At 43.7% G+C, this 576,716-nt stretch overlaps 1 protein-coding gene across 3 annotated transcripts; it reads left to right on the forward strand.

The window, feature by feature from the left end:
• Positions 1-132,641: 132,641 nt before the first annotated feature.
• Positions 132,642-458,877, forward strand: KCNQ2 (potassium voltage-gated channel subfamily Q member 2). Of its 3 annotated transcripts, XM_086932812.1 has the most exons (17): positions 132,642-133,480; positions 294,812-294,902; positions 298,400-298,526; positions 302,972-303,147; positions 306,722-306,847; positions 319,670-319,780; positions 330,683-330,778; positions 357,083-357,177; positions 366,664-366,687; positions 375,461-375,529; positions 381,293-381,322; positions 421,827-422,056; positions 426,671-426,776; positions 429,200-429,331; positions 434,302-434,388; positions 446,176-446,299; positions 447,839-458,877. In XM_086932812.1, the coding sequence occupies exons 1-17, from the start codon at positions 133,188-133,190 to the stop codon at positions 448,583-448,585; spliced, it is 2,664 nt and encodes an 887-aa protein (XP_086788938.1). In that variant the 5' UTR covers positions 132,642-133,187; the 3' UTR covers positions 448,586-458,877. The 3 variants fall into 3 exon arrangements, with proteins under 3 accessions (XP_086788938.1, XP_086788939.1, XP_086788940.1); XM_086932813.1 differs by lacking the exon at positions 434,302-434,388; XM_086932814.1 differs by lacking the exons at positions 366,664-366,687; positions 434,302-434,388.
• The last annotated feature ends 117,839 nt before the right edge of the window (positions 458,878-576,716 follow it).

Here is a 576,716-nt window from a genome sequence, read left to right on the forward strand (position 1 = left end):
TCGCGTAGCTACGCGTAGCTCATGTAGTGCGAAGTGCACTTCGCGTAGCTACGCGCAGCGCTACTTCAAGAACTACACCCAGAGTTATTAGTAGCCCTAACAAGGATCTTGGGCACTTTACTACTGTTAGCACACTACTCTGGAACCTAAGGTTGGGATTAGTCCAGTAGAAATTGGTTATAGGGAGTAGTATCTTGCTCTCAAAATCTAGCTTCCGTGTTAGATTTAGTCAATAGGGGTTAAGTGCAGTCATTAATGTGAGCTCAAGCAAATGGTTAATGGAATGAATAGACAGGCGAGAGTAGATTGAGTATTGTTCTGGTGTAGGGATATGGTTTAAAAGAAGGAGAGTTTGTAATCTATGAAATGAGATGTGATAAAAGAAAGTAAGGCAGATAGCAGGTGATATAAAGTATGCAGCATAAGCTCCTGCTTTAGCATATCCCCATGGCTACGTTGTGGTCAGCAAAACAAGTTTACTGCCTCTGAAGGCTTTAATCTAATCTGTTTATGTGGTACTGATTGCATATTAAGACATTAACCCGGTCTGTATGCGTGGCAATACTTTTTCCCTGATTACTTTATCTGCTTTGTCTTGTTTCCTACTGATTTTCCCTCTTTTTGCACATTTGCTTGCATTTAGTTGCACATTTATAACACGTTGGCTTGTGACAGATTAACGTCCATCACTTTTACTGCAGATCAGGCAGATCATCACTAGACCAGTCCCCTTCCAGCGAGAAGTTGGATAGATGCCTGTAATTGGTCCAGGGTCTTGTGCTGGTTATTCAGAAATGGTCTTCCTTAGACACTGTTCTGTGGTCAAAGAGGCCCTGTCCGTCCTGGAGGGGGCTAGGATGAGTTACAGGGGATATCATAGAAAAACAATTTTGTGGAATACCATTACTGAGAAACCATTTCACCTAAATTGTTCAATGGAAATTTTCAGAATGAATGGCTTTCACCATTTCATAGAAACTAATTCATAGAACGTCTTTTTGGTGGAAATTGGCTTTTGCATGCTTATTTATTTAAGGTGTAAATACAATGATGGCACCCATTCTTGAATGCTGAAAGCCATTTCTAAACTATACTCCACTTATCCCTGACCCGTAAAACCACTCACTACCTCCAAACACCCATTCCGGATTTCTAAAACCCTCTTTTTACACCTAATCCCCACCCATCTCTGCCAACTTAAACCCCTTATCACACCCAAGCACTGCCCATCCCTGAAGCCTAAATAAACCCTCAACGGCTTTAGACATACCCCATTCATGATACCTCCACCCATCAATGGACCTTAACACCTTCAAAACTCTGTACACCCATCCCTGAGACCCAAACTCCTCTCACCCCCAACTTCCACTCATCTTAGAACCCTAAAAAGTCATCCCCACCACTAAACTCCACCTATTTCTGATACCTAAAAAAAACTCACCATTCCTGAATCCCTAAAACCCCTCAGTAACATAATGTTCACCCAATCCTACCCTAAAAACTCTACTCCACCCCAACCTCTACCCTTCACTGAACCATAAAAATGTTAATCAGCTCTAAACTACACCCATCCATGAATCCTAAATCCCCTCAACACCCCTACACTCCACTTATCCCTGAGCCCTAAAGACACCTCATACCTCTAGACTCCACTCATCAATGAACAATAAAAACCCTTCACAACCCCTAAACTCCACCCATTCCTGACACCCAAAATCACCCCGTATAGGTGTTGAGTTCGTCCTCCTTTTTCATTTAAGATATTATTTGTATATATATTTGCTTGTTTCATCATATGATATAGCATGCAAAGAAACATGTTGAATCCTATTTCATTTATGGTATTGCTCTTTTTATTCTTAGATACAGATGTTCAGCATATTCGTAATGTCTTTCAACAAGTTGGTTAATTTATTGGCAGGCGACAAGTGTTTCACCCGCTAGTAACCCATTGGCCTGGGGCTTTCTCAAGTCTCCTATAGTATTTAAAACATCTGAGTTCTCAATCGATTGCAAATAGCTTCATTGAGCAATTGTATTTAGTAGAATAGTCGGACTGGAAGTGTTTTTATGCTTGGTTCATCGTGTTAAAGCACGTCCAGGGTATAATCCCTCACTGCTAATCTGTGCCGGTTTACGAACTCAATACCTATACAACTACATTTAATAGAGGCAAGGAAGGTCCAAAGCTCAAGTAACGTCCTATCACTTAGACAAAAGAAAAAGGCATTATTAACCCAGGGAGTGAGTACTTGGACCTTAACAATGTGACTACTGCACCTAAAAAAACCTCACCACCTTCAAACTCATCCAATCAAACACACTAAAAACCCCATTCTGTTCCTGAACTACGCGGATTCTTGACACCTACAAACACCTAACAACCCAAAACCCCTCACTAGTCCTAAACTCTACCAAGTTTAATGACATTTTTGATTTTTCCTTAAAATTATCCTTCACTAGCAGCCCGTCCCGACCTTGTCCGGGAGCAATCATGCCTCAGGACCCCCGCCCGCCCGACGTTGTCCGTGGGTCCCCCGGATCCTTCCTTCATATATTGCAGTATTATACCTCTATGTTTCCTTTGTACGCTTTTGTAACCTGCACACGTCACATTTTGCTCATGTAATGCACCGTTTGCTAGCTCTTGTATTTTGTTGGCTCACGATTCTCACTTTTGTAATGCACGGTTTGCTACCTCTTTTGCTTCATTTAATGCTTACCGGTCCTCCCCGCCGTATTTCACCTACGCTTAACGCTCCTCCCCGCCACTTTTTCCTCATGTAATGCACCGTTTGTTACCTCTTGTATGTTGTTGGCTCATGATTCTAACTTTTGTAATGCATTCACTTTTGCCGTTTGCTACCTCTTTTGCTTCATTTAATGCTCACCGCTCCTCCCCGCCTGTATTTCACCTACGCTCACCGCTCCTCCCCGCCTGTATTTCACCTACGCTCACCGCTCCTCCCCGCCTGTATTTCACCTACGCTCACCGCTCCTCCCCGCCTGTAGCTTTTGTATTTCACCTACCTCATCCGCCGCTCACCGCTCCTCCTCGCCTGTCCGCCGCTCCTCGCCGCTCCTCACCGCCTGTCCACCGCTCCTCACCGCCTGTCCGCCGCTCCTCCCCGCCTGTCCACCGCTCCTCCCCGCCTGTCTGCCGCTCCTCCCCGCCTGTCCGCCGCTCCTCCTCGCGCTGATGTCCGCCGCTCCTCCCTGGCTCCTGATGTCAGCACGCACGTCGCGGCTGACCGGTGCTACTTCCAAGGGACTACTTTTTTTTTAGGTAAATATTTTAAATAACGTATATTTTTTTATTTTATATAGCCTATGTCCATCAACAGACCCTGCCAATTACAACAATGTATCAGGTGTTTGGATTGGCGCTGTGGTTCCCGAGTTTACCCGCCTCAAAGGTTCAAAGTTCTTCCTTTATAATAGTAGTATAGATTGAAAATGTTTCCTTTAACTTTCAAGTTATTTATATTTACTTAAAATTGTCTTTCCTGAAAATTGGGTTTCTATGATGTGGTTTCTCCCAAAATGGTTTCCAAGTTTTTGTTTTCCCATTAATTCACATACATCACCTGGGATGTAGATCTCAATGTTTCATCAAAGGATGGAAACGAAATCTTGAAAAGGCAAGTTTCCAGTTTCGTCGTTAATGTTCACAAATTTAAATGGTTCCAGGCTTCAGGTTGGAGGTCCACAGACGTAAGTGACCTGGAGAGATCCCCTTCGGTGTTTTGCAGTTGAATCTGGCCCAGCGGTCGCCAGCCTTTTCCGTACTTATAGCTACTTATGTTCACTGAAAATCATTCAGAGCTACTAATATTATAAGTGTTGTAATAGTGGCCACATCATGGACGAACACAATAGTTGCAACCCTATGCAAGATTACCAGCAGTGATCACCTCAGTGCACCAGGCAGGGTTGCCAGCAGCAATGTAAAACTGTGTTGCCAATTCGGGATGTCTCTACAAGGATAATGCATGATAGCTATAGCTTCAATGCCAAGGGCACCAAAGTACAAATATAACCAATACTGCATGATTTATCACTCAAATATCAGATTTAGATATATTTTTATATCCTATTCTCTCCAATTAGTAGCTTATGCATTCTGAAATGCACAAATTTTCATAGCGAATTCACTCATTTTAGTTTTGAGATATGCCTAATCTTCCATGGCCTACCAGAAACCTCAGCTCCGCTCCGCACATCCGCACACCTCACCCTCACTCAGACATCATGTATCTGCCGCAGCCACTTACGTTCCTACCTCCCCGCCAAAGCCTGGAACACCCTTCTCCTTGCCCTCCTCACTGCACCATCGCTGACCCACTTCAGTCAGGGACTCAAGGCCTGGCTCTTTGAATGATACCGCCAGTAGAGGGCCCGGATACCCCCCGGGTGATTGGCTGCGCTATACAAATACGACTTGATTGTATTTCAACCAAACAAAATCTTCTTATTTAGTAGGCTGGGCTTTATAGAGGAGAGCTACTTCTAGGTTGGAGACCTACCACTAGCTCCTGAGCTACTAGTTGGAGAAGCCTGATCTAGCTTGTGTGTAATCTAGTTTACCTTGCATGATCTCACGTTGTGGCTTGGAGGGTATAATAGTAACATAGCCTGAAAGTATTGAGCACCACTGCCCTCCCTTGCCTAGGATGTGGTATTAAGTAGCTTATTCTCTGTGCGACTGATGGCTAGTGTAGATCTTTGAGAGTCAACGAGATCTGATATGATTTCTCGTAGTTGAGGCGGAATCAGGATGCTTGATGTTTCAGCCTCTGTATGTGATGTTGTGTCTCTTCTTTCAAAACTCTGCCTCCTCCCTTTGTCCCATTGCTCTAGGTTGCTTCCTATGTGTCTGCCCTCCTGGGTGGATTTCACACTGCGCTCCCTTGGTGGTTTAACAGACCCTCCGATGGAGCTGGCTCTGTATTGCTCCTTGTTGGGTTCCATATGGGCCTTCCTTAGTGATTTAACTCCTCCTCCAATGACCAGATCCTCTTTCACTACTTGGAAGATTCCATATAGCTATGTTTTGGTGGCTTAACAGTGCTTACAATGGGCGGGCGCTCTGTCGCTCTTGAACAGATGCCGTATAAACCTATTAGTGGGTTAACAGTGCCTCAAATTGGTGGTTGAGCTGTTGCTCCTCCATAGAATTCACAAAGCACTCCATTGGTGGTTTTACTGCACCGCCAATGAGCTAGCTCACTGCCACCCGGGTAGATTGCATAAAACACTTCATTAGTTGAGCCTAGAATGAGTGGGGTCTGTGTTGTTACTGAGTGTATTTTATATATTGCCCTGCTTCCCTAAGATTGCCTCCAGTGGACCGGACCCCGGTCCACCATGGGTGGATTTTATATGGTACCCTGCTGTCTTACGAGTGCCTCCAATGGTTTGGTCTCCCTGGCAAGCAGATTGTAATTAGAGTCAAAATGATATGGATTGCTGAAGCCTAAATTCAGTTTTATATAGCGAATATCAGGCATGATAGAGGACACATCATCCTTCTCCTTATATGAGACAGCTGGGGATGCCCTCTTCACAGAGAGCCAGGACATTGTATAGAAAGGGAGAGGGAGAGATGGCCAAAGTGGACATTGTAACTTGCAGCCCATGGCCTTCCCAACTTACGTAGGTCCACCACCTTCTGAACAAGGGCGAAGTGAAGATTCATGTTATCTTCTTTAGATTCTTTTTTTTAGTTTTCCTGAACAAATGAAGCCAGGAAAGTGGTCTCTTTTTCTCACTAGGAGACCCAAGAGGTCTATCACTGCAGGCCCCATTACAGTCTATCATTTTACAACCAATGTGCCAAACTGGACAGTGACCGGCCGCATGCAAACCAGGCTTGATTGTGCTCCAGTAGGAACCGCCCTGCCTGAACCATCAGGTCCTGCAAAGCACCAAAATGTGATGGAGAGGATGGTTGAGATGACCTCTGCCTCTGGCCATCCCTTGGGGTGCATGTTGGGGCTTGGAATGCTAGGAGGAACAGGATGCTGCAAGGGTAGTCTGGAAGAGGAGGATGTGGAGTTGTGTATCAATGAGTTGAGTAATATGTGCATGGCACAAACTGCAAGCTACTGCTCAGAGCCTACCAGTTCCCAGAGGTACTCAAAGTGATGTTTGCCAAATTAGAAACAAATCAAAATGCAGGTACACACAGTACAGAGTAAATACCAAATGACCATTCCGGACTGTAGTATCTCTCCTGATGCACTTCCACTGTCCGGGAATATCAACGCCTTCTCTTGCCCAGGAACAGGCTGGGGCTTTCAAAATGGAACTCACTGCCTCCATCACTCTGGATGGTTTACACATACAATACATATACTACAATGGCCACATACACAAACATGCACAGCAACCAGTTGGAAGCGATTAGGTGACAGGCTATAAATCTGACTGTGCAGTGGCAAGGTGCTCTCAGCTAGTGCCAAATAACTAATAATTGTGAATGAGTGATACAATCTTTAATTACAGAATAAAGAGGGTACAGCTTTAAATGAAACCAACTCCTCTTGTGCATCCTACAAACCTTATACCAAGGCTGGGATACTCAGACTATGTTTAAAAGTGCTGCACTATTATTGGCACACAGCACGTTCAGGCTCTTAATGACTGAATGATGTGCACACTTCTTTGTTACATGTTGTCTGCCCCAGATGTGGAGTACTATGCATAATGTTGTTTCGTTCTACAGCATACCTCCTCTGACTGCTTCCTATCTCAGAAGGCCTTCTCCTACTTTCAGTCTCATGCCTGTCTGCCCTAATCCTCCTTATTATAATTTTGCAATTGGCTGATACCTCATTCCATATATCACAATCTCTTCTCTTTAAAACCCCATCCCTGTCATCTAACATTACCTAATCTCCACCAGCCTATCACCCCAACCATTCACCTGAAACCACTTAGCCCACAGTAATTACCCCTAACTTTTATTAATATAATCTATTCACTAATTAACTGGAGTAAACACATGCAGTTTTTTTCTTGAGAGCACATAACGAATTCCAATTAACTGCCAACCATGGGTTCCCGAGTAGCGTGCTACTTGCTGTAAAGCACTTCAACGCCTTATCAGGGGTAGTAAGCGCTATATCAATACAATTACAATTGCAATTGGGGTCCTCGAGTGTTTGCTTTAAGGCGCACTTTATAACACCCCTGTTCATTATGGGAACACACACTGGCCATTATTACAAGTAGCGTAAAATTTAGTGCCGGGAAAATCAGTGATCAGAATACACAATTCCAGCTGTACCCCAACGCCAAATGATGCGGATTGCAAGTTTTCCCCCAGAATGGGATCTATGTGCTTGGACCCAGTAATATCTAGTCCTTTTCCAGACAGATTTCCCCTACCGCTGTCATTGTTTACTTGCTCTTAGCAGGCAGAAAGTGTCAGCACTTGGCACGGTGGGAAGTGAGAGGGTGCGGTGAGGCTACAGGGGTTGTGAGTGAGCTTGTGTCTATCAAGGGAATGCAGTGCTAGCTCCTCTCATACTGCTGCAGGGGGTATGGTGGTGGGTGGTGTGATGCTGCCCACAGCCCTGCCTCTGAGAAGTACAAACAGTCAGGGAGTCGTCGGATCCGGCACTATCGGGTTTGAGAGACAATATTTTCAGACCTGGATAGAATTTTCCCTGGAATTCTCACTTTGAATGAAATACCCCAACTCGTACTGAGATTCTTAGTGGTCTCAACACAACATAGACATTCTCACTATAAGGCTTCGGTTCACTGGTAGTGGTACACATTCGATGGACCTGGTGCACTTTAGATATGTACTTAGTGATCGTGGTGCACAACATAGACACATAGGGTCCGAATCACAAAGGTAAACTTAGACCTGAAGTCTATGCTTAGACCTGAAATCTAACTTTAGACCTGATGTCTAAGTTTAGACTTCAGGTCTAAACTTAAGACCCAATTCACAAAGGTAAACTTAGACCTGAAGTCTAACTTTAGACCTGAAGTTTAACTTTAGAGTTCAGGTTTAAACCTAGGGCCCAATTCGCAAAGATAAACTAAGACCTAAAGTCTAAACTTAAACCGGAAGTTCAACTTTAGACCTAAAGTCTGAACTTAGACTTCAGGTCTAAGTTTACCTTTGTGAATTGGGCCCTTAGACTTCAGGTCTAAAGTTAGACTTCAGGTCTAAGTTTACCTTTGTGATTTGGCCCCTAGACTTCAGGTCTAAAGTTAGACTTCAGGTCTAAAGTTAGACTTCAGGTCTAAAGTTAGACTTCAGGTCTACGTTTACCTTTGTGATTTGGCCCCTAGACTTCAGGTCTAAAGTTAGACTTCAGGTCTAAAGTTAGACTTCAGGTCTAAAGTTAGACTTCAGGTTTAAAGTTAGACTTCAGGTCTACGTTTACCTTTGTGATTTGGCCCTTAGACTTCAGGTCTAAAGTTAGACTTCAGGTCTAAAGTTAGACTTCAGGTCTACGTTTACCTTTGTGATTTGGCCCCTAGACTTCAGGTCTAAAGTTAGACTTCAGGTCTAAAGTTAGACTTCAGGTCTAAAGTTAGACTTCAGGTTTACGTTTACCTTTGTGATTTGGCCCCTAGACTTCAGGTCTAAAGTTAGACTTCAGGTCTAAGTTTACCTTTGTGAATTGGGCCCTTAGACTTCAGGTCTATAGTTTGACTTCAGGTCTAAGTTTACCTTTGTGAATTGGGCCCTTAGACTTCAGGTCTATAGTTAGACTTCAGGTCTAAGTTTACCTTTGTGAATTGGGCTCTTAGACGTCAGGTCTAAAGTTAGACTTCAGGTCTAAAGTTAGACTTCAGGTCTAAAGTTAGACTTCAGGTCTAAGTTTACCTTTGTGATTTGGCCCCTAGACTTCAGGTCTAAAGTTAGACTTCAGGTCTAAAGTTAGATTTCAGGTCTAAGTTTACCTTTGTGAATTGGTCCCTTAGACTTCAGGTCTAAAGTTAGACTTCAGGTCTAAAGTTAGACTTCAGGTCTAAAGTTAGACTTCAGGTCTAAGTTACCTTTGTGATTTGGCCCCTAGACTTCAGGTCTAAAGTTAGACTTCAGGTCTAAAGTTAGACTTCAGGTCTAAGTTTACCTTTGTGAATTTGGCACTTAGACTTCGGGTCTAAAGTTAGACTTTAGGTCTAAAGTTAGACTTCAGGTCTAAGTTACCTTTGTGATTTGGCCCCTAGACTTCAGGTCTAAAGTTAGACTTCAGGTCTAAAGTTAGACTTCAGGTCTAAGTTTACCTTTGTGAATTGGGCACTTAGACTTCAGGTCTAAAGTTAGACTTCAGGTCTAAGTTTACCTTTGTGAATCAGACCCATACATGGAAGTCTCAACCAACTAAAGAAATCCACAGGCAAAAACACAAGTCAGTACTGATGTACAGGTTCACACTCATGGTTCCTGCTGCCTACAAGGATACAAATCATTGCACCCCAGTGCACTATAGCATGGCAGTTACTAACCATCTGTAATGCACTATGAGATTACACTTTCAATAGCTGCATTGCTTTGTAGGGCTGAACACCCGGAAGTCCCAGTACTGTGTAAGAATACACACACATTGATTCTAAAACAACATAGCACTACCTACACACTGACCCTAGCGCACTACTAGGAATTTCATTCAGTGGATTCGGTGTTCAATAGAGTGAGATACCCACTGTCCTGGGCACACGTTTATTGCACACAGCGCACTAGGGGGATAGACACCCACTGGCCTTTGTGCATCACAAACATACACATTCAATAAGTGCAGTGAATAATAGTGCCAGCCATTCCCTCATCTCGGTGCATTATGATAACCATCCAATAGTTATTAAAAACATATAGCTCTGCACACCTACAAGCTGACCAAATGAATGAATGCAACTGAATGAATAAACAATGAATGAACGCAAGAAAATGAAAAAAAATCTATAAATACGTAAATTAAAATGATTGATTCAGAATGAAAAGATATATGAATGAATAGTGAATGCACTAAAAGGAATAAAACAACGAAAAAGGTGGTGTTCTAATGAAAGAAGAGAGTTTGAACAGCTGTGTGAACTAGGTCACCTCCGCGGGCAGTGACAGGCCAGATAGAGAGGATGAGGGTGTTTTATTTTTTATTTGTAACTACCTTCTGCCCAAAAAGTTTGGCGTCCTCCGCAGACGGGAAGAAGAAGGGGGTAAACGGGAGGAACCAGAGCTTTTGGTTCTGATCTGGAAATTACCCTAACTTTCGAGAACTGAGGGAATGTGAACACAACCCACTACTTCCCTTGCTTGTACTAATGCTTGATTACTTACAATTAATCTCATTACTACTTCCTCTTTCCATTCGTCACATTTTGAGGTGCCCACACTCTGGGAGGCATCCTGCTGCCTGTGCAGAATAAAAAACATAAACTCCTCCCCCTACCGGGGTGCCTAGAACATGGCGATCCTACCCAGAAATCTCCTGAGTCAATAAGGAAAGCAGCCCAGCAGACTGAGCTCGAAGCCGAGCCCTCGGCATGGAGGGTAGGGGTGCTGTAAGGGCAGGGCTGCAGAAATAGATGCTGAGTAATGGGATTACCATTAAGTAATCAATGCATTACCGCCACGTCACTTCCCCGCGCAAGTCCTTACGTGATGAGGACGTGCGAAAGCAGGCAGGACAGCCATTGACTACTCACCAATGTATCCAGTCAGAAAAAAGCAAGGATTCAAACTACCAAGGAGTTCAGAGGGAATGCGGAAAGGGTCGCCCTCCACTCACAATCTACAATGCATTACCTCCTTATAATGTGTATAAGAGTGTAGTGGGGAGTAGGATATTTAAACCCCCCCCTGGGAGTCACTGATATATGTGCACGCCATTGGACTGGGTCTTGTTTTGAATTGTAGAAAAAAGCAAGGCACAGACACAAAGGTGCAAGTAAAAAACCCAGAATATGAGCCAATCTCCAAGTGCCAGAGCAAGCCAACAAGTTCTAAAAGCCTAAACAGCTGGCAGCACAACCACCGTGCCCAGAGGTGCCCCTAAAATGATGGGACATGGGAAGTAAGGACTCACAAGAGGCAACGAGAGTGCCAAGGAAGCCAAAGGCAGAGGGGATGGAGCCAGAAGGGACCAAACAACATCATCATGAAACTCGCCCAGCAAAGGAGACACTCCTCAGCTCAAGCAAGAACTACAGTGTACAGAAACAATGACACCAAACCCCACCTTACCAGGCAGGAACTTTATTAGCAAATGAGAAGCCTTAGGTTTGAAACAGGAGGCAGAATCTCCCAAAACAACAAGGTAGAACAGCACTTGACCCAATCAAGAGGATGCCAGAAGCAGAGACATGGGTCACCAACAAGAAAGAAGATCAGTGGCCAACACACTGGAGGCAAAACCCCAGACTGGAGGAACATGCACATTAGGTTAAAAAAGAAAAAAACAAGAAGTCCCTAAGGAATTTACACCATCCCCGTGGCGTGGGCAGCTGAAGGATGAAGAAGAAAAAGGGCATTAAAAGGCATTTCAGTATCATTCCATGCACCCAGAAGTAAACAACAACAGGAGAAGGAAGAGCTGAAATAAACACGAACTAGCCAGGGCGCTCAGAGTCCTAAACTCCTACTCCCGTGGCAAGGCGATAATAAACAAGGAGAGCAATTATCCAACATACAAAGAATTTGTAGAAATTGTAGTAAAAACAAGGGGGTAGATTTACAAGAAAGTGACACATATGTAGAGATGTGTCACTTTCCCTGCGCCACCATGAGAAACCCCTGTGCCACCATGGATTTACAATATGGAGCACTTTGGCGCAAGGACTGACAAATGCGTCAGAAACTCTGAATCCTCTGTTGCCGCAAACGTCATGCATTGCTGGAGTTGTTTTGCAAGCATGACACAACTTCAGCAATGCATGGGAGGTCTATCCTCATTGTGCTGCCTCACTCCTTACGCCTGCTACAAGCATGCGTAAGGTTTTGACTCAGTGGCGTCCTAGAAGTGGTGCAGTAAAATCTTGTAAATTTCAATGCGTTACTTCTACGAGGCTTTTTTGCTTGGGAGCACCCTCCCCGCATACATTATGCCTGACGCAGGTATGAAGTGACACAGGGCTTTACAATGTGACGCATCTCCCTAGATGCGTCACGTTGTAAATGGGCTGCATTTATACGCAACTGCTGCGTCACAAAAAGTGACGCAAGGGCAGCGCAAAAATGACGCATGGGGCTTATAAATGGGCCCCCAAAACTATTTCAGTGAATCAGATATCCTAATAAAAACGTTTCCTTGAGAGACACTACCAAAAGAGATTGGTTAAACAAGCTCGGAAAAGAGCCTGAAATAATCATAAAAATACCTACTAAAAGCAGGGCCACACAATGATGAGTCTTAGCAGAAGATCTGTTTAAATATCTTTAGCACAGCTAGTAATGATGTAAAAAAGATTGTGCTAAAACATTGGGGTCTGGTACATATTCTGATGAGCAATGTGAAACCACGTTTTTCCTTCAAAAGAGGCACTAACATACTCACTAGTAAGATGATCTTTACTCAGACAGAGTCTTCCTACCTTGTGCTTTCAATAGGGTCTCTCCACAGTTTTAGGTCACTACAGATTTGGTAATTGCTTAGCAAGCAAATACACGTTTGATACTAAGGAATTTCTTCATGGAAATGTTAAAATTGTTTTGAAACATCTTACAAATTATAATTCCAAAGATATAATTTATGCTGTTGGGTGCCCTTGAACAAATGTATGCATTAGTTAAACTACACAGAAAATCAAGATTGGATTCTGCAACACAGAGGTTGCAACAAATTTGGGGTGCTGGTGGCCCCTCTTGTGGAACACTATCAATCACATAAAAATTTGGCTGATGACATCTCATGGCAAGTGATCAAGCAGATACAACCAGACCCCCAAGGAGGAGTCCTAAGTAATCTACTTGTTTATTTATTTATTTATTTATTTATTGCCATTTATAAAGCGCGACAAATACCCATAGGCGTCTCGGCGCTAGTCAGTTTGCATAGATTCAGATCGATGTTATTTGCTCAGACAAGTTACCTACATTTCATGGAGACTATTGGGAGAATAGTCCAATTCCAATGGAATTGAAATGTATAGACTTACTAGATAGGATCAACAATGGACTGAATAGTTCAGCGGAATGAACATAGGCAGCGTTCTTTTGAAAATGTTTTCGGTCAATAATAAACCAGTTCACTTCCTGTATACTAAATGATTAATATCTTGTATTCTTAAGTTTCCTCTATGAGATCAGTTTTCTTTGGAATGAGAAGTACCCGGTGGTTTCGGTAAGCTTGGTATTTTACTAATTTCATTTAATAGATACTTGATGACTAATTGTGGCTGTTTTCCCCAGGTACATAATATTAATATATAGGGTTGTAGATTAAAGTTTTCTCCCTCTATACATGCATTGAAGCATAATTTTTCTTTCCAGGGATCCTCCTGCCTTCTATGTTTCTCATTTCTATTGTAGTTCTCATAATTCGATGACTACTCACATTTTTCTGCCTCGCTTTTTTTCGATCCTTTTGAACCGTTATAGTTTTTGGGCATAAAAGATTACCAAAAAGCTTAGATTCTATTTTATCCAATTTTCTATGGTACATTGGTGGATTCTACACAATCATAACAGCATGCACGTAACGCGCCTGGTTTTGAGCTGGTATTTCGACCAGAAGCGCATGTGCGGTCCCTACTAGCAGACTGGACACCACTCAAGCTGCAGCAAGTAAGTCCTCCTCTTCCCACTGGATAGTAGTGCTCAACTAGTTATGGGGTTTAGTTGAGCTCTCTAAGGGCCCGATTCACAGAACTAATCTGAGACAAAATCCTAAACTTACTACTTTTGGTATTCACAGAATGCTTGTTGGAAATTGCCCTTTTTACAGGGTTATCCCCAAACATTTTGCTCCTTCCCCCTATTTTTTCCTGACCTGTTTGTGTTGATTTTAGGACTCTGGTCACTTTACCACTGCTAATCAGTGCTAGAGTGCATATGCTCTCTGTGTAAATTGTGTTATGGATTGGTAATTCCATGATTGGATTTTTGATTTACTTGTTAGTCCCTAGTAAAGTGCGCTGAGTGTGCCAGGGCCTGTGAATCAAATTCTACTAGTGGGCCTGCAGCTCTGATTGTGCCAACCACATGAGAAGCCCTAAAAAGGTAACTCAGACCTGCCATTGCAGAGCCTGCGCGCAGTATGTAACTGCCCTGGAGACTTGGCCAGTGCACACCCTTGCCAGTCCCTAATCTTCCCTTTTATTACATGCCAGGCACCCCTAAGGAAGGCCCAAGGTACCCCTGTGGGCAGGGTGAAGTATATGTGAAAGGCAGGACATGCCCTGGTGTGTGTGGCATGTCCTGATAGTGAATTACAGCCCATTTTGTTTTTCACTATTGCAAGGCTTCCTGTTCCCCATAGGACAGAATGGACGTTTGTTTATAACATCCTATAAACATAACTGGCCCTGGGAACTAGGTAGGAAAATAATGTTTAGTATGCCTGCCATCATTTAGTGTAGGTGATTTTTACATTCTCTGTTTGAAAGTACCACTTTTAGAAGGTAGGTATTCTCTTGCTCAGTCATCCCGTGTGCCTCTGCTGGAATGGAGATTGCCTGTCTGGGTTTTGGATGACAGAACGCTGTGGAGCAGGAGTGGCTCCAGGTAGTCTAGGTAGGGCCAGGAAAGGGCTGAATAGACCTGGGCTGCAATGGGGGAAGTGAGAGGAGATTTCCTTGCACCTCAAAGAGCCTGGTCTCCCTCTGACAATGCCGCCTCCACCTCCTGCAAGGAAATCACACCAGAGAAGACAGAACTGGTTCTGGCTGAGCACAGACACTCTCTGCCTATGTGATCAAAAGATTGTGGGATATGAATATTGGGGCCCAGACCGCTGAACTTTAGAACTCTTTTTAATCAAGAAGAATGCCAAAAAGAAGAGCTGGAGAAGCTGTGAGGAGTGACTACCACTTTGCTGTGTGCTTTGCTGTGTTGGCCTGCAGTGGCTGCTTCTGTCTTGGGCAGTGAAAATACTGGACTGAACTTTCTGCAATCTACTTTTGTGAGTTTCTCCAAGGGCTTGAGGTAGAGCTTGCCCCCTGTTTAAGAAGTCTCAGGAACAGCAAAGACTTCAAGCTTTTCTGCCCTCAGCACTGGGGACTATGTGTTTTGTGCTGTTACAGAAGAAAAGCAACTCGACAATGTCTACACCGCCGCTGCCGACTCCATGTCCTGAAGGCACCGCAGAGGGCACCGCCGCAATGCCGCACCGGGATCCTGGTCTCACTGATGACGCCTGCTGATGCCGACACCGATCTGCTGCTCGCACCGTGCCCTGTGGGCACTACAATCCGCTCCGCCTTGCTGCACGATGATGCCTTGGCACTGCAGAGGTATGCGCATGTGCGGGCGCCCGCGAATGCTCTGTTTTCCAGAAGAAGTCGCAATGGAGACCGAAGGAAGCCTGGGGACACCGCCGATAAGGTAAAGTGATTTAAATTTTTATCATAATGTTTTGTAAAGTTTTAATACTGCGGTTCGGACGCAGGTGGGAGGCCAACTCCGTTCGTCCGAGTGTGCCGAGATTTGCCTGTCTCTCCGCCTATATTGCAGAAGGCGTAACGAGCAAATCTCTGCACATTCCGTGGGCGGAACGGAGTTGTCCACCCCCTTAATATTTTTCTAAACTGGTGTGGTTTCCTTTTGTAGTGTTTACACTGTATTACTGTTGGTTATGTGCAAATGCTTTACACACTGCCTCTAAGATAAGCCTGACTGCTGGTGCCAAGCTACCAAGGGGGTGAGCAGGGGTTATTTTAGGAGTGTAACTCCCTTATCCTGACTAGAGTGGTGGTTTCTGCCTGGCTTTGGCACATGCCCTAGTCGGCTAAAAATACCATTTCTAACATTGGTTATCAGCGTTGAGCATAGGACTTGCGTTTGTACTTGATTTACAGTGGTTGGTGTGCACTACTACCATATCGCAGACCATTACGTACCAAATACTTTTGTTTTTGGCCTATTTTTGACCTTGCCAGCTTGAACTTGCTCCTTAATCATGCCTGAATCAAGAGTATCATCTGTTGCATCCATGGAAATTGCCTTTGAGGAGGATACGTTGGAATCCTACAACGTGAAGGATTTGAAAGCGATTTGCAAAAAACTAAAAATCCAAGTCAGAAGCCTCACTAGGAAGGAGGAGCTAAAAAAGGCACTTTTGGTATTCGCAGAAGGCATTTAGTAGTAGTAAACTAACTTTACTACTACTAAATGCCTTCTGTGAATACCAAAAATAGTAAGTTTAACCAAAAGTAGTAAGTGCATTCTGTGAATACCAAAAGTAGTAAGTTTAGGATTTTGTCTCAGATTACTTCTGTGAGTCAGAACCCTACGTTTTTTTCTCTGCATCCATCCAACAGATAGTAAATGTTTGTGACAATTATTTCTCTCCAAACAGGTAAGGGGGGTTTATGGTTTACCTCTGGATGTGCATGCTAACACTTAGCATCAGGTATCAACAGCACTTAATTTGGGTTTCTTTTATTATCCTTCCACATGTGAGGTCAGTTCACTTCACGGGGTTATGATCTTCCATGCTTTTGGAAAATGGGGCATACATTTTACTCCATTAATGAGCTTTTCAAACAGTGAATTACAGAGTAATATACTTCATGTGAACAGATCTCTATCGTGTTTTAGGTGTTCTAATATTTGGAGTCATCCCAAAGATATGAAGAGCCTCCCCATTGACTGTCTAAAGCCCCATAAACGTTATCGCCACTAGGAACATATCTATCCACTAACATGGAGAATCTATTTCTGCATACTGTTTGGATGATTGTATCATGGCAAAATCATCTTAATATCTTTTGACAATTTTTGGAGGGAGATACAGTCTGGCTGATTTATTAGGCCTGATGAAGACCCCATTGAAATTGGTTTGGGGGTTGAAACATTGAGGATTTGTCCTGTTGACTGCCAAATAATGTGGAGCGAGAAAACTGAAATTTCATTAATGGAGCTTTGCTTCACTTATATGATTTTGCCAAACAGTCAACAGTGTTTTACTTGCTGGTCCTATATAACAAAGTGCACTGGTATTCACCTCAGTCACTATTTACCTGCACTGAGCTGTTTTTTGGAGCATTGCCAAGAAAGAAAGAATAGGCAATATGCTTTCTCCGAGGGAATCATTGTAAATTCTTTGCTTATATTCTATACCCAGGTTCCCAGGAATACAGAGCTGCCCCTTAATTGCTCGCTATAAACATTGATAGCCAGGGAATTGCACCATAATCTTATGCCTCATTGGGACATGCTTTAAAGCATAGTTTTTGTACTGGAAGGGGCACTTTCCAGTACAAAACCTTTGCTTCAGAGGACACACACAACTTTGCACTATGGCACAAGGGTGTGCGCATAGGCATATGGCTGCCAAAAGTGGCGAGGAGAGAAAAACGCACCATATATTAGTAGATGTGGGCCATTTTTTCTCTCCCTTTGACGTAAGGCATTGCAGCAACTTTGGGGCAGTGTTGCCTTTCATCAAATAATAGTCAATCTTTGCCATGATGTCAGGCAGATAAACATGGTCCATCCTCCCTCCCGCCCTGTCGGAGTTGCATTATGAGAAGTATGCCTTACATTGGCCCTGCAGGACAAAAGCTGGCTGGGTATGAAGTATTTTGTGCACTTCCTTGTGTGCAGATGGCGAAAGCCTCAATGGTCTGATGACAGGCGTTTTCTCAGTGGTTGGGTTCACCAAATTGTTCTATGGGCAACTGGGTGTGACAAGGGGAAGTGTCTCGTTGCCAAAATGGTGTGGTACGGGAAACCACGGCACTGTTGAGGAAGGCCTTCAATTTCACACACCACATTACCATGCCAGAATGCTGCTACGGTTCTAATCTGGAGAAGTCATGGTTGTACAAATGGTGCATGTCTTGGCAGCGGAGTCAGCTGAGGCTGGGCGCTTGATGTGCATATGGGTGAGGTGCCCTCTGTGTCCTCTTTTCATCTTAGTCCGAATCCACCAGCAATACTCTGCATACAGAACACCAAGTGTGCCGGACACTGGGTTGTCCACTTCTGTAGGTTCTAGGAAGCCTTGTAGACGTGCAACGAAAAGAGCATGGGTCAGAGCGGTGCGCTTCAGAGAGACCATGTGAATAGTATCCAGAAGGAATCACCATGTTTCCACATTCCAGAACAGGATTTCACTGCAACCCTAAGTCCAATCTAAAATGTCCAACACACAAGAGCGCAATATCCTCCCATATTCCAAAATGGCCGTCATCCGTTTTCCCAGATTGGATCTAGTACACGGCTGATGCTTGCTGCATCGCCATACATATTTATTTTAGCTGGTTCATCACCCTCTCAGACCCTAAATTTGTTCCAATTTTGCTCCAGCATGCTTGTTCTGACCGACTTTTTTGGCCCTCCTTTGAGGGAGAATGATTGAAGGTGACTCCAGCCTATTACCCTCCTAGTGCAGGGATTAGAACTATAAACAGGGCCTATTCACAAGGCACAGTAGTGCATTTTCGTACCCTTTTCCTTAGATCAAGGCTTATAGACTTAAGTTAGGGGATAGATTCATTAGTATTAGTGATAATCTGTCCTTTTGCAAGAGTGTTAGTATACCTTCTATGGAGTTATGCTTATTTCGGGCCTTGTAGGCCTCAAACGGGAGAGACTCCATCTTGCTTTCTGCCCGGCAGCTTGAGATGCTTCTAGGTCAAGTGTAATGTTTTAGTTTCAAAGTGTTGTTCGCTTGGAGAGAACCGGCTCAGACTGGCCCTTATCGAAAGACTGTATTTTTCTCCACTCCGAAGACACAACATCAGGCCGGCCGGCTGGGAACGTGTCCTTGGTACGGGGAGGTACAAGAATTTGGTGGGCGGCAGGTTACTGGCCATAACTTTCCATGAAAGGACAAGCTTCCATATTAGCGAAAGTGTTAGGCGGTGAGTCAGTCAGTCTGTAGGCGGCAGCTAGCCGTTAGCATCAATGCCATTAATCATTTCCAGGCAGACAGTCGCCATCTTGAAGTCCGAGAAAGGTCATGAAGCTGATACTCTCTGAGAAAGATTGAAGAAGAAGGAGAAGTAGCGCAGAGCGATTAGAGACAGAGAGAGACAGCAGCTAATAAAGAGGAAGGTTCCAGTGACTTGGAGGGATGCAGAGGAGACAGAGCATAGCGGTGCAGACGTGTACTCGTGACTGCTGAGGTGTGATTCCGAGACGAGCCAAGGCACAGACGAGAAGGGAACCTAGATGACTGTTGAACCCCGACTTCGTGCTCACAAGGTGACGTCGACCTTTTTCCCTATAGTGTGCACATTCTAACCTTTTACTTTTCTTTGCAGGATATATGTTATAGTATAGTGTTGTGTTTATAATCATTGTAATAAAATACCCCAGTTCTTAGTGAACCGACATGTGCCTTGTATTCTTGTTCAATCAGGGTAACCTGGTCTTCTAGTCAGACATCGTTTTCATGAACGGATGTAAATCCCGGTCAGGTAAGAGGTGACTGAATAATGAGGGAGAGAGGGACCATTTGATGCCGAGAGCAGAAGGTACATGATCCAATTTGGAAAGCCGTGCTAATTCATATTATTGTAGTATCATCCCGAGTAGCAAATGAGAGATTTCTCCCAAAGGTATTCATAGGAGAGTGATCGTCGTTGGTAAGCGGCGTTAATGAGAACACCAGGTGTGAGACTGGTACTTAGATCCGCCGGATTGCGGATCGGGTTGTAAGTAAGCGAGCACTGGGACGGACACCAGTGTGTAGGTCCACCGGATTGTGGACCGGATATAAAGAGAGCACTGGGACTGCAGCCCAGCGTGTATGGCACGCCGGATTGCGTGTCGAGTGAGCACTGAGGGTGATCAGTGTGTAATGGTATATAATCAGAACTGCCCCAGGGTAGATTAGTCTGGGCCTAAGTGGCCGTGAGACTAGTTGGTATGAATAAGATATTGTAGAAAAACCTATGCATGTGTATTGCTATTTTCCCCATCCTTAGGTATGAGATGTACATACATATACATATACCCATTGTAAATACGTTCTAAGGAGGGAGGTGATTACGGGCCCGATGTAGGTCGGTCGGTAATGGCCGAAAATCGGTATTTTCGGCCGTTACCGACTGGTATACATGAATTGGCATGTAGGGGCACAAATTGACAGAATCGGTAAATTTACCGAATCGGTAAATTTACCGATTCTGTAAAATACCGAATCGGTATTTTTACAGATTCGGTAAATCTCCGATGTAGGTGGGACTCTTCTGAGTCCCAAAGGCCCTACAAATTCGGTATTTTACCACACAATCCTATTGTGTGGTAAAATACCGAATTCAGGTGTGCATGCACATGTGTGCATGCACACCTAGCCATGTGACAGACAGACATGCCCTTAGGGCATGTCTGTGTGCCACATGGCGCACATGCCTATTTGTGGGGTGCCAGAGGGTGTCAAAGTGACACCCCCTGCACCCTTGCAAAATTCAGTATTTACCGATTCTGTAAATACAGAATCGGTAAATCCCATTGATTCCTATGGGCTTCAAAGCCCATAGGAATCAATGGTAAATACCGATTCTGTATTTACAGAATCGGTAAATACCGATTGTTACAGATTCGGTATTTGCACATCTGGATATACCTACATATCCACCCTTTAGATTTATCGATTTTTAATTACCGAATCGGTAAAATTCGGTAATTAAAAATCGGTAAATCTAATTTACCTACATCTGGCCCTACGTTCCGACTGGGTTAGAGGGGCTCTTAGGAGCTAATCCCATCTGGTCCGAGTATCCGGTCGTTACATCTGGCGTCACGAACTGTTTACGAAGCCTGTGTGCGCTGTATTGTTTTGATCTTGCTGGTTTGCGCTCGGCTCGTACGTATTTTCTTTGTTGATAATTGTGTATATATTTTTTGTGTGTCGAAATGTTTTCGCGTAAATCGAAATCTACTTTCAAATTGCCTGTTGAAATTCCCGGCTGGGAGTCAACGCCTTACGATGCCTTGGCCCGTGAGTGGGCCGATTCTACTGGTTTGAGTGAGAATTGGATTTCTTGTTTGGAGCAGGCGGAGCCTGCTGATGTGGTTTCTTGCTTGCAAAAAGCTCCAGTAGTGAAGGGTGATGAGCTTCCTATTTTGGGACGCAGAGGCTGGATTGTGCTGACTGCATATCGAATGCTTCATGAGAAATTTGTTAAATTGCAGAAGCGGTTTGTGGATATGGAAGAAAAGTTTGTTGAAGTGCAGAATTCGCATACTCTTTTGCGATGTCAAAATAAATTGCTTGCCGACAAACTTGAGACTTATCAGACTATAGCCGAAAGGGCTGCAGTGCGAATTGCGAAATACAAATACAGAAACCGTTGTGGTCGTGTTTCTAAACGGAAGGTGCGTCTGGTCGTGGCGAAAGCCGGACTGGATTGGAACCCCGACGAATGGGATGGTAATATCTGGGATTCAAATGATTCTGGCTCCTCGGCTGAGGAGAGTGACGTGCGCGAGTCTTCTCGCTTTGGACGTGATTGTAAATCTGCTTCTTATGACAAAGACGATGGTTCTTGTGACCGTGGTCACTCTTCCCGTTCTGGTGTCGTACCTGCTTCTGATTGTTCCTCTAAATCTAAGGATCGGGCTTCTTCGGAGGCTCGTCAGGAGGTTTCTGCACACCCGCTTTTTCGCCGCAAATTGCAACAGGCTCCTGGTATGCCGAATGGTATCCATTTGGATAGTATTGAAGATTTTACTCAACAGGAGGTTAGTGACATTTTACAACGATTTCAACAACGGCCCGGTGAGGCTTTGCTACGTGGATGGTGCGCCTTTATGAATTAGGTGCTGCTGGTATCATGCTTGATGCAGGTGATTGTTTACGATTTTGCTCTTTGAGTTCCGATTCTACTGTACAAGACCATTTTCGAAATTATAATGGTGCTGGCCAAATTAGTCTACTCCAGCTCGCAAATGATGGCTGTAGCCATAAATATCCTACTGAATCTGACTGGCCTGTCAATGACAAGCCGTGGTATACTTTGCGCGATGCGTCGCAGCGTTTGAAAGAAGAAGTAATGAAAACTGCGATTTTTCTCAGTACTTCTGACAGGTTGTTGGATGGCTTATTAACATCTTCTGTGCGGAATCGCAGTATCCGTTCTTCCCCTGTTGCTTATAAGCAAGTTATGATGACTTTGTTGATTAATCAAACTGGTAATCCTTTGTCTATGGTGCTTGAGTCTGTCCGTCAGCTTGGTGAGTTGGGTGAATGGTTTAAACCTGAGAGACAATCTCGACCTGAGGGTCGTACTGCTGGCGATTATAGATTCTCTAGTCGTGATATGTTTCTTGCACTATTGGCTGATGGTGTGAAAAGGGAGGACATTGACGGTGAACCTAATAATCGCTTATGGGACATGTTCCGTAAGCGTGGTTTGGATCGAAAGGAGGGTGCCCGTCGTGTGCGCAAGAATGATTGTGACCGTGGTTGTTCTAATGACAGTGGTGATGACAGGCGTCGTGTGGATTCTGACCGCCGTGATGAACGGCGCTATGAACGTGATGAGTCCCCTCGTCGTGAAAAAGTGAGGGGGCGAGAGGGGGAAAAAGAAAGGGGGAGAGATGATCGTGTTTCCAACAGATATAGAGATGAAAGGGATCATTCCCCTGAGTTGAGGAGAAGGGAGGATCGTCACAGGCTTTCTGATCGTAATTCACAGTACTATGAAAATGACAAAAATCCGTTTCGTAATGGAGATGGATATGAACAGGATATTTTGATACCTAAGAAACCTGAGAGCATTTACCCCGATTTGTCTTGGTTGACAGAACGCAGTAAAAATGACTAGGAAATAGGTCAAGCTCCAGTACGCAGGTGGGCTCACAAAGACAATAGACCCTATGTAGATATTGACATTTTTTGGAAACATCGTAATATCCAAAGGGCCCGAGCATTGATAGATACAGGAGCGGAGGCCACTTTAATTCATGGTAAATCAAAGAAATTCAAAGGACAATTTTTCACAATTACTGGCTTAGGTGGAAAGGAAACCCCCGCAGTGCAAACTACACTTGAAATGAGAACAGGTAGAATTCCCCAAAGAGAATATTCTGTGTTAGTTGTACCACTCTTGGAGTATATAATTGGAATTGATATTTTAAAAGGAATGACTTTGCATTTGGATGATGGTTGTTATCAATTTGGAACTAAGCACTACATATCGTCCAGACCCGTACGGGTTGGCCGTTTACGAATGCCCCCCATAAAAATTCTCCAAGCTACAAAAGTGATTTCTCAGAAACAATATCGTATTCCAGGTGGTCATGAACAGATCAGTGCCACAATACAGGATTTGGTTGATGCAGGAGTTATAACTCCGGTTACTTCTGCTTGGAATAATCCCGTCTGGCCTGTGCGCAAGAGTGATAATTCTTTGGCGCATGACCGTTGATTATCGAGAACTGAACAAACACACACCCCGTTTGACTGTTGCAGTACCAGACATTGTTACTTTAATTGAGAGAATTCAAAAGCATCCAGGTACATGGTATGCGTCTATTGATATTGCTAATGCTTTCTTTTCAATTCCGATTGCCCCCGAGTGTCAGGAACAATTCAGTTTTACCTGGAATGGGCGTCAAATGACGTTTAGAAGTCTTCCTCAAGGTTATGTACATAGTCCTACGATCTGTCACCGGCTGGTGGCGGAGCATTTGTCCGAAGTAACTGTACACCCGCAGATTCAAGTGTGCCATTATATTGATGACATTTTAATTCAAGGTGAAACACAAGATCAAGTTCAGACCCAATTAGATCAAATCCTTGACTGCTTACGTGAAAAAGGTTGGGAAATTAATCCTGATAAGTTACAAGGTCCATCCCAAAATGTCAAATTTTTAGGTGTCAACTGGCATGAAGGTCACAGAGAGGTGATCCCGCAGGTTAAACGAAAAATTTTAGACTTTGCAGTTCCGAGGAATAGAAAAGAAGCTCAAAGTTTCATTGGTTTGTTTGCTTTTTGGCGTCAACACATTCCCCATTTGAGTCAGATATTGGCCCCTTTATATCGAGTTACTCGCAAAAAGCATGCGTTTGAATGGGGTGAACCACAACAGAATGCATTTAATTTGGCAAAAGAAGCGATTCAGTACGCCTTGGATCTGTGGCCTGTGGGCGAGGGTGATGTGGATTTGAATGTGTCTGTGGACGGTCTGTATGCAAATTGGAGTCTGTGGCAAAAGCAAGGCAGACAGAAAGTGCCATTAGGTTTTTGGACTAAAAAGTTACCTGAGGCTGGTGAGCGTTATACACCTTTTGAGAAACAGTTACTTGCATGTTATTGGGCTCTGGTGGATACCGAGCAATTGACTTTAGGTTATGATGTGATTTTGAGACCTGAAATTCCTATCATGCAGTGGGTTTTGAGTTCGTCGAAAACTCATCGAATTGGACATGCTCAAGAAGCAAGTGTGATTAAATGGAAATGGTGCATTCAGGACAGGGCACGTGTGGGTCCGAAGGGTGTGGCAGCATTACATGAGCAAGTGGCGCAGGCGCCATCGAATGAGACTGGGAGTGATTGCTCCATACCTGTAGTACAAGAATCTCCTGTCAAGTGGGGTAAGCCATTTGATGATTTGTCCGCGGAGGACAGAAAACATGTGTGGTTTACGGATGGTTCAGCGAGGTTCATTGGAGATAAACGGCATTGGAAGGCAGTGTCCTATAATCCTATCACGCAGAAATTACTGAGTACAACTGGTGAAGGAAAGAGTAGTCAATATGCTGAATTATACGCAGTTTACCAAGTTTTGAAACAGGAACTACCTGGCACATGTCATATTTTCACTGATTCCTGGTCCACAGCTAACGGACTGGCGGTATGGTTACCAACTTGGCATTCTCATAATTGGGAGTTGCATTCAAAAGAATTGTGGGGAAAAGAATTATGGCAAGAAATTTGGGAAATGCTCCCACAGAGTACTGTGACAATCTTTCATGTGGATGCTCATACCCCGATAGACTCCCTTGACAAATTCTTTCATAATATTGCAGATGAGAAATCTAAAATTGCTGAGGCAGTGGTGGACATGCAGGATTCTGATTTGGCGGGATTGGCGAAATGGGCCCATCAGAAAGCAGGACATTTTGGAGAGAGAGCCACTAGCAGGTGGGCCGCCGATCGAGGAATTTATATTCCTTTAAATTACATTAAAGATGCCATTCTGCATTGTCCCATCTGTCAACATTCTAGACAACGAAAAGTACCACAAATTGTTAAAGGTCATTTACATCGAGGAAAATTGCCCGCTCAAATTTGGCAGATTGATTATATTGGCCCGCTCCCTATGAGCAAAAATTGTCAATAAGTTTGTACAATTGTCGATACCTACAGTGGCCTTTTGGTGGCCTTTCCTTGCAAACAAGCTACCCAAATTAATACCATTAAAACATTGGAATTAATCATATTATATTATGGTGTTCCATTTCAAATTCAATCTGATAATGCATCCCACTTTCGTGGAAGATTGGTACAGGAATTTTGTGTGGAAAACAATATAGAATGGGTGTTTCATATTCCTTATTATCCACAGGCATCAGGTCTGATTGAAAGGATGAATGGTTTGCTCAAAGAACAATTGCGAAAGTTAACTGATGACCGCTATAAAAATTGGCGGGATTATTTAATTCAAGCATTGTTAATTCTGAATAATCGTCCTTTGTTACATGCTGAATCTCCTTTGATGCGTTTGTTTCCTCCAAATGTTGATGCAAAACCCAACACCATTGGCAATACTGTAATGTACTGGGAGATTACCCCCGGAGCTTTGGCTCCATGCAGAGCTACCCCAAGTTCCGCAGGCTTGGACCTGCATGCTATGAATGACACTGTACTTAAGGGTAAAGACTGAATAATTGTCGAAACTGGCATTGGGGTCTGTATACCAGTTGGAAGTTTTGGTCTGATCGCCCTTAGATCGGGCCTTGCCTTAAAAGGTGTTCAAGTACTCGGAGGAGTGATTGACAGTGATTATCAGGGAGAGATTAAGGTTCTCCTGCTGAACAGCAGTGAGGTTGATTTATCGATTCAAAAGACTGACCGAGTTGCTCAATTGCTAATCATGCCTGTTTTCAGTGGTGAGATTCAGAAAGGCACTGCCCCAACTTTCCTAACTGTACAAGGCCAAAAAGGATTTGGTTCCTCTGACAACCCTGGAGCTAGAATATGGGTGCAATCGCCTAACCATCCCCCTGAACAGGCTGAAATTATTGCAACCGGTCATGACAACACCATTTTGGTGATGAGACCAGGGAAAGATAGCTGGGAAGCTGTCCCGGCTGACAAATGTTATTTACGAGAATGATTAATGCCTGTATTTGATTTTCTTTCAGATCATTCTCTGGACTGCTGCTGCAGGATGTGCCGGCGTTGGACTCCTTTTGGTCTGCTACGTCGGGAGAGGAGAGAACCCACAGACTTTGGTTGATTGGAGAACCCGAGTACCGCGTTCCTTCGCTGCGTGGGATTCATCATCAAACTTTTGGACCACCCTGGCCAAACGGGTCACTAATTCTCCACATTTTTGCCTAACACCTATGCGTTCTGTAACTGATATTTTAGCAACCTGCTTGGTTGCCGTCCCTGCCTCAACGGAGACTCTGAAACACATCTTCAATATATCAAGTGCCCGACCCAATATTATTCTGGGCGATTTCGCGGCCCATGAATTTTGTCCCTTATGTACTATTCTCTCAGAGTCCATTCCCCCAATCCATTCTCAGATTACTACGTATAATATTACGCAGGGTGATTTATGCTTTTTCTTGACCTGTGATCCTAAGGCAATTACTGAATGTGTGAAGTTAAAATTGAGAGCCGCCACTTCCTTTTCGGCTCATGAACGCTTACTGTGCTTACGAAGACTCCAGAAATCATGTGTTTCTGTTAAAAATAACATGACCTGTAAAAGTATAATAGTTGCTCCTAGCCATTACCGTACAATGTTGTTACCTTCTGGTTGGCTTTTTTCCTGCGGTAATTCCTCCTGGCCCTATATTCCTGCTAATATTTCTGGAGGCCCGTGTGCCCTCACTAGACTGAGTTTATTAATGTTTTCCTCACATCCCAATACCTATTCCCGTGTAGTCCGTGATTCTATGATGTTACATGTGGACTGTGATTCTTCCTTACATCTCTATTCCAAATCTGAATATCTTAGTTTAGCTATCTCAATTATTGGTGTTCCAGCGTTGGCAGTTTACAACGCGAAATCAATTGGAAAAATGGCCTGTTGGATGGTAAAATCGATTAACTAGACCTCTACCATTTTATCTGACATGTTATTAGATGCCCAAGGTGAACGCAGAGCAATTCTGCAGAACCGCGCAGCTATTGACTACCTCCTGTTAAAGCATGGACATGATTGTTCTGACTTTGAGGGTCTTTGCTGCTTCAATCTGTCCGACCACTCTAAATCAATCCAAGCCCATATTGATAAACTTCACGACTTGACTGCAGAAGTTAGAAAACATATTGACCAGGGCTGGTTTGACTGGCTTTTCAACTGGTTACCTGACTTACATTTCTTACGACAGATATTAGGGGGTATTATGATTTCTATTTGTATTTTAGTAGCCATTTGCTGCCTTTTTCAGTGCATTCCTTCTCTACTCCAATATTGTAGATTTGGCAAGAGAAATAGATCAGTTAGTTTTGTTTCCTATTATTCTTCCACAGATGTTATTTCCATATAGAGAATGGTTAATAGACTGGAGTCAAGGGTGAAGTGTTCTGACCGACTTTTTTGGCCCTCCTTTGAGAGAGAATGATTGAAGGTGACTCCAGCCTATTACCCTCCTAGTGCAGGGATTAGAACTATAAACAGGGCCTATTCACAAGGCACAGTAGTGCATTTTCATACCCTTTTCCTTAGATCAGGGCTTATAGACTTAAGTTAGGGGATAGATTCATTAGTATTAGTGATAATCCGTCCTTTTGCAAGAGTGTTAGTATACCTTCTATGGAGTTATGCATATTTCGGGCCTTGTAGGCCTCAAACGGGAGAGACTCCATCTTGCTTTCTGCCCCGCAGCTTGAGATGCTTCTAGGTCAAGTGTAATGTTTTAGTTTCAAAGTGTTGTTCGCTTGGAGAGAACCGGCTCAGACTGGCCCTTATCGAAAGACTGTATTTTTCTCCACTCCGAAGACACAACATCAGGCCGGCCGGCTGGGAACGTGTCCTTGGTACGGGGAGGTAAAGAATTTGGTGGGCGGCAGGTTACTGGCCGTAACTTTCCATGAAAGGACAAGCTTCCATATTAGCGAAAGTGTTAGGCGGTGAGTCAGTCAGTCTGTAGGCGGCAGCTAGCCGTTAGCATCAATGCCATTAATCATTTCCAGGCAGACAGTCGCCATCTTGAAGTCCGAGAAAGGTCATGAAGCTGATACTCTCTGAGAAAGATTGAAGAAGAAGGAGAAGTAGCGCAGAGCGATCAGAGACAGAGAGAGACAGCAGCTAATAAAGAGGAAGGTTCCAGTGACTTGGAGGGAAGCAGAGGAGACAGAGCATAGCGGTGCAGACGTGTACTTGTGACTGCTGAGGTGTGATTCCGAGACGAGCCAAGGCACAGACGAGAAGGGAACCTAGATGACTGCTGAACCCAGACTTCACATTACTAAGGTGACGTCGACCTTTTTCCCTATAGTGTGCACATTCTAACCTTTTACTTTTCTTTGCAGGATATATGTTATAGTATAGTGCTGTGTTTATAATCATTCTAATAAAATACTCCAGTTCTTAGTGAACCGACATGTGCCTTGTATTCTTGTTCAATCAGGGTAACCTGGTCTTCTAGTCAGACATCGTTTTCATGAACGGATGTAAATCCCGGTCAGGTAAGAGGTGACTGAATAATGAGGGAGAGAGGGACCATTTGATGCCGAGAGCAGAAGGTACATGATCCAATTTGGAAAGCCGTGCTAATTCATATTATTGTAGTATCATCCCGAGTAGCAAATGAGAGATTTCTTCCAAATGTATTCATAGGAGAGTGATCGTCGTTGGTAAGCGGCTTTAATGAGAACACCAGGTGGGAGACTGGTGCTTAGATCCGCTGGATTGCGGATCGGGTTGTAAGTAAGCGAGCACTGGGAAGGACACCAGTGTGTAGGTCCACCGGATTGTGGACCGGATAAAAAGAGAGCACTGGGACTACAGCCCAGCGTGTATGGCACGCCGGATTGCGTGTCGAGTGAGCACTGAGGGTGATCAGTGTGTAATGGTACATAATCAGAACTGCCCCAGGGTAGATTAGTCTGGGCCTAAGTGGCCGTGAGACTAGTTGGTATGAATATGATATTGTAGAAAAACCTATGCATGTGTATTGCTATTTTCCCCATCCTTAGGTATGAGATCTACATACATATACATATACCCATTGTAAATACGTTCTAAGGAGGGAGGTGATTACGTTCCGCCTGGGTTAGAGGGGCTCTTAGGAGCTAATCCCATCTGGTCCGAGAATCCGGTCGTTATAATGCTCTAGTTCATTAGGTATCCAGTGCTGCGTTCATTCCTGGCCTCTTTTTGAGCCAAATGTCGTCATATGAACTTCGGATTCACCAGTTCGTCAGGAGGATTTTCCACCAGTTTGACGACTACCTCCAGTTCAACAGCCCTTCACTGCAGACATCTGCCTGCCTCATCTGCGTTAATTCTTTATGTAAGGGCAAATTGGCTATAGAAAGGCTATAGAAACTCTTCACTGGGCAAGCCAAACAAAGGCATTTGGATTCCTTCTTTCACCCAACAGTAAGTAGACTCCAACACCTATGTCTCCAAAGCCTAAGCCATGAATTGGATCCAAACACAGATATGTTCATGGACTTACAAACCCAGAATCAAAAGCGATTACAGGTAGTGGTAGAGAATCCAGCACTATAGGACGGCTTCACTACTAGAGCCAATGGAACACTTTCAGTTTGTCAAGGTACTACCTGTTTATTTCTGGTGATCCAGCCAAGTAAGGGAGATTTTTTTATGGCAGGGACAGGAGTTGTTTTGTTTCTCAAAGCGACCCAATAAAAAACTCTCACTTTGAGAATTTTAATTTCAAATACACAAATAATTTGCTGTGTGAGCACACTGAACATGTCACCTGCACACAGACTTTAGTGCTTTTAGTGGTAGCTCTCTTGAAGACACAGATGTCTCCACCTGGCTGCCAACCATCTCTAAAGATGACTGGCTATACTCAGTCACGGCAGCACAATACATCCCTTTGTTAACTTGGCTGAATAGTGGACAACCCGCCAAACCCGAAAAACGTCCATCTGTCTTTAATCTCATAGCATCACCTTACACCAGTGTAATTTTTAGAGTTCCATGGTGTGAACGACATTATTCATACATAAATTGGTCTACGCAAAGCATTACTTGTCCCCCCTCTTTTCCCAATATCATTGCTATACCATAGGGAGCTACTGGTTTCCCACTGAAGAACACATCAAGGCAACTAAGTGTTAGCTAACTGTAGGTTCCCAGGCATTGGTACCACCTCATTAGCAAGATCTGGCCCATGTCTTTGAGAAATCTGATGTCTTTTTTTACCTCCTCATGGGGAATTTGATTATTCCATACCAACTGTATCTGACAGTTATGCCCTATGGTCACATGTATTTGCTATCCAAAAAAGAGAAGAAACTTTTAATACAGCTTTGTAGTCTGCCGTAGCGGACTATACTGGCCATTAAATTAAAGACCTGCTCCATCCTTAAATGCCCGAGCCATAGGCAAGAGCCTTTAATAAGGGAGCCGGCATTTAATGGCCGGTGTAGCCCAGCAGGCTATAAGGCTATTAGAACATTCCACCACTAAAGGACAGAATGTCCTAACAAATAAAATAAAGGCCTCAGTGAGCCCGAGGGGATTTAAATCCCCTCTGGCTTCATGAGGCCTTTGTTAACATTGCAATGTTGGAGCTGCGTGCTTTTACCGGCCATTAGAAGCCTGGAGCTACTCCATTGTCTTCAATGGAGCTCCCTACATTCCAATGTTCTAAAACAGTATCTAAAGTAGAATTTAAGAAGTGGGCTAACTGTATGTTTCTCAACAGGTCCTTCTTTGCTCTTAATGGTAAAAAAACTACAGGAATTATGACCTTGTAATGATTATCATGGTTTAAATGAAATCACCTTTAAAGGATGCTACACACTACCACTTATTAAAGATGTTTTGTAGTCTGCAGGTGGGGTGAAGAATTTTGTAAAGTTAAATCTCAGAAGACCTTATCATCTTCTCCATTCGAAGTAGGGTGACGATTGGAAAACTGATTTTGGTTCGACGTAGCGCGTTATTAATATGGGATCATGCATCCGAGCACCGTACCACTCTTGCAGTATTTCATATATTTTTTGACCAAGTGTTTTCTATTATCCTAAAGCAGTATGTTAGTGTACTTAGATGAAAAACTGATTTATTTCGAAACATCTGGAACAATACAAGAGTTACTTAGCCTCCATACTGTTCTGATTATGGCAACATTATATTAAAAGCAAGCCCAAAAATTGCAAATTTGAATAGAATAACCCTGAATTCCTGGGTTCTCGATGGGGCACTACTGGGGACCCTTTTAGGATTGAAGCCAATTAAGACTGGCCTTTTCCTAGATATATCCAAGATACCCAATGATTTCTTGATCTGGGCAACTTTTGCTGACAGTTTATCAATGGATTTTGTCAAAGAACTTGTTACATGATCCAGCTTCTAAAAAGAATGTGACTTTACGAAATGACTTTCATTGAGAAAACAAAGCTGAATCAACTTTTTAGGATTTGAAGAAAACCTTTAGAAAGTTTCCTTTACTACTTCACCCTGCGACTTCTAAGCAGTTTAAAAACGCTGTTGGGGATGTATTGTTACAAGTACAATCTGATGTTGGTTTGGCACCTGCAGTCCTCACAAAAGAAAGTACCAAAGAGACTCCATACATTGAGGACATGGAGTACTTAGCAGTAGAAAATGCAAACATACACGACAAACAATTTCAGGGTGATATTCGTAACACACGGCACCAGCTCAAGCTAGGAAGAGCAGCATATAGATTCCTCACCCACAAAATCAAGTGTTTGGCAACAGTGAGGTTACAACTCACTCACTTTCATATTATTTCAGACCTGCCATCGTTCTTGCACTCTTATTGTTTTGTTCCCTTCTCGATTACATCAGTCTTTTTTTTGCTTGATCCTAGATGCCTATTGCTATGTGATCTTTCCATTCTCCAAGTATGACTTATGCTCACTGGTGCTGCAAAGTTCTATTCACCTTATGATTCTCTGGCAAGTTTCCTGGATAGCCTGGGACTAGTCCCAGTAAAACTCCATGCTGCACCAGATGTCACTCGAAGAGACGAATGGTTGGTGGCCTCATACGTACTGTCCCCTCTCCATCTATTGGCCGATAAGTTGTATCTACCTCCTCGGATCGGTGAAACTGCACTTTACTGTAGGTCTTTTTATTTCTGCCACCAACTAATTTGCTTGAGTTACTGTTCTCTCTTTGTCTCCAGTTGCCCCTGTGCTCAATTTATAAAAAAACAAAGTGCCAGGGCCCTCTCGGAAGGCAACTGCAGCCGCTACCATGCATTGCTACTGCCAACGCTGCCAATGGCAGTACAAACATAGCGCCTAACAATCGCACTCCTACAATTTTCACAACTCATACTATTTCAGGCCACACAAAGCTTTTATAATGGTGTGAGAGGCTGGTATTATTTATTTTCAATGCAATCTGGCTTAATAAACACAGTTGTGCTCATCTCAAAATTAAACAGACAGCGCCACTATGTGGTGGACTGTTACTAGAGCCAGTGCTGACAATTAAGAGCTGGTGCCGAGCACTGGAAACCACCTGCTCAAATTAATAACTGAGGGGCATATTACCAAGCATAAGCGATAATTATCGCTATGCTTGGTTAGCGGCAATAATTGTATCGCCGTGCTTCGCCTATTTTTATCGCTTAGGAGCCTTGCTATTATCAAGGTTTATCTCCTAAGCGATAAAAATCGGCCGCAATGCATGAATATCGCTGAAAAGTCAGCGATATTCATGCATTACCGAGCTAATGCTCTTAGCCATCTTATCCACCTACCATTGGATAACATGGCTAAGAACTGCTCAGGGCAGGCGTTAGCTTTTGGAGATATTCACGCTTAGCCCAGTCTTTCATTATCCTAATCTTGTGAAAACAGTTCATTTGGGTAGAAAACAATTCTTATTATTAAAGAGAACCCCTAACAATGATGTTTGGTTTTAAATTCAGAATTTGTGATTTTCCAGAATAAGAACGCAAACTATGTTGTCTACCAGTATCGATGACATGTTATTCACCTTGAATTCCTGTCTGAAGTAACATTTGTATACACTGATTTACACTCGCATGATTGATTGTCTCTTTGTAATGTGTGTGTGATGTAAAATGCCCTGACACCTTACACTGGTATGAGTGGCAATATAAAACTAAATGAATCTGAGAGACAGTGGTTAGGGAGACTTGAGGGGCCCTGTTAAAGGGTGCTAGTGAGGGAATCCGTGGCAGAGGTGGTCCCTGGGGGTGGAAGAGAGTCAACAGTGCATTGTCGCACAGGGACAAAAGCCGACCCTGTACATGCCAAATATTTGCAAGTTCGGTTCCTGCACGGGGCCCTCCTATAGGCAAACCAGACTGCCTGTTAATTTGTTGGGATGCCCATTTCTGCTGAAAGGGCCCGCCCCATTCATGACCCTTTCTCTATCCTTCCTAGGTCTTCTTAAAACATTGTAGTGCTTGATTTGGTTTAAACTGATCAACTTTAACTCGACACTGCCATCATGTGGTAGGTACGTTGAACTGCAGCATATTTACAATGCCAATACCACGTCTATGAAGATATTTTAGAAACAACTGAGCCCATGCATATATGTTTTCCAGTTTGACTTTGTAAGTGGAAAGTTCTAATTATTGGAGTAAAACCTTGTTGACTAAAATTTAGAACATCCATAAATGAACTTTCATGATGACAAATACACCCATCGATGCCGCAGGTAATTCACAATAGGCTTTTTAATGCCAGCAGGCCTAAGTAAATTTGCTAATGTGGACATGGAGAGGAGTGGCGTTTACAAGGTGCCTTCTACGTTTGTGAACACCCACAAACATGTATGTTCATGAGCCTTTATGCCTGCAAGGAATTTACAAAACTCTTTCTAGCAGGTGTAAATGTACTTACTAAGCACATGCCTCTGCCATTACTACAGAGAAATGTGCAGTTGTAAATCCACTCAAGCACAGAGGGGAGTGGCATTTAAAAGGTGTGTTTTGTCTTCTATGTTTGTAGATGCCCACAAATGTATGTTTGTGAGCAATCATGAGCACAAATGTTACCCTTTTTTCTACTGAGTAAATGGGGCTACCATCTGACCGGTTTTAAACCGCCACCTCCGGTATTTTGATGTCCTGGCAGGTACAAAAATAAGCAAAAATCACCTAAAGCTGTTATTTTTGGCCCTTATCTATACAAACCTCAAACAGAAAATATATATACAAAACACTTTTCAACGTGTTCTTTAGGTGCATTAATGATCCTTGACTAATAATTAAAGTAAACAAAGACAGTAAGGTGATGTCACAAATGAATACATACGATTTTGTTTAAATTCCTTTTTAGTATCATGTCGTGGCCATTGCAGACTCTAAAAACAACAAGAAATGGCCAGTATTGTTCTCTTGGAAAGGTGGCAACCCTATATGCAAGTGGTCGGAGATTTATTTCTGCCAAGCTCTGGATTAAGTCTTCATTCAGGAGGGGAAGGGAAGTGGGCTGGCACCTCAGTCTAATACCTAGAAATATGGATCAGCAAAGACACTATTGAGCTCTGGCGAGTAAACTACGGGAGATCTAACGAGTGGCTAGAGGAATGGATCCCGGGATGATCTTAGCTACCGATATTGATGGCTGGGGAGGTGGCTATAGCTAAAATGGTGACACTGACTAAATTGTTTTATCTTTTCATCAATATTGACAAGGGCCTTCCATGACTGGCTCAGATCTCTCCTGATGACACTTGTTTGGGGTTGGGCATAGCCTAGACTGTCGTGGAGGTACTGATGCTACCGTCTGACGAGGGTGGTGTTCGTTCTCCTGACTTCGAGTTCTATTATTATTGTGCACAGGTGCAATTTGGGCATTTGTGGATCCATCCTGAACCGCACGTCCGGCACATAGCAATAGAGTCAAACAGTGCTGCACCCTGCCCTTTGAACACTGCTGTATGTGCCACAGAAAGGTCCACAATGGGCAGTTTGGCTGTGCTGTAAGACCTGTCTACCTCTTCTTTATTCAACAGAGCTGCTGCTATCCATAGACATTTCTATAGCTCCTTCACTGGATGAGGGTGCCTGAGGGCAGCTGCCTCACATGCAGTGACCCCTAGCCAGGGGGCCAGACTTTCAAACAAACACCGCATGTAAGTCCTTAGACATCTTATGCTGCTCAGTATGTGAAGACAGGCGAACCCCACTTTCCCCTGAGAACGGATGTACGGCATTACAACGCGGGCATTTGCACCGCATGCTGTTACAATGCTGTTTTTACAACGCAAGTCGTTACAACGACTTGCGCTGTAAGGGCTGGATAGTGGAATCGTTTAATTTTCTATTTTAAACTCCAGCCCACGTTACAGTAGGGAAGGTGTTGGAATAGAAAATTAACTATTCCTTATCCAATAGCGCCCTCCAGCGCAAGTCGTCGTAACGACTTCCGTTGTAAAGGCAGTGTTGTAATAGCAGCGCGGGGTAATGCCCGCGTTGTTAAGGATGTTTCCCCCTGAGAACCTGTTGGACTCCAGGCCTTAGATCTGCTCTGAGATCCCCTTCCCTTAAGCGACTGATTATGAAGCTATACGCAACCTCAGCCCCAATAGCTGTACCCCAGGCACCTGGGGGCTGGAAGGGTGAGCTTGGCTCTTCGTCCCTGAGCAGCAGTGGCGCTACTGCTGCTCCCACACTAGTATGCTCTCCCCTAACTATTGGCTGCTTCTTACACTTCTTAAATTCCTACATAGGTTATATTACACGCCTCTTCAGCTACAACACATGTACTTTAGAGAGGACACTAGAGCCTACTTTACAAACCCCTTGCACTGCCAGAGCATCACTTTTAAAATGGAAAGTAGTGACATACTTGTGACACACGGGGCTTGTAAATAAACCCCTAAATGTGTGCAATGCGGGGAGGAGAGGGCTGGATTCTCACACCTGACTTAGTACAGATGAGTACTGGATTTGAGGTACTGTATTGAAAGACTATAGAACGGCTACTCCAATACCACCACTGCCCCTGGTGGTTGTCTCTGGATGTGCAAAAGGCATCCCCTTTGGTGTCTGTAAACTCCCTACAATGTTGCGTATCCTGCCGAAGAGGCGAGTCGCTATGCAGTGGGGTCGTTCTATTGCGCCCACCATCCACAGTTGGTTAGCCGATGTCAGCTCCTGCCAGGAGCGTCTAGAGGGCTACTGTTCCCTCATGCCGGTGCCCAGCAGACTCAGGATATATTGTCTACTTTCTAACTATATGTATTGGCCAGACCTGATGATTGACCGGCGGGGCGCAGCATTGAGACAACGCTGTAATGGTAAACTTTACCTTGAAGCACTGTACTGACAGAGGAGTCAAGTCAAGTCAAAATGTATGTTTATTATGACCATAGTCTTTAAACAAATTCAATGATCGTAACACAGAGTAGAATATTCACATCAAATACAATAAAACAGAGGAATGTGGGCACACCCTTCCCATTGTGCCCAGAAAAAATACTACTGTGCGCCTCCTTACCAGAGAACATCTGCTTGAAACTGCCCCGTCACTTAAACTTCCTAGGTTCAAACGTGTAAGATCAGGGGGCAGATCTTTTGCCTATCTTGGACCCTCCCTGTGGAACACGCTTCCTCCAAGCATTCGGAAGGAAGATAATCACCATAGATTCAGAAAGCTTGTAAAGACCTGGCTGTACGAACAATAATCCCTCATAACTTCCCTCCGTTTCTGTATTTTCGCTTCTAGCTGTGTCTAGGCGCCGGGAAACCCTTCTTGGGTAGCTGTTGCGCCCTATAAATTGACAAAATAATAATAATAATAATAATAATAATAATAATAATAATTCCTTACATGTGCCATTCAACATACCAATGCAGAAACAAGGAAGTGCACCAAAACCTCAAATTTCTTTAGTGAGCTTAACTACTTTTGCTCAAAAGACAAACAATTTTATGTTTTATCTCAGTATTTTATTTTACTATTTCCTTTTTTGTTTTTTATGGAGTTAATTTTGTATTTTTACACGGATAATAAAAACATGATCAAGACATAATCCAAAATATTTCCAAAAACATTTCGAATGGACAAAGAAATCACTTGTGCTATACACCAAAGATATCACAAAATTGTGCTTTACATCTGTGAAAAAAGACTAAACAAAACGTGATACATAAACATAAATCATCTACAATAAATCTATTTTCTACAAATATTTCTTTTCTTTTTGGAAATGGATTTTAGCCACAAATCCTGGATGTTTCCTGGAAGATTTATTGTAGATGATTTATGTTTATGTATCACGTTTTGTTTAGTCTTTTTTCACAGATGTAAAGCACAATTTTGTGATATCTTTGGTGTATAGCACAAGTGATTTGTTTGTCCATTCGAAATGTTTTTGGAAATATTTTGGATTATGACTTGATCATGTTTTTATTATCCGTGTAAAAATACAAAATTACCTCCATAACAAACAAAAAAGGAAACAGTAAAATAAAATACTGAGATAAAACATAAAATTGTTTGTCTTTTGAGCAAAAGTAGTTAAGCTCACTAAAGAATGTTGAGGTTTAGGTGCACTTCCTTGTTTCTGCACAGTTAAAACTGCCCAGCCCTATCCTCTCCCATATGGGCCTGACTCCTTGTTTGTTTTGATTTAACATACCAAGGCACAGCCTCTGACCTGTTGTAACTCCCAAGAGGAGATGTCTATGGAGAATGCATGTTTTATTTTTGCAATGAAAATGGCAATAAAAGATATTTAAAAAAGGATTGCAAGGGAACATGTCACCCCCAGATTTGGAATGGATGTAATGAAAGGGCTTTGTTATGCTTGTTAATTTAACTTATAATGCGCACAAATCACCCCCGGAGGGGTATCTGCACAACTGTGACCTCAGGCGAGGAAGGCAGCACTAGATTAGGAACAGCTCAGTCTGAAGAAGCATTCTAAATTTAGGTTGATCTGTGCAATTCCATAAGTGAATGGATAGTGTGTTCCAGTACCAGGGGGCCAAGTAGGAGAAAGATCTACCTCCCAATTGTGATTTCCTGATTCAGGGAATAGTAAGAAAGGATTTGTCAGTGGATCTTAAGAGTCTGCCAGGCTGGTGAGGTGCAAGCTTCTCGGCCATGTAACAAGGTCCCATGCTGTTCAGTGAGTTATGCGCTATACAGCACATCTTGAAAATTATTCTTTTTTGCACTGGGAGCCAGTGGAGCGAGCATAAAAGGGGAGTAGAGGCCGCCCTGGAAGGAAGATTTTGGATGAGGCGGGCTGCTGTATTTTGGACTGCTTGACGTTTGGTAAGTAGAGACTTGTCTGTGGCAGCTAGTAGGGCATTGCAATAGTCCAGGCAGCTAATCACCAACACTTGGGCCAAAGTTTTTCGCACCGACAGTGGAAGTAAAGGAAAGGCACTGGGCAGCAGACACATATTATGAAAGCAGGTGCCAATGGTAGCCCCTACCTGATCTTTCATGGTAAGCGTCTGATCTAGGTCAGACGCTTCCAGATCCAGATCAAGATCTTTTTACTGTAACTTTAGGGGTAGGTGCTACTCCTAATTCTGCCGGTCACCAGTCTGGGGACGACTGCAGTTGGGCTCTGCCGAATAGCATGATCTCCGTTTTGCTGGTTTTTAACTGGAGAAAGTTCTCGGTCATCCAGGCAGAGAAGTCTTTCATCCTATCAGCAAAACGTGCTTTCATATTATCGAGTTCTTTATCAAAAGAGATAAGAAGTTGAGTATCATCCGCATATAAAGAGGTGTGTATCCAAAAGCTCTGATGGGTTTGGCAAGGGGAGCTACAAAGCTATTAAATAGTGTGGGACTAAGACAAGAGCCCTAAGGCACTCGCTTGTCGAGCTTTCTTTACAGGGGAAACATTTTCCCATTGAGAAAAAATGTAAATTGATACTTGTATAGCGCACTACTCACCCGCAAGGGTCTCAAGGCGCTTGTACGAATACTGCTGTGGAACCCATCCTGGCTTTCCCTGTGAGGCCTCCACTCCTGGGCACCACCAAGGTGGAGGCCAGGCATCCTTAGCGTTGTGGGGGCCGTTGTGGAGATTAAGCAAGCTATTGCCCAGAGTTGCAGAGTGGGACCCCATGATTGGAATAGGCACCGAGGCGAGAATTATCAGGTCCATGGAATTTTGAGCCCAAGACCCGCCGAGGAGGGGAATTGAACCCTGGTCCCAGGCTAAACCTCTGCATCAGGGTCTGCCGCTCTATTCATTGAGCCACACTTCTCCAGAAAGAAGAGAATACAACTTTGATTTTGCACTTTCAACTCTCCTTCCCACTCAGTGGAATTGTATGCCAAGGGGAACAGGCAATTTTTTAAAACTTACAATGGTACATGTGGAAGCTGAACCTTGCATGGGTTTCTAGCCATTCTATGTTGCCTCCTTTGTGAAGAACAAAAAAGTGTAATAGTATGATTAAGCAAGTTCACAGAGCTCAAACATTATTTTACACCTTTGTTTGTGAATCGTCCCACAATTTCTTTTTTACAAAACAACGAAAATAATATACTAAGTCTGTAGGGATTACCATTTATCAGATAGTCGATTTGTGATACCTGGTTCACTTAATTTAAGTGACTGTGATGTTGTGGCGTTTTGTGCATAATTATCGATTTGCCGCATATGCCTCATAAACCTGCTGCATAATCTGCATATGTACTTTTTATTTTTATACAGTGTTTTTTTGATTTTCACTTTACACAGCTTCTGAGGTAATGGGAGGTGTACATAATGTTACATGACAACACAATGACATAATCTGCAGATGATAACAAAATAAAATAGTTTCTAGCTCAGACGGTTCAAAAGTTACCAAAAATGCAGCAACACGTGTTGTCATGCAATGGAAGGCCCTGCAAAGATTGACTGGTCACCTCTCTGTTGCTTATTGTTATATTTGGTGGTTAAACTGGTAATAATGAGGTGCAGCCAATGCCCAGACAGTGTAAAAATAACAAAATAATAAAGTAATACGCCCAAAATATGTGCCGCATTATGCCATATAATTTGCCTTTTCTTGATGCATAATTTACTCAACCCTGCTGCATATTTCGAACACCACATACAATACAACAAGACACCCATTGTAAACTATAGCAAGGCAGTGCAAGAACAAGGTCAGCTGTTTAAGCTTCACTAGGGAAACGCCTTGCACATAAAATACCAGGCTGTCAATTTGAAAAGCTATTGGTCTAACATTTATGACAGGCAACATCAAAAGCCACCTAAGGAAGACCTGCTTTCTATTTTTCCCATTTGTAAACATAAGGACAGCCAAGGAAATATAGTTTTCGGTATGCAAGTTTAAGAATCAGTAAATAAGAAAAACTGGGAAGTATGGCTATTAATATTATTATTATTATTATTATTATTAGTGCTTTTTTCTTGTTTTCATTACCATCTTTCCATTTTTAGCTTCTCTCCATTTGCTTCCTTTCTCTCTTTACCACGACTAACTTTTGCCTTTATTATTCTTTCTTGTTTGTCTTTATTCCTCTTCCCACCTTTTCTCCCTTTTGCTTTCTTTTTTCTCTCCTCTTCCTCACTAAACTGCATTTTTTTTACCACTCTTCTTTTATCTACTAATGTACTTTATTTTCCTCTTCCACGTTTCTTTTTCATCAGCTCACTCCTTTCATTGTCTTTCTTCTCACATTTCCTCCCCTTCCCTCTCTTATTTCTCCTATCTCTTTGTCCTCATTCCATTTCTCTCCCTAATTTTCACCCGCTTGTTCCCTTAATTTTGTTTTCTGGCCTCATCCCTTCACTCTCTTACATTTTTCGCTCTCATTTTCTTTCCACCAGTTTTCATATCATTCTTTTATTTCTACTCTTAACAGTCTCCACTTTCTTTCATTTTTATTTTCTTCTTTTATAGTTTCTTCCTTTCATCCTCACTCATTCTCACTAAAGGCAGGTGCTATTATAATTAGGGCTCCCGGTTTTATGGTATTTATTTTTTTGCCATTTCCGTCTGTATTTATCCATATTTATTTTTCGGGCATTTTTTTGGTATTTATCCACATTTATTTTTGCCACAAGCAAAAGATGACGCTACAGCTAGTATTTTTCCACATTTATTTAAATTGACAATGCAACGCAAGGAGCTTGTAAATAAGCCCCAATCTGTGATCTCTGTCGAAGGCCTGGAGGCAGGCAGGACACAGGTCATGTTGGGTCATTAGATTCCTGCTTGGGGAGAAAGGAAGATTGCTGTTGGGTAGAACTTAACCCGCACTCTTTGTTCCTGTTTAAAAGATTTAAGCCTATTGGCTTGAATTCCCATGATACAAACGTGCAGAGCTGTGTTCAGTGAATAACCACAGCGTCCGTTGAGATTCATGCAGACCCAGCGCGCGTTCATTAGCCCTGGATCTGTGTGTCACTGGACGGCCGTGCTGCGCCTGGGACTACTCACTGGACTGGGCCAAGCCTAGAGGGATCCTATCACTGATACGCCTTGACAAACCCCCGAATTATGGTAGCCTGCGGTGGCTCGTGGCTGAATTCATGAGCCTGCAGCCACTGCCTTGCAGAGAGACGCTGCTTTAGTAATTAATGGAGCCGTCCTCGCCACACTCCAAGTTGGGACTCTGCTTCCGGCCACGGCCCAAGTAAGTACCAGCTTCTGTAAGATTCCCTCACTCCCCTTCCCTCACTCTCCTTCTCTCCCTCCCCTCACTACCCTTCCCTCATTCTCTCACTCCCCTTCCCTCACTCACTCCCCTACCCTCACTCCCCTTCCCTCACTCCCCTTCCCTCACTCCCCTTCTCTCCCTCCCCTCACTACCCGTTCCTCATTCTCTCACTCCCCTTCCCTCACTCCCTCCCCTTCCCTCACTCCCCTTCTCTCCCTCCCCTCACTCCCCTTCCCTCACTCCCCTTCTCTCCCACCCCTCCCCTCACTCCCCTTCCCTCATTCTCTCACTCCCCTTCCCTCACTCACTCCCCTTCCCTCACTCCCCTTCTCTCCCTCCCCTTCCCTCACTTCCCTTCCCTCATTCTCTCACTCCCCTTCCCTCACTCCCTTCGTCACTCCCCTTCTCTCACTCCCTGCCTCACCTTGCCTCACTCCTTCCCTCACTCCCCTTCCCTCACTCCCCTCACTCCCCTCACTCCCTCTACCTCCCTCTGTCATCTCACCCTGCCTGTGTGCTGCTTCCCGGGCACGCACACACAGCCGCCCGAGCACTTCACAGGTCTTTAAAAGACCATTTGCATGTTAATGGGGCTTTTGTATTTTACCTCCTTTTAGGCCCCCACAGAGCAGCAGAGTCTCCCAGAGTCGCGCTCCGCTCTGGTTGCAGACAGTCTTTAAAAAAAAATGTTAAGCTCCATCCTGACATTGTTAGAATCCATTAAAAACCTTTGACAGGGCAAAATGTTCTGTTTGACACTCGATCTTATTTGTAAGGTGTTAGTGTGATTATTGGAGGCGTTGTTTAGAGCTCAATGAGGTTGTGTTATCTTTGCTGCATTGTGACCTGAATGCATGAATGTCACCTGGGTAAAATAACTAAAATGTTTAATATCGGTTCCAAGCTCTGCAATACTCATCCCTTTGCCACCGCTCTGATCCTGCATTGATGAAAAGCAGGAAACTTCTCAAAACTAAAAAGAAAAAGCAACAAAAAAAAGTTTTTGTTACGGCCTGTTCAGCTGCAGCGCCTTTAAGCTTCCGCACACGTGCGATTTATAAATAAAATGAACATCACATCATACTATTTTTAAAACAGAAAGGCAGACACAAGGTTCTTTTATGCACAGGATGATGGTGAATTATTTTAGCTGACAGTGTATAGTTGACTAAACGTTGCAATTCATAAACTGTTTTCACAGTTAGGCAGTTCTTTTGGGCTCGTTATGAAACTGCGATGTCGATGTTAATCAATGGCTATGGGGACAGGTTAGAGGTCTCTGCAAAGCAATGTGGAAAATGTATTTGAAAACTTCTGTTCGAGGTTACAAGGGAAGTGCCCTTCAATTTCTGGTGCTTTGCTGCAGTTTTAAAATCTTCTTTTTCTAGTTGCTTAAATGGATGTAAATTCTGATACTTATATCCTGTCTCCCTATTATGCGTTGCTTTATTTTGCTTGTGAAAGTATTACTCATGGTAGTTGAAATGTCACTCTTATTTACACAGCAATCTGAAACCTTGGCAGCTATGAAGTCCGTCCTAATCTGACTCTGGCAGGGGCTCTAAAAGGGGTGAAATAACAAAGCGGCCTCATTAACAAATAAATGGTCTTTCAAAGACCTGTGAAGTACTTGGGTGCGGCTGGCAGCTCTGTGTGCACACGGGAAGCTGGGGAAGCTGTCACCTCTTAACCCTCTACGGAAGGTGAGACACCAGACGGCAGCAAAGCAAAATACACTAGTATTTTCCCGTTTTTTATATATAAATACAGATAAAGGAAAACTTGTTTTCCGTCTGTATTTATATGTAAAAATTCGTAAAAACGGAAAACCGGGAGCCCTAATTATAATCTACATCAAATCTCAGAATAATGAATGGTTGAGAGCACCTAACTTTCAAATTTGACAGATCTCGGATCACTCCTAATTCTATTTAAGAAAAAACGGACACATTCCCACCCTCTCTGCCTTTCCTCACCTCCCCCACGTTATTTTTGTTTGTCTTTTCCTCTCCTTTAATCCTTACAGATCCTCTCCTTTTCACCCTTATGTTTGACCTGCCTACCTCTCATTTCCTCTTACACCTCTGCATTTCCCTGCAATTTAAATTCTATTAATTAATTTAATAGAATGTACTAATGCTGCCAACCCTAGCCTTTAGATCTACGTATGGAAAGTTATTTCACATAATTAAAATAATTGAGCCTATCCCATAACATACCTCTTAAAACTACACCTATATCTCAACAGGTTTACATTAAATACAAAAGGATTATATTAATCCATCCTTTAAGGTACCTCACCTCCCACCCTGCCATGACATCTTTATACCTCACTAAACATTTCACACCTGCAATATAATATTACATCACCTATATCATTCACCAACATTATATTGTTTCCTATGTACAATCCATATATCAAAACACATTTTTATTAACCCTGGACAATGAACTCCGCTCCGCTAGCGGAGTTTGCGGAGATTTGTTATTACACATTCCAATAAAAACACGGAATTCAGGCAAAAGCGGAGTCAGCTACTAAACTGCACCCACAAAAGCTTTGATAAAGCAACTTTACATGCTAAAAAGCATATAACAAATTCGCGAAAGTGAACTTTGAAAATGAAAAGTATCAGCAATGAGAGAGGTGGTGATTTTGCCCCCCCCCCCCAACCTAGGGGGAGGACCAAGCAGATGCATTGAACGCAAAGAGCATATCATGCTGCAAAGCATTATGGGACGAGATTAGCAGTGGGCAGTGAATATTATAGTATCCAATATCAAAACATTCCTCAAGGGGCAGCAGCTCTCGGGCTGAGCTAAGAGCTAATACTATAAATTCTACAAAGAGCTGCAGTTCAACAAGTCGTTGCTAGGTGTCCCTCAAGTAAAATGCTTTTGCATTTGACACCTAGTAACGACTGGTGGAACTGCAGTTTGATGTAATAAATGCAATGCTTTTGCTTTTGACTAGTGAGGGACACCCAGTAACAATTAGTTGGACTGCAGCTCTTTGTAGAATTATTTTGATATTGGATACTATAATATTCACTACCCAATGCCAATCTCTTCCCATAATGCTTTGCAGGGCCTTTGGTTGGGATTGTATTTTTGCCCATAACTGTGCTTGGGGTGGTCCTAAGAGCATGGGACCACCACTGAATTGGTCAGCAAGATGTGCTTTGTTTTCAAGACGGCTGTAATGCCAGAAACCGGTCCCCGGGAGCTTGTTTCCTTCCCAGTGTAAGAATTGGTTTCTGTAGTTTGGTTTGTCCTGTTCCCATCATGCACTGGGACAGGAACAGACTAATTTGCATACAGCCAGGTTCTGAAACTGGGATGGTGCAGTGAGCTAAAAAACGGTGTTGGATCTAGCCCTGATCTTTTGACTGGGTGAGAGCTTTCTGTTTAATTCAGAGACTCTGTCCCTCACCACCCCTTTTTGTAAATATTTTTGTCCACCCTAAGCGTGGAAGGGTATTCTCAGATGTGAGACCCTTGCTCATTGCACCATCAGGATTCAAGCAAACCGGGCCGAAGACGGCTGTAATGCCAGAAACCGGTCCCCGGGAGCTTGTTTCCTTCCCAGTGTAAGAATTGGCTTCTGTAGTTTGGTTTGTCCTGTTCCCATCATGCACTGGGACAGGAACAGACTAATTTGCATACAGCCAGGTTCTGAAACTGGGATGGTGCAGTGAGCTAAAAAACGGTGTTGGATCTAGCCCTGATCTTTTGACTGGGTGAGAGCTTTCTGTTTAATTCAGAGACTCTGTCCCTCACCACCCCTTTTTGTAAATATTTTTGTCCACCCTAAGCGTGGAAGGGTATTCTCAGATGTGAGAGAGACCCTTGCTCATTGCACCATCAGGATTCAAGCAAACCGGGCCGAAGACGGCTGTAATGCCAGAAACCGGTCCCCGGGAGCTTGTTTCCTTCCCAGTGTAAGAATTGGCTTCTGTAGTTTGGTTTGTCCTGTTCCCATCATGCACTGGGACAGGAACAGACTAATTTGCATACAGCCAGGTTCTGAAACTGGGATGGTGCAGTGAGCTAAAAAACGGTGTTGGATCTAGCCCTGATCTTTTGACTGGGTGAGAGCTTTCTGTTTAATTCAGAGACTCTGTCCCTCACCACCCCATTTTGTAAATATTGTTTTCAAGGCATCTGCTTGGTTATCTCCCTAGGTTAGGGAGGATCCCAAAATCATCACCTATCGCACTGCTTGCTAAATTTACATTTTAACTTTTGTGAAATGACTACAAGCATTTTAGCATGTAAAGACAGAGATACTTGTTATTTTACCAAAAGTATATGAGGTCTCTGTTTTATTAATTGGTAGTCAGACGGAGCAAAGTTGCAGAGTTTTTGTTCAAGTCCGTGGAATTCCGCGTAGTAGTACTCTGCCAACTACGCCACAACATCCCTTTTATCACCATCAGAATCCACTGCATCCGTATTAAACACTAAAGCTCTCCAGAGAATAGCTCTGTGAGGCACGCACTGGGTCATGAGCTGGGACGGTGATGCACAAAATATGAAACTTTCTAAGGCCCTGATGGGTTACTTCGGAAGGTCTGCTGGGACTTGGTGGAATCAATCATACCATACCAGTACCTTTGAAAGACTGGCAGTTCTAGAATAGGGTTCTGGGGTGCAGAGTGGGGTTAGGACACTGCTAATTAATGGGCTGTTCAGTCCACTTCAAGGGTAGAGAATATGTGTTGCAGCAACTCAAACACCTCAGTGACGTTACTTGAAATAATGTTAGACTGGGTCAGAGACAGTAACCTATCAGGATGATGACTAAAATAATTTGTCGGGGCTGGGCACGTCCACTCACATGTTCTCCCTTGATTATCGAAGGTTGCTGGAAACTTGTAGAGTCACCCACAAAGGCAATATTTGTGAAAAGAGGCTGTGGTCTGTTCAGACTCACGCAGATGTCAGGTTTTGATCTTGGTAAAAAAATGACAAAAGGCTTTGTCACTTTTCTAACTTGGCGTGGATGGCACTGAGCTAATCCTATGCTTAGAAAAACAGACACTTGAGGTGATCAGTATTAGAGTTTTGTTGTATTGTAGAGTTTTCCATATAAAGGAGCCGCTCTCAACCTAAAACTTGAGGAACTACCCAGGATTCTTTGCTTTCTTTATTGCATTATTTATGCGTCACACTAAGCCTGAAAGGAAATTACTTTGACTTATACTGAGTGCTCCTTTGTGTCTAGAGAAAACTATGCCTCTATGATGAGATATTACAAGAGCTAAACACATGTGTCAGCAGCTGCTTTTATTCTTCCAGGCTGGCTTGGACAGTATTTTACCAGTCCAAAGCTGTAATACTCCAACCGGAATGGTAAAATACTTTTGTTATTTTCCAGCTCGGTGTCGCTGGATTTGAGCTCACTTTACACAAGCATTAGACACATTGATTGTTTACAGGCTTTGAGGTACTATCTGAAGAAAAGAGTGGGCAACACTGAGAAATAGAATGAGATGTTGACAGAAATGGTGGAATTTTGTTAATTGAACAATGGGACATATTAGCAAGAACTTTGGTAAAATTATTGCTGTTTTAGCGGCAGAAAACTGCTGTTAAAACGGCAATAATGGGCTTGCTTATATGCTTTATAGAATTCAAATAGAAGCCCAGGATAGATGTGCAGAACATCTAACCTGGGCCGTATATTAGCAAACCCATTATCACCGTTTTTGCTGCAGTTTCCTGCGGCTAAAACGTCAATAATTTTTATGAGGTTCTTGCTAATATACCCCAACGTTTTTATGTATAACAACTTACTGTACCAACAGATCAGAGGAGTGGCAATGTGGGCCAGCTTCTCTCCCAGCTATGCATGCCTTCACATGGGCTGGTGGGAGGAACTGGTCCTCTAGACCCAACATGGGCAATTCATGGCAACTAATATTAAGCTATGGTTGCGATTCATAGATAACCTGTTTGTGATATGGGAGGGCAACACTAACGAAGCCAATGAAGTTGTGAATGCTATTATGGTTAATTACCTAAATGTACATTTTCACAGCCACCATAAGTGCGACTCAAGTGAGCTTCCTAGACACACAGGTTGACATAGCGGATAATAGAATCAAAACTAAATTATACCATAAAGAGACTGTTGGAAACTCTACATTAGATGCGAGTAGTTCTCATGCAAAACATTTAGTTATCAGCATCCCCTATGGGGAGATGCTACATCTGAGAAGCATCCATAGCAAAGATAGTGATTTAAGAGAAGCCCAAAATTCTAATAAGTTGAGATTTATGGAGCAAGGTTATACCAGGAAAATCATTAATAGTACCATTTTAAAATCCATGCGCTATGAAAGACATGTGCTACTAGAAAGCAAATATACCAGCCCTGAAAATATTACACAACAACCAGAGGAAAAGGGCCTGGTGGAGAACAATGCATTTAGAATAATTATCCAATACAGTAAACAACAGAAACAGCTACAATTGATTATTGTCCGTAACTGGCCCATGGTTTTAAATGATTCTGTGATTGGGCCAAGCCTACCTTCCAGACCCTCCATTACCTACAGTAGGGGTATATCCATGCGTGACGAAGCAGCAAAATAAGCAATGTTCAGACAAATTGATTGAGAGCATTACCACCAATGATATTAATCTGACTGATCTAGAGTTTAGCATGTAAGAAGGTAAAATCTTTTCCTTGGGACTATCATACTGTGCCCCAATAAAGCTAGACTATGTCCAAACAAGGATTGACTGTTTAAAATTCATCACAAAACTCAAATTGTATAAGTTCTTTAACAATAGATGAGTGCCCATGCCGGATGATTCTCGGGTGTGGAATGACTTGGGCAATCTAGCAATCTCAGATTTGGATCTCTTAAGAGACATGGACAATTTGTCTAGTTGACGTGAGTTTGGGCACTGATGACATGCTAATTCCAGAGCAAGTGTTTTGAGAGACCGTTTACACAGTTTAAACCGGTCTATCTTTTCACAAATGGTCCCACGTGACTCTATTGATATGTTTGCTGAGCTAATAGTTCATGATCTTAAAATGTTGCAAAGTAATGAGCACATAGGTAAGAGTGAGGGTCTCACATATCCGTTTCAAACAAAATACAACTGCCTAGTCAGCAAAATATGCCAAAGAAATGACATATTGATGCGACAAGCAGACACATGCAGTAATATTGTGTCATGGACACTCCCTATGTATATGGAAGAAGCTATAGGGCAGTTGGGGGATGGCCAGTGTTATTGAAAATTAGATAGAAGTGAGGCCCTAATCATCAAAGTTGCATAACACACTGAACTAGCTCAGTGGAGAGGAGCAGGACTCATCACACAGGCTGAATTTTTATTTTTGAAGGTAGAATCACCATTTTATCAATCCTCTATTTTATACCGAAGGTCCATAAGAATGAGACCAAACCACAGGAATGGCCCAATATTTCAGCAATCAGTAGCCTTTTCGAAGGTACATGGATTATTTTTCTCCAGGAATCTGTCAGAAATGTGTCATCATATGTGTAAGAAAACCGACGAGATTTTTAAAAAAAAGTGTATGATGTCAATTGGGAAGATGGGTATATTATAATGACTATGAATGTGTCATCCTTGTATACAAATATTTCTTATAGAGATGGAAAAGAAGCAGTGGAGTACCATCTCAGCTCTGGACCATTGACATTATACAAACATACAGGGTTTTTACTCAAGGTGATTCGCTGGTGTCTGCACAATAATATCTTTGTGTTTGGGCAAGATATTTACCGACAGCTAAGAGGAACGGTCATGGGCACCTGCTTTGCCCCATTTTTTATCCCAATTTGCATATTGGGTGGTGGGAGGAGCAGGTACTGGCCCATGATTATGCCCAATAAATGGCAGATAATGTAATCCTATGGTCACGCTATTTTGATGACTTGTTCATCATATGGTGCTGCACTGAGGCTTCAGGACAGCAATTTGTGTAGAAGATTATTATCAATGATCTTAATTTGCATTTTAATTCTCACATCAGTTCACAGAAGTCCAATTTCTAGATCTTACAGTGTATATCGATCAAGCTGCACACCAAGACATATCGTAAGACACTGCGGGCAACACAGTTTTGCATGCCTGCAGTTTTCTTCCTAACAAATTAAAATAAAAACATCCCATATGCAGAGAATCTCCGCATACTTAAGAATTGTAGCAGCAGTGCACTAATGACATCACTGATGACATCACTGATGACATCATCCATTGAGTGTGTTTCGTAAACGTTTCTGAGACTTAAATATAGATACTAAGCTAATGCATACGTTAAATTACTATTCTTTATGTACTACTAATGAGTGGTATTTTTCTAACAGATGTTATCTGAGTGGCTGTGTAACTATCTGTATCAGTGTGTGAGTCGGTGCCTGAGTAGCTGTATGAGTGTGTGAGTGGCTGTATGGATCTGTCAGTAGGTATATGAGTGGCTGTATAGGTTTATCAGTGGGTATGTGAGTGGCTGTATGGGCCTGTGAATGGGATTGTGAGTGGTTTTCTGAGTGTGTGAGTGGCTGTGTGAGTGGTTATATAGGTGTGTGAGTGGTTGTATTGGTGTATGAGTTGTTGTAGGTGTGGGAGAGAGGTTGTATGTGTGTGTGTGAGTAGGAGTCTGAGTAGCTTTGTGGGTTTGTGAGTTCATGAGTGGTTGGTGGTATGGGTTTGTGAGTAGTTTTATGGGTGTGTGAGTGGTTGTGTAAGGCTGTGTCAGTGGGTTTGTGAGTGGTTGTTTGGGTCTGTGAGTGGCTTTGTGGGCGTGTGAGTGGTTGGATGGATCTGAGAGTGGGTGTATGAGTGTTTGTGTGGGTGTGTTAGTGTGTGAGTATCTCTGTGGATGATGTCATCAGTGATATAATTTGAGATGTCATTAATTATGTCACAAAAAATGTCATGAGTGATGTAATATGTGAGGTCATAAGCAGTGCACTGCAGGGGTGGAATTTATAGTTGGCTCAGATAACTATAACTGCTGAATTTCTATGGTTTTGTGTGTATGAAATCTGAGTGTAAGTAAAATGACCCTCTAACCTTTGTTTTTTTCTGTGAATTTCTAAGGGTATTTTAATTCTACTTTCTAACTATAACGTCCCTGTAACCTTTGTTTTTTCTGTGAATTTCTATGGTGTTTTAAAGTTATTTCATACCTATAACTTCCCTGTAACCATTCTTTTTGTGATTTTTTAATTGTATTTTCTAACTTTAACCTCTAATCTTTGAGAGTGGGTATGTGAGTGGCTGTATGGGTCTGAGAGTGGGTGTGTGAGTGCCTGTATAGATCTGTGAGTAGGTGTGTGAGTGTATGTATGGGAGGATGAGTGGGTGTGTGAGCATTTTTGAGGGTGTGTGAGTAGATTTGTGAGTTGGTGAGTGGGTGTGTGAGTGGCTGTATGGATCTGTGAGTGGGTTTTTGAGTAGCTGTGTGGGTGGGTTTTTAAGTGGCTGTGTAGGTGTGTATGTGGGTTTGTGAGTGGCAGAATGGATCTGTGAGTCCACAGTTTTGCACAAAATATCTACCCAACTAGAGAACTATTTTCTGGTTAATAAGCAAGTGCCAACTTGTTGGGTAAATGTCTAGTACATATTCTACTTTACATCTGTGTAGGGGACTAGGAGGAAATGTCTCTAGTGACTTTCTGTGAGTTTAATATCGGTAATGTGATGGCTTCAAGTGTCTTCTTCCAGAAATCTGTGATAACATGAATTTTCCTATAGAGAAGAGGATGAGACTACAAAGAGGTGAATCTCCACCAAACAAGGGTACTTACTCTTAATTATATAATGTAAGTGCTTCTTTATTTGGCGGAGATGACCTCATATTCTTCCGCATCAAGATGGTGTCACCAAAATTGGTGGGAAACACGCAGGAGAGCCTTTTGGCAAGCTGCCCATCATACTGGCAAACGACGGGAAGACCTCTGCATACTACTAAGGTAGACAGGGCAGGGCGAAACTGGTGAAGCTTTCAGTTGAATATACACATTTGAATACTTGTAGTAATTTAAAAAGAGAACCATGGACTCCGCTCTCACCGGAGAGGCCAAGAAAGAACCCATTCGCCACAGTCACTACAGATTATGCTCCAAAAAATCACCAAAGCATTGATGGGTAAAAGGGGCATGTGGCCCCCTCTTCCCAGAACTGATTTCCCAGTGTGCAGTGCTGGGGCCATGGAGGGAGCCTTATTTCACCTGAGGTCCCTGCAATCTCTCCACCTCCAGCAGGAGCCAGCATTGCTCCGGCACACTGAGACCAGTCAAAAATGCTGCTCCTTGTGTGCTGTAGCAGTCTTTTCATCTGTTTTCCTGCCTGCTTGACAGCGGGCAGGAAAACAGATGAAAAGTCTGCTCCCAGCGAGCTGGAGCAGTTTTCCTACTACTGCTTAGTGGGAGTGGACTTACTGTTTGCTCTTGCCTGGCAGGAGCTGTCACTGCTCCCACCAAGCAAGAGCAAATATCTACATCCTGAGGGTGGGCACTTTAGAACATAGGGAGCTGGTCCTGGGGGGTGGCGTTCCCCAAGACCATTACTGGCACCAGGATGGGGGCCATGCAGCCCCCCTCCTTTGTTATTGTAGGGTGTGCCCTGGGGCTGAAAACTTCAGAGGAGCTCCCCTCCCCCTTTATCTTTAATTGGCCCGGTTGCTGGGAGGTGGTGGTCCCCGGGCCGTAAAAGGCCTACAGAGTGGGGGGCCACATGGTCCCATTCTCATATTTAAACATTGGCCTGGCTCAGTGAAGATGGCGGTCCCTGGGGCCCATATTTGTCACGGGGTGGGAGCTGCATGCGCCCCCCCCCCTCCCCATAATATATATCTAAATACAAAGAAGAGCTGAAGACCGTGCTTGTTTTTATAACATTTTTGTTCACTGGGATTCATGAATCTGCTGTGATTTTCACTTTGAAAATGTTTAAAAAATGCTTTTTGGGCCAAGTGGAGTCCCTGGGGAACCCAGCACCAGGCCTTGGGGATCAGGGTCCTACCATGCCACCTTTGCTTTATTTTTTACTTTTATTTTGGTACTTGACTGAGTCTGAGTCCCAAAACGGCTGCCAACTCTTCCTGGTGAAGTATTGGCAGTGAATCAGATCTCTACATGAGATTTGTTGGATTCGTTGAGGGTACGCGTCCCTAGATATACACATTTGTTATTCCTTTTATTATTTCAAAAACTGCTGAACGGATTTATGCCAAATCACAAAACGCACACTTTCTAGACCAAGATCTATCTTTATGCCAAATTTGGTGTATTCCATTCAGTGGTACAGGCTGTAGTCATGTCTAAAATCTCTATGGGAATTAACATTGGAAATGCAGTATATTTGACCCCTTCCTTTTTCTCGACCCCCACACTTGATGAATCACCCCAAAACTTTCCATTCACAACTAGACAAAGGGGAGCAATTTTTGGGGAAAATATTGTGACCATATCGAGAAACGGGGCTAAAGTTATAAGCAAGTCAAAAAACACTTCTATGCAAATATAATATATATGTGTGCATATCTATCTATCTATATACATATATATCTTTATAAGGTAGGACTACAGCAAAATCTGCTTAAGAGAATTACACCAAATTTGGCAGAACACAGATCGTGCTTTTTGTGATTTGTTGTAAATCCTTTCTGTAGTTTTGGAGGTTAAAAAATGTATGGCTATCTGGACTGTTGGGTTCACTAGAGGCTCGTGAGACTCTTGCAGGAGTGTCAGTTTAAAAATAGAGCATTCTGACTTACCCAGTGAGCTTTTTTCCCTTGGTCCAATTTGCTCCTGTTGGTATCAGACTCCCATGTGAGCGAACACTCCAATTGGCTTCCAGCAGCAGGACATTTTTTTTCTGGCAGTCATTACAGGACTAGGAGACTTAGTACCCTGTCCTGAAGTGTTAGATAAAAAAAATATGAGGGCAGGGTAGGGATACCCTTCTCCCCTAGGCCCCATGGGGGGTTCCCTCTACCACCAGGCAAAAAACAAAAGAAAAATTGACAAGTTTTGCTTGGCCTTATTCAATAAGGGGAGAAGTGCTATGTGGCCCCTCTCACCTCCCCAATATAGGCCCCAGGGATTCCACCCCTGGGGCAGAAATTTGCATAAAAGAGGTGGGGGGCAAGCAACCCCCTCTTCAAACCTCCAGAGGGACCATCCACCGAGGACAATTTCTGTAATTATAGGGTGGGGAGGGCTGCACAGCCCCCCCTTGAGCCTTCTAAGGCCCTGGGAATCCCACCCATGGGTCGATTACTTTGATTAAGGGAAGGGTGCTGTGCGACCCCCCTGAGCCTTCTATGTCTGGTGGAGCCCACCCCTGAGGCAGGCTCACATCATGTGTCCTGGGAAGTCTCACCCAGTACACAGCGGTTTCCCTGACTCACCGGTATGGGCAAGGAAACCTGTTTTTGCTCCCTCTTGGGCAGAAACGTTTTTTAATCTCTTACCATGGTGATTCTGGTCCCAACTGGCTGGAGCTTTGAAAATGCTACCACCAGCTTGGAACAAACTTTTGATCTGTTTCCCTGCCCGCAGTGTTGTGGACAAGGAAACAGATCAAAATATTGCGTCCGCCAGGAGGGAGCTGCATAAGGTGCTGCTCCATGTGGGCGGGAGAAATGCCAGTTCCCGCTGAATGCAGGGAGCTGGCTGGGTACCGCAGGGGGAGCCACAATGAGTGATTGGTGGGTGACCTGGGTGGGCACCAAGACACCACCCTCTGAGTAATGTGTTGCCTTGGGGATAGGGGCCTAATAAGCCTCGGGAGGGGGCAATGCAACTCCCTTCCTTAAACAAAAAAAATAGCCTTGGGGATGAGGTCATAAGGACCTAATAAAGCTCAGGGAGGAAAACCACATGGGCCCCTCCCCATAAATAAAAAAAAGACCCTGGCGGATGGGTTCCACAGGACCTAAAGAGACTTGGGGAGGTAGGCCACACAGCTCCCTCCCCTTTATTGTAAGTTTTGGTCCTGGAGTGGGCTCCCTGGTGCTTATATTAGCTTGGGGAGAGGGCATGATGCCACCTCCCTTTAAAAAAAGGCCCTGGGGAATGGGGCCAAAATGCCTAACAAGGCTTGGGGAGGGGGCACTTGGCCCACCTCCACTTGAAAATACATAGGGCCTGGAGGATGGGGTTACCAGAGCCTTTTAAAGGCTTGGGGAGGAAGATTGTGTGGCCCCCATCCCCTTAAAAATAACAGAGTCCAGGGTGATGGGATCCTCAATGCTTTTTAAAGTATGTAGAAATTGTCATGCTGAGATGATTCAGTCTAAAAACTCAAGGCTGCTTAAAATACTTATTATGTTACTCTTCCATATAAAGATTTAAAACATGTTCAATACCTGTACACATAAATGATGCCTTAAAAGCATATCTGTTTGTAAACACTTACACTCGGTACCTGGACCAGGCTGCACAAAATTACGTAGAAAAGTAATATGGTAGCTACCTGCCACACCTGCACTATGTTAATTATGAAACAAAATAGCACACGCATTGGCTAATGTCACCAGTGATGTCATCAGTGATGCCATGAATGATGTCAGAACATGTCATGAGTGATGTAATATGTGAGGTCATAAATGGTGCATGGTGGGGGAGCAAGTTATAGTTCGCTCTTCAAACTATAACAAGTGAATTTCTATGTTTTGTTTTTGTTCAAAATGTTAATGTTATCACTGACATATTCACCTAACTATAACACTACTTAAACCTTTGGTTTTTTTCAGTGAATTTCTAGTTTTTTATAATGCAAAAACATTTCTTTTTAGCACAGCTAACTATGGGCCTGATTCACAGAATGAACTTAAGACTCAATCCTAAACTTACTACTATTTTGGTATTCACAGAATGCACTTACTACTTTTGGCATTCACCGAAGTTAGGATTTTGTCTTAAGTCTGTCTTAAGTCTGACTTAAGTTTGTCTTAAGACCAACTTAAGATAAAATCCTAACTTCTGTGAATACCAAAAGTAGTAAGTGCATTCTGTGAATACCAAAATATTAGTGAGTTTAGAATTGAGTCTTAAATTCATCTGTGAATCGGGCCCTATAATTTTACTTGCACCTTAGTTTTTTTTCAGTAAAAAATAAATTATATATATATATATTACCGTTTCACTTCCTCCGACGTGCCGGGACACTATAGACAGCGGTGCATCACAGGGTCCTGAATTACAAACTTTATCGCTGTGCATTAAACAATGCGCTGATGCACTCCCTCCAAGCGAAATCAATCACCACTCCGAGTTCGTTGCAAACAGGATATTTCTTTTTCTGCTAGCAAAGTGAGCCAGGAAAAACACCCAACGCATTTCGGCGATATAATCGCCTCACTCCCAGCATGCAGCAGCCGGGGGAGTGGAGCGCAAGATGTCCTACAACCTCAGAAGCGGAGGAGGAGCAAGTAATCACCTGACTGGGAGTGGCCACAGTAACAGCTATATTCCATCAGACCCCCAGGACATTGTTTTAACCTTTGAAATGGGCACTGATGAAGCTAATTAAGTGAATCGCATCTTGGGATGGGCTCCCTAGGGCCTATAATGGCTCGGGGAGGGGCTCCGCACCTCACCGCCCCTTAATTAATGAAACTGCCTTGGGCCAGCATTTTCTTCCCAATCCCATGGGAGTCTTGTGGGATTGTGGTACAAACTGCCAATTTGCTTTGGATTTTGGCCCCAGGTGTGGTCCACTGGGTCCCCCACATGGAACCTAGGGAGGCAGGATATCACTAGCACGCTCCCATATATATATTTTTTAATGTACTACTTCAGGATGGGGGTCTAACAGGCACATGCATCAAGCTAAAAAGTGCTCGCAAAAATAGCGAGCGCTGTTTTGCATTTTCCAATGCATCAACCAAAAATTCCAAAATCGCAAAATACTGAGTCACTAAAATAGGGAAACGAGATATTGCGATTCCTTAATAGCGATAAACCAAAAATGCGATAGCAAATAAGGAATCGCTAGTTTCTGTTCAGTTTATAACTTTATTCGGATATACATCATTCCATAAAAGTACACTAACAATATTAGTAAACAAAGTGGGATCACACTGCTTCACCTCCCAGCAGGTTTCCCCCCTAGGCATCATGGTAAATGCAGGCTGCCAAAGTATTCTTGGGTCACAGTACCTCTCCAGGTGTGCAGGTACCTCTCCACGAGCTCGTCAGCTCAAATGGCCCGAGGGAGCCTTTTAAACAGGAAACAAATGTGGGATCACACTGCTTCACCTCCCAGCAGGTTCGCCCCTAGGCATCATGGTAAATGCAGTTCGCCAAGTGTGTGTTCTTGCAAAGTCTCTCGAGTGTTTCACCAGGTAGCATCAGGGCAAACTGAGTGCTGGAGTGTGAGGCAGTGTGCGCCCACCCCCTCCTATACAATAACAATATTAGTAACAAGGGAAAAGTAACAATATAAAGAAATAAATAACAATTTATAAAACACAGTGTGATACAATCAAGGCTAAAACAGTAAATCCATGAGCAGCAGTTACATTGTCCCATCCATTTCATTAAGGGAGGGAAAATGACAGTAAAAACCATTAGCAGCAATTATGAAAGGTGTCCTTCGGTGATTGTGGAACTCAGGGTGCTAGCATTGAGTTACGTGCCCCGGTGACAACCCTCAAAAAAGTGCTGGTGCAAAAAACAAGCTCTTCGTTGCTCAAAGCCAACATGCTCGAGAAGGCAGAATCCAAGCTATCTGGCCTACTCCTTTTAAAAAATGGCTGGAGGAACCCCTTACTATCCTTTATGTAATATTTGCAAAGAAACAAAAAATGGATAATAGATTGGCCACTTACCCCGTCGCATGGGCACGGTAGTAATGCGAGTTGCGGGTTATAGCCAAAAGGAAAACATAGTGCAAATGTAATTGTCCCTGCTCTGCGACGGAATAAAAGGCTTCTGTCCCAGTTGCTCATGGTAACAATAAATAATCTGCTAGGGGGAGACAGCACCGCTCACAGGACATGTAGTTAAAAACTAGTGATTTCTTCGATTCCAGAACCAGTCCATCTTGGATATATACTGAGTAGAGGGCACTTCTTAGTTCTTTCTTGTCCAAGGTTTCCGTCTCGCTAGGGTTTGTAAAGATGCTGCCTCTATTAACACTGCATAGACTCTGGTAGACTCCAGAGAGCCGGGGGATACCCATCCCTTTGTCACACTTCATGCAGTCATTATTAATATCTTTACAGTAGCTGCCTTGTTCTTTCAAACCAATAGCCAAAAGAGGGCTGGGCGGGCACGAATAAAATCAGTTATATAGTTTAAATTCAGTTCCCTGTGGCAAATATATTGCGGGGTAGAGATTGGGATTCCCAACAATCTTCTGCAAAATCTATTCTCTTCCCGTTGGATGCAGGAGCTATTTGCGGTGCCCCAGATCTCTTCTCCGTAAGTAGCCACAGGGACACATTGGGATCTAAAAAAAATTAGGATCGCTAGGATTGCACCTGAGTTTTTTGGGCGGGAAAGACGTAAGATTGAGTTGATGGTCTTTGAGAACTTGCTCCTGGAGTGAGTAAGATGCTCAGTCCAGGAGCCGTTCGCAGCAAAGACCACCCCAAGATAGGGAAATTTACAGGTGTTTGTCAGTTTTTGGTTGCCTATGGTGATAAAACTGAGCTGGCGTTTCCTGGGACAACAGGACATTAAGAATGATTTATTAAAATTGACTCTTAGGTCCAGACTGTCCATATATTCAACAACGGACTGTGTCAGGACACGCAGGCAGTTTGGGGTGCGGCATATAAAAACTGTGTCGTCTGCGTATAGCAGCACAGGGAGAGGTTTCCCGTTAATCATTGGGACATCCTGGGACATAGATTTTAGAGTTTTGTTCAGGCCGTTAATATAAATAATAAAGAGGAGGGGGCAAAGACATAACCCTGTCTGACCCCCCTTCCAACCTTAACTGGTCCTGATACCTCCCCACCTCTACCAATCCTCACTTGTGCCTGAAGATCTTTGTGGATATGTGCCAAAAAATGGACCAAGGGCTCATCCAGGCCATAGGCTAAAAGGATTGCCCACAGCTTCGACCTATTGACAAGGTTGAAAGCTGGGGACAAATCCATAAAGGCCAAGTGGAGACTTTCGAGCTATATTATATTTCCCAAATACAAGGCTTAGATTAAGACATTGCTCAATAGTGCCAACCTTGCATCGGAAGCCTAACTGACAGGACTCCAGGATGCTACATTCCTCCGTCCATTCCAGTATCTTATTATACAAGACTCTGCCCAGTATTTTGAGGGTATTATTGATCAATGATATAGGCCTGTAGTTACTAGGCTACGATCGATCCCCCTTCTTAAATATCGGGACAATAATGCTTTTTGCCCAGGTATCAGGTGGCAGGGTGTGTGTAAGGTTATTAAAAACATTTAGAAGAAGCGGTGCCCAGAATTCCGGCTTCCATTTAATAAAATCTATTGGTAGCCCATCAGGACCGGGAGCCTTATTCCTGACACTTTGATGGATGGCTTCTTCTACTTCGGGGAGTGTTATATGTATACCAACAGATGGGCCGTATTCAAACTGATCAATGTCCGATGAGGTGGGGACATAGATATTAGAAAAATGTGATTCCCAGGATTTACAGGATATAGTGCAACTAATAGGTGTTAATGACTGGCCCGCGGTTCGAAAGTCCCTTACAGCGGACCAAAATAATTTACCGTTTTTGTCGGTTGCAGATTGAGATAGGATTTCCCATTGGTCCCTAAGGAGTACTCCCTTCCGCTTATTAACATCCCTGTTATATTCCTTCCTTGCTGATTTCACATCCGATGCACACCTGGGTACGGCCTGCAGTACCTTAAGCAAGTTCCCCGTAGCCAGTGAGCATTCGTTGTCAAACCATCTAGGACCCTGTCTATCCAAGGATACAGGCTTCGGCAGATGAGTTTTAATGGCCAAGCAAAGTTTAGAAAAATTCAGAATTATATCCAGGTGCAGGGATTGAGATGACAGGCAGGAGTTGATAAGGGGCAAGTTCTCATTAGTTATTAGTTTAAACAAATCCTCACAGTTAATGCCCCTCCATGCGAGTCTTAAACTGTCTGTCGATAACGTTAAGTCTCTTGGCCCACTATCAGACAGAAAGATTGGTCGTTCTGCCAAGCTCAGTGCTATTTTAATGGGGTTATGGTCCCCCTGAGCATTGGCAATTACCTCTGCTATGGCTAAGTAATCCACAAGTAGGATGGAAATGAAAACAAAATCTGTGGCCCCTGCCTCTGAATGTCAGATGATGGTTGGTAGCCGTGTTTGGTATGCCCATCTGGTCCATAACATTAACTAAATTATGGGACCTTAAGAACACTGACAACTCCGCACCCCTACGCAATGGGGGTGATAAATTGGGTCGCTCTACTCCCAGTTGGTTGTCCCTAAGTTTTGCATTAAAATCACCTCCCAGAACAATCCCCATGTGGTTACCTGGGTCTTGCTGGTAGTCTAGATTTGAGGTAAAATCAAAAAGCTCAATACAATTCTTATTAGGGGTAGAAAGAAAATCGTTATTATAAAAAATTACCAAATAAAAAGAAACTTTTCTCTTGAACAATACAGCTTGGATATCGCAACTGTTTTTTGAAAGTACTTTAAGTCTCCCACCAGCTGCTACATTAAGTCCAATAAAAAGGCCCCCCAAGGGACTGCCCAGATTACGATGGGATGCCGCTAAGTTAAAGCAATGAAACCCCTCAATGTGCAGGTCGTGAGTTGCCCAAGTCTCCTGGAACATTACTATGTTGTGTTCTCTAACTAGACGTAGCCATTCTTGGTCTTTAAGTTTGGACTGTAACCCCGTGGCATTCCAGCTAGGAATGTTCAAGTTTGCTCCAACATTGCCTCTAATTGGGGGTGATGCCTCATTATGAATGTTAATGGTTGCTATAGTGGCTTGGGAGTCTGCTTGGTTATGTTGGGGTGGCGACTGGGGAACCGTCAGAGGTAATTGTTAGTCCTGTGCATCTAAACTAGATAAAGCAGAGAACCTATTGGTTGGAAAAGGTAAGGTGTGAGCCTCTCTTGGGTGTTCAAAAGATAAAAATAGCCCAAAGGAGCGCACTAATGTTGGTATTAGCTGAAAGGGGTTGCTCAAAAGTACTCAATAATCGACTGGCCATCTGCGGTCTGCGAAAGTTGAGGACAACACAGTCGCCAGCTATGTTTTTCCCATAGTGGCCAACCCATCCTACTCTTCTGGCCATGAGAATATCGCTCATGTTCGAGTAAAAGAACCTCTTATTTTTTACAGAGCCAATCTACGGACTTATTACGGAGGTCTGCCCAGGATTCCCTTTGATTCCCAACTAATTCGGGGACCCCAGCCAGCACTACCACGTAAGGACAGGAGGTGGGGGGTAAGCTTAGCACGTCAGTGTTTGGTCTAACAGAGACGCTTCTGGGGCCACTAAGACGACCCCTGCTGGCGCCTATGTCATTAGCGGGGAGGCTCATGGTTTTGGGGACTGGACTTCTTCCTGATGCCTGTGCAGTCTTCCCCAGAGCAACCTCCTGACTTGTCCTATAGTCCCTATAGTCCCTGTGGAAGTTTTGGCCATCAGGTGTGTTTCTAATACTTTTGGTCTGTGAGAGAAGTGACAGGGATGCTATCTGTGTTGAAGGCAGAGCAAAAATGTGACAAAGAACCAGATGTGTTACTCGTATGCGGTAAAGGCATACCATCCTTATCTATATTTTGTACGGTTTTATCATTGCGGGTTGTGAAGTTAGATAATTGAGAGGATAAAGATTTCATTTTCCCCACAGTAGGTTACATTTTGTGTCAATTACATTCTTAATGTCCTTTAAAGCAACTTCAATCGACTTCAGGGCAAGAGAGGGAGCAACATCATCCGCGATTCTTATGATGCTGTCGTCGCTGACATAGTTAGTGGTGACATCAGTCTGTGTGCCCACTGTGGCAGTATGAGTGGCCACCAAGTCTAATGCTTTGCTGAATGATGGACAGCCTTTGGAGTTTTTTGGACCCTACAACCCTCTTCCTTTTTACAGGTTGCAATTTTGCTTTATCGTTCTTTTTGGGGCCGGCTGTCCGTGCTATGGTGTTGATGCCTGATGCTTCTGGGACTGCTGAGTCTGGAGCTTCAAGGCATAGCGGGGATAAAGATGGAGAAGCGGGGCGAGCTTCGGTTGGAATTGATTTATAAGGAGTTACATGTGCTGCACTGTCGATGTTCTGACCTCCTAGCGATAAGCGTGAATGCAATGTGGCAGGGTCCAAGGACATACGACGTTCTGTTAGTTCAATTTCGTGCATACGTAGGGACTCAGCCCTAACGATGAAAGCATCTAAAGTCCCGGCTGCCCCTTATGTTTGTTTGCCATATCAATATCAGGAGGTAATCCAATTGTTACTTATAAGTGGTGAATAAACACTGATGTACAGTTAGATAATGCTCACTTTACCTTGTGCCGCCGGCTTTAGTCTTTGGTTTGAATTTCAGGGTGGTAGCCCAGCCCGGCCTCTATCGCCCCCTGACGGGCCCATCCTTTGCCTGGGCTTCACCCGGCGCGTACCCGCGCGCATTCCGTGCAGCGGAAGTGGCGTTGTGTTATGTAGCGTCCTCTGGGCGAAAACAGACACAGGTGTGGGCGGAAACCAAGCGTCCTGGGACTCGCAGTCCCTTTGCTGGCAGTGTTCTTTCCTCAACGAGTGTGGCAGCGGCTCCCGCGAAGCGGGAGTGGCAAGGCGTTATGTAGCGTCCTGTGGGCGAAAACAGACACAGGTGTGGGTGGAAATCGAGCCCCCTGGGACTCGCAGTCCCTTTGCTGGCAGCATCCTTTCTTCAATGAGTGTTGCAGCAGTTCCTGCGAAGCGGAAGCTTCAAGGCGTTATGTAGCATCCTCTGGGCGAAAACAGACACAGGTGTGGGTGGAAACCAAGCCCCCTGGGACTCGCAGTCCCTTTGCTGGCAGCGTCCTTTCCTTAACGAGTGTCGCTGAAATAAATCGCAATACTATGCATGAAAAATCGCAAATAGGGATTTCCTTGAAAATCGCTATTTAGCAAGTGCAGATTAAGGGGAATCACAATCAGGTAGTAAAAAAAAATCTGCTGCAAATCCTCAGAAGGCTATTTAAACTGACCCATGAGGCCATAGAGGCCTTTCACAATGGCAGCACTCTACGTGTTTCCGAAGATGATGAGGATCCATGCAGCAGGCCAGGCCAGAAGGAGAATACCGGAGAGGATCTTCCGACTGCGCATCACTTTGTTAGGACAAACAGCAGAGCACATATATGAAAAGTACAGGCTGAATGCTGCAATGATTCATTACTTAATAGCTGAATTGGAACCACTAAAGCAGCGCCAGACACTTAGGACCCATGCCATCCCAACTCATGTCCAGGTGCTATGTTGCCTGCACCTACTTGCGTCAGGCAGTTTCCAGGGGGTAGTGGCAGAAGCTGGAGGGGTATCACAAAGCTCCCTTTCAAGGTTCTTCAAATCCTTCCTGGCCGCCATGATGGCTATGATCCACAACCACTTCACCTTCCCCACAACCCAACAGGAATTGACCCAAACTAGACTCGACTTCTATCAAGTAGCACAGTTTTCACACGTAATTGGATGCATAGATTGCACCCACATAGCCATATGTCCCCCCAGCAGACAATGAGTATATCTTCCGGAAACGAAAATCGTATCACTCCATCAATCTTCAAGCAGTGTGCAATACAAAAAACATCATAACCGACATTGTAGCGCAAAACCCTGGGAGCACCCATGAATCATACATCTTTCGACATAGTGGCATTCACACACATCTGCTCAGGGGAGAATTTGGTGAAGGGCACCTGCTAGGTAAAATTAAATACATATTCTCATTACTGAAGTATGACATGCCAATGCATACCTGACACTAACACTAATACCCTGTAGGTAACAGTGCATACGCCGTTAGGAACTATATCATGACTCCATACTTGAACCCAGCCACCCCACAAGAACAGAGGTACAACGCAGCCCACATCAGGACACGTAATGTGATCGAACGGACATTTGGATTGCCCAAAAGTCGCTTCAGCATCCTGCATAAAACTGGAGGAGCAATGCTGTACCAGTCGGAAACATGCTGTAGGATAGTGGCTGCATGTGCAATGTTGCACAATATAGCAACAAGGAGAGGTACCTGTTGGACTTGGCCCTTTTCCTTGAAATGTTTCGCTTTTCGCTCCCCTAATTCAGGATGTCCCCCCATCGTAATAAACTTGTATAGGCCCTGTGAGGTTGAGATGCCCTGTGTAATATTAAAATCAATGCTAAGGTGTAGGTGCTCTCTTCCCCAACATGGCTGCCACTGACCCCTGCTACCAAGGCGTGGTCTTGTTAGATGAACTCTAGTAGCCAGGAGCTGGCTGGAACCCTTAAACATTGTTGCAATACCAGCTTGCCTGCCTGCCCATAGCTTGAGTGAGAAAGCTCCTGGAACCTTCCAGATTAGGGGAGTAGTCACCAACTGCCCACTGCCAACTGCCAACTGCCACTATAAAAGAACAGGGAGGGAAACTTTCTAGTCAGTTGGGGCATCACATACCTGGGGGACCCTACGCAGGAGACTTAGGCGGGAGGGCCTAGTCAGGAACATATATGACTGGGGGTGACAGGGTTTAGGCGCTGCCCACCAAGCTGTGTGAGGAACACCGAACTAGCCCACTGATCTGGCCCGGCGGGAGGGGAACCCAGAAACCATCTGAAGTGACCTGCTGAGGAAAGCCTTCAACTCACCACCCCCCCTCCTCTAGAAACCAAGATTCTAATACCACAGAAGGGCGCCAGAACCAACAAGCACCAGGAAGAAGCCCCCCTGCGCAATCCAAGACTACTGGGGATCAACCAGGTATTGGGCTGTGTCACCTCTGCGCCCTTTTGCCGTAACCTGGGGCCCCTGCACTGTCCTGCCTTATCCCTTCTGCTGTCCTACTCTGCCTGAGCTGTTAGCCAGCCTGAACCTGAAGTGAAATGGGCTACCTGTGAAGCGCTCTTCCCCCCCCCTGGCGCTAGAACGCTGACCTGCCTGAACTAGGACTGCTTATCCTGCTCAAGCGCTGGGCCCCTGAGGAGCGCTAGATTCCTGCCTCCTGTTGCTGGCCGAGGCGCTGTGGTGATTGTCCCCAAAGCGCCGCGAGGACTGAGCGCCTCCGCTGCTAGGCGCTTCCCTGCTGGTCCCCTGACGCGCGTTATCACCGAGGGAGCCGCACAGAGCTTGCTTAATCTCCACAACGGCCCCAGCAGCACTTGGATGCCTGGCTTCACCTTGGGGGTGCCCAGAAGTGGACATCTCACAGGAAAGCCAGGAAGGGTTCCACAGCGGTATGAATACAACGCTACGAGACCTCTGGGTAGAAGGTGCTATATAAATACAAACACAAACACAACTCACCGCCCCAGTTCAGGAGCTCTGTGAGCCTCGCCTTCGTTGTCGCTGCCCGGCGCGATCCCAGGGACGCTGGTGCCGCCTTTCTCAACCCCCTCGGCGGCCCCCGGAGCCAGGAGAGGGCCACCGTGAATTCCTGAGAGGCCACAGTCAGCCTCGGTAGGCCCCAAGCCTGAAACTCTCCTCACATGACGGGGGCATTGGAAGTGACTCCGCCCCTGCCATGCTCGGATTGGCCACCAGCGTCGTGCCCCCGCAAGCCGCGCTGCCATAGGCGGCTGTGGGAGCACCTCCGCCCTCATTGGATCCCAGGCCCTGCCTCCAGCGCGCCTTCAGGCCAATTGGTTCCCGGGCCTCTGACGTGCTCGTGGGCCCGAGAACAGGACGGTTACCTGCGGAGGGCTCCGAGGAGCAAAGGAGCCCCTCTGCCTATCTACACCCTCGGGGCCGGCCCTAGCATCGACACGGGGCCCTGTGCAGTCCTGCGGTGCCCCGTAGCTGGCCCCATCAGTGAGACACTCCAGAGGGCTTCAAGGAGGGCAGGAGCCCCCCCTCTAGCAACCGAACCGCCGAAAGGGCCCGAGGAGGGCCGAAGGAAAGAGGTAAAAACCACCCCCCCAGGGATGCCCCGAGATCGCCCCTCCCCATGGGAGACTGTGTTGGGCCCCGTTGGCCCTCATTGTTGTGGAAGGGTCACTGCAGGAATGCCAGGCCCCTAAACTTACCCTAGCATTGCAGAGGCCCTAGTAACTTTTAAGCCAGAGGAAAACACCTCTGCTAGGAGTATGGTAATGGCTAATGTAGCCGGTATATACAAAATGTTTATCTTTGCCTAAGGCCTTGGTTAATGTGGCCTAGTGAACTGTTTGCCCTACCTAGAGGAAGTGGTTACCTCTGCTGAACGACCCTTTATAATCCTCATAAAATGTTTTACTCCTACTTAATGGTCGGTTTACTTTTGTCTAATGCAAAGTTTCCTGGATGCCTTTAGTCACTAAGTGAAATGGTTGCTTACATAAGGAAATGGTTATGAATGCTTAGTGCAATGTGATTTAAATGTATTTATAAAGAATTCCTTGCAGGTGCTGACTAGGAGCAAGACTGTTGCCAGGCCTACGGTCATTTAATATTTAATATTTATTTATTTAAGTATTTATGGCCGAGTGATGAAACACCTGTGCTTTTAAGGGACGATAATAAGTTATTACTACTGTGATTTTTGATTGCCGTGATCTTGATCTTATATAAAACTTACTTATTTGAATCAACAATACTGGTGTGGTCTCATTCTTTTCATGCATTTATTGTCTCAGTGGATGCGTGTGCTGTGTAGTCACTTTTCACCTAAGCTTTCGGGTGCCTACCCGCTCGAGCCAGGCTACCCCCGTGGAACTGGTGACCCCAGTTCCTACATTTGGTGGCAGCGGTGGGATCAGGACCTGTGACTATACAGCACCATCCAGTGGGACAGAGTGCGCTGCAATTAGACTAGACACCTATTGTGCGTGCAACCTACGCAATTGTCCCCCACTGTCTAACCTGAGTGTGTAGAGACCTGTTTTGACCTAATCCTGCTACCTACGTCCTAGAATCTTTCCCTTGATTTATCTGGGTCCCCACCTGGCAAAATGGAGTTCTAGCTAGCCGACCTGGAAGAGTACACAGTGGTGCAGCTAAGGGAATTTTGTCAGGGGATGGGGGTGCCGGTTGGGCGGAGAGACACAAAGGAGGAACTCCGTACCGCCTTGAGGGCATGGGTAAGGGTCCACCCAGAGGGGAGAGGGGATGGGGGACAGGAAGGGCAGGGCGCACCAGGGGGGACGGGTGCTCCTGAAGAGCCAGACCTACTTAATGATGAGGTATCTGAAAATGTGTTGCCAGGAAAACATTCCAGGGCAAGTAGTAGTGGGTCTAGAGGGAGTATGTTGTCGCAGGAGTATGAGGACAGGAGGGAGGAGAGGCAATTGAGGTGGGAGCTTGCCAAGTTAGAGCACGAGAGGGAGAGAGAGGGAAGATGAAGAGTTTGTATTGGAAGAAAGGAAGTTGGCGCATGAGCTTCAGCTCAAGGAGTTGGAGCTGAGAGGCTTGCAATTGAGTGCGCCAGCAACTCCTAATGGTGGCAGCGTACCCGAGGTTCGGGGTTCGGACCAGTCGCAGGGTTTAGATCCTGGACTGGGGTTTCAGGTTCAGGAGTTGCCTGACCTGGAGGGTGGGGTACCTATAATTAAGGTCCCTACCGGTTTGACTTCCAGGGGTACTTCCGCCGGCGGAAGGGTGCGGAACTCTGGGAGGGGTGCAGAGTGAGGAAGGACTTTTCTCTGTCACCGGCTCAACCACAGGGCACAGATCCCGGGTTGGGTGGCCAGGTTGAGAGTTTTCCGGACCTGGCAGGTGGGACATCTGTAACCATAGTCCCCCCGGATTTGACTTCCAGGGGTACTTCTCCCGGTGGGAGGGTGTGGAACTCTGGGAGGGGGTGCACTGCCGAGGGAGGAAGGACTCTCCTGTGGCACCTGTCCAGCCACAGGGTGTAGATCCTGGACTGGGGTTTCAGGTTCAGTAGTTGCCTGACCTGGAGGTTGGGGTACCTGTAATTAAGGTCCTTACCGGTTTGACTCTCAGGGCAGGGTACTACTCCAGTTAGGAGGGTGCGGAACTCTGAGAGGGGGTGCAGGGGAAGGGAGGACTCGCCCCTGTCACCAGTTCAACCTAAGGGTTTAGACTCTAGGTTGGGGAGAGAGTGGTGTTCTGAGGGTGTCCCGCTTAGGAGGAATGAGCGGAACCCCAGAAGGAGAGGAAGGGGGAGGAGAGCTTCGCCCCTGGTGGCTGGTCAACCTGAGGGTTCGGACTCCAGGTGGGAGGACCAGTGGCCGTTTGGAGCTGCAAGGAGGAGAAGGAGAGTGGTCAAAGGGTACTACGGGCCAGGGGCTACTGCCCCCCACTCTGTGAGAGAGCTAGGGCCAGAGACTTTTGGATTGTCTAGAGGCCAGTCCTGGCCACATCCCACTAGGGAACACCAGTGGGGTGGTTTGATTGACGAAGAGGTGTCCGACACTGAAGACAACTAGCCCCATGGCACACCCACGACGGGTAAATTTGGAAAGTTCAGCGGAGGGGCAAAGGAAACGTACAGACATTACCCAGCATTATTTCTGAGGTATGTAATGATGAGACACAACACTTCATTCCATGAAAGGAAAGGTATTTACTAGCACTTGAACCGGTAGTGGTTTTTAGATAAACATAGCTGGTGGCTATTAGCACAATAACTGCATGCACTAAAGGACAAATGAGACACACAATGGACTTGATAGTCACAATGAATGTCTTGGACATGGTTATGTCACCAAGGAAAAATCCAGAAGTCTAATTCTGTTTAGCGCTTCCTCCCTCGCACAGCCAAACGTCTTTTGCCTGCATCTGCATCTTTACTCATGGATGCAGCGGAAGGTGTTGATCTACGGGTGCTGCACCTCCTGCCAGTGCTGACTTGCGCAGACATGCTGCTAAGGCTGGATTCCTCACTACCCTCTTCCCCTGTAATATTGCTGTGCTCACCAGTACCGGCCTGCATCTGTTCAACAGCAGTGGTTATTTGGCCAAGTGCTTTGGCCACATCCCCACAACAATGGCCCTTATCTATTTGCATTGCCACTGACCTACCCACTCACCACCCCCTTTTGTACTGCTTGTGGCCACCATAAGTGTGGCAGGGTATACTCAGACGTGAGTCCCTTGCTCACTTTGCCACTGGATTCAAGCAAGCCGGGCTGAAGACGGCTGGAATGCCAGAAACCGGTCCTCGGAAGCTTGTTTCCGGTCCAGAGAAGACATGGCTTGGCAGTTCGGGCTGGACTGTCCCCATCAGGCACAGGGTCAGACTGATTTGCATAAAGCCGTGTCTGAACTGGGGTAGCAGAGTGGGCTAAAGAACTGTGATGGATTAAACCCAGATCTTTTGACTGGGTGAGAGTGTTTGATTGATTCAGATGCTCCGTCCGTCACCACTCCCTTTTGTACTCCTTTTGGCCGCCATAAGTGTGGCAGGGTATACTCAGACGTGAGTCCCTTGCTCACTGGAGAAGGTGTCCTCAGGCAGAGCGGATACATAGCGCTGCTGCTGCAGAATAGTCGCGCGTTTTCGCGAGCGCTTCTGCTTAATTTTAAATTTCCCTGTTTTGTATTTACTTTTCAACGCTCAGTTAATTATACCTGGTTTTTAAAACAGTGCCGCAGCGGCCCCATACTTGCACTATAATTCCAACCATACCCACCGCTACTTTGCGGGCTCGATCTAGGGTAGGTGTAGGAGCGCCATATTGAGTAAGTTTGTGGAAGCAAGACGCCGCCATCTTGGTGCGGGTCTCGGCGCTTGGACCGACAGGCAGAGCCGGCCTATTTAAGGCGGAACTGGAAGCGGGGGCAGCCTGGAGAAGGTGTCCTCAGGCAGAGCGGATACATAGCGCTGCTGCTGCAGAATAGTCGCGCGTTTTCGCGAGCGCTTCTGCTTAATTTTAAATTTCCCTGTTTTGTATTTACTTTTCAACGCTCAGTTAATTATACCTGGTTTTTAAAACAGTGCCGCAGCGGCCCCATACTTGCACTATAATTCCAACCATACCCACCGCTACTTTAAGGGCTCGATCTAGGGTAGGTGTAGGAGCGCCATATTGTGTAAGTTCGTGGAAGCAAGACGCCGCCATCTTGGTGCGGGTCTCGGCGCTTGGACCGACAGGCAGAGCCGGCCTACTTAAAGCTCCACTTACCTCAACGCGCAGAGGTGACGCACATGGTATGCGCCTTCCCTGCGCCTGAGTCGTGCCAGAGTCCTGCCCGTCTGCGCTCGTCAGCGTCTCGGTGGCGGACGGGGCAGGACGGCTGGCTTGTCTTCTTCGGTTGCACTTCTGTGCTGCTCCATAAGTATGATTACCTATACTTCGGCAGATCTACTTGCTTTACGCCTCCCTCGAGGCCGCTGTCACCATATTTTCCCTGGCGGCCGGGCTCTAAGGAAAGGCTGTTCGATTTGCGGTTGGCGTCTCCCAGTTTTTAATGGAACCGCGCAGGGCAATATATCTGCTAATTTTCAGTGTCTTCTTCTCAATACCAGGTCTCTGAACTGCCACTCTCTTAATATCTGGAATTTGCTGCAGAATTCCAATATATCATGTTTATTTCTTACTGAGACCTGGTTAGGTGATTGCTCCGCACCTGACCTGGCCAACGCCATCCCTCCAGAATATAACATCTTCAGGAGGGATAGAGTATTGGGCAGAGGAGGAGGAGTAGCACTTATTGTAAATAATAACATTCCCTGCTCAACCTTTCCGGTAGAGAATATTCAAGGATGTGAAGCCCTCGGTTTCACCCTACATCTTTCTCCCCTCTAGGCCTGTACCGGGATTCTTTTGTATAGAACACCGGGACCTACGGGGCCTTTCTTTGATGAACTACAAGTAGCTCTTTCAGTTCCCTGTCTCAGATCAGATCACTGTATCCTTCTTGGGGATCTTAATGTTCATATGGACAATAAACTTGACCCTGATGCTATGAAACTTATTGATATCACGGCCCCGTTAGGGTTGTCTCCGTTCCTGCAAGGACCGACACACAATAAAGGCCATACCTTGGATCAGGTTTTTTCAACAAAATCTATTAATAAAACCTCCATACAGCCAGTACTATGGTCTGATCATTTCCTAATTTCCTTTTCGTTGCCTGCTACTGCCCTCACTCGGGTGAGAGAAACAATAGAGGCCACGCAGACTTCGCGCCCTTTTCATCTGCTCTCGGTGGATATGCTATCTGAGGCTCTCACTACCTTTCCATGTCCTCTTTTGGGCAATTTAGAAGAGAATCTTGTTCTCTTCCATAAATGGCCTATAGCCAGATTTGAGACCTTAATCCCCGAAAAGAAGCCTAAACTAGGTGAGCGAAGAGCGTCGGCCCCGTGGTTCACTCCCCAGTTGAGGACGCAACGGCAGGACTGTAAAAGGGCCGAGAGAGTCTGGAGGCGGGCCTATGATCCGACTGAAAAATTGAAATTCCGAGCGGTAACTAAAGCCTACCATCAGTCGATCTGGGAAGAAAAAAAGGCCTATTTTGAGCGCCGAATTGATGAGGCTGAAAATGTTTGTAAAGAAATTTTTAAAGTGGTTCAGGATTTTACTTCTCCTGCCATTTGTACTCCTACTCATACTCATTCTGAATCATGGATAAAACAACTAGCCACCTTCTTTGTTAGTAAAATCACAACTATTCAAGCTTCTCTTTCTTACTCCTGCCCACAGCTGGTTTCGAGTCCCTCATCCTCATCATCTCTTGTGGAGGGTCAAGGCCCTTTTCTTTCTGAATTTCCCCATTTGTGTCTCAATACATCTTTGGATCTTCTGCAAGGTTTGAAATCTGGCTCTCCACTTGATCCGTGCCCGGCTAAACATCTGGGGAAAGTGGCACCTGCCTTAAATGCCTTGTTGAACACTCTGTTGAACTCCTCCCTGTCTACAGGTGTGGTACCGCAGGCATGGAAGCGCGCCATGATCCTACTACTGCTCAAGAAACCTACCTTAGACCCCCTCATTCATGCCAACTACAGGCCTATCTCCCTTCTCCCTGCTCTGGCGAAAGTGACCGAGAGATACGTGCATAGGACGATTTCCAGTTTCATCGAAGGAAACGACCTGTTGCACGCATCGCAATCCGGTTTCCGTGCAAATTTTAGCACGGAGACGGCCCTACTCGAGGTCACTGATGCCATCAGGGAAGTGCTCGACTCTGGGGGAAAGGCCATGTTAGTTATGCTTGATTTGTCGGCGGCTTTCAACACCATTCCTCACGATGGCCTCCTTGTAAGACTCTGGGAATGCGGCCTTCGTGGAACGGTGTGGAACTGGTTCAAATCTTTTCTGGCCAACCGCCGGCAAACGATCTGGGCGCCCCCTTTCTCCGCTGATATGGCTCCGCTAGAGGTGGGGGTCCCTCAGGGCTCCATTCTTAGCCCCATGCTTTTTAACATCTTTATGGCCCCTCTGGCGGTAGTCGCGGAGTCTTTTGGCGCCCAGATCGTATCCTACGCCGATGACACCCAGCTCCTATTCACATGTGATAGGCGTGGGTCGTTCGATGGCATACAGATTAGGGATTGTCTTGGTGCGGTCTTTGAGTGGTTTAGGTGTCATGGCTTAAAGTGCAATTCCGATAAGTCGGAACTGCTCTTTTTTGGATGCGCTCCCGAACCAAATTGGAAATCTTGGTGGCCACAAGATATGTTTCCCCCTGACAATGTGTCTTTCAAGGCCAAGAACTTGGGAGTGATTGTGGACAGTGAACTGTCCTTTGGGCCTCATATTTCGTGCCTCTCAGGAAAATATTTCGGCATTCTGCGGATGCTGAGGAAATTTCTTCCTTTAGTGTCATTCCATCATAGGAAAATAATTGTTCAGGCCGTGATTGGATCTCGACTGGACTACGCAAACCGCAAACGTTCTTTTCATGGGTCTACCGAAATATCTTTTGACCCGTTTGCAAGTAGTGCAGAACTCGGCAGCCCGAGTCATCTATGGACTCCTGAGAAGAGCAGGTGCCACTGTTTTACTGAACACCTTACACTGGTTACCTATCGCAAAGAGAATTCTTTTCAAAAGCCTGACATTGGCTTTCAAAGCTCTACATGGCACAGGCCCCAAGTACATTGGGAAACGTCTTTCCCGGTATGTACCCAGCAGGACCTTGAGATCATCCTGCTTGTCCAAGATGACAGTCCCTGCCATTAGGCGTGCAAGAATGGGAGGCCAGTCATTTCGTTACCTAGCCCCGAAGGCTTGGAACGAACTCCCACTTTTCCTGAGACAGGCTCCCAGTCTTCTTGCTTTTAGGAAAGACCTTAAAACGTGGCTTTTTACTAAATAGTTCTTTTTTCCTTTTTCTGTTTGCATTTTAGCTGTTGTGTTGTTGTTTTACCTGCTGATATTCTTCGCCAAAGCGCCGGGATGCTCCTTGGAGTAGCCGAGCGCTATAGAAGAAATAAATTAACATAACATAACATAACACTTTGCCACTGGATTCAGACGGCTGGAATGCCAGAAACCGGTCCTCGGAAGCTTGTTTCCGGTCCAGGGAAGACATGGCTTGGCAGTTCGGGCTGGACTGTTCCCATCAGGCACAGGGTCAGACTGATTTGCATAAAGCCATGTCTGAACTGGGGTGGCAGAGTGGGCTAAAGAACGGTGATGGATTAAACCCAGATCTTTTGACTGGGTGAGAGTGTTTGATTGATTCAGATGCTCCGTCCATCACCACCCCCTTAAGTACTGCTTTTGGCCGCCATAAGTGTGGCAGGGTATACTCAGATGTGAGTCCCTTGCTCACTTTGCCACTGGATTCAAGCAAGCCGGGCTGAAGACGGCTGGAATACCAGAAACCGGTCCTCGGAAGCTTGTTTCCGGTCCAGGGAAGACATGGCTTGGCAGTTCGGGCTGGACTGTTCCCATCAGGCACAGGGTCAGACTGATTTGCATAAAGCCATGTCTGAACTGGGGTGGCAGAGTGGGCTAAAGAACGGTGATGGATTAAACCCAGATCTTTTGACTGGGTGAGAGTGTTTGATTGATTCAGATGCTCCGTCCATCACCACCCCCTTTTGTACTGCTTTTGGCCGCCATAAGTGTGGCAGGGTATACTCAGACGTGAGTCCCTTGCTCACTTTGCCACTGGATTCAAGCAAGCCAGGCTGAAGACGGCTGGAATGCCAGAAACCGGTCCTCGGAAGCTTGTTTCCGGTCCAGGGAAGACATGGCTTGGCAGTTCAGGCTGGACTGTTCCCATCAGGCACAGGGTCAGACTGATTTGCATAAAGCCGTGTCTGAACTGGGGTGGCAGAGTGGGCTAAAGAACGGTGATGTATTAAACCCAGATCTTTTGACTGGGTGAGAGTGTTTGATTGATTCAGATGCTCCGTCCATCACCACCCCCTTTTGTACTGACCTTTCGTGACAGCAGTGCAGTGCTGTTGCATGAATTGTTGTTAGACCTGGAATAGCCAGCCAAGCACATCATGAACAAGCCATGCCTCTTCCTCTGTGTGTTGTGTCCCTCCTGCATCACATGACCCAGCTCCTGCAGTGGGTTGTTTGTCTGTCCGTTTCCTTCCACAACTGCTGTGGACAGTTCCCTCACACACTCGGCCATGACTGAAATGTTCTTATTCATTTTTGTCATTTGCAGATTAATGGCTCCCATATGTCTCACTTGCAGGCGCTGCACCCTCTTAACTTGGGAATCCACGCCACCCCACACATTGGGAGTTTCTACCTCCTGTGCCCCGATGCAGGCCCTTGACCTGCGTCTTCGACTCATCCAGACATGTGCCTGAGGTGTAGTTGTGGGGCTCACACTAGGCTGGCTTGTCTCAGGAGCTGTTTTATGATCCTGATTTGTCTCCATTGGCTGCAGACTGTGGCCCTGCGTCTTGGCGGTGCCTGGGGTATGGTTGGTGGTGTCACAGGTGTTGACACGGCAGTCTCCACAGTAGCCTGTGTGCTGATCACATTCACTGTCATCCGTGTCTACTTCTGAAGCATCTGTGATGTGAAACAGTGTAAAATTATTTTGTGTTGGTGCTAATGTTGTGCCACATTAAATTACTTTACATTTAAGCTCTCACTGTCTCTAATCACTGACTGTAATGCATTTTTGTGACATTTAGGCTTACAATGTTGTATTTTGACTACCAATTTGGTTCTGCAGCCAACAAGTCCCATAATGCATTTGGGTCCCTATGTAAAATGTGGACTGGACTTTATTACTGTGATTTTGGTGGTTAATTACAGATTGGGCACAATTAGTATGTACATTGGTATGTATATTTTAATGCATCTTACCTTGTGTACTATTGGCTGCCCGGATGTATCCAGCTGCGTTACTCCCACCACAGCTTCTGGCTGGATAGTGCCCTCAATCAGGTCCTCCAGAGCTGTGTTGTCTAGAACTGTTAAAGTTCCTCCTCTGGTCCCCTTAGCCTCCTTCAGCCTTTGTGCTATCCGCTCCTTGGCACGGCTACGCAGGTCGTACCATCTTTTCCTTAAGTCTTCTATGCTGCGGTGTGTCACCCTCACAGCATTAACTTTGTTCTTGATCCTGTTCCATATTCTTCGTTTTTCTGCTTCAGGTACTTTTAGTGAGAGCTTCCCAAAGAGCTTATCATGGCTCTTTGCCACCTCCTCAATGAGGTACTCGAGTTCCCTCTCACTGAACTTTAACTTTCTCTTCCTGGCCTCTGCACCCTCTTCTGTTGTTTGTGACATTTTTGCTGTCTTCAGCTGTCAGCAAACTGTGGTTTGCTGACAGCTTCTGGCTCTCACTTCCTCAGAAAGCAGGTTAAGGGATGCAATACTATCGGATTTGATGCATATATATATATATATACATCAAACCCAATAGTATTGCATCCCTTAACCTCCAGAACGGCGAGAAAGAATGCTCGAACTCCTCTTGTATGTGCAATAAGATTTTTATTCTCTCCTCATCGTAGTCATGACGCATTTCGGCCGGTAAAATGATCTTGATCACATGCCTTGAGATATATATATATATATATATATATATATATATATATTTAGACTTTTTGAATGATAATCCCTAACGTTTTAAATTTACATATGCGATCAGTGAAATTAATTTGACCTTTCTTGACAACCAGCTTTATGCAGCAAATGACAGGATTTGCCTGAAAGTCTTTAGAAAACCTGAGTGGAAACAATTTACTCTTTGTGAACAGCGCACATCCAAAAGCTTTAAAGTGGAGGAGCATACCTTATGGGCAATACCTGAGGGTCAAAAGAAATTGCTCAGAAGAGAAAGATTTTGATGAACAAGCATTGGAAATGACACTGAGATTCACGAGATGTGGATATCCAATTTCAGTACTGAAGGATGTGTTTAGAAGAACAAAGGAAAAGAATAGAAATGTTCTTTTATTACGGAAAAAGAAAAATAAAGTAGACCAGAATGAAGAATGCATAATCAGATATATCATGGATTTCATTAATTCCAAAAAGGAAGTAAAAACATTGATATAAGATAATTGCAGGATTCTGGAACAAGATAAAGACCTAAAGGATGTGGTAGAGAATCATCCAAGCATAACTTACCTGATAATGCATTTGTTAGGGGATCATTCAGTCTGCAGTTAAATGTCAACTCAAGATCAATCAGGCAAATGGACACTACCGAACATTAAAGCCTGTAAATTGGGCCACAATAGAACAGAAGTGAAACTGTCGATGAAAGAGTGAATATCAAAGAACATATATATTGTGAAAGCACCCATGTAGTCTATGCATTGGAATGTGAATGTGGAATGACATATATAGGAAGTACCATGAACAAATTGAAGCTTCGGGTGCAACTACATATACAAGCCATTTCAAAGAAAGACTTCACTTATGTCATCGCAAAGCACATTTGGGAACTTCACAATGGGAACATGAGTACATTTGTATATTATGGAGTCCAACAGATATCTTCAAAACTGAGAGGTGGTGACAGAGAGTTAAGATTACGAAGGGTGGAATCAAGATGGATTCTCTTCATTGGCACTGAAAATCCATGTAGTTTAAACATTGATGCTGAGTTATATTTACATCTGGAATAATATATAGGTCCTTATAGGACATTACATCTGTAATGCAAGGCATTTATGCTTATCCTTTTCCAATATGACAATGTAGAGGGAGTCCTCTGTTTGCAGCTTCCCAAGAATATGTTCTTCTCTCTTGATTCATAATTGATAGAAATAATGTGTACACTTTGGAATAACAATGAGTTTGATTGTTAGCGAGGGAATAGGAATCTTTACGTAGAAGATATATTTCAGAAAAAGTCTTGTAAAATTGCATGAAGATACCTTATTTGTCTCCCCAGATATAGTTAAATTACACAATATATGGCAAAATCATCAGCATTTTAGTATGACTTTAGTGAACTGGTCTAGATAGCTCACAACACTTTAAATTTAGTTTTGATTTCAACATTGTGCAATGAAAATTTAGCAATATTATGTACTGTACAAGGCTCTTTTTTTATAGACATTTGATCATCAAAATGGGCACATTGCACTTTGGAAACCTATTGCTATGATATAGTGTGTCGTTACAAAGAAACAATGGTCCTAGACTAACGTTGCATGAATTTAAAGGCAAAGCATTGAATGGTTGAAATTATATAATTTCAATAAGGCACATATAGTGTTTAAGGCAATAGAAAAATAGGACAATGAGTAATCCTCAAGGCCACTAGAGTAATGATTGATAACACCGTTTTTAATCAATCATAATTTCCCAAAAGACACACAGTAATTCGGAAAACAATGTTATATCCACATGGTTATCATCAGAAAAGGGATGTGTGAAAGGTCAGTGCACATGTGAGAGAAATTCGAAAAAGGGAAAAGGAAAAGCAGTTTGTTTGAGATAAGAGATTTCAAATGACTTCCAGCATATGAGATCCAATACAAATAGAAAAGGGTCTCTCTTCAAAACTCAAGCCTACCCCTATACACACAGTAAGACATAGTACATATGTCTGTGTTTCCAGTGTGGGGGGATGTCAGGTGGAGGGTGTAGGCCTACTCGGGGGCGTCACCGTTTAGACCCTATTGCATAAGGGTTAATGTGGTCCTCAGCGGCGGGTCTTCCTCAGGACGGGGACAAGGGGCATCAAGAAATGTGTCAGGTGAGTACACATTAGTCGATCAGTCCTAAATTCAATTTAATAAATAATCCTGTAAATGTATCAGGCTGTGGGAACATTTCCCAGTGCCGCTGTAACTGACGAGACGGCGTGGGCCGTTGTATGGTAGGAGTCATTAATTGCATCAATCTTAGTGATTTGAACATCCGAAACTTCTAAACAGCGCGCCGCACCCATCGGCCTCGCTGAAGTGAAAGCCTCAGCGAGGCAGACGGATGCGGCGTGCTGTTTAGAGCGAGCTACAGCATCTAAGGGCCATAAAAAATGGTGATAAGACGTACCCAGTGGCACAGCATTCTGATCAGCACCACAGTAGAAATATACAAGGACTGACATACTTTGTAATTGCAGCTGTCCCACTGAATTCGAGAGGTGGTAATTGGGAAAGAAAATTGAGATAGCTTGAATCATGTTTTATTATTCAACTTAATACAAAATTTCCAGATGGTTTCAATATGGAAGAAGATTTCCATACCCATCTATATTGTGTTGTATGCCATGAATTTGATATCCTGGTAATCTCTATGTTTTTAACTTTTAGAGCAGTTTTGTATGTATAGGATTATTTTTAATTCTGGCACATGCTCTTTTTGCAGAGGATAGACAGTAAACAGTAAACAATAACGTTGGTTCTTCTTTGAGGGCCCACTGGGGCTGGACTGTTTAGATTACATGAATGGAATTGATAAGTGGATTCTCCCTTTTTTTGTGCGTTTGAAGAATGTAAATATGCGATTTTAATGCACAGTTTATAGGTGATGAATTGAAATGCATCATGCGATTGGTTATAACGAGATTAAGTTATTAACCAACTGTCAGTTTATTATCCTTTTGTAATGCCCACTTGGGCGGGATGCAGGTGCTTAGCACCATATTGGAGGACCATACCATATCGGGGCAGGATTGAGCATGGACTCTGATAAAATTGAGTTAACCGAATCTGGTATAAACATTTATGAATTATGACATTTAACCTCTGTAATATACAATAAATATGTAAATATGCGCTATTTTAGGTATACTGTACATATTTTAAACGCACAGAATTATAGATTTCATACATCGGTTTTTACCCTTATTTAAGAGATCCATGAAAAACTACAAGTCTGTCTTCTGTATCATTTGTATAGTAGTTCACATGTGACACAAGATGGAGGTGATTTAAACATTGTTGAAAACTTTATTCTTTTGTTGGTGAGCAAGCCTGCTGTGCAGGCGAAACATGTACAACAGTATCCAACAAATATAGTGTTTTTTTCACAGAAGACACGGCGGCGTCATCCTTGTGTTGCAAGGGATTTTGCAATATTTTAGACCGTACTTGGGAGGTCCCTGTAGACGACGCGCCCTTTGTTTTGGAGCAGCAGCAGGCAATACCTCAGTTTCTTGGAAGCCATATAATTATTTATTTTACCATAAGGTAAGATGTGCAGGCCAGCATTAGGGTGGGCGCACAGGACCTGGCCTGCGGCCAAGCTCTACTCCCATCCCCCTAAAGCACACAACCCCCTTTTTATTATTTTTTGGGGTTTTGTGGATACACAGATCCACTGTGACACCATTGGGGATTCTCTGTGGATATATACTGAAAAAAACTCTGAAATTCACTGGTTATAGTTCAAGTAACTATAACTCTTGCCCCCACCATGCACAGCCTTGTGATCCATGATTTCATTTCAGATGCTGTTGTCATGTTGATGCAATATGTCAGGATAGAAGTAATACGTGGTAAATGTTTGAGTTATAGTTACTTTAGGGAATGCATTATAGTTCTTTGAGATAAGTAGTGGTTGTGGTTTTGTTTGTTTAAATTATGTTTTAACTGACATTTTCTCCTAACTATAACATCTCTTTAACCTTTATTTTTCAGTGAATTCCAATGTTTTTTCAACATAAAGTAAGATGTTTGTTACCATGAGCGGTATGGGGTTGGGGAGCTGCATCCCGCCCGCCACAGCCTTTGTCCTGCGGCCCTGCCCTACACCTATCCCCCCTCAGGTGCACCACCCCCACGGATCAACGGCAACACCCCTGGGGATTCGCTGGGTATCAAAGTGTCCAGGTAATCCCCAAAGATGTCGCTCTGGGTGTCACAGTGGATCTGTAGATCCACGGAAACCCCCAAGAAACATTCTTTAAAAATATGACCCCCAGTTACATAAAAACACAGCAAGATTCATTAGAGTTACGCAGAGGGGCAGAAGTAGACATGTTGTGTTGCTCATGCTTTGATTTAGAACTGGGAACGCATTCTGCTCTGAAAAATCAGCATGACTGGTACCACACTCTGTGCCAGGGGGTGCAGCTACTCAAGTTGATTTTGCTGCCACTTAAGTAGATTTTCTACCCAATCGACAGACTTCTGACCAAGAATGGTCGCAACCACCCTCGACCGCCTACGTTACAAAAATCTTATGGGGTCTCCTCCTATCTACCGGAATTCGTGCTAAGGGATACCAATTTACTATTCTGGAGCCACGTGTGAGCAGAAATTATGCCACGCTGAGATTTGTGGAATTTGGCCTGAACAAGAGTAACGCGCAATTGCCAAAATTCCATAAATCTGCCTACGGAACTGAATATTTCACCCACCCCTACCCAAAACATATTTTCCCCATTCATTTTTCCTATACCACAAAAACTGCTGAACGGAATTATATCAGTTTGCCAAAAAGCTAGATTGTGCGCAATGTTGTGAGACCTCACTGTTTGGTCGGCCCTCTGGAGCCGACCAAACCAGTCATGCGCACTCTACCTCTCCATAGGCGCCCTGCTGGGTGCCGTCCCCACCAATCACAACGCTGCAAAGGCTTAGGGGAGGGAGGCTGCCTGATTCCTGTTCAGCAGGAGAGCAGGAAAACTGGACCTAGCAGGAGCCACGACATTGCGGGACCCTGGAAGGTAAGTTTCTTCTTCATATTATTTTAACACCACTCTGCGCAAACCCCTAAGTGAACTAAACCTGCGAGTCATGCCGGCAGCGACTGCCCTTGAGAAACATGTTTCTATGCTGCCACGATGCACCTGGTGTATGACTGCATGCTTTTGCTTAGATGTTGCCAGATTCGTACCTCTCCTGTGTAGGAGAAACCTGTACTACTTCTTCTATGAGGGAGGCGAGCTTGCACTGCTGTACCTGTTCTATTAAAAATGAGTGTTTTCTCTGCTGCTGTCCCATCTATAACCTATTTGAGAGGGGAGATGCTTGCTCTGTTGGTGCTCCAGTTGTACCTATTCTGCGAGGAAAAGAATCTTGTACTGTTGCTACGTGTGATTTACTTGTTTTTTGTGTGACAGAATCATGTGCCACTCCTTGTGCCGCTGCTACCAGTGTATTACCTATTCTTTGTGTTAACCCGTTTAGGGTGGTGCAAAATCCGCCGTGCTGCGGGCGTTCTATTGCGCTGGCGGGGCCGCGTCGGCCAATGGACGTGCGCTGCACTACCAAGGTAGTGCTCGTGGCGGCCGTTGGCCGACGGCAGCCATTAAAGGGTTAAGGATGACTGCACTCCTGGTGCCCATGTAGTACATATGTTTTGTGATAGAGAAATTTGGTATAAAACTTTAAAATACAAAAAATATATATATTAGAATTGCCATTACTGTATGATGTGAGTGAATGGTAAACTCTCACAAAATATGTGAGCAGGGTTTACATTTGGTTTTATGTGACAAACAAGCAGTTTTTTTAAAGGGCCTGAAAGGTTTGTAACATTTCATAACATAGCTGCCAGATGGTATCACTTTGCAAGCTTGAAGTTTTGAACCTATAATGACGGTGTTAAAGGAAAAGGTACAAGCTCCAGAGTGAGATATTCTGTTACATCTAAAGCAGGGACTGACTGGTGATGGCATTCAGTCACTTGGTAGCCTTTGTGAACAGCAAAATGGGTGTGAAGGGCAGAGACGGCCATTAGTGTGCTGATGTAAGCATTCTGTTATTAATGGGCTAATGTTTGCGGTTCTCTGAAAAAAGGTATGCTTTGAAGACATTTTTGCATACATCAATAAGAGCCTATAGCAGCTGAAATTGTGTAGAGACAGGAGAAAATTAACACTAATGGGCTGCCTTCCTTCTGTCTGGGTGAACATTAGTTGTGCATTTATATCTGGCTCCTGTAACACCGTTGGTGCAATATGTAATGTAGGGACTGCCCTGCAAGGGATGCCAGTGGTTGTAATGATCCTAGATACAGGAGTGAAGCTATCAATCGAATAGCAGGTGCAGTGGCCCTGGGGCTCAGGGGTGTGATGGGCTTACTTTACCCCAGTTAATGGCTTTGTTTTCACTCCCAAACCAGAGGATGGGGGTCTAATTTTTTCGTTGCACTAGGGCCAATTTCAACCTTGCAGTGCCACTTGTCAGGCTCCTCCTTCCAGAATCTTCGGGATTGTGCTGATGCTAAAAGGGGTCCACCTCTCAATGGCCCCAAAGTCTGAAATGTATATATATACAATCAATCAATCAGGGTATTTATATAGCGCACTACTCACCCTGAGGGTCTCAAGGCGCTGGGGGAGGGGGGTCCGCTACTGCTCGAACAGCCAGGTCTTGAGTTGCTTCCTGAAGGCGAGGTGGTCCTGGGTCAGGCGGAGGTGGGTCGGGAGGGAGTTCCAAGTCTTGGCGGCGAGGTAGGAGAAGGACCGTTCCCCTGTGGTGGCTATTCGGATGCAGGGGACGGCAGCGAGGGCGTGGCCGGTCGATCGAAGCTGGCGTTTGGGAGCGTAGAAGTTGAGGCGGCTGTTGAGGTATCCTGGACCTTGGTTGTGTAGGGCTTTGTGTGCATGGGTGAGGAGACGGAAGGTGATTCTCTTGTTGATCGGGAGCCAGTGCAGGTCTCTCAGGTGTCCGGAGATGTGGCTGCGACGGGGGATGTCCAGGATGAGTCGTGCTGAGGCGTTCTGGATCCGCTGGAGTCTCTTCTGGAGTTTGGCGGTGGTTCCGGCGTAGAGGGAGTTGCCGTAGTCCAGACGGCTGGTGACGAGGGCCTGGGTGACCGTCTTCCTGGTCTCGGTGGGGATCCACCGGAAGATCTTACGTAGCATGCGCAGGATGTTGAAGCACGATGAGGAGACGGCGTTGACTTGTCTGGTCATGGAGAGGGAGGAGTCCAGGATGAAGCCCAGGTTGCGTGCATGGTCTGTTGGTTTGGGTGCGCTGCCCAGGGCGGGGGGCCACCAGGAGTCGTCCCAGGCGGAGGGTGAAGATCCCATGATGAGGACTTCCGTCTTGTCCGAGTTCAGTTTCAGGCGGCTGTTCTTCATCCATTCGGCTACCTCTTTCATCCCTTCGTGAAGGTTGGCTCTGGCGGTGGTGGGGTCGTTGGTGAGGGAGAGGATCAGCTGGGTGTCGTCGGCGTAGGAGACTGTTGGGATAGTCAAGCGAGGGAAGGAAAGGATGGGAACAGCAGGGAGGGAGATCTGTGTAAGACAAAAACAACAAAGGAACACACTATAAGTATCTGTTGTATCAATCTTTCCTATTCCCCGGGCCTCCCACAGAATGGCGCTCTAACTACTATACTTCCTACCTGTAAAGGAAAATACTTTTTTCTTTTGATGCAAGGAGAGAGTAGGGTGATACAGGGTTCTTACAAACTATAATGGGGAACAAAGGGACACACATGAGATACAGGTTCTATCCTTAATAACATTTATACATTCACAAGTGCTCTTCTACATACCCATGATTTCTCTGCGATATCTGGAGTTTGTCTAGTCCCCACTGCTATGGCACCCTATTTCCACCTCTCTCCTGGGATAGAATATATATATAAAAGAACAACCAATATTAAAGCATAGATTTGCAACAGACAATGTTAATGAACCTTAACAGTGCCCGAAAGGACAATGTTTCAATTTTTTCATAATCTTCCAAGCAGATGCAACAGTTTCTGAATCAGAAAACAAGATGGCCAAGTTAAATAGCACTCCAAGGCAAAACAGTGAATACATCCAATGCCCAGAATTCCCTGTGAAAGTATAAACCAACAATGAGGTTCCCCTCAAGAGACCAAGGAAAAAGGTCTCAACCAACGGGGAACTCATTTACTCTACAAAGGTCTCCCCCGCATCGAGATGGCAGCCCGCCAGTCTCCTCCAACAGGAGAGAAGGAACTCGTTCGGCCGAGAGAGTTCCCAGAAACGGAACAGCCCTTCCCTGCAAAAGACCACGTAAGGCATCTTGCCAACAAGGAGGATGACTGTTATACACAAGGCTTTGGGAATACAACCAATATCCCCCTTGAAACCAGAATACTTTAGCGAAACACAACACCGCACTCTTACCGCTACCTTCGAGGACGAAGAGTACAGACGGGGTTCTTTGTAGGAATTATTGGCACTGCGGCGATGTCCGGATTGCCTTTTCCTTCCTTCTCTGCGTGTCTCCCGGCGCACGTACAACATGCGCTCTAGAGCATGCTGGGAATTGTAGTCTAAAAACATACTTCCTGGTATTGCGCGATCATAATCAGCACCTTACCGGACTGCCTAAACCCTGACAACACTGCTTAGATAGCCAACATCTTGCATCTAAATTTGACGGCCATCTTTAAATGGTAAACAATGATGCACTTTAATACCATGACATTCTAAGATGAGTGCACTATTTATAAGCAGTGGCCATGTGGCATGTGGTATATTGCAAATAAAATGCGTGGAAAGTGAGCATCTTGGTGACTCTCTTAGGAAGCTGCTAGGCAATCCAAAGATCAAACTAAAAAAGGAAGGAAAGAAAGAAATTAAATGGTGCTTTTCAAAGGAGGAAATCAAACATCAATCAACTCGCCTACCAGCCTGGTAACTAAAGCACATTCAGTTTCTGGCAGATGAGCATATGTGATCAGGTGAAATGCCATAGTTTAAAGGGCAATAAGCCCTGGTACATGTAAATGATCATGCCACACATGGAGCTCGGTATTACACATCTTTATTCTTCAGTGTCATGGTTAACTGAAAATATCACTTCCTTTTCCGTCACTGTCCTACGGAGTCTACCAGGGACCAGAGGAGTCTAGCTTTCTCTAACATACACAGCACTACATCTCCTCCCTTGTTAAATAAAAAGTACACAAAAATAGACATATATATCATAACTCCTCAACGAGTCTTTGAAGTGCTCAAATCAATCTTCCAGATCTCATTGCATTAAGTTTAGGAGACATAGAAGAGGCATCCCCTGCCAGCAAAGGTGACACAGGAACACGTGCAGTCTTCGGGTTCTTCTACCTCCCAGATCGAAGGGCCTTTCTCTGAACGCAGAGAGTTAATGAACCTTGAGGCAGGGGTTTGAAATAAGAATCTCTTGTGATGGACTTTACAGGACGACGAGCAGTCATCATGTGTCCTTTGCTAGTCACAACCCTCAGTGGGTCAGCATCAAAGGAACATCAGACTTGCGTTTCCATTTCTGCCTGACAATGACTAGGTCTCCTCTTTTCAACTCAGTACTTTGAGCACAGTGACATCTATCTGCATTGGTCCTCATTTTGCATTTTTGAGACAAATCAGTAGTACAAAGTATATTAAAGTCAATCTATCTTTCAGTGGTCGATTGTGGAAATTTGTTTCCCATGGCTCTCCCAAACATTAAGGTGGCAGGGCTTTTACCTGTGGTAGAATGGGGAGTTGACCTCTGGGCACAAAAAGTAGAGTGAAGAACTGATTTGAGTTCAAGTCTTTTGAGTGTATCACACTGAACGGTCTTCTTGAGGGTGCTCATAAATCAGTCAACTGCACCATTCGCCTGAGGCCAGAGAGGTGTGCTTTTCTGATGCTTGACATTTAGATGAGCGAAAAAAATCTTTCAATTCTCAACTATTGAAAGGTGGGCCATCATCAGATTTCAAAACCAAAGGAACACCCCAGGTTGCAAAAATACTTTCTAGTCTCTCAATGAGTGTCATGAGTGGTTGGTGACAGTTCTTCCACAAGGTGAAAATGGGAATACTCATTAACAACTACTGGTCGATGATGACCATTGTCAAGGGGTCCAAAGAAATCAATTGCAATCTTCTCCCATGCATGTTTTGGAAGATCAGACATGTTTAGCGGATGCAGGGTTATTTTGGATGATGAGCAGTTGCACAAATGACAGGCCTTATATTCCTTTTCAACTCTTTCATCACGTTGAGGGAACCACACTCGGCCCAGTAGAGCTCATGGAATAGCAACAACTCCACGATACTCACATGCGCCAGTTCAATGACTTGTTGTCTTAGGCTCTCAGGTATCACAATTGTCAATCCTCGTAATAGAATGCCTTCTGGGGTAACCGAAAGTTCTGCCCACACATTTTTTAATTTCTGGTACTCAAGGTAATCATGAGAGGTGAGTATGTTTTCTACAAGATTGATGTGTAATAATGTCTTTGAGTATCAGCAAATCATTGCCAGTGCTCATGGCAGCGATGATTTGTTCCACTGATATGGCGGAAGGGGTACTGGATCTACAATTAAGTTAACATAAGCATCAGCCACTTTAGAAGAGGTGCCATAACATGGTGTAGGTACATGTGAGAATTATGTCAGCAGGGTTTTGATCTTTTCTTGGACGATGCACAATCTTATAATCATATTCCTGCAATCGGAACCCCCATCTCTCAATGCAAGGAGAAATCTTGGCTTTAGGATTGCCACACATTATGAGTAATGCTTGATGGCCGGTGACAACCGTAAAGTGCTTTCCATACAGGAGCACATGAATGTTCACAAGCTCTCACCACAGCAAGGCTTTCTTTTTCAGGTTGTGAATAAGCATATTCTGTTGGAGTCAAACTCCCGCTAGCATAAGCCACAAGGTGTATTGGTGCATTAGGATGTCCGTTGTGATGGGCAATTATTGCACCTAACCCCACTGGGCTAGCATCACCAACAATCTTCGTTTGTAGTTTTGGATCAAAGTATTTCATTTCAGTGGCTTTCTCAATCGCATGTGTGATTTTCTTGCAGCTTTGTTCACATTCACTTGACCATCAAAATGTAACAATTTGCTTCATTAAGTCTTTCAATGTGGGACTTGCAGTGGCAAAGTCACTTATGTACTTTGAACTGTAACTGGCCATACCATTGAAGGATTGCAGCATAGTTAAATCTTGTGGTGGAGAAGTAGATGACAAAGCCTGCACCTTATTTGGATATGGAGTAATTTCCCCATCAGAAGAAATATGACCAAGAACTTGATCTTTGTTTTGTGAAAATCATACTTTGCTGCGTTTAAAGTGAGACCTACATCCGCAGGTGTATGACACACTTGTGTTAAAGCTTTATCATTTTCCTTTTCTGTCGCCCAAAAAAACTGTATGTCATCACTGTTATTGAAAGCATTTGTGACTGGCTGTATTATGCTACGAATTACATCCTGAAAGTGTTTTGCAACTGATGGCACTCTGAAACTTAGTCTATTATGTATCTAAATAAACCAACATGAGTTGAAAAGGTAGTAATGTACCTGCACGTTTCTTCAAGTTCGAGTTGGTGATACCCTTTGTTTAAATCAAGGTGGGAAAAGACCTTGGCTCCATTCAGCTGTGTAAGCAATTTGACAATGTGTTGAGCAACAGGATGGATGTCCGCATGTATGTGAAGTTGCACTTTCATTATCTTCCTAGTCCATGAATCAAGGATGGAAACTGAATCACTATCTCATGATAGGCATTGACATTGTAGTTTACAGAAATCACCCCATGTCAGCAGCAGTGCTGAAACTGAGTAAACATGTACTTGATGAAGTGCCTGGAAAGTCATGAATTAGTGCTTGGACTTTCATCTTTTGATGCTGCACAGTTGATGATATAACTGAACCTAGACTTTGCAGTGACGTTGAAGCAGCCCACGTTTAGACTTTAGTTTTCAACAGGGTTAAATGGGGTACTGGAGAAAGTTCATTGTACTTTTCCACTGGCATAATGTTTATCGACATGCCACTGTCAATGTAAAAGGTATGGAGCACCCATTCACCTTTAGTGTGATTTTGGGACAGTGTCCAAATGAATGGTGCTCTTTTACTTGTCGATCTCACTTCAACCGTCATTCTTCCTTGCAACAAGCTAATCCTACATGCCCACATTGGCCAGTGATCGACATTGACATCACACACCCATGTTTTTCACTGTCTCTTGACAATGACAGTAACAAACTTTTAGATGAAGAATTTGATGACAATCGACATCGTTCAGTTTCTACTTGCCTTAGCTGATGTTGCCGCTTGGCCTTATGGGTGTGGTTGGAACAACTCTGGAACTTTCTGGCACCCATTTTGTTTTCTCAACGTGATGTACTTGATCTTTCCTTCACTTTGCAAATCATTATAAAATGGTTCTCCTTACTACAGCCTTTGCATATCTGTCCAACTGCTGGGCATTTACCTTCATGTGGAAAGGAAAATCCACATCGAAAATACAACTTCTTTTTCTTTGGAGACATTACTTTGTGGCCTTCTACCTTGTGTTTCAGCTTACTTTTCACACTTCGCACTGATTCATTTTGTGCCGTTCTGGCCTCCATGTTAGCGGCTTACATGTCAGCTCTTTCTTCCGCTCTGGCAGCCATGAGTACTCGCTCCAAGCTGAGCATTCAGCATTTGTCGTCTGAAGCAGACAACCATATATTACTCTGAGATGCATGGCCTCTTCATCGTTGAGCTCAGTGAACAGTGAACTTGCAATGCTTGATGAACTAATCAGGTCTGTCTATAAACTTGTCAATTTTTTCACCAGCTTTGTTCCTTTCTTGACTGAAAATGTACCTTTCATAGTCGAAATATTGCATTGGATTGAAGTTAGAGTTTAAAGCCTCTCGGTACGTCACTTCATCACCATGTGGTATTTTCTTTATCACTTCTTTCACTCCTTTACCCGCCAAAATCTTTAGATATTTATTTATCTTTTTTTCACTTGCTTCTACCAGTGCATCAATAAAATCATCAAATGATTCAATCCAGGCAGTCCATCTGTCACCAATATTCTGCTTTTTGGCGGTATCAAAGAGCGGCAGTGGTTTTAGGAATATGGCGGCATGATAGCCTGTGGAACTTTCTGCTGTCCAGGAGCATTTATTGCCCACTCAGACTGGCACCTTTGTTAAGCATGAGCCGTGCTCTAACATTTGGGTCTTCACGCTTGTTCTCAGGTTGTAAGGCACTGTCCTCTTCTTTGGCAGTGAGTAGTGGCTTTGTTTCTTGAACGGGTCTTTACCAATCTTACCTCTTTGCATTGTACCTGGTTTGTACAGCCTGTAGCATTTCTTTGCATCAGAAATGTTTCTGCTTTTATCACTTCTTTGTAATCGGCTATCACTGCTTTTAGCACTTCTCTGTACCTGATCGTCACTGTCTTAAGCATTGTGGTACTGTATAAATGACAGCTCTGAGTTAGGCCCTGGCACAGTCTCTCTTGTCTCAATTTTACCAGCCGACGACAAAAAACTTTCTATAAAGCTTTCACTTTCTTCACAGGCCTTGAACTGGCTGTAGTGGCGCGTTGATTCTACATATGCAAACTCTTGATTTTTTACTTCAACTGAAGCACAACCGGCAAGCAGAAGCAGTTTGATGGACCACAGCAAGCGCTCCGGAAGAGTGCTCTCTATTCGTCAGTATGGGGGTTTTTAGAATCCCCTATCTTGTCGCCATATGCAGCTTTCTCCCCAGCGTTTGTGCATGTAAATGATCAAGTCACACATAGAGCTCTGTATTACATGTCTTTATTCTTCAGAGTGTAACCATTAACTGAATGCATTACATCATGAATATTCTTAACCACACCCAATCACTTACACTACTCTTCTACAGAGTCCGTCAGGGACCAGAGGGGTCCCGCAATCTCTAACATACACAACACTACATATGGTATTTGATGTTTTCCAATTATCCAATCAGGTAAAAGCATGGCTTAAGTAGAAGCGCTTTTTTGACAACATGTGCTTGATACATACAAATTAGGACTACATATACTGCAATAATACTTTAGAACAGGCTTCTCAGAGCAGCTCATGAGCTACCAGTAGCTCTCCGGCTACCTGTAGGTAGCTCTCCCATGTACAGCCCTCTCTACTAAATTAGAAGGTTTGGCCTGATTGAATTAATATGTGTATACCAAAATGAAAAGGGCATTCAAGACACAAATGTGTGTATTTTTAGAACTCATTGTCTGATGTTTGGAGAACAATTGGTGAATTTCCAATTACATATCCAGTTGAATTTTCAGTTCAACCATTCCAACTATTGAGTTAGGTAAAAATAAACATATGTTAGTCCAACGCCAAGATACTCTTTACTGTGAACTGTCATTTTACCACTAGACTTATGTTATGTTTAAAGCTGATATTTGAGTGATAAATTATGCAGAATTGGGGAGACATATTATGACCTTGATTCCAGGGACACTGCAGCATTAGCTGTTATGAATTGCCCAAATCTAGGCATTCCAAATTGATTATGCTTTTTTTTTTTACTCTAGTGCTGGTAACCCTGCTGGATGCACTGAGGCAATGACTGCTGACAATTTTGCATGGAATGCCACTAATGTAATTATGTTTGTTGTGGTTACAATTACAACACTATTAATATTGGTAGCTCGGTATGATTTTCATTGATCATAAGTAGCTCTTATTACAGAAAAGGATGTAGCCCCTGCTTTAGAGTGTGTATGTGGAAGGCTTAGGATCTAGGAAACAAATATTTGGATTGTGATAACAGCTAATGGCATATGCGTATGCGAGATAGCCATATTATTTTATAAATGGGGTGACATTAGTTGTACTAACAAAAATCTTCCTTTCTGATGTTAAGGAAGCTACATACAGTAAGCAACATTGCAGGGTCATCTGGCCAAGCACAAAGCTTATGTGGAAGGATTGCATGCCTTTCGGATATGTCTCTGAGGCATTGTTCACGCAGCAATATAGATGCAAGAAGCTGCACGCATAATTCTCACCACCTCTCCGTGGAGAATCAGTGAGGAAAAAGACATAAAGAGACCAATGAATTAGGCAGAAACGAGAACTGGCTGCTTTGGGAGAATGCTGGAGATCTGAAAACCGACTGCAAAGCTTCTTGGAGGTACAGAGGGATAATTACTTGGAATAAGTATAGAAATAAATATTCACCCAAAGCTATAATTGGGACACTGACAGTAATATATGTATAACCATAGGTACAGTTTAAACTAATGAATGTATACTGTATAAATAAATGATGTAAAATAGTTTGGGTTTTTCTAATATATATTTTTTTATTTTGCAGAGTTTTATATAGCACGAACTTGACGGGTATCAGAGCCCTTTACCTAGCACCAGTTGCATTGAATGAGGACACATTCATTTTTGTTAGGCACAGGGAGATTAAGTGATTTGCCCAGAATCACAGGATGTTAGCGTCATTGCCAAGACTCGAACCCAGTTCCCCAGATTCGAGGTCGACCGCCCTAGCCATTAGGCCAACTCCTCTCCCCCTCTCCTCTCCTCTATTTATTTTATTTTATATGATGACTACTGAAATATTGATAGTAGTTCTTATCATTAGTCAATATAAACAGTTTCTGTGCTGATTGTACATAACAACTATCATTATACACACCAACTGTTGTTAGTGTCTACTGGTTTCAGAGATCAGCGTATGGGTCTTCGTATTCACAAATAACCCCTGTAGATAAGAGCATTTCTGATAGGTTTGTCTGAATCACAACACTGAGGGTCATATTTATCATGTAGGTGCGTTGGTTTTGCACCATGCAACGGATTGCAAGCATGACTCAATTACAAAATGCCACCTTGAGTTGCCCTGAGTGGCTTGATAAATCCAGAGTAACGCAACACAGTGCAAATTGCAGCGTTGTGATACTTTGCTACAGGAAGGCGGTCCATCGGTAGTGTGTGGGTGTTCCCACGTAACACCCATGGAGTTTGACACATTCCCACATTTACCATAAGGTGAGGCATAATGAGGAGAAATATGTTTATTTCTCCTCATTTCTTCCTCAAAATATCATGTAGGTGCGTTGGTTTTGCACCATGCAATGGATTGCAAGCATGACGCAATTACAAAATGCGATTTATCAAGCCACACAAGGCCACCTTGAGTGGCCCTGAGTGGCTTGATAAATCCAGAGTAACGCAACACAGTGCAAATTGCAGCGTTGTGATACTTTGCTACAGGAAGGCGGTCCATCGGTAGTGCGTGGGTGTTCCCACGAAACACCCATGGAGTTTGACACATTCCCACATTTACCATAAGGTGAGGCATAATGAGGAGAAATATGTTTATTTCTCCTCATTTCTTCCTCAAAATGCAGGTCACATAGAAGGAGGAAAATATCTCAGGAGTTTGTTTCTGTGCATGAAGAGACCCCTTCCTGCACAAAAGCAATGCTGCTTACAATGCAGACATCCTTGCACCATGGTGCAGCACCTGCATTGACACTAGACAACATATTTTGCATATGCTCTAGGAAAAGGCGGGAATGTCTGGTATTATGTTAAATACGGCGCATTCCTGTTCTTTTCGATGCTGTGCAGTTCAAGGTGACTTGCTGCGCGAGTTGTTGATAAATAGGACCCTACATTTAGATGGACCTGACTCATTAAGGGGAGGATCGAGAGACACCTGCCTGCTTTCCTGCTATGAAAGGGGGGTGTAAAAGCAATTTCCCCACTGAGACTAAAGAAATCTATCCAGGTGGGCCTCACATTTTTAGGGGTGTTCATGACAAGATTTTATCATTGGCTTGTCCCGACAACCAACTCATGTCTACAGTGTTGAGCATAAACTATCCCACAAAGCAGCCATTATTAATACAGTAATTAACATTGCAAACATGTACACAACTACATTAGGTGAAAAACTGCATACAAAATCACCCATAAAGGCCTAGCAATGAGTATTACATTTGCAGAGCTTCAACTGTATTGAGAATAGGATTTCACTAGATGCAAAACAAGCACTTTTTTCAGTAGAAACACATTTCTTTTGCTGAAGGAAAAGCTTGTAGAGAAGAAGTTAAGCAAGAGGTTGAAGTAAGGCTTCTTAAAATCGTTTCTGGTGATCACAAATGATTTGGCAACAGCTCAGCTATCAAGCCAGTCTTGAAAAAATGTGAAAACTCCCATATACATCATCTCATGCTATGGAATGGTATGAGATGGTTGTAAGAAACTGGGTTATTCTTTTGGGCGGGAGACTAGCCACCACCTGGAACAATAACAAGCTTGTTAGGGTGAGGCCTCAAATCACTACATGAACTTGAGATCAACCACGGGTAGCTATGGCACAGAGCAGACAGGCTTAACTTAGGGCAATATTTAAAGTATTTGGACAGTAATAAAATTGAAATGCAACACAAGAAAATCCCAAAACAAATTAACAAAATGACACCAAAATGACAAAACTCCAATACAGAGAACAGCGGATATGATTTTTTTAAAATGCGAGTAAAAAATAGCTCCAAGAACCACAATGTACCAATGATAGTCAATCCCCGTGGTAGAACAGGACCTAGGCACAATTTTGCACTGATCCTGATAGAGCACAGGCCGGATACACCAACTCGGTTTGTCCTGGTCAAAGATTTTACCTTCTAACTTTAGTCCTTTGAGGTCCAGTTCACAGCAGGAGAACTCTTCTAAAGACCCCCCAGAACCTCAATGGAGGCAAATAGAAACAAACAGAGTGCCAGGTAGAGGCCAAACAGCAAGGACAAGTCCCAGTCCATTTGCAACTCTCAGCTGGGCAGTTGCAGGAATAGGCATGTAGTAGCTTTTTTGTGCCCATGTAGCTTTAACAGAAAGCCACCATTATGAACCTTTGGAGTTCACTTCTTCACCCTAGGTACATGAGGGAGAGCAGGTCAAGCCCTTCAGGGTTCTTCATAGGTCTCAGACAGAAGATTCAATCCTCTTCTGATCTTCCACCTGCACACAATTATTCTGTAGTGCGTCTTGTAGATGCCTCATTTATGTCTGGCATGAGCTAATGGGTCGGAATGATTACTTACTAATAGGGTTAATGTTCTTGTGACAACCTACCCACTTTTTGCGATGTTGGAGATGGTGGATGTCTTTGTCCTTCGATTAATTTGGGTTGTGAGAGCTGGTTGTGTATGTGTGGGGAATGTACTATGATAAACATAGTGCCCTGTCACATCTAACAATAAAATACAGTTTGAAGCAGGTTCTTCAACAGCCAGGCAGTGAATACACAAGAATTGTATTGCACCCTGTTCTCGGTCTTAGAAGTGCTCCCCAAGTGTTATATCTTGAAACTCAGCAGACTTGTCAAACAGGATTCTACACTTTAGTGGTGTCTGACACTGTAATGTTAAGAAGGATACTCACAGCTCCAACCTGCATGTATCGTCATGTTCCAGGGGAGTTATTTCTGACCATTGAGGTCAGCCTATTTTTTGCGCCTGGGAAGCATTTCATCTATTTGAATGGTAATTCCTGGGTGGCAGAAGTTGGGGAGCAAATGCAAGAGCCCTCTAGAGGCTTTAGGCAGTGAAAAGGTAACTTTATAATAGTGCCTTTACTTAATATTTTAAAAAAATCTCACAACACTTTTGAGTTGAATTTTTAATAACTATTAGAAATTGGTGTTTAAATATTTTTCTAGCTGTTTCCTAACTGAAATTAGCATTATTAAATGTAATAATGTAAACTTGTGATTTTTTATAGAACATCAAGCCTTGCTGCAGTAAAATAGCTTTTGGCTCTTTTTCACTGCATAGACATGTTTAGCATAAAATAACTACATGTCCAACTTTTAAAGACCAGGCTCCTCGACTTATGGACAATAAAGCCTGTATAAAGATAACCTAAAATATTTAAAAGGAAGTGTTTGACATGTCGAAAGGGAATATTTTGACAGGTGGATTTGAAGTTTAAAACTGCAACAGCCAGGTAGAAATGGTGATTGCATTCATGTCTGCACAGCCATGACAAACGGGTGCTAGGTCCATTAGTGATATTTAACATGCAAACCCTCAGTATACTTTTCACCATATACTAGGGACTGAGTTAAATATGGCAGTTAGGGATATGCCAATTTCACTATGTTGAAAGGGGGAGCACAGGCACTTTACCTCTTCTTTAGTAGGGGTAAAGTGCACAGAGTTCTACAACCAGTAAAAACATAGGAGAAAAATCAGAGGTGACACTGCGGAAAGGGCAAATATTCTACAATGGTCATTCAACAACAAACATGTTATTACTGAATGTGTTTTGTAAAGGTTAGAAAAACACTGTCTGCAGGTATTTTTTGTGGCACCAAAATAATAAACACTGAAAAGCGTTAGCTTTCCCAAAAGGCAAAACATGCACTTTTTTTCAGTGGAAGTAGGCACATTCTGCCCAATCAAAAACTTGTAGAAAGAAAGATTATCATGTGGGCGCCGCCTAAGACTCTAGCAATACTGCTTCTTGAAGCTCTATTTTCTAGTGATCACAAAAGATCTGGCAAGAGCTGTGCTGCCAAGTTGGACCTAAAAATAAATTGAAAACTCCTAAGTAGATCGCGCTTGACACATTAGAGATGGTCCTGGTACACGAAACATGTTATCTACAGGGAACATTTTGTTGTGGTACTAAAATGTATAAACACTGCTAACTAGTGATTTATTGTTTCTGTGAAAACACTGTAAAACATCCCAAAAAATTGTAACAAAAAATATAAATCTTACAAATTAGACCACTGTAGTAGCGCCAGAACTATGGGGTGCAGGAGCTGTTGCATCACCGTCCTGCCCCCACACCCTCCTCACCTCCTCTCTATCCCCATAACCGTGAAGGATTTCAGGTGGAAAATCTGCATATGGAGGCCCGATGTATTACTTAACTTCGAGTAGGTTTTACTGTATGCTCAAAGACAGGCTGTAAATGGTAAGTTTTTTTCTGAATAATAACTGCTAATTTTTCTCACATGTTAATCAGTTTTGTTTTTCTGACTGTTAAATGAGGACTTTTTAAACTTGGGTACAGTGACAATGACATTTGGTTACTGGAGTATGTATGAAAGGAAGAGGCAATAGTACAACATTTTCTACATATATGTTAATACAAATATTTATTTCCTTTAAAAACTAAACAGTGCAGGTATTTTCAAGACTCGGAGAACCATACTAAACAGCGACTCATAATCCCGCATTGTGATGGAAACCCATTTCAGCAGGGGCAAACAAATCAAGACAAATTAAAGTTTTTGTAATGCATTAAAAGTTGAATCAATGTGATTTTTTAAATTTCCTTTGTTAACTGTGTCCTATTTAAATTTTTAAATGAACCCCATTACAAACCCAAAGAAGACTGCATTTTACCTTGTGAAAAGAATTTGCAGTGTATTTATTGTACCCATTTTCATTTGACTTCCATCATGCTTATTGCCTTTTTTTAAAGTACCACATAATAATTGCAGAGTCCACATATCTGCATATATTGATGTTTGTACCCATTATGAGTTTGATAGTAAATCCGCAGGTAAGGTACATTTGTAATCACATCTGTGGCAAGGTCAAATTGAGCATGCTAAATCGGGCTGGAGGGTGGTGGAAGTCGACAGACGACGGGATAAGTAATATTGAATGAATAAATAAATAAAACAACTTAAATTGTGCTCGCCGCATCGCCAACTCGTTGGTGCGGCGAGCACACAGTAAGTGGTTTTATTTATTTAATATTACTTATCCCATCGTATGTCGACTTCCACCACCCCCACCATGCCCCGCCCTTCCCCGTGCCACTGGCCTTACCTGTGCGAGCCACTACTGCCCCGCCCTTACCTGTGCGAGCCGCAACTGCCCCGCCCTTCCCATCTGAACGTACGTGTGGCAAATATGGAAGTAAAACCTGCAAAATACATGTGACTGTAGCGTTACCAATTTTCATGCCTAATTTATACCACCAAAACTGCTAATTTGGAAGGTTAAGCCTTGGTTTACCTCTTAGTTCAATATTGTGCTAAATGAGCAGCATTGCATCTTTTTTTACCTTGTGATTGTGAATTTTTTATATTGCCTTGGTGTATCATATGTTGTTATTTTTTATCTATATTATTAGTGCTTTCCTCTATTTAAGGTATTGCACAGAAAGGGCATTTAATCCTTTGTTGTAAGCACGGTGTCAAGTTTTAATCAAACTCCATACATTAAGTAACCCATTCCATACTAAAAATATAATAAATGTTAGGTACATAATATAAAGCATAACCTTAAATACAAATAGTACAACATATGTAGCTAAGAGGGAAGGACTCTGTAAATTAGTAAATGACAGGCTAGGTTCAGCACACTTTAGCAGAAGAGGGGGCTGCCCCATCCTATATACTCACTCCAATATTCGCAAGTTCCAACTCTTGTTAGTGTGCTCTGAGGGCAATAAAACGATTGTGCTGCTCAGTGACTGTACTGCTCGGCGATTATGATGGTCAAATTCTGCAAGTGTTCTGCCCTGTGATTGCTCTGTCTGTTGTCGGCAGTATTAGCCATAGGGTTGCAAAAAGAACTAAGATGGTTGCCAGATTGCTTCATGTTGACAAGATATTTTGGTTCCATTACTACATTTCTGTTTAACAAATAAATCCATATTGTGAGTTGTATTCACAATTTGATTTACATTGTACCAGTTATGCTAACACACCTGACAAAAATCTTTGTAAAAGGAAAGGATTGGACACATGAGTTTCGATTCATAAACAGCATTTTGTAGTACATCAAGTTGTATTATAGTAATGCATACTTAGGAGCTACAAAATGCAATTTAGAAAACTACAAGTGTAAATCTCCACCTCTATATTTATACATATTTTTTAAAAGTCCAAATATTTTTATTTTATTTTACATGATTTCCTATGTTATTCTGTTTTACGTCTTTTCCTCCATTATTTTCTATGGGAGGGTTTTGGAGCGTCAGTAGTTGGCCATTTGTTGTGCTAAATTCCAACTGCTCTTTTTTGGCTGTAGAAACTTATACTCAGATTTGGCCCCACCCAGTGGTAAAGGTGACGGAGACATGTTAGGTGCAAATTACTCACAAGCGTAAATTACATATGTGAATAGCTCTCTCTGACAGTGACCTGCTGACACAGAGCAACATGTGTGCATAGGGTAGAATGGGACACCTACATCTGATAGTTGGAACCTGTCTCTAGCACATCTTTTATTCTTAGCTTTGGTCCTATATTCTGAGAAGCTCAAATCCATGGCAGGCTGATGAGGGGTGCTGTCCAGATACAGAGTGGCACTATTCTGTTTTGGGGAGGGTACTTTTAAGGGCAGTATTTGTTTATCACAAAGGGTGTCTTGTATTTTTCTTTAACAGTGTTTCAGCATGGGATAATGTCTGCAATTAATTTCATGCACTGAGCACAAAATGTTCTCAGTAGAAATATAATTTTCTTCGAACTATCGAGGAGTAATGCATTAGGGGCACTGTGAAGCATTGAATTAATTCTTGAAAGCTCCATTCATATTGGTTTTAGTCCAGGTTTTGAGAGATTTGATTGATTGCAACCTGTATACTGAGGACTTAAAACTAGTACAGATCTAGCAACAGGTGTATGCAATTAGGAAGGAAGGAAGAAAAGAAGAAGTGAGGACAGAACAAAGAAAGGGAGAGAGAGAAAGGAAAGAAAAGGGGAGGGAGGGAAGAAAGTAAAGGGAGGAAGGGGGAAGGGAGGGGAAGGGGTCCAATTTAACAATTTGAAGTACTCATTCTATCAACCACGTTTCCTTATTCTTTGGGTAGTCTGGCTACTTTAACATATTCATTAGTTCCTTTATCATATTCCCACAGTTATTTGTCAGTTCCACATGACAGCACATTTTTTGGTGGCAACTATATGCCTGAAATGAGACGTTTTACTCGGAAGATCTCATGAACATTGATGATATCCAGGATTTACTCCTATATCAGAAGCTGGGTACCTAAGTACTTAGTTCCTGAAGGGATTTTGAAACTCAGTCACCTCACTGAGAGACAGGAACGCTCAGATTTACGAAGTATTACTCTGATGTACACACCACACAAAGTGGTGCAAATTGATCCTAACAGCAGGAACAATACTTTTTTTGTGCTAATCTATTTTGCTCTGAATGTTGACTCTTAAGCAGCAATACAATTAATTGCTACCTAGTCGAAGAAAAGAGGCGAAGGAAGAGCTTTCTTTGCCAAATAAATGGAAGACGTTTAAAGATAGGCGTGAAAGAAAATATAGAACTACCTCGGGCATTTGTTTGCCTCATATTATCTTAAAGTTCACTGGTGATTTGGCTCATAATGGTTGTGGTATTCCTTGAGAGGATGGTGCATGAGGAATATGTTCCAGATATAGAGACTCCAGTTGTAATACTTAAAACACTAAACAAGCAAAGTGAAATACGTGCAGTTATTAGGGAAGAGTCTCGAGGAGGAATAGTAGCCACCCCCTCTAAGATTGTCTCTAATGGGAGGATTGAGAGCATCAAATTCAAGGACTAGCAAAGACTGCACAAGTTCCTTACAATTTTTGTCTTGATTTAGATGACATCCAAGCCTTTGCCTCCATGCCCTTCTACCAATGAATGTGACAGAGACAGTCTAAATAAAAAATGTACTCTTGGAATTACAGACACATGATCCAATGTGCAGCACTGAACTTCATTTCACAGCAAACAATCACAAGAAAATGTTCTGCTATAACTGGTATGCTGACTGGTTTCTACATATATTGAATTCAACAAGAATAAATCAACACCAACAATAGGAAGACCGCCTGGCTCCAGTAATACGAAGTAAGTCCAGGTTTGAAGCAAATTTCCTTTATTTTCCGCCACTAAGATACAAAAATTAACCTAACAATTTTTTATGATCGAACTTCAACAAACCTTTGTTGCGTGTTTATTCATAGGCACACAGTGATCGTTTTTTTTTTTTTGATGAATATAAGGAGAACGGTTTTACAATATCGGATGTAACTATATCAGTAAAATCTGTATGGAGATCTGAAATTGTCAAAGTTGAAGGTAGGTAATTTATTTCCAGTATGCTGTTTTTCAGAATATGTTACATTTCTGAATAATGCTCTTGAGCAAGCAATATGTGCTGGTTTTTGCTAATGTAAATGAATTACTAATGCTTCTACAATCAAAAGAGAATTAGTCTCACTTCTCAAATTGGAAATGCAGCAACAGCATTGAGTAATATGAAATGCAAGTGTTAATTGCTAATGGTACTTTCAAAAGTGTGTCTACTGAATCTGGGAGAATGTATACTAATTGGAATTACCAAACAAATGAATGCTATAAAAGATTTGCTAATGGGGCAGCAGTAGAGTTTGCGAATAATGTAGATCTTAGGTATAAAAGACTGCATATGGACCATTATAGAATAGGCAAACCTTGTCAAGTGAGTAAATGATTTTTCATTAGATGCTGTGAAGCAACACATAGAACATTGCAGAAAAGTCTGAATGTTTATGTTTGTTTTAAAGATCTAAAGCAACAACAAAGAATAAAATGTGACTTAGTTACATTAACTTTAATTGCTATAACACAAATCTGCCGAAGAAGCTCTTTAAAAAATCATAGAATTAGATGCAGAAAATATTCAGAGAACAGGTATCATAATAGACATTGATTTGAAAATTATAATTAAGAAATTATATTCCTTTTCAGAAATGACTTCAATTTCTTTCAGTGTTATATGAACAAAAGCAATATTTGCATTGCAGACTTCTGTGCAGGAATTGAAGTTGTACAGAATTCCATGGAATCTAGGTTAATGATGTTGAAATGTTTCCTTTATTTAAACTGAGAAATCATCAAAACGTGAGGAGCAGGAGACACATAATTTGTGTCAGTATACCGCACAAATGCGCTATCTAAAAATGATAAGACACGCGTGTGAAATGCGGGAACTAAGTCGGAGTTGCACCATTTATTTAGAGAATAATTTAAACAATAAATAGAAAAAGCACATTATTAATCAAAAATAGCATCGTGAAATGGGGTAGATAACAAGTGTCAGAGACATCTTAGATGATGAATTAAACCATGACATTTTGTAAGTTTAAAATCACGGCAATGCAAGGAAAGGGAGAGGAAGAGAGAGAGAAAATTTCAAAGTATAATGTGCATTACAACCATGATAGAAAATGCTTAAAATACAACGGTTAACCGGGAACACCAATGGCATGGAAAACAGTGCAGAAGGTGGTCAATAAATGGACTGAAGTGCAGATCATTTATACTCTTTTAATGGAGAACTATTGACCACAGACTCAAAACATTAGCAGGTGCTTTGACCGCAGAACATGACGCACTTTGATCACTTCTTGGAAATATTAAGAAGGCAGAAGTGACAGTAAGGTAAAAAAGTTTATCAAAAGCTCAACGGATGTTTGACTGTAGATCATTATGAAATTGAACATTTATCAAAAAAGATTTGCGTCTCTTCTCGAAAACTTTTAAGAAAGCAGAAGATTACAATATGTTACAGGTCACTTGTAATTTCCAAAGCTGTGGGAAGTCCCAGTTGGCCCCCACTACTACTCTTAATCAATTGTGTTCTTCTGAACGACAGACGCATCCTGTTATTGCTACATCTTGATGTTCAGAAAGATGTACACGAAGAGGTCATAGGAGAGATACATCTGAGCATACAGGAGGGCATGGGGCCTACTGCCTCTGTAGATGCTCAAGGCAGTGTGGATAATTTTAACACAACCCTGTTTATGGGCTGGCAGGGACAATTGAGACTCTTATGCTTCAGATGTGGATAGAATGGGCCTGAGGCACTGTATGGTAAAAATAGACCCTGCTTCAATAGAAGTTTGAATTCATAAACCCATTCCAATACCAAATAATGTTTTACAGTTTGAAGAGTTTCTTTTGAGAAAAAGATGCCTTGTGATAAACACAACTAGTGAACTCATTCTTGAAATCCATATTCAGAACATTGTTTATTTAAAGAAAAATATGTATTTTCAAATGCAAAAGACTGTTCAAGCCATTTGGAAACATCATTCTTGTAAACAAATATTTCTTATGATGAATATAATGCAATAACTGCTCATTATGCTTGGAATCTATGGGTCACCAAAAACAGAGATTACTGAGATTTTAGAAATAACAATTACAAAATGGTTCTTTTATTGTAAAGTTCACAGAAAATTGTTCTTCACTCAACAACGGTTATATACAGCGACTGTAAGTGATCTCATTGTTTCCAAAGCAAGATTTAGTATTAGAATCAGCAAGAGATTGTTAAAAACTCATTTTGTAAGTACTGCAAGTAGAAAAGCACAATAATTACAAACAACATATTCAGCTTCATGTACTGAAGGTTTAGAATTTATGGCCGAGATGTACAAAGATTATTGTTGGGGTTGTGTTACTTTTTGTTTGCAGACCCGGTGCAAAATCTAGCTTGGTAATTACAAACCAATGCTTCTCTTATCTTTTTATTTATTTATTTATTTATTTTAGTCCTCATATCACCGTAAGCATCTGCAATTTTAACAATAGAAACCCCTTTCAACCTGGGCGCCCTGGGTCTATGTTCTTGCATTTGCTTTAGGCCGACCTGGCCAGCTTCTTTTCTGCGAGGCTTGGTGTAATCATTGGACCATTGAGGCCTTAGACCAGCCTCATTTCCGTACCCCAAAACATTAATGGTGACCAGATGTTTTCCTCACTATGGTCCAATCTCGCCATGCCCAATGCTGCACCCAGCCAGTTCTCATAAAACGGGGATCTGGGGTCTTTCCACAATTTACAGATCTCCCTACGGGCTATTAAAATAAGACAGAGAAGTAAACCCATTTGCATAGTAGGGAGTCGACCTATAAGGTCATTATCCATACCAATTATAACTAGGACGAGGTTAAGGTTCAACTTAAATTTAAAGATTCCCTCCAGTGCACACTCCGCATTCTGCCAAAAGACTCTTAGATGGACACATTCAAAAAACATGTGTAGATCATCCGCCTCCACCAAACCACATCTTGGACACTTGGGAGATGGGCTTGGAGCAAATGTTGCTACTTTTTTAGGCGTGTAATACAACCTATTAATAACGTAAACATTATTATCTTTTAAAGAAGCTGGCTTGACAAACTTATATAGGTTTTGGAGAGACAGAGCATAAAGATTAACAGATATATTTCCCAAGACAGATGAATTCCATGCTAAATGGGAGGGAGTAAGCTCTACGTCCTCCGCGTCGAGTAGACTCCTGTACCAAAGCCCAACCTCCTTTTTTCTAGGATTTACATTTTGGAATATATATTCAACCTCCCAGTTTCCGCCTATATGTTCCTTCTCTGCTGAAAACCAGGAGCATAGTTGCAAATATTTAAATCGGGAAAAAGGGTCTCCTATTTTGGCCCTTAAAACCCCCCAAGGGTGGACACCGTCCGAAGATATTAAATCGGACCAGATCGAGATTCCCGCCTTCTTGATAGGGGTGGCTAAGTTATCTTTTAGACAAGCAGGAACACCCGGGGAGTCCCAGATTGGGGCAAAGTCGGAGTAGTATCTTATCCCCATCTCGCTTTGACATTATGCCAGACATTGAGTGCCGATCGTATTACTTTTAGGCGGCCCTTCTTGAAAAACCTAGGCACCCCAAACTTATAGAGGAATCCAGTGCCCCTCCCTCAAAGTATTTACAACAAGGGGTGGTGAGGGACAGAGTCTCTGAATTAAGCAGAAAGCTCTCACCCAGTCAAGAGATCAGGGCTAGATCCAACACCGTTTTTTAGCTCACTGCACCATCCCAGTTTCAGAACCTGGCTGTATGCAAATTAGTCTGTTCCTGTCCCAGTGCATGATGGGAACAGGGCAAACCAAACTACAAAAGCCAATTCTTACACTGGGAAGGAAACAAGCTCCCGGGGACCGGTTTCGGGCATTACAGCCGTCTTCGGCCCGGTTTGCTTGAATCCTGATGGTGCAATGAGCAAGGGTCTCACATCTGAGAATACCCTTCCACGCTTAGGGTGGACAAAAATTTTTACAACAAGGGGTGGTGAGGGACAGAGTCTCTGAATTAAGCAGAAAGCTCTCACCCAGTCAAGAGATCAGGGCTAGATCCAACACCGTTTTTTAGCTCACTGCACCATCCCAGTTTCAGAACCTGGCTGTATGCAAATTAGTCTGTTCCTGTCCCAGTGCATGATGGGAACAGGGCAAACCAAACTACAAAAGCCAATTCTTACACTGGGAAGGAAACAAGCTCCCGGGGACCGGTTTCTGGCATTACAGCCGTCTTCGGCCCGGTTTGCTTGAATCCTGATGGTGCAATGAGCAAGGGTCAAAGTTGGCCATGACACTCAGGATCCTCCCCCAGTTGGTTTCAGCGGGACTAGAGAGTAAACAGCGAATGTTTTTAAACTGGAAGGCAAGGGAGTCCCAAAACACATCTAGAAGAGCAAGACCACCCTTTAGTAGTCTCCATTTTAGCTTCTTCCAGGATAGCCTAGAGTTTTTGTTGGCCCAGATGAAACTTCCTATTTTGCTTTGGATTTTACCCAAAAGTTTACCGGGGAAGCCTAGGGGGATAGTACCAAATAGGTACGTCAATTTAGGTAGGATAACCATTTTGACAAGGTTTACCCGGCCATAAATAGTGAGGGGTAAATTCTGCCATCTCGAAAAAAGGTGGTCGATTTCCTTAGACCCTTTTCTCAAATTGATCAGGGGAATATCCGCTAGATCTTGTGCTATGGTGATCCCCAAATACCTAAACTCCCCACAGCATCTCCCGGCCCAGCGGTCGATGTCCCAGCACATTACCTCAGTCTTGGAGGGGTTGACTAAGTACCTAGAGTACAGACCAAATTCCTTCAGGGTATTTTCTACCCTGGGAAGCACCTCTGCAGGATTATTAGTATAAACCAGCAGGTCATCTGCATATAGGGTCAGCTTACAACTATAATCTGAGACCTCAAAAGTCTCAGAGCTTGAGCGAGAGGTTCAATATAGATGTTGAACAGCAAGGGTAAAATAGGACACCCTTGTCGTGTTCCCCTTTGTATACTGAAACTTGATGTCAATGAGCCATTTAGGAGGATGACAGCAAAGGCCCCCTCGTAACACCTGATAAGGGTTTCTATAAATGATGGACCAAAACCCAAAGCTTTTAAGGTCTTCCAGAGGTAGGCCCAATTGACACCATCGAACGCCTTGGCGGCGTCGTAAGCAGCCACCGACCATGCCACTGCCAGATCGATACAACCAATTAGTTGTAAAGTTTGTTCTTGAATAAATCTTCCCGGAATTAAGCCCTTTTGATCCTCTCTTATCAAATGTAATGCAATGTAGTGGAATGTGCTGCCTTGTGTTACTTTACGTCAAGGGGGCATTCCATGGGAGGTGCATGGCCATTCCTGTGCATCCACCCATGCATTTTGATGCAAATCCATATCTTCAATGAGTTGTAAACATGGATTCACACCAAACTCCTGCACCGTTCCCGAGGCTGGCATAACGAGGAGACATATTTTTATTTCTCCATGTCTTTTCATCTTTTTTTAACTTTGTTTCATTGATTTTCACATAGGAAACAACAAAACACATAGTGCAAAAGTACCAAGTACAAGAAAGACAATTCCTGACATCAGCATTGCTTATTTTTCAATAATGAGCAGCATCTCAGATAAGCATAAGCGGAAAATCCTTCCGGTCGCGGATTTTGCGGATTTTCGGTAAATTCGCAATACTCTCGCGAATTTACCGAAAATCCGCAAATTCGCACGCAGCGGATTTTTTTTCTTGGTGATACAATATTGCGGCGTGCGGCGTTCACTTACCGTCATTCAGCGTTTGCCGAGTTGTTTTTCTCAATATTTTGCGAGTGCTGCGCCATTTTGGATCTTGCTGCGGGATCCCGCGGGAGTTTGGCGACGCATCGCGAGAGTTTGCAATTGCGAACATGTAGGTGCGGCGGGCAGCAACAATCTCGCACTCGCGAAATTACAAAATTTGCAATTCTGCACAAGAAATCCACTAGCAAGCAGCATAGACCTTCTGAAAATGATGATTTTTATCAGAATAACTCCTTAGGTTGACATTTGCCTGCACTTTTTGGGATTTGAGGCCTTTTGACTTTCTTTGGATCACTTTTGGATTAGAAATCAACTTTCACAAGTAAGTTTGTTTGGGGCATTACAGTTGCTGTTCTGCAGAAAAACGAGTTTTGCAAAACTGAAAGCACTCAGCAGGTGCAAAAGTTCACTCATCATTAGTAACCATTCCCTGTAGTACTTCCTGAGGGGCCCCTCCAGAGTTCAGTTGCCTATGTTTGTTTGGGGCATTACAGTTGCTGTTCTGCAGAAAAACGAGTTTTGCAAAACTGAAAGCACTCAGCAGGTGCAAAAGTTCAACTTCAAACTCATCATTAGTAACCATTCCCTGTAGTGCTTCCTGACTGGGGCCCCTCCAGAGTTCAGTTGCTAGTTGCAACAAATCTATGACCCTGCTCTGACCCTCACAGCAGGCTCATAGAATAGCTACAAGTAGGCCACAAAGGTCCTGGGAAAAAAAATTGCACTGCAACAGAAAGCAAATTACAGATAAGGAAGCAGGTGCCAGACTGGAATTTTAAAACAGTGACACATTAATAAATCAACCCCAAATTAATTCATGTCAGCTGAAGCAGGGCAGGTGTGCTTGCTTCCCCCCCCCCATAATCTACAGTGATGAACCAGAGGGTGGCATTGATGTACCAGAGGGTGGCATGGGTGAAACAGAGGGTGGCAGTGGTGAAACAGAGTGTGCTGGGAACCTGTGATGATGAACCAGACGTAGAAACAACATAGTCGCGACCGTTGCGAGCCGACAAGTAAGTTCGCAGTTGCGAACTGGTACAAAACCCTCGCGAACTGGCAAAAACCCTTGCGAACACAAAAAAACAATGCGAGTTCGCAAATACGCAAATTCGAGAATGCCAGATTCGCAAATTCGCCCATGCTTAATCTCAGATGACAGGCTTGGGTACTGGGGTAGTACATTATAGGGAACATAATCTAGCATAATCCAAGTTACCAAACTAGTTTCATCTATAGAGGTCCAGCAAATTCACACTTGGCTGCCACTTCACATGTATATGTGTTGCATTCTGAAGCACATGTTCAAAGAGGAAATCACATTTCAGCAGAGTTTGTGGACAGGAAGGCACCCCTTTCTGCAGAAAATCTATGTTGACCAGAATGCAGACACTGTGCACTATGGTATCTGCATTGGTACATGAATGGAGTAAATGCACCAGCGCAGGGAGAGTGCAGAACTGCAATACTTATTTGTAGTTACAGCACCATTCTTCTCTCGTTGAGGAGAAAGGTATAAAGAGACCCAAGAATTTAGGAAGTGCTTCCATTGAGACTGATTGCAAGAGGGGGCGCAGTGGAGCACCACTTTCCGATTGCAGGCCCAAAGGCTTTCTGAAGTATGGGGGAACGTCAAATAGCTTTGCCTAAGATAGATAGAGAGATCACAAACAGGGCCCGACAGGCAGTAGCGGGCACCGGACATTTCCCTGGGGGGCCACCAGGGTGGGAGTCAGTTTTGGGCCCCTAGGGAGCCGCTTTTGTTACCGGGGGCCGGCAATATTGGCCCCCTGTAACAAAATCGGCCAAAACTGGGGAGAGGGGGGGGGGTGGTCGGCCGAGCAATTTGCCATGCCAGGGCCGATTTCTGTTCCCAGTCCTGCACTAATCACAAAGTTTCATCAATAAAATTACCATGAGGTTAATAAGGTATATTTAATTGTAAGGTAGGGGTTGCACCAATCTATTAGATGATGAAGTAGGGATTTGTGATTTGTATTACTTCGAGTTTTCCTAATGTTCATTTTGTTTTATATAATGACTATTGATGTTACCTCAATAATTACCATTATTCGGATACATATGATTTATGTGCTGACAGTACATAATACCAACAGCTGTTTGTGTTTACTATTTCCAGGGGCTGGGTGAGGGACCACATAAATATATATATTACAAAAATAACAGTACTGAGGTATTCAAAGTCTTTTTATTGGATCACTTTTATCTCTTTATCAAATTAACTGGGTTGGAACGTGGTGCTACAGTGCATTGAAATTGCAAAGGAGGGAGGACGCTGTTGAAGAGAGACGCGGAAACTGTATCATGGGGAATTTATCTGCAAGGACTGAAAATTAATCCTGGTGCATGCTGTGACGCAACGTTCAAACCCAGTAAAGTTGATACGCCCTGAAGAGGCCCAGTGTGTGTGAAATACGTTTTGGCTGTAGGCTGTATTTGCTGTATAAAGAGACACGACAAGTGAAGCAATAAATAAAGAATAGAAGAAAACCTATGAAAGAATGTGCATTGTGGGATTTTGAATATCTCAGCACTGTTATTTCTGTATTGGTAATTGCTGCACTGGTGGGGATCAGCAGTGTACTGAGATTTTAGCGCTGGGCGTTATTCCTATTAACCAGACATTGTTAAAGAATATATGTATCTCTATAAAGATATCTATCACTCACTTTCTCTCATTCTCACTCGTTCAATTGTAAGTGTGTTTGGCCTTGAAATCAGTGTACCAGCTGTGTTTCTCCTGTTTTAGGATTAATGGAAAATATGACAATCAAGGACTTTCACCAATGGTAAAAAAAGATCAATCTGGCTCTCCTATATGGTGGCTATGTTGAATTACACGCTGGCATGATGCCCAAAAAACAAGCATTGGGCTGAGAGGGCGAATCCTCTTTTTTTTTCCATGTTTGCATTTCTCCAATAGGAATAATTTATGCTGGACAGAAATACAATCTCGATTATATAAAAAAAACAAAAACTAATGGGTCGATTTCTTGCGAACAGCCCTGGATGTACTAGAGATGGACGAAGCCTGGAATCGAAAGTTGGATAGAACCACATTTAATAGAGCTTGTAACGCCACGGCCAAGAAATTGTCTTTTATGGAAGACAAAAGAAGACTGACTAAACCACGCCACGCCAGGGCGGTAATAAACTTGTATACTACACTAAAACCGCAACCCTACTTAGTGGCGCATTTTCGGCTATCTTTAAAAAAGAGGTTCACGGCATACAGATTGGGCGACCATAATACGAAAGATATACAGCTAGATTCATCATAGTGCCATTTTGCGAGTCCTTAATAGCGATTATTAAGGAATCGCTATTAAGGACTTGCAAAACGGGATTCATGTAGGAATCGCTAAATAAATTGCGATTCCTACACATTCCTTATTTGAGATTAGCAAATTGCTAATCGCAAATAAGGAGTAACTCGATTAGCAATTTGCTAATCGCAAATTAGGATGCGATTTCAAGGGTGCCAGGGGTGTCCAAAGGACACCCTGTAGCACCCCTGAAATGTAATCTACATTGGTGTTGCGCACACACATGTCCAAAGGACATGTGTGTGTGTAACATGCAACTTAGAAAAATGCATTTAAATGCATTTTTCTACATTTTCGCTATTTACCACGAGGTTTGACCTCGCGGTAAATAGCGGCCCAAAATTGCGATTTCGCAATTTTTAAATGGTTCATGAATTGCATTTAAGGAATCTCAAATAGAGATTCCTTAAATGCAATTCCTCGCAAATATGCGATTTCGCAATTACCGATTTTTGCATTTGGGATGATGAATCCCAAATACAAAAATTGCGCTCGCAAAGGGCCAGATTCGCAGAATCTGGCCCTTTGCGAGCCGATTTTTCTTTTATGAATCAACCTGTTAGTCCCTACCTGAAAAGAAAACAACAAGCTGAAAATTGCTCTCTGTGCGGATAACGTAAAGAATCAATATGCCATTTGATGTGTGTTTGCGACTCTTTAAAATTAGAAAGAAGGAAGCTGCTAATGGCACCTTTTGAGGACTTACAATTTCGTGCCTGCAGACAGGCGGTAATAAGTTGGATGGGGAGCTCTTCCAATATTTTAATTTGCCGTGGTGTAAAATTCATGACCCAAGTGGACAACCTCTTATTAAAAGCAGATAAAGAAGAAATGCTAGGGGTGGAACAGTTTAGGGATTTTTTAGAATTGGTAAATATTTAAAAGTTTTACTGTTTTAAATTGCGATTGTTATAAATTTTATTCTATGCTTTATGGTTGTAATAAACCAAATAAAGTTGCCTTTTGATTGATTGATTGATAGGAGTTATCCACAGGACTTTTAAAGAACTGTTAAGCATTCATGCTGCTGACTTCATTATTACAAGGAAACAACGAGGGTTTTGGCTTAAGCACAGTAAGTACTGTGCAACCAATTTAACACATAACAGAGGAATTGAGGTCAAAATCACTCACTTCCAAAGACCACTTTGTCAGTCAACAATTTCTTTGATCAAATCTGTTTATTTTTTTATTTTGTTTTCTTTCTTCATAAAAAAATGATTGTGATAAGACATATACAAAATGGAAAATTGGGAATAGCTTTTAAATTAAACTAGATTTTTGTAATTGACATTAGGGGGAGGAATGTCAATCTCACTAATGGGAGTTTCGAGAAAGGGGGGTACGTAATACAGACAAATGGAAAGGGAGACAAATCAAAATGTCAGACAAACATTAGTGAACATGTATTGACGACAGACAACAACGGATAGTGATAGGGAGGGAATGATTGAAGGGGGACATTTTTTGTTTTAGGCCCTGCGTAGGTTTTATTTGTGGTGGCAGGTACAACCTAATCCACTAAATGGAGAGATACAAAACAATTTACATTGTATTCATGGAAAAACAGAGACCATCGACAACATTTTTACACATTTTACAACACAATTTTGTAATCGATTAGTCTACACACTCGAAGATAACAAGGTCGACGCGTTTCGAATCCCTTTCAATTAAAAGGATTCTCTTCAGGACCACACACAAAAATCTGCAAGACATAAATTAAATAACATACTGTCAGTTGTGAAAAAATGAACCACTCTCAACTTACATTCAGCTCAGCACACAATCAGGTCCTACCTGTGTTCTGTTATGGAGCCTTCTCTTTTTGAGTGCTGAAAAAGGGAGAGGACAGGTCTAAGTAGTGTGATAAAATCAGACGTGGTCGTGTTTGTCGGGATGTCATGTCCTATGGGTTATACTCACTTGAATGATGGTGATCGAAGGTATTACAGAATCCTCATGTGCTCAAATATCCAAGGACCAGCATGTCCGTTTTTTTTTAATATTGTATTTCCGTATCGTTTCTGGAAAAGAATTGATTTATATAAGGTTTACGGATTGATTATGTGTTTATAAGCACAAGTCCAGTTACCATGCGCGAGGTAATGTATATGGCGAAGCGCTGGCTCCTTTAAATCGGCACTTTTAATGTTACATTTAAGTTTACCCCAGGTTCGTGTTCAATATGAAAAGTCTGATGGAGAAGTATGAACCAAGCGTTTGTGGGCATCGTTTTAGGAAAGCTGTTTGGAATGTGCTAAGGCATTCGTGGGCTTTTTAAGGAGGTGTTTGCCGCATTTTGGAGCACATGGATGTCTGGTTCAAAAGGGAATTTAAATAATTTTAAAGAGAATACAGCAAGCTTTTTACCTTAGTTGGAAACCGTTATCCTCCACCATGGATCTCTTCCGTGAATGTGAGCGACGTCAACTGGTTCCGGGTTGGCCACAATAAATTGAATCTGAGTTCCGGGTTTGAAAGCTAGGTGGTGTTAGGAATTGTAGTTTTTTTTGCAATTCCGGATGTGTTACGAATCAGAGGCAAAATAATGTTGAAAATTGTGGTACTGAATAAAAAGGTTAAGTAGAGCCTGATTGAAAGATATTGAGTACGATTGGTAAACGTCAATGGAATGATGAGTGCTAGATCGCAAGCAAGTTGGCGTTTGATTTGAGGGTTGTTCTGTTAATTAGTAAATCCTGCAAATTTGTGTGAATACATCCGCTTACTAGAAAGTGAAGAATGGGACTCATGAATATAAATGATATAATTCTGACATCTCGTTCAAACCACGAATGGTGGTATTGAATTTGAGAATAAGCATTGCTTCTCGCTGTCTCAGTTTGGCCTCTACATCTCCGCTTCTCGGGTCATGCTCGATCTTAGAAATTATTGTCCATCTTAGGTCATTTTCTACGTGGGAATGGTCAATCCAATTTTGAACAAGAGGAGCTGTCAGGACTTTTTCCTTTATCCTGGATTTGTGTTGCAACATCCTTTGCCTAGCTTCCTGGTTTGTCTTCCCTATATAAAGCTTATTGCATGGGCAGAGTATTCTATAGACGATGTTTCTTGTCTTACAATTTGTGAATTGATCATGTTTCCATGATATGCCTTCATGTTGAAACAGATTTCCCTCAATGGTAGAGATGCAGCATAAACATGTACCGCATTTTCGATGTCCAGTTATGGGGGGAAGATTGACATAATCCCGTAATGTAGGGGCTTTAGTCTTTGGTAGAGCCGCTCGAACAATTTGATTTGCTAGACTTTTATCTTTTTTGAAAAGCGAAGAGTGGTACTTCAGAAAATTGGACAACAAGATCTTTCAATAGATGCCAATTTTGGTGGATGTTTTTTTTGAAGAATTTGGACGATGGACATTAAGTTGAAACGCAAACTGTGCGTTGTAATTGTTTCTTCTCTTTCTTTTTAAGAAGTTCTTCACGTGGGGTCCACCACGCTCGTTTGATGGCCTGCTTGAGTAATCTTGCTGGGTAGCCTCGCTCAAGTAGTCTTTCTTTTAGAGAGTTTGCGTGGTTCATGTATTCATCCTTGAAGGTACAGTTCCTCCGCATGCGGAGGAACTGTCCTACCGGTAGGTTCTGTTTCAAGCTCCTTGGGTGGTTGCTTGAATAATCCAGTGCTTTATTCCGGTCAGATTTCTTCTTAAAAAGAGTCATTACCAGCTGGCCGTTGGAGCAATATACTTTAACATCCAAAAAAGAAAGGCGAGTCTTAGATGTTTGAAGACTAAACTGAATATCTTTCATTCTATTGTTGAACCATTCATGAAATGTCGTAAGCTGTTCAGAAGTTCCTGACCATGTAAAAAAGACGTCATTAATAAACTGGACCCATCCGCCGAGCCATTGATGGAACGGGTTGTTGGTCCTTGGATATTTGAACACATGAGGATTCTGTAATACCTTCGATCACCATCATTCAAGTGAGTACAACTCATAGGACATGACATCCCGACAAACACAACCACGTCTGATTTTATGACACTACTTAGACCTGTCCTCTCCCTTTTTCAGCACTCAAAAAGAGAAGGCTTCATAACAGAACACAGGTAGGACCTGATTGTGTGCTGAGCTGAATGTAAGTTGAGAGTGGTTCATTTTTTCACGACTGACAGTATGTTATTTAATTTATGTTTTGCAGATTTTTGTGTGTGGTCCTGAAGAGAATCCTTTTAATTGAAAGGGATTCGAAACGCGTCGACCTTGTTATCTTCGAGTGTGTAGACTAATCAATCACAAAATTCATGAATACAATGTAATTTTTTTTGTATCTCTCCATTTAGTGGATTAGGTTGTACCTGCCACCACAAATAGAACCTACGCAGGGCCTAAAACAAAAAATGTCCCCCTTCAATCATTCCCTCCCTATCACTATCCGTTGTTGTCTTTCGTCAATACATGTTCACTAATGTTTGTCTGACATTTTGATTTGTCTCTCTTTCCATTTGTCTGTATTACGTACCCCCCTTTCTCGAAACTCCCATTAGTAAGATTGACATTCCTCCCCCTAATGTCAATTACAAAAATCTAGTTTAATTTAAAAGCTATTCCCAATTTTCCATTTTGTATATGTCTTATCACAATCATTTTTTTATGAAGAAAGAAAACAAAATAAAAAATAAACAGATTTGATCAAAGAAATTGTTGACTGAAAAAGTGGTCTTTGGAAGTGAGTGATTTTGACCTCAATTCCTCTGTTATGTGTTAAATTCATTATTACAAAGCATTGACAAATTCATCAGCCAAAACGCGTTTGCTTAATAAAGGTATCCTTGGCCTTGTGAGTGCCCCATGCAGTTGCTTCATTTGTTTGATCCATGTGCCCACTCTCATGTTTATGGGGGTAGCACCTGCCTTGGAGTTCGGCAGACTTTGGTTGACCTGAGCTTCCATCTTTATTGAAAATCCTGCCAGAACCGCTGTATTTCTGTTGGAGGAAAGCGGCTAATTCGTCTACCAAGACGTCTAAAAGTCATCCGTTATTTATTTGCATGGAAGTGTGGCTATTAAATATCTCTGACAGGGTTGTCTGTCTCATAACACTCTGAATATAGATGAAACTAACATTTTTTTACAGTTTTATATAGCGCAAGATTGGCCCGGTATCGGGTATCAGAGCGCTTTACATAGCACCAGTTGCATTACATGAGGACACATTCATATTTGTTAGGCGCAGGAAGATTAAGTGATTTTATCAGATTTATAGGATGTTCAGTTTTATTGCCGAGACTCAAACCTGGCTCCCCAAATTCGAGGTCTACTGCCCTAGCCGTTAGGCCAACTCGGCATATTAAATAGAAAAAGAGACACACCTGTGCGTTCTCTTTTTCTCTGAAACAGGGGCAACATTCATTATATCCCGGGTGCTGAGGCGATCCAACTGGGTGCGCTTCCCCAAACTAGGAGGTTCACAATGGTACCGTTCACCACTTCTTTGGCCTCTTGGTGCTTTTGTTTCTTCTGAAAAGACTGATGTTTAAAATTGTGGAATTAACTGACAAAAGCTCTCCAGTGGAGCATTGTGCATTCTGTCCATCAATTGTTCTTTTTGCATTGTGTATTCAACCTTCGCCTCCCACACATTACATGTGGAAGATGAGGTTTGCAGACAGTAGGGTTTACCTATAAAACTGTGTAGCAGAGTGGGGTAGACCTTGTGCCCCAACAACATTACCAATTAAAAAGTGAGAGTTTTTCTGTGGGCTATACCAGTGAGGCCTTCTTGAAGCCTTCCATCTTGCTGGTGTCAACTTTGATAGTCAGGTATTTTTGCCAATGGATTGTGTCCCCGTGGAAATGACACAAGGGGTTGCGGGCTGTCTTTGTCATTGTGAAGAGTTTGTGACTCTTCAGTTTCTTGTCTGGGATGTACTGTTCCTAAGTTAGGTTAGACTAGATTCGATGCTGCCCTGCTTTACTCACTCCAGCTGAGAATCCTGCTAGAATCCAGCTGAAGTGAATACTTTCCCTTGCTGTGACTCATGCCTTTTAGCTCTGAGTGACAGCGAGGAAAGCCAATGGCTGCCACTCTAAGAGCTGCAACCTTTTCCATTCCCAGGGGTCCTGCCCTGGGACGTCCAGCTTCCAGGAAGGAGGGAGAAGTACGGGGCTCGCTGAGCACCCAGTAAGCTGTAGCTAAACAGCAATGCACCCATGAGCATATGCACCGGTGCAATGCTTCCAGCTGTAGCAAAGGCCTCCATTCTGTCTTCTGTTAAATTGTTAAAAATTTTTGCCAGTTTTAGACTTAGTGACGATGGCAATGTTTTCTAAAAAATACAAAGTTGCTAGGTGACAAGCTTTGGCACTTCAAACAGTCACTTTCTTGTATCTGCTATTTCCTACCCTAATGGCGCAGTGCAAGATAGCCCATGTGCCCCGAACGCCCCGTATGGCTTTGTCTGTCCCGTTGTGTTTTTTGCCCGATAGAAACATCTCTTGGGTTCCTTTGCCCCAAGCTTCCTACTTTCTGCCTCCCAGTTCCATGAGAGCCTCTATTCTTTAGTCTGGCTGATCCAGACTAGTTGGGATGGATGAATGGACACAGACAAAACTGACAAACAGACAGATAAACATATATGCACCCAGCCAGGGAGAAATAAGCAGAATAAGGCTTAGCTTTGCTGTCTACATCCAATGAGAGATAGCTCTGCCGTCCAAAGCAAGTGGACAATAGCTATGAGGTCTGCCGTAAGCAGGTGATAGTTTTGCTGATTGTGAAAGGTGGAGGATAGCTCTGCTGTCTGTGATAACTAAGCATTTGACCTATTGCACCGAAGCGGGGTCAGATGGCAATTTATTTCCAGTCCCAATGCTGTGTGCTACTGCACCTCTACCCAGGAAGACTGCAGGGACAATAGCGCCTTCCTGCTCCTTTTCAGTAATTGATACATTGTCTACAAAACCAAAAGCTAGGAGAGAGCTAGGAGACGTAGTTCAGAGGAGTGAGGGCCAGGGCGAATCCGTTGATTATTTCCATAAACATGTTGAGTTTTTGGGAGGTCAGGGAAATCAGGCATTGAAAGACAGACTCTCACTGTGTGTTAAGAGCCCAGCCTGAAGAAACTCAAAATAGAGATGGGTGGATTGCTTGAAATAATCTCAGACTCTGGTAAATACTTCTTGCGCATTCAAGTCCATTTGACCTGCCAGTACAGGTCCAGAGGGGAACCTCAGCAATCCCAGTCCAATTCCAGCTTCATGAGCCTCATCAGTGAGTTGAAGCTTTGAGCTCTGGACCCGCGTCTGCGCATACCCGTCGCACTTAGGGAGTCTCACTTAGATAATGAAGTGGCGGGTGCTTGAATTAATCGTGACCATTGGTAAGTAAAAGACCAGTCCTGGTGCTCACAGATCCACAGCTGCATAAGCCACGCTGCCGGGGCCCTTACTCTAACCCTGTGGTCCCAGTGTGGCTGTTCTGGCAAATTAGTAATCATCTCTACAAAGAGCATAGACATCATTTAGGTGTGACCAGGGGTAGAAGATGCTGCTGCTGACTGGTCCTTAGGTACAGCTTTCCCTTTACAAGCCAATGAAACAACTGGAACAAGAAGTAAACAGGGAATCTAAGATCAATAATGGCTATCTGAGGTAGCCTACAGAATTGGGGATGTAATCTGTGGTCGAATGGTTTGAAACAGCGTAATTTAGACGCCCACCTTGCACGTCACAAAAGTGCAAACTAGACACGTGTGCTTGACATTATATTCACTGTGTGCTTTAACTTCATTACCGTGTGTCAAGTATTTAAACGCATTACAAACATGCGTTTACTGTGGAGACTAGAGGTTTATAAACGTGTGCACTAATATTAAGTTTAAACAATGAAAACATGTATTTCTTATTCACATTATATACTTCTACATAAGCTATATTGTATGTATGTTGAAAGTTATAGTTGCATATGTAAACATGTATTCTTTTTTATTACATTTTGCATTCATTCATAAAGTTACACGTGCATGTATAACCATGTAATTGAAGTGCACGTTAAATGCTTAACTAAAGTTAACCTGACTAAATGCCTCAGTGCACATGCATTTGGCTTTGCCAGCATGTTTACTTCTTTCCTTGCAGGTTTATTATATTTTTTGTTGTTAGCTAGAGAAAGGCTCATTGTCTGTATTAGATGGCAGATAGGGAGACCTGAAGGGAAACTTGGCAGTGGACGTGGAGAAACAATCGAAAGAGGCCTTCTGTTCATCGTGTACCAGGATGGCAAGATGTTCAAGGTTGAGAACCGAAGCTGCAGTTCGATACAGTGTGAACTTGAACTGATGTTGCAGACGCACTCAAGTATTGACCGGATTGGTCCCTGGTTGTGTGAAAGAGAGAAGAATGTTTTGAATCTCTTGTTACTTTTAAATTGGTGTTCTCATAGTTGAAGGTAGAGCAGATTCCTTTTAGACTTGGAGCAGTACAGACCTCTCTATTTGCCCTATTCTAGCAAGTTTGAAGCTTTATGCTCAAGACATTGTTCCTGTTCCCTAGCCTTCTATTGAAGTCTGATCATGCCGACACCTTCCTTACCTTTCATGCTCCCGATTTAGGAGCCTTTGAAAGATGCTCTACATTTGAGCCAGACTTGGAGGGAGAAACTCCTTTTTCCATGTTTCTTCATGGAACACCTGTTTGCTTTAATCTTTGTTTAGACAATTGTGATTATTACAATTCTATATGTTATTCTGTTGCGCCAACTGAGATACTTTAGCTTGACCATTGTATTGTTGCATTTATTTAATGTATTCTTGGTTTGCTTACATACAGACCAAATTAAAAACTCTAACTATATTCCTGGATTCCTGGTCCTTGCTGTGGAGTCAGATTGGCTTCACAAGTTAGAAGTGTATTGTTGATGTTTACTCCTTTTCAATGCTTAATGTCAGCTAATAAAAGTCCATATGACCATTGGGGAAAGATCTGTGAATACTTTACCAAGAGATGGCATTTCAGGGCCCAGTGCTCCATCATTGGTCATGATGTCACGTCATCTGTCAGTTTGATGAATCAATGTTTATGTAAATGAGAGCTGTGGATCTATTGCAGAATGTTGGGGATGGGGTACAAGGTGCAGATCATTGCCAAATTTACTCTATGCTCTCTGAAAGAAAATTGATGCTAACAGCACTAAAGAGCTAGTCTGGGATTCTAGGGTCTCTCAAATACATACACACACAAACACACACACACATACTTGCAAACACAAACATGCAAACCCACACACATGCACACATAAACAAGGACACATACATACATGTGCGCGCGCACGCATGTGCGCACACACATATACATACATGCTTTGCATTATGCAGACTCTGAGTCTGTGGTGCATATGTCCAGGGAGGTGAAGCGCTTGAAAGGATTAAACCATAACTGAAGCCACTAGAAAAACATGATTGTGCAGTTCCTGCATTTTCTGAATAATTATGGATTTACTACATTTGCCACTTTTTCTTCCGTTGCTGTAGAATTTCCAGTTTCCAATCCAAACTATTTTGTTTCTAGCTCCGAGAGCATAAAAGCTACCCAAAGAAATACACTCTCAAGTTATTCAGTGCTGTTGCAGACACTTTCCAAGTGTTACCTGGTGACATTGTAGGTCGCAGCCTACCAGCCAGCACTTCTGTCTGGTTTGCTAAAGACATCTTGGGGGCATTCAGAAAGCTGACCTTGGAATGCATTCCACCCGTTGCTTATCATGTGCTTTGTGTTGTGTAACTCAAGTTTTCTGGCTTTTTATTTGCTGCCTTTATTTGAGTTTTTCCCTCCCGTTGCAAAAACCTTGTTAACTGTATTCTTCCACAAACTTGCTTTCTGTAAACAGACCTTTATATCTTGTTCTTATCTTTTCACATTTGCTGGGCATTCAAAGACAGAGAACAACTGTAAAGCTATGTCTTCCAAGGGAGCTTGGTGTTTGCTTTTCTTTCTCTGACCTCAAAGTGAGGGCATTTATAGGAAAGAAGAATACAGATTACTTTTCCCATGCAGACTGCTTGTGCCCCTCCAAATGCTTCAGTTTACAAGACTGTAACATAGCCCTTAAATAACACATCCTGTTACATGCGGATGATAGATTTTTATTTGATGTAGATAGGTAAATGGGTTACTGCTTTTAACACAGAGATCTTTTTGTTACTTGCAGTTAATAAATTGTCTAACATAGCACAGTGAGCTATGAAGGACATGTGACTCTTACACCTTGTAACCCTCACTTTTTTATGCAACAAACATCTTGTACATTGGTTTACATACTTACATGATTTACTGTAAATGTAAAGCGCTCTGACACCCTGCACTGGGATGAGTACCACTATAAAAGAATGAAAATAGTGATATTTACATTATTTTTGTGAAAATTCTGGGACAGACTAACACATCCGACATTCTTACAGTGCATGCATTTCTCTTATAAACAGGGACTGGACAAAGTCAAAGGCATGCCTCTCTTAATTACCTGTGAAGTGATGACAAGCTGTGAGTCACATATTTGACCTCCTGGCATTATCCCCTTTAACCTATGCTGATGTGTTCTTGGGAAACAACAAATCCTCATCAGTGCTATTTCATAACACTTTAGCAGGCTTCTTTTTCTCTTGTACATACCTTTTGCACACACACTTTTCTGTCACTCTATTTGTGCAGCAGGTGCAGTTGCACAGGGACAATCTGGCATCAAGGACATATTGAAAACAAATTAACTGCTTATGTTTGGATTTTCTTTACAGGATACCATTTCCTACATTGCACAAGGGACCGTGATACACTGCCTAACGCACAATACAAGCCTATATAATTTGTATCCGGAACCATTTTTAACCACCAGATATCCTCTAAGATTACTGCCAAAAAAAGAAAAAAAAAACAATAAATAAATATATATATTCTGTTCACTTCTCCCATCAATGGCTGCCGCTCTCGTCACGGAGGGTACACCAGCTTATGAGGACCGACTCGTATAATCTATATTCCAAAATAGACGCTGGGCACTCCGGGCTTAAATTCAAATGAATTTATTCAAATTCATACGTGCAACCCTCTGCTGACAAATGCGTTTCGGCACCTTGGCCTTCGCGGAACATTATATATATATATATATATATATATATATATATACACATATATATATATTTATTTATTTTTGCTGGTGGGAGAAGCACATGGCCTGGGGGGGGGACCAATGAAAATGGCTAGACCACATAATGATCTGGACAAGATATATTGACGATTTGTTTGTCATCTGGCGGGGCGACAGATCCTCTGCTGAGGAGTATGTTGCGACGCTAAACGACAACAATCTCAATTTGAGATTCATAAGCACTATCAGTGACAAATCCGTACACTATCTCGACCTAGAGGTCTTTATAGCAGGGAGCTCTCTACAAACAAAACTCTACATGCGGGAAGCCATCATCCCAAATGTGTGATAAGAAACATCCCTTTTGGGGAATTGCTCCGCTTGAAGAGGAACTTCTCAGATCCAAGTGACTTTTCACAGGCACAAGATGCAGCTGTAACAAGATTTCAAGATAGAGGTTACTCGAGGGCATTACTAACAGATGCCTCAAGGAGAGTAGAGCTCACAGATAGGAAAGACCTCCTGAAAAACAAAAGTAAAACTATTGAATCTGAGACAGTGACGAGGATGATTACCACCTACAGTATGAGAGCCAGTGAGTTGGTCCAAATACTTAACAAAAATTGGCATATCCTAAAAACGGATGTAATTTTGAAAAACAAGTTACCCCCTAAACCATCTGTGACCTATAGGCGGTGCCAGTCCGTCAGCGACCACCTGACAAGGAGCCATTTTGAGGACCCCCAAAAACAATCAAGAACGAAATCCATTCAAGAGTTTTTTCCTTGCATGCACTGCAAGGCATGCAAATACATCAAAAAGCGGACAAAGTATGAGGGGAGGCCTAATGAATCACGACCCACCAGAGTAATCACAACATTTCTGAACTGTAATTCAGAATTTGTGATTTACTGCCTGGTTTGCCCGTGCTCGAAGAGATACATCGGGAGCACCATCAACCCGGCCAAAAAGCGTATCTTAGAGCACATGCGTGCCATAACCAACAGAGATAAAAGCTATCCTGTGGCACGCCACTTCGAAACCCACCATAATAGCAATAGGGATCTATTGACTTTCTTCTTCATAGACCAGTTAGAGAGGAAAGAACGAGGTGGAGATAAGATAAGAGCATTGAGGGCATTAGAATCAAAATATATCATTGATCTCCAGAGCATGCAACCAAGGGGGTTAAACAACGACGAGGAACTTTGGGTACACTTGGAGTAAATCATTTGATTGGATATTCTGAATAACACTTAAATGTAAAATGTCCAATCCAAATGAGATTCGCTTGACAACACCCGAACAGAATATAGAAAGGCAACAAATAAAACATCTTCTCAACATATCTCACTCTCCAAACCATTTCTTAAAAATATGTATTAGCTACACTGACACATAGGCCCATACAGGGCGAGACAAGAGGAGGATGGAATATGTTATAATTGCAAATGCCCATTTAGGGTAAGAAGAAAAGTAAAGAATGCATATAAATACACATAGAAAATAGAAGATGGGGAAATATATCGAAATGATGTCGTTCGGAAAAATATTCCCTCTTAAGCATGGGCGGAAAATCCGTTTCGCTCGCGGATTTTGCGGATTTTCGGTAAATTCGCAATCCGCGAGATTCGCGAATCTCCCGCAAAATCCGCGAGCAGCGGATTTTGCTCGCACTGTTCGCGTGAGTTCGCGGCTTCCCAGTACAACTTCGCGCCCCGCGAATAAGCGCTAAATTGCAGAAATACGATTTTAGCAAAACTGAAACTACTTACCAGGTTCAAAAGTTCAGGCTCGTCATTAGTAGCCATTTCCTGTAGTGCTTCCTGAGGGGCCCCTCCAGAGTTCAGTTGCCAGTTGCAACTATTATGTGACCCTGCTCTGACCCTCAGAATAGTTACACATATGCCACAAAGGTCCTGAATTACAGCTAAGGGAGACAAGCAGGAGCCAGGCTGGAAGTTCAAATCCATTAATCAGCCCCTAATTCATTATTGTCAGTTGGGGCAGGGCAGGTGTTGTAACTAATTTTGCAACAATGAAAGCACTTAGCAAGTGCAAAAGATCACTAATCAGGAAGCACTAAGGAAGCAGGTGCCAGCTAAAAAAATATTCTGTGACACATTAATCAGCCCCAAATTAATTCAGGTCACTTGAGGCAGAGAAGGTGTGCTTGCGTTGCCACAATAATGTACACTGACTAGACAACCAGAGGGTGCTGTGATGAAACAGAGGGTGGCATGGGTGGGCCAGAGGGTGGCATGAGTAGTCAGAGAGTGGCAGTGGTGACAGAGAGTGGCAGTGATGAAGAAGAGTGTCCCAAACAGGCTGGACACGTAGAAACAACAAGTTCGCGAAACTTGCGACCCGACAGGTAAGTTCGCGTTTTGCGACATTGTACAAAACCCTCGCGAACTGGCAGAAACCCGCGCGAACACACAAAAAAAAATCCGCAAATTCGCGAGAATTCGCGGATTTTGCGGATTGCGAGTTCGCAAATCCGCAAAATTCGCGAACGCGAGATTCGCAAAATTCGCCCATGCTTATCCCTCTAGAATGTGATCACTATTGTAAAAATCCCATGTGCCTTGGTATGAAATGTAATTACATGATCCTTGAAATGCAATTTAAGCATGATTTGGATGTTATGAAATGTACATGGGTAACGTTTCTGACATCGAAAGAAATTAACGATTTATTTCCATAAAAATGAACTGTGTATCATATGCAACACATTGAAATGAGAATGGGATTGAATATGGTTGGTACCATATTGTTTTTAATTGCACGAGCACTTTATTGACACCAATCTCCGTGTACATATTTTTTTATGTTTTTTGCATTGTTACAAATAACGTAGTACACTGCAAGATGGCCGTCATAATGAACTGGGCGCATTAGTCCTCTCTCTATGACTGGGGAGGGGTGGAGATAAATTGGTGCCTACTACGATACACTGGTTGACACTGAGGAAGCCTTAACGGTGAAACGTGTTTGTCAAGGGGGCAGGGGGGTCTGCCAATAAATCACCTTTTAAAATCAAGCTCAGAGTGCCGTCTACTTTCGTTGGAAGGAACGAGTGTGTGTTACCAATATATACATATATATCCAATTACCGCTCCGGTGTGTAGATCCACCATAAGGAGAAACACAGACTCTGGAATAACTTTCTCCCACTGCTGGAAACAGTGACTTTTTATTTAGCCAAGAGCGCAAATGCAACGAACAGGATGACACGTTTCGGTCAACTGCGTGGCCTTGCTCACATATATATATAGGTTGATAAAGGCAGCTTGACTGCTGAAATGCGTCCCTGTTCCTGTGTATGCTGTAACTGACGAAACAAATCAGAGAATTCCCACTACAACCTGTGCTGGCTCCTCAATTTCAATATAGTTGGGGAATATATTCACATATATATATATATATATATATATATATATATATATATATATATATATATATATATATATATATATATATACTTTAAAAAAACAAAGATTAAAGGGAAGTCATAATTAGGACATAGAATTTTTAAAAATCCTTAGAAATTCACTGAAAAAAACAAAGGTTACAGGGATGTTATTGTTAGGCTCAGGTTTCACCCGTAAAAAAACATAGAAATTCAGCAGTTATAGTTACCTGAGCTAACTATAACTAACGACCCCGCAGTGCACTGCGGGGGTGTAAGTTAAAGTTTAACATATTACATCCCTCATGACATGGTCAGTGACATCACTGATGACATCACAGATTCTGTTTCCTAAATATAACGTCCTTGTAACCTTTGGCTTTTTAAGTGAGTTTTTAAGGTATTATAAATTCTATTTCCTAACTATAACGTCCAACTTTTGTTTTTTTAAGTGGAGTACTATGGTTTTTTTAACTACTAAGGGGTCCATTAGGATGGCGGGCTGAAAAAGTCCGCCCGCCACCCTAACGGAGATCGGGACCACCCGCCTAAAGGGCGGGGGTCCCGACATTGGCATTAGGATGCGCTCGCCACAGTGGCGGGCGCATTGCTCAAATTAACATTGTGGCAGGCGGTGCTCACTGCACCGCCCACCACAATGTTAAAAACAAATGCACGCATTTGCATAATCGAAGCGGCAGGCACCGCGCGGTGCCTGCCGCTGCGATTATGCAAATGCAGGGGGGTACCACAGGTACCCCCCGTGTGCCACCCACCTTTGGCCGTCACTCTGGGGGCCCACAGGGGCCCCCCAGAGTGCACACTGCATGCCTTTCAGTGGCAGCATTGCCGCCACGGACAGGCATTGACAAATGCCTATTCTAATATGGCTAGCGGTATCTGATAGACACCGCCACCATGTTATCCCTTTTCCGCCCCGGCCGCAAGGCGACCGGGGCGGAAAACAGGCGGGCGGTGTTTCCCACCACTGCGGTCGCCTCCGCCATCGTGATATGGCGGGGGGTAATGCAGGGAAGGATGTCGGGCGGATTGCCTCCGCCAGGGTGGCGGTGGCCACCGCTACCCTGGCGGAGGCAATCCGCCAGACATCCTAATGGGCCCCTAAGTGTGTTTGCAGAGTGGCGGAGAAAGTTTGCAGGCCCTCGGACCAGCTCTCTGCAATCCTGCTGTGTGGGACTTACTGGAGGTAACAGGAGGGGTTCTTGGCCCCCAAGGACTCTCAGCATCCAAGGGGACTTCATCCCCAAACCAGGAGTGTGCCAGGAGGTGTGTTTGCAGACTGGTGGAGAAAGGGGCGGGCCTCCAGCCAGCTCTCAGCAATCCCGCTGTGTGGGACTTACTGGACGTAACATGAAGGGCTCTTAGCCCACAAGGACCCTCCGCATTCAAGGGGACTTCATCCCCAACCAGTAGTGCACCATGAGGCGTGTTTGCAGATTGGTGGACAAAGGGGGCGGGCCTCCAAAGACATCTCAGCAATCGCGCTATGTGTGCCTTACTGGAGGCAATAGTAGGGGTTGTTGGCCCCGATGGACCCTAAGCAGCCAAGTGGACTTCATCCCCCAATCAGTTATGTGCCAGGAGACCCCTTTTCAGAGTGGTTGGTAAAGGAGGTGGGACCTCCGACAACTTCCCTGGGGCTGGCCTTTTTAAAATGTTTATTTTATTAGGGAAAGGGGACCATGTGGCCCCCCTTCCTGGGCTGATTTCTCCCTGGTCTGATTTCTGCATCAGCTACCCCATCCCCCAGGGCCTCGTCTATTAGTGATTGGGGTGGGGGGGCTACACGGCCCTCCTCCTGGGTTGATTTTGACCCCATGGGACTCCATTCCCCAGGTCCCAGCCTATTTCAAATGGTGGAGGGGAGCTGTGTGGCCTCCCTCCATGGGCCCATTTTGGCCCCTGTGACTCCTTCCCCCAGGGCCCAGCCATGTCTGCTATGTGCCCCAGGGCACCCAGTCTCTCTGGGACCACGGGGAAACCTGAACACCCCCTGGCCCCTGCCAGCACCACGCCTCCTGCGGGAGCCAGCATTGCTTTCAGATATAGGGAGCTGCATGAGTATGAAAGCAATTAAGCTCCACTTCCAGCAAACAATAACATTTCTGAGCTCTTGCTTGCTGGAAGCTGAGAATTTGCTGTGACTTGGCGGGAGTGATAAAGGTCCTGCAAAGCCACAGCAAACAGCTATGTCCTGTGGTGGGCACCCTAGGACTTTGCAGGAGCCGGCCCTGGTGGTTGGCGGTCCCCAGAGCCATCTATGGCTCCAGGAGGGGGCCGTACAGCCCACCTTCTTTCTTGTTTGTAGGGCCTGCCCCGGCGAGTGGCGGTTCCCGAAGCAAAGAATGGACTGGGAGTTGGGGCTGTGCATCCCTCTCTCATTTTTAAAAGGTTTGCCCCCCATTACAAATTATTTATGGCCCCTGAGAGGTGGCGCTCTAGCAGTCAGGAGGACTGGCTAGGGCTCTACTTAAACCAAGCATGATGACGCGCAGCGTGTGCGCGCAGCGTGATCGCCGCAGCCACGCCGGAGTCACTCCAGAGTCCAGCCCGTCTGCGCCCGTCCGCGCTGAGGACGGGCTGGACGGCTGGACTACTGGTCAGGATAAGGTAGGTTCCAATCCTTTTAAATATTCCCTACAGGATGTACTACGGCTTAAACCCACACCAGCCCCGTGCTTCCATCGGTTCATCCCTGAAGATTTCCCAATATCCCTGGATTGTGCCTGCTTTCAGGTAGACGCAGAGGATTCCAACCTATCCTTCCCTCCCACTCCTTTGGAGTCTTGCCCTCTGCCGGCACTCAATGGGCCGAGCGAACATTGTTTTCTTCTTAATGCTCGCTCACTCATTAAGAACAATATTGTCTTTAAGGAGCTTGTTCTAGATAGGAAACCTTCTTGGGTTTTTATTACCGAGACCTGGGCTAAAGACTCTTCAGGCCCTGATCTTGTAGAAGCGGTAACTGAGGGCTACTGCTTAACACGACAGGACAGAATAGGCCGTGTTGGTGGTGGCCTGGCTATTCTGTACCAAGACAGGTTTCATTGCCACACTATACCTCTTTCCGACCCTAAGGATGTGTTCCAAGTATTATATTTTTCCCTGTCTGACTCTTCTAACCCCTCGTTCAATGGGATTCTGCTCTATCGTCCCCCCGGCCCTAGAGCAGATTTTGGGCTGAAATTGATGCAGGTCCTGGAACCCTATTTCGGCCGACAAAATCTTACTATTCTAGGTGACTTCAATTTTCACCTAGAGCTGCTGGAGGCCCATGACACCATTTCCTTACTGGAAGTTATGTCAGCCTGTGGACTCACCCAATTGGTGAACGGTCCCACCCACCGAGCGGGGCACACGCTCGATGAATTTTTTCTAACGATCAGAGGCTGACAGTCACCAACCCCTTCCATCTCTCATGGTCGGACCATCTGGCCGTGTCCTTTAATATGACCCATCTGATCCAGGACTCTATCAGAAAGGTCCCGAGTACTATGGAAGTACGAAGGAACTTTAAAAACATCAGGGAAGATTCTTTCCACCCGTGGATACCTAGCCTGTCCACTACTCAGGAGATGGACGCTTCTTCAGCGGTCCTACAATATGAAAAGACCATCTCGGAGGCCCTGGATGAACTGGCTCCAGCTAGGTCTTGCTATTCTGCCAGGAAAAGACCTTCAGCTCCCTGGTTCTCAGAACAACTAAGGCTCCGTAGACAGGAAGTAAGGAGACAGGAACGCCTATGGCACTCTAGCTGGGCCCCTAAGGATAGAGAAGCTCATAAGGTCTTGCTTAAAAATTACAAAGTGGAAGTGATTAAGACTAAGCAAGAATATTTCACGGCCCTCACATCCTCACTCTCGTCTCCTAGAGAGCTCTTCAGGATTGTTGACTCTCTTACCTCTCTCCAGACCCCAGACCCTGTGGTTGCCTCTCAGGAACTCTGCAACAAGATAGCTTCCTTCTTTCAGTCGAAAATTGCGGACATTTATATTGCTCTGGAGGCTCAAAGATCCTCTACCGCTGTGCCTTCGGTGCCCGCTGTCTTGGAGCCTAATGGTGCAGAACCATCTCGACTTCTGGGTCTGGAATCCTTTCCTCCTCTCTCTTGCCAGGATCTTGAGATCCTGCTCAACAAAACCAAATCTGGCTCTCCGCTAGATGTTTGTCCGCTAAAGATCCTTAAGCAGTGCAGAGAATCCCTCCTTCCCCTATTGGTGGACATCATGAACAGGGCGATGAAGGAGGGCATTTTTCCCCAGCAGTGGAAAAATGCTGTGGTAAAACCTCTGCTCAAGAAGCCCTCTCTTGACCCTGGGGTATTAAAAAACTTTCGCCCCATTTCACTGCTCCCGGCTCCCACGAAGATGTTAGAAGCCCATCTTAACAAACATCTTGCTGCATTCGTGGAGAGCTCGGGCTGTTTGGATCTTTCCCAGCATGGATTCAGGAGGGAACATAGCACCGAGTCTGCCCTCACCATAGTGCTCGACAATATCCGCACTCGGGTTGATGAGGGACAGACCTCCCTCCTGATCCTCTTAGATCTCACGGCTGCCTTCGATACCCTATCCCCCTCAGTGCTAACATCTCGACTGAGGGAGATTGGGGTCCGGGGGGCTGCCCTGGGACTCCTTTCCTCTTTTCTCGATCATAGAGAGCAAAGGGTGATGCTGGGTCCGTTCCTATCTCCATCCCTGTCTGTGCAATGTGGGGTCCCGCAAGGGTCAGCGCTTAGTCCTACCCTTTTCAACATTTATGTGACCCCCCTTGCCAGACTTATTAGATCTTTCGGGATGGAGGTAGTCTCCTATGCGGATGACACCCAGATCCTCGTCTCTCTCTCCCAGTCAGTTACGTCGACTGCCGCCAATTTTAGATCTTGTATGGAGGCAGTCGGCCAATGGATGATTCACAATTCATTGAAAGTGAATGGGGAGAAGACTGAGGTGATGGTGTTTGGAGTAAAGGAAGAGATCTGGTCTGCTGAGTGGTGGCCGAACTCGCTGGGTGCCTGCCCCGATCCTACCTCCTCAGCAAAAAATCTGGGGGTTATGATCGATCCCACCCTTAGTATGTGCCAACAGGTCAACAGGACTATATCGACCTGTTGGGGGATCATCCATATACTAAGAAAAATCAGGCACTATCTGTCCCTTCAGGCAAGAAAACAACTGGCCGTTGCACTTCTGGGCTCTCGTCTGGACTATTGCAATGCGCTGTATGCTGGTCTGAATAAGAGTCAGCTACAGCGCTTGCAGGTGGTCCAGAACGCGGCAGCGAGATTTGTTCTCGACTTACCTAAACGTGCCTCTGCCACCGATGCCCGGAAGCAGCTCCACTGGCTCCCCGTCGTGGACCGTATCCTCTTTAAGTCCATGTGCATGGTGTATAAATCCTTAGCTAAAACCAGCCCTACAGGCATTGGATCTATCCTGTCTCACTACAACCCCGGCAGGAATCTTCGTTCCTCACACAAACTTCTTCTTTCTGTGCCTCGTGTCAGGAATACAAGATGGGGGGGCAAAGCCTTTTCCAATCTGGCCCCAAAATGGTGGAATGCTCTCCCACTTGAAGTAAGGTCCTGCCCCACTCTCCAAGCTTTTAGATCTGCTTTAAAGACCCATCTCTTTATACGCGCATACCTGTAGTGGTGCTCTGCTAACTTTCTGATCTGTTTTTGATAGGCGCCTTGACACCTTCGGGTTTAGTTTGCGCGATACAAATTGCATAATAAGTGGTCTTCGGGGCGGGTCCGTGAGGCTCCCCCATTTAACAATGATTAAGCCCCAGTGAGGTGGTGGTCCCCAGGGCAATAATAAGCCACATCAAGGGGGGGCATGTGCCCCCTCTTTTATTTTCAAAATGCCCTTGGGACCTGGGCCACTCGGGGGCTGATTACTAAAGAACCACGGGAACCCAAACTTCTTTTTGGGGGGTGGGCGGGAGCCAGGGATCCAGCCAACTCCTGCCCCAACTTTTTTTTTTAAACATGTTATTTTGCTTTGGCAAGGTCCCTCTGGGAATCCCCCCTAGTGGCCTAGGGGTCAGGGTATTCCTACCCTGCCCCCTTTTCTTATATTTTTTATGTTTTTCCTGGAACTCTGCCAAGTCCAAAGATGTCTGCCAAAACGTCCTTGTTTGAAGTAACCCTGGGCGTAGTATGCGTAGTGGGGCTACGTGAAGCTACGCAAAGTGGGCGAGAAACTACGGCCACCTACGCACTTCGCGTAGCCCTACTACGCGCCGCCTGCCCCCCTCCCCTACATACCTAATTTGTGTTACATAGTCTTAGAAATGTAAATAAAAAGCACTTACCTTGTCCGCCAGCGCGATTAGAAGAGGGAGCCCCGGGACGCGGCGGACAAGGTAAGTGCATTTTATTTACTTTTCTAAGACTATGTAACACAAATTAGGTATGTAGGGGAGGGCGGGAGGGAGTGGGGTGGCGGGCAACTTCGCTATGCCCACGGAGTGGGCGTAGTGTTGCCTGCTACGCCTACTTTGCAAAGGTCGAAATAGGCAACACTATGCCCACCCCGTGGGCGTAGCGAAGTCCTTCGCCCAGGGTTAGTTTGAAGCTTTAGGAGCCAATCAGATCTCAACACAAGATCAGGAGGGTTCACGTCGCATCCCTATATATAGAAATGTGGATTTCAATTAATATCTCTAAAACTACTGAACAGTTTTACACCAAATCACAAAAAGGCACTTCCCTGGACCAATATTTACCTTTCTGCCAAATTTGGTATAATTTAGTTCAGCAGTTCGGGTTGTAGCCATGTCTAAAGTTCTTATGGAATTTAACATCGTAAGCGCATTTTTTTTTACCCCCCCCCCCCCCCCCCCCCCCCATTTTTCTCTGCTCCTGCTTGACGGAATACCCCGAAACTTTCATGCACAACAAAATTCACCGGCACACTTTTTTGGAAAATTTGTCAAATGGCGCCAAAGATATAGGCAAGTCAAAAAATGCTTTCCCTAGGGAAACATGGCCCTAACCATAAACACCCTCCATGATTTCACGATTTCATGATTTGTAATAAAATGGCGAAATCTGCACTTTTCTCAAAAGGCCGTGCTTTTTACAAAGGGGCTTGTGGAATTGAAAGAATGCGGACAAACTAAAACGGCACCAGCTGCAAAAGGCCTCAGAAATTCTCCCCTGAATTAAGAAACCTTATGTTCGGATAAGTCATGCTGAGTGCTTTCCCACAGGCCTGGGTCTGCACCTGTGAGGCAGCCCTCCAGCGGCCAGGGGTCTGCCACCTATATATACCCCGATATTCTGGGGAGTCTTGAATAAAGAAGGCGGGTCTGTATGAGGGGAACTGCTGAAAGCACAGGCAGATACTTACTGAACTTTCTTTAATTTGGAATGCTGAACAGTTGCAGTGTAGTTCACGGTGATGCATGATAAATACAGGGTGTTAATGGGTGCTATGGGGCTTATTAGAGGGAGGTCTCTAAGACAAATACGGTTTTCAGGATGTCATGGGTGGGTGTATAGGGGGCTAACACGTGGCATTCGCATTCATCATCCTAAGTCCTTGTATAGGGTCAATGGAGATCTGTCTTTATTGTAGGGTCATGGGTGAATGCTGTTGGTTACATGAGGTCATGTGTGCAGGGGGTTACTGCACTGCCATGAATCAAGGCATGCGGGTTCATCCAGGGTCACGTGATGCCTCGTATAGTGCTAATGAACCAATAAAGGAGTGGTGATGTAGGCCCCTGGGTGAAATATGAGTTAGTGTCTGGTGACGTCTACACAGATGCGGGGGAAAGCCGTGACATGTGTAAATGTATGTGTAATTAATGTAAAGTATATTATGTTAATGAAAGCTCGTGGGTGAATGTGACGGGGGTCACTCAGGGGCAGGGTACTGCTGGTATACTCTAAAGAGGGGAGGGGGCTGGCCAGCCCTTGGGACCCTCCGAGTGCGCGTGAATGGGGTGGGCTCATTCACTATCAAGGGTCTCGGGCAGCGGGAGGGGGAGTCTCCAGCAGCGGGCGGGGGGAACCTCGCTCGGCAAGGAGGGGGCGGGGAGCAGACAGAGGAAGCCTGGCGGAGAGCAGGAGGCGGAGAGAGCTGAGGAGCGGCGGCGGCTGCTGAGCACTGCGGAACACTGCAGCATCCCCCTCCCTCCGGGGCCCCCACTCGGACCCTCTCCCTCCAGCCATGACTGCCCCGCGAGGGTCGCGCTTCCCCTGTGTGGAGCCCCACTGCACCCAGCACAGGCGAGCGTCCTGACCCCGTCCTTCGACCGGCATCCCCCAGCTACCTGCAGTAGCGCTGCATCCCTGTTGAAGCATCCCTTCTCCCACATACGCCATCCCAACGCACCGACACCCCTTTCCTCTCCCAGCCAGCTCCTTCACCCCTTGTATTGTCCTCACCATCCCACGTCACGTTCACCCCTTTATCTCTCTCCGTCTCATGCCGCTGCACCTGCACGCCGAGCTTCCATTGGGGATCCCACCCCGCCATCTGTGCCCCGCGCGCACCTGCCCTCACCCCGCCTCGTGCCTCCATTGTTACTAGAAGACGGGAGATGAACCCTGCTTTCGTCGTTCACACCCACCCCATCTTCCAACTAGTCCTCATGATCCTATCCCCAATCCTTTCCACCCTGTCCCAAGCACCATGAACAGCAGCCCCTAAACCCCCCAGATTCAATTCTTCCCACCAGCAGTCCTTCCCAGCTGCCCCCCGCCCCACAAACACACCCCGCCAACACCTATCCCCAGTCCCTGCTGGGAACTATCTTTCCCAGGTACTGCACCCTCCAAATCGTATGCGCCTCAGCCCCAGTCCACCCTAATACTTAACCCTTGCAGTAGCCATCCTCCCCATCCACTGACCCCCCCCCGCCCCCACGCCCCCAGCTTCTTTCTCTGGCCCTATCCAGCTATGTCCGTCTCCTTTCCAGCACATTTACTTTTAATCCATTATCCATTCCCCCTGTAATTGACCACCCTTGTGGTGTAGCGCCAAGAACTGTGCACTCAAACAATAACCACTATAATAACTACCTCTCTGTTATTCTTCAAGCTCCTTCGGTGAGCCCCCCGCTCCTATGCATCCCCCTAGGTCCTTCTCGTTATCCAGACACCATTTCCCCAAACCCTTCCTCTCCAACTCACCCTCCCTGTCCATTAGCTGCCACCTCTCCCTCTAAACTCTTCTCCTTTACCCAGCCCCCCCCGCCTTTCACCCATCCTCCCCACTAGGATGGTCCAGAAGTCACGTAATGGTGGGGTCTACCCAGGCCCTGCCGGCCCCGGGGAAAAGAAGGTGGGCTTTGTAGGACTGGACCCTGCGGCCCAAGACTCCACGCGGGATGGAGCCCTGCTCATCGCTGGCTCTGAGGACCTCAAGCGAGGGGGCATCCTGAGCAAACCCCGGGGAGTGGCAGGGACTGGAAGACCCCCCAAGCGGAATGCACTCTACCGCAAGCTCCAGAACTTCTTGTACAACGTTCTAGAGAGACCCCGGGGCTGGGCTTTCATCTACCACGCCTACGTGTGAGTATTCAACCATCCCGCGCTTCCATCTACCTTCACGTTTCGTGATTCTATACCTTTGAGGTGATGGTGGCCGGCATAACACTTTTGGTTTGATAAATGTATGTATTGTGCCATGGTTGTCTGGTGGTTGGACCACCTTTTTGTGCTCTTGGGCTCTGTTGTCCGGGTGGGCGTCGCGTGTGCTTTATAGACTTCCATGAGAGGTGGTTACAAAGGTAGTGAGATCGACTGGTGCTGGACTAAAGGGATCCGCCCAGGGCCTTTTCTTACTCATTCATGTGATTGGGTCAATGGGCCTGGCTGGGGCAGCCATTGAACGTGGTGTTCCGTAGATGAAGAGACTTCTGCGGTCAGGAGACCTGTGGGACCGGACTCTTGACTAGCCCAGGAGGATAGCTGCTGGGTGCTTGGAGAGCTCAACGACTATGCTTCTGGGTGATGTTTCTGGGGCCTGCAGTTCCTCAAACTTTTGAGTGTAAGGTGGTTGGACCACTATTTTGTGCTCTTGGGCCTCTGTTGTCTGGGTGGGCATTGTGTGTTCTGTATATAGACTTCCGTGAGGTGTGGTTTTGAAGGTAGTGAGGCCAGTTGGTGCTGGACTAAAGGGATCCGCCCTGGGTCTTATCTCACTCATTCATGATATTTAGTGAATGGACCTGGTTGGGGCAGCCAGGAAACATGGCCTTCCACATATTAAAGACTTGTGCGGTCAGGAGACCTGTGGGACCGGACTCTAGACTGGGCCCGGAGGAGCTTTGCTGGGTGCCTAGAGATCTCAGCGGCTGTGCTTTTGGGTGATCTTTCAGGGGCCTGAAGTTCACCAACCACTTAGTGAGAATCGTTTCTTGACTGCCTTGTCCATGGCCAAAGACATATATTGAGAAAGCCCATCTTCCCACCAGCGACCTTGCTGCCACACCTCTATTTCCTAGTCTTGTGAGGCCTCACTGGGTAGAGCTAAGTCATTGACTGTTCTCACTGAAGTACAGAACCCGGCAGAGCAAGTACCTTGACCGACTTCCTTGAAACTATCTTCCATCCTCAAATTTAAACGAATATTACTGTCCGATAAAATATGTGAAAGTCACCAAGGGGGGTAATAACTTCATTGACACCATCTATCTTTGCTTTTACCTTTTGTATGCAAAAAGCTTACGACGGATTTGTTTACATCATGCTGATTATTTTGATGCCATACATCCTCTCTCTGACATCACAGACTTGTTAGTCTTTAAACAGGCCAGACTTATGCATTTCCTCTCCATGATTTCACAAACAGCTTACAAATCTGCTAGAGGTCATACATTTCCGGTCTTTGCCTTCACAAACGTCTTTTAAACCTGCAAACAGTCTGAGTCATACAATCCCTGTCTTTGACCTCACAGACATGTTGTAATCCTGCAAACAGTCCGAGTCATAAATCCTGTCTATGGCATCACAATCATTTTGTACATCCGCAAAGAGTCTAAGCCACACAATCCTTTCAGTGACGTCACAAACATCTTGCACACCTGCAAACAGTCCGAGCCACACATTCCTTTCAGTGACATCACAAACATCTTGCACACCTGCAAACAGTCCGAGCCACACATTCCTTTCAGTGACATCACAAACATCTTGCACACCTGCAAACAGTCCGAGCCACACATTCCTTTCAGTGACATCACAAACATCTTGCACACCTGCAAACAGTCCGAGCCACACATTCCTTCCAGTGACATCACACACATCTTGCACACCTGCAAACAGTCCGAGCCACACATTCCTTTCAGTGACATCACAAACATCTTGCACACCTGCAAACAGTCCGAGCCACACATTCCTTTCAGTGACATCACAAACATCTTGCACACCTGCAAACAGTCAGAGTCACACAATCATTTCTATGACATCACAAACATCCTGTAAACCTGCGAACATCCGAGTCACACAATCATTTCTCTGACATCACAAAATTCTTGCACACCTGCAAACAGTCCGAGTCACACAATCATTTCATGGCATCACAAACATCCTGTAAACCTGCGAACATCCGAGTCATACAATCCAGAACATCTTGAACACATGTCCGAGTTGCAGAAGCCGGTCAATGACATCACAAACATCTTGTACACTTGCAAACATCTGAGTCCCACAAATAATGTCATTAAGTAAATACACTCCAACACAGTGTCAAGCAGAAGCATAGTACACTTATATTAAAAATCTCGCCACATAGCAACAGACAGTCGCATTTTCTAAAAATTGTAAATAGAAAAGGGCAGGTTTAAAATTCAAATGTGCAAATAAAGAGTGTATTTTCTTGTCTCAAATTGGCCAATTTAGGGCAAATTAATACACTGTGTAAAGTGTCTAGTGCAGAAGACTCATCACAAGAACATACAGGAAGATATTGTTGCCTGTGCCATACTACCATTAGCTGCGGAAACATATTCAGTCTAATGTATGTTAAAAGTCGTCTGTGTCACACAAACCTGTCTATGACATCACAAACTCCTTTTAAACTCGTGAAGAGTCTGAGTCATATTGTGTCTATGACATCAAAAACATCTTGTAAACCTCCGAACAGTCCAAGTCATACAATCCCTTTCTGTAACATCACATAACCCTGTAAACATGTAAACCTATTGATTCCTATACCTCCCCCGCCTCTAACATTATGGTATCCCAAAAAGCTTGTAACCAACTTTTTTCACATTATCCTCGTCCATGAAAGATATCACAAGCAGCGAGTAGGAACCAATTAAGACACTCCAAACCACCTTAATATGTGAAAATAAGCAATTCATACTACCTGAATGCGTGGAAAGCAAAGAGGGTTAGATGTATGCATTTCATGCATGGGAAATAAAATGCAGCCTTTAACTCTGTAGGCATGGTTCTCTCACAAAGACATAACAAGAAGCTTGTAAGAATGTGCACACGCCGACTGATACATTCCATGACCTTAAACACCCCTAATTGATACATTCCATGACTACAACACCACAAATAGCCTGTAAGTATGGAAAAAGACCTAACTCACACATTCCATGACTGTAACATCGCAAACAGCTGGCAAGTATGTGAACACGTCTAACTCATTCATTACTTTACTAAACATCAAAGACAGCCTGTACATATGTAAACACGTCGAACTCATACATTCCATGTCTATAACATCACAAGCAGCCTGCATCTAAACACGTCTAACTCATACATTCCATGACCTTAAACACCCCTAATTGATACATTCCATGACGACAACACCGCAAATAGCCTGGAACAATACCTAACTCACACATTCCATGACTGTAACATAGCAAACATCTGGCAAGCATGTGAACACGTCTAACTCATACATTACTTTATTATAACATCACAGACAGCCTCAACATATGCAAACACGTCTAATTCAGACATTCCATGTCTATAACATTGCAAGCAGCCTGTATCTAAACACGTCTAACTCATACATTCCATGTCTATAACATTGCAAGCAGCCGGTAAGTATATAAAAACGTCTATCCCACATTCCTTGACTATAACATCACAGACAGCCTGTAATTATGTAAACATGTCTGACTCATACATTCTATGTCCATTACATCACAGACAGCATGCAAATATGTACACAGATATAACTCGTATATCCCACAACAATAGCACCACAAACAGATAGTAAGTATGTAAACATGCCTAACTTAAACATTCCATGACTACATAACATCACAGACAGCTTGTAACTATGTACACAGTTCTAATTCATACATTCCATGACTACAGCATAGCAAACAGCCTGTAAGTATGTAAAGTTGTCTAACTCATATATTTCATGCCATAACATCACAAACAGCATCTAAGTATGTAAACATGTCTAACTCATACATTCCATGTTTATAGCATCGCAAGCAGCCTTTGTGTAACACATGTCTAACTCATTAATTTAATGTCTATAACATCACAGGCAGCCAATAAGTATGTACACGTGTCTAAATCATGCATTCCATTTCTACAGCATCACAAATAGCCTGTAAGTATGTAAACCAGTCTAATTCATACATTCCATGTCTATAATATAACAGGCAGACTGTAAGTACGCAAACAGGTTTAACTTATACATTGCATGTCTATAGCATAACAAACAGCCTGTAAGATAACAAGTCTAACTCGTTCATTTTGCGCCTATAACATCACAAACAGCCTGTATCTACACATGTCTAACTCATACCTTCCATTTCTATACCATCGTAAACACCCTGTAAGTATTTAAACAGTTCTCTTATACATCCTTGACTATGACATTACAAATAGCCTGTAAGTGTGTTAATAGGTCTAACTCATACATTCTATGTCTATAACATCACAAAAAGCGTGTATGTATGCAAACAGGTCGAACTCATACATTCCATGTCTACAACATCACAAGCACCCTGTAAGTATGCAGACAAGTCTAACTTATACATTGCATGTCTATAACATCACAAACAGCTTGTCAGTAAGTAAACAAGACTAATTCTAACATTCTATGTCTATAACTTCGCAAGCAGCCTGTACGTTTGTAAACATGGCTAACTCATACATACCATGGCTATAAAATCGCAAACAGCCTGTAAGTATGTAAACATGCCTAACTCATACATTTCTTGATGATAACATCACAGACAGGCTGTAAGTATGCAAACATGTCTAACTCATACATTCCATGACTATAACATCTCAAACAGCCTGCAAATATGTACATAGATATAACTCGTATATTCCATGAAATAGCATCACAAACAGCCTGTAAGTATGTAAACATGCCTAACTCATACATTCCATGAATATAACATCACAGACAGCTTGTAAGAATCTGCACAAGCCGACTCATACATTCCATAACCATAACATCACAAACAGCCTGTAACTATGTACACAGGTCTAACTCATACATTCCATGACCATAACATTACAAACAGCCTGGAAGTATGTAAACTTGTCTAACTCATACATTCCATATCTATAGCATCGCAAGGAGCCTGTAAGTATGCACACATGTCTAATTCATTAATTTAATGTCTATAACATCACAGACATCCTATATGTATGTGCACGTCTAAATCATGCATTCCATGTCTACAACATAACAAACAGCCTGTAAGTATGTAAACAGGTCTAACTCATACATTCCATGTCTATAACATCACAAGCAGACTGTCAGTACGCAAACAAGACTAACTCACACATTGCTTGTCCATAGCATCACAAACAGCCTGTATGTAAGTAAACTTGTCTAACTCATTCATTTTATGTGAGTAGAACGTCACAAACAGCCTGTAAGTGTCTACACATGTCTAACTCATACATTCCATTTCTATATCATCGCACACACCCTGTAAGTATTTAAACAGTTTTAACTCATACATTCATTGGCTATGACATTACAAATAGCTTGTAAGTATGTAAACACGCCCAGCTCACATATTCAGTCCACTGCATCACAAGCAGCCTGTATGTATCTAAACATGTCTAACTCATACATTCCATGTCTATTACATCGTGAGCAGCCTGTACGTATGTAAACAGGTCTAATTCATACGCCCCTATGTCTATAACATCACAAACAGTGTGTAAGTATGTCAACAGGAATAACTCATACATTGCATGTCTACAACATCACAATTAGCCTGTAAGTATCTAAACATGTCTAACTCATACATTCCATGTCTATTACATCGTGAGCAGCCTGAACGTATGTAAACAGGTCTAATTCATACGCCCCTATGTCTATAACATTACAAACAGTGTGTAAATATGTCAACAGGTATAACTCATACATTGCATGTCTACAACATCACAATTAGCCTGTAAGTATGTGAACTGGTCTAACTCATACATTCCATGGCTATAAAATCACAAACTGCCTGTAAGTATGTAAACACATCTAACTCATACTTTTCTTGACGATACCATCACAGACAATCTGTAAGTATGCAAACATGTGTAACTCATACATTCCATGACTATAACATATCAATCAGCCTGAAAATATGTATACATATATAACTTGCATATTCCATGACAATAGCATCACAAACAGCCTGCAAGTATGTAAACATGCCTAACTCATACATTTCATGACTATATCACAGACAGTTTATAAGAATCTGCGCGGGTCGACTCATACATTCCATAACCATAACAACACAAACTATGTACACAGGTCTAACTCATACATTCCATGCCTTTAGCATCACAAACAGGCTGTAACTATGTAAACAAGCCCAGCTCACATATTCAGTCCATAGCATCTCAAACAGCCTGTAAGTAAGTAAACATGTCTAACTCATACATTCCACGTCTATAACATTGTGAGCAACCTCTATGTATGTACACATGCCTAGCTCATTCATTTCAAATCTATAACATCACAAACAGCCTGTAAGTATGGACCCATGTCTAACTCATACATTACATGTCTCTAACATCACAAATAACCTGTAAGTATGCACCCATGTCTAACTCATACATTACATGTCTCTAACATCACAAATAGCCTGTAAGTATGCACCCATGTCTAACTCATACATTACATGTCTCTAACATCACAAATAGCCTGTAAGTATGCAAAAAGGTCTAACTTATACATTCAATGTCTATAACATCGCAAGCACCCTGTAACTATGCAAACATATCTAATTCATACATTGCCTGTAAGTAAGTAAACACGACTAATAAATACATTCTATGTCTATAACATCACAAACAGCCTGTAAGTATGCAAAAATGTCTAACTCATAGATTGCATGTCTATAACTTCACAAACAGCCTGAAGTATGTAAACAAGCCAAGCTCACGTATTCAGTCCAGGGCATTACAAACAGGTGTGTACTTGAAAACAGGCGCGACTCACACATCCTGTTTCTATGGCATCACAAACAATGTATAAATCAAACATCAGTGACGTCACAAACTATAGGTGAGGATGTAAGTAGCATCTCAAATGGTCTGCTGCGGCGTTGCTATCAATAGTTCAGTGATTGCAGAGGCTCCGGGGCCCAGGAAGCTGCGGGGCACACCGCACCCCAATTATAGCGGGTAATCAATAGCATCCCTGCTTGCATCGCTCTCCGCAATGAGACAAACTATATCCATTTGCGCAAGTCGCTAAAAACCTGGCTGTTTGACAAATAAAACACGCTCTGTCCAACTCGCCTTGACCTGCCTCATGCGCCGGGAAACCCTTGTTGGGTAGCTGTTGCGCTTTAGAAATTTAAAAACTAAACTACACTAAAACTAAACTTGCATCTAAGCCTTGGGAACTCCTGCTACGGGTCTGTGTGCATGCAAACAGGCCAAACCGACATATTCCGTTAGTGACATTTCACATGGTTCCTGCGCCTGCAAACAAGCCCGGCTCGCGCACTCTGTCTAGGCCCTGGTTATGACGCCAAGAAAACATCTTGTATGCCTGGAACCACGTCCGACTTATACATAATCGGTCTATGACGTCATGGGCAGGGTTTAATTCTGTACACAGGTTGCATCATCTATGAGGTAGAGTCTGCTTGTCTCGTACACCTCCTTTCAGTGACTTCACAATTTCATAAACAGAGCAGACTCATACCTTTGCCTGACTATAGTATCACAGGCAGTTTGTAATTATGCAAAACGGATTTATACCGTAGTTTCTATGACGTCTCTGCATGTTACAATCTGTAGAAACAGTGTTTTTTTTTCGTTTTAATACATTCGAATCTATGACTTCACAGGGAGGTTGTCATCCTGTGAATAGGTCAGTCTCGTGCCTTCCCTGTGTGACCTCAATGGCAGATTGTAACCTGGATGCCAGACTGGTGTATACAGGGCTTGAAGTGGGATGAAATACTGGGGGGGTCTCTCAAGGGGGCGTGGCCAATGTAATTAAGGGCGTGCCTTAATACACGTATGCTAAAAGTTTGTGCTTAGCATAGTGTGCCGCCCCACTGGTATTTTGTTGTTCTGTCTTTAAATCCAGATATACGATACAAGTAACATCATTTAACAACAAATCGGTACTATTGGCTTTGTCAATGGTTGTTAGTTGCATAAGATAAATAAGCAGAAAGTGTGGCTTGTATATAATATTGAAAAAGCTTCCACATAAAGACCTGGTGACACCACGGCAATGTTGCTGACTCTCTTTAAAGGATTTCTCTTCCCCAACAACGCACGAAAAAAGAAGGACCGCCTGTGCCAGGGCACCAAACAGAGCCCAATAGAGACCCGTTTCGAGGCCTCCGTAAAAAAACTGCCGGTGCTCAGACCCGGTGAGACCCGGCCCACTTAAAGCCCTGGGTGTATATCTTCGTTTCATTGTCGTCACAGGCGGTTTGTACTCCTGTCTGGAGGATGATTTATACATTCAACTTCATGACTTCACAGAGTGCTTGTCATTCAGTACACAGATACACAAACATATCTTCTCAGTGATATCAATGGTGGACTGTAAGAAGGTGAACGGATCTGACTTTAGGCTCCCCCTTGTTGCCACCCATGTAACCCGGCACCTTAGCCTTACTGCCACCCTACAGGCCCGCTCTGACCACCACACGCATGCACCATGCCAACCTAGGCCTGCCCCTCCCCCACCAAGACGAGCATCCACTGAGGCTCACCATCTCCTTCGATCGCGCCAGCATGCCCTGTTTACTCCCCTGCCCACGTGCTAACTAACCAGCAGGGGCACGAGGCGCTGCAGGCAGCGCATGCGCAGCGAGGCAGCCCCGCCCATCCTCTCAAGACCTCTTAGCGGGCCACAACACCGAGGGATCGCGCGGCCCGCAGGCGCTTACAGGCCGCAGCCAGATGTGAATTATAAATAACAGCAAAATAACATCCAAGCAGCCTATCATAGCCTCGAAAAGGCATCTCGATAATAGATTGGAAGATGTAAACTGTGGGTATTTTCACGAAGCATCTGCGTGATGTCACAGATTGTTAGAGAAATAACCAAGCTGCATACATTCCCCGTCAATGACCAATTGACAGCCTGTGAAGATGCCCGCATTCATAAATTATTCATCCGTGACGCAGGCTGACAGCTTTGTTATCAGCATGGCTGGACTGGGGAACCAAAATCGGTCCTGGAAAAATGCTAAAACCATCCCCACTTCCTTCGTCTCCTCGAGGAACCTATATCTTTCTAACCGGTCCTAGGATACTTGTTTCCAGTCCAGGGAGGACTGGCAGTTCGGGCTAGACTGTTCCCATGGGGCACAGGGTCAAGACCGATTTGCATATGGCGGGGTTTAAACTGGAATGGCATGGTGAGCATTGCAAAAGAAACGATGGATTTAGGCCCAGATCTCTGTACTGGGGTGAATGTATGACATTGTTCTGCATTCTGTCCATCAACTGTTGTTTTTGCACCTATCTCTTTCAATCCATCCATCCGTTCCATTCGTCTCTCCTCTGTACTCCCTGTCAGGTCGCTTTCTGCCCTCCCCGCTCTCTCTTTTGAAGCCTTCTGTTCTTCCTAAAATTGCTGAAATGCACCTGGCGGCGCTGGACAGTAACAGAGACACGAAGAGCGGTCTTGGGCTTTCAAACCGTCCTCCATGGGTTCCAATCCACCTGGGAAATGTCTGGTGGAATAAAAGGTCTGTCGGTCACTGCTTATCAGTCTCAGACAGGTTTGACGTATGCACTTCCTGCCTTTGATGGAAGTAGGCCCTGCATGCACATTCACGCATTGCTTTCTTAGTGATGTCACAGTCTGACCTCCTAAATACAGGATGCAGTCATAAATTCATTTTCTATTGCATTACAAACACCATATACGTTTGTAAACAAGTCTGACATACGCATTTGCCTTCTACAGGCCCCTCCAATGGTTTGCAAGTGCATAAACATGCCCTTCACTTCCCTGCTGACAGCGCCTGCAGTGTCCCTCATCCATGGTCACGGGGCACAGAATTAAGCACTGCCATGGCTGCAATTTTCAAAGCAGCTCATGACCAAATATTGTGAAAAAAGAATGCACAAAAACTGCAGTGATTATTACAGAAATCCTCCATAATGTACCAGACAAATTGTAGGGACCAGCTATCCAGACATTCCGCATAATCTCCGTGCCTCATAATACAATAAATCTAGGGACATATTTACAAACCATGTGCGCATGGCGCATGTCACTTTTAGTGACGGTCCGGTGGCATACAGTGCTTAGCCATATCTACAAGACCACGGAAAGCCACCCTGCAAGGCTTTTTATGGCCTCGTAGATAGGGAGGAAGACAACGAAGCACAAGTCGCTGCGTTGCCTCACACTTTGTCAGGGAGGCATGCCAAGGGTGTTGTAGTAGGTGTTCTCAAGAAACACCCATAGGTTTTGACACTTTCTAAGATCTACAAATGGCATAAATCTGGAAATATGTTAAAACTCTGCACCTCCCCAGAGGTGGCGTAACGAGGAGAAATAACATTATTTTTTCTTGTTTTTGCTCTTTCCACATGCGCTGCATTCTGCAGCACACATGAAAGAAGAAAACACCTCTAATTATTGTTTTTGTGCAGGAAGGTGTCCCTTTCTGCGCAAAAATAATCATGCAAACAACACAAACACCCTTCCACCATGGTGCAAGGGTCCCTGCATTAGTGCACAGCAGCTAATTGTGCACCAACGCTGGCTGAAAGGACAGGAACGTGCCGTATTTTGCAAATACAGCACCATATTTTCGAAATACGGTAAATTCCTCCCCTTTCGAATTGGCGTAGGGTAGCATTTGCAAAATGACTTGCGGCACTGCTCTATGCCAATTCTTTATAAATATGCCTCCAAACATGAAGTTGAAAGAATCAAAATAATCTTCTAGATCTGCATAACCAAAAAGGATAGGCTACATCAGCAGATTAAACAGCCAAACAAAACACCCAAAGAAGCAGTAACATACATAGATATATATCCTCTGCCTACAGGTAACAAGCCTCAACCTTCCATTCTGCTCTTTATAGATCCTCAGACTGCACCCTGTCTCAAAAGCCTATTCCCACCACACTCCTAAAACCCTGCACGAAAAACAACCTTGACTTAATAGCTAGTGATTATCCTCTCTCATTCCTTCGTAATGAATGATCCTCTCCTTGCAGTCCATCCTCTGCGTGCCTAAATGTGTCTGAGTGTCGCCTCTTCTGCTGCTTCCCTGTCTGCCTTACGCTGCACTATATCTCAGAATAAACCTAAAATCCCAATCTCGCCTTCTGTGGAGCCATTCCTTGGGGTCTAACAATAGCTCACCTTTTCTAGCCTATCTGCGCTCCTGTGTTTGACTCACCGCTCATCCAGTGGCGGCTGATAGGGACAGAGCTTCCGGGCAGGGTGAGGGGGGTGAAAAATCCAAATATTTTTAAAAACCATCTCTTCCGCTGTCTCTCCCTTTCTCTTACTGCCTCTGAGTCCGGAAGAAGCAGTAAGCACATAGGCTCCTCTAAGTCATTCACGACGCTGCTGTCACCATGACAGCAGGGTTGTGATCGGTCTGAGCACCATGGTTCAGCGCTTAGATGGGGACTATTATTTGGGCATGTCCTCCACCCAGGCCGTGCATTACAACCAGGTGGAGAACATGCAAAGTGCGTATGACTGTTTAGCCAGCCCAAGACGGCCGACCAAACGGTCATGTGCACTTATTGTGCACAAACCACTCCTCCTCCCTGTGCCACCAGCTCTGCCCCACCATAACCTAGTCCCTTAGCAAAATAAAATGATATTAATGATGTTATTATCATTTAATTTTTCCTTTTTCTACTGCTCTCGTTGGGAGACGCTCCTCCGCCTTAGTGGAGGAGCCACCGCAGCACTCATCACAGATCACAAACTGCTCTTCTAAATAACCTCTCTGTGCTATCTAACATCGTTTACTGTCCTCTAGCCGGTCCCCTCATCCCGTCGTCAACTTACGTGAACTTTCATTAATGAGGGAGATGATGTGGCCCAATGGATAGAGCTGCTGACCTTGGAACTCCTGCCTCGGCTCTTGACTCCAAATTGTGTGAAACTCAGCAAATCGCGCCGTCTTCCTGTGCCCCAAAACATGAATGTGTTATATGGGTGTAATCCCTACTTGATGGTCACAAGCTTGCAGATCGGCTCCCATTCACCCAAGTATGTACAGCGCTCTGTTGCTTCCTAGCTAGGTTTGCACTATTTCAAAAGCAATACATACAATCTACCACAGGGAATGGGAGGAAATGCCACTAATAATTTCTCAAGAGCGCAAGCCAAACCCAATAACTACAACATATGTGCATGTATTTTTATTATGATTTTTTTTGGGAAACGAGGCCGGCAGGACCGCTAAAGCGGCCTATAGACCACACCTAAAAAGTACATTGCTTTGGAACACTGTGCTGCGATGGGCATGTGGAATTCCCATACATTGCCAAGATTGCCTACACTGCCTTCAGGTTCTGTGACATGGGGCCAGGCTCACAAAAGAATTACAGTTTTCTTTGTTTCTGTGTAACTTAATTCACAATCATGAGGCTTATTTACAAGCCCCTTGCGACACTTTTGCACCGCTGTTGTGTCACTTTTTGTGACACAGCGGCGGCGTAATCAATGCTCCGGGTTGCACCCTCTTTACGATGTGACTCACCTAGGCAGATAAGTCACCTTGTAAACCCCTGCGCAACATTATTCCTGAATCAGGTATAATGTATGCAGGGTGTGCATTTCCCCGTTAGAAAGGGTCGTAGAAGTGAAACAGTGAAATCTGCAAGATTTCCCGGCGCCGCTTCTAGGATGCCACAGCATCAAAACCTTATGCCTGCTTGAAGCAGGCGTAAGGAGTGACGCAGTGCAATAAGCATCGGCCTCCCCCATGCATTGCTGCAGTTGCAGCAGGCTTACAACACAACTCCAGCAATGCGTGGGTTTTGTGCCAACAGATACGTCAAAATTTCTGATGCATCTGTCAATCCTTGCGCCAAGGCGCGCCGTATTGTAAATATGGTGCATCCATGGGGTGCAAGGGTTTCTCTCGCAGGCGTCAGTTTCTTGTAAATAAGCCCCCATATATTTAGCTTTTTGGAAACTGTTTGGAAGATATGGAGTCTAAACAGAAATCTGTGATTGAAAAAGTTTCTATTTTGGGGTAATGATAGAGGTTTACTTTAAATGAATATTTCAAGGAGCTGTAAAGGAAACACTTCCCAAGGCAATGAACAAAATGCAGCCGCCTACCTGGAATAGTGAAAGGCCTGTGGTCTTGGGCAGATCTTGTCATATGTCAGGCCCTTGCCTGGCATGTTAAACTCTAAGGGTTTTTGGGAGTAAAAGCATGACATGCAATCAACTTTGACCCAGTTAGACCACCCTTTCCTTTCAGAGATCACCCTGACACATCGCTGACTGTTACCCAACCCCTCTGGGCATTTAGATTCTCAAGATATGTGAGCGAGAATGCAGACTCTGACAGGCCGCAAGTTTTAGCCTGGCGTGTAACTGAGCCCACCCCAGCTCTACTGGCCTCTCACTAGCTCAGGCCTGACATGTGACTTCTTCCACGGCCCTACTGACATTCCAGTGGGAAGCCAGACTTGTGTCTAACACTTGCTTTGCTCTTCTGCCTAAAAGGTCACAAGCTTCAAGACGATGCTGAGGGAAAGGTATTTATTTAATTTTCCCTCTGCCTCGTCCCTCGAAATCCCCCCTAACCCGGCCCCACCGCCCCACCGCTGTTACCTGCACGGACCGCGGCTGCAAGCTTGACACATGACATCTGCTGTCAGAGCCCCACCTGCCTTTCAGAGCCGTACGCTTGTCATCTGACTGACTGCCTAAGATGATCGGCCTTTCAGAGGCATCAGCCTAGAAGGCCACATATTCATCTGCTGCCCTGTAGAGACACAAGTCTGAAATCTGCTCCATTCTGTTGCAGCTGAACCAGCCTTTTAGTAATTATAGGCCTCGCACACGTCTCAGATGGACCAGCCTGATATGTGTGACCGACTCTTGACAGCCTTTAGAGGCGCACGCCTTATATGTGACCTACACGTGGCCCTTTAGAAGCACACGCATGGAGTCTTTGACTAGGCCTCATCCCAAATGGACTTTCAGGTGTATCAGCCTGAAACGTGACGCAATCATGCCTGTCTTTACTCACATTCCCAGGAATAAGCCAGTCACCTGAGCCGCATCTTTATTTGCTTTGAAGCTCGCACGTGAAGCGTCTGATGTAAGACAGGCTCCAGCCTGGTGTGACTGAATACCACAGTCCCGCCTCTCTCAGTAATACGTTCTTTATTGCATAATTAATAAAAATCTTTGCTATGAAAAAATGACATTCAAAGCACATGGACAAAGCGCTTAAAATGTCTTATTTCATTGCAATAAAATTAGTTTAAACAATTAAAATTGACGGTGGAATTTTTACTAATATATCTATATACCATAAAAAAGTAGGAACATATAAAATCTCATGTGCTATACAAGGATAAAAATGCAATTTAGGGGCCTGTGGTTTTTGACTGGCACTTTTTTGACTAAGACTGTCTTTCATCTTACTGTGCCCTGAAGTTCATGGCAAACCTTTCAGATTCCCACACTTTAAGTGTCTGACTTACTCTGTATCCAGCCCTACTGGCCTTCAGAGGAATCAGTCTGAGATATAACTCGCTCTTTTTCCGAGACACTAGCTTTACATGTGACTGACTCTTCTCCAGCCCTACGCACCTTTCAGTACTGGACTGATATGTGGCTGACTTCTTCCCAGCCCCCTCAGCCTTCCAGCGACACTGGCTTAACACGCACTTAAAGTCACGGCCCTTCCTGTCGTTCACCACTATATTCCTTACGAGTCTGCCTTTGTCACTAACCCTTTTGGGCTTTCAGGGAAACCAACCTGACGTGTAAATAGCTCTGGCCCTGTAGGCTTTTTAGATGCTTCAGCCTGATATGTGACTGACTCTTTCCAGCCCCGCAGACATTTGAGAGACACCAGGCTGATATTTGACTCACTCTACAGCCCTGTCGACCTTTCAGAGGCACCACCTTGCGATGTGATTGGCTGCCCTTTTCCTTTCAGAGGTTTACCAACCCGCCATGTTTGGGGCTGTCTCTTGTACCCTATCAACCTCCCAGCATGTTACTGACTCCGCTCCAGCGTTCCCGGCCTTCCAGTCTGCACCTCGTGACGTACTATCCTCTCTGGGCGGTCACGACTGTGGAGCGCCCTGTGGGCGACGTCGCTCACGTGGCTGATAAACACACATCTGATGATCAGTGCCCTGTCCTCCATCACCGCGCAGCTTCCCGTCTCCATAGCAATGCACAGCAGCCTCATGGACCAGCCTGGGCTCCCCGTCACTTGTAAACTCTGCCTGTCTGTCTCCTGCTTCAGGAACAGGGAAGAGGCCCAGGTGGCGACGACCAGGACCGCGGGTGCCTCTGCCTGGCCCCTGGTTCTCTCCTTTCCCGACACAATAGAAGCAGCACTCGGAAGTCTGTGCGGGTTGAGAAACCCTCGCTGCTTGGTTAACAATGTTCCTCAAAGCAAAAAGGGGCGGATGGGAGGGAGGCTGAGGGGCGGGGGAGGGAGGGCGTCTGCAGGACAGCCTGGTAAACAGAGAGAACAAAAGAGCGGCTGTTACTGAAGGGGTTTTACTCAGTGTATCTTATATTTCGCTGTTCAACACTCCGTATTTTTCACATTCTTCAATCTGTCTCGATGCAAATTAATTTTGATGCCGAACGTCACAATGGCCCATATGTACAAACACATTTTCCCATTGACACAGAATGGGTGAAACCCTTTGATACATCTGGCCCAATATGTTTACATTTCTCATTATCTACCCATATTAGTTTTATTTTAATGTCTGGTATCCCAATATTTTTCTGAAAATGGCCAACGTTTGTTGTTAGTGACAATAACCGATGAGAACCTTGGTGTGTTGATGACAGGTGTTTCACCTTGTAAATACGTGATTCTCATCCGTAATCTCTAAACACACACCTCTATGTCTCTCTTACATATACTCTCTCTCGTTCTCACACACTCACATCCACTCTCTCTCAGGACATCGAAGAAATGGAAGAAGCCTTTTCAGGGTGGCTACTCCAGGCAGCGGATGCACATGCCCCCAATGACGCTCATAGGTTGTTTACACCTCTTTTGAAAACCCTTAAACTCGAAGTCCGTCAATTGGAGCGAAAGTGGCGAATAGCCTATTTAGAACAAGATAGGGCTAACTATTGCAAGGCTCGTAAGGACTACCAAAAGCTTATTTTAAAACACAAAACCGACTATTTTTCGGAAAAAATTCTCTAGGCTCATAATAAATCTAGAGAATTGTTCAATATTGTGGAAGATCTCAGCACCAGTGACAGAACCTCTCTTCCGACAGTCCCCACTCAGGAACTTTGCAATTCACGAAACTCCTTTTTCTTCGATAAAATCTGTACCATTAAACAAAATATTCCACCCACACAGCCTCCCCTTCTTTTTGCTGACACCTTTTCTAACTCTGCTACCCTGGACTCCTATCCCCCTATCGAAAGTGCCAACCTATCCAAACTCCTCACTAAGGTTAAATCCGGTTCCCCTGACGACATCTGCCCCCCTCACATTCTGAAAGAAGTGGGTACCAGCATCCCCGGGGGCTTACTTTCCATGCTGAACGGATCACTTACTCAGGGTAAAGTCCCAAATAACTTTAAAAAAGCCCTCCTTATTCCCCTTATAAAAAAGGCAGGAGCCAACCCGCTAGACCCGCTCAATTACAGGCCCATATCTCTGTTGCCATACTGTGCCAAACTTCTGGAGTCTCATGTTTGTGACAGTATCTCCACATTTCTGGAAAAATCAGAGTATCTTGCACCTAATCAGGCTGGTTTCCGCCCTTGCCATTCTACTGAGGCGGTCATTCTCTCGCTGCAGAATACTCTGAGGCGGAACGCGGATGAAGGGATCCATCAGGCTCTGGTGCTACTGGACCTCTCTGCTGCGTTCGACACGGTCGACTATACCATCTTGGTCGACCGCGTCGAGCAGGCAGGCCTCAGGGGCCCTGCGCTGAGCTGGATCCGCTCATTCATCACTGACCGAACTCAATCGGTCAGACTGGGCTCCTTCACGGCTCCTACCATATCTACCATCTGTGGAGTACCTCAAGGCTCCTCGTTATCTCCCCTGCTTTTTAATTTGTACCTACGCCCTCTTTTATACTCCCTCAGGAATGCTAAGGTAACCATTTTCAATTACGCCGATGATTTGCAGCTCATCTTTCCTTTGAACACCAAGGACTCTGTGGTAGAATTTCAAAACACCATGTCCCACATTCTGAGCTGGATGAGCTGCAATCATTTGAAACTTAATCCAGGCAAGACCGAACTGGTCTTGCCTGGACAGAGCACACTCAGTTGGAATCCCAGTTTCTGGCCCTCCTGCATGGGCGCCCCCCCATCCAAGTCTTCCTCGGTTAAGAGCCTTGGCATCTTTATCAGTGAGGATCTCTCCCTGAAAAAACAGGTTGGAGTAGTTGTGTCTTCCAGCTTTTTTCAGTTGAAGAAAATAAAAAAAATTGCCTGCTTCTCCTCCTTAGCAGCCCTCACTCAGATCGTCATCTCCCTGGTTTTGTCCAGATTGGACTTTTCCAACAGTTTATACCTTGGGCTCCAAACTGGAGAGCTCAAACGCCTCCAGCTGGTTCAAAACCAGGCAGCCAGACTTCTTCTGAATATCCCCAGGAGGCAATCAGTCAGACCTGCCCTGAAACAGCTTCACTGGCTACCGGTTGAGCAACGCGTGGCCTTCAAAGCCGGGTGCATCCTTTTCAAGTCTTTACATGACACTGGCCCTCTATTCATTAGAGACTTATTTAAAAGATACTGCCCCTCCCGCAACCTCCGGTCTACCCATAAATCCCTCCTGACTGTTCCTCCGTATAAGAAGAAGCGTCTCGGAGGCAGCTGCTTTGACCACCTTGCAGCTGCATTCTGGAACTCTCTTCCCCTTCATCTAAAACTTAGTGATAACATCCTCAGCTTTAGACACTCCCTGAAGACCTGGCTCTTCTCTCAGGCGCATCACTGAGCTGCTTCATCTCCACCAATTGACGGTCGCGCCTTGTTCCTCCCTACAGCGCCATGAAGCCCCCGGGCGTACGAGCGCTTAATAAATGCCAAATAACATAACATAACATAACATCTCTCATAGAAACACACTCTTACACACGACCACTGTCTCAAACACACATTCATACACACACATTCTTTTTATGTATATGTATTTACAGAGTTTGTGTGTGTGTGCATAAATTCACTAAAAACTCCAAGGTATATTATGATCACGTAAACTCAAACCCGTAAAATCCCTTACATTTGCCAGCTTTATTACGCTGACCATCCCCCATGTTGTCCAGCATGCTCGATACACCCAGTTGACAGTGGTACACAAAAGAAATCTGCGCAGCAAAAGCCAAACACGGAGGGTGACATGAGCTATGGTGTGTATTTTGTGCACTGTATACAAAAAGATGAATTTCATTGTCTTTTCGAGTTTGCATTCCCTGAACCATGACATACTGCATTTCCTTGGGTTTTTCAGGACATACTTTATTCATTATACGTTTCCTTTTAACATCTGCACCACTGCTTCCAATGTGCCACGGACACACAGTCCCAACTGCTGCAGTTGGCCGTCCCAGCATCCACATCCACAAAGCATAACACCACAACCTGCAGCTCAGTTTTCCACTGATCTTTGCCTTCAGCCAACCTGCCATGGGCAGCGTTACAGTGCCTTATTGTTAATAGAGACAAGCTCTTTGTTTTCGTGGTGGGTCTAAAAAGAACCTTTTTTTAATAGGGGAGTGTGGTGTGGGGCTACACAAACATGTGGACAAGGAGAACCTTAGACCCAGAGGCTTTTGCCTATGCACATTGCCAAATAAGCAAACCATACGGCACCAAAGCTACAAAACCCCAGTCTTGTCTAATTCTCTGACATGGTCCACCTGCAACAAGAAACAATAACATAATGGAATGGGAATTGAGACCTTGAAAGATGTGTGAATACTCTGATGTTGCTGACTTTGCAAACTAAATCGCAGAGCATGCAACATGAAGGGAGTACCACATTTTACATTTGCAGGATCGCTTTCAGGCAGCCTTGATATCCGGCTTTCCTGCTTACAGTACAAAGCAGATACAAATACAAAGTAGACATGAGTGTTTACAGATCTTTAGAACATGGACTGCAATCCTTCCTGAGGTGGCGGAAAGTAGGTCTGATGGGCTTCCAAGGGCTGAGACCCGAGGTCCACAAAACTGGTTTATATTTCCAATAATATGGCGCTCGCGAAATGTGAGCACCAAGTCAAAGTGGGATTAGGAGCTATTTATGGACTAGAAGGAAAAGTCATTCCATTCCAGCCATGTGTTCGTGTGACTCATGGCCTGTGCTGTGTGGATTTGGTGCTGAGACTGCAGGATGATTGAGCATGATTGTGTTATTTGCTTGGATTTTAATCTATAGTTAAGTAGTACCAATACCAGTCGGTGCTCATTCGTTCCGGCATTACCACTCAATTGGAAGATCTCTAGTCTCAAAGTGGGTATCATCCTGTAATAGAAGTACTCTTCCTGTCTGTCGTGAAAAAGCCAGCAATCAGCAAATGGCCATTATGCCCATAATTGTGGTAACCATCATAATGGAGGCGAATGGAAGTGTTGTTGTGACTGCTAAAATTGTCCATATGCAATAGAATTATTTTGTGTAAATGTGTTCCAATAGACCTGAGTATTTTTGTACCTCTGGTTGCATGTTAGAATAGCAAGCAAAAATATGTCCTACAAAATATTGTGCAAAAAACACAGTAGATGGACAGAATGCAGAACAATGTCTTACATTCACCCCAGTACAAAGATCTGTGCCTAAATCCATCGTTTTTTTGCACTCCACACCACCCTAGGTCAGACGCTGGCTATATGCAAATCAGCCTTGACCCTGTGCCTCATGGGAACAGTCCAGCCCGAATCTGTGTTTTTTGCAATTTTCACTCTGTGGGGCTAACCGAAGAGCGTGCTACTTGAGATGAGTGCCACACGCTTTGAACGCGGGATCAATAATGGACGACCTTGTTATTCAGTCTTTCCGCCCTAAGTACAAAGCGGAAATGCATGCAAAGTGCTCATGTGTGTGTCCAGATAACGAGAACAAGATCTGTGGAAGAAACAATATTTAAAAGGTAAGGAAGAGAGAGAAAGAGAGTTAGAGAATGAGAGAGGGAGTGAGAGGGGCAAAGATGGACAGACAAGCAGGAGAAGAAAAGCAGAACTTTGGAGGGAGCGAGGCGGAGTAGATAAATTCCTTAGTGCTGACCTCTAATGCGCTCTTTAGCTACATCCACATTGCTCTTCTTTTCCTATTCTGCCATAAGACTGATGACATTGGTATTTCTATTATGTTTAAAGCTCTGTTATCTTTTCTTATTTATGGCTACTTCTACACTGCACACTTGAGGACCATAAGAGTACATCAGGCACATCAGCTCCTGCGGCCCCCCTTCTCATTGGCATTTCTTTGCTAGATAACCTTTTCCAATATCATTTCAACTGAGTAAATTAGAAGAGTAAAATAAATGTAAATATAAAATGTAAATATTTAATTGTATTACCTTTAACTTTCTATAAATACATACAATTAGAATTAAATATTCAAAATAATTTTCCAAGTAAAATAAATACCAATGATTAGGATTGAAAAAAAAATTCAATCATGCAAAAAAAGACAAAATTAATTAACATAATTATAATTTAATGATTGTATTAAAAAATAAAATGCACTATGCCTTGGTGAAGTTAAGGATAGCGTGATAGGGCATAATTAAGGGTTATGTAAGGGTTTACTGCTATAAAAATTACACTATTCAATGTAATTAAAAGTAATTAAACATAATATAATAAAAGAAAATATTATATTAAATACAAATAAATATAACACAGTGATGAGGATAAGGTATGTGTCTAGTGTAACAGATGAGGGAAGAGTAACATATTGTACAAAACAAAGTGAATTAGAATTGGTAGATGGGGTTCTCTATCGCAAATATGGCAGATATCACATCTGCCCTATTACAAGTGCATTATATTCTATTGAACTTGTAATATGGCGGACAGGATATTTAGGGCCTTATTATCAAGAACGGCGATAACATTATCGCCGCTTTAGCAGCAGGAAACTGCTGCTAAAGCGGTGATAAGGGGCTTGATAATATGCCCTTGTGAATTCCCATAAAAGCCCAGGTTCTGGTGGGAAGGACATCAAACCTGGGCTTCTATGGGAATTCACAAGGGCATATTATCAAGCCCCTTATCGCCGCTTTAGAGGCAGTTTCCTGCTGCTAAAGTGGCGATAATGATATCTCCATTCTTGATAATATGGCCCATGGTATTTTTGTGATAGAGTAACTCATCCTCAATACCCTGCAATAGAGTCTTCCTTTGAAATAATTCCGAATAGATTTGGCATGGGCATTTGGGTTCGGGCCTGGGGTCCCTAATGTAATTTGAGGTTATGTTAAGAATTAGGGTAATATTCCATTGATTATTTCAGTGAAATTAAATGAAATTCAATTCGATAAAGCTATATTTTACTGAAGTTAATCAAATTTGTTTAAAACATTTTTAATGTTGAGAGAACGTTTCAGGGAAGAAGAATGGTTTTAAATTATATGTAATTGAAATAAATTAATGTAATGTAAATTATGATTTTCTCTTGATTAGGGAAGCAGTTATGATTATCAATAGGGTTACAGCATAGGGGGTCTGTCAGAGTAGGTTTGGGGAGCAACAAAGTAGACATGGGCTCCTTTTTACAACGGTGGAGTTGGGATCCTTAGCCGCTGGGGTCGTTGGATTCGTCCTACTATAGAACTGCAAACCGGGCCACATGCACTTTGATTGACTCTCAGGGTTACAAGGACGAGCAGTCCAAGGCGACGAAGTGAGGTCGTGCGGGGTGTAGGACTCAGAACTCAAGCAGTCACACAATAGGCAGATTAAGTGAATGTTCACTGTTTTTCTTTCAAGAACTTTATTTATTTATTTTTTTTTTTTTTTTAAAACCTTTATTTGCGAAATGCACATTACACAGCGTCTGCCTACAACCCCTCGGGGCCGGCCGCTATGACATATAACGAAAGGATAAAAAAGGGAAAAAAGGGGACAGTACGCCGTTAAAGCAGTCTCTAGGCGTACATTACCGTGTGGAACATAGAACTATATCAAAAGGATAAAAAAGGTTTAATTTTATGATTTTGTCGAAAAGAACAACAACACACAAACACATGGTATCATACTGGCAAGGGAAATAGGAGGGGGGGAAAGGGAAAAAGGAATAAGTGTATAAAGGAACGCATCTGGCAAGGGGGGGCCAGCATGAAGGAAGAAAAAACACAGATAATATTGAGAACAGGAAACGGAACGTCAATCATGGGGAGGAGGGGAGAGGAGCCTCGTAGTCAAGTGGAGGGGAGCAAATATCTCCGCGGTACGAATTCCACTGAGCCCAGACCCTGGACCACTTCTTGGGACGCCCCCGTGCCTCATACACCGTTTTTCTCAAAACATGCACCAGACCAAAAGTCTCGGCCACCTCACAGAGCCACATCTGGGATTGCGGCAAAACTCTAGGGGGCAGCCGATCACATTCGCCAGACATAACAGAGTTAAAGTCTCCACCCATGACCAGCAGACCGTCAGGGAGACCAAGAAGAGTCTTGCCAAGATCGGCGTAAGTGGTAGCCTGCAGTCCCGGGGGAATATACACAGCCACTAATACAATTGGCTTGCCCTCCCATCTCCCGGAGACAGCAGCATACCGCCCCCGATCATCCAGGATAACATCATCAATCTCAAGAGCAAGGGAGGATTTCACCATTATACCCACTCCCCGGAGGTGAAACCAGCGTGGGCGACCAGTCGATAGCCCCGACGGTCAAGAGCCTTACAGGCATTACCGATCAAGTGCGTCTCTTGAAGGAAGACAACATCAGGGGCATGGCGCCTCAGAAACTGTAACACAATGCCACGTTTAATTCTGTCACCCAAGCCGTTGACGTTCCAAGAAAGAACCTGCATCTCACCCCCCCCATCCCAGAGAAAGCGACCCGATCCAACCCCCCCCACAACCACAAATCCGGAGTATTTGCAATCAGTGACATACCATGAAAAAGGGAAAATAACAGAAAACATGAAACACAACCAAGTCCCCGAAAACCACCCCCCAACCAAGAACCCGTTACAACGCCCCCACCCTGCACCCCTGCTGACTAAAAAGCCACCCCAAACTGCAGTGTGCCTGTCGCCCCATCTGATCTACACAAAGAACCCCCCGAGGAGGAAGGGAGAAATCACTCGCACCCGCACCACCACGGGCATAATCATAAAGCATACAATAAAGTTACTCTGTAGAGTTCATAGTCTCAAGTCGGACCTCTGGGGGCCCACGTTAAACCTGGGCCGTTGCACCACCTTCCGCACCACCAGGGCCTCCGCTCTCCGTGTCCTCTTTCGGCAAAGAGTCCAACCAGTCACCAGCACGGTCCGGCTGATCGAAAAAATAAGCTCGTTCTCTGAACTCAATCCGCAAGCGAGCTGGAAACAGCATGGCGTACTTCAGTCCTAGATCTCTCAGACGACGCTTCACTCCGAGGAACCCAGATCGTTGTCGTTGCACTTGGGGAGTGAAATCAGGATAGATAGAGACAGAGTTATTATCGTACTTCAACGGGCCGTGTTTACGAGCGGCCTGTAGGATAGCGTCTCTGTCCCGATAGGGAAACAGTCTAGTGATGATAGGCCTCGGCGGGCCTCCTGGCTTCACCTGACCCCCTGGGAAGCGATAGGCGCGCTCTACGGCAAAGAACTTGCTGAGTCCTGCGGGAGCGAGTTTAGCGACAATAAGTTTCTCGACCAGTAGATCGATCGAGGCAGCATCATTGGTTTCCGGCACTCCGACCAAGCGTATGTTGTTCCGCCTGGCCCTATTATCGTAGTCTTCCATGCGTTTAAGCAAGAGGTCGTGTGAGGAACGCAGATTTCCTATCTCGGATTGCGCCTCCGCCATGTCCGTCACCAAACTCGATGCCTTTAAGTCCAATGCCTTCACCCTCTCGTTCGTCTTGGCCAGGTCGGCTCGAATAAGAGTAACATCCACCGCCACCGTATCTATCTTGGACACGATGGCTTCGTATTGCTGACTTATATCGGCCTTGAGTCCAGAAATGGCGGCCAAAAGGTCTTGAAGAGACACCTCAGAGGAAGACGACATGTCGGTCCTCGGGTCTTCCAAGCCAACACTGGTGACACCTGGGGAGCCTCTCGGCTGGGTGTAGCGCTCGATCATATTGGACTGGATCGACCCCCCCCGAGTAACAGTCTTCCTGCGTTTCTCCGCCTCAGGTTTTGTCGCCATTTTGCATTCAGCGTCGGCCGGAGACACCCAAGTTCAGCGGGACGGTGACCAGTCCCAAAACTCAAAAGAGTAGTTTTACGAGAGGATGCCACGGGTCTCCTTGCCAGCCCAAAAGAAGGAAAGCGTCCACCGCGAGAGTGGCAGGCCAAGACAAAGTAGGAGGTCCCAAGGAGTCAGAGACGAGAGGGCCGGAAACCGAAAGTGAAAGTGGCACACCACCGGTGGGCCAGATGCCAGGCAGCCGTTGTTGTTGCATTACAGCTCGGCCATAATAGGCAGTTGAGACCCCGGTTGCGTCTGGGGTTAGGCCGGAAAGTTGGAGACAATAGAAAAATGGTCCCCGAGGTCCGATTTCGACCAAAAAAGGATCGACAGCATCAGTGAGAGTAGCACTCCAAAAGCCTGTCGAAGTGACCAGGATATCTGCAGGATAGATAAAGAAGGGCGGCGCGGGTCTCGGGAGCTCTCTGCTCACGCGACCATCTTGGATGCCCGCGTAGCTCCTCCCCTCAAGAACTTTAATAACCACAGGTCAACACTATACATAACAAATCTGCAGCATTACAAGGAAAGTATCCTATGGATGCTACAACGGTTCCTACAAAGACTTACCAACGTTTTAGATTTAAGGATTGGTGTATGCTAATAAATCTTTCATGAGTTCTGTGATATATAGGAGGCAGTTCTCTTAATTGGATTGCATCAATCTCAACAAACTCCTACCAAAATATGTTTTTCAAGTTCTCAGTCAAGGTCTTGTTCAGGTGTTAGTGTTACCTGAGTTGACGCACACTCTCGATCTCTAAGCATGGGTATGCAATCATCAGCGGCACAGGACGAGCAAATGCTTTTGCAGTCGCAGCGGTTCACTCGCCCTACCTTCTTATTGCTGCATCAGGGCCATGGACGATGCAGCACATGGGCGAAGGCACTTTGATCAGGCAAGCCTGGCACTCAAGGCAGGTGGATTCCGTCCTCTGGTTCGTGATGCATGGTTGGGATCCTCGGGTAGAGCAAAGACAGAGTTCTCCTGTGTTCCTTTGTGGCAGTTGTTGCATCAGGCGCAATGGTGTGTTATCAGGTTCATGCTGTCTTATCTTGGCTATGCAGGGAGGTTGGGAGACTCTTCGTCCCACTAGAGTCAATTCCATGGACAGTTCCACAGCAGCTGGCTTCACCTGGGTGACTCCACTCTGCAGACCTCATGGCTGGGCTTCTGAGCCTTGGGAAGACAACTTCTGTAGGACAAGTTGCTCCTTCTCTCATTTCTCAGGGAATTTGGGCTCCCAGATGTTAGGTAGATCCACAGCTGTCGAGTACGATGTACAAACTTGAGGTTGTGCCCTCTCGCATCCAGGAGATTTGCAATCAGCAATACGAGCCTGAATCACAGCACCTCTCCGAGTACTCTGAGGGGTATCCCTGTCTGTGGTAAGTGACGAAGCTTGAAACTGGAATGAGGTGGATAAATTTGGGTCTGACTTCTATACATGATTTCCAAACAGGGGATGTGGATTCACTGTCGAAATCCCAGGGACTGTTTAGATGCAGTTACCCGTCACATTTTATTATCCTGACTGCAGCGCAAACACAGTCTTTGTTCAAGGTGATGGCTCTCCCCGCAGGTAGTGCTGAGGCTGGCTCCAAGTAGGAGCACCTATAAATTGAGCACAGTAAGCATGAAGATCTGCACCTGCTTATCATCAGTCTTCCTACATGGGCTTTCTGGACGAGCCACTCAAGTGGAAGGCAAAAGGACCAGGCCCTGCCCTGAAGCATGTGCTACTCAGCCTCAACCGTGAATGTTGTGGTAATTAGCCTCGGGTGCCCTGTGGTCCATCCTACTCTGGATATTTTACTCAGGTGATGTCCCCTCATCTCTGATAGGCAGATACCAGCCCTGGTTATATAACAGCCATCTGACTACTCTGTGATGACCCACATTCCTTAGCCATAGAGAACGGAAACTCGATCAAGACGTCGGTCCGACCTTTATACAAAAAAGTAGACAGAGATGTGGATCCACTGCTTGCACTTCCAGAATTGGTTTGGTGTGTTTTTTCCTTCATGTGTCCTTTCCAGGTCGCTCTCCAGACATAACCTTTCTGTAGAGAGATGCTTCCCACAGCAGGGTTGCCTCGCCCTTTTTCGCTTCTGTTAATGAAGGCTAATCAGCAGCTCCTTGCTCAGGAAATGACTCATTGAATTTTCAAAGGATTCTTGTTTCTTCTTCCCCCATTTCTGCCAGAATGGGTCCCACTGGCCTCAGCATTTACACACCGTCAAGCGACATGAAGTACTTCAACCATTCAACATGTATACACACACACTTGCCATACGTGCGGGGATGTCAGCGCAGGGTCTGGGCATGAGATGTATGTGAAACGTTACATGAGAAGGCTCGTAGGCTTCATGCTCTCACTTTGAACAGGTGAAAGGGCCTGCCAATGCTATGGATACTCAAATGGCTGCTACCACTGCCGCTCACATTCCATGTTCCAATCGACACAGATGCTAGTCTTGTGACTGCTGGTGGGTACTCTTTTTGCCGCCCCTCGTGACCACAGAGGCAGGCTTTGGGTCTAAAGGTCAATTTCGGAACTAGGTCTCGTGCACACAGAGCATTGTAACTAATTCTTAAAGAAAGGGTTAAGGTCAGGAATAAGTGAGGATAAAATTAGTCTAATGAGTAAAAGATGGCAAGGTAAAGGACACATTGTGTTAACATATACAAAGATAGTAAAAATCACTAGGAAATTGTTGGGAAAAAAGGGAAGATGTACGAAAAACTGTGTACCTGCACCTTTGGTGTTGAAGCTACTTCTTGGCTTTAGAATAGGAAGTGAAATCAAACAGCACTCTGCCCAGGGTCACCTGGTAACCAGTCTTGCCCTTAAGGCACAGAAGAATTGTTGGTTGCCTATTCTCCCCAGTGGAGGTCCCAGCAGCTGCAAAAGCATTCTACACCACTTTAGCTGGTGGATCAAGAGATCAAGATACATCAGAATCCCCAATAAAAACTTTTACAGTATCCTACCAAGATGAAACCAAGTCTGCAATTAAATCAAATGAGAAAGAAAACCAAGGAAAGAACAAACAGCCAGATTCATGAACGAAAAATCGGCTCGCAAAGGGCCAGATTCTCAGAATCTGGCCCTTTGCGAGCGCAATTTTTGCATTTGGGATTTATCATCCCAAATGCAAAAATCTCTATTGGCAAAATCGCATATTTGCGAGGAATTGCATTTAAGGAATCGCTATTAGAGATTCCTTAAATGCAATTCATTAACCAATTTTAAATAGCGAATCCGCAATATTTGGCCGCTATTTACCACGAAGTCTGACTTCGTGGTAAATAGCGAAAAAATAGAAAAAAGCACTTTAGTGCATTTTTCTGAGTTGCATGTTACACACACACATGTCCTTTGGACATGTGTGTGCGCAACACCTGTGTAAATTTGCATTTCGGGGGTGCTACAGGGTGTCCTTTGGACACCCCTGGCACCCTTGAAATCGCTGTCTTATTTGCGATTAGCAAATTGCTAATCGCAAATAAGGAATACTCCCCATTCATTCCTATGGGCCTTTAGGCCCATAGGAAAGAATGGGGAGTTAGTCCTTATTTGCGATTAGCAATTTCCTAATCGCAAATAAGGAATGTGTAGGAATCGCTATTTATTTAGCGATTCCGACAAGAATCCCGTTTTGCAGGTCCTTAATAGCGATTCCTTAATAATCGCTATTAGGGACTCGCAAAACGGCTCTTTCATGAATCTAGCTGAAAGGCTTTTTCAGGAATCCAAAAGCAGGCACTGATCAAAGTTCTAACCTGATGAATGAGGAAGCAGAATCACTCCCAATGCTTCATTTGTAAAAGCATAGGGGATTTAAGACTAGATTGCTGAATACAAAGGCTCTCTCGCCTCGACTCCTCCTCATGCCTATTGTAGCCACAGCTCCTTTGTCTCACTCCTGCAGCTTTTTCATCCCTGATTTTGTTTTCCTCCTTTCCCTCTTTCTTCCATTTTTTCTCGTTCTGGGTCAAAGTCCGATGCTGAAAATAAGTCTTAGTGCCCAAAAACGTGTGTCGGTGGGCCCTGTCTGCACCCACTAGCACAAATTAAGCACTGCACCACTCCACTCGAAAGCCATCCAGATTGGATGGATACTGGTCAATAAGTAGCCAGATCCAACTTTGGCTGATCTATGTAATGACCAGCTCAATCCTTTGCTCAGTTTGAAGCAATTTTGACTTACTGGCATTTAAACGGTTCTCCACACATCATTTAAATGCATTAGTAAACCCGCAGTGCTCCTCCATATTAATCTATTTGTTTAACATTTATTTTAGGAACATTTAATATGCCAAATTGCTTTTTAAGGTCTGGCCTAGAGGCGGGTGTACATTTATCACCAGCGTCACATTTTCAAAAAAAGACATAGTAAAAACACACAAGTTAAAATATAGATTTTTTAAGGTATTTCGGTCCTCCCTCTTCACCTATTTGTCTTTCTGAGTGTCATTCACACTTTCCTCCTGCTATCTCACTATACTGCATGGGGCAGTGGGTCAACCCACTTCAGTTATGAGCTCTCTTCACTTGGTGGCATTTAGCTCTTGCATATGTGCATAGCCATTTAAAAAGCAGTCCATTTCAAAGCGTGTGATGCTAGGCCAATCTCCTCTTTTATATCTGTTCTTGGTACTTGTTCTTGAAAATTATTTTTGAAAAGCGTAATTTTTTACTTTTTCTTTATGCAAACATATGCTTGCACACTTTAGATTCAAGCACTTTTTAATTTTTATTGGTTTTACTTTTTTAATATATGTTGGATAGGTTTGAAAAAAGAAAAAAAATTCAGGATTGCCAAGGCTAGAGCACTTGGCCATGCCAATTCTTCCTTAACCGCATCGCTGCGGCGGTTATTTTTCCGCTACGCGGCTTTTTTCTAAAAGCCGCGTTAGATGACGAGCTCAGCTCGTCATCCGCACACGACCACCGTGGCTGATGACGAGCTGAGCTCGTCATCAGCATTGAAGGGGTTAATGTTGACGTACTCAATGCACATTGAATACGAACTTTAGAGATACGCTTTTTAGAGACGTTTACCTTCCTCAGTAAAGCTGCTTTTCTTGTTGTACAGGTCTTTTCCCTGGTTTTCGTTTCCTTTACTCAAGGGATGACCATGTTACATTCCTCAGAAGGCCATGGTTGCTCTAGACATTACAAGGCCCAGTACTTTACAGAGCCTATAAGCCTTGCCTAGGCACACACATGTATCTCAGTAGGCTTCTCTGCCCTAGAACACCTCATCTCCTATGACGTTTTAGGCGCTTCTCTGCTTGCACGACTAAATATCACTTTGCTGGTAGAGCTCTCTTTATTTAAGCATTGTAGTTGATGAGATGATTCTCTTAACATTTTGTGTTATCCTGCGGCCCAAGCCATGATAATCATTTAACCTAAAGAGCCTTCATAGGTATCCATACCAATATAATAAAGAGAGAGCCCAAACCTTTGAGGCGGGTAATCTCAGGAACCACAGCACCAATCACAACACCCAATATAGCGTTGGAAAGGGCAGTTGAAGCAGAAGGACGTAGGCTATGCAGACGCCCACCATATACATTTAAAAGGTAAAAGAACTGTGCCAGCAAAGTAGCCCCTTGTGGGCGTGTCTGCGTTGTGCTGTGGGCGTGTGCTGGGGGTGTGACAAACGCTGGGGGCGTGTGGTACGTTCCGCCCCTCATGCCATGTCTCATATCTTGTGCTAATCCCACCCTGCTCCCTTTAAATACCCCTGCACCCCATAATCATAACCCACCCTTACTCCTTAAAATACCCCAACACCCTTAAACACTAACCCATCTTAACCCTATAAATATACCCTGTACCCCAAAACCCAAACCTATCCCTAAACCCTAAAAATACCCCTGTACCTCAAAACCCAAACCTAGCCCTGAACCATATAAATACCCCTGTACCTCAAAACCCAAACCTACCCCTGAACCCTAACAATACCCCTGTACCCCAAAACCCAAACCTAGCCATGAACCCTAAAACTACCACTGTACCCCAAAACCCAAACCTACCCCACCCCTGAGCCCTAAAATACCCCTGTACCCCAAAACCCAAACCTAGCCCTGAACCCTTAAAATACACCTGTACCCCAAAACCCAAACCTACCACTGAATCCTAAAAATACCCCTTTACCCCAAAACCCAAACCTACCCTTGAACCCTAAAATACCCCTGTACCCCAAAACCCAAACCTAGCCCTGAACCCTAAAAATAACCCTGTACCCCAAAACCCAAACCTACCCTTAAACCCTAAAATACCCCTGTACCCCAAAACCCAAACCTAGCCCTGAACCCTAAAAATACCCCTGTACCCCAAAACCCAAACCTTGCCCTGAACCCTTAAAATACCCCTGTACCCCAAAATCCAAACCTACCCCTGAACCCTAAAAATACCCCTATACCCCAAAACCTAGCCCTAAACCCTAAAACTACCCCTGTACCCCATAACCCAAAACTATATCTGAACCCTTAAAATACCCAAACACCCCAAAACATATACCTCAGTACCCCAAAACATATACCCCTATACCCATACTTACCTCATCCAAACATTTTAAAAAAACATGCTTTTACCATTCATGCATTTACAACGAATTTCGTTGTAAATGTATGCGTGGTAAAAGCATATAAAACGTAATGCCATGCGTTATAATGGCATTGCGGAGTCATGGTACTTTCGTATGAAAGTACGCGGAATGATGGTATGCGGAAAGAAAGTGGCGGAATAATGGGTGTTTACCCTCCCCCGGTAAGTACATTGGTGGCACGGCGGCCCACATCTCCAGCAACATACTCTTATTTTTTCACCACCCATTTGAAAAATGCACAGGTCTCTCTCATTGATGGCCAGCACCGACATACACTTTTAGACACACCTCCCGCCACAAGTTCTAGAATTGCGAACTTTAGAGCTGGGGAGCTACGTTCGAATCTCGGCATCAGCTCAACATCCTATGATTCCAGGCAAATCGCTTTGTCCCCCCGTGCCTACCACAAATGAATGTGTTCTTCTGTAATGTAAATTGTGCTCATGCCATGTTGTCGAGTTTCACTATATAATATTGCAAGGAAAAATAAAGTAGGGAAACTCGAGTTCACACACTACTGAACGCGCACTCTTAAGTGCATCAGCAGTGCACTGTGAATCAGAGCTTTTCACAGGCCTGTCACAGATAAGAAATGCTATCAAAACGAAAACCTACAAAACAATATACTACTGGCCAGTAGCATTTCATACCCGGACAACGTCGGGACGGGCTGCTAGTTAATAATAAAACAAGAATCATTTCAGCATGTCAGTTAGAGAATGGTAATCGATTATGCTGCGGTATGAAATTGACTCCAGCCAACTTCAGACTGAGGCCCAAACCTCTCAATTGTTAGTTTCTGAATGCTGATTGGTTGGTTGGCGAAGCTAACCATATTATTGATTTACTCCAATATTCCTTTGGTTGCCTTTGTCAGTGTACCAGGCTAACAGAAGATTGTGCCTCAGTTTCTTCCCTAATGTTCTATCAGAGTTTCGCTGGTCCACCACCCCCTTGGCCTCCAGCTTCAATGTTTCGAAATGTTTGATATCTGGGGTATCTGAGCTCATGGAGCATCAGATCTCCAGGTAGTAGATCTGCTTGGCAAATTTCAAACGTTTGACTAAATAGCCTAAAAAGATGTCAGTCATTCAATGTTTAATTACACCAAATCTTTACACTCTTCAATTGCTCATTTGTGTAACTTTTTAAATACATTTCTTCTACATAAAATTTAGAATGTTGATCCATTTTCTGAAACATAATTTAATAACACAAATTACAGTCATGACAAAGGAATATATTCTGCAGAATGTATTTTTGATCACTGGTTCCTTTGTAAGGATAAAATCCCTCACTTTTCATCTTAAGTACTCATCATCTAAAATTGTTGCAGAACAATATTTATAATTCCTTTAATTTACTCTAACTTCGGCCGGGGCAAGATGGCGGTCTGGCTTTAGACCGCGTTGCAGCACCACGCCTGAGCTCCGCTGCTGCCAGAGGAGTGTACCACCAGTTAATGTCGGCTTTTCCCGTGCGCTTTTTTTGAAAAGAAAATCTACCTGCACGTTAAAGACTGGGGCAAAATGAGAGCAGTTTAAAACAACTTAAGCATCCTAAAGATAGAAATGCTAAGAAATTCTGCAGAATCACCCCGTTTAGAGACACACTCTCTGTCTTCGTTATACACCCTGGGCAGAGTTTAAAATTCTTACCGCCTCGTCGAGCTGTTCCCGATGTTCACGCCATACACTCTACCCGTGGACACGGACTGACGGTGCAGAAGCGGCTCCTGAAGCAGTATTCCAAAAGTGTTCTCCCACCAGGACTCCTCATCTTTCCGAGCCCTCCACCATGCCGCCTAAAACAGCATCGGCAGCCTCGGCTGCCGCAGCGTGAGCCAGAATTGCCAAAGCCGCTAGAACCCTTCGCGAGGAAGCTGAACGGCAACAGCGGATTGAGCAGCGGAATGGAGGCGGGCCAGTAAACGTCCCTTCTCCCACAGGAAAGGCGAAGGGAAAGAAGCAGCAAACATTGGTAATGGATTGTTCTCCGAGGCAGGAGGTATTGGCCTCTAGAAGAAAATGAAATAAAGATAGCATACAACCATCGGCCACCCCATGCAATACAGTGATGGACTTACTTTTGAGAAAACAAGGAACTCAGAGTAAAGTACAAACACCGACTCTAAGCCTACAGACTCAAAACACGGAAACAGGAATGGTTAATTCAGGCAGTGGGACTGATTCTCCAGGTCAGCAAGTCATTAACCCCCAGGTCCTCGCAGGAGGAGTATTAAACGAAATATCGGATATCCAGCCCTCAATTTTGATTGAAACTGTGAGTACTACTATTGTTAGGGTGACTGGGGAGACTGAAGAGACGGCTGAGGCTAATGTGAATGTCGTGCAATGTTTAGGGGGGCAATGCATGTCCTTCTCTGGAGCTGGCGAAAATATAATGGGGGTGGAGCAATTGAACGAGGTTACTATCCCTGCTAATCTGCCCTCTCATGAGGGATCAAATCAAATTACATCTGATATCCCTGGAGCAACACCAGGTTTAGCGGCCTCAGGATCTGCAGTAAATGTCTCTCCGGCTCCGGCTCTTGCACTGCCAGAAACTGCTAGTAGTAGCCCTACTGTATCCGGCAAACATGCTCAAGATTTAAGATTCGTGACCTCAATGGACAATTTAATACCTGAGGGGGATAAGGAAATAAGTTCTACTCTTTTTCTGATACACAGGGGCAGATGCAGAGGTAGAATGGTCGGATGAAACTGACTTCGATGGGGAGTCTATGTCTGGCACCTCAGAGGGTAGCAGTGTTGAAGAGAGTATGAAACTGAACACTGTAAAATCTAAGCCAATCTCGTCATCCAGATTTAAGCATCATGCTGCAGGGGGCTCTGCTGAGGACCGCTCCATGTCTAGCCAGCCTTTGCCTACCATTCAAGGATCTGACAATACCAATAGCTCTGTGCTTCCCCCGACAGCAGTTGAGACTATTTTACAGGCTATCGCAGCTCACAGGGAAGAGACATCCCTCGACAGTAAAAGATCACACGTTGTTCTTCGCAAAATGCAAGGCGTCGTCAAAAAACCTTCAAAGACATGTCATTCATCTGGAGAAAGAGTCACGGAAATTGAGGCAAGGGTACTTTCTAATGAAAATGAGGCTGCAGTGAATTCAGAAAAGATCAGGCTACAAGAAGCAGAGTTAACTGATATTAAATGGAAGCTTGAAGATTTTGAAAATCGTCAGCGCAAGAATGACCTGCGCATACTAGGAATTCCCGAGAAAATGGAGGGGGAAAATGTGCGTGCTTTTGTGGTGCTTTTGTGGTGAGGCTGTTTAAAGAGTCATTGCCCGAATTGACAAACTGGAACTGGGACGCTGAAATTCAGCGTGCTCATCGTATGCCATTCAACCCACCACCTAAACCTGGAATCTATCCACGAGCAATATTGGTCTATTTTGGAAACTTCCTGTTAAGGCAGACCGTTGCTGAGAAAGCTAGACCGGATCATATTTACGTTTAATGACTTCTCATACTTTACGCAACCAGACTTTTGCCATGCAACGGCTGGCGATTGCGTTAATTAATCAAGCCTTTTCAGAATAAAGGATCCCAGGCCTTTTTGAATAATCCAGCACGGCTGAAAGTTGTCCGAGATGGCCAGACAAAATTCTTTCTTTCTGAGATCAAAGCAACATTTTTTGGGGATGAGCTATAATAAGGGGGAGTGATTAGCACATGGATTAATTTACTAATGCATATGAAAATGAAAATGAACAAAGTGTTGTCTTTCTTTTTTTTTGTCATATAGTACTTAGTGGAGCTATTCGTTACTAGTCTATTAGGAAGAAAGGTGAAGGGCGACTGAATTGGAGGAGATGTATTGAAAGTATGGAAAGTAATCAGAAGCTTATGGTTACATTATAATGAGAGTTTTAAAATGTTTATTGGTTAATAATTAATAGCTCTCTGGTGGCTCATTTTTTCTTTTACTAGTCTTTCTACACAATTTAAGGTGGTAGCTCGGGTGTTGTACTGCTTTTCATCATCCAGACTCTTATGGAGTCTCTTTGCCTTTGTTTGGTGGGGGTGTTGTGGGGTGGGTTGGGGGTTTGGGGGGGGGGGGGGTAGGGCAGAAAACATTTCAAATTTAAAAAAAGAACCAGTTCTATCATCAAAAGTCATATTGTCTTTTTGCCATTTTTGCCATTTTTTCGGTATCTCTGCAAGTAAAATTAAGTTAAAGTGAAGGAAGTCACGATATCTCAATAAACAGTATGTTAGGAAGCCTGCTGGGTCAAAATGTTTTATAAAGCAATGGGTAGGTTGAATATTCAAACCTGGAATGTCGGGGGTTTATTGACTGCAGATAAACGACATCGTCTCGGCGAATTAATCAACTTAAATCCTGTTGATATTTTATGCCTCCAGGAGACGCATGTGCCATGGGCTAAGAGATCATTATTGAAAGTAAAAGGATATAATCTTTTAGTAACATCTACTCAAACATCGAATATTAGGGGTGTAGCGATCTTAGCTAAAACGTCTCTTGGTGAGGTATTATGTCAGCTTTCAGATCCGTATGGTAGATGGGCGATTGTGAAGCTTGCTCTTGGTATTACCATCTGTCCTATCTATGGTTCTAATCAAGATGATCCCGCAGTCTTTGAACATTTAGAATCTGAGTTTGCTACATGGCAAGGCCCACTTATTATATGTGGTGATTTTAATATATCATTTAAGTTACAATCGAGTAAATATACTGGTCGTAAGCCGAAGGTTTACAAAGCTGTTAAGAGACTGGTGGACAGCTTTGGCTTAATCAATATATGGGATCATACGAAGCATCAAGATCCGGGGTATACTTACTTTTCATGTCCTCATCAGAAGCACGTTCGGATAGATTATATGCTTGTTTCCAGTGATCTAGCCTCACAAACCTCAATTAGCAAATGCCCAAAAATCATTTCAGACCATAATGCACTAATCCTTACAATTAACATCATTTAAACAGCATAGGCCATGGAGGTTTGATCGTAAACTCTTGGCAAATAAGGATTATATTACCTTTATTAAATAATATTCGAACAATAATCGATTTAGTGCTTCAAGGAATATGGTCTGGGATTGTTTTAAATCTGCTCTTAGGGGAGAAACAATTAGTTTTCAAAGTAGGGCTAGAAAACATTTAAACAATGAATATAATCTAAAGATACAAGCCCTGGCTAAAGCAGAAGAAGAGCACACTATACAAATTTTGCAGGGCCGAGATGGCAAACGTGCTATGTATCAGGTAGCAGTGCTGAAATCAGAACTCAATTAGAATCTTAGCCAGAAAGCAGCTGAAACATATAGAGCTCACAGGAAGGATGTTTATGAGAATGGGGAAAGGGTTGGCAAGCCGCTTGCATTGCACACTAGACAGAAGAATGTTTTTAACAATATTAAATCTGTACAGGATAGGGGGCAGACCTACACACAAACCCAGATATTATCTATACCTTCCAACAATACTATCAGAAATTATATACAGAGGACTTAACTACGAGTGAAAGAGAATCATGTTGATATCTTAACAATCTTCTTAATAACCCGGAGGCTGGGAGAATATTAGATGATCCCTCTCGGGCGGATCTTGAAAAAGAAATTCCTTTGGCTGAGGTGATGGCAGCTTTGTCATCACTTTCATCTGGTAAAGCTACTGGCCCTGACAAAATACCCCTCGACTTATACAAAATATTGAGTCATCAACTTGGTCCCATACTCCATGATCTATTTTTAGGGATACAATGGAACGGGGTTCCCCCCGAGTCATGGAACGAGACTAATATAATTGTCTTCCCTAAAAAAGGCAAATCCCCAGAGCAATTAACTTCTTATCGTCCCATCTCATTAATTAATTAGGACTCTAAATTGTATGCTAAAGTAATGGCAGTTCGACTCAGTGGGGTCATATAGCACCTGGTCTTCCCGTGGCAGCATGGGTTTGTCCCTGGCTAGGGTACCACCGACCACACACGTAGGGATATTACCCTATTTGATGCCATGTCTGTTACGGGGGGCTGGATGTCTATGATTCTACTAGATGCCAAAAAGGCCTTTGATCGTGTCTCTTGGAATTTCCTATGGGCGGTCCTGGCACGAAACAATTTTGCAAGTCAAAGGGAAATCCCTGGAGTGCACTAATGAACCTCACAAACCCGTGTAAGCATGCATTTACAAAACCACGGGGAAGGACGTGTAAAATTAAAATAAATTAAAATAAATTGTATTTTAATTGCTCAGATATATGGTTTTTTTAAAATAAAATTAGATTGTGAACGATTTTATTTCTTTGTGGAAATTATTATACATTCCCTAAAATACAGTGGACTACAGGTCCTTCCCCGTGGTTTTGTAAATGCATGCTTACACGGGTTTGTGAGGTTCATTAGTGCACTCCAGGGATTTCCCTTTGACTTGCTGTCCTCTTACCCTGTTCCCTGGTGAAAGTGGGGTACCCTCTCTTTTGAAACCACGAAACAATTTTGACCCCAAATTTATTAAATCCATTAAATCTATGCATTTATCCCCCAAGGCAAAACTGCAGATGATGGGCTCAGAATCTGGCTATGTTAACATCTCCAGGGGCACCAGGCAAGGGTGCCCCTGTTCACCCTTATTATTTTCACTTTATATAAACCCTTTAATCTTAAAGTCTTAGGAGAATCAGGCAATTAAACCGGTTGTCTGCGGTCAATACGAGACGAAAGTATTGGCATATGCCGATGATATTGCGATTATTACATCTGATCCGATTGAGGCGATGAATGAAATAGAGAATGTGACACTCGAATATGGTAATCATTCGGGATACTGCCTGAATAAGGGGAAGACAGTTATATTATGTACGGATAATATTATTCTTTCGGATCAAAGGAGAGCCAATAAGGCTACGTATTTGGGTGTTACTATCAGCTCTAATATTAAATCTATACCTAACCTTAACTTTGATCCACTCCTTGTCACTATTAAAAATTATTTGGATTGTGTAAACAGGCTTCACCTATCAATCATAGGTAGAGGCAATTTTTTGAAAATGAATGTGTTACCCAGGTTTTTATATTTATTCAGAGCGACCCCTCTTGCCATAGATGATAAGATACTAAAAACATTTAATTCTATTATGTACAAATTTGTATGGCAGCAAGGCAAGATCAGGAGATCCCATAAACTTCTCTCACTACCGCAGAACAGAGGCGGGCTTGCCATTCCTAATACCATTCTATATTATTGGGCTACATTTCTTCAACAAATGGCTCCATTGGTCAGTTTGTCAGACTAGCCTAATACCGTCAATATATGAGCTTGTACTTGGGCAGAAAGCTAATGGTCTCTTTCTGAGGCAGGGAAACAAAGGGAGGTCGCTGTACTGTTCCTATGAAAAGTGTGGAAGTGTTTAGCTGGCATGACCACAGATGTTAGAGTAACATCCTGGGGCATCCATTTTGTTGGATGTAATGGCCTCACACACCCCGAAGGATGTCATGCTTCATCATCGGCGGTTGCTCCTCGTCGGGGAGGCGGTGCAATCCCCGACGGGCTCACCTCAAAGAGGGGCTCTTTGGCGGAGATCTTTTTCCAACTGCCTTAAGGTGAGGTGGGGGTGTGTGGGCCGGGCTCGGTGTGGTGGTGTGTGGGGTATTAAAATGTAGCAAGGGGTACCGGAATTCAATTTATTCTGGGGGTCCCCTGGCTGCAATTAAAAAGTGGGGTTTAGCTCACTAGGTTAGGTCGGGTGACCCTAGATGAGGCTAAAGGTGATGTTGGTCGACATGTTTCACGCTGTGGGTCTAGTCACCCGCGATTCATCAGGACCTTAATAATGTGCAGGGGCAAACATGCTAGTGTCATGTATGTCTTTTGTTACCTCTGTGGGTACTCCTATGCCTAGACATAGAGGGAAAGAAAAAGGAAAACCATTAAATGCTAATATGCATGTCAGTAGTTCCAGTGGATGCCAGAGTGTTTATACAGTAAAGCATGCCATTGAAGTTGAAAAAGCATGCCTTGCAACAAAGTCTGTGTGCAAAGTGCGCAGTGAGGAGCACACACAACTGTTGAGCCTGTGAGGAGGTTGGTGGTAAAGTGTAGGCTAAAAGCAATAATTAAAACCAGTTTTTCCAAAAGGATTTAAAAATTTACAGCAGTTTCTGAGGATTGGGCTGCTCCTATAGTGTAAAAAACGAGCAGGTATGTTTTTTATGACACCATTTGTAAATACATGCATTACTAAATAAACCAAACCAAACACACACTGTGCCCCAAAAGGGTAAATAAATAAATGGGAAAACACACATGTCCCACTCACCTAAAGGTTGAGGACTACATGCCACATGAGGGGTCGGCGGGACTAGACAGCAGGGAAGAGCCCAAGGTTTATGCTGGAGATGTAAAGTAACATAGCGCCAGGAATTGGAAAGTGGTTAAGGCTTCAAGCTATCTCCAAACAGAGTGGGGCTTCTGAGGTCTTTCTGAGGCAAACAGACGCAATATACTATAAAAAAAATCACAAATTTGGAATTGTAATTAGCGCCTGGAGGGTTTGGTCTAAGGTCACTAAATATATGCATATTGGGAAAATCAATAGATACACACCTCTTTGGCACTCAAAGGCTACAATGGGCCTTGACTATGATGAAATATCTAGGAAATGGGAAATGCTGGGAATCAGGACAGTTATTGATTTTTTGTGTAAAGAATTTATAACTACTTTCTCAGATTTAAAGTTGAAATATCAATTGTCTAATAGAGATTATCTTAAATTTGTACAGGTGTTTGCTAAGTTGAAAGCAAAAGAATCAACTATCTGTTTGCTAAGAATAGAAATTATCGATGCAATGAATAGATCAACTATTAGAATTGGAATATTATATGATATCCTATTGACTAGAATTCAAGATGATTTGGAAAAAACTGAAATAAGCTGGGCTGCTAAATTAGGAAATCCCAATGTGGATATTGATAGAGGTTTAAAACTGACCCACTGCCTTCTCATAACAAGTAATCCTCAGGCACAGCTCTTTAAAACTATATTTAGTCTTTATTATACTCCTGCCAAATTATATGCATGGGGGAAAAGGGAGAATGATCTCTGTCCCAGATGTTTACAGGGACCAGCCACTCTAATTCATATGTTTAGTAACTGTAGTGAGCTTGTTGTAATCAAAAGTATGATATCTGATTTTTGGGAAGAGCTATTCGGGCATAAAATTCCTGAATCTGAGAAACTTTATGTACTGGGGTATGATAACTCTCTGAATCTTTCAATAAGTGAAGAAAGACTGGTATTTATTGGTACAGCTGTTTTAAGAATTATCTTGTCCGCACGATGGAAAGATGCTGATCCACCTAGCTTCCAGATGTGGCTGGCTCGTTTTATGGCTGTTTTTAATTATGAAACTGCCATATATGCTACTAGGGGTCCTAAAGCAAGGAAAATGGGAGAGACGATCTGACTCCCAGTTACTAATTGGAAAGCCGGTATCAGTCCTATTACTATTAGCAACCCTAGCTAAGTCACTAAATGGCAGAAACCTACAATGTTGTGTGTAATCTGCAATATATCTTTTAAACAATGTTAATCTTCTGTACTACTCTATAATAATCTTGCTTAGTCCCTCCTGTTTTCTATGAGTATCTCTGTACAACATTGTGTCATTTTGTTGTGAATTTTTGTAATTGTGTATTTTTTGTTTTGAATCTTGTTTGAACTGGTTAAAAGAAAAAAAAAACAAATCTTAAAAAAAAATGTACTCTTACTTCACCCTACAGTCATAAAAAAGTCAAAAATACCTTGAAAGTCCAGGCCTACACTCATCCACATACCCATGTTGTTGGCTTATAGACAAAGTAAACAGTACAGTGATTACACATGCTATAATTCAATTGCCTTAATTCCCCATCTCCATTGCAGAGGTCTCTTTCCAAACAGTAGACCATGGGTTCCTAAACCTTGCTTCGGAAATTAAATAATAGTATAAGTTTAATAAAGTATACAGAAAGAAGAAAAAAGTAAAATCTTAAAACATTCTGTAAATGTGAAGGAATTTGAAATTGGAAGCTAAATATTAAGTTGGTTTCCTGAGATTGATTTGTTGGAGCAGCGCAAGTGCTGCAAACAGAATATAGTACAGGCGATGGTCGGCCTCAATTGGAGCACCAACAAAAAGGGAGCATGTACTAGGAGCAAGAAAGACAAAGGGATATGACAGAATTTAGCAGATCACTTCATCTTATAGAATTCAAAATTAAATTTAGAAAAGCGCCAACTTTTCCATTAAAGTAAAAATATTGTTTTCTCTATATTTGTGAATTAAATACAATTTTGAGTTGTTTATTTGTTTAATGCATACCTGTTTCTGGATTTTTGAATATTCTTTTGAGGCTCAAATTATAGAAATTCCTTGTGCCACCATGACTGGCTTCTGCTAGTGACTCAGTGGGGTCCTCGGATTCCAGTTGCAATACAGTGGGGGTCCACGAAAGCCAAACATTTTAGAACCGCTACTAACAGCTCAGTCTTTTTCAATTCACAACCCAGCATGTGATTATCATTCACCTCACGAATGTGTATGTCCTTTTTCTATTGTTATCACGCTGAAAGCAGTAACACAACAGATGGAGGCCTAACACTTCAGCTTTTCCTCATCTTATACCAACTAGGGGTGGGCGGAATTTGCGTAGTCAAGCTACGCAAAGCTCTGTGAAACAGTAAATAATCTCTGCAAGCACGCAAAAGTTCCATGACCATGTGGAATTGTATATTCCGCCTATTTGTGATGCTTTTTTCCTGTTCATGAAGGCAGTTTGCGTGCTCGGGGAGAAATACCTCACGAACACGCATTTTGAAACCCGAACAAGCAAAAAACTCCACGAAGTTGCGGATCGAGGAATTTGGGCAATTCTGCATTCTCTGCGGAACGTGAAATTACCCAAATTCCACAAGCGGAACGTAATTTACCTACCAGGCTTAATACCAACACATATTGCCAAAAGAACTGCGAAAGCCATAAATCACATAGCTTATTGAACATAGCTGAAATATTGGTCGTTCCAGAGCTAATTTCACCTCCATGCGTGTCTTCAGCTACATTGTCATATGAAAGCGTAACCAGCGCCTGACTCTGAATGCATACCAGCCCTGGCAATTAAGTTGGCTCGTGGCAAACACTGCTGCTGTGTTTTTATTACAGGAGCCGATATTGCACCACTGCTGCAAAACCGGCCCCCGTAACAAAAAAACTGCACTAATCGGTTCAAAACCGGCCCCCAATCTTCGGGCCAACCGGGAAAATGCCTGGTGTCCGATACAGCCAGTCCGGCCTGGGAGTAACATAATGTGACGCAACATGAAATAAAATGGTGAACGAAATGATGGCAGAACCGCAGCTTGAATTCTGCTTTTAAGATGTTTCAGTCATGGGTCACTTGTTCTACTAGACTGTGTTGCTCCAGATTGCTTAAAAAATCGCAACGTCCACAGCCTGAATTGCTGCTAAAAGTGTTATTTATTAAACTGTACTCTTAGAAAGCTGATACAAGATATGTTTCAGCAAATCAGAGCATAATTAATGCAGAACTTCAAATTCAGAAACGAATATTCGGTCGACGTGCACCTTCATAAACACCTCTGTCCTGTCCTCTTCTGTGCTTTCATCAGAAGACTATCCTAAATCCGTGACATCCCTTGCCTCCACAAATTGTATACCGACCATTTTTTGTTTATGTTAGAGTTGCTGGTATCTCATCAGTCCTAATACTCCTTTGACCGCATCAAGGAAATTACAGTTTTTATTTTTATTTTTAATTATTTAATTTTCAAAGCACCGTTAAATACGTGTGACACTGTCACATAACGCAGTTCCATAGCCTATAACAAATGTTCTACTGCGAGAGTAGTTTATGAGGAAATCAGCCGTGAACATCCCCTCCGCATCACACTAATTACGTCCTGGTGCGATTTGTCGTATATTCGGCTTCTGGGATGTCAAGTGCAGCCAATGGGATTGCTGACTTCTGCTGTTGAAAAAGGTGGTGGTCTGTAGGTCACGAACTCTATTCTCATCAAGGCTGGCACAACCTTCTGGAGAACGGTAATTTATTATTTTTTTTTTTAACCTTTATTTGTAGTACTTGCAGTTACAGGTATGGGCCTACAACCATCCCGGCCGACCGCTAAACAGAATTGAAGTAGAGCAAGCATTATGCGTAGTTAAAGCAGTTCGGCCCCCGGGGCAAGAGATAACAGTGCGCAACCTGTAATCATACACAACAGCTGAAGATCAGGATTCGAGAGGTTAATTTTTCAAATAAGAAACTAAGAAAGTGTCGCACAATCGTACACAGTCCCGCATTAATGTGCAAAACAGGATATCAGCAAACAATAATGATACGAAGGAGTCATTGGGGGGGGCAAGATATACAAAGCAGGAGAAAGGAGGGCACAGCCCCATCGGGTAGCAAGCCTCACCCCCGCCCCTCAACAGAAAACATACCGCAAAGAGAATGAGCGACGACGACACTAAAAAAGGAAAGAAAGACTAAAGGGCCATAGAAACAAATAGTAAGCGAACACCCATCCAGCAGCCCCCACCCTGCACACCCGCAGAAGGCCATGGCCTACCCCCCCAGCAGCGTGCCTGTCGCCCTAATAGAGACCAGAAATATAGAGAGATAGAAGAGGAAAGCAGGACCCTCATCTTGTCGCCCGGCCCCGCCCTTCACCCCTACACCACAGAAATCCCAGAATGGAAGCAATACTGTACCGGAGAATAACAAACCCCGAGTATAGACACGATACAATATCGATCGAACATATCCACTGCACCGTCTAATAATAATATCGCCAATAGACATGACCCACATCATCCCTGACCCTGTCTGGCAGTGGCACCGCCAGAAGTCCTCTCGTTGATCAATTTAGAGCACAATCCTGAGGGTCCGAACAGTACAAGTGGGTCCGGCTGGGACGCGACCATGGAAGAGTACAATAATCCAAACCCATCCCAGTGTAGACAGTCAAGAACAGATAATAGCAACGCCGGTCCCGGAAGACTCCCAAAGCTCACAACCAACAACGCCATCCAGGAGATGAAAGTCACACAGTCCAGCCACCGCTGCGACACGACCATGCCAGTCCAAAAGGAAAAACAGTGCACCACCCCCAGCTGCCAGCCAGGCAAATGTCCCAAAGAGACATCCAGATAAGCAATCGAGTCGGCCCGCACGGGCACGGGAGCCCGATCCTGAGGCGGCTCCCAGTGCCGCCGCAGAGCCGAAACTTCCTCCTTTGGGTCAGCAGCAAGTTCACCGGCAGTCTCGTTGAATCGGGGCGCGGCCGCCAAGGACGGCGAAACCGCAATGGCGTCCATTCTTCCGCCCAAGTCTCGGGCATGGCAAAGCGTAGTCTCGTGCAAAACTGCTAGAGCGGCTATCACGTCTCGGGAAATGAACTCCTTTGTGAGCTGTGAGCATCCCGGCCCCATCCGTAGATCAGCCGTCCGATCTGGACTCGGGTCATAGAGGAGTGCACCAGCTGCCATCTTGATCCAGCCGGCCCGTCCCTCTTCACCACACTCAGGGACTAGGCCTCACCATGAGGGCGCCACGGAAGCGTCTCCAGGGCAAACAAACTGTGGGAGAGGCCCAGAAAGGAGAGCCAACAAAAGGCTAGGGTTCCAGCCGGGCCCCGGGAGCCGCCCGCCTATATCGGGGGCAGACCTTGGTTATGCACGGGCAACAAATTATGGGGAAGGGGGGGGCAAGAGTCAAGCGCCCCCCTTCGGTCCAATGTCTCCCCACTGCTCCTCAAGGGTCGCCAACAAGCGGACCGGGTCTTCGCCGCCAGAAGCGGTCTTTCACGTCAACGGCACCCACCTCATCGCCATCAACGGCCGATGACGCCACAGCTGCGGCCGGAGGCCCCGTCGAATCAACGCCCCGGTCTCATCACCGCTTAGGCCGCGGAGCAGACGGGGACAATTCACGGGATCGGCGGCACACCGGAGCTCCGGAAACACACGGTAGGTGTTCGTATTCCTTCTCCTATCAGAATATGCCTTCTCAGCTCAGGATAGACGCCAGGATAGACGTGTGGGGCGAAAGGGCTCACGGAGCCGAGCGACTATGCGGCCATTTCGAATGCCTGCTTGGCTCCTCCCCCGGAGAACGGTAAATTGAGTAGACACTAAGGGCCAGATGTAGGTAGCCCAATACCGGTCGGTAACGGCCACAATTACTGAATTTTGTCTGTTACTGACCGGTATTGGGCTTTTTAGATGTAGGTGGCATTTTTTTAGGATTCTGTATTTTACCGGATCGGTAATTTAAGGATTCGGTAAAATACCGAATTCTTAACATACCGATTCGGTAAATTACAGAATCCAGGATGTAGGGAGCACTCAAGTTGGTGCATTCCTCGGTTAAGCATTCATTATTTACCACCAACTACAAGTTGGTGGTAAATAATGAAAACGTTTGAAAAAGCATTTTTTTTGCTTTTCCAACAGTGCGAAATGGCAGACATACATGCCCTTAGGGCATGTATGTGTGCCACATGTGCACCCATACACAATTGAGGGGTGCAACTGGGTGTGAAAGTGACACCCTGCCACCCTTCAATGTTTTCCCCCTTTTACCGAATCGGTATTTACCGATTCGGTAATTGCCATTCATTCCTATGGGCCTCCAGGCCCATAGGAATTAATGGCAATTACCGAACCGGTAAATACAGATTCGGTAATTACTGAAACTTACCGATTCGGTAATTTTTAACAAAAAATTACCTACATCCCATTTACATATTCTTAAATACCGAATCGGTATGATTCGGTATTTAAGAATAGGTAAATTGAGATTACCTACATCTGGCCATAAATTGGGTAATAGGAACATATGTTAATTATAGCTCTTAAAAGCAGTAGACGCGTGGCATGAAACCCTATAAAAAACGTTATTGTTTGGGCCGTCGTAAGCCATATCTACATTAGGAAGAGAGTCATAAGAGATGGGTAGGTCTTGTAGAAGGTAAACAGCCCTCACATTGAAGCAGTCACCCTGCATGCAATTACAACGCGGTTGTTACAACGACCGTGTTATAACAGCGCTTACCATTACCTCGCAAGTGGAATCAATGACTTGCGGAAGGGGGGGAAGGGGTTGGATTTTAAATCCAACACCTTCCCTACTGTTCGCACAGACTGGAGTTGGAATAGTAAATTATACTATTACAACGTCCAGCACCCCGCTCCACAAGTCATTGTTCCGACTTGCGGGGTAATGGTATGCGTGAAAAGGAGGCATATTCCTTGTAGACTACTACGGACCATGAGCCAGTCTATTGTCGTCGAAACCATTGATTGTACCAGTTTATCATATTCTGCGCGTGTGACCAATAAGGCCAACTCCACAAACCCGAATTGTTTGGAAACAATAATGACATGGATTCTTTGTTAGACGAGATCCACAATGCTTGTGTAATGACAACAGCAAAGTTGATTAGGATTGAACCTAAAAGCATTAGCATAGTCATGGTCGGTTGGGTGGTCTTTGTACGGCTACCATCTACAGATACTTTGGCCATTTCACCCTGGGCTTGTCTATTTCCCCTTAATTTGCTGGTTTGTGTGTCTTTGTAGCAGTATCCATGCCGTTGTGTGCCACTCTATACCTCTCACAACGTCTATGCCATCAGTTCTTCCATACATCTTGCTCTGCTCCAAACCCCATTTTGTTTAATCACTGTCTTGTTGTCTCATAGAAAGCCCTTGTGTTTGCGAAAACAAATGTCTGCTTCACCCCATGTCTGGATCACTCCCTGTGAATGTTACCTTATGCTTATGTTTCCCTATGCCCCCTTCTTCCTGTTTCCATGCCTCATCATGTTCGTGTTGCCACACATCTTGCAATCTCTTTATGTGCCTCTTCCCTGAAATCTGCTCCTCCCACCTATGAGTCTCTGTTTGTTTTTTTCTCCATGTTCTAAGTTCCATATCTACCTATGCATCTCTCTCCAGGATAGAGCGTCTCTTAATTTTTTAGGTCTGGCCTGTGAGATCTACCTCTGCACATCTCTCCAGGATAGAGTGCCTCTACATTTTTTTGGTCTGGCCTTTGAGACAGCAATAGTCGTCTCACCAGACTGCTTTTTCCCAAAACATTTACACATAGCGTTGATACATAGAGGGGTGTTTGGTCAGGGGGCTCCATTCATTGGCGTGTTTGTTAAATCGTCATTCACATTCTGGCTCCGCCTACTAGAGCATATATCTTGTGTGCCAGCCCATTGTCCCCATTGGCTCGTTTTACTTTGAGTGACTGCTCAAAATCTGAGCACATTGTTGACATCCATATAAGAATACTTCCTTTCTATTCAGTTACAATGCTGGTACAAAGTGTGCTTTTTAACAATGTTATAAATTAACTTTAAATATCGCCTACTTGTTTTCCCTGCACTTCGGGTGCCCAATTAGATGGTGAATTTTTTTCTGTCTCCTTTGAAACCTGCTGATATGAAGTGTCTAAGTGAAATTATAACATTGTAGCAGTCTGTGATTTGACTGCTTGATTAAGCGATGAATCATTCTTATCTGCTTCACAAATAATACAAATTTGATATGTTGCACAACTGAAAGGCTCATTCTTTAAAAATATCTCTAGTAAAAAGGCCACATCAGTGAATGTTTTTTTAAAAGTTTATATTTCTCTGGAAATGATATATAACAACCTCTTGTAGCTGTCAGCATGTTTCCTTTTTTACTTTAAGTGTTGTGGCACACCCTTATTTTTTTGTTTTTTAAAAAGAACTATTGCACCCGGTCCCACGTATACCCGACCAGTTGGCTGTGCCAATGCTTGTTAATATATTTATTTTTATTAACTTTATAAACACAAAAATTCGATACAAAAGCACTGTACAGAGATGATGCATTAGATACAAACTCTCAGCCCAGTAATACCTATTCAGCCAGATTCATCAATGTCCCGATTTGCGAGTCCTTAATAGCGATTATTAAGGAATCACTATTAATGACTCGCAAAACGGGATTCATGTAGAAATCGCAATATTATTTGCGATTCCTACAGCTTCCTTATTTGCGATTAGCAAATTGCTAATCGCAAATAAGGAATGACTCCCCATGCATTCCTATGGGCCTAAAGGCCCATAGGAATGCATGGGGAGTCATTCCTTATTTGACTCCCCATGCATTCCTATGGGCCTAAAGGCCCATAGGAATGCATGGGGAGTCATTCCTTATTTGACTCCCCATGCATTCCTATGGGCCTAAAGGCCCATAGGAATGCATGGGGAGTCATTCCTTATTTGCGATTAGCAATTTGCTAATCGCAAATAAGGATGCGATTTCAAGGGTGCCAGGGGTGTCCAAAGGACACCCTGTAGCACCCCTGAAATGTAAATGTAGACTGATGTTGCGCACACACATGTCCAAAGGACATGTGTGTGTGAACATACAACTTAGAAAAATGCACTAAAGTGCATTTTTCAAAGTTTTCGCTATTTACCACAAAGTCAGACTTCACGGTAAATAGCGGCCAAAAATAGCGATTTCGCAATACAAAAATGGTTCATGAATTGCATTTAAGGAATCTCAAATAGAGATTCCTTAAATGCAATTCCTCGCAATTTAGCGATTTCGCATTTTGCGATTTTTGCATTTGGGTTGATGAATCCCAAATGCAAAAATTGCGCTCGCAAAGGGCCAGATTCTCAGATTCTGGCCCTTTGCGAGCCGATTTTTCTATGATGAATCTGGCTGTTAGTCTTTTCCAGTATAATTGCTCTTTGCGCTCCACTGTCGAAATCATGTTGCATCAGTATTCATTGCTCGTCCAGTCCTCAGGAGAAAGACTGAAATACCTGCCTGGATGTTTTCAGATCTGGCTGTCTGGATGATCAGTTTACAGTCCGTCTCTTCCAGTGCATTCAGGTACACCATGTACCTTATCCGGCCAGAGTGCGTAGCCGTGGGACCCATAAGCCAACTTACAGCTCCTCTCCCCTTGGCAACAGGGTCAGCCTAACAAAAGAATGACCGTCTGACTGCATCTCAGAGAGACCTAACAATCAAACCCCTTGGCTCTTACACCTCTGGTACCCAAGCATGTCACACGAGCCCCTGCAGACATCCATCCAATACTTATTGATCCAATGACACTGCTATTCCTGGTGCAGAAATCCCACACCATCCATACAGATGTAGGGCAGGTGTCCGAGAAGGATGGGCCTATTCTCTTATTTTTCACTGGACGCAATGTACACCTGGTGTAGGAATTTAAATTGCATGAAAGTAGGTTTATAGTTCTTTGGCATATTTTTGTCTGTCAGCAGGCAATATCGGGCAAGAGGCCTGGTTGCCTTCATTCTCTTCGGGTACCAAAGACGCAACAGTAGGGGTTCCCCAGGGCTCAGCCCTACTCCCTACACTGTTCAACATCTACCTCCCCCTGCTGGCACACTTGGCTAAAACGTTTAGTGCCAAAATAATTTCCTAAAACGAAGATATCGTGCTGGATTGAAATAAACCCTGCCTGGCTACCGTTTTCTACTGGAAGAGGTATGGTGCAGCGGCCAGGGCGGCTGACTCCAGAACCTGGGGGCTCACAGTTCGATCCCTGGGCTGGTGGCAGATCAGCCCAGCACCATGTGACTCCGGGCAATAGCTCGCTTAATCTTCCCGACAGCCCCTTTACACCTTCGGGTAATTGTTTGTGCTTTACAAATACTGGACATTTACATTTACTGTAGGTGCAATGCGAATAAGACCGAAGTTCTCTTCTTCGGCCTTAACTCACCTCCTGTTTGGCCAGCCTTCTGGCTGGAGGGCGCTCCTCTTTTAAGCCCTCAGTTTGAAGTGGTTAAAAATCTTGGGATCAGGTCTGGAAACCCACTCTCCTTTCAGTTCCAAGTCAAAAGCTGCGGTAGGGACTTGATTACTCCTTTCCGCAGATTGGGAAAAAAATTGTTCATGTCTTTTCTGTACCAACCAGGAAAACAGTTTTTCAAACACTTTGCACATCTAGGATGGACTACGCAAACGCAATAAACCGCAGCCGCACGTATGCTCCTCAATCTTCCGCTAAGAACTCAGGTTTCCTCCCATCTTCACTCTCTGCACAGGCCAGTGAGGAAATGGATCATATTCAAAGCACTTGTACTCACCTACAGAGCGCTACCCTTAGTAGGTCTCGGATATCTTGCCTCTAGAATTCTTTTTCTCTCCTGGCTGGGAAGCTTTGTTCCTCTGACAGGTCATTAGCTAAGGTGCCAGGGCAGGGGGCCGCTCTTTCTCATATCTGGGTCCGGCTGCCTGGAGCAAATTTCTCTTTCAACCTCCATCTTCTTGAATCTGAGCAGATCTTCAAAAAGAGGTTGAAAACATGGTTCATTTCTCAAAGCTGAGCACCTTACTTGTGGGTCTAGCTCCAGGAAACTCTTCGGAGTAGCTGAGTCTCTACAATAGTCCTGGGTGAGCGACTCTACTCTTCCTTTCAGGGTCTGAATGCTGACTAGTGCAAAAGTCAACCTTCCTCCTTTTTCTGTGAATCTGCTAATTCCCATGTCCAAATTATTGTACATCTGGGCTAATTTGATCCCACCATATGCACTTGGCCATGTGTCTCATCTCAGCCAGTCTACGGAGGAATTGCAGGGTGAAAATCCTATCAGCTCTGTTGTCTGCGTCCTGATGCCTGGAGGTATTCCCACACAGACCATTTTCTTCTGTTTTTAGGTCTTGCCTGGCGTTGCAGCACGCAAGCGTTTCTCGCTCTGCAAAGGATTCTTGGAATCAATACAGTTTTAGAAGTGTTTTTTTGGCTCTTCCCTAAATTTCCATTGGTGTGCATCATTTCACGTCACTGATTATCCTAAACAGAGTGTGATGATTGTACCAGAGGCTTTTTAGTCCCTCCTGGTTTCCACCCTGTCCTCTTTTGGCCACGCCCACCCGGACTGGATCTTTTACTGGCGGCGTGACACGGTGGGTTTTATAATTACTGTCAGCACTTTAACCATTGCTTGCGTGTAGGCTGTGCGTCTAGTTATATATGTGCTTGTTGTTTACGGCGCTGCTTTCATCGCCATCCGCTTTGGCTACACTTGTTTGTTTACAGCGCCAGTGCAGAACACGCTGCCTTCAATGAACCCCCGCAGCCACATTCTGCCTTCCCCACCTCTGTGTGCATACAGTTTGCTTCCCAGCATTGCTGTGTGATACCTCGCACCGCTCACCCAACATCTCCTATCCGGTGCACCAGTATTGACACAGGAAGCCTCCTATTTGTTTTTTTAAACAGTGCGCTTCCCAGCAGTGCTGTGAGGCGGCTCCTATCAGCATCATGTTTTCTGGGTGCTATTAAGGTGTGAATAATGTCAATGCTAAAGGGCGCAGGATAGGAGTGTGACAGGAGACGCGGACACGTTTTAATGGCGGTGGCATTGGTGGAGACGACGTGGGTGGTTATGGGGGATGGTGATGCTTAGAAGTCCAGCGGAATGAGATTCTGCGGCAGGCTGTCAGGGCCGCCATTTCACGGCTGTTCACTGGTGGTAGACCACTCAGGCAGATGCGTCCGTCCGTGCCGCATGCAACTGGTAAAACCAACCTCGGCCAAGTTTTGCAATAACCTATTTTTTCCCCTTAATTTTTCCTCCGAATTGTGAACTTTGAAAATACTTGCAATAAGGGCTTTGTACAATTATCAAAATCTGCCACAAATTGCAAAAATCCACAGAAAATCAGTTTGTAACAGAAACTGATTCGTCAAAAATAAGACATTTTATCACAAAGAAATACTTTACGAAAATGAAGCACAACTCAGCTTTTGACAAAATGATTTATGAAAAGAAAGCAGTGTTGTTAAAATATGAATTAATTATTGGAAAAAGAAGCATTTGGTGATTCATAAATAGAGACTAAACAAACAAGCATTTGCAATGCAATAGGTCTCGCATTTACACAACTTTAAGCTATTGGCATTGTAAATGACTATGCCTTTTATTTATGTTTTAAAAACGAAAACAAAAATAAAAGGCATTATCGTTTGCAATATCAATAACTCAAACTTCCGTAAATGCGAGACCTATTGCATTTCAAATGCTTGTTTTATATACCTTCAGCATACTTTAAACAGCTCCTCGTAATCCTCCCGTCTCCCCAGACTACTCCACCATCCATCACCATCACCTAAGCCCACTGTGTGCGTCCAGCTGTCCACTAATTCTTGGTTTTACATGTTTGGGCCAACCTGTCTCATTATCCATCTATTTCTCTCCATCACCATGTCTCCACATGTTCTTGTTTCCAATGTCTGGGCATGTCTGTTTTTCCTGGGCTAAAAAGACTATTTTTTTAAAGTGTGGTCAAAAATATTATCTAAGCCCTACTAAGCCATTTCAGCCTTGAATTAATTTATCTAGACAATGACTTGAGGCCTGGGATGTCGACAGAGTGAACTAAGGCATTACATCATTTCTGTCTGAAGTTTCCAGTTGGTGGTGCCAAATTAAAGGAAGGTGCTCTAATGGCAACATCCAATTTTGCTTTAAACTCTGACAATATTTATCCTCACAACTGAATCCTTTTCGACACCCCTGAGCACATATTACAAATAGGGCGCACTGTCCTTGTTTCCGCCACAGTGCATCTTTGAGACAATCCAATGCCCTCTATCTCATTTTGTGTAAACAGAACCATCCAGGATTTTGTAAGTTTTTCATCATAAACCAAAACTCTCATGGTTGGATTTGAGGATCCGCTCTGAACCTTTGTTATATCACCCACATCCCATGTCCCAAGTTACTCTGAAAACATCATTCCTTTTGTTGCTTGAATAGAACTTCTCCCATGTGGCACAGGGTCAGACTGATTTGCATATGACCATGTCTGAACTGGGTTGGCAGAGTGGGCTAAAGAACGGTGATGGATTAAACCCAGATCTGTTGACTGGGTGTGAGTGTTTGATTGATTCAGATGCTCCGTCCATCACCAACCCCTTTTGTACCGCTTTGCTCGCCATAAGTTGGCAGGGTATGCTCAGACGTGGGTCCCTTGCTCTCTTTGCCACTGGATTCAAGCAAGCCTGGCTGAAGACGGCTGTAATGCCAGAAACCGGTCCTAAGAAGCTTGTTTCCGGTCCAGGGAAGGCATGGCTTGTCAGTTCAGGCTGGACTGTTCCCATGAGGCACAGGGTCAGCCTGATTTGCATATGACCATGTCTGAACTGGGGTGGCAGAGTGGGCTAAAGAACGGTGATGGATTAAACCCAGATCTGTTGACTGGGTGTGAGTGTTTGATTGGTTCAGATGCTCCGTCCATCACCACCCCCTTTTGTACCGCTCAAGGTATATTGAGCGAAATGTGAATCACCATATGGTCAGACCAACCACAAGGTTTAAAAACACAATTTGTATTCAGATATTTTTGTGACCATACTAGGTCAAGTATATGCCCTTTAGGCAGTGCAGAGTCATTTATATAATGAATGAAATCCAAACAATTCATTAATTTAAAAAAACCTCTTTACCCTTTAAACATGTATTAGGCTTATCTGCCCAATAATTGAAATATCCAGTTACCAAGCATTTATTAGATTTTATCACTATTGAGCACACAAACCTATAAAAATCCATTGGAAAATATGCCATATAGTGCAGTGGGTGATAAAGTAACAGTATTGCTACCAAAGCACTGGCTACTTCTGATATGAGCAGGAGAAGATCCGAATACCCTAACGCTCATTTTAGATGGCTCTAGGGACTGTTTTTATAATGGTGGCTACTCCACCTCCCAGAGTATCCTTTTTCTTGTTCACACTAATTCAAAGTAACCATCGGGAACAGCCTCTAACAAAGAAGGTGCAGAAGTATCCATTAACCCCTTCCACACTCATGACGAGCTGGGCTCGTCATGGTGTAGCCTCCTCAAACACTGATGACGAGCCCAGCTCGTCATAAAACAATAAAGAATAGCAATTCCCAGCACAGGAGGGGGAAAACGCATAGCAGCCATGGAGTTAACCTTGTATCAGTTAATACGGGGCAATCAGGTTGATCAGAACATTATGTTTCAAGGATTTCTTTACTACGCTTTAGCGGCGACCTAGTATTCAAGTACATAATCTTCAATACATCTGAAAACTTATTGACAGGGGTCGAATGTAAAGACTTAACTATGACCAGGCTGGGAAAATCTCCATTCTCAAACCTTCTTTCTGTATCCCTTTTGAAGCAGAACAAAAGCAACTTGCTGCAGAATGACATCATGAACCTATGTCCAGCGTCCTGCTCATGAATACTCCAAATTCATTGTCATGTTCTGCATCTTCTTGTTTCCTCCTTTAGTATGTGCTTGTCCTGTGTATTCTGTGAACCAAATATATAACCCTGTACCTAATGTATGTAGGCAAATAAATATCACTGAGTTGGTCTGTCCAATCTCTAAAGATATCCAAATCACTTTGGAGTACTGCCTTCTGCTCCATAGTCACTCCTACCAAACTTTGAATTTCCACAAAAGATGATCATATTATTTTGGATTTCATCTTTCAAATATTATGAATGTGTTGTACCTTCTGGACTCAACTCAGTCTCTCTTCCCCCACCTCTCTGAATCTGTGCATTGATGTAATGTGAAAGAGATCTGTAATCTATCCCAGTACCCAAAAAGCCATAAATAATGTGTCAGTTGAGGGCTTATGGACATTTGTAATTTTCGATGAGACAAATGAAATCTTCAACAATATGATTCAGGAAGTCAACAACTTCGGTAGATTGCAATGTCCATAAAGTATGTCTTCCAGCTTTGAAGCATTAGAAGTATACTCAGACTTAATGACTTCCAGCAGGATGTATGTCAGTACAAAGCGATCTTTTATATCGCGGTACTTGACATCGCGGGCATTACAACGCAAGTCGTTACAACGACTTGCTTTGGAGGGCGCGGATTTTGGAATATTATAATTTTACAGTAGGGAAGGTGTTGGAATATAAAATTACAACATTCCTTGTCCAACAACGCCATCCTGCGCAAGTCGTAGTAACGATTTGCGTTGTAATGGCATCGTTGTAAAGGCACTGCGGTGTAAACACCGCGTTGTAAACGATGCTCCCCCTTCCAGCACGTTTTCCTTAGATATTTCCTTAACCCCATCCCTCAATTGTGAGAAACAAAATCAATATCTTCACAAAGACCAATGTTATGCTAACCTCTCTCACAATTCAACACTTGGCATGCATTTTTGCCCCCTAGACAGCAATGCAAGACACCGCTGTTCGAAATGTGATTTCTGGTTGGCTAGGGCATGCACCTAAGCCAGGCAGAAACCGCCACTCTAGTCAGGGTAATTGAGTTACACACTGAAGATCACCCCTGCTCACCCCTTTGGTAGCTTGGCATGAGCAGTCAGGCTTATTCTAGAGGCAATGTTTAAAGCGTTCGCGCAACACACTCACACAGCAGGGACACACTAGGCACACCACAAAAGAAACTCTACACAAGATTATATAAAAAATAGCCTTTGTATTATGCATAAAAACCCATCATATCACATATATATGATTTATAAATGTTGTTAATGCAATCTGAGAATAACACCCTCTAACAAACTCAATTTTAGGGTCTCACAATGAATGAAATGAGGACCTGAGATCAATTGGTTGTACTCTGTATTTATCCGAATTATATTCATTCAAAGGATTTTTCATACATTGCGTTCATAGACTGTCAAAGTCAATTTTTGGTGCAAATGCGTGACAATAGTGAACAGTTATCAAGTGGTGAAGAAGTACATACAGTGAAGGATAAATTTGATACAAAAAATATATACACATATATACAAGTGATTTTCTGGTGGCCAGGTACTGGTAGATATCTAGAGATTCTTGTTATTTCTTTAGTTATTCAGAATCCTAGAAGTACTGGGCCTTTGAAAAGCGTTGACGTTTCGACCCTTAGGCGCCTGGGTCTGTGGTCGCAGTGGGTCTTTATCAAGACGGAAATGTGGAGTGGAATGCACAACAGTCTGTAAATGAAGCGAGAGGGTGTGTGTCAGAGGGGCTGGTAGGGTAACGTGAATAGCCTAACATAACGGGAAGTAGGTGTACTCACCCTGTAATCCAGGCTGGAGAGAGTTGCCTGAATTGGTAGGGCGCAAAGGCCGCAAGTCTGTGGGAGAAACAGAATGAATCAGTCCCTTTCCGGTGTTGTGTGTCGTTGTCCACACTGCGAAAAGGGGAATGACTTGCCAGTGCTCAGTGATTGGCGTAAGTGGTGGCCCTGTGTGAACATGACTGGACGCCGTTGTCGGCATGTCTCTCCAGTGCTTGGTGAGTGGCGTTGGTGCGCTTAAGTGGTCCATCATGTTTGGTTGGTTCCTGTTTTAAAGAAGGCGACTGGAAGTCGTTGTCCGATTTATTTGGTCACAAGAAGGCGTGCATTAGCGCCCCGCTACTAATGGTGGTGGTGCGACTGGGGCTGTGAGGGGTTCCAGAAGGATCAAGCACGCTATGTTATTTAGGAACCAAATCTACGAGGACTATTCAACCCCCCACGGCTTGTGGTTGGAGTGCAGGTGGGGCTGCGATCAACGGAGGGAATGGGTTAATGAGGTATAAAACCCCTGTCTGCCGAATGTTAGGGTCGGGTGCCCATCAAGTCTTAATAATTCTCCCATCCCCTAGTTAAAACCCCCAAGGGTATTGCTATGCGGGTGGTCTGCACATACCCGTATCTCTATGATGAATAGATTTGATGGTGCGTAGTCCCATCCATGCCCCGTCACAGCAGGGCCAGAACACACGCGGGGCTTTCCGCGATTCCACGGGAGCCCTGCCCACAAACAGGCGTCCTTTGCCTGGCTTCAAGAGCGAAGTCTCCGTCTGCTGGGCTTTCCAGCCACAGGCGCCCAGGATCAAAGAGTGCCCCCTTCGCTCAGGGGATGGTGCACTCCACCTGCCTCTGCAACATGAGCCCATGCCAGGGGTTCCAGCACACCGGGGCAGTGTGAGGCCACACCAGGGGCTCAGATCACATAGGAGAAGGTGGCACTGACCACGCTGTAGGGCACACGGCGCTCCTCTTTAGATCAGCCCACTCTTTGGGCAACAGGGTAAAAGAGCGCTCACCACGCACTCGCACAGGGCAGAGCAGGGCCCAGGAAAGCCAGTTCACAGGGCCCTCCAGTAGGAGGGAAGTCCTTCGTGGCGGTTCCTCCTGGCGCCCAACAGTCCTCTCTTCGCAGCTCCTAGCAGGTACTAAAAATAACATGGGGTCACAGCTCCAATATTTATATCAGTTAGTGGCTTTGTTCTTCCCCTTGGCACAGGCCTAAGCCCAGACCACACCAGTTCTGGGGGCACTTAAACAACAATCTCCTTTGTCAGTGTAGGCTCTGGCCCCAGACACACCACTGGGGGGCGGAGCCAGCATTGTGGAAGGCAGGTACAATCCTATTCAGGGTCAGGTGCGACTCCTCCCACTACTCCAAATACAGATCGGCCTATTCAGCCTAGCGCTGACTCACCCTGCCCCTCTGGAGCCACTGCACCTCCCCAGCCACTGTCACTCCAGAGCCAGACATGCAATACACATCAGGCAGGCACAAAGACACATAACACACAGAAATGCCCACTTCTAAAAGTGGCATTTCTAAAATAGTGATAATAAATGTGCCAACACCATCATGGAGCATTTATTACCACTATTCCAAACATGCCAAACTTGAGCCTGCTACTCCTCTCATGTCAGGAATTACCATCACAGTGGCAATAAACTGTGCGCTCAGGCCCTGCAATGGCAGAGGCCTGAGACAGGCTCAAAAGGCTACTTTGGTGGGTGGTGCAAGCAGCGCTGCAAGCCCACCAGCAGCATTTAATTTACTGGCCCCGGGTATATGAGATACCACTTTACAAGGGACTGATAGGTAAATTAAATATGTCAAATAGGTGAAGACCCATCTTACCATGTTTATCATAGAGAGCATATGCACTTTAACATTGGACAGCAGTGATAAAGTGATAAAAAGTCTTAAAACCACCAACACCAGGTCAGGAAAAATACCAGGAGGAATGCAAAAAAGTTCAGGGATGACCCTGCAAAATAGGTCAAGTCTAACAATCCCTGTGACAGAAACTGGAGTCCAGACACTGGGAACCTTGGCAAGTCCTAGTCATTCTCATGAGAATGATCGAAGGACCTTGAAAGATACTGATAATGTACATTTCTTTAATGCTGAGCTAGTCATTTGTGAATTCTATCTAACAATGTGGCTGCGAGTAATGAACATGACACTATTGTTGGATGCAATATAAGTCAACAAAATCATTAAAAAGGTTAAAGAAGTTCACAATTCCCTATGACTAGATTGGGACTGTTGCAAATCCCATCTGTTCTACCTTACGTCTTGTCCTCGTCATTAAAAAAAGATTCAGCCTGGCACATCTTTCGACTATTGACTGACGCTATTTTGTAATGGAAGACTTGTACCCCCACAACTCTAGGCACTGCTGTATTTATACATCCAAGAAGGTAAAATGACTTATAACAAAATATAATCCAGAGTATTGACTTCCACAATATCGTTACAGTGAGCGTAAATCGAAGGGTATAGATTTAATGTTCTAATTCCATTTCTCTTTACCTTGGCTACACTGAGTTAGTCGATATCTTGTAGTGAATATTGTTGCAAGTCGGTGATTTAAAATCAAGATTTTGGTACCACACTTCTTTTCCTCCTTGGACCTTTGCTGTCCTGACTTCTTTCTCATGTTCCTTTTCGCTGGTAAGAACACCTCCCTGTTTTCGAGCTTCAAAAATCAGCAAAGATACAAATAAAATTTATCCTGGACAAACTTGATGTGGAAAGGATCCAAATGAAAGCATGCTTGAATCTCTTCTTATCTCTTGATACCCAAAGCTCCACAGACACCTTACTTCTGCATTCCTAAAATCCAGCTCATATTCCTTGTTTACTCTGAGTTTCATTGATTTGAGAGGTCCTCCCCCTGGGGTGGTCTGTGTGAGAAGCTAATTGCATGGATGAGGTCATCAAAATCTTGTCGTGCAGTGTGTAAGATGCTCACGCTGGTCAAATCAATGAAGGAGTGCAGTACGAGGCGGTTGGCACTAGGTTACGTACAATGGAACTGGATTGTCATGGCATTGGTTCATCCCATGATGCAGCTGGTATGGTATTTACATTGTTTTTGGTTTTCTGAGTTTCTTGTACAAGTAGATCACCAGCCTTGATATGTGGAGCTCCATTGTAAAACTTACATTTAGGCAGGGCCAAAGTCGTAAAAAAAGAAGTGGGGGGACGCTGTCACTGGAAGTGACGTCACGACAGGAAGTGACGTCACAAAAAGTGCCGAGCTCCTCGTCCCAAAGAGTGAAGTCCAGCTATTTGGCAGGGGGGATGGCGTCCCCCCGGTAAAATAAGTGGGGGGACGCCATCCACCGGCGTGGAACCCCGACTCGAGCCCTGCATTTAGGGGCATATTACAAGGGGATATCACCACCAGAACGTCACTCAAAGTGACGTTCTATTGGCGCTATCCCCTTCCCCTTATTCACAAACACCGCCTTCTAAATAAGGCTCCTTTCACGATTCACTTAGCGTGAAAGGTGCATACAATGGGTGTTGCAGTGGGCGTTGAGCCGAAACACCCATTGCTTTTTGATGCTGTTCCACATTTACAAGGATGGGGCAGTGCCAAAAAACTAAGGGCAGGTAAAACCTGGTCTTAGGATGGAGTTACGTGGAGAAATTATTATTTTCTCCTCATATTTCTCCAGCACACATAGAAAGAGCTATCACCTTTAAAGATTGTTTATGTGCAGGAAGCTGCACATACAAAATTTCCCCTGCCGTACAGACACCCTTGCAACACGGCGCAATGATGCCTGCACTGGCGCTCGGCAGTTTTTTTATTGCCAGTGCTAGGGAAAATGCAGGGGTGAGCTGTATTTTTGTAAATACAGAACATCACTGTGTTTAATAATTGCTGGAGTGCGGTGTTACCAATTTTGGAGTAAAACCTTGTTCCGACATTTTATTGTAAATATCTCCCCATGCCATACCTTACCTTACCGGCCTCATAATTAGCTGTCCATCGGCATCCCTAAAATGCCTTCAGAGAAGAAGTGCTTTTAGTTTTGCTTGGAATGGTCAGCCTGGATAGCTCAGACATCTGTGGGCTGTGTTTGTGCGGTCTGGAGACAGACGAGAAAAAAATACATATTGTTTGCATCAACAAATTTTGGATAAAAAATCAATATTAGGAAGAAAGAATCAGAGATAATCCTTCAGGTGTATGAAGATCTCTGTTATCTGTGTTCTTGGTCTAGAGCCTGGCATTTGTCTCAGTGTGTTTGTTCCAGAGAGGCAGGGATCCTTCTTGTCCTGCATTTGCACTCCTTTCTAGAGGAGGTTGGCACCTCTCTGTTCACTCTGTTTTACACTAGATGAGATGCTTCAAGGAGTCCTGATGTATTCTCTGCATACCCGGTTGTGTAACTTCGATGTTCCATTATAAATGCTGGACTGCAGGTCCAGAATAGAAAGAGAAAAAACAGGACTCAATGAGCTTCCTTCAGTCGATTCCCTTGCTTCTTCTTGCTTACACTTTTGTAGGCGCTATGCTAGTGACACTGAGGTGCAGACCATCCTCTTTGTTGTCTTTATCAAGAATATGGTGGAGGCTAAATAGACCTAATCTCTTCAGACATGCAGGGCCTTATTTATGAATGCCTTACACCGTTGCTTCAAGCAGGCGTAAGGAGTGACATAGGGCCTTTCACATGGGACTCGCCCCAGTAGCAGGCGGTGGTGGGAGTGCTGCTGGGCGGTGACGTGGTGCGGGGGAGGGGCAGGGTAGGGGGTAGTAAACTACAGAGTACGGCCAAATACAGGTAAGTAAACATATAAGTAAATAAAACAAATTTTGTTGCTCGCACCACATCGAATTTGGCGATGCAGTGGGCGCAACAAAATTCTTTTTATTTATTTATATGTTTATTTACCTGTATTTGGCCGTATTCCGTAGATTAGTACCTCCATTCTGCCCCTCCCCCGCCCCCTGTCAACACCCGACAGCACTCCCACCACCGACCGCTACTGACTCGCCCATGACACCCTTACCGAAGGTGTGTCAGTAAACCAACACACTCCACCAATGCGTCATTACTGCACCACCAGATACGTCAGGATTCCTGACGTATCTGGTCAATCCTTGCGACATGGAGCGCCGTAGTGCAAATACGGCAGATCTATGGTGTCGCAAGGATGACGCAATGAACAATTTTGCATTGCTGTTTTTCCCAGGTGACGCGTCAATTTTCATAAATGAGGCCCTCTGTGTGAAAATTAAATATATAATCTATCAAGGTAATACATAGTATATTATAAATCTTCTCAAACTTACTTAGTGCTTCCTTTTTTATGCTCATATCCTGATTGGTAAATACATCATGGCTGAAATATAAGATGCAAATACAGGCAATTAAAGCATTGCCTATACCCTTTTCCTGTGTGTAATTCATTACATCCCTTTGTTCATTGAACAAGACACCAAAACTAAACAAGCCACGGATTACGCTGGACTTGTAGCGGCACCTAAATTACTGACATCTCGTAAGCAGATGACAGCTAATGTTGGTTACATTTTTACTCTACATTTGATTCAGACCACTACCATAACCCATTTTGAGTTTGAATCTACAATTCTAACTTCTACTTCTGAATCAACAATTCATTCACTAAATGGTGGTTAAAACTGCATTACTTAACCAATATAATTGTAATATTTTATCTTTTGACCTTGATAAATCAATGGGTGCCTCCTGGGTTCTACCGCGTTGTCCTTGATTCTTTTCCACTCATCCTGCACACCCTGCAGGTTCCTTCCAATCACACCTGACATACTTTCAAAACTGTACACAGAGACATTTTTGTGTCTCAGATGACCTTTGTGTCACATGTGACTGAGGCATCACATCGGACGTTTGCACCAGATTGTTCTCTATCACAAACCTCATCTGTTTCACAAATTGCCTTGGTGTGTCTTATGACCTTTTTGTCCAAAATCCCATTTATGCCTCAGGTGAACTTTGTCACAGATAGCTTGTGTATCTCATGTGATCTTCCGGCCACCACAGATGGCTTGGGCTGCACAGATTGAATTTAGCTCTAGATAAGATGTTTGTGTTAGTAAGCAAATTGTGACACGTGATATCCTTATCTCACAGGATATTGTTTCCGCTGAGCTTTCAGCGGATCCTGAACACTCTCCTTTTTTTTGTCACGACTCATGCTCTGCTGAGCATAGACACAACCACATTGTTAAGGGGAGAGATGGAGGTGGACACATTTCCACAAATCTTTAATTGTCCCTCTATCTCCACCAACCTTTCCATACTTGCTTCTCTTCTTCCAGTGTACTGCTTTTGTGAAAAGGCACTTTATGATGAATCATCTCATGAGAATGCTGGTGAAGATGAATTGGGGATAGAGCATTACACCCACCAGACCATTGTGCTTGCCTTTGTTACAGGGTTCCTAAAATGCGGATGCAAAACACTAATAGCCCTATTCACAAACGTACAGGGATCTATTAGCCATATGTATCATCATGACCATTTGCGATTTCTAAATAGTGATTTTTAAGGAATCGCTATTTAGAAATCGCAAAATGGTATGTATGTAGGAATTTGCTTCTTTTTAGCGATTCCTTAACATTCCTAAATTGCGATTAGCAAATTGCTAATCGCAAATTTCCCATTCATTTCTATGGGCCAGGAGGCCCATAGGAATGAAGGGGAAATTTGCGATTAGCAATTTGCTAATCACAATTTAGGAATATTTTCAAGGGTGCAGGGGTGTCACAAGAACACCCTGCTGCAGCCCTGAAAATGACATGTGTGGCCAATGGCGCACATACATGCCCTAAGGGCATGTATGAGCGTCATATGGCACCTTGGGATTTCTAAATAAATAGCTTTTTTAAAAGAATTTGCAACTTACCACCAACTAGAAGTTGGTGGTAATTTGCGAATCCTTATGGGCATTTTTGAATTAATTTTCCTTTGATACATTGCATTTAAGGAATCGCACAATTTGTGATTCCTTAAGTGCAATAGCAAAATAAGGAATGGCAAATTTTGCGATTCCTTATTTTGCTGCCAAAATGTTTCATACATACCATTTCGGTCTTTGCGAATGCTAATTTGCTTGATACATATGGCCCTTATTCTCTAAATTGTCCAGTATTGGGAATAGGATCTAGCTGGGAATGCCAAATGACCTCCCCAAAAATATGGGTGGAAGTCTGAGTCTTCAATGCATATTCCTGGATATGTTTCTGAATTCCAGAAAGTAGTAAATCTACACTCACACGTGGATGTACACTTGAGAGTACAGATTTACTACAATCATCCTGTATCTGGCCCTAAATGATTTTCTTTCATGGGTCTGTGTTTCAGAGATAGTTATTGTTCAGCTTTTAAGCAACATTTACAGAAAAGATAAAAATACTTGAACTAAATCATGATTGTCAATAATGGCCGATGAAATAAAGAGACTTTTTAAAATTAAAAATGTGTTTTACAACATTTAAATATTAAAAGTGGATGCTTAATAGGATTTTGATCATTTTAACTAGCCTTCTGTGTATTTACAAAGATTTTCCAACGAATACATTGAATTTTCAAAGTTTTGTGTTGGCATTGGTGATTCCCAGGTGTCATTGGAGGAACTCGTGAAACAATGTGGTCTAAAATCAAAGTGCCATACAAAGGAGCCAGGAGACCCTGGTTACAATTCAAGCTTCATCTTTAGCAAATTGCGTAACCTTGACCAAAATACTTAACAGCACTTTTGCTGGTTGTGTGACGCTACACAATGGTCATTAATATCAACCTGCACAAATAATGCACCCACGTGTTGATTACTGTGACATCTCCATGTGTAATTTTCTATTCGTAACTACACGCCTGCTCACACTATACTTACTTTGTGATGCTGTGGTTCAACCGATGTAGTGGATACTATATTTTTGGAACGCGACATAATGCATGTGATAGCGGAAGAAGGACCTTTTGCTCTACCACAAAACATATTCATTCAGGAATGTGTAGTACATCATGCGTCACAAAGTTCTGTGGCTCAGATAATCAGATATATAGGCCATATGGAGAGCAACATTTCACTTACTGGCTACTGATTTCAATTTGTGCCAGTCTTTTCAGTTCTTTTGAGATACTTTGTTGCAGTTCCAATCAAATCTTGAAATCTGTTGTGGGACAACACATAGCAACTTAGTGTACAGCAAATGTTACTATTTAGGTCGAGCCTGGGCAGCGCATGCGCTGCTCTGCGAGGCATGCTGTATTCAGGTATGGACTTGAAGCTCCGCCCACTCTCTGCCGATATTTTTCGCTTGCTTGTGTCAGTGTCCACTGTAAACTGTGGCTTTTCAGTGGTGAATAGGCCTAGTTGTCCCTCCCTAGTACCGCCATGTCTCATTTTGTAACCTCCTATGAGGACACCCGCTGTTACGTGTGTTGTGGCTCAGTAGGCTTTAATTACTGCCTCCAAGCACTATTTTCTCAGATAGCTTTGCCCTGCCTGCTGTTGCAGGCAGGACACGCTCTCTCCTAACGCTTTGAATAAAATCTTTATAGCACGGGCGCCGAACACATTTGCAATGCAATAGGTCTTGCATTTGCTAAGCTATTGGTATTGTAAATGACAAAGCCTTTTATTTATCTGTTTTAAAAACAACACATAAATAAAAGGCATTGTCATTTACTATGCTAATAGCTCAAACTCGTGTAAATGCGAGACCTATTGAATTGCAAAGGCCTGTTGAAAATGCAAATGGGATATCATTGAACCACACTACTTAAACTTTACTCCGCAGTGTCTTGCATTTGCTCCACCTGCTCCCATTTCCAAATGCTAAGCTCTACACATTGGTTCTCCAAATTCTCCACAGTAATTGTTCACCTACTGTTGAAGTGTGTGCATGTCCTGCTGAGAAGCACACAATTCAATCGGCAGGCGCACTTGTCTTGCTGAAGTGCGCAAACGCTTCGGCTAGTTGTGCGCATGTCCCGCTGCTGGACGTATCCGGCTCTTTGGGATTTGGGAGATGGGAGACAGCCGGCCAGTCAGCAGAAACCTGACCCAGCCGGGTGCTCTGCGTCAGCAGCGCCTAATGCACGCGGCGGCCTTCTTCATCTGCTGAAAGCCTCAAATAAATGAAAAGCTTCTTAATTAAAGCTGGTTTTGTATTTCAGTTTCCATTTCCATTTTCTTGCTGGATGAAGAGAAAAAAGAAAAGAAAAATATATTAATTAAAACCACAATTTCATCTGCGTGTGGATGGTCCCTGCTGGTTTACGAGCTTGTGGCGCTGATTATTATTAACTGGCCCATCTCCTATGTCTGGCTCACTACAGATCTCTCATGACTGCATTCAGCCTCAGCGGTACCAAATGGGAGATAAGAACTAATCGCAACATGGTGTGGGGGGATAAAGAATTTGCAGGTGTTTGCTTGAAACGTGGGTGGGGGTGTGCACAATTAGTTACCATTTCTGAGTTAAAATCCTAGACAACTACATCTGCAATCTTCCTTGACAGAGGTTAAACGCTCACAAGTTGTAATGGTGTTGACTACATCATACATTTTGCAGTTTTTTTCTCATCTAGATCACACCTTAGACTCTTGCCTCTACCGACCCAATCTTTGGAGTCTCAGCTCCCCAACCAAGATTTAGGGTCCATGTCTCAACCAAATCCCTGCGGGCCAAACATTGGATACTCTGCTCACACTTTTGAAATCTTGCCCCTTCCCAGATCACACTTTGGTATTCTCACTCCTCTAACCCACACTTTCTTTTCAAGGTTTATTCTCCGCAATACATTTTAGGTTTATGATTCCTCAACTCACACTTTTTTTTCATGGCTCCTTCAGCACACATTTTTGGTTCATGACTTCTACAGGGAGACTTTGGATTTCTGATTCCTCCAACCAACTCCTTGGGTTTGTAACACTTGCAGCCAACCTGTTAGGTTCCTGGCTTCAGTATCTGGCACTTTGAGTTTAAGACTCTCTCTTTCCTCACTTTGGGTTGATGAGTTCTCCATCCTACACTTTGGATTCATGATTCCTCCAATCTCCACATTTTTTAGTTCAGCAGCCCATACTTAGGTTGATGATTCATCTATCAAGCACTTTGAATTCTTTACTACTCAAACACATATTTTGTCTTCATGACTCCTTGACCCTGCTATTGGGGACCACAACTCCTCCCATCCATATGTTTAATCCTGTCTCCCCAGCCTACATTTTAGATTCCTAACTTTTCAAACCTCCACTTTAGAGGCTTGTCTCTCCTCGCCCACACAGATTACTGCAGTCCAGAGTTTGCATTTCAGTCCCAAATGCTCACACACTGGATTCCTCATATTCCTGATATGATGATTTATTTAGTTGCAATCAGACTGCTGAATTTCTGTGTAGGTTTCTTGCTATGGATTTTCAATGGGTAACCAAGAAATTCTGGTTTGCCGTCATCATAGGTTCAGTTAAAAGTCTTAAAATATACATACTGAAAATGGGATGGTGAAATCATTTTGAAAGACTGTATATTGAAAAGCTGTTTTTTTCTGAAATGTTTGATATTTAAAATAAATGTTAACATTAGGGTGAGGTTCGGAGTTTAGGGCTGGCATTAGTCCTAGAGTCAGGGCACAGACCTAGGGTTAGTATTAGAGTTAACATTACCCTTAAATCAAGGCTAGGGGTAGGTATATGGAGAGTTGGTTCAAAGGTATTACATTTATTCTTGGCCTTTAGTTCAGAATTTTATAGTGAGGATTTGACTATGTTTCTCACCTGTCAATTGCATTTGTATTTGTTGAGATTTTTACCACTTTCTGATAACATTTTTAATTGTTAATAATGTATATTGTAATTATGTCTTACGTATTTACGTTTTTGTAGTTCGGTTTCTATATAATTATTTTCCTAAGTTATATGCTGAATGCATGCATCTGGGGTACTTTAATTATAGGGTCGGTTCTCCATCAGTGGAACATAGGCTAGGGTCTCTGCTAACCTGGTGAGCTGGTAAGCTGCACCCTAATCTATAATTGACCCCAATAGTTTGGAACACGAGGGCATTTAGCAGAAAATAATATTTCTTGTGAGTTTTCTTATTTATGTTTTTTCGTTGAGAGTATTATCCTTTTTTGGTCCTTTTGTTTCTGCGGTCCTAGAGGAAGGAGGGAAAACAAGATTGGATGTAGAACAGCACAGAGGTGTAATGGGTTCATATTTAACAATCTAAAAGTGAAAGAATTAGGAGCAGAACCTAACAATTATTTGTGGTTAATTGACATGACCTTATTATTAATTCTGTTCTTCGCTAATGGCAAGTCTTAGCTGCGTCAAACGTTCAGCACCCAGTGCGGAACGTTCGGATAACGAGCGCTGGCCCGTCGGCCAACGGTCGTGCGCAGCACTGGCAAGGTAGTGCTCGCGACGACCGTTGGCCGACGGCAGCGCTTAAGGGGTTATATGTTTTTCTGCTTCTGGGGCACTATCCCCTTTTTCTTAAGTTTTGCAATCGGTCTTATGGGCAACTTTTGACCATGATATAGTTTGAGACCCAATTTATCTTGTCTGCTAGATAAAAAAAACTTTGGATTCTCTGAACACCAGTTAAGTTTGCTGCCTTGAATTTTGGTCATGAGTGTTTTGTGAATCAGCGGAGTTTCAGAATAAGTGTTCCACGGTTGCTCTGCAGACTTTGTCAATCAGCCGCACGTGGAATAGAATCCTCAAATATTATACAACATGTTCTGCCGACTGGCCCAGGAGGACTTTCCATCCTAGCCCTTCAGGTCTAGGATGGGACTTCCTAGCTTCCTTGACTCTTCAGTAGTTTTTGTGAGTAGGGCCTTAATCGTCCGATCTGGTGTGATTGGTGGCATAGAGTTAATAAAGGTTAATGGCACATCGGAGGCATTTCGTTTTCCAAATTATGGATTTTATGCACATGCAGGTATGTAAAAGGGATGTATGACATTACAACGCATGCTTTTACCACGCATGCATTTACAACACAGTTTTTACAACAAAAACCTTTACAACGCATAGTGCTTTGGGGTGCTGGATAGTGAATAGTTTAATTTACTATTCCAACTCCAGTCACCATGGACACTAGGGAAGGTGTTGGATAGTAAATTAAACTTATTCCCTATCCTAGAGCGCCCCTCAGCGCAATGCGTTGTAATGGTTTGCGTGGTAAAAGTTGCGTAGTAAAAGTTGCGTTGTAAAGGATGTTTCCCATGTAAAAGTATTCAGATGAGCAAATATACTGAAAACCAGTAGGGTCTTGCATTAACCATTCCAGAGATAAACCTCCAAACATATTTGACAGAAAAGCAGGAACCTCATTGCATAATAGTGCTAACAAAAAGTATTCACAATTCCTATTATCAAAGAGAGGTGGCTGTAAGTTCTATGGTTTACTGAGTTAATATAGAAGAACAGTCCAACATTACCCGGTGGGCCAGTATTAGTCTATGGGCGCTATTATAATACTTAGGCGTTATTCATAATGTTTTCCGGCAGACATGTGCACCAAACGAATGGCTCATTGTTACCAGACAGGCCTGTGCTGTTCTGAGGGCTTCCAGGACCACGACTAACTTCAGAGCTGCCCCATTGAAGGAATAATCAATGGCAGGCTTATAGCATGTGTTCGATAATAACATTTGCCTCTACTGGTAGAGAGGGTTGTTATCTTGTCTGTCCAATTTCTCGATTCCCGTGGGTGGTCTTAAATCCATTTAGTGGTTAGGTCACGGTGCATTTTTGAAGGTTGCATCTTGCTTTTAGCTGTTCACAGTCAGCTTTGTCATTCGCCTCGTCATTTTCCATGCTGCTGCTGCTGCAACATGGGGCGGGAATTGCAAGGACAACAGGGTACCTCAGTGATTTATCATGTAAGCAGTTAACTGTTAATGAAAAATAATGCTGATGCAAGGGAGCACTGGTGCTGGACCAGAAGAAGACATTAGTGTGCGCTTTGAACCATGGGACACTCTCCCAACACAAGCCCCTCCTTGATGCCGCACCACTCAGAGCGGATGTTCTGTAAAAAGAGGCTCAGGTATGGATACTTTCTGATGGAGAAGCGTGGATTACTGGATACTCATGACGTTCCTGGTTTCATGGGTTTTTGATACAGAATGGCTTTTCCCGCTAGGCTAGCTCATACCCCAAATGGCTCACCTTTAAGTGACATTCCTCATATTGGGGACATTTGAGGGTATATTTACATTGCAACTGTGGCACTTTTACGCCACCAGAGTGTCACTTTTCTGATGCTCCGGAGGCGCAGTGTGCCAGCCCATATTTACAAGGCCACATAAAGCCATCCTGTGTGGCTTCTCAAGGCCTTGTAAATATGGTCCCCTTTCACACATTACTTTGCGCATTCCCAGATTCCCAGATTCACAAGGCTTCGTCAGGCTGGTTATGCCTCTAGGCCCATAGGAATGAATGGGGAGGTATTCCTTAATTGCGATTCGCAATTTGCGAGTCGCAATTAAGGAATTTTAAGAAATCGCAAATTTTTCAGCGATTTCTTCATGCATAGGCTTTTGCGATTTCTTAAAAATCGCAATTAAGAAATCGCAAAAGCCAACAATGATGCATGTGCCTCATAGATCCAAGTACATGGAAGGTATATAGATGCATAAAGCAAGTAAGTATATGTTGATTAAAGATGCATTCGATAAACTCTGGTTTTCAAGTGTTGTTCCTAAAAATGTTTTTTTTTTAAAACATAATTATTGTACATGTTTAAACAAAGTAATGCACATATATAGGTACATGCATCACCATCTCTATAATAGATGGGTTCCTCTGGTTTGTGAAATAAAGGTAAGCAACACATGCTTCATGCTAGTTCACTTATGAAATATTTGTCATGCATAACCTGCTCTAGTTTGACACATATCTCGTTCTAGATCCTCAAAATTTCCTCCTCGCCCCACTCAATGGATTGCGAACAGGGCACGCTGCGAGCTGGCCCTTCGCGCTGCTCCCAGAGATACGAATGGGAGGAAAGGCTGCCAGTGTGTCCAACCTACGTCTAATTGTGTTGGCTGGTTATCCAATTTACTAAGCTCTGAGAAAAAATTTTAAGACCTCAAACAGCTCATCTATATTTATAAATCCTTAATTGTATTTTCTGTAGGCTGCAATTTGTCTGTGGTTGATGACTAGGCAGAGAAGGTGGCGGGCCGGGTGCATGCACACATAGCGGAGACCAGAAGGAAAAATCAGAATTAAGCCTTCTGCATATCTCTATGGACTGGGTTGCAGCTTTTCAGCAGTTAAATGGTACTGTGCTCCTGGAGAGATGTATGTCAGAATACAGTATACATAAATATCATTTGACATAAATAGTGTGTACTAAATATCGTTTACAAAAAACTGCCCCGCTGTGTGAGTTGATTTTTCTATTATTAAATACAATGGTTTGAAATTTGTGTGGACACAATATTTATTTAAAATACTATTCTGGTCATGATATTCTGATACTTGTCCTCCGATGATTCCGCCTGGGGTTAGCCATCCCCCGGACATTCCAAGTGAAAACTTTATATTTAGGAAGATGTGTGAGCGGGTGTGCTGTCATGATGCGTTCCTAAACCAACCAATCCACGCCAGTAGGTGGATCCACCGTGGTCCTAAACAGCTGCATCCTCCATGTGATTCATGTAACTTGATGCTGCAGCTCCATGGAAGTTAAACTCAATACAAAATCCCCAACTCCCACTCCCTGGTCTGGGTAATAACAAACCTGCAACCAATTATGGACCATAACTGGAGCTCAAATAGCATGTTCCTTCTGGATTCAGGAGAGAGGTGACAGTCTCCGCAGTATAGAGGAATAAGGTAGCAGTTCATGAATTCCAGGCTCAATGTAATATGTGCCCTCCCTCCCATTTAGCAAAGAGGGCCACAACTCTCTGCCCCTACACACTGGGGAAAGCAGGTCCTAAAAGGCATCATCTGTACCAGTGGTCATATAAACTGCTCTGCCGCCATCAGGGTGAGGTTAGGGCCTGATTTTAACTCAGCCTGGATGTTCTCCATGGCATGCCCTGGAAAGGGGGCCCCTGAGCTAGTTAAGGATGGGGACAGGCTACGCCATGACTGGGGAAACAACCGTTACAACGCAACTATTACAACGCACACCGTTACAACGCACACCATTACAACGCAGGATCCTTTACAACGCATGGCTTTACAAAGCATGACATTACATAGCAGATGCTATTACAACGCATGCCATTACATTTCCAGCTGCCATCTTGGACACGCCCCGGTTCAACTTTACTAATGTCTTGCCCGACAGCATTATTATCTTCCAACTGGATGCTGGGCTAAGGGCGCCTCCATGTTTCAACAGAAACAAAGCAGTGAAGGGCATTCCAAGGTGAGAAGCCATTTCCTCTAAAACTTCACTGGTGCCAGCCTATAGGGGCTTACCATTCAGAAGAGTTTTAAGAGTTTTTGGCGGTGCACGTCCAGGCACCATGTTTTGCTGTCAAGAGTGACCCCCTCCGAGCTAATATTACTAATATCTCAAGCCCCCTCGCTTAAGAATTTTTTCCCATATAATTTTATGAGGCACTGAAACGTAAGGGTCATTGTAAACCAGACTCTTGCAATTATGGGATTTTTGCTGACAGAATTGTATGCAATCCACATGCCACAGTATGTGGCCAATAAATCATATGCTTCTGAGCTCCTTTTATCTAAAATCCCGTGCAAAGCTTGACAGTGTGTGTCTAATAACAACTCTGAGGGAGGTGCACCACAATTCCATAAATTTGTCCATGGGTCCGGTGATAATCCTTGATTCCGGTCCAGGAAAGACATGGCTTGGCAGTTCGGGCTGGACTGTTCCTATGAGGCACAGGGTCAGACTGATTTGCATATGGCCATGTCTGAACTGGGATGGTGTGGAGTGCAAAAAACGATGGATTTAGGCCCTGAGCTCTGTACTGGGGTGAATGTATGACATTGTTCTGCATTTTGTCCATCAATTGTTGTTTTTGGGCTTTAAAGTCATGGCATAGGATGTTGGTGATCACTTCACTATTGCTTTCTCCCTTACAGCTGATTAGTCAATGGTGGCTATATGAACTGTCAAAATTCACAATTCTGAATTATGTTATCAGTAATAAACAGAAGATGGAAGATAATGACAGCATAGTGAGTAATGTGGCTGAGATGGAGAATGCACTGGGGAGGGAACTTGAAATTGCTTGAATCCATTAGACAAATACACTCTGGCAGTTCAGTTCTGAAATCCATTCTTTCAATTGTTAATTCGGGATCACATTTTTCAGATGGATGGGTAATGTCTGTAAAAGTAGTCGATCTTGTTTCCGGAAATTACTTTACTGATATTAACTCTCTAGCTCACAGCTTACTCACTGGCTTTTAAAATACAGTATGTAATGTATAAAAGGCTGCCTCAGGCAAGAAAAGAAACAGGGAGTTAGTTGACTTTGATTTTCCTTCTAGAAGATTATGTGTCCTGGTTTGGAGGGGCTTCTCCTCCATTCAGTCTTTTCTCTACCTTCTGGCGACAGGAGAATTTGGGATGTGACACCTCTTGCCTTTGTATATATTGTCACTCAAGGTAATGACGGCTACTAAACAATTTGTCACTAGCCAACTTCTATTTTTGGTTAGGTTTTGCCACACCCAGTCTAATCAGAGATTCTGAAATCCTTAAATAGTAGAGCGGATAGACCATGGGATGCCTAGGAAGGTAGATCTCCTCTTTGCGTCTCATAGTGGCTTTAGGCTGGTCACTTCAAGGGTCTCGATCGTCGCAATCCTATCTATCTGCTTGCTGGGTGATCTCTCTGTTGGAGAGCAGGGACAATTTTTAAGGAGACGTTGAGTCTCATTAACTAACTTGATACCCTCGGCCCAGGTGTGATCCCATTCCATCCTCTCACATCTTGTGTGGAAGTTGATCGTTAATGGCAGGAGAATTCTTAATGCCTTCTTTATCGACTTCTAAGTGCTATTTAAGACATTGGTGGGGGTGGCTATTGTCGAGCAATTGTTCCCCGTAGGACTCTAGCCAGGATTGTTAAATTTAACAAAGCGGATAAACAGATCGACTTTGACCCAAGTATAAATGGTTGTCAATGTGAATTGAGCTCTGTAAAGGGTTAACACAGGTTTGCATCTCAGTGCATACATGACCTTCCAATAGCTTCTACCCAGCCCAGGGCAGCCCTACAATAATTGGAGAGGCTTGCATTAACATGGTATTATCCGCAGATGATGTGGTGATTTTGGGCAGGTAAAGGTTCGTGCAGCAACACAACTGGGTAGCTTAGGTTTGTTCTGGAAGTCAAACAATTGACAAATAGTGTCGAAAAACCCCAAGAGGAATCAATTTCTGGGGGAAAAAGTGGCCATTTTCATTTTTCATGCTTCTTGGGAAGTGAAAAGATTCTGAAAGTTTCCCTTTACAAGGAATTGGGAGTTATATGTTCTTGCACCTTTGTTTTGGCAAGTCCATAGTGACATGACCTGAAGCAAGATTCTGGAAACCAGGGGGCACTTGTCAAAATTAGCTCAGCTAATTTAGGCCTGTCTGTTGCTCCACTCAAATGGTTTACCAATGTGAAATCGTTCCCTGGCCATTTTAGGTTACCCAGCCACACTGCTGAATTCCGGGTTACCTTTTATTGCTTGAAGGGCCAGTATCAAAAGAGCCCTCTCTAACAAGCGGCATGGTAATTCAAGCTCTTCACATGGGGTCAGAGCTCTAGACTGCAAACTATAACAATGTTTGCAAACTTGTTTCAGAGGTGAGATCTGGGACTGCAGCTCTGCCAAGTGTCACTCATCGCGGCTAGAGTAACGCATAATAACTATGTTGCCTCATCACTGCTATAAATACCGGTCACCCAATTCGGAACCACTTTGCAGTCCAATGCGGTGTCCCTATGCGCTTCAAAGGAATCTATAGTTAGCTCACCGCTGATACTGATGAAGCTCTGCAGTATTTTGCACAACTGCTGTGGCGAGACATGTCATACCCAGAGTTGACAGAAAGCTCAGGGTAACATGACCTGTCTTCACATGTGGTTAGTGGGCAGTGCTTGGCTCTGAGCCTCAGAGTCAAGGTGAGCTCTGACTCTGATTGGCGGTGCACGTCCAGGCCATCCCTAGAGCAAGGAATGAGCTTTACTATGTTGTGTGGATAGTCGAGAAATCATGACACTTCCAGAAACATATGAGCTCCCGAGAGTCCCAGCGGGGAATGATGGAAGAGTAGCAGTGTCCCCTAGGCATAGGGTGACAAAGTATCATTGATTTTCTGGGACAGCAGTGACGGCTCCTCCACTATGGCGGAGGAGTGCCGCCCTACTGCTTTTGAGCAGTGCAAAGTAAAGGAAATATAAAATGCTAATAACTTTGAGTTATCATTTTATGTTTCCTTTGTGGGTGGGCGGGTCTGCTCTGCTCTCGGAGTAGTGCAAGGGAGGAGTGGCTTGCCCACTCCTAAGTGTGCAATGAATGTTTGGTCACCCCTCTCGGGCCAACCGTAACAGTCATGCACACATTCCTTGTTCTCCACGTAGGCTGCATTACAGCCTACATGGAGAACATGTCCAGGCCCCCATTCCTTGGTTGAGCATCGAATCAGGATGCTAAAAACCAATCACAATGCTGCATTGCTTTATTGTAATACGTCAGGGGAGCCTGGGTGCTTACCAATCACAACGCTGGATTGAAGTGCTGTGATTGGTCAGGGGAGCCTGACAGTTCTTCTTGGCTTCCTGTTCCTCGAGTTCCACGAGGAGAGCAGGAGTAGGGACGCAGGACACGGCGGCAAGATAAGTATATATATATTTTTTTGCATTTCGCAACCCTGTGCTTCCCAACCCACCATGGTGCCCGCAATCTGCCGCACCCCATTTGTCCCACACCCGTCCCGCAACCCGCAAGTTTTTCTGGCTGCCACTGCGGGACGGTTATGTTTTTCATCATCTGTTCCAGCAGATTCCTCTAAATTCAGGACATCTACCAGTTTTCAGAGAAGGTTGACTGAACACAGAGGGATTCAGAAAAGGGGGTGGTGATGAACAGAGTGTCTGAATTAAGCAGACCACTCTTACCCAGTCCAAAGATCAGGGCTTGATCCATCACCGTTATTTATCTCACTGCACCATCCCAGCTCAGAACCTGGCTATATGCAAATCAGTCTGTCCCTGGCCCAGTGCATCATGGGAACAGGACAGACTAAACTACCAAGCCAATTCTTCACCAGAAAGGAGACAAGCTACCGGGGACCGGTTTCTGGCATTTCAACCTTCTTCGGCCCGGCTTGCTTGAATCCTGATGGCGCAGTGAGAAAGGGACTCATGTCTGAGTATACCCTGCCACACCTATAGTGGCCAAAAACGATTCAGAAAAGGGGGTGGTGATGAACAGAGTGTCTGAATTAAGCAGACCACTCTTACCCAGTCCAAAGATCAGGCCTTGATCCATCACCGTTATTTATCTCACTGCACCATCCCAGCTCAGAACCTGGCTATATGCAAATCAGTCTGTCCCTGGCCCAGTGCATCATGGGAACAGGGCAGACTAAACTACCAAGCCAATTCTTCACCAGAAAGGAGACAAGCTACCGGGGACCGGTTTCTGGCATTTCAGCCTTCTTCGGCCCGGCTTGCTTGAATCCTGATGGTGCAGTGAGAAAGGGACTCATGTCTGAGTATACCCTGCCACACCTATAGTGGCCAAAAACGATTCAGAAAAGGGGGTGGTGATGAACAGAGTGTCTGAATTAAGCAGACCACTCTTACCCAGTCCAAAGATCAGGGCTTGATCCATCACCGTTATTTATCTCACTGCACCATCCCAGCTCAGAACCTGGCTATATGCAAGCTTGTTTCCTTCCCAGTGTAAGAATTGGCTTGGTAGTTTGGTTTGCCCTGTTCCCATCATGCACTGGGACAGGAACAGACTAATTTGCATATAGCCAGGTTCTGAACTGGGATGGTGCAGTGAGCTAAAAAACGGTGTTGGATTTAGCCCTGATCTCTTGACTGGGTGATAGTATTCTGCTTAATTCAGAAACTCTGTCCATCACCACCCCTTGTTGTTAAATATTTTGTCCACCCTAAGCGTGGAAGGGTATACTCAGATGTGAGTCCCTTGCTCATTGCACCATCAGGATTCAAGCAAGCCGGGCCGACGACGGCTGAAATGCCAGAAACCGGTCCCCGGAAGCTTGTTTCCTTCCCAGTGTAAGAATTGGCTTGGTAGTTTGGTTTGCCCTGTTCCCATCATGCACTGGGACAGAAACAGACTAATTTGCATATAGCCAGGTTCTGAACTGGGATGGTGCAGTGAGCTAAAAAACGGTGTTGGATTTAGCCCTGATCTCTTGACTGGGTGATAGTATTCTGCTTAATTCAGAGACTCTGTCCATCACCACCCCTTGTTGTTAAATATGAACACAGAGGGAGGCAAGCTTGTATGTGTCCCACTGCATGATAGTTACCAGCCTTTTGGGAAAACAGTTTAGTAAAGAAAGATGGTACTCTGTGTAAAAGTTGCCTTTAATGTGTTCCCTTTAATGCCTCATTGACTGTTAGTGAGCGCTCTTAGTAAGTAAAGTCATTCTGGGGCGTACGTTTGAAGAGAAATTGTGGTAGTCCTACTTCCATATTTATGAAATGTCCCAATTTTTGGTTTTCAGAGTCTGGTCACTCTACTTGGGTGCTGAAGCTGAGGCGGTCTCGGCCAGGGACAGTTTATGAACAGGGTCCATTCCCTGTGATGGTTAGCGTGGTGGGCGTGGTGGCGTCCTGCTGGCTTCCCTGCTCCAGGAAACAGATTATTTGAATGTTGGATGCAGAAGAGAAAGCAGTTGCATCTCGTCCACAACCATTCTTGGTTAACAACCTGAAAATCTTTAAATGTAATTTGTACTTGTAAAGCGCACTAATACCCCAACTGGGGTGTCCTGGCGCTGTAACGCATACCGCTGTGGAACCCTTTCCCTGTGAAATGTCCACTCCTGGGCATCCCCAAGGTGAAGCCAGGCATCCCAGCACTGTTGGGTCCGTTGTGGAGATTAAGCAAGCTATTGCCCAGAGTTGGACCCATGATTAGAATAGGCACCGAGGCGAGAATTATCAGGTCCGAGGAAATTGAGCCCAAGACCCACCGAGGCGGGAATTGAACCCTGGCCCGGGACAAACCTCTGCATCAGGGTCTGCAGCTCTAACCATTGAGCCACACTTCTCCACAGAGAGGGAGAGTATCCTGACTGGGTAGGACCAATGGCTTGGAGGGATGGCAGGGGCCCCAATGCAAAGCAAAGAAAATGGCCCTCTCATTTTTGTTAAGGCAGTAAAACACATCATTATTCAAGGATCAATAGGCTCCTCAGGGCAGCTGCTCAGTTCCAGTGCAACTGCACCTGATGCACCACAGGCAGCTACGCCCTTGGACGGGATCAACGTTAAATTTGGTTGGGCCTTATTTATGGTGGACTTGCGCTTCCGGTGCGTCACTTTTTCCCATTTTAAAAGTGATGCACCAGTGGCGCAAAGGGCTTCATAAATAAGGCCTGTTGTCTTTAACAGAACACAGCAGTGAATATATTCAATGAAAAACACTTGTGCACCTTGCTCCAGTGGAGTTTGAATCTGGGAAAAAAGTCCAGCTTTGACATCTCACATTGTAGGCGGTGAAAAACAGCAGTGAAGACAAAATAAGGTAGAATGAAATGGATGAAAAAAGAGAAAGAGAGTGATCAGGGAAGATGGGAGGAGAGGAAAAAGAAATGTGTGGATAAATGAAGGTGATCGATGGGGAAAGGGAACCTAGAAGGGTGAGATTAGAGAGGAAAAGACAATTTCCCTGTCTTTTCCCATCCCCGTGTGTTTCACTCTGCACCATGTAAATATGCTTTTTTTCCAATAAAAAATCACTGAAATAAAAATAAAAAATAAAAAGAGAGATGCAAATGGTGGACTTTAAGGAAAAAAAGGATAGCAGTAAGAGAGTCAAAGGAAGAAGTGATGAGTGAGAAGGCAGAGAGGGAAATGGGAAGAAGATTTCCAGGAGAAGAGATAGGCAAAAGGAAAAGGACAATGGAGCGAGTGAAAGAGACAGACAAAAGAAATGTTGATGGCCTAGAGGAAAGAGGAAGAGAGACAACAGACATCTTCAACTGCATTCTGGGGAATACTGTTCATAATAATAAGGCTTTTTAGCAGTAGCTTGCACTTTTGAAATCTAGCTTAGCCAACTTGAGCTATGCAGCGGCTCAGAAATCATTGGAACCGCAGCTGACTTATGAAGCCCCGCTACATGTCAGTCTGTATTTGTCATATGTACCAGGCTTGTTCCATGTCAGCCTATGTTTGGCATAATTTCCAGACCTGCAACATGTCAGTCTGAATTTGCACATGTACCAGACACGCAACATGTCAGTCCATATATGGCACTTGTACCAGACCCCGTGTTCAGCAGCCTTTTATTTAAATTGCTCGTGGCTCTCCCAGTCTGTCCCCTTCGGGTGAAATATACTGAGGCTGATAGGAACCAAGGCAGTTGTGAATATAACCGTATTATTGGTCTTATCCTTGCTCATGCTTTTTTCTTCTGTCCTGAATTTGATGTCATTGAAAAGTGTTTGACCAGTGTACTGTGTCTGTTAAACTCGGTCAGACGAATTGAATGCACAATGAGTTTTATTTGCTCTTTCAGCCCACCATCAACTGCGCAGGTAATGGCGTGGTACTTGAAGGAACTACAAAGGTTTAAATATTGATAGTGTCTAAATGCTATTTTACTGATATTTTTTCAAATATTTATATGGATTGTACAGTCTAGTAAACAATGACCCAGATTATTTAGAGTTTTTCACCGGCACTCATGCATTGCAGAGCAATGCAAAGTGTTGCAAACAATGGTGTTGATCGGCCTTCGCGCGCTAACAGATTTTCGTGCTGAATGTTGATGAGCAAAGAAGATAGACAGGGATTACCCGACTAACCCGACTAACTCAGTGTGTACCTAGGTAATCGAATTGTATACATACTAAAAATTCCCTATGGCTAGAGATTCTTATTTACTTACTCCACAATAGCTGGATTAATCGCTTTTGAAAACCATTATATGGGTGTACAATATTCATTATGTATCTTCACACGCATTGCATTTGAACTCTTGTCACAAACAAGTATCATAAAGATTGATCAATGTAGCCGTTTGTACATCAAATAATGCATTAAAACACATGCAAACAAGTGTGCAATCCTTGCACTAATGTGAAACGCCTGAATTTTCATTTTAGTTGGGGTGTACCATACTTTTAGATGTCCATGCACACCCAAGGAGTGTTCCTAATAGTTCATTTATAAAGACCCTTATATGTTTTGTGGTCTCAACTCTTTGTTTCGATTGTCCAAGCTCGTTAGCCAGCAGCACTTTGCATTCTGCAGTAAGTATGGGTGTAAATATCTGACCAAGAAAAGTGCTGCTGGCGCTAAAAGGTCAAGACTGGCTGAAGATTTCACACATGCAGACACCCACATAGCAATTTTAGGGACTCATATCAAAAACGTGTTAATCGATCAGGATCCGGATCTGTCTGTAATGAGATGTCAAATGGCAAGGAGCCTTGATGTTAGGTTCTTCCTCTGTAGGCGCTCGGATCCTAATGACTTCAAACGGTTCTGGTTCAAGATCATTAAAGACATTTCTTGAATTTGGGGGGGGGGGGGGGGGGGGGGGGAATCTGTCCCAAATACTCTCCATCTTTTATACATCTATGCACACCACTATGGGGGAATTCTAATTTTCCATCTATTTTCCATGATCCCATTGCTAAGGTGTGGCAGCAACACGGGGGCTAAGGGCCTTATTACGAGTCTAGCAGTCGTGGACCACGGTACTCGCGGTCCGAATTCCGCAAGCTGTGTGGTCCGACCGATGTATTACGAGTTGTACAGATTGGCTTTGCAAAGACAGTGGATGAACCACCGATTTCGCCAACACAGCGCCAACCACTGGGTTCTTGGTCAAGGAAAAGCAGCTTCCATAGGGCAGTACAGGGGAGTTTCACTGCCGTCCGTATTACAAGTTGGCTTTTCCATGAGCTGACTGCAGCGGCAAAACCACCAGCTTCAAGTTGGCAGAAATGAAGGATCTGGGGTGTGTACTCTCCCCTTTCTTGTTCTTTCTGTCAGAGTTTGACAAGAATCCCTTTCTTCACAGCAGCATTTCACCCTGAGGATTGCAATCCTGTTTGTGGCAATATACAGGTGAATCCTGTTTGTACCATATACCCATTTCCTGGACTGCTCACATATGGGCCTTTCTCTGGGAATGCGTAGATGGTTTTCTTCTACATGTTTCATGCATATTACGCCGGCATTTCACGGCGGTATCAACAAAACCCTACTACACAAGCTCCAAACCACCCAGAACACTGCAGCCAGACTCATCCTTGGAACCCCACGACATGAGCACATGACCCAGCACCTACAAGACCTCCACTGGCTCCCTATCGAGAAGAGAATAACCTTCAAGCTACTCACCCAAGCCTACAGATCCCTCCACAACATCGTCTCCTTCCACGTACCCAAAAGGAAACTCTGCTCCGCTGACCTCGCCCTGGCAGAGACCCCACGCATCCGTAGAACCAGAGCAGGTGGATGATCCTACTCTAACGTTGCAGCGAAGACCTGGAACGAGCTCCCAGTCAACATTAGGAACTCCCCCACTCTGCACACCTTCAGGAAGAGCCTCAAGACCTGGCTGTTCTACTGGCTGCACCCCCATCCTTCCTCCACCAGCGCCTTAAGACCCTCACGGGGGCGTAGCACGCTTAAAAAAAACGTAGTTGATTGATTGATTGATTGATGTGTGCATCTGACACATATACAGTCAAAATGTACACACATCCATTGACACATATGGAAAAGTATTCACCTCCACTGCAAAATCTCTACAGTCACACCACTGGCACCACAGTAAACTTGTAATACTATGGTCTATAGACCACTGGAGCTGCGGTCTCCTGGCGGACGTGATTGCGGTGTTTGGGCGTTGGACTGACAAACTCCTAATGATGCCCTATAAATGGTTGGACAGATCTTTGATTTTAATGGGTTTTGTACATTTTCCACTCTAGAAAAACTGTACGATCTTCCGCAGCAGTCTTTCTTCAAGTACTTACAGATTCATAATTTTTTTTGCATAGTGATATATATACTGCACTCTGGGAGGACTCAAATATATTGTCCTATCCCCATAGTACAACTGGCAAGGTATCGAGTGGAACATTATATAAGATCTTATGTGCTCACAGATCTGTTGAATGGTCTATGCTGGCCGTTAAATGGAGTGCTAGGCTCAAGTCAGAAACCTCCCTGAAGAGATCACCGGTGCTCTTGATAATATCAACCTCTCGGTTCTTTCAGTCAGTCTTAAACTCATTCAATTCAAAACTATTTGCACGCTATATTATACTCCTGAAAGAATCTGGAAATGGGCTACTGTCGTGTAGTTTCAAAAATTACATAGGATCTGCGCGTTTGTTGGACAACATAACTAAGGGATTGCTGTCTAAACTGATTCCGGACACCCCCACAGATTATGTCAGCCTATAGATCAGATAGCTCACAGTGCCACTATAAGCCCCAGAACCCTATCAAGGTGCGAATAGTTTCTGGCAACCATTGAACATGACAACTCTTGACCTTTCAGGGATCGTGGAAAGAGTACAGTACTTTTCGCTCAGTCAATCATGCTCACTTTGAACAGAGAGATACACAGAATAAATGTTGGGGACATTTTCAATAAGTAATTATTGAACCAGCGTCATTCTAGTATACAACATGTTTGCTGCAAAAATCAATAGACAGAAGCAAACGTAAGAGATTACAAGCACAAACAGAGTAAACAGTAGATACAGTTCTACCATGGTGCCAAGCAACAAATATATGCAGGCTTATATAAAAACAGTAATCTTAGCGTACTCCTATTATGTGTACCCCACCTAAATGTACCTCAATGTTCCTAGCATATATGTTCCCCTAGCAAAGAGCCAACCCCATTACCTGATGGGAGAGAATGAAGGACCACGTCTTGGTGAACAGGTGGACACCCCGCAAGGGATGTCAGACAGCTGCGTGTTGAAGCCTCAGCTTGTAGAGACCTTCGTGTCAGTGTCAGCGTGAAAGCGTCCCCTCTAGGTACCTAGTAAAGGTGCGGTTCTTTTATACCAAAAAGGTAGCCTTCGGGTTCTACCACAATCGATATGTTGTGAGTATGATTATGTAGATGAGCCTAAATCAATAATTGTAACTATGCAAAGTAGCCCCGTCACCCAAGGATGAAAATTGTGATGACTTTTGTACAGAGTTTGTTAATCCTGTTATCTTTGGCATGTGCAGGGGATTAAAATGTGATGCTGAGAATGAATCCTTATGAAAAACAAAGGAGAGAGTTAGGACAGAGTGTGGGCCATCCTTGTCCCTAGGTAATTATAAATTAAACAACTTAGACAGTCCAGTGGCTGGTCAACACTGTAGTGTCTGGCAACACAAGAGTATTTTAAACGAACCCTCACACACCAACCTAGTTTGTGTCATGCTTCATCATCGGGTTCCCAGCTGAGTAGCCGAGTGCTACTCAGCTGTGCTGCGACCCCTGGCTACAGTGAAGATGTTTTTTAAAAATGTTTTTGAGATAGTGATGAAGTGGTGTGGTTTTAAAAATACCTCTGGGAAACTCACTAATAGTTACTTTATTCCCAGTGACCCAGGGTATATTAAAACTAACGAGTGGATAATGTAGTAAGACTTGTAATTTGTGTCTTAATTATCCTTGGTCTACATGTTTCAGCTCTTATGAGAATCCTTCAGCATAATAAATGAGGCTAGTTTTAAGGAAACTGATTGATGTTTCTTCAGCAAATAACTGGGTAAAAGGTCATTGCTAGAACTGTTATGCAGTGTAAGGTAAGACACATGTAGGTAAAAGGTTGTTTTGCTACTTAGGCCTAGGTTAGGGAACATAACACCACTAATCGTGTTTATGATAAGGATTGCTGCCCAAAGTGCAGTCTTCATGCTGCAGACTTCGCTTACGTTTGCCGCTTGCTCTGTGTTGCAGGACTTTTGGTCTAGTATGATCCATCTTCTTTCTTTCCATCTGGGGCATGAATTTTGGGTATCTGTTAACGTGACTATGCTGGCTTACAAATCTGACTACAGCTCTAGATCAGCTGCGGTGATATCGATTGCAATAAATACTGCCCGACTATGTATCGCTAGATCTTGGATCAATCACTCACTCCCCCCCGCCCGCAAGGTAGCCGAGGGGTGGGTACTTTCTGCTAGGTCTTTAAACTTGAATCGGCTATTTCTAGAGCCAAGATTAGGTACTTAAACAGAATTGCCAACTGATTTTGCACTTCAGCCCCTGAAAAAATAAAGTTTCAGTTCAGTCTCTGATGTTGGACTTTAGAAAATTGTGGTGATTTTAGTAAATATAATTAGGACCATTGGAAGAATTTTCAATGGCCCTGCCAAAGTGAAATTTTACTGCTTTTCTTCCACTCTTGGTAGGGCCGTATTTGCTCTTTGTGGGGGCAATTTGGTGGCACTCTGCTAGTGGCCTGCTAAGAGGCTAATTAACATTTGCTTGGACAAGAACCGGGCTTTGGTACTACAACTCTTTAAAAACAGTTTGCACACAATATCCCTCAAATTGTCTCCCCCGCATTCCTTAAAACCCCAAACTCTCAAACCCGCAAGCAGCACCTTTAGAAGCTTCCTGCCCCTGAGTTTGAAGAAGGATGTAATCTTGTACAGAAGACTCTTATCCAAATTCCAAGTAGAATCAATGTCTGCAAATTATTGACATGATTAGTTTCACAGAAATTAGTTCCATAGAAGCAAGCAAATCACATGCATTAACTCACTCCAGTAACTATTTCGAAATCAGGTGTTATACAACTACAAGAAAGGCACATTTCACTAGACCCAGTGAAAAAATAATATTAATCAGGCCCCCCTCAGAATTTTTCACAATTGTTCTATTACATTTGCAATGTTTAAATATGCCTTGACTTGCTACCTCTTCCAATACTTTAGCAACTCAATGAATTCTCTCAGGCAGGAGGGTGTGTGACATAATGTCCGATAGCGGGCACAAAGTATGCTGTATAGACCCAGGAATACCCTATGGGTGAAGAGCACGTTGAACTGGAAATTAGTTCTTAATGGTTGATTGCTCTTTCTGTGCCCCATGAAGATGCTGCCATTCCCTTCTTCACAAACCAGAGTATGAATCCTGCTCAGATAATACCATTACAAATGACTTGCACAGTACCATGGTACAGGTGGACCACTTTTCGTAGCAGTTTTTTGGGAGCAATCATTTTACAATTGTTGTCATGCAACAACCAATCTGAATGCCTCTGACTTCCATGTCTTCTCCAAACTTACTTTATTGCCTTCGGGTGCTTTCTCTAGGGATTCAGCTAAATCTTGTACAGTGGGCAAGACAGGTCATGCAGTTTGAGATACATAGAAAGTCACAATGGATCAGGGGGACAAAACAGCATTTTAGCAACACTGTTGTATAATCTTTAGAAACATCTTGGAAAGATCAATGAGAAGCAAACATAACAATAGCCACTTTTCATGGCATAAGGAGGTCATCTAGAAACCGTATGACTTTAGACCCATTTTTTTAGTGTCATTGCAGTAGTGAATAACCATCATTCATCCAGTGGAACCCAAAATCATGGGCAACCCTAAATACGTTGATAGTAAAGACATTTTCAATTTTGTGAGCTGGTAGAATGTAACCACAGGTTAGAGCAATCATTTCACCTTTGTACTTGGGCAGGACATAATTGTGGTAAATATTGACTCTCAAAAGTTTCATTTAGTGTGCAAACAGTGTACCCAGCATCCAATTGTTCTTGATTCTAAAACAAGAACCATGAACATATACAAGATGAGCAGTTACCCATCAAGGTAAGCTAGAAACAGTAAAGTTGGACAAAGTACCAGAGTAATGTAGGAAGCAGAGAATAACAATATTTGATGCTTAGACATTCCGGTCATCAAAATGTGTTTTCGCCATTGCAAGCAGTGTGGCTACAGCATGAAGTACAGCAACGGTGAGGCATATCATTGCTGTTTGTTTCCCTCTGAGGCGGAAGCCGGAGGTCTGATTGTGCTCCCTTGCACCTCTCATAAATTCTATATTGGCAAAAAACGATTGAGACAATAATTGTTTTTTACGCTCTGTATATATTTTAATTGGTCCGTTTTTAGCATATTGTCTTCCTGAGGCGAGATCACTTCGCCTAGACTCGAACTTCCCTCCCTCAGCGCCGCTGTAGTCAGGTGCAGGGAAGCTTTGCACTGAACTTGGCCGCCATCTTACATTGGGAAGGCTGGCCGAGAGCTCTGCGCCCCTCCCGCCCTCCCAGGGTATTTAAATAGCGTCTTCTAGCAAACGCCTGTAATTGCTGTTTGTTTCCCTCTGAAGCGGAAGCCGGAGGTCTGATTGTGCTCCCTTGCACCTCTCCTAAATTCTATATTGGCAAAAAACGATTGAGATAATAATTGTTTTTTACGCTCTGTATATATTTTAATTGGTCCGTTTTTAGCATATTGTCTTCCTGAGGCGAGATTACTTCGCCTAGACTCGAACTTCCCTCCCTCAGCGCCGCTGTAGTCAGGCGCAGGAAAGCTTTGCACTGAACTTGGCCGCCATCTTACATTGGGAAGGCTGGCCGAGAGCTCTGCGCCCCTCCCGCCCTCCCAGGGTATTTAAATAGCGTCTTCTAGCAAACGCCTGTAATTGCTGTTTGTTTCCCTCTTAGGCGGAAGCCGGAGGTCTGATTGTGCTCCCTTGCACCTCTCATAAATTCTATATTGGCAAAAAACGATTGAGACAATCATTGTTTTTTACGCTCTGTATATATTTTAATTGGTCCGTTTTTAGCATATTGTCTTCCTGAGGCGAGATTACTTCGCCTAGACTCGAACTTCCCTCCCTCAGCGCCGCTGTAGTCAGGCGCAGGGAAGCTTTGCACTGAACTTGGCCGCCATCTTACATTGGGAAGGCTGGCCGAGAGCTCTGCGCCCCTCCCACCCTCCTCCCGCCCCGCCCAAAGTATGCATAAAAACAACACTACCGCCCGTCCGCGCAGCGGGCGGGCGCTGCGGGCGCGCCGGCGGCGCGCCGAAGGCGCGCCAAAGGCGGGCCCGTCTGCGCCCGTCCGCGCCGGGACCGGGCCCAGGGCCATAACCCCTGCCTCTCGCATCTTTTATTCCCGCAACGCACTCATGGAGTTATGCCCATCCTACGCTCCGCTGTGTACTAAACTTGATGTATCTCTCACACTGTCGGCATCACATGCACGGTGTTTACACTGTAATACCCCGTCCATGCTTATAAACCCTACGTTGCGTACTAAATCCTTAGCTACTGAGGTTGACATGCATATCTCCATGGCACTCATCAATGCGCGTTCTCTGAGCAAACACTGCCAGGATATAGCCGACCTTATTAGTGATTTCAATCTAGATGTGCTCTACATCACAGAGACATGGTCCGACGAGGCATCTGCCCCTGACTATGTCACAGCAGTTCCTTTAGGTTACAGTGCCTAGCGGCAGGACAGGCCTATAGGGAAAGGAGGTGGGATAGCCATCATAGCGAGAGACCACTTCAAAACCCGCTGCTCGCCTATCCCTATCAAGGCATGCGAAGCCATGCATTTTGATATTAACTTGTCCCCCACTTATAATTTTAAGGGAACGCTGATCTATAGACCCCCTGGAACTAGATCTACGTTCCTCGCAAATCTTAGTAATATCACTGAATCTATAGCTACAGAAGAATCCACCACGATAATGGGTGACTTCAATTTTCATCTAGAGCTTCTCAGTGATAGGGACACCACAACCCTCGTATCAGATCTAGACACGATGGGCCTCAGACAATTGGTCACGACTCCTACCCACCAGGCAGGCCATACGCTGGATGGAATCTTTACAAATGTGGAAGGGCTGTCCATTACCTCAGTTCTCCCTATGACCTGGACAGACCATTCAGTCATCTTTAGCAAACTCACTATCAAAGGTCCGCAAAGAAAAAAAGTGACCCCCGCGATAAAGGGCACTTTTAAAGCTTGGAAGGGCATCAATCCTAACGATTTAACGTTGCTTCTCAACTCTACAACCCCGGAACTATCCACTGATCCAACGATTGCTATTAATCAATTCCAAAAGTGGTTGGGTGAAGCCTCAACTCTGTTGGCACCCACCAAATCAATCTCTAAAAACAGAAATATGCCTAAAGCGCAGTGGTACACGAAAGAACTAAAAGTCCAAAAACAATATACCAGGAACAGGGAACGACAATGGCGAAGAACCTATGACACTGAAAATAAGGAAAAATATAAGAAAGCCCTGGCTACGTACAAAGCTATGATAATAACAGCTAAAAAAGATTATTTTACACACCATATAGAATCTGCAAAAAACTCCAGCAAAAAGCTATATCACATTGCAAAAACCCTTGCTGGAAATGCCCCGGATCTCATTCCCCCCCCATCACAAACTTTATGTGATGCCCTGTCTGATTTCTTCTTTGCTAAAGTCAACGATATTTATCAAGCTTTCAATCTTGACCAGGCCAGCAGTAGTGCTACCACTCCCTTGATTACTCCGAATAGCATCACTATGACCTCTTTTAGTCCCCTCACCACTGACCAAGTTAAGAGCATATTTAAAACGATTAAAGCTGGATCAGCTTTGGATCCCTGCCCTACCTCTGTACTTGCTACTGTCCCAGACACAGTCATTCCCATTATCACCACCGTCTGTAATACTATTCTGGCATCCGGATCCTACCCTGACTCACTGAAAAATACGTTGATCAAACCTCTGCTTAAAAAACCTGGGCTAGACAAAGGTGAACTAAAAAATTACCGTCCTATTGCAAGTCTCCCTTTTCTAGCGAAGGTTATAGAAAAGACTATGAACCATCAGTTATCAGCTTATATAGAAAACAACAATCTGCTGGATGATACGCAGTTCGGTTTCCGCAAACACCATGGCACTGAAACCGCTCTCATCAAAGCAGCTGATGACATAAGAGTCATCCGTGATCAAGGAGGTACTGCTTTATTAGTCCTCCTAGACCTGTCAGCTGCTTTCGACACGGTTGACCATAAGATCTTGGTCGACCGTGTCGAGAGGATGGGCATCCAGCTCACTGCTAGGGATCTACTGGCCTCCTTCCTGGCCAACAGAGCTCAGGCGGTTACACTGGGCCCCTTCCAGTCGGCTAACCTGTCGTTACCGTGTGGGGTACCTCAAGGCTCATCCCTAAGTCCGACACTATTTAATATATATGTGTCGGACCTCGCTAGTGTCATCAAAGTCCACGGGATGGGCCTGACCTCATACGCCGACGACACTCAGTTGGTGCTGGCCATAAAGGGCGATGGACAGAGGATGGCGGAGAGATTCCAAGATGGGATGATTGCTATTGGCGAGTGGATGGCAAGGAATTGCCTGAAGCTTAACACCGATAAAACGGAGGTGGTTATCTTCGGCAATCTCTCCCCAGTCTGGTCGGCAACCTGGTGGCCAGCGGCCCTGGACACTCCTCCCCGCCCCACGGTCAAAGTTAGAAACCTAGGCGTCACCTTTGACGACCAGCTCAACTTTATGGCCCATGTAAACAAGGTGGCAGCCAACGCTCATTTCAAGCTACGAATGGTAAAAAAAATTACACCTTACCTACCAGAGTCAGCAGCAAAAACACTAGTCACCTCTCTAGTGCTTTCCTCATTAGACTACTGCAACGGTCTGTTGCTTAATGCCCAGAACAGAGTCACCCAAAAATTACAGACCGTGCAGAATGCCGCTGCCCGCGTACTCTCAAAAAAACCTAGATTTGCACCCATCTCGGACACGCTTAAAAAATACCACTGGCTGCCCATTCACAACAGGGTCAAATTCAAATCTCTGTGCACAGTCTTCAAATCATTACAGGATCTAGGACCTCGATACCTCAAAAAGCAACTGATTCCTTACAACCCCCCGAGAATGCTCAGATCCACCTCTCTTAACCAACTAGTGGTTCAACGCAGCCGAACAGCTTCCTGGGGCGATCGCCGCTTTTTAATCGCGGCCCCTAGACTCTGGAACACCCTACCTAATCACATAAGAACTAGCCCCACTCTTCTTCAGTTCAGAAAAAAACTGAAAACATGGCTTTTCAATCAGTAACCCACATCTCTGCATTTCCTGTTTAGGGTGAGACTTCAATGCAATTTCAGCGCCGAGACGCCTAAGGGTAATTGTACGCGCTCTACAAATGGCATTAAATAAATAAAAAATATCACCAGAACTAAACAGACTATTTCCAATGATAGTTTCAGTTGCATTCACAATATCAGAATGATTTTCAAATATATCCTTCAATCAACTTAAGAAATCATCAGGAGTTTCACCTTTGTTTTGTTTACAGTTGTTAATTTTGTTACAGTTTGTTTTAGTAGGACAGGCTTCCCTCATAGCATTCCAGAAAACCTCTCTAGGAGTTTTTAAAGCAGCATTGTCCTTATTGAAATATCTTGACCAATTCACTTTAGCAACTTAACCTGTTTCTTACTTCTCCAAGCATCAGAACACTTAAAAATTAATTTCTTGAGCCCAGTTAGCAATATAGCATTTGGAAAACAATTTGCAATTATTCCTTGAATTTTTAAAGGTTTTCTTGTCCCTTCGGGAATTGTTTAATAATATTCAAAAGATCAATCGGGGACAAAAGAGCATGAAGGGTAACTTGACCCCCCTCTCCAGGGCTGGAATCCTGTCGCAAGGGAAGGATGTGATCAGTTTGAACATGGGAAAAATGACTAGAGTCAGGGGCGGCTCTAGGCTCATGGCGGCCCTGGAGAGGGAGGGTGTAGGGGGCCCCGGAAGAGGGGGTCCAGGCGGGGCGGAGCGCGGAGGCCAGTGAAGAAGGGGGGGGGGGGTCAGGGTGTTTGGAAGTGGAACAGAGCCGGAGGCCGCCAAATCCCTGCCAGGGGCAGCTATGCAAATATGTATCCATCCTCCGAGGATTATTATATGAAGGATATATATTGGCGTGGCGGCCCCTTGGGTTTGGCGGCCCTGTGCAGGTGCACAGCTTGCACATGCCTAAGGCCGCCCCTGCTAGAGTCATCACAGTCATCATCACTCAGGGATTGAGTTTATCTGTTGGGTTGGGGCAAACATTTGTTGTATCAAGTAATTCATTCTGCCGAACGCTTCAGACTATTTCCAATGATAGTTTGTCTCTGTGCCTGACCTTCTGTTTAGAACTGGTGGATTTACTGCTAGTGGCGCCCTGAGCGACAATCTTTTTTTTTGGCAGCCCCCCCCCCCCCCCCCCCCACGACCTCCTCCCAGATTCCCTCACTACCACCCGGCAAAAGTGCCCTTCATCCCTCCATACCCTGTCTCACATATATTTCATTTGGTTTAAAACGCTTTTAAAGGCTGGTTTTACTAATCCACTCAGCTATGCACATAAAATACAGATCTGTTCTTTGCAGCGGGCATATTGACCCTCTGCGCAATTTTATGGTGACACAAAACTGCCACTAGATAAAACTCCCATCTCTCTCAGTAGCAGGAACATTAATCACAGGAGTTATCTTGACAATGTTATTGCTTCCTGAAAGCTGGATGGACAAGAAACTCTGCAGTAGCTGGTTTTAAATGCTAAGTTATTGCTAAACACAGCACACCCCCCCAGAGGTCACTGCCCCCCTCCCGGTCAACACCCAGTGCAAGCGCATCGGTCACACCGCTCTAAAGCCAGCTCTGCCAGTCAAGATCGTGCCAGTGATGGTTTTGAATGGGGTGTTTTTGAGTCAGAATCACTTCTAGTTCTGGTGGTTGGCACACTACTGTCAGTCATGATGGTGTTTGCTTCCGTGCAACACACAGCACATGACCATGCTCCTCCTATCTGCTGTATTCCACTTGCACCGCATCAGCATACCCATTGGGCAGTGCAGTACTGTTCCCTGGTGCAATCAATTGAACTCCTCCAGAAATCCTTGCAGAACTGGAAATCTCAAAATGTCTAAGAAATCCTCATCCTTTTTATTTAGTTTCTTTCAGGATGTCATTGATCATTTATCCCAATAGATGTGGAGGAGGCAGTGCATTGGGAGCACAAGCTCTAGCCCTCACATGGTTAATTTAGTAACTTTGTTTTTGTTGGATCCTCCTTCGAGTAGGACTTCTTTTGTAACAATTAGTGCACTTAAACCAGTTCTCTAGAAACATGTGCTTCTGCTATTAAGATGCAAAAAGAACAATTGATAGACGGAATGCTGAACAATGTCAAACATTCAACCCCAGTACAGAGATCTGGGCCTAAATCCATTCTATCTTTGCTCACCATGCCATTCCAGTTTAGACCCAGCCACATGGAAATCAGTCTTGACCCTGCTCCCTATGGTAACTGTCCAGCTCAAACTGCCAGGCCAGGTCCTCATTGGACCGGAAACAAGCATCCTGGGACCTGTTTCAAGGTATCACCCCAGATCAGCCAGGCTTGTTTGACTCCAGTGGCATGGTGAGTGCAGGACCCACATCTGGTCACACCTGCCCCACTCGGAGACACAAAAGCAAAAAGAACAATTGATGGACGGAATTTTGAACAATTTCAAACATTCACCTCCAGTACATATATCTGGGCCTAAATCCATCATTTGCATGCTCACCATGCCATTCCAGTTTAGACCCAGCCATATGCAAATCAGTCTTGACCCTGTTCCCCATGGCTACAGTCCATCTTCAGCTGCCAGGCCATGTGCTCTGCCAGTTCTTGTCCTCTGTGGAACAGAAAAAAGCATACTGAGACCAGTTTTGGGGTATCACCCCTCATCAGCCAGGCCAGTTTGACTCCAGTGGCATGGTGAGCACAGGACCCAGGCTTCGGCATAACCGTCCGACTCAGGGTAACAAATGCAAAAAGAAAACAAAGGATTAAACCCAGATCTGTGACTTGGAGTGAATGGTTCCATCCTTCATCATACTGTCCATCACCTGTTTTTTTGCTTCTGCTATTAACATGGCATCTGAAGTGGGAAAGAGACCTGCTATATGTGGCCTTACACTGTTTTGATTCTTCGGTTCTTATTTTCTTTTCCAAGCTCTCACTCACAACCAAGAAAAACACTTACACTGTCTTCTACTGCAGCTTATCTCTGTGCAGGGATGAGAAAGTTGGGTAAGAGAGAGGTGAGGATATGATAGCTCTTCCCTTTCAGCTTCACAGTTCCCAGGTTTGGGAATATGTTCCCTTTTGTCCATTACTTTCCCTTCAATTGGATTATCCCGGTCACAGCCCACTGCTGCCCTAAGAGGGTCTAGGGCAGCTGAACCAGTATACCTCGTTCTACTCATTCATCCAGTAGAGTGTGCACTGGTGATCTAAGTAACCGCTACCGCCCTTCCCGACCCGTCGGCCTAATAGTGATCATTTCACACACACATCTCCTTTACTTCTCGGCACTCTCCCTTGCTGCCCATCCGTTTTCGTCCATTATCACTTGACCTTACTACTTATCTGTATTTGAAATGACAAAACAAAACCTAATGTATAATGCATAAGCACATTCATATTTAAGTTGTAAAATGAGATTTCACCAGATCGGTGAGCCAAACACCGAATGGTCCATCCTACCATGAGGCTTGGATTGTTGAGTTGAGGTCTGGTCATCTTTAGTCACCTTGATTGGCCACGCACATGCCATTTCTTTCCAACACAACAAGAAAATCAAAGAATCCATCCTACGCTTTGGTTGCGGCCAAAAGTATTAAAATAAAAATAAATAGGCTGTGAATCACAAAGATAACCAACAAGGAGGTCTGCCATACATCATCGATGGAGCTAGCCTTCCCGATACAAGTCTAAACTCAAACATATTTCGCACCACGCATTCAACTTTAGTTTATATAACAAGACAAAGTTCCCACCCTGTGAACAAGCAGTTGTCTAGTGTAGTGTATGAGAATTAAAAAAATTTAAACATTTTCAGCTGAGTGAGGTGGTTTCAGATTTTTGATCTTAGGCTCAGAGATGCACACATTCGGCAAGTTTTGTTAGCATGAGCAAGGCAACATGGCAGTAGAAGGTGATGGTTCATCTAAGACAGACAAATAGATTGAAATTCAATTGAGTGAAGTTAGCAGGTCTCTTAAATGTGATTTTCAAAAGGTCAAATTACAAAAACTCTACTTTTTACCTAGAGCTGCTACTTACTTTTCAGTGCCCATCACGTCTCCAGATGGAGATACCCGCAGGAATAAAACATAAAAGTGCCACACACAAAACTTGTGTAGAGATAATTTCCTCAGGGATAGAGCAGAAAATTTGAAAGGTCAATATTCTCAGCAGACGAGCTGTACACAGAACTCTTTTCTGCACTGCCCGTAACACAGGGTGGCACCTTCTCCCCACATGCGTATTTAGTAGCTTTGTGATAGGGTGGTGACTCAGGGGCATATTACCAACGAGTAGCGATATTTATCGCTAACTAGGCTTTGTAACGATTTTTTTATCGCTGAGCATCGCTGGAAATTATCGCTGAGATAACTTGCAATTAGCAACGTTTTTCTCAGAAGTGATAAAAATCCTCTAGCTAACTGCCAAATGAGAGATTATCACTGGAAAACCAATAATAATCTCTAGAACTTTGGTGTTAGCTTGATGATAGGGGCTCACAAACTAAGCCATGATATCCACCTTCCATAGGATATCAGGGCTAAGTCAGGAAAATACCAGGTGTAAAAAAAGCAGCGCTAACCGTGATTAGCGCTGCTTTTTTTATCACTAGCAGGGTTAGCGATATCCTTGATAATAGGAGAAATGTTGCTTAACAACATTTCTCCAATTATTTTTCTCTGGAACGCCCCCTTTGCATCTCATTAGAGATGCAAGGGGAAGCGTAGAGAAAAAGGGTGCTAACATGCGAATTTGCGTGTTAGCACCCTGTTGCTGATAGGGAGATAATTTTATCTCCGCTTTCTTGGCTTTTAAAGCCAAAAAAGCGGAGATAAATCCCTTGATAATATGCCCCTTAGATCTCTCCTTTACCATGGCCTGGCACTCCCCAATATGTTTTTTAAATACATAAGAGTGGTGGGTGACATTTGGGGGGGCAGGTGTGTGTGTCTGTGCTTGCGAGTGTGATATGGTATGACTATTGCTCAGACCGATTAAATTATATAATTTGCCAGCTGCAGTGTTGTCCTCTTAATTGTGGATTTTCCATATTTTCCACATACTCTACCATTCTGCTGCAAGTTTGAATAAAAGATTTTCCAGCTCAATTAAGTAACACTTGCTAAAATTGCTGCCTATAGAAAGCAATGCAGCTCCTGATACTTTCCAAAAGCTAACCCGTTCTGTTCCTTTTCTTGACTGCAAATTCAGACATTGAAAACGTGTGGTATTCAACCAGATCTCCTAGTATAATTCGGAGTTAATAGTGATTCATGTTTGACAAGAAGACATGTTGCTTCTCTGTTGAAATTAGTTCATGTTTAGAAAGCAATGGGTCAAGAGCACAATTCAAATGCAGAATTCTCATACATTTTTATGGTATGATGTCTAGAATGTCACAGGGCTTTTTATTGAAACTAGCAAATAAGAACCAGACAGTGTCTCATAATATTCTGCAATGCTGTTTATTGTTGTGAACTGATCACACGCTATATAAAGGGAATTACATAGCACATCAAATGGACGTTCATGTTTGTTTCTTAACAACCTGCAAATCTTTTATCTTCTAATATTATTTCCTTAGATTTAGCCATTCCTGAAGCATGCCACTTCAGGAAGTAGAAAACATGGTGTCAAGAATATTATGGAACATATAAACCTATGTGACGTGGAAATAGATTTCGGTATGAAAGTTTATGAAAAGCTACATTTGTATTATGGTAAAAATATGAACTGGTTGCTCAAGAAGACATATCAAATGTAACTTTAAATTTGGACATAGCCATTAATGTTTCCAAGTCATATATCCTGGTAACTGGTCCTTGGTCCATAAGCTATAAAACTTTCAGGGTTGGGAATCATATTCTAGCTAAGGTCTCATCTTTTCCTTACCAGGGAGTTTTATTTAATGGCAAGTTGTGCTGAAATCCCCTGCTTAAGGGCAAGATCTGATTTGACTAAGACCACAGGCGCAGTTGCCAACTTTGCCCAGAGGCTGGGCTTGTGACCACCAGCTACCTTTATTAAACGTTTTCAGTCTAAGTGCATCTCCAAGGTGTTATATGGAAGTAAAGTTTGGGTCACAGGTGGGTGGACAAGATTCAAATAGTGGAAATCACCCTTTTGAGGCGGGTCTTGCTGGTGTCGCAAAACCCTCCGGTGTTCCGGTGCCCGAGGCGCTGGGTCTCAGATACGTTAGTTGTCTTATATCTCAGAGGCAGCTGCTTTGTTGTACGGACTAGCAAAGGTTTACAGTTTATCAGGTCGAATTTGTTGGATTGTTTATCTCTTGACCAGATGGAATGCTGGACTTGTTTTTTTAATACTCATTTGCTGTGCTGCATGGAGAAAAAATAGCTAATAGATCTATTCTTTGCATGTTCCCCCATGCAACGTGAATTGCGGGAATTGGGAAAACCTATGGTTCGAAGGCATTTATTATTAAAGTTGGTGCAATGCACAGAACCTTATCTCTCCCAGTTATGCAACAATAGAGACAGATTTGTGGTGTCTTTATTTAGGTTTAACTAGTTGCATCACCTGTTAGCCTCTCCGAGTGGCTGGATCAGCCCAAGCGCATTAGGGACCTGTGGCTGCGATAAGGTATCTTCATAGGACGCCCTTCAATTTGTATTGCTGTGTAAATATTTTAGTATTCTTAGGAAGCGTTTTCTTTTACCAATTCTGAAAGCTATGGATTTTGCCCATGCCCACCTGGCGCTCTTGTATTTACAACTACTTCCTAATGTATATGGTTTTGTCTTGTTTTGAGGTGCTTTGCGTGCTGCTTTAAGATGTAGGTTTTCCAGGCCGGAATAATGGGATTGGGGTCCAAAAGCTGCATTTTTCATCTGTATATTAATGCATTTAAATTTTACATTATTTGATAAGCTCATTTTTTAATGTATTCATGGTTGTATGTTCTTTTATGATTGTTCCTACAATCGAATCAAGATTTTAAGAGGATGACCTTTATATTTGGCAAATATAACATACTGAATGGCATAGTATTTTTTAATTAAAACATTATGGGCCCGATTCACAGAACTAATCTGAGACAACATCCTAAACTTACTACTTTTGGTATTCACAGAAGGCACTTACTACTTTTGGTATTCACAGAAGAAACTTACTACTTTTGGTATTCACAGAAGGCACTTACTACTTTTGGTATTCACAGAAGGCACTTACTACTTTTGGTATTCACAGAAGGCACTTACTACTTTTGGTATTCACAGAAGGCACTTACTACTTTTGGTTAAACTTACTACTTTTGGTTAAACTTACTACATGCTTTCAGTGAATACCAAAAGTAGTAAGTTTAACTAAAAGTAGTAAGTGCATTCTGTGAATACCAACAGTAGTAAGTTTAGGATTTTGTGTCAGATTAGTTCTGTGAATCGGGCCTTATGTATCTATTAGGAGAAACTGTTAATATTTCTGACAAATAATCATTGCAGCCAGCTATGCTGGAGTAGGGACTGTTGTGGGCAGAGCCCTCACTGCACAGAGAGGTGGTAGTGAACACAGCTGGTTTTCACAGGTGTTGAATACACACAAACAGAGCAAGAAGAGGGAGGGTGGGAGAGGTGATTGTGGGTTTGAAGGTGACAGCAGGCGTGACCTTGGTTTCACTGGAGTAGAATACTCACATTCAGAGGGAGAGTACTCACATTCACTGTCAGAGGGAGAGTACTCACATTCACTGTCAGAGGGAGAGTACTCACATTCACTGTCTGAGGGAGAGTACTCACATTCACTGTCAGAGGGAGAGTACTCACATTCACTGTCTGAGGGAGAGTACTCACATTCACTGTCAGTGGCAGAAAATTCACATTCACTATCAGAGGGGGGAATACTCACATTCAGATGGAGAGTACTCACATTCACTGTCAGAGGGAGAGTACTCACATTCACTGTCAGAGGGAGAGTACTCACATTCACTGTCAGAGGGAGAGTACTCATATTCACTATCAGTGGGAGAAAATTCACATTCACTATCAGAGGGGGGAATACTCACATTCAGATGGAGAGTACTCACATTCACTGTCAGAGGGAGAGTACTCACATTCACTGTCTGAGGGAGAGTACTCACATTTACTGTCAGAGGGAGAGTACTCACATTCACTGTCTGAGGGAGAGTACTCACATTCACTGTCAGTGGGAGAAAATTCACATTCACTATCAGAGGGGGGAATACTCACATTCAGATGGAGAGTACTCACATTCACTGTCAGAGGGAGAGTACTCAGAGGGAGAGTACTCACATTCACTGTCAGAGGGAGAGTACTCACATTCACTGTCTGAGGGAGAGTACTCAAATTCACTATCAGTGGGAGAAAATTCACATTCACTATCAGAGGGGTAATACTCACATTCAGAGGAAGAGTACTGACATTCACTGTCAGAGGGAGAGTACTCACATGTACTACTTATAAGTCTAGTTGCCACAAGTCAGTTAGTACATTTGAAACAAAAGAACACTTTCAGGTGTTTTTTTGTTTTTAGTCTGAATTGTTTACATAAGGATGTAAGATGGTAACTAGTTCCTCATTGCTTGACTTAAATCCCTCAGGTCCATCTATATGGCATGGGAATCTATAACACGCTTCATGGGTAAGAAGTGTTTTCTGGGTGTGTCCGCTGTTGCAGGCATGACACGCTCTCTCCAAACACTTTTTGTTTTATTTTTAAAGCACGGGCACCGAACGCATTTGCGATGCAATAGGCATTGCATTTGCCAGAGTTTAAGCTACTTGCAATGTAAATGACAATGCTTTTTATTTATCTTTTTTAAAAACAACACATAAATAAAAGGCACTGTCATTTACAATGCCAATAGCTCAAACTCTCGTAAGTGCGAGACCTATTGCCTTGCAAATGCTTGTTCTGTTGATTGTATGTGGCTCTCCTCGGCACCTGGGTGTGCCTCCATCAGAAGAAAGTTCATTTTTTAGCATTCAGACTTTTAAACAGTGAGTAATAAGTAAAAGGAGTACGCACAGCAGATCACCCTGAAAAAGACAGTAATTACTTTATGCAGTCACAATCTCTTACACTTTAGCTTCATACACTGGCCTGTTCCGCGTGCCAAGGCTTTTCACTATAAACAGTGACACCTTGAGGCACACCCTTGGTGCTGACATGTTGTTGTCCATAACCTATTAAACACCCCATATATTGGCAATCTACCCTACTAATGGAACTGTCATGAATTATGCCATCTGCTGTAATACTATCAATGCATGGTTGGCTTTCTGCATTTTGTTTCACATCTTGATTGTACAGCTCCCTGAACCACGGTTGGGTGGAGTCAACGCTTTATAATACAAACAATTAGTAAATACTAGCAGCCCGCCCCAGCGTTGCCTGGGGCAGAAGGGGGCTGGGGCAGCATTTCGGGGCGGGAGTGCACCGAATCCTGAAATGTTGCCCCAAGCCCCCTTCTGCCCCGGGCAACACTGCCGCAATCCAGAAATGCTGCCCCCAGCACCCTTCTGCCCCAGGCAACGCTGGGGCGGGCTGCTTTTTGTATCCTTATGTCACGGAAACTGGCTAGGGTATTTACATACTGTTTATGTCTATACGTAGGCTTACACATGAGACCGTAGGCTTACACATGAGAAGGCAATATATTTAGTGAAATGTTGCTGTGGTAATTCAAAATACCCAACGTTTCCGTTTCTTTATGTAACCTTGCCCAGACCGCCTCCCGCCTGCCTCCCGCCTCCCGCCTCTCCTTTGCCTTTGCCTAACACGCCCGCCCCGACATTGCCCAGACCGCCTCCCGCCTCCCGCCTCCCGCCTCCCGGCCGCCTCCCGCCTCGCCTTTGCCTTACCTGAGCCGCCGCTCTTCCCCTTGCTCCGGACTTCACCGCCACTCCTCGCTGCTCATCACCGCTCCTCCCCGCCTGTCGTCATGACGCATGTTGCAGACATCGCTAGGTTGCGGCCAGCGCTACGTCGCGGCCGGCGCTACTTTTAGGGGACTACTTTGTTTTTAAAGTTTAATTTTTTAATTTACGTTTTTTTTTATTTTATACCGCCTATGTCCATCTACACACCCTGAGGATTATAACAATGTATTGGGTGTGTGGATTGGCGCTGTGGTTCCCGAGTTTACCTTGCCAAAAGGTTTCTGTTCTCTCTTTATAATAGTAGCATAGATAACTAGACCTTGTGGCTATGCTAATACTTGTTCTGAAGGTTACCACTGCTTAAAGCTTAAACTAGTGTGTCAGGAATCACTTGCACCACCATCCTCCTTTATGCTAAGCTGATGTTGCCTGTACCATTCTGCTCCCTCACTTTTCCCTTGTCAGGAATCATGAGAGTGTCGATTACTCTCCCGCTGACCCTTACTTGCATCAGCGATAAATCATAAGCAGGACCTTGGCTGCAAGGAGAGAATTACTGTTCAGCCTCCTCTGGACAGGATGTGTTCCCTTGGGAGGTGAATAACATTTCCAGTGTTGATTACATAGGAATGACTTGTTCCCTTCTGTCTAGGATAAATGTTTCAAGGCCTGCTAGACTGCCTTGTCTGTACTCTCAGAACCGCTTCTCAGATGGGGTGTGCTCACTGTATTAAGATTCCTTGTCTTGTACTCAATTTAGCTGTTGTTGCGAAATAGCATTCTAGATGTGCAGTGAGTGTCTAGTCAGCCGCCATCTTAGGAGTATATTCTGATGCCACCATTTTAAAGTGCACCAGATACAAATGTCAACTCGCCCAGCAGCCATTTTCAAAGGGTCGTATAATTTTTTAAAAACACAAACGTTCACGCAGACACCTCTCTTGGAAGATAGGAAGATACAACGATCAGAATATTAGCATTTTGCCTTCTTGGCCACACTCTAAAAATGTATGTGTTTGTCATAGCCCTCGATTGGGATTGCACCTACATCCATTTGCCCTCATAAAAACCTAAACGTCTAACATCAAACTCGTTATAAATCACAGTGCATTAATATTTACCTTGGATGCCCCTATGGGTTCATGTCACAAGCACATCATGTGTGTAGCGTGGAACTTTCAAGTTTTAACTTACAGCATTATGGAATCCGTTTTCCTGGAAAAAGGTAATGGGTTATATATGATACGTTGCAGAAACAAGGACCAGTCCTGGAAATCTGCTGTCCTGGTAACATGTTTTATACTAACCCATATATTTGCTAATGTTATTCTCCCTCCAAAGACATGACAGTATTTCACTCAGAAAAAAAATATTATTCCACACTTCACTCTGGGGGAGACTGACTGAGACGGAGGGAGCACATGAATGATTCATGCAAAGAAATGCAAATGTGCAAGTCTCATACGCCAATGTATGGATTTTAAAACTGTGTCCTTTGCAAAAAGACGAAAACATCTCGCAAGATGGCCTCGGGCTCGTTCTAGCCATTCAAAGGAGCCGTGTTCAACCAACTGTGCTCATGTACACACGTCACCTAATAATCCATGCTCAGTCCCTTGGGTTTGGGTGAGGGTGAAAGTGAAGCATGTCATGGTACACATGGTGGGCGAGCCACTGGAAGCTCGAGCCGGGCTCCAGGCAGATGCATGCAGCTCAGCTCGTGGTCCCCTAGAAACCTCGAGCCCAAATCTTCTGCTTCTGGCTCGCACCCTACCTTTATACAGGGAGTTGAAAGTGAAGCCTTAAAATGGTGAAGGAAATGTGACATGTCAATCCAATTGGGCAGTTATCCAAAATGTATGGGTCTCCTCACATGGAGAGGTACCATTTCTTTGCCTGCCATTAACTCTCCTGATACCTCCTCTTAGGTGTCTCACTTTCCTTGTGGGGGTATGTGTTTCCTCATTTTCAGTTTCCTCGCCTCCATCTTCAAGATCTAGCTGTTTTAATGTGCATTATACTTTACATTTTTTGGAAGTATTTTTAAATAATTTAAAAGCTTATATTATCACTTGTTATTAACTCTAAATGTAACCCTTTGCTTAGTGTTATGTTTTAATTAATTATTAATGGAACGGTTTACCCTGACCCTAAACCTAGGCGAAATCCAGGGAGGAGGGGATTATTAAAATCACATGAATAATCACACATCTAAATATTCCTTTTAATACAATCCACATATCATACTGTTTGAAAAAGTAAATACCCACGAGGATATGGTTTGAAAAGGAAATGTTGACAAGCAAAAGGTATGCTCCCATCTCATATAATATACCGCCCAGTGCTGTGGAGATGAACTAACCTACAGGGGAATAAGCATCCCTTCAATTTAATTGATGCTCTTGACGGGCCATAGGAGTGAGCGATAGTCAGTGACATGTTCGGCTGGTGAGCTCTTTTGCTACTCTGGCTTCTTAGAGGAAATTACATGTCAGTTCCTCTATTTACTATCAGACTTGTGTTTCTCCCTACAATTCTTGAATAAAAAAAATCCATCCTAAAAATTGTCATCTTCTCTCTACTATAATAAAAGACCAATAGGATTGAGGTAGTGGGCAGCAAGAAGGTGTAATTGGTACTTTATAGTGTAGATGTAACAGTCCAAAGAAACCCAATTACATTGAATATCATTCAATTCAAGATTACTCCTACTGTTGTCAATAGATGTACCTATCAACATGACTTAAGTGCCTAAAATGCCAGAGCTGCAACTAAAATAGTAATCTACCCAGTCTGGGAATTGCAAGGCGCGGAAATGACTGCATTCTCTGTAACAACCATATAAGATGTAATGGTCAGTCTAAAGTGATGGGGGTGGAAGTGATGACATACTCACAGGCCAATTTAGGTCTGGCTGAAAGAAGTGCAAGCCTAATGACGTAGCGATTGGAAATGGACTGACAAATAGTTAACATCATAAATTATATATCAATATGAAGTCACTGGATGAAGAACACTTTTGGATTTGATCAGGGTTTTAAGACTTTGCCAATTCCTTATTAGACTTGGTCACATGGCAACATGTGTGTAAGTGTGTGCACGTGCTCTCACGCATGCGTGCGCACGTTTGTGTGTGTACGTTTATAAAACCTGCCTCGGCGAACCAAATGTTCCATCTTCTGAAGATAGCCTTGCGGCATAAAAATCTAAAGTTAATATGTTTAGCTTTGTATGTGATGGTCAAAGCTTGTGTGTATTGCCATTTTACGCATGTAGATGTGCATATAAGCCCTTTTATGTAGCAATTGTCACATACCAAGCACTGTACAAAAAAAATCAACACAACGAGGAAGTACCAGACAGCCCACTCATTTGCAGGGTAATTAGTTACACGTACTAGAGTTAATCCATTGTAGGAGGACAAACACAACATGTTCATTGTGCAGTGTCCATCTGGGTAATGACTTGTGCATCATTTTGTCCCAGCTTTACAGGCATTACTATTGTATCTCTGCAAATTGCACACACCTTGTTTCAAAGATCACAAGCTCTTGTTTACAAGTCATACCCTGCAACCTAAGAATTCCTATCTCCTGTAGCTCATGTATTAATTCGGTCAACCAATAAATAAAGTTCCCATATTTCCCTCTCCCACCTAATTCCAGCTAATGCAATCTACCACATAGACATTAGAGTACAGGCCTGAAGGCCTGGAATGGATACTTCAGAGCACGAGACTAATCCCAATAACCAACATTAACTACTCCCAAAAACTAAAAAAATTACAAACCCTGGGCCTTGAGGAGGGTGCTACCAAGCATAAAACCACAACAGGCATTGTCTGGGGTAGTAAGTGCTGTGTAATGCAATTACAATTACAATACAATACAATATATAACTCACACTAAAACTAAGACCCTATCACTCAGTAGTCAGACAGCCAATTATAGTTCATAGAGGCTGCCTAATAATTAATAATATGCTTCATTATTCTGTTTTACTGCTTGACACTTTTACACTCACATAAGAAAACACTGCTAAGGGTTCTATCCATCACCCAGTTTTATACAGCCCACAGCAGTAAACCACCCATAATCAACTGGAATAGAATAACTGAAGAGATCGGCCACATACCACTGGCCAACAGACAGCTCTAATTAGTTCAAAACCAGAGGTTCCAACTTGGTACATACTCTAGCCACTTCTTGCCATCTCACAATGATAATAAGATGTGTGATGATAATAACATAGTCCACCTTAGCAGATCTCTCCACCACTTATTCCTACTCAGGACCATAAATAAGGCTCCCTGTTTTCCGTTTTTACGGATTTTTACAGATAAATACAGACAGAAAACAATGTGTTTTCTGTCTGCATTTGTTTTTAAAAGTGGATACATACAGAAAATGTTGCTTCTTTTAAGTGCCTCTTCATGCTGTGTTTCATGAATTGTAGCCCAACAGCAGAGCAGATGAACAGCATAGGAAATAATAAAACAAGATGAAATACGAATATTTAGTATATGTATTGTTATGTAATATTTGGCAGCTTAAATAGCTACATCACGACAGACATGAAAGAATGAGTGATTGTCTAACAGTTTCATAAATATGGAAATGAACAGTTTTACAACTTTATTTATATACACAAAACACAAAATAAATATGGATAAATACACAAAAAATAAATATGGATAAACACAGACGGAAATGTTACAAATATAAATACCATAAAACTGGGAGCCGTTATCATAAACTTTAAGCAAAGGATCTCAGAATGGACATTCTAGTGCTGTAACCAGCTAACTGAACTAGAACCTCAGTGGTCCTCATGCACAAAATTAAAACACTTCCCATACAGAACCAAAACAAAGGCAAAACACTTTCAAACAAACAGCCTACACTGTGTAGCAAGCAGTCAGTGTAGGCAAGTGCCACACAAGGGTAGTAAGTGCTATATAAATGTTGTAGTACAGTAAAATGCAATCTGAAAAGACAGTTGGTTGGTAGGATGTTACATGGTTTACAGTTTAATAGAGGACTTAGTTTATAGTTTATGAGAGAGGCTGGGGTCAAATTTCCTACCTGCAGCATTTCACGATTAGAGGTGGTGTTGCTATAGCTTACGACTGCTGTTGTTTGAACAGTAAGTCTCAAAAAATGGGTCCTTAGATCAGTCAGTCAGTCAGTCAATCACTTTTATTCGATTAATAAAAATCACAAAAAGACTCAAGGTACAGATCATCAAAAACAATAAAATACAACGATAAAATACATACAATTATAATTAATTTGTAAATATGTGCACTAGCGGATCTGATATTAATACACCCAGGTTATACAACTTAGCCTGAACTTTGGGAAGCAACTAACATGAAAGAGAGAACAAGCAGCTGTTTCTGCACAGATATCGTAAGTTTCCCCAGATGTCATGGCATCTATAGTGCCTACTAGGCTAGGACATTGTTCATAACTTGAAATCAATGGAAGTGTTCATGAAAGATGCAGAAAGCATGCCTCATCCCAGCTCAGGGAGGGTGTGAGAGGAGTGGAGACTATATCAGTGCAACCCTAAGGCTGAAGATGGAAACAACATTTCAAATATCTATCTATCTATCTATCTATCTATCTATCTATCTATCTATCTATCTATCTATCTATCTATCTATCTATCTATCTATCTATCTATCTATCTCTGTCTGTCTGTCTGTCTGTATGTATGCCTGTCTGTATGCCTGTCCATCTGTCTGTCTGTCTGTATGTATGCCTGTCTGTATGTCTGTCCATCTGTATGTCTGTCTGTATGTATGCCTGTCTGTATGTCTGTCCATCTGTATGTCTGTCTGTATGTATGCCTGTCTGTATGTCTGTCCATCTGTCTGTCTGTGTGTATGCCTGTCTATCTAACTAGCTATCAACTAAAAAATATAGCAATCCTTCTGGGAAGTTAGAGTGATATCTGGTTACACCTGTTATTGATCTACTGAAAAAGACTTGATGCGGGCTTTTTGAAATGCATGGAAGACCTGCTAGAAGGATATTTTCTGCCGCATAAAAATATTTCAGCCTTTTTAGATGAAGTGATGTCATATCAGGGATACTCAAAGTATGACACAGGGGCCGCATGCGGCCCTCCAGGCATTTACTTGTGTCCCTCTGGTGAACAGCAACACTGGGCTGCTGTTCACTTGACAGAGCAGGAACATTCAGAAAGCTGTGAAAGAAATGGGCATACTTCATTTTCACGTTAACTAAAGTAACAGAAAAGAAGGTGTCCTAGACAACTTGTCTTTAGGAACCCCTGTTTTAAAAACATCTTGCACTAAACATCTAAAAACATGATAGACTCTCTACAAACTTTAAAATAGTGCATTTTATTAACGTTCATGAGTGTTTTATCTTAGCAGATCAGATTATATCACTGCATTGAGAGGGATTTATTAGCAGTGATAGTTTCAAACATGATTTTAGCAACATTCATGCCACCGCCATTCGGAAAACAATGCCATTAGTGAACCAAGAGGCAAGTCATTGATTAGGTGCACCTTGTGTGTAGCCTTTTGTACAGCGCACATCCTGAATTCGAACAGCAGCAGTTTTAGGGCACCATTTGGAAAATGGCCAGTTGTGATGAAAATCCTCCCACCCTTCTTGTTCCCCTAGTGAATTGTGAGATTCCTAGGCCCAGATTTTTAAAAAGGTCACAGAATACAGCGCAACAGACACAAATGCTGTGCTGCATTGCGTGACACGGAGGGATATGACTCTCACCTCCCTCTCTCCCCACTGCGTTGCGTTACTTTCAGGGTACTTTCCAGTGCAAAACAAGTTTTGCTCTGGAAGGTAAATTAGGAAAAACATGTTGTGGTGGTTAGCATCACTTTTGTGATGCTACCCTCAAGCAAATCGTTTTTAAATCTGGCCCTTAGTTTCAAAGTTGAGAAGACCCTTGTCACCTGGACACAGCAACAATTCGTTCACAGAAGACTTGCTTCAAGGAGAAAGGGGCAGATTTACTTTTCCTGACGTATCCCTGCAAATCGGCAGGGATGCACCAGGAAAGATGCGTGGCGCAAGTTTACACTTGCGCCACCACAGATGTGGCGGATTTACTATGCGTCGCATCATGGCTCAAGGATAAACAGATCCGTGTAGCATTTGCCGGTGTAAGGTTGGGGCAGTGCTGGAGTTGTGTCGCGGGTGCGACGCAACTCCAGCACTGTTCCAACCTGGCCTATCGTCAAATGGTGCATGACGCCTTACGCCTGCTTTAAGCAGGCGCAAGGTTTTGACGCAGCGGTGCTGGAAAGTGACTAAATGAAATCTTGTAGATTTCACCCAGGCACTTTTCCGAGGTGTTCCTGCGACGGAACGCTCCCCTCGCCCGGAACGTCCACATGAAACCCGACGCAGGTTTCATGTGGCGCAGGGCTTACAACGTGATGCATCTCCCTAGATGCGTCACGTTGGAAATAGGGCTCAACGTGGCTCATGGTTTACGCCGCCGCTGCGTCACAGAAGTGACGCAACGGCAGTGCAAATGTGGCTCACGGGGCTCGTAAATCTGCCCCAAAATGTTTTGTGGGCTGTGAAACTGTGGCGCTACCGCTGCAAGGGGTGCTTTACCAATGTTCGCTGGGTGACTTTCGAAACTGTATAGGCAGTACATTGAGCTAGTAACTCTTGCACATACCTCCAATATTTACCCTTTTACCTCATTTTGTTCAAAACTCAATTTTTTAAGGTATTTACACACTCCTCTCTATGAGATGTTAATGGCTTTCTGAATAGAGCATGGTCAACAGGCCTTGTGCTAAATGTGTCACAGTACAAGGAACACGTGTTGGAGTCACAGCACGAAGAGAGAATGAGAAGCATAGTTAAAGTTTAACGTCCCAGTGCGCATGGCAATTGAGATTTACAATACAACACAACTACCAGGGCAAATTCATGTACACTATACAATACAAAAAATATCCTCAATTACAGCACACAAAAAGCATATCTGTAAACATGACCTGACTGAGCAAATGTATATAAATATATAAAGGCCTCAGTCATCCCATGTTCTGAGCGATGAAGCCATTACTTTCCCACTCTTCCTTTTCGATATGCATAATACTTACTTTAATGAGGCTGTTGTTTTTGATGGCATGCTGTTCCCTCATTTTCATTTCCTCTTTGTAGTTGAAAGGGCACAGAGCTGACGTAGGCGCTAAGGATGGCACCATGCCCACCTCCACTCTCTCTCACCTACCCACTTCCCCCTGCACGCGTGGTGCTTCGGATGGCGTTCTGCTCTCCAGCAGCAGCTCCATGGTTACTGAGGCTTGAGAACATCTGTGCCACAGCATCCTTGGCACAGTGTGGTCCGCTGGGCATATTTTACAGCCCACGGTAGGCTTCCTGTGCTGCCAGCTCTCGCTGCTGGGTTCATCACCTCTGAAAGAAGCATCCCGCTGTACATGTGCCTGGCATGCTGCAGGCGCGTGGCACGGGGGCTGTTCTGTCTCCGCGTGCCTCCCAGTGTCATTTCATTTTCAGCTGAGACAGGATTTCTAAATGTTTCACTCCACCTTCCAAAAACCCACGCTCTGCATTTTCGGTGCAATGAATGGAATCTCTTGATAAATATTAATTATGCTTGCTTGTATGTGTGCGTTATGTATGTGGTATTTATGTAGCGCAAACCTAGCAGAAAAGCAAGGGGATGCTGAACAGGATCAAAGACCAAACCACAGTCAATGTGTACTTAAGCAGGGCCGGCTCTAGGCATGTGCAAGCTGTGCACCTGCACAGGGCCACCAAACCCCAGGGGCCGCCAAGCCAATATATATCCTTAATACAATAATCCTCTGAGGATGGATACATATTTGCGTGGCGGCCTCTGGCCGGGTTTTGGCAGCCTCCGGCTCTGTGCCACTTCCATACACCCTGACCTCCCCCCCCCCTCTTCACTGGCCTCCGCGCTCCGCCCCGCCCAGACCCCTTCTTCCGGGGGCCCCCTACCTACACTCCCTGCCCAGGGCTGCCATGAGCCTAGAACCGCCCCTGCTTAAAGGGGTAGCTGTTTTCTAAAAATGACGTTGTACGGTTACTACACCTTGATATAGTGTTCTTTAAAGGGATGCATCTTCTGCTGTTTCCTAAATTGGGCCTGCATTGATGTGGTCCTGAGAGATAGAGGGATGTTGTTCAAGATCTGAGTGGAAAAACTGGAGGTCATCACATATATGCAATGCTCCCTGTTTCCGTTTTTACTGATTTATTAATAAATGAAAAAATAAAATACAGATAAATACAGACAGAAAAACACGTATTTTCCTGTTTGTATTCATTTTTAAATGTGGATAAAAACGGAAATTAGGTGCCTTTTCAGTGATTAAGGATACTGTCACTCATGACTGCCAGGCCAATGGATGTGCGGACAAGTAAGAGGTTTTAAAAAAGAAAGAGATTTTAGTAATGAGGCTCAAACAACAGTATATAAGCACAAGGACGATATTAAATTTAGCATGTTTTCATGTAAGCGAAATTGATCTATCATCTGTGGGTGTGCATATCATTGAAACTTGTCTGCCATTCTAGTAGGAATATATATATTTAGTTAAATAAATATGGAAATATACAAGTTTCCTTTTTGTTTTTCCACAAACCCAAAATAAATGTGGATAAATACAGATAAATTTAGCGAAAAATAAATATGGATAAGTACAGACGGAGATGTGAAGAAAAATTAATACTAAAAAAAACGGGTGCCTAAGGTATATGACACATTCAAGCTAGGAGAGAAACCAGAACCAGGAAGTGCTTTAAGGCTTCGTTATAGGCATTGTACTACCACATTCTTGCCAGTTCCAATGAATGTCTACTGTTGAAAGTGATGGACAGGTGAAGGGACATGGACCAAATGTTGGAAGGAACATGGACGTTTTGAAACACGGCTAGTGAGATTCTCAGATGGCCTTTTTTGTGGGGAGCGGGTGTTTTATACAGCGCAAACTCGTCCCAAAGGTATCAGAGCACTTTACATGAGCACCAGTTGCATTACAGAGTGACACCTTCATTTTGTTAGGCATGGGGAGATTAGGTGATTTGCCCAGGATCACAGGATGTTGAGCATCCCTGCCGAGACTCAAATCAGGTTCCCCAGCTTCGAGGTCTACTGCTCTAGCCGTAAGGCTGCATCCTCTAGAACCAGCTGAAGCTGAGCAGCTAGAATACAGAGATCCTGATTGTGGGTGTTGAGTCTAGAGTCCGGCCTGCTAACATCTGGCTAGGTGAGGCACTTTGCCCCAGTCCAGACATTATGCAAAAATGAAAAGCTTTCGCAATATATATTGATGCAGATCTTTCTTTAATTCCTGAAATAGCCCACATAGCCAAAATATGATTTTTGCATCTGCGATTAATTTACGGATCCAATCATTGCCGCCCTTTTCACATATTCACATAGTGGAGGCGTTCCTTGCCTTTGTGGCCACATGTCTTGCACATGGTGACAGAATCCATCTTGGCCATCCAGACTATTCTCTGGCTTGGTTGCAGCATTAAGAAAGTGCTGATGCTCGAATGACTACATCTTAGCCTCAAGGAACACATTTCACTTGGAATGGGCAAATGTCTTCAGCATCCTTGATTTGACTTGACTAATAACTCGCTCAAATTTTATCCTTATTCATGCAATGAATAGGCCTCATAGATGTAGCAAATTCTCTTTATTTATCTCACTCTCTTGTTCTCTCTATCTTTCTCTATTTGTTTGTGTGTAATTGATGTTATTCTAATCTGGTAAAATGCTATTTGGGCCCAAGATAATTAAATGGAGTTCAGAATTAGTGCTAGGTATTTTGCCTCTGTTCAAAGACATGGTTCAAATATACTGTAACGGGCAGGTTAGATGCTGTAAGGTTTACCTTTTCTGACACTGGTAGCCAGTGGAGGGCTTCCAATTGTGTCCTAGCCAGGAAACATACACTGATCCAGCAGTAAAAGAGGCTGGCTCTGCTTGGACATTTCACAGTGCAGTCAAACACTGAGAAGGGCAAAGGAAGGATTTTTAAGGAGTAGCATTTCTCTAGCCAGTGCATTGAAGAGTTTCAGCTTGATTTTACCAGTTGAATCCAGGTCATGAGATTTTGTGGCACACCACAGATGTAAGAATATGCTGAGGACAGACCCACACCCTAATGCTAGCTATGTCTGTCCTGGCTAAGAGAAGATCTGCCTTTTTCTTGCCATTAATTACTTTGTCTGTATGTGGGTACCATCAGGCTGTCTCATTGTGAGTGGTGTGGCTCACCAGTTAGAGGGAGCAGAAGCCGGCCAGGACCAGGGTTCAATTCCCGACGCGGCAGGGTCGTGGACTTGGGTCAGCGGACTCGATAATTCTTGCTTCGGTGCCTACTCTAATCTAGGGTCTCACTCGGCAACTCTGGGCATTAGCTTGCCTAATCTCCACAATGCCCCCCCCCCCCAACGCCGGGGTTACCTGGCTCCATCCAGGGGACTCCCAGCAGGGACCATCCCACAGGGAAAGCCAGGACGGGTTCCCCAGTGTTGCACAGCGCCAGGAAACCTCCAGGTAGCAGCGCGCTTTACAAGTGCAAACATAATAATAATAATAATTGATGGGATGTCCCCCTAAAATGTATTACCATAGCCTCACTCATTGTACAGAGTGGTGTGTAGGAGGTTGAGCATCATGGAGGTGTATCCACCAATGGTGACATTTATCTTTCAGAATCATTGATTCTCAGAGTGTTAACTTTTCAGTCCTAGTGACCTGGTAGACCAGGGTGATTTGGCTGCTTCCTGGTTATAGGTGCAGTGGCTTACAAGTCACACATCTCAGAGTCTAGTGATCACAGGTTGCTTGACTTTGCACCACATTTCCAGAGACTTCGACGCCTAGGAGGCAACCACTGTAGGAATTGAGGAAGTTTGACCTCAAGTTTAAGTATTTACAGAAGTAGTAAGGCTATATTAAAGTCAATATGCCACAAGTGGAACAGAGTTTCAACCACCGTCCCTGCTTCTATGACAATCTGGTAGCCAAACTTCCTTTATCCCCAGCTTCCTGGTGACCAGCTAGCTGAAGGTGTTGCACTCATGATGCCACTCATGAATTCTGTCGCTCATCACAACACTTGGTCTATTTCCTTTCACACTTCCACCATCTCCTTCAAATTGGATTTAAGCTGTGCAGAATGTTATGGTGTTTACCGCACGCCAATCTGTCTAGGCCAATGCTTGTTATTGTTATAGTATGTTAATATTGTGTCCATGTAACTTATTAGATTGATGTTTATTTTATTTTTTGCTACACCTTTAGGCTGGCTCCCTGGCATTTCTTTACACTTTCAAATAATATAGCCTTATAGCTCACCATAGCGGGCCATACCGGCTATTAAAGGCCCACTCCATGTTAAAGGCCCGAGCCGAAGGCGAGGGACTTAAACAAGGTAGTGGGACTTTAATAGCTGATATAGCCCTGCTACGAAGGGCTTTAAGGCTATTGGAACGTTCTGCCACTAGAGGGCAGAATGTTCTAACAAATAAAACAAAGGCCTCTTGAAGCTCGAGGGGATTTTAATCCCTTTGAGCTCCGAGAGGCCTTTGTAAAACATTGGACTGCGGCTCTTTGCGCCTTCACCAGCCCGTGGAAGCCCGGAGCACTCCATTGTCTTCAATTGAGCTCCCAACATTCCAATGTTCTAATAAACAACAGAATATACAGTTTGCCTTTCCTCCTACTGGTGTGCTGATGACTCTTTTGGAACTGCCATGGACACCATGTTGTGTTTGTGGTGGACGGTTTCTCTGTGCCACTGTTTCCCTTCCTCGCTTCATCTGTCCCCAGGACCCCAAACACAGTGCCTAGCCTGTGCCTGCCCATTACTGAACACTGAATCTACAGTTGGGTGTGCCTGGCCCCATCTTCACATCAGCAGTCCCTGCCACGCCTTCACATAGATTGTCCCTTCCCCTTCATGCTCTTTTTGGCCACTATGCGGTGTCAGCTGTCGCTGTGCATTGTTATGTTCTGTACCTTTCCTCGTCTATCTCTTTTGGCACCTCACACACATTCTCACTAATACAGCGTACCACAAACATCCCTATGCGTTTTTCCTCCTCTGTCTTTCCTCCATATTTCTTTTTCCACGTCCTTTGTGTTCCTTCAGTCTATTTTTTTATTCCCTCATGCACGCCCACTGTCTCTTTTTATTCTTTGACCAGGCCTCCCCATATCTTCTCACATCACTTTCCCCCCCTGCCACGCTGTAGTCAGTAATTCTCCTCTTTGTACCACAAAATTGACAGAAACCATGGTTATGCACACTTTCTCATCCAACCCTTCACCATTGTGCATTGATTACTCCAAGCAAAGTGTCATTTTCAATCCTGTTCCTGGCCCATCAACTGTTGTGGTCTTTTGTACTAGAAAAGTAAATGTATTTCCACCACAGATCTCCAGACCAATTATCTGCAGGAGTGAAATGCTTTAGATTTTGGGCTAACATTACCGGTCAAGAGAGAGTCTGTGCTCAAATAAGTGAGGATTTCACCAGTGAGCAAGACCATGCGGTATGTGTGGGGCTGACACCAGTTGCCCTATTAAGAAGTGAGAACTGAGGTGTGACACTCACAACCAGTAAATATGAGTGAGCTCCATCTGAGTGAAGACGCATACTCAGTGAGAGACAATTTTTTCCCAAAGGTGAAAGTCCCTTCTCGTGAGTGAGACTGCACACCAAGGCGCAGGGCTCTTTTTCAGCGCGAGCCACAGTGTTGGACTCGCACCCAGTGATGACATTGTGTTTCACGATGTGAGACTTACATTAGATGAATGAAAGTCATGCGCAAGGAAGTTAGGGGCATATTATCAAGGGGGGCGATAGGCAATATTTGCCGCTTTAGCGGCCGTTTTCGTCCGCTAAGCGGCGAAAATTATATTGCCCTATTAGCAAGCTGTCGCTAACAGCAGTTAGCGACAGCTTGTAGGCGATAGCGAGCAGTTTGGGGCCCGCTTTGTATGTCAGCGATATTTAATGCTGACATGCAAAGTGGGCGTACCCAACCTGTTAGCGACTAAAACCTGTCGCTAACATCGCTATTGCCTATTAGCAAGGCAGGCGTAGCGATGAAAATATTAGCTCTAAGCGCGAATATCTCCAAATACTAACACCTGTCCAAACCAGTTCTTAGCCATGTTATCCAATGGGAGGTGGATAACATGGCTAAGAGCATTTCATCGCTAATGTGTGAATATCGCTGTATTCTTAGCGATATTCACACATTTCACTGCTATCGCCAGGTATTTTATCACTTTTGAGATAAACGTTGCTAATAGCACGTTATCTCAGTGATAAAATCCGGCGATGCTTGGCGATAGAAAAATTGTCACTAAGCCTATTTAGCGATAATTTTCGCTAGTTGTTGGTAATATACCCCTTAGATTTAAAAAACATTGGGCTAAAATTGTGTTCCAAAAAGTGTGACTCACACCCAGTAAGTGAGTATGTGCTTCAAAGTGTTACATTCATCAAATTAGTGGGGTTACACCTGTTCCCCTTTGATGCCTCTCTGTCCCTCGTTCCACCTCCCCCTCTTCCCTCTAGTGCATGCGCTTTTGATCAGCACTGGCTTGATGAACCTCCATGTTCCATTAGCTCCAGTCCAGCTAATGCATTCTCTGCCTCTAGCTGATTTTTTCTTCTATACACAGGAGTTACAAATGGAGGAACTATCCCAAGTCACTTTGGGGGCGATTTACAAAACAATGCTGAATCGCAGTTTAACTCTAAAATTGCTAACACAACATTCTCTTTGAACACAGGTATTCACAATAATATGGCAAACCCCTGCGCTTCCCCTTGTGCTGGTGCTAAAAAAGCAGCCTGGCTCCAGCTCAGGCACCCTTGTGCCATGTTGCGAGGGTGCCTGCACTGCAGGGGTGATTGTTTATGTGCAGGAAGGGATACCTTCCTGCACATAAACAATCTTTATAGCCGATTTGCTGTTTCTATGTGTGCTGCAGCACACATGGAAAGAGCAAAATACGAGGAGAAATAAAACATTTCTCCTCGAACCGCCTGTTAAAAGACCAGGTATTTCCTGGTCTTATTTTTGGCGCTGACCGATACCTTGAAAATATGGGGCAGTGTCAAAAAGCAATGGGTGTTGCGGCAGAACGCCTACAGCAACATCCAATGTCCACCCCTTTGCAGAAGCAGATTATTGCAATAAGGGGCATGTTTACAAGGTGTCCTTAAGCCACATTAAGTGGATTAAAACAACCTTGTAAACACCAGAGCGTCCAAAAAAGGGATGCTCCTGTGGCGTTAGGCGCTTGTTAATATACCCATTCATGTTATAGATTTCTCTGGCTCTACCAGGCTAGGAATATAACATCACACCAAAATGCTAATTTGTCACAACACATTGCAACAACAACATATTCCAAAGTCAAAAGCTTAACTTGTTGAAGTGGTGATTAATTCATCATTTGAAGTTTTCCCACTGAAGGAATGAACAACACAGGAAAACATATGTTTGTTTTTTATATTCTGAAAAGTGATAATCTCTAGAGACATATCTGTGTGTATAACTCCAGTGCCACAGCTGAACCATCTCCTCAGCCGCTTCCTGATGGCTTGTACATCTACATTGTATAAAACATACATTTACTAAACAAAAGCTTTGAGCAAGAGAGTATGCAGCTACATATGAAAAGGGGTGTTTAAATGTTAAAAGATTGAAATTAAATATTGCTAGCACTTGACTCATCGCCATACAATGAGCGATCAAATAATACATACCTTTCCTTACAATAATCTGCCTCTTGAATCTACAGTATCACTTACCACTGGACCTATCGGCCATCCTATACATGCCCTACTGGCTCTATTCAGTCCCTTTAACCTACTTTTGAAGGTGGTCGACCATACGAAGACCTGAAGATCCTGCTTTTCTATTCCGGATATCCTAAACCTTTGAATATTTCCAAAATACCAACTCTACAACTTCTCCGTGGTCAACGTTCCTGCCGGTCCACCATTGACCCAACATTATATAAACCCTGATTATCAGAAGAATGCATTGCGCAGTATTTGCCAAACATCTTCAGTTATAATAGTGATTACGTTTCTGTAACTGGGTGGAAAACTCATTTGGTGGCCCCTAGGGAAATGAGCCACCCAAGCATGATAGTCCAATCTCCCTGCTTCGTGAGCCACCCCTACAACCGATTCGGCTATTCTACCCCAGATGGCCATAACACCCGCCCACATTATTGCGAATGCTAAAAAGGTTCCCTTTCTCTCCAGGGCAAACATTAATACAAATTAATTACTTTACATTATTTAGATTACAACCCCAAGACCTATTGATACACGATTGGGAGGATACATTTTGTTTTCCTAAAACCGGTCTCAAAATCATAGCTGAAGACATGCTGCACTGAATGCATAGCATGGATTTTCCCCCTGGCTTTAGAAATGCTTAGGGCCTCATTTATGAAAAGTGACGCATCGCTGCGAAAAAAAAACAGCAATGCGTCACTTTTTATTGCACCCTCCTTGTGATACCAATGATGCGTCATATTTACAGTATGAGACATCATGTCGTAAAGAGTTACAGATACGTCAGGATTTCTGACATATCTGTAGGTGCCAAAAGGATGCATTGCTGGAGTGTGTCACAAAAGTGGTGCAATTCCAGCAATGGGTCATTTACACATGGGCAAGTCCCATGGTAAATGTGCCTGCGTCAGTCTTACACCTGCCATGAGGCAGGCGTAAGATATTGACGCATTTGCGTCCTAGAAGTGGTGCAGTGAAATCTCATAGATCTCACTGCATCACTTCTACGACCCTTTCTTGCGTCGGACCGCCCACCGTGCATTCATTATTTCTGAAGCAGGTATAATGTGGCGCAGGGCTTTACAAAGTGATGTATCAGCCGCGATGCGTCACTTTGTAAATATGACCCAACATGGCGCATTTTTTACACCGCCTGTGTGTCGCAAAAAGTGACGCACCAGCGGCGTAAAATTGACGCCAAACCTTATAAATAAGGCCCTTATTATTTTTACTTTTGGACTCTGCATGGCCAACTACAAGTGAAGGATGTCTATGAGGCTCATCCATAGGGTACAATGTTTCATAAGGACTCTGTACTAGTTTTACTTTTACACATTGATTTGTAATGTTTAGGGAGGACAAACATGAATGTTATGTTGGGTGATGAAAGATGGGGCTTAGCTGTGCCCGAACACATAAAAACCGAAATCGAAAACTATCTATATTCAGTAATGGAAGGCATTACTTGTGGGCCAGTAATCCTGATGCGGCCGTTAAAACAAGTTTCTGGCCTCAACGAGATGACAAGTCCTACGGATGATGACGATTGTACTCACAGTGATCTTTAACTTTAATACGTTTCCTATTTCAGTCCATAAACTAATTACATATGTTGCCAAACTGTACAGTTTAAAAGGGAAACATAGTAAAGTAATCCTCCAAAATATGCTGTTTTTAAGGTCTTTCGTGTTCAATCAGTTAAATATTTGGAGCCACAGCCATGCACACCACAGGTCCGCTGTAATAACCTCACTACTCACAACTTAGCACACCACAAAACACAGCACACCTCCCACCCAACAAATCCAATTCATACATTTAAATTTTAGTAGCTTTTTACATCTCGGCTTAGAACACTTCAGTTGTCTGTAGGAAAACCTGTTGATTTCAATACATATCTCTAATTAGAGTGTGCTTGGTCCCACCTCTTGCTCACGATTGGATGGCTTTGTTGTCTATCTCACATGTCTGCTCTTGATTTTATTTATTTACTCCCTATTCTTGTGTTAGTCCCCACCTAGAAGCATTGTGGCCTCGCAGTACTCTCATTGGACGAGTTGTAGCCTTCCACTTCTAACTCGACTGGATTCCTTTTTTAGGTTTCACCTCACAGACAACTTTTTGTTGCTTGTAGATGGAAGCATGCTTTGGACCCATTGCTTACAATCAGCTGGATTTATTGTCACTGTCATTTGCTTGCTTCCTATTTGATGGCTTGCATTCATCAGCTAATTTCTATCCCTTCTCTGGCACTCAGCCTCTTTGATTAGCTAACTTCTATCCTTCCACTACTCACATTTAGTGAACATATTTCTTTCAGTGCTCCATGAGAGTGCATGTGTTTTCTAGGCTCTCCCATATGTCCTTCTGCCCCCATGCTGTTTGTTGTTCTCTCATCATTTCACCAAGCTTTTCCATTGCTTTCCCCAACCCTCTTTGGCTTTTTTGCTTCTTTTTGTTTTGGGCTCTCCAAATCTAGCCTCAAGGGCATTTGGTGCTCCCACACCCTCTGCCTGCTCGCTATTACTCCACGGCATCGCTCTCCTCCAACCGCCTCTCCAGTGCTTCCCACACTCCTTGCGGTCCATATCTATCTATCTATCTGTCTGTCTGTCTGTCTGTCTGTCTGTCTGTCTGTCTGTCTGTCTGTCTGTCTGTCTGTCTGTCTATTATATGTATATTTTTGCTGCCCGGCTGCTCCAGTGCAGAAGGCCCTTTCTTGCTACAATTTAAAAAAATATATATTGACCAATTTAAGTGGTGTAGGCCATCTTAGTTCGGTAAATAAAAAAAAACAAAGAAAATGGCACCTGCATTATTGTTCTGGCGTGCCTGGAAAGTGATGCATGCAAATAAATGTCAGTTAGAAAAGCTTTGGCAACACCAACAGCTGGGTCTTTTAGAAACCATTGGCTTTGTCAATTATTGCTATTTTGTTATTCCTATTTTCACTTTACAAGACTTTTTAGTTTCCTAGAGTTTTTTGTTAGTTTTCTTCATGCGTTCTCTCTCTCTTTGTCATTCTTTTTCACGTGCTTATATTTTTATATTTTTCACTTTTTTCCCCAGTAATATTGTTTTCACAGTTCTCCACCCATTGCCTCTATTTTTTCATTAACTGACTGACTTGCAGAATTTATACAGCAATAAAAACAACATGGATGAACCCAGTAGTATAGTCGACTCACTAGTGTTTTTTTGAGAGCCAAAAACGCATTAGGTTTGTTCAAAGACCCTCACCCATCAACCTGGTTGGTGGCATGCTTCCTCATCGGGTCCCAACTAGGTAGCCGAGTGCCACCCAGTTGTGCTGCGATGCCTGATCACAGAGGAGCTGGATTTTTAGTAATGGTGTGGAGGGAAGGTGCAAATGAAGTTTGTCTCTGGGAATCCTGGAAAGGGGCGACCACTCGGTCCCCCCGAACGTATGGTGGAGTGCCTCGATCCCCCCGGGAAGCCATTTTTGGGCGGGAGGCGTGTCTCGGCTGGTATGCCCGAAGCGGCGTAGCCGGGGCGCGCTTTTTCCCGCCCTGGAGTGGGCTGGCCTAGACACCGACGTAGCCAGCCCCGCCCTAGGGGCGGGCAGGGGCGGGTTCTCGCCCGCCCTGAAGACGGATAAAAAGAGACGCAAGACCAGAAGACGTCCTCTTGTTCTTGTGCTCCGAAGCTGCACCTCCTCGCTACACGTGAGCTCGGGACAGAACGAAGAGCCAATTTTGAGCGTTTTGATCCTTTTCTTTGTCTTCTAGATACTTCCTCGGGGAGATGCCCAAGAAAGGCGCGAAGAGAATGACGACCGACCAGATGGTGCGGGCCCTTTGCAAAGAAGTGTCCGACATAAAGAAACGGTTGGCAGAACGGGACGGGGAGGAGGGTACGGGCCCTGCGCCGGCTGGAGGGAGACCTAAGAGGTCGAGAAGGGTTCCAGCCGGTGGAGACGTCCCGGTTCCCTCTGCCCCGCTCGAGGCGCCGACCCCAGTACCGATCGAGGGGAATCCAATCCCTGTTGTCGTCACCCCGACACCCAAGGGAGACATGCCCCCCGAGCTGGCAGCACAGCTAGCAGCATGGTTGGGGGATAGTAGTGATGGCGCCGCGGCTGCCGAGGCACAGGCGCTGATAAAAGGACTTCGTGAGAAAAGGGAGGCGGCTAAAGACAAGCCGGGAGAAAGGGTTTCTGTTTTAATTTTAACAAAGGGAAATGTACCAGGCCTCCGGGATTGTGTAAATTCAAGCACGAATGTAGTACGTGTGGGTCGTCCCATCCTGAGTCATCGTGCAGAGCCAGAACGGGTGAGAATGGGGGTAAGGGGGGCGCCAAACAGGTCTAAGCTTGGCCGAGGGGCGCCGTTACCAACCCCGATTGATACCTTGGCAATGATTCCTTGGCTCAGCGAATACCCGGATCGTACTTCTGCCGGGGTGCTGCGGAACGGTTTTTCACATGGTTTCCGCATCCCGGTGGGGGACTTTCAGGGGGTAGGGATGTGCAAAAATCAACTTTCCGTGTTACAACATACATCTGTGGTGCATGAGAAAATTCAGAAAGAGGTTAGCCGGGGTCGGGTTGCCGGCCCGTTTAGTGTACCCCCGGTACCGAATTTTGTGTGTTCTCCGTTAGGGGTGGTCCCCAAGAGGGACCCAGGTGAGTTCCGTTTGATCCATAATCTGTCTGCTCCACATGGTCTTTCGGTGAACAACGCAATTGATCCGGAAGTTTGTTCGGTGCGATACGCATCGTTTGATGAGGCAGTAGCCATCTTGAATCGCCTGGGGCCCGGGACGTTGATGGCGAAATCTGATATCGAGTCAGCGTTCCGGTTGCTCCCGGTACACCCAGACGATCAGCGTCTTTTGGGATTCGGGTTCCAGGGGTCATTTTACATGGATAGGTGTATGCCAATGGGTTGCTCTATATCATGTGCTTATTTTGAGCAATTCAGTACTTTCCTGCAATGGGTGTTTACTAAGAAAACGGGTTTTCGAAATGTAATGCACTACCTTGACGACTTTTTGTTCCTGGGCTCCGCCGGAAGTCCCGAATGTGCCCAGGCCTTAGATGAATTCTGTGTGTTGATGGGTCATTTTGGTGTGCCATTGGCAACGGGTAAGACTATGGGTCCCACGACTTGCCTCGAGTTCTTGGGGATCGAGTTGGACTCAAGGGAGGGGTGTTTCCGTTTACCAGCTAGCAAAGTGTTGACTTTCAGGACAGCCCTCCAAGTATGTTTAAATGCACCTAAGGTTACACTGCACCAGTTGCAACAATTAGTGGGAAAGTTGAACTTTGCCTTGAGGGTGATCCCAATGGCTCGCCCGTTTTCCCGCTCGATTGCCCAATCAATGGTTGGCTTAAGAGAGGGGCATCATCGCACGAGATTATCGGCCGAAGTCCGCCAGGACATGCGGATTTGGTTAGCATTTTTGGCGGACTTCAATGGCCGAGTCGTCTGGAACAAGCCAGCCGTGTCCTCCGAAGAGCTTGGGCTATGGACAGATTCAGCAGGAAGTATAGGTTTTGGCGCCATCTTCGGCACAAAATGGTCTGCACAAAAGTGGCCCTTATGGTGGCACGAGAAGGGGCTGACGGGTAATATAGCTTTCCTTGAACTATTTCCCATTCTGGTGGCCCTGAGAACATGGCCAGACGGGTTCAGAGATCATTCTGTCGTGTTCTGGTCCGACAATATGACCGTGGTAGAATGCATCAATAGTCAGGCAGCCCGTTGTAAATTGATTTTGAGGCTGCTCAAAGAAATTGTCTTACTGTGTATGCAACTGAACGTGATATTCAGAGCAAAACATGTCCCAGGGGTGATGAATCAGGCTGCTGATGCACTGTCTCGTTTTCACATGCAGGCTTTCTCGGGTTTCCTTCCTTCAGCGGACCCAGAGCCGGCACCCTTCCCCGAAGCTCTCTGGTCTCTCGGTGCCCCGAACTTCGTCACCTCGTGGGAGAGAGTCTAGCACCCAGGACAAGGAAGGCATATGAAGGGGCGTTTCAGGCCTATTTAGCCTTTTTGGGGGAAGAGAGAGGGGGACTGTGGGGGCAGGAAGAGTGTGTAGTACTTTTTCTGATGTCTTTACGTAGGGCTGGGAAATCGGTGGCTACGGCCCAAAGGCATCGTGCCGCCATTTCCTTTGTTGCCAAGGCCCACGGCATCCAGGACCCGACAGCGTCTTTTACGGTACAAAAAGCGCTGCGTGGGTGGCAACGCCTAGAGGGTCGCAGAGTGGACGTAAGACGACCGATAGGTCTGGATAGGTTGGCCCAGTTACTGGCCTCACTCCCTAACACGTGCTCGTCCCCTTTCGAGACCTGTTTGTTCCGGACTGCATTTACGCTGGCATTTCACGGGGCTATGAGAGTTAGTGAGCTGGTTGCAAAGAACAAACAGGATGTGTCGGGGGGCTTGTGCAGGGAACATGTCCGGATCAGGGGCGATGCGATGATTGTCTCCTTTCTCAGGTCCAAGTCCGACCAAGACGGGAGGGGGGACTGCACGATCATTCGCCGGACCCCCGGATCCTCCATGTGTCCGGTACAGTGCTTAGAAGACTACCTAGCACGAAGGGTGGCATCATGGGGGGGGACATTGTTGAGGCATGCAGACGCCACCCCACTGACGAGGTTTCAGTTTCAGCGGGTGCTTGCAATGGCCATTGCCGCAACGGGCTTGGACCCGGGCGAATTTGGGACCCATTCCTTTCGGATAGGGGCTGCCACTGAAGCTACAGCCAGGGGTCTTAATGTAGAACAAGTAAAACGTGTGGGGCGTTGGTCCTCCAATTGTTATAAGAGGTACGTGCGATTGCACATGTTGTGAAGCTGTAATCATGTACTCACGCCTCTTGTCTTTGTTTGTTTTCAGTTGCGCAAGCCTACGAGGCAGGGCGGACTGTGCAGTCGACCCAACACCAGGCCAGCGGTTGCACATCACAGGCTGTAAGGAAGGAGGTGTGGGTCGTGGGCCACTCATACGTGAGACGGGCCGCGGACGTATTCAAAGCAGGTGACATGGTTCACGTACCTGGGGAATACGGGTACAGAGTGTCCTTCTACGGAAGGGGCGGTCTCTGTATTGACCAGTTTCAGGAATTTTTTGAGGGTTTGTTAGAGCGGATGAGGTCACCGCCGTCCATAGTCATAGTGCATTTAGGGGGTAATGATTTGGTCACTACCGGTAGACGACTTCTCCTGGAGACGATGCTTTCCACGGTAAGTTGGTTAGCAAGGAGAGTTCCGGGGTGCATAATTGCGTGGTCTCATATGATCCCACGAAAAGTATGGCGGGGGGCTATCTCGATCCCTGCTTTAAATCATTCTGTTAGAAAACTGAATAACAAAGTGAGTAGGTTGTTCCGTTCCAAGACATTGCATTCGATCTCGCATAGTTGTATTAATGATGACAGTATGTATCTGGGGGATGGTGTGCATTTGTCGAGGGTGGGGAATGAGTTACTCATAGGAGACTTCTTAGCCTGGTTAAAATCATTTAAGACATGACCTTTAGGTAGGAGTTTTTGTGGGGGGTCCGGATAGCCGGTCAACTATCCGGACCTGTGGCGGTAAGGTCATGATCGGTGAGCACTAATTGGTAGATCCCTATGAGTGGGCGTCACCCAACACGGATGGGAGCGCTCGGGAGAGGTGGCCATTGGCCCCTCAGTGGGGAGGCGGTCCCGTCTAAGGGCGGGTCGCCGGAAGTAAAGGAAAGGCGGTCAAGGCCCCTTCCGTTGTAGGAGGGGTTACAGCCCCCTCCTGGGGAATTTCCCGGGGCCAGGGTCATCTGCGACGGCAGATGCGGTAAGTTGTGTGGGATGGGGGGAGGTCCACGATACCTTCTAGATACCACACACAAGTCTTCGAACGACCTTTAAATGGCGTCGAGTCTTAAGTGCCCCCGTCAAGTCAAGGGAAATTGTTAGTAGTTGCACTTGAGGTAAGCCTCTGTGCTGTCGCCCCTCACAAGTGGGAGGGGTAAGTCTGGTTAGGGATCTTGACACCGGTTATGACCTTGCCGTTGGCCCTTAAACGTTAGGATGTACAATTTCAGTGTTTCTAGAGAATGTTTTTGTTGGATGCTAGTTCGGCTAGGAGAAACTCTGTATTAGAGAATATGTTAAGGTGAGCCAAACATCGCAATGTGATAATGAAATTGTACATAAAATGAAACGTTTAATGTTTAATTTTTTGTTTTAATAAATACGGCCGGGGGAGGGTCACTCCCTCCCCACATCCAAAAACTTCAAGAACTGTTTCCGGTTTCCCTTCCTTTTGGGGATTGTGTTGAGAGGGGGTGGCGGGTATCTCAGCCATATGGAAAGGGGCGACCACTCGGTCCCCCCGAACGTATGGTGGAGTGCCTCGATCCCCCCGGGAAGCCATTTTTGGGCGGGAGGCGTGTCTCGGCTGGTATGCCCGAAGCGGCGTAGCCGGGGCGCGCTTTTTCCCGCCCTGGAGTGGGCTGGCCTAGACACCGACGTAGCCAGCCCCGCCCTAGGGGCGGGCAGGGGCGGGTTCTCGCCCGCCCTGAAGACGGATAAAAAGAGACGCAAGACCAGAAGACGTCCTCTTGTTCTTGTGCTCCGAAGCTGCACCTCCTCGCTACACGTGAGCTCGGGACAGAACGAAGAGCCAATTTTGACCCACCCACCAGCCCCTGAGGACAGCAAGTTGTTGTGCAATAAAGTGAATTTATAAGTTCGTTTTTCCATTCCGTTTACAGGCTGCGAAAGTATCAGTTTGTTGTTGATCATAATAAAGTATGGTGAATATTGTGTAGTGTTTCGATTAAAATGATTTGATGTAGTGTTGTATTTTTAGCATGTTCCTTCGGTCGTAGCGACCAATGTTTTTTGTAGGTGGAATAAAATTGTCGTATTTATTTTTTTTGGTAGGCGGTAAGGTCATGATCGGTGAGCACTAATTGGTAGATCCCTATGAGTGGGCGTCACCCAACACGGATGGGAGCGCTCGGGAGAGGTGGCCATTGGCCCCTCAGTGGGGAGGCGGTCCCGTCTAAGGGCGGGTCGCCGGAAGTAAAGGAAAGGCGGTCAAGGCCCCTTCCGTTGTAGGAGGGGTTACAGCCCCCTCCTGGGGAATTTCCCGGGGCCAGGGTCATCTGCGACGGCAGATGCGGTAAGTTGTGTGGGATGGGGGGAGGTCCACGATACCTTCTAGATACCACACACAAGTCTTCGAACGACCTTTAAATGGCGTCGAGTCTTAAGTGCCCCCGTCAAGTCAAGGGAAATTGTTAGTAGTTGCACTTGAGGTAAGCCTCTGTGCTGTCGCCCCTCACAAGTGGGAGGGGTAAGTCTGGTTAGGGATCTTGACACCGGTTATGACCTTGCCGTTGGCCCTTAAACGTTAGGATGTACAATTTCAGTGTTTCTAGAGAATGTTTTTGTTGGATGCTAGTTCGGCTAGGAGAAACTCTGTATTAGAGAATATGTTAAGGTGAGCCAAACATCGCAATGTGATAATGAAATTGTACATAAAATGAAACGTTTAATGTTTAATTTTTTGTTTTAATAAATACGGCCGGGGGAGGGTCACTCCCTCCCCACATCCAAAAACTTCAAGAACTGTTTCCGGTTTCCCTTCCTTTTGGGGATTGTGTTGAGAGGGGGTGGCGGGTATCTCAGCCATATGACTTTTGGATACAGGTTTGGGCTCAACTCAACGTAATTTTTCATACTCGCATCCCCTTTTCTCACACTAACATTTTCCTGGGAAGCCTCTCTCCATGCTGGGAAGATGTTGAACTCAATGTCCAAATTGTCGATTTACTGTTAGCCGTTGCTTTCCAGCAGATTAAAACTAATTGGAAAAATGTCTCCAGTATTTCCTTTCAGGCATGGTGGTACAATGTTTGTCATAATCATAGGTTGGACACTGCTTTTGTCTTTCCCATCCATATGGCTACGAAACGTCTGAATTTATGGCTTCCTACACTTTACCTTGATAAATGTACTAAACGCTCATTTCCTCCACAGCCCATCCAACAGGAAGTCTCTAAACCCCCTTAATCGCCCTTTACATTTCGTATTTCTTTCATTATTACTTATGTGTATTTACTTTTTACATCACTGTATTTTCATATTTATTGCTTTCTCCTTGTTTAGCTCTAATGCACATGATTAGCTTTTATTATTGATAGTGCTAAATTGCTCATTGCTTGCTATTGTTTTCATTGTTATGCCCTGTATTGACCTCCTGATTTATTTTCTTTTACCTAATAAAATCTTCTTTGAACTGAAAAAAGGAAAAAAGGGGACAACTTCAAGCTAAAATTATCCTAATTGTCAAAGAGGTCCATATGTTTCAGCCTTGTTACAAATTGTGAGGTTTTCTTCAGGACCAGGTGAAAAAATGTGACAGTGTGGCAAAAAATACGCCACGTGTATAGTTATTCAACACACGCGCGTGTTGTGCATGTGGTGGTGTCTGTTTACTTACGGACCCACTGTAAAAACCACTTGCTACGTGTTAAAAGTAGCTTTTTGCAGGACCCGGGAGGGGGGTGCCGTCTGTAGTCACACATTCATCAAGACGATGCGTCCCGCAATTACACCTATTCCGGTCTCCTCGCGGTCCACGTTGTTTTTCTTGTACTTTAATCCGGGGATAGGGACGTACCCCCTTAGAATCCTCGCTCTCTCCTTTTACATAGAATTTATACAGCACACACGCACACACTTATCAATTTGAGGTCTCTGGCGTTAGCAATAAATGAAACAGCCCATTCGAGGGGTTCACAACTGTGATTATTGTGTCCTACACGTCACACAGTCCAGCATTGTGAAAGCATCCACAATGCTGGAAAGATGTGTTTTCCGGCAGTGGAGCAAAGCCAAGTGACTCGACCCCCTTCCACTGTGGGATTTGTGTCAACCTCAGGATCCTGTTATTGGTGGTCTAGCAGCCCACCCTTAGACACGTAGCCCCCAACCAAAAATAAATACCTCAGTTTTACTGATCATGACCATCACAACAAATTACTTATTTAGGTCACAAGAAAAATGCGAAGGTGTAAGAATTTTTAAAGAAAATAATGTGATATGATGAAATCCTGATGGTCATTTTTATGGAGAGAAGAGACTGCGATGGTAGAAAGTGGTAGTAGTTTCCTTGGAAACTTTGGGAAAAGTTGTGTCACATTGTTTAAAATCACTTCTTAGCTGGGAGGCCCTGATTAAAAAAGGAGTGTTGCAGCCTTTTCTTTATTGGTTTCAAATAGAGCATGACGATCATAATGACAACAATTAGCGAGTACATGCTGTTTGCATAGCACGTAGAAATTAAAGAGAACTGTGGGCAAGCAAGTGTAACGCTTAGCAAAACCGACAGGATTTAAAAATACGCTATGGGGTGATTGGGGAACTCCAGCAACCAAATGTCTAGAACATGCATTCTAGAGAGAGTATTGGGGAGCATACTGATGCTTTAATATTGATCAGGACTTGCCAAGATTTACAGACAATTTTGTAGGTCTTTTTCCAGCTTCAATCAGATATTGTTCCTTTTTTCCAGTAGATCAGCTCTTGCCAGTTCACGTTCCCAGTAACAGGCATTGCATATTTCTATTCTCCCTTCAACACGTATTATTTTAGCCAGTTTGACATGCAGAGTGGTAGAAATTGACAATTTCACATGTCCTCTGGGGATACTGCCATTTTCCACATGCAAGCGATTGGCATGCCTCTTGGGGGGGTTAATTTACTTATTTACGTTAGTTTTTTAACCCTTTAACGGTGCGGGCGAAATAAAAGGTGAGCGTGGTTCGGACGACCCCCGGCCATTCTCTGCACACACCCACCGTAACGTCGGACAGCCCCCGGCCGTCCGACGCATCCAAGGGGTTAAACAGCTGGTCAAGAACCAGGGTGGGGTGACATAGCTCTTTACAAAATATAGTGCTACTAAGACCATGAGAAAATTAGGCATTTTCAATTTTTTGCAGGATTTACTGTACAGTGATATGTGTGGGAGATGCAGCCAGGGGGCTCTAGTTTTGGCTATGAACGCAGGTCAGGTGAAGTACCCATAGAAGTGTGTTTTGAAGTCCCTCTTAAAGCTTGGAAATGACATAACCAATCTGACAAGCACTGTCTGAACACTCCCAAGTTTGGTAACTTTTTTGAGAAATATTGCTTCAGGGCGGAGATCTCTCAAAATCTGTGAGAGGGCCACTTGAGCAAAACTTGGGTTCTGAAGATTCTATTTCTATCAGAGATTTGGAGTTCTGGAGATTGGTATTCATGTTTGCTCAGGTGTATTGCCTAGTTGGGCTGGCAACAACTAGAACCGTGTCAACCAGCACTGTAACTGGACACAACAAGCATGAGGCTGCAGACAGGACTCCCAGCGGCCCAACTTTACATGGTTTTGAAAGGGCGGAACCAGGCCTCAGGGCTCAGATCCAATCTCGGCATTGCCTCCAGCCAGTTCAAGATGACCAAATAGGCAAAGTAGGCACAGGCCTGGGGGCCCGCTCCTTTCAGTGGGTTCGCGACAACAGATCAAAAAAATATTGATTTGATCTTGAAAGAAAATTACAATCAAGCTTTCTTAAATTGTTTCCAATTTAATATTTATTTAATACCAATAATTGTTAATATTTAGTTTTGTGTAATAACATTGGCTTATTAAAATTGTTGGTTGGTAAAATTAAAAACATATTAGGAGATAATTTGCGAGGGGGCCCCCCGAAATTTTGACTGTCTAGGGGCCTACACAGGGTTTAATCCGGCACTACCTCCAGCATGATGGGAAACCGACTCGTGCTGGTACCACTCTGGTTTTGTACTCACTTTCAATTTGTCGACAAAGCCAGTAAGATTGCAGTTTGAGTGTCTACTGCATAAAGCTGGGTCTACCCTGCATCTTTGATGAATTTGCATCCATGTAGGGCTGATTCAGCCTGTTTTCTTACTGAGCCCAATAAAATGTATATTAATGAGTTCAACAATGGTAACACAAATATAATTTATCTTGTAGGGTATGCTATTTAAGTAGTTAATATTACGATTTTTATACTCAACACTAACAACGGCTGAACTCTTGGTCTGCACCGCCACAGAGTTCCTTTCAATTTTGGAGTATGGTGCACTACAACCAAAGTGTCAGCCGTTGTTTGACACTTAGGTAAAACAGAAAATGTAAAGAACAACCCACTGGAATGTGGACCCAAAGAAATAAGTTTGTAGGTCTTTGTTATAGATAAATATTTTTCTTTTATTTCCAAATTGTTTATTTCATTTAGATGAAAACACTCAAGGATGACAGCCAACACGTTTCATTCAGACCATGCTGAACTTCATCAGGACTGTGAGTAACGTATAAAAACATATATAAGACATACAACATATACCAAATGACATCTAAAATTCAAACTGTAACACAAAATACAAACCATATGTAGAACAATTATGACCAATCCATTGAACAAAACAGTGACAGAAAGTAATCAATCAAAGTTATGTCCTCTTGTGGATGTAAATTTTGGTCATTCATGTAATTGAACATTAAGGTGACAACACCCTACAAAACATATATATGGGAGACCCATGGGAGAAAGGGGTCTCAGAATTATAAATGCAAGATAAAACAGTGACAGAGAGTAATCAATCAAAGTTATATCCTCATAATTGTTCTTCCCTATCGCAGAGAGCAAATCAGCACACAACATATAAATGGCTGAATTTGTTGTTAATACCTAATGTGACATAAGCAAGCTAGAGAAGGTTTTAGATATAAAGTTCCCAAGCTTCAATCCTATTTAATAGTAAGTTAGACAATAGGTGTAGCTTACACCTAGCTAAACTTAGCACACATTTAATTCATTTAAAACAACATTTCCTGTGTATCACTTTCAAAAACACATTACATTGATGACCAAGATTTACATCCACAAGAGGACATAACTTTGATTGATTACTCCCTGTCACAGTTTTTGCAATGGATTGGTCATAATTGTTCTATATATGGTTTGTGTTATAGTTTGTAATTTAAGATGTCATTTGGTATATATTGTACGTCTTATATATATAACGCCTAAGCATAACGCCTTGATGCTGTTTCCTTACCATCCGATGTTGTCTTAAAGCGCCGGGACGCCCGAGGGTAGCTGCGCGCTATATAAGATTTAAAATAAATAAAATAAATAAATAAATAAATATATGTTTTTTATATGTTATTCGCAGCCCTGATAAAGTTCATCATGGTCTGAACGAAACGTGTTGGCTGTCGTCCTTGGCTGTTTTTATCTAAATGAAATAAACAATTTAGAAATAAAATTAGATTATTCATCTGTAACATAGACCTATGGACTTATTTCTTTGGGTGCACCTTCCAGTGGTTTGTTCTTAATATTATGTTTTTGATTGGATGTTTTAATTGTAGTTTGGGCTTCTTTTGACAGGCAGTTGTGCTCGTCACCAGACACTAATAACTTTGTGTCAATAAAGGAGGCAGAGTAATGAGAATGGCTTTGTAGAGATCTGGTAAAGTGTAGCACTGTGTTTAATGTAATTTGCACTTCTTGCATTTGAGTTCGGTTTATTAATTTGCACTCTTTTGGTCTTGTGCATGCCATTGTAAAGAAAGGGAGTGTTTTAAACTAATGCATCACTCTGTCAGACTTTTCCTAAAAAAATATTCCATTTATTTGCATTCTTCATAACATATGAGGTTAAAAAACTTAGTTTTAATTTGAAGAACTGTAAACTGTGGGCTCCTGAATGAGGATTACTCTGACTGCATAGGGCACCTGCAGGTGTGTCTGTATTAGTTGGGATGTGATTGTTATGGATTAGTAGAGACTGCGTTCAGTTTTGACTTCGAAGTGGGTTGTGTACATTACTGTGAAGGTAAAAGGTGCTTGGTGTATCACATCTTTGTATGGGTGGGTGTGCTGAAGGGCTGTCATGATGTTTCTGCACTGGGTGCTCAGCTCTCCATTGGTGGGCCGGGGTAGAGCATTCTTCAGTTATGCAGCATAATCGACCTACGTAACTACCACACAAAGGTTTGTGGTTGAGGCGTGCTGTATTTATGCTGGTTGTATCAGATTGGGTTTGGGGTGCAGGTTGCTGCTGTGGCTGACAGGGCTACTGGTTTGGCAACACTCTACTAACTTTAAAACTTTGGTGCAGTGATGCACATTTGGAAGTGTAAGGATACTGCCAAACGTTTCTTGTCGGAGGGTGGTCATTTGAAGGTGTGTCTGGAACTAAGCTATGGGACAACACTGTGGCGTGAAATGCAAGCATGAGTATGATGCATGGAACAAACGTTGGGTGCTTGTGGTAAAGACATTTGTGTAATCTATTACAATACACCACAACCTGGGGTTTGGGGCCAAGAACAATTGCACCTATCCTTAGTGACTCCTTTATCTATGATTTGGGTGCAACGGACCAGAGATTCAAAAACCCCTAAATCTCCTAAGACACTTGCATCTTATTTATTCAAAAAACATATATTGGTCCAGCACTCCTAAATATCGTTAGAGTTCAAATAACAAAAGTCATTTCAGACATTTACACAACAAATTCAATAAGAATTCAGTGGAGTTGTTCGTTGAGTATTCTTTATTTATTCCATGAAATTTTCTTCCAATAAAACAGATCGTAGCCAACGCGTTTCGTCCTTCACGTGTTCTTTGACAAATTTATTTAGAGTCCTCTTAGTTGGATCCAATTTGGTACCAGGCTATCTTTATTATTCTTTTATATTTCTTATTTGTCAGTCACCAGGAAGCATGTGCATTGGCGAAACAGTCCCGATAAACTGTCCTTATTCCTCAATAAGTTCAGAAAGGTTCTGCCGGCTCCAATGCATGGCGTCCATCGCGGTGTGTATCTATTACGAGCATCTGTGTGTATGTCGTGGGATACAGTGATATGTGCATCATAAAACGAGCTGGTCTCTGTGGCAATGCCTATGCATCTGAAGCCTCATGTAAAGCAGGGCTTCTTGAGGGGAGAAAGGCTGTTCTGTTAGAAAGAACATAGGGATGCAAAACGTGGTGTGACATGACACTTTTAAAATCCTTAGATCTTTGCTAAATGCGGCACAGAGATCGGCGTAGACAGAACCAAGCATTGGAAATGCAATAGGTCTTGCATTATGGAGAGTTAGAGCTATTGGCATTGTAAATTGTTTTTTACTTATGTGTTATGGAGTGGAGTGGATGTATGTGGTGTGTAGTGGAATTATGTGGCATGGTGTGCAGTGGAATTATTTGACTAGTAATGATGCGGTATTGAGTGTACTGGAATTATATGGAGTGGGATTGTGTGTTATGGAGAATACTTATGTGGTGTGGGATTTTGTGTGGTGGAGTGGTATGTTGTGTAGTTTAATTATGTGGTGTGCTGTTGAATTTTGTGGCATGATGTGAAATTATGTGGTGTGAATTGAATGTATGTGGTGTTTTGTATAATTGTGTTGTTTAGTTGAATTATGTGATTCGGTGTCGAATTATGTGGTGCGGTTTGGATATGTGTTGAGTTGAACTGTGTAGCGTGCACGCGTGTGGATACATTTGCCTTTTTGGTGCCAAAAAAAACCCCAAATAGGTAGGAGCTAAGCTCCAGATCTGTGTTTTTGGGTGTTAAAAAAAAGACAAGCATACACATCTTATCACAGAGCTCCTATGTTTCCCGATCCCATGCATGGGTGGCTTTTCTAGGCCAGGTTTTCTTTTTCTTTGCATTTTGGTAACGTTGGGGGATGAAGATGACTCATTGATCTAACAATCACCTCACACATCTGTGTTGATGTGAATGATAGAGTTTGAACCCTGGCAAGGCAAATTTGCTCTCCTGAGGTCAGTAACGCGAGTCACAATAACCCGTTATTTATAGAGATTAGGAGCAGAAAAAGTTGATAAAAAATATTGTAATTGGTATAATTACAATAATTGATTGAATAATGATTGAATAGTGAGTTATTCAGACCTACAATTCGAGATAATGCAGCATAGACCTGAGAATCCAGAGATTCCGGGTTATTAATGTTTACATTTAATAATATCTAATGATACTAAAAGGATGTTATTGCCCTTCACAATAAACATATATAAAAAAGCACACTTTCCACGATCAATTGTTCTTTGAAGGTAACAGAATAAAGCACTCTGTGCAGTGCAGCTTATATGGTTAACTCGCCTGAGAGAGCAAAGGGACTAGATAACGACATCAACACTCTACAAAGTTGTAGTGGAGTTCTTTATAAAAAATACGAGGAGAAAAGTATGGAAGAAGTCCTGTTTAATTTCTTCAGCACACAGCACTGCCCTGACACAAAGAGACTACTTCAGAGGTCTCCGGATACCTGCCGGGCCTCGAATCCCAAGTTGGAATCCTCCAGTACATTCCACTTCTGCATTCTGGCAACCATTCCAGTAAACACTGGCGGCCTCATTTATGAAAAGTGACGCATCGCTGCGTGAAAACAGCGATGCATCACTTTTCATTGCGCCATCCTTGCGACACCAATGATGCGTCATATTTACAGTATGATGCATCATGTCGCTAGGAGTTACAGATACGTCAGTATTTCTGACGTGTCTGTAGGCGCAAAAGTGACGCATTGCTGGAGTGTGTCACAAAAGTGACGCAACTCCAGCAATGTGTCCTTTCACATGGGGCAAGCCCCATGTGAAAGGGCCTGCGTTAGACTTACGCCTGCTGTGAGGCAGGCACAAGATTTTGACGCAACGGCGTCCTAAACGTGACGCAGTGCAATCTCATAGATTTCACTGCGTCACTTCTACGACCCTTCCTTGCGTCAATACGCCCCCCTTGCATACATTATACCTGGTGCAGGTATAATGTGGCGCAGGGGTTTACAAAGTGACGCATCTACCTAGATGAGTCACTTTGTAAATATGGTGCAACAAGGCACATTTTTTACGCTGCTGGTGCGTCACAAAAAAGTGACATACCGGCGGCGTAAAAGTGACGCAAGACCTCATAAATGAGGCCCTGGAATGGGAATACAGCACACCTTCCTTCTTAACACAATAAACACATCTACCCCTTGACACAATAAACAAATAACATAAAGCTCATATCTATACATGAAATTTAACAAAGATAAAAGGAACAACACAAAATACAGAAACCTAAAGATAACAAGAAACAATGTTTGCACTATTGAAGAATATAATCCTTTAGGTAGTAGGGGGCGCGTACTCTTCTTATGCTTTCACTCTGTGCAACAACTACCTGTCTAGCAATTGTACCAAGAGTTGTTTGATCAACAGCAATACTATTGTCGCTTCCTTCTCGTTGCAACAAGCAGGAATTAGATTGTGCATGCTCAGAAAAGGAACAGTATTCATTTTGAACATTTTGAGAAAGCTTGGCATCACCACAACCAGTACGATGAGTTAGCATTTCATTTAATTGACTAGGAGAAAAATTATCAGATAAAAACAGATCAGAGAAACTGGAAGAAGTTTCAATGACAGAATTTTTACTGAAATTGTTTCTCACCAACACATGTTCCTTTTACTCCACCATTTGCCATTTTCTACTAAAACTGCATGTTTAGAAATTTTAACACTGTGTTGTGGGAAAAATTGTAAAATTATGGCTTTTAATGCCGGCTGGTCTTTTAACTTTAATAAGATCTCCAACAGAAAGTTGAATATCTTTCCCTTTCTTATTTGAGTGTTTCAATTTTACTTGTGCCTTTTCAACAGTCACGCACCTGTTTAAGATCAGGAAACTTGTTATAACACTTTGTCTGATCCAAAACCCAATTGGGACTAAGTTTGGAAGAACCAAAACAGTCTTTTAAAAGAACAAAAAGAGGAATTCCAGTCATAGAAGGAGGGGTATTATGATAACTCTATAATCTTTCTTGAACAGCTTCAAGAACAGACCCTCCCTGAAAAGAAGACAATTGAATAGTTTCTTTTTACATCCTGTTCACTCTCTCCACCATACAATTACCCTGGGAACTATTAAATACTACAGTCATGTGCTTACTTCCCATTTTAGTAATTTTTTTTGCATTGAATGAATGTAAATTGGACCCCGTTGTCTGAGACAAGTATTTTGGGAACGCCTTCACGTCGAAACAAATCACTTAGCCTATTTATCACAGCTGTGGTAGAAGGTTCAGGCAAAAACCTACACTCCACCCATTTTGAGAAGTAGTCAACTGTACCTAAGGCAAATCTCATATTGAACTTGAGATTGTACATTGGACCAATGCAGTCTATCCCAGGTGTTTCCCAAGGACCATTGGAAAAATCAACAGGATGAAGGGGAGTATTGCACACGTCTAAAGATTTATTGGCCATAGAGTAGCTAGTACACCTCCTACAAAACCTTCTACCTCAACATCCATCCCTGGCCACCAATAATAAAGTCTCAGACATTTATTAGTGCCAGTAATTCCAAGATGGCATTGGTGGGCAAAATTGATCAATCTTAACGTAAGTGCTCCCGGAGGAATCAACAAACTCCCTCTCATAATGAAATCATTTTCAATAGTGAGATCATCTTTCACCTTGTAAAACTGATGTAATCCTTCACTCAGTTTCCTTTCTTCAGGCCAAACTTTGACGATACAACCCTCAATTAAATTTTGTAATTCAACACCTTTTGAACAATCTAACCATTCAGAATTACTGATGGCCCCTTCTAACACAAGCAAACCATCAACAAATCCAACAACACATTCAAGGTCATCACTAAAAGCTTCATGAAGAGGACACCTAGGCAAAAAGTCTGCACAAGTAGTTTTCCCTCCAGGAATGTGCTTAATCACAAAATTGAATTCAAACATCCTGGAAAGTAGTCTCACCAACCTCGGGCTGACTTTATCATGTTAATTTTTTTACAACAGGAAAACGAGAGGCTTATGGTCAGTGACTAAAACAAATCTTCCCCCCAAAGAAACATTTCTAAGTGTTTAGTGGCTACACACAGGCTAAGGCCTCCCTTTCAATGGTGCTGTAGTGACGTTCTGTTTGGGAGAGAGATTTGGAGGCAAAACCAACTGTACGTTCTACACCTTCTACTAATTGTGTGAGGACAGCACCTGACCCAACTCCACTGGCATTTAAGGTGACGATAGATTGGATATCATTTCTGAAGGGATGTAAGGCAGAAGCTTTAACAATGAGATTTTTTTTAATTTCTAAACGCTATAGACTTAACCTCATCCCAAACAAATTGTTCACCCTTCCTGAGGAGTTTCCTTAAAGGTTCAGTTTGGAACGCAAAACTGTCAATGACCGTGAATAGTATTCACATAACCCGAGAAAAGATTGTAACTGATCTTTATTCTCAGGAGGAGACGCGGGGGAGAGTATGTAGCCTTACGGCTAGAGCGGTCGACTTTGAAGCTGAGGAACCGGGTTTGAGTCTCGGCAACAAGGCTGAACATCCTGTAATTCTGGGGAAGTCACTTAATCTCCCTGTGCCTAACAAAATTAATGTGTCCATCTGTAGAGAAACTGGTGCTCATGTAAAGCGCTCTGATACCCGATTTCTCGGGTCTAGTTCGCGCCATATAAAACTCTAAAAAAAAAAAAAAACATAAAATTATGGTTTGCAGTAACCTTGGACTGCAAGAGATGTATCCACGGAACTGCCTGTGAAGACAAATAACAAACCATTTTTTGTAAACGTCTCAAGTGAGGAGGCAAGGTGCAGTCTCCCTTTCTTGGATGCCTGTACGTGGATGGGGAACACACTTTCAGTTTTTCAAGTCCTTGCCAGAAGTACCAGCCATTAAGGTGGGTGTATAAATGCAGAAATAAGGATTCTAGCGGGGACTCAGAAGCACCCTCTAGACAAGACTTGAAAAAGTCACTGGCTATGGAGAAGGACCTGGAGGTTCTCTAAATAACAAGTACACACAATGTAAGGCGGGCTGAGACCCCCAGTAACAACCTAGAAAAGGAACTAAAACCAAATTAAAAGCATCATAATATAGCCCAAGAACCCGCCGTAGTGGGCTCTACGGCCATTGAAGGCATGCTCCAGCGCTAAAGGCCTAAGCCAAAGGCACGGGCCTTTAACAAGGGAGTGGGCCTTTAATGGCCGGTAGAGCCCACTACGGAAGGATCTAAGGCTTTTAGAACATACTGCCCCTGGATGGCAGGATGTTGTAATTTGTAAAAAAGGCCTCACGGAGCCTGAGGGAGCTGAAATCCCCTCGGGCTCTGTGAGGCCTTTGTTCACTTTGTTCACAACAACAGCAAAACATTGGAATGTTGATGCCCAGAGCTTCTACCAGCCATTAGAAGCCCAGAGCACTCCATTGTTTTCAATGGGGTGCTCAACATTCCAATGTTCTAATAATACATACATTTTGAGCCTGCCACCTTACAGGTCGGTTATTGAACTATTCAGATACTCATCAAGGCATGACCTACGAGCTCAATAGGGCCCCCCGACTAAGGTCACCAATCAGAGGAGCAGAATGATGTGGGGCACCAAATTTAGCTTTGCCTGGGACGCTTTTCGAAACGGCTGCACAAGCAAAAACTGAAACTGATATCTCTCACGTATTACCAGATTCAGTATTCCTGCTCTAACTTTCTTTTCTCACTGATGTGTTCTTTAGTCTCAAGTTCTGTTTGTTAAATGAAGATGGCCTAGTCATAGTAACATATAAAAAGAGTTTTCTGCAGTTTTTGAATTATACCTTTTTGACTATTGAGAGCAACGATAGGCATGTTTTAATCAATGTGTGTGTATGTGATTTAGCTCTAAGAAGACAGTTAAGCAGAAACAATCTCAGTGGAGAACTAGTATGGAGTTCCACAGAGGTGGGGGGGAATTTGGGTTACGGAGGGGCATGGTAGCTGAACAGAATCTTTCAGCGACTGCAGGTCTGGGCTAAGTCTCCGGAGAGGGATGCAGTTTGATATTACTACCATTATTATTAAGTTATGGTGTTTTGGACAGGACAGTGTTGCCCAGAGGCTATTGAAGTCGAGTTTCACCCATTTACTGATATGCTACTAGTTTAAAAAGCCCAAATGGCTCCATGTCGCTTGGTACCACATGTCCTGTCTTTTTTTTAAATTTAGGAACACTTACAGTTCTATTGGTCCAATTCTAAAGTTTAATGGCATCACTGAGAATGCCCTGGTTCGTGAATTAATGGCTGATCTTCTACTCAACACTTGTTTTGTCATGCTTCATGTTCTGTGGGAGTGTCAATAAAATGTATTTGTACCTCCCATCTCAACTCTGACCTCCCGAATAAATGTAGTCATTTGATCAACCTTAGAGGGATGAAACGCTGAGTGACAGGGTTTGATAGGGATCAAAAAACGTCTTGGGTACCCCAGAAAAAGCCATACAAATATTTAAAAAAGTAATCTGCTATTTGTATGGTGGTGGTTTACATACCAGAACCGTTAGCACCAAGGGCAGCCAGCCTGATAGAGCAGAGGGTAGCAGTGGAACGCCACATTTAGTGCGAGATGACGCCATTGGTGCCCTTTGACCCAGCTTCCTGCGACCAGAGATGGAGTGTCCGGCCATGGAGGGGGTTTCTCCTTCTGTAGTTCTAAAGACAGGAATCTTTCCCCAGAGAATGAGAGGCAGCAAATACCTCCACCCCACTGCACCATCAGCTCCAAAGGATTAGTAGGAAGGGAAACAAGATATTGATTAAATGCAAATCAAAGGAGACTAGACACAGAAGTTGTAAGCCTTTATAGTCCATCACCAGAGAGTGGGACAGCGAGCGCGTCACAATGGAGATGAGGAGGACAGCCCCAGGGAAGCAGGCTTTGCTACCAGAGCTCACTTCAAACAAGTGAAAAATAAACAATAAAAGTCGCAGCCAAACACACTGATGCCAATGCCCAGCAGGAGAGAGGCTGTGTCGTAACCTCCAGAGCTGCTGACTTTGGAACTGGAGAACCGGGTTTGTGTCTCTGAGCCTGCCAACAAACAAATAGAATGTAAATACATGGCAAACAAAATAAGGAATGCTGATAAGTAAGTAAGTTAAAGCATTTACATGTGAGGGAAGCCATTGGATAATGGTGTGAAATGTGTGTTTAACAACTAAAAATGCCACTGCAAATAACACGCTGATTAAGCAAACTCAGCAATCTGTAAACACAAGCTAAAGCAAACGTAAAAAAGGGTGCAATAAATCAAACCAAATATGCAAGGAAGAAATAATACATGAAACAAGGCCAGTCTCCATTGAGAAAAATTCACCAAACAAACAAAGGAAATTCGACATGCACACGAAAGAACAAATGAAAAGTAGTGAGTGTGCTGAACGCCCACAGAGTAGATACAGCATGTCTTGAAGAGACAGAGCATGCACTGCTTAGGGGAGACCAAAAAATGACATTGGATAATCCGTACTAGAATATCTTTGCTGTCATTCCTGCTATGATACTTTTTACAAGTTTTAAGGGAGAGAGCAAAAATGAAAGGGAAAACTAGGAGAGGGAAATAAAGCTACTTATATCTCAAGATGTCCATTTCCAGGTGTGAGTAGTTCACATTCCATTTCTCATTGCAATCACATATATGAGGTTTGTGTTTTCCTTCGTTAGAAATTCAGCTAGGAAAATACCCATTGGCAAGGACTAAACAAGATTAAGAGCAGTCCAATGAAATTGCCCCCAGTAGAGAGCTGTTTTACACTTGTGCTGGGATATTTTAAAATAGTTACTTTGCGTGACTGGTTAAAAAAAATTGCATTTTTTGCACTGGACAGTCTGTGCAAATGCAAAAGAAAAAAGAGTTCCAGTATGCCACGCTGTTTATCCGACCTGGGATCTATTCCGCCATCACTGCTATTTGACGTTCCAGAAAATAATGGCAGAAATCTTTAGCAATCTCCAGTAGTAATCACAAGCATTTACACCCCCCACGTACCCTTCAACTTGTTGATGTACCTCACTGCCAAAATATTGTCTATCCGAAGAAGGTTGCAACATTTCATCTGGTGAGGGGACAGCGTCCTGACCACAAAGGATCCCACCAGAAGCTCAATACAGTTAATTTTTGGAGTAAATTTTCCTCTGGAGACCATCTGCCTCCTGTGGCAACCAGGCCACACCTCGCACCCTCGCTCCATCTGCTTGCATCGGACTCAACAATCACCTCCATAACATTGGCGAATATGGCTTTGCTGTTTCAGGCGTCCATATGATCCAGCCATCAGAAAATCTCTCTCCTGCCTCCCTCCGACAAAATTATCTGTTACAAATAAGACAATCCTTTCAGGAGCTGAAAAATGTTGTGCCATGTACAGCTCGGTAATGTAGAGGACCAAGGAATATGCCAAAGACCTGGAGAACTGAAATCAACCAAGAGAAATGTAGAAAGACTGAATCTCACTCTAGGGCCATGATAAGTAGTCTTCTAGATAGACAATCAATCCTACCACTCTATGTCTGAGATTCTCCAACACCGGTGGTAGCATCTTGGTGAAGCACCCAGGGGCCTGGCATAGATTAAATTGAGGAGCGGTAAATTAGTACCACTGCTGACGACAACGAAACTGAAGAAATCTCCTGTGAGGGAAAAAATTGGAACCGTCAAGTATTTGTCCTTCAGATAGAGTCACACCATCCACTTCCTTTCTTGTAGAGAAGAAGATGCATGCCCTCCATCTTGAAGTGGCAATAGATCACCCAAGAACTGAACTGTCTGAGGTTGTGAACTAGGGTGAAGCCTCCACCTTTCTTCTGCTCGAGAAATATAGTGCTGACCAATCCCCTGGGGTGTAGGAGGGTGGAAACTATTGCCTCTTTTTGGATTAGTGCTTGAATATCAGTGCCTACGAAAATACTTTTTGTTTGGGAATAATAGAAGGGGAGGGATGAGAACCCTGTGTAGGAGTCCCATAGAATTCTAGCCTGAACTCCTGCACTGCCTCCAAAATCCTTGCATCCTTTGTGATCATTTCCCAATTGCGTAGCAAAAGTCTGGTTCTGTTCCCCATAGCAACATTGGAACATAGAATGAGAGTGAGGTTGTATTTCCGCCACTGAAGTTACTCCTATTGGAGCGCCCCCGTCATCGTCGAGTTCTGCAGTGGTAGAAGGTCTTTGAGCCAGAGAATTAATTTGCTTCTCTTCCTGTGTGTGTAACTTTGGGAAGAGGCCTCTGAAGTGCCCGGCCCTGTCAAAAAGGCCACTATTGAAAACTTTTTAAAGAGAGGTTTGGGCCTTATCCAGTGCTAAAAAGGTGGAGGCATATTTCCACAGATCTTTTGCAAACATATCACCAAACAGAAGACCGTTCGCCCAGGGGTCTGCTTCCGAAGTTGCTAATTCGGCTGAGGGCCATCTTCCCCTTTGCCTGAGCCTCCATCTCTAAAGATTTACTGAGAGGCCCTGACAGCTTTACCAGTTTGTCCTGACAACCACACCAGGTGCAGTGAATCCCCTTTTTGGGGTCTCTGGCATATTTTTCAGGAATGTCACCATATTGGGGTCCAGATCTGGAGTGTCAGCAACCTTACTCGGAGAGATGGTCTAGGGCATTCCTGATGCAGTTTTGCATGACCTCTCTTTCGAACCCTTTGTGTAAATGGGTCTGTACATAATTACCACCTCTGGGTAGGGGGGCCATTCTGTTGAGGGCGGGTGAATGATACCATCTGGATTGAAATCCAGAGTTCTGTTCTGTCCCCCACAGCACACCCAAGTACATTATGGAATTAGCATCTACGTTTAGAAGTGGAGAGTTGCGAGTCCTCTTGAGACTGTTCCAACTTGGAAGATTGAGAGGAAGAATCATCTGTGTGGGTGTCGGTCCTATGAGAAGACCCCAAAGGGCCCAGCAAAACTAGTGCATCATATTCGTGGACCAACAGCTGAGTTTGAAACGTGTTCCACTTAAGCATGGGCGAATTTTGCGAATCTCGCGTTCGCGAATTTTGCGGATTTGCGAACTCGCAATTCGCAAAATCCGCGAATTCTCGCGAATTTGCGGATTTTTTTTTTGTGTTCGCGCGTGTTTCTGCCAGTTCGCGAGGGTTTTGTACAATTTCGCGAAACGCGAACTTACCTGTCGGGTCGCAAGTTTTGCTAACTTGTTGTTTCTACGTGTCCAGCCTGTTTGGGACACTCTTCTTCATCACTGCCACTCTCTGTCACCACTGCCACTCTCTGACTACTCATGCCACCCTCTGGCCCACCCATGCCACCCTCTGTTTCATCACAGCACCCTCTGGTTGTCCAGTCAGTGTACATTATTGTGGCAAAGCAAAGCACACCTTCCCTGCCTCAAGTGACCTGAATTAATTTGGGGCTGATTAATGTGTCACAGAATATTTTTTTAGCTGGCACCTGCTTCCTTAGTGCTTCCTGATTAGTGATCTTTTGCACTTGCTAAGTGCTTTCATTGTTGCAAAATTAGTTACAACACCTGCCCTGCCCCAACTGACAATAATGAATTAGGGGCTGATTAATGGATTTGAACTTCCAGCCTGGCTCCTGCTTGTCTCCCTTAGCTGTAATTCAGGACCTTTGTGGCATATGTGTAACTATTCTGAGGTTCAGAGCTGGGTCACATAATAGTTGCAAGTAGGCAACTGAACTCTGGAGGGGCCCCTCAGGAAGCACTACAGGAAATGGCTACTAATGATGAGCTGAACTTTTGAACCTGGTAAGTAGTTTCAGTTTTGCTAAGATCGTATTTCTGCAATTTAGCGCTTATTCGCGGGGCGCGAAGTTGTACTGGGAAGCCGCAAACTCACGCGAACAGTGTGAGCAAGCCATAAAATCCGCTGCTCGCGGATTTGCGGATTTTGCGGGAGATTCGCGAATCTCGCGGATTGCGAATTTACCGAAAATCCACAAAATCCGCGAGCGAAACGGATTTTCCGCCCATGCTTAGTTCCACTGCTTCAGTGTGAGACCACGTAGCTGTCCCTTTCTGAGGGACAACAGGCTCTGTTGACATTATCTCAAATGGGGGAGGAGCCACCCATGGTCCTGCACCCAGATCTCTTCTGTCGTAGCGCGCCAAGGTATGTGTAAAAGGGCAGAGTGCTCAAATGAACGCCCTAGTCACAGACTCTTGCACCAGGTTATCCAGTACCTCCACCAGTATTTCTTTCACTTGGGACTCATATGGTAATTCACTGCAATCCCTGTACGAGTCATCCTCAGAGAGGAACCGATGCAGAGCACTGATTTAGACACTCCCAGAGAGTTTGTTTAATTAATAGGAGGGAGGGGGACCCCAAACAGGTGGAAACATGCAGAAACTGTCATTGCCAGCAAAGTCAAATGTGGAGGGAGCCAACTATCACCCCTAGGGCAGAGTTCTCACTCGTTTATACAGCCCTGGTGGTATAAGGGAAGAGGAGGGTTAACCCGTTTGCTGCTTCTGTCGGCCAATCGCCATCGCAAGCATTATCTCCGTAGTACTGCACACGTCCATTGGCCAATGCAGCCCGTCCGCTTAATAGAACACTTCGCACCGGCGTGGAACGTTCGAAGCAGCAAACGGGTTAATAGTCGCTGTGATGGGGGTCAAGTAAATGTGATCCTGAAGCTGAGTGAAACTTGAATCACGGCGCGGTCATAGGAGGAAGACAATGCCTCTCACGCCCAGGAAGCCGGCCATCCTCAGAATTCCCTGCTCCCACTCTACGCTGGCAATGAGAAGGGATCGCGGTCTCTCATTGAATGCCAGATGGCAAAAACCCTGCAAAGGGAATTCATGCACATAAACAAAGTGACAAGAAACAGCGGAAGATTGGCAGTATAGAGAATTCAAGAACACATCTCATGCTGTTGATCCAGCGCCACTAAAGAAATTCTGTCTCAACAAAACTCCCTAACACCACATTACTCACCATAAATCATAAACTCTCACAAGGCCCATAAGAAACCGCGACAGATATTTGGCAACTGAATCATGTGGCCTAATTAATCAAACCTATCTATAAATTATATACACTTTATATACAACTGCAGTTTATCATCAACATAGCTATGGAAATATAACGGAAACATTTAATTAAGCCACACAGGTCGGTAGAATCAAACTGATGGTAACTAAACACAAAAAATCAAGACCAGCTTGACATATTAAAATCTATTTTATTTTTCAAAGAAAGAGCATATTTAATTGAAAACTTTATTTTATTTGCATTAGCTGTTTAGCAGTTTTATTAAGTAAAGGCACATTGAACATGGCAATTCAAAAACATCAGAAGCATGAATATTAATTAAACATTTTTCATTCCCTAAATCTATTTCCCTAACTGATTCACTTCACCTAAAGGGGAAAATATAAAGTCATTAGCCCTATTAATGCTTACATGAATAAGAAGTCCATCAGCATGACATCGTCTCTCGGGAATCGGAAAGTGAGAAGACGCTCACTTGTCAAGGGGCCAGTTTTTATACCTTTTCTAACTAACTAAGTATCCAAATTCTAAAAGACACCAAAATTCCAGCTTCTTTATTGGCTGAGCCATGTCAGTCCACCAACGTGTCACTCGTTCGTGACCAAGTCCGGGGCACATCATAAGCCCTTATTGTTCTTAGATTCCATCCTTCCAGCTTCCTTAAGTTTGCAACAATAAACTAGGCCAAATAACTTTTGCTTCCTGAACTTGGCAAGCAAAGCAGGCTCACTGTACTTGGTGCTCTCTCCAAGAAACACGTAAACTCGACCACAACAGTTCTGCACATTATTCTTTTGTTTTAGGCAGGAAACATTCTTTTTTCTGCACGTGAGTGAAAGCTTCACTCTGGTCAAGTCTCGTCCTTAACAGCACTGCCAGTCAACCATTTTTCAAGGAATGGCCCTCACGGAAACTAATATTTAAACAAACACAAGACAGTAATTAATTAGAAAATTGAGACCCATTCTGTTACCTACCCACCATCGCTAATGTTAACCCATTAGTTTATGTTATCTAGCAAAATGAACACTTATACAGTGAAAATATCTACCATTCTTCTTTTAGGCCAGCAGGATTTTTCACGAACCTGTGCAAAAAAGTAAAAAGACACGACATAGACAAAAGCACATATAAAATAAGCACATGCTCTTAATTAAACAGCCGCATTAATATTGACGAAGACATTAGACAAGGTTAGTAAATTATTTTTCAACGTACTTGCAGATGCAACATAAAGCAGGTAATGTTAGTCCCACGTGTCTTTGTTCACATTTTATTCTAGGTTGGTTAATAAAAACCATGCACAAACACATTAATATAATTAATAGTTATGGAAGTATAACTTCACGAGTCATAATAAAATTATTTCTGAAACTCGCTCCATCACTGTGCAATAGCAAAGAAAGAGGAAGGACTAAAGGCTCCTGGGGTTTTATAAGGGCTAGTGGTGCCTGATTGGGGATAAGTACTGAGGACAGACAAGTGACTCATGGGAAATGTAGTTTATATGTTTTTTCAGTTTAATGTTTTGATGTGCTGCTCCGCTTTCAGAGTAAAGAAAGAGAAGCATAATCCGTACCCTCCGGTCCTTCGATACAACTGTCAGTAGGACTGTGGAGAAGGAAGCAGTACCAGGGAAACAGAGGGGTCAGTGATCAAAAGTGCAGCCTCTGAGAGGAGAGCTGGATGGACTATTTTGATAACCAGCTTAAATGAAAGGGTGAAACAGATCACTACTTGGACAGGAGTTGTAGCGGGAAGTCACTCATTATGTCTCTGCGGGGAAAAGCTGATTGTGCTGTCACTTAGACGAGAGAAGAGGACTATTGTGTAGTAAGAAAAGACAGATGATGTTGCTATATTGGGAGAGGATGCTTCTGAGGAATGTGGGCATGGCCATGATTTCACTAAAGGAATGAAGGGGAAGTTAAATTGTTTCTAAAGGGATAGAGGCTAGAACTACTACAAACATGTTGCCCTAGTGTAAAAAACAGTGCAAATCTTTTTTGACTTATTTTGCTTTTTGTGTAATATTGAGTGGAGTAAATCATACTCCAGTCCATGGTACAGAATTTGTTTTGCACTTGGGCAAAAATGGATAAAACTGGTCATAGAAGAATTTCTAAATATACATATCACTTGTGTTGCTTATGGATATTTTTACATCATTAATAGACATTTGAATCAAGGTATCTCTTGCACAATGTTTCACCCTGGCTCAAAACTTTATTTCAGTGCACATACTTTTCGGGGCAGGGGTGTTTTTTTTGTCATGGACGGGGACTGCGATATCAGTAAATGGAAAGACAGGGATTGTTGTGTCAGTAAAGTTAAAGAGATGTGAGCTGTGATATCAATAAAATGAAAGAATTGAGGATTGTGTTGTTACCACAAGGAACGAGGGGGCAACAATGCAATTAAAAAATATTTTCGCTGCCAAACACAAAGGGGAACGGGTACCCTGGGGACCGCTTCCTTTTTGTGACTGGCTTACCACTCATTTGAAATTGGTGGTAACTGAAATTGTTTTGCGACCGCAAAGACTGTGGCAAAACAATCGTACATCCCCCTGCGACTCGCTATAGGAAGGGACATCCTTGGCCCGCCCCTTCCCAATAGCGACTCAAAAACCCTAGTTTGTGAATCGGTAATATGTTACTAACTCACAAAACAGGGTTTGTACATGCAACATCCCTTTTTAGCGGTCGCAAACGTCCCGATTTTCCATTTGCAATTGCTAAAAACAGTTGTACATCTGGCCCCAGTGTGCCTGACAGAATAATCAGAGACTCTAACCGGAGGGTGTCTGAAGTAGAGATACTATTGTAGGAGAGGGCGCATGAGGCTATCCCTAAATAGGATGGGGTAGTCGCATTCAAAGTTAATTGTAGTGAATGTGCAGACGATTGTGTACATCTGAGTGCAGGAGGTTGGGCATGGGTTCTGGCTGAAGGCCATGCGCAGCTGTAGTAGAATTTGTGGGAGGTTGGACTGAAGCCTACCCGATCTCCACACAGCTAACCGCTGTGTGCTGCACGGGTGGTGTATGCAGGAGGTGGATCGCAGGGACAGCCTACAAACCAACCCCAGCTGTGCATAGACAAAGGTGAGGTGCAGAAGGGGCTGAACTTAGCAAAGAGTTATGAAGAATATAGGAAAAAAATTAATTCACAGAAATACTTTGACACTACTTAGTTATAGTTTCTTCTGCTCATAAGATGTTAAGGCATGTTTGAAATAAACCTCAGAGATTCCATTAAAAAAAGCGGGGTTAGAGTTAAGTTGTGGTTACTTGGTAAAATCGAAATTCCTGAAATTGTCCAGTTATGTTAGATGAGCAAACCATAAATTACGCCCCACCATGCAGACCAAAACTCGAACCCCCAATATCACAATATTTATACAAATAAATAATAGAACTGATCGACACATTAAGTATTTATACTCTATCCATTGTGATGCCATCAAAAATGTCAGTTTTAAGGTGATATTTATGTTTCCATTGATGTCATCAATGTTGTTTGTGATGCCATCTATCGCATAATGCGTCGGATAATTAACATTACATTGGTGGTGCAAGTTAAAGTTTGCAGGACTGGGGAGAGAGTTAGCTTAGCAAACCATAAGTGGCCAATTTCTGGGGATTTTTGTATTTGTTGAGTAACCATAACTTGACTTTGCCTGTGTTTTTAAGGGAATCTATCTATCTATCTATCTATCTATCTATCTATCTATCTATCTATCTATCTATCTATCTATCTATCTATCTATCTATCTATCTATCTATCTATCTATCTATCTATCTATCTATCTATCTATCTATCTATCTATCTAATTGTACATACACTGTTTAAGGTGGTGAGTGGCAGCACATCACAGAACAAACTTTGGTAAAGCCAATGGGTCTGGCGTTGGTAGCTATCTTTTGGCTTTACAAATGTTTACTTGGTTTGTGGATGGGTTTTCTATGTAGGAACGTATTATATGGAACAAGTATGTTCTAAAATTTAAAAAAAAATATATATATATATATATACATATATATATATCTATATATATATATATTTGTATTGATAAACCTATTTTATTTTTTTCAACATAACACTCATTACAATCAGATCCAAGTTCAGTACACAGTAAATGACAGTACATTGTTACATTTCACTCTTGTCCACGGGCCTATCATTCATCTTCTAGCTCATAATATGACCATTACTTGCCCCAAATCTTGGTATGTTTCTGTGGATATCCCCGGGCATGCTAAATTGTCTGTTCCATTTTAGCACACAAGTCCACCCCTTACCGCCATTCTGCGAGGGTGGGGAGGTGAAGGGATTATCTGCGAACAATATTGTAACCACTGTAGCTATTCCCATTTTAATTAATTGGTACCGGGGACCACTGAGGTCTTCCAGTATGCCAGGTAGTCCCAACCTAGGGGTCATTTCCATTGGCTTTTCCAGGACGGGGATAGCGTCTTGACTATTCCTCACCAGAAGCCAAATATCTAGGGACATATTCACAACATATCAAAGAAATTCCTGAATGCATGAGCCCATCAGAAGCCTGTGGGTTTCGGAATCTTCCTGGCATGCAATAGGCACCTGGGTGTGAAATTAGTAATGTGCAAATAACGTAGTTGGATCAGTCGCGATTTGGCGGAAATGGCTATTTCCCGGGGAGTTATCCAGGTGGTGCGCCAATCTATGTCATCGAGGGGGGGGGGGGGGGCCTGTCCATTCCTCCCATTTCTGTCTGCAGGTTAGGAACACTTTGTGGGTATTAATTCCTAATGCGTGATAGATACTGGGTATTGCTCCATTTCCTAGCTGGCCCAAGAGGATTTTGGCTTTGAGAGGGCTGCAGTGAGGCAGCTCAGTCATTTTACTCAGGTGACAGGACAGGGTGTGGCGCAGCGGCAGGTATTTGTGGAAATGTGTACATGACAGAGAGAATGGATTTCAAAGACCATTGAGTCTTAAATGGAGCACATATGCACCTCTTCACAAATATCCCCATACGGTTGTAATGCCAATTCTATCTCATGTCTTAAGGCCCTCAAGTTGAGCAGTGTGGTGTATCCATCTTCCCTCCCATAGTGGGGTGAGGTGTGTAAATGTCAAGCGCAGAGCTGGCCAACACATCTTGTTCTTGATGACCACTGCAGTCATATCAGGAAGGCGAAGGGGGATGGTGTTGCCAAACTGTAGCCTCAGTGTGGTGTCCAGACCTAAGCGGGAGAGCTCTAGTTCAGTTTATTGGATCATCCCATCCCTCAGTTAGCCACTCAAACCCCAGCAGCTGGGATGCCGAGTAGGACAGTTTGGTATCTGCCATCCCCAACCCTCCATGGTATTCCAACTGTCAGCATTTTAGTGCTATGCAGATTGGCCGAACCACCCATAGGAAGTTGCAAATCAAGCAGTTGAGTTTCTGAAACCAGTGATTTGGAAAGTGTTTAAACTTCCAGGGAGCATCATTGTTTTGAATAACGACAATCTTCCAAGTAGGTTGATTGGGAGCTGCCCCCATTTTTGGAGGTCTTACTTCATTTTAGTGATGTGAGGTGACAGATTGAGGCTCGAGGCCAAGTCAGGGTCTCAGGAAACATAAAAGCTCAGGTATTGTAAGCTCAGTTTCCAGGGAGCAAGTTCCAGCGAGATGTGGGTTGGCCAGAAAGAGGAGCACATACAGGTAACTGTGTTGTGGATGTGAAAAATTGGGCCAGAATATGTCGATGTACAACGTACTGTGTGTGGGTGTTGAACGGATGGAAACTGAAACAAAAATAAAACTTTACCAAACCTCCCCTCCCCGTACTTTTCCCGCCAAAGCATCTATCACCCCGAAATACCCTTCAACACAAACCATTATGACACACTCTGGCAAAACATTGGAGAAGGTTTTTCTCCTGTACAGCATACTTCTTTAGTGTCCATTGTCAGTTTTAATTACTTGTGGCTAATGTGACTAGTTTGGCAGTGGTGCGGGTCGCTAGAGCCCTGAGCCGCACCCCATCTGTGATCGTAAGACCTCAGGACCGGTCCTGGACTGCCAGATCACTATTGGGTTGGAACGAGGCCTGGACTGGGGAGACCTTATTTACTGGAGGCCTCTCCCTGGTTTGATTGTGGGCTCTCCCAAGGTCAGAGAATTCAGAAGGGCTGCAGTTACATCTACGCTCTTTCTATGATCGCGTTCTCCATCAAGGTCTGCTCAGCGTTTGTCAATTGCGTTAATCTTGATTGCCTGGACCCGGTGGTGTAATTTTCTGGAGATTTGCTCTTTTAGTTGCTCATTCCCAAGTCTCCTGAAGAGTTTAGAAAAAGTATGTTTTAGAATTGTGAATCACTTTGAGTTTGACTGGGAATATGAGCATATGCTGTATGTAAATAGCTCAAAGCTTCTGCTTGACCTCATCATAGAATTTTCTCCGCTTTTGGAAAGTTATGGTGTAGTTGGGAAAGGTCATTATGAAGTTAGACTCATAGGTCAGGACCTCAGCCTGGTGGGGCTCCTGAAGGATCACATTTATGTCCCTGTAGTTGAGTATTCCTGCTATCAGAAGTTGAGGAGGGGCTCCTGGGAGAGGGCAGTGAGCCTGGGAGTGATACACCCATTGAAGCACAAGCCAGAGTGAGAACTTCCCTTTGATTTCCACGACGTGAGCCATGTCTTTAAAAATTTCTACTGCAGCAGGGTTTCAACTTTCTCTGGAAATCCAATGAATCATTGGTTATTTTTTCTGGATCTATTTTCTGCATCTTCTGCTTGGTTTTCCTGATTGCAGTTGTGAATAGGAGTTTGGGCACATTGCGCTTGAGTGAGGCCACCTCATCCTCCAACGATGAGGCTCAGCCCTCCACCTCAGAAACTATATTGGCCACTTTGTGCAGGTCGATTTTCAATTCCCCTATCTTGGATTCAACTGCCTCTCAGGAGGATTTGATAGCCTGTAGGATAGTTCCCAGGTCACTGGAGAGGGGCTGTTGTTGTGCCCGAGGGGCATCTGTTGGAAATCTGCCCCATTTGTTTGCTGGAATGTAAATCTGCCCATCATGGCTTGGGCGTGGGCATTGTGCCTTTTATCTTTCCCCATTTTAGAGAGTTCTGTGGAAGAGTTAGGTGTGTTTCAGAGTTGGGAGTAGAGGTGTAGTAAGTTTCACCTGTACCAGCTAGTCGTGTCGGGGGCTCCTGTCCTGGTGGTCTGCCGTTAGTGCCTTATGATTGGCACTCCTGTGGCACTGGTGCTCCTTGATTCCTTGAAGGCTGCATGCAGCAAGGCCCACAAACAGATCCACACTGGCCTGTCCACCTTAGAAATCCAGCTGAGGGCTTCACTAGCAGCCAGTCCTGTCACCTGCTGGTTTAGATGGATCCACTATTGTTGAGCTCCTTGGTATGTGATTCAGTCCCGGCCTGCTTGCCTTCAAGATGAAAGGAAGGGAAGGAAGCAGGAGCATTGGGTCATCATTCAGGAGCTGCCAGGGCAGTTGGTCCGGTCACTTGCAAGAGGGGAGGACTTCTGCTGCGCTTCCTGAGGGCGTGAGGCGATCTCCCTGTTCCACCCACCGGGGTATGTCAGATGCAGCCCCTGTTGCATGGCTGCCCCAGGCTGACAGGGCACTAAAGGTGTAGGGTGAGACCTACAGCTATAGACAGATGAGGGAGAACAGGCAGGCCTCAATCATGCGCCATCAACCCGACGTCTCCACTCCAGATTGTAAACTGCTGGCGGGCTGAAGAGCTTTGCTTGTCAGAGTGCCGGGAACCACTACAGCCCACCCAATGTGGTGGAGCCTGCATCCTCAAAAGCAGCATGTCTCTCCAGGGCCCGAAGCGGCCACGTCCTGAGAAGCTCTAACATGAGTGGCACCACATGCATGCACAGTTTTAGGCAGCAATCTCTTTAATCTGGGGTGCTGAATCTCTCATCACCCAGGCACCATTTTGGTCCCAGCATGACTTTGGTGTCAGTGCTGAGTCGTTACTTGCACAGTGGCTCTGTGTGCCGCTAGGGATATCTGGTAGGTGGGAGGAACACAGCGACGGAGCGGCATCTGGTTTATAAGGGTGTCTGACCCTCAAGCAAGCAGGATAGCGGAGGAGGTCCCAGAGCATTTTTAAGAGCGCAGCCACCACTTTGGGCTCTGTGTGCAGTTCGGTCATACATATATTTATGTGAAAAGCACATTGGAACAGTAGTCCTTGAAACATAAGGAGACTACTTGATGTGAGAATGTGCATGTTTTGCAAGAGCAGAATGCCATCACTCACAGTCAGGTAAGCCAATAAAGTACCTGAAGGCTGAAGAGGGCTAACCTTGTGCCCCAAGGTTTATGCTGTGGTAGGCAGAAGTAAAATGTGAATCATAATTAAGGCTCCCAGTTTTTAGTTTTTTACGAATATTTACAGATAAATACAGACAGAAAACAATGTGTTTCCTGTCTGTATTTATTTTTAAATACGGAAAAATACTAAAAACGGTGCTTCTTGTGAGAGTCTCTCCATGCGGTCTTTCAAGAATTCCAGGCAACAACTGAGTAGATAGACAGCATGGGAAGTTAAAAACACAGGATGAGATGTCCTTAACTGCAAGTATATGTTAACATTTATTTGTAGTATTATGCTTATAGGCACCTGTGGGTGTAGTGTTTTGTTACATGTGACTTCTTAATTTGCTAAAACGTGACAGGCATCCACGTATGAGTGCCCGTCCAAAAGATAAATAAATGTGGAACTATACCATTTTGCGACTCCATTTATACTGAAAACAAAAAATAAATATGGATAAATACAGATTGAAATGTTAAAAAAATAAATACCATAAAACTGGGAGCCCTAATCATAATATAGTAGAGCAATGGATAAAGAGCCCTTGCAAGTATGTATAGTAGATATATTTTTTTTGATAAAAAACAAAAGACCTAAAAATATTGGCAAAGAAAATAGGTCTCATTCTTGAGTTCCACTGGCTTTGCCAATGCCTTTCAGTGTTGCAGTATAGCATCGGCAGATACTGTCCAGCATGGCCAAAAGAAACAAATTTCACACATGTGCATTTTGACGCTTGATGGTTTCTTGATGATGCTTGCAATCACCTACAAACTGACGTGCTACCATTTTTTTATTTATCGATCTGAGATGAATTGATAAATTAAAAAAAAAATATTCAAAACTATTTTTAAGACAGAGGGGCTGGAGGCAATTTACCTCATGGAACTCCACCCACCCCAAAAAATCTAACATTTTAAAAAGGAAAAACATTAAACAGAAGGCAGTGTGTGTGTGTGTGTGTGTGTGTGTAGGGCAATGGAGGAGGGGTGTTAGGAAGCAACAAGGACTGGAGGCAGCATGGAAGCAGCAGCACAATAAGTAGAGCAACATAGGGTTGAATCAGCATACAAGTGAGAAAGAAACACATAGCACCATGAGGGGATAGTTTGGTGGGGGTAGAAGCACACAAGAGAGAGTTTGCTACATGAAGGAGACAGCAACTCAAAGTGTGTGGGTGAACATTTGGTGGTGGAGGGGAATCACACGGGTAAGAGAGTTGGAAAACACATGCATTTTCATGGAGTGCTTAGGCCAAAAGAAAAAAAAGTAGTTCCCTAAAAGGGAGCAGTGGAAGTATACAAGCCACCCAGCCAAAGAATAAGAAGCAAGCAAATGAAAATGAAGATAAAGCCAACCAATGTAAGTAATGGAGGGCTGTAAGCCAACTATAAATTATTGGTAAGTTCACAATAGGTGTTTTCAACCAGGCATCTTGTGCTGTCTGGAATGCAAGATCTAAAAAGTATGCCATTCCTGTTAATATGGTCCTCTGGAGCTTAGCTATTTCTTTGCAAGGCCTAGGAAATGCTAATTGTGATCCCAATGTATATATATGGTGGCATTGGCGATAAATAAGATGCTATTGTAAGAGCCGTGCGCTATAACTGCGGGGAACCGCAATGACAATCAGCTACTCTCCCAATCACAGCCTGTCAGTCAAAAAGATTAACATCATTCAATGTTATGTTCAGATTCGGAAACCACTTGACATTTGGCCTCCTGGGTAATAGGTCATGTGAATCACTGGAGATCTTGATTGCCTTAAATTATCTATTTACCAGCTGACCTATTTTTGGGTGAGAGGAAGTGGCACTTAGCAAGATGGAGCATTTTCTAAGGGCTCTTAATTGCCAGCAGACTCCACAGCAGTCATAAAATGTTCCTTCCCTGAGCAACATTTTCACCACATGCAGTGTATGTGGGTGAAACACTGTTAACACATTTAAACTATATGAAAGCAAAGTGTTAGGTTGGCATGTACCATACATTTGCACAGGCAAGCTGATGAGGCAAAGCAGTGCATCACTTTGCAAAACAGTGCAAATGGTAGAGCCAATCAACATCCGATGCAAAAGGTATTTTCTGGTGAAAGTTGATGCGAGTGTAGTGCCAAAATCGCGAAAACCTCCCACATTTTTTTTAAAAACAGGTAACCTGAAGTAGTATGACCCGACTTTGTATGAAGTTCTAGCTCCAAATGAAACCAGGTGCAAATAAAAATTACTCATTTTTCGTGGCTTACTCTTTATGCATTGAAATTTGTACTGGGGGGTGTACGTCGAGTATAAACGTCACAGAAGTCACAGCTGGCTTGCTAGTAGGGCCCTGGGCAGTAGTTATTATCACTCTTAAACAGCTGTGTGTGTGCGTAGCTGATATCATCATTGTCACATGACTCTTTTCCTTGTGAGCAACCTAGCTAGGGGCAGCTCCTCGGCTAAGGCGGAGGAGCGTCGCCCGCTGCCTTTCAGTACGGCAAAAAAGGAAAAATTAATTGTTAATAACGCAATGTTATTATCATCTTATTTTTCTTTGCTGGGGCAGTTTTGTGGGGCGGGCTAGGCTGGGCAGGGCAGGGGGGAGGAGTAGTGGCACCTGCCTAATTTCCCAAATATTCATGCACACTTTGCATGTTCTCTACATAGGCTGCATTATAGCCTGGGTAAGGAACTTGCCCAGACTCCCATTCCCCATCTGAGGGCCGAACCACGGCGCTCAGACCAATCACAATGCTGCATTGCAGTGGTGTGATTGGCTTAATGGAACCTGCGTGCATCCAGTTTAAACAGAAGCCAGGAAGAGGACAGAAGAGAGGGGGCGGCCCGCCCGACGGCTGGCAAGTGATCTTTTTTCATTCTTTTTTTCTCCCCTTCCCCCCACCTTCGTTCCCCCCTCTTCCCGCCCCACTACTGCTTCGCGGGAGCAGCCGCAACTGAACTTAGCATCACAGGTTTTCATGCAACGCTCCATGTTGTTTAGTAAATCAGGGCCGAAATATCTATTCTATGACCAATGTGCATTCTGGGACTTGTAGTCTTTGTTTGCTTCATTTGACCTAACTGGATGATGACTCACATCTGGAGGCAATGCTATGTAATATGAACCATCAGAACTGAATACGAGTGATGTGATTACCCTGGTAAAATTCCAAAAGCCATCTAGGCTAAGGTTAAAAGGTTGTCACACACTGTTTGTGCTCTCTCCTATGGCCTGTGGATACAGCCACCTCTGATGTACAAATCTTGCGGCACCATAACATCCACAAAAGTATCACCCCACTGAAGTTAGTAACAGAAAATATACACCATTCGGATGATATATTTGGAAACATATATTTAGAACACAATATTCACGTCAAACGGTATTTGTCTACACTATATTCTGGCAGCCATGCAAACTTTCATTTGCTGCATGTGTGAATTGGTACTGCAACTGTTAAAACTGTAGCATGGTAACTACTTGTATATTTGGTATAATTATCTGCACCTGTTAGAGGCCTAAAGTTGAAAATTATATTACATACCTAGGTTCAGGGTGCTCTAAATCCATCATTCATAAAACCAAAATACCATTACAGAACTACAGAATTAGGAGTTGTGGGATTCAACATGCGGAAATGCGATTTCATTAAATGGAAATTGTGCCAGTATGGGGGAATTTCTGTGTGAGCAAATGTAGCTGCAGGGGCGGGATTGTAAAGATCTACAAACTCATATGTTTAAGGGTATTCATTAACAATTTGAAGTTTATTTTCTATCATGAAAACACTTGCAAATTAGCTCACCTCATGGGCTAGAGTAAATTTGTTTAAAGGTGGATTTGGGGAGTTTGGGGGTTCTTCAAGGAGAGAAAGTTGGTAGATTGGAAGAGTGAAAATAATTCTAATGTGGATAACACATCCAAGTACGGGTAAGTTGTGAAGTATGAATGTCCAGAATGCTTCCCATAGACTTCAGTGGGGTCACCCGCCCTCCAAACAAAATGTACTGTTTTACCCCATTTATTTCAGTATGATCACCAATGCTTAAATTGAGCCGGTGGTTGCTGGTGGAGGCGACCAGCACTGATTTTTGGAGACCTGCACTTATTTTAGCTCATTATTTAACAAACTCGAGCGAGGGAAAAACGCAGAGTACAAACAGCTGGAGGAGGGGAAAGAGGGCAAAAAAGTCAGAAAGTGAGAAAGCAGGACCCTGCAAGTGTGAAGTAAATGGGCAGGAGTGTCTGGTAGTCGATTAAAGAGGCACAAAGTGGATTTAAAACTTCCAGCATTGGTATTCGGCGTGCTGATGTTTAAATACCCTGGCCGTGGGCTTCCGAGCAGAGCTTTGGGTACCAGCACTCCCTCTTTAACAAATTAGGCACTGACTGGATCACCCATCACAAATACCTGACTTCATCCTTCTTAGAGGAAAAACAGGTTGAGACGTAGGCATTCTGAGGATGTCAAAGTGATTCCAAGGCAGGCGACGCTCTCCAAATGAAGGTGGCTTGAGAAGTGATGGAGCTCTAGCTACTTCTGCTTTTTCACTACCTCCTACCTCTCAACAGTTGGGAAACAAGTGAAAGAAAGGCTCTGAGATTAAAAAAAAAAAAAAATGGAAAGCGATTTCTCCATTACCTTGCATCAGTAATGGAGCTACTTTTAAGCTCAAGAAGCAAAAATGAAATTATTTTAAGCTAAAAAATGTTAGGCCTTCAACCATGTATGCAACTGTAGGTGACGCAGAGCCTGTGCCTCCGTCTCAGCCTCCAGCAGAGTATACTCATGCTTCCCAAGTTAATGTATGAATAGTTTAAGGAGTCCAGATATTTTGTTTGTAGTCTGTGACTGTGGTCTTGATTTTATGATGGAATAAATAGACTACAAGTCCTAGACTGCAGAGGTAAACATGTGGGCTGCCTGCTCAAGTAACAGAGCTACTGAGCCATTTATCTCTTTACATTTCAAAAATGCAAATATTGTTCCTGCTGCAACTTCAGTGGGTGGCTTCAGGAATGCTTTCCATTAAGCCCCCAAGCGCTAGTATCCACAATTGTTTACGAGAAGTTCAATGGAGGGTGTGTAAGGATAGCCCAATCAGCGTCCGCCTTTCGTTATGGAAAATGGCGCTGACGAGGTACAGGAAACACTAGCGTTTCCAGCTGAATCCATTAACCGGCAGGGAGCAGCTTTTCCAGCCTCTTACGGAGTCTTCGATCGATAGGTGTAAGGGCGCAGAGAGCTCTGAGCTCAGCACTTCTTCCGATGTGAAGTTCTGTCGTTAGCAGAGTGAAGGTCGCTGAACTGAGACCTGCTGATCAATACGAGGCCACAGCCGCCATTGAGCTGGTAACAAAATGGTAGTTCGCTACCTACCGTGATGGAAAGAGAAGACATACTTACACCCGAGTCCAATCTCTCCAGGGCACCAGCTTTTCTGTGTTTTTTAAGAACACAATGTTCTAATTTGCAAACATTCTTCCCACATAAATACACAAAACGTACGATAAAGACCTTTTAATTTAATTTGAACTTCTGATTAAAAAATTTAAACTGTACGGATTATTTGATTACCTTACAAACATTTCTCATGCTGCAGATAATTAATATAGCCCATTCGGGTGTGACTGCGTTACTAAGGCATCATTTAGGGTTTCTCAGAGCAGTTGAGCTACTGTAAATTATCGCATACTTGCCATTAGACCCGATTCATGCATTTGAAACCCAAAATGGCTTTGTTTTAGTTGTCACTCGTCAGAAATTGTATTGGCTTCAATACTAATCAATGGGTAAAATCCATTCTACTGGTTTATTTTTCTAATCTGACCCTTATCTGTTCTGAAATGTTGGCATGTAAGTTGGAGGCTCTCACTTCATCAAGTCCAAGGCTTACACCACCATGTTTTGTTGGGAAACACCTGATTTATGATCGTGGAGCCTCAGCGGGTTTTGCGTCAGCACTGTCTGCCACAGGGCTGCCAGGTAATGAACATCGGATGACGTCCCCATCTCATCTTTCCTGCTTATGACACCATGCTTGCCGGAAACAGCAGGATTAAGGGCCTTGAAGCATAGGGAGCAATTTTCTCACATTTTGGGTGTTTGCTTCTGAGAAACAAAAATGTTGCTCAGCACTTTCATTCTCTGTCTTTTAGTTTGAATTTTTTCTTCAAAAATCACCAGAGTATTCTTAATAGGGTGTGGTCCTCCCCCAGACCAGTGGCAGCTTCCACCACTCGAATATCCTAGCAGGTGGTACACTGGGTTCCAAGTGACCACTTTAGTCTCTTGTATGAAATGGTGACTCTCAGAAAGATTGACACCTCATTCTCTATCATCAAAGACACTCTGTTTCTAGTTCTGGACTTTTGTTTGACAATCTAATGCACTCTGGCTACAATATTATTTGATTCCATTGAACTAATTTGAGCAATACCTGTGATAACAATGATTTGTGAGTGAAAAGCCCTGCACTCAATATGACATTTTGAGGTGGCCACCATCCACTCAATGTTGTGGGAAGTGGAGGTGCAACCTTTGCTGACACTACTCAAGACCATATAGCATAGCTGTCTTACAGCACCACCTCAAATGTCAGGTTGCAACAAATTTCCTAGTTACAACTGGAAAGGGTGTGCCTAAAGTGAAAAAAATATATAATTTTGTCTGAAGCTCCTAAAATCCTTACATTAGAGCTACCTCTCTCTACAAATCCCTTTTCACAATTGAGACAAACTGTTACCTATTGCGGTGACCGCAAACTTGCAATGCACCAGCGATGTGTATCAAATCAACAGTTAGTTTCCATACTACTGTCTCTGTTTTAAAAAAATGCTGTCTACTAGATTGGTGACCAATTACTAATTTATAGTTCAATGAAAACTACCGGAAGGGTGCCTGTTTCTGATTTTACTATACTGAATTTCTGTTTGTGGTGGACTATCATTTTGGTGGATATGGGGCATGGAGGAAGGAGAAGGGCGAATATTTACATTCAGTTGTTTCTGTGGTGTCAGTTTTGATTGTGTGCCGGTGTCTCCCTGTCCTTTAGACTTCAAAGCTTTCTTTGCTGGTTTAGGCTTTTTCCAAAAGTAAGGGTCCAAGAAAGTTAATCATTATGGCATGTTTTTGGGTTGGGCTGTGGTCAGCAGATATGTGGATGATTTTATTTAGTGGAGGTGATGTTTTTGGTTTTTTTGGTATGCAGGTGATGAACGGTGTAACAATGGAAGATGGATTTGTCATATTGATGGTGAGATACCGTATCTGGTAGGGGCAGATCCCACAGCCGCGATTGAGAGCACTGGGAATTGATTCATGAACAAGTGTGATTTAGGATCAAAAACAAATAACTTCAGTAGATTTAATTTTAATTAATGTTTAAACTATCCAGGCTTTTATATTACTGAGGTATGATTTAGAGCTTCCTGCTTTATTTCTAAGACAAGTTCACAAATAAACCACAGGCGTTACCTCCTACAGAGTCTAATATCTGTAATTTCTTAATTATCGTACAAAGTATAATAGTTTTAACAAATGCTGATAAACTTGGTACATTAAGAATATAACAAAGATTCAGTTTGCGCCTGAATATAATTATATGATAAGCGTTCCTATTAAATGCCTCCTTATTCACAAAGCATGGATCTGTAATGAACTACAGGGAAACATTTTCTTTCCACTTCTCTTCATATTGTATTTTCCTAAATCAATTGTACGTAATAGTAAAAAGATTTAAGAGTTATTCTTCACCTTCTAGAATGTGTTTATGGACCAGATTTCTTGGTTTTCCACAGAAATAGCTGTGCCTGTTCATGTACTAGCCTCGGTCTCATCTTTCTAAAGATAATGACCAAGTACTAAATATAGGATAGAATTCCAATGCATTCATAGCATACAGTGGCAGCCGGCATGGATCGTGGGTGGCTGGGGCAGGTGCGGGGAAATGCCTGGGGTGGGGGGTTGTACGCAGTGTAAAAAAAAACCCACTTACCTTGCCGCCAGGTTCCGCGTCTCTGCTCCTGCTCTCCTTGTTTTGACTCCAGGAATAGGAAGCACAGTCAGGCTCTCCTGACCAATCACAACGCTGCAATGCACTTTTGTGATTAGTCTGAGCGTCCTGCTTCGAGCAACAGCCAGGGAAGTGCGGCATGGGCATGATCTCCACGCAGCGTGCATGCAGAACAGGGAAAGTGCGCATGACTGTTTTGGGCAGCCGAGAGGGCCGGCCAAACAGTCATGTGCACTTAGAGTGGACAAACCACTCCTCCACTGCCCTGCTCTGAGAGCCCTGTGGAAGAGCCGCCACTGATAGTATAGGATTTCATCTCTGTTACAGGGTAAGAGTGAATAGCAAGGATCACCTAGTATCCAAGTAATAAGCCTTTGAGTAGTCTTAACTGCCTCTGTGAATTGGTCTCAAGGCATCTGAAATGAGAATAACATGGGAATATTCAGGGAATATTTGTATACACTTAGTACAAATAGGAAGGATTGTACTCTTTTTCCACTTACTTATAGGGGGTTAGTTATTTTTGGGCTGATTCACAAAGGAATGTAAATGTACAAAGAGTATTCCTATAGTATTACCCCCTACTCATAAATGCTTTTATGAAAGGGCACCTATGTGCCCACTGGCCTTGCCATGGTGGTGTTAGATTCAAAGTTCGACGGTTGGCCAGTGTTTCATCAATATTGATTTACATAGGTATTGGTATTGTAGTGTGAGGATAATAAGTGTGGTATTTGGCTCAATGTCTTCAGAAAGGCCTGGTGAAATTTTCTGCCCCAGTGTGGAATTTTCCACACTTGCTTTAACTGCACAATCATGCAAATTTAATAACAATTCTTAATTAGTGGAATTAATTGGAATTTTGTATGGTAAAACTTCTCATGGGCTAGACACTTTGTAGATTTTTGCATGTGATATATTATGGGCCATATGTATGAAGGTAGCAATTAGCGATTCTGTAATAGCGATTTTTAAGAAATCGCTATTTCAGAATCGCTAATTGCTATGTATCAAGAAAATCACAATTTTATAGTGATTTCTTGATATTCCTTAATTGCGAATTCATAAATTGCGAATTCGCAATTAAGGAATACTTTCCCATTCATTTCTATGGGCCAGGAGGCCCATAGGAATGAATGGGAAATTTGCGATTCACAATTTGTTAATCGCAAATTGACAATATTTTCAAGGGTGCAGGGGTGTCCAAAGGACACCCTGTTGCACCCCTGAAGTATGCATGGGTGCACATGTGGTGCACATACATGCCCTAAGGCACTTTGAAAAATGCAAAAATATGCATTTTTCAAGGAATTCGCAACTACCACCAACTAGAAGTTTGTGGTAATTTGCGAATCCTTAAGGCCAATTTGCGAATTTTTTTGGCTTCTTACATTGCATTTAAGGAATCGCAAAATTTGTGATTCCTTAAACGCAATCGCAAAATAAGGAATCGCAAATTTTGCGATTCCTTATTTTGCAAGCAGATTTCCTTGATACATACCATTAGGCCAAATTGCATTCGCAAACGCCGTCAATTTGGCTTGATACATATGGCCCTATGTGTGTATATATGTATATATATATGTATGTATGAATGTATATATATGTATATATATATATCCTAACATGGAATCAGTTACAAAGTATGTGGTTATTCTGTAAACTTGGTGTGGTTGTGACCATTGCCAGGGCACCTTTGGACAACCCCAACTTCAAGAATTTGGAGACTACTAAAGCATCAGGAAATGTATTCTCTGAACCAACTCTTAGCAATTCCATCCGACTTTAGTCACAGAATTTATATGCACATACATTTAATATTTGTCTTTCTTGTTCTTATTTTGCAGTTTCCTACTGGTGTTTTCCTGCCTGGTGCTGTCTGTCTTTTCCACCATTAAGGAGTACGAGAAGAGTTCTGAAGGAGCGCTTTATATCTTGGTAAGATATACTCATGTTATATTTAAAAATAGGTCTAAGTGAGAAGGGACTAGATACATGCTATGTGCTTGTGAGAGTTTGTGTTTGTTGAATTTATAAATACATGTTTGCAAATTATGACATTGAAACAGTGAATTCTTAAGTACATTTAATTTTATATATGGTCATCATTTTCAAAATATAATATAGAATAATATAAATAAGAATTATAAAAATTTGTGGGAAAATGTTATCACGTTTGATGACACAGCACTTTGGCATTTGACATTTATTATTAATATATTAGCTTTCCTAAGTTAAGGGGGGGGGGGGTTGAGATCAAGAATGGTTTGCTTACTGTGGTTGTTAAAGAACCCTTTCCCTTATATTTTTTTATATACAATAAAAAATTACAGAAATTAAAAAAAAGAACCCTTTCCCGTTTTAGAATAGAGAGGATGCTCTTTCATATTTCTGATTGATTGATTCATTTAGTCACTGACCAATGAGAAAGAATCTTTAGTACCCAATGTGTTGTCTGCTTTTGCGCAATTGCAATGTGGCGAGTGAAGAAATTGTAAAACAAGTTGCACGTTTTATTGATTTTTTAAAGAAAATACGTTTGCATATTTGTTCAGTACTTTTTATGAGAGCGGGAATGGCATAACTGTATTTTAATGTATTGTACAAAATCACAGAGAGCTAAAATGACGTAGATTGAGAAGTCTGCTCACCACTGAAGGTGTGCAGCCAAATACTTTACTTCACTCCTTTTATGTGTGGCCTCTCGTGTTATAGTCTAATAACATTGCTATCTATTCATTTAGTTCAGGACTTGTACATAACCTTAAACATAGCAGCACCAAACTGCAGCTTGTTAGTTTTGTTCATTATCCATAAATAATGGCTTAGTGTCCTGCTCTTTAGTGGTGATGGGTAGTGGTGATGGGTGGTCCTTTGGGGCACTGGGGGTCTGCCCCCTCCCAATTTGCAATCGTCCAAATAAACATTTGTAGCTGAAGAAATATTCAATATATAATGCTTTATCGTCAGTGCCTTGCAAGACTCTGAGAGGGGAAGGCAGCCAACCACTTTCTGATCGTCCAAATGCCAGTGTGCATGTTTTCATTCTCTGATTTACATCATGATGCAGGGCTTACCTTTAAACAGACCCCACATTCCAATCAAAGTAGCATCAGGAAATTATTGGCCTTGTTTCCCCGATACAATGCAATCCCCGGATGCTGTCTGCATAGCTCAGTCTGAGGAAAGACAGCATGTCAATTGCAGGAAGAGCATACCCTTTCCAATTCACGTTAGATACGGTATGATTCGGTATTTAAGAGTAGGTAAATCGGAATTACCTACATCTGGCCCTTAGTGAGCTATTGCCCAGAGTCACGTGATGCTGAGCTGCTGCGGGGGATCGAACCGCGGGCCCTGTGCTCCAGAGTCATCTGCTCTGGCCCCTGTGCCACACCTTTAGGGGTTTGACGGTCTCTCCTGCAGCAGGGACTTCAAAAAGAAAGGCACACTACTCTGCCGAGGAGTAAGGTACTATGTTTGACATTTTGTAAACCTTTTGGAACTGCTAAATGAAATTACTGAATTGATAAAGGAAATGTCACCCTTCTTCCCTGTTTTAATTTAACGCTCACACGGCTGGACTGGGAACCTGTCCTGGCAAACAGCTTGCCCGGACCGCAGGGTGTACTAGTTGGAAGCATCACTCCTGTCCCACTGCTGCAGCTTTTGTTACAATGGGCCGGTATCGCCCTCAGTAACAAAAATGGCATCCCAGGGGTACCCCATCCTGGCGACCCACCAGGTAAACGCCCGGTTCCCACTACAGCCAGTCGGGCCCTGCTTGAACACACAACATAGGAATTGTGAATAGAGGAGGTATATGCACAGTATGTGCTTGAACATATAAACGGAAAAGCCCTGACATTTTCCTATCAATCCAATTATGTAATCTAACAATTAAATGGCTTTCCCTTATTACTTCCATGCCACACTCAAGTCAGAAATCACCAGCCGTGAATGTTGTGGTGAAAGTTTTGTATATATGGGGGGGTGGAGGGGGCTGCAGACCACATGGCAGTGGTCAAGGGCATTTAGGGCCTCAAATATGCAGTGGGTAATCAAATGTTTTCTTTAATTTCTGCTCCCCATGCTGTAGTTTGTAAACAAAATGCTTTTGAAGACAAAGGCCTAAATTTGCTAGAAAGCATCATTTTTTTAAAGCAATCACAGAAATGGAGGTCTGCTGACCACAAAGTGAGTACTTGTAGCCAATCGTAGTAGGTCTCAATTGGCGACCTATCTCATTAATATTAGCATACATGCCAACATTTCAGGAGAGCAAAGTGGGAGATTTAAAAGAAAAAATCGGGAGAATGGGGCCTTGAATCGGGTTACTGGCATGTATGGGCTTTGAAAGTGGCTGCTGCAGGATCGGACATTTGAAACGCAAATGCACATTTTTTCTTATCTTTAAGAAGCATGGAGCGCAATGGCAGGCAAAGAGGGTGATGGAAGTGCTGGGCACTGGCCTGGCAGGTTGTTGGCAGTGCATGCACCCCCCACCCCCCTGTGGCAGCCCGGGCTGATACAGCCCCGCCCCAAGTACTTCGCAGGTTTTTAAAAGACGTTTCCCAAGTTAATGACACTTTGTTGGTTTTTCACCCCTTCGAGAGCCCCTGCATCGCCACTCTTTGTTGGAAGAATTAGCACTTTACACAATACCAAGCCCTGTCAGCTGAAACCCCCGACGAATCGGGTTTTTGCTTGTAGGAATCGGGAGGCGGGAGACTAGCCTTCAAATCGGTAGTCTCACGCCTGAATCGGGAGGGTTGGCATGTCTGAATTATTAATGAGGTAGGTTGAATAGCGACCCACTGCGATTCCGTGTTTTGTAAAGTGATCTATTAGTGCACAGGTTGGTTCGCAAAATACAAATGTATTCAGTAAAAGCTGATGAAGAAACTGCAACTACTTTTACCAAATGCATTTTTGGTACATGAAGCCCTCAGTTAGGTAATGCTCACTTCTGACATCTGATGTGATCAGCAGGTCATAATTTCAAATCCCAGCAAGGTCAAATGTTAAGAGGTTGGTAAAATATTTACAACTTAATTTATTTCTAGCAACTTATATTAACCCCTTGTGTGCTTCGGACGTCCCCCGGCCATCCGACGTCATGGTGGGCGTGTGCTGAGGACTGCCGGGCCGTCCGAATCCCGCCCACTAATTAAAACCCCCACACAGCGTGAAAATTCACGCCGCACAGAAGGGGTTAAGAAAGAGAGTGTAGAAAGAGGACAAAGTACAAAATTAAAAATAAATACCTAAAAAGGCTTAATCGAGGAAATGGACATCTGTATTCCATAAAATCTTCTAATAGCTTTATAGACTTGGCAGCTTTTCTTACAGCGTTCCACCGTTTTGCCACTCAATTGCATAGGATGTTGCTGCATGGTGGTATGTGTTGACCTGTCCCCTCTTGTTACCCATAGGAAATCGTGACCATTGTGGTGTTCGGTGTGGAGTACTTTGTAAGGATCTGGGCTGCCGGATGCTGCTGTCGGTACCGAGGCTGGAGGGGTCGGCTTAAGTTTGCCCGTAAACCATTCTGTGTCATCGGTAAGGTTATTTTTTTTTTTCTGAGACTGCCCCGTGACTGGACAAAGGGAAAGAGGGGAATAAGATTCAGGCACACATCCGTAATCCTAATAGTTGCAGCCTGCCTTATTTGTCTTTCTTTGCATTGGATTATAAGAGCTTATCGGAACTTCGCCGAGTGCAATGCTTTCCTGTGATATTGGAGTGAGTTCCTTCTCTATATGCGTGTGACCTGGGATCCATAATATACTTTAATTAACCCTTACATGCTCATGACGAGCTCAGCTCGTCATGAGCTACAGTGCTCCGGTGCTCATGACGAGCTGAGCTCTTCATGGCCTTTAGAACACTCGCACGCTGGGCTAATTCCCCGGCTGTGCTGAACGTTCTAAAGAAACAGGTGTGGCCGTGACGAGCTGAGCTCGTCATGAGCACAGGAGCACTGTAGCTCATGACAAGCTGAGCTCATCATGAGCATGGGGGCGCTGCGTGCGACCCCCCCTCCCCCTAGCACAGCGGGGGAATGTACCCAGCAGTGAAGGGGTTAATAGAATCTCAAGTCTATGAAGGCCACTCAATCTTGTTTCCATCTCTTGCCTTGAGCAGACATTTTACTGTTTGTGGGCATTTTGTAGAATTCCATTTCCTTCTTTGAATACATGCTAGTAGCATAATTAGGTCTAGCTTTTTGGAGAAAAGGCATTAAGCTTTTCTGTGTGGCAGCAATGGTTGAAGTGGACAGGATCCATAGGGAAACATTTGTCCTGGCGTTTTTAATTCACAAAACCAGTTCTCATCGGATGTATGACAGAACCACGAAAGCCATTACAATGCATTGCTTTACAACGCGGTCTTTACAACGAGTCTTTATCACTGCATTCCTTTACCACACAAGTCTTTACAACGCACAACACTTTGCCTTAAGGGAAATCGCTGGACTTTGGAGTTAGAAAGGTACAACTTAATATTCCAACTCCAATCTGTGCAACTGTAGTGAAAACGTTGGACTTCAACGCCGCTTCCCCTTTGACATGTAGTTGTAACGACTTGCGTGGGAAAGAAATGCAGTGGTAATGACAGGTCGTTGTACAGACACATTGCAAAGGTAGGCTTTGTAATAAATTATGTTTATTCAGGCCGAAAGTAAAGCGAAGAGGTCTCCTGCTATGTGTAGGGACAGCTAAAGAAGAAATACAGCTTCTTGCCAGTGTGCCTGCTATCTAAAAAACATGTTAATGTGTGTAATTGGTATTTCAGCAAATGTAAAGACTGCTTGGGAGCCAGTATAGGCTTGAATGGATGAGTCATTCGAGACTTAATGGTGACAAAGATATATTAATTTTGAGAGGTAACGTAATGATATTACTAGCTGAGTTCTGGTGACTGTTCTTTTAATCAACACTTTGCACTAGGTACAATCTGATATATAATTGCTAAAATATGTATTATGAAACCACTTGTTTTCTTTCAAACACAAAATCTTTTTTCACATTTTTCTACAGTCTATTATGTAGTGTGTATAATATAAATGTAAAATAATGCAGTTACCTAATGTGATAGAGCAACAAAACAGTTACGAAAATTGTGGTCTTTTTAGCCATGTTTTTGAACCTTTTTATAATCTGGTGACATACACATCCACATAACTGTGCAGCAGGTGCGTTAACCCACCAAGCTATCTTTACAGTTATTGAAACCTGTGACATACTGGTTTCACACAGATCTCTGCAGCAGAAAACTCTGGACCCGATTCGCAAAGGTAAAGTTAGATCAAAAGTCTAACTTAGATCAAAAGTCTAACTTTACTACGTTTCGGTATTCACAAAGGTAAATTACTACCAGTAACTTTACGGCTAGTAATTTTACCGGTAGTTACTGTACTACTTTACTATTGTAAACTTACTAGTAGTAACTTACCTTTGTAAATACCAAAAAGTAGTGAAGTTAGACTTTTGGTCTAACTTTACCTTTGTGAATTGGGCCCTTGGTCTCCTGAGGTGTTTTTATTGGGACTGCAGCTGTAACTTACGGAAGCCAGAGAATCTGTGGTCAGGCACCAATCCACCCAGTCCTAAAACCTGCCACCACACAACGACGACTGGTAGAAATTAAACTCAATTACAGGAGATGGCTGTGGGAGAATAGTGGGGTAGTGACAGACATGAGCATGGTGTTTCAAACACCACCATACTGAACCATCTGGCGACCCTGCAGGTCTGCCTGTTTGGAACAGTACCTGGCAGAAACCCCCAAGCCCAGGGGAATCATTGGCTTGTCTGCAGTGCAGGGGGAATCCCGAACATTCCCCAGATCTGGAGCTGTCAAGGCACAGTGTTAGTTCCACTGAATACATTTCTCTGTGTCTTCATCTAAAGGAGAAACCTCTCACTGGCACTGTACATATTTGTGATATCAGCAAGAGATTCCCAATGTTGCCCCTCTTATCCTGGGTTTTTGCATATCACACAGAAGTATGCATTAATATCCTCCCAAGGTCTGAGGGCCCCTCAGGGATTCCTCCACCCTTCTGCACATACATGAAGAACTAGTGGTGACCCCAGAGTCCCCACCGGGTTCACCTTCATCTGTGAACTTGAGGGTCCTTCCAACATCTTTCCATCTGGCCAGCTGAATTAAAAATCAGGTAATTATTACTACCACCCAGATGCTATATCACAGACGTTTGACAGACCACTGGCAGTGGATTAGGCAGTGGTACTGCCATGGGATTGCCACTGACACATCCGCCACCTTGTAAAGGGTAGCTGGGTGGAGGGTGGTGGTACTCTATGGAGGGAGACAAACGTCACTCTATGCAAATGTTAAAAATGGTAGATTTTCCCCTACAGATTTTCTAAAGTCTTAAGCTCTTTTTGCACCCCACAGAGATACCTGAATGCCTGGATATTTTTGATTGTCTTTAAAAATATTAGTACTATTCAAAATATTGTTTTTCCTGCCACTGATACCGCAAGAAGTCCCTCTACCCTCCTGCTACCTCTGAAACACCGTCGCACTCTGCGTGTTGTATCATGTTCTATATTACCCACAAGATTATTGTTGGGAAATCTCAGGCTCACACGACTCACTCGTGCCTACCAAGCTACACCCCGGATCCACACACTTGCCTCTACAAAGCACCGTGTATTAACAAGCCATATTAGTCTGAATCTCCAGGTCGAGAGAAAGTCACAATGTGACAAATCCACCAAAAACATATTGCCAAATGAGAGTTTTAATTCCCATTGTAATAACCTCTTTCAAGTTAAACTACTACAGTGTGGTTCTCAGTGTTGGTCGCTAGATATAACGCCTGGCCCAGACAGACCTCTACACACTCCCATTGATGTAGATGAAACACCTCTAAAACCTCCTAAACAATTGGGTGCCCCCCACATGCTTATCTCGCACTTCAGCATACCCACTCACCTCATCACACTCTCACTTCACCCATTCACACCTCATTTCCACTTCTTAAAAGACTACACAGTCACTCCCTCCTTATGACCTTATACTACTCTCGCACTAACGCTAGCACACTCATTTTCACCTCAATGAATTTTCATCCTAACTCACACCTGCTCTCACACTTATATGTTGTCATAAAAGCATGCATTGCTCACAGTGATCTCATTACAAGTCAGTAGATCGTGTTTTACAAGGTTGTATGACGGAACCCCACATGCATTTACCCCTCATGCTTTTAAAACGCAGTTATTACCCCGACATGAGAGCTAACCATATGTTACTTTACCACGCAAGTTGTTACAACGACTTGCCTTAGGGGGAAGCTGGACTTTGGAATAGTGTAAATTACTATCCCAACTGCAGTCTACACAACAGTAGGGAAGGTGTTGGACTTAAAATTCAACATCAGTCCAACAACGAGCCCCTAAAACAGGTAGTTGTTACGATTTGCTGGGTAAAGGAACACGTGGTTATGTCGTAGGTCGGGGTAGTGACTGCATTGTAAAGTCAGGTCGTTGTTATTGCTGTCGGTTAAAGGATGCTTCCTGCTTCACAAATATCCTATTCATAGGGTGATGAGTGTAGTTAGAAGTAAGGACTGGGCGGCCCTAGCCACCTGCTCCTGCTTCACGATTCCAGTATTTGGTTAGTGAAACAAGATGTTTTACATCAGGAACTGTCCAGCTCCTCATTGAAATGCATTGAGCAAAAGGCGTTTTTTTGGCGGGATTAAGGAAACAAATGTTTTTCAGCATAAATATATGACCAAACCTACTGGCTTTGCCTACTATTATTTTGATTTTTCTAGGCTTTCCTGTTCCTGTATAAGTTGAGGTCCTTGGTGCCAGGTTGGACCTTTGGTTATGGCCAATGCATGACTTTTGTCAAGCTGCGGAATCCTCTATATTGAACTAGTTGTTCCACCACAAGAGCAGGGCAAGTAAGAAAGATGAGTATAAAGTTGACTAACCTGGTATCAATCCCTCCTCCCACTGCAGACATCATGGTGCTCATCGCCTCCGTTGCAGTGCTGGCTGCTGGATCGCAGGGCAATGTCTTTGCCACCTCTGCCCTCCGAAGTTTGCGCTTTCTTCAGATTTTACGCATGATCCGCATGGACCGACGAGGTGGTACCTGGAAGCTTCTGGGCTCTGTGGTCTATGCCCACAGCAAGGTATGTGCAACATTTGATAAGAAGAAGAAACGAAATGTTACGTTTTTGGCATAGCTGGTGCGGTCAACAGTATAAGGAAATCGCAAGATAGCGCTTTGACTCTGAGACATGCGTAGGTTCTCCCACCCGCCTTTGTGAAGCACAAAAACTCCTCATAGTTTTTCTCACATTTTCTCCTTTCTACATAAAAGTGAATTGTCTGATTAATTAGTGTGTATGAGTGTGTTTTATTGTGACCTGCACTAATGTTATGAACATAGCACAAACAAATTCATATAGGTTGCAGAGTGATACACAAATTTCGCTTTTGTTTGAAGATTCTAGCATTTGCGCCATTTTGCATGCATTAATGTGATTTTCTTTTCCAACACAAGTGCTGAGTCGTTTGGAAAGTAAAGCTAAGCAAGAAATGCACTTGCATACAAAAATGCTTGTGATTTGTTTGCAAACTTATTTTCACCACTCTTACGAGAAAAAAGCCCACCAATTGCCCATGCAATCTAAAACATGCAGGAGAAAAACGATGCTTGGATTGAGGAAAAAGGCATTCTGTAAACTCCATGAGCTATGTAAAAGTCAATAATTGGGACACGTGTACGACTTCGCTTACAAAATAAAAACTTGCTATGATCCCAATACTTTTTTAAACTAATATATGTTTTATAGAAAATAAAATTTAAAAAAGTATATAAAATAAAAAAATCTAACAATTACTATCAAACCACAGGTTTAACTTGTTTTTTTCAAAAAGTGGGTACAATTTCTCTCATAAAGTCCTCCTTGCATACATTAGAACTAGCGCTTTCAAAACTCATTAGATTTCTCATCATTCTACATGTGAAGAATTAGGTAATTCTCCCACAAATGTCCCCTGTGCCTATGTGGTGCAACCCCACTGTGTCCTTGCCCACAATCACATCCAACTTGCTCTGTGCTACTGTTGTTGCCCCACTCCCTATTCCTGCACACTCCTTTGTAGATTATGTGCTCAATAGGGATAGAGTGACCAAATTTAGACAACTAAAAACCGGGAGTACCTTCCTGCACAAAAACAATCATCCCCACAATGCAATCACCCTTGCACCATGGCGCAAAGGTGCCTGTGTTGGCGCATGGTAGCCCATTATGCACAAGGGCAGGGCAGGGAAAAGGAAAGGAATGTGGCCTATCTGATACATACGGCACATTCATGCCCTTTCAGTTTGCCGTAGGGCAGCAGAGCAGGAAGGCCTGCGGCAAAATCTTGAATACTGCTCAGTGTGTGCCTGCGTGCTTCCTTCGATGCAAACTGTCTTTCATGCAGTACAGATCATCAAGAAACTGCAAGAATTTTCAGAATTCCTTTTGCTACAACAAGGAGGGCTCAGGGGGGCACCATTCTTTCATCCATTGGGAGGAAGGTAGTCCCCTCTCCAATAGGTCTCCAGACCCAGGCACAACTGACTTGTTGATAATTGAAGAATGACCCACTTTTAGAGCATTATGCAGCATTTTTGCTGATTGGGTTCTCAACTACTGTCCTGCCCACACATGCAGCCTTCTATTTTCAATGTGGTATCTATTATGAGTGTTGCATTTATTGCAGGGTGGTAATACTGCACCCAGTGTTACCAACACAGGAGGTATATGTTATAGTGTTACATATGGATTCAGGGTTAAGCTGCTACAGGCCCCTACCTCTCACCAGGCTAAGACAGCAATACCATCAACACCTCATCAGGGGAAGTAAGCGGTGTATAAATACCATTTACAATTACAATTGGAATATCAACTAATATGCAGCTTTCTTTAACATAAATATTGACACTGCATTGCCCCCAAGCTGTACTATGTGTACCTCCTCCAGGGGCATCCTTGAATTTACCAATCACTTTATATGTATGCCATCAGAAATTGATTGCTGCAATGGACAGTATGTACTCAGGGACAGGACTTAGTTAATTAAGCACCCTAGCAATAATCGTTGCTTCTTCATTGTACTAACCTTTATGTTTCTTCTAAAGATTGTGAACACAGGAGTGCTTGTTCATAATTCACGCTGCATTGTGTTTATTTTCATAAAGTGAACCATTTATGGTATTATATATGTTCAGTAATGCTTTCAGGTTCGGCCCACATTCCTCCTCTTTCCCCTCAGAGGTTTTGGTCATTGAGGTGGTGTACACTTATCCTATACACACCCAACACCAGGATCAGAGCTCATCCAAAGGCATTTATTGTCACCCTTTCTCCTTTCTACTCCCTGACTCAGTCACTCCTTATGTTGCCTTCACAACCAGGGAGGCAGCTGCACAGGAAACCTGGTTACAAGTGTATATCTTCATGACTCATATCTGCATCATTGACAGGCTTTTGAGAATTGACAGACCTCATGTATTGTGTTTGCCATTTGTTAGTTTCCAGCTTCACCCTTGTGTCTGCCAGACCATGATACTTTCTGGTATGCCATGGGTGGTATCAATATGATAAGGTGACCATTTAGACCGTGGCGATAGTTTGTGAGTCTGGCAGGGGCGTGGAGGCAATGGCCTCACCATCTTAGCGGTGAACCTCCCGCTATATTTAATACGCTTGCTGGGAATAGTGCTGTGATGGTAGAGGATCCATTCACAGCACTGCACGTTCATTGAGTGGGGGCCATGTTTAACCCTATCCATGCTGATGACGGAACCGCTCTGTCATCGGCGGTTCCGTCATGGCCCGGCCGCCGCGCCTGCGCAGCGCTGATTTCGCACCTGCGCGGCGCGTTCTATTGAGCGGGCGGGGCCATGACGGAACCGCTCCGTCATGAGCACAGCTCAACCGCGGCTGGTGACGGAGCAGTTCCGTCACCAGCATGCGACCGCTGCGCGGCCTCCCGCCCCCTTAGCGCTGCGGCGGAATAGCCGCCGCAGCGATGTGGTTAACTAGCCTGCATGGGAATTTGTTTTTTATTGAGAAAATAAAATTTCAAAGAGTGAGATTGTTTGCTCAATTTAAAAAAAAAAACAGTGAAGCGGGAGGTTTATTTCTCAGTGCAAGGGGTCCATTCTACATATTACTTGCCTGTGACCAACATGGCTGGGATATTGAGTAATGGTCTCTCCGACTTCAATAGGATGAGATGACCATCATTGTGACCTGGCGGTCCCTTGGCAGATGGGCAGCCTGGTCTGAGGCTTATACTGACAGAGCGAGTAGACGCTTCACTGGGGTAAACACATCGCTGCTCCCAACTCTAAGTAAAGCAGAGGGACTGTAAGTTTGAACGGGCATTTACGGCATTGCTCCTCTGCAGGCAAACTCTAAATGAATACCGAAGTCTTGCTGTAAAATAAAAATGAGATAGCTTTTATCAAAGATCTGCTCATGATTTTATGAAAACAGATACAAGACCTGCAGAGGTTGCAGAAATTGAGACCAAAAAATGCAGAGCTGTTCCTCTGTGCCCCCAGGGAGTAATTGGAGGTTACTGACACCCATGCATGGTTTATTTAGTGCTTGTTTGTGAGTATTTAGAGTATGAGCATTAATGGAGAAATGGTTTGTGTGGTATTTATTGATTTCTCTCTCATGACCGCTTATTCTCTTGCAGGAGCTGATCACCGCCTGGTACATTGGCTTTCTGTGCCTTATCCTGGCTTCTTTCCTGGTATATCTTGCTGAGAAGGGAGAGAACGATCACTTCGACACCTATGCAGATGCCCTTTGGTGGGGCCTGGTGAGTGTGCTTCCATGCTCGAGCTGCCAATCATGAACTTCACTGGAACATCTCTCTGCCACAGCTTCTACCAGAGCACTCCTCCACACTCTAAAAATACTCCCCTCAGTGGATTGCCATTTGTCTGAAAGTCCTGTTGTCATACAATTGTCTCTAGACGCTTCAGAACCATAATAGTCTCCATAACACTATCTTCCATGGCACTCTAGAACCCTTTACTTAAAGGAAGGTTATGGTCTAAGGAAGAAAGCAGGAACACGTTGAGCAGCTCCCAAACAGAAATTGTGGCGCATGGTGGCATTTAAGAGTTGGGACCTCAATGGTTCAGAGATATGTATGTGACACAGAGTTAATTGAGGAAAAAAGCTAAAAGTTCTGGGGTGGTACAGTTGAAAGATGGCTCTCTCAATCTATGTCCTTAACACATTCTCTCCATTTATACTCCTAAACTCTTTCCTCAGTCCCTATACAGGGACTTGGTCTCTCGAACACAATTCCCAATCACTTGAAAGAACATAAACTTTGTTAGTAATGAGAACATCCTCATCAATGCCCCTTTCTTGGAACTCTCTTGCTAATTTTTTCACAGAAGCTAACATCCGTAGAGACACACCACTCAGGTACACAAGTATACAATACACATCCTTATTTTCATAGAAGAAAGTGGGTGCAACATCAGGAGTCACACAACACTGCTACAGAAACCTCTTCTCCATCAACGCCTTCCCCCAAACTTCATTCTTATCGTACCCTCTCCCGCTCTAGAATCCGACATGAACAGGGAAGCGCACGATAAGAATGCCACACACCTTCCCCTTTTTAAAGCAAACTAAGAATTTACAACAACAAAAATAAATAGTATTAACTAAAATGTACAACCAAAATTACTACGTACAATACAATGACATTTTTATATCTTTAAAATATTTTAAGATCGACATTGTTAGATTCTATACAATGTAATCTTTAAATCTTGAAGGCATTTTGTGCTATTGACAACTCTTTCTTAAGACTTGGACTGTAGCCTTAGAAATGCTGCTCAAATCACATCTATTATCAAACCTGTGATCAACATAGTCAGATGTTTTTAAACTACACTCACTGCCAGAAACACCTTTTGCATAAACATCCAAGAGCATATTGCTGCAGTCATCGTTTTTTAACCAATGTAGCCACTCTGCTTTCTCCACTTTGCTCAGACTGTTTTCACACATAATCATTACATTTTGAAACTCTGCCAAGATGCCACACTGTACCCTCACAGCATTACTAAGAGATTCAATGGCTCGTACAGAATATGACCACCTTGATGTGTGCTTGCCAGAATCAGAAGGACATTTTAATCTAAACTAATCACCTACACTTTTGCTAAATCTACCCTTTCTATGATCCATTTTTCTCTTTAGCTTGCCTTTGTACACATCAATACCTTTTCTAATATTCTTATAGTCAATCTCAAAGTCATTTCTGCATTTGTTTTATACCCACCCCAGCACCAACTTAGAACCAGCTTTTCATCCTCTTAACTAATGAGAATGCATTTGCTGTGGTTCTATAGGTAAGTAAATGTGTCTGTAATTCTTTTTACAATTGAGAAAGTAAATTCACATGTACATTTTCTTTTTACAATTATGAGCCCCCCCCTCTTAGTAGCCAACTAAATGGATTCTTTTATCATTCTATTGGATCTTTCAACTTGACCATTGGCTTCAAGATGAAACACTGATATTGTTTTATGCAAAATACCACACTTGAAAAGAAATGCTCAATATTTTCACCTATAAATTGGGGGCCATTATCTGACACTACAACTTTTCAAATACCTTTTCTGCAAAATAGTTCTTCCAAAAATCCCGCAATTACATCTGACATGACATTGCCAACCATCCTAACCTCTGACCATTTAGAAAAATAATCAACCACCACAATTCCATAACACTCCTTCCTAAAACGGACCAATAATGTCAATTCCTGATTTCTCCCAGGGACATTTAGGCAACTCAACAGGTATGGATTCTGACACAATTGCCTCAGTTAACTTATCATTGCAAGAACAGAACACACATAATCTCACCCAATTTTCTACCATCAAATTGATGCAAGGCCACCAATGATGTTCTTGCAAACGCCTCCTTGTGCAAGAAATTTGTAAATGTCCTTCATAGGTACATTGGATCAATTGAGATATTAATCTAAAAGAAGGACCACTTTTTCTGCCTTGAGAACCAAACCATTATCAACCCTCAACTCATCTAAAGTGTTATGAAACTCCTAAGTTCTCCCACAACATTCTGCTCATCAGGCCATCCCTCAAGCTCATATCTTTGCACCTCAAGTAAAGTTTTGTCTACATTGGTTTTATGAAACGATTTTTTTTCAAAATAATGGGACAACTAACACCATTTTTTTTTTCAAAATTACTAATATCGGTAAAAGTGTAAAAGTCCCCACACTTAGCATCATCTTGCACATTATCCATCTCCTTAACAACAGGTGACATTGACATGCAATCTGCACACCCATTCTTCTTACCAAATACATATTTCATTCTGTATTGAAAAACCTGTTTATTTGGAAGCTAATCTTGCCAGACTTGCAGTCCTGGACCTTCCACCTTTAGACAACAGCATATTCATCAATGGCTTATGATTACAGCTCCCTGTTTTCCCTTTTTACTGATTATTACAGATAAATGCAGCCAGATAACCATTTTTCTCCTGTCTGTATTTATTTTTAAATGTGGATAAAATGGAAAATGGTTCTTTTTTGACCTATGCTGAATGCTGTCATTCATGACTTACTGATCAAATGCTGTGAGGATTGACAGGTGCGGGGTTCACAAAAGATAGCTAAGATTAAGAAGCTTAAACAGCAGTAAAGCGTAAACAGCAGTAGATATCCACTACCTTGTTACTAAAAAATATATGTTATCGTATACGTGACTTGATTTATCATCTGTGGGTGTTCATACCATTGAAACCTATCAGGCATTCAAGCACGATTGCATATTATTTGGGTACATAAATATGGAAATACACTAGTTTCAACTTCATTTTTACACAAAGCTCAAAATAAATATTGATAAATACAGTTAAAATTAACAAGAAATAAATATGGATAAAGACAGATGGAAATGTCAAACAAATAAATACCATAAAACCAGGATCCCTACGAATGATCCATTCTTATGGTAAACTTCATACCCCATAAAAACATTCTATAATGTTCAGCTCCCCAGACACGTGCCAATAATTCTCTTTCAATGACAGAATAATGACTCCAGAACCATATGACAGAATCCATTCCATTTTCATGTCTACCTGCATAAGAACAGCACAGATACCTCAATTACTAATATCCACTCTAATCGCATACTCTTTAACAGCCTCAAATGGTTTACGACATGGAGCATCTGCAATTTCTTTCTTTAAAGATTGAAATGCTTTAATTTGCAAAGGTCTCCAATTATGGACCTAAGAGAGTTCACTTTAGTGGCATAATTTTGAATATATTTAGAGTAAAATCAGTCAAGCTTCTCCTTGAACCCAAGATCAGGAGCATTTACAATAGCAGACGCATGACATCTTTTAGGTCTAATACACACATCAAAAATAATATGATCCAGATATTCAACTTAATGTTTGCGGAATTTAAATTTAGATGAAAGATAAATATTGATACTTTAAAAGTCAAACTTTTGTCTGGAAAAGATCTTAAAACATTCTTAAGATTCTCATCGTGATCATGATATCTTTGCCAAAAACCAAAATATCACTTGAAAGGCAATTGCTCCTGTGACATTTTCTAGTGTGTCTTTCATTAGTCTTTGAAAGACAGAAGCTGCACTAGCTAACCCAAGAGGCATTCTACAGTAGCAAAATGCCCCTTATGAACTAATAAACGTGGTGAGGTATTTGGACTCATCGCTCAGCCCAACCATATGATATGTTGTGGTTAGATCAGGAGTAGAACAACTAGATGCCCCGCCAATGTAGATAGCATCACATGTAAATTGTGTATGGTATGAGAATACTGATTCTGCAAATATAGTGCCAAGAAAATCGGAATTTCATTGAGGAGACGGAGGCTAGCATTATGCACTAAACCTTTTAATGCTTCTCCCCACAGCACTGTTAAGGTCCATTACATCATAAACATAAACAATCCCGAATAGAACTTTCACAACATTTAAATGGTCCTTTCACAGAATCATCCTTCTCTTTAAATGCAAAACTTGCTCCTTTTCTCTGGGTGAACATGCTCTTAAAACATCAACTTCGTACATTCTTGCAGAATTCGACATGTGCCATCCAAAAACGTATTGATTGTTTTCTGAAAAAAGATAAGATATTTTGTTTAAGAGTCAATTCAAGAATATTTTATGGTGGAACAAATAAGACAACCTCTATAGATTAATCATTGCACTATATTTGGAGAATTACTATTTCATTACAAGATCGGAGGCTATTACTTTGCATGTTGGTAGCCCTCTAATACCACATCCGACGTATTCAGTTGGTTGACAATAATGTTTAGTTAGGATAGAAGCATTCAACCAATCAGCTGCTCTCATAATATCTTCCAGTCTTCCACCTTTCCAAAAGGCTTAACTAGTCATTGCACCTCTCCTTGAATGAGCATGACATTTCTGTAAATCGACACCAGCTTTCTGCATGGTACATTTCACCCATCTCAAAATAGTGGCTGTAGTCACTGCTTTAAATGGTTTCACAAAGGAAATCATTATTTGGCTTACTGTGTCAGGGTGAAACTCATTCATTGAAGACTCATGTTCTCTCATACAATCCACTACACATAGTGGGATATGTACAAGAAAGTGGAGGAGAGAGGCCTTATCCTTCCTGGCTTAACGTCTCTCTCCTCCACTTCTGAAGCGCAAGGATGCACCATATTTACAAGAAGGTAGTGCACTCTTCCTTTTCCCCCTTCGATGCTGCTAAGTTTAGCAATTTACCGCCAACGCAGGCACCCTTGCACCGTCGTTCAAGGGTGTCTGCATGCAGGGGAGGATTGCTGATGTGTAGGAAGGTGTCCCTTTCTGCACATAAACAATCCTAAAACACCATTCTATCACTGTCATGTGTGTTGCTTCATGCAGCACACATGAAAGTGACATAATGGATTTTTAAAAAAAAAGATTCTGTATGTGATGGAAGAGACACCTTCCTGTACATAAACACACCATGGCATTTTGCTTTTTCCATGTGTCCTGCACAAGGCAGCACACATAAAAAAAGCACAAAGAAGGAGAAATAATGCATTTCGTATTTCCCTGCTCTTAATTTTGGCGCTGCCTCCTATGTACCCTACCCTTGTACATAGGGGGCAGCGTTAAAAACAATGGGTGTTGTGGTGGAACGGCCACTGCCAACCACTTTCACGCTAACCATAGCGTGAAAGGGGGACCTTATGTACAAGGCAGCGTTAAGCCACGTTAAGTGGCTTAACGCCGCCTTGTACATAAGGCGCAGCCCCTATCGCCACCACAACGTCTTTAAAAGTGAGGTTGTGGTGCCAATAGGGGTTGTATATATGCCCCATAGTTTCTTACACACATTAAATCTTGGGTAGTATCTGACATAGTTTTGGTTCTCTTTGTAAAATGAAATGTTACTCTAAAGGGGTCATAAACCCTGTTACTCACCTCCAATGCCTTGACATCAGAAAGGCGATGACAAGAAATTAGGCACAACAAGGAGGCTAGATTTATAGTTAGTCTTTTAAAATCTAAATATCTCTTTCCCAGCCATGAAGAAAACAAAAACCAGAGCCAAATGTGCGTCCAACAAGACATCCTATCTTGGTCTAGGAGGTTTCTGTAATCTGATGCTCTCGAGAACCTATCAATCCAAAACATTTTTACCTACACTATTACCATTAATATGACTGTGACCAGACGAGACTGCTCATCTGTAGCAGTTTATTGTTCTATAACTAAGGCCTTTATCAAACTGTTCTATCAGGAAGTTAACTACCTCCACAATAGGAGCATCCATGGGATTCAAGTTTCTTTCCACACACAAAGGTACCCAAAACGCCCTAATTTCCTTATATCTACGCTGTGTTCCTTGAGCCCCGGATTCCTCCAGTAGTTCTTCAACTTTCCCAAAAGGCCTGACATGTCTGAAGATCCCCTCATACGGTCCAAGCAAGAAGGTTCAAAGTTTCTGTCTGAACTAGAGGATGTTCTTATCCAGCTATGCCTCTCAACAAACCCTGCAAAGCAGGGAGATGAATCCCTATACCCGGCATCAAACTGTCATACTTCTTCAGGTAAAATGTCAGTCTGCTCGCAAAAAGGTCTTTCTCCAGAGGACCCCAATACTGATCTAGTTTCATGAAACACTCTTGGTTCAATTTCTAATCACTGTAATATCTTAAGTATCTTGAATTCCATTCTGAAGTTACATTCACCTTTCCAGCCAAATACTCCGCCCTCAAACTGATTTTGTGTTCTAAAAAAAAGAACCAGAGCTCTTTGGCTAAATCCGATAGACCAAGGAACCTTGTGCCTCCTAAGCAATTTATATAGGCCACTGCGGAAACATTGTCCATTTTAACACAGTACTGCTCTGTCTTGTAAACAATGTCTGAAACTCATGAGAGTATAAAGGCCTGCTGTCAACTCCAAAAAATGTATGGGATGTAATCTCTCTGTGTTTGACCGCAGTCCACCCCAGTCTCCTGTACACCCATGCATGCAGCCCAGCCAGTGAGACTGTCATCCAACTCCAAAATGAAGTCCGGAAAGAATTCCAAAAATTGCTTGTCCATTCAGTCATCTAAATTCTCTAACCACCAAATCAATTCTGTCTTCGGCTCTTGATCTAGGTCTATCTTGTCTCCATACCATAAGCCTGCCTGAAGGGCTCTTGCCTTTACTCTTTGTATTGCACGATGGAGTAATGGGCCAGGAAATACCACCTTAATTAAAGAGTAGCAAAAACACGTTGACAGTGTCTATCATGTAGCCTAAAAACTCCAGGATGTGTGAAGGGGTCAGAACAGACTTCTTGTTCACAATAAAACATAGAATCTCCAGTAGGGTTTTGGCTAAATCCAAATTTTTAGGACTTGATTCTGACTTTGGGACATAATTAAAATGCCTTCTAGGTAAATGATCATAATAACACCCCTCTCTCTCTGGCAGGAAGGAAACCACTGCCCTTATCACCTTGGTGAAGCACCATGATGCTGAGGCTCTGCAAAATAGAAGGAAACAAAAGCGGTAAAGTTGATTTTACCAGGTGAACCAAAGGTACAGCTAAATGTTCTTTGCCATGGGTATTGTAAAGTAAGCATCCTACAGATCCAAATTCACCAACCAGTCATTCTTCTGCAATATGTTTCTCAGGAGATGGATCGCTTCCATCTTGAAATGTCTGCACACCAGAAATCTGTTCAAATCCCTTAAGTTTATAGTGGGTCTTTACGCTTTCTCACTTCTATATTAGCCCCTTTTATCAATGTAGACTTCATCTCTTTGTCTACTACCCTCTGTTGGTCTTAATTCAAAGGCAACCCCCTTGGAGGGGTGCATTGAAAGGGAGTTTCTGTATAATTTATTTTGAAACCTTGGACAGTTTTTAAAACCCATGGGTCCTGAGTAAGAGTCTCATATATGTGGGTAAATACTTTACATGACCACCTACTCTTCCCATGGAACAAGAAGAATAAATCTCTGTACTCACCCTGGTATCCAGAGGCCCATGGCCTTGGGGCGGTCTCCATTTTACCCGCTGATAGAAAACTCTTTGTGGGTAGATGGAAGGGGTTGTACCGGCTTGATAGCCTCTACCATAGCCTCTCTGCGGAAAGTTACTGATATGGGACCTCTGTGAGCCACAAGCATCAAAAAGTTCCCTTCTGCTCGCCCTGCGAAACTTCCACTGAAGAGCCTGCACATATTGTTTTGAGTCTTGTCCAGGGCTGTGAAGCTAGCCACATTTCAATCCAAGCTTTTGACCATGTCTTCTCCACATAACAGGCACTTCGGATTCTTAATGGCTTGGTTGCCAGATAAATCCCTTAATTTGGGGTTATCTTCATCAAGACCCCCTTGCGTCATATGGCATTGAGACCCAATATAGCCCTTTGTCTCCAATCTCTCAGAAAGTTTAGGTCCAAAGGAAAACCCATAGAGACCTATTACGATGTATGTCGGAGTTTCCTCCGTCCAACACCGCGGTGGAAAAAGGACCGTCCGACCTCCGGTAGGCAGTCCAGACTGCCTAATTATGATGGAATCGCACATGGTGCAGTCGCATTCTCCCATTTCTCTATGAGAGCTGGTTCTATAGCTGTAAACTGGCCAGAATACAAGCTCCCATAGAGAAATGGGAGATTGTGTTAATCCCTGCACCCTGTGGTAGGCACCTCAAGGTGCCTGCCATAAGGTGCAGGTATTAAGAGAAGGGCCTCGGTCCCCAACCAGAGTCCGCAGGGGAAAAAAGGGCCCCCAAACATGCTTTCTGACAAGGTTTCCATGCCATAAAGGCTGGCATGGAAACCCTGCCAGAAACCTGCATTGTAATCTGGACGGTGTAAACTGCTGTCCATATAGATTCAGGCCGGGTCTGGCTGGCTGACGGACTCCTTGAGCCCGCCGGAAAGCAGCTGGCCGGAATGCCTGGCCGGTTTCTGTTCCAGCTGGCTGTATCGTAATCATCTGGTCGTAATTGAAGCCTATTATGTTGGTCGTAATCAACTGCCTATTGTATGCCTCTTCAGTCATTTCAATAATTCTTGCCAATTAGCCAACTGCACCCAGGAGCTGGTGCTGGCACTGTTTGAGGGATCATTCTAGTCCTTTTCTGGTATCCTGCCCATCTTGAATAGATGGGTGATTCATTCAATATCTAGATTGTAGGTGATGCCGACTTTATCGTGGATGACTGGTCTATAGCATTCAGCTTTAAGCACATTCCTCACTTCCTTCTCAATTGGATTCCTGATCCACCTCCTAATAAAACTACCCATGTGTTCTAAGGGCCACCATTCCAAACTTCTAGGGTGTTTAATATTGTTGGATGAGAACATTTCTTCCCCTAGGGGGTTCCTAACACTATCCTTGGAAGTGAAAGGAATAACATCTTCATCAAAGAGGTCATCAATCCCTTCGTCCTTTTTTTGGAGGTCAAGGACATATTCATCATATGGTTCCTCTTCAACTCTCTGATATTTATCCTCTGCAAATTCAATATTTGAGTATCCATCTCTTGTGTTCCACTCAGGGCACCCATCTCTATAGCACATAGTGCACCTCTCCTCTTAGGTAATATGCAGCATAGGGCACTGTCACTTTTAGATGCTTGGGCTCCCCACTCTCTTTGAGAGTATGTGCCCTTTCTCAATGCGCTTTGTCTTCCTTTTTTTCCTTTCCTTTTTTTATCAGAGTTGCCCTCTGATAATGTCCAATATTCATCATCAGATCCCCTCTTACTCTTTTTTTTGCATGATCTTATCAATGGTCTCCTGCACAGAGCTTCACATCTCATGCTGAATTGGCTTTTTGATGACCTCTTCATTAATTCTCCCATCAAGGATCTCAGGGGATTCTCTCTCAGAGATCACTACATCATCAGCATAAGTATAGGTGGAGTTGTACTTACATTGATGATGTAGTCAATGTACTGGATGCAATATAGTGACCTTACAGCTTGTAGCTTTTGCTCTTGGCTGATGTTATGTAGCTTTTAGATTTATATGCTGGTAAACAATTAGTGTTAGTAATGTTGAAGTATTTAACCAAATTCCACAAAGAAGTACTCTTATTTCTGTTGTTTTACAAGTGGCCTTAGAGACCTGGGGCTTATTGAAATCATTTGCATGGTAACCCCCAAACCTGGAGGAGACCACAATGGTCCTCTCAGCAGCATAGCAATTAACTGGGATCCTGTGAACGGAACAACAGTCTCCTTTGACCTGATAACTTCTATGTTCTCTTTTACTTCAAGCTTTCCATAGGCAAGATCCACTTACTGACAGATGGAAGACCCCAGTAGGATGGGTCCAATTATTGCTATAGTTCACGTCACGCTTTTGGAATCAGATCCCAGTGATTCAGGTTAAGGTGCAGACTATTCTTCAGGCATCCAGTAACAGGGGATTATGGATTCTTTCTATTAATTGCAAGAAGGGTCGAATTTCCCCTTCTTCTTATGGCTACTTCAGTAGATAAAGCATTGGTTTGAATAAGGATGCACTTGCTAGATGATTTTAATTCAAATTCCTATAAAGTTTTTACACTTTACAATTTATTGCATTCTTATGAGATGCAGTTGTGGTTGTTTTGCCAAGTGGACATCCTGTCCTAATTCTTTGTACGTGAAAATGCAACATGGCTGAGGACAGCTTTATGGTTAAAGAACTCATTTCTACCCTCCAAATGTATCCACCTATACATTGGTCAGCCCAGTGTGCCCCAAAGACATTGCCATGGACTCACTGTTGGCAAATTCTCAGGGTACTCCATAGAGCAGTGGAAAATGATAGTCTGGTGCAGACCCCTTTCTGAAAACAGCCTATGCCAGGGCTGTCCTATGGCAAATGGCCTGACATTGCGTCCAGAACAAGTACCTCCTCCCACAATACTACTTGTATTGCCTTTAATTTCTCAGCCTGGAATATGAACTAGAAAATATCTCCTAAAAAGTATGAAGTGGTGGCTGTGCTATTATCACAATTATGAAAGTCACTTATTCACTTAAGATTGTTTAGTTACACAATATTTTTCTCCAAATCAAAGCAGATGGTTGATTTTACCTTTCCAAGTCAAATTCTGCTTAACTATAAGGTTACTCTAAAACATGTTCCTCCGTAGCACTCTCTGTATTGGTCATTCAAAAAATGAATGTAATTTATCACACTGCAGTGGTCATCTAGAGCACTCTTCCTTAATGATCGCTAGAACCTCAATTTCATTCTAGGATACTCCAGGAATACCATCCATAGTTCTCACTAAAACATAATTTCCTTCACTAACTCTCTTAAAACCTTCTTGGTGTTTTGGACAGACACTTTAGTGTCCCTCTAAAATAAGTTCTTCATTGCCTTCTGGACTGCTCCTCAATGACCATTTATAGCATTCTTTGGCCAAGGCCATCTAAAATGCACACTCAATGACCATCTAGAACATGCTCCTTAAAGCCCACAGAGAAAGCTCACCAGATGCCCTTGAAACATATCCTTTTATGACCATCGCAGTTCCTTCCCAGAGAACTTAATTTGGGACATCTTTTCTGCAGTCAACCAGAGGACTCCTAATGGCCACCAAGAATAATCTCATCCCCATACAAGACTGTCTTCTCTTACTTACACTCTTAGCAGGCAGGCAAATTGCAGTTTTTCTGCATAACTTGTCTTGAAAGTGTTTTAAAATGCAATTGAACGGAGTTTTACGCCATTGACGAGATAGTTTAGGGACAGTGTTGTCATTTGTTGACTTACACTGGGGCCCTGATTCACAAAGGTAAACTTGCTCTTTTCTGTACATTCACTACTTTTATGTATGAATATGTCTCTTTACAACGCGTGTCATTACATTGCGTGCTTTTACAACACAGTTGTTACAACGACCAAGTTGTTACAACGCAGTACCATCACAATGCAATTCGTTACAATGACTTGCTCTAGATGGCGCGCTGGATTTAGGAATAGTATAATTTAGTATCCCAACTCCAGTGTGTGCAACAGTAGGGAAGGTGTTGGAATAGTAAATTATACTATTCCTTAGGTTAGATCGCCATCTAGAGCAAGTCTTTGTAACGACATGCGTTGTAATGGTACTTTGTTGTAACAATGCGGTTGTTGTAACGACCGCATTGTAAAGGTATTGCGGTGTAATGACCAAGTTGTAAAGGTTGTTTCCCTGAGATATTTATAGACTATGTGCAGAGTTTTACGACTCTGCATTCCCTATACTTATGTGTGCAGCATTCTCTACCTCGCTTGTGGAGTTTCCAGGTGCAGAGAACTACACACATGAGTAGAAGGAGTGCAGCAGACTCGTAAAACTGCACGTAATTTGTGAATACCTAAAAGTAGTAAACTTACTGAAAAAGTGTACATTTACCTTTGTTAATAGCACTCTGTATTTGGACACTGGGGTGCAGACCTCAGTATGGCACACAAACAAACCTTTTGAACATGGGGAAGATCTCTTGACATCAAAGCATAGTAGCCGCACAGTTGTAATAATTCTGTTGGACTTGTCTACAACATATGACATTGTTGAGCATATAATAAATCTTAACTGCTTATCCAGGAGATCTGGAATCAAAACCCTCTCATGGTTCATAAGCCCACACCAGGTTAACCTTTCATCGTTTCACCTCTCCGGACGCCACATGTCTGTGGAAGACAGAGCTCCATTTGAAGAATAGTGCTTGAGTTACACAATGCACCTGCCTGAGCTCTACCTCATTTCACCTAGAAAATGAGCCAGTTGCCCCCTGCCCCCATTCTCATCTTTACAGAAGACAACACTGTGATTGACTAAGACCTGAAGGAATGGGATATACCGCAGAGGTGGTGAGATGTGAACTAAAGGGATGTCTACAGGAAGAATTCAGTAAAGAGCACTTGTACCACAACTGCTGAGATAGCAGAGAAAGGCCATGGGGATACAGCATGCCGCTAGGAAGGCTAAATATGTTCTTGACAAAATCCTGTTTTGTGGGACCAACACATAATATTCTTTTGCCAGGTAAAACTTTTGTGGTCACATGTACTGACACAAGTCAGATGCAGCATCAGTATGCATTAAGATTTCATAAGTGCTTTTATTTTGTCTGTCTCCAGATCACACTCACCACCATCGGCTACGGAGACAAGTATCCGCGGACCTGGAATGGGCGGCTTCTGGCGGCCACCTTCACCCTTATAGGAGTGTCATTCTTCGCTCTCCCAGCGGTAAGCCGATCTGTCTATTTTACTTTACAAATATTTTCTGGGCTAAGGCAGGGCCACTCTAAGAGGCCATGGATGGAGTGGAGGCAGCCAGTCTGATCACATTAAGGGGTGTTCATATCTGGCAGAGCACAACAGGAGGTGAAATTCAACCTCTTCTGGGTGACTGATCAGGCTGAGAAGAGTATTATTGTTTCACAGTGCACAGATGCTCTTTTAGCTCAGTGGTCAAACAATGATGATTGAGATGCACTGCCCATCACTGTAATCTTCTTGCTACTGGGAGGCCATATTTTGTGGAGAAGTGTGGCTCAATGGTTAGAGCGGCAGACCCTGATGCAGAAGTCTGGCCCGGGACCAGGGTTCAATTCCCTACCTCGGCGGGTCTAGGGCTCAATTTCCTCGGACCTGTTAATTCTCGTCTTGGTGCCTATTCTAAACATGGGTCCCACTCTGCAACTCTGGGCAATCGTTTGCTTAATCTCCACAACGGCCCCAACAACGCTAGGATGCCTGGCTCCACCTTGGGGGTGCCCAGGAGTGGGCACTTCACAGGGAAAGGCCAGGAAGGGTTCCTCAGCGGTATTCGTGCAAGCGCTGAGATGCCTCTGGGTAGTCGTGCGCTATACAAGTACCTCTACATTTATATGTCATGCCTCAAGGTGACCTTTAGGTGATGGAATTTCATATTATCAGGTAAAGAACTATTGACCTACACATATATAGAACCCAGAATATCGACCTCCAAAATATTGTAAATGTAAGTACGCATAGGAAAGTGTAGCTTAACTATTCTAACTCAATGATGCCTCATGAGTGATTGGCGGGAGTGGGCAAAAAAGAAAAACATAACAGGGGCGGGTGGATTAAAGCACACGAGGAATCATAGGTGGCCATGGGTATTCACTGGCGTTAAAAAAAGGTAAGGCGGGCTGCACACCGGATGTAACACCACAGCAACACTGCGAGGTCTTTGAGGCATTATGAAACCTCTCTTGTGGCTCAGGGAGTTATTTCTGGTTTTGACATCAGTATGGGGGCAATCTACAGTGTTAGTAAATGCATCAGGATGATATGCCCTGGAGGGACATTCTACTGCGTAGACATTAGCCACAGAAGGATGCAGGGACAATGAGGGAACCTTGTAAGACAAAGGACTGAGACACAGGGATAGCTACATCCAGATGGCGAGGGTTTGAGGTAAATAGGGAGAAAAGTGGCACATCACTAAAGTGGGAAAGGAAAGATATGCATGGAAAATGAGAATGCAGTAAATACCCAGCTGCTTGATGAAACCAGTAAGAACAGGTGGGCACGTGCTGTCAACATCAGCAAGAGGGACAAGGCATCTGCACACAGCCTAAGAAGAGAAGCTAGCGGCCGGCAGGAGTAGCCGGGTGTGAGGCACTAAACAAGAGCTGATTATCACATCAAACAGCAGGGATTAAAAGCAGGGAAACAGGTATTAAGCTGGGTAAAAAGGATGTGCAAAGGCAATTGACATGCAGAGTCTGAGACACTAGAAAAGGAACGTAAATTGTCCTAATGCGAGCCTCAAAAAGGAATTCTGTCAGGGGAACTAGGGATGGTGGAATAAGTACAGACATAAATAAAGTGATAAAGGCAGTGCCAGGAATTGATGGTATCGCTGAGATATGTTTACATTCTGTAGTGTCCATTCCATTCCTTTCCCTTCAATTTACCCTACAGCAGTAAAGAGAAGAATGCTCAATTACTGAGGGCATGGCGACGTGGGGGGATGGGGGTGTCAACCCTTTGATCTTGGAGGGAGCTAAAGGGTGCATGTTGTCATTTCCACTACCGTTTGCAATTTAGTGTGCAAATGGTTAAAATAATTCTCTCTCTCGGTGCTAAGTTAATAGAGTTGACCCAATAACAGTGCTTAATTTGTGAAAGTAAGAGTGCCGGTGCCCGAAGCTCCGCTCAGAAGCTGGTGACTGGTGCAATTAAATGTTGGCGCTCCGAATCCCAAGGCAGATAATAGGGCTAGATGTAGGTAATTCCCATTTACAGACTCTTAAATATCGAATTTTACCGAATTGGTATTTAGGAGTCTGTAAATGGGAAGGGGGCAGATTTAGGTAATTCCGAATTTAAGCCTATAGGAATCAATGGGCAATACCGATTCGGTATTTACCGTAAATACCGAATCCTGCAAGGGTGCAGGGGGTGTCACTTTGACACCCTCTATAACCCCAAGTACAGGCTTGTGTGACATATGGCACACATACACGCCCTAAGGGCATGTCTGGGTGTCACATGGCACAGGTGTGCATGCACAGATGTGCATGCACACCTGAATTCGGTATTTTACCACACAATAGGATTGTGTGGTAAAATACCGACTCTTAAGGGCCTGTGGCACTCTGAGGAGTGTCAGCTACATATGGATTTACCGAATCGGTAAATATACCGATTCGGTAGGCCCCCTACATCTGACCCATAGTCTTTAATCCATTACCAGGCACTCACTGCCCCTTTCACTTGCACTTGCATGTATGCTTTCTGTTTTGATAGTTGACAGTCTTTTTCTTCCTCTGGCTATCTGATCTGTGTACTTTTTCCTCTCTTCCATTCTGATACGGGAAAAATAAGTGTCAGTCCCCAAAAATAAGTGCCATGCCCCCCACCAGCAACCACCCACTGAAATTAATCACTGCCCTATATAGTTCCCAATCTGCTATACTGTTCTTCAAAGATAACATCACACATGGTTCATTTCCACGTGCCCCATAAATAAAGGGGTTGTAATTGTATTATTAAGGGGCATTTGTAGAGCGCCTGGTTACGCAGAATGCGTGTCCCCGCGCTGAACTGAAGCACTCTGAAAGAGAAGTAGGGGAGGAGCCCACTATTTTGAGAAGAGGTAAGTTTTTAATTTCCTCCGGAAACTAGATTCGGAGGGGTCCAGTCGGAGGTTGAGAGGTAAATTATTCCAGCTTTTTGCCGCCAGGTATCGGAAGGATCTACCTCCCATACGGGCCTTTTTCACCCTAGGGACCTTAAGCAAGCCTCCTTGCGAGGAGCGCAATGCACGAGTTGGTGCATACCTTGTAATAAGGTTCTGGAGTGGTGCTGGCGCCTTCTTAGCGAGGATACGGTGGCAGGTACAGAGGGACTTAAATTCAACTCTGCTCCTCACCGGCAGCCAATGGAGTGACTGGAGGGCGGCCTTGGAGTTCGATCTTTTAGGGAGGTTTAAGATAAGGCGGGCTGCAGCATTCTGTAGCACCTGAAGTCGATTTATCGCTTTACAGGTAGCTCCCAAATAAAGTAGGTTGCCAAAGTCTAAGCGTAAGGTGACTAGGGCGTGAACCAGTGTTCTGCGGGCGGCCGTAGGAAGGAGAATTAGGACCTTCCGCAGAGTTTTTAGAATGCTGAAGCAAATGCCCGTCACCCTGTTGATCTGTGGTCCGAAAGACAGGTCAGTATCTAGCCAGACCCCGAGATTTCAACTCCGAGGTTGTAATTTACATGCATCTTTTTGTGAATTTAAGTTTGCTTTGCCTCCTGCAGTTGTAAATGGCAGAGCCTAATTCACAAAGCAGGATTTCCGAATATTTATCCATACAGGAGGAACTTATGCCTGCCATAGCAACGGCAAACTTTTCACTATCATGTATCATGTTACGGCTTAGGGGTGGGATTGTGAGTGATGTCATGGGAGAGGTGGGCACAGTAGACATTAACAAGGTAGTAACACCAACACAATCGTAAGTAAAGTTTTTTTCAAAACCCTTACTCCCCAGAAATCTTTGGAGTAGGTGAGACCAGGTTTAAAAATGGATCCACTGATGATCTGGGCACTTGTAGGCTTACATGTTTAATACTCTACATAACCATTTACTAGAGAAGATAGTCAACCAAACAGATATAGGAAGACTTAGAACAGTGTAATCTTATTCAGCCTACTCAGGCTGAGCTCCATCCAGACTACTTTACTGAACGAGTCATCGTCTTAGTAACATACGATCTTCGAATGCTGGCAGGTAGTGGTTCAAGTGTAGTCATCATTCTGGAACTATCCACCGCATTCTATACACTCAACCACCAAATCCTGTTAAAACTTTGCCAGCTATGTCTTAAACCCTTGAATTGCATAGAATCCTTTTTAACACATTGAACCCAACAAATTCTAATACCTTCTCCTCTTCTCTTCTCTCCTCTTCTCTTCTCTTCTCTTCTCTTCTCTTCTCTTCCCTTCCCTTCTCTTCTCTTCTCTTCTCTTCTCTCCTCTTCTCTTCTCTTCTCTTCTCTTCTCTTCTCTTCTCTTCTCTTCTCTTCTCTTCTCTTCTCTTCTCTTCTCTTCTCTCCTCTCCTCTTCTCTTCTCTTCTCCTCTCTTCTCTTCTCTTCTCTTCTCTTCTCTTCTCTTCTCTTCTCTTCTCTTCTCTTCTCTTCTCTTCTCTTCTATTCTCTTCTCTTCTCTTCTCTTCTCTCCTCTCCTATCCTCTCCTCTTCTCTCCTCTCCTCTTCCCTTCTCTTCCCTTCTCTTCTCTTCTCTTCTCTTCTCTTCTCTTCTCTTCTCTTCTCTTCTCTTCTCTTCTCTTCTCTTCTCTTCTCTTCTCTTCTCTTCTCTTCTCTTCTCTTCTCTTCTCTCCTCTCCTCTCCTCTCCTCTCCTCTCCTCTCCTCTCCTCTGCTCTCCTCTCCTCTCCTCTCCTCTCCTCTCCTCTCCTCTCCTCTCCTCTCCTCTCCCCTCCCCTCCCCTCCCCTCGCCTCGCCTCGCCTCGCCTCTCCTCACCCACTGCATTGGGGTATCCAATTGAAACTAATCCCTTCCAAATCAGAGATCTTGCCTATCACTAACAAGCGTAATTCCTGGGACAACTCCCTTTGGCCAAGCCAACTTGGTGTTTGCCCAAACCCGGTCTCCTCCACTATAATTTTAGCTTCATTCTGGATTCTGACCTTAAGCTCCACTGTCAGATCAGCAAAGTTGCCCCAACCTGTTTCTATAAACAGAGTACTGCCATTCATCCTCTCCTTCTTCTGTTTCTCCCATAAAATTGTAGTAGGGAATACATTTGTTCACTGACATCTATACAATATCAGTGTTGGTCTGCTGTCTAAATCAGTTGACTGTCTCCCCCCCAAAAAAACATGCCCTTTTAAGGTCAGTTTTCATTCTCAGAAAGCATGAATTAGTCTACAGTCTTCTTCATCAGCCTCCCTGGTAACTGAGTGAAAGAAGTGAATTATTTTGAACATTCCATGCATAATGTATCAACATCTACCATGGTATAGCCCCCAAGTTCCTGCAAAACAAATTAAAATACATATTCTCCTTTTCCGAACCTCAGGTCCTCTACTTTTCAAGCTCCCTGCTTTAGTTACAAGGCATACCTGTAAGGTTACAGGGTGCTACATGTTGAACCTAGATTCCCTTAAGATTCAAACCCAAACCTCATTATTAAAGTTCAGGAAAGTTTTAAAGACCTGGATCTAACCTCTGATAATTTGATGCCTGATCCCCGCTGATGCAGAACCTATGTTCTGTTTTTCAACGCCACGATAGTCCTCTGGAGTGACGTACTGTACAAAACCTAAAAAAATAAAATAGGTGTGCAAACAAGTGGGGGTGAGTTCTATAAAAACACCTGCAAATTTCTTGGACATGTAGAGAAAGGGATTCCTATCATGGAGAAATAGGTTCTTGGTCTAGAAAAAGAGAAAAATAACTTCACGTGTCAATGAATATTTCCACCGCATTTACGCCTTCTAATTTTTATAAAGTTAGACGTCAACTCAAGTAGTAGAAGTAAAACTGAAAAATAAAATTGTCTGATTTTCAAAATATTTGCGTATTGCACCATCAGGAGCCATATAAGTTAAATTTGAATGGAATGTTCGGTATATGTTGCTTCGGTTTCATGTGATGCACTGAAGTGGTTGGCCCGGTACAAACTTGACCATGTACAAATTTACGTTCTCTGTCCAAAAATCCATGGGTGCTACCTCAGAAATCTCAGAAATCTTACCAAAGCACCGGTTTGAGTTTGGGCCTATAGACACATGGGTGCATTTGAAGGGGAAAGTTATTTTTCTACTGTCCATTGGAAGAGAACATTTAAAAACAGCATTTACATGCATGTTTCTAATACCTTCAATATTGAATTTACATTTGTGGCAAATAGTTCTAGACCTAATGTTTACAAATTTCAATTTAAGGAAAAGTCGGTAAAGCCATCGTTCGCATTCTCTATGGTGAAAAGCTTTTCTTATGACTCAAACACAACTTTAACAAGTGGGAAGGAAGAGTACAGGTCTTCTTCACACCGAACATGAACAGCAGTAACAGTAGATGAACAATGCTACCTCACACATTAGAGCTTCAGTCCCAGTTGTGGCTGGCATGGCTCATGGGTGGGGAGGTGGGAGCGGGATTGCGCAGGGATGGGCGTTGCATGGGTAGGGCACTCAATAATAAGTACAAAAAATATTTACACCTACCTTTCCGCCAGCACGGGTCCCGCGTCTTACCTACTCCTGCTCTGCTGCCTCCGACAGGAAGCAGTACAAAAGGGGGTGGTGATGGACGGAGCATCTGAATCAATCAAACACTCACACCCAGTCAAAAGATCTGGGTTTAATCCATCACCGTTCTTTAGCCCACTCTGCCACCCCAGTTCAGACATGGCTATATGCAAATCAGTCTGACCCTGTGCCTCATGGGAACAGTCCAGCCTGAACTGCCAAGCCATGTCTTCCCTGGACCGGAAACAAGCTTCTGAGGACCAGTTTCTGGCATTCCAGCCGTCTTCAGCCCGGCTTGCTTGAATCCAGTGGCAAAGTGAGCAAGGGACTCACGTCTGAGCATACCCTGCCACACTTATGGTGGCCAAAAGCGGTACAAAAGGAAGCAGGCAGCCAGGCTCTCTCCCCTAAACCAATCACAATGCTCCAGTGGAGCTTTCTGATTGGACGGGACGCCGCCCAGCCAGGGGCTTTAGGGGATGGCATGTTCTCTATGCAGGCTGCATGCAGCCTGGATGGAGAAGGGCAGAGTGTGCATGACTGGTTTGGATGGCCAGAGAGAGACGATCAAACAGTCTTTACGCACTCAGGAGTGGACAAACCACTCCTGTCCTGCATGGCAGCTCCGCCCACCCGCAATGTGCAAAGAAACATAAAATGGTAATAACCAAAAGTTATTACCATTTTATGTTTTGACTTTCTCACACTGTGAGAAACCAGTGGGGCGACGCTCCTCCGCCCTAGTGGAGGAGCAGTCCCTGTTCAGTCCTTAATTTGAGGTGGTGGTTTTCGGTGCTCAGTACCAGCACTTTATTGTCAACAGCAGCACTTATAACAGCCTGCCACATGGTGGTGATCTTTGTCTAGTTTTGTGATGAGCCCACAACAGTTACTTAATATTTGAATATGCATTAAAATAACCAATATCTGCCATCAAAAGCTATAAGTGGGTTGCAGGTTTGGTAATTTTTAATGTTTATTTTAAGTCTGATTTGTTACACTTGTATGAGTGTAGTGGTTAGTTGTGTTGGTACTGTCAATGGCAGCACTAGCAGGGTCAGTAGTTGGTGCAAGCTGCAGGAGCTTCCTGAGAAGGACCCCATTTTTTTGTTTTACAAATTAAGCACTGGCTTCAGCAACAGCAACAGTAAAAATAAAATCAGCGTTCACAGAGAAAATGGGCATAGGAGAAATTCAAAGTTCACTCCCCCTTAGACAGCTGCAAACAACAGAAAGCCCACAAGAAGGGAAGGTGCACTCTAAGTGAGGTCAGTTGGGAAGCGGACGTTATCCAAAAAACCTTCTCTTTATTTATGTAGTTTTGTTAAAACCGGCACACAGCCAATGCGTTTCGTTCCCTAGTGCCACGGGAACTTCGTCAGGACTTCTTTGTATTGTATCAGGACATGTGTAGCCTAAATGCAACACCGATTATCATCAGTGTGCAACATCTCCAAATAAGACAGTCTCCGATGTGTGATCCAATAAGATCCCAAATGTAATTCACTCCTTCAAACCGTCAATGTTCAAAGCGCATATCATCATACGAACACTATACTTGGTTCCCCATGATTCGTAGCACCAGCGGATGCCGTAAGTGGTTGCACTCGTGCAAACATATATGAAACTGGTGGGACTTAATGTGCTTGATCTTGGTCTGCTGCTATATTTTTTTGTGTTTTGTAAAGCTGCAAACAACAGTCTCAAACACACTCCACACAGTAGAGAGAGCTGCAGAACATCCTTTCTCCACACACCCAACAAGAACAGTACTGGGAATGACAGTCAAGCTTCTGTGGAAATGAGAGACAGACAATTAACAGCAGTGCAAGATTCCCTTAGCAACAACTGGTTCTACTCTGTCCACTGAGAGGCATATAAGAGGTTTCACTTTCACAAAGAACAAGTAGGGAATGGGTAGCTGCACTGGACCGTAATAATAATAATAAAAATAATAATAATAGGGAGTCTTGTAAAGCGCTTGGTGACGCACAACGGCGTGTCCCCGGGCTGAGAGAGGTGCAAGAGTTAGCAGAGGAGAATACTTGAGCGTGGGGCAGCTACCGGACATACAAGAATGTCTTTAGCTTCGCTCTAAAGATGGACTCTGAGGGTTCCAAACGCAGCGCGGTGGGGAGTCTGTTCCAGCTTGAGGCTGCCAGATACCTAAAAGATCAGCCGCCCATCCGAGCTTTGAACACTTTAGGAATGGACAGGCACCCTGAACCAGATGATCTAAGAGAGCGGGAGGGTTCATATTGTGTCAGCAGACCTTGCAGAGGCCGAGGTGCCCTGCCATTAACAATACGATGGCAGGTGCAAAGCGCTTTAAATTCCACCCTGCTTCTCACCGGAAGCCAATGCAGGGCTTGGAGCACGGCTTTAGACGCTGATCTTCTGGGCAGTCTAAGAACCAGGCGGGCTGCGGCATTTTGCAAGACCTGCAGGCGACTCAAATTCTTCTCCAGAGTCCCTAGGTAGAGTAGGTTGCCGTAGTCCATTTTGGACGTTACTAGTGCATGCACTAGTGTTTGGCGGGCTTTGATGGGAAGGAGCTCCAGAACCTTCCTGATGCATAACACATGGGTCTATTTTAAGCCAATTCAGGTTGAATTTTCAATTGCATTCATTTTGTGGAAAACTTCACTTGGCATTCAGGACTGAGGTGCTGCCTGGCCACATCTACCTGGAGCAAGCTTCTTTTGTATTCCTAACGTGGCCACAGAGACAGCCAATTGTCATACATTTCAACAGACCTAATTCAGACGGAAGACTCCTGGCGTTTAGAGCTATAAATGGCTTTATTTTAGCTGTCTCCTGCCTAAAATTGCCTCTGTTTCAATATTAGTCAATGGGGAAAATAAGGAAAGTTGTTTTCACTGTCTCCCTCCTTCCTGTTTCTAAACAATGATATGTATTGAGTGTACATTTAGTGTTTCTTTTGGAAGGAGCCAGCCTCCTGGCAACCAAGAAGAATGGTGAGGTGCTCCATTTCTTAGAAACTGGAGGAGGTTTGCAGCGCCATGCCTGGGTCTCCGGGAGAAAAGAAACAATGACAGCTCACACAGGGGTTCTCTTATGTGGACTCAGTAAACCGGCCAGCATAAACTTGCTGCAGGAGAACATGGCTTTACGTGGTACTGAACCACAGTATAACATGCAAATATCAGAAAATCTCAGAAGGGAAGAGTGTTGGGCTCACAGGTGGGTCATCCGAACATGCCCCTCCCAGACCAGTGACAACTTAAAACAAGACTAGACAAGCATTTGGTTGCATCTTGGGCAGAGCTTGATGTGAGTCAGGCCCACCATATCTACCCTGGCCTCAATATGGCAAGCCCACAGTAGCATGATGCATGGCAATGCAACTGCTCTTTTGCAGGGTGCGGCATGTGGTGACGAAAGGGGGGATGCAGTTAATCATTTCCATGCCTCTTATGCTTTCATCTTGAAACACCACAGCAACATAAAAGCACTGTACCCCTTTGCAGCAAAATGTAAAAACATATTGCTCAGAATACAGCAAAATGCAAAAATATATTGAATCTGAACTGAGAAAACAGGTGGATTAGGTGGCTGCCAACCCTAGCTGCAAAGCATGGTACTGAAACAGAAGTGTACTCTAATATTATATCATTTCTAAAAACAGTTTGTCTATCTAAGTAGGCAGACTGAAACCACCATAAAGAACAGTAAGGAGAGGACTCATGTGGGATATATGACATGCATCACAATGAACCCCGCTCTTGTTCCACCCTGTCCAAGCTCCAAGCAATAATGCCACACCTCAACTGGTTGCCTCTATGAACAAAAATATATTTCTACCGGTGTCAATGGCCCTTGAGGTTATCAAAATATTTTCTGGTTTCTGGTACGTCAATCGTAAAGAAAGGTAATTCACAATTCACGATTCCATGCTTTGGAATACCCTGCCAGTCCATATCAGTGCCCATGCTCCTATTTATGTGTCATGAAATGCATTGAAACCTTCCTATTGCTCCAGACCCTAACGTCCCATTGGATGATCCATGGCAAACGCAATATGTACTTCTGTAATAAGGGGGTCTCGTATATGATTCTGTTTACGGTGTGCAAACTACTAATCAATTACAGACAAACAACAATTAAAACCTTCCATAGGGTGGTTTATGTCATCATTGATTGCCCTGGAATCCCAAGTGGGCATTCCTTGTAGACAATCAACTAGATTTGGTAAAGGCTCCCATCTCTATGACCTTCTTAAGGTAAGTCAGTTCTTTTTGTGGTGTGAATGTAGGTGGGTAACTTTCCTTCAGTTCGTGTCAATCTATTCTTATCGATGGTTGATGGAGCTGAGGTATGAAGTTCATTCCCATCTGTTGCCATTTACTTCCATCGTTCGTCATCATTGACACTCGTCCTTTTCTTGTAGGGAATCCTAGGGTCTGGGTTTGCCCTCAAGGTCCAGGAGCAGCATCGTCAGAAACACTTTGAGAAGAGGCGGAACCCAGCAGCGGGGCTGATCCAGGTGAGCACCTGAAAGGAATAAGGCAATTAATGATTATAATTGTAAAGCAAACTTTACAGTCATCTTGCTTGGTTATCAATGGTTTTAAGTGGTGTTCAGTGGGTAAACTTCACACAGAGAAGCTCTGCCTTCCTCCGAAGAAAGGCGTTCACCAATAGGTGTTGACATTTGTAAAATATCTACTAGTCCAGGGGTAAGATACTTAACAAATCTACTTTTATTGTAAAAATGCCATGTGTTATGTTAGTTCCAGGCAGAGAGGTGATAAATGAAGGCAGTCTTCTCCTTATGTCAGAGCTCTGATAATATCCGTCAGATGATGCCGGAGCGATATATTATGTCAGGGTTTGGATTCCAACAAGCATTGATTATCCTGAACTCTGGGGCTTATTTATGAGAGCCCTGCATCACTTTTGCAACACGTAAAGTTATACGTGTATGACGCAGGGCTCTCATAAAGACTTATGAAGCCACGCGAAGTCAAAACTGCTTTGCTTCGAGTGTCCTCTTAAATCATGAGTACGGTGACGTAGCGCAAATCGCTGTGTCACCTTACTCTTGAGTCCAGGAGATGTTCCATGAGCATTGAGGTTCGTTTTCCCAAGCAATACCCATGGAATTTGATGCTGCACTAGATTTACAAAAACATGTGAACCCGGGAAAGCGCCAAATCCATACGGCTCCCGAGGTGAGGCTTAAGGAGGAGAAATAACGTAATTTCTCCTCGTTGTTTCCTCTTTCGATGCATGCAGCATATTCTGCAGCACACATAGGAAGAGGAAAATGCCTCTTATGATTCTTTTTGCGAAGGAAGGTATCCCTTCCTGTCAACAACACTCCTTCCTGCAATGGAGGCACCCTTGCACCACGGTGCAAGAGTGCCTACGTTGGTGCTAGGCTGCTGAAATGGCGCCAGTGCAGGCAGAAAGGACAGGAATTCACTGTATTGCTTAAAAATTATGTTTACAATACAACTTTAACAACGCACTTCCTTTACACTGAAAATTTTACAACGCAAAATCCATTACAACGCATGTCATTACAACGCAACCATTACAACGCATGACACTACAACGCATACCATTACAACGCATACCATTACAACACATATCATTACAACGCAGACCATTACATCGCATAGTACCCTTACACTATCCAACACCTACCCTACTTTTGCACCACCTGGAGTTAGAATAGTACTTTTTCCCCCTTCACTATCCAAAACTTACCCTACTGTTGCATCCCCTGAAGTTAGAATAACATTTTTAACCCCTATACTATCCTACACTTACCCTACTGTTGCACCCCCTGGAGTTAGAATAGTAATTTTTACCCCTATACTATCCAATACTTACCAAATATGTGTTGTAATGGTATGCGTTGTAATGGTATGCATTGTAAAGGTAATATGCGTTGTAATGGAATGCGTTGTAATGGTAGTTTAAGGAAATTCGTTGTAATGGAATGCGTTGTAATGGAATGCGTTGTAATGGATGTTGCATTGGAAAAAATGCGTTGTAAAGGCATGCGTTGTAAAAGTATGCGTTGTAACGTCATACAACCCTTAAAAATGGTTCATTCTTGCCCTTTCACTTTTGCGTAGGGCAGCACAGCAGCGTTCCTTGCTGTGCTGCCCTACATCAAAATGACACAAATGAGGCCTTCTGAAATAGCAAAAATCTATTGATGTTAGGTCTCACAGACGTCTATTTAGGTAACCTTACTGATAATAGCAGGGCTCTAAGGATGCCTGCTCCTTCATTACAGCAGAGTTCTTATTATAGCAGAGTTACAGGTATTCCATTGTTCTAACTGACCCATTGCAGTTTTTCTTACTTTCGTTTCTGAAGAGGTTTCTTGTGAATTGCTCTGGCATATTTTATGTAACGTATTTAGCGGATATTACAAAAAATAAGATACTGCAAATATTTCTGTATATAAACTCAGATTATACCTGCAGTCTAGCTCATTGGTAGCAACCTGAGGACCAAGGAGATTGCCCATAATTTGACCTTTGGGATCATCTTGTGCAATTTTTGGACACTGAAAGCAGAAGTAGCAGCGGGGGCCACGTCTTGGAGGTGAACCACGCACCCCCCCACAGACCAGCACCATCACTTCTCGCGTTTCCCGCTTCGCGGGAAACGCTCGCCTCTGGGGGATCAGCGAGCAGCAGCAGAGGGTGACTATATTGCCCAGAAGGCACCGGGGCACAGCAACATCCTCCAGCAACGCCCTCACCAGGTGCATAAAATCAGCACCATCGCGGGATCATTTTGTGATATTTTTGGACACTGAAAGCAGAAGTAGCAGCGGGGGCCATGTCGTGGAGGTGAACCACGCACCCCCCCACAGACCAGCACCATCACTTCTCGCGTTTCCCGCTTCGTGGGAAACGCTCGCCTCTGGGGGATCAGCGAGCAGCAGCAGAGGGTGACTACATTGCCCAGAAGGCATCAAGGCACAGCGACATCCTCCAGCAACGCCCTCACCAGGTGCATAAAATCAGCACCTTCACCTCGCATCGTGGGACGAGCCGGTCGAAGCCCGGGCAAAGGGCGGGCCGTCTGTGGCCGTCTGGGGCTGGCCAGGGCTGGGCCGCCCCTCTAACATTCAGCAACATTTAATGTAACGTATTTAGCGGATATTACAAAAAATAAGATACTGCAAATATTTCTGTATATAAACTCAGATTATACCTGTAGTCTAGTTCATTGGTAACAATCTGAGGACCAAGGAGATTGCCCGTAATTTGACCTTTTTCCACTTAATCACACTGTGTTATTTTTTTGTGCAGACCACTTTATCTTCTTAATGCTCCTCAGTTGCCTTGTTTGTTATTGTGAGCATACACTAGGACCGGATGTTTACGGTTTACAGCTAGATGAATTCTGAATGTTTTGCCAGAGTTAAAATATCTGAGGCCCAAGTTTCAAAGAAATTTACTCACGTTAGTATGGCTCACAAACATAAAAGTTTGTTTCATACTTCACTCAATGAAGATTGTTATAGGAGAAAATCTACTTGCAGGTTCTGTAGTGGGCATGTAGGGCCCAAATCACAGAACTAACTTAAGACAAAATCCTAAACTTACTACCATTTTGGTATTCACAGAAGGCACTTACTCATGTTGGTATTCACAGATGGCACTTACTCATTTCGGTATTCAGAGAAGTTAGGAGTCCGAACTTTAGGACTCTTAAATGCCTTCTGTGAATACCGAAAGTCTTAAAATTAGGATTTTTCTCGAGTTGTAGTAAAGTTAGGACTCCTAAATGCCTTCTTTTCCCATTCCATGGCTAAAACGACCTGTGTTCTGCACACCCTCAGAGTTACAGGGGCATATTATCAAGGAACGGCGTTACAATTATAGCCGCTTTAGCGGTAGGAAACTGCTGCTAAAGCGGTGATAATGGGCTTGATAATATGCCCTTGAGAATTCCAGTAGAAGCCTATGTTCTGGTGTTAACATGAGCTTCTATTGGAATTCTCTACGGCAAATTATCAAGCACATAATCGCCGCTTTAGCGGCAGTTTCCTGCCGCTGAAGCAGCGATAATTTTAACACCTTTCCTTGATAATATGCCCCACAGTTTTTTGAGGGTAAACGTCGTTTACAGCGCGGTGTTTACACCACACGACCTTTACCACGCTGCCATTAGAACGCAAGTCGTTACTACGACTTGGGCTGGATGGCGCTGTTGGTTAAGGAATATTGTAATTTTATATTGCGACACCTTCCCTACTGTTACTTGGACTGGTGTTGGAATATAAAATTATAATATTCCTCAATCCGCGCCCTCCAATGCAAGTCGTTGTAACGACTTGCGTTGTAATAACCGCATTGTAAAGTACTGCGATCTAAAAGATTGCGTTGTACTGACATACATCCTTTTTTGAGTATTAACAAGATTGTCTCCAGTCTTTTCCCACCTTTGAAAAAGGGGAAATATTTACCTGTCAAGGGCAGAAATGGAAAGGGGAAAGCAAACACTGCCTAAAAAGATGATTGTGTAAGAGAACGAGTTTCTCCACAAGGAAAACATTTTTCCAATATAGAAAAAAGAAATAAAAGTTAACAAATGTATTTTCAGACACTGGGCAGATTTGTGGATGATCCAATATACACTTTCGATCTTACTCACATGAACATTGGAATTTACCGAAGTTTGCTCAACGTAAACTTGGAAATCTACGATTGTTGACTAGAGATTTCCAGGCTAACTTTAAACTTTTGTGAATATCTGCACCCATTGCATGGCATATAACCGTGGTTCACTTTTGAATTTCTTCAATAAAAATAGGGCCCCAATGTATATTTCTTCATATTGCCTGTTGCGGTTTTACATCGATTTTTCAATTGTTAAAATTTGTTTTTAAACAGTGCATGTTAGTTTATCAAAGCATCTGCAACTTTCATAAAACATTTTAAGATGCAAATATTTTTGGGGTACATTTTATTTTGCAAACAGCCAGCAACCAACCAGTACCAATCTTGTGTGCATTCCTTTGAAACTATCAATCGTAGGTGAGGTGTTCACTTTATGAAGAGAGTTTGTTTGAAATGTTCAGAGAATGGGGTGGGCTCCAGTGAACTCCTGTTATCAGACCAGCTTGATCAATAATTCTTATTAGAACATTGGAATGTTGGGAGCTCCATTGAAAACAATGGAGTGCTCTGGGCTTATAATGGCTGGTATAAGCCTGGAGCTCCAACATTCCAATGTTTTTTTGTTCACAGCTCTGGCTGCGAACAAAGGCTTCAGGAAGCCTGAGGGGATTCCAATCCCCTCACGCTTCCAAAAGGCTTTGTTTTTTGTTAGAACATTCTGCCCTCTGGTGACAGAATGTTCTAATAGCCTTATAGCCGTTCGTAGATGGGCTATACCGCTATTAAAGTCCCTCTCCCTTGTTAAAGGCCCTCGCCTTTGGCTCGGGGCCTTTAACACTTGAGAGGGCCTTTAATAGCCGGTATAGCCCTCTACGGCGGGCTATAAGGCTATAAAGGCTGCTCTAGGCACAGGCAAAACTGGGGAGGTTTGAACTGATTTATGACGTGACCAGTGAATATACAGCAGGAAGCAGGCAGTGCCTAATTTAGGCAGGTGGTTTTCGGTGCTCAGCAACGGCACTTAATCGTCAACACCAGCGCTTATAGATTGACCTCGACCCAAAAGTGCGTTTTTTGATGAGCACCAGTTAAGAACATTTTATTTTTGTAGGCCCAGGGAAATTTAGGGCCAGATGTAGGTAAGTTCCTTTTACCGATTCTAAAATACCGAATTTTACCGATTCGGTATTTCAGAATCGGTAAATGGTATGTAGGTAAGTATTCAGTAAAGTTTACCGAATCTGTAATTTTCGGTAATTACCGATACGGTAAATACCGAATCAGTAATTCCCATTCATTCCTATGGACCTGGAGGCCCTTAGGTATGAATGGGAATTACCGAATCGGTAAATACCGATTCGATAATGGGGGAACACATTCAAGGGTGGCAGGGTGTCACATTGACACCCTGTTACACCCCTGAATAGTGCATGGGTGCACATGTGGCACACATACATGCCCTAAGGGCATGTATGTCTGTCACATGGCACTTTTGAAAAAGCACAAATTTGCTTTTTCAAAGGTTTTCGATATTTACCGCCAACTTTAATTTGGTGGTAAATACCAAATCCATAACCATGCAATGCACTCACTTGAGTGCTCCCTACATTTTAGATTCAGTAATTTACCGATTCAGTATTTTAAGGAATCGGTAATTTACCGATTCCTTAAATTACCGAATCAGTAAATTACCGAATCTGAAATGTAGCCACCTACAGCTCAATAGCCTAATACTGGTCGGTAACGGCCGAAATTCGGTAATTTCAGCCGTTACCGTCCGGTATTGGGCTACCTACATCTGGCCCTAAGTGATTTGCCCAGGATCACACTAAGGATGTTGAGCCTAAGCCGAGACTTGAACGTGGTTCCCCAGCTCTGAATTCAGCAGCTCTGGCCCTTATACCACATCCTCTCCCTACTTGTAGGGTTTTGGTTAGTTCTGTCATAGGTGGCGCTAACAGGAGCAATGGTCTGGTGGAAGCTGCCTCCTAACGAGAGCTCCAGCGCTTATTTTTCAGATATTAACCACTGGAAGGAGGCCACATGTTTGATCTCTGCACACATGACAAACAAATCCCCATATAAGTTCTGCCCACAGTCAGATTTTCAGCTAGACAGAGAAGCAGGGCGTTTTAGCACCTTAATAGGGAGGCAGAGACTAGCCATTTATCTCCAAAAGTGCTGCATGTTTTCACATAAAGTCAAGGAACATGGTAGGGGCATAAGAAATATCTACAAACTATTATATATTTTGACAATAAGTGTTCACGTTTCTATTTTGCTATCACTGTTGATAATGAAATCTGAGCTTGGGGTCACTCTAACTGTGCAGGCTTTTTGATCTACGGATAGAATATTTTAGCAATTTCTTCATATGGATACATATGTTACACAGCAGCAGGTCATCTGTCAAATAATCATACTATCCCTATGGAAACGTATGTGCTCTTAGCACCAGTCCCTCTATCACATAAGAGGCCCATAGGTTAAAGGGATGACTTAAGGCTTCCTGAATGACTTGGTAGGATGTACGATAGTACAACGCGATCTTTTTGATTGCAGTACTTTACATCACGGACTTTACAACCCAAGTCGTTACAACAACTTGCGTTGGAGGGCGCGGATTGAGGATTATTATAATTTTCTATTCTAACACCAGTCCATGTAACAGTAGGGAAGGTGTTGGAAAAGAAAATTACAATATTCCTTAACCAACAGCGCCATCCAGCGCAAGTCGTAGTAACGACTTGCGTTGTAATGGCAGCATGGTAAAGGTCGTGCGGTGTAAACACCGCGTTGTAAACAATGTTTCCCACTGGATATACACCACTGATGTGTGGGCAGTGTCTCGCCACTTAGGTGTAGGTTACCAAAATAGGCAAAGAAGGCACCGGCCTACGGGCCCTGATCCTTGTAGTGACCCCATGACATCAGATCAAAATAATATTGATTTGATCTTGAAAGAAAATTACAATCCAGTTCTCTTAAATATTGTTTCCAAAAGATAGAAAATAAAATAATTCATAGAAACAAACGCTTTACTTTAAAGACTCTATAGAGCAAATTCTGTATTAATGTAATGTACCCAATAACAACTTAAAGTACATAAACTAGAGACATCAGATTCACATAAGTGTTTGTCTCTTAAAAGCTCATCTTCTGGCAGCTGTCAGTTTGTAAAAAAATCGGGTGCATTCAGTATTAGGAGATAATTTGCGAGGGGGGGGGGATTTCACCTGCCTAGGGGCCCCCACAGGGTTTAATCCGGCACTGATGTCACTGGAGTATATCTGTGCAGTAAGCAAGTTCTAGGATGATGGATAAAAATACAGAATAATAGAGGTCATCAGTAAGTAAGTGCGTCAGTACAAAGAATAGGCTTTCTATCCGCGTTCAACGGGTTCTCCTGTGCAAGGCGGACCCAGAAGTGCCGCGGGCTGCACGGATAGCCTCTTTTTCTGCAGTGCCACAGGGGAGGCGTGAAGCCGGCTCTGCTAATTTCCCACCACTATTGACGATGGTGCAATGTTCTCCGCAGTGCTCCAAGGAAATGGCTCGCTCCAGGGAAGCAATTTGTGCAAAAGAGCGAGAGACTGGATTGATTTTCCCTTGCTGAAGGAGAAACTGTGAAAACAGCATCCAGCCTGATGAGCCAGGTGCATGCGCATAAGGAAAAACCTGCTGTGCAGGCGATGATGTGCGGTGTTGCCGGACTCCTATCGCAGAGCTGACCTCAGAGCGAGAAGATAGATTTACATCTCAAGGGATCAATTGTGAATTTCAATGATGGCAACCAAAATCAATTGTCACGGAAAAAAGTATGGTTGGTTTGGGTTTTAGTTTTGGGGGGTTTTGAGGTGTGGAAATGTAGCACTTTTCGGGGTCTAGTTACACAGGGAAGGTTCACATTGTCCTTTCAAATGATAAGAAACATGAGTCTAGTGGCTCATCGTGAGGTAACGTTTCGAATTCTGACTGATCCCATCTTGTGTGTGATGGGACCATCCGCTCCTGCTGCCCATGATAAACCTGTTTGTGTGTGATGGGGCCTTGCACTGCCTCTACTCATGATAAACCTGTTTGTGTGTGATGGAACCTTGCACTGCCGTTGCCCATGATAAACCTGTTTGTGTGTGATGGAACCGTGCGTTTTCCCTACCTATGATAAACCTGTTTGTGTGTGACGGGACTGTGCGTTTTCCCTACCCATGATAAACCTGTTTGTGTGTGATGGGACTTTGCTCTGCCGTTGCCCATGATAAACCTGTTTGTGTGTGATGGGACTTTGCACTGCCGTTGCCCATGATAAACCTGTTTGTGTGTGATGGGACTTTGCACTGCCGTTACTCATGATAAACCTGTTTGTGTGTGATGGGCCTTTGCACTGCCGTTGCCCATGATAAACCTGTTTGTGTGTGATGGGACTTTGCACTGCCGTTGCCCATGATAAACCTGTTTGTGTGTGATGGGACTTTGCACTGCCGTTACCCATGATAAACCTGTTTGTGTGTGATGGGACTTTGCGCTGCCGTTGCCCATGATAAACCTGTTTGTGTGTGATGGGACTTTGCGCTGCCGGTGCCCATGAAAAACCTGTTTGAGTGTGAGGGGACTTTGCACTGCCGTTGCCCATGATAAACCTGTTTGTGTGTGATGGGACTTTGCGCTGCCGTTCCCCATGATAAACCTGTTTGTGTGTGATGGGACTTTGCGCTGCCGTTGCCCATGAAAAACCTGTTTGTGTGTAATGGGACTTTGCGCTGCCGTTGCCCATGATAAACCTGTTTGTGTGTGATGGGACTTTGCGCTGCCATTGCCCATGAAAAACCTGTTTGTGTGTGATGGGACTTTGCGCTGCTGTTGCCCATGATAAACCTGTTTGTGTGTGATGGGACTTTGCGCTGCCGTTGCCCATGATAAACCTGTTTGTGTGTGATGGGACTTTGCGCTGCCGTTGCCCATGAAAAACCTGTTTGTGTGTGATGGGACTTTGCGCTGCCGTTGCCCATGATAAACCTGTTTGTGTGTGATGGGACTTTGCGCTGCCATCGCCCATGAAAAACCTGTTTGTGTGTGATGGGACTTTGCGCTGCTGTTGCCCATGAAAAACCTGTTTGTGTGTGATGGGACTTTCCGCTGCTGTTGCCCACAATAAACCTGTTTGTGTGTGATGGGACTTTGCGCTGCCATTGCCCATGAAAAACCTGTTTGTGTGTGATGGGACTTTGCGCTGCTGTTGCCCATGAAAAACCTGTTTGTGTGTGATGGGACTTTGCGCTGCCGTTGCCCATGATAAACCTGTTTGTGTGTGATGGGACTTTGCGCTGCCATTGCCCATGAAAAACCTGTTTGTGTGTGATGGGACTTTCCGCTGCTGTTGCCCATGATAAACCTGTTTGTGCGTAAATGGACGGACCTTGCACTGCTTCTGCCCACAATAAACCCGATTTGTGTGTGTGGTTTAATCTTTCATCACTGACGTAACGTAAACTTCAAGTGACGCCCTGCAAGGTGAAGGGAGGGGATCCAAAAGGCCACCTCCCTTTTTTCCGGCCTTTGCAAGTCCTCAAGGAACGAAGCTGCTTCACAGGTTAGACAGAACCACAGGGTCTGGATTTAGCATAAAGAGTCACCCTCCGGTGAAACAGAGCATACAGGCTGGATTGTTGTGATCACTTTCATCAGTGGCAGTTCTGCAGCTGATCTGTATCTTTATCAGTCCATTAGCCCTCAGCCTTTATCTCAGTCTTGCTCACTCACTCTTTGCCTCCTTTTTCATCATCTTTCTCTTCTCTTTTCTCAAATATTATAACCAACTCCAAAGTGCTCTCCTTATACTGCAAACTATTTACTACCGGGGAATATCCTTTACAACGCGGTGTTTACACCGCGCAACCTTTACGACGCAGCCATTACAACGCAAGTCGTTACTACGACTTGCGCTGGAGGGCGCTCTTGGTTAAGGAATAGTTTGATTTTCTATTCCAACACCTTCCCTACTGTTACGTGGGCTGGAGTTGGAATAGAAAATTAAATTAATCCACAATCCAGCGCCCTCCAACGCAAGTCGTTGTAACGACTTGCGTTGTAATGGCTGCGTCGTAAAGTACCGCAATCAAAATGATCGCGTTGTACTGACGTACATCCTTTACTACCTGTGCACTGACCTACTGAAAGCATAAACATCCATGAGATTCCGTGCTATCCAATGCAAAGAGCAGTACCTTAGTGCACATTATGCCTGTGTCCTGCATAAGCCGCGGCATGCATGCCTAGAGTACACGCGGATGGTGTTATAGATGGCGTTGGCTGAGCATGTGTGTCCGTGACTTCCATTTTTTTGTAGGTCTGGGTAGAATTTAGCTTACACCGTAGTATTTGGAGTTATATTGCTAATTCCGCTGTACTCTTTGATGTGGAATTATCAATAATTACACGATTACTTCTCCTCGCACAATTAAGAGTCATTTGAGGGAAAAAGTCCAAATGAGAGAGGACATTTAGCGATCACAAGCATCTGCTTGCTGTTCGTGTTCTTCTACATTTAGCGCTCAATCTTTTTAAAAAAAAAATTCTTTTTATTGTTGCATCAAAAAGCATCATTAATGCAGAAAATCAGCAGTCGGCAGGGCGTCAACATTCCGCCTCTGTCCGTAAGTGTCGCAACTTTTTGTTCCATAGGTATCAGAGTAAAACGCAAGACATCAACGTGAACATAATAAAACAACCCCCCAAGTAGCAGCATACACTCCCAACCCCCCTCCACCCCCTCAGACCCACCCTACCTCCCCCTAGCAAGGCCTCCTCTCTCCCTCTCACATAGTCCATTCAGTCAGTATTCATGTGGCCCCTGTGATTACTTCAGGCAAATCTACTGCGTAATAAACCCTCCTGTCATTCAACACTTCTCCTTATCGGCTTCACTCCAGACCATGGTATTGTCTCCATTTAGCCCACACTCTCCCGAACTTCTTGGGGCACCCTCTGGCTTTGTACGTTACTCTCTCCGCGGCCATATATAAGTCCAGGCCCCTCCTCCACTCCTCTATATCTGGTGTTTCGGTTGCCCCCCAGTATTTTGCAATATCCCTCTTTCACTGGGTGTGCCTGGGCAATGTAATGTCTCGGAGCGCGGATTCCTGCTTTGCCGGGGCTGCGGACTCGTCCTTCTGCGCCTCCGCCTCAGCAGTGGGTCGCGGTCGTCATCTTGACCCACAGGGTGCTGCAGAGTCGGCTGCTTTTCTTCCAACTTTCGGGCAGTTCCAGCTTGGGTCCGCGGTCCCGGATTACTCCCCAGCTCTCAGGAAGTCTTGGGCTCGTTTGGGTTAAGTTCGTGGCTCCTGGGGTTATCTGTTTTGTCGGATATCAGTGCCGCTCGGCCGGAGCTCCGGCAAGGCACGTCTTAGTCGGCCATGCTGTTGGCCACGCCCCCCATTTAGCGCTCAATCTTAATGCAAAATGCATCCTCGCATCCATGCGGGGTGCATTTTGCACTGTGAAAATAGTGCTTAGAAAATGGCGCTAAATGAAGGCGGTAAGCTCAGAAAAAATCCTTCCCCAACTTCACATTTGGCGAATGGGAGTGCCCGCTCATGCTTGCTATTCGTGCTATGTTTCGTTTAGAGCTATTTCGTAGTTCAAAATGCATCCTCGCATCCATTTTGGATGTGAGGTGGCTTTTGTTCGCTCAGAAGTACTGCTAAATGCAGGATTTCTGTTTGCACACAATTCAAGCACAATCTAGTAGAATTCTTAGGTACATCCACATGATTAACCTACACAGAGTTACGCAAGTTACTCCCACTCCTAATTTTGTGTTCCCCATCCATGCTCTTAATCCCTTCAGTACTAGCAGTTTGTCATCCTGCTTCTTTCACCAACTTTAAAAACAAACAAGTGAAAAAATACCAGTGCTAACAAAAGTGCAATAGTGAATCACATCAAGCACTTAAAGGATGACCCTGAAGACATTGCTGCTATCCTGAGGTTGGAATAATAGCCCTGAGTCTCAGGATTTAGCCCTTAGTTTCCAGGTATGACAGCAATCAGCAATCGAATGATGTTGGGGTTATTAAAGGGTCCCGTGGGGCAAATAAAAAAAATAGATTTTTTGCGGTAGAAGCGCTTCCCGGTTCGCGAACCGGGTAGCGAAACGGGAATTCGCCATTTTGTGTTTCGTTTTAATGAAATTACAAGATGGAGGAAAAACAATGTGAGAAGTGGGTATAAGGGGGTACGGGAGACGTATCCTGACCCCCTATGTTTTCTGAGGGTGGCTGAGGATGCTCATATATGTTGATACTTGTCTTCCAGCGGCTGCGCGTGAGCGTTTTTTTGTTTTTTTTTGCTGCGTGACGTCTGTTAACGTTCGATTCGAAGGAAATCAGGAAGTGTTGACCGCCATTTTGACACTGCGAGTAAATATATTGTTAAAAATATTTGTTATAAATTAATCTGTATTGATAAAACATTGTCTGCGCCATCTTGCTTTTTTTCCAATGCCACACTTTTGTTGTGCACGGCAGCTATTTTAGATTCCTTGACCAGACCCACTCTCTTCACGCCGCTGATCCTCAGCATGGCTCCCCACCCTCGCAAGCATCTCCCCCACGCACTGGTCACCCCCGCTCTCTCTCTCATGCATGGGTCATAAACATCCCCCCATCTGCGCTGCTCTTCCCTGAGAATCACACCCCGTGCCCGCCCGACACCTCCCTTTCACCTTATTCACTACCGCACCCTCTGACACTCCTCTTCCTCTGTGTCCGATTGTCCAGGCCGGTCCCAGGCTATCACCTAGCCCTGCGGAAGTAGTTTATGGCCCCAACTGTAAAGAATCACCGCTCTTCAAAGGAGTTACAGTAGATCAAGGCCCCCACCCCATGAGATCCGTCACACCACACGCGTTCCTACTATCTGATAACGATCCTGTATTGTGATTGGGGAGGGGATTCTCACTGTAAGGGTGTGTGGGACCGAACCTGAAGGGATGCCTTTCTGTACATCTGAGATGCATTCCCTTGTGTTTCGGCAATGGTAGTCTGTTCATTACATAGATCGCCCGAGAGCGGTAGTACAGACCGCGCGTAGGAAAGGGTTAAAGCCAGGGGTATAGGAGTATATAACAACTTCAAGCGAGCCATTTAATTGAAAAAACTAAACGTGACAAACGGTTGCAGGATCAGTGAAGGTTGATTTTTTAATTGAAAGTATAACAGGATCAGTTATAATAAAATCGTCCATACGCACAATATGGGCGAGAATCATGGGTAACATTACTTCGAAGCTTTATTAATACAATAATCAATAATGAAAAATCGACATCAATAGGGTTGTCCGTATTCCCAGTCAGTACCCTTCCCCGCCATACGCACACCATGGGCGAGTATCATGGGTAACATTACTTCGAAGCTTTATTAATACAATAATCAATAATTAAAAATCGACATCAATAGGGTTGTCCGTATTCCCAGTCAGAACCCTTCCCCGCCCGCCATGTACACAAAGACCGCATACATCCCCCATAACATCAAGGCTAAGTAACTAGAACGTCATAAGGAGTTGCAAGTCGCTCCCATACTGGCGCCATTTTGGTCGAGGCCAGGCAGGTCCAGAGTATAGTTCAATGTCTCCAATAAGTAGCGGCAGGACCAGAATCCCTTTCGGCAGTTCTGGCTTCGTCATTACGAGCACTAGAAAACAAGATATTCTGGGCAATTACACCCTTGACGCAGCTCTTTCTGCTACAAGATGGTGTCTTCCATTCAGAAAATATTGTTGGCAGCATTTTGAAAGGAAAGATAAACGGCCGTTCTCCTAGTGAGTCTCACATTGTTACATTTAGGAAGAATGTTGAAGAGTAGTATGTTGAAAATCTGAAGCCATTGTTCTACAAACTCTCAACCAGCCTTGGATGGAAAAATCCTGAAGAATGTACAAACTGAAAACCAGTTTTTGTCTGCATAGCATCAGCAGCAACACTTGAGTTAGCTTTGTGTGAAGCCGTTATCTTGATTCAATCAATAGCGTCCCCCTGCACACATTCAGAGACCTGGTCGTGTCTTCAGGTCAAACGGATTGTGGGACAAGATGCAGAAAGGAAGAGGAAAAAAGTTCCGCCGGACCCCGGGAGCCGGCCGCCTATGTCGGGGGAGATCTTAGGCCACACCAGGGCAACAAGACTTGGGGAGGGGGCAGGAGCCAAGCGCCCCCTCCCAGTCCGCGTCACCACACCGTATGTTGAAAATCATCATAGTGGGTCTGTCTCTGTGCAACTGCATTTACCTTTAGTGCAGGTTCAAACACTCTTTTTCCTTTTCACCAGTGGCAGATGGTGGAATGAGAAAGTGATGGGGTGTAAATACCTGTCCAACATTTTACCGAAGAAGTCCACTGAGCTGGATCAACCTCTTCCTGGGGTGTTTTGGTTAAAAGAAAAACCCCCCAAAAAACCAAAGGCAAATGGTTCTGTGGCCTAACGGTTGGGCAGGCGATCTCAAATCTGGGGAACTGGGTTCGAGTCTTGGCAATGATGCCATCGCCGCGGGGGCTAATTTCCCCGTGGCGCAGGGGGGAGAGTGGCCGTGCGCGGTGCAGCGATGCTGATGACGAGCTCGGCTCGTCATGCAGCATGGCGGCGCTGTGCTGATGATGAGTTGAGCTCGTCATGGCCACGCCCGCTCAATGGAACGCCCAGCACAGCGGGGTAATTATTCCCGTGTGGGCGTTCCGCGGAGGCCATGATGAGCTCACCTCGTCATCAGCACAGCGCCACCATGCTGCATGACGAGCTGAGCTCGTCATCAGCACGGAAAAGGTTAACATCCTGTGATGCTGGGCAAATCACTTAATCTCCCCATGCCTAACAAAACTGTATGTGTCCTGTCCTTGTGTAACGCAACTGATGCTAATGTGAAGCACTCTGGTCAAGTTTACTCTATATAAAATCCGAAATAAAAAATAAAACTTCCACAAAATTTAACAAACCTCAAAAGGTTTGGAAGGAGCACTAATGAAATGCTTCAATATTTTGATGGTGTACCAGTCAAGCATTAAAACCTCACCTTTCCCAGGGGTCATTGGGCTTCACCTTCCCTAAGAAAAATTGGAAAATGATTGTGTCAATCAGTGCATTTTTCACAAGCCAGAAACAGCAACAGGCTCACCATTTTTCACTAACTCTGTCTATATGTTCATATACTCACTAACTTGTAGAATTTTTAAAATATATGTACGACCTTTAGACACCTCAGGGGCAATCAAACGGGCGCTGTACAGAGCCAGGACACATGAACATGATATGGCCCCAGTTTTGTGTGTGAGGGGGGCTTGCACTGTTGCACCTGAACATGATCCGGCCCACTTATATGTGTGAGGGGGCTAGCATTGTTCTAGCTCATACTGTTCCATTTAATTACCTCTACAAGTGTTAATGTCTGCATCTTAAATTCATAAAGCAATAGTAATGTTGTGGTTCAAATTTTTCATGTAATGCTCTTTTTACAGCAGATAACCCGCTGACTACTTCAAGTCTACGATTTCTCACTCTTGATATTTTTTTAATTGTTGTTTGCTGAAAAGACTTGGAGATTGTTAGTGTTATTGATGTGCTCTCCAAAGCAGTCCGACACTATTCATTTGTCCTTATATTGCCTTTAATTTGGACTGGTTGTGTCATAGAATCTTGTGTCAGTGAACTGTTTCCCTTCCCACACAGCTCCGCCTAGTGGCTCTTGCTGGTCTGAGTTCGAGGCCCTCCTCCACCCGCAGGCACCTGCCTGTTTCTCTTTCTTGGTGGTCCAGTGGGGAGATCCTCTATTCTATCACTGCTCTGCCCTCTGCCTTTCTTAATTTCTTCCCTCCGATTTCTTTTTTCATTCCTTTTCTGTGCTTTATTTTATTCCTCTTTTATGCGCTTTATTCTGTGCATTTTCAAGCATTTGTGCTTTATTCTGTGCCTTTTCATGCTTCTTGTCTCCTTTTCACTTTTGTATATTTTCTCCTGTCCCCGCTGCTACTACTCCCTTGCAGCCTGCCCCTCTCCAGCGTGATTCCCGCTTCCTGCTTTCCCACCTCCCAGCAGTCCAGCCCTCCCCCTCACATTACTTATGGCTCCCGCAGTAGGCCACGCCTCTGGCATACCGAAGGCGCGTTAAAGCAAGCGCGTCCGCGCCTGGACTGCACCCAGTGCCACCCTGGTTCTCAGACCATCCACCACTGCGACGCCCGCACCCTCCATGCCCTTAACACCGGATGCCACACCGCTGCTGCCGGGCATCACCGAAGAACAACGAAGGCCCTTTTTCCTGCCTGAACTGCAACTATACCTTTGACTGCCGCCGCACACCAGCCCAGCATGCCCTAGAGATCTGGGACCTGCTCGACTCCATCGACTGCAACATCGCCTTCCTCTCAGAAACCTGGATGAACTCCACATCCACCCGGACATCACCACCGCCATCCCGGACGTCTATAAGATCATTCACAAGGACCGCGTCAACTAATCAGGAGGTGGAATTCTCATCATACACAAAAGCACCACTCACGCTGACATCCCTTGCCCAACATGGAGCCATGGAGCACCTCCACTTCTGAGTCCAGATCAACCCAAACACCACCCTCCGTGGCACCCTCACATGCAGACTCCCTGGAACCACCCACCCTTCAGCGATTCCATCGTTGACTTCATTGCATCCCACGCTCTCGCCCCCAGAGACTACATCCTCCTCTGTGACCTCAACTTTCACCTGGACAACTCCATCAATAAAAACACCTTTGCTCTGCTGGAAAATCTTGCCACCATTGGACTCAAACAACTGGTCACCTCCTGAAATCACTAAGCAGTACACAAACTCAACCCCATCTGCTCTGCCAGGAACAACATCACTTTCAGCCACACCACCAAGCTCCAGTGGACCGAGAACCGCTGCGTCCACTTCTCCTTCACCAAACCCACCGTACACCACCACCTCCACCGCTACCCTCACAGAAGCTGGAACAAGGTCACCAAACAACAGCTCACCACCTCACTCAACAAAATCCCTCTATCGACATCCACAGATGCCAACAACTCAGTGCGAACCTCCACCAATGCATGTCAGACTGTGCCGACACACTGGCTCCCCTGAAGAAAGCCGCAAACAAATGACAGTGCGAGAAAGCCAGCTTGCTCTTTACTGCTCTTCACAAGTCCAGACACACCTGTAGACGGCTCGAGAAAAGATGGAGGAGCAGCAAGACCCTGGAAGACCACTCAGCCTTCAAGCTCGCTGTCACTGCACACCGCCACCTCACCAGAAAAACAAAGAGTGGCCCTACAAGAAAGGATCAACGTCAATGCACACAATAGTAAAGAACTTTTCACTGTTGTCAAATCATTTGCCAGACCCAGCAGAGAGACAACAGACATCCCCCTCCCAAGACCTCTGCAACAACCTTCACGCCTACTTCCACCGTAAGATCAATGAGATATATGACAGATTTGACAGCCCTGAAACCCAAGACCCTACCACCCCACCTGCAACCACTGCACCAAAGGAAACCAGCCCCCAACTGACTGTACTCAGCTGGATTCCACTCACCATGGACGACATCATCAAGATCATGAAGAGCATCCACTCTTGGGCACCGTCGGACCCCTGCCCGCATTGCATCTTCAACAGAGCCGGCACCAACATCGCCCCCAAAGTCTGCCGCACTATCAACTTCTCCATTAACTCCACCACCTTCCTGGAAGACTAGAAACACAAAAAGATCAACCCCCTGCTGAAGAAGCCCTCTGCTTGCCCAACGGACCTCCAGAACTTCAGACCCATCTCTTTCCGCTCCTTCCCAGCCAAGGTAATTCAAAAAGCCATCAACGCCCAACTCTCTGAGTTCATCGAAGCAAACCACATCCTGGACCTCTCCCATTCTTGCTTCCGGAACAACCACAGCACCGAGGCAGGCCTCTAAGCAGCCACAGATGACATCCAAACTCTCCTTGACAGAGGAGAAACTGCAGCCCTCATCCTCCTGGACCTCTCGGCCTCCTTCAACACCGTCTCTCATCGAATCCTATGCACTAAAGTCCACGATGCCGGCATCCACCAAAGCCCTGGAATGAATCCACTCCTTCCTCACTGGCCAAACACAGTGAGTCATACTACCTTCCTTCTAGTCGGAACTCACCGAGATCAATTGCGGAGTGCCTCAGGGCTCATCCCTGAGCCCAACCCTTTTCAACATCTACATGGCCCCGCTCACAGCCATCATCAGGAACCACAGACTCAACATTGTCTCCTATGCTGATGACACCTGACCAATGAACCCACAGTTGCCAAGAACAGCTTCCACATGGAATGAAGGCTGTCACCACCTGGATGGAGAAGAGCTGCCTCAAGCCCAACTTGGAGAAGACCAAAGTCCTCATCATGTGCTCCACCCCTTCACTTGGGATGACTACTGGTGGCCCGCAGCACTTGGAATCCCCCCTCACCCCACAGGCCATGCACGAAACCTCGGCATCATCCTGGACTCCTCTCTCATCATGAACCGCCAGATCAACGCCATCTCATCATTCTGCTTTCACATGCTATGCCTGCTCTGAAAGATCTTCAAGTGGACCCACACGTGTCCAGAAATACGGTCACCCACGCATTTATGAGCACAGAATCGACTACGGCAATACACTACGCCGGCATCACCCAGAAACTTATCAAGAAACTGTGTAACATCCAGAACGCCTCAACATCCCCCCCGCAGTCACATCACCAGCCACCTGAAATACCTCCACTGGCTCCCAGTCAACAGAAGAATCACCTTCAAGCTCCTCACACATGCCTACAAAGCCCTACATGACGCTTGGCCTACATACCTCAACCACAGCTCGCATTCCACGCACCTACCAGAGACCTCCGCTCCGCCCCACTGCCGGAAGAAGACCCTTCTCCTACCTCACAGCAAAAACCTGGAACACCCTACCTCTCCACCGCAGGCAATCAACCCTCTCTGCCTCAGTTCAGGAAGGACTTCAAGACCTGTCTCTTCGACTGACCCACAGTGCCTTAGACAGAGCAGCAGCCCCCCCATCCACCAACGCCTTGAGACGCTTTTGGGTTGTGCTTAACAAGCCACCTGATTGATTGATTCATTGATACCGTTGTAGGCAATCCCACGCAGATGTAAATGTTGCACAGACAAAACTTCAACCAGATGACTACATCCCTGGAATGCCCAAAAATTTTATGTTTCTTCCCTGCAACATTGCCAGTTTTTTCAAGAGCAAGCACAGTTGTTTTTCAAACCCCTGATTGTACCAGAGAGGTTTGAAATCACAGACAACTGGCATGTGCACAAGTTTCCAAAGAACTTATAGAGAATGCACAAGTGCATCCCATTTAAAGGTCTTGGAACATTCTGTGCTGGCCTCGTGTTGCTGGATTGCCTACAGACTAGAGAGAGAGCTGTGCAGGCCTAGACTTAACACAGACTGTGTTTGAGGTCAATATAATTGTTTAATAAAAATCTCTGTGGTCACGAATTCTTATGCAAAGATGGAATCAAATTTTGTTGTTTTGAAATTTATTTCATACACGTTTTTCACGACACCTGTCGTTTCTTCAGGGCCAAAATCTTAATATTGAAAAACTTGCAATATTGAGTACTCTAGTAGTAGAACGACTCATTATTGGTGCGGTAACGATTAAAAATTAGAGTCTCCTGAATATCAAACAGTATGGTAACTCTGTGAATGAGCATGACGGAACCACGCTGTCAAGAGCCACGGGCGGCGTGTGCTTATGACGGCATGGTTCCGTCATGCTGCAGCCGCTCCACCGACACGGCACTGATTCCCTGCCTGTGTGGGTGAATTAGTGAGTGGGTGGGGCAGCGACGGAATCACGCCTTCATGAGCACACACCGCCCATGGCTCATGACGGCGTGGTTCCATCACGAGCATGGTGGCGCCACGCTCACCCCCACCCTCCCAGCGCCGCTGCGGCCAAGGGGTTAAAGTGTATTGAAGATTCATTGAAGGAACCTCTTCACCATTGTACACGGCCATCTTATTGTGAGTGAAGTGTCATTTTATCACACTCCTTCAATAAATCTTCTTTCAAGGTGTCATGAAACACATGTTGGCTTATGAAATACCTTTCAAAGCAACTACATTTGTTTCCATCTTCACTTAAGAATTTGTGACCATTAAGATTCTTAATGACCGTTAGATTGACCTCAAATACAGTCTGTGTTTAGTTTATTGCTTATACAGGACTAGAGGGATTTGTCCTGAAACTCCTTTTTGAGGTCACTTTTAAACCCTTAGAGAGCCTCCTTTTTCCCTCCCTTTCCCGGGAACTCCTAGAGTTCACATGCTGTTTGAGCGGACCAGGACCAAAACCCATTCTCAAGACGGGATTAGAGGTTTGCGATAACTGGTTATTGGATGTTTTATGGTCCTAAAAAACAGTTGATTGGTGGGTTCTTCTTCAGTCCAGGTCCTCAGACCGCCTCTGCCCCCCACCCCGCTCCTCTGCAGGGGTAACATTAAGGTTCTGCATGGTTTAGTTTACAGTTATCTTCAAGTAAACTAACCAGTAGGAGTTACTAATAAAATCTTCACAGTATGGTGTGTGAGGTAATCTTGCACTGGGAGGGCTATGAAGAAGCATTGGTGGGTCATGAAGATGAATAGAGTTGCCTCGCATCTCTCAGGTGTCTGCGAGCTGGGTCTGGGCAGCTGGATGGTCTAGATACATACTCTATCAACCGGCGGAGTCACGCCTAATATTTTTTTATTCAGTTTTTCTGGGCTTGTACCTATGAGCTTTATCTATTATGCTCCCTCTGCCTCACTTTCCTTTCTCTTAATCTCACCATCTGTTCTTTCTGCCACACAATCCTTTCTTTCCAACTCACCCTTCTCTATCCCCAGCTCACCCTCCTTTCTCTTCACTTCAACCTCCTCTTTCCCTATCCCAGCCTGCTCTTTTCTCCACCTCATCGTCCTGACTTCCTGCCTTGACCTCCTCTCTCTCTCTGCCTCACCCTCACCGTTCTCACCTCACCTCTCTTTCTTCCACTCTCTCCTCTTCATTAGCTTCCCCAGGTGCCTCTTCCTCCATCTTCTGTCTCCCCATCACCTTTATCTCTCTGCTCGCTATTCTATCTCTGCCTCTTAATTTCTGCCTCACCAGCCTCCCTTTTCCCACCTCACTGTCTTCTTCCTTGAAAGCTTCCCTCTATTTACCTTAAACCCGCCCTCTTCAATTTATAATCCTCCTTTCTCTCTGCTTCACCATCCCCTCTTTCCGCCTCAACCTTGAGTCTCTGCATCTCATCCTCTTTGGTCTGCTTTACATTCCTTACTGCACTGTATTGGTCAACAATTTGTTGTATGTAAAGGAAGAGCTTGGGCTGCTTCCGTACATGTGGCTGGGCTTGTGTGGGTGCATGGGTGCGTGCGTGTGTGTGAACCTTACAGTCTTTCTGCCCTGCGCCGTTTTTTTACTGGCTGGCGGCTCTCAACGTTTTGAACAAGTGAAGCACCAAGGCCTGTGTGGTCAAGATCACACAGATGATCTGCAAAGATTTTGGGGCCATGCGTATTCTTGATATAGCGCCAGATGTACGACCCTTCCATTTTGCGAGTCACAGATTAAGTCATTTTGCGACTCACATAATGAAATGTACAACAGTGTCTCAGACAATGTTTGCGATTCCCAATGAGGTTACAAACAACTTGCCTCATTAATATTCATGAGGCAGGTTCCAAATTGAGACACCCATTGGGAATGGCCAGCACTCACAGGAATGGTGGCCTGCTGGGGTCAGCAGACCACCATGTCTGTGATTGCTTTTTAAATAAAGCAGTTTTTTTAATGCACCCCATTTTCCTTAAAAGAAAACGAGATATATTTAAAAAAGAAAAATAATGAAGCGTTTCTGTTTCATTTTTTAAGAGTAGGCAGTGGTCCGTGTGCTTCCAAAGTTGACAACAAGGCTTTTAATTTGGTGGCAAGTTTCTCACCCAATATCTGACTTTTCAGTTTTTAGTGCAGAATGTATTTTAGGGTAAGATTTGAATAATTATTCCTTGAGCAGTCTGTTTTAGGGGAAGAGTTGGTCGTCGTTTTTGTACCCGAATATATTTTAGGGGATACACGGACATGCACAGTTCATGTGAAAGCCTAAAAAATGACCTACAGCTTCTAAAATGTGACTGCATGTTCATGCTTGTTTCGGGTTCTCTTTCTTCTGCTACTACTATCTCTTAGTCCCATCATCCTCCCCACCCATCACATTCCTCTCCCTTCTATTCCACCACTCTACTCTTAACACTCCTCCCCTCATCAAATACTTATAGCTTGCTCATCACCTTCCTCTATAATCCCCTTCCCTTCTCATCATCCTTCATCTTACACTAACCTCCTCTTCCACAATAACCAGTCACTACCCCTCTCCCTCTATTCCGGCCTCAATATGTCAACCAATCCCCTTACTTCAATCACCAAATTTCTTTGTCATTCTCCTACTTCTTCACCCTACTTCCTGTGACTCATCTTCCATCCTCCTTAATAAAGATGATGATGAAGAATATTTATAGAGCATAACAAATACATAATAGGGTGTGCTAGAAAGCTAGCAAAAAGATTGATGATCCACATTTTTAGATCTATGTGAAATATCTGTTGGTTGGGTTCCAATCTCAAAGATATATGAAAGGATTTCCATTACCTTCAGAGCCAGTAAAAGATCTGCCTCATGTTCTCCTATCTTAACTTTTTGTGGTATAATGAGGCATGCAGGCTCAGATCTTCAAGTTCTATTAGGAACATAGGGCTAGATGTAGGTAATGAAAATTTACAGATTCTAAAATTTTACCGATATGATATTTTAGAATCGGTAAATGCAATGTAGATAAAATTCGGTAAGTATTACCAAATCGTTACGATTCGGTATTTACCGAATCGGTATTTACTTATTTGGTAATTACCATTCATTCCTATGGGCCTGGAGGCCCATAGGAATGAATGTGAATTGCTGAATCGGTAAATATTGATTCGGTAAAATAGGGAAACATTCAAGGGCGGCAGGGTGTCACATTGACACCCTATTGCACCCCTGAAAAATGCTTGTGTGCACATGTGGCACACATACATGCCCTATAATAGCATGTATGTCTGCCACATGGCACTGTTGAAAATGCACAAATTTGCATTTTCAAAGGTATTCGTTATTTACCACCAACTAATAGTTGGTGCTAAATAACGAAGCCTTATAGCACATAAGCACTCTTAAAAGTGCTTCCTACATGCCATTTACCGATTCGGTAGATACCGAAACGGTAAATAATGATTTGGTAAATTCCGAATCGGTAAATTTACCGAATCATCCCCTACATCAGAAAAGGTTCAATACCGTACGGTAAGCCTGAAATTTACCGAATTTCGGGTTTACCGACTGGTAATGGGCCACCTACATCGGGCCCATACATCCTTATTTTTTCATGGATACTAATAGGACCAGTCCTACAATTGGATCTCCAAACAATACAGGCCATTTTGTACAGGATTCTCTTCTTGATGGGGAGCTAGTTCAGTTCCTTCAAATCCGGTGATGCAGACTCAAATGGATTTCTATTAGTCATCAATTTGGCATCACATTTCAGGACTTGTAATGCGAACAGAGTCTTGTTTGGTAGGCCTGGGAATGATGCATTGCAGGAGTCCAATCAGGATAAAACCAGTGCCTGGACTACTGGAATGTGAGTTTTCTTGAGCAGAAAAGGAAGATCTTGCATAGCTCCCTCAGCTTCACAAAACAAACAGCAGAGACCACATTAACCTGCTTATATATGGTAAGTACAGCATCATTAATTACACCTATGTTTTTCCAGCAAATGCTGGAATAGGCAATTCACCGAACACACTCTCCCACCAGTAGGGGAGTGGGTCAGAGCTAGCAGGCCAAAAAAGATGCACGCTGTTTTATCTCTATTCATTTTCAGGACGTTTTTACTCGTCCTTTTTCGTGGTACCCAACAGGCAAGCATGGAGCGTATTGACAGATGTAACTCCTTCTACCACAGACGCCACAATTTCAGTGTCATCGAAGTACAACATAATCGAACCTCACCATTCTTATTGCCTTCTTTACTTTATGACATGCATTAGTCTTCAACTCCTTATTGATCAGCCATGTACATTACATTTTCACTAACTCCTATTTCATCCACCGCTCTCTTTATCATTCTTGTGTTCTTACCCTCATCTTTTCTACCCGTTTGATCTCTTCTACTCACCCTGCATTTCTCATCTCTGCACCCCCTTACCATTTTCTCTTGTCAAGATTCCTGAATTCTTAATCCCATTCAGTACTCAATAGAGCCATGCTTCTGAAAACTGTGGACCTAAGTTTTCGTACTTCTGAAGAAGGATACCACCCCATCCACAGCTGCAAGTTAATCGATAGCTAATAACATTAGTGGTCTTTCGGCCAGATTCATCAAGCCGAAAACGGCTCGCAAAGGGCCAGATTCTAAGAATCTGGCCCTTTGTGAGCGCTATTTTTGCATTTGGGATTCATCATCCTAAATGGTTTCAAAAGGCATCTCCTCATCCAGTACCAATAACTTGGCTGTGAGGGACATGGTCCTAGCACCACACAACACCACACCACAAACGTTCTGTAGTGCACAGTTGTTTCAGCCAGCACATGAAAGACTGGTTTCGAGAGTGTCAAGAACTGAGAAAGTGCTTCACAACTGGTTGTGACATAGCAGGATAAACCCATGCTTAATTTGTAAAAACAACCAAGAAAAAAAACCCACAGGCACCTTAACTTTTACTTAGAAGCGGCACCAGAGTTACTGAATGCCAGGATTGCTGAATACCACAGCTTGCTTGTCTCAAATTAATCTCATGCCTCTTTCTTCAACTACCTCCATTTAGTGTGCCATTTTATTTTTGTTACAGTCATTTTACCCTTTGTCACAATGTCCTTTCTTTCTCTTCCTCTTTCTATCTTTCTTATCTGTGATTCTCTCTCTTCCTCTGGGTCAGGGTCTGATTATGAAAAATAATCCCTCACAAAAATGCAAGTACTCACCATCTTCAGACACCTGCAAAAACTAAGCACTGGTAGATGATTACTCGAGAGACTTACAGGAAGGTTTCCCACTGTAGTGGGAAAGGATGTGCTGTGTGCCAGTGTTAGTTCATGTAAGTGTGGACATTGTCAACTTCCCTCCAGTCAGCCAAAGCGAGTATTAAGTGCTGCTGGTTTCCTTCTGACAAATAGGCAGGACTGTGGCTTCAATGTTGAAAGTTAGTTTTGCAAAAATGAACCCTCCCCTGTATTGCCGGTGAATCAGTATTTGTGTGGAGCAATTGGCAAAAGCAGCACAGGTAAGCCATCACTCAGAAATCAAGATATGTATTAATGGTCACTAGAAGTAATAACTCTCCTCATTGGAGGTGGCACACTGAAGTGCTGCTACCTGCTGTCCACTGGTGTGAGTAAACAGTACCACTTCACCTTCTACTACATTTTGGCACAGATTACAATCTAAACAGTTTGGGGGCTCTCTGTCAACTTCATCCTGGAACTTGGCAACATTTAATTTTAAGTGCCTTTTGTATGTTTTAAAGGTGAGGGAGTGAGTAGGTGAGTCAAGTTCTCTGTATGTTTTTGTAATCTGTTTTCCTATAATTCTTTTTTCCTCTTTGTATGTCCTTCTCTCTCTTGCTCTGGGTCAAAGCTTGATGAAAAAATAAAGTCCAGAATCCAAAAAATGAGGGATGGTTATCGCCACCTGGAGCTACCTCCACAAATCGAGCACCAATTGCATGTTTAACATTCCTGTGCCCCATGCCTTGCCTCAGGGTAAAGCTGAGTTTCCATACATTTTCTTGTAGCTAGATCCAGAGTGGAGCAAGATTTTTGTATTTGTGGAAGATCCTGAGGAAGGCAGGTTTTGTGCATTCCACCCATACCGAAACCTTGAGATTGAAGAATCCGCAAGAGATTTGTCAATACATATTTTGAATCTAAGCAAAAGCAGTAGAGTTTCAAAGACTGATTGATGTGGAAATATTGAATAGTGCGTAATGCATATGGTTATAAATATCAGGAGATTTATGTGAAGAAATGTGACAAATTCAATCTATTTCTGCCACATTGTTTTCTTGTTCATCTTGCCCAATCCTCAGGCTGCCTGGAGATTCTACGCCACCAACCTCTCCCGCACGGACCTGCACTCCACCTGGCAGTACTACGAGCGGACGGTGACTGTGCCAATGTACAGGTAAGGTCTAACTCTGCCATTCCCTGGTTATGCCTATTGGTTTAACCACTGCTCTGAACCCATCAGAATCATCTATTGTTCAGTCTCAAGATGACACCATGTGGGTCCTTGCCTGCAGTCAGTACCGATGACAGTTGATTAAGTGAATTGCTCCTAAAGCCTCAGTGGTGCTTTGAGTCCATTGCCCATAGATACGACTTTGCTTAGAATAGTACTTTTGCATCTGAAGATGTGAAAGTTCACAAACTGGGTATGACAGTAAGTGCTGAACAGGCCAATAACAAATTAGCTTGTACAGCACACCACTGCCTTCCAGCTATACCATGCTATACAACTATCGCTTACATACACACATACATTCATATCATCATTTGATTGGTTATGTTAGTCTTATATTTTTGTTCAGTTGCAGTCATATTTGAGTTACCTCTTGATTTACATTTTTATATTTATTTCTTGTTCTTTTGTCTTTTAGACAATTTTTTCTGTTGTCCTCAGAAAATCCATGATGTTAATTTTCTCTTCTTTTGTGTTGCCTTTTTCCTGTGTTTTCTTTCTATGCACCACTCCATTTTCATTACTTGTAGCATTCATTGTGCTGTGGCTGATTGCAACTCGCAGAGACTGCAGCGGCTTTGAAGACTAGGTAATGTCATGTCATCTCATGCCATGTCTGTGTGCTTGCATCTTAGGGCAATCCTGTGCCAATGGGTGCTGAATTGACAAGTATCCTTTATTGAGAACTGCCAGCACATTACGCCTTTTTCAATTCAGTAGTTAATCCATAATGACCAAGAAATTGTGGTGTTCAAACAATTAATCTCTGCTCTTTTTCATGTGAATGTATGTCTTTTGGGAATTTCATATATCTTAACAACTACTAAGTTTGGTGGTATCCACTATTGCTGACTCTCTTGTCCCTTACTAGTCTGAAGGGAGTAAAATCTCCACCATCTCACATTGTTTCCTACCATTTATGGTTTGCACCACCTACATTTTCTGCTGCAAACAGTTGCTCACTGCTCAAAAAGTCACTGCCTGTTTTCTCCAGGCCTTCTTGTTCTTGTGCATAACTTTCACTTCCTGCTCCAGCATTTCACTTTGTGCTTCAGGGTTTCACTTCATGCTCAAGTCCTTTACAGCCAGTTTATATTGATTCTTTCACTTTCCATTAATTCTATTCATCCCTACTTCCTGCTCCAACACTTCAGAGCCCATTTTACTTTATGCAATCACTAATTCAATTAAGGCTAACCCCCTTTTGATCCATCTACTTCCCAGCTCCAACCTTTTCTGCTCTAACTTTTTCAGTGGTTGACTCCTACCTGCTTTATAACAACAGGAGAGAAAGGGCTTAAGGTAACACTCCTGTGCCCCCAGTCAAATATCAAGTAACAACAGAGGAGTGAATAGCACAGTGCTCAAATTATAATACTAAGCTACAAAGAACTGTGTGTCAAAAAACAAAACCCTTTTACCGGAATAGCAAACACCTCCCCCAGTTGGGTTGTAACTACAACCGGGCACCTGTATCCCCTTTTGTAGAAGGACCCTCACTCACCACTAGCTGGTGACATGCTTCATCATGGGGTCCCCGCTGGGGTGGTCTAATACCCCCCCAGCGTGCTACAACGCCTGTTTACAGCGGAGCAGGAAGTGGTGAATGCAACAGTGCCCAAATCAAAATGTAGTGATAATATGTGCAGATTAAAAAAATACTAGGTTGTAGCCTTTATACCTATTTTAATAATGACCAACCCGTATTTGTTAAAAAGCAAGTGAGCGGACTAATAGGTTCTGTATTAAGCAACCTGTGTCCTTAATAATTATAGAAAAATTGTGGTCAACATGTTTCTGCTGTTTGACTGCGATTTGCTCAGCATTCGTCAGGACCTTAAAATAGACCCCCAGTGGTATGCGCGCGCTAAGGCGCACCCTACTGTGAGGCTCAATGTGTGAAAACAATTAACAATTAAACATCACGAGCAGTCTCCGTGATAAAGGTCAATACAAAATGTAAGACCTAGCCAAAAAACCTGTGAAAAAAAGAGATTTAATGACATATAATGCACATGCTTACACAATGCTCAGTGTAAAGACAATTGATCCTTATGGGGCATCAGAACTAGACTAATGCACCAAATCTTAAGATGGCAATGCAAAGGTCCCACAGCGTCACATCGTGAACGCGTGCACCCTCGTAGTCTCCTGCCATCAACCCTAATGGGTAAGTGTTCTCAGAAGAACTCAATCGTAGTTCACAATCAAAACAGGGCTGATCACGTCCTCACCATGTGCCTGTCTTGTGAATATCGAGCCTAATGCTCGACATTAATTCTAGGTAGTACTTTAAAAATAGCTTGGTTACTGATTGCGTTGTTGGAGCAATCGCTAGGTCAGGGTAAGCACCCTCACACGGGGAAGCAGTGGTATATCCAGGATGATGCCACATGAAATGAAAATAAGCACGATATGCCAGGAAAGAATGGACACCGGTGCTCATTGCGCAATGATATGTTATATATATGCCGGGCAGACATTTACAAACATACAGGTAATCAGGAAATTAGGTTCATTCACGCTAATGGCAATGCCAGGTCGAAGGAATGCCATGCAAATAAACACAAAGCGTCACGACTTATGCTTGTGGCAGAATGGTCAGTGTGAGCCAGACGAACAAATAAGGTATATAGAAAAGCGTGTAGACAAAAACCACACAAACACACACACTCAGTGACCGGATACTAGGGTCTACTCACGCCATTAGCGAAGTGTAATATCTCCCATAGGTGAAGACAGCATGGGTAATCTTCACGCGGTAACTGTCTTTAAAAAGAAAAACGCTTGATTTTAAAAGGTAAATAAACCGGCGAAATAGTTAACAGATGTCCCCGCTACCCTTAGGGCAATTGAATTAGACTTACTGCCTTACTCGCGGCTCCCCGCTCGCAACCTATGTTCAAGGCTGCTGTCTCACCCTGAAGAAGCCCATGGACCTCCGGCAAGCCGTTATATGCTACTGCAGATTGGTGGAAGGCGGTGACGTGAAGGATAACGTCAGGGCGCGCCCGGTTGTCTATTAAAGCGGAACGCACTATTTAATGTCATGAGTAGACTGACAATCAGGGTTCGAGACCCCTGGTTACCATAGTTCAAAAATATTATGTAAATAGTGCTGATTGATACAAAAATTAGGCGCAAATACAGTGGGGGAAGCCACAACAATTACAAATTGATTACTAAGGTTGTATCTACCACGGAGCTCAAATCAACTCCTACGTACTTCATCTGCCTCACGTTAGGATGCACCCCTATTAGTCGCAAAACTCTTTTCATATGCTGCTTAACACCCTTCTCCGTGCTCCACTTTCTTCCCCTTCTGATACCCTTCTCAGTGCTCCACCTTCTTCCCCTCCTGCTCTATTTTTCTAATTTTCAGGTCCATTCTCATACTGTATGAGTTTCCTGAACTTCTCTTAGCCTGGATCACAAGTGCCATGTTTAATTGTGCACCTGTACCTCCTCACTTTACATCGGTATCGCAAGCATAACCTTTCCAACCCCCTGTTTCTGAGGGAACATTCATAGTAGACACTATTTATAAAATCGGATAAGGTCCCCAGGATATCATTATCTGTCTGATGTGGTCAATATTGCTGACCCTAATACTGATAGGCTCTTAATCGATGGCTGTGCATCCTTCTCCCCTCACAAGCTGTCTGATCCCATCAATTTCTGCTGCAGTCCTCTCTCTGTCAAAACGACCCACACAGTGTTCACAGTTCGTACAGGGCATAGCCAAAATCTATGCCGAATCTGGTCTTTACTGATAAGCTAAGGTGTTCTGGACTCTGTATTTCATAAGGAGAAACATGTTCTAACCTATCAGCACTTTATCTGAAGTCTCACACAAGTTCTGGTCCAGACAAAGGACATAAAAACTGATAGAATCAACAGTATACAATAAATTGTATTGTCACATAATTCATGTATTTTACATTTTGCTTGAAATGTGTTGGAAAAGGTGATGTGTTGCAAACCCTAAATATCCATATTTTGCCCCAGATCAGTTTTTTCTTCATTCCTAAATGCAATGCTGAAAATTATCATGTATGTCTGAAAAGCAACTACCATTCTGAATGCTAACGAAATTCTACCGTAATCATTCTTTTTGGCTCTTTCCCCATATAGGGTGAAAAGGAGTGAAGCTTTGTCTCAGGATTTAGACCTCCCTAAATGAGCAATCACCTCTTCCTAACTTTCTTTATCAGGAATATTGTTAAAAAGGCCCACCTAACAGGGATTCTTTCAGAGACATTCTACAGAAGGAGAGGCTATGTCTGGACACCACAAATTATGACTGTTACCCGCTGCCCACAGTCATAGGCAAAATGCTATGCAATTAGCTCTTTACCTTATATGTTTTCAATTTGGAGGGATTTAGGGTAGATTTAATTAATATATTATATGTTTGAAAGGATAAGAACATCGAGCATTCATTGACTGGTCGATAGTACATGGCTGCCTTTGGACTCATCCTCATATCGTCCAGTCAAAGCTCTTCTTTGAATTTATTACGTAATCTAATCACTGTCCCTTTACTTTCAATAACATTTCCCTTGACAATTCACCTATATGGTCTAGATTTACACTTATTTCATATTCTTCCAAGAAAATAGATCGATGCGAAACAGGTGTTCAATATTTGGTTCTCTTTTTAATTCCGAAGATCTTGAATGGAGTTTGGTGAAAAAATTCAGCCTCCTCCCATCTCCCATTTCCATTTTACATCTCTTAATAAGATTGACAAGAAGCGATGTATATGCAGAGAAATCATCCGTTATATAAAGACTTTCAACCTTGTTCCCGGGGATAGCTTGCCTTCCATGAGTTGACAGGACAATCCTGTAGAGGAGCAGGGTTAGAGTGTTTGCTCAATATCCTCTTACACACCCTTCACTGCTATGTCTTCTTCTTAGATACACATTTATGGTTTCTGGCATCTTTTCAGGGCATCCAACCTTAAACACCATTTATGACCTCACCATTCCTTAAGAGATGGTAGATTAGAAGATCCTCATAAGAATTTTACATTTGTACATCATGCATAAATTGTCTTGGAAATTAATCCAAGTCCTTCACACTCTTCTAACTGATAAGTTAACTAAATGTCTAGGGTACTTGCACGAAAAGTTCTTCAATATTGGGGAGTCTACCGAGCTTGAAAAGTAATTGTATTAACTACAAATAATGTTATAGTGAAGGAAACGTTTAAAAACTATACAATGCTGTGGTCTCCTTAAATAACCAGGAGTAGAGGGATCAGGTGAGTATGTTTGTGAGGAGAAGGGTTACATTGCAATCGATGTTGAGAGCTGCAAAACAATGGTCATAACACAGAGGGTCTGTTATACTCCCATAGTTATTAAAAACATTGAAGAATTCTGGTTATATCTGTTGTCTTGAGTGTTTTTCAGACTCTTTGCAAGGTATTGAAGGGACTTCATTATGCTTCTACCCTCTCTGTCACTCTTTGTTTGTTTAGTTTGAGCATCAATTTCCATTGCTCTGTTCTCACTTTTACTCGCCATGGTAGTTTTTCAATTTCTCAACTTTTTCTGTCACATATTGAAGTTCCAGCACACATTGGTGGATCTCAGAGTGTTTTCTGGTGACTTTACATGATCGAAGCACTTCTCTTTATACCTCAGACTTTCTTTAAGTTTACTGATGTCATTGCCATAGAGACAAGCTATCTTGCACACCTCACACTCAAGTAAATTAGCTCATGTCCAGGATGGTCCATAGAAATACATTTTAGCCTGGAGGAAATAGGAAATGATTGACAGAATGAATGTTGCAGACATGAGACTGGTGTCCAGGCCAGGACATTGAACACTTAAGAGCAGGAATCTTAGAACAGGGTAATTCAAACAGAAAGGCACACACTTCTAGACAATGATAATGATGGACAGCGAGGTCTATTGTCAGCTAGACTGTACAGTTAAAGTATCCCTGGAAATTAAAGTATGTTTTTCTGTAGCAGTGAACAGGATCACAGACAGCACCCAGAGCATTCACAGAAATGTATGGCTAACACAAGCTTTGCTGAATAAGGTCAATAGGATTATAAACTGACTCAAAGCATGTGAGCTAAAAAACGGTGATGGATCAAGCCCTGATCTTTGGACTGGGTAAGAGTGGTCTGCTTAATTCAGACACTCTGTTCATCAGCACCCCCTTTTCTGAATCAAAGCATGGTACACCACTTCAACAGTGGCAGCCAGTTCTTGCTGGAAATACATATTGGTGCTAGGAATTTCACAAATTGAAACCTCACATCAAGAAGGAACAAACAGAGAAGCATAAAACAAATGGAGGATTCAAGAAACAGAAAGGAGAGGCTGGAATCATGTTTGAGATCACCACTCAAGGTTGCCTAAAAGATGAAGACAATCTCCAGAAAGAAGGGCAGGAGAGAAATCTTTTTGCTTTGCATCCTCCAGAAAAGGCAGGAATGTTTTAAGGCCAGCTTTCTACAAATGTGGTACATGGGTTTGTCAGAAACAGGAAGGAAACCATGATAGACGATAGAGAGGTATTTTAGTCAGGGTATCGCTCATCTTCCCTTTATTTTAAGAACACATTCTGTGTGACAAACAGGACACTGTCGACAATTCACATATGAAGCGGAAACTACAGCTCAATTCCAAGTTCCACCTGAACTCTAAGGGGGCCACAATGAACAATTTTGGCCAGCATCTCTCCAACAGTTAATTGGGACCATACTTTAATTCTCCCAAAGTTAAATAGTTTTTCCCTGATTATGTGGATATTCTGATAATATTTGCCACCTTCACGCAGAAACTGGTAAATATCTGCTGGGACAAGTGTGGGTCCAGGGTGCTTGGCAGGGGCAGAGGGCAGATAAGGCATCTGGGAGAAGGGTTGGAGTGCCAGGAGGGAGCAATGTCTACTCATAATGGAGGGAGTATGCCGGGGCAGATCAGCATCTGTGTAGCCCCTGTCGCTCACCATCCATGCGTTTACTGTGCGAAGATCGGTTTTACTTTGGAAATCAGTAATTTCAGGGCCAGAAAAACCAGACCACTTTTAGTCACTCAGAGTGGTACCTCCCAAGGCAACTCAAATGTTGGGAATTATGTGTTAACTGCAGGTAGTCCTTAGAGTTCCAGACTGTCACCTCTTGTAAACTTGGAAATAAGAAGTGCTCGCATACACAGAAAACAACAGAAATAAATGCTTGGTCACTTGGTACTGGAAACGAGAAAATACACATTGTCCAATTGCATCAAGAATGTAGAGAAATAAGTGCTCGTCCACTAAAGGAAAAATACCCAGGAACTGATGCCCCCCCGTCAGGAAAGGAGCTCTGGACTATATTTCTGCAAATGTAGGTTGAGAACCGATATTCGCTTCTTACTGAGAAAGCCAGGAAACATGAAGTATCCACCTAGATGAAGAAAGCAAAACATGAGGAGTTTACAGGCAGGGAAACAGATATTTAGGGAATGTAAGCGAAACTGAGATCAGAATGTTTCTGTAGGTCATTTGTAAGAAGAAAGACTTGCGATCAGATCTTTGTGTAAGTAGGATACACCCTATTTATCCAGTGGCTTTCTACTGTGCTATATTTCTTTGGACCATTTGTGGTCATATTCATCAGTTACTCATTCTTGCTGGATCGGTTCTTGGGGTCTATAGGACAACAAGCCTGGTTGCAATTGATCTAGCCTTTGAAATTAGCTGCTTAATTTGCCTCTTGATTCTGTTCTTCTCCTATAGTGTAGGCCATATCTGGGATTCAGACACAAAGCTGGCTCCTATCATGACCCAAAATATATCTTCAAGTCTTGTAACCTAGGGATACGCCCACATGGACCGCAAGGCATACAGACAGCAAGAACTAGGGCATGAGTGCATAATGGCAGAAGAGACCAAGGTTATATATATATATACACACACACACACACACAATAAACACACAACACACAGCCTTATATTAAGATAGACTACAACGTGGATACTGAATTTACCCAACAATGCACACTTAAAACTCAAAACTGTATGATAAGTTTATGAAGTGCAATCATTCTGTCAACAATACACATGTTAGCAACTTGATCGGAAGTGCGCAAGAGACACCCTGTTATCCAGAGTACACACACGAGGCTTGAAGCTGTACTGTAAACTCAAAAAGACACAACACATATGACCCATCCACCAAACTACATGGTCTTTAAGTGCAGCACCGTCACACTGGTAGCATCATGTAGGACTACCAGAGCACCCACATAGCTAGTGCACAAAGCAAGTGTACTTGGACGCCCTGTGGCCACTACACCCCTTATGACATGAGAAACCAGAGCTGGACGGCTTGTCCTTTAATAGCAATCGATAGTTTATAGATCAAACTGGGCGTAAGCACATATTATATCAGATATTCACTTCTCACCTTTCACTTTGCAATTTACTTCCTTACAATTGATTTGACTACATCTTTTCTTTGTCTGCTTTTGTTTACTGAGGCACTGTGCCCATGAGGAATATGATTATTAAGCTGCATATAATTTTAGCACCAGGGATAAAAAGATCACCAAACTTTCTAATACATGATCATGATTTGAATTAGTTGAATAGAGTTATGATTAGTATTATTTTAATGGATAATGGAAATAAAATTAAGGGTTGCGTTTGTATTAAAGTATTGAAAAAAATGAAATACAAATACACCGAATATGAGTCTAATCATTTTAATTGAATTGATTATAAGTTTATGTTTAGTTTTAAGTTAACAAAATAAATGCTATAAGATTCAATTGTATTAAATAGAATTAAAACAATTAGGCTTAGAGTCGTAACTATTTTACAATAAGAAAACATTATTTCATCTGAATTAAAAATGGTTAGGTTTGGAATTAGTGCTAGAAAAATGCAACTTCATTTAATTAATTAAAAAAAACGTAATTACACTTAATTTAGTTTTAGAGAATGGGTTGGTATGAATGATATCTAAATTAATCAAATAAAAATAAATATATGATTAAGGAAATTGATAGGATAATGGTTAGGCATAGGACTGTTAATGGGAGAACCAAGTAAAAGGACAAAGTAAAGGTAATTTCAATCTTATGGATAAGGAGCAAATTCAAGTTAGGTCAAAGTGAAGGTTGAGAAGTGAAGGCATTTAAGCAATGATAGTGGAAATGAAGACATACAACCCTGAATTGTGTATTATAATTGCCTGTAAATACACCCTGCAAGCCATATAAACTTCTCCCAGTGAAAATAATGATGCTCTTCCTCGCTGTTGGGCAGAACTAGCAGAACGCCTTTACATTAAGCTCTTGGCTCAGTCATGAACGCCATTCCTTATTCCTCTTTAAATGCTGTATAATTTTATTTTCTTTATTCCCACCTTCCTTTTATTGTTCTCTTCTTTTTTCTTCTCTTGGTTAAAAAAAGCTCACAGGCTTACGGTGCCTCCAGGTATGACCTGCATGTTGGTGTGTACAAGGTGTTTGTGGTGTCATGTCTTCTCAGCAGCGGCAGCATAGACTCAATTTCCACCCTTTCCCCATTACTGATTTATTTCCATGCATCCACATCTATGTACTAGGTTTTGTCCAACCAGTGCATCAAGTCTGGGCATGTGGAGTGTTCGTGAAAGTGTTCCTAGTGGCAACCTCAGGATTGGTGTTGTTCAAGCGCACCCTATACGAGCTAGTGGGCAGTTTGGAGGCAGAGATACTGTCTGCTATATAGTACCTTTAAAACTGAACTTCATCACAAAGTTACTTAATCGCATTTTTCAGTTGTTGCATTGAACTTTCCAGTGCATTGAAGCACCCAGGTACCCCGACAGAACATTGCACTCATGGACAAATTATACTCACAATGACATATTATTGACGGTTTGACTTATTCCTGGGCAAACATTTTATTACATTGCAAAATGCAAAATCTTTACTGCAAAATGCAAAATCTTCACATTGTGCATTCTGGTGCAACTTTTTTAATGTGAGTATGCACCTTCATAAAAAAAAAAGCAGTGCAAAATAGCAGCAGACTTAATCGCATAGAAAACATCTCACTGAGAGACTTTTCTGCTCGATCCAGTCTCCTGATAGTGTCTTCAGACATGTTTATGTACCTGTTTTTAAAAAGTCATACATTCCTCCATTAAAGCATAATTTTGATACATTTTCATGGAATTTAAATTTCATGGAAATAAAAACAAAACTTCACAAACCTTAGTTTGAATTAATTCACCCATCATGTCTAGACCTCATGTTGTCCCATCATCATACATGACTGGCTAACCTAGTCTTGTTTTTCCTTGGAATTCAGGTTCTTGTAGTTAAACTTTCCCCATCAATGAACTATTGCCTGATGTACTTCAAACAGGGTGAAAACCAGTTGGTGTTTCTTGTGTGCTGACTGGTTTGCGACCCAACAGCATTTAGCGAGGCACAAATCTGTTGCAGGGAGTCGCAAAAACTCCTAATGTGTATGTGCCTCCCTGAATGCCTGCCCTATAGATGTGTATGTGACTCCTGTGAATTTCTGCAAATGCAGGGAGGCAGGTCTGTGAAGGGTAGCAAATCTCCATTACAGCATTTGCACTGACTGAATGCCAACATATATAGGGGCCAGTTACGATGTTGGGCATAAAGTTTCCGCTTGACACCGTCTCGGAACAGATCCAACCGTGTCACGGTCGGTGGTTCCGCCCGACCGATTACAATGCGACCTAACACTGTTCAGTCGGTTTCCCATTGATTCCTATGGGAGCACGTGTTCCGCCCGACAACACAGGCTCCTATGGGGAAATGGGGTGTTTTGCAGTAAACCCTGCACCCTGTTGTGGGCACCCCATTGTGCCAGCCGCACAGTACAGGGTTTTATGGGGGGGACCCCTGAGTACCCATTTGTCCCCAACTGGAGGCCCCAGGGGGAAGAGGACCCTGCTAGGGGCCCCGGAAATTACTTCTCGACAACATTTTCATGTCGAACGGGCTGACTCAGAAAGGCTGCTGGAAATCGGCATCGTAATTGCTCGGTCGGAAACGCTGTCCGTGGAGCTGTACGATGCAGTTTTGACGAACACTGGTGCAGCGAGAGCCATTCAAAACCAATTTGGAAAGACCGTGTGGTTTACAATCCGACTGCGAACATCATAATCGGTCGGGCAGATTGTAAACAAACTGAGTCAGTCGGAAGCGTTCCGACACAGTCAAGGTGATTCCGAATGTCAGGAGGAGGCTTTCTACCCAACATTGTAATTGGCCCCTTAGTTGTAAAGGTGTAAATGTCTCTCAAATGGACAGAGGCTATATCCAGACTCAAAAGTTATTATTCAGTGAAGACCTTCAGAGAAAGCATGCATAAGTCCATCTCAGGTGGTTCTCTCAGCACATCTGCAGCCAGGATACTATCAGATTACAGACTGAAAAGTGCTATAAAAAAAAACAAGGTTGTAAGTCATTTGCATCAAAGCACCCAGAAACTAGGACAAAATCTCAGTATCCATCAGGACCGCCCTAATGGTGCTGCAATTTAGGAAAGAGCCAAAAACGCACCTCTTTAAAGAACAGTACCTCACAATGCATTACCTGTCCACTAAACAGCTACTTCTACTATTACTCATTGACGTTTTGCTTGCTTTTGACCCTGTACTGAGCTCTGCACCTTTCTGGTTAGGTTCTTGCTGTAGAAATATCTCATACTTATATACATACATACAAACATGGATACATACATACAAGTGCCTACATTCACAAGGTAGAATCTGTCCCAGAATGACAGTTTCCACTTTGCAAATTAAAATAACCCTCTTTCAGGACCCGGTATTTGATCAGTGGTTTACAACTGCAATTTATTGCTACATCTCATAGTGAATTGCAAGAAGAGGGTTGTATTCCTTTATCTACTTCCTATCTTTTCAAATCTTCATGGGCCGTGAAGTGTAGATTGTGAATCAGAAAGACATTTCTGACATGCAGTATGACTTTGGTCCATTGCAACTTTTCTTTTTGGGGCTGTATTTTATTTTGTTCATTATAGACTCTGCAGCCCCTAAAACGTTTCCTAAATCAGGCCTTACTGCATACAATTATCTTATTTAAAACCATAACACATAATTGGGTGAGTTGTATTCATCTGATGAAGGGCATCTTCAGAGCTTTAGCTGGAGGTAAGCAAATTAAAATGGCTTCTTGGAAAAGCATCCATAGGTCACATGCATCCTTTGTTGATATATAGCTGACACAGAGCTGAATTAATACATTATAAATTTGCCTCCGAAAAGTGATTAGGCAAATAAGTGCCCAAGCCAGAAAGCATGATGGCTGAATACAACTCCTTTTATCAAACTTTTTTCACAAAAGCTTGATTTGGATACCCACAGCAAGCATGTTTTGGACAGCTGGGTGGAGACATAGGGCCTGTTTATGAGTTTGGTGTCCAACGGACCGCCAAACCACCACCATAGGACTGCTGCTACCCCTAGGGATCAGCAATTCCTGAAGGTCTTGCAGTGGTCTGAGGCCACAGTATAATAACGGTGCAGCTGCTGCACCTCCAAGCATATTATGAGTTTCCTCACTGCCCTCCTTTTCATGGTGGTGAGCCTGCAATGAAGAGGGTGGTGGTGAGGAAACTAAAGGGGCCTTGCAGGGCCCCCTCGACCTCAGTTCATAGCTTTGTATGCAGGAGGGGCAGATGGTGTGGCCCCCTTTCTTTCTGCCCCCCCCCCCCAGTTCCTGTACAACATTCACTTTACTGTTCATGTCATGCTGGAACATGCTGCGGTGGTCCCATGGCTCTACCTTTCTAAAGACTCTCCTATGAGCCTTTGAAAGGCAGTGCCTTGGGCCAGCCGCTGCAGGACTGCCCGCTCAGATAACAACTTGTAATCTGGCTGGAGGTCGGCAGTGGAGTTTGGGGGTGTTTTGGTACGGGGCAGTTGCGTGCCGGCCTACTCCCACACTGCCAAACTCCTAATCAGGCCCATTGCTGCTTATGTGAACACTAAAAATAAAATGAACACAACATAATATATAACTCACGCTGCTGTGTACACGTTCTGCTCTACGGAGATAAAACACCCTGTGGCTCCAGATGATTAGGATCTCTTTAAGTCTTGGGGTTTCTTTCAATGGATCATGTAGCTCTAGTTATTGTAATCTGTTCCATGGATTGAACCAAAACTACAAATATTCAAAAGCATTACTTTGCATAGGAAAAGCCTGTCACTGCAAAGATGGCGCCAGGTAACATGGACCAACGTCAATCCTGCGAGTAAGACAGTAGGTACATCAACCTTCATCTCCATTCATTTGCTTACCGAGAGAAATACCCAAGAAAATTCAGAAGGGAATTCAGTATTAAATTGCTGCCAGATCTTGGATTCCTCAACAATGGAGCCAATTAGCATTCTCCTCTTTATTGGTTTGTGGTGACGTGGAGATATTCCCATGGAAGGTACCCCATCCTACGGCTATTTGATACAACCTGCTGCTGCCCTTGACTGTGTTGATGTTAAGAATGACCTCTGCCAACCACCCTAGTAAATTTTTTTTAACCCCTTCCATGCTGATGACAGAACGGTTCCGTCATCAGCTACGGGTGAGCTGTGCTGATGACGGAACCGTTCCGTCATGAGCCCGTTAGAACCTTAGAACCTTCAGCACAGCGCGAAAATTCGCGCCGCGCTGAAGGGGTTAATATATTGATTGAGCAAGTTATTTTGCTCCTACTACATTTTAATGTAGGGCTGGGGGGACTAATACTATCTGAATCATCAGTGCCGGCTCCTCCGCTATGGTGGAGGAGCGTCGCCCCACTGCTTTCAAGCAGTGTTAGAAGAGAAAACATCAAATTATAATAACTTTCAGTTATTATCATTTTATGTTTGTGCTGCTTTACCAGGGCTGTTCTGCTCTCGGAGCAGGGCAGGGGGGGAGTGATTTACCCACTCCTAAGTACGCAATGACTGTTTGGTCGTCTCTCTTTGGCCGTCCAAACCAGTCATGCGCACTTTCTACGTTTTCCATGTAGGCTGTATTACAGCCTGGGTGGAGAACATGCCCAGGCCCCCATTCCCTGGTTAAGTATCAAACTAGAATGCTCAAAACAAATCACAATGCTGCATTGCAGCATTGTGTTTAGTCAAGGAAGCCTAGGTTCTTACTAATCACAACACTACATTGCAGCGTTGTGATTGGCCTGGTGGGCCTGGCTGTGCTTCCTGATGCATGGGAATGAGACGTGGAACCCGGCGGGAAGGTAAGTTATTTTTTTTTGTGTTATGCGCACCCTCGTGCAACCCCCCTCTATCTCCCTGTGCCCACAATTGCGCCTGCCCTGCTACCCGCGAGCCATGCCAGCCGCCACTGTAAATCATATAATAGAGTGTGGGTATAGAGTGGTCACTTTCTCTACCACCACATAACAAATGCCGGTGAGACCATTACCTTAGAACAAAAGGCCATTTTAGATGCCATCCAGCCAGGTGCATGTGGGTCTTAGAAGTAAATGAACTATTGTCATCCTGCGCTTTCTTTAGAGCCTGAGGTATGTCAGGTGCCCCATTTGCTTAGCAGTATGCTTGTGTACATGATTGACTATTGGTGGGCTCTGGCCAGAGGGCTTCTTGAAAGCAATGGAAGGGCAACAGACTAATCACAGAATATTTACTCATATTCTTTGTTTAAACACAACTCCAGGCTCAATTTTAACTGTCAATTTGTGTCGAATGATTATTAAATTGCAACTCCAACCCCACCAACCACCCACCACAGCCAATAATCAAAACTGTTGTTGTTACCTTTGTGGGTCTGGCATTAGCCAAGACCTTTCCATTTTATAAATATTATATGTGTGATATAGGTACTTATAGGAGCTTTCAATCATACCTCTCCATCCATTGGTCTGTATTTGTGTCATTCACATTCTTCCTATGCCCCCTACAGCATGTGGCATGGGGTAGTGTGGTAAGTTCACTTCAGCCATTGGTTTACTTCACTGTGAGTGATGGTATCCTGCCCTTTCACAAGGGGCACCTCCACTCAGGATGCAGTCTCTTTAAGTAGCAGGGATTTTTGCTTTTAGCCAATGTTTTTTTTCAGATTGATGTGGACACCGTGGAGAGGGGCGGTTAGACTGCATGTAGGGAGGATACTACATTCAGTGAGAAAAGATATAGGGGCATATTACCAACAACTAGCGATAATTTATGTCTCTAACTTGTTTAGAGACAAACATTATCGCCGCACATCGCCGATTTTTGTCGCAGATAAACCTTGCTATTAGCAAGGTTTATCGCAAAAATGCGATAAAAAACGGCCGCAATGCATGAATATCGCTGAAAAGTCAGCGATATTCATGCATTATTGAGCAAATGCTTAGCGCGAATATCTCCAAAAGTTGGTAATAGGAGATAGCGATGTTAGGGACTGTTTCCAGTCGCTAACATCTTGGCACGCCCACTTTGCATGTCATTAGTGATAAATATCACTGACATGCAAAGCGGGTCCCAAGATGATCGCTATCTCCTATTAGCTGTCACTAACTGGTGTTAGCGACAGCTTGGTAATAGGGAGATAATTTTATCTCCGCTTTCTTGGCTTTTAAAGCCAAAAAAGCGGAGATAAACCCCCTTGATAATATGCCCCTGAATTCTTAGTGAGAGAACTAAACTGCACACTGGGCATCAAGACTTCATACAGGGTGTGAAGACCTTGCAGTGGGTGTGAGGACAGCATACTTGGTGTGAAGATTTCTTTTGGAGATAATACTGCACCCTGGTTATGAAGGCTGCACACTGGGGGAGACAATAGCATTCCCAGGAGAGCACTGCATACTTGGGTGGAAAAACAACACACTGGGTAAAAATACTCCTTACCGGGGGAAATAACTGCACACTGAAGACTGCAAACTGGGGAACAAGGCTGCTTGCTGTAGAGAACCCTGCATAGTGGGTAGGAAAACTGTGTATAGGGGAAAATCTGCACACTGGGGATATTACTCCATACTGGGGGAAATAACTGCACACTGAAGACTGCAAACTGGGGAACAAGGCTGCTTGCTGTGGAACACCCTGCATAGTGGGTGGGAAAACTGTGTATAGGGAGAAAACTGCATACTGGGGAAAATACTCCATACCGGGGGAACTAACTGCACACTGAAGACTGGATTCTGGGGAACAAGATTACAAGCTGTGGAGAACCCTGAATAGTGGGTGAGAAAACTCTGTATAGGGGGAAAATTGCATACTGGGGAAAATACTACATATTGGGCAATACGACTGCATATGGGAGAACTTGACTGCACACTGCGTACAAAATCTTTTTAATAGGGGTGAAAGAGCATTCTGTGTCAAATTCTGAACACTGAGTGAGAAGACTGCATGCTGTGCAAAATACTGCACACTGGGGAGAATATTGCATTATTCAGTGAGAACATTGTGCACTAGGGCCCAGATTTACTGAGGGCTGCATCACAGTTGCATCACACAAGGCAACGCAAGCTCTTAAGTGAGAGTTCCAATGCCACGCAGAGCTACCTTGCCTGGCTCTGCGTGTCATAGAAGATCTGGAGTAATGCAACACAGCGGAAATTGCTGCCTTGTGTTACTCTGCCCTGGGAATACATTCTATGAATAGAACGTGGTGTTCCGAGGCATTCACCTTTGAATTTTGGTGCATTCCCAAATTTTCTAACACTAGTACACCTGAGAATGCATCAAGATGCTACACCTTCTAAGGGGAGGCATAATGAGGAGAATTATATTTATTTCTCCTTATGGTTTCCTCTTTCAAAATTCTGCAGCAAACATAGAAAGAGGAAAAAGCCTTAGAGGATTGTTTTTGTGCCAGAGGGTGACACTTCTAGCACAGAAACAATCCTGCCTGGAGCACAGGCAGCCTTGCACATTGGCGCAAGGATACCTGCTTTGGCCCCAGGCTGCCCTGAGTTCCCCAGCACAGATAGAGAGCAGGAATGTGCATATCTTAGTTGATAAAGTGCACGCCTGCTCTCTCCATTTGATGAAGCATAGCAAGTTGCCTTGCTGCATTGTGCTGTATCAAATGTTAGTAAATCTGCATGCTGGGGGTCAAGCCTATGTACTTGGGGAGAAGACTTCATAATGGGTTGTCCACTGCATATTGAGGGAGGATACTGAATAGTGGGGGAGAAGATTACATTCTGAAGAACTGAAGATTTCTTAGTGGGGATATGACCTGCTTCTAAGGGAGAAGAATGCTAACTTGAAATGAAGAATGCGCCCTGAAGAAGAAAAGACTGCATACTGAAGACCCGCACATTTTGTAATGGTGGATAATACTTCCTGGGGAGAATAAACTACCTATGTGTAGAAAAGCTGTCTGATGAGGCAGGAGTCTGGGAAAGATAAGAAGGCTGTATACGAGGGATGAATAACTGATAAGGGGACGTAGAGCATACCCTGGAGTAGAGGACAGCACCCCAGGTTGAATGTTTGCATTCCCGTGCCGGGAGAGATAATGCACAATAGGGGTGTGAAGTCTGCCTACTAGATAAGAAAACTGCATACTGTGGAGAAGATTGCATTAGGGAATATTTCAAACCTAGGGAGAATAATTTATTCTGATGGAGACAATATTACATGCCGAAGAAGAAAAGATTGCCCGATGAGGGAGAGAAACCTTCAAACGGAGAGGGAGGAGGCTTTGAATTTAGGGAAAAATACTTTAAGTTGAGAAGGAGAGGGCTGGGGCATAGATTTTAATGGGGCATACATTTTACATGTGCAAGATAGTTCCTCGTAATGAGGAAAAGAATTCTCTACTTCTATCTGTTTTGCCCGGGAGGTGCAGCTGCCTGTGTTGTGATCTCCTCTATAGACACTCAAAAGGTTACTGCGGAGATGTGTTTGTGTCATGGTAGGGCACCCTTTCCTCTGATTTAGACTTTGTGTAATCTCTCCTTTATGTAAATGAAAAAGGGTGGTAGGAGCAAGTTATCTTGATCATTGTGGGCTATCTGCCTCTCGTCGTGGGTTGAGAGGGACCCTGCAGAGGGGCCAGAGGTGGTCATTGCCTGATCCTAATTTACATGATTCTGTGGACCTCAAGAGCCAGGAAAGGTAAAGTGAACCACTCTTCCACTCAATCTCAGGCGCTGAGCAGCTGCCACCGGTAGTCACGATGCTCCTGACCTCTCGACTGCGCCAATGCACTGCATGATGTGATTCTCTCTCTTTTCTTACCCATCTCAGGCTCATCCCACCGCTCAACCAGTTGGACCTCCTGAGGAACCTCAAGAGCAAGTCAGGACTCACATTCAGGTCAGGTGAAATTCTAGCCACCCGGGCTAGTTTGGTTGGGGATGGTTGGACCAAGGCCAGAGTAAGAAGAAAATGGGAAAATTGGGGAGGTCCTATCCGAACTCAAGGAGCAGTTTCTCAGTGTATTCGGAGGGGTGTATTCAAAGTGGCCTTGTTTTAAAAAGCTCCTACTAAAACGCCCAGATACCCAGATCATACCGGATAGCCCTAAACTTTACTGGGCCATTATTGAGAGCAGGTCTCAAGCTTCAATTCCCCAGGGTCCTCGAGGGCATCAGAAGCAAGTTGTAGCATGAATATAGTTTCAGTGACCAATAGGGCAAACATTCTTGTGCTTTTAGAACTCTTGCAAATAGTTTCATGTTGTACAATAGAGGATGACACTGAAGGGGCCATACTTTGTTTTTTTGATTTAAAGGGCACTTATTTTTAAAGCAAATTTCATGTTCTACTTTAAACCGCACACATTGATTTATTCAGGATACCTGTGTTGGACAGATTCTTTGGCTGTCCTCATGGGGGTATACCTGCCCCATCCTGTTCCTCGATGCCACGCCCCCTTCTACAGCTCTTTGAGTTTTGTACCAGGAGAAATCTGGGTTGGTATTGTTTCGCACCATGTGCATGTTGAGAGCATGAAGAACAAGCAATGGGTTGTTTGTGCTTGGCTCTGTCCTATACTTTTTGGTGAGCCCTCATTGATTTTTTAATTCACTTGTTTATTCCCTGATGTCTCCATGAGTTTGATGTGTATGAGTGATGATCTATGCACTTTGTTGCATTATCAAGTTCCAATATACCCTCAGGGAGCTGGAAGCATGATCAGGAACTGTTGAGTCTGCAAAAGCGGAAACACAGACTCCTCCCTGATATTGTGTAATACTTACCTTGTACGGTGTCTTGTATCACACATGTGTGGCTCAGAGATGAAGCCACCGAAGCTGGTTCATCCTTATGCAGTGTTATGTGTTAGCAAGGCATTGAGAACCTTTGAGATGGACTGAAGCTATCAGGACTTTTATTATCATAATTGGACAAAATAACTTATTAAAGCATGGTTCACAAATTAAGAAGAGTTGAGTTTTGAGTTTTGTAGGGATAAGTGCCATGAATGATAGATGTTTCCCATGGCGACGGCTTCTGTGGTTTGCTTGTCGGCCCATTTTTAGACCCTGATTTCTATGCACTCCATTGCACCTAAATGACCTGTGGGAAGGGCTCTGCCAGGTTTACCATTTGCTCCACCTTCCCCCAAATAAAGCTTTATTCAGCCAAGTACATAGCAGTGCATAATATGTCTGTATATATATCACCCAACGTCAGTAATCCGGAGGGCACAACATGGTCCAGTTGAAACCATTTCTATTCTGATTATACTTTGATGATGAACACAAAACATTGGGCCCAATTCACAGAACTAACTTAAGACAAAATCCTAAACTTACTATCATTTTGGTTTTCACAGAAGGCACTTACTCATTTTGGTATTCACAGAAGTTAGGATTCCTAACTTTAGGACTCCTAAATGCCTTCTGTGAATACCGAAAGTCTTAAAATTATACTTTTTCTCAATTAAGTAGTAGTAAAGTTAGGACTCCTAACATTAGGACTCGTAAAGGCCTACTGTGAATACTGAAAGTCTTAAAATTAGGATTGTTCTCAATTTAGTAGTAGTAAAGTTAGGACCACTAACTTTAGGACTCCTAAATGCCTTCTGTGAATACCGAAAGTCTTAAAATTAGGATAATCTCTTATCGCCTGCCTTGATAATATGCCCCTACATTTTCGATTAAGGTCCTACCTCCAGCTTGAGACAAAGGCACCTTTACCTGCTCCAGCACAGCCCTGAGGGGGACTGCCAGCTCTCTGCTACATTTAATTAATATCCTAGACTAGTTTAAGTGGACTTTACCCTTTTATGCTTCTCTTCAGTGTTCTGCTTCTCTCGCATTCCTGAAAAGATGCTTTCCAAAGACCTGGTAGCAGCTACGTGGTTGCTATATTTTCTCAGGTTGCCAAGGCACCTTTGGTTGCTAGGCAACCCATCGCCAGCATCAGCCTTTGCTGCCTGTCTGTCACATGTTTATGATGTTTTGGAGTCCTAGAGATTCATTGCACGTATGAGGTCGTGTTCAGGATGATGTGAGGGAAGATGCCTGACCAAACTGGTTTGAGCCCCAACATAAACACAAAACAGAGGGCAGTGTCGGCCTGATCCCTCTTTTGGGTCTTTCAAGTGTCCCTGGATCTTTTTGGAAGGCTTACAATGTGCTTTGCTGTACCTCTTGTGCCAGATTTAATGCTTAACCTGCATTACTTTGAAGCCACTTCTTTTCTGACGAACGTGCATCAAAATTGTATCGTTCAATGGTAGTCACATCCCAAATTCAGATTCTAGTGAGGGCATCCTGTGGAACTACAACCTTTAGGGCCAAATCATTATCCTCTGCCTAGAGATGAGAAATGTGTCCCTAAGCCTGATGAATAAGGGCATGCCTGCTCATTAATTATTCATCTGATGTATAGCAGCAACACTTGTCTGCTTTCACAGGTGGTGCATCACACCTGTCGCACCTTTTGCCTGCACAGCTGTGATGCAAACTGATCTGCTTTCTTTGAAGAAACCATTAAAGCCCATCTCTTCTGTCTGCACCTCATTGGTTCAAAGATTTTGAACCTATCCTGATAAATTGATTTACGTTTTCTACTGGCTGTTGTACCCTTTTTTTTGTTTCTTGTAAAGCCAAAGCAGTGCAGTATGGCTGTGGAAAGCCTTACATAAATAATGCATTTATAAATAACCTCTTATCCAAAAGGACCAATTACATTTTGACCTAATAGAACATATGGGGCCAGATGTAGTAAGGCTATTACCAGTCGGTAACGGCCGAAATCGGCCGTTACCGACCGGTAATAGGCTTTTCCTATGTAGGTGTTAAATTTATCGATTCGGTAAATAACGAATCGGTATTTACCGATTCAATATTTACCGAATCATCATTTACTGATTCGGTATTTACCGAATCGGTAAATGACATGTAGGAAGCACTTTAAAGAGTGCTTCTGTGCTTTAAGGATTCGCCTCAGGCCCATAGGAATGAATGCAAATGCAGAATCGGTTAATACCGATTTGGTAAATACCAAATCTTAACGATTCGGTAATTTTTACAGAATTATTACCTACATAGGATTTACTGAATCTAAAATACAGAATCGGTAAAATTCGGTATTTTAGATTCGGTAAATTCTATTTACCTACATCTTGCCCATAGATGTCTAAGAAATCCAAGGAGACACTGACAGTCCAGTATGTCAAACAGCCCCCCTTCATCTGAGGTTCCACACTAAGGGGCTGATTACGAGTTTCTGCTGTGTGGGAGCAGGCGGGATGCCATCAACTTGCCCCCACACCGCAGAGACTCGCCACCGCCTGCCCACCAGATTACAACTTAAAAGTGGTTTGGCGGGCAGGTGGATTGCCAATCCTGTAGCGGTGCCTTTTTCAAAGGCGGCGTTGCCTTTGAAAAATGCACCTCAATGGGAAAGCACAACAAGGTTCTTGCATGGCATGGACTCAAATGTTCATGCTGTGCAGGAACTGTTGTGCTTGCACACAGGCGCCACATATTATGCCCCTCTGTGTGCATCCACATGCAGAGGAGGCACAACTTTGTTTCCTCTCTGCCATGTTGTACATAGAGGTAGAACCTCCATGACACCGCCGGCAGGAAAGAAACTCGTAATATGCTTGGCGGGACAGCGGCCGTCTCACCAAGCATATTGCGACCTCTGACCTCCGCAACACAACCTGGGAATGGCGGTTCCCTGGCGGCGGTAGCTGTCCCAGGGCGGTCCAACCGCCTAACACATAATGGGGGCGATCTGACTGCTGGTGTAGTGGTGGCTCGAGGCACCGCCGTGCTCCCGTGATTCTGGCGTTCCTCGGACTGCCAGACTCGTAATCAGGCGTTAAGAGTGTTTGGATATCTATAGAATTAGGCTGGGATTTGTCAAATTATTGCATTGCTCTTTCGGCATTAAAGATATCGCAAGGGCAAAGTCAAATTTAGCAAGCAGTGCAAAGCCCTGTTGCGCGGCACTGCATTGCTTGGTAAATGTGGACCAACACAAGGCAGTGTAAGTCACTTCGTTTCCTTACGCTGCCCTGGGACGGTGTTCCATGGGTGGAGCACGGGTGTTCCCATGCATCCACCCATGGATTATGGCGCATTTCCAGATTTACCAAGACTGGTACTCTTGGGAATGCATCAAAATGCTACACCTTCCCACGGGAGGTGCAATGAGGTGAAATATAGTTATTTCTCCTCGTTGTTTCCTCGTTCAAAGTGAGCATTCTGCAGCGCACTTTGAAAGCAGAAAATGCCTTAGAGGATTGTTTTTTGAGTAGGAAGGTGCATCCTCCTGTGCAAAAACATTCCTGCCTGCAATGCAGTCACGCTTGCACTATGATGCAAACGCGCATTCTTTGGCGCTAGGCAGGAGATTGTGTGCCAGCGCCGGCAGAGAGCAGAAATGTGACATATATGGGTAAACATAGGTCCATTCTGTCCTTTCCCCTTCACGCAGCATGGCACAGCACTGGCTGCGTTATGTAATGTGAAAGTTTGATAAACCTGTCCCTTAGTCTCCAATGACTCTTTGATAAGAGTGTCAATCCACCCTATAGATATAGGGCCCCGGGTAAAGTTTGATGAATGGGCTCCTAAACTGCTGAAGAGCAGCAAGCATTGCCTGCTCGAGCCCTGCAACAACCAGTGTGTCAATCTGTGTCAGTGGGTACATTCACAGAAAGTGCGCCTGTCGCCAGGGCAAGAGCACTTTTGCAAAACCAGGTGCCAAGCTGGTTGCTATGTCATGGTAGCTTGGTCACTTTTATTTGCATCAAACACCCAAAAAAGGAGCTTCGTTTCAGTAAAATAAAATATCCCTGATCTAATAGGTGTTTTCTCGCATTTGTTGGGGGGTCATTTATTTTTTAAAGCAGTGAGTAAGGAATCTTAAAGACTTACATATGGTCTGGTAGAGTTTGGCGAAGTAGAAGCTGCAACGCCAATCACCGGCACTCTCACCACGCCAAACTCTTGACTTCACCGCTCTATTTAGATTCAGGGAAAGCAATGAATTTACCTTGTCATAGCCTCCTCTGGCTTCACCGGAGAAACCATTGGCATGACAGCTCGTCTGCCACAAGCCCATTGCAACAAAGTGACGGTTGACCCACCCTATTTAGGACGGAGTGACTGCCGCTCATTTTCTCTACTCCGGTCCATCATACAAGGTTCGGGAAAATTCACAGTGTCCCCAGCGAACAGGGAGAAAGCTCCTTGCATGTCAGAGCCATTGGACATTCTTGTATGCAAGAAACCAACTCCTGCTTTGAGAGTTTGTTTCTTGAACCCTGAAAACTATGCCAATGAGGTGCCATAAATTTGCAAACCATTGTCAAAGTTCCATGCCTTCAGGAAAACCATGATGTTCACCGAAGGCAAGCCGGATCTCTAAATTCTGTGAGCGGTCTTCCACCGGGTGACGGGGTGGGGTGGAAGCCAGGGCCTCTTGTGATCTGCCAGGGCTAGCAATACTGGGACTGATCCCACTCGCAGCCTCCTACATCCCTTCACCACCGCTTCTATCTACTACTTTATGATGTTTCAGAGATGACATTGTCTTAACATAGAGTACTGCTTGGTTTAACTCATGGCTTTGCTGCTAACATTCTGTACTATTGCTTCTTCTTTTAAGGAAAGAGCAGCAGCCTGAGCCATCCCCCGGGTAGGTATCTTTGATAATATCCCATCATAATCCATCCATGTCCTCTACTAACAGACCACAAAATTCCATCCGCTCCATGCTAATACTTCACAACATTCCAATCATATTGGGACTGCGCTAAAATATTTCACCGTATCCCATCTTCGAAATATTCCATCACATTCCATTCACCTCATGTTAATACTTAGCAAAGGTCCATCCATCTTTTGCTAACATTTCAACATATTTCATCCAAGTTCTATTTAAAAACAAAGCAACTAGGAATAACTATCACTTAAAATGTTGGTTTGACTACATTGAATTTTAAATAATATTTTTTTATGTGCAGTTCAATGTATTTATAAACAATATGCCTCAAATTAATTATTTGTCAAACACATTTGCAAAGTTTCAAATAATCTGTTAATTTTTGGTTAGTTTCAGAACAATTAGCAATGTAACGTGGGAACCTCACTCACCTTCCACCATTCTGCTGGACCTGCACCCGCGACTCCTTTCTTTTTAATCCATCATTGCCTAAGCTTGTGTTGGAATGGAATCAATCAGTGACAGTATAGCTCTTTTCTCACATTTGGTTTGGAGCAGGTTAACTTATAGTGTGGTTGCCAAGCTACACCCCCTAATGCAGTCTATACTTGGCGCGTAGCCAAGGTGAGGACTGCAGGATGGCGCTGGCAATAGTCAGCTTCATGGTCAAAGTTATTTTAACAGGAAAAGCCATTGTATTACTATCTCAAACCCACATAGGCTTTCAATATGTGCAGGATGACAACGGTGAGGTGACGGCCCCGGACTCCCAATGACCAAGTACGTGGGTGGGATACATGTAAGCTATGTCCACTGTTAAACACGCAAAGAGCTCCCCTGCTGGGCCAGTTGGGCATTGCAGTGCCGGCCCAACGAGGAGCTGCCCTATGATAAAGCATGACAGCTCTCGGGGTGTGTGAGAGCCCTTGCTCCTTATTGGAGCTCTCCTCCCTCTCAGGTCCTTCTTTTACCTGGTCCCCTGCTTCCTCCCCCATTTCCCCCTCGCTCTGACCTCAGGAGCGCCTTCCTCCCCCTTCCTTAGGAACTGCATTTACACTGATAATCATTCACAGAGAGCCCCTCTGCTGTCCACTGTTAATCATATCGGGAATGACGAATGGTTCAGGGACAGCTTACCTTGACGAAAGTGTGACTATAGGGGACAGTCCTCAATCCCACGACATTTCAGGTTTGGAATTTGAAAGAACTCGGTTCCCCATGGAAATCATCCTATTATTTGTTGGGAACGTTTATTGAGAAGGGTTTCTATCCTCTATCCTTGGATTAAGGAGGTAAGGTTAGTACCCATGGGATTTATCATATGTGAGTCCTGATGAAAGCCGTAGTATTATTATATTTGTTTGCTGGCTGAAACATGTTGACTTTTTTGCAGAGTGGAGGGGTAGGTGACTCATCATAGCCTTCCAGACCACCATCCACTGGTCCTTTATTTGACTGTTTTACTCTGGGCAGGGAAACCATGATTAAAACGGGTTTGAGGTTATCCTGTGTCCAGTTTAAATCACAATTCCTGCACTTTAATTACTTATGATCCCATTTTTCTTTATTACTGTATGTTGTGTTGTCTTCCCCATTACTATTGCTCCACCTCCACCTCCAGCGTTGGCTTGCGCGAAGGTGTGTTAGCAGCTCTATGATGAAGCATGACACAGTTTACTGTGTGTGAGGGCAGTTTTAACAACACTTGAGTGCTCCCTCTGATTACAGAATTTCTGTACATATAGTCCCCCTTCTTTTGTGTGCTGAACGGTGTTAGAGGAGGTCGAAGTGGGGACTGTTCTCCCACCCCTTATTCTTTGTGCGTGTTGCACTGTTAATCATGCACAGAACCTATCTGCTGCCCGCTGTTAATCATGCACAGGGAGCCCCTCTAATGTTCTCTGTTAATCATGCACAGAGACCTCCTATTCTGTCTACTCATAATCATGCACAGAGAACTTACCATTAGGAAACGGAGACAGGGATGTGACTCCTGCCTTGTTTAACCCTATTGCTGCTGCCGTCGGCCGTTGGATGTCGTGCGAGCTACCTCCCTGGTGCTGCGCACGTCCAACGGCCAACGCGGCCGCACCCGTTTCTTCAAACGTTCAGCACTGGCGCTGAACGTTCGTAGCAGTAAACGGATTAAAGTGCAGGATCCCCTCCAGTATGGGCGCCATGTAAACAAGCTTCCATGCACCGGTAGGTGACTACTCCTGCTCTTGCTGTCCTTGCTCCTTTCTTGTACCGCACCTGCTGGAACCTCAGCAGTCCTCGGCTTAAACCAGAACTGCTTAGTAATAACAGATATCAGTTGTTTTTTACATTCTAAAATTAACAGATTTTCCATTGCTATTGTAATTTAACTAAGCCAACATTTTAAAACTGTTATTTCTAGGAATGTTTTGCAAATAATCCGTACCCTTCTACTACCCTAGTACTAATATTAGTTCTAATACCCTTCTAATACACCACTTCATTCAATACATCCCTTCCTATTATACCATAATACTCAGATCTTCCTTGTGGTGGACATGCTTGTCATCGGTCCTCTCCAAACCACCTGCCTAGGAAGATCCACTTACTGATTGCTTGCCTGAGTTGTGATAAACTAGAGGTGATCTGGAGTAGCAAATCTCTGCACAATGACGCCATCATGCTTCATTTGCAAAGATGGACTTGATTCTCAGAATCAAGTGATACTTAGCACTTAAGAATAGCAGCAGATACCAAATTATTTCCAAAGGGCTTCAAGTAAATCTCTTATGTTGCACAAACTATTACAGTTTCAGGATACAAAGGTAAATGCACACATATGTATACTTATCCCTTGTTACAGAGCTTCAGGTGGATAACTTTACTTGTTGTTGACAAGTTGGGGAAAACTACCATCATGCCAGAGGATAATATTAATATTGTGGTGGGCAAGGATTCTCGATTACGTTTGTTTTGGCGGCAGGTTGTTGAAAATGTCTTCCGGACCTTGGAAATATAAGTCCCTGAATCCGATCTGTTGAAGTGGACATACAGGACAGCATATTGTGTCACAATCTCCAGGTGGCAGTTACTTTTAATCCTAGATCTAAGGATTCCCTGCAAAGTCAGTGACCATGTAACTCTGGTTGGCTGCCTCTCTTTGCTGTTGATGTAGAGTTTCATTACATCCAGGTCTTTGTGCAGGTTTCTGTCTCCAGGAACATACAAAAAATGTGCTTCAGGAGAAGCGAGGGCTAGCGTTTAATGCAAACACAATTCTTATAGGTCTGACTCTATCCTTCGTAGAAAAAGTGACAAAAGGATCATGGGCTCCAGAGAACAAATTGAGACTCATCGATATGCAATAATGATACACGGAATGAACAAGAAAAAATGTAAGACACCTCGAAGACTATACCTTATAATCAGAACATTGAGTAATACTGAATGAAGGGGTCTTTCCAGTTTTTCAGACTTTGACATTTCCACAGCAATCTGTAGGGAATGACCATCATACGCACGAGCTTTGCAGACACAGTTTTGCTCCAGATCATAGAGGTGAGGAGGAGAAAAAAAAACAGGGATAGTGAAACAGATCAATACAAACATTCAGCACAGGAGGGAAATCCACCCTACTGGAAAATAACAATATTAATAATATAATAAAAATAATAATACAAAACACCATTTTAATATTCACAAATATTTCATATTCTTCTGCCGGAATGTCCAGAGTTCTATTTGCACTTCATGTTATCATTGCAAGCTATTCCTTACATGCTTGCTAATATTCCTTCATGTGGTGCATTCCGCTTTGCAGAGTATTGCCAACAACATTTGATGATGCAGCGAAATCTCCATAGTATGGTGGCCGGAGCTATTACTTTAGAACCGCATGTTGAGTACCTTGGGATTTCTATATTTCTGTACCCTACAGTGTTTCTTCATTCCTCTGACAAGGTGTTACACTTCTTCAGACATTAGGGTCTCTCATTCCTCCAATCCTCTTTGATGTCCACCACTTCTCTCCTGATGGTCCATGCTACTGGGGTAGAAGCAGCCAGTACTGCAAAGCAACAGAGTTCAAATTCAAATTTAGTGATGGCATTGTGTAATTATTAAAATTTCTCCATGTGTACAGGTACAAGCATTAAAACCATAAATATTAAATCATAACATGATTCATTTGGTTCCTTACTCTATATAGACATTAAGAAATAATGTTATCTATTAGCTACGTAAAGCGCTGTTTGTGATAAATTGCTCAGCTTTTTCTCTACTAAGCCCAAGTATTTAACTAAGCCCAAGTATTTAACAAATTGTGTGTTAAATTCTTTGGATTCAATGTTCAAAAACTGGTTGTCTACATGTATGAATGGTCAATTAGTTAAATTGGTTTAGTGCCTTTCTTGGCATATCCCTTCTCTCTTTTAAGACCTCATGACAGATGCAGACGATGTGGATACTTCTTTCTGTTGCTTCTTCACAAAGTCTGCATGCATTGCCTGTGATACCTTTTGATCAATTTTGACTACTGGGGGAGAAAATCTAACTTTGACAGGCCCCCAAAGTGGTATATCATGAACTTGCTTTTTATGAGCCTTGAACAGTATGTTGTAAGATAAGGATGTATTTTCATTTCATTGTTTTTCATTATCATCCAAGCATGGGATCTCTGCCTTTATTCATTTTTATATTGAAGTCCAGATTTCTTTTGTATGATTTCATGTAGAGCTTTTCTCAATTTATTAAAGATAACTGAGGTGCTCCAAAGCTCTCCTACTTGTAAATTACTTAGAGAGTCCGCCAGCTATAATCCATAGGGATGTATGATGTTACAACGCATACATTTATATCTCGGTACATAACATTGCGGTTTTTACAACGCAAGTCATTACAACCACTAGCGTTGGAGGGCGCTGGAATTAGGAGTGTATAATTTACTATTCCAACTCCAGTCTACACACAGTAGGGAAGGTGTTGGATACTAAATTATTCTATTCCTTGTCCTAGAGCGCCATCCAGCACAAGTTGTTGTAACGACTTGCGTTGTGAAAACTGCGGTGTAATAGCATCGCAATGTAATCCCCGCATTGTAAACGATGTTTCCCATCCGTAGCAAGCCTTCTAGTAAGACTTTGCCATTTCCAAACAAAGCAGCCTGTCAAGTTTATCTACTTTTGATATTTTTAGTCTATGGCACATTTAAAAACATGCCCTTCTCTTGATAATACTATTTTAGGAAGTCCGAATTTGAGCCACACTTGTGCCTGTAGTGCTTGTTTGGTAGATGAAATACTGATCTGGAAATTGTGGCTGTATCAGCAACAGTTAAACACAGTGTATTAACAAGAGGAGGCAACAGGTGATGCGGTTTTTATGGATGGAACATACAACCTGAAGCACCTATGTACTGATCCAGGAGGTACCACTATCTCTTGTTGCCTCCAGCATGCTAAAGACAATCACAAATTAGAGGTTCCCGACTTCAAATCTTGAAATAGCAGTGAACTAGCATACACCTATAGCTATGCTCAAATCTTTCTGGCCACTCAGTTACTTTGCTACCTCTTCATGGAGAGGTCATATACTGTACAATACAATACAGTTAAGTATAATGCAAGGCAATGAAATGTGAACACACAATATGATTCAATAAAATTCAGTGGTACATAAAACAATACAGTACAACACAATTCAGTCTGAGACAGTGCATTTTCTTATAAAATAAGTTTTTACAGCACTTGACAATAATTCAATTAAATTCAAATTGGCTTTATTCGATAGCAAGTATCATAAAAGCATTCTACAGTCGTATAAAAAGTATATATTTACAATTTCATATAGTTAAAACATTTAAAACCTTGCTATACAAACCACTCTAAAATTAAACATCTTTTCCTATTCGCTAATCCAACATTGGATTTGAAGATGTATATGATTGCTAATACATGTGTCTCGCACTCATCAATTGATCAACAATACTTTACAAATCAATCCTATATTTAAACTTACTCCAAATTTTGGAACCCTAATTGATGCCGAAGGGAGTACTCTCCCAGATATAATTTTACTATTTTCTCTGAACAATTCTGACCTGTGGAAACATATTGAGCGATTGAGCGTATTGACGAAGGATGTAGATCGTTGCATATGAAGAATATTTGAATTTGAGTAGTTTTATAGTGTTACATGAGAAATAGGTGACACCTGGAATGTGGTTGTTGTGTCTTTGAAGGAAGATTCCCTTTATGCCCTGAAGAAGTCATTGGGTGATTGTTTCCCGTGACGAAACACGCGTTGGCATTGGTTTTTGCTCTGTTGGCTACATTCTGTTTGTAAGCTGGGCAGGCAAAGAATAGATGGGCTACAGTTTCTTGCTCGGCATCACAGCAAGGGCAGTTAGCTAAAGTACGTTTTAATGGATCCCATTTGGCCAGTGTGGTATTTAGCACTAGAGACCCAAATCTAAACTGCATGTACAATGCCCTGTCTCTAGGTATCCTAATAAGATCTAAGTATGATTCAAAGGATCCACACAGTTTGTGCTGACAATAATGAGATACAGAATACAATAAGAAAAACCTACTGTGCAATAGAATATGTGATGGAAATTAGGTTACTGGTTGGAGGAGGGGGATGAAACCCTACCCTAGCAGCAACCACAATTCCTGCCAGGGTGAAACACAAAGAAAACTCAAATTAACCTATGCTCGATACCTCTAGGAGTTTGGCACAAAAGCAGTCCCACTTAACTTAGAGACAATGTGTAAAGTATTTATGCACCAGTTCAAACAGCAAGAAAGTGGAAACACAACAGAAGAAAAATCCCACACCAATCTAGAAAAATTGAGAAAAATGTAATAAATTATTTGAGGCCAAAAACAACAAAAATCCATTCATTAGAACCGTAGATTTCAAAGATTTAAGGAAAGTATACAGCCTAAAACCACAACACACCATCAAAGTTATCTGGTTGTTCAAGACCAGGTGAAAGTCACAAGTTTAGGCCAACCGCGATGGAACTCGGGCCAGATACAATGGCCAGATGATCCAGATGAAAGAGTAACCTTTAAAAGTCTAGTATGAAAAGTTATGTTTTCTGTTGAGGGAGCCATGAAGAGCAGGGAGGGCGTCATGGATGGTCATCAATGTAGCATGAAGAGCAGGCCAGGTGTCGCTGACGGCCGTTGCTGTAGTGCAAAGATCCTGTCCGATGTCGCAGGTGGTCATTGCTAGAGCTTTGCATTTGTGGTCCTTGCAGGCTGTCAATGTTGTAGTGTAGATCATGTGATGCTGGTCGTTGTGGAAGTCACTGTGGTGCAAAGAGTTGGGCTCACCATGGCTTTGCAGTGGCAGGCAGTGTGGGCTGGCGCATTCGTGGTCAAGAAGAGCCTACAACTTCAGGATTTTCTCTTTTCTTTAGAGAGGAGCCCCACTGCTGCCACACCAAAGGTCCAGGCCCTGAGGGGCACCTCTTGGGGACCAGGAACTCGCTACAGCAGCGGTCAGCAGGACTCAGGCAGGTCTACTTGCAGGTCCAGACATCAGCTCATCTGGGCCGTTGCTCTGGAGCCTAAGGAGTTTGTTATGCCTTGTAGCTCATAACAGGAGGTCAGCAAACTGACCCTTGGTGTCATTTCAGCCTGGGTTGAATGGTACAGGCCCACTCTTCCTTAACAGCAAGTAGGGCAGCCGAGTAACAGGGCAGCAGGGTGGCAGTCATTCTTGCAGCAGAGCAGTACAGCAATCCTTCTTCTCTAGTATCCACATATCCAGAAGTGTACTGAAAAATTGGGGCTGAGGGTCCAACATTTATACTGGGTGCCAGTTTTAGAGTAAGAGAAGGTTCTGCAGGTCCCCTCCCACCCCAAGGTGTTTGGAATTTCCTGCCTCCCTGCCCTGGCTCCAGCTTGTCTGGGAGCTCAAAAAAACTAGTGTCAAACCCTTTGTAAGTGTTGTGAGGCAGAGGTTTTATGATTTGCAAGTTCGGTAGGTGACAGCTCCCCTTCATCAAGTCATAGACGGTCCATCCGGCCAACACCTATTCCCCCTCTGTCTCACTGTCTGGGAGTAATACACAAAGACCAACTGCCAGCTAAACCCAGGAACCAGGCTACATGCACCAAATAGTTAGAACAAGAAAATGCCAACTCTCTAAAAGAGCCATTTTCAGAATTGTGACTTAAAATCCGACTTTACTATTGAAGTAACTTTTAAATTACAGTGCTTTAGACACCAAACTTAACATTCCTACTAGCTCCCAAATGAAAGTTATTATGTATTATATATAATAGGATAGCACATTGTCATCCTATGGAAGAGATAGGCCTTGAAGAAGTGAAGAGTTTTTCACTACCAGGAAATGCAAAACATAAAAGTGCATGTCCAAATGTTTAAATTCACTGCACCCTGCCCTCTGAGCTGTGTAGGGCATTCCCTGGCTTGACATATATATTAAAAAGGAAAATTCAGCCCAGCAAACTTTTATTTTCCAGTTCGAGATGGCAGTTTAAAACTGAATACACAGGCTGCAAGGGCAGGCATGAGACATGTTTAAAAGGCTATTTTAATTGCGTGGCACCATCATTCCTGCAGGTCCACTGGTAGCATTTAATTTATAGGCCTCTCTGTACAGGTAGTACCACGTTACTAGGGAATTACAAGTAAATGTACCAATTGGGTGTAAACTAATTTTAACATGTTTAAAGGAGCAAGCACAAGCACTTTCACAATGGTTAGCAGCCGTAAAGTGCGTAGAATTGAAAAAGCAAACAAAAATGGTTTCAGAAAATAGGAGGATGAAACCAAAAAGTTTGGAGATGATCTTGCAGAAAGGGCCAAGTTCAGCAATTTGTCAATACCACATGATACAATGTAATGTAAAACAACGTTGTGCTATGGATATAATGTGAAGCAAGGCCATATAATACTTGACAATAAACCAAGAGAAGACACAATAAGCAAACACTTAACAAGACAAAATGACAATATGAGATGTTACAATACAACAGCATGAAATAAATCAGTGCTTCACAGTGGAATACAAGCTAATGTGAGACAAGTGTATGCAATACTTAAAATATGAATCAAGACAATAAGAAAAACAACTTTAGAAGTGTATATGACATCATGATATTATACAAGACAGCAACCTGAAACACATGTATTACACAATAAAATACTATTTGTGACAAGTCCATGCAATACTTAACAATAAAGTGTGAGACAATGATATAATCCACAATAGTAAGCAAGGCCATATGGGACAATACAATACAACACAATACAATACATTACAATACAACACAATACAATACAATGCAATACAATGCAACACAATACAATACAGTACAACACAATACAATACATTACAATAAAATACAATACAATACAATACAATACAGTACAACACAATACAATACATTACAATACAACACATTACAATAAAATACAATTCAATACAACACAATACAGTACAACATAATACAACACAAATCAATGCACTGGAATACAATGCAATACCAAATTGTGCAATGAAAGATCAAAGAAGACCACTCCCATCAATGCTTAAACATAAAGTGCCAGAGATTTCAGTATGCCACTATACAATACAAGGCAATATGAGATATTATGAGACATTACAACTCAATATAATGTAATCCAATGTACATTCTTGCAATTCAGACAGTAAACTGTTGGTTAATACAACGTAATTCAGTGAAACACCTCTATGCATACTGCTTTCTTTGCATCACTAAAGAAAGATTTATTGCCAAAGGCAAATCATAAAGAGGACTTTTTAGAAACTAATAAGGCATTACGTTAAAATGCATATAAGGCACTAACCTGGGAGATGATATCAGAGATATATAAAATGTGGATATCATGAAATCCTCCTCTCACACTTACTTCTCAATTGGACTGGTCCTTTTTCCTTCTTTTTTTGCAGCGTGTACGCAGTCCAGTTCCACCTTGAATTTTTAACTTGGAATGTTTTCTATGAGATATTGCTTCTTTTATGTAAGTTCTCATCTGGTAGGGGGAAAGCTGCTGCCTTTAAAGCCCTCTATCAGGCTGTCTATATCTTGTGCCACACTGTCATCCTTGTCGACATCTTATTGTGCATACCTGGATATTAGCCACTTTACTATTATATTTATGTCATCTGTATCCACCTACTGACGCTTTTTTGTATTACATGTTTAATTGACCTGAAATATGTACATTGCACAGTTGGCTGCATCAAAGTCCAGGGGCCTACATTGGTAATTAAAGAATAAATAGGCACAAAGCTACCCCAATATCCCAATAATATTAGATAGACTCATGAACGCTCAGAAAATAACACTAGATCTGTGAGATATTCTAACCACAGCAAACATATAACTACTTGACCCATAGAAGACAGACCCAACATGTCAGATACTAACAAAACGTTGTTTATTTCGGATCACTGACAGAATATCGAAATCACAAATATCGACCTACAAGAATATCGAGTCAACAATATCGATGGCAAAAATATCGACATTCTATCTACAACATGGTAAGTACAAAAATATCGAAAAAATAATATCGATGTAAAAAATATCGATGTTAAAAATATCGATTTTTTTTTAATATATATAAATGTAAAATTAAGTATATAACACTAATAAATAAAATATACATATTTAAAAGTATCTAATAATGTTTAAAATTAAATAATTAATACATATATATTACTAATACATTAATTAAATATATACACTAAATATATAATATATAAATACAGAACAATAAGTATTAATACTTATTTTACTAATTTATAAATTAATAAAATATATTCTAATTTACTAATTAACATTTACAAACATAAAACAATAACATAAATAAAATGTAAGTAATAAAAAAAAAAAAAATTTTTTTACAATTAATTATATAAAACATTGGATAACATAAGGGTAAAAATTACTATTCCTACTCCAGAGAGTGCAACAGTAGGGAAAGCGTTTCATAGCGTAGGGGTAAAATTACTATTCCCACTCCAGTGGGTGCAACAGTAGTCAAAACTGACCCTGATCCCTAAAAATACCCCTTTACCCAAAAACTGAAAACTGACCCTGAAGCCTAAAAATACCTTTACCCAAAAACTGAAAACTGACCCTGAACCCTAAAAATACCCCTTTACCCAAAAACTAAAAACTGACCCTGAACCCTAAAAATACCCCTTTACCCAAAAACTGAAAACTGACCCTGAAGCCTAAAAATACCCCTTTACCCAAAAACTGAAAACTGACCCTGAAGCCTAAAAATACCCCTTTACCCAAAAACTGAAAACTGACCCTGAAGCCTAAAAATACCCCTTTACCCAAAAACTGAAAACTGACCCTGAAGCCTAAAAATACCCCTTTACCCAAAAACTGAAAACTGACCCTAAAGCCTAAAAATACCCCTTTACCCAAAAACTGAAAACTGACCCTGAACCCTAAAAATACCCCTTTACCCAAAAACTGAAAACTGACCCTGAACCCTAAAAATACCCCTTTACCCAAAAACTGAAAACTGACCCTGAACACTAAAAATACCCCATTACCCAAAAACTGAAAACTGACCCTGAACCCTAAAAATACCCCATTACCCAAAAACTGAAAACTGACTCTGAACCCTAAAAATACCCCTTTACCCAAAAACTGAAAACTGACCCTAACACTAAAAATACCCCATTACCCAAAAACTGAAAACTGACCCTGAACCCTAAAAATACCCCATTACCCAAAAACTGAAAACTGACTCTGAACCCTAAATATACCCCTTTACCCAAAAACTGAAAACTGACCCTAACACTAAAAGTACTCCTTTACCCAAAATTAGTTAATATTACAATTAAATTACTTCCCACCCTATTCCCCTATAAACCCACAACCCGCTCCAGTAGTAAAACATATAATTTACTTAAAAATATACATAAATTATCAATTAATTAATCAATTAATCAATTAAAATAATTAATTGACAATTAATATTTAATTGTAAAATAATTAATCTTTTAAAAATAATTATTTAATTAAAAATAAATTACTTCCCACCCTATTCCCCTATAAACCCACAACCCGCTCCAGTAGTAAAACATATAATTTACTTAAAAATATACATAAATTATCAATTAATTAATCAATTAATCAATTAAAATAATTAATTGACAATTAATATTTAATTGTAAAATAATTAATCTTTTAAAAAAAAATATTTAATTAAAAATAAATTACTTCCCACCCTATTCCCCTATAAACCCACAACCCGCTCCAGTAGTAAAACATATAATTTACTTAAAAATATACATAAATTATCAATTAATTAATCAATTAATCAATTAAAATAATTCATTGCCAATTAATATTTAATTGAAAAATAAATTAATCATTAAAAAATAATTATTTAATTAAAAATAAATTACTTCCCACCCTATTCCCCTAAAAACCCACAACCCGCTCTGGTAGTAAAACATATAATTTACTTTTATATTTCTTTAAGTTATAAAAACATATTAAACACATATTATAACAATTACTTTAAATACTTAACTAAAATTTCTAACACATATTAGTAAATCGAAATTACTTACATCGATATATATGCTATCGATATTAGTAATTTCGATATTACTTACATCGATATATATGCTATCGATATAAGTAATTTCGATATTACTTACCTTAGGGTCGATATTCTGGCCATCGATATTCTGGACATCGATATTCTGTCCTTTCGATATTTGCAACTCGATATAAGTGTAGGTCGAAATTACTGTAATCGATATTTTGACTGTTTACCGTTTATTTCATGGAATGCACATAAGATGTTAACAAGCACTGGCGTTGCCAATAGGTTTCGCATTTGGAAAGTTGGAGCTATTGGTTTTGTAAATGACATTTTATATTTATATATTGTTATTGGCATTGTCAATAACAATATATAAATATAAAAAGTCATTTACAAAACCAACAGCTCCAACTTTCCAAATGCGAAACCTATTGGCAACGCCAGTGCTTGTTTTTTAGACGCAGCGATATTACGTGATGTGTCTGAATCACAGGATGCTGAGCCGACACCGAGACTCGAACCTCGTTCTCCTGTTCCAAAGTCGGGAGCTCAGGCCCTGACATCACATCCGCTCTTTAATCACCCCTTCCGTCCATTTAAAAAAGAATAATATTAAAGCCCCCTGGAGTGCAGTCTCAGGACTCTCTGTATTTTAACTTTTTTTATGTGCAAGGTTCGTTCCCAGCTCAGGGGCGCCGGCGTGTACCCTCTGCAGCCTTTATTGCCCCCTCCCCGACATCTCAACACCCCCCCCCCCCATAGACTAATAATCAATTGTGTGCGTGTAATTCGGTCTGAAAGGGACAGGCTGGGCAACAGCCGGGACCCCCTGTGGCGGTCGGGGCAATGAACCCCCTGACTGCGGGAGAAGTGTTGAGGGGGAGAGGGGAGACGGTTGAGCTGACATCAGGGGGCCGAAACCATGTGGAATCTCCCAACCGTGTTCTTCTCACCATTATATTTGTTAATAGTGTTAATATTATTTTTTATGTAGCGCCAACTCGGTCCGAAGACGTTGGAGCGCTTTACGTGAACACCAAGTACATTACACAATTTTATTAATATTAATTCTGCTGCGCTTCTTGATGTTATCGTTTTCGATAGCGGAATAAATAGCATTACTAAAACTGTTGCGATGACGACAATGTTCATATCGAAAACAGAAAAAGAAATATAACAGACCTGAACAAGAGGGAAAAGGAAAGAAAACAAACGGAAAGAAAGAGGTAAGGCGGGAAGGAATGAGGGAGGGAATTTAACGAAAGAAGGCGGGGGGAGAGAGATGGAAAGAACCTGCCTGCAAAGAAAGAAAAAAAGAAAGCGAAGAACGAAAGCGAAAATATTTGAAGGCAAATAAAAAAGAAAATGCCAAAAAAACAGAACGAAGGAAAGCTGAGTAGGCTTCCAAGCCGAAATAATCGAGTACGGTAACAGAGGAACACATTCCTGCAACCGCTGAATCTGGCATTCTACGACTACAGATGTCCATTGCTTGCCTTATCACACAGGCAGACTGCTCAGTTTCACCCCAGATTCTGCCATCATTCCTTCCAAAGTGAATAGAAGTGAAAGCCTGCTCGCAAGCACAACAGTGGAAGGGTGGAAAGGAGCAGATGGACGGACGAGAAAGGCAGGACAGAGCCAGCTACCAAAGATGCAATCTGTAGAGTGTGTCAACAAAAAGAAACAAGCACGGATGGGGCGGGAGAGCCTGGTGGGGGGGCGGGAATGCGAGCGAGGGGAGGAGATGCGTGGAGGGAAGCTGGATGGGGGCGGGAGAGCCTGGTGGGGGGCGGGAATGCTAGCGAGGGGAGGAGAATTGTGGCAGGCGGATTAGGGAGATGCGCGTGCTTGTGTGGTCACGTGACCCGCTTTTGTGGTCACGTGACTCACATGCACTGTGAGAAAACCGCAGTCGTTTGACGAGTCGAAGGAGCACTTGAATTTTCGCCTATTACATTCGCAAGCGAATGATAATAGGCGAAACCTAAAAATGGAGACATATGCTTGCGGGGTAATTACCAGTATGTACAATAACAGCTAACTGTCTCCGATTTCGAGCTGAGCCCTGCTAAATGGACAATTTTTCACAAGTTAAAATTCAGCAGGTTTGACCTGATGAAATGTACATCAAGGAGTTGGTTTTAATCACACCTGGTGAGTACTGGGCCCCATAAACTGCAACAAATGTATTATTGCAACCCTTGCACAAAAAGTTATGTGCACAGGGAGCCACATTTTCCTGCCCCCCTCGCAAGAGAAGGTCTTGATTTCGAGTCTTTTGTTTGGTAGGGTCAGCAGGACTAGGGTGCGGGTTGGGGGAGGTGTGCTAGTGTGTCTGACCCACAGAGAGTTGCTGCTGATGTCCTGCTGCCTTTTGATTTAAGTTATCTTTCGCCCACTTCAGTTGGACATAATAAGAGGGTGTGTAAGGGCATGTAATTATATTTGTCATTTACTAGTAGTGTGTAGAGAAATAGTACAGATATGAAGCTGTAAAGTCTGATTCACTGTATGTGAGTTGGAATTCAAACTTCGCCTCTTGTACAAATGATCTTTTGTGAGACCTTGTTTTTTTAAAAATAAAACACAGCGTCTGCCATATTTATTTACACAGCCATTGGTGCTGACAGATGATCTTGGGCAAACCACTTAAATTTCATGTGCCTCAATTTTTCTAGCTATCAACAGGCACAGTCAACGCAACTCTGTAGCTACTATGGGGGTCATTAGCCACCGGCAGGCTGACAGTGGTGATTTCACCGCCATCGTAAGGCACATCTCCGCCCGCCAAATTACAATGGCGGGCGGTGTGCTGGTGGACGCAAAGTCCATCTGCCACGAGTCCGCCACAGGAAATTGTTACGATTACCTGGCGACTCACCACGGTCGCTAGTCAATCGTGGTGCCTGCCACCTGGTGCAGGGAAATCTAGGGGGTACCACAACAGAAGGGGGGCCCGCTTCAGACCCCAAATGCAATCCCTGCCAGCACGTAAATGGCAGTTTCATCGCCATACACCGACTGGTGGAGAGGCAGCATCAACAATATGGTGGAGGGGCCTAGCAGGCACCGTCCGCCATATCAGGCTGGCGGGGATTGCATTTGGGGGCCGCAGCGGGCCCCCCTTTTGTTGTGGTACCCCCTACATTTCCCTGCACCAGGTGGAAGGCACCGCGTGGTGCCTGCCATGTAGTGCAGGGAAATGCAAAGGCTGTATTTCTGACATTGATGCGGGTGCTGCCGCCAGCAGCACCCTCTGCAATGTCAGAGATACACGATGCGACCGCCAAGGTGGTGGTCACATCATAATCTCAAGGGCGGGAGAGCCGCATGACAGGCGGACGGTCCCAAGCCCCGCATGATCCATCCGCCATCGTAATGACCCGCTATGTCACAAGTATGGACATTCATGTTCATGAAATGCGGTGTCATGACATTAGATTTTCTAAAGTCTTTTAACGTTAGGAGACTTACAAAGGATTTTCACAGTGTGCTTCTGCCATTTTTCAAGGATTTCTGTTCTAATGTATCTTCTACTAAATAATATCTCCTACAACCTGTGGAATTCAAGCACAGGAGAGATAGCAAGCTCCTTTTTAGCAAGACATGAAGCGAGTCTGAGATGAAAGTGATACATACTTTTGAACACTGGATGGCAGCATTGCTCAATAAATACTGGTTGAAGTTATATGACGAAACTTTATTCTTGCACTGCAAGGCTCATCTGTTTAATAATGAGGATTTCAGAGTAAATCTTGGGTTTGCATCGAAATACATACATAGATGCACAGGAATTCCCATGCTGCACTCATGTAATGCCTCTTTGACACAAAGAACCGTAACGCTTTAGTCTTCTTTTTTAACCCCTCCCATGCTCGTGACGGAACCGTTCCGTCACGAGCCTCGGGTGGGCTGTGCTGGTGACGGAACGGTTCCTGATAATCAAAAGAGAACAGACACTGGTATCTGCAAAAAACCATTAGTTTTTATCGAAAACCCTCATAGACATCCTGGAGTTGTTATAGCGGTATATCTTTTCATCCGCCCCATCAGGAGTCTTGGCATCGTCATAGGGTCAACGATTGACGTGCAGTATGCCTGCCTCACCCGAGGCTACTTCTGGTGAATGCAGAAGTGTCCAGAAATGAAAAAAGGATATCTAAAAAATAATGACTCAGCCCGAGGAACTTGGCTTTTAATCTAAAGAATTTGACTGGTCACTAATATTAAAACTGAAATTGGGATATTTAGGTAGTTGAGTTACTAAACTACTATATCGTTAATGAAAAAAGTCGACATGTTTCAGCTCATCAAGCCCACAGAGGGTCAGTGGAGCTTTCGTCAGGACATAAACAGAAAAACACACAAACAAAAATATATATGTATGACACATACACCCTTTGTGTGTATGGTGAAGATAACACAATGGAATTTCCAAGCTGTGAAAGAAATCAATGAAATCATTGTATCAAAAATATGTTCACTGGGTTTAGGCAGACATCTATTAATAATAGCATTGTTATATGCAAGGACGTGGGTTAACCCAGTTGTGGCATAACCCTCGTGGAGTGAGTATGTAGGAGAAGTATCATGGGTTTCAAAGTAGATGGTACATGCTTTTAAGCTTTCTATTTTTAGGAATTTGTGACAAAGCTGTGCTTACAGGTCTCACGCGGGTGTCAGATGCAGCGCGATACTAGAAAGTGCACTTGCAAAATACATTCGATAGGAGTGATTACGAGCATTGGTAACAATACCGGCTTAATGTGTAGAGTGACATGGTTGCAATACGGTAGTATATACATCGTAGATTTAGAGTCTATACGTTGTGTAAGTAGCGGCTCGCGTGTTAGTGAATCGCGGGTGTTGGGAAACCAAGGGTTTTACAGCAGGGGTTTACAACATTCGTGGTTTGTGCTACCAACTTCATGCACACCCCATAGAAAACCCGGTGCGAATTTCACGCCTGCGCTAACGTTCTGTAGTGCGGGCGGGGCCGTGACGGAACCGTTCCGTCACAAGCACAACTCACCCGCGTGCCGTGACGGAGCGGTTCCGTCACGAGCACGGGACCGCCGCGCGGCCCCCCCACCCCCTTAGCACTGTGGCAGAATAGCCGCCGCAGTGAAGGGGTTAAAGAGCCATGCAAAGCAGCCTTTGTGCAGTTTTGTAGTGTCATGGCTGCGCCAAAAAGTGGCACTCTAGGGGCCTTATTTATGACACCGCCGCTGAGTAACTTTTCAGTGACACTGCGGTGGTGTAATCAATGCGCCAAACTGCGCCCTATTTACAAAGTGACGCATCTAGGTAGATGCGTCACTTTGTAATGCCTGTGTTACATTATGCCTGCATCAGGTATAATGTAAGCATTGTGGGGTTTCCCACGTAAAAAAGGCTAGTAGAAGTGGTGCAATGAAATCTACAAGATTTAACTGTGTCACTTCTACAGCTTGACTGCGTCAAATCCTTACGCCTGCTTCAAGTTTAGTAAACTTTTTTAATTGTCCCTATAACTTACTATGATGGAATCTCTTTTCTGACATGAAGTCTCCCTATTGTAAACTATATGGAGAAGTGAAAAAGTTAAACTTGAAAAAAGTAGTGAAAATATTTTAATGTTAAATATTATTGTTACTTCATTTTATATATTTGTTTTAAATGAAGGAGAAAAGACAAAATGCAATAGTGCTATTTACTTAATTTTGCATTAAATCTCCAATTGCGTTTTTAAAATTAATGAGAAAATATTTTTGCTGAGGTTTTTAAATTAGAAAATCCACCTCAAGTAAAAAAAAAAGTATTATGCAATTATTAATATCAAATGCGATGTATAGAATCTATTACATGTAATTTACTTATATTTTATTAAAATATATTCATACATTTATGTTTCTAATCAAAACTTTGTTAAACATTTTATAGTCAAATAGTAAATATGTTTAAATTTCATATACATTTTTACAGTAACCTATATTTCAACTTTCAGCTACTTAAAATTATTTGCTTGAATGTTATTTATTATGGGTTTTTATTTTAAGTTAGTACCTCCAATATTTTCCATGGGAAGGTGTTGCAGTACCAGTGGTTGGCCGTGTCATTTGCTAGACTTACTTCATCCCTGCGCTGGAGTCATTTACTGCTGTTTTGGGTCCTTTTTTGCCTGTAGTAACTTTAGAAGGGCAGTTTATGAATAGCAGTCTGCCTACTCTTCCATGAATGGATGCATGTTCTTCCGTAAACACCTACTTACATCACCCTTAACCCCTCCCATTGATAGTAAATATTCCTCATTTCTCAGCCACTCCCCTCTATCCCTCCCACATTTAGGGGGTCATTATGATAGCGGATTTTCCGCATCCTCGGGGCCGGCGGAAGCCACCGCCGACCCAGAGGATGCGGAAAATCCGCAGTGGACTGACCAAAGACCCACCACCAGATTAGGATGGCTGGTGGGTCCTGGTTTCCGTCCGCAGCTTTTCCGCCACGGTCGGATTACAACCGCGGCGGAAAAGCTCTAATATGGTGACGGTGTCTTCCAGACACCGTCCACCATATTAGGATGGCCAGTAAAGTATGCTTTTCCGCGGCTGGTTTTCCGCCACGGAAAAGCATACGGAACTTCACTGCGGGGGCCCGTTGCGGGCCCCCTAGGTGAAGGGGGGGGTGGGGGGTGCACATGGGGGGTACCTATGGTACCCCCCTGCATTTGCATGCAGAAAGCGGCAGGCACCGCGCGGTGCCTGCCTCTTTCTGCATGCAAATGCAATGCGTGCATTTTTAACATTGCCGCGGGTGCAGCTTGAAGCCGCACCCGCTGCAATGTTAAAAATAGAGGATGTGACCGCCAGGGTGGCGGTCACATCCTAATTGCACAGGAGGGAACTCCGCATGCCATGCGGAGGTTCCCTCCTGCTCTGGGGTCGCGGACGGACGCAAGTCCGTCCGCGATCGTAATCGACCCCTTACTACTAAAACGTATACTTATGTGTGTGGAGACCTTGAAGTCAGTACGATGATGACCACACAGAAAAATGTGCGTCAGCGTAAACTCCTCAGGTACATTTTTTAATAGAATTTTGTTGTACGGTTCTAGTACTACAACATTTACGACAAAGTGCAGTTTGTAAATTGGCTCCTAAGATAGTTGGAAGTTGGGCAGATGTGAGTTTAGAGCCTTTTCAGAATTATATTTTTGTGTTTTTAATTGTATGCAAGTTGTTGGGTGCTTTGATTGTAGCAAACCATTTTCATGACCTTCACACCAGAGTAGAAGAGCTTTATAGTAGAGTAGGTTGCTACACAATATTAGTAACAAGGATGTTGTAGTTACAGGGTTCAGGTTGCTTATAATGAAATAGTGAAATTCCCAGACCACAACCTGTTAGTCTAAACCATAGGTAGTGCTAGGACAAAGGCGATGCCTGACTTGTATTTGCCCTCCCAACACAGAAGGGCTTTTTAAACGGTAGGCTTGTGAGCAAACCTTACCACTTCATTATATATTCTTTCATGAATATGTATGGGTACACTATTAAATGACTTTTATTCAAATGTGTAGCACAATGCCCCAACCTACCACTTTAAAGAAGACTTTATTCTTAGCTACAACAGCTAATCTTATCTCACATTTATCCTGCCCCAGTCTGAACAAGCACTGATAAATTGTCACTAGGTTTTGCATTGGCTGCCAACGTTTGGCTTTGCCATTGCTTGTGAACGAGGGTTGTTGTAAAACTGTCTTATGGAGATACTTTTGTGTGTAATTGCACATGGTGCAAGAACAAAATGCCAACACTCTGTATACTGCGGTGGGCTGGACGAAAATGTGAATGACAAACTAACAGACAAATCGATGAAGAAAGCTGTCTGGAAGCCCCAATAATTAAGTAGATTTTGTGTATAATTTTATTAAAATCTAAAGAGCTTGATTCACACCGAATCTGAAATGTTTGTATCACTCCCCCTCGACCGTAATTAGTTCAGGGAAAAGTATGTTCTAAATGGTGAGCATGTTTAGAGCCGAATTCACAAAAGTCTTTGTGCATCTATATATCAACCAAAACGCATGATTATGGTCCAACTTAGATATGCAGAAAAAGGTAATTGTATTGATATCTAATGCCTCATTCTGATTTAGGGTTGTTAAATTTATGAACAGAAATTACAAACATGTATTGTCGATGCATCTCCAAAATCCAGTTCACGAAATGGCTTGCCAATGACCAGCACTGTTACAGAAAACAAGTTCAGTGTCATAAAAGTTGTTCCTTTTTAGTATGAAATCTTAGTTCTTGTGCGAGAATCTAGGATGAATAGAGTTTTTAGAACAGTGATGTATAGTACATTAAGGCTTAGATTTACTATTGCGTAATGCTAGTGCTCATGTGAAGCATTCTGGTGCAAATGGCAACACAAACCAAATTTCATACACAAAAGGATTTTTTTGTGGTGAAAGTTGATGCCACAGCTCATTCGGATGGGTGCGTTATGGGTAGAACAGAGCAAACACCGCTATGATTCCACGCAAAGCAAAATCGATTACACTAGTGCGCCCGGCATAGGATTGAACCCCAGCATTAGTTAAAAGCAGGCGCAAGCAATTGGCAAGGTGAATAACACATGATATTTCCAGTCGTGTAATGTATATTTTTTGTGAATTTTGACATTTTCATGGCTTACCCTTGGGTAGTTGTATGAACATAGAACTTTATACTGGAGGTTATGCTCAAGTGCACATTTCAATCAAGACACCACTTGCTCACATTTGGGTCGTAGCGTAATGCTAAGTGCATTTATGTGCATCTAAAATAACCTTCAGACATTGTTACATACTATCTGATACACTTTAATACACAGCTAAAACAACTACACACATTAGAACAGTGTAGCATGCCTTCTGATTCCAACTAATGCTTATCTAAAATATCCTACACACATTAGAACATTGTAACATGCCTTCTGATACAAACTAATGCACATCTAAAATATCCTACACACATTAGAACATTGTAACATGCCTTCTGATACAAACTAATGCACATCTAAAATATCCTACACACATTAGAACAGTGTAGCATGCCTTCTGATACAAACTAATGCTAATCTAAAATATCCTACACACATTAGAACATTGTAACATGCCTTCTGATACAAACTAATGCACATCGAAAACAACTACACACATTAGAACATTGTAGCATGCCTTCTGATACAAACGAATGCACTTCTAAAATAACCTACACACATTAGAAAATTGCAACATGATTTCTGATACAACATCATTGGCTGCAGCACAGATTTCCAGCTTTGGGTGTCTACCTATGGAGATTTAGGACTGGTGCGAACACGTCAATATGTATAATCTTTTACCACAAATGATGCTTTATTTCCCTTTGGCAGGCAGGTACCATAATGTTACCATGTTAAAATATTATGACTGAAATAAATCAAAAATGAAACAGCTAGACGAGCAAAGAAAGATGGCACATCAGACCTCAGAGATTTTTTTTTTAATTAAAGCCTGTCAAAAAATAATTTCTGCACTTTTTGCCATTGACTTTCACCATGGATTTCCATGTGTTCCTTATCTAGCCATTCATTCAGAAATATATGTCCTTGTTGATTATGGCTTCCAGAGGAAACCATGATATTCAATTTGTGTTTTCACACTGCTGTTTTCAGGGCATTGAATAACTGGGGTTTGAAACTGGTGTCTGCATGTATTTCACCAAGTATCCCTTGTTTCTCTGTAGATCTAAGGCAGGGCCACTGGAATCATATGGCATGAGAGAACCAAATTATGCAGCAGGGTGACTAATTTATATGGCAAGAAAGCACTAATTTAGAGGCATAACCCATCACATTTTGCCATAGTATTTTGTCATTTAAACACTGTCTGGGAAAATGTTTACTTATTAGTACCAGTTTAACGCCCAAATACATCAATAAGCAACTGAATGAGGACAAGTCAACCTTTCAGAAGGAATACTTGTCGCATTGGTTTTAGGGACTTTTGATCCATTTGAGCTAGAAATACGTTTTTTAGTTAAAATATGCAGATTATGCAATAGATGATGTATAGTGTTGCAAATGCAGTAAATCCATAACTGTGCGGAAACACGCCACAGCCGCAGTATAGCATGATTCCAGTGTGCCTCGAGTAACCGAGGCAGGGCAAGATGGATGCAAATCCAGCGGTACCAACCAATGGCTCCTCCCTTTCATCTGCAGATGTGTGTGTCTGTCTCTTGGTGACAATCATTTCCAGAGTGAGGCTGCCAACAAGGTGTCTCTTCCGGAATGGGCCTTGATGTGGGACGGAAGTTGAGGAAGGGTAGCTGAATGCCTGATAGGTTTATTTTTTTCTGAACTATATTGCTGATGCGAGTAGTGGTGGTGGAGGGGTAGAAGGGCAGGATGCTAGGTGTTCATATTTTAAAAATGTATATGAATGAGAAGGACAAGAAGCATTCTACTGGAATGTGTGGGTGTAGGACCAAGGATCCAGGGAACTAGGGGGCATATGATCAAGGGGGTTTATCTCCGCTTTTTTGGCTTTAAAAGCCAAGAAAGCGGAGATAAAATTATCTCCCTATTACCTAGCTGTCGCTAACACCAGTTAGAGACAGCTAGTAGGAGATAGCGACCATCTTGGGCCCCGCTTTGCATGTCAGTGATATTTATCACTAATGACATGCAAAGTGGGCGTGCCAAGATGTTAGCGACTGGAAACAGTCGCTAACATCGCTATCTCCTATTACCAACTTTTGGAGATATTCGCGCTAAGTGCGAATATCTCCAAAAGCTAACACCTGCCCCTGAGCAGTTTTTAGCCATGTTATCCAATGGTAGGTGGATAACATGGCTAAGAGCATTAGCTCGGTAATGCATGAATATCGCTGACTTTTCAGCGATATTCATGCATTTCGGCCGATTTTTATCGCTTAGGAGATAAACCTTGATAATAGCAAGGTTCCTAAGCGATAAAAATCGCCGCAGCTCGGCGATAAAAATATCGCCGCTAAACCAACAAAGCGATAATTATCGCTAGTTGTTGGCAATATGCCCCTCTGTATGAGGCCTGGGGTTAAGGGTTGTTTGGAGGGAAAGGGAAACTATGTTCTGCAGGTCTCCCGCTTGGCTGTTTTCTCACTTCACAGCAGATGATGGAATCAACAAACATAATGAGATTCTCACTGGGTTCATACATAACTGGGGCTCCCATTTTCATGGTATTTTTTATTTTTTTATTTCCGTCTGTATTTATCCATGCTATTTTTGAGTGATCTCATCCATATTTATTTTATGAATAAATGAAGTTGAAACTTATACATTATCACATTTATTTAAAGGATAAACACGCTCTCATACTTGACTGTGGAGCATTAGCGTTCTACGTATTCAAATATAAAAACAACTTACACCCACATTTTTGCATTATATCACAAACATATTTTAATATATGCAGTCATTTAGGGAAATCTCATACTGTTTTGAACTCCCCATGCAGTCAATCTGCAGAGCTGTTGTCATGGAATTCATGATTGACAGTTGGGAAAGTCGAGTACAAGAAGCACAATTTCCTGTATTTTTCCACTTTTAAAAATAAATACAGACAGGAAATACACTTTTTGCTGGCAGATTGTATCAGTAAACATCAGTGAAAACGGAAAACTGGGAACCTTATGTACAACACACGATTCGACTTATGATAGCTGTTAATAACTACGAAATGTAGGGACCCAACCTCTTGGTTGTAAATAGCTTGACAGACAACTTGAACTTCACTATAGTTATAGATAGCGTCACTTGGAACATATCAGTTAAAATGAATTGCGTTGTTACACGCTACCCTTTTTTAATTCTTTTCAATTTTTTGTTATCCCACGATTTCTGATGTAGTTCCATGGAAGAGAATTTTATTTTAAGAAAGCCATCATGAGTATGATTCCCCAGATATTGAGAATCTCAACTGTTTGAGTTATCCATAATTGGTAAAAATGCAGTGTTATATGCTATTTATTACATCACTGAGTGAATGGAGGTGAAGGGCCATAAATGTTGATAGGTAGAGCCTTGAGTGGTTTTGATGCTCATCCCATTTATCAACAGTGGTAATAAATAGCCTTGGAGAACTGCATATCTGGTTAATGCATGTTGTTTTGTTGTGCTTATTGCTGAAGAAAACAATGTACAATGCGAAAGTGACCTGAGTGGAATCACTTTCACATTTCTTAGCATGCATTCTGACCCCCATATTCAAGTCACATATGTTGCCTTCCAACTGGGTCTAAAATGTGCATATCTATGGATGTATTTTTATAGTTACCAGTGCTTAATTTGTAAAAGAAAGAGTGCAGGTGCCGAAGCTTTGCTCAGAAGCCCGTGGTAGGTTCAATTAAAAGTCAGTGCACTGAATACTAACACTACATAGTTTTAAATCCAACTCAAGCCTTTTTATTCCACTACCAGATGCTCCCTGCCCCTTTCTATCTCTCTTTTTGGCTCCTGCTTTTTCACATTGGGATAGTTTTGCCTTCCTTCTCTTTCTTTGTCTTTCCTATAATGCGTGTTTTTCCATCTCTTGCTCTCTGGAAATATCAGATGCGGAAAAATAAGCACTGGTCCCCAAAAATAAGGGCCGGTGTCCCCCACCGGCAGCCATCTGCGCAAATTAAGCACTGATAGTTTCCCTAAATCATGCAAAGTCAATCGGCATCACCTGTGCCACATTGTACAACAATTTATAGTGCCAAATAGTACAACAATTTAGAGACTTGAGAGGCGAGTGTATTGAGGCATCCACAAAAAGGTCAGCAGATGGCTCATCCTCCCACCTCTCAGTTTCCCCAACCCTTGAAAAGCTGATGTACTCATTGGTTCCTGACAGCAGAGCTCCAGCTGGCTCTGCCAATAGAAACTATTTATCAATTCTCCAACAGCCACAGGGCCAGCTGCATTGCGGTGCAGGCAGGCCCGCCCTGTTTATATTGACACTATTGATGCTACACTGACATCAAGCACGTGAAAGGCCTGGCAGCTATGAACAGGAAAAGGGAACAATGACCCACCCAATGCTCTGGAAGATAACTTCTAGCATGTCAGGGACATTTAGGGGCTTATCTACAACCCCCTTGCGGTGCCGGTTCATCACTTTTTATCACATAAAACGTGACGCACCGGGGACTCAAGGGGCTTGCAAATTTGCCCTTAAATTTTTTGATGTGCAAGAACAAATCCCACTGTGGAGGTTTATTTCTGCTACTCATAAAATGCTGACCACACTGACATGCCAAGGTAATCCTGTGGCACTGCATTTTCGCTAGACTCAATTCTGAGAAATGTCCTTGCCGCAGTGATGAAGAAATTTAAACATGGTAACTGGCATCTGCTGGGTGAGTGAACAAATAGACCCTGCTTCATCAGTTACGGGAGAACTCGGTATGGAGGGTTAAGAGACCTCTTATGCCCTAGGATGTTTACACCCACTGTTTATTCTGTCAACACCCATGCAACAATAGCTCACATAGGTTGCCTCGTGCTTTCTACACAGTAAATCTGCTCCACTCATACCCAAGAAAGAAAAAATACTTTCCCTCTTTCCAATGAACCCTGTGAAGTGGAGTCCGCTGTCTGTTTTTGGAGACGGTGGGTCTGGTGTAAGGACTTTTCAGTGTTAAAGGATTCTTTTTGACATTTGCTGCAGGGACTAATGTGTGCTCTCCCCTCGTTTCCAGTAAGGGCAAAGCGTGCCGAGATGCCCTGTGCAGCTGCTGCGGTGGAGATACTAGGTACCATGGGAGACGTTGCCTGGACTAACCCTGCACTGCACGTGCTGACTTCCCATTACTCCTGCCTCCTCCCTGTACTCCTACCATCCATGCCCTTCTCTGCTCAGTAGAGGTGACAGGCAGCTAGAATTCTGGTCCAATTGGGGGGCTAGTGGTGGCCTGTAATGTCAAAGGAATTATTTGGTAAAATTCCAGGTGTACAAAGAGCCTCATCCAACATTTTCAAGTCACTGAAATCCATGTTGTTTCCACATAAAAGGAAAAACACAATGGGCCCGATTCACAGAACTAACTTAAGACAAAATCCTAAACTTACTACCATTTTCGTATTCACAGAACGCACTTACTCATTTTGGTATTCATAGAAGACGGGAAACATCCTTTACACCTCGGATGTTTCAACGCAGTGCTGTTACGATGCGTCCTTTACAACGCAAGTCGTAACCACGACTTGCGCTGGAGGGCGCTACAGGATTAAGAATAGTATATTTACAATTCCAACACCTTCCCTAGTGTCCACGGGGACTGGTGTTAGAATAGTAAATTATACTATTCTCGATCCGCGCCCCCAGCGCAAGTCGTTGTCACGACTTGCGTTGTAAAAGCCGCGTTGTAACAGCACGCGTTGTGACGGTACGCGTCGTAACGTCATACATCCATAGAAGACACTTACTCATTTCGGTATTCACAGAAGTTAGGAGTCCTAACTTTAGGACTCCTAAATGCCTTCTGTGAATACCGAAAGTCTTAAAATTAGGATTTTTCTCAGTTTAGTAGTAGTAAAGTTGAGAAAAATCCTAATTTTAAGACTTTCGGTATTCACAGAAGGCATTTAGGAGTCCTAAAGTTAGGACTACTAACTTCTGTGAATACTGAAATGAGTAAGTGCCTTCTGTGAATATCAAAATGAGTAAGCGCCTTCTGTGAATACCAAAATGGTAGTAAGTTTAAGATTTTGTCTTAAATTAGTTCTGTGAATCGGGCCCTTATAGACCAAAAAGGAAAAAATCTCTTTTATTGAAAGGAATTTTCAATATTTCAGATTTTTAAGAATATGTGCACTTCACTACAGTGTTATTACACCGCCATACATTTCTGAAGTTATAAACTTCATTTAGGTCTGGCTGAATGAATCACGACTAGCTTAGAACACTTCATTACAGCTCATTCATTCTCTGTCATGGCCTCAAAGCACTTGAATGTAGTCTGTCATTTCTGTTTAACCTACGACTTGCTCGCCAATGAGGTCTTGCATATTTCTTCCTACTGATCTGATGTTTAAAGGGCTCCACTTAACCCCACACACTGACTTCCAGCAGTGGCCGGTGCTGGAAAGCTTGGAAGAGCGGGGCAGGTCGCTGCGGGGGGTGATGTCGACAGACTACGAAATAGGAGTTATTTATTTATTTGATTTGCCTTATTCGGTCATCTGTCCACATATCCCCTGCAGCGCCCCACCCCGACCCACCATCCCACCGCGCTTACCTACACTGGCTTCTGCTGCTGACATTCTACACTTCAATGTACACACAGTAGTTTTCACACCACTGTTCTTGGGCCTTTTATTACTACATCTTATGCATATAAATTATGCCTGACCTTTTTTTGCCTCATTGTTTAATGGGGTACTCACCTTTTGCCATACAATGGCTAAATAGAGTTGCGTGAAGTCTCCCCCATGCCCCTACGAGTGGAGTGCTAAACCTATAAACATATATATTTCAGTGCTCTTCATTCATGTTAATGCCTCATACCACTGCAGCCATACATTTCACTACATCTTCCTTTCTTCCATTCATTACAACAAAATCCATTGCTACAGAATTCCCTCCACGTGTTTAAAATGCCAATTACTCAAAAATTTAATTGGACTCAGTCTCATGCCTGTGCGCTGTAAGCTTCAATGATGTCTCATTTATTTATGCATCCCTACACATCCACATGAAATGTGCCTTCCTCATTTCTGCATTGCTGTTCCTAAGTATTTCAGGGAAACACCTATATTGTTAATTTCATGTAGGGGTGAGCGGAATGCTTCATTTAGGGCCCGATGTAGGTAATCCCAGATTACCGATTCTTAAATACCGAATTCTTAAATACCGAATCATACCCATTCGGTATTTAAAGAACAGGCAAATGGGATGTAGGTATTTTTACAGAAAAAATTACCGAATCGGTAAGTTTCGGTAATTACCGAATCGGTAAATACCGATTCAGTAATTGCCATTCATTCCTATGGGCCTGAAGGCCCATAGGAATGAATGCCAATTACCGAATCGGTATTTACCGATTCGGTAAAAGGGGGAAACATTGAAGGGTGGCAGGGTGTCACTTTGACACCCTGTTGCACCCCTCAATTGTGTATGGGAGCACATGGTGCATACATACATGCCCTAAGGGCATGTATGTCTGCAACATGGCACTGTCGGAAAAGCAAAAAAAATGCTTTTTTCAAGGTTTTCATTATTTACCACCAACTTGTAGTTGGTGGTAAATAACGAATCCTTAACTGAGGAATACACTAACTTGAGTGCTTCCTACATCCTGGATTCGGTATTTTACCAAATTGGTATGTTAAGAATTCAGTATTTTACTGAATCCTTCAATTACTGATTCGGTAAAATACCGAATCCTTAAAAAATGCCACCTACATCTGGAAAGCCTAATACCGGTCGATAACGGCCGAAATTTGGTAATTTCGGCCGTTACCAACCGGTATTGGGCGACCTACATCGGGCCCTTAGTCTGCAGAATTTTGATCACTCCACGTTACTCTTTAGCGCAGAGTGTTGGCCAAATTCCACCAATCACCTAGTGGCAGTATTTTTCTTCTGTGCGGCTCCAGAAAATGCCAGCTGGCAAGCGTGACCAAGATTTGGCATCCACAACTCGATTTTCTAATGCAGGCAGTCGCAAGCAGTTGCGGTTAGAGGGCTGCCGCTTGAGTACATTTGGTGCTGCTTGAGTAGATTTTGTACTCGAGGGGCAGCAAAATCAACTTGACTGGCTCCACACTCTTGCGTAATGCATGGTGCCATTCATGCTGATTTCTTAGTGCTGTTCGTGCAAGCACCGCTCAATTGCAGCACCAACTGCATATTTTCTTCCTGTTGGTGGAACTCCACAGAATCTCACAGAGTTTTTATGTAACTTTGCAGAATTCCACAGAGTGAAAGTCCATGAGTTACATCTGCCCCTAGTTTCACGCAAATCAACTATACCTCATTTTATTCTAATCCACTATCCCATGCGCTTTATTAGATTTTCTCTCTCTTTGCTACACCACCAGCTCATGCACTTTATTGCAGTTCTTCTCTTCTTTCTTCACACTTTTATGTGCTTTATTGGAGCTTCTCTCTCCTTTATACACCCCTAGCTCATGCATTTTGTTGGAGTTTCTGTTATTAGCGTTACCACAGAGCTCAATACATTCTACCACACACTCTACGTCTCTTGAAAGAAAACCATATCTAAGTATTTCATTACATACTGCCTGGGCTCAATGATGGACACGATAATGCAAACCTCAAAACATCTGGGCTGACATTCAAACACAGGTGTCATTTCAAGAAAAGGCCAATTTGGCCATTAAAAGTGAATTATGATCCTTCCTGAAAATGATGGGCAGCTGAATGATTTTCCAAAGAAGTCGAATTTGCTTTCCTAGTCACCTCTACTAGGCATGGAAGCTGGCTAAGAACTAACCCTTCATCTCTTATAACTAATCAAAATCAGTTTTTGTTTCTCAAAACAAATGCATACAGGTATTGAATAACTTGGGCCAGTGCAATTAGTTTTGTCAGACGATGTAAATATATGTAGAAGAGCCAAAGTGGGTATTAGGAAAGTGAAGAGGTGCTAGGAATGTGTGAATGTCCCACTGAGTGTGAAAATGTGCTACGCTACAGGTTTGCTGTTATGTCTAGCTCAGTATTTCATCTGGGAAAATACATTTCTACTTGAAGGAAGTCAAATTAAAGGCTTGAGAAAGGTTATGTGTGAGTGTTTGGGATACTAAGCCAATTGGGGAAGGAGGAACTCATGTAAAGATATCTGAGGGTTCTACCTGATGCTATTAGGGTGGACAATTCCAAATACACTGTGGAAACCCATACTTAACTACATTCAGGTAGGTCAAGTCTAAGGACATTGTAGTGGGCATAGCTCAATGTTAGTAAAGGTGGAGTCTGAGGAAAAAAGGGGTTAGGTCAGAAGCTGTCCTAACATAATGGCCTATGAAATAAAGGTAGGTCATCTGAAATGAGGGAAACATCCGTTACAACGCGGATGTTTCAACGCGGTGCTGTTACGATGCGTCCGTAACAACGCAAGTCGTTACCACGACTTGCACTGGAGGGCGCTAGAAGATTAAAAATAGTAAATTTACTATTCCAACACCTTCCCTAGTGTCCACGGGGACTGGTGTTAGAATAGTAAATTATACTATTCAATATCCGCGCCCCCAACGCAAGTCGTGGTAACGACTTGCGTTGTAAGGGACGCGTTGTAACAGCACGCGTTGTGACGGTACGCGTTGTACCGTCACCCATCCCTGAAATGATATTGAGTGAGAAGAAATCTATGGGTATTGGCATAGGTCAACTTTAAACACATTGGACTGAGGTGCCTCTTTGAAGACAGAAGAGGGTCATGTTGAACAACATTTCAGTAGTTACTGTCTGAGGATACTAGGGCTGGCCATACCTAAAACAGTGCAATGGGTCATGTATAAATATATTGAGACAGAAGAAGTTAATAAAGCGGGAGGATTTATAAAAGTGACTAATCCTCAACACTATTGCCCTTTGACACGCTCTGGAATGCTGATACATCTCCATATGGATGGAGGTATTACTGTACCTGTGACAATGTCAGATGGGGAAAAGGAGGACATTGGGAGCCTTATAAATGAATGTTTTTTTCGGAGAAAACCCTTGAAAAAAGCACATTAAAACATATCATTCTTAGTACAAATATCTAGTAATGAATATTGAAATGCATTGCCATCTCTAAATGCATTCCCTAATAAAAATAGACATATTTTACAGAATATGAATGTGTTAACATCTACATAGTAATTCATAAAACCCTTTTTCTCTAACATGACTTCAAAGTTTTCCCTCATCCTGTTGACTGGCATTGAGGTTCTTTAGTATTACTAAGTGCATTATTGTAAACCTCATGAATTTAAAAGTCAGTGCATAATACTGTCAATCAAATTAATTTTTGTAGCATGACCAGAATCCAAGTCTTCTTCTGGGGAATTAGTTCTTTCACTAAATAATGAAATACTCTGCTCGTAAGCAAAAGAAAGTAGGAACCGGGAAAAACAAAAGCTTTAGCGAAACAGAGTATGATTTTTCCCTACTTTTGGTAAATTATATCATTGAAAGCATTCTGAAGTCCAGCTTCATAAAAAGTTAACTTAGGTTTTTTGGTTCAAACTAGCTCAATTACCGGTCACTTTACGAAGTACCCTTACGGAAACAAACATTTTCAACAAGGTTTTACCTCATAGCTATCCTCATACTTTATCCACCTTATTTCAAGTGATCATATGAAGCTGTAACCAGAAAACAGAATGACAAAGGTTACATTGCATCAAGTGTACCTAGTAAATCCAGAGCAGATGCTTCCATTTAGGTGTGTCCATGAGTTCAGATGGGTCATTCCAATAAAGATCTTAAGCTAGGAGCTCTACATTCTGGGCCAATATCGCAAGGGTTTTAGCCCAGGTTTAGAAGTACTGTGCCATGCCCCAGATCGGTATATGGAGGAAGTGTAGGTGCAGCGAGAAGGCGTTCAAAAAGCCATTAAAAAAATTCCTTCTCAAAAGTTGTTAATTGAATATATATACATGCATCTGTTTCTCAACTCCACATACCTAAAAACACAAACATCAAAATACACTACGGATCAAAACAAGGAAGCTGATATATTATTTACACGAAACATGCAAATACCTCAGTCCTTCAGTAATAAAACATGTATTGTGGCCTTTGTTATTTATGTGCAGCATGCAAATATGTCAGTCCTTCATCAGTAAAACATGTATTGTGGCATTTGAATATTAGAATTTTACAGCATTATATGAAGAATAGTTTAGGAGTTTTCTAAACAATAGATTGCATAACAATTCACTAAAGTGTGCACAGTTCTTTGCAAATGAGCACAAAATACATAGGAACTACTTTAAGAGTCTTACTCTCCAGTTTTAGATTAACATCTTCATCATGTGGGATGTATTTTCTCGCCATCTAGATGGAAGGTCGATATGGGTAATGTAGTATCTTGAGGCAGATTAAAAAGTTCACAAAATTCCAGTGCAGAGCAGTCCTTATGTGCTTAATGCTTCTGTCTCGTAAGTTCCTGGGCATGCATACTGTGCACAAATGGAAGCCTCTTCACTCCCACAAGTGGAAGATGTATAAACGCTATGTATACGATCAAGACACTTTGATTTGAATAAGTGTATAAATTATTCTATATTAGTGTCAAGAAAGAATTTAGGATAACCCTTACAGGTTATGTTTAAGTATAGACAGACATGGATAAATATATTCCAGAAAATAGTGTGTAATCAATTATTGCACTGTTAAGGACTTCCAAAGTTACCTGTTCTAAGTTATCTTTTTCTAATTTTTGCAAACTCTTGAATTATCATTTTATAACTTCTTGTCATACAATCACCTCCCCATTTATTTTGCACAAGTATCAAATGTTTTAATAGAGTTATCTACTTTATCCATCATTAATAATTGTCATTTAAATTTATGTAGCTTTGAATGTAGATTATTAGAATAATACAATAGTGCATACATCCTATTGAAAATTAATGATGATGGATAAAATAAAGATTTTGTTTCAATACAATAGTGCATACATCCTATTGAAAATTAATGATGATCGATAAAATAAAGATTTTGTTTCCCATTATAAAACAGAGTAGGCCAGCGGGGAGGTGGGGTAGCAATTATTGTCAGGGACTACCTCCCAATCAGGACCACACCGATACCATCCACATGTTGCGAAGCCCTACTATTTAGTATTAAGCTCACACCCCTCTTCAATTTTAAAGGCGTACTGGTATACCGCCCACCTGGAGCACGTGCCCCATTTTTATTCAGCCTAGGGTCTATATTGGAATCCATAGCCCTTGAAGATCACTTTGCAGTGTTAGGCGATTTTAATTTCCACCTTGAATCAAGTAGTGACACAGACACTGCATGCCTCTTAGCGGACATGGAAACACTAGGTCTGTATCAACGTATTTCTGCCCCTACCCATGACGCTGGTCACACTCTTGACGGCATTTTTACTAATATTGAGTCGCTACATATTGCAGATGTCCTCCCCCTGGCATGGACCGATCACCACGCCATTTTAAGTCATTTAGCTATCCCCGATGCCTCTAAGAGGAGGGCTGTTATCAATAGCCCCAAACAGGTGAGAGCATGGAAGGACATAAAGGCGGGGACATTGAACACATTCCTGGCTAGAACATCGTCATTGCTGTCAGATGACCCCACCGTTGCCATAAATCAGTTCAATACCTGGATCAATCAGGCCACACTTGAGCTAGCGCCCGTAAAATCTATCTCCCAGAATCGAGCCTCCCCCAGTGCTCCCTGGTTCTCGGATGAACTCAAAAAACAGAAACAATTAAATAAACAAAGAGAAAGACTTTGGCGGAAGCGCTATGACCCAGAAAGTAAATCATTATATAAAGACTCACTTGCCCGGTACAAACAGATGATCGCAGAGGCGAAAAGAGCCTATTATGCCGCACAAATTGAGACTGCCAAAAACCCGTGCAAAGAGTTATTCGACATCACTAAACGCTTGTCGGGTGGCACGCACGACCTCACACCACCTCCCTCACAACATCTTTGCGACGCCTTATCTGATTTTTTCTTCAAAAAAGTTAACGACATCTATCAGGCTTTTTCTCTAAACACGGACTCTACACCACTATCCTTGTCCTCCACCTCACGGGATAACACACTGACCCGCTTTGTCGAGCTCACTATGGATCAGACAAGGAGTATTATTTCAAGAATCAAATCAGGTTCTGCATTAGACCCGTGTCCGCTCAAAGTTCTTATGCCAGTTATGGACACGTTGATACCGGTTATAACTCATGTTTGCAACACTATGTTTAGCTCCGGAATTTTCCCGGCTTCTCTGAAACATACGTTGGTCAAACCCCTCTTAAAGAAAGCTAATTTGAATAAAGATGACCTGAAAAACTATCGTCCGATAGCCAGTCTTCCTTTCCTGGCTAAGGTAATAGAAAAAGCCATGAATCAGCAACTGTCGGAATTTGTGGAGCAGCACCAGTTGCCCGACAACACCCAGTTCGGATTCCGCAAATGTCATGGCACGGAAACTGCCCTTCTAAAGGCTGCGGATGACATCAGAGCCATACGAGACCAGGAGGGGACAGCACTCCTGGTACTGCTGGATCTTTCGGCGGCCTTCGACACGGTCGACCACAAGATCTTAGTCGACCGTGTCGAACGACTGGGGGTCCAGAAAACTGCTCTGGACCTGCTTGTATCGTTTCTGGCCAATAGATCACAAGCAGTATCTCTAGGACCCTACCAATCATCGAAGGTGTCTCTGCCGTGTGGGGTCCCTCAAGGCTCATCCCTGAGTCCGACACTATTTAATATCTACGTGTCGGACCTTGCAAATGTCATCAAAGCATTTGGGATGAGCCTGACCTGACCTCCTACGCCGATGACACCCAATTGGTACTGGCTATCAAAGGGGACGGGGGGGAAGTGGCCAATCGATTCACGAGAGGAATGATGGCAATAGGTGACTGGATGGCCACGAATTGTCTGAAACTCAATTCAGAAAAAACTGAAGTGGTCATCTTCGGTCACCTCTCCCCGGGCTGGTCACCTGTCTGGTGGCCACCATCTTTCGGTCCCCCGCCGAGTCCAGCTAGCAAAGTGAGAAATCTAGGCGTCATCTTCGATGCTGGCCTCAATTTTATGGCACATGCGAATAAAACTGCGGCTTCAGCTCATATGAAATTGAGAATGATTAGGAAAATACTACCTTTCCTACCGAACACGGCCGGGAAAACACTGGTCAGCTCACTAGTCCTGTCCTCCTTGGACTATTGTAACGCTCTATTCTTAAATGCCCAAGTCCGAGTGACAAATAAGATGCAGTCAATCCAAAATGCAGCCGCACGAATGCTGGCTGGGATCCCCAAGTTCGCACCAGTTACAAACATCATTAGGGATCTCCATTGGCTCCCGATACGCAGCCGTATCAAATTCAAATCGCTGTGTATTGTTTACAAGTCACTCAATAATCAAGGTCCCCACTTTCTCAAACAGAATCTTCTCCATCATGTCCCAACCCGATCTCTTCGTTCCTCTATTCAGAACTTCTTGGCTGTGCCTCGCACTAGAACAGTCACCTGGGGCGACAGGCGTTTCCTGGTTGCCGCCCCTAGACTCTGGAACACCCTTCCTGCACATATCCGGGCAAGTCCCTCCCTGTTCACATTCCTCAAACAGCTAAAGACGTGGTTATTTGACCAATAGCCTTGTATATCTTCTTTACCCCAGTTGCTGATCCATCCCTTAATTAGCGCCGAGACGCCCACGGGTATTCGCCGCGCTCTACAAATGTTAATAAATAAATAAATAAATAAATAAATGTACAATAACTAGGATGGTGATTTCTCTGAAATAAGGAATACATGAAAAACTTGAAAAGTTGTACGAATAGTTACACAGTCATGCCCTGGAACTGTTGTCTCAGAATGTTCTTGTGTTAAAGTGATTCATCATAGATAGACCAAGAAGAGTGGATGCCGCCATCAGGACAGTTTATTGTGGCCACAGATTGTGCCTGCTTTTTGAGAATTAAGTCAAATACATTTGTTGGAAAGAAGGAGATATAAACATTGTGCTAGGAATTTTTTTTTGCTTTGTGGATAGTTAGCCATGCAACATTCTCACCGAAGAGATAGCAATGCCACCTTTCATCATAGCATTGAAGTCCATGCAGAGTGAGATCTTTAATGACGATAATAGTTATTGGTACTACATTTAGGTACAAATGAATGGAAAGGATGCTAAATGAAATATAAATAACCATGTTTTAGACATTGGAAGGCAGTGAGTAATTTTGAGAATATACGCCCCCAAGGGTGTCATTATTTGTTATTTACCTGCCGGTGGATCTGCACTAGAATCCCCAGATTCTAACATATGGAGGAGACTTTGACTCAATGGACATTTAGTATACAACCAGTGTTTCTATAGGCACTGCTCATGACACAACAACAATGATCAAATGTAATAAGTTGGAGAGGCTTGGCGAAGCATTGCTCTTCCATTGTCATTGCTCAAAACCTACGGCTGCAAACATAATAACATTTTGAATATGCTTCTGCTATTCCTGTCCCTTCCAATTGCATGCATGTAAAGCTTACACTCTTGCTATGTGCAGCATCAATGGGACAGACTCTGGTGAGATAGCAAGTCATGTGTCTGAAAGCTACCTGTTTCATTTATTTGAAAAACCTGGAAATCTCAGTCCTTCTTTCTTAAAGATCACAAACAGTTTATGTTGCAAAATAGCATTGATGTTTTTAGCATTAGCTTTTTGCACCTTTCCATTTTACCATTTCTTTAGGTCTTACAAATTATACTGTGGGGCAAATGCCAGCTTGGGTGGTATAATATGTAAGGAGTGATGTGATGGTGAATGCTCTAATGGTGGATTGCTTTTTTTTCTTGCATGACCTGTCCAGTCAAAGGAGAATGTTTTCCCTGCCTCCTGGAATGTCTGGATGCATGCCTGACTGCAATGATCTCACTTCCTTCCTTCACACTTCCTTTTTCTTCCTCCTCTCTGAGGGCATGGGTTGCTTCCCTCCTCCTCCTTCAATGGCCCTTCCAAATTTGCATTGAATTGCATGCCTCCAGTAGGGCATTGCATATGATGAAGGAGAAGGTCTGGTATTTTCTGTGGAGAGGAAGTTGTAATGGATATATATTCATTCCAAGATAGGTAGTGACAATTTTAAGATCCGCTACCACTACAATTTTCAACAGTGGTCCCTTTTGACAAACTGAGCACAACTCTGGTGATTAAAGAAGAAGCCAGTGATTAGTATTAAGGGGCAGTATAGATGTGACAAAATTCATTAGTAGGGGAAGGCAAAATTTACAAAGGTTTTCAGCTTTTACCACACATGCTTCCTATTAGAAGTCTGTGCATTATTCAAGTCATGCTTGGGTGATGGTCTGCATGAACATTTTGCAGAAGGTATAACCTCGCACACAAAAAGGATGTGTAACAGCAACTGAATATATATTTTCATATAGGTTCTAGAATGCTGCATTGAAAGTTGCTTTTGCACCACATCCAGCCATGGCATACATCCAGTTTCACAGTTGCAAAAGGCATTTTTTGCTTGAATTGAGTCTTTCGCCACAGTCAATAACACAATGATGTACACACAATGGAAGAGAAATCACTTGAAATTACCTAATAACTGAAATTTCTACAAGATTACACTTAGCCAAGCCATTAGGCTGTTGCTGCTGAGGTTGCAGGCCTCTGCCATAAAGATGAGCGCAGCCAACTTCATAGGATATATGAAGCCAGTTATTGTGTCTCAAATCCATATCATCCCTAGAGGAAATTTAACCTGCTGTCTCCCCCTCCATCCCCATGTCATGACCACTGGTTAGATGGTCCCGCCATTAAGTGTACGAGCAAGTCTTGTGACTGATACCTGAACACTAAAGTGCGGATGCTTGTCTTCCACTCAAAGGAAATCTTAAGAGGAATCCCAGGAAAATTCAATTGAAAAGGACAAATAGAGTTCAATAAGATAAAAGTTATGAAGACCGAGGATTGTGCAAACCATAGTAGATACTCATGACCATGTCAGGGGAACACAAATTATGGACACCGGGTCTGATGTCCCATTTGCTACATCAGTGACTCGCTATTTATCCATACCTTCATAATTCAAATCTACTTTCCTTCTAATTCCTTACATTGAATTTGCTCATACGTCTCTTTATTTCAGGTGAAGTATAGAATGAGAGCTACTTAAGATGGTAATAGGTTTCCTTGAGTGGTCCTTTCTCAAAAGATAACTTAACCTCTATAGGTCATACCTTGTGCTTTGCATCAAATTTAAAGTAACTCCTGCTGGGAATGCGGTTTATCTGCAATATTGTGACATCTTACTCAAGTGGATGTGATTGCAGAAAGAGGCGAACCGAATATTCATTTGTTATCTGATATATGAAAAGTTGATGTAGTATAATGTAAATATGTTCACGATGAACTTCCAATTGACATTGATAACACATCATTTTAGAGGTGAAAAGATACACAGGTATTAAAAATAATAATTTGTTCTCAAAATCTCCTCCACGAGTTTTAGAGCCTGATTATGACTCTGGCAGTGTGGGAGCAGGCCGTCGTGCCAGCACCCTGCTCCCGCAACACCGAAGTCGTCCACCGCCTACCTGCCAGATTACGAATCATTTTGTGGTCTAGTGGGTGGGCGGTGTGGGGGTAGTGCACTTCTAAGGCTCATATATGAGTCTTTGAACTGCAGCACCGAAGGTGCAGCAAAGCAAGTTATCGCACAGCATGGACTGTGCAGTCCATGCCGTGCCGGTACTGCGGCACATGCACACAGGGGTCATACTATGTGCCCCATGCATAGGGGCACCTTGCTTTCCTGACCACCACAGTTGTCATGGCAGAATCCCCGCCAGGAAAAGTGTGGAGGTCAGGAAAGTCATAATACGCTTGGTGGTGCAGTAGCGACACCGCCAGCTTATTGCTGCCCCAGACCGCAGCTCTACCGCTAAGGTATCGTGGATCCGCAGCAGTCCTTTGGAAGTTCGACCACCGTAGTCGTAATATGGTGGTCAGACGACTGGTGCAGGGTCCTTGACCGCCACCGCACTTCCATGGCCTGTTAAGGCTCTTACATTCTTATGATCAGTTATTATCAAAGGGTTAGTTAGGGTCAGTGAAGTTTAAATTGTAGTTATCCCATGTTTTGTGGTCAACAGTAAGGGTAAAACACAGCTGTGACACCTCTTGCTTGCTTTACTTCTCCTCATCTGGCTTGGATGATTATTTTTACAGTTGACCTCCTGCTCCAGCAATCTGTGTGCAGCTTTCAGATCACAGGTTTAAGTATTAGTTAGTTAATTTAAGTCTTTTTTTCCATTTCAAGGTTGACTGAAAGACTACCATTGAGTTTATATACAATAAGCCCTAATCTGTAAGTAACAATCAGCTATTCACTTGGGTCTTCATTATATGAGCCACACAAACATCAATACACTATACAATATGCGATACTGTGCATTGTGGTGATTTGCGGTTGCACCATTGCTACGTGTTTCTGAGTTTCAGAACTTGGAAGGGTGGATAACATGTTACTTGCATTCCCTCCCATGCCCCCATCCTTAGGTACACAATCCCAGATTTGCACACGGGGCTGCGGCCCACAAAATAGTGCAGGCAAACACCTGCAGTGGGGCAATTAGTGCTTGAGTTATAATGTGATTCAGGGGCAGATGGGAGTTTGATCCAGAATTGGAATTTGTGCAGGGAATAGACTGAGAATCTTTCTGGTTTATGCAATATGAATGCTGAATACTTTTACTATTTCAACATTAACAGCAAGAATAGGAGTCTCATCTAAGTCACAGATCTTCTAAGCAGTCTAAATGTTGCCTCAAATTTTCTATCAATTTTTGCTTTTTACATATTGACATTAATACTGGTGACAGTATTTATTAATACATTGTTGGAAAATCACGTCTAAATTCACCATTTTAACATATGCAGAGACCAACAATACAAACAAAGTTAGACCATTCTCTTAATGATATCTCATATTAAAGGTCCCAGCTTTAATTGAAAACTCTCTGGTCCTTCTAATCGGATCACAATACATCATACAGCTAGTCTCTGAATTCTGCTACTATTCTGTTAAGGTGTCATCCTCTTGCTTGGTATCGCCATGGTCGCGCTTCTGTTTTCACTGAAATACTGTTTTGGTCTGACCCGCTAGGGAAATGACTCTCTTTTCTTTCTCTGGACAGTCAGAAGGTCAGTTTGAAGGAGCGTGTCTTTTCCAGCCCCCGGGGCATGGGTGCCAAAGGGAAGGGCTCTCCTCAGGCGCAAGCCCAGGGCATGCGCCGATCTCCCAGCATGGAGCAAAATCCAGACGACAGCCCCAGCAAAGTACCCAAGAGTTGGAGCTTTGGAGACCGCAGTCGCACGCGGCAGGCATTCCGGATCAAGGGAGCAGCATCCCGGCAAAACTCTGAGGGTGAGCGATGGGGAAGCAGAGAACATTTGCACAAGTGTGAATCTGACTCTTTGTGTAGTTTCCTAAGTATTTTCCTTTCTTTTGTGAGTGTGTATGTTTTTGTCTGCAGGTCTGAGTGTTTAAAGTGTGAGCATCAAGGTGAATTGGCTCTGAGCAAGGGAAATTTCTTAAACGTGTGGGACTCCATTTGTGGCACAACTTGAGTTTAAACTCTGAGTGTTTGTGGATCCAGTTTGAAGAGCTCTCAATGGTGAAGGGTTATGATAAATTTATGTTGTTAATGGTGAGTGAGGTCTAAAGGTGTGCATGTTATTTGGGTGTGTGCACACTATTCTGAGTGTGTTGCGCTATGGTTTTGGGGGATTCTATGTAATCCCTATTCAATTCTGAGCTTCATGTAATGAGTTTGGACTCACTAATGTGTGAAGATGCAGAATTGCAGTGTGTGGGGTCTCTACAAGTAATAGGAGTGTGTATGAGGATGTGTTTATAAAGCACACTTTAATTCTCACTATTATAGCTACTGAGGATGCATAAGATAGAAACTCTTTAGCTCCCTTTATTTCTAGTGTGAGGCAAAGTGACAGTCACTAGGGCCAGTGGGTAGGCCCCCCATGCTGTCCACTCCTATGAATTGCAACCCTAACAATTCCAGAGCTTTTGCAATGTCACAACATCCTGTGCATCCAGGCGACCACCTTTCTGCATTCTTCTCCAACCTGACTTTTCCGGGTGTCGTTCCCGGAGAGTGAATGTCAGGTTCCTCCCTCTACAGCACTTTCCCTGTTTCTCCATCTCCTGTGCATTCCCTGCAGTGCACTGCCATATGCATCTTCTATGTCTATCGTACATGGTGTCTCCTTCCGCACCTCCCCTTCCTGTCTGTCTTTTGTACCTCCACATACTTGGTTTCCATTTCTCCACCTGTCCTGCTAGTCCCCTTTACAGCATACCTCACATGGTTGGTCTATTTTTTTAATTTTCCAAGACCATTGTACCAATCTAAGTTTGTCTTCAAGATAATGTAGCTGAAGATCAGTAATGCCACTAACTGATAGCATACCTCTATGGTAAATAAATACATGTATAGTTAAGTGCCTTTTTAAGATAGCTGTTGTTCAGGTAAGTGTTTGTTGGTTGCTTGATCTCTATGTTTAAGGCCACCAGCCATGGATCTTTTGACCACCTGCATCCCCTTTGTACTTTAGTCTTCCGGTTGTTGATCAGCGCACACTCTTTCCAGAATCTAATGTGATCCACCAGTTGATCTCTTGTCTAGCTGTCTTCTGGACTTACTCACGTAGCCACAGGAGGGCCTGCTTCTTAATGTTTCATTTGTTAGCATTTATAAAGTGCATCATTGCAGCCTAATAAGTGTTATAAGAGTTAAGCAAAAAAACAAAATACGCATTCAAAATGGCTTCAATAGAGACCATCTAAATACCTATGCATTTCGCAACTTTAAAAATGAGTATTACACTTATGTAAAGCCATTCCAACAAATGCATATTTACAAAAGAATTACCATCTTTTAAGAATTGGTAAAATCATGACATGGCCCATGCTATAACTTTTGATTAGTCACACTACATTGGCTGGTCAGCACACTGTCAGCTGAATATTAAGGGTTTATTCAGATATTAATAAAGAATTATTCATTTTCATTATATGTTTTTCTACAGTTTCAATCATATCTATTTTATTTCTATATATATCAATATCATATTTCAACCCGTCAGATGATGGGCGAGAAATGTATATATCTAATAACACTACAATTAAATGCGGATCTTCCTCACTCAGGCAATAGAGTACGGTTTCTTAAGAATGCCTAAACCCATGCTTATTAAATGGTGGTCTCAGGAAATACCTAAGCTCCACTAACAGTACTGGGCATCAACATTATGTTAGTGTAAGTGACTCAAGCTTAAAAAAACACATTGTCAACAGCAAAAATCTAATTCACCATTATTCCAACTAGTGTAACTATTCTATAATGGAAGGAGTAAAACCTGGCGTGAGAAGGGCGATTGAAATTATATATATATTTAGCTATCGTTTATGACATCTCTGTTGGCAAGTGGCAATGATTAACCATGAACTCTGTTTATCTTTTAGTGAAGTCAGTTCTTCCTTAAAGGAAAACAGTCATCTCTGCTTAGCAGATCACCTCTGTAGTTGATTTAAAGATCATGGCTTCTGTCATGAAGAGCTGAGTATAACATTGATTAGAGCTTTGCTTAGCTTATCTTTCCAAACAATATAGGATGGAATCGAAGGAGCCTCTTTAGATATCTCCTTCCAAAGCCATCACTCTAGTGTTACCTAGAGCTCATAATATAGCCTTATAGCCCACCGTAGCGGGCTATTCCGGCTATTAAAGGCCCGCTGCAGCGTTAAAGGCCCGAGCCGAAGGCGAGGGACTTTAACAAGGCAGCAGGACTTTAATAGCTGGTATAGCCCTGCTACGAAGGGCTATTAGGCTATTAGAACATTCTGCCTCTAGAGGGCAGAATGTTACAACACATAAAACAAAAGCTTCAGGGAGCGCAAGGGGATTGAAATTCCCTCAGGTTCCCTGAAGCCTTTGTTCACAGCCAGAGCTGTGAACAAAGAAACATGTGAATGTTGGAGCTTCGAGCTCCTACCAGCCATTATAAGCCCAGAGCACTCCATTGTTTTCAATGGAGCTACCAACATTCCAATGTTCTAATGGACTTTAATGGAGACAATCATAAATCTGGCTTCAAAGGCCCTTTCTGGTTTCTGAAGAGAGAACTCCATGCAATCTTGCACTAGCTTCTGACCCACCAAATGCTGGGCTATAGGGACGGAATTGCTTGCTCTCTGCTAGCCAGGGGCCTTCCAAGAGGTGAGCTGGAGGACAGTAAAAGGAAGGGAATCCCAGAAGCTCAGGACTAGCGCCACAAAACTATAGGCGCTCTAGACTTACATATGTATAAGGCAGCTCAAGTCATTTCTTTGCAAGCCACTGACTATGAGTCTGCTGGTGGGTCAGAGATTTTTTATTTGAGTTTGGGTGTCTCATACTGGCGTGTGAGTCTGCGAATTAGTTTTCTTTGTGTGTTTGGGCTGTGTTTTGAAGATGATGGTCTATATGTGGTGGTCTCTACGTGGATGTATGTATAAACAATATTTGGCTTACAGTTGCGACTATCCATACATTTATTTCAGGGTGTGCCTTCTACTTGCACTTGAGTGAGGTGTTGTCAAAAATGTCTCTGTCATAAGCACTGTGTGTTTTCTAATCATGTGTTGATGTGGCGCCAGGTGGGAAGGCTTATAACAAGTGTAGTGTGAGGAACCAAACAGTCTGGCTGAAGGAGAATTCATTGTCGTCTGTGCCTTCCCACTACTCTGGGATAAGTTAAGGTCTCCTTCTGCTGTGGAAATTGACTAATTTCATTTCAGGACCACTTCGGCCGTCTTCCAGTCTGTTACGCCAAAGGACGGTCTGGCGAGGTGGTAGCCATTGGTTGCCTCTTAGAACCCTGTCTTTTCCGGCAACATGGTGGTTTCTGTAGTGTTCCGTCAGTGTCCCTGTGTTGTTTTTTCTGTCCGGGGGGAGCTGAAGGCATCAGTCCCATTACTGACATTGTCCTTTCTGGACTGTTCTGCTATCTCTATTAAGGGACCTTGTCTTTGCAAGAAAAGGCCAATTCGTCCATTAAAAGTGAATTATAATCCTTCCTGAAAATGATGGGCAGCTGAATGATTTTCCAAAGAAATCGAATTTGCTTTCCTAGTCACCTCTACTAGGCATGGAAACTGGCTAAGAACTAACCCTTCATCTCTTATAACTAATCAAAATCAGTTTTTGTTTCTCAAAACAAGTGCATACAGGTATTGAATAACCTGGGCCAGTGCAATTAGTTTTGTCAGACCATGTAAGTATATGTGGAAGAGCCAAAGTTGGTATTAGGAAAGTGAAGAGGTGTTAGGAAGGTGTGAATGTCCCACTGAGTGTGAAAATGTGCTACGCTACAGGTTTGCTGTTATGTCTAGCTCAGTATTTCATCTGGGAAAAGAAATTGCTACTTGAAGGAAGTCAAATTAAAGGTATGAGAAAGGTTATGTGTTAGTGTTTGGGATACTAAACCCATTGGGGAAGGAGGAACTGATGTAAAGATATCTGAGGGTTCTACCTGATGCTATTAGGGTGGGCAATTTCAAATACACTGCGCAAACCCATACTTAACTACATTCAGGTGGGAAGGCTTATAACAAGTGTAGTGTGAGGAACCAAACAGTCTGGCTGAAGGAGTATTCATTGTCGTCTGTGCCTTCCCACTACTCTGGGATAAGTTAAGGTCTCCTTCTGCTGTGGAAATTGACTAATTTCATTTCAGGACCACTTCGGCCGTCTTCCAGTCTGTTACGCCAAAGGACGGTCTGGCGAGGTGGTAGCCATTGGTTGCCTCTTAGAACCCTGTCTTTTCCGGCAACATGGTGGTTTCTGTAGTGTTCCGTCAGTGTCCCTGTGTTGTTTTTTCTGTCCGGGGGGAGCTGAAGGCATCAGTCCCATTACTGACATTGTCCTTTCTGGACTGTTCTGCTATCTCTATTAAGGGACCTTGTCTTTGCACCTAGAAGCAAGCCTCCCTGGTGAGGATGTTCCAGAAGAAAACAAAAGCTGTAACTGTGACTTTGCGACAGAAGATCTAACGCCCGGACTCAAAGCTTCGATCCGGGCCGTGTGGTAAGATATGGGAGATGGATGTGGGAGACGAGAAAGAGCCTTAGTACCTGCTACCACACTCAAGCATGTAGTAGCTGCTTAGAATCCAAGAAAGGTTGTATAGCGGTGAGATGCTACCCTCATTCATAGGTATGAGTGTGTTTGAGTGCATTTATGTAGGTGTTTGTCTTTAGTATGTAGTTAAGACTGCCAGACACCAGACATAGTCCTTCCCTCAAAACTGTTACTAGCTTGAAAGCAAGGCACCCATATTCAGAATTAATTTGATTTGTTTTACTGCCATATTTGAAAAGCAATGCGAGCAGTCAATCTGAGACTGGTTACTGGTGGAGTGCTGATGTTTGTTATGAATGCATTTCAGGTGCATTTCCTCTAAGCAGGTGATTTAGGGAACAGTAAGCATTCATAGCAGTCTATATGCATCTTGTGTAAATAAGTCAAAATTGATTAAGTTCAGTGCCCCGAAACCTATTTCAATATAAATAGACATATTCCTAAAATAGTATAGATGTCCTATACAAACAAATATCAATACTATAGTATTGTTTTTCATTGATTCTGAGTTATGCAGGGTCGAAATGGTGTGGTAATATGGTAATACCTCTGGTCTTGTGTTCAACACAAAATGGGCCACTCCCAGGATAGTGACCGAGGTGCTCAAGGATTAAACTATGAGTGTGGACATCCCACAAAAAGTGAAGGACTGGCCTCACACATCACCAGGTGTGAAGCTTCATCATCTGCAGTCCTCCCCCTCTAGAAACTCAGTTTGGTAGAGGGTGGGCGTACACCTGACGACAGGGATGCACTTCTAAATTAATTAATTAATTAATTAATTGCGAAGAGTGAGTGAGGTTTAAAAACCATTACAGTTACCAAATTAAATTTTAATGTGACCGGCAGCTACATGGTATTAAAAACAAGTGAACGGTATAATGGGGGATTTATTGTCCCCTCACTGTGGTGAGTATGGTCAACATGTGTCTGCCATTTGGCTCTGTTGGGTACATGGTATTCATCAGGACCTAAAATAAGGGGGCTCCATTCTTACCAGCCTTGTGGTGAGAAGGTACCACTTTGTGGGGTGACTTGTGTCACACTGCACCGTAGAATGGCTCATGTTAAGCCCTAGGACAAGAGCCTACATGCCCCATGGGAGGAGGAGAGATGGAATACCCCTGTAGTCAAACTTTCCTCAAGGTGCGTTTCCCGTGATTGCACCTGGATGTGTGCTCCTCCTTTCCTCCCCAATGTCTACAGGGGTCTTCCATCTCTCCTCCTCCCATGGGGCCCATTTTATGTTGAACATTTGATGTTGGGGGCTGCCTGCTCCTAGCACCCCGTGCCTCTAGTTCCCTCCCCCAGGATTCTTCCAGGGATAGTGTGGTTACACAATACCTCTGGTCTTACCTGTTCGAGCCACAAATCCGCAAACCTGGGAACGTTGTGTATTTTTTCCAAATAAATTTCACCAGGTTTAACTTGGAGAAAGTTGTTTAAGGAAAACAGCCAGGATTGTGCAAAATGTGCTTAATCCCAATTTGAGCGCTAGTTCCCGTGTGCATCCTAGTCCAGATTACTGACCCAGCTGTAATGAGGGCACACATAATTGGTGATATCCCTCTTTACACAGCATCTCATGAGAGGCTGCTAATGCTTATTTGACTTTACTTGTCATTGCATGCATCATTTTAGGTTGTGTTTGAAGATAAAATCTGTGAAGGTTTATGTAATTTAATAGGTCTTGGAAGGTGTGTTTGGATGCCTAAACTCCAGTTATGCCCTGTAAATCCTAGATAGGAAAGGAATAAACCAAATGATAAAATATAGCCTGGTTTGATACTCCTTATATTTGTGAATCCTGACTTATACTTGAGTGATATTGGATTTTTTAAATAGGTGATATCACTTGCCTCACTTACTACATGTATACCTTGAATGTGTGCCATCTCCATAGCTCTGAAGTAATACTGTTCAAAGATTGAAATACATTTTTTACACAATTTGGAAGTACACTACACTTGATATTAAATTTGATTCTTCATGGTCAGACCTAGAATGCCCCAGGGATTCATTAGGAGATTTGTTTAGATTTTTCAGACAATATAACACATAAGGCCCATAGATTTTTGTAATCAAAGGATTCTAATTTCTGTTGTACAGGAATGGATACTTTCTGTAACCAGAAGACGGTATCCTTGGTAATAAGCAGGTGTCTTTAAAAGTCTAGCACTACTAGCATCTAACCAAATATAAGCTTAGATGTTGGCCTGTCAGCGATGTTTCCCATCTGCTATCCTTCTTGGACTCTAAGCATAAGCACATCCATGCAAGTTATGTTACCTTGATCCCCACAATACTTTTTCTCAGAAGGTGGAGCATCAGTGATTCTCACTTGTTCATTTCTGTTATTCTCACCAAAGTGTCATGCGGTTCCTGGTCTCCAAGCGAAAGTTTAAGGAGAGTCTGCGTCCTTACGATGTTATGGATGTGATTGAGCAGTACTCGGCTGGACATCTGGATATGCTTTCCCGGATCAAGAATCTTCAATCCAGGCAAGCGGCTCCCCCTATTCGAAGATCTTTTCTAATTATCTCTGGGTTCATAAAATCTCATATGTGCACCTGCTCAGGGATGGAGTCCTATGAGGGACTCTAGTAATACTTGTAGGAAATATTGTGAACTGGGTACATCAATATGAGCTCAAGACCAATTAGAATACGCAGCGGACACTTCCTTAGGAAGAAAGAATATACAATATTTTTAGTTGGGATTAATATCCTACTTCAATTATATTTTTTTCTTTATTAAAGATATATTTTTGGTATTTATTAAGATGTATATATTTTCTTTATGTCTTTTTCCACAATTTCCATCATATATATTTCATTTTTTATACATATATCATGTCTCAGCATTTCTTATAAGTTTGATAAATATATTTATACCCCTTACTATATTTCTCTAATATTAAATTCATTAACTATATATCTCAGCATACACAGATGCACATTATACTCTTATTTTTCTTTTATCACTGTTGTCATGAGATACATATAACACCATAATTGATATGACATTTTCTTATTTTGCTTTCCTATTGTCATCTCGTCTTTTAAAAAGTAAATATATATTTGTTTGTTGATTTAGAAAAAATACAGCTCAAACCACAGACTAGCTCTTAGCAAAAAAAGAAATCTAGAGCACAAAGCCACTTCCTCTATTTATTTGTGTGGAAAATCTGCCAATGAAATGCAGAATAAAGCAAAGCATTAAAACTGCTGGGCTAGCTGGGGCTAGGTTCTACTTATCTATGGAAATGTCCTTTCAAAGAACTAATGTTGTTTCTTTGATGTAATATCATAGGAGGTAATACAACAATCTGAGAACATGGTGGATTCCTTTTTGGAATCTAAAATAACAGCTGGAGGGTAGGGAACTGGGCAAATACAGAATATTTAAAGACGCTACAGTGAAGGGAAATTTAGAGAGCTGCAGACCGTGGGTGCTCCATTGATTCAGATGTTGAGAAGACTCACTGTGAGTGAGTCTACATAATAATTGACACTGCTCGTTAAATTTTATTTAAGATACGCATACCCTTAATGCTCATTAGTTAGAGGAGTGCAGCTGCTGGTGTAGTCTTTGATGAATCTATTCATAGGCCTGTAGTGAGCGAAACATGTAGAGTGCTGCTAAGAGCATATCTGTGCATGAGTAAATTCCTCTGCCGCACTGGTAAATTCCTGCCACACAAGTCTTCCTGTGACCATAAATTCTCTATGTATCCAGCATGTCCACAAGTCAGGTGTGTTTTTTGCGTTTGCCAGAGTGTCTACAAATGTCTACTTTATGTGTAAATGAGCCCAAGATTGGTGATGTTCTTGCTGGGAAAGTTTGAATTTATATAGGGTGATCGATCTCGGGATCGACTAGTGCGCTAAGGTGACTCTCATTCCAAGAAAGTAGGAATAAAAAAGAAGCTAAAGCCCACAGGTTGGTTAACATGATGGCAGTAATGGAAGTGGATTCTTTTCCAAATGTTTGATGCCCACTGTCACATTTCTTCATGGAAGGGTCCAGAGTTTGGTGGCACTGACTGAGAAGAAGGTGCTGGCATTAGAGATTGATGGAAATGAGGGAGAGTCAAGCTAGACGTAGAGGCCGAACTGAGATTTTAGGTGCTCGTACCTGAAAAAGATTCATCGAAAGTAGCCAGCAAACAAAAACTGAAGTTGCAGCTGAAAGAACAATGAGAATTAGTCAAAAAGAACCCCAGAAAATTAGGTGGGTTAAAAATAAATATTACGACTTGGAGGTTTAGCAAAGGATGAGGTCCTTGAGCAATGCTACTGCTCACTGTAGGGTAATTTTGGTTTCAAGTTTCAAGTTTAGCTTTATTCGATATTAATAGCAGATAAAAATCATAAAAGCAGCAATAGATATACATACAGTATTTCATAGTAAATAAATAGGTTCTAATTTTAAAACATTAAGAAGAGATTAAATTAGTGCATTATCGAACCATAGCATTTACATAGTACAATTAGCAGCCATCACATTTCTTTTCCTCAGGATACTCTTTAAGAAACCAATCCTAATCATAATGCATTTGCCATTCTCCAATTGCTGTAAGCTTAGATAAGCTGGTCTACATTGCCGCCAGGAACCCTTTTTCAAATGTTGCCTAATCCATGTTTTACATTCCTTCTCATAATATTTACAGAATAAAATAGCATGGAACGTGGATAGTTGTGATAAATTGTCGCAAGGGCATGTCCCCAGGCTCCTGGACCAATTGTTTTTTGTGGGAAAAGTTACCAAGTAATGTAATAAATCAAACCTAAATCTAGTTAAAATAAAACGTTCAAAGCCCACAATACACAATGATAGGTACGGTTGAATAGTGTAACACACCAGAGACAGCTGGTGTTTACTGACGGTTTGTTTAGTAAATTCAACCGAACACCTTAACATTTCATAGTGGTTCATGCACAGACCTTTAAGTTCTTTCCTACTCAGACCACCTAATAATTCAGCAATATTATATAATTCTGGCCTATGCAGATCAATAAATGTCTTCCTAACATACTCAAGCCATGGAATATGTTTGGCGTTGTCCAATACCATTACATCCTTTAAGATTTCACTACTAAGGGACAACGCGTCTTCGGTTCAGACTCTCTGCCTGAGTAAGATTGGTTGTACTTTTATGAGATCAGAAATAAAATCCGTTCCTAGTTCAGAATGACAATTAAAAACTGCAGTACCCTGGGGGAGTGCTAACAAATATCTTAAAAAAACGTTTTCTGCTATCTGGATGGGTGAAGTGTTTTGGAAGCCCCAGATTCCTGCCCCGTAAAGAGCTATGCTTCTGCATTTTGCTTTGTATATATTTAAAAGAATTTCTGGGGTTCTTTTCCCTAATTTGGTGGTGAGGTTCATTAGTGCAGCAATGGAACGTTTAAACAGAAGAGTTCTGTTCTTGACGGCCGTACACCAAAAGCCAGAGCCATCAATTAGCACCCCCAAGTATGAGAAGCTTTTAGTGTGTTCTAGTGAAAGGCCTTCAATTTTTAAAGCCTTACATTTTGTTCTGGCTTTCCCACACATCATCACAAATGATTTTTTAGCGTTTATTTTTAGGCCCCTTGTCTCCATGAACTCTACAAACTTTGTTAATGCCTTTTGGGCACCTACCTTGGTTCTGGCCATTAGTACGGCATTCTGGTGTAGATTGGCATTGCACAATGGATGTGAGGCATAATTGGGCATTGAACAGAAATAGGCAGTGTAATCTCCCCGTAGTCGGCATTGTAGCATGACTCTGTAGTGTAATTCTAATGTAAAAATTCATTGACCGGTTGACCTGTAATTACATTGAAGCAAATATTGTACCGTTGATGTTCAGTGCAATTTGCCATTGCTTAGTGTGCTGCGTAATTATGCTCTTTTTAGTGGATGTAATGTCAGTGCAGTGCTACAATTAATAGTTAATCCTACATAGAATTATCATATAATGGCCGTACAATGTCGCTGGTGAACTTTCAGTGTAGTAAGGTGGTTATGGTTGCTATGCAGTGTAAATCTAACAAAATTATGTAGTGTTCAATCGATGTGCAGTTAATCAAAAAAACAAATGGATAGCACAGAGAATATACAGTTTTATTCCTGTATCAATAAGTATTTTACAGTAGATGTATTGAACGTTAGGAGCAGTTAGGCATGAGGCAGTATGTGCACTATGGGGTGGGGACAGTAAGTCACATTTGATATAGTGCATGCCAAAAATATTGCATCCACTATATTGACTACTCTGCATCCACAAGGTATGTAGATGTAGGGGAAACGGACACTACAACAGGGCCGTTTCAACGAAAACCTTAACCACGCATGCATTACAATGCATGCGTGGTTACAACGACAGCCTTTACCACGCATACGTTTACTACGTGGTGCGTAGTAAAGGCATGTGTGGTAAAGGGTACAAATAAAAAAGGAGGGTTGGGGGGGCTCCCCCCCCCCAAAAAAAACACTAACCTTTAGACGAGATGTGCAGGCAATCGGGGTCGCAGAGAAAGAAAACGGCCGTTTCTTTTTTCCCACGTATGACGTCACCACGAAAAAATACGTGGAGAAGGATAAGCGTGAAAATAGTATTCCGTAGTAACGCATGCGTGGTAAAGGCATGCGTTACAACTGAGTTCGTTGTAAGAACATACAACCAGATGTAGAGTTAAGAGCAGTGATAGTAAGTAAATGTAGAGTTAAGAATAGTAATGGTAAGTAAATGTGGAGTTTAGAATAATAATGACAAAACTAGACGTAGAGTTAGGAATAGTCTTGGATATTAATGGTAAGTAGATGTGGAGTTATAAATTGTAAATAGTTTATATTTTTGTAGGTCGATATTGTTGACCTTGATATAGTAACATAGAATCCACTATTAACTCCTTCTTTACTCTGGTTGAGCTATCTACAATCTTTTTTTTGAGCTAACCCTTGCGAAGTGGGCATGAGTAGACACTCTAATTTCATTAGTGACGTCATGTTGTTCGTTGTGCATTGTTTTTTATAGTGTAAGTGTTTGTGTCCATCTCTGTCCTTGCAATCCACTCCCACAGAGGCGTCAGCTCCAGTCTACCACAGTTTGGCTTCGGCACCACCAGATGGCACTTCCGCCTGCTGTTCCAAGAATATATGTTGCCTCATATCTCTTGTATAAGCTGGATATCGCAATATATATATATATTTGAAAATATATTCCAGTGCATGCTGCAACAACCATATTTCTGAGTCGCTTTGGTTTTTACCCATGCAGTTGGTCTGACCAAAATATAAAATCATGGCGACCAGAGCAAAGAAAAGCGGTATTGTCTGTGTTCTGTTTTGAGTGGAATATATTTCCTTCTTTCCCACTGATTTCTGGGCCCTTGTATTTCTCCGACTCTCCCTTTCACCCCCACCTGCGCAAAGTGGCTGCTTTACATATTTTGCTGGTGTTTTTTCTATTTACTTTTGTCAGGATAGATTTGATTGTTGGGCCCCCACACCCTTCAACTCCCCGGCAAAAGAAGTTTACAAGCAAAGGATCACCCCAGTACACGCCTAGGTCAGGCTTCTTCTCACCACTGGCGTCTTGTATGGGCTGTTATTTCTTTTTCTGACCCTCTGCTTTTGATCTGCACCCCTTTTCCCCCCACAAGTCACCTGACGGTCTTTGCTCCTTTCTGATTAAACACCAGTATTTGTTGTAGAATCTTCTTTGTAACCTCCAACTTTGGATTGGCTGCACCTGAATAAGCCTGTCTTGACAGCCAATAGAGTAACTTGAATGGGTCTCATGTGTCTGATGCCTTTGAATGGGCTTAACTGGTGGGGAAGAATCAATCAGATGCCTGACATGTGGCTGAATCTGACCCAGCCATTCTCACCTTCAGGGACATCAGCAAACCCAGCAAATTAGAAGACTAACCCTCAGGCCACACAAAAAAGTGATGGATGGAACGCTTACATTAAACTCATCCCCTGGTAATTTCCCGTGGCTTCATACTTGTCTCTTATTATTTTGCACACCATGCCATCTCAGTTTGGACCCAGCTGTATGCAAATCAGTCTTGACCCTGCTCCAATGGGAACAGTTCAGCCTGAACTGCCAAGCCAGGTCCTCCCTGATCCGGAACACAAGGAACCCAGGTCCAGTTTTGACCTTATTACGGGCTCATCAGCCAAGCATTCCTTGGTTCCAGTGGCCCAGCGTGCATGGGACCCATATCTTCCACTGCCTGCCGATTGTCTCTTAACTATATTTCATAGAATATGTTCATTGCTTCATATAAGCAAGTGTCCCCAACAGCAGAGTATTTTAGCTTTATACTATGAATTTCTAGAATACAATAGTCCTATAGGAAAAAAAGTATTCCCAACAGACATGTCATCCCGACCTTGACTTTCATATGGATAGGGTACAAGAATATAGCCACATTATCATTGTAAAAAAACTACTGAATCTATATATTTAAATCAACATTGTACCCTGTAGCACTTTTTGTCAAAAGCACAAAAATTGAAATAACATTTCTCCCGTTTAGTTTTACTTATCGTAAATACATTGCTTTTATTACAAAATCCATTCGCGTTTACATAATCTATTTTTTCTAATTCATTCATTATTTGATCTTACACATTTGTATGAAAAACATATCTAAAAACAGACCTTTTAACCCTCTCCCCACTCACATGCACACCCTAGACAGATAGTAAAACAGCCCTCAGCTAAGTAATGATGCTTATTAATACTTGTATGCATAAAGTTCATAACTATTGGTGGTCATAGGCAATAGACGTAAGTAGGATTTTGTAATAAACAACAATTGCTATACGTAAAAATAAAAAATAAGGTATTTTATATAACATTTTGTGGTCTTATAAAAAAAAGTTCAACAGGGTACCATATTGAATTGACTATATGGATGCAGATTTTCTTCTAATGGTATTAGGTATACCCAAAGCATTAAAATCAAATGTACCCAGGTGAATGTGAGCTGAAGCGGGCCCAAAATCGCCTGCTGATGGGAGTACCTAAAACGTCCCCCATCTTATTTTTCACCATCCTTATTCAATGGATACAATATTCACATGAGAACATCCCATAGATCTTGATAGAGTGCCATAGCACCTGTCAATACCAGTCTTTGATATTAAAGATTTCCAACATAGGGGATCAGGAGGGCCCTCCCTTCCTCCTTGTGTGCGAAACTTCCTGTGCTGTCATAGCACATGCAATGCCACTCCAACTTCTGAGTGATAGAAGTTTGGCTCCATTTATTAGGTTCCTGGCAGTACAATAATCTCATTTCTCTGCTCCAAGAGTGTTCAACCACACACACCGACATGCACCCTCACCCACACACACACACAGAAAATGGAAAGTGGTGATGAAACCTAGCAACTGCAGACAATCTTAAAAATAGATATAGTCCCCTATTGAAAAAGCTGACACATATATCAAAAAAGCCCTACATTTCAGAAATCCTCAGGCTAGTCAGGTGCCTTGGAGGAAGGGGGTTGTGCAGAGCTGCCGGGATGATGCTACCAATCCTCTGGTGCGCATTCTTCCGCCGCTTGCCAGTTTGTTTAATTTCTGCTCTATTTCTGCTTTGTTTGATTAGCCAATTTGGGTTTTACTATTTGGGGTTTGGTTTTGTCTTTTGAATGCTGATTGATTATCAAATATTTTGCCTTCTGGAATAAATAGAGAAATAAAGTCTGCATGGGAGCATGAAGCATGCAAGAGCCGGGGGAATGCGCTGAGCCTGAGGCAGCAGAGCGGATAATGCGGCACGGCCCTTACAAGTGAAAATGGGTGGAGGCCGGATGCCAGAACCCATGCATCTTGCAACTTTTCTGAATCCAACCTATCTCTCAGATCAGCCGTCTCTATATTCAATGTCTTTGCTTGAAAGGGGTTCATTGGCTTAAAAGAAGGGCACTGTGGGAGTTTGTGTTTCAGGCATGGTAGGTAATGATCATAAACACCAATACATTGTGGGCCCTTATGTAGGGCAATACTGGCCTTCTAATTGGGCTAGAGCTTCTCTTGTAAGTGCAACTGATCTGTTATGACTCACTGGCCACATTGATAGGAAAAGAGGAAGGGTGGACATGTGGGTATTGGTGGGCTCTGACCTCTTCAGGTATGGTAATCAGTATTCTTATATACTATCACATTCTCTTTACAACCCATACAGAAGATCAATACAAAGGCAGCTCTAAATGCAGTGTCTCTCTTTTGTTCTTATTCTTGGTGTGAATATAGATGGACACAGATTGGTGGGCTCTTTTTAGGGCTTTAGCTAATAAGAACAGATACTGTCACATGTCATTAATATTAAACTGCCTGGGGCAATATCAGTGAATGATGACCTCATGTGAAGGTGTGGGATCTAGGTTAAAAATTTCTTGTTGAGCTTTGAAAGGATTTTCCCCAAAAAGATCCATCCAGATGTGGCTCTACAAACACAGAAAGTCGGAAGGGATTTCTAAGATTCTTAATATCTTTCTTCCTAATCTGTCTATTTAAACATTTGCCTTTTTACTTCAGCATATGGAACAAAGAGCCTGATGTAGTCTTTGGGGGAAAGGATATTCTTCCGCAAACGAGGTGGAGTACTATGCCCGCCAAAGTGATGGTTTGCCAATCAATTTAAAGTCAGTAGATATTTTGTTTTCCAGAAACAGACTCCCTCTTTGGGATTTTGTTTTTATAAGACAAACATGGGTACTGAGTGCCCGCCTGAAACATGGAGCAAACATTTAATGCCCCCAGAGGAGCTGCCGTGACAATGACTCCGCTGAAGGCACGGAGACCTCTGCCGGACAGATGGAGATCTCTAAGTATGGTGTGTGGTAGTCTGCCACACTTTAAATCCTGTCCTAAGATCCCTTCTATCAAATTCAAGGTGGACACTATTTCCAGTCCATGACAGGGGTCAGCACCGTCTTTTATTATCAAGCCACCCACTCCCGGATCCCTGACCAGGACGCCTCACCCTTGAAGTTGCAAAAGCTTTTGAACTGGTGGGACAAACTCCAAATAAGACTAGCCAGAAAGTGATGTCAGTTTTTGTCTTTTTTTCGCTGCATCATGGGGAGTAAAGGCACATGATCATTGAGTAATGTTCCCCTAAAGTTAGTATTTTGGTGTAACAATGCAGGAATTGCCGATCAACAAAGTTTTTGACACAAATGTGTGCTCCTTGTATGGTAACCTGGTTCCTGATGATTCCTGTCCCATAACGTCATAAACCAGAATGAGACGCTAAGGTCCTGTTGAAAAATGGGTATGTGTTTTCCAACCACTGTGCAAATCTCTGTTTGTACACGGATCAAAATTCTGAGTAGTGTTATAGTTACTCCACCGGGCAATTAATGGTTGTGTTAAATACCTCACACTTCATTAAATTTTGGTAGGCCACATCTGTCTGTATTGAACAGGGGAAAACAGTACAGTATTTACTGTAACATGCAGATTTTGGAGTGGTAAGCACCAATCTTCACATTATTCCTGAAAGACACAGAATATATGATTATTATAGCTCCTGATAAATTCCTACTCCTGGAAGTCCTATTTTATAAGGTGCAATAAATAGCCACTTCTCCATGTCATCCTCATAGTCAGTCACATGACAGTAAGTGGCATTGATTGTTGACGTGACTGTGCCACAGCCGTAGTGTAAATTTGCTGCAAGAAAAGGGGTTCATTATGTTTCTGTCCCAAGAATGGTCTTTTCACAAAATCACTTTGAGTTGTGAGTTCAGTCCTTACCGTATCATTGTCCTAATCCCAATGAATGAACCAATTAGAACATCAATTCGGCTAATGACACATTTGTTCCCATCTTTGGTTCAAGCAACACCCCCACTGCCATTCCTTTCTCCAGAAGTGAGGAATCAGGATGTATCCATTCAGACCATGAACAAGAGTATCTGTGATCCTGGAAGTGATGATACAGGAAGTGAAACAGGGTGTGCAACACAATTTGGATGTGTCTTTGTCTGTGAGGATTTCTTGGGAGATACACACTTGATGTTGCACCCTCAGGATCTTTTCTATTCTATAAAAAATGAATGAAGGCATTAAATATGATTAGCCATACTTAAATTACATTTTCCTATGATAATCCGAAGGCCACTGACTAGTGCCAGGACCCTCATTCACCTTTTTTAATTAACATTAGTTACTTTGCGCCATCTTTTGAAGGTGATTCGGTCGCAGGTTATCTCGCATAAGGCTTTAATTATGTGTCTTTACCAGTAGCTACTTGCAGGAGGGTTTTCTATTTCCTCAAACCATAAATAAACTCTGATGGAACCTGTTGCATGATTAATGAATGTTGCATTGTGATGTTGTGTTACATGTTTAGTTGTGGTGTTACTGTGCCATTCTCTTGTTTTGGTTTTGTGTAGCTGTCTTGTTTGGTGTTGTATAATACTGTTTTGCTGCTCTGGTATTGTGTTGGTACTGCTATGTTGTGTTGTTTAGTGCTGTCGTTTCATTGTTTTCGAATATTTTTTTGTGCTTTGTTGTCATCTTGATATTTCAATCAATTATTTTGCGTACTGTTATTTTATGATTGAGGTGTGCTGTGTTGTAGTGCCCAAAAAATATTATGTTGCTGTTCAGTTGTTGCAGATAGGCCAGGAGGCAAAGTTAACTGGGCCTCAGAAGGTTTAACGTTTTTTAATATATTAACCAGAATGTAAATTCCCTTGAATTAGGAATCAGATTGTGTCAGGGGAATTTTCATTGCAAGTTTTATTTAATCCGCTCAGTTGTTGCTAAATGACAGCAATAATTTATATGGAACTTTAAATGGAGAATGGTACCTATTCTGAGTTTAGTTCTATCTTTATTCAATGTTTAGCTTACTTCCTTTTATGAAGTTTTTGCTGTAGCAAGAGGGCAACAATCATTGGGGACTTGAAATGGAAAAAAAATATTTTAGGTCACATTAAATAACTTTTTATGCTCGTGAGCAATGGGCAAGAAATGTGAAATGAAGAACCTGATCTTTGCCCTATTTTAGACAGATTTGTGAATTAGACTCATTGGTATTATCAAACCAAAACTCACACTTCCTATGGAAGTCTCAACTTTACCATAAATACAGAATAACTCTTGTTCCTAGTACTCCAGAAAGAGTAAGAGATAAAGAGAGAGAAGAGGCGATGTTATATACATTAGAACAAAGACACCTCCAGAGCCATATGTTTGCTCTTTAAAATAGTCCATGCTTATCAAAAGTTTTAGCATGGTTTAATGTGGCTTATAAAATAACTTGACCTCTGGATATAGATCATTAGAAATATATCTTACGGTCAGGCACATCAATAGATCCTTTGTCAGCCAGCATAATCAAACTCACGTCTTATCTTTAGAGACAGAGAGCCTGATTCACAAAGGTTTGTCCTGGATAGGTGAGATGTGATCTTGAAAATTCAGGTGTAAATGAGGAGTACAACATGTCAAACCTACTCACTAAAACCCTTTGTGAATTTGGCTGTGTATTGCCATCTACTTCAAACTGAACACGAATATTGGGGCATATTACCAACGTTAGGCGATATTTATCGCTAACGATGCTTAGGAACGATTTTTTTAACGCTAAGCATCGCCAAAAATTATCGCAGAGATAACTTGCTATTAGCAAGGTTTATCTCAGAAGTGATAAAAATCCTCACGCTAACTGCCTATTGAGAGATTATCGCTGGAAAACCAACTATAATCTCTAGAAGTTTGGCGTTAGCTTGATGATAGGGGCTCACAAACTTAGCCATGATATCCACCTTCCATAGGATATCATAGCTAAGTCAGGAAAATACCAGGTGTAAAAAAAGCAGTTAGCGCTGCTTTTTTTTAATCACTAACAGGGTTAGCGAAATCCTTGATAATAGGAGAAATGTCGCTTAACAACATTTCTCCTATTATTTTTCTCTGGAACGCCCCCTTTGCATCTAATTAGAGATGCAAGGGGAAGCGTAGAAAAAAAGGGTGCTAACATGCGAATTTGTGTGTTAGCACCCTGTTGCTGATAGGGAGATAATTTTATCTCCGCTTTCTTGGCTTTTAAAGCCAAAAAAGCGGAGATAAATCCCTTGATAATATGCCCCATTAAGCCTTATTTTAGGCAAATCCTGATTCAGATTGTTTTAGACTCCTTGGGCACTATAGCTGGGCCCTAAAACTGAGATCAAAATTAGTGTTAAGATGCTTTTTTAAAGTGACAGTCGGTGGTGACATTTAAAGTGGCAGCGGTGGTGATATTTAAAGTGACTGCAGTGGTGGCATTGTTCAGTGTTTTTGTTGGTTTTCAAAGTGTCATTGGTAGACGCATTTTTACCATAATATTTGCATATCTTCATAATTTAAGCAGTTTTTCTCAGACTAGGAAATATTCTGAGGGTGCGGGCATCAGTCAAGTCTCTCTCGGGAATCTCTCAAAAACAGACAGATACACAAACTCATGCACAGATGTTTTCACACATTCACATGAACCCAGACATACATCAACACATACCCTCACAGACACCCAGTCACACTTGTCACAATATCTTACAAAAGTCCCTCTTTCATCACTTTCTGCTGCACAGATCAACAGAATGCTCTCTTATATGTTACTGTGCCGTGTTTTGACTCACACAGCAGTGATGGGCCAATTTTCTACATCTATTTCGGGGATGGTTCCTTCCTGGTCAGGGATACTGAAGATCTGTATCTTACTAAGGGTGAGCGCAGAATCCGTTCCGCTCGCGGATTTCGCGGATTTTCTGTAAATCCGCAATCTGCGAACTCCGGCGAATTTACAGAAAATCCGCGAATCCGCGAGCAGCGGATTCGGGGGGCAAAAGTTCAAGCTTGAAGTTGTTGTTGTAACTATTTTAGGATGGCGCCGGCAAGCTGCCAGCGCCATCCTAAAATAGTTACTAAGTTACAGGAAGCACAGGAAGCACTAATAGATAAAATAAAGCAGGTGCTCGAGCACCTGCTTTATTTTATCTATTAGTGAAGCTAATTTAGTAACTATTTTAGGATGGCGCTGGCAGCTTGCCAGCGCCATCCTAAAATAGTTGCAGGAAGATGATGGATGGACAGCTCACTCAAGGGAGCGTCGTCGAGGCTGGGCAGGTGTGCATTCTTCGCAAATCTACTGTCGAAAATCAGCTGTGATGCTGGATAGAGGCCTTTGCATCCTTGACTTTCACGAGTGCAATCCTCGTGCTGTTCCTGTGACCAGGAGCTTCTTTCTCTTGATCTGCTGCTCTGATCGGTCTCTGACCTTTTATACACACAAGAGGCATGTGAACTCGCATGGACGATCCGCCCATTTGGCCCCGCCCACACACTCGCGGTGTGCACCGTCTTCCCGCCATTTACCCACTATGATGGACAGCTCACTCAAGGGACCCCTGCGCCCTTCGGGGCGATTGCATAGTAACACACACATGGTCGCTGGAACTAGTTGAAGCTCAAATTCAGTGACTCATTCATCAGCCCAAAAACAATCGTGAGCGTCGTCGAGGCCGCACAGAAGAACCCCCCATTAAGAAAATCCGCAAAATCCACGAATCCGCAAATTCGCGTATTTTGCGGTTCCGCGAATCCGCAAATCCGCAAATTCGCGGACCGTGGATCGGCGAAATCCGCCCATGCTTATATCTTACTTCACTTCATATAGGTCACATCTTGGACCATTGTACCTGAGCAGCCTTTACAGAGAAGTGTTGTCAGGAGGTTACATCTTTCTTGGTATGCACTAACAGGGCCAGAAGAGACACTGACTGCCATATTATCAAGAACGTCCTTAAAATTATTGCTGCTTTAGCAGCAGGAAACTGCAGCTAAAGCGGCGAAATTGGGCTTGATAATATGCCCTTGGAATTCCCATAGAAGCCCATGTTCTGGTGTAACGCCTTTCTTGATAATATGGCCCACAGGATGGAGGTATTGGTTACAACTGTCCACATTACTTCCTGGATAGACCATTTCTGTGCAGTCACTTCAATGTTTCTGGTTATTAATTTGCAGATGAGTCCCAAGAAGTGTGCTTTCTGAGGACCATAAGGACACGGGTCATAAACCTAGATCACCTGATGGGTGTGATTTCTGAATCCACACCTTTGATCACTTCTGTGGTGGTTTTCTAGGTCTGAGGTGAGGTTGCCATGCCACTTTATATTTACACACTTGGGGCCATGTTATGCATAACACGCACTTTCCCTATTTGTGCCACAGTGCACCTTTCAGTAGCCGCGCTGGGTGTGAGCAGGGATAGTGCGCCCTATTACAACTAATAGGGTAGCCCCAGGGCACCGCAAACTGGTGCTACCCTGTGGGCAGTGGAATGTGTGAAATACAGAGAGGCTGCTTCAACGCCGCTACATTTTTCTCTGTGCAGGTGGCAATTCACATGCCATTTATAGAGGGGTTAGAGACCCCTCAGCAGGTGAGTGTGGTGAATGACTGCACCCACCTGCATGGGCATGTCTGGGGGGGTCCAGGGGACCCTCTTCCACCCTTTGAGAGGGCTGATTTCAGGAGGTGCACTGACCGTGTGCCATATTTTTGTGGTGTACTATTATTGTGTTTCCTAAGGAATTGTATGAGTCTGTGTCTGTGTCTATAATATGGCATTGGTACAGAGGCAAAGAGATTCCCTCATTTGCATGGGGCCACAACACCACACAAATGAGGCAAGTATTCAATAAGGGGTCGCACATGTGTTTGCGGCCCCTTCTGTAATACCATTGTGCCTTGGTGGGCCAAAATATGGTCTCACACACCTGTTGCGCCCCAGGGCACAATGTGAATGTATAATACAGCCCTTCGGAATTTGATGGAAGAGACACTTTCCCCTATACATTCTGCTTTCCATGAATAATTTACACTCTACAATTCTGTCTTTTTTCTTTATTCTCTCCTTCATATCGTCTTACTCTTATTTTGAATGAATGTATCAATTGTTATTCCTTCTGCTTTTTATGTCTGTTCTTTCTTGCTTTCTGTATCCTTTTCGCTCTGTGTGGTGATCCTTTCACTCCTTCTTCCCTTTTCTTTGTTTTTCTGCATTTGCAACTTTTTTCTGTCTTTTAGTGCCTTTTTCTTTATGTTTCTGTTTGTTTTTTGTGCTGATTCTTTTTCGCTGTGCTTAAGTTTGTTTGTATGTTTGTTTTGGATCTCTCGTTTCCTTTTAGATCTTTCTTCTTCTCTGTGCTACCCTCTCTGTGTGCCTCAGCTACTCTACTGTGCAGTAGTACATGATGAGTTCTTCATGATTATACTAGCCTTAGTTTACTTAGAAATCAGTTCAGTCTCCTGCCTCATTTGCCTGCTTCTTTACCATTTTGCCTCGTTTCTGCATTTCACACTTTCATATCTCCTTCCAAATGCATATGCGCCTTTCATGCTTCTATGCATCAGTCCCTGCTTGTTTACCACAGTCTCTGATTCTGGGAAGTCCTTTCATCATTAATGAAATCCCTACCAGTCTACCTTCCTGCATGATTCTCTTCCTGCTTATAAACTCATGCTTCCTGCATGCACCCTTACATTCGTAGGTGGTCTTGACAAGTCAGTGTGCAACACCCGATACCTGTGTTCACAAATCCCTCCATCATCTTTCTCTTCCAGCATACTCCCTTCATGCACCTATCTGCCCATTGCTCATCTGCTGTTCTGCAACTGAAAGTTGCATCCTCTCCGGTGAAACTGGCACCGTCTGCCTATTATCGCAAGGACCCTACATTGTTCTGAGGCTAATGATCTGGTGTTGCAATGAGTGACCCCCTCCCTGGATACGCAGGCATCTATTAAGAAACCACCTTAGACTTGTTGTGTAAGACCTTTGTGGCTAGTCCATGCCTATGCATACAGTGCTGATGTAGGAGACAGGTACAGTGCTGATGTACCTGTCTCCTTAAGCATACATGAGATCTGCCTATGGGCCCGATCCACTGAACCAGTTTAAGTCAAAATCCTAAACTTACTACTTTTGGTATTCACAGAAGTTAGGATTTTGTCTTAAGTTTGCCTTAAGACAGACTTAAGTTAGGATTTTGTCTTAAGTCTGTCTTAAGTCTGTTTTAAGTCAAACTTAAGACAAAATCCTAACTTCTGTGAATACCAAAAGTAGTAAGTTTAGAATTTTGTCTTAAGTTAGTTCTGTGAATCGGCCCCTCTGCGTACTGTGCAGATATGCTTATACCAGTGTTCCTTCAGTAAAGTCCAACATGTCCATCTAGCGTAGATCAACCATTCTATGGAAATAATATAGACTGGCCTGCCCTGCTCGTGCATACCTTGCAGATCTGCTTGTGTATAGTGTTTATTCCTGCCAGTACCTTTCAATGCGGTCTGTGCAGATGTATCTTTGCATGCAGTGTATATCGACCTCTCTGTGTATACATTGCAGACATGCCCGTCTCTGCCTGTCCCAGGACATACACAGCCGAGACCTGCTTGTCTTTGTGCGTATGGCATATGGCACGTATCTGTCTGTGCTTGTGCACACAGAGCAGATCGACCTATTGGGCCTCTTCTATAGTGTCTCACTGCATACGGAAAGGCTGTAGTACCATTCAATGCTACATATGTATAGGATGCTGCGACAGAAAATAGCATCAAAGACATAGCTTCTTGAGGGCTTAGATAAAAGCATAGAAACTTTAGAGGGGTCCCTGCCTGTCACCCAAAAAGTGACTCCATTGTTAAAAATATGCTATACATGCTGTTGTGTGGGTTCCTAATACTGATTTATTTATGAGATATAACAGATACACAAAATAGTGGCAAATGAAGTATACTTAAAATTGACCTCGAGACAGTGTCCTGGAACCTGTGAAATGATATTTTGATGCCAGTTTTGATGTAGGCCAACCATTTACTAACAATGAGCAGTGCTAGTCCTGGGCCGTGCAGTCGTGCCAGTCGTGAGGTGTGCCACTCATGATCTGCGCCAGTTGTGAGGTATGCCGATCGTGGTATGCGAAAATCCAGACGTCTGTGTTCATACTTTAGGTTTTGCTGATAGACTGCCAAAGTTAATGAAATAGCCCACCCTTCGCAATCGATCGTGTAACTGATGTTACTGGGAACCTTGTTAGATAAGATGGGTTTTCATCTGCTAGACCCCCTACAGTGTCCTGAGGTGGTATCCGAAACATGTTTAGACAGAAGTGGCGATAGGTGGTTGGGGGTGTTGAGAAGATGGCGAATGGGGCTTCAGGGCATTAATTTGTGACACAGATCCTTCCTAAAGCCTGGGTGACAGGGTTTACTCTCTTCAAAGACCTTTACTAACTAGACTTTTGGCCTTTCCTGGGTGTCTTGTGCTCCTGCCAGAGTTGACCAAATCGTTGGACGAGGTGTGCCGATTACCGACAAGGACCGATCCAAAGGGGCAGGAGAGGGTGATCTGCCTGAAGACCCCAGCATGATGGGACGGCTTGGGAAGGTCGAGAAGCAGGTACTGTACTGAGATATCTTTGTACATCACCCATTGTTTACAGATTGGGTTGGGTTGACCCATTAAGCATCAGCACTTACATAAGTCAGAGAGTATTTCAGGGAGCACTTAACTGTTAGTTATTAGAACCATCATAGCCATATTCCTCTTTTTTGTAAGCTAACTTTGACCATACCCAACCAACCCCTAATAAAGAAATACAGAGGTTGGTTTGATGTATTTTTATCTTTTATAGTACCTGCGAGAAAAAATATTCAAAGTGCTCCCTGAAATATGGCCAAGCCCATCCTAGTTATTAGGGCTCAGGATGAGACCCGATGATGAAGCATGACACTACTAGAGTGGATGAGGGTCTATCAAAGAAAAAAGGATTTTTTTCATCACTAGCAAGGTTTCTTTTGGGTAGTGATTTTGTACACTTGGCAGGGGATACCTTTGTGTGACTGTTGGTTCTGATAGGGAGGCTGTATCTCCTTATGTGCATAGTGAAGGTCTGTCTTCCCTTCCCAGGAGTGGGATCCGGTAGATTCTGCTGTGGTTTAATTGTTTGTACAAATGTTGCTGTTTGCCAGCTAATAGGGTGGGCTATTTTAACTCTTGGCAATGATGGGATGGTCTTAAGCTGATTATCGTATGATGCTAAGTGATATATATATTGGTCATTGCAATCCATTTCTCTGGGTTTTTCTCTACCGTCATCCTGCATTTGAGCTGCCAGTCCCTGCACTAATGTCAAGACTGCTGGACTCAGCCACTCCAATGAGAAAGGATGCTACTTCTGTCTCTTAGGGAAACAGGGTTCCCTAGCAACAAATTTACTCACCACAGCCCAAGCAAAAACTACCATATTTTAAGTCTAGGGATCTTTAACAACCAGGGCCGGACTGGGAACCGAAACCGGCCCCGGCAAAGTGCTCGGCCGGCCCCCCCTCCCCTACACCCGAGGGGAGGGGGGACCGGCCGCGCTCTTTGCCAGGGCCGGTTTTCGGCCGCTTTTGTTACAGGGCCGTTTTTGCAGCTATGCTGCAAAAACGGCCCTGTAACAAAAACGGCCCCCAGGGGCCCCAAACCGGCCCCAAACCGGCCCCCACCCGTGCGGCCCACTGGGGGATTGCCCAGCAACGGCCAGTCCGGGCCTGTTAACAACATTTCTGGCGGTTCTGATGTGCCAGGAAAACAGTCACAGTAATTTTCTATTCTGGAATTGCTTATTCCTTTCCTTAACAGTTTTTATCCAGATTTTCCCAAATTCCAGGGTCTTGGCACCAGTGGGTTCATACTAGAATGTGATGGGGTTCCCTGGTCGAGCCAGACCAACCAATCATTTGTCAGAACCAGATAACAAATGTCCAAACTGAAAGAAGTGGCCTCAATGTATAGTTTACTCAAAGGAAAAAGGTTAATTTCGGTGACAAATGTGAGAAATACTGCTTCCTACTACATGAGACGGAACAGTCTCCAACACTTGCATAATCCAGTGAAATTGTGTTTTCAAGGCTGCTATATTGTTCTGTAAATAATTTGTTTTGTTGTGTGCAGGTGATGTCTATGGAGAAGAAGCTGGACTTCCTGGTGAATATCTACATGCAGCGTATGGGAATCCAACCCACCGAAGCCGAAGCATACTTCGGCTCCAAGGAGCCGGCACCGCCATACCACAGCCCAGAAGACAGCCGAGAGCACTTGGATAAGAATGGCTGCATCACAAAGATCATCCGCTCCAGCAGCTCCATGGGGCAGAAGAACTTCTCTGCAGTGCCACCCACTGAAGGTGTATATGGGACCTCCTGCCCCCCATCCACCTCTTGGCAGCAGCAGCCCCTGTCGCAGCCTTACCATCGTCACAGTCATGGCTCCTCCCCAGTTGGGGACCCCACCTCGTTAGTACGTATCCCACCTCCACCAACACATGAACGCTCTTTATCGGCCAACAGTGGGGTCAACCGGCTCGGGGTGGAGCACCCCACGAGGAATGAAGATGGGTCAATCAAGCAACAGGAGGGGGTCTTGCGGGACAGTGACACTTCCATCTCCATTCCTTCAGTGGACCATGAGGAGCTCAACCGCTCTTTTAGCGGCTTCAGCATCTCCCAATCCAAGGAGAACCTGGAGGCTGTGAACAATGGCTGTTTCGCAAGTGTGGCACCCTGCCCCAAAATCAGACCCTACATCGCTGAGGGTGAATCGGACACAGACTCAGAACTGTGCACACCGTGTGGACCGCCACCCAGGTCAGCGACGGGTGAGGGACCTTATGCCGACATAGGGTGGCCGCACACCAAATAACTCACTATGGCGCTCCCACCGCCTGTTGCCACCCGAGTCTAGAGACTCTGCGGACGAAAGGTCAAGCCTGGTTCTGCCTGAGGCTCCACCTCAGCACAAAGCGCTCTTATCTTTTTAAAGGACTGATTTCCACAGAACCAGGCCCATTGCTCACCTACTTCAAATAATATCCTTCACAAGCCTTGTGAATATCTTGAGGGCAACAAACGCCCTCAAATATATAAAAATCATCCCACACCTTCGTACTTCACTGATGTGCACATGTAGCTCTGAGACACAGGTTGAGGTTTGCAGCGGGCTGGTGGAAAATGCTTTAGAGATCATTGGTCATCTAATCACTATTGGGAAGTATTGCTTTTACTTTGGCTGCACACCTTGCTCGTGATTGGCTTTTATACATTTTTTGCTAGGATGGAAAGTTCCCCTTGCAATTTTTTACAACCTTAAGTACTCAGAAATCCTTCCTATTAACTAAGGATTAAATAATAAAAAAATCAGCCACTCCATTTTGAATCTGACTCAACCTCTCTCCCTGCCAGTGTGGGACCTGCTATATAAAATGTATGGTACGTTTCATGCTCACTTTGACGTACTGTCTAGTGAAGCATTTGATCCCTTCTAGAAGTTATTTTTCCATCAAATCATCAGAACTACAGTATTTGGTGTGGGAAAGCCACTGCTATATGTCAAACTGCTGGTCACTAAGCCGCGGAATAAGTAATGTCACTAGAAATACCCTTTAATGTTGAGTGAGATGGTGAGACAGAAGTTTGGAGAGACTGTTGCACTTGTGAGAGTTTGCACAGCAGCTCTGGTTGCAACTCTCTGACCATCCAACCTTGGAATATTTCCGCCTTGTAGACTAGATGGGAGAAGGAGGAGGAGGTGGGCCCTTGAAGGGGCATGGTTTGGAGCACAGACATTGCATGAGAAGCTGAGCATCACATCTACCCAGTCCTGTCAAGTTTTCCAGGTCCATGCATGATGTGCTGATACAGTCCAGAGTTTTGCTTTGAATTGACTTGTATTCTTGTTTAATTCATCATAAAACAGGACTACATGTCCCAGAATTCAAAGAAAAAAAACCTGCCCAGGAACAGCACACCAGGCATGCACTTGGAAAACTTGGCTGCTATGCCTACCTTCAACAGTGCAAACAACGGCATCTCATGCTGCCACCCTATCTCCTCCGGTGCTTTGCTAAACTCGCAATCCATAACTCCAGTGGAAGCCTCCGCACAAGACCTGCAAATTTGCTCCATTCAAGTGCTGCCAGCTAAACTTGGGGTATGAGTCACAAACCTCATATTTGAGTAAGTTTACTGCCTTTCAGTATTCACAAAATATACTTTTGTAGTAATTCACACTTTTGTAGTAAATTCCACATTGCAAATAACATAAAAATGGTACTGCTACACTCTCCCATAGAAGATAATGGAGTTAAGGACTCATAATAAAACCCCATATGAAATAAGTGAATTAAAGTCAACTATTAAAAATAATTACAAAAATATACTTAATTGTAGTAAACTTACTCAAAAGTGTAAACGTTTTAAAATGTAAGTTATCTTAGTGAATTTAGTTGGTTTTTGAGGCTTTGAAGGGAATGGAACCTTTTGAAGAGTTGCAGGAATTGGATGAGTGAGTCACTTATAAGGCTTGTGTCACTGTTATCCAGACAGAGGATGTGCAAAATCAATGACCTGTCAGGCTAATACCTTGGCAATCTAATCAGGCGCACAAGGGTCAGTCGCATATCAGGTTAACAGCTCTGAGGAGAAGACACTCTTTTTTTCCTAATGCACAGCTCCAATGCTGATTATTCACCCTTGGGTTTTTCACATGTATCTATACAAAGCGACAGGAGGCCAAAGGGTTGGGGAATGGACAATACAGATGTACTACTGTATACCAGCACCAAACAATATTGAGATACAAGAATATCGAGGACAGAATATCAAGGGATAAAAAAAATCAATAGGTAAATGCATAAAGGGAATGATAGATTTACTATTTCTAACTCCTTATCTATGTACCTTGAAAATATATGCACCGAATATGTTTGTGAGTTAGGGATAGAATATCTATACTCATTCCGCTGTCGATATCTTTTTTCAATATTTTCAATATTTTTGGCCACCGATATTGTGTGCTCGATATTCCCGGTGTACACCACCAGTGACATAATATAACATATTGAAAACAATACTTCCTTAGTCCTAGTGTTAAAAAAAATAGACACATGGGCATGTAAAGGACCAGGGCTTCCAATGCTTCACTGGTGAGGCGCACACGTTGCAGTAGTGGAATTTACAAGGAGTGTAAGTGAGTTTTAATGCACTTTGCAGATCTTCAAGTGCCATCAAGAGCAGTGCTCTGAAGTGCTTTCTTGTTACCACATTTATTAGGTCTGCAAAAGAAGAGTTTGTTCTGATGCTAGTGTCTGCAGTAGAATCTATTAGTGTGTCCACAGCCCAAAAACACAGGGCTTTAGCACCAACAAGCATCCACAGAAGCAGTGTGACTGCATACCCCAGGGGCAGGGTACTACTCTATCACAAATAAACCATCCACCGCATTGGGCCCAATGCACTGAATCTGCACACCTCAGATGCGGGAGCTTCTGTTTTATTGGCAAACAGTCCCCAGGAACAGGTTCTAATGCAACGTGCCCACACTCCACAGTGCTGAGAGCTTCTCGGTCACTAGCAAATCCCCCCTGCATTAGGGCCTAAGGCAGAGCCTCTGCACACCTCAGAGGCTAATGTAGTGCACCTCCATGGCAGAGAACCTCTCCATCATTAACAAACCATCACTCCGACCAGGGCCTGATACAGAGCGCCACCAAGGCAGAGAGCTTCTCTTTCACTAATAAACGTAACTGTGACCAAGGCCTGATGCAGTGTGTCTGCCAGTGCTTACTTAATTTGAGCCGGAGGTTTCCATTGCTAGGGCCCTGCACTTTATTGTCAACATCTACACTTATGACAGTCTGACATATGGTGGCGCTGTCTGTCTAATTTAGAGATGAGCACAACAACAGTTGTTTATGAATTCTATATACATTTTAATGGCTTATACTTGCCACCCAAGCCATTCTTACAGCTTTTGGGGGCCTGGAGTAGCTTGAATTGTCACATGTATAACAGTGTGATGGTTAGTGGTTGTCATTTGCAATGCTGACAGGAGCAATGGGTGATGGAAGCTGCAGTAGCCTCCTGAAGAAGGCCCTAGCACTCACTTAAACTATTTACAAACTAAGCACTGGCTGTCTGCACACCTTTAAGGCGGAGAGCCTCTGCCGGGGGCCTGATGCAGTGTGAGTCCACACCTCCGAGCCTTGGGCTTTCTAAGTTACTACACACATCTTGAAGAACCCTTGCTTCTGTAGCCTGGGTACTTGCGTTTGAACCTTAGCATCTGTTCAAAGAGAACACGAGTAACTCCAGCATTCACTGTGATTTTCATGGTGCTTCTGAAGGGAATAGCATGTAATATATCAATCAAATACCTTTCACCAGTCTCTCAGATTAAGACTGAATGCAGCTGACAATCATGTATCTGAATCTTTTGGATTGCAAGGAGGTAGAGTGGCAGAGGCGAATGGAAAATACAATGTGGAAATAATGGAGAAATAGCCGGACTATGGGCACACCAGAGTTGAGTCACAAACATTTTTGGGTGGTAAAAACAGCGCATAGGCCAGAAAAAAGTTCACTGTAGTCATGCAAATCACACATGTACAGCAATTTTACGCACAGATGGCACATTCCCTTGACTAAATTGAACTTATACTTTCGGATGAGACTTACAAATGAGTTACAATGAGTTACAAACTAAAGGCATATAAGCGTTGTCTACCTGTGCCTAAATTACGCTAGGTATGTGTGCATTACCCATCCGTAATTCAATAAGGGCTTGAGAGAGTGGGTTTGCCATGACATCGCTTGCAGTTGTCCAGGACCTCCATCATGAATGAGGTTCCCAACCCCGCTGTAGTGTTGGAGGGTTCCCAAAATCTCAGGTCAGGTGGCTGGCTATGGTTCAGCCTGATGGCCCCTTGGACTCTTGAGCCAGAAATGAGCCGAGATAAGCTGTGAGTGAGTGACTTTTCCAGCAAATGGCGTGAGTCAAGAGAGGGAGTGGGAGATAAACAAACAGGGGAGTGGAGTAGAAGAAAGGCAGAACAAAGGAAGATGGGCAATAGTCAGAAAGATGAAGGTCAAAGAGGAATACAAGTCACAGCCTATTAAGGAAGCAAGAAAGGAGGGTACATTTGTGATGGGGAGAACTGAAGAATAGGAGAGGAGAGGAAGAGAAGAGAAGAGGTAGGAAAGATATGCCATGGAAGACGGATGAGACTGCAACAGGCTGGTGTGATAAGAACGTAGGGCTGGTGCAGAGTCAATAGTGTGATGCGCCTGAGTGAGTCTGCCTGCACTCGCGAGCTACTAGGGGCACCAGTTTGCCAGGACATGCCCATATCCACTAATGGGTCAGTCTAATGGGTCAGTCATGGGTCAGTCAGTCAGTCAGTCAGTCAGTCAGTAAGTCAGTCAGTCACTAATGGGTCAGTAGAGCTGACACTCACTCCTTTTCCCTGCTGCCTCAGCCTCTCACAGAGGGATCATGATTTTACTGGCTCGACCAAGCTTCGACTCCTGGCTACCTGTTCCCTTAGTTGACCGCCTGGCTTAAATCTTCCCTTAAATTCTCTGGCTTGCCCTCTTCTAACTTTAAAAAACTTTGGGTCATTCATAAATGTTTTTAGATGCACTTGATTAGCTGATCCTACCCCCCTAACTCAAACGTGAGAGAACCTTGTCTGAGGTATGCACACGTAGCGTATAGCAAACTAATCAATCTGATATTTACAAGATGAATGTGGGCCTTTTGAGGAAAAACTTGTAGATTTCCAAAAGCTTTTACACTGTTGCATTTTTCTAACTGGGCACCTGCTTCAAGTACTTGCATCACAACTGTATAAGTTGCGATAGTAATTCACCAATATGTAAATGCGGCCCTTACTCCATGCACACATTGTGTTTGATGTACCTGAAATTGCATGTGTATTGGTAAATCTCTATAAGCTACAAGACACGGGCCATAACTTAAGCCTTGCACAACTTATTTAATGTCTTTCTTCACATTCTTATGATTCAGCAATGTCCTCAACATGAACACAGTTATCAATGTTTTTGATACCAATTATAATTGAGATTTGTTTCTGTAATTCCATCCAGGACATATCTTACGCATCAAGTGCCATATTTATGACTTTAGTGGCTCAGGGCAGCACAGCAAGTGACCTTTCTGTGCTGGGTTACAAGGATAGGGCAGGAATGCGCCGTATTTATCCAATACGGCATATTCCTCTCCTTTTCCCTGCACTGTCTTGGCAGCCTAGCACCAACACATGCACCATGATGCAAGGGTGTCTGCATTGCAGGCAGGATTTTTTTGTGCAGGAAGTAGCACCTTGCAGCACAAAAGCAATCCTGAGAGGCTTTTTCCTCTTTCTATGTGTCCAGAGGAAAAATGAGGAGAAATAAGCACATTTCTCCTTATTACGCCTCCCTGAGGGAGGCATATTTTTGGGGCTCATTCCCAGGCTTACAAGGTCTTGTTAATCTGGGAATGCTTCAAAACCATGGGAGTTTCGTAGGAACACCCACGCAATGTCCATGGAATGTCCTCCCAGGGTAGAGTAATTTAACACAATAATTTTAGCTGCATTACTCCATATTTTTGGAGCCACTCAAAGCCACACGGCATCATAAAGTGGCTTTGCGTGGCTTCAAAAATATGATTTAAATAACCTTGTTCCATGGTGCAAGAGCGACGCAAACCAGGTCAAAATTATGGCCCCAAATCCTTTTTAGGAGATATATGAGGTACTGCACCTCATTGATCCCTGTAAGAAGTTGCATTCACATCTCTTTATTCTGTCTGGAGTATTCACTGTATTCCATTAACATGGAAAGAAAAGGGAAGTACTGTAGACTCCCTAAACAGTACAGTGGGTTAGTGGCGAGAAGAGGGTGAGGGGGGACAACAAAACATAACTTGCTTAAAGATTAAATAAATTGGTGGGGAGGCCAGAAGTAGATGCTTGCAAATTCAGTGGCCACACAAATGATGACCATAGAGAAGTTAGCTGTTTGATTTAAAACCTCCTGTGAGTGTTAAAATTACCTTATGAATTATTACCATTCCACCTAATCCCATTGAGACGTATTCTTCATCACGTCAGCCGTCACTGAATTAGGAAATATCTGTCTCTTTCCAATTTACTTAAAAGATTTACTTCAGCCATTTATTTGAGAAAGATTTGGGAGGATCCGTGTTTCACTCTTCATCACACTCTTACTTGAAGTTTTGTACTATAAGCCAGGGTATGAGTAAAAATTGTCTTTTAAAGAGGCTTAGTCTCGATGGCGGAGGCAGCCATCTTGGTTAAGGTTGAGCATCCAATCCAAAGACGGGACTTCACATTTGTCTGATGCAATGCATGTTAGGATGAGATGTGGCAGTGCACTATTGTCGGAAATCCTAAACAGAGATTATCATATATAAACCTACACCAACTTCTCATGCTTCGAAGGTTCTTCTCGGAGATGGGAGTTTGACCTTATTAAAGATGGTGGCTTCCATCTGGATGATCAGTGTTTTGTTAAATACAAGTTATCTCCTGATCACTGATTAAGCAAAATAAAACAAAAAGGTCATGGACAGCTTGAAAAAAGGGGAAGATCCTATACAGGAAAATTAAATTGGAGTTGTCTTTTAAGATGTATTAGATTTTCTCAAATTGACATGCCTTGCTCCCCACATTCCTCAGTATCTATTAAATATTTGGTATATCATAAGCAGCGGATCCCCTGACTGATGTTGAAATGAGTAGGGGTGCATCTGTTAACATCAAAGTACAGGGATCAAGGTTCCCCAGCCCCTTATGGCTGTGAGTTTAGGATATGAGTTACAAACTGGGACTTGATGTACCAGATTAAGTTTTACGGAGGTCTACAAGCCCCATTTGGGAGCTGTCACTCTGTCTCCAAGCTGCCTGCCTCTTCACATAAGATCCATGTCCAACTGGAGAGAGACCCTTTTATCCATCTGCAACTTGAATATTGTTCCCTTGATCCACTGGAAGACCTGGTTTTGAGATACATGTCTTTCTCACATCTTCAAAAAACAGTTTGAAGGCCAATGGCACAGGTGGAAGCACAAGGCAGTTTGGGCTTCCGCCTACGTCAAACAATGGAATTTGGAAGGGGCTCAGATGGATGATAGCCATGTTTTTCTGATGGATGCTTCGGATGGGTGGAGAAGATGGAAATCACCCACAGATCTATGCACAGATCCATGAGAACAAAGCTTAGTTGTGCTTTTGCGATACTGAATAACAGCTTCTGCTGTATTGATTTTTCTCTGATTCTGATTTTATCTCTCATTTTGCCTTCTTTTCCCCAGAAAACAATTTCTGTCAGTACAACAATACAATGTTGTCACTTGGTCCTTATGAGTATTGATGAATGCATACTTTTCTCCTCTTGGGTCGGGATACTTTTGTAGTACCACTCAGCTCTCTCGTGGTGGCCCTTGTCTGGTTCATCACTGTATTGGATTGTGCAGTGCATTATGGTTTTGATTTGTGCTTGCTGCTCAAATGGTCTCTCACTGCATCCCCACTATCTCTCCATTGTGGATGGGGTGGAAGGTTGGTCCTGTGAGTTGGACAGACAGACTACTCTACATAAAGTCTTCCTCGTTGTTACCACCAAAGTGTTGCCACCTTTCAGAAGTATTTCAATGGGGAGAGGGTGGGTGGATTATGGAAGAGCTGCGCTATTACGCGCCACCACTTGTGGTTGTTTGATGGAAAGCACAAGCTGATTTTGGACTGTACCAGTAAGTGAGAATTAGTTTATGTGCGGTAGGCTCAGGAAGGATCTTGAGCAGCATTGTTCTGAAGCTCCCTTATTATTTAATTAATATTATAGCTATCATGCCAAGAAACCACTCACAACTATACCTATTTTATCCCGAAGACTTCAAATTAGTTTTCTTCATGTTTATCACATTGAAACGGCACCTCCTCAATTTCCCTCTCCACTCTCGGCTCAATCATATCTTCATCCTTGGCCATTTATGGTATTTGAACAGTCAGCGGACTGAGTTGGGTACTATCACAGGAGCCTTGTGGAGTCATTCTGAGTACAAATTTACAGCTCTGCTGGTGGTGTGATACTAGGCATGTGCTGACTTTCTGAGGAGGACCCCACTGACATCCCAGGTCTCCATGGGCATGCTATGAAATCCTCACAGCGCTCCACTGTCTTAATTTATTCCCTCCCTTCTACATTTTCTCTCTGCTTACTTTTCTTTTCAAAGCTCAATTTCTCCCTGAAGCTTATCTCTTCTTGTGAAGGATTGCACTTTGTAGGTCTCTCCGGAGTAATAATTTTGCAAGTTTGGGATCTGGATGAGGTTAAGCAGTAAAGCTAAGTGAGTTGATTCAACTTCTCCACCACTGAACAAAGCATATTTAAATATTGAATCCCCTTGTTTAGTCCCGAGCCAGTTTTCTCGTCTCCTTTTATTAAACCTCAGGCACCTCTTACACATGCAGAATACCAAAGCAATTGTACTCTCATGGGGAATCTATCTGGTAGCAAACTGTAATCAAGGTATATATTTTCCCATCCTCTGCCATGTCAATCCACTCCGTTTTCAGCATTATTTTAAGTGTATAATTAACTCTGTCAGTTAATCCATTGGATTTGGGGTGATATTTTCTTATTTTCTCCCTTCTTCTATGTACGTGTCAGTCCTCATCACCGCAACTTTTTGGACAATCTGATTAACAACCTGTGCCTTAGTTTTTTGCTAATTTTCCGAAGAGACAAGTCAGCATCTTGTGAACGACTCTTTTGAACTTCTCCATTTATCGTCACAGACTCGCTGTAATGGACTCAGAAAAATATGTTAAATGTATTATTACAATTTAATACTTTAAAACACTGGACTTGGATTGAGTGACCGATCATTGTGAAAGCAAGCACAGATAGCAAATACTTTTCCCCAAAGTCTCAGTTAATTCTTTTGGGAAGCAAATTCCTTACTCTTGCCCTATTTTGTAGGATGATCATTTGGGTACCCTGGGGGCCAAGCTTCCACTTGTTTTTAGAAGTGGATACTGTTTATCCCTGGAGAGGTCTCCTTCACCTTGAAGACTAGGCATTGACTCAGATGTATGTTAACCATGTGTGAACAAGGTTTGACTGACTGATCTTTTCTTGCACAGTGCCTGTGAATTTCAACTTAGCTTCATGCTCTAGATGGTCAAGTGCATGAAAAACAGTAAGTGTTGGATCCTTCCAAGGACATGCAATGCTAACATGGCATCCACGGACATACAACGATGGACATATTGGGGAATGATTCCTTTTATTGCTTTAAGGGGGTACATACAGCAGAACACATAGAAGACTGGCGATGCACTTTACTGGGAGATGATTCCATGCATGTACTTTCTATTTTGGATAATCAGACTGGTAATTCATTTTCCTCAAAGGTGCATTCTTGCATGCACTGGTAATGCTGGAGGCCCTATGGTACCGGTGATGTGTTTTCCCCTAAGGTTCTGCCATGCACATAAATCTGAGGACACGTGAGCACCAGCCATTTATTGCTCTCTAACAGACAATCATGCAAAGAACAATGGGTTTGGCAAGATTTTCCTTCACTCATTAGTACAGCCATTCATGGGTCTGCAGTACAGATCTATTTTCCTAGGAAGTTACATCAATGCACATGCGTATACCATTGGCGTACCAGCGCGTTCATTCACTTTCAGCTGCAGGTGAGCATACATGTTTGATGCAGGACACACTAGGTCTCTGGTATAGGCTTTCACTCGAAGGGATGAGAGATCCACTTTGTGATCTAGTATTATTTCACTTGACATGGCGGCCTTGCATGTATGTGCAGCACGGGATGCATGGCAGTCATATCATTTTGTTTCACTTTGAGGTACAGCCAGGCGCCCACATACCATGGTGGAGCACAGGTGTGACGCTGACTCCTTTAAAGTGCAGCCATGCATGCGCATGCGATGCACGAGGTTCTGCGGTGCAGGTGTCTGCTTTGACTCGCAATGTTTTGTCGCATGCATTTTCTCAAACAGGTGAATGTCAGGAATAAGATGATACAATGTCCAGCATTTATTCTGGAATCCGTGCCACCCTTGCAACTGCTGTTCCCATTAACAATAAACTGACTGCACATCTTTTACTGTGTAGCCTCTTGTCTTTCTTTTCAATGCGCCTCCTTACCCGGGGTTGGCATTGGGTAGTGGCAGTGTGTCCTGCTGTTTGCTGACATAGGAACTGACTCTTTGCCAAAGGTCTTTGCTGGTTTTCATTTGCTTGGAAGAATTTTTTAGTTCCTAAAAAAATAAACATATGCAATTCAATTCAATTTCTTTATTTATTCAGCTATGAAATAGCCTTAAAAGAACATGATAAAAAATACAATAAATATACATAAAAACATCATACTTCCCAAGTCATTAGATGTTTAAAACATTGGAATGCGAGAAAAATAAGTAAATAATCTAGCATGGTTTTCCTAGAGGATACAACAACTTGAAGGAACATAGGGGCATATTACCAACGAGTAGCGATATTTATCACTAACTAGGCTTAGCAACGATTTTTTATCGCTAAGCATCGCCGGAAATTATCACTGAGATAACGTGCTATTAGCAATGTTTATCTCCAAAGCAATAATTTTTCCGGCGATAGCGTGAATATCGCTGAGAATACAGCGATTTTCACGCATTAGCGACGAAATGCTCTTAGCCATGTTATCCACCTCCCATTGGATAACATGGCTAAGAACTGGTCTGAGCAGGCGTTAGTTTTTGGCGATAGCGAGAATATTTCCATCGCTACACCCACCTTCCTAATAGGCGATAGCGACGTTGGCGACTGCTTTCAGTCGCTAACAGGTTGGGTACGCCCACTTTGCATGTCATTAGCGATAAATATCGCTGACATGCATAGCGGGCCCCATACCGCTCGCTATCGCCTAAAAGCTGTCGCTAACATCAGTTAGCGACAGCTTGCTAATATAGCGATAGAATTATTGCCGCTTAGCGGCCGAAAACGGCCGCTAAACCGGCAATAATTGCCTATCGCCCCCCTTGGTAATATGCCCCATAGTTTTGCAGCAACAAATTTCATCATCAGACAGAGTAGGTAAGAAGCAATATGCCTGCATACAAAACATGTCTGATTATATAACACAGAAAAACCACAGAAAAAAAGAAAGTGCAGCATATTTTGTTTCGACTAGTTGTTGCATTGACATTTCCTCAATTCAAGCCCCTGCTGATACCCACTTGGGAAGTATAAAAGATATTTTATCATTCCAACCCTAAATCTCGTGTCCAGCTACTTTTCGTGTTCCATATGCCATCTTGGCTCGGCTCCCCTAAGTATCTATTTGGACCACTCTTTCCAAGGATTTTTAAACTTAGGCCAACCAGGGTATAGAGAGGCCCTTATCACGGACCAGACAATCTTTGACTATGTTGTATGTTAGTGTGGCACCTTCTCCACTCCAAATGGATAGCCACAGCGTAGATGGGCGACTCGGAACAGTTAGCCTATGTCCATCTCCCTGTGACAAATGAAATGGGAGAAAGATGCTGGAGCTGATACTAACCTTCTCAGGAAGCAATTCTCCTCGCTCTTGAGATTTGTAGGAGCACCCAGTCCTCATACCCCAGCACCATGGGTTGCAATTGGAATGGACTTGGGTAGATTTATTTCTGGTAAGGGTTTTAGTGGCCTTCCACTCTTTGATGTTGGCAAACTAAGCAGTTACCCGATTGATCTTGAGAATTTTACTCTACACTGTGCAATATGCTGAGCCCATGAGCCTGAAGTACAGATATGAATTCCTAAATATGGAAATGTGCTAGTGCTAGATAAAGTGCTTGTGCCTACAGTAATAGAGAATAGTTTGTGCGCTTTGGACCCCAGGATATTAAAAATGATTTAGTCAAATTTCTCTACAGATTAAGATTTGCCATAAAATTCACAAGAGAGTGAGTTAAAACAAGTCACAAAGCTTTAGGGGTTTGGGCAATTAAAACAGCATCATCACTTTATAGTAAGGCATCAAAAGGGGTACCACATACTAGCGGTACGTCAGGGGTGCTCTTAATAATTTCTGCGCTCAACTCATTTATGTACAGAATAAACAATAATGGTGCTAATACACATCCCTGATGGACCCCCTGTTACTGAATTCACCAAATAAATATAAATATAGAATGGACAACATTTCGAATGGACAGAATATAGTGGTGAAAAATATCGAATTGAAGGTAAGTAATATAATATCGATTTCTTTAAATATAGAAAGTCAAAATATCGAAGTATATAATATAGGTATAAAAATATATAGAATTTTTATTAATATAGAATTTTTTTAAGTGTTTTGTATGTTAGTATATAAGTGAAAAGTGTATATAATTTTTGTAATTTATTTTAAGTAATGAATTTTATGGTATTTCATTTTTGCGTAATTTAATTATGTAGCGGATTGTGGGTTTATAGGGGAATAGGGTGGGAAGTAATTTAATTGAAATTAATTACATATTAAAAAGACTTTTTGTGTATTGATAATTAATTTACTGTTAATTGATTATTAATTGGTATTAATTTATTATTATTAATTCGTTTTTGTTATTGAAAATTAATTAGTTGTTAATTAATTATGAATAGGTAATTAATTTTAATAACTAATATTTATTTGTATTTATAATTGATTAATTATTACATAATAATAAATTGGCAAATCATTTTAAATAATGTTTTATTGGAATTGATATTTAATTTATTTTTATTAATATATTAAATCATTACTTTCCCTACTGTTAAATTCAATAGAGTAGGAATAGTAATGTTTACCCCTACGCTATCCAACGCTTTCCCTACTGTTGCACTCTCTGGAGTGGGAATAGTAATTTTTACCCCTACGCTATCCAACGCTTTCCCTACTGTTGCACTCTCTGGAGTGGGAATAGTAATTTTTACCCCTACGCTATCCAACGCTTTCCCTACTGTTGCACTCACTGGAGTGGGAATAGTAATTTTTACCCCTACACTATCCAACGTTATCCCTACTGTTGCACTCACTGGAGTGGTAATAGTAAATGTTACCCTCCCATTATCCTACGGTAAAAATATTGTATCTTTTTTTATTAATATTATGTTTCTGCAGATAAACATCTAGTTCCACCATCTAGGTTAAATCCTTTTTAAACCACCACACAGTGCACTTTTTAACTGATTAAATGCTTTAATTTGATCATTTTTCACAGGATCCTAAGTCCATTGGAACAGTTAAGCGCCTACAAACTTTACCTAATCAGCCAGGCAAACCTTAGTTCCTCAACCAATCTGAGAGATAGCATAACACCCAGTACATCCCCTCATCTGCCATTTTCATAACCACATGTATATAATTTGGTGCTAGGCCTTTAGAATGTATATGGAGGACAACATGGACATGTGTCTATTAAGCCCACTTGGGCTGGACTCCGTCAATTCTTTCCGCACAAATTTTATTTAAATTTGCAATTAATTTTCTATCCTTTAAACTTTACGGGGAACCATTTTTAAACCCCAGCGCAGAATGCGCAACCTGCTCTTGCATCCTCGCACTTGCGATTATATTTTACAAACATTCACAATTACCTCGAATACCAGTGCCTTTCCTGACTCCCAAGCCTGTGTCCGGGACCGCTAAAATAAACAATTCCTTTGACGGCTCATTTCGTGCATTTATTTACGCACATCGTGCGGCCCCTCGCCTCTGACTTAAACCCCTTTAAATAGGTGATAGCAGAACTAATCGTACATTTAGCTTTCACTCCAGCGCCCTACCTTGATTCAGGCTTATTTCAAAGACACATCAGACCGGCAGGTTATGGAGCATAGGCACACGAGGTTACAGAGTGAGGGCATGCAGACTCTTTTAAAACATGCCGTGTTAGGAACTTTTTCATTTCTCACCCAACACGTGTGAGAACACAGATGATGCCCTATGATTAAGATGCTTGTTAGCATTGAAACGCGTCAGGGATTAGAGAGAAGGACTATTGGTGCATCCATGACGCTTTTGAAATAAAAGGTTTGGTTTAAACTCACCCTGGTGGAGTGCTGCTTTAAAGCGCAGAGCTTTTTGGGATGATATATATATATATATATATAAAAATTAAATTGTATGTTTTTTAACTTAAATTAATTATTTAATAATTTTAAGGTTATTTAAGTATTTTTAAGTATGTTTTAGTTATATTTTTTATTTCATAAATTTTAAATACATTTTAAGACATTTAAAAAAATTCGATATTTTGACTAACTATATTTTTTAAAACAATATTTTTTGATTCAATATATTTGTACTTACCTGTTTGTAGATAGGAATTCGATATTTTTGCATTCTATATTTTTTCTTCGATATTTTGGTAATTCTATATTTGTGTATTCGATATTATGTCAGTGATCCGGAGAATTCATGGGACACTTCACCCTTACTTACAAATCTTACACGGGCTGTGGTACCTGTGTGTAACGATATCAACAAGTGCACCAATGAAGGGTCCATTTTTTTATTAGTAAGTATCTGTCATAGTTTTCCCCGGTTTATGCAATTGAATGCCATCTTTAGATCCATAAAGACAAGATACAGGTTCGATGGTTTAGCCACTGTATACTTCCCAATAATCAGGCTTAAATTTAGGCATTGCTCTACAGTTCCTATGCCACTCCTGAAACTGTACTGACAATCATTAAAAACATTATTCTCCTTAACCCATTCTGATATTCTATTATACAATACTCTCCCCAATAATTTTGCTGGAATGTCAATTAAAGAAATGGGTCGGTAGCATCTAGGAACCTCCCTATTATCATTTTTAAAAATTGGGACAATGGTCAAGAAGGTCCAAGAAGAAGGGATCGAGGAGGAGTTCAAATTATTATACACATTTCTCAATTACAGGGGCCCATGAATTGATATTTTATTGGATGGTGTCAATAGGGACACCAACTGGTCCTGGGGTCTTCCCACCTGCACTTTCTCTTATAGTGATCTCTACTTCCTGTACTGGGAACACTAAGTGAGATGGTTCTGCCTGTTGCCAAGGCCTTAAGGGAGTCGGATCTTCATCTTTATGAATTTCTTTAAAATGATATACCCACTCATCCCCAATTATATGACATCCAATTGTTCTTCTGCTATCAAGAGAGCGCATAGTGGACACTATGTTCCAAATGTTTTACTGTCCCATGTACTGGCAGTGTCAGTCAGTGTGGTCCACTGTTGTGTGATTACTTTAGCCCATCTTTTGTGTGTAACTGCTTTACATGCATTCAGCAAAATGGACACTAAATCATGGCCCTGGGGTTCAGCATTTAAAGCCTTTCTTAGCTGGTGGTCCACGAGGGAACACTCGCGATCGAACTAGCGATGGTTCTGGATATATGATAAAGCAGGTGCTAACAAGTAGGATTTAATTTGACTGCATATGGCCGTAAAAATGAGGACTATTAATTTGTCATTACTGTCTTCGGATAAGCAATCCATTACTAGCTGTAAATTCTCACCCACTAGCCTATAAACACATTTCACGGGATACAGCAGCCTCCATCGAAGCCTGCGATTATCACTAGCAGGAATTAAATTAGCTAGGCCAGGGATTTCATGGTGTGGTACTCTATAAGGCATTTCCAGAGTGGTCCCAATTGGGTTAAGATCCCTAAAATCCGAGCCAATAGTTGTGCTATTAATCAAAATAGACCTTAGATTATTAGAAATGAAAATATAATCAATAATGGAGGTGCTATTCCTCCCTCTAAAAGTGGGTAAGACCTTTGAGTCAATTCAGTCCCTTTGCATTATGTTGTATAGTGCAAGGGACGCAACAAAACTCTGTAGCTCCCTCCCCCGTTTGTCCACTCTTCAAGCTGCTGTTTCCCCTCCCCTTACACTGTAGCCTGGTAGTCTGGCATTGAAATTACCCCCTAAATAAAAATTGAGTGGCTGGTCCCGTTGTGACTTCTTCTCTACCGGTGTGGCAATAAATCAAAATAAAACTTGGAATTTTGAATCCGGGATGTGTGTAAAATCATTATTATAAAAATGTATAAACAATATATTCAGGGCCCCTCTATACCAAACTGCTTGGAAATCAGTTCCAGCTACATTCACCATTTCTGCGGAGTCTCCAAAAGGTAAGCTGACCCAAAGGGAAAGCCCCTCTGAGGTCTGTCGTGAATGAGATGGAGGTGCTGGGATGTTGAAACACATATAACCATCAAAGCCAATAAGGTTAGTTTCCCAGGTTTCCTGTAATAATACAATATCATATGTCTTGATAAGGTTTTGCCAGTTGGGTAGGATATGTTCGATCATATTCCAGCAATATTCCTACTCAATATCTTTAGCTCTGATGCCTTTTTTGATGGAGGTATAGGGAAAAGCAGGAGGAAGGCTTGAAGTTTAGCATTACAACCATATCTGGGAGAATCCGTGGTGTCACAGCCTACCGTTCGGTCTCAATCTGTCCCATAGGGAATATATGTGCTGCAGAAACCTTTTCAAGCATAGTTGTGACATTTTGTCCGCATTGCTGATAGTCCAATGTTGCTTCTTGCTCATTTGGTCATTCTGCCTCATTATAGTTTTCCAGTGCTGCAAATCTCTTCTCACATGGTAAGACCCATTCTGATTGTAAATGCATCCTCTGTGATGGTGCACATACAATGTTTTTGAATGGTTTATAAAAGAAGCCCAATGGAACGCAACATATACAAATGGGCCCAATTGTGTTCTTAGAAGCCCATCACTGAATGCCAGGTTTGCCAAACACCAAGACTACACACTCTTGCCTCTTTCTTCATCCACCCTGTCACTTTTGTATTGTCTTTTTCATCTCCCCTTCCACCCTCTATCTCTTTTTTCTTATCCTTCTCTTTTTCCTTCTTTCTTCTTCTGCCTTTCTCTTTCTTATCTATGTTAAATTCTAATGATGAAAAACAGAACTCCTGGTCCTTCAAAATAAGCACCCGGGCCCACCACATGCAAAAACACTCACAAATTAAGAGCTAGAAAACACCTGGGAGATGAAGTTTTCTGAGCAGATTCTAATGGGCAAGAAGGGCTGAATAAGACACTGTTTTCTTTACTGGCCTAGATTCATTTTCCTCTTTCAACTTCATCACTGATAATGCCATTTATTTATTTGGTTATTTTATGAAGGCGCAACAAATACACTTTTCTATCAGGAGTACTGTAAGTGTCAATGGCTGGTTTGTAGGGGACACTGATCATTAACTCGCTCTGGTTTGTGTTGCATTGCCCGGCTATAGTGAAAGTGTTAGGATAGACCACTTCTGATTTCAGATAGATTCCTAGCTAGCTTAGAATCCCTTCACTGTAGGTGTTCTGACTTCTGATCCCTCTGTGTTGCCGTAAAAATAAAAACTCCCATCTAAAGCTGAATTGTGTAGGTTAGTTTGTAAGGTACTGCTCTACCTTTTCATCACCCTATAGACAAATGTTGGCCCCCGCAGGTACTTTAGCACAGCTCAGTTTCACTGTGCTCAGGGCTGAGCAAGGGACACTTGAGGCACCCTACCAAGCTTCTCAAGGCGGCCCCTGTTTGTATGTGAAGCTGCCACCTTGCATGGCCTGCGTTGCTTGGAGTACCACAAGGCAGCGCAAGCCACTGCCTTGCGTTACTGTGCCCTGTGAAGGCGTTCCGTGGGTGGAGCCTGGGTATTCCCATGCATTCACCCATGGATTCTGGCACATTCCCAGAATAACCAAGGCCTAGATGTATCATCGTTCCTATTTGCGATTTCTTAATAGCGATTTTTACCGAATCGCTATTAAGAAATCGCAAAATGGGATGTATGTTTAAAATCGCTTTTTTTTTGCTATTCCTTATTATTCCTAATTTAAGGAATAATTTCCCATTCACTCCTATGGGCCAGGAGGCCCATAGGAATGATTGTGAAATAATTCTCAAATTTCGAATTCGCAAGTTGCTAATCGCAATTTGAGAATTATTGCAAGGGTGCAGGGGTGTCTCATGGACACCCTGCTGCACCCCTGAAACTTACATGTGTGTGCATATGGCGCACATACATGCCCTATGGGCATGTATGTGTGTCACATGCCATCTTCAAAATTGCTTATTTGTGAATTTTGAAAGGAATTCGCAAATTAACACCAACCTCAAATTGTTGTTAATTTGCGATTTCTTAACCTGAATTCGCAAATTGAAATTGCTTCACACATGGCATTTAAGGAATCCCAAAATTGCGATTCCTTAAATGCTTAAGCAAAATAAGGAATCGCAATTTTTTGCGATTCCTTATTTTGCTAATTTCTCATACATCCCAAAAGATGCAAAATGTCCGTTTGCGATTCGTTAATTGCCTTCCCTGGGAACGCTCAAGGAGGAGAAATACCTTTATTTCTCCTTTTTGTTTCCTCTTTTTAAGTCTGTTGCTTCCTGCATCACAATTGAAAAGAGGAAACAGCCTCAGAGGATTGTTTTTGTGCAGGAAGGTGTCCCTTGGGTTGGATGAAAGTTTGATGAATCTGGCCCTGAATGTAAATCAGAGGTGCTGCAATTTTGACCCACAGAAGCATTCGTACCCTAACCCCTTCCTCTCTGATGTGCACTCCCTTCTACATGTCCACCGACCAAAGACAACAAAAAGTTCATGGACACAGGTTGAGGTGGCTATCTGTTTTAATTAGATGCACCCTAAGAAGTACTCTTGTTCTTCTAGGGATGCTGGAGCTTGCCTCGCTCTGTACTGCCCCTGCTCTCCCTCTCCCTATGCCTGCCACTTTCTAGTTCCTTCCCTTCCAAATCTGGTCCATCCCGGCAGGAAGTGTTCATTGTTCTGAGACCGGTCTCTCATGCATTGCAGGGTCCTACTGTCATTGTCCCTCTTGCCATGTTGTTGTGTTGCTTGTTCCATGGCACTTCTGTCCACCATAGAGAAAACCCAGATTGCTCTCCTCTGTACCAGATTTTTGTTTCACATTTCTTCAAGGTGTCGCCGGGGTTTTTTCTCCGATATTGTCAATCTAAGGAGTGCTTCTAGTTCAGCTAGCTTTGTTTCTTCTATTAAAGATTGCACTATTGGGATAAGACTTCTTCCACTTCAAATGTTTCTGACTTCTCACCAACAAATATTTTGAAGTCAGATGCATTGCACGTGCCTCCTATCCTCCTCCAAGATTTACTTGTGCCTTTGGACCCTGCTTATGTGCATCCGAGGCTCCTGCCTGCTCCTTTTTATCTGACACGCTCTCTCCCTTGATCCTTCTGTCTCAGGTTTGTTATTTCCTTTCACCTCTGGTTGATACCTGATTGTCTCTGCTTTCCTTGCTTCATCTTGCTTGCTTCTACCTGTTTTTCTCTTTCCCACTCTTGTTCATTTCTGCCTGTGCCTCGTTGCTACTCTTGCTCATTTCTGCTTGTCACTTGTGTTCCTTGCTGCTTGTTTTTGCCACTTTCTCTCCTTTCTATTTCTGTCACTTTGCTCTAGTCTTCTTGTTTCTATTGTTGCCATGTTTTGTCCTGCTACCCCACATTAACACTCCATGCTCTCAACTTTGGCTTTACTGCAACACATAGCACTGTGGAAATCTTCTCCTGTGTTACCCTGTGTTATCATGCATTCCCCACTGTGAGAGCGCCCAACACCCAACTCTTTCGCGTCCACAGTTATCAGCCACTGACTGCACAGTCACCAAGCTATCATGCATGCTTCTCAATTTCCCCCTCTCTCACCAAACACGCCACATAGATTTGGGACCTGCTGCACGACCAAGCACCAGACCTGCTGTTTCTCACAGAGACCAAGATGAACCCCTGAAATTGCCACAGCCATCCCTCCTGATACAAGATTGCTAAGCAAGAAACAAAACACAAGACCTACTTCCTTAGACACTACCCCCAGCAATATGGAACATATGACCTTCAGACTTCAAATCACAAACAACTTCACCTTGAGCAGCACCCTCATCTACTGACCATCATGTGCCTACATCCTTCTTGGAGACCTGAATTTCCACTTGTAAGACCATGCTGAACCGAACACACTCACAACTACTTGACCCTGGCATGCCAAGAGAATCTTCCAACATACCCGCAAAATTTATCAGCAACCCTCAGACTGTTCTTATCCTCATCTGGTCCTTAAATGCTGCCAGTCATCCTACAAAACTATTGGGGTGCACTTGCACTTGGATGCCTCCAGCATGTTCTTCAGAGACCCTGAGCATGTCTTCAATAACCACAGTTCCATTCCCATAGCCAGCCTTAGGAGAGGTTCTGTCTGCCCACAGACATTCCCAGCAGGACCTAGATTTTACTGCATGCTTAGATAACCTCAGCTGGCTTGACCTCACAGTTTGCCTTTTGATTCAACCAGCTGCCCTTCAGAGAACACCATCCAACCTTCGGATACCATTGCTTGGTACTTAGACTCCAGTTCAACTGTCTCTCAGCATTCCCAGAGATTTGGTTCTCAGCAGACCTAAAATATCCTGGTCTTCAGTCACTTGGGAGGTGGGGATAGAATGTATTTACTCCCCTGATGGGGGGGGGGGGTTGTAGCTATGCAAAATTTGAATGAGCAAAGCACTTTAATGGTATATGCCTGGTGAAATGCTGAAATGGATAGATTTCATACATTTTCAGCAAACATTTTTATCCAGCCAAATGGCAACCCTGGCAAGAGCCACGCATCTTGAGTGAGAGTAACGCAGAACATTCGCCACATCACCACACTGCTGGAGATTAATCACGCAAAGTCTGCCGAGTTGAGTGGGTCAAGTGTATTTAAGCATCTCACACTCTTTGTAATGTAAAAGAACTGTATAACGCCCGCTAGCTGCAAGAGTAAATCATGATACAGACAGAATTACAGTCTCATTTTCGTGGACGTCTCTTTTCACCCTCCTCTTTCCGCTTGCAGTCATAGACTACCCACATGCAGCCCTCAAAGCTCTTTCTGGCCATAATTTTCTGTAATTTTCCATCTAAGTGTTCACCTGCATTGAGAGAGACACCTGACCTCCCCTGGCCCTCCCAATAGACTGGTAATGCCACAAGCACAAGATTGTGTCCCGGCAATGCCTTTAGGCTATAGCTGCAGCATCAGGACCGGAGAGTAAACACACTGTCTTGAGCTGATTCATCTCTCTGCTGTAAAGTGGCTACTGTGATCACCCATGCAGCACTGATGTCCACGAAAAAAAATACTAATTTAGGTGCCAGACTGCCTGGTGGGTGGTGTAATATGTGGGAAGGCTAATAAAACATTCCTTGACAGTTAAGGTAAGACTTTATCACATAAAGGTCATGTGTTGTCGAAATATACATAGTATGTTGGTTGTGGTACGTGTTTCACTAAGAATCTGCTACCAGTATGTTACTATGTGTTGGCTTTTAACCCCTCTCATGCTGATGACGAGCTCAGCTCGTCATGGCCGTTAGAACGCTCACATGCGGGGATAATTCCCCTGCTGTGCTGAGCGTTCTAAGGAAACGGGTGTGGCTGTGACGAGCTCAGTGCGTAATGAGCACAGGAGCACTGTGGCTCATGATGAGCTGAGCTCGTCATGAGCACCGGGGTGCTGTGTGCGCCCCCCCACTCCCCAGCACAGCGGGGGGAATTACCCCCGCAGTTAAAGGGTTAAAAAAAGGCCACATGAAATGTGCACAATGTTATTGGAGAGTGTTTTGCTCCATGGGGCAATGTGGTAGTCTTATGTGAAGCTCTCAGAGACCCTTAGTGGTGACAGCGCTGCGCTATACAAATGCTGTTTGCTTGATTGATTGATTGAAATAATACTTACAGGTGTCCCAATCTCCATACCTATAGTATAAACAAACTATGGAAGTATTTATGATGTTGTTTACTAACATTTCAACATTATTAGGTTATATCTTCAATAGTAGGGCCTCTTCATCCCATGTAAATGAATGCTGGCCAATTCATGATTTTTTTTTCACTGGAGATGTTCACAGTGCCAGGGTCCAAGTGACATTCACAACTTTTCCCACTACAAGGTAGACATGGAATTATATTTATATTCCCAAACCTAGGATTCCCCGACAAGGTTCAAGTGAAGAACTACCCAGAGTTCTCCTCTCCCTTTTTGACATATTATATGTAAATTTATATCTTAAAAACAGACTGTCTGGTCCAATGGACGCTATGGTCCAGGAGAAGGCAAATCGTCAAAACGTGTTAACCATTTTTTTGCAGGTTAATGTATACTTGACATTTGATTTCATTTTCTTGACTCACAAAGGATATTGCTGTGCTGCCTCTCCCTTAGTCACCCTGCTGAATATAGCAAAAGGGTTCAATGAATATCTATATGTCTGTCTATATCTATCTATCTATCTATCTATCTATCTATCTATCTATCTATCTATCTATCTATCTATCTATCTATCTATCTATCTATCTATCTATCTATCTATCTATCTATCTATCTATCTATCTATCTATCTACCTACCTACCTACCTACCTGTCTGTCTGTCTGTCTGTCTGTCTGTCTGTCTGTCTGTCTGTCTGTCTGTCTGTCTGTCTGTCTGTCTATCTGTCTATCTCCCACTGGCAGTTGGGAGTGGGTATTTAAAGTTAGGCCTGCCTTTCCATGGGAAAAAAGTGTCTTAGCTTGCTAATACCTTTAGCTCCGGCTGACGAATTTCACAAAATGTTCCCAAATAAATTTGTTTGTCTACCTCAGCTGTTTCCTGGAGAGTTTTGGAGTGAAAAAAGTGGAGTCTAAAAACCAAATTTCCCAATGCATTTTCAATAGATTGTTTTAGGCAGTGCTACCACAGAAACTGCTGAACGCAATTACCCCAGATTTTGCAGGAAGCTAGATCTTGTTTCAGAAAGTGGTTTTTTTTGTGAATTAGTGTAAATCCGTTCAGTAGCTTTAGAGATATTAGGCTCCCAAAGATATTTGCATGTCTGGATGGTTGATTTTGACGGACTATCGCAAGAGTCACTCTAACCCAACTTTAAAAAAAATTGTGGTATGATTGGCCCAGGTGTTTTTCTCCTTTTGCCAATTCTCTTCAACATGGGACTCATTATCATGCGGGAGCGAGCACTGTGATTGGTTGCCAACAACATGAAGAAAAATTATGCTGGCAGCCATTACAGGACTTGGATACTTAGGGGCTGATTATGAGTTTGGCGTTCCTTTGGACTGCCAAACTCATGGTGGCGGTCCTGCCACCACCACACCACCGCACATCCCACCACTTTATCATTGTGGTGTTCGGACCACCACAGGACTGCTGAAACAGCTGGAAATCCGTGATCCCAGGTGGTGGTGCAATGGTCAGAGGCAGCAATATGCTGGCAGTGCCGCGCGGCACCGCTGAGCATATTACAAGTTACCTCACTGTCATCCTTTCCTTAGAGGTGAGTCCGCCATGGAAAGGGTGGAGGTGAGGTATCTTACGGGGCCCTTTTGTGCCTCTGTGCATGGGGTGCATGCAGGGTGGCACATGTTGTGCCCCCCAGTATTTTGCACTCCCAGTTGCTGTTTGTGAAGTAATGAGCAACATGGTACATTCCTTCCGATGCAGGAATGTGCTGTGGCGGTCCCATGGTGGTGCCTGTCTAAGGCTCTCCTATGAGCCTTTAGACAGGCACAGCCGTGGGATCACCGTTGCATGTCTGCCTTCCAAGGATTGCACTCGGATTCCGGCAGGGGGTGTCAGAACTGCTTTGGCCGTCCTCCTGTGGAGGGCTGGTGTGGCGGTCTGCAGGAGGACCACCAAAGTCGTAAACAGGCCCTTAGTCCCCTGTAATGCAATTAAAAAAAACAATATATGGGGCAGGGTAGGGGTACCCAGTCCCCTAGCCCGTTTTGGTTATCAGAGGTATCCCCTGGGCCCAAAGATGAGATAAATTTGCCCATTTTTGGTGCAAAAAAGAAATGTCTGGCTGCCTTTAAAAAAAATATATGTTTTGGGGTGTTGAGTAGGGCCCCCTTCTGAGCCCATCTTGGGCCCTGAGGGACCCATCCCCCTGGATCAACTTTTTTAAAATAAAGGGGAGAGCTCCCCCTCCTGAGCCTCTAAAGGCTCCAGGGACCCCATCCTCTAGGGCCAGGTACTTTAACTAAGCAGAGGGGTGCATTCGGCCCCCCTCCCCGAGCCACTTAGGGTCTCATGGATCCCCCCCCCCCCCTCCCGGGGCCCAGCTTCACTAAATGTGTCCCTTGGAGCTCACTCCCAGGACAATGCTTCCCTGACTGCAGGAGAGCAGGAAGGGACTTGTCTGTTCCCATCAGCCCTGAGCTGCAAAAATGCTCCTGCTGGATGGGAGCAAACATTTATTTAACTGCACATGCTCCTGTGAGATGGGAAATATAAATTGCTCCTGCCCAATGGGAGCAGAAGAAAGTGCCTGCTCCGACTGGGAGGGAGCAATGCCGGTTTCCAGCTGCACCCATGATGGGGGAAAAACATCCTTTACAACGCAACTTTTACAACGCAGTGCCTTTACGACGCAACTTTTACAACGCAAACCATTACAACGCATTGCGCTGGGGGGCGCTCTAGGATAGGGAATAACTTTAATTTACTATCCAACACCTTCCCTAGTGTCCACGGGGACTGGAGTTGGAATAGTAAATTAAACTATTCACTATCCAGCACCCCAAAGCGCTATGCATTGTAAAGGTTTTCGTTGTAAATACCGCGTTGTAAAGGCATGCGTGGTAAAAGTATGCGTTGTAACATCATACATCCTATGATGGGTGTAAGCAGGCAGCGGAAGTGGCCCCAGGGTCCCTGGGTCTCCCGCCATGGCCCATAACATAGTTTATAATGGGTGCCCTAGGTGAGGCAACTACTTCTGGCCCTTTGGGATGGACTGCCCTGGGCCTAATTAAGGCTCGAAGAGGGGGGCCACTCATCCCCTCCCCTTTTTTTAAATCTTGGCCGCAAGGGATGTGATACCAGGTAGCCATGGTTCGTTGGATATGTTTTGGACTGTGTACCCTTAAGAAATTATTCTGATGGATTGCAGTTGCTTGAGGAAGGATATAATCCAAGCATTTAATATGAGTAGGATTTATTATGGAAATGCATTGTATGTCAGCATGGCTGAATTTTTGTTTGCACAGCTCCAGCCTATTCAAAACCTAGCTGATGAACGTATTTGTAATAAAAGCAAAAGGAGCCCAGCATTAGCCTGCCTTGACCAGCTCCATTGGCTTCTGGTCCATACACAGGACATTTTTAAGTTAATGTGCGTATGGGAGAGCACTTTATGGTAAGGGCCCTACATTATTGTTGAACAAAGGCAATTTTCACAAACCTATATTGAACCTCAAGTCAGCCAATAAGGCTTTGATATCTTTCAAAAGAATAAAAAAACATCCCGGATGGGTGGCTGTTCTTTTATCGTTTTAGCCTCCACTCACCGGAACAAGCTCCATGATGATTTACGCACCGAGTCAGATTTGCTGTCATTTAAAAAAAACTGGAGACATGGCTATACCCATCTTAGATCTATGGGCAGAACCGGTATTGATAACAGTCTAGCAACTGGATATCCCTCTGGGGATGAGTTGCGTGCTTTACAAATACCCAGTGCTTAATTTGTGCAAGTGATTTCCGGTGCTCGGCATCAGCACTTAGCTGTCAACACCACATTTATGACAGTCTGCCGCATGGTGGCGCTGCTCATCTAATTTAGAGAGGAGCAGAACAATTGTTGTTTATGAATTTAATATACATTGGAAATGACTGATACCTGCCTCCCTTGCCATTCCTTTAGCTTTGGGGACCTGGAATAATCTGAGCTGTCGCACTTGCAAGAGAGACAGATGGTTAACAGTTGTTTTGGCAGCGATGATAGGGGCGATGGGTGGTGCAAGCTACAGCTGCCTCCAGGTCAGGGCGTTGGCACTTAGGGGCAGATTTACAAGGCCCTTGCACCACTTTTCCATCACTTTTCTTATGTTAAAAGTGATGCAAAAGTGGCGCAAGGGGCTTGTAAATCTGCCCCTTATTATTTTGCAAATTAAACACTGCAAAAACCCAATCCAAATACAGGTATTGTATGAATGAATTAATGAAATAAAACTTATAATGCGCAAACTTTGCCCGAAGGCGTCATGGTGCTGTATGAAGTAGTGTGGCTCACTGGTTAGAGGCGGCAGACCCGAGAGCAGAGGACGGCCCGGGACCAGGGTTCGATTCCCGACGCGGCAGGTTTCTGGACCAGGGTCAGCGAACTCGATAATTCTCTCGCCTCGGTGCCCACTCTGATCAGCGATCACACTCGGCAACTCTGGGCATTAGCTTGCCTCATCTTCACTAACGGCCCCACCAGACCGCCGGGGATGCCTGGTCTCACCCTGGAGATACCCATTAATGGGACCATCTCTCAGGGAAGCCAGGAAGGGTTTCGCAGCGGTCGAAGCGCGGAGATACTCCTCCGGGAGTCGATCCTAGCGCTATATAAAACCTGCAATTAATGGAAATTAAGATAGGCGCTGTTCAGGTTTTAACGGTTGGAAAAGGGATGCGGAAATTATAACCCTGGCTTTTCTCTCCTCAAATCTTAACTTTTTTTAAAGTGATGGTGTCGAATCAGTGTAGGCATGCGCCCACAGGTCAGATAGTGGTACACAGAATGATACGTCCTATTGAAGAATAGAAATATTCAAAGAAAGAAAAAACTTGCCCCGAGTTGGAGTGGAGAACGTTTTTCGATCCACCCTTTATTCCGTTTCGTCACAACAAATATATTACCTCTGGAGTTATTCATGCATTTATTATAATCTCAAAAACTTTTTTGTGCACGGAATTTTCCTAATACTTGTTGTTAGTTGATACCACTAGATGGCGCTCTTACTTAGCGCACTGCAAGGGCTAAAGAGCAGCGCGGTGCTGCGTGCGGACTGTGAAAATATGCCAAGACCACAGGTAAGAGCAAATGCGTGGGAGAGCCCACCACCAGAACAGGTGAAGTAAAATAATAATAATAATAATAATTTGTAAACAAATGGAACTGTACTCTGGAGCGATAGTAGTAGAGAACATGCAGACCGAGGAGCAAAGAGAAGCCAGACGGCCTTTATCATTCTTTAACCAGACTTTTTAGCGAATTTCGTCACAATAGATTTAACAATACAACCAGACGTCATCAAACAAATGAACATTGTGCGGCACTTATTGTTGGTGGTGTTGATGACTGGGAAAGAGGACACGCTTTACACTTTCCAAAGGATGCCCCTTTAAACTATAGGGCCTCATTTATGAGGCTGTGCGCCACTTTTACGCCGCCGGTGCGTCACTTTTTGTGACGCACCAGTGGTGTAAAAAATGCGCCTTGTGCCATATTTACAAAGTGACGCCTCTAGGTTGATGCGTCACTTTGTAAACCCCTGCGCCACATTATACCTGCGCCAGGTATAATGTATGCAAGGGGGGCGTATTGACGCAAGGAAGGGTCGTAGAAGTGACGCAATGAAATCCATGAAATTTCACTGCGTCACTTCTAGGACTCAAATGCGTCAAAATCTTGCGCCTGCCTCACAGCAGGCGTAGGACTGACGCAGACCCTTTCACATGGGGCTTGCCCCATGTCAAAGGACGCATTGCTGGAGTTGCGTCACTTTTGTGACACACTCCAGCAATGCGTCACTTTTGCGCTTACAGATACGTCAGAAATACTGACGTATCTGTAACTCCTTGCGACATGATGCGTCGTACATTAAATATGACGCATCAGGAATGTCACAAGGAGTGCGCACTGAGAAGCGACACATCGCTGCTTTCACACAGCAAAGCGTCATTTCTCATAAATGAGGCCCCTAGGTGGGTTCGTACATAGTCCAATCAAGTACATACATCTCATAGGCTTTTATGAGGCACTGGGTGAAAATCTACTTTAAGGAACTTCAGTTTACTTCTCCACTGGCGTCATCTTGGGGAACAGCTGTCAGCCAACCACACCCCCATTGTAGCCACTGGAGAAGGAAGGGTGCCTTGGACCCTACATTTTGTTCTCAACACTAGAGGAAAAATCATGGACAGATTTCTGGATAGTGTACAAACCGTTAGGACAAACCATGTCAGCGAGATAGCTCCTGTTTGCATTTCACGTTTAACTTATTTTCCTATCCCAAGAGTATTTGTTTTTTCCAGAATGTTTTGTTATACTGTGTTCTCTTGGCGCAGCATATTAATAATCTTTAATAGCAAGTACTGTGAACTCCAGGGTCTGTTGGAAAAAGGTTGTGTGACCAGTAGGTGGCAGCAGATTTAAGCAGATGAAAAATAAAGTACTAAACCAATGTTTTATCATCATTTTATTTTTCTTCTTACCTGCAGGCTGCCAGGGAGGGTGGGGTGGTTCATGCGCTCTATGTGCAACAGTGAGGAGGAGGGGTGATGGGCGCTACTAAGTGCACATGGCGGTTTGGCCTGCTGTCTTAGCTGGCCAGGAGGTCATGTTCATTTAGCATTTCTCCGCTGTGTTTTACACCCGGGTGGAAAAACAACCCAGGCGCTGTCTGAGCAGCAAACCAGGGCGGTACAAAAGGGGGTGGTAATGGACGGAGCATCTGAACCAATCAAACACTCACACCCAGTCAAAAGATCTGGGTTTAATCCATCACCGTTCTTTAGCCCACTCTGCCACCCCAGTTCAGACATGGCTATATGCAAATCAGTCTGACCCTGTGCCTCATGGGAACAGTCCAGCCCGAACTGCCAAGCCATGCCTTCCCTGGACCGGAAACAAGCTTCCGAGGACCGGTTTCTGGCATTCCAGCCGTCTTCAGCCCGGCTTGCTTGAATCCAGTGGCAAAGTGAGCAAGGTACTCACGTCTGAGCATACCCTGCCACACTTATGGCGGCCAAAAGCGGTACAAAAGGGGGTGGTGATGGACGGAGCATTTGAATCAATCAAACACTCACACCCAGTCAAAAGATCTGGGTTTAATCCATCACCGTTCTTTAACCCACTCTGCCACCCCAGTTCAGACATGGCTATATGCAAATCAGTCTGACCCTGTGCCTCATGGGAACAGTCCAGCCCAAACTGCCAAGCCATGCCTTCCCTGGACCCGAAACAAGCTTCCGAGGACCGGTTTCTGGCATTCCAGCCGTCTTCAGCCCGGTTTTCTTGAATCCAGTGGCAAAGTGAGCAAGGGACTCACGTCTGAGCATACCCTGCCACACTTATGGCGGCCAAAAGCGGTACAAAAGGGGGTGGTAATGGACGTAGCATCTGAAGCAATCAAACACTCACACCCAGTCAAAAGATCTGGGTTTAACAAGGCCACTCAGACTAACCCCGGGACTGGTCTCATGCTGGGAATTGTATGCAGCAGGAGAGCTGCTTCAGGGTTGCCATGGGGGGGGCAGGGGGGAGGGGGGGAGGGGCCTACACAGTGTGCTCTAGTTCTGGAGATGAGGATTGGGAGAGGTGCAATTCGGCCACCACAGTGGTGGGTAAGTAAACTTTTTTCAGTTCTTATTTTTGGTGCACACACAAGTACAGGCTGCACTCGAAGACAAAACGGCACTCATCACTTTTCAATAATGTGAAGCACATTTGTCCCCACAAAGGTGACATAGAATATTAAATATGCTTTAGTGTGTCGCACTAAGTACGACAGGTATGCCCAGACGTGTGTTTTGTGCACACTGTGTCACTGTAACCAATCTATAGCTGGCTGATGAGCCCCAACTAGGGCAAAACCGGTCCTCGGTTGCTTGTGTTACGGTTCAGGGAGAACCTGTCCTGGCAGTTTGGGCTGGACTGTTCCCAATTTAGCTGGGTCAAGACTAATTTGCATTTAGCTGGGTCCAAATTGAGGTGGCATGGTGCGCAAAATAATGATGGATTGTGATGCCCCCGAATATTTCCGACCATCATTTTTTGTATACTTTAGTGGGAGGGAGATAATGTCATATTGCAAGCGCCTGAGTTGGAAAGGGAGTTTTCAATTTTAAAGATGCATTTGGATGAATTTGAGAAGTTAGTAATTTTGGGGCTGATTCACAGAACTAACTTAAGACAAAATCTTAAACTTACTACTTTTGTTATTCACAGAAGTTAGGATTTTGTCTTAAGACAGACTTAAGACAGACTTAAGACAGAATCCTAACTTCTGTGAATACCAAAAGTAGTAAGTTTAGGATTTTGTCATAAGTTAGTTCTGTGAATCGGGCCCCTTGTCAGCAAACTTAGCTGTACGTGGTTTGTCGATCAATAAATAAAAATGGAAAGTAGAGTTTATTGTTATGAATCACAAGCTGTTTGAGTGTTAGAAGACCACAAAATCTCTTTCACCAATACATTTAGAATCTCTCAATTCCTAAGAGTACCAGGGGGCGACAAATGGAGACTGGTAAAGAGTAAATCAAGGGTGTAACTAGATTATTGGGTAGGTCACGTGCAGGGGGAGGCCTGGGGATTCACATGAGTCTAAAAGATCAGCAGAGTCAGAAACATCTGGCTCATCAACATATATGTTAAAGTTACCTATCAAAATAAAATTAGAGATAGATTTGACACAAGGTATCAGAAAATATGCCAAAGTGTTTGCAAAAAATGAGACTGGACCTTGTGTTCAATTAACTAGGATACAAACCAGTGTGTAAGTTTGAGAATATATTTTAGTGATGCCTAATAATTTAGCAAGAGGAAAGGGACCCAGATTAATAGGTGAGACCTCCTTAAGTGACTCCTTAAAGAAGACTGCGACACCACATCCTTTCTCTATTGAGTGGGACATGTGTATGGTTTTAAATCCCAAAGACCTTGTTGAGCAAAGTCTGTGATTCAGTGGTGAAACGAATATCTGGATTGGAGTCAGTAAAACATTTGTTTATTTTAAATTTGTGCTTATAAAGGATTAAATATTAATTAGAGCACCATTTTTAAAATGTGACGTGGTTTGCCTTATTGGGAGTAGCAGAAGAAAATGCGTAAAAATGTCTAACATCCGTTAGCGTAGCCGGTGGATGGGAAGATGTTGATAGGTATGGCTCCTCAATTTGCTGGTGGTTCGCTGGCATCATCCGCCATGGAGAGCTCTGCAGCATTGTTGTTGTGTGTAGCCAGCTGAAGTATATAGTGAGACTTATGTCAAAAGAAAAGGGCAGGAATCCGCCTTACCTACAAGATGCAGCACATTCCTGCGCTGTTTGCCAGCGTCGGCGCACAAACTGCAGCCGAGCGCCAACGCAGGCAAACTTGCACCATGGTGCAATGGTGTTTGTGTTGCTGGCATGATTGTTTTTGTGCAGGAAGGGAAACTTTTCTGAACAAAATCAATCAAAGGATGCATTCTCCTGGTTCTTTCTGTGCTGTAGAATGCAGCACACATGAAAAAAGGAAAAAACAAGGAGAAATGTAAACATTCCTCCTCGCTATGCATGCTTTGGTAAAGCGTTAGCTTTTGCGCTGTCCCAGATTTACAGTATGTTGGTAATTTGTGGCTGCGTCAAAAGCCATGGATGTTGCAAGGGAACACCCACACATCACCCATGAAGTGCCCCTTCCACGCAGAGTGAGGCATTGCCCTACTTCATATTTACAAGGCCATAAAAAGCCATGCAGGGTATGGAACCTTCTAGAATTCCCTATCAAAGGTCTCATTAGTGTCCACCTTCAAACGATTCTTTTGGCAACCACACTTGTAATTCTTTTTCTTTGATCCACATTTTCAAAAAGACCTTTGATCCCATCTCTTCTTTCCGCACAGACAGTAATCCTCTCTTCGCTCGTTATTTTATCATCCCTGACTCCCCTCGAGTTTCCCTATCTCGTTCACACAATGAGCCTTTCACTACTTATTAAGTCATACACACCGCACTTGCAGAGGACAAAAAAACATCACAACCAAAGAAAACATTTATGTTGAAAGCTTAAAGTCACAAAATCCATATGACTGAGGCCTCTGGCCAAGTTAGTAAAGCAAACATGTCAATACAATTGTAATTGACTGAATACAGACACATAGATGCTCACATTATAAGCAGAAACTGCAATTCTAATAGATACATGTCCCATTATACAATAAAGGCAAAATTAATAATAAATGAGTACATAAATACATGAAGATTAACAGTGTTATCCAAACCACATATGTAAATATATATGAGATCTGCATTTTATTTTACTGTAAGAGAAGCGTTATTGTACACTTATATACATTTTGAAATTATGTGGTAAATGCACTTCTTATTTTGTTTTGAGTGCACTACTTCATTATTCAAATTATATGACATGAGTAAATATGGCCCTAAATAAAAGTGTATGTGACCTAATCAATAGTTAAAGGGTGGAGCCAAAATGATGCTGCTCCAATAGCCTGAGTGGGAGGCCTGTCTCTGTAGCCAAGACACAAGTGTTACAGGGCAATATGGACTCTATTAGTTTGGTTCATTAAGGAAATCTGGAAATATGTGAGGGCTTAACTGTATTTTTGGCAAAAAGGTACAGCATGGCTGGCACTGTGCATGGCCGAATTATGGAGAGGGACAGACAAGACTGCCTAGGTCTAGGCTTAACTTGTATTACGGAATGAGTGTTGCAGTGGGTGTTCCATGCACCACTGCCATGGGATTCATGATTCCTGGTGGTTGCAGCCGTCCTTGGCGGTCCCACTGCTGCACTTGTCGTACGTCAGTCAGACCGCCAGTGCAGCGGTACTCCAACTGCCACCACGGCTACGGCCGTCCTCTGGACCGCTGTAGTCGTAATGGGTCAATTGGGATTTAGTCTGCTGGACTGTCCTATATTCAGTGATCCTTTAATGGCACAATATTACCAGGGGTGGTTTGGTAAAGAGAGGCAGAGATGGGAGAACCAAAATAAACATTATAGGTTGGAAAGTAACAGGAAGTAAGAGAATAAGAGATCTATATGAATATACAGACGAACAAAAGTCTATCAAAAAAGGAAAGTGGGAAGAGCATGAACAAAATACAGAAGACATAAAAGTAAGTACAATTACATCACAAGACCAACAGCAGGGGATATTATCATAAATTCACAAATTTTCCTGACGTAGAGGATAAGACATCACACAAACTTTGACCCACATGATATCACAGTATTGCTCATGTGTCCCTCAATTTACCAGCCGCTGCATGCACTCCTATTTGCTGGTAAGTGGCTGGAGGAAGGCAACATTTACAATCTCTTTCTCTTCTTGTAACAAAAAAAGGGTAGGTTTTCAGATCAGTCTTAAATTTGTTACAACACGTTAGCATCCTCAGCTCCTTTGAATGATTGTCCAACCACTTTCAATATTTTTCTTCCCAAAGTTTGCTTTTGAAATTACACAGGGGTGGCTCCTCCGCAGTGGCGGAGAAGCGCAGCCACACTAGTTGAGAGCCAGCAGCTGAAAAACAAAACAATATTCTTTCATCGTTTTTTTTCCCAGTTGCTGGCTGGGCCAGCGTGCAGTAGGGAGGGGTGGGCCGCGGCCGTGGGAGGTAGAGAAGGAGTGATATGTGCACTTCTAAGTGGGCATGTGTGTTTGGTCTGCCTGCCGTTTCAGGCTGGCCAAACACACATGCGCACTTAGGTTTCTCTAACCCGGCTGTATTGAACAACTGAGGTGGAGAAACAGCACACACTCCCTGTCCTGAGCAGACTACCTTTTAAGCCCGCTCAGACTAATCCCCGTGCTGATCTCATGCTATAAGGGCAACATGTGGATTGCACAGAGAGTCTGTGATGTAGTCCCAGTGTCTGCTGGGACCAGGAAGACAAAGGCTCAACACAGGAGGCAGCTGGCAGCTGCAGGTAAGTTTTCCTATTAAAAAAATTATTATTATTAGACTCCCTTGCCCCTGCATGCCCTTCCGCGCTCCCGCCACACCCCACTCCCTCACCACTATTTGTTTGTGGTGGCCGCCACTGAAATTACAAGCATTTAACTAGCCCATGTCTTGTGATCTCAGTTGTTCTGGAACACAGGGCATTATCCTGTGACTCTGAAGCATCAGATTTGCTGATGTGTGTATTTTTTTAATCCTAGCCAAGGTTTAAAATCTCATATGGTTCACAAGATAGGGGGATCTAAATCAGCTACAACCAAAGTTACTGATCTCTGCCTTTTCAGCATGCTTCCAATGTGTCTTTAAGGACACTCTAACCAAACTCAATCAACAATAGACAAGCCAGGAGCAAACGCTTGCTCAAGTGATGGGGGCTCAATTACTCTCATACCAAAAGTGTGTACACTTGGCTGCTAAATGAATACAGCACCCTCAATACTTATATGGGATGTTTACAGGTTCATCCATGGAGGATGTATGCCAAAATATCGAGCACAAACATTTTGTGGAGCTAAAATTTGAGACCAAAATATCTTGAAGGTATGTGCTTTAAGGTGAGTATAGATGTACCAAAGTTGTAGGAAAGAAACGCTCCACCCCACCTGGCCACAGCTCAGGTACATGGAGCCCCGCACGTCCGGTCGGTACTCCAGACTCCAGACGTCCTTCTGGGCTGTCTCGGGGAGGTCACAACTTTGGTAGGAGAATGTTTTACTACTGAAAAACCCAGGTGAAAAAGGTCCTGAAGAAAGCAGCAGGATACCTAAGATGATCCATAAATTAGTCTGCAGAAACATGTTGACCACATATTAAGTCTAGAGGCTATTTGTTAAAACCTCCAGCATCGCACGCTTTTTTATTTTTGGGAATAGAAAGGTGGTTATTAAAGTTAGTTTTCCATTCTATTACCCAATTTCATCTGTTCACATCACAGTCTACACTCCTTTTCATTTCACATCATGCACTGCTCTTGAGTTGTCCTTCCTTACCCTGATACATGAAAACACATAATAGGTTTTCATCTTCACAATCTCAATTGGTTTAAAATCTACCTTCCTGGTGTGAAGGAAACCCATATGATGAACAGGGCGCCCAGGATCGACAGCTGATGGGTATTTTTCCACACAGGAAAGATGCTCTACTTTTGACGTAGTTCATAGCCTACCTCCAGACACATACTCGAGCCGACTGCTTGATAGACCCACTACTATTCTTTGTTGTGAAAGTTTGTAATAAAGGGCTATAGTAGTGTGGGGTCTTTAAACTTCCCCTTGGGCCCTCTTCCCTCCCTTTTGTATTATATCCCTACACCATCCACCTGGAGGCTAGCACAGACCTACTGTCTTTACTCAACCCCTACGCCACCTATCCAGTCTTGCCACCACAGTGCAGTCTGGGATTTGGAGTTCCTTAACACACCACAAACTGCCACAGGTGTGCCTACTGCATCAAGGGGTGGAGTCTACGGTGTAAGCCAGTATTTTAGCAGGATGGTGTTCATTGGTGCAGGACTCGTTCGAGGGCAAGGCGCTGAGGAAGGCTTTCCTGGCCGAAATGCATTCGCTGCCGTTGAGATCGAGTGAATAAAGCATGCTGTGAGCCCTGTCACCCCCTCTGACCTCTGATTTCTTCTCCTAAGAAATGTTTCTTCATATATATATATATATATATATATATATATATATATATATATATATATATATATATATATATATATATATATATATATATATATATGTTCGTTTGTTTAAAATCGCAAATCTTCAAAAGTTCTTCACTGATCGCTTTGAAATTTTGACACAACGTTGGATTTGAATACAGGCGTGTTTTTATATACACAACGTTGTATTCCAATGCGCGGGTGTCGAATATGCGCGTGTTTTTAATCAAAAGCCCGAACAGACACATAAAAATGTCAATGTTCATTTGTTCAAAATATTGAATCTCTGAAAGTTCTTCACCGATTGATTTGAAATTTTTACACAACGTTGGATTCGATTAAGCGCATGTTTATATATGCACAGTGTGGGATTAGAATACGCGTGTGTCCAATACGCGCGTGTTTTTAATCGAAAGGTCGAACAGACCCTATCGATTTGGTTGCTGCCAAAAACAACATGGGACGCTTAGAGACAATAGTCTACATATATTAGAATGGACTATTGGTGTCAGGTTGGCAGACCGGGAAGTGGGTGGAGGGAGGGGGGAGGAGTTGGTTCACTTTGCAACATTAAGAAAGGACGCATAGAGACAATAGTCTACATATATTAAGATGGACAGTTGGTGTCAGAATGACAGACCGGGAAGTGGGTGGAGGGAGGGGGAGGAGTTGATTCACTTTGCAACATTAGCGCATGTTTATATATACACAACGTTAGATTTAAATACGCGCGTGTGCAATACGGGCGCTTTTTTAATCAAAAGGCCGAACAGAACCTATCGATTTCGTTGCTGCGCAACAATTACAAGGGACGCATAGAGACAATAGTCTACATATATTAGAATGTACAGTTGGTGTCAGGATGGCAGACCGGGAAGTGGGTAGAGGGGGGGGGGAGGAGTTGGTCCACTTAGCAACATTAGCGCTTGTTTATATATACACAACGTGACAATAGTCACAAAAACATATCGTGTGCCCACAAGCATTGTGAAATTAAACATATTAGAAATGTGCGCTTACTCTTTTCTTTCTCTTCCATTTAACCAGATTGAGCCACAGCAACGCGTGGCATGGTACCGCTAGTATATATATATATATATATATATTCATTCTCCCTCCTCTCCTATGTACCTTCTAGGGAGTAGAGGAAGTGACTTCACTCAAGCTGTTACCCACTTGACATCACAGGGTTGATCATGTGCCTCTCTAACCAGCGTTGCCTAACCACCTACTTGATGCTAAGTGGTTAGAGGAAGGCAAGATGTACAATCCACAGAAAGCAAACTGGGGGGCTTATTTGCAGTCCCTTTGTGCCGCCAGTGCGTCCGCTTTAATATGGGAAAAAGTGACATACCAGTGGCGCAAGCGGCTTGTAAATAAGCCCCATGATTCCTAACCTGTCTTCATCATATTGGAAGCCTGGGGTGGCAGGAAAGTGCCTATGGTATTAAAGGGGGCGGAGCTGCTGCCACCCCTGAATACCCCTAATCCACCTCCTTGAACGGGGGCACCCTGTAAAGTGCGTGTTTGGCTGGGCGGTGCCAGCCCCGCCGGGCTGCCGTGACTACACTCTCTGCACAGACAACCAGTCAGAGGGCAGGAGATGGAGACAGCAGCAACCTGCTTTTACGCCATAATTTATTTATAACCACTCCTGTATTATTTAGGGCCTCCGACGAATCAAGCCCTGTCTGTTTTAAAATTCAACGCGGATAAAAAGAGCAAACACAGCGGACTGGTTCCGTGCTGGCTGCCACCAAATCCCGCGGCAGGTTCAGCGATTAGTATTCAGATTATTGTTGGGGAAAGCCTTGGGAGGAAGGAGAGGGATCAGAGCATAATGAGGCGGAGCGCCTTCTGTGCACAGCCCTTTGCCTCTTCAAGAAAACACCCCACGGGTGCGCGACCCTTAGCGCGTCCCTCTGTGTACTGTACATTGTAAACAACTAGGTTAAAAGGATGTAAGTGTGCCAGTAACCCTTTCAATCATACGTAAAAAAAATTTCAGTACCTTTCTTTGTTTGTCTCTTTTTCCTTCTTGAATGCCTTTTCTTTAAGTGTTTCCTTTTATTTTATTTTTTTCTTTGTTTCTTCCCTTCTTTTTCCTTCGTTTGATTCTCTTGATTCTTTCCTTTCTTTTGTTATCTCATTAATTTTCCATTCCCTCTCCTTTTTCTCTTTCTTCCCTTGCATTGAAACGTATTTTCTTGTTTTCATTTTTCTTCCTCTTGTCTTATTTTATTCTTGCTCCTTTCGTTTATGTTTTTCTTTCTCTATTTCATTTTCTTTCTCTCCAGCTGTCTTTGTGTCTTTCTTTCTAGGTCTTCTTTTCTTTATCTGTCCTTTTTTCCTTTCTTGTTTATTGCTTTTGAAAGGCACTACCTGTCACTTATAAATTGTGGTGCAGTGCTTTGTGGTGGAGGAAACAATCTAGGGGCCAGATTTTTCATTTTGTCACACAACACAGTGCAGCAAGCCACCTTGCTACGCTGCCTGAAAGGGGAATGGAAAAAAGGTGCCATATTTACCTTTAAAGAGTGCATTTCTGTCCTTTCCTAGTGCTGGCACACTTTTGGCTGCCTATTACCAACACAGGCAGCCTTGTGTCGTGTTATGGTATGTCATGGTATACTGAATTTGTAGCACACACAGATACTCAAGAGTGTCCCGGGATGGAGTGCAATTGTTGGAAGCAGAAGAGGCTAAGCATACCAAGGCTTAATCAAAAAGCAGAGTTTTGAGATGCTTCTTGAATAGTCTGGTATCTTGAATGTTGCATAGTGCTAGTGGAAGAGAATTCCAGGCTTCAGCCGCCTTAAAAGATAGGGAGCAGCCCTGAATGCGAGTAAGGTTGAAGCGGGGGATGACTTGGTGCAAGCGGGCTTGGGTTATAGGCAGGATTGTTGTTGTGAATGTAAATGCCATTTGTAAAGCGCACAGCTACCTCCAATGAAGGTGTCCGGGCACTGTCCGTATACCACTTAGGAACCCTTCCTGGTTTTTCCCTGTGGAATGTCCACTCCTGGGCACCCCCAAGGTGAAGCCAGGCATCCCAGCGCTGTGGGGGCCGTTGTGGAGATTAAGCAAGCTATTGGCCAGAGTTGCAGAGTGGGACCCGTGATTAGAGTAGGTACCGAGGCGAGAATTATCAGGTCCGAGGTAATTGAGCTCAAGACCCGCCGAGACGGGTATTGAACCCTGGTCCCGGACCAGACCTCTGCATCAGGGTCTGCCGCTCTAACCATTTGAGCCACGCTTCTCCACAGGAAAGGACACCTTCCTGCACAAATACAATCCTGAGAGGCAGTTTCCTCCTTCTATGTGTGTTGCAGAATGCAGCACAGATAGAAAAAGGAGACTAAAGGTAAATCTGGGAAGTTACCAAAATCCATGGGTGGATGTGTGGGAACGCCCATGCTCCACCTATGGAACACCTACCTGCCACAGAGTAATGCAAGGCAGCAATTTGCATCACTCCAGAATGATCAAGCCATGCAGAGCCACGCAATTGGTATTTGTCAATGCCGAACAGCATTTGCAAAACTGAAAAGAATAAAAGGCATCATGAAGCATCCACAAATATGTCATGACAGTAGAGCACACCAGCATGATGACATACACAGGTCCAAGTATCAGCAAGCATGCAGACACATAATGCATGATGCAGCCCCCATTTTGTTTTTCAATGTCTCTATCCAAGATGATGGAAGCCTATATTGGATCAGTAAATAGAAAAATTAAGAAAATGTGCACCACAAACGCATCCGGCAAGACATGAGAGGAGAAGCCCAGCAGCAAATTTTAGTTTCTGGGCCCTGTAAACAAAAAATCAATAAAATGTGTTAAAAAACACATGAGAGGTCAGGATGTTGGAGCAATGTAGGAGTGAGTAAGAGGTTAGGAGGAGTTAGCCAATTTTACGGAACAGTGGGAGCAGTGGTGGATGGATGGAGACGTAGGAGAGGTGCCACCGAGAAGCTGGCAGGGGATTACACTTTTTTTCAGAAAGGTGGCCGGGTAGCAATGGACTGGCTTAGGGTGGAGGGTGAGCCACATGGACAGCATGGGGGAGATTTGAAAGTGGGAAGCAGTACACAAGGGAGAGACCAAGAATGAACACCAACGGAGATGTAGAAGAAAAAAAGTAGTTCCCTAAATGCACGCAGTGGAAAGACACAAGCCATCTAGTCAGAAAACAGTGGAGACCAAATGCCAAGTGGCAGAGCAAAAAATAGGGAAATATGCCATTCAATAAAATTCAGGAAAATAAGATAGACAGGAGAGGCATCGAATTAAGAGTACTCTGCTCACCTGAATCCCACTATATTTATTTATTTATTTATTTATTTATTTTAATGCTTTAGAGACGACAGTTCTTCTACAATAGCAGTATGCTGGCATTCACTAAAACAGATCTGTCTTGAACTCAGATACAATTTCCTGAACTCCAAACAGAGACCTCCCCTAGAGATACATGAATACTGTCTCCAAGGGATAGCCCATGGGGAGAATAAGAGGGAATGAGAAACGCAGTTGTAGGTTTCTGTAAGTCCCAGACTTCAGAGAGATGAGTGCTGTGTATAACAATAACAGCAAGACCCCGACTTGTGGTAACAGATGCAGAACCAAGGGAAGAGAAAAGCAGGCTCACTAGATAAAACGCAAATAAGGGAGTTTGGATTAATCAATTTATGGGTTGATACCACATTATATCCAACAGACACACCACAGCATAAAACCTACAGTTACTTAATGAAGAGAAGTTTTTACGACTACCGAAGTGACCTGGAAGCAGTACAGTCACTAGGAAGTAGAGAGAGAGAGAGAGAGAGAGAGAGAGAGAGAGAAAGAGAGAGAGAGAGAGAGAGAGACCCCTGCTGGTGAGGCTACTCTCACCAATCCTAGCACTGCTCTTATGCTGATGAGAACAGCGCTTGGATTGGTTTGGAAGTTTGGGGCCTGCCTGCCTCGAGGAGAGAAGACCGTGAATGTAAACTTTGCATCTTGCTCTCAGGTAAGTGCTTTTAATTTTTTTTACATTTTGTTTAAATGTCCCACCCGCCCTACCACCCTCGGGACATGCCAGGAGTCAACCACCACTTGTGCTGTGATGCGTGTTGCAGGCAATTCCCAAACCTGATCTCACCCTGATGCTACCAGTGCATTCTGAGTCCTGACACAGGGCTATTCTTAGGGAGAAGAAGTCTTTTGAAGTCAGTTTGAGATCTGTGGGCATCATTAAAGAAACTAAGTAATAGGAATAACAAGAGACTTCGCTAAAAACTTAGAAAGTTTTCTCCAAGTCTTTGGGAGAAGAAAAGTCATTTATAATGGTAGATTACTGAATGTGTGTGGATCAAACTTTGAATCTGGGTAGGCCATTTCTCTGAGGGTTTAAAGAGCAAGAAGACTTTGGTTAGGTAATCTGGAGTACAATATTTTGAGCCTTATGAACTATACAAACAATATTCATACATCTATCCAACACACGACTGCCAGACCTGTATCATCTTTGTGGAAATTCGATCATTTTACTTCAGTCCACCTATACTGGCTTCCCATTGAGGTGCGAATATAAGTTAAATTGGGATGTCTAGGTTATAAAGAAGTTCAAACCAACTCTCTACGTCACTTTTCTAAACTCCCCAAACTTTCAGGCAACATGTGAGGGCTCTTAGGAAAAAATAACCTCCTACGGGGAACCCCAAACTTCAAAACCACCCAATCCTGGTACCAATCCTCAGGAATGGCTACTCGTCGATGGAACTCCTCCTTTCTGTCATTCCACCAGCATCTAAAAACACACATTATCAGACTGTATCAGACTCACACAGACTAATGGTCTCTTGATTTTATATGTCCAACTAGGTAACTCGCCATTTGTGTCCCAATCTCTCCTCACCAATGGTCTTCCTGCCATCTACCCAGTCTTTCATGTTTCTTGTATTTCCCACTTGGGCGCTCCAGCTGTTCCCCTCTCTCTCTCCACTGCTGTTCTTCTGTTTGCCTTGCTCCATGCCCTCCTCATCTGCACTTCTACCTCCTAGTTGCTTCTACCCTGCTTCTTTTCCATGAGCTCCTCTTGGTCCTTACCTTTCCATTACTTCGCAAACTTCTGCTCTGATTTCACATCTCGATACTGTTTATTCTTCGACGCAAGACCTCGGAGTCACTGTTCTTGCTTTACAGTAAGGGCCCCTATACCTCAGCACTGTAGAATACACAGTGCATTCACATGTGACTTTTCTTTGCTGGGGCAGCCAGTAAAGTTTCATAAGGGCAGACCTGATATGGTAGCTGCATCCTAGGGTCATTTTAGATGTAATAGGTCATGACTGGAGACTAGTGGTGCAGGAGGTTCAGGATGAAGCCTGGAGGGAGTGGTTTTAGGATGAAGAGGTAGGAATGTTAGGGAGTAAGCGGTCACAGTTTGAGACTTATGGTGCTGGAGGCCCAGTAGTAAAGCGCCAACGTGAGACGGGGTGCATAGCTGCAGGCGAGTAACTGATCCTCCACTATATACTACTAAAGAGTTATTAACAAAGGGTCTCTAGAGGAGACTCAATAACATATGAAACTTGCAGTCAAGGATTTGAGGAGGCTGCTTTAAAACCTATTTTTAACGAATTGAACATTCGCACTTGCAGGCAAGCCGTGATACGTTGGTTGGAAGGGTCCTCAATAATCTTGTCCTGCCGGGGTGTTAAATATTTGGCAGAAGTAAGGAAACTTTTACAGAAAGCCAATTTAGAGGAAAATAAAAAAGTACGAACAAGGTCGGCATGGGTTTAGTTCAGGCGCTGTCGCAACTCACAAGCCCAAGTAACAAGCGGACTAAATGCCTAACCAATCAAGGGTCAACTTGAATAATGGAAATTTTGTAGATTGTTTAAATTTTAATGTAAAGCTTTGCAATTTTTCCAGGCACATTTTATCTTAACAGGGCCTAGTTAATTCATTATCTTTTGCCGAATATTTTAAATTGCAAATTGTAACGATTTTAAGTAATCATACAATAAATTATTGATTGAGAAGAAAAAAAAGAGAAAACTAAGCCCAGTACGTCCCAGTGCATTGAGAGAATAATGAAGACACAGAGACTGGCACATTCACCTCACTAGAAAACACATAATAAAGCCAATGGCCGGTGCATTGCTCATCCCTTGTAGCACGCACTTGGGTACTCAAGGACAATAAGATTAAGAGTACAGGACCGCATACATAGGTATACTGAAGGGAGGGAAAAAGCACACTTGACTAATATTGATACAAATATCCTCAGGGCTCAGACAACACAACAAAATTAAGGGTGTTGACACACAAATATGAATTGAGGGTGAGGTCACAAGGCCTAACCCCCTCACCGGAGATCCCACCAGCTGGGCCACAATGTCAACAGGTTTCCTACATGATTCTCCGCTATATATGCCATTGAAAATCTTGAATGTTGCACTCTACAACAGCATTGTTATATCACATCATACAATATTAGAGTGATTCTAAAGTGATGGAGCCTAGGAAGACCATGTTTGGAAGTCCAATTTAAATGATGATGCAGTCCCAGCAGGGTTTTGCCAGTGCAAGGAGTGAATTCTTGGTGGTCGAATTCTTTATTGTTTTTTCCATTCTTTCTCATTCTACCTAATTCATTCTCATCCTTGTTGCTTTCCTTCACTAACACTTTTCTTAACTCATCTTTTTTGTGCCACTTTATTTCTTTACCTCCATCCTCCTCCTGTGTTCCCTCTTCCTTCTTTACTACTGGAAAGGGGCGACCAATCGGTCTCCCCGAACGTATGGTGGAGTACCCCGATCCCCCCGGGAAGCCATCTTGGGCGGGAGGCGAGTCTCGGCTGGTATGCCCGAAGCGGCGTAGCCGGGACGCGCTTTTTCCCGCCCTAGAGTGGGTTGTCCTAGACACCGAAGCCGCCAGCCACGCCCCCGGAGGCGGGCGGAGGCGGGTTGACGCCCGCCCAAAGAAGAATAAAAGGAGCGACAAGCCAAGGTAGCATCCTCTTGTTCCTGTGCTCTGAAGCTGCACCTCCCCGCTGCACGTGAGCTCGAGACGGAACGAAGAGCCAATTTTGTAATTTTGTCTTTGTTCTTTCAGAGAATCATCGTTGGAGAATGCCGGGCAAGAAGGTCGGAAAGCGGGTCGGTACCGATCAGATGCTCCGCATGCTCGTAAAAGACATGGCCGAGATGAAGAAACAGATGGCGGCAATGAACGGTGTGGGGGGCCCTAAGCGAGTCGTCGGACCAGCATTGCCGGGAGTAGTCCCTAGCGGGAGAGGCAGAAGGTCCAAGAGGGGGGCAACTGGGGGAGAGGCCCCGGTTCCTGAGGCGCCGCCGGCGCTCCCCGATACACCGACTGAGGCGCCAATCCCGGTTCCGAAGGAGGGGCAACCAATTCCCGTCGTAGTCACCCCTGTGAACGGGGAGGATATGCCTCCCGAGTTGGCTGCACAGCTGGCAGCGTGGTTGGGGAAAGATAGTGAGGGCACCACGGCAGATGACGCCAGGGCAGTAATGAGGCAGTTGTGGCAATCAAGAGAGGCTGCAAAGGCACCATGTTCTTTTGTTCCCCCGCAGGCTCCGGTGGGTCAAACCGCAGCGGGCACGAGTTCGGCAGTGACTACGGTTACAGCTTCTAGTTCAGGTAAGCAGCTACTGCCGATTGCGGGGGAGGGGTCCGTACCCTCGAGAAGGGAGAAAGTGGCTCAGCATATTCCGATTGAAATCAAGGAGAGGATATGGGCTGAGAAGTATGTAAACATGTTTTCTTTGCTAACCGATCATTACGAGATCGAGCATGTGAAGGGTCAAAAAGAGTTTCTGCATCTGAGTGTTTGGCGCGCCAAGATGGCCGCTTTTAAGGTCGACGAGACCATAGGTAATTGGGGCAGAGCATTTGGCATATTCACTTCAATTATGGGGGAACGAAGGCCTGAACTGTTGGCCGAGTTACCCGTGTACCAGACACGTATTATGGAGTTTTCTCAGTCATATGAGGGCAATCAGTGGTTTTGCTATGATAATGTTTTTCGGAAGGCCAAGGAATTCGACGCATCTCTGACGTGGGATTGTTACGACTCCATTTCCTGGCAAAAGATGGAGAAATCAGGCATGTTGAAGGCACCATTGTTGGGGGGAAACGGGGGTGAGTTTTCCCGCCATTCATCTGGGGCGCCCTTTCGGGCGGGTGCAAGTAACGAGCATCACTCAAGGTCGAGTGGCAACACAGGTAAAAAAGGGATCTGCTGGAATTTTAACAGGGGAAAATGTACAAGGCCCCAGGGGTCATGCAAGTTTAGGCACGACTGTGGGGGTTGTGGGCAGTCCTCGCATCCTGAGACCATGTGCAGAGCCAAAACGGGTGATAACGGAGGTGGGGGAAGCGCCAAACAGGTCTGAAATAGTCCGAGGGGCGCCTTTACCTACCCCGGTTGATACCATGGCAATGATTCCTTGGCTCAATGAATACCCGGATCATGTCTCCGCTGGGGTATTGCGAGACGGGTTTTCGTATGGTTTCCGCATCCCAGTGGGGAATTTTCAGGGTAAGGCACATTGTAGGAACCAACTGTCGGTCCTGCAGAATACGGCGGTGGTACAGGCGAAGATTGGGAAAGAGGTGACCCCGGGTCGGGTTGCCGGACCATTCGACATGCCACCAGTTGCTAATTTTGTTTGTTCCCCCTTGGGAGTGGTCCCCAAGAAGGACCCGGGTGAGTTTAGATTAATACATAACTTGTCAGCCCCGAGAGGTCTTTCTGTGAATGATGCGATAGACCCGGAGGTGTGTTCGGTGCGGTACGCATCTTTCGATGAGGCCGTCGCCATGTTGAATCGCCTGGGGCCCGGAGCGCTGATGGCCAAATCAGACATCGAGTCAGCGTTCCGGTTGCTCCCGGTACACCCAGACGATCAGCGTCTCCTTGGTTTTATGTTTCAGGGTCGCTATTACATGGATAAATGTATGCCAATGGGATGCTCCATATCTTGTGCTTATTTTGAGAAATTCAGTTGTTTTCTGCAATGGGTTTTCACAAGAATGACGGGGTTTCAGCATGTTATGCATTATCTTGACGATTTTCTGTTCCTGGGGGCGGCCGGGATCCAGAATGTGCACAGGCTTTAAAAGAATTTTGTGGTCTGATGAATCAGTTTGGTGTGCCATTGGCACCAGGTAAGACTGTGGGGCCATCAACTTCGCTCGAGTTTCTTGGAATAGAGCTCGATTCACAAGAAGGTTGCTTCCGGTTGCCCAAAGAAAAGGTGGGGAAATTCAGGGCCTCCCTTGAAACATGTATTCGGGAGACCAAGGTGAACTTGCATCAATTGCAGCAAACTGTGGGTCAGTTGAATTTTGCCCTTAGAGTAATGCCAATGGCCCGCCCTTTTTCCCGCTCGATTGCACAAGCCATGGTCGGTCTTAAAGAGGGGCACCACCGCACGAGGCTCTCGGCCGAGATTCGCCAGGACATGCGCATTTGGTTGGCATTCCAGGCGGATTTCAATGGTCGGGTTGTCTGGAACAAGCCGGCGGAGTCCTCCGAGGAGTTGGGGCTGTGGACAGATTTGGCGGGGAGTATAGGCTTTGGCGCCATATTCGGTAACCAGTGGTCGGCTCAAAAGTGGCCGTCATGGTGGCACGAGTGTGGACTGACGAGTAACATTGCTTTTCTCGAACTGTTCCCTATTCTGGTGGCCTTAAAAACATGGCCTGAAGGGTTTCGGGATCACTCTGTGGTGTTCTGGTCTGATAACATGACCGTGGTTGAGTGTATCAATAGTCAGGCAGCACGATGCAAATGGATTCTGAGATTGCTCAAGGAAATTGTGTTACTATGTATGCAATTGAACGTGCTCTTTAGGGCAAGACATGTGCCAGGAGTAAAGAATCAGGCTGCTGATGCGCTTTCTCGTTTCCGTATGCAGGCCTTCTGGGGTTTTCTGCCCACAGCGGACCCGGTAGCGGCACCATTTCCCGAAGCTCTCTGGTCTCTCGGTGCCCCGAACTACAAAACCTCGTGGGAGAGAGTTTAGCACCCAGGACAAGGAAGGCATATGAAGGGGCGTTCTGTTCCTATTGGTCCTTTTTGGGTTCTGCTAGGGGGGAGCTTTGGGGTCAGGAAGAGTCTGTCGTAAATTTTTTGCTGTCTTTACATCAGGCAGGCAAATCGGTAGCCACGGCCCAGAGGCATCGGGCCGCCATTTCCTTCATGGCGCGGGCTCATGGTATTGCGGGGAATGAGATTTTGATATCAATTTATGATCAATTTAATAACTTATCTCATTCGTCAATTTTGGACCGGTAGTATCTGTCATTGAGTAAAAGACAACCCCCACATAGGTTGAATAAACCCCATAAACTGACGCCACTCGGAAGAACCACTTACAACTGATGAAGTTTTGAAAGTTTTATATAAAAGTCAAATTTAAATGCGAATACAATCCTCTCAGGATAAATCTCAAAAAGTATACAAAAGAATACAGAAATCAATTCCAGAATCTGCAATTAAAAGCATCGATGTGAAGTGGTTCCTTGCGTCATCTACAGAAAGATAAAACATCAAGTTAAATCTATCCCTACTCTATACTAAGTGACATCCCTACTTTGCAAATTCCTAACCTAAAAAGGTGTCAGCAGTTTGACTCCCAAAGAAGTTCAAACTCTCTTAGCCTCTAAAGGTAACTTAAGTTTAAGAAGCAGTACCCTCTCTGCCTACCCATCCGCTCTCTAAGGGTCCTCGGCCTACTGCTCCCTTTGCGCTCTGATCTCTCTCAGCGCATCTGCTCAAGTCATCTGCTCTATTGCCCTTCTCTCTGTTCTCGCTCTGAGCCATTAGCTATCTTATCCCCGGGGTGCTGTCCCTAAAATACACAATCGCAGTGTGGGTGGAACGCCCCTTGACGCCCACCACGGACTTTCCCCATGAGGTAATCTTCCAGCCTTTTCCTTGCTTCGTCTCTTTCGCCGTCCGTTAAGTTGACCTTTCTCCTCAGATGTCATCTTCGTCTTCTTATTGGTGACTTCATTCAATATTATAATTGACATTTCAGAGCACAAGTCAACATCGTCAACAGAACTTTAAACTACGACTATGATGTTGACCCTTCTAGGTCCTGTGAATGGACTTCTCAAAACAACTCTCAAATTCTAGGCGCTTCTTATCACGTTCAGACCATAAACCTTGTCCAGCGTTGTCACCCTAAATCTAGTAAGCGCTAAACTCCTTGGCTCTCACGTTCACAGCAAGGCTATTCACGACTCCTGTGAGCCCACTAAATTACATACAGCGGACTACACTCCTGTGAACCCTTGGTCAGTCAGGTTAAAATCACAAATGACCTAAACCTTTCTAACATTCCTAAAAACCTTCTACACAGTATAACCTTTAACACACATTTATATACTCGTATCTAGCAATCCTTTTACATAGAAGTGAATACATTATACATTGAATACAAACTACATAGGGTATAACTTTATATTCTCATTCGCTATATCGTTTTATACATGCTCTACGCATTTCTTCACGTTTCATTTCTCGCCGCTTCTCCCTTTAAGGTTATACACGTACATGAATTCTACTTTGCACGTTCTACATTTCGTAAGCATTTCTATACATTTCTACATCAGCCCACTACGTATACGGGCCTTCTAAATCTAATGCATATTCTAAAATGAATACAGTTACATTTCCTATATTAATTTGGATTATCTCAGTTAACTTTACGCTATAAGTGTCAACTTCACGTTACAATATGTATTTCATTCCTACGTTATACGATGTGCTTGTAAATATGGCCTATACATAATTTTTATTCAAATTTGCGCTCTCTCAGTCCCCCCTTTGATGACTTCTAGGAGTCATCACTAAATGAAATTTGAATAATATCTCTACACAGAACTAGTTACAATATTCCCTCTTTTCATCGTTTCGAGTGCTCTTAAGCTTTTGTACTGTTGGTCTTGTAAAGCAGCTAATCTCCTTTCTTGCTCTCTCATTGTTCGTTGTAACCGGTTCGACCTATACCATTTATACAATTTTACTAAACCTAACAATGTGATTATACAAATTAATACTATCAATACAGGTTTTAATATGTACCATACTATGCTTTTACCAAGGTTAGTAAACCAACTCCCAACCTTTCCTACTCCACTACCTACTTTTTCCCAAACGTTTATTTTTGATAAATCTTCGATTTCTTGATGAATCTGTGTAATGTTCTGTATGACTTTCTCAAGTGGTTTTGAATTATCAGGAATATAAGTACAACATTCCTGGACCTTCAAAGCCTTACAAACTCCGCCTTCTTTTGCTAGCAGTACATCTAAAGCAAGTCGGTTCTGAAGAACCATTGCTCTAATCGACTGCATCTCGCCTTCTACCAACATTAATGATCTTGCAGTACTTGCAGACAATCTATCTACAACTGTAGCCAGTCTCCTGATCTTAACATCGTTAAGTATTAAACCTAACATAGGAAACATTGCTCCAAATACATCTCCTACTACTTCTGCATCTCCTACTTCCCTTTTCGCTCTCCTCGAAGACTTTCCTTCTATCATCGCTACATCCTTTGCATGATATATTTTGGGGAAGACAATTGCCAAGTAACACGAACCATACCAATTGTCTGGTAGTTTTACATAGGCATTTCTTCCACATACAAAATATACATTCGGAATAGCTTGCATCCCCTTCATGAAATCTTTCGTATAGTACTCCAATCTAAAAGCATGTTCGCAATTTACTTCACCTACAAATACACTCTCATAATACGTCTTGCTTCGAGTTAAACATAACTTTCCTTTCTGCGTTCTATCCAAAGCTATTGGACCATTGCTACCTTTCTTTTTATGTGCCTTCTCTTCTTCGGTCCAATCCGTTTTCCATTGTCCTGACATTTTTAGAATCTTCTGCCTTCTGTATCTGTCATCTACTTGACCTATGAACTTTTTCTCAACCTCTGTCACTTTGCAAGTCAGATTATTTCTGCGTGCGTATGATGTATCCAATGTATCCCAAGGAAGAAAGAATTTAGCTAGTCTATCCTCCTTTTTGTAATAGTCCCACTTATTCATTTGCTTATAATTCGGAACTTCAGGCAGTACCGAATCATAATTTGAAAAGTAGTACTCAAACCCTTCTCTACCATAAAATATACTGAGCAGTAAACTACATGTTATCCCATAAGTCAATGGGAGATGATGATATCTAATGCCTTCGTCTACAGAAGCCGGCAATTGCATACAAACATAGCAATCTTTGGCCTCCATGGCATCGATATACTCGTACAACAGTTTAGCATATGCGTTTGTCCTAAAGTTTCCCTGTGACTCGTCTACATGTAACCTACGAGTTTCATCTGCTAGTAACGCCTTTTCACGTATAACATTGCTCTCTTCCTTTTTCCCCACAAGAGCAGGTCTCAAAGTCGTTACAGTTTTTACATCTGCTATTTCTTTATCGTTTTAATGTCCTATTATGTATGATATTGTCACTACTGTAATTATGAGAAATATTACTATTGCTATAAGTGTACCTACTATATATCTAGCTTTTCTGTTTGGGTTGCCGTTCTCCATGTTATCAAAACAGCGTAGCTCGTTCTCTAGCGAAAATTTTCCTTTCCAGTCTTTGGTTGCCTTGTTTGCTTTCTCAATCTTAAAGTGTTTTTTTTTTTCAACAAAAATGTCTTTTCTCTTTCTAGCAGCAGACAACCCTAGCCCTTCTCCGTCCTCTAAATGTAATCCCTAATTTATTCTTCTTTCCACTCGGCGCTAGGTTATCTTCTTCTTTATAACTTATATACAAAAGTCTTTTATGCATCAACAATTATTCTCGCACCTGCAGCTTTCACAACAATTTCTAATAATTCAAAGCGAATAACTTTTTCTTCTTCTTCTGGAATTTGCTGACCAAAAGTTGGCAATTGTAATCTATTTAGCACTAGATCTTGAATCTGACTCAAATATGGGGGTATGGGAAGTGTGAAAGTCAGTAACCCCTCAGTCTCGAGTCCAGGCGTCAACATCCATATCTCCACTGCCACAAATGGATCGTGATCGATTACTTTCACGCTCTTCACTCTCCCAGATTTCTGTCCCCAAGACATCTGCTAGATAAGTCCACTCTGGGGTGGCGTACCTTCTGCAGGGCACACGTACCCTTCTCGATCTTCTCGGACTTTCAGTTCCTGAGTCTGTAGTTTCCTCCTCCTGATCCGATTCTTCAGCGATCGGGACAAGAGCTCTTTCTTGATCTGCCTTCAAGCTTGGCCTTCTCCTTCTCTCCGGCCAACTAGCTTCATCACTCCTTGTCCTCCCGCTCCTTGTTCTTGGACTTGTCTCTTGGTCACTTTCTGCTTGTTCAGTATCTGATTCTATCTCCCAATTACTCTCTTCTCCTGAGGCGACTTCGGTCCCACTGGTGTCCTGACCTTCGTCGACCTGTTCCGTCTCAATCTCAGCCTCTTCGATCACCTCCACAGCTTGGCTTTCCCCCTCTATGGCTTCTCCGCTTTCCGCTGGATTCTCATCCGAGAGAGGAGCTGTTTCTTCTAGAGGTGTTGGCACTCTTCGGGTGTGTGAGGCATGTATCCAGTTTGGCAGGCCTCCACACTTTACTGCAGTATTCGTCACAAGTATGACTTGAAACGGTCCTCTCCAGCGCACGTCTAAGCAGTTCTTTCTGACATGCTTCTTCACCAGGACCCAGTCCCCCGGACTCAGGTCGTGGCACAAATCTTGTGCTGATGGAACCTCTGCAGCCTGGACCTGGAGGGACACAGAATTAACGGCATCAGATAGTCCCTTACAGTAGTCCAAGATCAAATCGTCTGTGATGTTCACTAGGGCTGCAGTCGGAACCGATGGCAATCTCATGGCTCTCCCCATTAGCACTTCATGAGGAGAGAGACCTGTTTTCCTATCTGGTGTGCTACGTATGCTCATAAGAACCACTGGAAGTGCGTCTGGCCAACTCAGGGATGTTGCTGAACAAACTTTGGCAAGTCTGGACTTTATCGTGCTGTTGATTTGCTCTACAATCCCTGAAGCTTCTGGTCGATAGCTGCAGTGTAACTTCTGATCGATATTCAAGGCTGAACATAGCATCTTCACTATTTCGCTGTTAAAATGAGTTCCTCTGTCCGATTCCAAAGAGGATGGCACCCCAAACCTCGGTATTAACTCTCTAAGTAACAATTTTGCTACTGTAAGTGTATCGCACCTACGTGTAGGGTAAGCCTCAACCCATCTAGAAAATATGCAGACAATCACTAAAACGTATCTGAGTCTATTGCATTTAGGCATTTCTATAAAATCAAGCTGCATTCTATTGAAAGGCCCCCCAGACCTCCCAATGTGACTCAATGTGACTGGTGTTCTCTTTCCCACATTTAGCTGCTGACAAATCGTACATCGCTGACACACGGCTTCTGCCGCTACTCTAAACTTGGGATTAAACCACGTTTGTCTGAACACTCTCACCATAGCATCTCTACCTATGTGCGCTGATCCATGCAATTTCCTTGCCATTGGACTAACAAGTTCATTTGGTAAAACTGCTCTCCCATCGGCGGATATCCAGAAATTCATCTCACTTCTGGAACAGCCCGCTGTTTCCCAACTCTTTTTCTCATCATCTGGTGCATTTTCCTGAACACTTCTTAATTCATCCCACGTATCTACAGTATCTAACAACATTGTCAATTCAGTTCTTTCTTGGACTCCCCCCACTTTTACATCAGTGTGAGAATATCCCTGTTCTGCGCAGTAACGCGCTACTTCATCCGCATAGCGGTTACCTAGTGACACAAAGTCGACGTTCTTCGTATGCGCAGCGCATTTGACAACTGCAATGGCTGCGGGACCTTGCAATGCCTCTAACAAAAGTCTCACGAATTCTCCATTCCTAATGGGAGAACCCGAGGAGGTCATGTAACCTCTTTGAGACCACAACTGCCCGTAATCATGAACTACCCCGAAACCATACTGGCTATCAGTGTATATGGTGACTCGAAGTTTGTCGCCTACTAAACAAGCACGCGTCAAAGCAACAATTTCAGCTACCTGAGCGGAGTGTACTCCTTCCAGGCAAGCGGCTTCTATTACTCTCGTAATTGTGCAAACTGCATAAGCTGCTCTCAGCTGACCGATATTGTCTCTTACACATGAACCATCTACAAAGAAAATTTCATCTGGGTCAGTCAATGGCTCATCCACAATATCGGGTCTCGGTTTGGTGCATAGTTCAGTCACATCAAGGCAGTCATGATCTGTACAATTTTCATCATCCACCTCATTCGGAAGTGGCATCAAAGTTGCAGGATTCAAGACGGAGCATCTTTTTAGGGTCACATTCTCGGCAGCCAGTATGACTTGTTCGTAGCGTGTGAGCCTGCTATTCGTCAGATGCTGAGTCTTAGTCCTGGTCATTAACAATTCTACAGAATGCGGTACATACACCTCTAACTGGTGGCCCATGACCACGCTTTCAGAACGTTCAATGCTGACACCCGTTGCGGCTACGGATTTGAGACATCCGGGCAACGCTGCGGCTACTGGATCTAATGTAGCCGAAAAATACGCTACTGGTCTACGCGCATCTCCGTGGATCTGAGCTAAAACTGCTAAAGCGCATCCCTCTCTTTCGCAGCAGTAAAGCAAAAATGGTTTTGTGTAATCAGGCATTCCTAAAGCCGGGGCACGACATAAGTCCTCCCTCAGCTGCAAAAACGCCATCAAACAATCTTTGTCCCATGGTACCGGATCACTTACTCCTTTGTGCGTCAGTTGTAATAACGGTTTTGCCTTCAGTGAAAAGTTGGCTATCCACTGTCGACAATAACCAACCATGCCTAGAAACATCCTGACTTCTCTCTGTGTTGTAGGCGCGTTCATTTTCATAATCGCCTCTATCCTGTCTGGAGACACCTTCCGCTTTCCTTTTTCAATCCTATGGCCCAAGTATTGCACTTCATTCTTACAATATTGCAATTTACTTGGAGACACCTTGTGCCCGTTCTCGGCCAAGTGATTTAACAAGGTTATGGTGTCTACTCTGCAAGCTTCCTCCGTTTCTGACGCAACTAGGAGGTCGTCTATGTACTGGACTAGAACCGAATTCTTGGGCAGTACTAGACTTTCAAGATTTCTTTTCAGTAGCTGGTTAAAGATCGATGGGCTTTCTGTATACCCCTGAGGGATACAACACCATGTTAAAACGCGATCTTCCAGCTTAAAAGCAAAAAGATACTGACTCTCTTCATCTAACGGAATCGAAAAGAAAGCCTGACACAAATCTATTACGGTAAACCATTCAGCTTGGAACGGTATCTGAAATAATATCACTGATGGATTCGGTACCACTGGACAACATGAGACAACAATATTATTAATCTTTCGAAGATCCTGTACTATCCTGTATTTTCCACTAGGCTTCTGCAAACCCATAATCGGGGAGTTACATGGACTACCCACGATCTCCTTCAGTATTCCCTGTTTAATCATGGATTCGATCACAGGCTTTATTCCTGCAATCGTCTCCGGTGTCAACTTATACTGTGGTGTTCTTGGATACTCAGCATGGGGTCTTACCAGGATCTTTACTGGTTCTACTCCTTTGATCAGTCCTATTTCTTCTCCAGTAAAATCCCACACCTCAGCTGACACTTTCTCCCTCAAATCCTGTGGAAGCTCCTCCACTGTTATGGTAGGATATAGTTCCACACACTCTTGCGAGTTTACAACCTTAAAATCAGCATCCTCATCATTAGTCTGCACTTCTACTCCTTCAGGTGTACAATGTATTGTGCATTTCAATTTACACAACAGATCTCTTCCTAGCAAACACACGGGACTAGAATCACAGATCACAAACTGATGTTCGTCACTGTAATTCCCTATCTTTACTGACACTGGTTCGGTCAGAGGATTCGTCATCCTCTTGTTTGCGACTCCTACCACCTGAATCGTCTCTCCCGATATTGGCAAACCTGGGACTACCGCTGATCTCAACGTGGATCGAGTGGCCCCTGTATCCACCAAAAAGGTTGTAGGACATCCAGCTACTCCAGCCTCTACGTATGGTCCTCTCTGATCTACTTCCAGGGCTGCACCTAGAGTACAGTCTTCCTCCCTATTCACTCGTTGCCCTGTAAGAGGATCAACGTAGTAGCATTCTTCTCCTCCTACAAACAATGGCATTTGTCTATAGGTTTTCCCTCCATTTGTGATGCGAGGTGGTTGAGGAAACGGGGCTCGAGGAGTCTGAGTCCCCCCTTTGATAAACTTTCCCTTCGGGACTGCGGCTCCCTTAACCACGTTGTTCTGTACCTCTTCCTCCTCTTGTTCTAATTCCCCTGTCTCAACATTGTAAGGACACTCGCGTCGCCAATGTCCCACTTCGTTACACTGATGACACCTCGTTGTCTTTTTCAGTGTCGCAATATCCATTCTCGGTCTCGGTCTTTCTTCCTCATCTCTGCTCTGATTATTCTGTTTCTTTGCTTGCGTTCCTGTTCCCTGCTGCCGCTGTCCACCCTTTCCAGCTGCTTGCATTTGTACCAGCATTAACTTTTCCTTGAGTTTTTTTGCCTTTGAATCTATCTCATCGCTGCAGTACCTTGCATACCTCAGAATCTCATCTAAAGGTTTGTTCTGCCAACAAATCAGATGCTGCTGTATCATCAGGCTTATGTCCGGTCTTAATCCTAAAACAAACTTCGACACAAACTGTCCTATGTCCTTAGGATCCATTACGTCTAACCCACTGTATTGTTTAAATGCTTTCAGTAACCTCTCATAGAACTCGTGAACTGTCTCTTTGGGCTCCTGAGTTGTTCGATCTATCTTAACCCAGTCTATGTCTTGCACTGGCACTTTTTCCTTTAGCCATGTTATTACTATCTCGTATTTCTCCATGACTCTGTCTGACGGACCATTTGTCCGAATATCTCTCGGAGGCTCACAAGTAGGCCATTCAATACTAAGTTTGCATGCCGTCCACAAATCTCCGGGTACTACGATATCGAACAATGTGTTCAAATCGATCCACAGCACCTTAGAGATCTTCACGAACCTCTCTACCTGCTTGTACCACTCAACGGGATTTTCTCTAAGCTTTGGGAAGGAATTGGTAAATGCCGCCAAATCCCCCCTACTCCAGGGTACGTGAACGTAGTTTCCGTTCGCGATTTCTCGCAAAGGGAAAGCTTCCATTCGCATTAGGTCTGTGTCCTGGGACTTCACAAGTGTACTTCTTCTGACAGATCCCTTCTTAGACCATTTTTCCTCCCATCTATCCAGATCTCTCCATATTCTGATACACATGACTAGTTCCCGTATGTGTACCCTTAGTCCAATCGTTCTACGTTCATCCAAATCTAGGTCTGTGCAATTTAGCCTATGATTGGGCTGCAAGGCTTTGGTTCGTGACAGGTCTATCATATATCTATTTGCCAAATTTGATAAATTTTCATGAGCTGACCTCGCTCTCCGAGTAACATCTTTGGATAAGAACAATATTTCATCTGGTGCGTACAATTCTAATCTCTCTATTGCCACTGTGCCATCAATTATTTCATCTAGGTCTGACTTCAAACTCATTACATCGAGCCGTTTTGCTTTTATTTCAGCTCTCAGTATGTCAGTCCTAGGTGGTTCGCTCATACCCCTCTCACCTCCACTATGCGCCCTACGCCTGAACACAGGTGAGTTATGAGGAGTTTTCTTTCCATCCCTTTGTTCCCATCTCTCTAGATCCCAAGCCTTTCCATCTTCCCGTGGGGTGTGGTGGAACATTGCTCCATCCCCCATCCCTACATTGCGCCTTTTCGGCTCGGTTTCTCCAGATACGAGATAGGATCCTCCGTTCTGTTCTAGACCACTGTAACTTGCTTGCTGTCTGGTGTCGCTCAATAACCGATAAGGTCCTTCCTGGCCCTCCATGCTCCCGCGATCTCGTTCTTGATCACCAGAAGTATGGCGGGACGTTTCGCGACTCCCTATATTCTCATGACTTCGCTCGTGATCACCGGATGCATGGCGAGACCCTTCACGACTCTCCATGTTCCCGTGATTCCAATGTTGCACCGTTTCCCCTGGGGCATGGTGAGTGCACCTAAAAGTATTCCGGTACTCCTGCGTCCTTCGTTCCCCTTCACTAAAGGTGACGCGGGGCACTTCGCCACACCCTGTACTCCTGTCGTCGCACATTTGCCTATTGCCGCTAATGGTAGGACAATTAATTCCTCTGCTTTCCTGACTCCCTCTCTCCCACTCCGGGCTGCTCTCGCCAGCTCCACAATGAGAGAGGATCCGGTTATCCTGGTCTCTCCACTCTGCTCCTGTTTCTAAATTTTTACTCCGAATCTCTTCGGCAGCATCTGGCATTTGATAGGACCTTGCATGTTGCATTTCTGGCATTTTCTGGACCACGAATCTTCCCACTACTCTCTGTTCGGAACTAGATTGAGGTACTTCCTCCTCTTTCCTGGCATCCCACTCTGTTACTGGGATTGATTTATATTCCCCCCATCTAGCTCCGTCCTCTTGTGGTAATATGGGACTTGCGGCCCCTCCGCTGTACGGCGGTGGTCTATCTGTTAATAGCCTCTCTATCAGATCCTCTTCTGTCTCGCTTTCCTCATCTTCCTCTAGAGGTTTCCTTTCTCCCGTAACTTCTAGCATCGGGTACAGTTTATCTGCTTCTATCTTCTGCACCCTCCATTTCTTAGCTTCCTCATCCCATTTGGCATCCTGTACTGCCTTTACTGATCGTCTCACTCTTTCTTGGCGCCTCTTTACGCTCTTTTCGTGTGCTGTTCTAAACCATACACTAAGTGCTTCGAACTGTGTTGGCCTCGGTAGAGGTCTTGTTGCAAGCATTACCGCTTTTAGTTCGTTCAACACATCTAGCTTAAACGTTCCGAATCTCGGAAACGTCAGTTCCTTACTCCCTTCGGTTAGCTTATTCCACTCGGAGATCCATAGTATCGAGTGCAAGCCTACATTCACTGCCATATGATAAGCTGGTGTGCCTTCTGGTGGAGCTTCCTCTCCGGCATATAAATTTCTTCTATTCCTCCTAAAGAGTGCTCTTAAGCTCTTAAAGCACTTCATTTTCGATAATCTACTATTTTCCTCTTTCACTTCCTTGTTTACGTCCTGATGACAACCACCAACCAATCCCTACGCGATTCTCGCTAATCAGCCAATCTCAGCGTGACTCTTCGCTGACGTCTGACAAACTAACCAATCTCAGCGCGGTTCTATGCTGACGTCACTCGTTCCCTCTCTGCAACAGTTCTCCTCCGTTCTCAACTCGTCTCACGATTTCACATGCGTTTTCATTCATACACTGAAAAATGACTACTTCCGTCCAAGCGATCACTTTTCTCTGACTGTACGGCCACAGTCTAACTGTAATTGCTACCTCAACTGACGAAACGTCTTCCCTCTTACGGTCAGACGATCGCCTCAACTGATAGGTTACTTACACACAGTAAACGTACGACCAGCGTCCGTTACTCATTCACTCACTCATACGCTCCCCCTATCATCGGTCTGTCGGGCGATCAATGGTACCTCATGACCCCCTTTCAATGGTAGACAAATTACTCTGGGTGTTCGATACACCCGAACCACTTAAGTCCTTACCTGGAGCTTAAGATTTCATCCGGTTGCGCGCGCTCACAACCTTCCCCCAATCACACTACAGGCATTCAACTCCGCTTGACATTACAACACAGGAACAACATAAAACACCGCAATCTTACAACGCATGACCCTTATACTCACTCTCGACCGACTCTGCTGCTTTTCTCTCGGCACACCGTCAGCACCTTCTTCGGCAGGGATTCGTCTTCTGGTCGTCGATGACTAGGGACCTTGGGGTAAACTAAACCTGGCCTAGGTCGTCTTCCTCAAGAAGATAACCATCATTACTCTGCTACCAACTGCGGGGAATGAGATTTTGATATCAATTTATGATCAATTTAATAACTTATCTCATTCGTCAATTTTGGACCGGTAGTATCTGTCATTGAGTAAAAGACAACCCCCACATAGGTTGAATAAACCCCATAAACTGACGCCACTCGGAAGAACCACTTACAACTGATGAAGTTTTGAAAGTTTTATATAAAAGTCAAATTTAAATGCGAATACAATCCTCTCAGGATAAATCTCAAAAAGTATACAAAAGAATACAGAAATCAATTCCAGAATCTGCAATTAAAAGCATCGATGTGAAGTGGTTCCTTGCGTCATCTACAGAAAGATAAAACATCAAGTTAAATCTATCCCTACTCTATACTAAGTGACATCCCTACTTTGCAAATTCCTAACCTAAAAAGGTGTCAGCAGTTTGACTCCCAAAGAAGTTCAAACTCTCTTAGCCTCTAAAGGTAACTTAAGTTTAAGAAGCAGTACCCTCTCTGCCTACCCATCCGCTCTCTAAGGGTCCTCGGCCTACTGCTCCCTTTGCGCTCTGATCTCTCTCAGCGCATCTGCTCAAGTCATCTGCTCTATTGCCCTTCTCTCTGTTCTCGCTCTGAGCCATTAGCTATCTTATCCCCGGGGTGCTGTCCCTAAAATACACAATCGCAGTGTGGGTGGAACGCCCCTTGACGCCCACCACGGACTTTCCCCATGAGGTAATCTTCCAGCCTTTTCCTTGCTTCGTCTCTTTCGCCGTCCGTTAAGTTGACCTTTCTCCTCAGATGTCATCTTCGTCTTCTTATTGGTGACTTCATTCAATATTATAATTGACATTTCAGAGCACAAGTCAACATCGTCAACAGAACTTTAAACTACGACTATGATGTTGACCCTTCTAGGTCCTGTGAATGGACTTCTCAAAACAACTCTCAAATTCTAGGCGCTTCTTATCACGTTCAGACCATAAACCTTGTCCAGCGTTGTCACCCTAAATCTAGTAAGCGCTAGACTCCTTGGCTCTCACGTTCACAGCAAGGCTATTCACGACTCCTGTGAACCCACTAAATTACATACAGCGGACTACACTCCTGTGAACCCTTGGTCAGTCAGGTTAAAATCACAAATGACCTAAACCTTTCTAACATTCCTAAAAACCTTCTACACAGTATAACCTTTAACACACATTTATATACTCGTATCTAGCAATCCTTTTACATAGAAGTGAATACATTATACATTGAATACAAACTACATAGGGTATAACTTTATATTCTCATTCGCTATATCGTTTTATACATGCTCTATGCATTTCTTCACGTTTCATTTCTCGCCGCTTCTCCCTTTAAGGTTATACACGTACATGAATTCTACTTTGCACGTTCTACATTTCGTAAGCATTTCTATACATTTCTACATCAGCCCACTACGTATACGGGCCTTCTAAATCTAATGCATATTCTAAAATGAATACAGTTACATTTCCTATATTACTTTGGATTATCTCAGTTAACTTTATGCTATAAGTGTCAACTTCACGTTACAATATATATTTCATTCCTACGTTATACGATGTGCTTGTAAATATGGCCTATACATAATTTTTATTCAAATTTGCGCTCTCTCAGTATCCAGGACCCTACAGCATCTTTCGTAGTACAGAAAGCGCTGCGTGGGTGGCAACGCCTTGAGGGTCGCAGAGTAGATGAAAGGCACCCGATAGGTCTGGAAAGGTTGGCCCTGTTATTGTCCGTACTCCCTGCGACATGTTCATCCCAGTCTGAAACAGTGTTATTCCGGGCCGCTTTTGCATTAGCATTTCATGGGGCTATGCGGGTAAGCGAACTGGTGGCAAGGAACAAGCAGGATACGGGGGGGGGGGACTGTGCCGAGAGCACGTTCAAGTTAAGGGGGACACGATGATTGTCTCGTTTGCCAGGTCCAAGACCGATCAGGGTGCGATCGGGGACAGTGTAGTAGTCCATAGGATTCCCGGATCTCCCATGTGCCCCGTCGTATGCGTTGAGGAATATTTGGCGCAGAGGGCGGCATCATGGGGGGGGACCTTGTTGAGACACACTGATGCCACCCCACTGACGAGGTTTCAGTTTCAGCGGGTGCTTGCATTGGCAATTTCGGCCGCGGGCTTGAACCCGGGCGAGTTTGGGACCCATTCCTTCCGGATAGGGGCTGCTACAGAGGCTACAGCCAGGGGTCTGAGTGTGGAAAAAGTGAAACAATTGGGGCGTTGGTCCTCGAATTGTTACAAAAGGTATGTGCGGTTGCACATGTTGTGAAGCTGTAATCATGTACTCACGCTTCTTGTTTTTGTTTGGTTTACAGTTTCGCAAGCTTACGAGGCGGGGCGGACTGTGCAGTCGACCCGACACCTGGGAACCAGCGGTCAAAGATCACCGGCTGAGGAAAAAGTGGTGTGGGTCGTGGGCCACTCATACGTGAGGCGTGCCGCGGACGTATTCAAAGCAGGTGACATGATTCACATGGCTGGGGAATACGGGTACAGGGTGACCTTCTACGGAAGGGGCGGGCTCTGTATTGACCAGTTTCAACCTTTTTTCGAGGGTTTGTTAGGGCGGACAAGGTCACCGCCATCTATAATCATAGTGCATCTTGGGGGCAATGATTTGGTGACCACTGGTAGACGACTACTTCTCGAGGCAATACTATCCACAGTAAGTTGGTTGGCGAGAAGGGTTCCAGGGTGCACGATTGCATGGTCCCATATGATTCCACGAAAGGTGTGGCGGGGGGCGAATTCTGTGTCTGCTATAAATCATTCAGTGAAGAAGGTAAATAACAAATTGGGTAGACTGTTCCGTTCAAGTTCACTGCATTCGATTCCTCATGGTTGTATTAGGGGGGACAGTATGTATCTAGAAGATGGGGTACATTTGTCTCGGGTGGGGAATTCTTTACTCATAGGAGACCTCGTAGCATGGCTAAAGAGTTTACAGCATGACCTTTAGGTAGGAGTTTTGTGGGGGGTCCGGATAGCCGGTCAACTATCCGGCCTGTGGCGGTAAGGTCATGATCGGTGAGCAGTAATTGGAAGATCCCTATGGGGGGGGCGTCACCCCTTACGGATGGGAGCGCCCGGGGGGAGGTGGCCATTGGCCCCTCAACGGGGAGGCGGTCCCTTCTAAGGATGGGACGCCGAAAGGAAAGGGAAGGCGGTCAAGGCCCCTCCCTGGATAGGAGGGGCTACGGGCCCCTCCTGGGAATTTCCCGGGGCCAGGACATCTGCGACGGCAGATGTGGTAAGTTGTGTGGGGTGGGGAGGGGGGTCTACGCTACCTTCTAGACACCTCACACGAGTCCTCGGACGACCATAAAATGGCGTCGAGTTAATTGGGGCCCCCGTCAAGACAAGGGAAATTGGTATGTGCACATGAGGTACAGTCCTCTGTGCGGCCGCCCCTCACAAGTGAGGGGGTAGTTCTGGTTTAGGGATCTGACACCGGTTACGACCTTGCCGTTGGCCCTTAACGTTAGGATGTACAATTTCAATTTAAGAAAGTATTTGTAGGATGTTAGTATCGGCTAGGAGAACCTTTGTATTAGAAATGTGTTAAGGTCAGCCAAAACATCGTAATGTGGAGATGAAATTGTACATGATATGAAACTGTTATTTTAATGTTTTAATTTTGTTTCATATTTTAATAAATACGGCCGGGAGGGTAACTCCCTCCCGCCTTCCAAAAGTTCAGAAATGTTTCCGTATTCCCATTCTTGGGGATTGTGTTGAGAGGGGGTGGCGGGTATCTCAGCCATATCTCTATTATGTCTTCCTTCGTTAACGACTCCAGCAATGCGCTGCCCTTACGTCAGAAGATGCGACACGCATCTGACTATCCTTGCGCCACGGTGTGTCGCATTGTAAATGCGAAGCATCTGTGGAGGCGCAAGGGTATTCCTGCGTGTCGCATCTTTACTGGCGCATCACTGCTAATATTCAGGGATGCGCCAGTCCTTGTAAATCTGCCCCTATGTTCTTTCCTCTCTCCCATCCTTCTTTTCTCGTAATATCTTCCCCATACCTCCTTCCTTCATTTATCATTCCTCCATTCCCTTTGTCAATCCTATATCCGCCCCTTCCAACCACCTCCATCTCTCCTTTCTTCATGACGTCTTCCCTTATTCATTATCTCCTTTCTTCTTTCTCTTATTCGTTCCTACCCTCCTTCTTTGCTTTTTTCTTCTTTCCTTTTCCCTTGCATCATTTCTTCCTGTGCCACTGTTCCCTTCCTTTCTTCCTGTGCACTCCCTCCCACCCCCACTTCCTTGAATCCAGGTAGGCTCTTCTTCTTTAATGTAGATTATCTAAACCGGAAATGACTGCAACAGGCAGGAAGTACCGCCCTTTCATTGTAAACCCCAGAGTGGCCTGAAGCGTGACCCGGAGCTCTTTCCAAGCTTTTGCTTTGCAGAGCGGAAGGAGGCTTCAGAGGGAATGTTTGGTTCTAGTAACCCCCCCCCCCCCCCCGTGCCCAAATCCTGGGGCCACGCGGGCCTGCGCAGAGGCTTTTAAAGGAGGGGAGAATCTTTAATTGCCTATTTATTTATTAATCCGACCCGCTCCTCCCCCAACAGGCAGCCCGGTCACAGTCCAGGCTGGGGACTGTTACATTATTAAATCTTCGCTTTCTCCTGGAGGTGGGGGCGGGGTTTCCTGACTACAGAGCCATGAAATCAACTTAGTGAAGGTTGTTGGTATTCCTGCTCGTCTGCCAGGGGCAGGAAGCCCCTCGGCAGCATCCTATTGCCCCTTGAGGGGATACGTTTCAGCAGAATCAAGGGCAGTAGCCCACACATGCTGCACCCCAGAGTCCTGCATCACCACATCAAAAGCAGGGTAGCAGGAAGGCACTCCAACGAGGGGCTATGTGCCTTCCTTGTGAAAAAAATTAAGGGAATGATTTGTAAATGGAAAAGATGGCAAACTTATTCTTGACACTGAAAGAAAGAAGACAAAAGTGAGATTTTAAAGAAAAAGAGAGAAATGTGCGGGAGGAGGAATAAAAAGTGAAGATACCAGTAATAAATTAGTGCCGGTGAATGGCACACGCACTCATTATTGGGAACCAGGACTTTCTTCTTCATCATCATCAGTTGTTGACTCAGAGTAAGACAGAGAATGGCAGAAATGGGAAAAAGAAGAAGGAATAGACAAGCGGACCTAGGCACACTAGAATCCTTACTCTGGCTAGAAATCACCCAGAAAAATCCAGGAGGCGCTTTTGGTCGCCTTTTTAAGGACTCCATCCATCAAATGTCGGCGAGTGACTTATGGGCCCTTAACCCCAGCCAGACAGCATTCAAAACCGGTATTAAAAAATGTGTGAGAATGAGTTCACTCATTACGGACAAAGCCCTCTTTTCCAAACGCAGTCATGCTTGGGATCCTGTAAATTCTTACAGACGGTTAGCCCCCGACACTTACCTGTCTTGCACATACTCACTGTATTTAAAACGCAGCCTTATGGCTATTAGAATGGGTGACTGGCGATTTCTGCAAGATCTGCCCCCCTGGCGACGTACGATGGAACACCTAACCTGTAGACAGCTGAAACTCTGTTGCACGTGGTCTGCCTTTGCCCAGCCCTCAATTCCCAACGCAGGTGCAAACTCAAAGCTAAATGGAACAGGCTGGGTGTTCGGACCTGTAGGCAAGCCATCATTGTGGCTCTGAACCCTGAAAGCACGTTTCTCGCAAGAAGGAATAGAAATACAAGCAAATAATGACAACAGGACAAATAAACACTGGCAATGTCAACAGGTCTGTCTTATTGCTGAAAGTGCCCTGTTTGTCTTTGATTGGTTTAAGCAGCCACTAAGTTATTATGCATGCACTGTCTCACTCGCCTCCATGCATCCAATTCACCGACTCATCCTTACATTCACCGTCTGACACAATCACAATTTCCCTATTAGACAATGCTACTAAATATTATGGCGGGACCCTCCTCAAAGATCCAGAAGCTTGGGCCTCCGACAAAAGCATTGTGCTAAACAACCAGCCAGGATTCAAAAAAGGAATGGGCACCAGCACTAACCTGATGGCCATCTCCCCGATGATTGATAAAACGTATTCAACCGAACACTTTTCTACCTCTGCTTCATTGATTTCAAGGCCGTCTTTGACTCCCTTCCCAGACCGCTCCTATGGGCCACATAAGTGGCATATGGGATCCTGCAAACCCAACATAGGGCCATATGTAGGTAGCCCAATACCGGTCGGTAACGGCCAAAATGACCGAATTTCGGCAGTTACCGACCGGTATTAGGCATTTGAGATGTAGGGGCCAAATTTAAGGATTCGGTAATTTACCGAATTGGTAATTTAAGGAATCGGTAAATTACAGAATCCTTAAAATACTGATTCGGTGAATTACCAAATCTGTAATGTAGGGAGCACTCAAGTGAGTGCATTTCTATGTTAAGGATTCTGTATTTACCACCAACTAAAAGTTGGTGGTGAATATCGAAAACCTTTGAAAAAGCAAATGTGTGCTTTTCCAAGAGTGCCATGTGGCAGACATAGGGCATCTATGTGTGCCACATGTGCACACATGCACGATTCAGGGGTGCAACAGGGTGTCAATGTGCCACCCTGCCACCCTTGAATATGCACCCCCTATTACCGATTCGGTATTTACCTCATTGGTAATAGTGAATGGCATCCCATTCATTCCTATGGGCCTCCGGGCCCATAGGAATGAATGGGATTTACCGAATCAGTAAATACCGAATCGGTATATACCGAATTTTACCGATTCGGTAAAATTTAACAAATCAATACCTACATACCATTTACCGATTCTGAAATATCGAATTGGTAAAATTCGGTATTTTAGAATCAGTAAATTTGGATTACCTACATATGGCCCTTAGAGTCATAAACGAGCTGCACCCAAACACATCGGTCCATGTAAAGGTGGGGAACAGGAGCACAGTTTCCAGAAAAATTGACACCAACACTAGTTTGAAACAGGGGTGCATTTTGGCCTGCTCCTCTTCAACATTTTTCTGGCAGATTTGGTAACTTCTCTAAATAACATCACAGCCCACCCCCTTATAATTGGCGGAGAACACTTGGAAAGCCTGTTTTATGTGGATATCGCCCTTTTATTAATTAAGACAAAAATAGGTCTCCAACGATTATTAAATATTCTACAAGCCTACACTGGCAAGAATAAATTGCACGGGAATGTATAAAAGACTAAAATAATGAGGATGGGGCACAAAATCACAAAAGAGTTCCTAAATTGAAGCAAAACTTCTAAAGCAGAGTATTAGACCTAGCGTCCTTGGCTTGGGGTTTCCCTTGTCTTTTTGCCTCTGCCTCCTCTATTTTTGATTGTATGCTGGGTTTCGCTTTTACAGATTTAGGTACTCTGAACACTGCTAAAGTGGAAGTGCTCCCTGTCTAAATTGTGATTATGATTGGCTATCTATGATTGGCATCTTTGATTTACTGGTAAGACCCTAGTAAAGTGCAGTGTGTGCCCAGGACCTGTAATTCAAATGTTACTAGTGGGCCTGTAGCACACAAGTAGCTCTACCAATTGCCAGGCCTCCCCCTTCCCTTTTGTTACGTCTAAGTCACCCATAAAGTAGGCCCAAGGCAGTGTCATGGGCAGGGTGCAGTGTACTTAAAATGTAGCAGTGTTTTTTTTTGTTTTTTTTACATGTTCTGGTAGTGAAATAATGTGCATTTATTTTTCACTATTGAAAGGCTGTCTCTTCCATAGGTTGACATGGGATCTGGCTGGAAACACCTTTCCAGTGCTGATCCCCATTGGCAGATGATCAATGCTGTCCCCACCCCCCGTAGTGTGGCTGGATAAGGGAGGACAGAACTGGTTCTAGTAAGGCCAAGAAAGACTTTTCTTTGAAGTTTGCCATCTTCAAAGAATAAAACTGGTATAAGTACTGGTGCTCCGACCCCAACACTTCCAGACTAAGAGGACGCTTCCAAGAAGAGCTGCCAGGAGGAGTACTGCCCCTTTGCAGTGTTGGCCTGCAGTTGCTGCTTCAGTCTGTGGGCAGTGGAAAGGACTGGACCTTTACTTTGCTGAATCCTGCTTACGAGGATTCTCCAAGGGTCTGAAGTAGAGCATGCCCCTTGTTAAGGAGTCTCAGCGACATAAAGACTTCACCTGCAGCATCCCTGAATTTTACTGCTGGGAGTTTTGAACTGCCAACTGGTGGCAATTCCAGTTCTGAGCCACTGGAGGTGTTTGCTGGGATGCAAAACTCAAGAAAAGGATTCCAGATGCTGTCTCCAGCTCCGCTACCTGCACCAACGCTGTGATCCTTGTTCGCTGGGTGAGAGCTGCACCGACAGCGATAACACTGCATTCCCGATGGCAGCTGATGCTGTATCAACTCCGACTTCGCCACTGAGGCAACTGCCTGCACCCAGGCCGAGGGAAAGCACCGCCCCAATGCCAACCGATGCCAGTGCCTCCCTTGCATTATCGCGGAGTTGATAACCAATGCGGGTGACTGCCTGACGCCACACTGTCATAAGGAACCGCCACACTGCTGCTGCACCACCTTCCCTGTGCAGTAAGGAACCAACGTCTCAGCTCCCTGTGACAATAAGGAACCAACACCTCATGTCCTCTTCATAGCAGTAAAGAACCAACACCTCACCTCCATTGTGGCAGTAAGGAAGTTAGGAAGCAATGCATCACCTCCCCGGTGATAATAAGAAACGTCCGCCGCCCGGCACAGGCACTGCATCACCTCCCTGACGCTGTGTGACACTGTTGTTTTTATCATCACAAAAGGTACCAGTTTTCTGGGTGTCCGTGTGACTCCGTGGCTGGCCCATGCACCTTGCGGTCTGTGACGTACTTTGGATTTGTACCTGTCACGACATTGAGATAGCCCCAGTTGGAGCTATTGTCTTCTAAGAGCTATATTTTTATAGTAATCTTTCTAAAAGTGATATTTTTAATTTTGCATGTCAGATTTTTCCCTCTTGGTTGTCTGTCGAACCCCCGTGCCCCCAACCCGGCCTCACCGCACCACTGCTCTTACCTGCATGGGCTGCTCCTCTGCTAATGTCAGCCCCAGGACTGGGAACCTTCTGCTCAGTTTTTCCTTTTTCCTGATGGGGGCCAGCCCCAACAGGCACTGCCCTTTCTCTCTGGGGATCAATCATCCTGTGGCTGTGCCCAGTCTTTCCAGAACTGAACGCCAAAAATCATCAAACTTGGGGCAGGTCTAGAGCATGTGCAGGAAGTCTGTCGCCTGCCCCACACAGTGGAGCAATCTGCTGATCTTTCTGGGTATATAGCATGTAAGCAACTGGTGGTAAGATACACCTGATGAGTCACATTATAGTTCAACAGCTTAAACCCTGCATTAGATGAGACTGTTTTAACCCCTTCGTGAATGGTCTCCCAGGTTTTCGCCATTATGGGCGTCTCGAAATTTGTCTCGCGATTTGTTGTACTGTGAGTTCAGCCAAGGCACATCCTCCCTTAGTGACCTGCGTATATGAGAGATCAATGTCTTATCCCTGAACATGGCCAATAGAGCTTCCAGTGTCTGGGAGGCCTGTGGTGCTTCGGGAAACATAGGCCAGCTATCTCAAGCCATGGCCTCTATTTTAGAGACCCGTAAAAATTGGCACGCTCCAAGTTGGAACACCTCCTTAACATCGGTCAATGTGATAAACCTGTGATTAGGATAAAGGTCCTGCAGCGTGTCACAGCCACATGATCCATTTAGGCAAGGACATGGAGTTTTTAATATTTTTAAACTGAAGTATCACCCAGATCTTCATGCTAGTCTTAACTATCCGGTCCCAGGCCTGACACACCCGTCGAATTGCTTGCAGTAAGGGGATCCCAGGAAGGGAGTCCCCACCGCAAGTGCCTTTCAATAATCTACGGGGCATATCAACAAGAGACATAACGCCACTTTTCCGGCACTTAGCGCTGGAAAAGCGGCGATTATTTTAACTCATTATTATCAAAGCGCCGCCAAAATGCATTAGCGCATGTTACCAGTCGTTACATTAATGCCTTGGCCCGCATTGCTAATGAGATGCGAAGTAGGCGTTGCTTCTTAAAAACAACAGGGAAAAACTTGCTAACCAGACATCACAGTATTTGCAAGCCGGCCCCTGACAAGCGAAGCGATAATAAAAGCCACGCTAACCATGGTTATCGCTGTTATCTAACGTCTGCTTTATTTCTGACTTAGTTATCTGTATAATGGGAGGTGGATTGCAAGGTTAAGTCCACATCTCCCTATTATCTACATTTTCATAAACGCAGTTTCCTTATCGTAGGATTTCGCATGCTAATGCTCATTCTCACCGTCCATCACCGGATTTCACATCGCCTGTTAGCAAAGCTTTGCAAATACGCCGCTAACACAGCGATGTGATCCGGCGATAGACAGCGATAATGACAAATGCGCTAAACGCATGTTGTTGTTGATGTGCCCCAACGTTCCCAATTATCAGTGGACTGCATGCTGCAATTGTGCAGTTCAATAGTAATATTCCAGGTTGGAAAGTTCCAGTCCATCCCTTCGCCAGGTGCATTTGAAAGTAGCCAGGCTAACTCTGTGCCTCCTGTATCCCACAACAACTCCACTATCAGCCTGTCTAATTCCAGAAAGAACCGTCTGTTCATGGTGAATAAGGTGCCCTGGAAAATATATAAACATCTGGGAAGTACTATCTTTGTTACCAATGTGATCTCCTCCATAAGGGAGAGACAAAGTGTATTCTAAAAGCGTATAGTGGGTTTCTGGCCGTCTATTACTCTGCCTGTGTTAGCCACTTCAAAGTCTTGAACCCCATGCGTTATACGTATTTCAAAGTATTTGACCATCTTCGTTTCTTAAGGGGGGATCAAGATTCTGAAAATTGTGTTCTGACGTCCCTGCCAACATTCCCAGAGGGAACAGTTTGGATTTATTGTGATTCACATGTAACCCAGAGAGCTCACCGAACTCCGCCATAGTTTCGAGCATAATGGGGACCGAGAATCTCGGGTTTTGCAGGTATATTAAGGTGTCGTCAGCATAGAGGGACACCACATGTTTGGACTCCCAAACCTCAAAGCACCGCCCTTAAGCGGAAGGCCAGGGGCTCCATTGCCAAAGCAAAAGCTGTGTTGATAAGGGACACCCCTTGCGGGTCCCACAGCTCAACGCAAACATTTGCAACGCCATTGTCCTACCTGCACCCTCGGTGTGCAGGCAGTATACAATAATTGCACTCATCTTATAAGGTTTCTCCCCATACCCACCTTATGGAGCACCTACCACAAGAAACCCCAGGATAAAGAATTGTGCTATGTCTAGAAGTGCGAGCGTGTACCAGTCATCTTGTAAAGTAGGCAAGTGTATTAGCAACGACAGTCTATGAAGATTGCAAATAGTGTTCCTATTGGGGATGAATCCACACTGGTTCTACGCAATTAATTGGGGTGGGTACGGCACAAATCTAGTAGCAAGGACTTTACTAAGGACTTTACATCCACATTAAGCATCCCTGTCAGGTTTTGGCAGCATCACTATAATTGCCTCCTGCATGGATGCTGGGAGTATCCCCTGTTCATAAGCCTCTGTGTATATTTCCAATAGGTGGCCAGCTATACCCCCTTTTCGAGCATAAAAAAATTCAGCCAGTAGGCCATCCCCACCTGGGGCCATCGCCGACTTCAATGTCCTAATTGCTGCAATGATTTTCTCCTTGATGATGGGGACATTGAAACGATCCTCTTTTTAAGGAAGGCATTGGTAGGGTCTCCATGTGTTCCACCCCCTTGCGTTGAATATTGACCTGTGATGCTGTGTACACCTCTTTTAAGTGCTATGTGAACACCTCTACTATGTCTTGTTGGGAGTACAATCAATCCTGCTTGTTGTTTGTCTCCACCACCCGCTCACATTTATTTTTACTACAGGTGAGCATTGCCAGCATTCGGCTAGCCTTGCCTCCCTCTCTATGTAACCTTTTACTATAGTTTGCTCTTGCAAATTTATCCCATCTGTCCCAGGTATCAAGTAGTTCCATCTTACAGTCCTGCCAAGCCGGCAGTTGGAGTAACCACTCAACAATCTCCTTTTCCATTGCACCCAGGTCCTTCTCAAGTCTATCTAGAGAGCTATTTAACTGAGGTTTAACCCCATATGTGATTTTCAGGCATTCCTCTCTCAAAACAACCTTCATTGCATCCCATTCCAAGGTTCTTGTGGATGCGCTGTCCCAGTTTGATCCAGCCATTTCGTCACTTAACTCGGGAAAACCTGGTCTGAAAATGCTTCCACACTCTTTCTCGGTAATGGCACTGCGGGCGCCTGTCTGGGCATTTGGGGGCATGTGTATCAAAATCCGTTATTGCAATTCTCAAATAGCTATTTTTTGAGAATCCCTATTTGAGAATCACAAAAAGGGATGTATTTAAAAATTCGCAAATATTTTGTGATTTCTTGGTATTCCTTAATTGCGATTAGCAAATTGGGAAATCGCAATTAAGGAATACCTTCCCATTCATTCCTATGGGCCAGGAGGCCCATAGGAATGAATGGGAAGTCATTCTCAATTTGCGATTCGCAATTTGAGAATCGCAAATTGAGAATAATTTTAAGGGTGCAAGGATGTCATAAGGCCACCTTGATGCACCCCTGAAATGAGCATGTGTGCGCATATGGCGCACATACATGCCCTAAGGGCATGTATGTGCGTCACATGGCACCTTGAAAAATGCCAAAAAGTGCATTTTTGAAAGAAATCGCAAATTACCAGCAAGTTGAAGTTGGTGGTAATTTGCGATTTCTTAAGGAGAAATCACACAACTTGGGTGCTTGTTACATAGCATTTAAGGAATTTGCGATTCATTAAATGCTTACGCAAAATTGAGAATTGCAAAATTAGCAATTTCTTAATAATGCAATGCGAAAATGTCTCATACATCGTGTTTTGCGATTTTGTATTCGCAAACACTGTTTTTTTGCGAATCGCAGCGTTTGCGAATAGAAAATCATTTCATACATATGCCCCCCGGAGAGTAACCAGTAAAGGCGAATGGTCTGATATGTAATGCGCCAAATATTTAATGTTTTCCAACCACTGAACAGTAACCTTCGAAAGCAGACAAGTCGGCTGTACGTCCCAGTAGCAGGCACATAGCAGGAATATAATTTACCCTGTGGAAAACACACCCTCCATGCATCCTGTAATCTAAAACTTTTCATCATCTCACTTAGAGCGCCTGTCATAGCTTGTTTAGTCTTTACCTTAGGCAGGACCCGATCAATATTGCCACAGTTCACATCCCCAGCTACAATTATTGCAGTACCCATGTGCTCTGGAATTGCTCTCAACACTGTCCCAATAAATCCAAGAGTGGTGAGTACACATTCACTAAACACAAATTTCTAGGATCCAATGTCCCAGAGACTATCACATATCTACCCTCGGGGTCCAGTACCACCTCCCTAGCTAGAAAGGAAACCCTGGGAGCCACCCACATCAGAACCCCCATAGCATTACTAGAATAGTTTGTGGCAAATAATTGCCCCCACCATCTACGCCTTAGGTAGGGCACGTAGGTCCCCCAAGTGTGGGTTTTTTGCAGGAAAGTAACAGTAACCCCATTTCAGCATAGATAGGAGTGCACCTTTTACCATATTGACCTAGACCCCTAACATTCCAGGTCATGAATTTTCAATCATAGGTCATTGGCAACTTCAGTGTCCAAAACCCAAGTAACAGTGCGTATTCCACTGTTGTTTCTTCCACCCTCTCCCAATATTGTCTCGCATGTTGTGCAATCTGAGCCACTTTCACCCCCAAAGAAATCTCACGCTGAAACCTTGGGCAACTACCCCCGTAGGCTGTGAGTGCAAATTAGAAGGCCTCCCACAACTGGGCCATCGCTCAGGCCCCACCACCCCAGCCCTCCCCCAAAGAGGCAATGGCTCAACAATTGTGCATGCAACTTGCTGAAAATCCACCATCCTACCAGACCGACAAGGCCGAGGCTCTCAGTCGGCTCAGCAGGACTGCAGCCCTCACTGAACTTCCGATGACATCACAACCTAAGCACTTATCATAACATAACTGTTTATGGCAAAAGAACCAAGTCACCCTCCAAATTCACCCCTCTCACAGGATAACATTCACCACATTAAAATACAAGGAAGCATATACTTATTCAACAAAAAATAGTGTTAGAGAAGCACAATAATTTGGCTCATTATCCCCGATCCAGCTCCGAGGCATCACTGCGATACCCCCCTGGTGACCTCGTGGAGAGAGAGGGACTCCAGAGTGTCCGGCACACCATTGAAGTCAGTCAATGTGCCATCTGGACAGACCAGTATTTTTTCCAGGGCTATGGAGCCCCAAGGTGGCCAGGAAGTCCGCAGAGTGCCTCCGTACCAGGGGCTTTCGTCTCAGAGTCCCATTCCTTTGCTAGTTACAGTCCAGTGGACGCCACTGAGGATGGCCACCAAGAGTGTCCAGCCAGTCATTAGCCTCCTCAGGGCTGCCAAAAATACACCTTACCATTATGTTGGACCCTGAGCTTCGTTAAAAATATGAGACTACACTGCAAATCCCTGTCTCTCAGCTGTGTTTTTGACTGCCCAAAAGTTCTTCCTCAGGTCTTGTACTTTACAAGTGTAATCTAGTAATATCATTATATTATGACCTTCAAATTGGGGAGTTCCATGAGCCGGAGTATGTTGCAGAATTGCATCCCTGCCTCTAAAGTAAAATAGGTGTGCTATGATCGCATGCAGTGGTGCTCCGGGACTGGGTGGTGAGGCTAGTGCCCTGTACGCCCGATCAATTGAGAACATTATTGAAAGTCTTTTGGGCTGTATGGTGGATGTGATCCGATCCTCAATGAAGAGCTCCATGGATTGCCTCGCCACTTCCTCTTGGAACCCCATAAATCAAAGATTATTCCTCCTCGAGTGACCTTTGGCGTCCTCAATCTTGGCATCCAAGCGAATCAATACAAACATCTGTTACTGTCTTCTGTAGGATGGTCACCTTGTTCTGTAGATTCTGTAGGTTACTTTAATTTTCTGAGACCCTGACGGACATCTTACAAGAGTCCTCACGAAGCAGCCCCACCTCCAACGCCACTGTATCTGTTTTCACAAGGGTGAGCTCTCTGGATCCCTTTATCTCAGCCAGAATATCTGCAATAGAGGGGGCCCCCTGTTCCCGTGTGGGGAGCATTGCATCATGCTGCCTGCCACTCCATCAGACTGTATGGTCTGTGCATAATTATGTTACTCGGTACTTTATCTTTCGTCATAGTGCACTTTCAGCTTCACACCCTCAGTAGGAGTTGGGTGATCTTTAAATGGTTCCTGGCGCTGGAGGCCCAGCTTTCCACACCCAATTAAGCACAATCCAAGAAACCCCCCACTGCTCAGCTCCACCAACCGCAGCTTTTTTAAACACATTTTATTAAACATTTATTCATGACTTCTTACATTTTCAATATGGTATCAGCTTTCACTACATTTATACTTGTGGTTCACCCATAGTTCCAATGCTTTCCTCAGGCTAAATAATTGTATAGTGAGCTGGAAAGAAAGTGGTACCTTGCTCAGAATATTGTACCTGGGTGATCAACCTATCTATGCTCAAAAGAGATGAGGGTCATATAATACAACGCAGTTTCTTCTATCCCCTGCAAAACCAAACAACTCCTTCCCCTCCTCCTAAGAGTGCCATAGTGTGATGCAGTCCCTATGTTCAAACCATGACTTGGCTAATCAGTTTTTATTTGCTGGGGGGTTATCACTGACTACATGTAGACCCACAAATAAGGAGAAAAAAATACATTTTTGTTAGATATGCTAACAAACTCTGTATTTGATAAGCTGCAAGAAATGGGGAGTTCAATGCAGCTTGAGCCTTCACCTGTAGAACAGTGAAGAAAGATACACACAAAGAAATGTTCAACATGAATAATTTCTACATATTCTGTCAAAATGTTAACACAAATATCATCTTGAAATCAATTTACTAAACTTTCCTAATGTGTCAGTGTATTTTGTTTCACTTAGTAATGCACTGTAGTTAATTTAACCCTTGCGTAGATGTATCCCAGAAAAGAGAGTAGGCACAACAATAGACCAACTTGTGTTATTAGTATCAATATTAGGACAATCAAACAAATAATTTTACAGCATCTACTGTATTTAATTTTCTCTTGAGACTAAAAATGAAGATGATCAGGAAACTCCTAAAATGAATTGAATTCTTTAAAACAATTATAGTTTTTTCCTTATTATTTTTTTAAAAACAATAATCAAATAAAAAACTTCAAAATTCTACTTTTTTCAAAATGTTCATTTCAGTTAATGCACTCAATGATGTATTCCTTCTTTAGATTTAATCGAGAAGTCTAATTCTAACTTTACTCTTTTAATCTTTTAAGATGTTCAAGGTGGTTCTTCTTCCACTTCTCATTGACTTTCAGGTTCCCTTCCGAATGTATTTTGGCAATGATTTATCAGACTGTAGATCTTTGGTTCTGGCTCTTCTTCTTCCTCAGACACTGTTGCTAGATACATCCAATTATGTGACAAGTACTTTCAATTTGGAGTTCTCTTTCTTTCTGGTCTTTTAGCAACTGGAGACTCACTTTCACAGTTTTCTGAATCCAATCAAATTACATAGGATTCTTCATTAACCCGTTCCGTGCTCGCATCGGCCAACGGACGACGCAAGCCCTCCCTCCCTGGTGCTGCGCACGACCGTTGGCCGACGCAGCCTCGCCCACATAATAGAACACCCGCATTGCGGCGGAATGTTCGCCGTGATAAACAGGTTAATTGGCTTCAGTCTCTCTTGTTGATAGTGTCCAGCTTAAACTTTTCTTTTAAGTGAATGGCAAATCAATGAATCACTTGTCATCAGGATCAAATAGAATCAATTAAAACAAGCAATTTACTGATTAAAATGAAATTGTATTTCATTATATACAACATACACAGAGCGCTCTACAAGACAGTCCTCAGCTTCATAGTGGAAAAGTGTCATCGGTAGTCTCAGGAGGGCATTGAGACCACAGAATGTGTCATTGATAGAAGTACCACAATAACACGACCACGACGTGGTGAACACACTTTTCAGTGGTGGCAGGAAAAGAATGGATTTGAAGACACTCTGCATTTGCAAGTGACTAGTAATGCCTACATATGTGATGATGTTTTCACCGACTTCCATAACATGCATCCTACCTGCCAAACAACATGCATCATTTATGTGATTCAGAGCTGAGGTCAACCCTGCAAAAAAAGTATTTAGGTCAAATAGTGAATGCCCTCTTTACAAGCATTAGGAATCACAAATTAGCAATAAATACTAAGAAAATTGACCAGCCTGTAGTGATTCATTTTAACTTTGAAGACCATTAAATGTCACATTTAAAGATTTTCCTCGTCGAACATGGCTTAATGTCCTAAAGACAGAATTACTGGACTCCAGAGAAAACATCTGGATGTACTGTTTAAATGCATTGCATCCAGACAGACTGAACAACAGTGACAGTACTAATTGATTACTGCATATCTCAAGCAATCTCAGGACTGCATCGATTTCATGTTTCATATGGAATCTTAACTGATGATGCCTTTCAAAGTCCAGCAGTATCAGCGGAGAAGTGACTGAGTAAATGATCTGGTATTATCGGAATGCAGAAGTTGAAACGTAGCGGGAATATCCTTTTGCCCTTTGGTGAGTCTATCTGTTTGAGCCACATCTTTCTTTCACACTCTCTTTTTTGCCTCTCCGTCTTTTTGTCTCTCTTATTCTTGCTAAGCCCCCATCCACATAAAAAGTACAAGGGTAGGTGAAAAGTCAGACTTATTGGTGTTGTCAATTGTTGTTATACTAGAAGCCTAGAATGCCCTGTTCAGAATTTCTGGTTTGTTTTAGTTGGAATTCCAAAATTCCCAAAAGGGTATTAGTTGTGTTATTCAACTTGATTAAGATAAATTATTGTGGCATAGCATAAAATCAGTAGCTGGACTACTAGGGCACAGATGCATGACAATCACCAATCTGAGCTTTCAGTGAGCAGTCACCTATCTCTTCTCTCATTCCTCATCCTCATGCTCTCGTCTGCTATTCAAGTCTCTCTTTTGACCCAAATGCCCAGTTCTTGGCCTGCACAGCTTCTCTGTTGGATACCATGAACCCACAATGATGTGGGTGATACACAGCTGAGCACACAGCTGCATTAAACTAAATGAAACCCCAAGCTACACTAATTTTTGTGTGTAATGTCTAAGAGCATCAAGCGACACATAAAATCAGTGAAAGTGGTGCAGTTTAAGATACACTTACTTCATAATGTAAAAAAGTAACCCAGTGGACCAATGGGCAGGTATTAATCCTCTTGACCTGACTATACAAATACCACACAAACATAATGATATTTTTCTCTTTAGAAGCCTAAAATATTCCTTTTTAGGAAACATCACATACATGAATCATTAATATCTGCAGAACGATAACACAAGGAATCAGGGACCTTTCCGTCATGTAATCAGATGTATTGACAAACCTTCACCAGAAGACTGGAGGAACAGAAGAATATTTGAAAAATGCAGAAAATGATGATGTGTTACTATCCCAAATCTACCACTAGCTGATGAATATGGTAGTGATACGCACAAGTAAGTGTAAATTGTTGAATGGATTAAGCATCTCTGTTTTGAGGTGGGCGAGTGTGATCAATTGAGGAAAGTACAAATATATATGAGGATGAATGAGAAGAAAAAGTGATACAGTATTGAACTAACTGATTTTTTGTAAATAGATGAAAAATAGAATGAGCTAAAAGAGTCAAGACAATTTATATTTTGTCATTAAGAAGTGAGATAGTTAGATATCACTTTGCTACTCGGTGTAGACACAGTCTTCTTACAGCAAGGGTCTCAAACCTTTTCTGTAATAAGAGCTTCTAATGCTCAATAAGAATTACCCCAAACCAGTGGCATAGCATGGGGGGGAGGGGCAGAGGGGCTGTTGCCCCAGTTGCAAATTTCTTAGGGTCATTATTAAGGGCACAACATTTTAAAAGAAAAGTAGAAGGACACGCCTTGCCCCGAGCTACTAATTCATATTATCAGTGTTGTAATAGTGAGACTTCAGTCGATATACCCTTAGCGGACACCCTGTGCAAGATTACTAGTAGTGATAACTTTGCCGAATCCCCAGTAATGTCAAATGAAATGCTTCAACTAGGTTTACACATAACAGTAATAGATGCAATGTCTGGTCACTACAGTAATATGTCTCCCCAATGTAGCATGAGTTATCATTGATATATTGGCTCTAAATATATCTTGTAAATTCAACCATTTTCTCAAAACATCAGCTTATGAGTTCTGAAAAAACATGCATTTTCCAAATGTTGTGTACATATAGTAAACCAAGCAAATTCGTCTAATTTAATAGTCTGGTCAGCACAAAAGGAAGCTACTTGCAGGTAGCTGGAGAGGTACCACTAACTAGTTCATAAGGTACTCAGCCTTTCTTACAGGACAGGTTAGAGATGCTATTGGTCATCACTAGGTAATACTCGTTGTATGATAGAGGCACGCATGGCTAAACCGTGTTATACCACTCAGCCCAACCCACAATTGGGTCTTAACTACGCGTTCCTTTTCCACACATGCCTTCACCACCCAATTTCATGGTAAAGACATAAATGTTAAAGGGGTTTGCGTGACTTAGGTTGCAACCCTCCTCCCCTAAGCTACAAATCCCCTACCTGACCCCTGCCCTGAGATCCAAATACCCCGACCCCCTCCCAACTCCATGCTGTGCCAAAAACTACCTCAACCCGTTCCACTGCCCGTAAGCCTAAACCCTAACCCCAAATTTAAAAAATGACAAGGCAACCCCCGGAGCCCTAAAAACTGCCCCACCCTCCCCTAAGCTCTAAAAAAGAACCTGACTGCCCATCCCCCTCCCCTACCCTGAGGCTTGAAACCCTGGCCCTTAACATACACTACCTGACCGCCTGCCACACCCGCGCTGTCCCTAAAACTACCCACCCGTTTCCACTGCCCTTAGACCTAACACTCTAATTAAAAAACTGCAGATCCTCCCACAGCGCTGAAAACTACCCGCCCCCTCCAGACCTGAAAAGTACCCCGACTCACCAGCCCTGAAAACAACCATGACCTCCCTGCCCAGCCCCACTAACCTCACCGCACCCCCTGGCTCTCTTCCCGGCTACGTCTTCCGGCTTTCGCGGAGCAGCTGCTAGACCGTGCGCTGCCTTAACATGCATACTTGTAGTTAAGGCATATGTGAGGTTATGGCAAGCGTGGTTACGCTTTTGATGTCCGAACACGCGTGGCTGAGGCTTTGGTGTTCGGACTGTTTCCTGGTAATACTGGCTTCAGATTCAGGGTGTAGGGGTGTGCCAAAAAGTATAGCTTTGTGGCAGGCCAATTCACAGATTTCGTGTTTTGTTTAACCACAGAAGCTATGCATCACACCTGCAGTTTATAAAAATATATTTGGAGGTTACTCAGGATAAGGACTGGGAAACTGGCTCTGCTTGGCACCCGTCCATATCAGCCCCTGCGCGAAGCTTTGGGACCTCAAAACAGAATCAATGGTCCCAGAGCCAACTCCCCAAACTCGCTATTGAGGAATTCTGGCTACTCCCCTTGAGCACAGCATCACTCTGCAAATCCACCACCAGCGACTACTATAGTGGCCGATACTGCTGACGTAGCTGCTGCCTAGTTATCCCCTTTCACATTTCCTCTTCAAGATGTCCTACTCAAGGACATACTGGAGCAAGAAATGTAGCAAAATTATGCAGAGATCATTTCCAGAAATTAATAAAAGGATGAATTGTTAGTTGAATATGTTCGGTACACCCTGCAAAGTGATCAAGTGCTAGACACTGGAGGGAGTGAGAGAGAGACAGAGAGAGACAGAGAAAAAGTTAAATAGAGATAGAAAAATAGTGTGAGAGAGGGTAAACGGGTAGTTGGGAGAAAAAAAAGGATAGAGAATGAAGGAGGGAGCAAAAGAGATGGATGGTTGGATGGATGGATGATATATTTCTGGCAGACTATGCCTCCGGACAGTTGTCGCTGGGTGATTGGTGTATTTAGGAGACCAAGAAAGAAGAAAGTGACATGGTTAGCCATTGGTACCGCCAAGCAAGCACATTTCATTTCAGGAGCATAACATCTTCTATCTCACAATAGCAGTCCGAGCCAAAACCTGTGCTCCTACTGGCTTCAGAAAGAACCATGATTACTCTGTAGCCAGAGGTAGGATTTATGGAGGGGTGCACTCTATCTGCAGCTTGCCTCAGCTTCTCGTAGACCTTTTTCCCCGCAAGGCAGTTTCTGCTGATTCTTTGCTTTCAGTCATTTCCTAAGCTACCGTCAACATCAAATCAGAATTTCAATAGCCAAAGGGGTTCACGTCACTTTCAACTTCACTTCAAAGCTTCTAACATTCTCTATCATGTTTCTTGAGTGTTAATATATTTTTTATGCTCTGATTTGGGATTGAAGTCGAGGTCGTTGGGGTCTCTTCCCTATGCACAAATATTTTGTGTAATACGAAGAGCACTGTCTGCTACAGGGCAGCAACTTCTCTGTGTACTAAATTCACATCAAGGCTCTAGGACAAAGTTCATTGGTGATGGAGAATAAGGCAAAAAATTTATAGCCCAAAGGGTTTTGTCTTGTGGTTTAAAGCACTTCAACCAGTATGACCAGGTGGGATGAATGAATGTTAGAAATATTCATGAAGAGTGTGGTGTCTGCTTCCAGCTTGCTGCTCAGCCAGTGGATGTGTGTGGAATGTTAGTATGAGTGATGATGTTATAGAGTGTGGGATGTGTGGGTGAGGGTCAGTTGGGTGTGGGGCTGAGCAGCAAGGAGGCTGCTCCTGTTGGTGTTTCGTTACTTCGTTCCTTTCTGTACCTTGTACATCTTGCTTAATAAACTACTTGAAGATGCCACTCGGACCTGACATTTATTCAATTACAACAAAGAGAGTCAAAGTAGAGTTTGTTTGAAGGAAAATTACAATTTAATGTTTAACAATTTTAATGTGGATGAAATGCTTTTAAACAGTACATCTAGGGGCGTGGCCAAGATGGCGGGCTGAGAGGACGCACTTGCCGAGAGCTCCCGAGCCCCTGGAAACCCTGCACCGCTTACAGCCGCTGATCTCCCCCAGATCGGGTGGCTACCACACCTGGTGATCCCCGTGGTGGTGCAGAGCAGTCGGTGAGCCCCAGTTGTCCCGCCGCGGCGGTGGTTCCGTTCGGGAGCCGATCGAGGCGGTGGCCGCTGAGAGCCCTGCGGGGACCCGAGAGCCACGAGGTTTTCAGGCACTGTATTCCGGTGAGGTGATCCAGCGACTGCGAGTGGCCTGCCAACGTGCTTGTGACACGGCGCCTGGGTGGGTGCCGGAGCGGCCTTCACCGACGGAGCGGAGTTGACTAGACGGTGGCAGCGGAGGCGTGGCCGGCCTACGGCAACTACGCAAGCCCGGGGCTCGAGAAGGCCTACCCCACGTGGCTGCTCCGGTCCCCCCTGGCCGCAACGGAGTGAGGTCGTGCCTCCAGCGTGTTTGCACATCCCGACGAGCCGGCCCTGGTTGCCTCGCGCCCTGCGAGCCTGCCCTTTGACTGTGCGCCCTGTGTGTGTTCCTGTGACGGGAGTCGCCTCGATTCCTGGGCGTTGGCCCCATTGCCTGTAACGGGCGGCCATTTTGAAGGACTTGGAGCAGACGCCCGGCCTTGACCGGGGCCTCTGGGCTGCAGTGCCCCCTTGCCAGCGATTGAGGGGCCGGCCAGCCTCTGCTGCTCGGCTGCCGCGGCCTGCGGCACCTGCTCGCCGAACTGTGGACATCGGCGATTCCCGCCTATCCAAGATGTCGAATGCCAGGGGGCAGAGGAGAGGCGATCGGACTTTGCCGGACATGTTGGGGCGCGGTGCCCTACGCAGCGGCGGGAGCCAGCCTGCCCCGAGCCCCCCGACCAACTCCAGAGGAGAGCCCCCAGTGACCCGGTCGTTCCTGGAGTCCCTGTTTAGCTCCTTAAGGGAGGATTTTCAGACTTTGAAGCAGGAGGTGGCCGGAGAGGTCCGGGAAGTCCGAAGAGAAGTTGACTCCCTGGGGGAGCGAGTTAACACTGTGGAGGCGGCTGGTCATTCCAGGGACGAGGAGATCACCCACTTGCAGCAGGAGGTCCTACGGCTGCGGGAACAGCAGATCGAGCTACAGGCCCACGCCGAGGACCTTGAAAACCGGTCCAGGCGGAACAACATCAGGGTCCGGGGTGTTCCGTCCAACGAAGAGGGTGAGGACGTGGCCGCCTACCTGGGAGCCCTATTCCGCGAAATCCTGGGAGAGTCTGAGGACTTCCAACTATGTATCGACAGGGCGCACAGGGTTGGCCGTCCTCGCAGGGCCTCAGCGCCCCCCCCGGACATATTGGCCTTTTTGCCGGACTTCCCCTTGAAGGAGCGAATTCTCCGCAAGGCGCGGCGGCAGCAGCCTTTCCGCTTCAGAGATCACCCGGTGGCTCTATATCAGGACTTATCCACGATCACGCTGCAGAAGAGGAAAACATTTAAGATTGCCACGGACTTCCTTCGGGAGCACGAAACGCAGTATTCATGGGGGCACCCCTTCTGATTGATTTTCCGGTGGAATGGAACATTGCATCAGCTTCGGTCCCTCCAGGATGTCTGCGGAGTATTGGGGATCACGGCCTCGGATATGGACACCCCGGCACCTCGCCGCAGGCGAAGCACTAGAGACGGCTGGCAACAGGTCGGAGAGAGGCGATCCCCGCCGCCTGCGAGGCTTGACTCGCCCACGATTCGAGCGGACATGTCGAGCGCCATCCAGGAGGCCTCCAGGGCGACGACGAACAGCGATGTGGCCTTGACGGCCTGAACTTACTCCGGGGGGAGTCTACATTAGCTTTTCAACATTGCAGGTGTGGGGGTTCTAGGGGTAGGGGGGGGGCGGGGGTGCTTGTGGTGGTGGCTGGACGTCCACTTGATCGACTTTCCACGGCCTTGTCCGATAAGGACCGGACTGGGACAATGACGCTTTTGAATGGCTTGGGGAGCGGGGGGGGAGGAAGGGGAGTTGATGGGGGTAGTTTCAAGTTTGGGGGTTCGCTGGGGAGAGGGGGGTTGGGGGCAAGTTGAGGTGTTTTGGGGTTTGGGAACTGTACTGTGCCGTTGGGAAGTTTGCTTTCGCTGTGAGATGATGTCTCTTACTGTGGCCTTTGAGTTTTGCCCGGTGGGCCTTGCCCGCCTTCATGAGCGTCTCTGGTGTTCCCCTCCGTGATGGCCCTTAAAGTTGTTACTCTGAATGTGAAGGGGCTGAATAAACCGGTTAAACGGCGGGCTGTCCTGTCCCTGTTAGAGAATTGCCAGGCCGACATCTGCCTACTGCAGGAGACCCACCTGCTAGCCAAGGACTGTTCCAGAATGCGCACCCCCAAGTTCCCCACGCAACTCTTTTCTTCCAGTGCCTCTAAAACAGCAGGTGTAGCGCTTTTGTTCTCAAGAGGGTTCAGAGGGGAGGTTTTGCAGAAGGTAGCGGAGCAAAAGGGGAGACTCCTGGCATATAGGATTAAGGCGGGGGGCTTGGTGTTTACTGTAGGCTCCATATACGGCCCCAATGACCGTCAAGACCAATTTCTGCACAGGGCGCTGGAAGACGTGGCATTCAGTCCTGACAGGCACATTATACTGGGGGGGGACTTGAATGTGGTTTTTGATGCGACCCTGGACAGGTCTGTGCAGCGGCGCCACCAGTTGGGGGAGCTTTTGGGCTCGGTTCGTACCCGACTGGGGGAGCTTGATATGCACGACATGTGGCGCCGCCTCCACCCCGCGACTCGTGCATACTCTTATTTCTCCCATGCCCACAAGTCTTATGCGAGGCTGGACCATCTTCTAGTGACGGCCCGATGCTCGAGCTGGCCTCAAATTCCGACATGGGGGTCCTCTCTCTTTCTGACCATGCACCGGTGGAGGGCACCTTCCATCTGCCTCCAGTGGCTCGTTCGAGGGGGGTCTGGCGTCTTCGGGATACGTTGCTGCATAGGCGATCGACGGTGCAACAGATCCGCGCGGCCATAACGGACTTTCAAAGCGTAAACGACAACGGTGACACTACCCGCGCGACGCAATGGGCTGCCCTGAAGGCTGTGCTCCGTGGCGAATGTATCGCTATCTCCTCGGCGGAGAACAGGGATCGCCAGCTCAAAAGGGATGAGCTTACTCGACGGGTGCGGGAGCTGGAACAGGTACATCACAGAACGGGTGCCCCCCGAGTCTGGAGGCAATTGAAGGCCGCCAGGAAACTCCTATCAGCTCTTGACACAGATAGAGCGGAGTACGCAGTGCTTCGCTTGAAGCATAAGTATTACACCGGTGGGGACAGATGCGGCCGGCTCCTGGGGCACAAGCTCAGGGTGCAGCACCAACAGCACAGGGTGAAGGAACTAGTTACCCCTGCCGGGGGGTCGGTCACGGAGGACGGGCAAATCGCGGAAGTTTTCCGCGACTACTACGCAGACCTCTACGCTGGCGAGGCCCCCTCCGCACAGACTGAAACGGACTATCTAGACTCGGTGTCGCTCCCGTCGCTGACGCCGGATCAGGCCCAATATCTGGAGCGAGAGATCCGGATTGAGGAGGTGGTTACGGCGATCTCCCGGCTCAAGACTGGTAAGGCCCCGGGACCTGATGGTTTTATCTCTCTCTTCTACAAGACCTTCTGCCAGGAGCTCGCGCCTCTTTTGACGCGTCTTTTCAATACATTCTCGGAGCCAGGTGCCATTCCCCCTGAATTTCTTCAGGCTACAGTCTCTGTGATCCCGAAACCGGGCAAGGATCGGACTGCTTGCGGGTCCTACCGCCCAATCTCACTTTTGAACACAGACCTGAAGGTTTTCACTAGCATTCTGGCGGCACGTCTGGCGCTTCATCTCCCGGGCATGGTCGACTCAGATCAGGCTGGCTTTGTACCAGGCAAGCAGACTGTGGACAACACGAAGAGAGTGACTCATATCCTTGAGAAGGCCTCGAGGATCCCCGGGGAACGCATGCTCCTCTCCATTGACGCAGAAAAGGCGTTTGACAGGGAGGTAGCTCTCGGCACTTTCCAATAGAGCGTGGCACGAGACAGGGGTGCCCGCTGTCCCCTCTGCTCTTCGCTCTCTATATGGAGCCGTTCGCTCAAAGGGTCCGCCAGAACCCCGACATCATAGGAGTCCGGATGGGAGAGTTCCATCATGCTCTCAGCCTCTATGCGGACGATGTCATACTGACACTCGACGAGCCGCGGAGGTCCCTGCCTGCATGTATTGCGGAGCTGGACCTCTTTGCTACGGTGGCGGGCTTCAAGGTGAACCTTGGGAAGTCTGCGGCCCTTGATATCTTGCTGACTAGCACCACCAGAGCTGACCTGCAGAGGCTTTTCCCTTTGAGCTGGTCTGGGGATCGGATTCCGTATCTGGGGATCCTTTTGGCACCCACACTCCCTGCGATGGTCACTGCCAATTACACAGCTTTGAGTGCAAAGATCAAGGAGGAGTTGGCCCGCTGGGACAGGGGCACGTTATCGCTGTTGGGCAGAGTGGCCGCGGTGAAGATGACCCTCCTGCCACAAGTCCTGTACCTGTTCAGGGCGCTCCCGCTACAGCCCCCCAAAGGTTGGCTCGCGGAAACCCAGTCGGCCATCGCACATTTTGTGTGGCAGGGCCATAGACCTCGGATCAAACGGACCATAGCTACACTGGCGCCGGAGTCTGGTGGACTTGGGATACCAGACCTGCAGAAGTATTTTCAAGCAGCCCAATTGCGCTATTTGGTGGAATGGAGCCGGTGGGAATCGGGTAAACACTGGCTGTTTCAAGACCAGGCTGTAGCTGGCAGAACGCTACAAGAGGTGCCTTTCCTGAGAAGGGCCCACCGGCCCCCTAACCTTTACGCCTCCTTTGTGACGCAGGTCCCGCTTCGGGTGTGGGACTCTGTGGCTACCAGGCACGAACTCACTACCTTTCCCTCTCCCTTCACGCCACTGATTGGTAACCCGGACTTTGGCCCGGGTATGGAGCCTGGAGCCTATGATCACTGGCAGGCGGCCCGATGTTTCACTTTATATCATCTATATGGCCCAGAGGGTGTCGTTCCCTTCCAGGATCTGCGTCGGGATTATGGCCTCCCCGAGACGGAACGCATGCGGTACATGCAGGCACGTCACTGTGCGCTACAGCCTCAAGTGTGCGCGACGGCAGACCGGCCGATCACAGCGTATGAGCGCTGGCTAGTGACTCGCTCGTCGGACGCCAAGCTCATCTCTGACTTGTATAAGATGCTGCAACCCCCCCCTTCCACATCTACAACCCGGGTAGGGAGCGGTGGGAACGGGAGCTTGGTCGAGTGCTGAGCCATACTGAATGGGACCACATCTCCTACCGAGCGCGCCACTCCGCCTATCACACCGGGCTCACAGAGACCTTCACCAAAATCACAACCTATTGGTATCGCACTCCTGAGAAATTACATGAGATGGACCGCTCAATACCTGGGACATGTTGGCACAACTGTGGTCAGACTGGCACACTTACTCATATATTGTGGGACTGTCCCCTTCTGGCTCCTTACTGGGAAGAGGTCCTCAATGAGGTTGACAAATGCTTTGGAATAGAATTACCCCGTCTCCCTGCATATATCCTACTGGGTTTGCCGAATGGATTGATGTACCCTCTTAGATCTAAAAGGAGTAGACAGACAGCGATAGCTTTGGGGTCAGCAGTACAGAACATACTCATTCACTGGCGCTCCACCACGCTCCCCACTGTTGTCGGCTGGCTGCATAGATTGTGGCATGTCCTTGGCATGGAGAAGCTGTCCCTAGTGGTGGCGGGGGATGCAGACGCTTTTGAGGAGCTGTGGGCACCCTTCCATAATTTGTTATGCTCAGAATTCAAAGAAATCACTTGCCCTAGGTATCTTAGACTGTTGCGGCTGACACCGCCGCCGGACCCGCCTGTTTAACTGGCCAAGCTGGCAACTGGTGTGGGGGTAGACAATAGGTAGCCGCAGGGGAAGAGCGAGTGGTTGTCGGCACAGTACAGGGGGTGGTGGAGGGGGATGGGGAGTTTGGGGGTTGTTGGCTGGGTAGGAGGAGGGGTAGGGTTGTCCCCCCCTCTCTTTTCCCCCTTTTCTTTGTCCCCCCCCTTTTTGTTTTTGCCCACAGGTGCGCGAACTGTGAGATCCAGGCACGACTGTGCCCACCATGTCGAATGGACTGCCTTTATGCATCTAATGTACCATGAGCACTGATTATGAGAGGCACCTGTGGTTATATGTTTGTTTTGTTGTTTCCTTCCTCACCTTGCTTCAATAAAATACTTTAAACCTAAACAGTACATCTAGTCGTTTTCTATGTAGTCCAGTAATTCTGGGCTACATTTATGTTTTTTTTGCTGTAGGGCAACGCAGCAGACCTTGCAGCTGCGCTGACCTATGGCAAAAGAAAAGTTCAGGAATGTAAATGTAAATGTAAATGTGGCGTATTTGTATAGCGCGAACAGTAACCCAGAGGCATCCCGGCGCTTGTACTCCTACCACAAGGGAACCCCTCCTGGCTTTTCCTTGCGGGGTGTCCACTCCTGGGCATCCCATGGTGAAACCAGGCATCCCTTGTGTATCAGGGGGCCTTTGTGGAGACTAAGCAAGCTATTGCCCAGAGTTGCAGCGTGGGACCCATGCTTAGAATCAGCACTGAGGCGAGAATATCCGGTCAGAGGAATTTAAGACCGAAACCCGCCAAGGCGGGAATCGAACCCTGGTCCCTGGCCAGCGTTCTGCATCAAGGTCTGCCGCTCTAAGCATTGAGCCACACTTCTCCACATGTGCTGTATTCCTGTCCTTTTCCCCTGTGCCGGCGCACAATGAGCTGCTGCACGCCAATGCAGGCACTTTTCACCAAGGTGCAAGGGTGCCTACATTGCATGGATGAATATGTCTGTGCAGGAAGGGAAACCTTCCTGCACAAAAACAATCACAAGAGGCTTTTCCTCTTTCTATGTGTGCTACGGAGCTCAACACACATAGAAAGAGGAAAAACGAGGAGAAACAAAAATATTTCTCCTTGTAGAGCCTCCCTTTCTGGTGCTACCTCAGACTTACGATTTCTCGTAAATTTGGGGCAGTGATGGAACAGTTTCTGCGTGAAAAGGGCACATATTTATAAGGCCATGAAAAGCCACATAACAAGGCTTTACATGGCCCTTACAAATATGCCAGTGGCATATTGCGCTACCGGAACATCATAAAAGGGATGTTCTGGTGGCGCAAAAGTGCTATTAGAGCCTCATAAATGAGGCCCTCTGCCTTTAAAACATGACACAGGCAGCAAATCAATAAAATCTGAAAGCAACTATGCTCTGCAACCAGCATGGACACTTCTCTAGAGGTGAGCAGCTTTACACATCATCCCTGCTCTATTTTAGCACTGTAAAAGACACCTCCATCTTGGAAGCCATACCTTTTTGTGCTTTCATCATAAAGCTCCTAATTCTATTGGCTTGATTACAGGGCAAGAAAAGAGACAAGGGTGCCCAGGTATTACTGGGAATCAGGTTTTTGGAATAACATGTATGCAATAGTCTTATTGTAGTTATTTTAAAAGAGCCACTCAGTTTCAGAGAGGGTGGAGGAATTCATCATAATTGCATTTGAACAAAGTTCATCGAGTTCTATTTTCTTCAGTAAACGCTAGAAGAGCAGTGGCTAGTTAGAGTGACATAAGTGTAAAGGCGTACTGCTGAATAGTGAAAAAGTTGATGCAATTTTGTCTTGTTATCCATTTCTATTGGGTACACTGATTGCAATGTTTAGAATGGGATCAAAGATTGTGCATTGCAAGTCCAGCCAACAAATTAATTAGTACGTTGATTAATTTGACCCCTAATAGCTATTTATAGCCAGGGACTTCATCGGGACAAGATGGTCGCATCCTCACAGTAGTTAAAGAGTTATGTATTCAGTCAGAAAAATGTGATAGTGCAAATCCAGAAGAACAATGAAATCCTAACATTCGATATTTTTATCAGTGCTGTGTTGACCCTTTTCACAGAGGCCATTTTGCGGTCACTAGGGCTTTTTAATTCTCTAGAAAAGGGACACATAGAATGCTTCCCATGCTTCCCATGCCCAAAAAAATCCCCCTCATCACCCCCAATCTACCCACCCCCTTCCTTCACTACCTACCCCATAAACTGGACATCAGGGTGTTCTGCCGAAATATTGTTTCAAAAATATTGTGAAACAAATATTATGCCAAAACATTCCTGATGTCAAAAATATTGCGAGACAGATTATGAAGGGTAAGGACATTGTTTTTTTTATGGCATTTATATAGTTTTTACTTATTTAGTTTATTTTTATTATTTTTCTGGTTTATGTGTTGTTATTATAAGTATTTTTAAATATTTTTATTGTGTTTTTTGATTAGGTAATATATATTACTTTTTTATTTTATGTCAACTTTTAGGCAAGTTTTGGGGTTTGTAGAAGAATAGGGTTGGACTTTTTCAAATATTTATTTTTTAATTGCTTACACAATTTTTGAGAATTGTAATAAGTTAATTTGATGATTTGATAAGTAACTATGTATTTTAGTATTTGGTATGTAATTTTAAAAATACGGTTTCCTTATATGCTAATTGGTTAATTAGATCAATTTGTTACCTTTTGATTTGTTTTTATAACTTTTTTGGTACTATTCTTGTTAAAAAAATGTTTATTGTCTTAATTCTCTTATTATTTTATTTTGTGGTTCATGGAATTATGGTATGAAATATTTTATATCCACTTACAACTTTTTCCCTATTCATGTTGTAGAGGGAATGGTAAGTTTGACTCCTCCAGGGCCAAACGATTTCCCTGCTGTTGCTTATGTCAAAGGTGGACTAGTATATCTAACCTCTCAAAAGTTCAACTTTTTCATTATTGTCGCTTACGTTGGAGTAGGAATAGTAAATCTGACCCCTCCAAAGTCCAACAGTTTCTCTATTTTTGCCTATGTTGTAGGTCGAATGGTAAGTCTAACTCTTACAGGACCCAACACTTTCACTCCTGTTACTCATATCAAAGGCCCTCACCATTGCTTTCTGATTCTTTGGAAAATATATATATATATATCTTCTCCACTCTCCCTCACGGGAAGCAACGAACCGCACTCCAACGATGAGATTTCAAATTCCCTTTATTTCAATGAATTGTTTGGGCTACCTGACGCGTTTCGGTCAACCTTTGACTTTTTTCGAAGGTGCCGCCCTTCAGCATCTGCACACCACCTTGCACGTTCTTAAAGTTTATAAGTCTCCTGTTCCGGTAAGCGCTTTGCATGTTGGTACTTGTGGTGTGTTCAGCGACATTGCTTAGTAAAACCCCCTCCAGTTGGTGATGCTGATAATTTTCCTATTAAAGTTCTTTTGCTGGGATTTATTCACCGTTGCTCACTTCACCACCCTTGTCGTGTATGCGTGAGACCCTCGCCGAGTCCAGTCTTACGGCAGCGCTCCGCTGAACCCTATTCGTTTTCACGGGTTTTTCTTAGGCGGTTCAATTTCGGGCATATATATATTCACTGAAAAAAAACAAAGGTTATAGGTCAGGGGTATCTATAAAAATCCATAAACAAACTATCAACCTGAATGTTATACAACTGATCACAATGTAAAAAGCATGCTTCCTCTTATTCATTTCTTAATGAAAAAATCAATCCTTAATTTCTAAAACTGCATGCTGAATGACACATCTTCATAAATGTCAATAGTCTTCTAAAAGCATATTGCTCACCCATTCATTTTCATCAAACCACCCGATGTTCTGAAAAACATCATGTGTTTCTGCAGTAAAACCTTCACTTTTTATGATTCACTCTACCCCTCAGCCACTATAAAACCGTACCTAAACTTCTCTCACTCTCTGATCAGTTGTATAACATTTAGGTTGATGGTTTGTTTATGGATTTTTTATAGATACCCCTGACGAAGGGAAATGTCCCGAAATGCATTGAGTGAATGACTAATAAAATCGTGATATGAGGAAACAGCTCCTGTTTGTGGACATTCTTGAAATATGCGATGGAAATGAGTACAATAAATCAATGAAAAACTGAGAAAACAGGAGTAAAGTGAAGAGTGGTTAAACAAATGGATGAAACTTAAGACTAGAAGCATGAAATTGATTTATTTGATTCATTGTTAATGAATAAAGCTGTGCATCTGGAGTGGGATCTACCTAGGTCTCCCGTGTGTTTGTTTATAATGCAACGCGCAATTGGGCGGAGCGCGGATCCTGTTTGCACGCCTACATATGGTTTAAAACAGTAAAGCACGGTTGACACAAGGAGTATATGGAGTGCATCTCACCACCACTAATGTTCCCCCACAAAGGCAATTCTGGTAATATCAGGATTATCTCTGATCTGCTGAGCCATGGGCTCCATGTAAAAAGCAAACAGCAGGGGTGACGGAAGACATACCTGTCTGGTGCCTCTGTTGATGGGGAAGTGCGCTGATGTTAAGCCATTGACCCTTACCGGTGCTTAAGCTCATGACCCATGCTCTAAAACGATATTCAAATCCAAAATGGGAAAGGGTCTGTTCCAAGTATGACCAGTGCATTGATCATTAGCAACAGGGACTCATCGTCTGAACGAGTAGCTTTTTCTATTAGGTAAAGTATTCCTTTTGTGTTGTCGCTACTTTGCTCTGGGGGATAAGCCCAGCCTGGTCTGGGCTAATGATGCCCACCATATGGGGACCAAGTCTCACAGCAAGTATACCGGTAGAGAGCTTAATATCTACATTTAAGAGGGTTATTGGGTAGTAAGAATTTCAGTACTGCTTGTCCTTCCCAGTTTTTGGAATAACTACAATGTAGCAATGAGGAGGGGATGGATCCTGGGCCAGAAAAGGAATTGAAAAGCCTAGTGAGGATGGGATCTAAAACATGGCTGAAACATATTTTATAAAAGGATGCCCGGAATCCATCAGGCCCCGCGATTTTACGTTTTTTTTAAAATGTTTTTTATTGGCACTTCAAAATGTACAGATATTGCTTACATTTCACAAATTATTCTGTATTATTATCTCTTTCACTTGTATATACTTATACATATACATGTCCCTGCCATTTTATTTTTCTCTTCAGTAAAAGTCTCCCCTTCCCAACCCTCCCCCCAATCCAGGCTCAGTAACCCTAGACCTCATGCAGGTGACTCCAGACTACCTTTCATTGAGGATTCTCTGAATGGTCATGCCCTCTGTCCTATATGTTGAACGTGTGAATAAACCCCCAGCCTCCCGCAACCTCCAGTGATGTGCTTCCACGTCTCTGCAGTTCTATGCATCATCAGTCCTCCTTAATCTACAGAGGTAATTTGTCTAGTGGTGTCAGTAGTTCCGCTAGCATTGCCACCCATGCCTTCATATACTCACTCACTCTCTCGTGCCTTTGGGAAGCCTTTATGTTACAACCCTCTGCATTAATCCACTCAGCCATATCTTTCATCCAGTCTTTTACCTTCGTACATTTAGTGGACATCCATCCAATTAAAATCCTGCTTTTTGCCAGCAGTAGCCCCAACACCATGAGCCGTCTGCTTATCTTCTTTTTCTTGCGAAACGTTATTAGCCCTAATAAGCACCTTAGGGTTCTCGCACCCTGTGACAGTATTGAGTTTTAAAAAGACGGTCTGCCAATACTCAATGATATCTGGGCAAATCCATATCATGTGTAGGAAGTCTGCCAGTTGCCTCTACATCTAGGGCACTCCAGCAAGCGCTCCAGGTATACGGATCGCAGCCTACTGGGAGCCAGCTATACCCGGTGTACTACATTATATTGAAGAAGCTTAAACCGCGCATTAGTGGATGTGCTCTAAACCCCTTCATGAATCCTTTCCCAATCTCTCTTGGTGAGGGTCTTTTCCACCTATGCCTCCCACCACTCCAGCACCAAAAGTGCTTTTTTCTCTCTCAGGGCCCTATATATATGTGAGACCAACCTTCTGTCCCCGCCATCAATAGGATAACTGCTAGCATTCGGGAAGTTGGTGGCACGTCTGAGAAAGACGGACAGATCTCTCAAGTGGAGTGATGGCCACTATCTTTGCATTTTGTAAAAACTGTCCAGGTCCCAGCTGAAATGTCTCCAATGCATCTATCAGTGATATGAATCTGTTGTTGTGGTAAAGTTCTCCCAGGGTTGCACAACCACCTCCCCCATCATCTTTGCAAAGACGTAGACCTCTCGATGTCATGAAATGGTCATTCCCTCTGCGAATGGGGTCCATTTTATCATCGTCCTAACTGTTCTGGTCAATGCCTTACACACCATATGGAATGCGTATGGCAACCAGTTTGGGGCCTGGCCCCCATCATCAGGACTTCTGGCAGTGATTGTCCACCACTCATGCCACATAACAGTCTACTCTCCCAGCTATCCTATTCATCCATCCAATGAACCGTGTGCTTGAGCTGTATCGCCAGGTAATAATATTCCCTACAAGGTACCTCCAGTCCACCCAATGTCCTCATGCTCACACGCTTCCTCCCGATATGTCAGAGTAGTTATATTAACATTTTTCCCAGTTCCGTGAGCACTCGCCTAGGCATATCATACAGAGTGCCTTGAATGATATATAAACTGCTGGGGAGCATCACCATTTTTGCCAGGGCGACTTTCCCTATCAGTGACAGCCTTAGTGTATTCCAAAATGTTATGTTACGCTTCAAGCCAGCGATGACTCTCCCTATATTAGCCTCCTCAAACTCTTTGAGAACCTATTTTAAACGTTTTTGATGAGCTATTGCCAAAATGACCTCTTTCAGCTTAATAGGGGAGTCTAGTGACTCCATCTGTGTTAGAGTGAGTTGGGACGTGTTAACAACTTGCAAATAGGCGGTAGTAGATTGCGAGTCCGTGTATAGTCCCGTATAAAGGCCCTTATAAACATCGTGAAATGCTGAGGCTATAGATGTATTATCCAGCACTTCTCCACCCTCTGGTGTCCCCAAGAAGTGGACTCCTTCTTGTTGCCATTGGGCCCTTAATTTATTGGTTGATAAATGTCCACAGTTATCTCCCACTGCGTAAAAGGAATGTTTTAACCGAAGAGCTGCAATCTAAATTTAGGCCTGCAATCTGGGTGCACACGGTGTGTAATTGGCGCCATTCCCTCAGGCCCCAGTTCAGTAGTGTATCAGTTCTAGCTCTTTGACTTGGCTGACCTTGTTATCCGCTGTCGAGATAACTATGAACTCACCCCTGATTAAGGCCTTCAAGACCTCTCAGAGTGTGTAAATGGTGGTCTCAGAGCTATCACTAAGTTCCAGGAAGGTTTGTATTGCACTTGTGACCTGTGATATAACCTCCAGTCACTGTAAGAGGGTCTCCTGAAGTCACCATGTCCTTGTGGGTCTCTCCCGCCGGAGGGAACTCCATGGTGAGAGTTACTGCATCATGGTCAGATAGTGCCGTGGGTTCTATGGCAGGGGCCGCTGTAAGGGTATGAACGTCTCAAGTCCCTAAAAAATAGTCGAGTCATGCGTATGTTTTGTGTGCATGTGAGAAAAAGGTATACTTAAGAGCTTGTGGATGGGACCCCTCCAAAGGTCACGGAACCCCAACTCTTGCAGCTAGTCAACCCCCCCTTGTGTTGTCCTATCTATGTCGGTATCCAATACCAAATTCAGCTCCCCATGGAAGAGCATGATCCCAGAGGTAGAGGGCAAGATCTGTACCCTCCACTGAGGATGGCACTCCCTTGATTCTTACATTGGCTCACCTCAACCAGTTGTCCAGGTCCTCTGCATGTGGTCTGCAAATCTAGCTGCTGCTCCCGAAGGTGAATCACCTCCTGCTGTTAGTGCTCCACTTCTTCATCACAAGTGTGTTTCTGATCCTCGATCCCGGAGACCCGCTCTCTGATACAATCCACATCATGTCTGCTTTCTTTGATGACACTAGAAAACTCTTGCTTGACGCCTTGAAGATCTTTGCTTAGAGAGAACAGAGCCTCAAGAAAGGAGCGAGTAACTGGCTTGAAGCTGACTAACACCGGCTATTGACTGCTGATCTCTGGTTGGAGTGCTGGGAGGCTTGGCCAGCATTTGTTTGAGGGTTTATCATTCTTCGCCCTAGCTGATGTCATGGCCTCAGTCTTCCAATCTAGTCTCCCTGCCCCCCTCCACAAGGGTGCTGTCTGCCACTCGGAGGTGGGTACATTGGCCATTATACAGGGGAACAATTGTTGTAGTCTGAGTGGACTGGGATTACTGGGCAACATAAAAAAACAAACGGGTGGGTTGAGGGTCCAAGGGAATATTTAACGACCTCAGCACAGTTACAGCTCCCTTATCAGAATATGTATTACAACAAGAATAACTGTGGGTCTATAGGGAAAACTGTCTATGTGTGTCTTGATGACTCTATGTGTACCTTAAATGTGAGGCATACAACAGGATATTTACACAGTCTGAAAGAATATCCATCAGTTACTTTTTCTGTACCGCCCTTCCATCATCTGGACAACTTCACAAAGTGGGGAGTCCATATTGTAACCACCTCAAAAGATTTAGTAATGAAATGGCTAACTACAATGGTACTAGGACCCACAAGGTCAATAGTTGGTATATATTTGTAACTGAAAGCAGTGCATAGAAAAATTAGTGAAAAAAGAAAAGTGCTCTTTTAAAATTGGAGAGTGAGTGCAATCAACACTTTATTCTGGAGCCGTCCACTTCCAAAGGGATAAAAACAAATGAGTGCAAATAGGTCAGTAGGTTAAACAAATGACTACTGACTAGATATTCTGGTCAAAACAATTACTGGGCAACACCTTCCATGCCCTGCATTGTAGGGGTTTCAGCACCGTTTATTGTCTTGGGCCCTTTCTTATGCAATTGGATAATTATTGGTCCTGATTCTACGTTCTGCATATACCGCCAGGTGTTGTTTGCTATTCGGGCTTACTATAGAGAAAGTCGGTGGCCCCCAGTAACTTTCAGTAGAGATAGGCCCTCCAGTGTATTTGCAACCTTGGGGGTGGCTTAGGCCCCAATCAAGGGGGAAGTCTGCAGCTTAACCCCTTCCATGCTCATGACGGAATGGTTCCATCATGAGCATCGGTCGAGCTGTGCTTATGACGGAACCGTTCCGTCATGACCACGCCCGTTTTAATTAGGGCTCAGCACCGGGGGGGAATTGCGGCCGCACGGAAGGGGGGGAATTGCGGCCGCACGGAAGAGGTTAAGGTTTAAATCCAAGATTCATAGTCGACAATGTGAACATGTCACAGGGCCAGCTACCACACCTGTCCGGGGGCCCTCTCCTCAATTCAACATTGGGCTGTTTAGTCCGCTCCACTCTCCACTCAGGCAGAGGTCCTTCCACTGTCCCATAAGGTTCCCGCAGGGTAGGGGGAAGCCGCAGCCCAGGCTATATACTAGAGATACACCCCGGTGATATTGCTATAGGAGTTAGTCATTAAGTATATGCCAGCAGCTCTGGCCCCTCTGGCCAATCCACCCCCGGAGCACTCCCAAGGTCAGCGGGCGAGCAGACGATCAGACGCGTCCTCCACAGGAGGTAAGATGCCTCACCTGGGGGCCTCAATCTCACTCCCCTCCAGAAATGAAGATACAGCAGGGACAGTGCAGGTTGTTTTCTGGGAAACCACCAATTACAGCCCTAGCTGGGGCACGGTGAGTCTGGGGCTCTGACCCCACCTCCTGGCAGGAAGGCCCTTACACACAGCTGGCCTCCGCAACTGCAGCCCCATAGTGGGCGAGCAACCACCACTCCCTCCGCAGTGGTGCGCATTCCAGGTGGCCCTCTGCCCATCCAGCATGCTGATCAATCTCCGGACTGTAGTGCAAAGGCTCGACACTCATCCGAAGCCACCGAGCTGTGGCACGACCTCAGCTTCCGGCACCGGTCCGCGGGGATCACCTCCAAGCCGCAGAGGGGCCACAGAATCCTTCCAGGTGCTGTTTGGGGCTCCTTGTTGCCGCAGTCTGCTGTAGCGATGAGGCCGGTGGGGGGGGGGCTGCCAGGCCCCCCCCAACACCGCAGATCATGAGGCGGAAGACAGAGCAGCAGCCCAGGTTGCGCTCACAGACCGCCCTTCATAATGGTGGCTTTGATTCACCCACAGCGCTGCCACCAGGATTACTTGCAGCGAGACTTGGTCGCCAGGATTAAGGGGGATTACACAATCGAGTTGTCCGGGAGCTCATGGACTCACATCCTGTTGGCCATGTTTATAGGCCACGCCCCCTCAATGAAATTGTTTACTGTATTTAAAAGAATGTTAGCATTCATGGGTGCCTAATAAGCTATTTTTATGCCATTTGCTAAATGGAAATAAAGTTATTTTTTAAAACTGAACTTTATTTTTTTCCTGGTTACTAAATTCTAACTTTTAATATCAAAGCTATATAGTTATAGCATCTGCCATTTGCGTCAGCATATTCTCCATAATATGCCATAAACTTTTACTTGTATAATTTATATTTTTACAGTGCTTTTAAACTCATGCTAATTGATGTGTAATATATGTTCATAATTCTGATCCTGAAAAATTATATGATGTTAAATGTATTTTTAAATTTGTGTTTTATGGTCATTGCTATGACCGAATAAAGACTATTGAACAATCATCTTTAACTGCAAATGTTCTAAATGATAACAGAAATTGTACTTATGTCTGATAACACATAAAAAGGAAGACAGTGATGGATTGACATTGTGTTATGATTTTTCTGGACACCTGCATCATATCACTGGATACTATGGCATCTACAAACAAAACGGAACCAATATTAACTTCCTCAAAAGAGGTCAATGTACTGAGCATGCGGCTCAACCAATGACATTCAAATAACAATCTCTAGTCATTCTCAGAAACTGTGACCATTATTAGGAATTGTTAACTTTGTTATGTACCCTTCTCACAAAACTCTGGATACTGTCACATCTGGGTAGTGCCTATCTGGATCTCCATATAAACGCTACCTATTGCTCACACCTTATTGGGGTGAAGTCATCTTGTGGATACAACTACAACACAACGATCAGGTGGGGACCCAAGGGAATATTTAAAGACCGTGCTCTGGATACATTCCCTAGCAGTACATTAATAACACAAGTGTACCAGAGGGTCTAACCAATGTATAGTAGAGATGCAGATAAACCCCAGCACTAAACTCAAAAGATCGACGCCAATAAAACTAATTCAATAAGCCACCTTTGTGGATGGTCTAGGACACCTATCAGTCACCACTCGGAACCGCCCTTCATCATTTGGGGTTCCTCTGAAAAACCCACACACACACAGGTGTCTTACTATCAGTAAGAAAAGGCAACCGAGATGGTAAATGGTCATTTCTACTGGGATAGAAGGTGGTGTGGTCGTTCTACTCTCATAAAGATGTTGAATGGTGCAGCTGGGGTGACCAAAAAAAGTGCAGTGCAAATAAAAAGTAAAAAAGTGTATTAAAATTGGATGAGGAAGTATTGAACTACTTTATTCAGATGATACTTGCTCTACCAATATTAAAAATAGTCAAGACAGGTTACAAAAATTACTGTCTAGATGTGGTACAAGGTCGACATGTTTCAGCAATTTTGGGCAGATTAGCCTTTGCTTTCTTCAGGACCCACAACAACGACTATAGCTACTGCAAATCAAGGTTAACATATATAGTGTAACCAAACTGTGAAAAAATGAAAATGAAGAATGGCACAGACATCACCTGAGAAGTCTAGGTGTCGTGTCACGTCTTCTTTTACAATTCATGTGGCTCACTAGTAAGAGTCAGAAAAAGAGAGTTAAGTGCGCAAGTCTCTCAAACACACAAACATATACAATATGACACCAGGTCATTTCTTATTGAACCTAGGTGCCGCCTAGTCCAGGCTGGCAAAGTGCACTCTGTTTAGTAGTGTTCTATTAAAATTTCCTGGGATACAATTTGACATTCCACACAAAGAGAGTAATGCATCTTACCGAGATCGTAAGAAATGAGGACCTCACCCCACCTGGCAGCGGCTCAGGGGTAAAGTGAAGCACCGCTCTGTATTGGGGCAAGTAAACACATAGTGAGAACACACCCGTTCTTATCACAACAGTCATACTCACATTAAGATGCTTAAACTAGCTACAAAAATAAATTAAATTAAATCCTTCTCTATCACATTTGCTAGCATGAGGGAAGCATGCCAAACGATGTCGGTAAATGGCACATTTCTCTGATGAGCATAGGTCTCAACCTCAGCATTGGCCCCTGTGTTAATAGACCGTATTATGTCAAGTTGCAAGTGTCCTGCTGTGTGGTCATATCGGAACACTGACCTCAAGGGATATAACCTCCTGTGATAGGCCCCTCACGCTTAGTTGCCGGTGCTAAGCCCCTGCATGTAAACATTCAGATATCGCTGAACACTGTTTCTACCCACCTCTAGTATACAAAGCCTCACTTCTAAACTCATGTGGTATGATCGCGGAACGGTGCCTATCAAAGACCCGGCCGTTCGTGCATCTTAATAAAAACTCCTTTACGTGCTGCGCAAATCATTTACCAAAACAGCGTCCTAGTGCCTACCTTTCCGTCGGTACCCCGGTCCGGCATCCGTGCCGACTGGGGATGTACCGCAATTGGTGATCAGATTTGGTTGGGAACAATGGACCTACGATTTTCTAGGAAATTACAACCATGCTATATAGGTTCTTATAAGATCTCCAGAATCATCAAACCTGTGGCCATGAAATAGGAGCTACCTAAAGAAATCCAAATGCATCCTATATTCCACATGTCTCTTTTGAAAACTTTATACCCTGCCTCTCATGCTGAACCCCTCCACCACCGATTGTTATTGAAAATAATATAGAATAGAGGTCCATTAAATCCTTGATTCTAAAAGGCTAAAATTGAATCTTTATCATTGAGTGCACTGGGTTGGTTACCCTACAGATCCTGGTAACCTGCAGCTCAAGTACACGCCCTATTCCTGATTCGAAGATTCCATGCTCTCAACTTTGACAAACCTTGACCGGTGAGCTGGCCTTTGGGGGGAGAACTGTTAGGGCTTGCGCATCCGGCACCAGTGCAGTGCTTGGCCCATGGTTGTAGCACCCTGTGGGGTGGCATTCAATTGTCTGTCCCCCTGGGGCACCACCGCCACTGCCCCTGAATTGATCTCTTTCAGCCACAATCCCTGGTCTCATACCTCTGTGTCGGTCAGAATTCCTCTTCTTCCATCTGTACCGAGATAACGTGTGAGTCATCACTATGCACTCGCATTTGCCCTGATAGCCATTCGGACACGGCACAGTTTAAAAGCGGAAGCTTCTCTTGCCACACAATCCCTTCCCAAGTCCTGTTCATTTTGCCCTGCTCCCCTCAGCCTGTTACTTTTGGCCCCGCTCCCTCAATCTTGTTCCCTGCTTTCCTCTTTCCCCATAAATAAATCTACCTGAAGTCACTTACCACCTTCCGTCTCTTTGTTAGCTCAGTTCCTCTCTCAACCCAACGTCTGGATTCTCATGGTCACCTGCTGCATATCACTGGATACTACGGCATCTACAAACAAAACAGAACCAATATTAACTTCATTCAGCCTGCGGCTCAACCAATGATATTCAATGATGTTAACCCAGTTATGTACCCTTCTTTCAAACCTCAGGATATTGTCATGTGTGGATGCTGACTTTCTGGATCTCCGTACAATCATCACCTGTTATTTACAACTAATAGAGGGAAGACTTCTGGTGAATGTACCGTTTATAATTTTTGGTGACTGCTGGATTGGAATTGTATGGATTGTTTTCTGTTTGCCAAACCCTGGTTGTGCCTCTGTATTTTATAGGAAAATACAGACAAGATAATCAAACTGAGGGACGTGCTTGCTGTGGTGTCGATACCGGGTGCTTTCTCTGCACCCTCCTCATCCCCAACCCCCGCGTACCCGCTCGGCACAAGCCATGGACACTTAGGGCATCATTTATGAAAAATGATGCATCGCTGCGTGAAAACAGCAATGCATCACTTCTCAGTGCGCACTCCTTGCGACATTTCTGATGCGTCATATTTAATGTGTGACGCATCATGTCGCAAGGAGTTACAGATACGTTAGTATTTCTGACGAATCTGTAAGCGCAAAAGTGACGCATTGCTGAAGTGTGTGTCACAAAAGTGGCGCAACTTCAGCAATGCGTCCTTTCACATGGGGCAAGCCCCATGTGAAAGGGCCTGCGTCAGTCTTACGCCTGCTGTGAGGCAGGCGCAAGATTTTGACGCAACGGCGTCCTGAAAGTGACGCAGTGATATCTCATAGATTTCACTGCATCACTTCTACGACCCTTCCTTGCGTCAATACGCCCCCCTTGCATACATTATACCTGGCGCAGGCATAATGTGACGCAGGGGTTTACAAAGTGACGCATCTAACCTAGATGCGTCACTTTGTAAATATGGAGCAACAAGGCGCATTTTTTACGCCACTGGTGTGTCACAAAAAGTGACGCACCGGCGGCGTAAAAGTGACGCTCAGCCTCATAAACGAGGCCCCAATTTTCTATCAGAAGTTGGAGGTTGCAGGGGCGGCTCTAGGCACATGGTGGCCCTGGGCAGGGAGCGTAGATAGGGGGCCCCGGAAGAGGGGGTCCGGGCTGGGCGAATCGCGGAGGCCAGTGAAGAGGGGGGGGGGGGGGGTCAGTGTGTTTGGAAGTGGAACAGAGCCGAAGGCTGCCAAATCCCTGCCAGGGGCCGCCAGGCAAATATGTATGCATCCTCAGAGGATTATTATATTAAGGATATATATTGGCGTGGCGGCCCCTGGGGTTTGGTGGCCCTGTGCAGATGCACAGCTTGCACATGCCTAAGGCCGCCCCTGGAGGTTGTTCCTAGGAGGTACTGAGAGGATATCTTCAGTTCTGCAGATTCTGGGTCCCAAGTGAGCGGAGTCTTGACACACATGCGCAGACTAATGTAGGGTTTTGTGGGGAGCATTAGAAAATACATAAAGCAGATGGGGAGTTTAAAGTTGGTGCAGAATGTCAGAATCCTTCTAGGTTATCAGGATATCCCCGTATGTGAAATTTATAAACAATGAATTTAAGTAATTGATGATCAGAGCATAAAGCTGGCATTGAAACAGACTTTTTTGTTTTATAGCCAGCCTTATTGATTTGTTTTAAACAATTCATCATGACTATTGGTACAAATAGGACAATTGTATAAGTATCAGAATGTTGACAGTACACCCGTGAGGATATAATATATGCGTTGATAGGAAGGTGGCAGTGGTTTAAGAAGCACAGCCAGCACCTCTGTCGTGTTTGCAAGGTTGTCAGCAATACATGTATAATGCAGCGTGCTCAATGCTGATATAGTGCCACCCACAATATCATTCAATGCACGATATTAATTCCACGCATATAGCATAAACACAGTGCTAATAGCAGAGCAGTGCGCGTATATGAGTCCAAACTGCAAGGATTGCAGTACAAAAATGTATTTTAGGATATAATATATGTAGCAAATCACTATATTGAATAACAAAATGTTCAAGCTAAAATACAAGGCAATAGCAAACCTGATACTAAGGGGCAGATTTACAATAAGTGACGCATCCCTGCGAATCAGCAGGGATGCGTCAGTTATTGTGTGCGATGCCTCCGCCACCATTGTTGCGCCGCATTTACAATGCGGCGCACATCGGGGCAAAAAAAGCACAAATGCTTGACGCATCTGTGCCGTAAATGCGGCGCATTGCTGGTGTTGCGTCGCAAGCACGACACAGCTCCAGTAAAGCTCTGCTTCAAGCAGGCGCAGGGTTTTGACGCAGCATGGGCCCCAAAGTGACTGAGTGAAATCTTGTAGATTTCACTCAGCCACTTTTAGGAGGCGTTCCTGCGCTGGAACCCCCCCCCCCCCCTCCCTCCCCCGCGCCAGAATTCCTCCTTCTGGCGCAGGGCTTTACAACATGATGCATCTCCCAGATGCTTCACGTTGTAAATACCCCGCACCATGGCGCATCTTTTGCGCTGCCGCTGTGTCACAAAAGTGACGCAACGGCGGCGTAAAAGAGGCGCAAGGGGCTTGTAAATCTGCCCCTCAGTATTTTGCTGCATGGCATGGAGCTGGGTGACGTGGGCCTACTTTGGACATCCTGGTGTACAGATGTTTCTCTGGTCTTTTGTCTGATATGAAATATTCACCCTTTGAGGTCTCCTGATGCCTATCCAGGCTGATTGCAACACATCCAAGAGTTTTTAGGTGTTCACTGTGGCTTCTCTTCCCAATTACCATTTTATCTAGCATCATAGCTCAGGGGGCTGAGCACCTGCAGCTAAATTCTGCGGGTAACATGCACGTATAAAGTTCCGGCTGAAAGATCTCAACTTTTTATTTATATGAGGTTGCACTCGCGAGGGCCATTTAACTGAGTAATAAGAGACATTTTACTGGGTAGTACAACACCTGCGATTTTAAATGCATTTTTGGGCGCCCTATATAAATTGTCAATATTACAATATTAATATTTAATTCGTGGAAGTGCTTCATTATGGCTAAGCATCTGAATCTGCTCTTAAGTCTTTCCCGTGTTCCACATTTGGTAATACTTTGAGGCTGTGGTCTTTCAAGGGGAATGACTTATGATTGCAGGTTTCTGGCCCTAATCAATGCACATGGTTGTTTCTGAAGGGAAGAAGAAGGGCGTCTCACAGCTCATGTTGTCATCTGTTCTGTGCTTCTGAGGACAAGAATGGGGCTTTAGAGACCTTTTGCTGTCGGGTCACTTGCTGACAGAGGCAGGCTGGGCTGAAGTTAAAACTGAAATTAGACAGGATGCCACAAAAAAGGTTCCTATCCTGGGAAATATCTATTTCATGTTGTGCTTTTCTGACAGCCTTCAACTAACAATACAGGCCCAATGCCCCTGTCCTTCGGTGCAAGGGTTAAAAACAAGCCCTGGGCAAAGCCAGTCAGTCAGTTTAGACCTGATACGATTTTTATATTAAAAATCATAAAAGTACACACACAGAAACAAAACAAATAGTAAAAATACAATAGAAAACATGATCACATCATCAACAATTTCCCTTTAACTGATCAGTATAGACAGTGAAGAATCAGTTCATTCTCAAAACACCTGACAAAAACCAAGATCAAAAGAAACACACTGTAGATGCTGACAAAAGTTGTAAAACAATTGCGCGGGTCTCACCTGTCTAAAGTTCATGGTTCTGGAGTTTTAGTAGAATTGAACGCATGTAGATGTGTAGTTTAAAAACGAAGCAACAAAGGTGGTGTATTCAAAACCTTAAAGTGGCTGATGTACATATAAGCTCATGCATAAATATAAGTGTGATGTGTTGTTCAAATATATTAATGTTCATCATTTTTTCACAGAGGCCCCTGATGAAGGGACAAAGGTCCCGAAATGCATCGGGCCAACCATCGCAACCATCGCCGTAAAATGCAAATGATTCTTGTATGAATGACAATACAATACATGATTAATTGTAATTTTGGAAAACAATGATTGTTTGTAATGATCGAAAGTTCAAATTGAACATCAAATAAAAGATTCGAATTGAACAACTCAAATAAATAAGAAAACCACTTTGAACCAGACTTTAAAGTTGTAGCAATTGGTTTTTCAAAATAAGAACAGTAGTCAAAATATAGTGTTGCTGTGCGTTCGGTAGGGTTGTGATATATCATCACTAACCACAGATTCATAAAGTTCATGGTTAACCTGATAGGTAGTATATATCTGTGGCGTGTACTGCTAAACGTCAGACAAATCATAACAATGCGCAAAGTCTCAGGGATTAAAGTATTGTCACAGTCAAATGCTAGAAGAGTAGAAACTTTTATTCAGCCAGCATTAGAGAACAACAAGTGGTGGATCAAGTTGAACCTAAAATGGGTCAACAGCCTACGGTGGTGACTGAGCATATCCAGGCACAGGTATGGTTTCATCCCGATCACTGATTTAACCAGAATGAACTGACACATTGAACACTTGGTCAAAGCAATTGCCTCCTGCTCCACTGCCCCCCTGGGGGTAAAGGCCTGCATAACCTAAGCAATGTCAGCTTTGACGATGCATAAGGGATCATAAAACAGTTTAGGTCTCCGTAGTTCTCTTACGTTGCGCAAGATGTACCTCAATCATGGAATATGTACCATGTTGAACAAACTCAAACAGTCATGCAAAATGTATTTATTAAGGCTCAGCGGGTCCTTAAACCAGACTGAGAGGCATAATAAAAGGGGATGAAGACAAATTAAATCTGACATATGTCCCATACCCAACTCTTCAGGTACAATCTTGGAGGGTGTGATTTGTGGACTATTTAAAAGTACTCTGAAGAATTTATTTTCCACCAGCTGCATTGATGCAATGGGCACATATCCCCAGAGTCTGCACCCAAAACTAGCTAAGGGAATATATTTAGCTGTAAACATATCTAACAAACAAATAATGGGCAAAGTCAATGGGCCAGATTCAAAAAGAAAAATGTACACTTTTGTGGAAGTTTACGATTTTTGCAATTCACAAATGGATTTTATGAGTAGTATTTTTATGACTGCCTTTCTTTTTATGTGCGAAGTCTCCGCCATGAGTGTGGAGACTCCACAGTTGTGAAGATGCTGTTGTGCAGTTCCTACCAATCCGTAGGACCTGCGCATTGTTTGGACAACATAAACTCAGGGCTTGGTGTCAAAACTGATCTCAGACACCCAGCAGGATATGGTGGCCTATAGACCAGCTAGCTCACAGTGCCACCGTAAGCCCCTTTAACCTACCGGGGAGTGAATGGTTTCTAGCAAACACTGAACATGGCAACCCTGATTACTTAGGAATCATGGAAACAGTACAGAACCTTACACTCAGTCACTCGTGCTCACGTATTCACAGAGAAATATACAAAGAATACACAGTGGGACGTTTTCAATAATATCTATTGAACCAAAGTTATTCAAGTACGTGTGCTGCAATGATTAGTAGACAGAAGAGGATAAACATGATCACAAGTGCCAAAAGCGTAAATAGTAGATGTAGTTCTACCATGGTGCTAAACAATTGGATATATGCAGGCATATAAACAAGGCAGTAATCTAGCATACTCCTACTATGCTAAAACTACTCTAAGTGTACCTAGAGTGTGTGTAGGTGAAGAGCCAAGAATCCCCCTAAGGAACGATCCAACCCCATTACCTGATGGGATAGAGTGAAAGACCCCGTCTTGGTCATGAACGAGATGTCAGTTTACTGCGTGATGATTTCTCAGCATGCAAGGACCTTCGGTGTCAGCCGAAGTACGTCCTCTACTAATCTATCAGGATGCCCATCTTTTATAATAGAAAGCAGCCTTGCGATGTACGCATAGATTAGTGATGTTGTGGATATGTAGATAGCCCTGTAACATCCTGGATGAAGATAGTGATGACATTCATATGTAGTAAGAAATAGACCTTGTACATGATGTTCAGATGGTTAGATAATGTTGTGTGAAGCCAGATGTAAAGCAAGTGTAGTTTCAGAGAAACTAACCCAACATTGTCTTGCATGCAAATGTATGCAGAAGGTCACAGCTTGGAAATGTTATTTGTGAGCACAATGTAAGAAATGAGCCGCTTCACTACATGGGCCTAACCCGGGAATATAACAATATGACTCGCAAAATTCCTTTATAAATTACAAAGAAAAATATAAGTTTACCTTTGTGAATCAGGCTTGACAGCACTGGCCAAGGCGAGCATGAATTTACACATTTTGAGCATGCAATATGAAAAAACAGTCTTGTAACATATTTAGAAAATAAACGAGAGTGGCCCAGCAGTCCCGTCACCACAGCCCTGGCACGGAAGTGGGCTCATATTCTGGCAGTTACTATAAGTGATCAGGAAATATGCTGTACAGTGTTAGAGAGATATTGGGAGAAGTAGACTTACCCATGATATACGCATGGCGGGCAGAAGCAAAATGGAGCAGACCAATGGAAGAAGGAAACTGACTGAAAGCCCCTGCATGCATATAACTATATACTTGTATTATATAGGTTTTTTAAACACAAGGCTGGTGAGACTTATATAGTTGTCTTTAGGCCATACCTAATAGGCTCATACATTTGGGGAAAGTTCATCAGCTTTCCCACAAGTAACTAATGGCACTCAGCCATGTCATGCTATTTTTCTGTGAAGCGCTCCCTTACTTGTGATGCTGATTATATTTTTTAATGCTTTTGCACTATAATTACATTAATCTGCTGTATACATATATTTTCACAGTCTGATATTCACTTAAAGTTGACCATAATTAGTTGCGACCTCAATTTGAAATGGCTCATGTACTTTTCTTCTTTTTCTTTGCTGTAGGCAAGCTGTACAAGCCGTCATCGATTAACATCTATTTCTTGTTTAGGTTTTTGTTTATGTGTATATGCATATGCTCCTTTGACAGTGAAGTAACAAGTAGGAACATCCTGACTGAATGGTATCCTCCTGCTGAAGGTCCTACAGCAGAGACTCCATTCTCTTGATGAAAGACTGAAACTTAAATGATCTCAACATGGTCCATCCTGATTAGTTCGCTTCATGGTAGTGAAGAGTTGCATCTGTTCGTATAAGAAATGAGTCAAACTATGTATTGCCGAGTTGTTTAGTTCAGATGCCCTTCCCACTTTCTTAAGAGGAGATGCTTCCTTTGCTCCCTTTAGAGATGATGTGTTTCCTTCTTGACCAAGAGAGTTTGACTCCTGAGAGAAATCCTTTCTCACTTGCTTGACTCAACTTTCTGTTATTTATTTGATTTTGCCTTTATAGACTTCTTATGCTGACATCTTCTGCCTGACTTCTCCTCAACAATCCCAACTTCTTAGTGTAGTTAAATAGGGTGTTTTTCTTCACATGAAACTGTACCTGCTTTGATTTACTTCATGACAACTTTAAACAGTTTGTCCTTGTGTTTGCGATTTTGAATTGCTTTTGAATAATATTCACTATTACATTCATGTATTGAATACTGATTTATGATTAATTTGATTGATTTGAGTTTGTAACTTTGCTAATTTGTTAATCACCCTCCACTGTTTGCAAACCTATTACTCTCCTTGATTTTTGTGGGGCAATATGTGCTTCACATTATTTAAATGTATTTGATTTGTTGTGTCACGCCTCAGTCTGAAACTAAAGGTCCATCCACTCGAGTGCAGCTTGTACTAGAGTGTGCACCAGACATCTGCAATAAGATAGCACGAGAGGATGGTTTTGAGCAAGGCATAGGGAGTTAGAATTTACAATTAGATTCTGTCCTGACCCAACCCGCAGTCGTCAGTTCTCGATGGTAAAGTTCAGAAAATTGGCGGTGTCTGGCATTCCTGAAGTGTTGCAAGGTCCTAGGAGAGTGAGTATAAGTAGGCGTCTGCATCTTTGATTGTGTGTGTTGCCAAGCGTTGCATTGTTTGTGATTTTGATGATTTTTTGTGTTCCATGGTGGGGTGTCAAATTGAGTCCAGAAGGGCTCTGTGCTGAAGTTGAGAATTAAAGTACTCCCCACCCTCCCTCTAGCGCCTTGAGACCCTATGGGTATGTAGCGCGCTATATAAATCTCTTGACTTGACTTGACTTGACTTGACTGTATACTGCTTGTGCAAATGAAAAACGAAGAGTTGAAATTTGGTTATCGAATCTGCAAGGGACAATTCTGCAGTAACACTTGCTCATGCGAAGCCTGTTGCCTAATTAGATTAAATATAATAGGTGGGGCTGCAGTAGTGGCTGAAGTAGATCCAGTCGCTAGTGACGTGTTTTTTTTGTTAACAGAAAGGTTATCATAATGGTAAGGTGTAATGGGAATAAGTACAAAAAAACGTGGGGCACGCGGTTTCCCGATTTGGGAACAGTAATTTAACTGAATAAAAATAAAAATAAAACGTGAACTCCAGATTAAATTTAGCAGTTCCAAAAAAACCATGCCCCAGTTTAATGAAAAGCTAAGAAATATTGCTCTGACATATATCACTTCACAATCAATCTCATTAAGTCAGCCTTGCAACGATTTACAAACTCGAACACATGGAATCAACCAGGTCAGTCGGACTAATCCGAATGGGAGGCAGATCTTTCGCCCACCTTGGACTATCCCTCTGGAACGCACTCCCTCCCTTCATTCGAAAGGAGGAAAACCATGTCAGGTTCAGAAGGGACGTCAAGACCTGGCTATTCGAACAATAACAAGAATAGCCAGTAAATTCTCCTGACATCCTTATGCTGTGTCTCGGCGCCGGGAAACCCTTTTTGGGTAGCTGTAGCGCCTTACAAATTAAAAAAATTAAATAAATAAATAAATAAATCAAATTCACTTGATTCGGTTTCTTTTCAAGACTTAAAAACCATAAAAGCGTAGCATACAAATACAGAATGTAAACATTAAAAATCTTTAGTTTTAAAAAAAGAACCTTCCATTGTATTATAAAAAATTGTGACATATTTCAAAAGCAACGGTCTAGTCATTTCATCTGAACAAATTCATAATTTACAGAAATGCTTTATACAAAATAGACAAGTCTTTTATTTAAAATAGTATTACATTTTTCCGTGATTTGATAACACTTTTTAAAAATAATACTATCTTTTTTGCATAATAATCCTTCTCGAATAATTGGAGTGCAAAGTAAGCCTGGCGACATTGCCTCAGACACCACATTTTCAAAATTGGGATGATCCATCTTTTTCTATATACCCTATAATATTTGCAAAATAACACAATATGTATTGTTGATTGGGCTGCAACTCCATCACACGGGCATGGTCCTAAGTTTCTTGACCAATCGTTTGTTTCAGGGAACAACACTAAATGATAAAAGCAATCTAGTCTGAATCTGACCAATACGAATCTTTCATATCCAGTTAACTGATAAGTCAGATATGGTTGTATTCCTAAGGTGGAAAGAACAGCCGCGGCCCGTGGAGGGTGTTTCGGTGGGGCAGAGAGGCGAGGTGGGGGAGGGGCAGGGTGGGGGTTGCTGAAAACCGGAGTATGGATAATTGAAGGTAAGTAAACAATATAATTAATAAAACGAATTTCGTAGCGTGCCCTGCTTCGCAAAATGTGCTGCAGGGTGCGCTACGAAATTCGTTTTATTTATTAAATTGTTTACTTACCTTCAATAATCCATACTCCGGTTTTTAGCACCCCCCACCCTGCCCCTCCCCCGCCCCGCCTCTCTGCCCACCAAAACTCCCTCCACGGGCCGTGGCTGGGAAGGAATCAACTGGTTTTGGCGAACTGTGGGCTTGTGACCTTCACTTACAAATCTCAACTCGTCCATGTGAATCATACACTGTTTTTTAAAATCTTTTCTGGAAATGCTATTCAGCTTTGATGTATTACTGAAATACTCAGGCTGTTCCAAGTCCATCATAAAATCTTTAATATATTTCAGTCATGTAATATCTAGGGCTTTCTCTAATTTAAGGAAATTGCTTATAACGCTTTGATTAAAATTTGCCTTTGTTGACGTCTAAATACGTGCCACAATAAGGGTGGCCGGACTCCTATTTTATCCGATATATACTGCAGTCCCAGCTCTGAATGACAGACTATAATCAGGGCCACTGGAATAATTTGGCAGGGGTGGGTCGAATTATTCGGCAGAGTTAAAAAAAATTATGCAGCAAGAAAAGTCAAATTATGGAAGAAGCAGCGATCACTCAAGAGGCTATGGGTGCCCTTACCTCACAATGCTTGTGAGTCTCCCAAATGTCTTTTAAGTCTGGGTATAGCGCCTGGAGCTATTGCCTAGTTACTGATGGGTGGATGAATGTTTTACAGGAGGATGGTCTCCAAAATAGGACTAGTTTTCAAAGCTCTTCATCATTCCGCAAGAAGCTGTCCAAGTATCTGGAAGAGTAGAATTAGGGATATCAGAGCGGGTTGCAGTTATTTACAGCAATACAGCGCCTAGCGGGTGGTTTTCTGTAACGCATGCCCTTAGAGCTCCACAAATCTCATCAGATCACCTCACAACAGTGACCCTTTAAAGCATTCTGCTCACCAAGTTAACTGACTGCCAGCTGCTGACTTCAGGCATGCATATTTTACTAAGAGTGCCTACAAATAATATGAAGCAATTGCTAAGTGCCATGTACAGCAACAAAGCACATAATTGCTCAAAGAGAAAGGCGGGGTCGACATCGGCCCCGCCGCAGGTATGGCGGGCCGCACCCACCCCCACCCGCTACCCGCTCTCTATGTTGGTGCGCGCCCCCATCGCATCACCATGACGCGGTGGGCGCGCCTCAACATGGATTGGACCCCTGGTCCCTTAGTGAACCGGAAGGGATCGAATCACTTCCGGGTCACTAAGGAACAAAGGCCAGGCCGGTTAGATCCAGCCTGGCGGATGAGGGGTTAAAAGGACGGGGAGCGTGGGAGTCTGCCTATTTGACTCTGCGCTCCACGACCTGCCCCTCCAGCCTCTAGGAGGTGGTAATTCTTTTTCCCCACCATCCCCTGAAGCAGATGATTTGTATTGTGTGTTATGAAGGGTTTCACAGGTTTGTTACAAATGTTTATAGATGACAGGAGTGTCGGACTAATATGTTTTGATCCTTAGAACTTTATCCCGTTTACAAGTCATCAACCGTCGTAGTTATTGCTATTCCTTGGTCAGGCGGTATGGGCATGATTGGTGAGCAGTAAATTTAAGGTCCTTAGGGGGCGACGCCATTCTTGAATGGAGTCGCCCAAAGGGAGGGACAAGTGGTCTCTCCTAGAACTCCATGGGCAGTTGCGGCCTTTTGGCTACATGGGTGCAGGGGAAGGGGGAAGTCCCGCTTTCTCTAGGCTGGTTGGCCACCCCGCACGTGCACAATGACGCCAGTAAATGATGCAGAGATGCAAGGGCCCCATTTAATGGAGGTAATAGAGCGTATGGGGGTAACCGGGGGGGGGGGGTGGAAGTACCCTCACGGTAAGCGGGCCCTCTGCGCATGCGCACTTCGACGGAAGGGCGTGGTTACTAGGGCGTACGGCGATAACTGGGGGGGAAGTGCCCTCACGGTAAACGGGCCCCCTGCGCATGCGCGCTCCGACAGGAGGGCGTGGTTTAAGTGATAATGATCTGACATCAGTTAGTGACCTTGCCGTAGGCCCAAATAGGATACACAAAAAAGAAATGTTGTATAATGTGATTGATACGTTAGATTCGGATAGGAAATACCTTGTACTAGAGCTATGTTAAGGTTAGCCATCTGATATCAGTATATATCAATTGTAATCAAATGTTGTGTAACGTTTTCTGCGTAATTGTGTAAATATTGTTTATTTCAATTTTGATTTATTTTTATGTTTTAATAAATACGGCCGGGGGTTGTACGACCCCCGCCTCCAAAGAAAAGAAATCCCTCTCATGTCCTTTTAATAATGTTGTTTGTTAACGGAACGGGGAGGGACCTCCTGCAGTCCCTGGCCATATACAATGGAAGCTGCATTTTTCAAAGGAGCTGTCGAGCACGTCTGAAAATTATTTTATGGCAGGGTGAGTATCATGCACAAGTCTAGCATACCCGACTCCTTTCATCCGTCTCAGATTGATAAAATTAACGCCTTCGGGGGTATTTTATTAAGAGATATTTCCTCATAATCCTCAGATTTTCAATTGTCAGCTTCTATCTATCTGTCTCTTCATTAAGAGGTAAGTTTACATCTGGACACAAATCCCATTTTTGGTGTAAACAGGAGTTTACGGCCCAACAGTATTATATCCTGGGAATAAAATTAGAAGGGGGGGGGCACGCTGACACATGCGTGTTCAGAAAAAAGCTGACGATGAACCTCTCTTTAAGGAGCTTTACCCTTGACCTGATAGGGTACCCTTGATCTTCCCCCAATGAGAGGATTTTCCGGAGGTAATGCTCCCTCTTCAAAGCACAGTTCTCAAGCTCGGTCAGAGCTCTACTAATCGAAAAACATACTGGAGATTTTGCTTGCACGTTTGCCACAGGTAAATCCTGGTGAAAATTATGGGGGCAGATTTACAAGCCCCTTGAGACACTTTTGCGCCGCAGTTGCATCACTTCTGTGACGCAGCAGTGGTGTAAACAATGAGCCAGGTTGTGACACATTATGAACGTGATGCATCTAGGGAGATACGTCACGTTGTAAAGACCTGTGTCACATTATACCTGCGTCAGGTATACTGTATGCAGGGTGGGCGTTCTGACGCAATAAAGCCTTGTAAAAGTAACGCAGTGAAATCTTGTCACTTCTACGACGCCACTGCGTCAAAACCTTACCCTTGCTTGAAGCAGGCGTAAGGAGTGACGCAGCACAATAGGTATAGGCCTTCCTGAACATTGCTGGAGTTGCGTCGTGCTTGCGACATGACTCCAGCAATGTGTGACCTTTGCACCAACAGATGCCTGACGCATCTGTTAATCCTTGCGCCATGGTATGCCGTTTTAAAAATGCGATGCATCCATGGTGGCGCAAGTTTTTTTTATGTGACGCAAGTATATTGACGCATCTCTGCTATAATGCAGAGATGCGTCAGTTTCTTGTAAATCTGCCGGCTGGAGTCAAATCGAGCAATTAATTAGTTTACACATATTGGAAGGTGCAAATTCGACGCAATATACACGTCCTACGCCATTCTAAGGTCCAAAATTCAAAGTGGCTTATTTACAAGCCGCTTGCGCCACCGGTACGTCACTTTTTCCCATGTTCCCACGTTAAAAGTGACACAGTGGCAGCAAAAGGGACTTGTAAATAAGCCCCAAAGTCGTGTGGAATGCTCATTTAACAAGCATGCATACTGCACCTAAATTGTTCTCTTTTTGTGTTTGGGCATTTAAGCAGTCACCTCCCACCCTCCGCATTCCCTGACTCAAAACCTCTCCTCCGCCCCTATCACTCGATAAATTCTTTGCCCTCAAGTACTCTTTGTTAAGGTACCAATGTACTGAAAATGTTATGTAAATCTCTTCATTGACCCTTGGAAATGGATTCATGGCAAAATTCACTAAATATATTATATGGGAAAAGTACCCCGTGCATCACTCTATAGGAATATTGCTTGTCACGCAGGATTCCGTGACCAAGAGGGTGAGTTTATTTGGCGAGTACCTTTATTAGGTCATGGAAATCCTAAATGGCCTGCAATATCCCTAAAATTGACGGCGGGGTATTTTATTCCTTATATGATACAACGTCCCATCAACAAGCTTCCTGCTATCCTCTTAAACCTTTGGTGTCTTTCTCTTTCAAGTTTAAAGAGATAATTTGTAAGAAAATATGAACAATAAACCCACTCTATTGGGTAATTTAACACATAAAAAAGCAGTAGGTAATTTGCAGAAAAGCGATATTGGACTCGGTTTAATGTAAGCCAGATTAACAAAATTGCGGGGGCTTTGAACATGCAGAAGAAAGCAAACAGATATGTTTCCTGTAATGACCTTTAGGGCGCCAAAAAAATACAAATACTATAAAAATGTCCTTCCTGCTCCTCACCACTTTTTTTTTAAAACAAACCTTTTGAATTTTGTTTTGTGTTGTTTAAACTACAGCTGCAAATATTTGAGCTCAGTCACCTGCCTTTTATATTGGCTGCTTGCTTTTGCAGGAGGCGTTGCGAAGTCAGGACTCAACTGCAATAAGTTATTATAGTTGAGCAGCTATGTCAATTAGACAAGAGATAGAATCTTTCTGTAATATAAGGGATAAGGTACCCCCTGCTGTACATTAGAAATATATTTCGAGCAGCCAAGGAGTACCATAACTATATAGAGGAACAAAGCTGAAGATGGGTTCCTTTATAAGTTTATGGAACTCCAAGGTAACTTACAATATCCGTATTTTATCCCATATAAAACATGGTCCTCTTCCCACAAACCACTTAAAACCTTGGTGTGCAGGTCTTTCATTTAAAAGAGAGAGCATGTTTGCAGTGGTGGCCGATGCAGATAAAGAGTAGTGCTGCAGGTGGAAGGGGTGCGAGGGGGATGAGGGATCGTGCACGGGAGGGGGTTTAAAAATAAAATAATAATAATAATAAAAAAACGTACCTAGTGCTGCCAGCCGCCTCTTGCTCTTCTGCATCCAGTTCCTGGCATCACGGACTCCCCATCCAATCCCTGTGCTGCTCTTAAGTATGAGAGCAGCGTTTGGACTGGCCTGAGTGGGCTGCAATAACTCTCGCTCAGGCAATCAATCAATCAATCAATCAATCAATCACTGGAATTTGTATAGCGCGCTACTCACCCGTAAGGGTCTCAAGGTGCTGAGGGGGGGGGGGTCGCTACTGCTCGAACAGCCAGGTCTTGAGTTGTTTCCTGAAGGAGAAATGGTCCAGGGTCAGCCGTAGCTGAGTGGGGAGGGAGTTCCATGTCTTAGCTGCCAGGTAGGAGAAGGACCTTCCTCCGACGGCGGATTTCCGAAATTGTGGGACGGAGGCGAGGGCGAGGCTGGTGGATCGGAGCTGGCGGGTGGGTGTGTAGAATGTGAGGCGGCTGTTGAGGTACTTCGGGCCCATGTCGTGGAGAGCCTTGTGTGCGTGGGTGAGGAGTCTGAACGTGATCCTCTTGTTGACGGGGAGCCAGTGCAGGTTTTTCAGGTGGGCAGAGATGTGGCTGCGGTGGGGGATGTCCAGGATGAGTCTTGCTGAGGCGTTCTGAATGCGCTGGAGTCTTTTCTGGAGTTTGGGTGTGGTTCCAGCATAGAGGGTGTTCCAGTAGTCCAGACGGCTGGTGACGAGGGCCTGGGTGACCGTCTTCTTGGTTTCGGTGGGGATCCATCGGAAGATCTTTCGGAGCATGCGCAGGGTGTTGAAGCAGGATGATGAGACGGCGTTCACTTGCTCGGTCATCGGGAGGGAGGAGACCAGGATGAAGCCCAGGTTGCGTGCGTGGTCCGTTCGTTTGGGTGCGATGCCCAGGGCGGGGACCACCAGGAGTAGTCCCAGGTGGAGGGAGATGGTCCGAGGATCAGGACTTCCGTCTTGTCTGAGTTCAGTTTCAGACGGCTGATGTTCATCCATTCTGCGACGTCTCTCATTCCTTCCTGGAGGTTGGCTTTGGCGGTGGCGGGGTCGTTGGTGAGGGAGAGGATCAGCTGGGTGTCGTCGGCGTAGGAGATGATGTTGAGGTTGTGTTGGCGGGCGATGGCTGTGAGGGGGCTCATGTAGATGTTGAAGAGGGTGGGGCTGCGCTGTTTCTCCAACCCAGATGTGCAATACAGCCGGGTTGGAGAAACCTAAGCGTTCTTGTCAGAATGGCTGGCCCAAGATGGCCTGCCAAACTGACATGTGCACTTAAAAGTGCACCTACCACTTACTGCGCACACTGGCTCAGCCAGCAGCTAAAAAATAAAACGATAATAAGCTCCTCTGCCGTTTTGCCGCATATTTGCAAACATAAAGAATAAAATTAGAACCTCTAGTGCAAATAAAACACATTAAAAATCTGTTAGATATTTGTTGAAATAAAAATTAGACGCAGCTCAATACAAGTAAGTTTAAAAAACAAAAAAGCTGCCGTAGTAAACTTGTTCTTTCTGCTAGTCATTGTAAGCTAGAAAAATAGAGCAGAAGAAAGAAAAGCAACATTTCATTTTCGCTGCTTTAAACAGCCGCTCCTTGACCTGACCTACCTTTTGCCTCGACTACTAGCTCTGGCAACAGGCATCTTTTCTTTATAATTGGTGATTAGGTGCCTCATAAGTCGTTGATATACAGGAGGTATACAGGAATTGCGGAAGCCGGTGTATTATAAGGTAATTAGAGACAGGAGTTTATACAGGGATTGCAACAGCCCATGTATTGTAAGGTATTTAGGGCCCGATGTAGGTAAATCCCATTTACCGATTTTGAAATACCGAATCTTACCGATTCGGTATTTCAAAATCGGTAAATGGGATGTAGGTCCCAACATCTGGATTCTTTACCGAATCCTTAAAATTCGGTATTTACCGATTCGGTAAATACCGAATCGGTATTTGCTATTGAATCCTATGGGCCTTTGAAGCCCATAGGATTCAATTCAAATACCGAATCGGTATTCAACGATTCGGTAAATACCGATTTTGTCAAGGGTGCAGGGGGTGTCACTTTGACACCCTCTAGCACCCCCAAAACGGGCATGTGTGCAATGTGGCACACAGACATGCCCTAAGGGCACGTCTGTCTGTCACATGGCACATGTGTACATGCACAGATGTGCATGTACACAGGAATCGGTATTTTACCATGGATTTGTATTCCATGGTAAAATATCGATTCTGTAAGCCATGTACTGATGTAACATTGGCTACCTACATTGCATTTTCGGTAATTTTACCGAATCGTTATCATTACCGAATCGGTAAATATTACCGATTCGGTAAATTTACCGATTCGGTAATGATAACGAATCGGTAAAATTACCGAAAATGTGCCCCTACATCTCGTTAGCCCTTTACCGATCGGAAACGGCCGAAAATCGGTATTTTCGGCCGATTCCGATCGGTAAAGGGCTACCTACATCGGGCCCTTAGAGACAAGATTTTATACAGGTATTGCAGACTCCTATGTACTATACTGAAATAAAATACAAACCAGAAGGTGTTCAATAAACATTGAAATCCCACAGGTTCTGACAGTCATGGATATAACGCTAAAGATATGGGGAATGGAGTAAGGTGTAAATAACAGGACATTCAGAGAATAACTGATCTCTTGCTCCTGGCGAATTGGAGAAGAGCACTTTAAGATACATCAACTTACATCCTCTTTCTATAGAGGAAAAAAGCAGTTTCTGGAGCATGCCATCTTTGCACATTTATTTAACACATCTGTGTACACGTTTGCCAGTAAAAAAATCTTCCACTTCTACCAAAAGAACCCGTTCACCACCTATCCTTTGTATTTCGACGTAGCATGTTCAAGGCATGTGAAAATGTTTTGGAAACATGACAATTGTACTGCATTTTGACAAATACTGCTTTAAAGTGCCACAGTTGTGCACAGGAATTATAACAATGTACTTAGCCAGAGGTAGTTCTATTACATTTTTGGGTGGTATTCAATTAAATGGTTGGGGGTGGCAGAGGATTTACTGTACATGGCTCTGTTAGCTCCATATACCCTTAATAGCATCCTTAAAAAGATAGATATCTGATTCTTAAAAATAAAAATGCATTTTTTTCTGCAAAAGACACTTTTCCTGAACATCACCCAGGTTACCAGTACACTACATTGTATTGCAAATTAAGAACATTGGAAACATTGGAAATGTAGTGCAACACAGAATACATTTGTTAAAACTGGGTGATTACATTTACGAGTCAATGCAAAGTTAATTTCACAAGATTCAAATTGACTACAGATTTAAATTCTTAAATTGTAGCTTTATCAAGGAGACCACTTCAGGGTCATTGCAAATTAAATTATATACTAAATCTAGAAGATTTGCATTTAAAGCATGTTAGTTCAGCTCAATTCAGGAGTATTGAATGGAACCTACATTGAATAGGCAATAAACACAGTGATGCTAAAAATATTTCACTTATTTTAAATTAACTTACACCGTGGTCCTTGTGCGTAAAGTGAAAAGGTCATATTGATATGCATTTCTTTGCATGTAATGAATACAACAATTGCCGGACTCTGCAATGAATTCAAAAATAACTTTGAAGCTACACTTATAAAGCCTGCACGGACGATACAGAGATACTAATAGGCTTTATGGGTTTCACCTATAGGCACCTTGAGCAGTCTACAGACAGACTTATTGTTTCCAATACATTGCATATACTTAGAGTGGGCTTTGGATCAGCCCCTTGATCATGAACGGGTGGCTTTATTGTTTGATGCAGTTGTTTGCTTTTGATTCAATGGTTTTCCTCCCCATTCTTGCGTCTGTCCTTCTCAGGAGCCTTTTGGTCTCAACGTGTTCTGATTGGATGAGATGGATCCTTTCTGTGTGAAATTGAGGAGACCCTTTTTTAGGTCTCAAATGTGTGAGCATGCGCTAGCATGTGCATTCTCACTTGCAGAAAGCAATGCTTGGAGCCTGCCTATTACTTACCATTTGGCACTCTTATTGCTGCCTTCTTATTGGGCAGCATGAGTCCGCTTCACTACCTTTTCTTTTTGCTGGAGCACGGACCAAGGACTGTTTTCTTCATGGGATTAGGGTCCTTGTGCTGCTGGTGCTGTGATGGAGAGACTTTTTTAAAATGTATTTTCTTTCTCCTTCCCCATCCATACTTATTGCTTCTTTCCCTCCTACCCCCGTCCATGTTGCTTCTTCCCCTCCACAACCCGTCTGTGTTGCTTATTCCCTTCACACCCTCTGCCTTGTTTGTGCTGCTTATTCTCCACCTACCGCCCCTCTAATTGTTGCTTCTCACTCTCCCACCTGATCCGTGTTGCTTCTTTCCTTTACACTCCCATGTCCTTGTTGTTTGTACCCTTCCCATCAACCAACCCATGCCACACTGCCCGCGTTGCTCATTTCGACACCATCTGTGTTGCTTAATCTCCTTCTGCCCAACCGCCATTTTGCTCTCCTAAACCCCCAGCCGTGCTGCTTATTTCCCTCCAACCCCCTCGCTGTCCTTCTTGCTTATTTCCCCATCTCCAACTCCCAGAAGCCAAAAAAAGTGCTATGACGCGTCCAGCACTGGCCACTGCATAGAAATTATTTAACCGTTCCATATAGGGAGACCAACTGGCATGGGTGCAAATTCCGGACGGTGAGTGTAAAAATCTAGGACAAAGGGTCAAAATTCAGGATAGAAGGTCAAACTTCAGGACAAAATGTAAGTTTTACAGACACATCAGAAGAGGTTGCACATCAGTATAGAAGTAAGTAAATAGACAACCACTTAAGTACAAGTGAAAAGAAGTTTATATTAGGTTGAGACAATTGTGCACTTCATAGTTTTTTAGAATGCGCCCAGCTTTGAGCAAATGTTCAGGTCTTTTTGTGGTAACCAAATCGCCCCCCCCCCCCATTCCAGCCTCCCAGGGAAACACCCGATGCCCAGTCCGACCAGTCCAGCTTTGAGACCACCCTCCAATGGTGACCCTCCTCTTCACATAAACCATCTCTCATGTATATTTAAGTTCTTTTATAGTGCTACTCATCCCAAGTAAGTAGGACAGGTTGTCGGAGTGCGTTACATCACACACATATTACATAGAGACAATGACTCATATATATGTGAAAGTCGGTCTACAGGAAATGAACTTAAGATAATGGGGGTTGAAAGGTGTAATCATTCTTTCATCCATCATTCAGTCTTTCACCATTCATTCTGCCTTTCCATCTGTGTGCTCATCCATATCAATATTCAACCATTTGCAAACCTATCCATCACCTATGCTTCCATCCATCCATCCGTCATTCGACTCATCCATCCCTCCATCCACCCTTTCATTCATCCATCCCTCCATTCATTTTTTCAGCTTATCCACCTGTACACTCATCCACCCATCCAGCCATCCATCCTTTCACCCATCCAGCCATTCTTTAACTTACTCATTCATCCACCCAGTCACTCATCCTTCCACCCTTTCTGTCATCCATCCATCCTCCCTTTCTCTCTCCATCCCTCTTTCATTTAGCCATCCATCATTCCATTCACCCATCCATATACTCATCCATTCATGAATCCATCCATTGACCCCATAACTCATCCATCCTGTCACTCATCCATCCATTCTTTCTCTCATCCATCCATCCTTTCTCTCATCCATCCACCCTTTCACTCCTTCACTCATCCATCCACCCACCCTTTCATTTCTTAACTCATCTATCCACCATTCTGTCCATCCACCCTCCCTTTCACTCACTCATCATCCTTACATCTACTCTTTCACTCATCCATCCGTCTATTTGCCCTTTAACATATCAATTCATCAATCCATCCATCAGTTCACACATCCATCCACCCATTCTCTCACCTGTCATCCACCCTTTCACTCATCCATCCATTCTTTCACTCATCCATCCATCCTTTTGCCTGTCCATGCCCCTGTACATAGGCAACTCGAAAAAGTGGAACCCATGATTAATGCATGATGCACAGTCCCACTGTGACATGATGTTGCTTCCAGGGCTTTAAGTGGGATGAAAAAACGGGGTTCTCTCCAAAGGGGGTGTTCAATTTAATTAAGGGCATGGCATAAAAACACCTGATCTAAAAATCTGTGCTTAGCATAGTGTGCCCCGACGGGTAACTTGCTGCTTCTGTCATTGCATCCAGATATATATAACACAACAAGTAGTGTTACACCTACAAGACAGAACCATTAGCTTTGTCAATGGTTGCTAGGTGCATACGATTAAAAAAAGCAGCAACCACAGCTTTGTTGAATATGACATTGAAAATGCACCCGTTTTAAAATGATGAGATAGTGAAAGACCCATAGCCCTTTTTTAAAACTTGTTTCACCTCCTTTTCATGAACTGGATTGCCACCTAGCAGCATTGGCGTTTTGTTAATTCCTTCCACCTGACTGACTGTCCTGCCCTAGACCAAGACAGGAGGAGGCCACCACGTGCAGTAAAAGCACAGATTGTCCCATTGTCATTCTGTATGTGGCAACAGCAATCAGCTGCAGACAGAATGAAAATGGGCGGGTGGGGCTGCTCTTGTGCTCAGAAGAGGAGTGCGAGGCGGCCCCATCAGGGAGCAGGCTTCTGGCAGGGGAACAGTGATGTTCCCCAATGCCCAAAATTACGGACAAAAGGCGTCTGTAAAAGGGATCGTCACGGACAACTGACGTGAGATCCAAATTATGGACGGTCCCTGAAATTTACGGACGGTTGGTCACCCTAGTGCCGTACCCTCCCATTGTCCACCCTCACTCGATTGGCAAAGCCAGTAAAATGTCCATAGGTGAGACCTATTTGCTTTGCCAATGATTGTTATTATATGGCGCCCATGTGTTTCTTTGCGCTCCCACCTGATTTTGACTCCACCTCCCTCTAAGTGCTCTCTTTTTACAACACCCTTCCCTGCGCCCCAATGCTCGCTGCCCTGCTCCATTTCTCGCTCCCCATGTACATTTTTTTTTTATAACATTTTTTTTCACACAAACTCAGCAGCTGCAAAGTGCTTCCAGGCCGTGTTCCTCCTTTTTTGAGCTTCACATGGTCTTTGTTTTCATTTTGCTGACACTTTACTTTAACGTTCTAACATGGCCATTAATTAAAAAGAGATGCTGTGTGTCACGATGCATGTGCACTAACGTCATGACATATGGGTCACGCTACACAATTGCACATGCATCCTGATTCGTGTGTGCATCAGAAGTAATCTCAGAATGGGTTTTCTTAATTAGAAATCCAATTGCACCTTTGCTGAACATTCATCCACATGTGAACTTGACTCACGTGCTTGCAAGCAATTGCCACAAGGCATTGGCAAACGCCAGGGGCGGCTCTAGGCTCATGGCGGCCCCGGGCAGGGAGCGTAGGTAGGGGCCCCCCCCCCCCCCCCCCCGGAGGAACGCAGGCGTGGAGGCCAGTGAAGAGGGGGTTCAGGGTGTTTGGAAGTGGAACAGAGGCCTCCAAATCCCTGCCAGGGGCCGCCACGCAAATGTGTATCCATCCTCAGAGGATTATTATATAAAGGTTATATATTGGCATGGCGGCCCTGTGCAGGTGCACAGCTTGCACATGCATAAGGCTGCCCCTGGCAACGCCAATAATTCGGCCGTCGGCCAAATTGATTTTGCCAATTATTGTTTCCAAAATCATTGGTCAAACCTGCAGTTGCTACAAGTTCCAAAACGGCTATAGATTCCAGGGTGTGTGTTCAAGAATTGAAACTCCCCCGATCCAAGTCTAAGGTCATAATCACAGAACTCATTCTACATTTTGAATCCTGCACTTTGACCCATTAGCACCAAACACTTTCCTTCTCTTTTTAAAAATGTTGAGTGTGTTTTTGATTTAAACCTGTTACCAAAACTCATAACCAGAACCGAAGCAAAGTTTTACAATGTTTGGATATGTTTATGCCGACGCGCCCCGCCCGCTTAATAGAACGTTCCGCACTGGCGCGGAACGTTCGAAGCAGTTAAGGCATTAAGTTTGATGCCTACTTACCCTTGTTTCTAATCGAAAGGGTAGAGCCCACAATCAACCTGGTTTTGGCAAAACCACAGTGTGCCAATGAGGCTACCGTAGTCCTGACCCTACAGGTGTGGAGGGCGGTATCCAAACGATAGAAATGCCCAGAGGTGTCCAGGTCATTCTTCTTGTGATCAGGTAGCCCCCTAGAGGCCCGGGGCACTTGTTCACACTATGGGGCGTATATACAAGGCCCTTGCGCCACCGGTGCTCCCATGGCGCACAATACTGAGCCATATTTACAAGGCCACGCAAAACCACCCTGCTTGACTTTTCATGGCCTTGTAAAAATGTGCGCATTTCATGCATTACTGTGTGTAACAGGGGCGTTCCATGGGTGTTGCAGCGGGTACTCCCACGCGACACCCATGGATTCCGACACATTTCCAGATTTACAAGGTTTCGAAAACCTGGGAAGGCATGAGAAAGTGGCGCAACGAGGACAAATGCTTGTATTACTACTCCTTTTTTGCTCTTTCTGTGTGTGGTCCATTCTGCTGCACACAAAGAAGGAGGAAAACACCATCAATGATTGTTTTTTTGCAGGAAGGTGTCCTTTCCTGCACAAAACCAATCCTCCCTGCAACCCTAGCACCATGGTGCAAGGGCACCTGCGTTTGCGCTATGCAGCCAATTCTACGCAAGCGCAGAGGAAAGCACAGGGATGCATTGTATTGCTGTAAATACGACACATCTTGCACTTTCCTAATGAAGCAGCTCTGCACACCAAGATGGTTTGCAGCACCGCGCTTCGTCATTTTCTAGTAAATATGCCCCCAAGTTTACAGTCAATTACATTTCTAGATGAAGGCTAAAGAGAAACAACACACTTCAGAATACAGAAATGCAATGTGCTCTGTTGGAATGACGAACAGCGTGAAGAATAGGTTTATGGGAAAGTTCTTGGTGGGATGCGCTGCAGGCCCTGAGCCGAGGCTTCTCGTTACACTCACAGGTAATGGTGCATGCATTTCAGAGACAACATGTCCCACTGGCTGTCATTTTACCTTTGTTCATCCTTGTGACACGCGTAATGCCCTGCAGAGAATTAATAATTCTGAGGGGTACAGATGACGTAATTCGTGGAAATCACAACCAGTTGCAGGACACAAACCTCATATTGTCTGAGCAGCAGACGTCATGTTATTCATCCCTCTGAAGAAAAGGGAATGCACAGGAATAATGCACCCTCTATTTACCTCCTGTAGGTGCTATTGGTGAATGGATGTTTCAATAGGGAAGGTCACAGTATTGAAGGAGAGATGTAACATCTCTCCAAGGCCGGCTGTGTGTGGGTTGAATTGCTTCCTGTTCGGGGGCTGCAGAGAGGAGGTTGTTATTGTGCTTTGCGCCTCGTCTGCCATTCAGAGGAAACCATGGGTGGACTGAACCGGGGGAGAACCTCGATCCGGATGCTTTGTTCGAGTTTGTTTGGCATCTCTCAATGCCGGAAGTAGCGTAGCAAGGACGCCAGGGGCCATTGAGCAAGCAAGGAAGATGTCCCATATGACTGCTGTTGGGGTAGCAAAATAAAGCAATTATCAAGGTTCAATGGGCTACCTTTGGACTTTGGGCCCGGTGCACTGCACCTGCTGCACCTATGGTAGCTAAGCCCCTGAATGCACTTGCTGCCTCAACTTAGCATCAAATGTAGCAATTTCTGTCACCCCTGCGATAACTTTGTGCTTTGACTGGTTGTGAGTTGAGGGTGACAGTGTAATGTCCACCAGTGCATTGAGGGTGGCCCATGAATTGTCTTCCAGTGGATTGAAGGTGACACGGTGCAGTGTCCACCAGCTCATCAAAGATACCACACAGTGCAGGGATCCTGGTGCAATACCTTCCTTTGGGTCGAAGGCACCATGGTGTTGCCCCACCAGTGCTATCAGGGTAGTGTGGTGCACTTCAGGATGTGTGATGTGCAGTGGCGTAGCAAGCCCTAAGATCGGGGGTGGGGGGTGCTGGCGATTCCAGCGCTTGCCACTCCGCGACAGGCGTAGGTAGGAGCAGAGGTTGGGTGGGGGAGGGCATCACCCCCAAAACTTGTGCCGCCCGGGGCGGACCGCCCCCCGCTCCCACCTTACTACGCCGCTGTTGACTTGCTGCTTCCTAGAGGACTGTGGATTGAGCGCTGCATTGCTTCCCTGTGGATTAAGTTATCCCAGTTCTGTTCCTTCCAGTGGATAGCATTGTGCACTGTTCCAAGTGGATCTAGAGTGGTAGCTTCAGAGATGTGTGCTTTGCCGCTTCCAACTAGACTGTTGTTTCAGCACTGCACCGCTTTCCTGTAGGTTGTGGTTAGCCTGGTGCAGTCTTACAGCAGGTCGAGGGTGGAATTTACTGGCTACAGGTGTCACGAGGACCATGTGGTGTCCTTCCTTGTGGGGTGCTGTAGATTGTGCAGTGCAATACCTACCAGTGGGTGGAATATTGTTGCATGTGTCTCTTCCTATTAGATTGAGAGCAGAGTGCGAGTGTTGCCCCACAGTGTCAAGGGTAGTGTAAAACAGTGCCTTTGAGTGAGTCAAGGGAAGTGCAACACACACCTTCCCAGTATTTAGAGGATAGTGCAGTGCTTTGCCACACAGTGGGTCCACTTTTGTGCAACGTGCTTTTATTCGGTATGTTGAGGGAAGTGCTGGCTTCCACTCCTCAGTGAGTACAGACTATAATATTAGGGATAACATACCCCTAGAGTATATTATAAGGATATTGCAAGTCACTGGGGAGTTCCATAACCATATAGAGGAACGAGTTCCTTTATAAGGTTATGGAACTCTGAGATGACTTGCAATAAATATCCTTATCATGTATGCAAGAGGGTACTTTATCCCATATAATACATGGACACACAATCACCTTTCTCACAAAACACTTACACCTTGATATGTAGCTCTTTCATATGAAAGAGCTGGCATGTTTGCAAACATTAAGATCAAAGAAAAAACTCTAGTGCAAAATTAAACATATCAAAAACCTGTTAGATATTTGCTGCAAACAGATGTTCCAAACAGTTGAATGCAAAATAATTAAAGAAATAAAAATGCTGCAGTAGCTCAGAATGTGTATAAACATGCAGAAAGATTATAGCTTTTGTCTATCTAATGAGTACAAAAATCATCATATTCTGTCAGCTTTTCGTTGTGAGCTATTACAACAGAGCAGAAGAATGCAAAGCAATGATCTTTTTGTTGCATTAAACAGCTGCTTTAATTATGCTCAATGACCTTAGCTGCCTTTCACCTCAGCTGCTGGCTCTGTCAACAGGCATTGTGACATCAGAACTCGACTGTAATAACCTTATAATAGTTGAATTCGGACCTCTGACTTGGTGTGTCAAAAGTTACCGATTATAAAGATATTAGTGACTGTAGTTTAAACAGGGATTACAGAATCCAAGAGTTTATATTAACAGCTTCATTTTTTTCAGAGACCTTCATTGTACACTTGTGCCAGTTCTAAGTGCTGTAAATAACTGATATTACTACTCCCAATGTATGGTACTCCAATGGAAGATAGAAGTCCGAGTCTGCCTTACTGGGATTCAAACTCGTGGCCTGCCACTCACCCCTTTGTTCAATCAGCAAACGCTGAAATCACTGAGCTGTAGATTGTGCAGTGCAATACCTACCAGTGGGTGGAATATTGTTGCATGTGTCACTTCCTAGTAGATTGAGAGCAGAGTGCGAGTTTTGCCCCACAGTGTCAAGGTTAGTGTAAAACAGTGCCTTTGAGTGAGTCAAGGGAAGTGCAGCACACACTTTCCCAGTATTTAGAGGATAGTGCCGTGCTTTGCCACAAAATTGCAAAATTAAACATATCAAAAACCTGTTAGATATTTGCTGCAAACAGATGTTCCAAACAGTTGAATGCAAATTAATTAAAGAAATAAAAATGCTGCAGTAGCTCAGAATGTGTATAAACATGCAGAAAGATTATAGCTTTTGTCTATCTAATGAGTACAAAAATCATCATATTCTGTCAGCTTTTCGTTGTGAGCTATTAAAACAGAGCAGAAGAATGCAAAGCAATGATCTTTTTGTTGCATTAAACAGCTGCTTTAATTATGCTCAATGACCTTAGCTGCCTTTCACCTCAGCTGCTGGTTCTGTCAACAGGCATTGTGACATCAGAACTCGACTGTAATAACCTTATAATAGTTGAATTCGGACCTCTGACTTGGTGTGTCACAAGTTACCGATTATAAAGATATTAGTGACTGTAGTTTAAACAGGGATTACAGAATCCAAGAGTTTATATTAACAGCTTCATTTTTTTCAGAGACCTTCATTGTACACTTGTGCCAGTTCTAAGTGCTGTAAATAACTGAAATTACTACTACCATACTACTACCAATATATGGTACTCCAATGATACACTCTTTCCTAAGGGGTGAGGGTAGCCCTTGACCTGCCTAAAAGTTAGATAAGTGTTCTGTGCCATGCTGCCTGTCAGTAGGGTAAGTGTTTAGTGCACTACATAAGAAGTAGTCAGGGGTTGAGCAAAGAAATGCCTACCTACAAGTTGAGGCTAGCACGAGGCACTGCTTCGTTGAGGGTTTTGGGTTAATGAAGCGCTCTAACTTGTAGTGGGTAGAGGATAATGTGGCAATCTGCCCTCATTGGGTCAAAGACCCGAATTAGGCAATGCATCCAAGTTAGGCAATGATTTGTGAGCTCTGCCCTTTATTGGGTAGAAGGCATAGAAGTGTTTACTGCTGCATCAATATTTGCATAATAATACACACTGCTCAAATGAAATCTTCACCATTTATGAATTTTGACCTGTAATCCCTGCTCCCTGGAAGGGACACATGAAATGGCTAAAAAATACTGAACTCAAACTGTAGTAAGTTTACTTCATTCATTATGATTTTGACTACCAAGTATACACAATATAGGCATGATCTCTGGGTACACGCCCTGTACAATGAGCTGGGGTAAGAGAAAGCTGCAATGGCGGCATCCACCCATGTCTACTACATTTACAGGGGGGGGTAGACAGGAGAAACTTACCCAAACTGACCCAGACCACACTGAGAGCATGGGATGATGCTTCAAGAACTCTGTGTTGAGGAGGGAGGCTTTCCTTGGCCATGACGTTGTGGAAAGTAACTGCCCTGGTGGAGACCGTTAGGTAACGACTTTAAATGTTGGGATCAGATAGGCGTAGAGACATTGGGTGATGTGCTGGACAGGGTTGGGGGTTGTTTATACATCTGAGGTGCTTCATCAGAAATATGCATTTGCCTTTACCCAAA

The sequence above is a fragment of the Lissotriton vulgaris genome, chromosome 7 (genome assembly GCF_964263255.1).
Source record: "Lissotriton vulgaris chromosome 7, aLisVul1.2, whole genome shotgun sequence".
Classification (NCBI taxonomy): domain Eukaryota; kingdom Metazoa; phylum Chordata; class Amphibia; order Caudata; family Salamandridae; genus Lissotriton; species Lissotriton vulgaris.

Coding starts and splice junctions, on each gene's coding strand:
- KCNQ2 (XM_086932812.1), top strand. CDS start 133,188: ATGGTCCAGAAGTCACGTAATGGTGGGGTCTACCCAGGCCCTGCCGGC. Junction 294,903..298,399: donor AAGGAGCGCTTTATATCTTG/GTAAGATATACT, acceptor TGTTACCCATAG/GAAATCGTGACCATTGTGGT. Junction 429,332..434,301: donor ATCAAGAATCTTCAATCCAG/GCAAGCGGCTCC, acceptor TACTTTTGTCAG/GATAGATTTGATTGTTGGGC.